Source organism: Pinus tabuliformis, chromosome 4_2 (genome assembly GCF_031772625.1).
Source record: "Pinus tabuliformis cultivar Carrire ecotype Pingquan chromosome 4_2, CPIR1, whole genome shotgun sequence".
Lineage (NCBI taxonomy): Eukaryota > Viridiplantae > Streptophyta > Pinopsida > Pinales > Pinaceae > Pinus > Pinus tabuliformis.
This window is the reverse complement of record NC_142304.1, coordinates 125,137,832-125,714,547: the sequence shown is the minus strand read 5'-3', so window position 1 is coordinate 125,714,547 and position 576,716 is coordinate 125,137,832. Positions and strand designations below refer to the sequence as shown.

The window sequence follows — 576,716 nt, the reverse complement described above, 5'->3', positions numbered from 1 at the left end:
CAAATCAACATGTTTCACCGGTTTCCAACTCCAAAGAAGTAGATCTAATTCCTTTGACTGAGTAGCTCTTCTTATCTCCAAGTTCAATTAAATGAGAAGAGATCCCTTTCGATAAAATTTGGAGTTGTACACATTCCCCAGTCACATGTCTTGAGGCTCCACGGTCAATTACCCATATACTATCATCTTTAAAAGTACCTGTGAGAGCAGAAAAGAGACTTCCATCCATGATTTCTTTATATAGCTTGGAGATGAAATTTTTGATACAACCTTTGATAGTTTCAAAGAGACTCCTAAGAGTCTTGAGACCTTTCTTCATATAGATTGCCATTGAAGAGGGAGAGAGAGAATAGATAATTGCTTCAAGATTGCCTTTCAACAAGAGCGCCAACAAAGATGTGATCTTCAAACTTCCTTCCTTCACCTTAGCTCTGATACCATGTTGAGAAATCAATGTAGATGTAGATTAGGATTGATTCATCTTACTTGATAATTACTTGTGAGAGTTTGTTGGCCTTTTAGTACTTTATTGTATCTTCTTCATCAAGCAATTACCAAAACATAAAATGCATGAGGATCACAAGAACATAAGATATAGGCTCCAAGCCAAGGCAGATCCCATCCAAGGGGAAAGCCTAGTAAACTCTTCTCTTCTTATAGAATCAAATCAAAGTGAGACATCCAAGACCTAAAATCCAAGACCAAGACCTCCTCAAGTGTCATGTCCCTTCCCAAATGAATTTGTAACAGGTTTTGGTCTCTCCACAATTTTGTATAAATTGATAAGTAAAGGACCCAAGCAATTTTGACTTAGGGACTTGGGAGAAATGAAGGCTGGATTAAACTACTAGTGGAAGGTGGGGGCCACCCACGTGGGAAAACGCATTGGGCACTTGGGCAATTCAAATTGCCTTGGAGGGGAAATCGTATGGCTTGTGGAGGGTCCCACGTGGGGGGAAAAGGAGGCCCGCAAAGTTATAAGGAGGAAGAGTCCCTCAATTGAGCATTCATTCATACTTGCACATCGAACTCACTTGTATGTTTGCTCGAGCTGCTTAGCCAAGTCAACTGGCTGTTTAGCCACAAGTCTCTCAAGCGGGAGATTCAACCTTACCTTCGGGGGACTACGAGTGCCACCCTAGGAAGGCATTTTCAGATTACCTTGAGGAGCATCGAGAAGAATTGTGGCCATTACACTCAACCCACAGACCAGCAGAGCGTATTTCTGGGCCACGCAGAGAGGGGAACACGCAGTTGTGATCAGGAGTTCATCCGGGCAGCACTTGCCGGAGAAACTTGGAGAGTTGGAGTACATCAGGAGACCAGCCTTGGGGAGGATTTTTGGAGCAAGTGTGTGTTGCATTTGAGCAGTTCGAAAGTCATCCTTGGAGGACTGCGCAGAGGGCCAAACTGGGCTCACGTGGGTGTTGAGGGAGAGAGCTGCAACGCTGAGGTCAGATTGGAGAAGGGTGGAATTTCATAAGGGATAGCATCTCAATGATTTGGGGCAGATTTGGAGAGCTTCCCCGGCACATTTCAACCAAACCAAGTTTGTCAGCTTGAGGAGGAGGATGTGCTCCTTGGGGGTCGATTTTCAAGGGTCTGAACTAGGCCAAACCCTTCCTGGGTTTTGGTGGGTTTTGGTTGAGGATCCAGAAGCTGAAGCTTCATAATTTTCTAAGCAAGGGAAGCAAGGGTTTCAGCACATCCTTTGCAGCAGACAGCGCAGTTTCTGGCCAGAGTGGATCACTTCTGGAGCAGTAGTTGGGAAGCCCTTAGATCATCATTTGCTCACCTAGGTTTTGTCACACTTGTCCTTGGAGACAAGCCCAGATGCACCATTCCATTCACTGTTGTATTTTCCCCATGATGATTTAATAAAATGGCTCAGAAGTTCTCTATTTCCAGCATTTTCATGGGTGTTTAGTGATTGCATCTCATTTCTGAATGTTGGTTTGTCTGTTTGCTTTGTTTATCATTGAATTTCCTAGTTAGGAACATTACATCAAGCACCAAGTCAACCCTCCTTCAAAACCTTCTTAAAGCAAGTCAAAGTCCACAAATTCAACAATAGTCAAACTTCATCAAATCTGGTCCTAATCAGATTTTCGGCCCTGCAATTTTCGAACTTGGAGTTTGTACAATTACCCCAAAAATTCACACGTGTGGACAAAAACAATCAAAAATTTAGAATTTCCTTTTCTTCCTTGGCTTTATTCTTTCTTCCTTGGCCTTCGCACATCTTATTCTTCCTTCTATTTCAAAGATCGAACTTGTGTGTCAAGTTTGCATATGAGGACGAAGTCTCTTCCTTTATACAGCCATCCATGTGGTCAAATTAGGTCGACTTCTTCTTGGCAAGGCTGAGTTCGTCTTGGGGGTCAAAAAGACTTTTCTAGACTCAAAAATAATATTTTTCTTTTCTTACAAATTGTCCAAATGGGACCTTGACACATGACAAAATTTCTTCTTGACTCAAATAAACCCTAGAAGCATGAAGAACGTGCTTGACTAGAAAAATAACAATAATAATAATTTTCTTTTTCTTATTTTGCTTTTTACAAAAAATATATATATATCTTCATACAAGTGCAAAAACAATTATGAAAACTGAACCTAGTTACATTTTCCAACAAGGCTTGTAGATGGTTCTTTCCTCTGTGAGATCATAAGGATAATTGCTCATGTTCCCCCCTACAACGATGACATTCTAAGAAGAGTGTTGCAGCTGATTGTGGAGAGCTTCCAAGGATTGCATGATATCAAGGACCTTACCTTTGGTAAGAAACTCAAGATCTTGGATATGGTGGCCAAACTAGAATGTGTGCCATTATGCTCAATCTAGATTGTAGTGGTTTGATTTTTCAAATATACCAATGTTTCTCACCAACATCCAAGAATATCATTTGGGGCACTGTGAAGACCAGCATACAAAGTGTTATCTTTAAAGGTAATTATGATGCCATTTTCAAGCAGCTATAATCAAAGATGTTGGCTATTTGGAGGAAAGAGCAACCTGTTTCACCTACCGTTCAGGTATTCTCAGAAATATTGGTTCAGCTTAAACTTAAATGGTTCAAATAGCAGTGTTGGAAATATTGAGAGGGGGTAAATCAGTATTTCTTAGCAATTAGCACTTTATTAATCTTTTCAGAGCATTAGTTAATCTTCAGTTATTATTGTTATTCAGTAAAAGCAGTAAACAACAATGCAAAAGATAGAGACAATAGGCACAAGATTTTTAGGTGGAAAACCCCCTTCAGATCAAAACCCACTGAACGCTTTTCTAATAAATTCTTTAATCTTATGCCCCAACTGTAATGAAAGCTACAACTTCCTAGAATTCTAAAAAAACATTCTTATGCAGCTCCAACTGGAAGGATGCCCCAATGCCCTGGTTTTATCAACAGTCCACTGAAAGGATGCCCCAACACCCTAGCGAGCCACAACTCGCCCTAGCAACACCCTACCAGCTTGAAGTGTTTACATGCCCCAACCTGAAGGTCATTTAATTCACCAACCTAGCACCACCCTAACACCCTATAATGAAAAAATAAAATAGAAAATGTGGACTTCTGTATCAGGGACAATGATCCACGTTACAATAAGATTTTCCATGAATTTCTTGACTGACCAACAACATTAAGATATATACCCTTGTCCCGACAAAACAAGAACCCTTGTCCAATACACAAGCCCTTATCCCAAAACAACTTTTCTTTCTTCAACTCCACACGATGACACAAACTCCTTATAAATGTGGGCTCCCTTACAAGGAATAATAGCCCACTTACAATGATGTACAAATGACACTGACTCTTGGACAGACTCCTTACAAGACGAGATATGGATACTGCTGAAATGCTTATGTTATTTGTTATTTGTTTGCTTGTCCTTTCACTGCTTGTTGCTTGATTTCCTCTTCAATTTCACTATTTTGTTGCTTGTGCCTAGCTGCCTTACTGGATGCCACTGGTAGATCCAATCTTCATGTCACTGTTCCTTACAGCAGTTGAGAGAAACTATGTTGAATCTGCAAGAGAGACAAGCCCAAACGAAACCCAATACCCAAGGCAAATAAACACAACTAATCATTTAACAAAACTTACCTTTGCCTGTAACCAAGATTTAGTACAATAATAATAACATTTGACTGTAATGATGTACCTGAGATTTTTAACAAGAGATTTATAGTTATACTAAATTTAATGCACCAATGAAAGGAACACAACCATACTTAACTGGATCTTGATGTTTTGTCTGACCTTGCTTCCTTGTTAACCTGTGCAAATTTGTCCTAGTACAAACCCTAGACAGACCTAGCGAACCTAAACCCAACCCATCCTATATACAGTCCTAAAACTGACCAAGAGACCAGACTTAAAACAAGCCTAGAAACTAGCCCTAGACTAAGCTAAAAAACCAACCAAAACTAATCTTAACTACAAAACAATATTTACACTCAATACTCACCTTTTTATCACTGCAGATTTCGAGTAAATAGTCACCGTAGCTCTCAGATCACATGTTGTGCAAGATAATGAGATGAAAACTCAAGGCCGGCACCTTATCTTCTGTCCTCTTTTTCGCTGCCTAGGAGTGGACTACAATTCCTAACCAGCTCTCCTTACAGTCAATGCCAAGTATTTAAACAGTTTGCAATGTAGACTTCAGGTATGATTCTCAACTAGCAGCCAAGGAATCCAATGGTTTGTTGTGGCTATGTTCAGAAGTTACCAGTGGTAATTTGTGCCCTTAACAGACATGCAGGTATGTTTTATTAGATCTGCCTTAACAAACAGTCTTGTATTAAAATGAACCCCAAAAGACAACGAATGTATGACCTCCTTTGACAAGTAGTCTTGTGTATTTGTTTCAAAACTTGGCTTTTCTTCACACAGTTCCTGTAATGAGAATATCTGAAGTTTTCAAGTGGAACCTCGCTCTCCCTTGCAGTCAATAAGCACGAAATTTTTATGCGGACTTCCAAGCCTAGATTATAGGTGAGATTGATTGTAACTTCGCTCTTCCTTGACACAAGACCTGCAACTTGGATCAATTCACCATACCCAAAGGACCGAACCCTAACTTCTTATTATTCCTACATTCTCTCCTTCAGGTGGCTGAAAACAATTTCAGAGCAATGTTTTTTTTCAATAGTCTTTCATTTTTTAGCTCATTGTGTTGAAGGGATAATAAGTCTCCTTTTATAGATGATCATTTGATCAGAGAAGGATTTTAAAATCATGTCAGTTAGAGGTTATGAATGGACTCAAGGATTAGACGTTTGGAGATTTTAGGGGTTTAAATTATTTTGAAATATTTAATTTTTTTTTAACATGCATTGCCTTAAGCTCTGAGGAAGGAAGTCGTTGGTGTCCTAGAATTTTTTAATTAAATTTATGAAACCCTTAAGGATCCTATTTAATATTTATGCCAAGGATCTTACCTAGAAATATTTTCAATTCCACTTAGAAATGTGAAATCAATGATTGGCTTAGTGCATATGGTCCCACCTGGTTGTGAAGTCAATGATTGGTTTATTGTCTTTGGTTCTTGAAATTATTCAACTTATACACAATGAGATTGCGATGAGAATCGCTGTCATATATTGACAACCGTAGGTGAATAAGGTGTCATGTCACTAACCCTTGAGGTTTTAGCCCACAAAACTGGGTCTTCAACTTCAAACTTAATTTTCTCTCAAACCAAAAGAAACCACGAAGCGTACCATATATCAATAGAAACATCTCGTCGAGGAGAATCTATATAGAAGGATCCTGACACAAGATTCCATGAATTGCCATGTCCAATTTGCCATTGAAAAACGGGGTAGCTCCTGGTGCTGCTTGGGTTGACATCAATGACAACCACCTATCAACAATCTCCCCCTTTGGCATTGATGACAACACAAGTACTCCCCCTGCAATCATAACTCGCCCTGACATCATGCTACTTGTTGATTTGTGGTATCATCAGATGTGCTCTAAGCTTCAAATTTTGCAAGGAGGCTTAGGCACACGTATTCCAAAGAACCCAGAAAGCGTTTCGGGAAATTACACCCAAAAGTGATTTTATTAAAATAATTAATATTTTTAATGGGGTCCCTAAGTCTAAACTTAGGAAAATTAAAATATTAATGTGTATTAATCTAATTAGGGGTGAAACTTCTAGAAAAAGCCAAGGAACAAGCCAAAACGATCTAAGCCTTTGATTATGTTTTAATCTAGGCCTTTGGTTGTCCAACAGGAAGATATAAGAAGGCGCTTGAGCGTCATTTGGAAAAAACAGAGAGAGAGAGAGAGAGAAAATCGATTTTCTGAAGTGAGAAGTTTTCAGGAGGAAAAATCGATTGAGGAGATCTCTTGCAGTTGAGGGGTAGGGATAGCAGCTTCTGGAGAGAGAGATTCTCAGTCAGAGATACATCAGCAGAGAGAGGCAGTAAGTGATCCAGAAACCTTGACGCAGGGCCAGAAGGGCCACGCAAAAGGAGAGAGAGAAAGTCGAAAGTAGAGCAGAGGTTCAGTGTCAGAAGTCGAAAGTCGGGGTGTGAGATCAGGAGGCTGAGAGCAGTGACTCTGGGCTACTGATCGATTCCCCAGTTGGGTGACGCAGTGCCTGAAAGGGTTGATGCTGGGACAGCGTAGAGGCAGCACAGAGCTAGCGCAGTGCCTGCCAAGGGCATCTCATCCAGCAGCCAGAACAGTTGGGACTTTTCTCAGTGATTGTGTGAGGTAAACTCACAAAGCTTCTGCCAGTATTTCTCTCTGTAACTGAATCACCCTGTGAGGTATTCAGTGATTTATTCAGAATTTGCTACTACTTAATAATTAAAATAATTAAATAAAATTATTTATATTTTTAATGGAGTTCCTAAGTCTAAACTTATGAAAATTAAAATATTAATGGGTATTAATATAAAACGGGGTGAGAATGTTCTAAATGACATGGATCAAGCCAAATCTAATCTTAGTCGTTGATTAGGAACTTAATCTCGGTCATTGAAGACACAACAGGAAAAGTATAAGAGGAGGCTTGAGGGTCAGTTGGAGACACACCAAGATTGATCAGTCAATTTGATTTTCTGGAGCAGGGTTTGCTGAGAAAATTCGAACAAGTGATCTGTTGCAGCGAGGGGAAATGAGTACATAGCAGAGAGGCAGAGATAGTGCCTGAGGGTCAGCGCAGTGACCAGAGAGGCTGACGCAGAGGCAGCCAGAGCTACACAGAGGCAGCAGGAGCCACGTAGAGGCAGCTAGAGACTGCACAGAGGCTGAGGGGCCTGTGTGGGTGACGCAGAAGGCTAGAGAGCTGACGCAGAGAGGCAAAAGGCTAACGCAGAGGGTTCTAGAGCTACATTGAGGCTAGCAGCGCTGATGCAGAGCCTTAGAGAAGCGCCAAAAGGATTTTCGTGGGGCAGACTTGCTGAATATCTGTCTCCGAGAAGAGGTATTACAGTCATGTAAAAATCTCTGTTGGGTGAGCAAGTTTGGCACCCTAGTTGTACTCAAGAAATCTACATAATAATAAAGCCCTCAGAACTGTTGCAACGGTTTTCCCACATTGGGTTTTCCTGGGGACGATTGTCCAAAAATAACGGTGTCCCTTGTGTGGTTGTCTATTATTTCAGTTGTTGATCTGTATATGAGTTAAGGTTGCATTTGTGTTTATTTTCAGTATTTATATGTATAAACAAGTAGGTGAAATAAACCAGATAATGCAGTAGGAATTTCTGACGTGTCAGACTTAGAAATTTCAACAATATGGGCCTTGGATCAACTGCCAAGTGTGTGGTGCAAGTGTGTATTCGGCTAGGCAAGGTGGTCCAAGTGCATCATCATCATCAAATAAGTGGGACACGAATGAGTAATGAATGGTGCTGAAGGATCCCATGGCATGGCTATCTGCTCTTTGCTATAATGGAGGCCCATGGCTCTCAATGCACACCCTACAAATGCCAATATGACCCTTTGGAGGGCTTGGACCCCGTATAGGGAGACCAAACCCCAAGATGAAAACCCACCTGCAATCTTGTATAAGATCCAATGTGTCTCCTCACCTTCCAGTACAACAATTCATTAGTGTAATTGAGCAAATGAGCTTACAAATCATGGAACCAAGTGGGCACTTCATAGTGGCATGCCCTTCCATAATGGGCTTTAGAGTGTATAGGTGTCTCCAAGTTCAAGAAGGAGGTTAATCAAGGACCCTATTAAGTGGTTTCAACCTCTAAGGGAGTGACAGGTCCATGGTACATCTGTCATATGGCTGGTGTCATGTGATATAATGATGGAACAAAGTGGGGCATCGGGAAGGCTCCAAGCCACATGCCATGGTACAAGGGTAGCTATGATGAGGGAAGCCCACACTTGGGTGTATAGATGTAGGAGGGAGCAATTATGGTACATGAGTTACCCCGACCTTTGTTTTTCCACCCTTCTTCATATGCCTTTTGCCTTTTATTGATTTTTCTTTTATAATTGTTCAGGGCTCCAAGGGATGAGAGCATGATGTGAATGATATAACAGTGAATACCCCCTTAAGGTAGGGCAATTCATCGCCCACCAGGGGTTGGGACAATCATGGGTTCCTTAATGATGCAGGGGGCCAATATGAGGGACCCTAGGAACCAGGGTGATGGCCATAATGATAGGGGTAGAGCTCATGTTGGCTTTTGCCCATGTGCTAAATTTGTATGTCCCGACCATTTTTTACATTTTACGGTGCATTTCCTATTGGGAGTGACCAAATTATGCTTTTTACTTTCTTTTTAGCTGCATCAAACTCCAGGGCATCGTTCCAGGCCCGACCCATAGTGTGGAGTCTGGACAAGGGGAGGGGGAGGCCAACTCCTTGTGGACCTGTTACCCACCATTTTGTGGGTGATATCCCTAGGAGAATTTTTTTCTCCAAGATGGTCCTCAGTCGGCAGCCAACAACCCCTTGCAGCCACCAGCTAGCTCATTGTGCCATTTCTCTGCCACTTGAGCCAACCATGTGGTCCCTCGCCCATTTGCCATGATCGTATGTTTGAAGGTGGGCCTCCCGAACCTAAAGGTATGCCTTGTCATTTGATAATTGAGTATTGTAGTTTGCTTATCATGGACACTTCTGGGCATGGATTAATGGGGGGATTCGGCGGAAAGAATGGGTTAGGTCTATGCCCTTGTCTCTTAGGTCTATGTTTAGGTCTATGCCCCTTTTGGATATTAACCTTGAATTCTAGTCCCGTGGGACCTCTTTTACTGACCATTTGGCTTTAGGGATGGTATTTCATGGGAAACGTCGATTTTGGTTGCATGGTCCCGCTCCCTTATCCACTTATATTACCCCCTTTCCATGCATTATTACCCCATTCATCATTTCTTCCACTTGGGTCCAAATTCCTTCACTAGGTCCACATTGGATTAGCTCACCCGTTCCCCTTGCCCACGCCTTGGGTCAGCCCTGGAACGATGCCTGGAGGTTGATGCAGCTAAAAAGAAAGACAAAAGCATATTTGGCCACATTCAACAGGAAGATGTACCACAAAATGCAAAAGATGGTCGGGACAAACACATTTAGCACATGGGCAAAAGCCAATACATGAGCTCTACCCCATCATCATGGCCATCACCTTGGTTCCTATAGGTTCTATGAGCCTCCTTCATCATATAGGAACCCATGATTGTCCTAACCCCTGGTGGGCAATGAACCGCCCTACCTTAAAAGGGGGTATTCATTGCTATATCTTATGCATCATGCTCTTACCCCTTGAGCCCCGAGCAGTTAATCAAAAAAAATCATAAAAAGGCAAAAGGCATATAAAGAAGGGTGGAAAAATCAAGGTCGGGGCACCTCATGTACCACAATTGCTCCCTCCTATACATTATAAACCCCAAGTGTGGGCTTCCCTTTATTAGCTACCCTTGTACCCCAGCGTGTGACCCAGGGCTGCCCCTTCTCATCCCCTATTTCATTCACCTATCTATCACATGCCACCACCTTTTGAAGGATGTACCTTGAACATATTATCCCCTTTAGAAGTAGAAACCACCTAATAGGATACTTGGTTAACCCCATTTGGAGTTTAGGAGACATTGGCACATCCCAAAGCCCATTATGGAAGGGCAAGCCATTATGAAGTCCCCACCTGTGGTCCATGGTTGGTAAGCTCATTTACTCGATTTCCCTAATGACTTGTTGTACTGGAAGGTTAGGGGATGCATTGGATCTTACGCAGGATTGCAAATGGTTTCCATCTTGGGTTTGGTCTCCCTATACGAGGTCCTAATCCTCCAAAGGGCTACATTGGTACATGTAGGGTGTGTGTTGAGAGCCATGGGCCTCCACAGCAGTAGACAGCACTCCATGGATCCTCGAGGATGGTCAAAGATGCTCAAGATACTCCCCCTAGACGAGGAAGATGCACCTAGTTCACCTTTGCCCAGTCAACCCCACAGATGTACCATGCACTTGGCAGCTGACCTAGGACTTGTAGGATGATGTGGCATCCCCTACACCATCATCAGAGCCCTTGTGGACGATCTACAAGCATCTTCAGCTCATTTGGAGACCCATGAGATTATTATTGTGCCTCCACACCCATTGGGAGCACCACAGATTTATTGTTTAGAGAACAAGGGGCCAACCCCTTGTCCATCACTTTTGAGGGTCCTACTCTTCGTTATGGAACCCATGGACCTCATCAGGCCTCTTAGAGGGCCCTATGACATGCATAAATTATTATTTGACCTATTGAGAGGCTTATTCTTTCATTTGTGAGCTAGTTTGGTGGGCTTGTCACCAAAAGTTAGATTATTAGAACATTATTTTATTTTTGGGTCTTATGTAGGCCAAGGAGGCAAATTCGAACTCCTCATTAGTGTATAAATACAAGTGAAATGAATTCATTTGCTCATCGTTACTTTGGATTGGATCTCTTCTCTCTCTTGCGAATTTCGCACTTTTCCTTGGAGGATGAATTTTGATGTGTGGATTTGGTTTATATTGTCTTGGAGCTTCTCTATTGTCAAATTGTGGATGGCTGGATATACTCTATTACATGTATGTACATGCTTTTAATGTTATTCTTGTTTTAATTTCTCATATACATTGTACTGGGATTTTCGTTATTTTTAGGGCTAATTGCTGCATGCATTTACTGCTTAAATTGTGGAATTTTGTCTCTATATAGCATCTCTCAATGTATGGGCCATGTAATTTGAATGAAATCTCCTAGGGGTAATTCTATCAATGAATTCATCTTGATAAGCCATCACCTTTTGCACATCGAAGTATAAAAGCTGCGAGATTGCTTCTCTTTGACCTAGAAGGCTAGCGAAGTGGTCTTGAGGCCTCCTTGACCAAGAACCAAAGGTCCTCATTCATATTTATCATAGACTCCATTCTCCCAAGACTAAGGCACTGATCTACCAAGAGGTGGTCACCTAAAATCAACTATTTTTCACCTTTTCCTAGGTCTAGCCAAGTTGGGTCACCTAGGGCATCATTTTCCCGACAAGATAGCCCTCCAAAAAGTTCGATCTCCTAGCCCCTCTTGCGTCTCCTCAAGGCCTCCTCTAATTTTGAAGTCATTCTGACGCTGTTGTGAGAAAATCCAAGCCCTAGCTCCAAGATCAAACTTTGTCCTAGTATCCCCAAGGCTAGTACCTCATATGATCAATTCAACACGTTTGAGTGAATATTCTTTCTTTGATCCTTTCCCCCACTTTGTCTAGGTTAAGAACATCATTGGTTGCTAAACTCTTACCTGACTAACCTAGGCTAGGTCCACTTGGTCCCGTGTGGTCCCGTTCCTTTGAAAAGACAATTCTTCGAGAACAAATCGAGATACCAATATCAATAGGGATTTTAGGGATTGGGAAACTCTTTCACGAATCATATTCCCTAAACCTAACCCTCAAATCCTCTCATTCCTCTCTTTAAAGACATTGTACCTTGCTTAGAAAGCAAGCAAGCTCTATCCTTCAACTTCTTTTGGAGAGAGATCATTTGGGTCACTCTGCATCCACTCATTGATTTATCCTTCATTGGTGACTCCATAATATACCGAGTCTCCTCCCATCGGTGAAAGTCCGTAAATAGTAGGGAGCCTTAGTTGAGGTGACAGTGGGCTAAGTCTCCATTTGTTGCCCTTGGTCTAGCATTTGCCCTTTAGGTCCCCAATGGACAAATGTAGACCCCAATGGGAAATATGTGGACCCAATGGACAAATGTGGACCCCAATGGGAAATATGTGAAAAGGGGTTATAATGAGCTGAGGAGAGTGATGTATGTGATTTCAGGAAGCAGGAATATACAACCAAAATCAGGGTTTCCCATTTAGTTCCATTCCTAAAGCTAGTAGCCAATAGAGGAGATCCCACGGGACTAGGATACAAGGTTAACCACCAAGTTGGACAAAGGGACAAGAGTAAAAACCAAGCCCAGTCTTTCCGCTGAATCCCACCGCTAATCCATGCCCAAAAGCGTCCATGATAAGTATGCAAAAATACCCAACTACATAATGAAATACATACCTTTGAGGTTGGAAGGCCCACCTTCAAACATACAATCATACCAGATGGGCGAGGGTGCATAATGGATGGCTAAGGTGGTGGAGATGGTGGCACATCGAGCTAAGGGGCTGTTGGTTGCCTATTGAAGACAATCTAGGGGAAAAACCCACAGGTCGTGGGTAACATCTGGCTCCAACTGGACATGATCTCTCAATAGAGTGGATGAACGTACTTACACAGGAAGGTCATGAGAACACCAGCAATCTCTTGGGACCGTAGACCTGTTACCTGCACATCAAAGACTAAGCACACGGGGCAGGATGTTTTTGCGGCGTCTTATGATCGCCCATGCTTATGTTAGACCATTAAAAAATCAACAAGGAATAAAAATTTATTCAAATGCAATTCTAATCTAAATGCACCTACTCTAGCGTGATAAAAGAATTTGACGTTAGTTCTAATGCGAAAATCAACATGTAATGCATCCTACCCTAACATTCATGATTACACTGTGCAAATGCTAAGTGTAATCATAGATCCAATGCAACCAACATATCATCCAAACAATGCGAGAACAATCGCCCCTACAATCATCCATGTGATAATATAGATAAGACCAATCGTATATAGGGTGGGAGGTGGGCGAGTGAAATGGTCATGCATTAAGGATCATATATGGAGAGGGATGAGGGAAACGGAAAGTGCACCTCTCCTTTAACCAAAAGATGGATATATCAATAAGCAAGGTCATAAATCTTCAATGAATGGCAATCTCAAGCAATTCGTCTTCATCATGACCCCTCCTAATGGTCCCATGTCTCATGCTTCCCTGAAGCTTCTAGCATGAAGGGACATGATCTAAGAGGTACTTTTCAAAGTGATCGAGCTTAGAAGGATCACTAATGGTGGAGTGAAAAAGGGTGCGAGAAGGATCGGTTGACGACTTAGATAACCCCTCGGGATCCTAGGGAAAAATAGGGGCCTTAGTGGTGCCATCGGTATCATAGATAAGGTTCCCATTATAAGAATGATCCCTCATCTCCCCCATTTCGTCTTCAATAGAGGAGTGGGCAGAGACGTCCAAAGGGGAAAAGGGAGGATCCTCCTTAAGGGTTTTATCATATGTAAGGAGAGGAGGGCTATCCTCAAGAAGAAAAGGGACATTAGTAGCCTCACCTTTCAAGGTATATTCTTCATTGATATTGTCATCAAGGTCCCCTTGAAGATTACTTGTTTCATCACTTGATTCATGTTGATCATACAAAAAGGGTTCTTCTTGACTTTCTAGAAGGGGATTTTCCTTCTCTTGGTCATAAGGGCCACTTTCTTCACATGGGAATGTTTCTCCGCCTTCTTAAGAAAATATCAAGTATATCATAATTAGTGATACTTTCAAGGGGGAGACTATCATACCAATCCTTAGCTCGACCTTCAAGTGAAGAAGCAAATAACATCATAATTGTGTCATCATCCTCAACCCCTAATGGGGTAAGCACCCAAAATAAGTCATCTATGTGGACATTAGCATCTTGGTCGGGACTTCCTTTGAACTTGGGACACAAATTTTCAACCCATTGTTTTAGTCTTCGTGCCCTTTCTTTAGGATCAAGTCTATCACAGGAAAATGTAAGGAAAGTGTTATTTTTATTATAAGCCATCTTTCATGTTTTTGTAGACAAAACAAATGCAAAGTCACCAGGGTGAATTGAAATGCCTTGATGGATGTTGGCTTCACCCTACAAGCATTAACTTTGAAGTTCAATGAGGAACTAGGGCTTTGTTCCTACGGCGAAGTCACCAATAGATATGTCAATATTGTCGTAAGGGAACATGACACACGTCTCGCTTCCCCAGCAATGGCGCCAAAAATGTTATTGCTCAATTTAGCAAGGGTCCTAGGAGGGGTTCCAAAGGGACTATTACTAGATCAAGTGGCAACAATGGGACAAAGACCCACTGTAACCTCAGACGATGTCCCCTGCTCTTTACGGACTTTCACCGATGGGAGGAGTCCCAGTATAAGGAAATCACTAAGAATGATGAATCAATGATAGGATAGGTAGTGATTTCTAGGGCCCATTCACAAAAGAGACTCAAATGATGGGTTTTGCTTGCTTTAGAATCAAAGTGAAGGGATCTCTGAGAAAGGCTCAAGGGAGGCTTAGACCTGGAGATTAGAAGTATTCCTTAATGAGGGATGCCCTAGACCTAAGATTCCCTTTAGAAGTAAGCTTTCTAAGTGGCCTTGTGAGATAAGGATTGATCGAGATATGGGACCACAAAGAGGCCCAAGAGGACATAAGCAAAACCCAGGGTTTCGGGTGAATCTTCAAACAAAAGGTCTAGGCCAAGCAAGGGAGAAAAAGGGATCAACAATAAGTGAACTTCCTTTGAGTTTTCTAGCAAAATAGATCCCTTTGAAGGCTGCTAACCTAGAAGGACCAAGAACTAAATGGTTTTGGAGCTATGGCTTGGTGTATCTCACAAACCAACAGTGTGATTGACTTCAAATTTGGTGGGCATGTGGAGGATACACCAGTGCATTTCCTAGCCAACTCGCTAAGCAAGATGATGGATCTAATGGAATTCGTTGGATGCCCTAGCTTGCCCGTCTAAGGTTAGGGCAAAAAAATTGTGGAAAGGAGGAAAAATTAAGGTGATCATCAAGGACTTGAGACCAATGCCTAGCTAATTGTGGAGAATGGAGTCAAAGTGACTTTGATTTAGGATTTTCGTTCTTCCAAGGAGCCTTATTGCAACTTCGCATGCCCTAGAGAAGCAGCTACAAGGTCATAACAAGAATTTATACTTCGATATGCAAATTTAATGGAGTTTCAAGGTCATGGTTTCATAACCTACCTCTAGGAACATTCACTTCTTATTGCCAAGATGAGTAACATATGCAACAAGCCAAGATCATATGTGATTCATGAATTCGTATCAATAATAGGGCACAAGTAAAATCAAGACATAATGTTTCATACATTAGACATTAGGGATCAAAAATTTCACATGAAATATCACTTACATGACAAAAGAAGTATATCCATCCATTAGACTTGCAAAAATGAAGCTCCAAGGCAAGATAGCAATTATCCAAACATCAAAATGCATCAAATAATCTCCAATTCATCTAACAATAGCAAGTCTGAGTTCTTTTCTCCAAAGAGATAGAAATTCAAATGATGATGAGAGATCAAATGATCCTCTCTTATGTTTATATGATCCTCTAAGGGATTTGAATGGCCTAATTATGCCTAATAATGCCTTACAATAAAAATAATGTGCAAAATAATATCCTTCGGGTGACAAGCTCACCAAATAGCTCTATAATATGAAAAATAAGCCTCTCAAGAGGGCCAAAATGATAATACAATAGCTAGGAGGTCGTTGGAAGGCCAGATGAAGCCCAGCATGTGCCAAAATGAATAGAAGGGCACCAATAACAGTGATGAAGGGGGTGGCCCCTTGATCTCCAAGCAAATGACTTGTGGTGCTCCCAAGTGGCTATTGGGGGGGCACAAAAACATCCTCATGGGTCTCCAACTGAATCAAACAAGCATGTATCCCATCTACAAGGGCTGGAACAATGATGCAAGCCCTCCCTTTCTCTCCCATGGTGAGATACAACCCAATTTGAACCCTAAATCAACTGCCAAGTGTGTGGTGCAAGTGTGTTGCTGGTTGGGCAAGGTGGTCCAGGCGTATCATCATCAAATAAGTGGGACACAAACTAGTAGTGAATGGTGTTGAAGGATCCCATGGCATGGCTATTTGCTCTCTGCTATAGTGGAGATCCATGACTATCAACGCACACACTACAAATGCCAATATGACCCCCTAGAGGACTTGGATCCCATATTGGGAGACCAAACCCAAAGATGAAGACCCACCTGCAATTTTGTATAAGATCCAATGTGTCTCCTCACCTTCCAATACAACAATTCATTAGTGCAATTGAGCAAATGAGCTTCAAAATCATTGAACCAAGTAGGCACTTCATAGTGGCATGCCCTTCCATAATGGGCTTTAGAGTGTACAAGTGTCTCCAAGTTCAAGAAGGAGGTTAATCAAGGACCCTATCAAGTGGTTTCAACCTCTAGGGGAGTGACAGGTCCATGGTACATCCGTCATATGGCAGGTGTCATGTGATATAATGATGGAACGGAGTGGGGCATCGAGGAAGGCTCCAAGCCACATGCCATGGTACAAGGGTAGCTATGATGAGGGAAACCCACACTTGGGTGTATAGATGTAGGAGGGAGCAATAGTGGTACATGGGTTACCCCGTCCATTGTTTTTCCACCCTTCTTCATATGCCTTTTTCCTTTTATTGATTTTTCTTTTATAGTTGCTCGGGGCTCCAGGGGATGAGAGCATAATGTGAATGATATAGCAGTGAATACCCCCTTAAGGTAGGGCAATACATTGCACATTGGATTGGAACAATCATGGGTTCCTTAATGATGCAAGGGGGCAATATGAGAGACCCTAGGAATCAGGGTCATGTCCACAATGATAGGGGTAGAGCTCATGTTAGCTTTCTCCCACATGCTAAATTTGTATGTCCTGACCATCTTTTGCAGTTTATGGTGCATTTCCTATTGAGAGTCACCAAATTATGCTTTTTACTTTCTTTTTAGCTGCAGCAATCTCTAGGGCATCGTTCCAGACCCGATCCAAATTGTGGACAAAGAGAGGGGGAAGCCAACTCCTTGTGGACTCGGATGGGAAATATGTGAAAAGGGGTTATAATGAGTGGAGGGGAGTGATGTATGTGATGTCGGGAAGTGGGACAACTCAATAAAAATCAGGGTTTCCCATGTAGTGTCATTCCTAAAGCTAGTAGCCAATAGAGGAGATCCCACGAAACTAGGATACAAGGTTAACCACCAAGTTGGACAAGGGGACTGTAATGTTCCAAACTTGGATAAACGGTTATATGTAAAGCGAAAACAAATACAACACCAGAAATTTTAAACATTCAACAAATACTCATAAAAACTCCAGAAGCAAGAACTAGCTGAGCCATTTTATTAATCCAATGGAGCAAGTACAATAGTATGAAGAAGTGCACCTCGGCTTGCCTCAATCACAAGCAGGACAGAACCCAGGTGATAAAACAATAATCTCAAACGCTGATAATAACTGCTCCAACGATGCTCTGTGCTACCCAGAAAACTGCATTGCTAGCTGGAAAGGAACTGCTAGAAACCCCACCTCCAGTGCTCAGAAAATGCTGCAAAATTAACCCCAATCTCCTTGACCAAAACCCACCAAAACCCATAAATGGTTTGGTCTGGTTCCAACCTCCCAAAATCGACCCCTAAGAGGCCCTACGCCCTCCAAGACTGTTGAAGCACACGGCCTGCAAATATACCAACAAAATCCTCCTCCAATGCTCCAAAAAAGCAGCAATCACCTCCACTAGTGTTTCCCTTGTCTCTCCTGACAAGGATCAACCTCAATAGCTGAGACTCCACCTCCCACGTGTGCACAATATTCTCCCTCTGCGCTGGCCCACGAAGTGTGAAAACCCCACTGAATAGAAGCTCTCTCTCTCAACTCAAAAATTCACCCAAAATGCAACAAAACACCCAAGCCTCCCTTCCAGAATTTCTCCCGACCAAAGCTCCTCTGAAAGATGTCAAAATCACAACTCAACCTCTCCTCACTGCATCCTCCAGGAATACACACCACCTGGAGACACTGGATACAACTATTGGAAATCACAATGAAAACCTCCTCCGAAAGAATGTAGATGAACCTCTCTAGGGTGGCACTCGAAGTCCCCCGAAGAAAGGGTGAGCTCTTCGCTTGAAGAACTCTTGCTAAACAACAAGTGACTCCGCTAAGCAACTCAAGCAACCAAAGAGAAATTCGATATGCCAAAGATGATCAAATGATGAGTGTTGTCTTCCTTTTATAGATTTCATGGAGCAATTTTCCCTCCATTTTCCCTCCATCATGGATCCCTCACTTAACCATCGACTTCCCCTCTCATGTAATTCGAACTAGGGAGTGTGTATTTCCTAGTGTGGGTGGCCCCCAAGTGTAACTTAACCAAACCAAAATAACTTGCTACTAAAGTCTAAGCCTCCTAATAAAATCGAATGGGCCCCATCTCCTCCAAAATTGGCCCCAAAATGTAGAGATTAATCCTGTTCCAAATTAATTTAGGAAGGGACATTATAGTCCTCCCCTCCCAAATGTTGCTTGTCCCCAAGCAACTTCAATGTTGGATGCTCAAGTATGTGCTCACCCTCCCAAGTAGCATCCTCATCCGGTAAGCTCTTCCAACGCACCAAGTATTCTCTAATTATCTTGCTTCTAAGCTTCCTTTCCTTGGTCTCCAAGATGGCCTCCGATTCTAAAACCCGGTGCCCCTCATCATCAAGTGGAGGCAACTCCACAACTGTTGTAACCTGTTGCCCCAACACCCTCTTGAGGCATGAAACATGGAAAATATCGTGGATTTTGCTCCCCAGTAATAGCTCCAACTCATAAGCTACCTCTCCAACCATCCTGATCACCCTATAGGGCCCAAAAAATCGTGGTTGCAACTTTTCGACCCCCTTCTGTTTCAGAGTGGATTGTCGGTATGGCTGCAATCGAAGGTACACCAAGTCCCCTTCCTCAAAATGCCTCTCCACCCGATGCCTGTCAACATACATCTTCTATTGATTATGAGCTAACTGCAAATTATCCTTAAGAGACTTGAGGATATCTTAGCTCTCTAGGATCCAATATTTGGCCTTTGGGGTCCGGTTGTCTCCAAAAACAATGTCAGCAAAAGATAAATCAACATAACCATATAGAACACGGAAAAGAGTCATACCAATGGACATATATGTGTCGTGTTGTAACAATACTCTCCCAAATGCAGCGATTGAATCCAAGCCTTCTGCTGCCCTGTCACATAGTTCCTAAGATAACCCTCTAGCCATATGTTCACCCTCTCTGTCTGGTCGTCGATCTGTGGATGGCAATTGGTGCTCGGGGTAAGCTCGGTGCTAACTAGCCTGAAAAGCTCTTGCCAAAATCCCCCCATGAATCGGTTGTCTTGGTCACAGAGTATAGTCTTAGGGAGTCCGTGCAAGCGAAAGACCTCCCTAAAGAACAAATTTGCTACCTATGAAGTTGAATACCGTGTCGAAATGGCAAAGGAATGTGCAAAATTAGTCAGTCGGTTGACCACCACAAAAATGCAATCCTTCCCTTGCACTAAGGGAAGCGCGATGATGAAGTCCATAGAGATACTCTCCCATTTCCCCTCAGGAATGGGAAGAGGCTGCAATCATCCTGCTAGATGGGTCAACTCCCCTTTGTTCCTCTGACAAACCTCATACTCCTGCACATATCTCAACACGTCCTCTTTGAGGCCCTTCCAAGTGAAGCACTCTCTCACCGCCATATAGGTCTTCCTAAACCCTTGGTATCCAAACAAAGGAGAATCATGAGCTGCACAAAGGATGCACTCCCTCAATTGGGACCCTGAAACCAAGAATATGTGCCCTTTGTAGTATATAACCTCATCCATCACCCTGTAGCGCTCATCTACATAGCTGCCCTCCAAGATCTCGCATGCCCGACGATCCTTGGAGTACTCTACTAATAGTTGTGCCTTCCAGTCATGGCAGATGCTCATGAGTGAAAGTCCTACGGGTCTCTTGGATAGTGCATCTGCCACCATAGTCTGTTTTCCCCGCACATACTCAATATCAAAATTGTAGGCCTACACCTTGCTGACCCATCTCTAATGCCTATCATTGAGGCCTTGTTGCCCCATGAAGTGGCAAAGACTGTTGTGATCCGTCTTCACCGGAAACCAGATGCCCACCAAGTACTGTCTAAACTTGGCCAATGCATGCATTATGGCCAACATCTCCTTGTCGTATATGAAATACGACCTCTCATGTGGTAGGAGCTTCCGGCTCTCAAAAGCAATGGGGTGCCCTCCTTGGGACAAGACTGCCCCAATCCCCTCACCCGATGCATCACACTCCAATGTGAAAGGTTGTGTGAAATCTAGGAGTGCTAATACCGGGCAACAACTCATCACCTCCTTGAGGCGATCAAATGTTGCCTAAGCTCCATCTATCCATGCAAAATCCCCCTTCTTAGTCAGATCAGTAAGGGGTGTTGCCAACTGTGAGAAGCCCTTAACGAACTTCCGATAATAAGTACAGATGCCCAAGAATCCTCTCAGCACTGTCACATCTCTAGGCTCTGGCCAATCCCGAATGGCCCTGATCTTCTCCTCGTGCACCTTGACCCCATCTGTGCCTATGATGTGCCCCAAGTAGAGCATCTTTGTCAGCCCAAACTCGCACTTGGACATCTTGGCGTAGAACTGTTGCTCCTCCAAGATACGCAACACTGTCTCTAGATGCTGCAGGTGCTCCTCCCACGTCCTGTTGTAGATCAAGATGTCATCAAAGAACACTAGTACAAATCTCCTCAGCTGGCCTCTGAACACATGGTTCATGCATGACTGAAAGGTAGCAGGTGCGTTGGTCAACCCAAAAGGCATGACCAAGAACTCAAAATGCCCATAATGACACCTGAAGGTTGTCTTCAGAATATCCTGCTCCCTCAACCGAATCTGATGATACCTAGACCGCAAATCTATACTAGAGAAGTATTTGGCTCCTCTAAGTTCATCCATCAACTCATCAATACGTGGAATGGGATACTGGTTCTTCAATGTCTTCTTGTTGAGGGCCCTGTAGTCAATGCACATGCGGAGAGTCCCATCATTCTTCTTCACCAGCAAGACTGAAGAAACGAATGGTCTAGAGCTTGGTTTGATGTGGCCCAATGCAAATAGCTCCCTCATGGCCCTCTCAATCTCATCCTTATAGGCTTTAGGATGCCTATAGGGTGTAGTAATGACTGCCTGCACACCAGGCTCCAGCTCTATAGTGTGCTCGAACCCCCTATCAGGTGGTTGTTCTGGTGGTATGTTTCCAAAAACTACCAGATATCTATCCAGTATCACCTGTATGTCTGGATGTGGTGGCTTAGCCTATCTCCTAGCCTCAAAAATCCTCAGCTCCATTGCCCACGCTATGTCTCCATGCCTCAAATCGATCTCCATCCTGTGGGCTGAAACTGTCTGTGGAGGATATGAATGCATGCCCTGAAGAACCACCTGCTTACCATCCAGCCCAGTAAACTCCATCACTAGCTGCCTCCAATCGGTGGTAACTCGGCCAAGGGAATACAACCATTGGACACCCATTGCCGCATTGGTGTCTGGTACATCCACCATGAAGAAGTGGTTTGTCATCGAATAGTTCCCAATGGTCACTGTCAGAGCGGGAACATATCGAGTGCACTGCATAGTTCTGTCTCCTGGCACTAGAACTGAAAACCCCTCAAACTCTAAAGTGGTGATGCCCCTGCTCTAGACCATCCGAGCATCAATAAAATTGTGGGTGGCCCCGCTATCTACTCAAACTGAGACATGTTGCCCCTGCATTGTGCCTCTAATCCTCATGGTCAAAAATTTGGGAACCCCGCACAAGGAAGCTAGGACTCCCCCAGATGGTGCAAAAGGTGCTTGCCCATGTGGTAGGGGTGGTGGTGGTCCCCTCTCTGTTGGATCCTCGTTGTCTCCACCACCAAGCTCCAACTTCACCTCATCCTCCTAGTCGTTGTCCAAGAATACCTCGATGTAATGGGCCTTGCCTGTTGTGCACTGATGGCCTAGTGCCCATGGCTCCCGACATGTAAAACACAACTTCCTCCTCCTGAGGTCTCTCCTGGTCTCATCGTCCAACTATCCTCGCCCTTGGGTTGCTCTCTGTGTTGGGGGTGCTCTAGTGTCACCTCCCTTCTGAGGGTAGGGAGTGCATGGTGGAAAGGGTGCCCGGGTCTTGGGGATGGCCCCCTCCAAGTCTCTCGTACAAGTCACGGCCTCTAGTAGAGTAAAGGGACTACATGACTTCACCAGTCCCCACAGTGACTCTGTCAACCCCTCCACAAATGTGTATACTCTCCTAGCATCTGACAAATCTGGCACCATGACTGAGACCCTCAAGAACTCTGAAATATAATGCTCGGGATCTACCTGAGTTGAGTCAGCTCCCTGAAGTGAGCCTCTGGATCCCTCCGATCCCTCATAGGAGGTCACGTTGGCATGCCCCAGAGTGGACAAGCCATGAAAACACCAGTCGTGTGCCTCCCCCTCCAAATGCAATGTGGTCATTTTAATGGATTCTATCTCTGTCATCCTATTAAGCTGGAAGTATGTGTCCAGCTTCTCCACCCAAGCATGTGTCGTGCACTTGGTAATGCCATTGTAGGTGGGAAAGTGCATCTTCCCAATGGTGCGTTGTAGCTCATAGTTTTGCATACCATGGCCTCCATAGCCCTTCCCCTTCTCATTATGTTTGAGATGGAAAAAGTCTCTAAAAGATAGAGCTTCTCTAAAGTCTGCTCCCATGAACTGCCACTCCCTGAAATGCTCTCCCATAAGTGATTGATCCTCAACTGCGCCCGTTTCACCTTGTGCCAAAGGTAAGAAAGAAGGTAGAGTGGCTCGAGTTGGCCCACTCGAGGATGGGTGTTGCGCAATAGGTGAAAGATGATCAAATTGTTGAGAGGCCCCCGAAGTCTCTCCAAATAGAAACTCCTGGTGAGTGCTCCGCTCTTGGTTCTGCATTTTGATCTCGTCCAACATCTTCTTCTGCCCCTTCGCCAAATCGCTCAAGGTCTTCAAGAGACTGTCAAAGGAAACTTCTTCCCTAATCTTGGGTGCCCCATGTCTTATGTTACCACTGCCTTCCCACGGTCCTCTGTGTCTGGAGTGATCTCCAACTCCCTCTCCCTGCTTCGGTACCTTTGCCTCCTGTAAGTAATATTTTGTCGGTTCTCCACACTCATAAGAAAATTCCCCACGGCTGAGCTAAGATCTGAGCTCTAATACCACTATAATGTTCCAAACTTGGATAAACAGTGATATGTAAAGCAAAAACAAATACAACACCAGAAATTTTAAACATTCAGCAAATACTCATAAAAACTTCAGAAACAAGAACCAACTGAGCCATTTTATTAATCCAATAGAGCAAGTACAATAGCGTGAAGAAGTGCACCTAGGCTTGCCTCAATGGCAAGCGTGATAGAACCCAGGTGATAAAACAATAATCTCAAATGTTGATAATAATTGCTCCAACGATGCTCTGTGCTGCCTAGAAAACTACACTGCTGGCTGGAAAGGAACTGCTAGAAACCCCACCTCTGGTGCTTAGAAAATGCTACAAAATTAACCCCAAGCTCCTTGACCAAAACCCACAAAAACCCAGAAATGGTTTGGTTTGGTTCCGACCTCCCAAAATCAACCCCCAAGAGGCCCTACGCCCTCCAAGACTGTTGAAGCACACAGCCTGCAAATATACCAACAAAATCCTCCTCCAATGCTCCGGAAAAGCAACAATCACCTCCACTAGTGTTTCCCTTGTCTCTCCCGACAAGGATCAGCCTCAATAGCTGAGACTCCACCTCCCACATGTGCACAATATTCTCCCTCTACGCTGGCCCAAGAAGTGCGAAAACCCCCATTGAATAGAAGCTCTCTCTCTCAACTCAAAAACTCACCCAAAAGGCAGCAAAACACCCAAGCCTCCCTTCTGGAATTTCTCCCGGCCAAAGCTCCTCTAAAAGATGTCAAAATCACAACTCGGCCTCTCCTCATTGTGTCCTCCAAGAATACGCACCACCTGGAGACACTAGATACAACTGCTGGAAATCACAATGAAAACCTCCTCCGAAAGAATGTAGATGAACCTCTCTAGGGTGGCACTCGAAGTCCCCTGGAAAAAGGGTGAGCTCTCCGCTTGAAGAACTCTTGCTAAACAGCAAGTGACTCGGCTAAGCAACTCGAGCAACCAAAGAGAAACTCAATACGCCAAAGATGATCAAATGAGGAGTGTTGCCTTCCTTTTATAGATTTCGTGGAGCACTTTTCCCTCCATCGTGGGTCCCTCACTTAACCATCGACTTCCACTCTTATGCAATTCGAACTAGGGAGTGCGTATTTTCCTAGTGTGGGTGGCCCCCACGTGTAACTTAACCAAACCAAAATAGCTTGCTACTAAATTTTAAGCCTCCTAATAAAATTGAATGGGCCCCATCTCCTCCAAAATTGGCCCCAAAATGTAGAGATTAATCTTGTTCCAAATTAATTTAGGAAGGGACATTACAAGGATAAGAGTACAAATGAAGCCCATTCTTTTCATTGAATCCCCCCACTAATTGTAATGTTCCTAAACAGGAATATAAGTGATATACAAAGCATGCAAACAATCCAACAATCAGAAAAACGAAATATACATTAAGCACCCATGGAAACACTGGAAATAGAGAATTGTTGAGTTATTTTATTGCTTCTTCAAGAGCAAATACAATAGTAAAATAGTATGGTGCACTTGGGCTTGTCTCATTGGACAAGTATGACAAAACCGAGGTGAGAAAATGTTGAATTGAAGGCTGCTACAACTGTTGCACCAAACTGAACTGTGCTGCCCCCAAAAAACTATTATGTCTGCTGACTTCGAAGGGCTGGAATCACTGCTTCCCGTGCTCTTAAAATTATGAGATTTTACCTCCTTGCTCCTTGGCCTAAACCCAAAAAAACCCACAAAGGAATTGGCCAAATGTTGACCTCAGAATTCTAGCCCAAATTCCCCTTAGCTCCTCTAGTTGTTGGCTCAGTTGGGAGCCTTGTTTGGCCCCTTAGATCTGCTTAGAAAATTCTATAATATTAGGAGTGTGATCCTTGCCCAAAACCCAGAAAAACCCAGAAAGGAATTTGGTTGGTTTAGACATCTGAAATTCGACCCCCTTGGAGCCCAGCGCCAACGGCAACTGCAAAACTCGACTTGCGGGAATCTGCCTGTAAATCCTCCCGGAAATGGACCCAAGGTGTTGGGCTGACCTCTGCTATCAATCCCCCGACTTCCCAGATGAGCTTCCGGCCTATGGCACCTGCTCCTTAGCTCCACGAAAATGTTGGGCTGGCCCTCTGCGCTCTCCCCAAGCCCAGTAATTCGAACTGCTGGCTCCGAAACTCACAAGAAATGTTGGCCCTTTGCTTCTCTCCCAACCCTCTAACTCTCCATCAAATGCTTGATCACTAATAGCAACAAACTCCCCCTGTGTATTCTCTAGCTAGCCAAAAATACGCACTCCCTGTTGTCGCTGAATGGTAGTGTTGTAACACACTTCTGGAACTCCTGAAATACTTATGGAATTGCCTCTCTAGGGCGGGCACGGATGGTCCCCCGAAGTAGAGGTTGAATCTCCTACTTGAGAGATTCGTGGCTAAACAGCCGGTTGACTCAGCTAAACAGCAGAGCGAATAGTCAAGTAATTTTGATTGCAAGGTGTAAGAATGAATCCAAAATGAGAGTTGCTCCCTCCTTATAACTCGTTGGGCCTCCCTAGCCTCATGTGGGCCCCTCCATCCACCTATTTGACTTTCCCTCCAAGCTATTCGAATGGGCCAATTCGAACTCCCATGTGAGTGGCCACCACATTCCACTAGGAACCAAATAAAGTCAAATTGCCTCCTAAGTCCCTAAGTCCCTATTACAAATGTATTTGAGAAGGAACATGACACTAATCTATGCCCAAAAGCATCCATGATAAATAAGCAAAAATACCCAACTACATAATGAAAACCATAGCTTCGGGATTGGAAGGCCCACCATCAAACATACGATCATAAGAGATGGGCAAGGGTGCATAATGACTAGCTTAGGTTGCAGAGATGGTGGCACATCGAGTTATCTAGTGGTTGCAAGGGGTTGTTGGTTGCCGGCTAAAGGCAATCTAGGAGAAAATTTTCTCCTATGGGTGTCACCCACAGGTCATGGGTAACAGGTACTCTATCAAATGGGAAATTTATGGGAGAATACTTTTAGCCAACGGTACAACAAAGTTGGAGTGTTCAAATGTTGGGGATGATAGATTCCCTATTTGGCAATAGAATCCAGGTGGATTATCTCTTCAATGGCAAGGTTTGACCAAGTAGGGGAGCACAACTAAAAGGCAGGAGGTACTAGGATCGATCGTACTCTAATGATACAGCAGGAGTTTAGTGGAGCCTTCTTCAAGTTCATTTGGGATCCATGAATTGGTCCTAGCATATAATTGTGGATTCCATCTCATTGATGCAACAAGGATTCTTCAGACTTATTTGGGATCCTAGTATTGAGGTTAGAATTGTTTGGGGTCAAGCAATTTCAGGAAGGGAGGACCGTAATTCCTCTTTTCCAGCCATTGGGAACTGAAAGCATTTCAGTAGCCTAGGTTACAAATTAAAAATTTTACTGCAGGCTATGAGAGAATTAATTAATTAAAAGTAACTAAGAAAAGAGAATGTTAAAAAAAGTCACTTTATTTAAGGAAACGTGACCCATAGTATTCGGACAACCCATGGTATTATTCATGGTATTCCGATAAGCCATCATAATAAAAAGAGAAGCATGAGCTCATGGAGGGCAGGTATGTGTAGATGATTTGGTGAATTGTTTTTGTGGCTCTTGAGCATTTGTATGAGGGTTTGTAACCCTGAGTGTGGATCATATTCGGGGGTGAGACTATCCTCCCTATGGATCTAACTGTTCTCTAGTTTTGGTGGTGAAACATCCACCCTAGCTAATCTGGCGGGGAAATCATTTCAAGTTCGCCATTGGCACTTAACAGAGTAGGAAGATCCAATTTGCAGCAGTCTTCGGGAGTCCAAGATTTTGCAACAGCTTGCATCACCATCAGCCAGGTTTCCAGTAAACCGAGTTAGCACATAGATCAGTTGTCAACATGTGCTTTCTTATTACAGTAAATATAATAATTGGCTGAGTTTACTGCTGCGTATCTTTGCATTTGGTTGATCTATTTTTCTGTGGCATTTTTATGTTGAATTTATCTGTGGAAAAATGTCTGAAGTAATACAAGAGAAAATTTATCAAAATTCCTAAAATATTTGAAAATGAATATTACAGACCTCCCCAATGGAGATCACAGACGTATATAAGCGTGGAGCTCAAAATAGAACATATTTGTTTGTTTGTTTACCACTTTGAATTTCAGTACAAATTCATAGATTGACTTAAATTTTGTGTCATGTAAAAAATTGATAGGAAGGACTTAAATTGGGTGGCGTGTGAAAAACCGTCAACTTACAGTAGTCTGAGAAGTATACTGAAAGACCTTGTCTTCGTAAAGCAAGTCCTCCTCCATTTTATCAGGATTATCAAAGAGCCTGAAGAGTATTTCCTTGTCGTTCAAATACATGCCCCTTTCAGGCATTGAAGTTTTATCCCTGGGAGTGCCTTCCTTGTCCCAATCGTTGAAGCCCTCTTCATCGTCCTCATGAGAGGATTTATCCGGCCGCCTCCAGCTCTCGTCGAGCCAATCCTCCCAATCTTTATCTTCCATTTTCCCATTCTGTTGGAACTCCCGAAGCTCCGAAAGCGCATCTACACGCCATTTCCAGGCAGCATCATCATCCCCTTCCTCCTCCATTGAACCTTCAGTTGGAAGTTCGTCTCCTGAGTGCAAGTCTTCGTCAATGCCGAACCAGCTGCTCGTATTAATTTCCTGGAGCAGGAAATTTTCCCACCATCTTTTCTTGTTGGGGTCCTTAGCTTCCGCTCTGACGATAAAACTCTGTAACCTCCTCCTACTGCTTTTATTACAGTTATTATGCCAGAAGGGCATGTGAAATGTGGGAAGTGGGCGGCGAAAGGACAGTGCCAATGGTGCTTCTGCGCATAGGAAATGAGAAGTGCTTACCGCACAGGAATTGGTCATTAATAACATAAACATAACATGACCCGATTGATCATTTTCCACTAGTTAAAATGGAGAGCGAGGGCGCGAATTTGTTTATGAAGGGTACGAACACTGCAATTTGTGATCAGCCATTGAAGAGTCAGAGATGTCTCTGTTTGCGTGTTTTTATCCGGCTTACATTTTGCTTGGCATTTGTGGTCGAGACTTGGATATGTTGCGGCTCCAGCGACTGACACGAGTTTTGCCACGTAATCTACTGTGGCACATCAATCGCTCGTGGCCTTAAGCTTATATGCTGACGTGTTTTAATTTGCCAAATAAAGTTGGTGAACAAGATTCTGTGCCGCGTCAACAGCCATCCAAAATTATTAACTTTTCGGAAAATTCAGATCTCTGTATCTCTGTCGCCTGCAAGCACTTGTATGTTTGTACAAAGCCATGAATGCAACCTATTTAATACTGATTTCAAAATGCCGTAAAGCTATGATCTTTAATGACTATGGGTTCATTGCACTATGTAACTTGGTTTATAATTACTACGGGTTCATTGCACTATGGAAGTTGGTTTATAAGATCATTTTTGAAGTTCTTTCCAACATGATCAAATATATTTTTGTAGATAAGATGTCCCAAGAACAATTTAGCTTCCTAAGGAATTTCACTCCATTGAAATAAAATAAAAATCTTTAAGTCATGCTCTACCACATGGATTTTATTAAGGCTTATGACAAAGTGAATTAGACATTTTTAAGATTGATTTTACTTTAATAAGTTAGGAGCTAAAAGTCATGAATTGGATAATGGATTATGTAACTTTAACAAATTTTCTGATTTTGATCAATGGGTACCCTTCTAATACTTTTACCCGCACAAGAGGTCTTAGATAGGGGCGCCTATTATCCCCTCTCTTTTTCCTTCTAGGTGTGGAAGGATTGAATCTTTTATTACTAAGGAAACATAAAAGGGATAAAAGTCTTGTTCTCACAATACATTATTGATTTGCTTTTTGTGGACGATGTATTATTGATGGGAGCTGGAACAGTATTTGAATGGCAGTGTTCTCCAGAGCGATAAAATTATTCCATCAAGCCTCTAGTGTGGAGGTAGGTGGGAAAAAAATCTTATTTTTCTATAGAATGGGGTTAATACAAATACCCTATCCCACATAAAGTCTTTCCTACCATTTCAAGTGGAAGAACTGGACAAAGGCTTCAAATACTTGGGTTTTTATCTCAAACCCAACTACTATCAAAAGGAGGATTGGATGTGGCTTCTTAGGAAGTTGAGAAACATATTGGCCTCGGGTGTTATAAGTGCCTCTCTCTAGGAGGAATAATGGTTCTAGTGAAATCTGTACTGGAAAATATTCCAATCTTTTGGTTGTCTTTGTCGAAGATTCCCAAATCTATTATGAGCAAAATAAGACAAAAAATGTTTAGTTTTTTGTGGACAAACAATAAAAGTAGGGAAGGGGTTCATCTTGTTAAGTGGGAAAATATGTCCAGGCCAAATAGCTAGGAGGTTGGGGTTTAGGAATATAGTTTGGTTTGGCAAGGCACTAGCAATGAAAAAACTATGGCGACAAATTTTTTGAAGAGGATTATGGAGTCAAGTTATTTAGGATAAGTATCTTAGAACATTAGTAGTGGTCAATTGGATTAGAAAGCAGCTATTCAGTCAATGCTCAGGGGTCCAATTATTTGGACGACTTTAATGGACTCCTTTCCATTTTTCTTTAGATGGTTGGCTTGGAATATTGGGGATGGAAAACAAGTGATACTTGGAAAATACCATTTTATAGGAGAAGCAACCTACTATAAATTGTCACAAGAGCTGGTAAGTATCTTAAACTCTAAGGGTTACTACTTTTTGAACAATGTCAAGAAGGTTGAGTCCAATCACTTTTCTAGTGGTTATTAGTTGGGTTCTGTAGACATTGGGTTGGTAGGTGATCTAGCTGAAGAATGGAATACATTTGTAAAGGGATTGTATAATAATGGCATATTCCTAAATGACTCAAATGATTCCCTAGTCTGGAGTTGGGATAGTACTTCTGGAAAGGTGAAAGTGAGGCTTACTTATGAAGCCATCTCACACTCAGTTATAGACCATAATGTCCATTGGTGGACCAATTTAATTTGGAAATGGAGTATTCCAAACAAGTTAAGATGTTTCATATGGTTGGTTCTACAAAATAAAATCTTAACCTGGGAAATTCTCCATAAAAGAGGCTTCTCTAGACCAAACCTTTGTAGTCTTTGTAAGGTTGAAGAAGAAACCCTGGATCATTTATTTGTCTTCTGTAAAATTGAATGGGAATCATGGAAATCAATACTACAAGTTTTAGGCATAAAAGAAAATATAGGGCAAATCCCTTTTGTGAATTGTTTGCAATATTGGAGTATTAAGATTCGGAACCATTGCACACTTCCAATCTTTGTGGCCAGGGAATATGGAATTTAAGGAATGGGGTCATATTCAAGAAATCTTCTATTAATACAGATATATAAACTCCCAGGATTATGGGTTTTTATACAAAATACAATCCTAAACAAAAAGAAAAAAGTCAAAGAAGGATTAGAAACCTAGTATGTTGTGGTGCTTCCCAGTGGGATTCTTTGATGGTGCAACCCAAGGGGAAAGATGTAGGGGTGGAGGTCTTATCATATTATCAAGAAACAAGTCCTATCAATTTAGAATTGGTATGGAACAAGGATCAAATACAAAGTGGAAATTATTACATGTTGGGCACTTATGTTTTGAAGAGGTCAACACTAGTGAGGGACCAATGAAGAAAAGGGACAAAAAAGTCGAAAGGAGTAGGAACAATAGGTTAAGGATGATGAAGTTGAATTGCAAAAGAAGTTGAAGAGGCAGGACCACCATATTCCAGATAAATTATCATGCCTTGAAATCTTTTGATGTTTTGTAGATATAAATTGTTATTAGGAGTTTTCAGTAAAGAATATGGCAGGCATCTGGTTAGGATAGTAGGTAAAAAATGCCATAAGCATAGACTATCAATATTTTGGACTACTTGATGTAGTATAATACTCGAACATGAAGAACTATGTATTGGGTTCTGGCCTAAAAACCATATTTTGTTTTAATATCAAATTCCTATCCGTCCCTTTGAAAAAAAACCTAGGATGCTACCCAAGGAAAATGAAGTACAACAAAAAAGAGAAAAAGTAATTGTCATCTATAATAAAATAGATAGAACATCATGAAGCAATTTAATTAGCATACCATTCATGCTCCATGCTAATTTTGTATTTGGTTTACTAGTGGAAGAGCCATTATACGACACCCCCAAATTTGTGACAGATGCCATTCTTGTGGACATTCTAAAAAAATTACCATAGCAAAATAGACAATAGCCCAAGAAAGAAATGTCATGTCATAGCCATTGCAACATCAGAATAATGCCCCAAAATAAATGGATTTGTAGATCCAAAACTTACATATAAATAACATGGAAAGGAGAACTATAACTTGCTTACACCTAATAAACATGTAGTCATGGCATAAACAAACTAGACAAGTGCACAAGAAAAGAGAAAACACACACACTTAACACATATAGAAGAATGCAAATGGATGCAAGCATGGAATCTCATCTAAGGATGTGGCAAATCCACATCACGAAAGAAAGTACAAAACATTTGCATGTGTGGTTTTAGTAATAATATATTATAGAATATAAAACATGGAGAATAAACTACAATAAAAATTATGCAAAATGGAGATAAAAAAGCATACATATCTATCTATGAGTTTAAGACATAAATTCAAACAGTGAATTTAAATCAACTAGATACGAGCACCCCAAAATTTTATAACGAAGTTCCATAAGGTTTGCATGCCCAAATGTAAAATCAAAGTATGGTCCTTTTGTATGCATCCATTCAATATTGATGTAAGGTTAGGAAATTTTATATTCGATAATTATATGGTCTATCTATATATATATATATATATATATATATATATATATATATATATATTATAACGGACTTTCTAAAATAAGTCATATTTGAATGCAAAATATAAAGATGTAAAAACAAGCACAATAAATTCTACTTAAATTTTGATGAGACCTACAAAATTACTTGAAATATTTAGGTATGCATATCATTTCTAAAACTGTGGAAGAAAATGTTTAATTTGAAGTCCCAAGGAATCCTAATAAGGCTACAACTGAAAAGAGATTATATTTTCACCTTGGTTACTTTTTTATCCCTATCAATGGTTAATAAAACCTAGGTTAAGACGAGCTTGTGCAAGCCTACTAAATGGTTGTTCCTACTAACAACTACTAATAATCAAAATAACTTTCTAATTGCATTTGATTTTTATATAGGAAAGAATATGGACTTTTAGTGACAGTGATTCGTGATTTACCTAACTTATGCAAGATCACCAAGGGAAATGACAAATCCAAAATCACAAGTAACATAAACCAAAGGGACTTATCAATTTTGTTGCACCATCACAACTTGTTTTGAATTTAATGGGGCTTAGTTTTCTTTCCCCCATGTGAGATCTATTACCATGTTCTATACCAACAAGTTGTAGATATTTATGGATTGAAATTGGTTCCAAACATAAACAATGCTTTAACTGATTCCATGTTATTTGAATTGTCATTTTGTGCCATACAGACGACATAATGAGTGCTTAATTGATCAAATCAAGCCTTTCAATCAATGACAAAATAAATAATAATAATAATTTATTTGGTTTCATGATTTTTTCAAACCTTATGGATCATCAATGGGACATGACGGAAAATATGTTGGATATTTGGACCTTCAGGTGACCAACTATATCTTAATTAGAATAAGGGAAGTTTTAAAACTAAGAAATAAAGATAGGTAATGCAAATATTCAACTCCTCATGCTAACTTGTAAAGAGGGTTTCTACTAAATTTTCATATTGGACAATTTGTAAAACACTCCCTTCCTTTTCCTTTCATCAAAAATGTCACATGCCTTAACATATTAGCCCTATGTGGATTCTATAATTCTCATAAATTCTAAGCAACCTTTGATGCCTCCCTTACAAATGAGAAAAATTATACAAAAACTCTTCCGAAGAAATCACAAAGTAGTTTTTTGGGCTGACGCATTTCAAACTACTTACTGTGGTTCATCATCAAGACAGAGATGTTAAAAAGTGAGATGATTGGACACTCAATTAGTAAATTTTTTAGGAATCACAATTATTCTAGTTGTATTAATCACCACAAACTCTAAGGAGAAAGTAAGAATAGTGTCACACATCAAAAAGTTGTCTTCGTTCTACTTAGGTACCCCTTAATTCTCTAACATGTCCTACCCATACATATTAAAAATTTTATCAATGGTTTACAGATAACATGTACACTTTATTCTTTGTCCCCATAGTTTCTTCTTCTCATAAGAATGAAAATTATTCTATAACAACCAAGAATATGATCTAGGAAAAACTAACATATCAACTTTCAATAATAAAGAATCTCTACACACCATCATCAGAGTCCCACGCACCATCTTAAGAGAGAAACAAACATTGCAACTTCCGAAAACCTTTAGGATAGTTAAAAGTGCAAGCCACTCAATTGTTGATCTCAAAGGAGATAAAGAAGACATAACTTGAATCTCTTATGCAATTCATATTAAGTATTAGTAGTTAGAATTGTATTCAAATGAAGAATATAAGTGACAAAAAAAGGAAGCATTCTCTAGCTTTCAATGAAACCGAAAATTTCAAAACAATCATAATCTATCAAAAAAACTTTGATATGAAGCATACAAAGTGTAAGAGGGAATAAATAGTACAATAATATTTCAAATTTATAAACAAATACAACCATTGCACTAGTGTATATACCAAAATCCATCGCTCATAAGTAATATGGCAAAAAGAGTGATTTTTACACAATGTCGACAATGGCGCTCCTAGCAAGAATTACAACATGATGCATTTATTTTACATGTGAAATGATAGTTACCATATAGGAACACTTCATACACTTTAAATTCAAAACTTTTATGTAATGCCCACTCCGTGACCCTTTAATATTATGATTAGTTATTAGCCTACCTATTGAAAGATTGATTGTTGGGTGATTTCTTGCTAGTATTATTAGTATACGTACAAGATATGGGTATGTTAGCTACTTACCCACACCTCACATGAATATGCTAGTGTTCTATGGTCTATTATGCTAGATGATCTATTAATGGTTAAGCTTATGATTAGCCTTAAGCTTGATTAATATTTATGTTTATGATTAACCTTAAGCTTGATTAATGATTAAGCTTATAATTAGCCTTAAACTTGATAAATGATTCAACTTGATTAGATTTTTAAGTATAACCTTCTGATTAATTTAATATTGAATTAATTTGGGCCCCCTCATGACTCTTTAACCTTGAGTATATCACTAATTGTTTGATTGTTTTATTTGAATTAATTATATTTAAGGGGGAGGGTGGGGGGCGGTGGTGGGTTATTGTCTTGTCTTATCCAAAGAGAAAAGGATTTTTGGGGAAAGAGTGGGATAAGTCTTGGGGAGAAAGGATGGAAAAAGGAATTGTTGTCAGTTTGTCACATTGGGTTTGGTTGTAGTCACTGTGTAGAGAGGAGAGGACAAAACTTTAAGGAGTTGGGTTACTGAGGTTTTTTATTCTCAACAAAGATTGAGAGAGATGTTGGGGCCCTAGTGAATTAAGCACACGATTTGGACACACTACAGATAGTGCTTCTAGGCTTGGGCACGAAGGGCCATGGAACCTATGGAGGCTCCTTATGGCTAGGAAGCCTGGGAATAAGGACAGGTTGGTCCTAGTTGGATGGGTGGAAAATTCAACCAGGTAGGCTTCAAAGATCATTGGAAGGAAAATGGCTTCAAAGACATCACAAACCCCTAGGTACTCTTTTTGTGGTTGTTGTTATCTAAGTTAATTTATGAATATTGTGTATGCCAAAAACAAAATAGATATATATCCTTGCAAAATATACTACTGAATGACAAATAATTTTTTTCTTTGTATTTATAAAACGTAACATAGGTATAGAGTAGTTCAAAATTTTGATTCCTTGGCGTAAGCCTCACATTTTATATTTGCAAAAACTTATCCAATGATGGATAAAATAGATAAGAGTAACAAGGATAACCTAAACATCCATATTTTTTTTTTTTTTGTATGTTACAATGATAAGGAAAAAAACCATTATTTTGAAACACTAACATAAAAGACATGGCTAATCTTAAGCAATAATTCACACCATTGACTTCACACATGTAAATTGCCAGTAAGTGACAATGTTTTTGACTTGGAAACCTAACACTATAATGAAACACACTTTAGGTGGCCATCATACACAAATACATCCTATGCAAATCATGGGTAGATATTTAATAGTATAGAAGAAGAAAAATTAGTGGGTACTATTAATAAAGGGAGCTATATTTGTCTCTTCACACTAAACAACAATGTTTTTGCATGCTTTATAATAAATCTCTCATTCGAATAATTGACTCATTTTCCTTTGAATGGATCTTTTTCTTGAGTTCCTTCCATATAACATTATTTATTGTTTCTCGTGTTTCAATATCGTTACCTCCTCCATGACAATTTTCTTGATACATTAAATTTCACTTCCCTTTTACTTCATGGCAACTTATATTCTCCATTCAATGTTTTGTATCATAAAAATAATGCATCATTGAAATCAACTATTGATTAAGAAACCCTAATTTTTAGAGACATCATCCAAATGTAATTAAGTTGCAACAAAGCTAAGGTTTCCAAGAGCTACAATTTACCAAGCAAACAATTTAGGTAAGAATCCAAAAAATCTATTATTTCTACCCAATAATCATTTTTTTGGAGAATCTAACAAATCTTTGGTTTTAAAAATAAAAATAAAAATAAAAGATATAGTTAAGTTTGCTTCCAATTTGTTATATATATATATCTATATATATATATATATATATATATATATATATATATATATATATATATATATATATATATATATATATATATATATATATATATATCACCTTGCCTTGATTTGAATTATCCTTGCTTAAAGCTTATAATTGAATATTGTTCCCCAATGATATGCATAGTTTCTTCATATACCTTTCAAGTGCATAAAATACATGTTAATTGTCTCAACAGGGTAATTATTTACCCACAAACTATCACTTGCAAAGTTTTTCTCCAACCAATATTTTCAATTAACCACCTACAAACTCCAAAATGATGAAGTGGATTAATATGTGATTATAATTGATAAATATGCAGATATGGGGAAAAACATACAAGGTTCAACCTCCATTACCTCCTTCATTGGTCATTCATGAGAATTTTCTCAATTTGACCTCCTTCACGATTTATCATTTATTCTCATACCAAGTGTTGACTTTGCTACCAAGATTCAACTCTTCTAACAAGAACTAGATTGACACATACACACACACACTCTTTATGTGTGTGTGTGTGTAGAGAGAGAGAGAGAGAGAGAGAGAGAGAGAGAGTGTATGTAATGTACGTGTGAAATTCACCTTATTCACTATTGTGCAACCAAAATTTTTAAAATAATACTTAAATTAAAATCAATATAACATAATCTAATATAAATTAAATTACAATAACATAACATATATCCATTATACGTAATTGAACATAACATAATTTTTTGAGAGTATTTCAATAGCAGGAAATAATATTAAATTAATTCTAATGGTTAGGTGTCCTATTAGCAATTAGACCATAAGAAGTCAATAAAAACTATACCACCTGTTCCAAATTTTAGTCCTTTGGTAATATGTGTTAAATGGGTGCTCTTAAGAGCACTAAACTTGAGTGAGTTCATAAAAAAAAATTGTAAATTGAACTCTATTAATTCCAAAAAACCATATTACATCGGGAAAACATATAATCCAAAGTACATCTTTTACATGCATGGATCTAAAAACCAAGGTGATTCATGGATTTTTCTTTTTAACCATTTCTCCTACTAACATCAATCCACCCACCCAAGCCATCCGACACAATGGAGTATAATGTTGCTTCCTCAATTTTTTAAGAAAGAACCAAAGCAACCAAATAAGCTAAATTTGGTAGATATTTCTTGCTATCAGAGTGATCAGACTCATGGTTGTGCTTCTTCCCAAAAATTACTTGTGCAATTATGGCTAAATATTTCATGTTGTCCTTTGCCAAAATATTTTCCCCTACTAGAGGTTGCGTCGATGTAGTTTGTGGATGCCTAAAATCCTAAGAGACTGAGGTGTTGGAAGATAAATTTTGATTCTGAGAGTTATTATTCCTTTGACCAACAAGATTCTTGGACTTTGCTGCTACCTTCAGATCACCCCATCCATAGTAGCGTCTCTTCGGTTCCTAATTGCAGAAAGCTCCTTTTGAAGAGAGACACACATTCTAGAGGTGCCCATGCTTTTGGAAAATTCTACACCTAAAGGCAATATTTTCATAGTCCAATGGTTGGATATACTCCTTTCCCTCCCGCAAAATGACGATTTTGTCTGGCAAGCCTTCACTAAGGTCCACTTCCATCCATATGTGAAGGTAACTTACGAAACCTTTTGACAATCGTTCACTATCTACTCTGATAAAGTTTCCTATAGAGTCACTAATATCCTCTATGATTTATGTCATGATTCGATGAAGAGGAAAGTTTCGGAGCCTAACCCAAACTGGAACAGGTAGGGACTTGTTGGTTAGAGGATTAAAATTTGGGAACCATGGCTTAATCTAAAGGCTAGCCCAGCCCCAAAACTAGGGCCCCTGATAAAAAAAACTTCTTCTGATCTTCCAAATCTTTAAAGAAAACCATGAAATATCCCTTCAAGCAAAAGAGTAGATCTAGGTTCTAAAACCAATTATGGTGGACCCATTCCCAAAGGGTAGATGTTGAAGGCCAGAAGCCACGGAAACAACATATAATCGTTCGACTTTCAAAATCTATTGTTCTTCTCTTATTAATGTTCTCATTCACCTCTAATGTTGGGATATCCAACAAATGCTCCACCACAAAAGCCTAACTTGAGAGCTCCTTTGGAGTCTGAGGACCAGGACCTGGCTTAAGGGCTCATTTGAAAGAAATGGGCCTTGAGGAAGAAGAAGCCTCAATGCCCCTGGAACCTCCTCACAAACATACAACAAGGGATATAGAATCGTCCTTTCAAATACCTAAAGTTTTGAGATCACTTTCCATCTTCAGTAGCCTCCCTTCGAAGAGGAACTTAAACTCTCCCACAAGAATACCTGTAATTTGATGGATGTGGGTGACTACTAAAACTACTATACTCTCTTCTTTTACCTTAAAAAATAAAGAATCTTTGGACAAGGACCTAACTAAAATGGAAAACTTTTGAAGATCCTCGACCATAACACCCTTGGCCAAGCTCGCTAGTTGGAGGCTTTCGTCAAACAATTTGCATACATGACCAAACCTTAGATTGGGTCCTCCTTTTGAATTTTTTGCTAGTCCATTGTCAACATCCTTCCCACGATCAAAAGGTTGACAACATGATACAACCATGACTGGCCTAAGAGACTTTCCTAGTGGGATAAATGTGTCGAAAACTCTGCAGGTTATCTTAAGCCCGCATTTAGAATCCCATTCATAATTTTTGACAAATATTTTGTAGGAAATCATCTTGCACACGAGTTTCTCTTGCCCAAGTGTGCTCCCATGCTCATAAGCCCCATTATAAATTGGACCTGGTGGGATGAAAAAGCTTGAGTCAAAAGCTTCCACAATCATAAGGCTCCCACTAAGACTAGTCGAGGGCAGCCTAATGAAATATGAAATAAAAACTCTTGTGTCACCTCTAAGTAAGCTCCTCCGCCTAGACCTCTTATTGCCGCACAGTTCGCCTTTCCCATTCCATAGAAAAAATCCAGAGTAGGGGTGAGAGCTATCCCCCTCACCAGGAACAATATCTCTAGGATCGAAGTGACAGAACTGAAAAATATTGTAAAAAAAGCCCCTTCCATCGCTCGGGAGCTCTCCACCACTTCCATATTGAATGAATTCATAATTAATCCAAGGGTTTTACACACTTTTTTCAGGTAATGTTAGCTACTCATTTATTTATATTTGTAGAAAAAATACATGTTGGTTAAGTTTTATATTGTCCAAAAGAAAGTTTATCTCTTAATATAAAATCCGAAAACCCAATTATTTGTCATGTGTTATCCAATCTAGAAGTAAACTAGTTGTTTAAACTAAGAACTTATGATGTTATGTAACATGAAATATAAACACTTTAAAACTAACATAAGAAAAAACCCATAATGGCTACTAATAAGACATCTAGTAAAAAATAGAAGATGACCAATGAACCATTATAGACAGTGCCATGAGATCATTCTTAAGATATTGTAACCACGTCAATTGGAGTGCCTTTGATGCTTGTTTTCTTCTTAGCATGGGTTGCCTTTTCTATTTCATCTATTACAACTTCCTCTGCCACCTTCTCATTTACAATTTTCAAGATGCAAATAGTTGTGATGAGAGCACTATAATTATTCTCCATTTGATCTATTTTTTGCAAAACTATATTATCATTCATTTCGCTTCCTTAAACTCTATACGTGATTATATCCTTGACATGCCGATAAAGATCCAAGATTTTAGTATATTTAAAGTCCCTTCCCTTAAAGTGACAAGGATCTACAATGATTTTCTAATTTTCTCATTCACTTTAGGATCTGAAGTGTTTCTTCTTTCCACTGTCATCTTATTTTCCAATGTATCTATATCCTGACCACTTCCAAGCATTAGATCTAATGAGTTGCAACTATGGCTTCTACCTTAGGTAATTTCAATGTTCACATTTACTTTTTAGAGGTCTTCCCCTTCATTTAATCCTTTCTCTATTCTTCCCATTATATAAAACCTCGTAAAGCAATTGGGGTATATATGCCATATTCTACCACAATTTGTTATTGCAAATAGTGTGAGATACTTACAATGATTATAAATTATGTTTTCAACCACATAAGCTCCTAGTCCCACTACCATTCTCCACGAATTTATCACATGAGAATGTTTGTTATGTTCTCTCAAAAGCATCATCAAGGTGATAATTAGAGTCATTTGTAGGGTGCCTCCCTTATGAGCATGTGTCACTATGAAGCTAGTATTATCTTGTTCTATCATTAGTAGAGAATTAATATGCCATTAATTCCATAGCTCCCATGTTCATCACCACCCCACCTTTCATTCCCATGATGCACATGTGTCCTATCCTCATACCTCCCTATATCCTCTTTTTAAGAAGTTGTCACGACCATTCATGTTCTGGATGATATCCTCATACCTCCCTATATCCTCTTTTCAAGAAGTTGTCACAACCATTCATTTTCTGGATGCCTCATATGGGTGAAAATTTTATACTTATTTAGATGTACATTCTTGAAATATATTTATAACACCATATACATATACTAGCATATCCTAAGAATCCTTTGACACAATTGTGTCCAAGCTACTAAAATTAGATAACAACTTGTAAATTAAATCCTCAAGCCATACCCAACCTCCAACCTCCCATTTAATTGAAATCATGAAACCTCCACAATGATTTTTCAAAAATAACTACATAAAAGTATAATATAGTTCCAAAAATATTACGTGGAGGAAGAGACGAGAGATACCATGCAAAATATTAATATTTTCAAGACATTCCATATTCATTTTCTCCCAATTGTGAAAGGGGTTATGGTAAGGATATGAGATCTAAAAGAATTAAATTTCATTTTATATAACATAGAATTTCCAGTTTTTGTTCAAATTTGACAAAATAATATTTATAAATTTTTATGAAACTAAATTTTTTGGCATTAATTATAAATATAAATATAAAAATATATGATATCCTCCACTAAGTTATATATATTTCATTTTTAATATGTAATAAATTACGTTTTAATCATAAATTAATATATTATAATAATATTTTTTACTGTGCGATCGGGAGCTGCGCGTTGACCAGGTCCTGCGCCGTCCTGGTGCTCTCCTCGGCCTCCCTGCGCTGCATGCAGTGGCTGGCCCTCGCCTTCGGATCGCCTCAGTCGGTTTGGGCATGCCTGATAGAATCTGCAGAGCGATCGTGTGTTACCTGCGCCATCCTGGTTCTCCTCGGCCTCCCTGCGCTGCATGCAGTGACTGGCCCTCGCCTCAGGATCGGATTGGAGTTAGCCTGCGTATCTGTTCTTCTGCTGCATGCTGAGGATCGTCCAGCATCAGATCAGACTCGCATTCCAGAGCCTCTGCATGCTGCAAATGGAAGCTGTTAGGCTCTGACCTCCTAGCTTTCTCAATGGAGGGGTTGGGCTCCCCTCAGTCCCCGCCTCCCCCGCCGAGATCGTCAGCTGAGGCCTTCTCTCAGCTCCTGGCTGGCCTCCCGCAGAAGAAGACCTCAGAGGCAGCGAAGTTTGTCAAAAGATTAGATGAAATCCCGGTGATCTCCCTTCCCCCTGAAACCCCAATTCAAGTCGCATTGTCGTTAGCAGATCGGGCTCTCATCGGTCAGTTTACGGGTTTATGGCCATCTCCAAAGTCCACCGAGAACTGGGTTAACAGAAATTGGGCGCCGCTTATTAAAGAAAACGTCACCTCATATTTTTTGGGAAGGGGGTTCTTCCTGTTTGAATTCACAGCTAAAGAAGACAAGGAGTTGATCTTCCAAAATGGCCCCTATTTCATGGGTCCTCAGGGACTGTACCTAAACAACTGGACCCCGGACTTTGATCCGACAGTCGACGTACCCAAAGCAGTACCGGTTTGGGTCAGACTCCCAAACCTCCCGGTTCACTGCTGGAACTGGGATTCATTGAGGCATATTGGCAACGCCCTAGGAAAATTCATAGACCGAGCCAACAACAAAGATCAATATGACTGCGCCAGGATTTGCGTAGAGGTGGATCTGGAGGAAGGGTTACCGGAGGCCATTACCCTAAAGGTAGGAAGCTGGTCGCATCTTCAGAAATTGGATTATGAACAGTTGCCTTTCAAATGTCGGAAATGCCATGTCTATGGGCATTTCGCCAGAGATTGCCCTTCCAGCAGCGAGACAGCGCAAGGGAAGGAGGACGGATGGAATCAAGTCAAGAGATCCAAAGCTCATCCAAAAGCTCAGAAACAGGGAGGCCCTTCTGGCAAAGCGAACCAGCAGAATTCTTCTCATCAGAACCCAACAAAGACTGCGTCAGAAAACAAGTTCGATCCTCTGAGTTCGCAAACAGAGGGCGCCAAGGAGATCGAGATCCAAAAAGAATCAGAATTGGTCCAGGAGACTGAAGGTCAAATCACAGCTCCTCCAGAAAAAGGTAACCCCACTCCCTCCTCCAAAGATCTCAATGGAAAGAATCTAGTAGGGGAGGAAGAAGAACCTGAAACAGAAGAGTCAGAAGAGGAAGGGGAAATAGGTGAGTCTCAAACCTCAGTAAGAAGATCCACCAGAGGACGGAAAACGGATAAAGAAAAAAGGGAACAGGAAACCTATAGAGAAAAACTTCAGGGCAGTCAACCAACATTGGAAAAACTGCTGGCACCAAAGGCGAAGATGTTAAAAAGTCAGATCCAAGGCTCCAAGGGAGCCCATCAGAAACACAAATAATGAAGATTATCTCCTGGAACTGCAGAGGTATGGGGAGAAAAACTAAGGAAGAAGCAATCGGAAATTTAATCAGAACAAAAACCCCAGACATCCTTCTGGTCCAGGAGACAAAGCTGGAAGACACCGTCTTCATCCAAGCAAGTAAGAAAATTTGGTATAAAAGTGAAGCAAGAGCAATCTCTGCTCGAGGTGCCTCGGGAGGAATTGCCACTATATGGAATATGAGTAAATTTGCAGCCATATTCGAGGTCAGAAATACCCACTGGTTACTGCTGAAAATGCAGAACCTAGTCACTAAGGAAACTTTTTGTCTTTTTAACGTTTACTCTCCAACAATTGCTGGGGACAAAAAAACGCTTTGGGACTCCATAAGACATCAAGCCGATTTGGTAAACATGGAGAACATCATAATAGCTGGAGATCTAAACCTCACTCTTCATTCTTCTGAAAAAAGGGGAGGCAGCATAGTGCGTGACCCAGCAAGGGAATGGGCGGAGGACATCTTGCAGGAGTGGGACATGCTGGATATCAAACCGTCTTCCGGTAAGTACTCTTGGTCTAATAAAAGATTAGGCCCGGGCCATATAGCCGCCAGGCTAGATAGATTCTTTATTCAAAGTTCTTTTTTGCTGTTAGGACTAGAACCTCGAATGCTCATTCTTCCTAATAGCATTTCGGACCACAAGCCCATTAAACTGGAGCTTCTAGCCCATTTGGATCTGGGGCCTATCCCTTTCCGCTTCAGCCCGCTTTGGATCAAGGAGCCAGATTTTATGCAAATAGTCAAGGACAGTTGGAACCAGGCGGTCAGAGGCTCGCCTTTCTATATATGGGAAGAAAAGCTCAGAAGATTAAAAGGGGATCTCAAGAGATGGGCAAAAACACTGTCTAATCTGACCACAGAAAGAAAATCCTTGAAAATCTTGCTGGATTCCCATCAAAAGAGCATGGAGAAGGACATTATTACTGAGGAGGTGATTGAACAGGAATCTCATTTGCAGCAATGCTACCACAGGGCCTGCCTAGCTGAAGAAGAATTCTGGAGGTTGAAATCCCGCAATCTCTGGCTCAAAGCTGGGGATAGGAATACCGCCTTTTTCCATAAACAAACACTGGTAAGAAAATGCCATAACTCCATTTCTGAGATCAAAGTTGACAATGTCACTCATAAAGATTTTGATTATATAAAGAAAACAACGTTCTTACACTTCCAAAGCTTGTATACCGAGGACAAGGACCTGAACCAAAACTCAGACCTTCTAGATGTTGTTCCCTCTTTAATAAATCAGCAAACAAAGGAATCTCTTGAGGCCAAAATCACCAAAGAAGAAGTGGAAAAAGCCCTATTTGATATGGATCCGGACAAGGCCCCGGGGCCGGATGGATTCACAGCTAGATTTCTTCAAGCTTGCTGGCTGATTATAGAAAAGGACTTGCTCAGAATGGTGCAAAAATCTCAGAACACTCAGAAGATAGGAGGCAGCACCAACTCTGCGTTCTTAGCCCTTATCCCCAAGGAAAAAGGCGCCAACACCTTCAGCAGATTCCGCCCGATCTCTCTTTGCAACATTGGGTATAAAATAATTACCAGAATCATAGCAAATCGATTGAAGCCCATTCTCCCTGAATTAATTCCTGAGAATCAAGGAGGCTTCATCCAAGGAAGGCAGATCGTGGACAACTACCTGCTCGTCCAAGAGGCAATCCACTCAAGTCTTCGGCGAAAAGAGAAAGGTATGGCTATCAAACTCGACTTAGCCAATGCATTTGATAGAGTAAATCATAGTTTTCTGTTTAATGTTATGAATAAATTCGGGTTTGGAGAAAAGTTCATCAAATGGATCCGGGCATGCATCTCGGAACCATGGATCGCCCCTCTTGTGAACGGAAGAGCCACGGAGTTCTTTAAAGCTTCGAGAGGATTAAGGCAGGGGTGCCCCCTATCCCCGCTGCTATTTGTCATCCAGGCTTCCGTCCTCAGTTTCCTGCTAAACAAAAGCATGCAAGATCATGAAATCAACGGACTGTGCATCGCAAGAGGGGCTAAAAATATAAACCATGCACTGTTCGCGGACGACACTCTCCTCCTGGGGCCTGCCACGCTCCCCTCCGCATCAAAATTCAAAGGGGTTTTAGATGAACTCAGCAAAGCTACAGGCTGCACTGTAAATAAGAGCAAATGTCATATTTACAGCTGGAACATTACTCCAAGGGCGCTGTCTGATATCTCTAGATGCTTGGGCTTTGCAGCTTCTTCTTCCTGGACATCGTTCAATTACTTGGGTCTTCCTGTGCACCTCAAAAATCTTTCCTGTAAGGACTGGCTTCCCCAATTGGAAAAACTCAAATCAAAAATCCAAGCTTGGGGCTACACTTGGTTAAACATCGCTGGGAAAACAACATTAATCAAATCAGTGCTTCACAGTCTCCCTCTTTTCCAGTTCACTGCCCTCCTCGCTCCTGTAACCATCATCAAAAAAATGGAAGAATACATCAGGAGATTCTTCTGGCAGGGAGGAAAAAACAATGCGAAAAAAATTCCTTTAATCAGCTGGGAGATCATCACTAGGCCGCTATGTGAAGGGGGCTTAAATTTCAAAAAGCTCAGCCAACAGAACGTGGCACTGGCAGCTAAGATCCTCTGGAAAATTACTGCTCCAAATCCGGGATGGGCACAAACAACAATTTGGAAGAAATATTACAGGGGACCGCGCACCAGGTGTCTAGAAAACGTCAGACAAATGCCAAATTCGTCCTTTATGAAGCTCCACGCTAAAGCCGCTCATCTGATTACAGATCACGCGTTCTGGATACCTGGCAGTGGCAAAAAAATCAAGATCTGGAGTGATCGTATAATGAACCAGCAACCGATCGAAACCAGAGTCAACTTGAATGAGCTGCGTCGCTGGATGGACAACAACTCTCTGCGCACGCTCTGGGATATTTCCAAATGGCACGATGGCTCCTGGGCAGGCTGGATCCACTTCAACGGTCCGGCGCAGCTGGGGAAGGAATGGGACTCTCTTCTTAACTGTCTCCATGGAATCGCGCCCATCAGCAGAAGATCTAGAGACCGGAAGGGATGGGGCACGAGCCTTAAAGGCTACACAGTCGATCAAGGATATATCAAGCTCAGTGAGATCCCCTACGCACCTCCGGACCCTGCTCCATGGCGCGGCGTTTGGAGTTCTCCATCTCTGCCGAAGATTGACATCTTTGCTTGGCAGTTATGTCATACCAAAATACTTACATTTGACATTCTGCAGAAAAAAGGAATGAATGGACCCTCCATCTGCCAGCTATGCAGAGAAAGCGAGGAGACAGCGGCCCATCTGTTCCTCGAGTGTCCATTCTCTAAGCATCTATGGTCCGCCCTCAGCCCTCAGCCAAATCTTAAGCTCCCCAGCACCACGACAGACCTCTTCGCTACTTGGGCTCATAATTATCCAGGTCCTGCCCCTAAAAACCAGGTCATCAGAAATGCGTGGGCAATTCTACCCAAGATCACAAGCTGGCAGATATGGCTTGAGCGTAACAGAAGGATTTTCAGGGACACAAAGCACAACCACAGGATTCTGGAAAATAAAATCAAAAGTCAAATCAAGGAATGCCTGGGGGATACTAGAGATGATACTAATTTGAGTCAGCAAGACATGGCTTGGGCACTGTCTCTCGGCCTTCAAATCAGGACAGTAGAAAAAAAGATTCCTATTATTAAATACTGGAAACTTAGGAAATCTGAAAGTGATATGCAAAGCTGGATCAAAATGCAAGAGAATCACTCCCTCTTTTTTGATGGGGCAGCAAAGAGTAACTCGGGCAAAGCAGGAGCAGGAGGAATCGTGCTATCTCCAACAGGAGAAAAAGTTCAGTCCTTTGCCTGGGGCCTTGGCTATGCCTCCAGCATTCAAGCGGAGGCTTTAGCCCTCTTCCAAGGTCTCCAATGTCTAAAAGATTTAAACATAAAAGAAGCCAATATTATTGGAGATTCCCAGATCATCATCAACTCCATGATTTCCAACTCCCCAGTCAAGGATCTCAAGTTAGCAAGAATGATAATCCGAATTAAAGGATTGGAAAGGCACTTTCAGAAACTAAGATATTATCATGTGCTGTGAATGCATAACAAAGCGGCGGACAGCGAAGCTAATAAAGCAGTCCTCCTCCCTGTCGGAACTAAGTTGAAGGACGGAAAAGAAACTTGGGAACCAATCCCATAATCTGATCTTCGCCATGTTTTATTGCTGGTTATTAAACCAATTTGTCTGCACCTTCAAGTGGGGGAAAATTTCAGATTTGGAATTCTTGGTCTCCTTAACAATTAGGAAATCGGCAAGCTTTAATTGTACTCTCTATCTCTGCAGAAAGCAGCAACAAAGCATGGAGCTTTCAATTGTAACAGCTATTTCGGCATTCACGCCAAGAGGAATATAATCAACCCATAACCGTTTTTGTTAAAAAATATATATATATTATAATAATATGTTAATAGTTATGTATAGTAATATAATATTAAAATGTAATGTATTTTAGATTAGTTTAGTTGGTTTACAATTATCTTATTAAATAAAAGGTTTTAAATTCAAGTTTTTATTTAAGTGATGTGACATCCTCCTTCCACATCTACCCAAGTAACCGGCCAACCGGGGTAAACATGCGACGATAGGCCACTATGATATGATTCAACCTCCTAAGTCACGTTAAGGAAGTGGCACTGATAGAAGCACACCATACAAACCTTCAAAATCAACATTAGGACCCTTAGGAACCATCCCAACCTTTCTGCCAACCAGCCCCTGAGTCCTACTGAGTTTTTAAACTATTAAACCTCTGGACGCTCCCATGCTATGGGCATGCCAGCATCCAGAGAGCTCTAGACGCTCCCACAAGCCTACATGCCTGCGTTGAGGGACTATTTCCAGTAGACCTGTGCCAGGTCGGGGAATTTAAGGCACTTTTAGAGCCTAGAATTCCAGCCACTGCCATAACTTGTTGTAACTTCCAAAATCCATTAAACACATGACGACAAGACTAATAAACCAAAAACTAACTCCAGTCCTAGGCCTAACCATCCCCAATTAGTACTGATATTCTGTCAAACACTTGGCATGAATGAAATCTACGGGTTTAAATAACATATCTAAGCATAGGGGTCTCATACTTATCTAAGATTCTCTATGAGGCATTATTTCCTTATCACTTTAGTTGCAGTTTCATCCATTAGGCCATAGATACATTGTTCATTCATATACAAGTAAAAACATGATGGGAGCCATACATAGCCACTGTCATAATACATATTCATAACCAGCATAATAAAAACAGAAATACCAAGGATACAATAGCCATAGAATCCACATATAAACCAGTATAATACTCATGAGATAACAAGGAGAAATAACCTCATATTAATGATGCAAAAGCCAACCCGGTATGGGACTACCACGTTCCACCCGACCGTAGAATGGTTGAGCCAAATCTCTCTTCATCCATTCACCCTCGTGCCATATTCCAAGAATGAATGTGGGATCTCATAAAACACATCAATCAAAACCATCTAGGGCTTCCAGAGGCCATCCACTTCAACCCATCATACAGTGATTCCACCTCACGGTCGGACATCACAAAACCATCACCAAATTGGTCTCTACCCAAGCCTTCCAGGGCTCTAGATTGTTTGTTCCAATCCAGCTTCCAGGACTAGTAACTCAACCCACAACTGTTGTCGGGCTCCAGAGTGTTTCTCCAACCAAGGCTCCAGGACTAGTAACTCAACCCATAGCTTATACAACGTTCCCGAGTGTTTGTCCAACCAAGGCTCTAGGACTAGTAACTCAACCCACCAAGGGCTCCAGAGAGTTTGTCCAACCAAGGCTCCAGGACTAGTAACTCAACCCAAGTTGTTATAGGGCTCCAAAGCATTTTTCCAACCAAGGCTTCAGGACTAATAACTCAACCCAATCCGTTAAGGGCTTCCAGAGCGTTTGTCCAACCAAGACTCTAAGAACTAATAACTCAACCCAAGCTAAAGGAAACATGAGAACCAACCAGAAAAAATAAAGAAATGAACCAACAACACCATGGTTATCCATGAAATGGCAAGGCTAGGAAAATCCACTATCAATCCAATCAATCCTCCATGCCCATGACAAATCATAACCAAGAAACCACATGCATATGCCATGCATGCTGAATCTAGTGAGGAAAACATACATGCAAAAGCAAAACCTTTTGTAGTTGTTGATTCCGAAGTCCTCTTGCGCTTGCATGCTCTTCCTTTACCTTCTTACTTCAAAACTCCAAGTATGCCACACTCTCCAAGAGTGCTCCAAGAAAACTCTAAATGTCCAAAAGTATGAGAGAGAGAGAATAGAAGAGGGCTCTACCAAAACTGAACTAACAAAACTTACACTAACCAAGCGCCCCAATTGATCCTCGGGATTATTTTTATCAATGGGGCCTCTATTTTCTTCATTTTCCACTATTTTCCTTCATTTCCCTCCTCACATGCAACCTATGACCTTTCAACTCCCTTTTCTCCTAATTTCCATTATTTTCATAAATAAATGTGCCAAAAATGCCTTTTGCCTTTCCAAAGCCTTTGTCATTTCCTTTTCCCATTTCCTTAGCCATAATAAACCAAATGAACACCCACTAGGATGTTTTTCCCAACATTCAACTTGGAATACATGTCCCATAACCATGGTATTATATATTTTTACATGGATTTTTTACCAGGGTTGTTACAGAACCCTCCTCGGTGTTCAATGACAACTATAACCAGTAAGACCATTGAAAACAAAACATATTGCCCATGGAGATTTATAACATAACTCGTTGCAGTATCTACATGGACCACTGCTAAAACATGACAAAAATACCGTTTATTAGAGCTTTATAACATACTCATTATGGTATTTACAATAATGACCACATACACATTTGCTTCAACTATCAAATAATCATACTGCCTTTCGAGCTTTATAAATCTAGCATGGTACAATATTTACAATAATACACACATATACACATATGCACATTTTCTCAACCAGCAAATAAAAGGATACGATGTCTGCATCTGCAACAAGGGAATCCAGAGGCTCACACCTCCACCCTCAAGGTAATATCGAGATTCACCTCCTTCCTAGGAAGTCTATAATCCACTGCAACGTCAAATTTGCATCCAATGTCTAGCGATAAAACCTTGCGCCAGTTATCCTCTAAGTGAACATTTACCAACTGATTGTTCTAGGGCACACTCCCTTGTGCATCTGATTCCATCTTGTAATGCTAATGACCAAAAAAAATCCATCCCCAACCGTCCCTTCTCAGTTACACAGTCCCTCGGGCAATCTGATCACCCCCTTTTGTGCAGTCACACACCTTCCAAGTTCTGCTGGCACCCCCATCCCGAGTAGTCCATCCCTTGGCAAGGCTTCCTCGCATCTAAAGATACAAAAACCAAGGCATATCCCAACCTTAAAACGATAATACTAGTCATTACATGTTCATGGAAATCAATGGGAACTATTGAGTACTAGTGTCCCACAATGGCCCTTCTCCTGAAGTGCTTTACCAACATATTGTTGCCTGTTCTAATTCTTTCAGTGTCGCTACTAATTCTTGGAGTTAGTTTCAACCACCATATTGAGCATTTCATACTTTCCTGTACCAAGCACGTAATTTCCATTCGATTCAAAATAAATTGAAATAACTTCACATCATACCTCATTGGTATCCCATCAACAAGGTACACTTGCAATTCTGTTCGCTTCCTGTCAAACTAGCATCTTTGACAAAATCATCGTGTATAAACATATCAAACCATTTCAGCTCAAAACACAACCATCATAGATCAAAATCATAAATCACATGTAACCATCATGAACGAGAATCATAGATCACATGTAATTAGCATAGACCAAAATCATAAATCACATGCATAATAAAATTGAAATCAAATGTTGAACCTTATCCTGTAATCAATCCTTAGCTTCTACCTTTGTCCTTATTCCGTACGCACACCGGATCGGTTGCCACACCCAACAAACACCCATTTCCTTCTTCTCAGCCATGTGCACATACACATAGTGTGCATCCCACACATACAACCACGCGTAGCATACCACACCATGCAATACATGCACCTAGACCTGACATACAACACATACACCTACAACGAGTGTACGACACAACACAATACATATGCCTACATCTGGTTTATGAAAAAACACAATACATACATGCACCTACATCATGTGTACAACACAACACATACACACACCTACACCCAAGGTACAACACAACACATACGTACACCTACACTTGATGCACAACACAATACATCCATCTATACTCGATGTACAATGCCACACAATACATGTACCTATACATGGCATACGACAAAACATAATACATCTATACCCAATGTACAACACCACACAATACATGTACGTACGCAGAGTACAACATAACAAATCCACATGTCACTATACCATGACTACACAATGCACATACATAGTACCGCACGCCCACAACATAGCATGTACGACACACACATAATACCACATGTACACTAGTACCATATGTACAACATGTACACGGTACCACATGCACAATGTGTGCACAACATCACATGTACACGATACCACCTGCACAACATGTACACAATGCCACATGTACACCACACAACCTATACAACATGTACACAATATCACATGTACACAGTACCACATGCACGACGTGTACACGACACCACATTACACATCATCATATGCACGACATGTACACAACACCACATGCACACAACATCACATGTACAACTTGTACACAGTACCACATGCTCACAACACCACTTGTATAATCATGTACACATCACCATATGTACATAACACCATATGTACAACATGCACACAACACCATATGTACATAGCACTACATATACAACATGTACATATCACCCTATGTACTCAACATTGCATATACAACATGCACAAAGACCATATGCACACAACACTGCATATCCATCATTTGCACAGTAGCATATGTACACAACACCACATATCCAACATGTACATAGCACCATCTATACCCAAAATTGCATATGAAACATTCGCACAACACTATCTGTACCATCTTGTACATAATCGTTGCATAAACAACATGTACACACACTATATATACACAACATCACAAATGCAACATGTACAACATATGCACAACAACAGTACCACACATCCAAAACCACATTGTATTTACCAAGCAACCTTACTTCTAGTGTTTCTCTGCCATCCATGCTTATCCTAACATCCCATAGACCACACTGCTTTCATTTTGCTGATGTATCCCTCGGTATAGCTTGTCCATAACATAATCACATAATATCAACTCATAACCACATGATACTAACCTCATATATTTTTCATGACTGCTCTTCCCACTTAATTCCTCATAAACTAGGAACCTCTTCATGTCATTCACCTGTGTAAGAAATCATTCCTCCTGTTTCTGGGAAAACTAGTGTCTTTTCGAACGACTAGCCCTCTAGGTTTGGCGGCTACCCTAGAAACAACAGTTTAAAGCAATTCACGATTTCTTCTATGTATAACAGATAAGAGAAAGACAAAGGGACCAACTTGGAACTTCCACTTATTCCCTTGCTTGATCTCTCTCCCCCTTGACAGAACTTGCAACTCCTCCCCGTACTTATCCCGCTTGGAGAGTACCTATAGAAACACAGTAACAAAGAACCATCAAAGCATCTTGATCTATTATATCATAATCATTAAATCAAATGTATAATGAACATATATTAGCATTCACAAATAAGAACATTCACGACTGCACAATCATATGGAAGAAAACATGAAGAACTTTATTAAATAGAAGGGAGAATTACAACCCAGTTGTCTGATCCAGCATCATCCTCCCAGCATCAATCCCTCTTTACCTCATGAAATAGCAAGATCACACCAAAAATACATTGCTCTTTTCTCAAATACAAACTATCAGCACTTCCTTGCAATTCACAATATTCCAGCCTCCAGATCTCTTAGATGAGGGATCCATTTATAGATGTGTGCAAGGGTGTGAGTCATCTCTGGGGTTTTGATTAGTGTCATTCCACTTGTTACATTTGGTTCCACTTGGAGATTTCTTGGATCTCTTACTCATCCCTGGGCGAATTCAGAGAGGCAAGTGTCATAGGAGAAGTTTCTAGAAGATCCCATGAGCATCCACTTAGCAAATTGTCTCGGACATTTGTCCATCCTTGCCCATCGCACCCTATAGAAGGCCTAATCAGTATGCATCGCACCTGAGCAGTGTACCACTCAGTATGCATCGCACCTGGTCAGTGTAGCAGTCAGTATGGTTCAGTTTAGGCCATTTCTGGATGGTTTTTCAGGTGGAACTTTTGGGGAATGATGTAATCAGATGACCATGTTCTTTTAGGGTATGAAACAACTATTTTAGGGGTTGATGAGCCCTAGTTTATCGACATATAAGTTTGGGGTTGAAGTGCCCAAATATGTCTATAACAATTTCTCCCTAAAGCATGAAGTCGTAAATCTTGATGTCGAGTGAAATGCTTTATCATGAGGATTCGAGGTTTCGAACTGGAAGGTGACCTGTATAAGATACAACACAATACATCATTATAATATAATTTTCATGATCTAGCTGAGGCGGGCATTCCCATGCTCAGCTTTATAAATTCATTTCATGTACATAGATCAGATAGTCATCTGCAGATGTAGATTGGTGATTCTTCAGATGTAGAGTCATCATCCTTGGCCCTGATGACCATCTGTGCAACGTCTTTGTACATTTGATGTCTTTATATCCTGAATATATTGCAGCTCGGATGGATGAAACTAGATCCATGGTCTTCAAAGTCGTTCAATATTCGTCCGATGTACAAGTCAATCCATGTGAAGAGATGTTCTGAAGTCGAACATGGAAAGACATCGCCTGATTACCAGCCAATAATGTGAGTTGTTAACAGACGCGAGAGGAATCACTGATAATGATAATGACCCTCAAGGTACTACAGTACAATTCACGTGGTGTGAATATATGATCCGATGTCGAACACCATGCAAAATCTTTCGGTCGAAGGCCATTGATGTCAACCTATTACCAGAAGTGAGAAACTTGCCATTGAGGCATGCAAGCTTCAAAGTACTGAAAGGGGTGTTTCTAAGTCAACTTCTTGGATAATGAGTTGATGTCGACAAGAAGTGACTCGTCGTAGGAGGGCCTTAATGTATCCCACATCTACGACATGAAACGAAGCAAATGATTTTCTGGAGGTGAAAACGATCTGACGACACAAGGTTCAGGAATGGCGGTCATGAAAAATGAAGGTTGAAGGTATTGCAGTGGATGAGGCATTAACTGGATTGTGGTTTCTCAACTGAATGACTTCTCTTGAACATGTCGGCGACACTGAGATGGATTGGTAGCGTTAACCCCAAAAGATGGATGGTGTGGAAGACCAATGGTGAGATGACCGGTGAACGGAATAACCCAACCCGACTCAATAATGGTGATGGAGTGAAAGTGTCATGTTCAAGAGCGACCTGCTACCATAAATTTCTTCAAGTTTTTTCCCTTTTTCCCCAGTCATTGCTGACCAGTACCTCTTTATTTTTGTCAAGCTTGAGGAGGATAACATATGCTTGTTCTATAATTTGCCCTTCGGGCAAACCTGTCGCTATGTTTTAATGAGTCTAGCGATAGTGAAACTCGGTCTTGTCTAGAATGGACAAGTTTGTCGCTATTGTTTTAACGAGTTTAACGACAAGGATAACTCGGTCATTTTCATGTTTAGAGAGTTTGAAAAGGGACGAAAAGGAAACTCCAGGAGTTCTTTTTCGTAGCATAATCCTTGCGCCAGCAAAAAGGATAAAATAATACAAAAGGGATGACTTTTCCGATCACTTTAACAAGCCGAAAAAGACAAGCGCTCGAACTTTTTCATGAGATAATCCCTCAGGTCAAATTTGATCCAATGTCTAGCGAGTCAACCTTGCGCACCTTCCAAGTGAACATTTACCAACGAGCTAGAAAGTCCAATTGCTCTGATTCAATCTTGTAATCTAATGATCTAAAAAAATCAAAAACCGTCCCTTATCCCACACTCTTTTGGGAACGATCACCCCTAGTCATAGTCAACACCTTCCGGGTAAGCTGGAGTACTTCTCAAAACATGGTCGTTTTGGGAAGAGGTTCCTACCAAGACCACTCGTCGCAGATCCCAACCTCAAAATGGTAAACTACTAACATGTTCATGGAAGAGTATTGAGTCTAGTGTCCAACAATGGCCCTTCTCCTGAAGTGCTTTACCAACCAAGGCTCAAAAGGCTGATAATTCTTGGAAGTTTCAACCAAATTGAGCATTATTTATTGAAGGTGGGTTCATTTTTTAATGAGCTTGAACCGTGGGGAATTCTGTTCGGTTTTTAGTTTGCATTCTTTACGCAAGCTAGTCAAACGACAAAACATGACAAAAGCTCGAAAACACAAACCATTTCAGCTCAAAATCACAAAACTAATCAAAATCATAGAAACATGAACCATCATGAAAAAATCATGGTTCACATGCCCTAGCATAGACCAAAATCATAAATCACATGCATAATAAATTGAAATCAAATGTTGAACCTTATCCTGTAATCAATCCTTAGCTTCTACCTTTGTCCTTATTCCGTACGCACACGGATCGGTTTGCCACACCCAACAAACACCCATTTCCTTCTTCTCAGCCATGTGCACATACACATAGTGTGCATCCCACACATACAACCACGCGTAGCATACCACACCATGCAATACATGCACCTAGACCTGACATACAACACATACACCTACAACGAGTGTACGACACAACACAATACATATGCCTAATCTGGTTTATGAAAAAAACACAATATACATGCACCTACATCATGTGTACAAACAAACATACACACACCTACACCCAAGGTACAACACAACACATACGTACACCTACACTTGATGCAAACACAATACATCCATCTATACTCGATGTACAATGCCACACAATACATGTACCTATACATGGCATACGACAAAACATAATACATCTATACCCAATGTACAACACCACACAATACATGTACGTACGCAGAGTACAACATAACAAATCCACAGTCACTAACCATGACTACACAATGCACATACATAGTACCGCACGCCCACAACATAGCATGTACGACACACACATAATACCACATGTACACTAGTACCATATGTAAACATGTACACGGTACCACATGCACAATGTGTGCACAACATCACATGTACACGCGATACACCTGCAAACATGTACACAATGCCACATGTACACCACAAACCTATACAACATGTACACAATATCACATGTACACAGTACCACATGCACGACGTGTACACGACACCACATTACACATCATATATGCACGACATGTACACAACACCACATCACACAACATCACATGTACAACTTGTAACAGTACCACATGCTCACAACACCATTGTATAATCAGTACACATCACCATATTGTACATAACACCATATGTACACATGAACAACACCATATGTACATAGCACTACATATACAACATGTACATATCACCCTATGTACTCAACATTGCATATACAAACATGCACACAAGACCATATGCAACAACACTGCATATCCATCATTTGCACGTAGCATATTGTACACAACACCACATATCCAAAATGTACATAGCACCATTATACCCAACTTGCATATGAAACTTTCGCACACACTATCTGTACCATCTTGTTCATAAGGTTGCATAAAACAACATGTACACACACTATTTATACACAACATCACAAATGCAACATGTACAATATGCACAACAACAGTACCACACATCCAAACCACATTTGTATTTACCAAGCAACCTTACTTCTAGTGTTTCTTTGCCATCATGCTTATCTAACATTCCCTAGACCACACTGCTTTCATTTTGCTGATGTATCCTCGGTATAGCTTGTCCATAACATAATCACATAATATCAACTCATAACCACATGATACTAACCTCATATATTTTTCATGACTGCTCTTCCCACTTAATTCCTCATAAACTAGGAAACCTCTTCATGTCATTCACCTGTGTAAGAAATCATTCCTCTGTTTTCTGGGAAAATAGTGTCTTTTCGAACGACTAGCCCTCTAGGTTTGGCGGCTACCCTAGAAACAACAGTTTAAAGCAATTCACGATTTCTTCTATGTATAACAGATAAGAGAAAGACAAAGGGACCAACTTGGAACTTCCACTTATTCCTTGCTTGATCTCTCTCCCCCTTGACAGAACTTGCAACTCCTCCCCGTACTTATCCCACTTGGAGAGTACCTATAGAAACACAGTAACAAAGAACCATCAAAGCATCTTGATCTATTATATCATAATCATTAAATCAAATGTATAATGAACATATATTAGCATTCACAAATAAGAACATTCACGACTGCACAATCATATGGAAGAAAACATGAAGAACTTTATTAAATAGAAGGGAGAATTACAACCCAGTTGTCTGATCCAGCATCATCCTCCCAGCATCAATCCTCTTCACCTCATGAAATAGCAAGATCACACCAAAAATACAATGCTCTTTTCTCAAATACAAACTATCAGCACTTCCTTGCAATTCACAATATTCCAGCCTCCAGATCTCTTAGATGAGGGATCCATTTATAGATGTGTGCAAGGGTGTGAGTCATCTCTGGGGTTTTGATTAGTGTCATTCCACTTGTTACAATTGGTTCCACTTGGAGATTTCTTGGATCTCTTACTCATCCCTGGGCGAATTCAGAGAGGCAAGTGTCATAGGAGAAGTTTCTAGAAGATCCCATGAGCATCCACTTAGCAAATTGTCTCGGACATTTGTCCATCCTCGCCCATCGCACCCTATAGAAGGCCTAATCAGTATGCATCGCACCTTAGCAGTGTACACTCAGTATGCATCGCACCTGGCCAGTGTAGCAGTCAGTATGGTTCAGTTTAGGCCATTTCTGGATGGTTTTTCAGGTGGAACTTTTGGGGAATGATGTAATCAGATGACCATGTTCTTTTAGGGTATGAAACAACTATTTTAGGGGTTGATGAGCCCTAGTTTATCGACATATAAGTTTGGGGTTGAAGTGCCCAAATATGTCTATAACAATTTCTCCCTAAAGCATGAAGTCGTAAATCTTGATGTCGAGTGAAATGCTTTATCATGAGGATTCGAGGTTTCGAACTGGAAGGTGACCTGTATAAGATACAACACAATACATCATTATAATATAATTTTCATGATCTAGCTGAGGCGGGCATTCCCATGATCAGCTTTATAAATTCATTTCATGTACATAGATCAGATAGTCATCTGCAGATGTAGATTGGTGATTCTTCAGATGTAGAGTCATCATCCTTGGCCCTGATGACCATCTGTGCAACGTCTTTGTACATTTGATGTCTTTATATCCTTGAATATATTGCAGCTCGGATGGATGAAACTAGATCCATGGTCTTCAAAGTCGTTCAATATTCGTCCGATGTACAAGTCAATCCACGTGAAGAGAGGTTCTGAATTCGAACATGGAAAGACATCGCCTGATTACCAGCCAATAATGTGTGTTGTTAACAGACGCGAGAGGAATCACTGATAATGATAATGACCCTCAAGGTACTACAGTACAATTCACGTGGTGTGAATATATGATCCGATGTCGAACACCATGCAAAATCTTTCGGTCGAAGGCCATTGATGTCAACCTATTACCAGAAGTGAGAAACTTGCCATTGAGGCATGCAAGCTTCAAAGTACTGAAAGGGGTGTTTCCAAGTCAACTTCTTGGATAATGAGTTGACGTCGACAATAAGTGACTCGTCGTAGGAGGTCCTTAATGTATCCCACATCTACGACATGAAACGAAGCAAATGATTTTCTGGAGATGAAAACGATCTGACGACACAAGGTTCAGGAATGGCGGTCATGAAAAATGAAGGTTGCAGGTATTGCAGTGGATGAGGCATTAACTCGATTGTGGTTTCTCAACTGAATGACTTCTCTTGAACATGTCGACGACACTGAGATGGATTGGTAGCGTTAACCCCAAAAGATGGATGGTGTGGAAGACCAATGGTGAGATGACCGGTGAACGGAATAACCCAACCCGACTCAATAATGGTGATGGAGTGAAAGTGTCATGTTCAAGAGCGACCTGCTACCATAAATTTCTTCAAGTTTTTTTTTCCCTTTTTCCTCAGTCATTGCTTACCAGTACCTCTTTATTTTTGTCAAGCTTGAGGAGGATAACATATGCTTGTTTTATAATTTGCCCTTCGGGCAAACCTGTCGCTATGTCTTGATGAGTCTAGCGATAGTGAAACTCGGTCTTGTCTAGAATGGACAAGTTTGTCGCTATTGTTTTAACGAGTTTAACGACAAGGATAACTCCGTCATTTTCATGTTTAGAGAGTTATAAAAGGGACGAAAAGGAAACTCCAGGAGTTCTTTTTCGTAGCATAATCCCTTGTCCGAAAAAGGATAAAATAATACAAAAGGGATGACTTTTCCGATCACTTTAACAAGCCGAAAAAGACAAGCGCTCGAACTTTTTCATGAGATAATCCCTCAGGTCCAAAAAAGATTAAAATATATAGGAGGGATGGCACTTCCAATCATTTTAACGAGCTAGAAAGGCCAATTGCTCGACAATCTTTTCATATTTAACGAGTCTGAAAAGAGTTTAAAGGAGACTCTTTTGGGAACGAGTGGTGTCTAGGGTAGCAACTGGTTCCGGGTAAGCTTGGAACTTCTCAAAACATGGTCGTTTTGGGAAGAGGTTGGCTAACAAGACCACTCGTCGCAGATGTTCCTCAAAATGGTAAACAACCAAGTAGAAGCGTATTGATCGGCCAAAAGAATGGAGGTGATGGGAGGTACACAACCAAGGCTCAAAAGGCTGATAGCATGGCAATCACAAAGGTTATTTATTGAAGGTGGGTTCATTTTTTAATGAGCTTGAACCGTGGGGGAACTATGCTCGGTTTTTAGTTTCATTTTTACGCAAGCTAGAAACGACAAAACTAAAAAGCTCGAAAAGACAAGACTAAAAAAGCTAGAATGACAAAACTAAAATGCTAGAAAATGAAATTGAAAAAAATGGTTTGCATGCCCCTAGCATGATGAAAAGGAGAGTCTACTATAACCATATGGAAACTACTGAGGTTAGGTAGGATGGTTTCGTCCAGAAGACAAAACAATTCCTTGGCTTCGTCTGCAGAATAGACAAAGGTGAATGGTGTGTCAGACCAATCACATAACCTACAGGGAAACTTATGTTTTCAGTTAGGTTCGACCGCATAATAGACAAGGGTGCATGCCCCCTGAGCTTCGTTACATTCACCAGACTACTCATGGCAATTAGGTGGAGGGAATGAAGGTTCTTTTACGAGATCAAGTGAAAGACTCGACTGGAATTTTATGAGATCTAATCAGAGACTTGACTTGGAACTGTGCTCCAGGGGTCCTTGTTTCATGTTTTAACGATCTTGACACAAGACAAGGAACTCTGCTCAGATCCTTGGTTTCATTTTTTAACGAGGTTGACACAAGATAACGAACTCTCCTCGTCCTCCTTCGATCACAACTCATAAGTGGTCATGAAGGAAAGATCTGGTTCCAATGCCCCAGTACATAATGTACAACATCACTAAATTGATCGTCAGTCGATGTAGGTATGGAACAGGTTTCCACATAATTAACCCATGGCGGGGATGATACCATTGGTATAAATGGACCATTTAGGGATGATGGTTGACTAGGAGCTATATTTGGACCAGGAAATGAAAGCTGGTCAACGGTGACAATCCTGCCTTCATGCGGGAAACAAATCACTCGAAAGAGTGTTGAAACAATAGCTCCCATGTGATAAACATAGTCACACCCAAGAAGTAAATTGTAATCTAAAGGTCCTCGGACTACCATCACATTCAGATAAACAGTTTTTTCTCCCAAAGTGATAGGTAACTAAGGAAGGATCCCTAACGGTCGACTGGTTCCTTTGTTAAAGCCCAAAAGATTATGTGTAACAGGCACAAGCGGTGGCGAATTGAGTGCTTGCCAAGCAGTTGAGGAAAGGATACTCAGTGATGCACCTTCGTCTATAATAATGGCAGATACAATCATATTACAAACTTGTACTATGATCTGGAAAGGCACATAAGAAGGAAGGTAGGATCCTGCCAGTCGATTCCAATCAAAGGAAGTGACTAGACTACATGGAGGGGGTACCGTAGAAACGGAGAATTAACCCCTTGAGTTAGAAGAACTGAAGGATTTTCCTCCTGTCTTGATGGAACAGGTGGACTACCCCCAAGCTCGTTAGAATCTGAGGTAACAAAAAGAACTTGAGTGGTATCATTTTCACTCTCTTCGGAAAAGGTACAATTAGCTGAAGGTGAAATTGGGTCAACTGTTGCCTCGACCTGTTGACTTTGGTTGGGTATACACTCATAAGATTCACTTTCAGAGAGAGTGGTTTCGACCGACGGTTGATTTAAGTTAGTCAGTTTTTCAACTAGTGAAGGACTTAGGGAGAGTTTCTTGTAACCAGATGGGAGTTGCTGTAGTGAAGCAGGACAGTTATCCAACACTCTTTTGGCTTCATCCAAAAAGGGACCAAGGTGAAGGGAATGGTTACCTTCGCATAACCTACATGGAAACTTAACCTTTCTCCTGTGTCCATGAACTTTACTATCACTAGTCGAAGGTGTGTTACAAACATGATCTCGAGAAGTTGATGACACGGGATGGTGTGAATGGGGAGACCATTCTTTCAAGATCCGAGGAAGGCAAGGACAATCTCGATGAAAATGGTCTCTCGTATAAATTATACATGGAAATTTGGGTTTGGGAAGTTTAATGGACGAATTTTCATTAGATGATGCATTCAAAGCAATGGTTGCTTGGTTTCCCCCTTACTGAATTACCTTCTTCTTCTTCTTCTTCCCTTCCTTCTTCTTCTTAGCCACCTGGTTACTAGTACCAAAACTTTCACCAAGTGAATAGGAAGAAGGGGAGGAAGAAACAAACAAGGAATAAGGCAAAGGGTCAAATTTAGAATCAACTAGAGGCTGATTTTGTCCAGTTGGAGGTGTACTCGATTTCAGAGAAGTTTTGACATTTTGAACCAAGGAGGTTGAAAACAGCCATACTGGCAGGCCAATGGTAAATCCCGGAAGGGATAATGTAGCCATATAAGGAGCACCAATATTTCCGAAAGAAGGAAAAGGACTAGGATTCCCATCAAAAGGGATTCCTTGATCAGTGGACTCTGAATTTGTCTCCATATGTCTCAACCTAAGATCAACTAAGGAAAAAGGGATGTTATTTCGAATTCAATTAATTTTAATGACACTTGGACACAACTTTGCTTTTTCGGTTTTTAAGAGTCAAGAAAAAGCTAAAGATGACTCTAGTCTCCTTTGATTTTTAATGAGCCTGAAGTGGCAAGTGCTCAGATGGACCTTTTCTTTTAAAGAGTCGAAAAGGAACGAAAGTGACTACTCTGGAAAATCTAGAAAGAGGGATTACCAAACTAATCGCAAAACTGCAATATACACCTTGGTGATAAATTAAAGAGAAATTACCAAGGACTTATGTACGACAGTCAATCTTCCCGAATGCTGTGTTCAGTGCATTGCGATCAATAGGGTGGCAGACTCGACTTCTTATGAATAAAGGATATAAGCCTATTGTGGTCTCCCAATATATACGCGACGGTACGGGGAGCACAAGTCCGTGCTAGCACTTATCGTATCAAGGAGGAGGAATCACCCAACCTTCGATGAAAACGATAGTTACTAGTTTTTACGACGCCAGAACACGTCTCTAGCCTAGACCTCTAGATATGTTGCGTTAAGTTCCAAAGCGTTGTTAGGTTCATTGAGATTTATTTTAGAGTTGATCTTGTTTAAAGTTTGCCTTTCGATGGTTCACCGCGTGATGTTGATTTGAAATTCCTAAAATGCAATCTAAAATGATAAACAATCGTTGTTTATTTTGAGCAATGAAAATCCTAGCTACTAGGGAAAGAAGATTACAATTCTTTCAAACAAAGAGCAAAGATCACACACTAGTGCATTTTCCTAAATCATATTTCGCACACAAACTAAATGCAAGTGAAAATGCATGTATTTTTTTCGTTCTCTTTAATGTGAAAAATGCCAAAAAGGAAAACCAAATGTAGCAAAGATCTGAAATATTTCTTTCAAAATGACATTTCGACAATTTCTTCTTCAAAAGAGAAAGGAAGACTAAACGACACTTTTCAATTTTGAACGAAAAAATTCTTTCGACACTTCGAATATCAACAAATCAAACCAAATACAAGACCAAAAGTTCAATCGACTATTCAGGGAAGGAAGAATCAATGAAACTTCTCTTTTTGACACAAAACGACAGTTACGACACTTTTTGTACCAAAGCGACAGATCTATTTAAGCAACTTTTCGACAAAAGATTGTAAATGATGAACAAATACATAAAAACATTTACTAATCCATGGAGGTTGATCTATGTGATGCAAGAAGGCTTCAGTAAGGAGGCACTGTTCATAAGCAACAAAACAACTAAATGAAACTGAAAACAATGACAAAAACTCTCAATTTCTAAAATGGAAATAGGTTCAGTTAGTCATCGCACCTGGGCTTCACAAAACCAAGGATGCATCGCACTTTACACACTCGGGAGGTGCGATGCATATTGGTTTATAGTGACAGACAGTGCGATGGGCCAGGGAGCGCAACTGAAGAAGGTTTTGGCTCAAATGAGCAGCTGTTTTCAGTGAGTTAAGCTGAGCTATGATGGACAGTAAAGAGCAAAGTACAGAGGAATGTCTTGAGAGGTTACTGAGCTACCAAAAGGGCATATAGAATGCTTCTAAGTCAAATGTTTAATTCATAAACTAAACCAGAGATTAACTGAAGCAGCATTCATCTACTATGCAATTGCAGAGCGAGAGCAGTTCGAAGGCTACCTGGCTAACCTCAGGCTCTGTCTATAGTTTATAAAACAAACAATAACAACAAACACACATCTATTCTTCCCCAGCAGAGTCGCCATTTTGTTTATGGGAAAACTAGTGTCTTTTCGAACGAGTAACCCTCTAGGTTTGGCAGCGACCCTAGAAACAACAGTTTAAAGCAATTCACGATTTCTTCTATGTATAATAGATAAGAGAAAGACAAAGGGACCAACCTGGAACTTCCGCTTATTCCCTTGCTTGATCTATCTTCCTCTTGACAGAGCTTGCAACTCCTCCCTGTAATTATCCCGCTTGGAGAGTACCTGTAGAAACACAGTAACAAAGAACCATCAAAGCATCTTGATCTATTATATCATAAGCATTACAAAATCAGATGTATAATGAACATATAATAGCATTCACAAATAAGAACATTCACGATTGCACAATCATATGGAAGAAAACATGAAGAACTTTATTAATAGAAGGGAGAATTACAACCTAGTTGTCTAATCCAGCATCATCCTCCCAGCATCAATCCCTCTTCACCTCATGAAATAGCAAGATCACACCAACAATACAATGCTCTTTTCTCAAATACAAACTATCAGCACTTCCTTGCAATTCACAATATTCCAGCCTCCAGATCTCTTAGATGAGGGATTCATTTATAGATGTGTGCAAGGGTGTGAGTCATCTCTGGGGTTTTGATTAGTGTCATTCCACTTGTTACATTTGGTTCCACTTGGAGATTTCCTGGATCTCTTACTCATCCCTGGGCGAATTCAGAGAGGCAAGTGTCATAGGAGAGGTTTCTAGAAGATCCCATGAGCATCCACTTAGCAAATTGTCTCGGAAATTTGTCCATCCTCGCCCATCGCACCATATAGAAGGCCTAATCAGTATGCATCGCACCTTAGCAGTGTACCACTCAGTATGCATCGCACCTGGTCAGTGTAGCAGTCAGTATGGTTCAGTTTAGGCCATTTTTGGATGGTTTTTCAAGTGGAACTTTTGGGGAATAATGTAATCAGGTGACCATGTTCTTTTAGGGTATGAAACAACTCTTTTAGGGGTTGATGAGCCCTAGTTTATCGACATATAAGTTTGGGGTTGAAGTGCCCAAATATGTCTATAAGACCTCCACAAGAATGATTCTTAACAACCCTGTCAGACAACAATATACATACATACATATATATACATATAAATACTAGCATTGAACAATTTGTTAGACAATGACATACATACATATATACATATAAACATCAACATAAAATAATAAGTACCTAGTGAGTGAACAACATACATACATACATACATACATGTATACACAAATAAACATCAGTGTAATCATGATCACATTATAATGACTAGATATCATAAGGTCAAGGTTAAGAGAACTCCCTTTATGCGTGCAACACATGCACACATCGAGAACAATAGTTCCTAACATAGCCAAGGCATATGAAGCCTCAAATCCATTCACCTTACCTTTCTTTATTACCTTTCCCATGATTGTCTCGCTATCGTCCATTTACACTAATGGACCCAACCAGTCCAACTGGTTGTCATACTCTTTACTTCAATTGCCCTTATGCATGCACAGAGCTTCATCCATGTCTTACCTTACCTATCGAGTACCACAGAACTCTCCCCGAACTCCATTAACTTTCCTCTTTTCCCAACCAATTCCCATGACTCAAAACATAAAAGGCAAGACAAGAGACAAAAAAGAGTAAAACCATAAAAATCAATAACAATACGACACCAAAAACAAAGTGGCAAGGCCTTGCACCAACATAGCAAAGATGCAATCAAGCGCACCCAAATCACAAAAGACCAAAAGCACAAGACTGACGACAAACGCCATGACTCAATCCCATGGTTCCCAATGCTTCCCAGGGAAACCTCAACCTAGGCCTTCTCCAAAATGTCATGGAAGTCTCTTTTCCATGCAATCCTCTACATCATATTTCCATAAACACATAAATGCTAGTGCATAAATAAACATAACAACGTACTAGTTACCTTACCTTGTTGTGCCAAGCACGTTGCTTGAAACTGGACACATCCACACCATTTCTCAAGGGACTCCAATTCCCTTGACAGGTCCACCTGTAACTAGAGAATAGCTAATATACCTGTCAGATGCAAGTTCATCAATCTAGCACATATCCACATAATATTAGACGAGATTAATGTTAACAAGACTTCCTGTATGCAAAGCACTTATTTGTTTGGAGTTAGGATTTCCAAACATTGTGTTAGGGTCTTAGGTTTTTGATGTCAAATGTATTTTCCTTGTCCATTAATTTTAAGCTTTTGAAGCAGTTGAGCCTATGACTACTGTTGTTTTCATAGTCTCTAGATCATTGTCTGACATCCTTGAAATTATTCCATAGAGAGTTCATCCAAAGCACGAAAGAGTGTCAATTCGGTGGGATTCATGAAGTCACACATGTTTATACAATCAAGTCAAAAGGGGTTATGTGTCATTCCTTCATCGATCAAAACCATCCGAAATGAAGTTGTGTCAGTCTATTGTTCTGATGGTCATGAGGTCTAGTCATTAAATATGTTTTAAGTTCTTATCCCCTATTCCTATCTACCCTATGTTTCCCTTTTTCATATCCTATTTCCCCATGACACCACTACCACCTCCCTATATTCATCACATGTAATCCTCATGTATAACATGCAACACCCCGCCATTACCTAAGAGACATTATACTCCCAACATTTTAATGATTTCCTATGCTTTATCCTCATGCTAAATCAAGTGGAGCGCTCTAACTCATCAATTCAAATCTTCATTGCATTACAAGACAAAAGACAGGGGGTGATTCAATTTTTTATGCCGCCTTATTCTCATGCAAACTCTGCCTAATATGAGCACATATAATCCCTACAAGATACCAAATATCGATTCCCAGCTGGCAGTTGATGCAAAATTGAGGTCACACTCACTGTGGGAATCTTTTGCGCAAGCTCTGTTTTAGCCACCATTTTGTAGAACGGTTTTCGACTAAATGGAGCTGAATTTAGAGAAACTGAAAGAGGATTTTGTCAAGAACGGGTTAAAAGAAAACCTCTTCTAGTTTATACATAGTTGTAATGGATAGGGATATTTAATTTCATCTTCAAAGCCCATTTTCCGGACTACACAAATACTCTGTTTTAAGTCATTGTTTTGCAGAGTAATTTTTGGGAACATGCGAAAGAATTTAGAGAAAGAGGTTTATCTTCACATAACTATTATCTATGATAACCTCCTTCAATTTTTACTCAGGTATTATTGTTTGTGAGACATGGCCCATTGAAAATTCGCTACGCAAGCACACAATTGTTGCGCAAGCCATGCCCACGCTATTACATGCATGCTGGAGGGAAGCCACATGTCAGGTTCTCAAGGGGTTGACATGGAGAACAAGTGGAATCCAGATCACCTCCTCAGTAGTTCGCCATGTGCTCGTTTCGAAATCACCAAGTATGGGTCGATGCGCAGCTGCTGTGTAAGCTTTGCACAGTCAACAATCAACGTTTGTGCTTTTTTCCATTTTCATTCCAGGAAGATATGCTTTAAAGGTAAGAGTGATTTTACCGTGATTTAGTGTTTTTCTTAAGATAAGAATGCTTTATGTTTTTTTTTTAGAAGAAAAATATTTAAAACACCAAAAAGGTTTCCTATTTTTACTTTGATTGATCCTCTATATGACCAAAGATGTGATGCATCTAGACATTATGGATTGGCTATTGTATTGCTATTTAAACTTATTAATGCATATTGAGAGGGTTGTTTTCGGTTCAACATTATTGTGGACTAGTATTCGAGTTTATGTGATTGTGATCAATTTCATGTATGGAATGCTTATGACTTGAGGGTTATCAATTAATTGTCTACAAGGATACTTATGGTATGATACTTTGGAGTTCTTTTTATGTATTTCTCAGTTATTCAATCAGTTTCTTCTTTACAGTTTCTTGTGCATAGGTATAGTGATCTCAATTGTGTTGGAATTCAGTTTATATTGCTCTAAACAGTTGTTGTCCATATTTCAGTTGCAAATGAAATATTACATACCTGTGCATGTTGTTACTTCTTCTCAATTTCTTTCTGATGTATAAGCAACATTGTTGTGTACAAGGAAAGGATTTGTGTTTTTGTTCTCTCCTCTATACTACAACTTATCTTTCTCCAAAGTTTATGCTTGACAAGCCTTTGTGGGTGATATTGATTTTACTTGCATAAGTAAAATGGGTAGAAAGTTGAATTGATCACATATTTCCATTCTCTTCAGCCATTCACACTTGACCAAACTTTTCAAATTCATTTTCAGATCCGGTCTCTGTATGCCATATAATCGAAACCTTTACTTTCATAAGTTGAGGGATCCCCCTCCGGTTGGAGAAGACCAGTCTCTCAACCCAAAGAGGTTTGCAGTTACCTCCGAGATTTGTCCTTTGAGCCTAGAGTAAACTACGGAGTGCTAACATATTGGTGTTGTTGGCGGGGAGCGAACGGTCACATTTCTCCCGGGTGTGAACGAAAAGGATCACATCTAATTGTTTATGGTCAACAACAGTTAGATATAAGAAGGCTGACCCTTTCACATGACGACTCCACTTGAAGTTTCAACATGATCTGAAGACTCCACTGGCAACGGGATCCAAGAATCAATATGGGTTCAATTGCAAGAACAAATGTCAGATATGCTCCTATGGATAGATCTCATATTCTTGGATTTCCAAATCTGATGCCTCATGTCAATTGGTAAAGTTATCTCTCAATATTCAAAGATGAGGACGAAGAGGATGTTGCTCTACATCTCATTAAATTTCACATGCATGCGCACAAGTTGAAGTTTCAATTTCATGAAGATTGTCTCATGAAAATATTCATGGCAACTTTAGAAGGAAAAGCTAGATCCTGGTATGAAGGTTTGCCACTTGCTATTTTATGTTCTCTTGTAGATTTTCACACAATTTTTTATGAGCATTTTAAAGAACTTTATCCTTCCCTACTATTGGTTAAAAGATGTTGTGCATATTTTGAAGATTTCATTCAATATCTAGAAAATATTTATGGTGATGAGGAGTGTATGGATGATGAAATTAAGGAAGCCCTTTATGAATTTTTATCTCAATATCAAGAACATAAAATAGAAGTTAGTTGCCATGAAATTCAAGATAAATTCCAGCAGGTACTAATTCCCTTGGCCGAAGATGAAAAGGAAACTAAGCAGGATTTAATTGATGACAACCAAGTTCTATTTTTTGAAATTGATGAAAGTTTGCAGCAGGCTTATAAGTCTTTATATGATCATGATAAGGATGAAGATAGTCAGGATGTTGATGTGGAAACTCATGTTTTGTCCCTTGGGTCTAATGAAAATGTTCATATTTTAAGAAACCAACATATGGATGAGGATTGTCATTCAAGTTTTTCTTCAGACTTTTCATTTTCTGAATTTTCATTTCAAAAAGAAGCTTGTCAAGTTCAGATTTCTGAAGTTGTATGTATGGAAAATTTAGATAGTGACTTGCACATGACAGTCTTCAAATAAAGTCACATGAGGATAAGCATAATAGCCAACAAATTATGCTAATCAACTCTTCAGTACAAGAGAATTTTATCATTGAGTTCCAAGAAGATGTTGAGTTTGTCCCTGAATTGCATGATAAGGGAGATGAACAATTTGCTTCTTTCTCATTCAAGGATGGTCTAAAGACTATTGAATCAGAAGCAAAGGAGCTAGTAGCAAATCATGAAAAACAATCCTTACTCGATGATCAACAAACAGATAAGAAATTCCTTCATGATTTCTATGACCCTTTTGGCAAGTTGTTGTAGTCATTAGAATAGGAGAACATTGTTGTTTTTATGGATTATGAAGAGGTGTTCAGTGGAAATTTTGAGTTGCCATTCTCTTATTTGTTATGCCTGCTCAAGGAAAGTGTGAGCAAAATTTCAGTAAATGATCATCTCCTTGCTTGGCTTCATTGGAAATTATGTATTGCTTGAGTGAGCAGGTTATTCAACAGTTAGTGTAGATAGCAGTATGAATAAGCTCAATGGTTTGAGTATCTTTTTCAGTAGTGTGCCAACTTCCAGTAGTTTCTTTTGGTAGTTTGGTGTTACTGTTTAGTTTTGCAAGTGTGGGTGGCCACCATTGGAATTTGAAACCCGAGGAGAAGGCCCTGAGATTCCAGTGATTTGCTTCCATATGTAAGTTCATTCATTCAGTTGATTTTTCAGTTTTTATGTTTGACTCCATTGCCCAATGGTCTTAAATGGCTACTAGTCAGCAATTTTTTTCTTGGCACCTCACTAGGAGATTGCCATCCCCATTGGAGCCAATGTTAGGGTCTTATGTTCTTAACGTCAAATGTATTTTCCTTGTCCATTGACTTTAAGTTTTTGAAGCAGTTGAGCCTATGAATAATGTTGTTGTCATAGTCTCTAGATCATTGTCCGGCATCCGTGAAATTATTCCATAGAGAGTTCATCCAAAGCACGAAAGAGTGTCAAGTTGGTGGGATTCATGAAGTCAGACATGTTTATACAGTCAAGCCAAAAGGGGTTATGTGTCAGTCGTTCATCAAGAAAAACCATCTGAAATGAAGTTGTATCAGTCTAAAGTTTTGATGGTCATGAGGCCTGGTCATTAGATATGTTTAAAATTCTTATCCCCTATTCCTATCTACCCCATGTTTCCTGATTTCCTAACCTATTTCCCCATGACACCACTACCACTTCCCTATATTCATCACATGTACAATCCTCGTGTATAACATGCAACCCCTCGCCATTACCTAATAAACATTATACTCCCAACATTTTAATGATTTTCCATGCTTTATGCTCATGCCAAATCAAGTGGAGCACTCTAACTCATGAGTTCAAATCTTCATTGCACTACAAGACAAAAGATAGGGGCAATTCAAATTTTTATGTCGCCTTATTCTCATGCCACTATACAATCATGCAAACTATGCCTAATACGTGCACATAGAATCCCTACAAGATACCATAGATTGATTCCAAGCTAGCAGTTGATGAGAAATTGAGGTCACACTCAATGTGGGAATCTTCTACGCAAGCTCTGTTTTAGCCACCATTTTGCAGAATGGTTTCCGACCAAATGGAACTGAATTTAGAGAAAGTGAAAGAGGTTTTTCTCAAGCATGGGTCAAAGAAAAATAATTTCTTCCAGTTTATACACACGTGTCATGGATCTAGAGATTTGATTGCATCTTCAAAGCCTATTTTTCGGATTGCACAAAAATTTTATTTTAAGTCATTTTTTTTCATAGTAATTTATGGGAAGATGGGAAAGAATTTATTGAAATTGAAAGAGGTTTATCTTCACATAACTATCATCTACAATATCCTCCTTCGGTTTTTACTCAGGTATTATTTTTTGGTATATATTAACTTTTCAAAATTTGTTACGCAAGCGTTGCACAACTACTGCACAGCGCCATGCCCACGCTATTACATGCATGCTAGAGGGAAGCCACCTATTAGGTTTTCAAGGGGTTGACATGGCATCCATCTCACCTCCTCAGTAGTTCGCCACGTACCATTTTTTAAAGCACCAAGTACCGGTCGTTGCGCAGCTACTACGCAACCTTTGCACAATTAGTAGTCAACATTTTTGCCGTTTTCCATTTTCATTCCACGAAGATATGCTTTGAAGACAAGAGTGATTTTACAATTATTTAGTGTTTTTATTAAGATAAGAATGCTTTATGTTTTTTTGTTAGAAGAAAAATATTTAAAACAACAAAAAGGTTTCCTATTTTTACTTTGATTTGATCCTCTGTTGGACCAAATATCCGATGCATCTAGACATTATGGATTGGCTATCGTATTTCTAATTAAACTAATTAATGCATATGGAGAGGGTTTTTGTCGATTCAACATTATTGTGGACTAGTATTTGAGCTTATATGATTGTGATCAATTTCATGTATGGAATGTTTATGACTTGAGGGTTATAAATTAAATGTCTACAAGGATACTTATGGTATGATACTTTGGAGTTATTTTTATGTATTTCTCATCTATTCAATCAGTTTCTTCTTTACAGTTTCTTGTGCATATGTATAGTGATCTCAGTTGTGTTGGAATTCAGTTTATACTACTCTAAACAGTTGTTGTCCACAATTCAGTTGCAAATGAAATATTACATACCTGTGCATGTTGTTACTTCTTCTCAAATTCTTTCTGATGTATAAGCAACATTGTTGTGTACAAGGAAAGGATTTGTATTTTTGTTCTCTCTTCTATACTACAACTTATCTTTCTCCAAAGTTTATGCCTGACAAGCCTTTTTGGGTGATCTTGATTTTAATTGCATAAGTAAAATGGGTAGCAAGTTGAATTGATCACATATTTCCATTCTCTTCGACTATTCACACTTCAACCAAACTTTTCAAATTCCTTTTCAGATCTCGTCTCTGTATACCATATAGTCAAAACCATTAGTTTCATAAGTTGAGGGAGCCCCCTTCGGCTGGAGAAGGCCAGTCTCTCAACCCAAAGAGGTTTGTGGTTACCTTTGAGATTTCTTCTTTCAACTTGGAGAAAACTACAGAGTGCTAACAGATAGCCAAAAGAATTCTTGCCTGATTCCTTTCTTTAACCTTTTCCTTGTTGCAATTGAGTGTTACTATGCACTGTCACATCACCCAATTGTTATTTATATAAACACATCAATTATTACCTTGTCATGCTAATACCAGGCATGTTTCCTTGCAACGGCTCACACATGTCAACCACATGTTCCAAATATCATGACAATTATATCTATCAATTTGAAATCAACCTTTACCAAAACTAACAAACATGTCATAATCCATAGTAAACTCATAGTCATTAGACATAATGCTACAATTGTCACCTACTACACTCAAGTACATATCAACTGTCTCAACACATATGTGTTAGTACAATCATCTTAAAACAAGATCATTTGAACACATACTCATATTATGCAATTCATCAAACATTAAACCAACTTGCAAACATACCATGTTAAATAAATCAACTAGATGACATAATAGACACCAAACACTCAAACACCAAATAGACGACATAATCAAACAATGAAGCACCAAGTATACTAACTAAGAAAACTCATACCTTAATGTATCTCAGGAGGGGCTATCTTGTCTACACAATCAATCTATTTAGCACGATATAACTTCACAACATATCAACTCAAATGTATATAAGGTCATGATATCCATAACAATAACTAGCTAACATGTTCACATCATAAGCTCATAAACAATTTTCATTCATACATAATAATCACCTCTACAGTCTAGATTAGTATGACACAATATAACAACATATTAACTCATATCGAAATGTCATAACCCTAACCATTTGCATAGACCAATCCAAATTAGTATGATACATATAACATCAAGATCTTAATGTAATAACCCTAATCATCAAGTTATTAGCATATAACAACAAGAAGTTAACCTATAACATACTCATCAATAACACATAACATAATCATCAAGTTATTTAACATAAAACAACAATAACAAAGCATACAACCACGTGTTACTATCATTCATGACTATCTGACACATGTGCATATGACTACACTAATCAACTAGCATCGATCATGTATGTAACCATAATAATAATAGAATGAAATGCATAAACATATCCATAATGCATATAACAAACCTTAACCTACATACCTGCATGCCCAACATACAAATTTGTACGATGACATGCTCTTGCCTTGAGGTCCAATGCTGCAACTTCACTTTAATAATCTGCATCTCTTGCTCTATCTCGACCAACATATCAGCATCATAACAAACCAATATCATCATGATGACCTAATTGTATATAATGACCTCGCAATGCATGTCTAATCTACCACACACGCATAACCATAACCATGACAATGCATGCATATAGACACCGACATGCATAACAATGCATATACACCCATGCACTCATGAAGACACATCCGACAACAACACCATCAACCTTCGCATAGCGACATCACTACAACCATGATTAACACCATTCAAATGCAACAAGCACATGGACTACAAGCATAAGGAACACACATGCAACCAACATGAATGCATGACCAAGACACTGCCCATCCAGTCCGAGGGGTGAACCATGCTCTGATACCACTTTGTAACACCATTCTCCCACATCCAGCCAAGTACACGGCTAAGTAGGGTAAATATGCGACGCTAGGCACTATGATATGATTCGAACTCCTAATTCACGTTAAGGAAGTCGAACCGACAGAAACACACTATACAGACCTTCAACATCATCATTAGGACCCTCAGGAACCATCCCAACCTTTCTACCAACCAGCCCCTGAGTCCTACTTAGTTTTTAAACTATTAAACCTATAGACACTCTCATGTTATGGGCGTGCCAGCGTCTAGAGATCTCTGGACGCTCCCACAAGGCTACATGCCTGTGTCTAGGGACTATTTCCAGCAAACCTGGGCTAGAGTCCGAGGAATTTAAGGAACTTTTCAAGCCTAGAATTTTGGCCACTACCTAGAACTTGTTGTAACTTCAAGAATCCACTAAACACATGATGACAAGACTAATAAACCAAAAAATAATTCCAGGACTATGTTTGACCATCCCTAACCGGGACTGACATTCTGTCAAACACTTAGCATGAATGAAATCTACAGGTTTAAATAATAGATCTAAGCACAGGGGTCTCATACTTATCTGATATTCACTATGAGACATTGTTTCCTTATCACTTCAGTTGTAGTTTCATTCATTAGGCCATAGATAGATTGTTCATTCATCAACAAGTAAAAACATGATGGGAGCCATACATAGCCACTATCATAATACATATTCATAACCAACATAATAACAACATAAATATCAAGGATAAAATAGCCATAGAATCTACATATAAATCAGTATAATACTCATGAGATAACAAGGAGAAATAACCTCATATTAATGATGCAAAAGTCAACCCGGTATGGGACTACCACGTTCCACCCAACCGTAGAATGGTTGAGCCAAATCTCTCTTCAGCCATTCACCCTGTGCAATATTCCAAACATGAATGTGGGGTCTCATAAAACACATCAATCAAAACCATCTAGGGCTTCCACATGCCATCCACCTCAACCCATCAAACATTGTTTCCACCTCACGGTAGGAAATCACAAAACCATCACTAGATTGGTCGCTACCCAAGCCTTCCAGGGCTACAAAGCATTTGTTCCAACACAACTTCCAAGACTAGTAACTCAACCCACGACTGGTGTCAGGCTCCAGAGCGTTTGTCCAACCAAGGCTCTAGGACTAGTAACTCAACCCACAACTTATACAGGGCTCTAAAGCATTTGTCCAACCAAGGCTCCAGGACTAGTAACTCAACCCACAACTTATACAGGGCTCTAAAGCATTTGTCCAACCAAGGCTCCAGGACTAGTAACTCAAACCACCAAGGGCTCCATAGCATTTGTCCAACTAAGGCTCTAGGACTAGTAACTCAACCCAAGAAGTTATAGGGCTTGAGAGCGTTTTTCCAACCAAGGCTCTAGGACTAATAAATCAACCCAAGTCCTTATAGGGCTTCCAAAGCATTTGTCCAACCAGGGCTTGAGGAACTAATAACTCAACCCAAGACAAAGGAAACATGAGAACCAACCAGAAAAAACAAAGAAATGAACCCACAACACCATGGATATCCAGGAAATGAAAAGGCTAGGAAAATCCATTGTCAATCCAGGCAATCCTCCATTCCCATGACAAATCATAACCAAGAAACCACATGCATGTGCCATGCATGCTGAAACTAGTGAGGAAAACATACATGCAACTCGGTACCTGCAAGAAAAACCCATTGTAGTTGTTGATCCTGATGTCCTCTTGCGCTTTCCTACTCTTCCTTTGCCTTCTTGCTTCAAAATTATGCCACACTCTCCAAGGGTGCTCGAAGAAAATGCTAAGTGTTGATGAGTATGAGAGAGAGAGAATAGAAGAGAGCTCCACCAAAACTGAAATGACTAATCCCCCCAACTAATCCTAAAAGGCCTTTTTATCAATGAGGCCTCTATTTTCTTCATTTTCCTCCTCACACGCAACTTGTGACTTTTCAGCTCTCTTTTCTCCTAATTTACATTATTTTCATAAATAAATGTGCCAAAAATGCCTTTTTCCTTTCCAAATCCTTTTTCATTTCCTTTGTCCATTTCCTTAGCCATAATAAACCAAATGAACACCCACTAGGATGTTTTGCCCAACATTCAGCTTAGAATATGTGTCCTATAACCATGGTCTTATATATTTTTACATGGATTTTTAACCAGGGTTGTTACAAGTGAGGTGTAGTAAGGCCATCGAGATGTATCTTATGCAAAACTTCATTTGAAATATAGAGGCCTAATTTTTTATTGTCCATTCTTATTACAAGTTTGTAGTTTTTCCCTCGAAGAAATTGTCCACAAGCTAATCTTGCTTTAATCCTAGAAAGATATGTTCACATAAGGACATAGAAAATATTCTGAAACATTCTTGAATAAGCTAGTTCTAAAAGGATTGTACCTTGGGTGCAAAAATTTATAGGCTAAGAGACTTGGCTTGCAAGAAATGACACTATCTTCCAATAAATAAATATAACTCCCCATTATGATGCTAACAAGGCTAGATGTTTACTAGCTAAAGTAATTCAAATCAGAGGGATTAAAGCTCACGATATAGGGATGTTGGAATAAGAAGAGAGGGATTGGATTGGAGGTTTGATGGAAAGATGGAAAGATTTATTCCACAAGAAAATAATTCCATTCCCATCCCCATTATCAAACTGCATTGGAAAATTCAATTGGGAGAAGAGGATTTTTGGAGATGGAAACACTGTTAAGAAAAACATATACTACTACTTGGTGGTTCTTCAAAAGGTAATATAAGGGTGGCATGTGTCAGGAAGATCGTTCTTTATCCAAAAGGAAATAAATAAATCAAATTTGAATGGGGCCTTGGTAGAGCATCAAATAACCAAACAAAGTAATTAGCTCTTTTCCAGGGGTTGAGGCTCCTCAATGCAAGTTATATCACAATTCTAATTATGTAACACCCTCCTCCCACATCTACCCAAGCAACCAACCAGTTGGGGTAAATATGCGACGAGAGACTACTATGATATGATTCAACCTCCTAGGTAATCTTAAGGTAATGGAATCTATGGAAACACAACACACATACCTCCCTTAGGTGCTTCAAAACCCCAGGAGCTAATCCACCACTCGAGGTGCCAAACCCATGAGTTAACCTAGAATTTAGATGAATTAAACCCAAAATCACTCCCATGATAAGGCATGCATGCAACTGTAACCATATAGTCACTCTCACAAGCTTCCCTGCCTATGAACAGAGACCCAATTTGTCTATGCTATGCTAATGACTCCAGGACTTGAGCCACTTTTTTCAGGCCCAGAGCCCAAGTCACTGCCCAGAATTGAACCATCTCTTCAAATCAGTAAAATACCATGGAAATGACAGTACTAAAGAAAATACTTGTTCAAGACCTTGAATGGACCCCTGCTAGCCATGACAGGCATTTCATCAAACATATTGCAAATGTGTAATCTACAGGTGTAAATAACATATTTGAGCATAGGGGTCTCATACTTATTTGAGATTCGCCATGAAGCATTGTTTCCTTATCACTTTAACAATCATTTCATCCATTAGGTAATAGATACATTGATCACTCTATTACAAGTAAAAACATGATGAAATCCATACATAGTTGTTGTCATAAAACATATACATAACCAACATAATAAGGACATAAATATAAATGAAATCACAGCCATATACACCACATATAATCCATTATAATACTCATAAGGGTACAAGGAGAAATAACGTCTTATTGATGATGTAAAAACCAATCCCAAAATGGGACTTCCACATTCCACCCAACCGTAGAATGACTAAGCCAAATCTCTCTTTATCCATTCACCCTCGTGCCATATTACAAGCATGAATGTGGGTTCTCATAGAACACATCAATAAAAAACCATACATGGATTTCAGAGGCCATTTGCCTCAACCCATCAAATAGTGATTCCACCTCACGGTCGGACATCACCAAAACCATCATCTGATCGGTCTCTATCCCAGCCTTCCAGGGCTCTTGAGCGTTTGTTCCAACCCAGCTCCTAGGACCAATAACTCAACCCACGACTGTTGTTGGGCTCCAAAGTGTTTGTCCAACCAAGGATCCAAGAATACTAACTCAACCCACAACTGCTGCCAGGCTTCCAGAGCATTTTTACAACCAAGGTTTCCAGGACTAGTAACTCAACCCACTAAGGGCTTCTAGAGCGTTTGTCCAACCAAGGATTCCAGGACTAGTAACTCAACCTACCAAGGGCTTCCATAGAGTTTGTCCAACCAAGGCTTCTAGGACTAATAACTCAACCTAAGTTGTTACAGGTCTTCCAGAGCATTTGTCCAACCAAGGTTACGGGACTAGTAACTCAACCCAAGTCATTACAGGGCTTCCAGAGCGTTTGTCCATCCAAGGTTTCAAGGAAATAATAACTCAACCCAAGCTAAGGAAACATGAGAAGCAACCAAAAATAAAACAATGAAACTTAACCCACAATCAACATGGTTATCCAGGAAATGGCAAGGCTAGGAAAATCCATTGTCAATCTAGGGAATCCTCCATGCCAGTGATAGATCACAACCAAGAAACCACATGCATGTGCCACACATGCCAAAACTAGTGAGGAAGACATACATGCGACTCGGTACTTGCAAGAAAAACCTATTGTAGTCGTTGATCTTGATGCCTCTTGTGCTTTGCTACTCTTCCTTTGCCTTGTTTCTCCAAAAATCCAAGTATGCCACACCCTCCAAGAGTGCTCCAAGAAGACTCTAAGTATCCAAAAGTATGAGAGAGAGAGAGAGAGAATAATGAGAGAGCTCTAAAACTGAACTAGTCAAGTCTTGCCCACTGATTCTCAAAAGCCTTTTTATTAATGAGGTGTCCATTTTCTTCATTTTCCACTATTTTCTTTTAATTTCCTCCTCACATGTAACCTGTGACCTTTCACCTTCCTTTTCTCCTAATTTCCATTAATTTCATAAATAAAATGCCAATTAATGCCTCTTTGCCTTTCCAATGCCTTTGCCACTGCCTTTACCAATTTCCTTAGCCATAATAAACAAAATCAACACACTTTAGGATGTTTCCCCCACCATTCAACTTGGAATATGTGTCCCATCACCGTGGTCTTATATATATTTTTACAAGGAATTTTCACTAGGGTTGTTACAAAACCTTTCCCTTGGGGGAACACTATCCTCGATGTTCATTGACACCTATAACCAAGAAGACTGTTGAAAACAAAACATACTGCCCATGGAGCTTTATAACATAGCTCGTTGCAGTATTTACAATGACCACTGTTTTTTTCTTTTTACAAGAATGGTTATGGGATTTTATTAACTGGTTGGCTAACAGCCTCAAATTCGGTTGCAAGAGGGAGAACAAAAATTTGCATGACTGTCCAACAGAAGGAAAAATTCTCCTACTCTTTTCAGCTTCCTTTTTTTGCAATTGAAATAATGAGCTTTGGCTGCTAATTTCCCGAGCTGAAAGATACAAACAAACTGCTGTAATAAAAGGCAATAAAACATGGCTTTTTAAGGGATTGGGTCCCAACAGGTGTCCTTGTCTCTGAGAATTGTGCTGGCATCTAAGAGAATAGCCTTGTTTGCCTCAATATCCGCTTCTTTGTTGTTGATTCTTAGGACATGAAAGTAATTCAATTTTAGGGACTTGGTCATGCTTTTGATCCTTGCAATAATCCTTGCGAGTTGCAGTTCAGCTGGCTTGGAATTGTTCACCACTGTACTTATGATAACCTGGGAAACTCCAAAGATGTTTGCCTCCTCAAATTATAGCTCTTTGAGGATTTTGACACCTTGAAAGAGGGCCATCGCCTCAGCTTGTATACTTGAGGAATGGCTTAATCCCCAAGCAAATCTGTGTGGAGTAGAACCTTCTGAATTTATGATAATCCCTCCTGCGCCAGCAATTCCTAGATTCCTTTTTGCTGCCCCATCGAAGAAGAGGGAGGGAAGAGGTTGATTGGACAGCCAGTGCTGGAAGTCTTCTTCGTTTTTCCTAATTTTACATTTTTTTATGGATGACGGGGAGCTGCTCAATTTTTGGAATTTGAGGTTGAGGGCAGATCCTAAATCTTTGTCCTGCTGATTTAGATCTAGATCATCCCCTTTGTCTGCCAGCCACTCAGCTAGTTGGCTTTTCACTAGGTTGACAACAAATTTGTAGTCTTGTTCCTTGCTCTGGAAAATTCTTCTGTTTCTTTCCAACCAAACTTGCCAGCTGATAAATCTAGGTAGGGCACTCCACGCTGTTCTGATTGTTTTGTTTTTTGGGTGAACCTAGATATCTGGTCATCCAACCTGCAAACAGATCCAAAATCGAGGTGGGAAAATCGAACTTGTAGTTCCAGGCCTCAAGAAGATCCTGCGAAATGGAGGTTGCATACTTGCACTTGATAATGAGATGAAGGGCGGTTTCTGAGTTTTCTTTACACATCATGCATCTAGAGGGGCCATGAATGCCTCTTTTCTGGAGCCTGTCTTCTGTGAGGATTTTTTGATGGCAGAGGAGCCAACAGAAGTGATCAATTTTTGGAATTGAAGGGATTTTCCAAATACCAACCCAGGGGGCAAGATTGGGGGGCACATGGGGATGTTCCAGACACTTGACATACCCCTGAGCTACTGTGTAGCCTGCACGCGTTGAACCCCATCCTCTCACGTCCTGCCTGCGCGCGTAGGTGGGAGCCAACAGATGCAAGTTCGAGTAGAGCGTCCCCAACTCATAAATCAGCGCGGGAGGAATAGGAAGTTGCTTCCAACCCGCCCAGGCATCGTCTTTCCAGGTTGAAACATCCCACAGAGTGTTAATATTATGCTCAGATGTCCAATGCATCAGTTCTGACATGCCTCTCAACTCAGCCAGCGGAGGTCTGCCTAGGATGTTGTCCGTCCACAATTGGATTCGTTTGCCATTGCCTGGGATCCAATATGCATAGTTGCTTATTAGTGGGCCTATTCTGTTAATGAATAAACTGAGAGGAGTTCTGAGTTCATTTTTTGGTTGTTCCAGGTGTTAGACTCCGTCTCATGTCAGAGATTGATTCTTCTTCAAAACAGGGTTTTGAAGAAGAAATCATTTAATATGTTGCTTTTTTTTTAGATTATGTAATTTGTTCTTCAGCTCTTCAACTGGCAGCGACTTCCAGCTCCTACCTCTGTAAAAGCACAAAGAAAACAAAGCATACATCAGATACTTGTGGTTGGTATAGTTCTGGATCCTTCAGTACAGAAGGCAATGAATGAGATCAATGAAGCTCAACGACTTCAACTTGCAAGTGTGTTGAATGAAGTTAGAGAGGGGTCGCGTGGGAAAGAGAATTCTTCTGGAAAATTGATGCTGGAAAATTGATGTTGCAGGTCCAGATCTTGATCAAATATTCATAGCCTCATATACCCTTGATTCTTATATGCACATCAGACAGTGCAGCAAGAGACATCTTATCATATTCTGAAAGCATTGCAAGGTTATTGCTCTTAGTAGCACCTCTTCAAACTCAGTTCTATGACATTCTATTGGAGAAGCTGCCTGAACACTTTGATGAAGATTCTGTCTCCTGGAAACAGGACATTCCGAGATTACTATTAAATCAATTCCGATGGCTTGATTTTCTAGTTGATGGTGAAGCATCAACAAGAAAGCTGTTAGATGTGTTGTCCATCTGTCCATTATCATTAAAGAAGGAAATTATTGGCTTTCTTCCAGATATAATTGGTAACCAAAGTAATGGAATGGTTGTCTCTTCACTTGAACAAATGCTGCAGGAGGATTTGGATCTTATCGTTCCAATTCTTGATGCTTTCTCTAACCTCAGCTTGGAGGATGAACTGTCTGAACAGGCGGTCACTATTGCTCTTTCAAGTCTCAGAAGTGTAGCTGCAGAATATTTGCCACTTGTTTTGAAATTTTTGATCCAATCAGCAACCTTAGCAAATTCAAGGAGGATAGTTGAACAAATTCGTGAGAACTTGCATTTTTTTGCACTTTCTGACACTCAAGCTTCCAGAGACAAGAAGCTGAAAGGTAAATTGAATGCTGACAATGCTGAGGCTCTTATTCTGGAGGCGATGAGATCTGGCCTTCGTTTTCAAAATCTTCTCTGTGAAACTATATTGAAGGAGATTAAAGCTCTTGATAGGGAGTGTGATCACAAAGTAATTGATATTTTGCTGCTTCTGATTCTCTGTGCCAATGGTGGTCCACTACGTAAAAGTGCAGAGAAAGTAATACATAAGAAAGCTCGTGATGGTTACTTCGGTGAAAATTTACTTCGCCAGTGCATTGAAGGCCGGAGAGAGTCACTTCAGGTATATTTCCAAGATCTGCTTTCAATTGGGGCATCGCTTTTGACATGTAAGGAACTGGCCATTCGAAAATTTGGCATTCATACATATGTTCTGGTCTTTGAGGAGTTTATTGGTAATTATCACCGACAAGAAGTACTAGGATTTCTGGTTACACATACTGGGTCTGGTGTTTCACATGAAGTGGATTCCGCTCTAGACACGCTGGTTTTGCTGGCAACAAAACATTCTCGAGAGCTTGTTCCTGTTTTATCTTATATAACTGGTATTTTGGATTATCTGGAAGGATTTCAAGATGAACAACTACATAAGGTATATAGGATTTTCAGCCAACTTGCTATAACAGTTTGGTCTACAACCAATTCTTGTAGCTCATCCATTGCAAATGAGTTGCTGATGGTTGTTCGTAAGCAGATTTCAAACCCAGATCCAAGGTACAGGCGTATGGGCATCATTGGAGCTGTTAAATTAGTTGCTTCTTTAGGAGAAGCAAAGGTAGCCTCTACTTTGTCATCATCTAGTGGCAGTGTTGAGAAAGCAAGTTCTGAGGAGGCATTATCATTGTTGCAAATGGTTGTGGAGTCTTGCAAGTCATTGCCACTAGCTCGTGGTTTCTTTTATGATGAATTAGCGGGACTAATAGGCTGTACAGAACTGCATCCGTCTGTTATAGAATGGATATCCAAACACACAGGAGAGTTTGAGAGCCTTTTCCTTTTAGATCTTGAGTCTGGCCATCTTCAGGTTGATCCTGGTCCCTGTGGTGGCTTACAAGGTGAAATATGGATGAATTTGGATGGTGAGGTGTCACCAATTTGCCTTAATATCCTGCCTCTAGTGACATCTTACCTGCAAAGGTCTCTCTCAAAAGGCTATTATGAAGAAGCAACCACAGACAATTCAGGGAAATATCGACTTAGGGGCCTTCTACCCAACACAAGCTATTCTATAAAAGTTGTAGTGAAGGAAGACTCTGTAAACCGATCAAGAATTGAACGGGCATCTCCAAGTTTGGTTGACATACAGGTTTGCTTTACAGATATCAACGATTTGGATTTTGTTGTCTTTGACCAACCAGAAACAACCATTATAACCTGTCATGTTGAAGGAATCGGCCTTGACAAACTTCATCCTCATTTGGAAGTTCAAATCAAATTAATGAGTGAACCTTTTAAAATAGAGTCCATCATTCCATTGCCAATGACATATTTTTTCGAAATTCAAAATTTGCCAAAGGGAAGATGAACCGTTTGCATATGAATTAAAGATATTAGTAACGTGGCAGTTGTTGCAACATTTAAGGCGTTCGTTTCATCTAAGGAAAATATGCGGCATAAAATATGGACAGGGACCATTTATGGCATTGCAGTGACATCGTAAAAGCTATGGTTTTGCTCACCATCCCGATTTTCTTGAGGAAGACGAAGACGCTGAAAAGGCATTCAACATCGTGACTTGGCATTCAAAACAGAAAGAGCAGTTTTTTCCCATTTATTTTAGATCGTATTTTTAATACATGAATTGTTTTTGCCCCCGAGCTCAACTGTATCATAGAGTTTTAAAGACATCTGTCACAGCAGAAGACGGGGTCAATTCGCCTACTTTTATCTTCAGTCCCGATTCAAAAGGATCAGCTCTCCATATGTCAAGCCATCAGCATAATGTTAGTTTAAAGGTTGTTTTTATGGCCAACGCATTTCCAGATTTGGGGCGCAGTTATGAAACCCAGAATGTGCAAAGTGGCATACAGATTCGACTGCTTATGTTTATTTTCAGTAATTGGGAGTGACACCTGTAATGCCACCGCTTCATCAGTTTTCAACAGTTCGAGTAGAAGAAGGAGCGCATTTTTATTTTCAGAAGAGCTGATTGTTTTCTGTTAGTTTATTTATTAATAATGATAAAATCAATTCCTGGTCTTGGGGTCGATTTGTTTTCCCCCAGCTGTGTTTATTTCATATATTTAAAAGAAAAAATTCATTTGGTAGGGAGTGAATAAAAAAAAGTGAGAGGGGAGATTTTCAGAGTGCTGGAGAAAAGAGCTTTCAATGTACAGTTTTTGGCAGGGATTTTTAATGAAAATTTCACAGCTCTGATTTCTGAGATCCCTGTGGCATGATGATTTAGCATTAGTTTTTCTCTTGTTTCATATGTAATCTGTTATGTTTCTTTTCACTTCATGATCATTTCTGAGAGAACAAATGAAGTGTTTAGGTAGAATTCATAGTATTATATGCTCTGCCTATAAGTTTGTTCATGTTCAATGTTTTCTTCTGTTTGACAAGGATTCAAAGTTATTGTTTGCCCTTGTCAGCTCCTCACCAGTCTCGCCATCCCATTTAGTCTCAATTTGATGTTAAATTTCTTGCCTACCTTGCCTCAGTCATCAACCTGTGTTGTTCATTATATTTCTCTGTTTCAAGCTGTGATTTTGCCCATGCAGCCTAGAAAAACCCCGTTATTTAATTAAAAACCCCAAATCAATCTTTCAAATCAGTTTACTAGCCTAATATCAGTGTTACCCGTTTGGTCATCTCTTTAATTGAAGATCTACCGAGATTGACCGGAGAGAGCCTTCTCCTGCCCCGTAGGGCTAGCTACGGGGCTGAATGGTTTGATGTAGCTTTTGAGATTTGCCTTTTCAGCCTGAGGTGAAATTTCAAACGCTAACATACTGGCGACCATACTGGGGAGAACAAACTTGTTTGTGGGTTGATGTGTTTGTTTCATAAGTCTTAGACGGAGCCTGAAGTTACGCCAGGTAGCCTTCGAAAACGCTCTTGTTTTACATCAGCGTTAGTAGATAAACGCTGCTTCAGTCAATCTCCGTGAGCTTGTGGATATAAAACTTCATTCGCATTTTACCCCAGTACATGTAATCAAGGTGCAGATCTGATGCTGATGGTGGACAGCAGTCACACACTTATGCAGGCTGAACCATTCACCTGGCGACTCCAACTCGATCCAGACATTCCAACGCATGCTGATCTGTTCATGCAATGGTAGGGTATGTGGCAGACCCTGCACTTTGTGAAGCTCTAAACGGAGTTAGAGAGTGGTTAGTAGATATTGAAATTAATGAAGAATTTTTCAGTATTTTCCTTCAATGTTTGAAATCTCCGAAGCTTTATCTTGAAAGCAAAACTAGATTTTGTGAGTTAGTTGTTGAAAGAGTTGAAAATGAGATTCAGTATCTCGATGAGCAGATTCAGTCATATGATTTCCAAGACCCTAAAAAGTTTTTGGAAATCCTTCCTCCTTCGCAACAAGACATCGTAGACTTGCCTATAGATGTTTACATTGACAATGTGCAGCTGGAAGTATGCATTGCAGAGTTGGGGCAGCCAACAGAGTCCGGTTTCCGTGATCCTATTGTGGCATACATGGACACATTTTTCAGTTTGACTGACAGATCAGGCTGCCTTTTCCGTGACCAGGGTCAGTACGTGCATGAAGGGCTGCCAGCAACTGCATCTGTGACTTCGTGGCAGCATTCTCAAGCGGCTTCATTGTCAGGTTTACTTGAATGGTTAATATGGCATTTCAGCATTACCTGATCTATTGTTTGTACAGCAGATTAGAGTAGGTTGTGTAAATAAATAAGCAGCCATAAGGGCAGCATCTGGTTTTAGTTTGCTTGAAGATTGTTTCAGTTCAGTTTCAGTGTGAAAATTAAGTCAAGAGTTGTGTTGATGATGACTCCATTGCCCAATGGGTGGAGGCACTGTCTGCTCTCCCAAAGTTCTGCGGTTCTTGGCACCTCCACGGAGCGGCAGCTGCCATCCCAAGTGGAGCCGATGTTAGACTCCGTCTCATGTCAGAGATTGATTCTTCTTCAAAACAGGGTTTTGAAGAAGAAATCATTTAATATGTTGCTTTTTTTTTAGATTATGTAATTTGTTCTTCAGCTCTTCAACTGGCAGCGACTTCCAGCTCCTACCTCTGTAAAAGCACAAAGAAAACAAAGCATACGTCAGATACTTGTGGTTGGTATAGTTCCGGATCCTTCAGTACAGAAGGCAATGAATGAGATCAATGAAGCTCAACGACTTCAACTTGCAAGTGTGTTGAATGAAGTTAGAGAGGGGTCGCGTGGGAAAGAGAATTCTTCTGGAAAATTGATGCTGGAAAATTGATGTTGCAGGTCCAGATCTTGATCAAATATTCATAGCCTCATATACCCTTGATTCTTATATGCACATCAGACAGTGCAGCAAGAGACATCTTATCATATTCTGAAAGCATTGCAAGGTTATTGCTCTTAGTAGCACCTCTTCAAACTCAGTTCTATGACATTCTATTGGAGAAGCTGCCTGAAGACTTTGATGAAGATTCTGTCTCCTGGAAACAGGACATTCCGAGATTACTATTAAATCAATTCCGATGGCTTGATTTTCTAGTTGATGGTGAAGCATCAACAAGAAAGCTGTTAGATGTGTTGTCCATCTGTCCATTATCATTAAAGAAGGAAATTATTGGCTTTCTTCCAGATATAATTGGTAACCAAAGTAATGGAATGGTTGTCTCTTCACTTGAACAAATGCTGCAGGAGGATTTGGATCTTATCGTTCCAATTCTTGATGCTTTCTCTAACCTCAGCTTGGAGGATGAACTGTCTGAACAGGCGGTCACTATTGCTCTTTCAAGTCTCAGAAGTGTAGCTGCAGAATATTTGCCACTTGTTTTGAAATTTTTGATCCAATCAGCAACCTTAGCAAATTCAAGGAGGATAGTTGAACAAATTCGTGAGAACTTGCATTTTTTTATTTTTATTTTTTGCACTTTCTGACACTCAAGCTTCCAGAGACAAGAAGCAGAAAGGTAAATTGAATGCTGACAATGCTGAGGCTCTTATTCTGGAGGCGATGAGATCTGGCCTTCGTTTTCAAAATCTTCTCTGTGAAACTATATTGAAGGAGATTAAAGCTCTTGATAGGGAGTGTGATCACAAAGTAATTGATATTTTGTTGCTTCTGATTCTCTGTGCCAATGGTGGTCCACTACGTAAAAGTGCAGAGAAAGTAATACATAAGAAAGCTCGTGATGGTTACTTCGGTGAAAATTTACTTCGCCAGTGCATTGAAGGCCGGAGAGAGTCACTTCAGGTATATTTCCAAGATCTGCTTTCAATTGGGGCATCGCTTTTCACATGTAAGGAACTGGCCATTCGAAAATTTGGCATTCATACATATGTTCTGGTCTTTGAGGAGTTTATTGGTAATTATCACCGACAAGAAGTACTAGGATTTCTGGTTACACATACTGGGTCTGGTGTTTCACATGAAGTGGATTCCGCTCTAGACACGCTGGTTTTGCTGGCAACAAAACATTCTCGAGAGCTTGTTCCTGTTTTATCTTATATAACTGGTATTTTGGATTATCTGGAAGGATTTCAAGATGAACAACTACATAAGGTATATAGGATTTTCAGCCAACTTGCTATAACAGTTTGGTCTACAACCAATTCTTGTAGCTCATCCATTGCAAATGAGTTGCTGATGGTTGTTCGTAAGCAGATTTCAAACCCAGATCCAAGGTACAGGCGTATGGGCATCATTGGAGCTGTTAAATTAGTTGCTTCTTTAGGAGAAGCAAAGGTAGCCTCTACTTTGTCATCATCTAGTGGCAGTGTTGAGAAAGCAAGTTCTGAGGAGGCATTATCATTGTTGCAAATGGTTGTGGAGTCTTGCAAGTCATTGCCACTAGCTCGTGGTTTCTTTTATGATGAATTAGCGGGACTAATAGGCTGTACAGAACTGCATCCGTCTGTTATAGAATGGATATCCAAACACACAGGAGAGTTTGAGAGCCTTTTCCTTTTAGATCTTGAGTCTGGCCATCTTCAGGTTGATCCTGGTCCCTGTGGTGGCTTACAAGGTGAAATATGGATGAATTTGGATGGTGAGGTGTCACCAATTTGCCTTAATATCCTGCCTCTAGTGACATCTTACCTGCAAAGGTCTCTCTCAAAAGGCTATTATGAAGAAGCAACCACAGACAATTCAGGGAAATATCGACTTAGGGGCCTTCTACCCAACACAAGCTATTCTATAAAAGTTGTAGTGAAGGAAGACTCTGTAAACCGATCAAGAATTGAACGGGCATCTCCAAGTTTGGTTGACATACAGGTTTGCTTTACAGATATCAACGATTTGGATTTTGTTGTCTTTGACCAACCAGAAACAACCATTATAACCTGTCATGTTGAAGGAATCGGCCTTGACAAACTTCATCCTCATTTGGAAGTTCAAATCAAATTAATGAGTGAACCTTTTAAAATAGAGTCCATCATTCCATTGCCAATGACATATTTTTTCGAAATTCAAAATTTGCCAAAGGGAAGATGAACCGTTTGCATATGAATTAAAGATATTAGTAACGTGGCAGTTGTTGCAACATTTAAGGCGTTCGTTTCATCTAAGGAAAATATGCGGCATAAAATATGGACAGGGACCATTTATGGCATTGCAGTGACATCGTAAAAGCTATGGTTTTGCTCACCATCCCGATTTTCTTGAGGAAGACGAAGACGCTGAAAAGGCATTCAACATCGTGACTTGGCATTCAAAACAGAAAGAGCAGTTTTTTTCCCATTTATTTTAGATCGTATTTTTAATACATGAATTGTTTTTGCCCCCGAGCTCAACTGTATCATAGAGTTTTAAAGACATCTGTCACAGCAGAAGACGGGGTCAATTCGCCTACTTTTATCTTCAGTCCCGATTCAAAAGGATCAGCTCTCCATATGTCAAGCCATCAGCATAATGTTAGTTTAAAGGTTGTTTTTATGGCCAACGCATTTCCAGATTTGGGGCGCAGTTATGAAACCCAGAATGTGCAAAGTGGCATACAGATTCGACTGCTTATGTTTATTTTCAGTAATTGGGAGTGACACCTGTAATGCCACCGCTTCATCAGTTTTCAACAGTTCGAGTAGAAGAAGGAGCGCATTTTTATTTTCAGAAGAGCTGATTGTTTTCTGTTAGTTTATTTATTAATAATGATAAAATCAATTCCTGGTCTTGGGGTCGATTTGTTTTCCCCCAGCTGTGTTTATTTCATATATTTAAAAGAAAAAATTCATTTGGTAGGGAGTGAATAAAAAAAATTGAGAGGGGAGATTTTCAGAGTGCTGGAGAAAAGAGCTTTCAATGTACAGTTTTTGGCAGGGATTTTTAATGAAAATTTCACAGCTCTGATTTCTGAGATCCCTGTGGCATGATGATTTAGCATTAGTTTTTCTCTTGTTTCATATGTAATCTGTTATGTTTCTTTTCACTTCATGATCATTTCTGAGAGAACAAATGAAGTGTTTAGGTAGAATTCATAGTATTATATGCTCTGCCTATAAGTTTGTTCATGTTCAATGTTTTCTTCTGTTTGACAAGGATTCAAAGTTATTGTTTGCCCTTGTCAGCTCCTCACCAGTCTCGCCATCCCATTTAGTCTCAATTTGATGTTAAATTTCTTGCCTACCTTGCCTCAGTCATCAACCTGTGTTGTTCATTATATTTCTCTGTTTCAAGCTGTGATTTTGCCCATGCAGCCTAGAAAAACCCCGTTATTTAATTAAAAACCCCAAATCAATCTTTCAAATCAGTTTACTAGCCTAATATCAGTGTTACCCGTTTGGTCATCTCTTTAATTGAAGATCTACCGAGATTGACCGGAGAGAGCCTTCTCCTGCCCCGTAGGGCTAGCTACGGGGCTGAATGGTTTGATGTAGCTTTTGAGATTTGCCTTTTCAGCCTGAGGTGAAATTTCAAACGCTAACATACTGGCGACCATACTGGGGAGAACAAACTTGTTTGTGGGTTGATGTGTTTGTTTCATAAGTCTTAGACGGAGCCTGAAGTTACGCCAGGTAGCCTTCGAAAACGCTCTTGTTTTACATCAGCGTTAGTAGATAAACGCTGCTTCAGTCAATCTCCGTGAGCTTGTGGATATAAAACTTCATTCGCATTTTACCCCAGTACATGTAATCAAGGTGCAGATCTGATGCTGATGGTGGACAGCAGTCACACACTTATGCAGGCTGAACCATTCACCTGGCGACTCCAACTCGATCCAGACATTCCAACGCATGCTGATCTGTTCATGCAATGGTAGGGTATGTGGCAGACCCTGCACTTTGTGAAGCTCTAAACGGAGTTAGAGAGTGGTTAGTAGATATTGAAATTAATGAAGAATTTTTCAGTATTTTCCTTCAATGTTTGAAATCTCCGAAGCTTTATCTTGAAAGCAAAACTAGATTTTGTGAGTTAGTTGTTGAAAGAGTTGAAAATGAGATTCAGTATCTCGATGAGCAGATTCAGTCATATGATTTCCAAGACCCTAAAAAGTTTTTGGAAATCCTTCCTCCTTCGCAACAAGACATCGTAGACTTGCCTATAGATGTTTACATTGACAATGTGCAGCTGGAAGTATGCATTGCAGAGTTGGGGCAGCCAACAGAGTCCGGTTGCCGTGATCCTATTGTGGCATACATGGACACATTTTTCAGTTTGACTGACAGATCAGGCTGCCTTTTCCGTGACCAGGGTCAGTACGTGCATGAAGGGCTGCCAGCAACTGCATCTGTGACTTCGTGGCAGCATTCTCAAGCGGCTTCATTGTCAGGTTTACTTGAATGGTTAATATGGCATTTCAGCATTACCTGATCTATTGTTTGTACAGCAGATTAGAGTAGGTTGTGTAAATAAATAAGCAGCCATAAGGGCAGCATCTGGTTTTAGTTTGCTTGAAGATTGTTTCAGTTCAGTTTCAGTGTGAAAATTAAGTCAAGAGTTGTGTTGATGATGACTCCATTGCCCAATGGGTGGAGGCACTGTCTGCTCTCCCAAAGTTCTGCGGTTCTTGGCACCTCCACGGAGCGGCAGCTGCCATCCCAAGTGGAGCCGATGTTAGACTCCGTCTCATGTCAGAGATTGATTCTTCTTCAAAACAGGGTTTTGAAGAAGAAATCATTTAATATGTTGCTTTTTTTTTAGATTATGTAATTTGTTCTTCAGCTCTTCAACTGGCAGCGACTTCCAGCTCCTACCTCTGTAAAAGCACAAAGAAAACAAAGCATACGTCAGATACTTGTGGTTGGTATAGTTCCGGATCCTTCAGTACAGAAGGCAATGAATGAGATCAATGAAGCTCAACGACTTCAACTTGCAAGTGTGTTGAATGAAGTTAGAGAGGGGTCGCGTGGGAAAGAGAATTCTTCTGGAAAATTGATGCTGGAAAATTGATGTTGCAGGTCCAGATCTTGATCAAATATTCATAGCCTCATATACCCTTGATTCTTATATGCACATCAGACAGTGCAGCAAGAGACATCTTATCATATTCTGAAAGCATTGCAAGGTTATTGCTCTTAGTAGCACCTCTTCAAACTCAGTTCTATGACATTCTATTGGAGAAGCTGCCTGAAGACTTTGATGAAGATTCTGTCTCCTGGAAACAGGACATTCCGAGATTACTATTAAATCAATTCCGATGGCTTGATTTTCTAGTTGATGGTGAAGCATCAACAAGAAAGCTGTTAGATGTGTTGTCCATCTGTCCATTATCATTAAAGAAGGAAATTATTGGCTTTCTTCCAGATATAATTGGTAACCAAAGTAATGGAATGGTTGTCTCTTCACTTGAACAAATGCTGCAGGAGGATTTGGATCTTATCGTTCCAATTCTTGATGCTTTCTCTAACCTCAGCTTGGAGGATGAACTGTCTGAACAGGCGGTCACTATTGCTCTTTCAAGTCTCAGAAGTGTAGCTGCAGAATATTTGCCACTTGTTTTGAAATTTTTGATCCAATCAGCAACCTTAGCAAATTCAAGGAGGATAGTTGAACAAATTCGTGAGAACTTGCATTTTTTTATTTTTATTTTTTGCACTTTCTGACACTCAAGCTTCCAGAGACAAGAAGCAGAAAGGTAAATTGAATGCTGACAATGCTGAGGCTCTTATTCTGGAGGCGATGAGATCTGGCCTTCGTTTTCAAAATCTTCTCTGTGAAACTATATTGAAGGAGATTAAAGCTCTTGATAGGGAGTGTGATCACAAAGTAATTGATATTTTGTTGCTTCTGATTCTCTGTGCCAATGGTGGTCCACTACGTAAAAGTGCAGAGAAAGTAATACATAAGAAAGCTCGTGATGGTTACTTCGGTGAAAATTTACTTCGCCAGTGCATTGAAGGCCGGAGAGAGTCACTTCAGGTATATTTCCAAGATCTGCTTTCAATTGGGGCATCGCTTTTCACATGTAAGGAACTGGCCATTCGAAAATTTGGCATTCATACATATGTTCTGGTCTTTGAGGAGTTTATTGGTAATTATCACCGACAAGAAGTACTAGGATTTCTGGTTACACATACTGGGTCTGGTGTTTCACATGAAGTGGATTCCGCTCTAGACACGCTGGTTTTGCTGGCAACAAAACATTCTCGAGAGCTTGTTCCTGTTTTATCTTATATAACTGGTATTTTGGATTATCTGGAAGGATTTCAAGATGAACAACTACATAAGGTATATAGGATTTTCAGCCAACTTGCTATAACAGTTTGGTCTACAACCAATTCTTGTAGCTCATCCATTGCAAATGAGTTGCTGATGGTTGTTCGTAAGCAGATTTCAAACCCAGATCCAAGGTACAGGCGTATGGGCATCATTGGAGCTGTTAAATTAGTTGCTTCTTTAGGAGAAGCAAAGGTAGCCTCTACTTTGTCATCATCTAGTGGCAGTGTTGAGAAAGCAAGTTCTGAGGAGGCATTATCATTGTTGCAAATGGTTGTGGAGTCTTGCAAGTCATTGCCACTAGCTCGTGGTTTCTTTTATGATGAATTAGCGGGACTAATAGGCTGTACAGAACTGCATCCGTCTGTTATAGAATGGATATCCAAACACACAGGAGAGTTTGAGAGCCTTTTCCTTTTAGATCTTGAGTCTGGCCATCTTCAGGTTGATCCTGGTCCCTGTGGTGGCTTACAAGGTGAAATATGGATGAATTTGGATGGTGAGGTGTCACCAATTTGCCTTAATATCCTGCCTCTAGTGACATCTTACCTGCAAAGGTCTCTCTCAAAAGGCTATTATGAAGAAGCAACCACAGACAATTCAGGGAAATATCGACTTAGGGGCCTTCTACCCAACACAAGCTATTCTATAAAAGTTGTAGTGAAGGAAGACTCTGTAAACCGATCAAGAATTGAACGGGCATCTCCAAGTTTGGTTGACATACAGGTTTGCTTTACAGATATCAACGATTTGGATTTTGTTGTCTTTGACCAACCAGAAACAACCATTATAACCTGTCATGTTGAAGGAATCGGCCTTGACAAACTTCATCCTCATTTGGAAGTTCAAATCAAATTAATGAGTGAACCTTTTAAAATAGAGTCCATCATTCCATTGCCAATGACATATTTTTTCGAAATTCAAAATTTGCCAAAGGGAAGATGAACCGTTTGCATATGAATTAAAGATATTAGTAACGTGGCAGTTGTTGCAACATTTAAGGCGTTCGTTTCATCTAAGGAAAATATGCGGCATAAAATATGGACAGGGACCATTTATGGCATTGCAGTGACATCGTAAAAGCTATGGTTTTGCTCACCATCCCGATTTTCTTGAGGAAGACGAAGACGCTGAAAAGGCATTCAACATCGTGACTTGGCATTCAAAACAGAAAGAGCAGTTTTTTTCCCATTTATTTTAGATCGTATTTTTAATACATGAATTGTTTTTGCCCCCGAGCTCAACTGTATCATAGAGTTTTAAAGACATCTGTCACAGCAGAAGACGGGGTCAATTCGCCTACTTTTATCTTCAGTCCCGATTCAAAAGGATCAGCTCTCCATATGTCAAGCCATCAGCATAATGTTAGTTTAAAGGTTGTTTTTATGGCCAACGCATTTCCAGATTTGGGGCGCAGTTATGAAACCCAGAATGTGCAAAGTGGCATACAGATTCGACTGCTTATGTTTATTTTCAGTAATTGGGAGTGACACCTGTAATGCCACCGCTTCATCAGTTTTCAACAGTTCGAGTAGAAGAAGGAGCGCATTTTTATTTTCAGAAGAGCTGATTGTTTTCTGTTAGTTTATTTATTAATAATGATAAAATCAATTCCTGGTCTTGGGGTCGATTTGTTTTCCCCCAGCTGTGTTTATTTCATATATTTAAAAGAAAAAATTCATTTGGTAGGGAGTGAATAAAAAAAATTGAGAGGGGAGATTTTCAGAGTGCTGGAGAAAAGAGCTTTCAATGTACAGTTTTTGGCAGGGATTTTTAATGAAAATTTCACAGCTCTGATTTCTGAGATCCCTGTGGCATGATGATTTAGCATTAGTTTTTCTCTTGTTTCATATGTAATCTGTTATGTTTCTTTTCACTTCATGATCATTTCTGAGAGAACAAATGAAGTGTTTAGGTAGAATTCATAGTATTATATGCTCTGCCTATAAGTTTGTTCATGTTCAATGTTTTCTTCTGTTTGACAAGGATTCAAAGTTATTGTTTGCCCTTGTCAGCTCCTCACCAGTCTCGCCATCCCATTTAGTCTCAATTTGATGTTAAATTTCTTGCCTACCTTGCCTCAGTCATCAACCTGTGTTGTTCATTATATTTCTCTGTTTCAAGCTGTGATTTTGCCCATGCAGCCTAGAAAAACCCCGTTATTTAATTAAAAACCCCAAATCAATCTTTCAAATCAGTTTACTAGCCTAATATCAGTGTTACCCGTTTGGTCATCTCTTTAATTGAAGATCTACCGAGATTGACCGGAGAGAGCCTTCTCCTGCCCCGTAGGGCTAGCTACGGGGCTGAATGGTTTGATGTAGCTTTTGAGATTTGCCTTTTCAGCCTGAGGTGAAATTTCAAACGCTAACATACTGGCGACCATACTGGGGAGAACAAACTTGTTTGTGGGTTGATGTGTTTGTTTCATAAGTCTTAGACGGAGCCTGAAGTTACGCCAGGTAGCCTTCGAAAACGCTCTTGTTTTACATCAGCGTTAGTAGATAAACGCTGCTTCAGTCAATCTCCGTGAGCTTGTGGATATAAAACTTCATTCGCATTTTACCCCAGTACATGTAATCAAGGTGCAGATCTGATGCTGATGGTGGACAGCAGTCACACACTTATGCAGGCTGAACCATTCACCTGGCGACTCCAACTCGATCCAGACATTCCAACGCATGCTGATCTGTTCATGCAATGGTAGGGTATGTGGCAGACCCTGCACTTTGTGAAGCTCTAAACGGAGTTAGAGAGTGGTTAGTAGATATTGAAATTAATGAAGAATTTTTCAGTATTTTCCTTCAATGTTTGAAATCTCCGAAGCTTTATCTTGAAAGCAAAACTAGATTTTGTGAGTTAGTTGTTGAAAGAGTTGAAAATGAGATTCAGTATCTCGATGAGCAGATTCAGTCATATGATTTCCAAGACCCTAAAAAGTTTTTGGAAATCCTTCCTCCTTCGCAACAAGACATCGTAGACTTGCCTATAGATGTTTACATTGACAATGTGCAGCTGGAAGTATGCATTGCAGAGTTGGGGCAGCCAACAGAGTCCGGTTGCCGTGATCCTATTGTGGCATACATGGACACATTTTTCAGTTTGACTGACAGATCAGGCTGCCTTTTCCGTGACCAGGGTCAGTACGTGCATGAAGGGCTGCCAGCAACTGCATCTGTGACTTCGTGGCAGCATTCTCAAGCGGCTTCATTGTCAGGTTTACTTGAATGGTTAATATGGCATTTCAGCATTACCTGATCTATTGTTTGTACAGCAGATTAGAGTAGGTTGTGTAAATAAATAAGCAGCCATAAGGGCAGCATCTGGTTTTAGTTTGCTTGAAGATTGTTTCAGTTCAGTTTCAGTGTGAAAATTAAGTCAAGAGTTGTGTTGATGATGACTCCATTGCCCAATGGGTGGAGGCACTGTCTGCTCTCCCAAAGTTCTGCGGTTCTTGGCACCTCCACGGAGCGGCAGCTGCCATCCCAAGTGGAGCCGATGTTAGACTCCGTCTCATGTCAGAGATTGATTCTTCTTCAAAACAGGGTTTTGAAGAAGAAATCATTTAATATGTTGCTTTTTTTTTAGATTATGTAATTTGTTCTTCAGCTCTTCAACTGGCAGCGACTTCCAGCTCCTACCTCTGTAAAAGCACAAAGAAAACAAAGCATACGTCAGATACTTGTGGTTGGTATAGTTCCGGATCCTTCAGTACAGAAGGCAATGAATGAGATCAATGAAGCTCAACGACTTCAACTTGCAAGTGTGTTGAATGAAGTTAGAGAGGGGTCGCGTGGGAAAGAGAATTCTTCTGGAAAATTGATGCTGGAAAATTGATGTTGCAGGTCCAGATCTTGATCAAATATTCATAGCCTCATATACCCTTGATTCTTATATGCACATCAGACAGTGCAGCAAGAGACATCTTATCATATTCTGAAAGCATTGCAAGGTTATTGCTCTTAGTAGCACCTCTTCAAACTCAGTTCTATGACATTCTATTGGAGAAGCTGCCTGAAGACTTTGATGAAGATTCTGTCTCCTGGAAACAGGACATTCCGAGATTACTATTAAATCAATTCCGATGGCTTGATTTTCTAGTTGATGGTGAAGCATCAACAAGAAAGCTGTTAGATGTGTTGTCCATCTGTCCATTATCATTAAAGAAGGAAATTATTGGCTTTCTTCCAGATATAATTGGTAACCAAAGTAATGGAATGGTTGTCTCTTCACTTGAACAAATGCTGCAGGAGGATTTGGATCTTATCGTTCCAATTCTTGATGCTTTCTCTAACCTCAGCTTGGAGGATGAACTGTCTGAACAGGCGGTCACTATTGCTCTTTCAAGTCTCAGAAGTGTAGCTGCAGAATATTTGCCACTTGTTTTGAAATTTTTGATCCAATCAGCAACCTTAGCAAATTCAAGGAGGATAGTTGAACAAATTCGTGAGAACTTGCATTTTTTTATTTTTATTTTTTGCACTTTCTGACACTCAAGCTTCCAGAGACAAGAAGCAGAAAGGTAAATTGAATGCTGACAATGCTGAGGCTCTTATTCTGGAGGCGATGAGATCTGGCCTTCGTTTTCAAAATCTTCTCTGTGAAACTATATTGAAGGAGATTAAAGCTCTTGATAGGGAGTGTGATCACAAAGTAATTGATATTTTGTTGCTTCTGATTCTCTGTGCCAATGGTGGTCCACTACGTAAAAGTGCAGAGAAAGTAATACATAAGAAAGCTCGTGATGGTTACTTCGGTGAAAATTTACTTCGCCAGTGCATTGAAGGCCGGAGAGAGTCACTTCAGGTATATTTCCAAGATCTGCTTTCAATTGGGGCATCGCTTTTCACATGTAAGGAACTGGCCATTCGAAAATTTGGCATTCATACATATGTTCTGGTCTTTGAGGAGTTTATTGGTAATTATCACCGACAAGAAGTACTAGGATTTCTGGTTACACATACTGGGTCTGGTGTTTCACATGAAGTGGATTCCGCTCTAGACACGCTGGTTTTGCTGGCAACAAAACATTCTCGAGAGCTTGTTCCTGTTTTATCTTATATAACTGGTATTTTGGATTATCTGGAAGGATTTCAAGATGAACAACTACATAAGGTATATAGGATTTTCAGCCAACTTGCTATAACAGTTTGGTCTACAACCAATTCTTGTAGCTCATCCATTGCAAATGAGTTGCTGATGGTTGTTCGTAAGCAGATTTCAAACCCAGATCCAAGGTACAGGCGTATGGGCATCATTGGAGCTGTTAAATTAGTTGCTTCTTTAGGAGAAGCAAAGGTAGCCTCTACTTTGTCATCATCTAGTGGCAGTGTTGAGAAAGCAAGTTCTGAGGAGGCATTATCATTGTTGCAAATGGTTGTGGAGTCTTGCAAGTCATTGCCACTAGCTCGTGGTTTCTTTTATGATGAATTAGCGGGACTAATAGGCTGTACAGAACTGCATCCGTCTGTTATAGAATGGATATCCAAACACACAGGAGAGTTTGAGAGCCTTTTCCTTTTAGATCTTGAGTCTGGCCATCTTCAGGTTGATCCTGGTCCCTGTGGTGGCTTACAAGGTGAAATATGGATGAATTTGGATGGTGAGGTGTCACCAATTTGCCTTAATATCCTGCCTCTAGTGACATCTTACCTGCAAAGGTCTCTCTCAAAAGGCTATTATGAAGAAGCAACCACAGACAATTCAGGGAAATATCGACTTAGGGGCCTTCTACCCAACACAAGCTATTCTATAAAAGTTGTAGTGAAGGAAGACTCTGTAAACCGATCAAGAATTGAACGGGCATCTCCAAGTTTGGTTGACATACAGGTTTGCTTTACAGATATCAACGATTTGGATTTTGTTGTCTTTGACCAACCAGAAACAACCATTATAACCTGTCATGTTGAAGGAATCGGCCTTGACAAACTTCATCCTCATTTGGAAGTTCAAATCAAATTAATGAGTGAACCTTTTAAAATAGAGTCCATCATTCCATTGCCAATGACATATTTTTTCGAAATTCAAAATTTGCCAAAGGGAAGATGAACCGTTTGCATATGAATTAAAGATATTAGTAACGTGGCAGTTGTTGCAACATTTAAGGCGTTCGTTTCATCTAAGGAAAATATGCGGCATAAAATATGGACAGGGACCATTTATGGCATTGCAGTGACATCGTAAAAGCTATGGTTTTGCTCACCATCCCGATTTTCTTGAGGAAGACGAAGACGCTGAAAAGGCATTCAACATCGTGACTTGGCATTCAAAACAGAAAGAGCAGTTTTTTTCCCATTTATTTTAGATCGTATTTTTAATACATGAATTGTTTTTGCCCCCGAGCTCAACTGTATCATAGAGTTTTAAAGACATCTGTCACAGCAGAAGACGGGGTCAATTCGCCTACTTTTATCTTCAGTCCCGATTCAAAAGGATCAGCTCTCCATATGTCAAGCCATCAGCATAATGTTAGTTTAAAGGTTGTTTTTATGGCCAACGCATTTCCAGATTTGGGGCGCAGTTATGAAACCCAGAATGTGCAAAGTGGCATACAGATTCGACTGCTTATGTTTATTTTCAGTAATTGGGAGTGACACCTGTAATGCCACCGCTTCATCAGTTTTCAACAGTTCGAGTAGAAGAAGGAGCGCATTTTTATTTTCAGAAGAGCTGATTGTTTTCTGTTAGTTTATTTATTAATAATGATAAAATCAATTCCTGGTCTTGGGGTCGATTTGTTTTCCCCCAGCTGTGTTTATTTCATATATTTAAAAGAAAAAATTCATTTGGTAGGGAGTGAATAAAAAAAATTGAGAGGGGAGATTTTCAGAGTGCTGGAGAAAAGAGCTTTCAATGTACAGTTTTTGGCAGGGATTTTTAATGAAAATTTCACAGCTCTGATTTCTGAGATCCCTGTGGCATGATGATTTAGCATTAGTTTTTCTCTTGTTTCATATGTAATCTGTTATGTTTCTTTTCACTTCATGATCATTTCTGAGAGAACAAATGAAGTGTTTAGGTAGAATTCATAGTATTATATGCTCTGCCTATAAGTTTGTTCATGTTCAATGTTTTCTTCTGTTTGACAAGGATTCAAAGTTATTGTTTGCCCTTGTCAGCTCCTCACCAGTCTCGCCATCCCATTTAGTCTCAATTTGATGTTAAATTTCTTGCCTACCTTGCCTCAGTCATCAACCTGTGTTGTTCATTATATTTCTCTGTTTCAAGCTGTGATTTTGCCCATGCAGCCTAGAAAAACCCCGTTATTTAATTAAAAACCCCAAATCAATCTTTCAAATCAGTTTACTAGCCTAATATCAGTGTTACCCGTTTGGTCATCTCTTTAATTGAAGATCTACCGAGATTGACCGGAGAGAGCCTTCTCCTGCCCCGTAGGGCTAGCTACGGGGCTGAATGGTTTGATGTAGCTTTTGAGATTTGCCTTTTCAGCCTGAGGTGAAATTTCAAACGCTAACATACTGGCGACCATACTGGGGAGAACAAACTTGTTTGTGGGTTGATGTGTTTGTTTCATAAGTCTTAGACGGAGCCTGAAGTTACGCCAGGTAGCCTTCGAAAACGCTCTTGTTTTACATCAGCGTTAGTAGATAAACGCTGCTTCAGTCAATCTCCGTGAGCTTGTGGATATAAAACTTCATTCGCATTTTACCCCAGTACATGTAATCAAGGTGCAGATCTGATGCTGATGGTGGACAGCAGTCACACACTTATGCAGGCTGAACCATTCACCTGGCGACTCCAACTCGATCCAGACATTCCAACGCATGCTGATCTGTTCATGCAATGGTAGGGTATGTGGCAGACCCTGCACTTTGTGAAGCTCTAAACGGAGTTAGAGAGTGGTTAGTAGATATTGAAATTAATGAAGAATTTTTCAGTATTTTCCTTCAATGTTTGAAATCTCCGAAGCTTTATCTTGAAAGCAAAACTAGATTTTGTGAGTTAGTTGTTGAAAGAGTTGAAAATGAGATTCAGTATCTCGATGAGCAGATTCAGTCATATGATTTCCAAGACCCTAAAAAGTTTTTGGAAATCCTTCCTCCTTCGCAACAAGACATCGTAGACTTGCCTATAGATGTTTACATTGACAATGTGCAGCTGGAAGTATGCATTGCAGAGTTGGGGCAGCCAACAGAGTCCGGTTGCCGTGATCCTATTGTGGCATACATGGACACATTTTTCAGTTTGACTGACAGATCAGGCTGCCTTTTCCGTGACCAGGGTCAGTACGTGCATGAAGGGCTGCCAGCAACTGCATCTGTGACTTCGTGGCAGCATTCTCAAGCGGCTTCATTGTCAGGTTTACTTGAATGGTTAATATGGCATTTCAGCATTACCTGATCTATTGTTTGTACAGCAGATTAGAGTAGGTTGTGTAAATAAATAAGCAGCCATAAGGGCAGCATCTGGTTTTAGTTTGCTTGAAGATTGTTTCAGTTCAGTTTCAGTGTGAAAATTAAGTCAAGAGTTGTGTTGATGATGACTCCATTGCCCAATGGGTGGAGGCACTGTCTGCTCTCCCAAAGTTCTGCGGTTCTTGGCACCTCCACGGAGCGGCAGCTGCCATCCCAAGTGGAGCCGATGTTAGACTCCGTCTCATGTCAGAGATTGATTCTTCTTCAAAACAGGGTTTTGAAGAAGAAATCATTTAATATGTTGCTTTTTTTTTAGATTATGTAATTTGTTCTTCAGCTCTTCAACTGGCAGCGACTTCCAGCTCCTACCTCTGTAAAAGCACAAAGAAAACAAAGCATACGTCAGATACTTGTGGTTGGTATAGTTCCGGATCCTTCAGTACAGAAGGCAATGAATGAGATCAATGAAGCTCAACGACTTCAACTTGCAAGTGTGTTGAATGAAGTTAGAGAGGGGTCGCGTGGGAAAGAGAATTCTTCTGGAAAATTGATGCTGGAAAATTGATGTTGCAGGTCCAGATCTTGATCAAATATTCATAGCCTCATATACCCTTGATTCTTATATGCACATCAGACAGTGCAGCAAGAGACATCTTATCATATTCTGAAAGCATTGCAAGGTTATTGCTCTTAGTAGCACCTCTTCAAACTCAGTTCTATGACATTCTATTGGAGAAGCTGCCTGAAGACTTTGATGAAGATTCTGTCTCCTGGAAACAGGACATTCCGAGATTACTATTAAATCAATTCCGATGGCTTGATTTTCTAGTTGATGGTGAAGCATCAACAAGAAAGCTGTTAGATGTGTTGTCCATCTGTCCATTATCATTAAAGAAGGAAATTATTGGCTTTCTTCCAGATATAATTGGTAACCAAAGTAATGGAATGGTTGTCTCTTCACTTGAACAAATGCTGCAGGAGGATTTGGATCTTATCGTTCCAATTCTTGATGCTTTCTCTAACCTCAGCTTGGAGGATGAACTGTCTGAACAGGCGGTCACTATTGCTCTTTCAAGTCTCAGAAGTGTAGCTGCAGAATATTTGCCACTTGTTTTGAAATTTTTGATCCAATCAGCAACCTTAGCAAATTCAAGGAGGATAGTTGAACAAATTCGTGAGAACTTGCATTTTTTTATTTTTATTTTTTGCACTTTCTGACACTCAAGCTTCCAGAGACAAGAAGCAGAAAGGTAAATTGAATGCTGACAATGCTGAGGCTCTTATTCTGGAGGCGATGAGATCTGGCCTTCGTTTTCAAAATCTTCTCTGTGAAACTATATTGAAGGAGATTAAAGCTCTTGATAGGGAGTGTGATCACAAAGTAATTGATATTTTGTTGCTTCTGATTCTCTGTGCCAATGGTGGTCCACTACGTAAAAGTGCAGAGAAAGTAATACATAAGAAAGCTCGTGATGGTTACTTCGGTGAAAATTTACTTCGCCAGTGCATTGAAGGCCGGAGAGAGTCACTTCAGGTATATTTCCAAGATCTGCTTTCAATTGGGGCATCGCTTTTCACATGTAAGGAACTGGCCATTCGAAAATTTGGCATTCATACATATGTTCTGGTCTTTGAGGAGTTTATTGGTAATTATCACCGACAAGAAGTACTAGGATTTCTGGTTACACATACTGGGTCTGGTGTTTCACATGAAGTGGATTCCGCTCTAGACACGCTGGTTTTGCTGGCAACAAAACATTCTCGAGAGCTTGTTCCTGTTTTATCTTATATAACTGGTATTTTGGATTATCTGGAAGGATTTCAAGATGAACAACTACATAAGGTATATAGGATTTTCAGCCAACTTGCTATAACAGTTTGGTCTACAACCAATTCTTGTAGCTCATCCATTGCAAATGAGTTGCTGATGGTTGTTCGTAAGCAGATTTCAAACCCAGATCCAAGGTACAGGCGTATGGGCATCATTGGAGCTGTTAAATTAGTTGCTTCTTTAGGAGAAGCAAAGGTAGCCTCTACTTTGTCATCATCTAGTGGCAGTGTTGAGAAAGCAAGTTCTGAGGAGGCATTATCATTGTTGCAAATGGTTGTGGAGTCTTGCAAGTCATTGCCACTAGCTCGTGGTTTCTTTTATGATGAATTAGCGGGACTAATAGGCTGTACAGAACTGCATCCGTCTGTTATAGAATGGATATCCAAACACACAGGAGAGTTTGAGAGCCTTTTCCTTTTAGATCTTGAGTCTGGCCATCTTCAGGTTGATCCTGGTCCCTGTGGTGGCTTACAAGGTGAAATATGGATGAATTTGGATGGTGAGGTGTCACCAATTTGCCTTAATATCCTGCCTCTAGTGACATCTTACCTGCAAAGGTCTCTCTCAAAAGGCTATTATGAAGAAGCAACCACAGACAATTCAGGGAAATATCGACTTAGGGGCCTTCTACCCAACACAAGCTATTCTATAAAAGTTGTAGTGAAGGAAGACTCTGTAAACCGATCAAGAATTGAACGGGCATCTCCAAGTTTGGTTGACATACAGGTTTGCTTTACAGATATCAACGATTTGGATTTTGTTGTCTTTGACCAACCAGAAACAACCATTATAACCTGTCATGTTGAAGGAATCGGCCTTGACAAACTTCATCCTCATTTGGAAGTTCAAATCAAATTAATGAGTGAACCTTTTAAAATAGAGTCCATCATTCCATTGCCAATGACATATTTTTTCGAAATTCAAAATTTGCCAAAGGGAAGATGAACCGTTTGCATATGAATTAAAGATATTAGTAACGTGGCAGTTGTTGCAACATTTAAGGCGTTCGTTTCATCTAAGGAAAATATGCGGCATAAAATATGGACAGGGACCATTTATGGCATTGCAGTGACATCGTAAAAGCTATGGTTTTGCTCACCATCCCGATTTTCTTGAGGAAGACGAAGACGCTGAAAAGGCATTCAACATCGTGACTTGGCATTCAAAACAGAAAGAGCAGTTTTTTTCCCATTTATTTTAGATCGTATTTTTAATACATGAATTGTTTTTGCCCCCGAGCTCAACTGTATCATAGAGTTTTAAAGACATCTGTCACAGCAGAAGACGGGGTCAATTCGCCTACTTTTATCTTCAGTCCCGATTCAAAAGGATCAGCTCTCCATATGTCAAGCCATCAGCATAATGTTAGTTTAAAGGTTGTTTTTATGGCCAACGCATTTCCAGATTTGGGGCGCAGTTATGAAACCCAGAATGTGCAAAGTGGCATACAGATTCGACTGCTTATGTTTATTTTCAGTAATTGGGAGTGACACCTGTAATGCCACCGCTTCATCAGTTTTCAACAGTTCGAGTAGAAGAAGGAGCGCATTTTTATTTTCAGAAGAGCTGATTGTTTTCTGTTAGTTTATTTATTAATAATGATAAAATCAATTCCTGGTCTTGGGGTCGATTTGTTTTCCCCCAGCTGTGTTTATTTCATATATTTAAAAGAAAAAATTCATTTGGTAGGGAGTGAATAAAAAAAATTGAGAGGGGAGATTTTCAGAGTGCTGGAGAAAAGAGCTTTCAATGTACAGTTTTTGGCAGGGATTTTTAATGAAAATTTCACAGCTCTGATTTCTGAGATCCCTGTGGCATGATGATTTAGCATTAGTTTTTCTCTTGTTTCATATGTAATCTGTTATGTTTCTTTTCACTTCATGATCATTTCTGAGAGAACAAATGAAGTGTTTAGGTAGAATTCATAGTATTATATGCTCTGCCTATAAGTTTGTTCATGTTCAATGTTTTCTTCTGTTTGACAAGGATTCAAAGTTATTGTTTGCCCTTGTCAGCTCCTCACCAGTCTCGCCATCCCATTTAGTCTCAATTTGATGTTAAATTTCTTGCCTACCTTGCCTCAGTCATCAACCTGTGTTGTTCATTATATTTCTCTGTTTCAAGCTGTGATTTTGCCCATGCAGCCTAGAAAAACCCCGTTATTTAATTAAAAACCCCAAATCAATCTTTCAAATCAGTTTACTAGCCTAATATCAGTGTTACCCGTTTGGTCATCTCTTTAATTGAAGATCTACCGAGATTGACCGGAGAGAGCCTTCTCCTGCCCCGTAGGGCTAGCTACGGGGCTGAATGGTTTGATGTAGCTTTTGAGATTTGCCTTTTCAGCCTGAGGTGAAATTTCAAACGCTAACATACTGGCGACCATACTGGGGAGAACAAACTTGTTTGTGGGTTGATGTGTTTGTTTCATAAGTCTTAGACGGAGCCTGAAGTTACGCCAGGTAGCCTTCGAAAACGCTCTTGTTTTACATCAGCGTTAGTAGATAAACGCTGCTTCAGTCAATCTCCGTGAGCTTGTGGATATAAAACTTCATTCGCATTTTACCCCAGTACATGTAATCAAGGTGCAGATCTGATGCTGATGGTGGACAGCAGTCACACACTTATGCAGGCTGAACCATTCACCTGGCGACTCCAACTCGATCCAGACATTCCAACGCATGCTGATCTGTTCATGCAATGGTAGGGTATGTGGCAGACCCTGCACTTTGTGAAGCTCTAAACGGAGTTAGAGAGTGGTTAGTAGATATTGAAATTAATGAAGAATTTTTCAGTATTTTCCTTCAATGTTTGAAATCTCCGAAGCTTTATCTTGAAAGCAAAACTAGATTTTGTGAGTTAGTTGTTGAAAGAGTTGAAAATGAGATTCAGTATCTCGATGAGCAGATTCAGTCATATGATTTCCAAGACCCTAAAAAGTTTTTGGAAATCCTTCCTCCTTCGCAACAAGACATCGTAGACTTGCCTATAGATGTTTACATTGACAATGTGCAGCTGGAAGTATGCATTGCAGAGTTGGGGCAGCCAACAGAGTCCGGTTGCCGTGATCCTATTGTGGCATACATGGACACATTTTTCAGTTTGACTGACAGATCAGGCTGCCTTTTCCGTGACCAGGGTCAGTACGTGCATGAAGGGCTGCCAGCAACTGCATCTGTGACTTCGTGGCAGCATTCTCAAGCGGCTTCATTGTCAGGTTTACTTGAATGGTTAATATGGCATTTCAGCATTACCTGATCTATTGTTTGTACAGCAGATTAGAGTAGGTTGTGTAAATAAATAAGCAGCCATAAGGGCAGCATCTGGTTTTAGTTTGCTTGAAGATTGTTTCAGTTCAGTTTCAGTGTGAAAATTAAGTCAAGAGTTGTGTTGATGATGACTCCATTGCCCAATGGGTGGAGGCACTGTCTGCTCTCCCAAAGTTCTGCGGTTCTTGGCACCTCCACGGAGCGGCAGCTGCCATCCCAAGTGGAGCCGATGTTAGACTCCGTCTCATGTCAGAGATTGATTCTTCTTCAAAACAGGGTTTTGAAGAAGAAATCATTTAATATGTTGCTTTTTTTTTAGATTATGTAATTTGTTCTTCAGCTCTTCAACTGGCAGCGACTTCCAGCTCCTACCTCTGTAAAAGCACAAAGAAAACAAAGCATACGTCAGATACTTGTGGTTGGTATAGTTCCGGATCCTTCAGTACAGAAGGCAATGAATGAGATCAATGAAGCTCAACGACTTCAACTTGCAAGTGTGTTGAATGAAGTTAGAGAGGGGTCGCGTGGGAAAGAGAATTCTTCTGGAAAATTGATGCTGGAAAATTGATGTTGCAGGTCCAGATCTTGATCAAATATTCATAGCCTCATATACCCTTGATTCTTATATGCACATCAGACAGTGCAGCAAGAGACATCTTATCATATTCTGAAAGCATTGCAAGGTTATTGCTCTTAGTAGCACCTCTTCAAACTCAGTTCTATGACATTCTATTGGAGAAGCTGCCTGAAGACTTTGATGAAGATTCTGTCTCCTGGAAACAGGACATTCCGAGATTACTATTAAATCAATTCCGATGGCTTGATTTTCTAGTTGATGGTGAAGCATCAACAAGAAAGCTGTTAGATGTGTTGTCCATCTGTCCATTATCATTAAAGAAGGAAATTATTGGCTTTCTTCCAGATATAATTGGTAACCAAAGTAATGGAATGGTTGTCTCTTCACTTGAACAAATGCTGCAGGAGGATTTGGATCTTATCGTTCCAATTCTTGATGCTTTCTCTAACCTCAGCTTGGAGGATGAACTGTCTGAACAGGCGGTCACTATTGCTCTTTCAAGTCTCAGAAGTGTAGCTGCAGAATATTTGCCACTTGTTTTGAAATTTTTGATCCAATCAGCAACCTTAGCAAATTCAAGGAGGATAGTTGAACAAATTCGTGAGAACTTGCATTTTTTTATTTTTATTTTTTGCACTTTCTGACACTCAAGCTTCCAGAGACAAGAAGCAGAAAGGTAAATTGAATGCTGACAATGCTGAGGCTCTTATTCTGGAGGCGATGAGATCTGGCCTTCGTTTTCAAAATCTTCTCTGTGAAACTATATTGAAGGAGATTAAAGCTCTTGATAGGGAGTGTGATCACAAAGTAATTGATATTTTGTTGCTTCTGATTCTCTGTGCCAATGGTGGTCCACTACGTAAAAGTGCAGAGAAAGTAATACATAAGAAAGCTCGTGATGGTTACTTCGGTGAAAATTTACTTCGCCAGTGCATTGAAGGCCGGAGAGAGTCACTTCAGGTATATTTCCAAGATCTGCTTTCAATTGGGGCATCGCTTTTCACATGTAAGGAACTGGCCATTCGAAAATTTGGCATTCATACATATGTTCTGGTCTTTGAGGAGTTTATTGGTAATTATCACCGACAAGAAGTACTAGGATTTCTGGTTACACATACTGGGTCTGGTGTTTCACATGAAGTGGATTCCGCTCTAGACACGCTGGTTTTGCTGGCAACAAAACATTCTCGAGAGCTTGTTCCTGTTTTATCTTATATAACTGGTATTTTGGATTATCTGGAAGGATTTCAAGATGAACAACTACATAAGGTATATAGGATTTTCAGCCAACTTGCTATAACAGTTTGGTCTACAACCAATTCTTGTAGCTCATCCATTGCAAATGAGTTGCTGATGGTTGTTCGTAAGCAGATTTCAAACCCAGATCCAAGGTACAGGCGTATGGGCATCATTGGAGCTGTTAAATTAGTTGCTTCTTTAGGAGAAGCAAAGGTAGCCTCTACTTTGTCATCATCTAGTGGCAGTGTTGAGAAAGCAAGTTCTGAGGAGGCATTATCATTGTTGCAAATGGTTGTGGAGTCTTGCAAGTCATTGCCACTAGCTCGTGGTTTCTTTTATGATGAATTAGCGGGACTAATAGGCTGTACAGAACTGCATCCGTCTGTTATAGAATGGATATCCAAACACACAGGAGAGTTTGAGAGCCTTTTCCTTTTAGATCTTGAGTCTGGCCATCTTCAGGTTGATCCTGGTCCCTGTGGTGGCTTACAAGGTGAAATATGGATGAATTTGGATGGTGAGGTGTCACCAATTTGCCTTAATATCCTGCCTCTAGTGACATCTTACCTGCAAAGGTCTCTCTCAAAAGGCTATTATGAAGAAGCAACCACAGACAATTCAGGGAAATATCGACTTAGGGGCCTTCTACCCAACACAAGCTATTCTATAAAAGTTGTAGTGAAGGAAGACTCTGTAAACCGATCAAGAATTGAACGGGCATCTCCAAGTTTGGTTGACATACAGGTTTGCTTTACAGATATCAACGATTTGGATTTTGTTGTCTTTGACCAACCAGAAACAACCATTATAACCTGTCATGTTGAAGGAATCGGCCTTGACAAACTTCATCCTCATTTGGAAGTTCAAATCAAATTAATGAGTGAACCTTTTAAAATAGAGTCCATCATTCCATTGCCAATGACATATTTTTTCGAAATTCAAAATTTGCCAAAGGGAAGATGAACCGTTTGCATATGAATTAAAGATATTAGTAACGTGGCAGTTGTTGCAACATTTAAGGCGTTCGTTTCATCTAAGGAAAATATGCGGCATAAAATATGGACAGGGACCATTTATGGCATTGCAGTGACATCGTAAAAGCTATGGTTTTGCTCACCATCCCGATTTTCTTGAGGAAGACGAAGACGCTGAAAAGGCATTCAACATCGTGACTTGGCATTCAAAACAGAAAGAGCAGTTTTTTCCCATTTATTTTAGATCGTATTTTTAATACATGAATTGTTTTTGCCCCCGAGCTCAACTGTATCATAGAGTTTTAAAGACATCTGTCACAGCAGAAGACGGGGTCAATTCGCCTACTTTTATCTTCAGTCCCGATTCAAAAGGATCAGCTCTCCATATGTCAAGCCATCAGCATAATGTTAGTTTAAAGGTTGTTTTTATGGCCAACGCATTTCCAGATTTGGGGCGCAGTTATGAAACCCAGAATGTGCAAAGTGGCATACAGATTCGACTGCTTATGTTTATTTTCAGTAATTGGGAGTGACACCTGTAATGCCACCGCTTCATCAGTTTTCAACAGTTCGAGTAGAAGAAGGAGCGCATTTTTATTTTCAGAAGAGCTGATTGTTTTCTGTTAGTTTATTTATTAATAATGATAAAATCAATTCCTGGTCTTGGGGTCGATTTGTTTTCCCCCAGCTGTGTTTATTTCATATATTTAAAAGAAAAAATTCATTTGGTAGGGAGTGAATAAAAAAAATTGAGAGGGGAGATTTTCAGAGTGCTGGAGAAAAGAGCTTTCAATGTACAGTTTTTGGCAGGGATTTTTAATGAAAATTTCACAGCTCTGATTTCTGAGATCCCTGTGGCATGATGATTTAGCATTAGTTTTTCTCTTGTTTCATATGTAATCTGTTATGTTTCTTTTCACTTCATGATCATTTCTGAGAGAACAAATGAAGTGTTTAGGTAGAATTCATAGTATTATATGCTCTGCCTATAAGTTTGTTCATGTTCAATGTTTTCTTCTGTTTGACAAGGATTCAAAGTTATTGTTTGCCCTTGTCAGCTCCTCACCAGTCTCGCCATCCCATTTAGTCTCAATTTGATGTTAAATTTCTTGCCTACCTTGCCTCAGTCATCAACCTGTGTTGTTCATTATATTTCTCTGTTTCAAGCTGTGATTTTGCCCATGCAGCCTAGAAAAACCCCGTTATTTAATTAAAAACCCCAAATCAATCTTTCAAATCAGTTTACTAGCCTAATATCAGTGTTACCCGTTTGGTCATCTCTTTAATTGAAGATCTACCGAGATTGACCGGAGAGAGCCTTCTCCTGCCCCGTAGGGCTAGCTACGGGGCTGAATGGTTTGATGTAGCTTTTGAGATTTGCCTTTTCAGCCTGAGGTGAAATTTCAAACGCTAACATACTGGCGACCATACTGGGGAGAACAAACTTGTTTGTGGGTTGATGTGTTTGTTTCATAAGTCTTAGACGGAGCCTGAAGTTACGCCAGGTAGCCTTCGAAAACGCTCTTGTTTTACATCAGCGTTAGTAGATAAACGCTGCTTCAGTCAATCTCCGTGAGCTTGTGGATATAAAACTTCATTCGCATTTTACCCCAGTACATGTAATCAAGGTGCAGATCTGATGCTGATGGTGGACAGCAGTCACACACTTATGCAGGCTGAACCATTCACCTGGCGACTCCAACTCGATCCAGACATTCCAACGCATGCTGATCTGTTCATGCAATGGTAGGGTATGTGGCAGACCCTGCACTTTGTGAAGCTCTAAACGGAGTTAGAGAGTGGTTAGTAGATATTGAAATTAATGAAGAATTTTTCAGTATTTTCCTTCAATGTTTGAAATCTCCGAAGCTTTATCTTGAAAGCAAAACTAGATTTTGTGAGTTAGTTGTTGAAAGAGTTGAAAATGAGATTCAGTATCTCGATGAGCAGATTCAGTCATATGATTTCCAAGACCCTAAAAAGTTTTTGGAAATCCTTCCTCCTTCGCAACAAGACATCGTAGACTTGCCTATAGATGTTTACATTGACAATGTGCAGCTGGAAGTATGCATTGCAGAGTTGGGGCAGCCAACAGAGTCCGGTTGCCGTGATCCTATTGTGGCATACATGGACACATTTTTCAGTTTGACTGACAGATCAGGCTGCCTTTTCCGTGACCAGGGTCAGTACGTGCATGAAGGGCTGCCAGCAACTGCATCTGTGACTTCGTGGCAGCATTCTCAAGCGGCTTCATTGTCAGGTTTACTTGAATGGTTAATATGGCATTTCAGCATTACCTGATCTATTGTTTGTACAGCAGATTAGAGTAGGTTGTGTAAATAAATAAGCAGCCATAAGGGCAGCATCTGGTTTTAGTTTGCTTGAAGATTGTTTCAGTTCAGTTTCAGTGTGAAAATTAAGTCAAGAGTTGTGTTGATGATGACTCCATTGCCCAATGGGTGGAGGCACTGTCTGCTCTCCCAAAGTTCTGCGGTTCTTGGCACCTCCACGGAGCGGCAGCTGCCATCCCAAGTGGAGCCGATGTTAGACTCCGTCTCATGTCAGAGATTGATTCTTCTTCAAAACAGGGTTTTGAAGAAGAAATCATTTAATATGTTGCTTTTTTTTTAGATTATGTAATTTGTTCTTCAGCTCTTCAACTGGCAGCGACTTCCAGCTCCTACCTCTGTAAAAGCACAAAGAAAACAAAGCATACGTCAGATACTTGTGGTTGGTATAGTTCCGGATCCTTCAGTACAGAAGGCAATGAATGAGATCAATGAAGCTCAACGACTTCAACTTGCAAGTGTGTTGAATGAAGTTAGAGAGGGGTCGCGTGGGAAAGAGAATTCTTCTGGAAAATTGATGCTGGAAAATTGATGTTGCAGGTCCAGATCTTGATCAAATATTCATAGCCTCATATACCCTTGATTCTTATATGCACATCAGACAGTGCAGCAAGAGACATCTTATCATATTCTGAAAGCATTGCAAGGTTATTGCTCTTAGTAGCACCTCTTCAAACTCAGTTCTATGACATTCTATTGGAGAAGCTGCCTGAAGACTTTGATGAAGATTCTGTCTCCTGGAAACAGGACATTCCGAGATTACTATTAAATCAATTCCGATGGCTTGATTTTCTAGTTGATGGTGAAGCATCAACAAGAAAGCTGTTAGATGTGTTGTCCATCTGTCCATTATCATTAAAGAAGGAAATTATTGGCTTTCTTCCAGATATAATTGGTAACCAAAGTAATGGAATGGTTGTCTCTTCACTTGAACAAATGCTGCAGGAGGATTTGGATCTTATCGTTCCAATTCTTGATGCTTTCTCTAACCTCAGCTTGGAGGATGAACTGTCTGAACAGGCGGTCACTATTGCTCTTTCAAGTCTCAGAAGTGTAGCTGCAGAATATTTGCCACTTGTTTTGAAATTTTTGATCCAATCAGCAACCTTAGCAAATTCAAGGAGGATAGTTGAACAAATTCGTGAGAACTTGCATTTTTTTATTTTTATTTTTTGCACTTTCTGACACTCAAGCTTCCAGAGACAAGAAGCAGAAAGGTAAATTGAATGCTGACAATGCTGAGGCTCTTATTCTGGAGGCGATGAGATCTGGCCTTCGTTTTCAAAATCTTCTCTGTGAAACTATATTGAAGGAGATTAAAGCTCTTGATAGGGAGTGTGATCACAAAGTAATTGATATTTTGTTGCTTCTGATTCTCTGTGCCAATGGTGGTCCACTACGTAAAAGTGCAGAGAAAGTAATACATAAGAAAGCTCGTGATGGTTACTTCGGTGAAAATTTACTTCGCCAGTGCATTGAAGGCCGGAGAGAGTCACTTCAGGTATATTTCCAAGATCTGCTTTCAATTGGGGCATCGCTTTTCACATGTAAGGAACTGGCCATTCGAAAATTTGGCATTCATACATATGTTCTGGTCTTTGAGGAGTTTATTGGTAATTATCACCGACAAGAAGTACTAGGATTTCTGGTTACACATACTGGGTCTGGTGTTTCACATGAAGTGGATTCCGCTCTAGACACGCTGGTTTTGCTGGCAACAAAACATTCTCGAGAGCTTGTTCCTGTTTTATCTTATATAACTGGTATTTTGGATTATCTGGAAGGATTTCAAGATGAACAACTACATAAGGTATATAGGATTTTCAGCCAACTTGCTATAACAGTTTGGTCTACAACCAATTCTTGTAGCTCATCCATTGCAAATGAGTTGCTGATGGTTGTTCGTAAGCAGATTTCAAACCCAGATCCAAGGTACAGGCGTATGGGCATCATTGGAGCTGTTAAATTAGTTGCTTCTTTAGGAGAAGCAAAGGTAGCCTCTACTTTGTCATCATCTAGTGGCAGTGTTGAGAAAGCAAGTTCTGAGGAGGCATTATCATTGTTGCAAATGGTTGTGGAGTCTTGCAAGTCATTGCCACTAGCTCGTGGTTTCTTTTATGATGAATTAGCGGGACTAATAGGCTGTACAGAACTGCATCCGTCTGTTATAGAATGGATATCCAAACACACAGGAGAGTTTGAGAGCCTTTTCCTTTTAGATCTTGAGTCTGGCCATCTTCAGGTTGATCCTGGTCCCTGTGGTGGCTTACAAGGTGAAATATGGATGAATTTGGATGGTGAGGTGTCACCAATTTGCCTTAATATCCTGCCTCTAGTGACATCTTACCTGCAAAGGTCTCTCTCAAAAGGCTATTATGAAGAAGCAACCACAGACAATTCAGGGAAATATCGACTTAGGGGCCTTCTACCCAACACAAGCTATTCTATAAAAGTTGTAGTGAAGGAAGACTCTGTAAACCGATCAAGAATTGAACGGGCATCTCCAAGTTTGGTTGACATACAGGTTTGCTTTACAGATATCAACGATTTGGATTTTGTTGTCTTTGACCAACCAGAAACAACCATTATAACCTGTCATGTTGAAGGAATCGGCCTTGACAAACTTCATCCTCATTTGGAAGTTCAAATCAAATTAATGAGTGAACCTTTTAAAATAGAGTCCATCATTCCATTGCCAATGACATATTTTTTCGAAATTCAAAATTTGCCAAAGGGAAGATGAACCGTTTGCATATGAATTAAAGATATTAGTAACGTGGCAGTTGTTGCAACATTTAAGGCGTTCGTTTCATCTAAGGAAAATATGCGGCATAAAATATGGACAGGGACCATTTATGGCATTGCAGTGACATCGTAAAAGCTATGGTTTTGCTCACCATCCCGATTTTCTTGAGGAAGACGAAGACGCTGAAAAGGCATTCAACATCGTGACTTGGCATTCAAAACAGAAAGAGCAGTTTTTTCCCATTTATTTTAGATCGTATTTTTAATACATGAATTGTTTTTGCCCCCGAGCTCAACTGTATCATAGAGTTTTAAAGACATCTGTCACAGCAGAAGACGGGGTCAATTCGCCTACTTTTATCTTCAGTCCCGATTCAAAAGGATCAGCTCTCCATATGTCAAGCCATCAGCATAATGTTAGTTTAAAGGTTGTTTTTATGGCCAACGCATTTCCAGATTTGGGGCGCAGTTATGAAACCCAGAATGTGCAAAGTGGCATACAGATTCGACTGCTTATGTTTATTTTCAGTAATTGGGAGTGACACCTGTAATGCCACCGCTTCATCAGTTTTCAACAGTTCGAGTAGAAGAAGGAGCGCATTTTTATTTTCAGAAGAGCTGATTGTTTTCTGTTAGTTTATTTATTAATAATGATAAAATCAATTCCTGGTCTTGGGGTCGATTTGTTTTCCCCCAGCTGTGTTTATTTCATATATTTAAAAGAAAAAATTCATTTGGTAGGGAGTGAATAAAAAAAATTGAGAGGGGAGATTTTCAGAGTGCTGGAGAAAAGAGCTTTCAATGTACAGTTTTTGGCAGGGATTTTTAATGAAAATTTCACAGCTCTGATTTCTGAGATCCCTGTGGCATGATGATTTAGCATTAGTTTTTCTCTTGTTTCATATGTAATCTGTTATGTTTCTTTTCACTTCATGATCATTTCTGAGAGAACAAATGAAGTGTTTAGGTAGAATTCATAGTATTATATGCTCTGCCTATAAGTTTGTTCATGTTCAATGTTTTCTTCTGTTTGACAAGGATTCAAAGTTATTGTTTGCCCTTGTCAGCTCCTCACCAGTCTCGCCATCCCATTTAGTCTCAATTTGATGTTAAATTTCTTGCCTACCTTGCCTCAGTCATCAACCTGTGTTGTTCATTATATTTCTCTGTTTCAAGCTGTGATTTTGCCCATGCAGCCTAGAAAAACCCCGTTATTTAATTAAAAACCCCAAATCAATCTTTCAAATCAGTTTACTAGCCTAATATCAGTGTTACCCGTTTGGTCATCTCTTTAATTGAAGATCTACCGAGATTGACCGGAGAGAGCCTTCTCCTGCCCCGTAGGGCTAGCTACGGGGCTGAATGGTTTGATGTAGCTTTTGAGATTTGCCTTTTCAGCCTGAGGTGAAATTTCAAACGCTAACATACTGGCGACCATACTGGGGAGAACAAACTTGTTTGTGGGTTGATGTGTTTGTTTCATAAGTCTTAGACGGAGCCTGAAGTTACGCCAGGTAGCCTTCGAAAACGCTCTTGTTTTACATCAGCGTTAGTAGATAAACGCTGCTTCAGTCAATCTCCGTGAGCTTGTGGATATAAAACTTCATTCGCATTTTACCCCAGTACATGTAATCAAGGTGCAGATCTGATGCTGATGGTGGACAGCAGTCACACACTTATGCAGGCTGAACCATTCACCTGGCGACTCCAACTCGATCCAGACATTCCAACGCATGCTGATCTGTTCATGCAATGGTAGGGTATGTGGCAGACCCTGCACTTTGTGAAGCTCTAAACGGAGTTAGAGAGTGGTTAGTAGATATTGAAATTAATGAAGAATTTTTCAGTATTTTCCTTCAATGTTTGAAATCTCCGAAGCTTTATCTTGAAAGCAAAACTAGATTTTGTGAGTTAGTTGTTGAAAGAGTTGAAAATGAGATTCAGTATCTCGATGAGCAGATTCAGTCATATGATTTCCAAGACCCTAAAAAGTTTTTGGAAATCCTTCCTCCTTCGCAACAAGACATCGTAGACTTGCCTATAGATGTTTACATTGACAATGTGCAGCTGGAAGTATGCATTGCAGAGTTGGGGCAGCCAACAGAGTCCGGTTGCCGTGATCCTATTGTGGCATACATGGACACATTTTTCAGTTTGACTGACAGATCAGGCTGCCTTTTCCGTGACCAGGGTCAGTACGTGCATGAAGGGCTGCCAGCAACTGCATCTGTGACTTCGTGGCAGCATTCTCAAGCGGCTTCATTGTCAGGTTTACTTGAATGGTTAATATGGCATTTCAGCATTACCTGATCTATTGTTTGTACAGCAGATTAGAGTAGGTTGTGTAAATAAATAAGCAGCCATAAGGGCAGCATCTGGTTTTAGTTTGCTTGAAGATTGTTTCAGTTCAGTTTCAGTGTGAAAATTAAGTCAAGAGTTGTGTTGATGATGACTCCATTGCCCAATGGGTGGAGGCACTGTCTGCTCTCCCAAAGTTCTGCGGTTCTTGGCACCTCCACGGAGCGGCAGCTGCCATCCCAAGTGGAGCCGATGTTAGACTCCGTCTCATGTCAGAGATTGATTCTTCTTCAAAACAGGGTTTTGAAGAAGAAATCATTTAATATGTTGCTTTTTTTTTAGATTATGTAATTTGTTCTTCAGCTCTTCAACTGGCAGCGACTTCCAGCTCCTACCTCTGTAAAAGCACAAAGAAAACAAAGCATACGTCAGATACTTGTGGTTGGTATAGTTCCGGATCCTTCAGTACAGAAGGCAATGAATGAGATCAATGAAGCTCAACGACTTCAACTTGCAAGTGTGTTGAATGAAGTTAGAGAGGGGTCGCGTGGGAAAGAGAATTCTTCTGGAAAATTGATGCTGGAAAATTGATGTTGCAGGTCCAGATCTTGATCAAATATTCATAGCCTCATATACCCTTGATTCTTATATGCACATCAGACAGTGCAGCAAGAGACATCTTATCATATTCTGAAAGCATTGCAAGGTTATTGCTCTTAGTAGCACCTCTTCAAACTCAGTTCTATGACATTCTATTGGAGAAGCTGCCTGAAGACTTTGATGAAGATTCTGTCTCCTGGAAACAGGACATTCCGAGATTACTATTAAATCAATTCCGATGGCTTGATTTTCTAGTTGATGGTGAAGCATCAACAAGAAAGCTGTTAGATGTGTTGTCCATCTGTCCATTATCATTAAAGAAGGAAATTATTGGCTTTCTTCCAGATATAATTGGTAACCAAAGTAATGGAATGGTTGTCTCTTCACTTGAACAAATGCTGCAGGAGGATTTGGATCTTATCGTTCCAATTCTTGATGCTTTCTCTAACCTCAGCTTGGAGGATGAACTGTCTGAACAGGCGGTCACTATTGCTCTTTCAAGTCTCAGAAGTGTAGCTGCAGAATATTTGCCACTTGTTTTGAAATTTTTGATCCAATCAGCAACCTTAGCAAATTCAAGGAGGATAGTTGAACAAATTCGTGAGAACTTGCATTTTTTTATTTTTATTTTTTGCACTTTCTGACACTCAAGCTTCCAGAGACAAGAAGCAGAAAGGTAAATTGAATGCTGACAATGCTGAGGCTCTTATTCTGGAGGCGATGAGATCTGGCCTTCGTTTTCAAAATCTTCTCTGTGAAACTATATTGAAGGAGATTAAAGCTCTTGATAGGGAGTGTGATCACAAAGTAATTGATATTTTGTTGCTTCTGATTCTCTGTGCCAATGGTGGTCCACTACGTAAAAGTGCAGAGAAAGTAATACATAAGAAAGCTCGTGATGGTTACTTCGGTGAAAATTTACTTCGCCAGTGCATTGAAGGCCGGAGAGAGTCACTTCAGGTATATTTCCAAGATCTGCTTTCAATTGGGGCATCGCTTTTCACATGTAAGGAACTGGCCATTCGAAAATTTGGCATTCATACATATGTTCTGGTCTTTGAGGAGTTTATTGGTAATTATCACCGACAAGAAGTACTAGGATTTCTGGTTACACATACTGGGTCTGGTGTTTCACATGAAGTGGATTCCGCTCTAGACACGCTGGTTTTGCTGGCAACAAAACATTCTCGAGAGCTTGTTCCTGTTTTATCTTATATAACTGGTATTTTGGATTATCTGGAAGGATTTCAAGATGAACAACTACATAAGGTATATAGGATTTTCAGCCAACTTGCTATAACAGTTTGGTCTACAACCAATTCTTGTAGCTCATCCATTGCAAATGAGTTGCTGATGGTTGTTCGTAAGCAGATTTCAAACCCAGATCCAAGGTACAGGCGTATGGGCATCATTGGAGCTGTTAAATTAGTTGCTTCTTTAGGAGAAGCAAAGGTAGCCTCTACTTTGTCATCATCTAGTGGCAGTGTTGAGAAAGCAAGTTCTGAGGAGGCATTATCATTGTTGCAAATGGTTGTGGAGTCTTGCAAGTCATTGCCACTAGCTCGTGGTTTCTTTTATGATGAATTAGCGGGACTAATAGGCTGTACAGAACTGCATCCGTCTGTTATAGAATGGATATCCAAACACACAGGAGAGTTTGAGAGCCTTTTCCTTTTAGATCTTGAGTCTGGCCATCTTCAGGTTGATCCTGGTCCCTGTGGTGGCTTACAAGGTGAAATATGGATGAATTTGGATGGTGAGGTGTCACCAATTTGCCTTAATATCCTGCCTCTAGTGACATCTTACCTGCAAAGGTCTCTCTCAAAAGGCTATTATGAAGAAGCAACCACAGACAATTCAGGGAAATATCGACTTAGGGGCCTTCTACCCAACACAAGCTATTCTATAAAAGTTGTAGTGAAGGAAGACTCTGTAAACCGATCAAGAATTGAACGGGCATCTCCAAGTTTGGTTGACATACAGGTTTGCTTTACAGATATCAACGATTTGGATTTTGTTGTCTTTGACCAACCAGAAACAACCATTATAACCTGTCATGTTGAAGGAATCGGCCTTGACAAACTTCATCCTCATTTGGAAGTTCAAATCAAATTAATGAGTGAACCTTTTAAAATAGAGTCCATCATTCCATTGCCAATGACATATTTTTTCGAAATTCAAAATTTGCCAAAGGGAAGATGAACCGTTTGCATATGAATTAAAGATATTAGTAACGTGGCAGTTGTTGCAACATTTAAGGCGTTCGTTTCATCTAAGGAAAATATGCGGCATAAAATATGGACAGGGACCATTTATGGCATTGCAGTGACATCGTAAAAGCTATGGTTTTGCTCACCATCCCGATTTTCTTGAGGAAGACGAAGACGCTGAAAAGGCATTCAACATCGTGACTTGGCATTCAAAACAGAAAGAGCAGTTTTTTCCCATTTATTTTAGATCGTATTTTTAATACATGAATTGTTTTTGCCCCCGAGCTCAACTGTATCATAGAGTTTTAAAGACATCTGTCACAGCAGAAGACGGGGTCAATTCGCCTACTTTTATCTTCAGTCCCGATTCAAAAGGATCAGCTCTCCATATGTCAAGCCATCAGCATAATGTTAGTTTAAAGGTTGTTTTTATGGCCAACGCATTTCCAGATTTGGGGCGCAGTTATGAAACCCAGAATGTGCAAAGTGGCATACAGATTCGACTGCTTATGTTTATTTTCAGTAATTGGGAGTGACACCTGTAATGCCACCGCTTCATCAGTTTTCAACAGTTCGAGTAGAAGAAGGAGCGCATTTTTATTTTCAGAAGAGCTGATTGTTTTCTGTTAGTTTATTTATTAATAATGATAAAATCAATTCCTGGTCTTGGGGTCGATTTGTTTTCCCCCAGCTGTGTTTATTTCATATATTTAAAAGAAAAAATTCATTTGGTAGGGAGTGAATAAAAAAAAGTGAGAGGGGAGATTTTCAGAGTGCTGGAGAAAAGAGCTTTCAATGTACAGTTTTTGGCAGGGATTTTTAATGAAAATTTCACAGCTCTGATTTCTGAGATCCCTGTGGCATGATGATTTAGCATTAGTTTTTCTCTTGTTTCATATGTAATCTGTTATGTTTCTTTTCACTTCATGATCATTTCTGAGTGAACAAATGAAGTGTTTAGGTAGAATTCATAGTATTATATGCTCTGCCTATAAGTTTGTTCATGTTCAATGTTTTCTTCTGTTTGACAAGGATTCAAAGTTATTGTTTGCCCTTGTCAGCTCCTCACCAGTCTTGCCATCCCATTTAGTCTCAATTTGATGTTAAATTTCTTGCCTACCTTGCCTCAGTCATCAACCTGTGTTGTTCATTATATTTCTCTGTTTCAAGCTGTGATTTTGCCCATGCAGCCTAGAAAAACCCCGTTATTTAATTAAAAACCCCAAATCAATCTTTCAAATCAGTTTACTAGCCTAATATCAGTGTTACCCGTTTGGTCATCTCTTTAATTGAAGATCTACCGAGATTGACCGGAGAGAGCCTTCTCCTGCCCCGTAGGGCTAGCTACGGGGCTGAATGGTTTGATGTAGCTTTTGAGATTTGCCTTTTCAGCCTGAGGTGAAATTTCAAACGCTAACATACTGGGGAGAACAAACTTGTTTGTGGGTTGATGTGTTTGTTTCATAAGTCTTAGACGGAGCCTGAAGTTACGCCAGGTAGCCTTCGAAAACGCTCTTGTTTTACATCAGCGTTAGTAGATAAACGCTGCTTCAGTCAATCTCCGTGAGCTTGTGGATATAAAACTTCATTCGCATTTTACCCCAGTACATGTAATCAAGGTGCAGATCTGATGCTGATGGTGGACAGCAGTCAGACACTTATGCAGGCTGAACCATTCACCTGGCGACTCCAACTCGATCCAGACATTCCAACGCATGCTGATCTGTTCATGCAATGGTAGGGTATGTGGCAGACCCTGCACTTTGTGAAGCTCTAAACGGAGTTAGAGAGTGGTTAGTAGATATTGAAATTAATGAAGAATTTTTCAGTATTTTCCTTCAATGTTTGAAATCTCCGAAGCTTTATCTTGAAAGCAAAACTAGATTTTGTGAGTTAGTTGTTGAAAGAGTTGAAAATGAGATTCAGTATCTCGATGAGCAGATTCAGTCATATGATTTCCAAGACCCTAAAAAGTTTTTGGAAATCCTTCCTCCTTCGCAACAAGACATCGTAGACTTGCCTATAGATGTTTACATTGACAATGTGCAGCTGGAAGTATGCATTGCAGAGTTGGGGCAGCCAACAGAGTCCGGTTTCCGTGATCCTATTGTGGCATACATGGACACATTTTTCAGTTTGACTGACAGATCAGGCTGCCTTTTCCGTGACCAGGGTCAGTACGTGCATGAAGGGCTGCCAGCAACTGCATCTGTGACTTCGTGGCAGCATTCTCAAGCGGCTTCATTGTCAGGTTTACTTGAATGGTTAATATGGCATTTCAGCATTACCTGATCTATTGTTTGTACAGCAGATTAGAGTAGGTTGTGTAAATAAATAAGCAGCCATAAGGGCAGCATCTGGTTTTAGTTTGCTTGAAGATTGTTTCAGTTCAGTTTCAGTGTGAAAATTAAGTCAAGAGTTGTGTTGATGATGACTCCATTGCCCAATGGGTGGAGGCACTGTCTGCTCTCCCAAAGTTCTGCGGTTCTTGGCACCTCCACGGAGCGGCAGCTGCCATCCCAAGTGGAGCCGATGTTAGACTCCGTCTCATGTCAGAGATTGATTCTTCTTCAAAACAGGGTTTTGAAGAAGAAATCATTTAATATGTTGCTTTTTTTTTAGATTATGTAATTTGTTCTTCAGCTCTTCAACTGGCAGCGACTTCCAGCTCCTACCTCTGTAAAAGCACAAAGAAAACAAAGCATACGTCAGATACTTGTGGTTGGTATAGTTCCGGATCCTTCAGTACAGAAGGCAATGAATGAGATCAATGAAGCTCAACGACTTCAACTTGCAAGTGTGTTGAATGAAGTTAGAGAGGGGTCGCGTGGGAAAGAGAATTCTTCTGGAAAATTGATGCTGGAAAATTGATGTTGCAGGTCCAGATCTTGATCAAATATTCATAGCCTCATATACCCTTGATTCTTATATGCACATCAGACAGTGCAGCAACAGACATCTTATCATATTCTGAAAGCATTGCAAGGTTATTGCTCTTAGTAGCACCTCTTCAAACTCAGTTCTATGACATTCTATTGGAGAAGCTGCCTGAACACTTTGATGAAGATTCTGTCTCCTGGAAACAGGACATTCCGAGATTACTATTAAATCAATTCCGATGGCTTGATTTTCTAGTTGATGGTGAAGCATCAACAAGAAAGCTGTTAGATGTGTTGTCCATCTGTCCATTATCATTAAAGAAGGAAATTATTGGCTTTCTTCCAGATATAATTGGTAACCAAAGTAATGGAATGGTTGTCTCTTCACTTGAACAAATGCTGCAGGAGGATTTGGATCTTATCGTTCCAATTCTTGATGCTTTCTCTAACCTCAGCTTGGAGGATGAACTGTCTGAACAGGCGGTCACTATTGCTCTTTCAAGTCTCAGAAGTGTAGCTGCAGAATATTTGCCACTTGTTTTGAAATTTTTGATCCAATCAGCAACCTTAGCAAATTCAAGGAGGATAGTTGAACAAATTCGTGAGAACTTGCATTTTTTTATTTTATTTTTTGCACTTTCTGACACTCAAGCTTCCAGAGACAAGAAGCAGAAAGGTAAATTGAATGCTGACAATGCTGAGGCTCTTATTCTGGAGGCGATGAGATCTGGCCTTCGTTTTCAAAATCTTCTCTGTGAAACTATATTGAAGGAGATTAAAGCTCTTGATAGGGAGTGTGATCACAAAGTAATTGATATTTTGTTGCTTCTGATTCTCTGTGCCAATGGTGGTCCACTACGTAAAAGTGCAGAGAAAGTAATACATAAGAAAGCTCGTGATGGTTACTTCGGTGAAAATTTACTTCGCCAGTGCATTGAAGGCCGGAGAGAGTCACTTCAGGTATATTTCCAAGATCTGCTTTCAATTGGGGCATCGCTTTTGACATGTAAGGAACTGGCCATTCGAAAATTTGGCATTCATACATATGTTCTGGTCTTTGAGGAGTTTATTGGTAATTATCACCGACAAGAAGTACTAGGATTTCTGGTTACACATACTGGGTCTGGTGTTTCACATGAAGTGGATTCCGCTCTAGACACGCTGGTTTTGCTGGCAACAAAACATTCTCGAGAGCTTGTTCCTGTTTTATCTTATATAACTGGTATTTTGGATTATCTGGAAGGATTTCAAGATGAACAACTACATAAGGTATATAGGATTTTCAGCCAACTTGCTATAACAGTTTGGTCTACAACCAATTCTTGTAGCTCATCCATTGCAAATGAGTTGCTGATGGTTGTTCGTAAGCAGATTTCAAACCCAGATCCAAGGTACAGGCGTATGGGCATCATTGGAGCTGTTAAATTAGTTGCTTCTTTAGGAGAAGCAAAGGTAGCCTCTACTTTGTCATCATCTAGTGGCAGTGTTGAGAAAGCAAGTTCTGAGGAGGCATTATCATTGTTGCAAATGGTTGTGGAGTCTTGCAAGTCATTGCCACTAGCTCGTGGTTTCTTTTATGATGAATTAGCGGGACTAATAGGCTGTACATAACTGCATCCGTCTGTTATAGAATGGATATCCAAACACACAGGAGAGTTTGAGAGCCTTTTCCTTTTAGATCTTGAGTCTGGCCATCTTCAGGTTGATCCTGGTCCCTGTGGTGGCTTACAAGGTGAAATATGGATGAATTTGGATGGTGAGGTGTCACCAATTTGCCTTAATATCCTGCCTCTAGTGACATCTTACCTGCAAAGGTCTCTCTCAAAAGGCTATTATGAAGAAGCAACCACAGACAATTCAGGGAAATATCGACTTAGGGGCCTTCTACCCAACACAAGCTATTCTATAAAAGTTGTAGTGAAGGAAGACTCTGTAAACCGATCAAGAATTGAACGGGCATCTCCAAGTTTGGTTGACATACAGGTTTGCTTTACAGATATCAACGATTTGGATTTTGTTGTCTTTGACCAACCAGAAACAACCATTATAACCTGTCATGTTGAAGGAATCGGCCTTGACAAACTTCATCCTCATTTGGAAGTTCAAATCAAATTAATGAGTGAACCTTTTAAAATAGAGTCCATCATTCCATTGCCAATGACATATTTTTTCGAAATTCAAAATTTGCCAAAGGGAAGATGAACCGTTTGCATATGAATTAAAGATATTAGTAACGTGGCAGTTGTTGCAACATTTAAGGCGTTCGTTTCATCTAACGAAAATATGCGGCATAAAATCTGGACAGGGACCATTTATGGCATTGCAGTGACATCGTAAAAGCTATGGTTTTGCTCACCATCCCGATTTTCTTGAGGAAGACGAAGACGCTGAAAAGGCATTCAACATCGTGACTTGGCATTCAAAACAGAAAGAGCAGTTTTTTCCCATTTATTTTAGATAGTATTTTTAATACATGAATTGTTTTTGCCCCCGAGCTCAATTGTATCATAGAGTTTTAAAGACATCTGTCACAGCAGAAGACGGGGTCAATTCGCCTACTTTTATCTTCAGTCCCGATTCAAAAGGATCAGCTCTCCATATGTCAAGCCATCAGCAGAATGTTAGTTTAAAGGTTGTTTTTATGGCCAACGCATTTCCAGATTTGGGGCGCAGTTATGAAACCCAGAATGTGCAAAGTGGCATACAGATTCGACTGCTTATGTTTATTTTCAGTAATTGGGAGTGACACCTCTAATGCCACCGCTTCATCAGTTTTCAACAGTTCGAGTAGAAGAAGGAGCGCATTTTTATTTTCAGAAGAGCTGATTGTTTTCTGTTAGTTTATTTATTAATAATGATAAAATCAATTCCTGGTCTTGGGGTCGATTTGTTTTCCCCCAGCTGTGTTTATTTCATATATTTAAAAGAAAAAATTCATTTGGTAGGGAGTGAATAAAAAAAAGTGAGAGGGGAGATTTTCAGAGTGCTGGAGAAAAGAGCTTTCAATGTACAGTTTTTCGCAGGGATTTTTAATGAAAATTTCACAGCTCTGATTTCTGAGATCCCTGTGGCATGATGATTTAGCATTAGTTTTTCTCTTGTTTCATATGTAATCTGTTATGTTTCTTTTCACTTCATGATCATTTCTGAGTGAACAAATGAAGTGTTTAGGTAGAATTCATAGTATTATATGCTCTGCCTATAAGTTTGTTCATGTTCAATGTTTTCTTCTGTTTGACAAGGATTCAAAGTTATTGTTTGCCCTTGTCAGCTCCTCACCAGTCTTGCCATCCCATTTAGTCTCAATTTGATGTTAAATTTCTTGCCTACCTTGCCTCAGTCATCAACCTGTGTTGTTCATTATATTTCTCTGTTTCAAGCTGTGATTTTGCCCATGCAGCCTAGAAAAACCCCGTTATTTAATTAAAAACCCCAAATCAATCTTTCAAATCAGTTTACTAGCCTAATATCAGTGTTACCCGTTTGGTCATCTCTTTAATTGAAGATCTACCGAGATTGACCGGAGAGAGCCTTCTCCTGCCCCGTAGGGCTAGCTACGGGGCTGAATGGTTTGATGTAGCTTTTGAGATTTGCCTTTTCAGCCTGAGGTGAAATTTCAAACGCTAACATACTGGGGAGAACAAACTTGTTTGTGGGTTGATGTGTTTGTTTCATAAGTCTTAGACGGAGCCTGAAGTTACGCCAGGTAGCCTTCGAAAACGCTCTTGTTTTACATCAGCGTTAGTAGATAAACGCTGCTTCAGTCAATCTCCGTGAGCTTGTGGGTATAAAACTTCATTCGAATTTTACCCCAGTACATGTAATCAAGGTGCAGATCTGATGCTGATGGTGGACAGCAGTCAGACACTTATGCAGGCTGGATTTGGCCGTGAATCCATCGGGTCCCGGGGCTCTGTCGGGATCCATTGCGAAAAGGACCTCCTTGACTTCCTTGTGAGTGATTTTTCTCTCCAGAATCTGGTTCATTTTTTTGGTGATGAGGTTAGGAACAACGTTTAATAGACTGTCATTATACTCAGCTAGTGGTTCCTCCTTGTATAGCTTCCCAAATTGCTCGGAGGCAGCCTTTTTTGTGCATGTAAAGTCCTTCAAGATGTTGTTTTCTTCTTTAATTTCTGTGATGGAGTTTCTCCCTTTCCTGGCTTGGGCTTGTTTATGGAAAAAGGAGGAGTTTCTATCGCCTGATTTAAGCCAGAGACTTCTGGACTTGAGCCTCCAATATTCCTCTTCTGCCAGGCAGGCCTTGTGGAAGCTTTGTTGGAGCTTGGCCTCCTTTCCAACTCTTCTTTTGTGATTTCAGCTGCTTCAAGATGGAGGTGTTGGGTTTCGAGCTCGATTTGGATTTTTTTCCTTTGCGCAGCTGGGTTGGGTAGGGTCTTGGCCCAATTTTTTAACATGGTTTTGACTCTTCTAAGTTTTCCCTCCCACTTGAAGAAGGCGGATCCCTTGACTGGGTCTTTCCAACAATCTCTGACCCTATCCATAAAATCTGACTCTTTAATCCATAGAGAACTAAACCTGAATGGAATAGGCCCCAGGTCTTTGGGGGTCAGCAGTTCCAAGCTAATAGGCTTGTGGTCTAAAATGCTGTTGTGAAGGATGTGCAATCTAGCCTCTAATCCAAGAAGCAGGAAGGAACTTTGGACCAGAAATATGTCCAGTCTTGGGCTATGTGACTCGGACCAACCCTCTTGTTTGACCACGTGTACTTGCCAATAGTTGGCTTGATGTCTATCAGGTCCCAATCTTGCATGAGATCTTCCACTGCTTCCCTTGCCGGATCTCTGAAAATACTGCCTCCTCTTTTTTCTGATGAGAGAAGAGTGAGGTTGAGGTCTCCGACTATGATTATGTTCTCCAAATTTTCTAGATTTGCCAAATTTTTTATGGCATCCCAACATAATTTTTTTTCACCTGCATTGTTAGGGGCATATACATTGACCAGACTAATAACTTCTTTAGAATCTAAATGTTGTAATTTCAACAAAATCCAATGAGTGTTTAAGGACTCAGAGATTAGAGAGAACTTATTTGGATTCCAGAGCAACCCAAGCCCTCCCGATGCTCCACAGGCAGAGGTTGCATGCGTTCCATTATACTTCCAGAATTTTCTGCTTGCTTGGAGGAAGGCTGAGTCCTCCAGTTTAGTCTCCTGGATGAGGAGGATATCCGGGGCTTCCAGTCTTATTAGAATATTCATTGCTTCTTCCTTAGATTTGGAGCCCATTACCCTACAGTTCGAGGAGACTATCTTCATCATTTATTCTTGCTATGGAGAGCTCCTTTGGAGCTCTGGGTTTGGATCCTCTTCGTCTTCGGGGTTTTTGCTAGGAGTTTCTCTAGCGTTGGTTGGCTGCCCTGCAGCTTGTCTTTGTAAGTTTCTTGGTCCCTTTTTTCCTTAGTTGACATTCATCCTCTTGTAGATCTTCTAGGGGTAGACTGTGAATCCCCTATTTCCCCTTCTTCCTCCGATTCCTCGGACTCTTGGGTTTCCTCCTCTTCTTCTGACATCTTCCCTTTGGATCCCTCTAGTATGCTTATGGAATTAGGCGGTGAGACTTCTTTCGGAATTTTTGTCTCTTGTGTGTTCATGGCTTCAGATCCCAGAATCTCAAATTTATTCCCTTGGCTTTCCGTGAGTGGGTGCAGTGCAGGGCCCGTTTGGGGGGCTCTGGCATTAACATTTGCATTCTTTCTGAATGAAGGTTTGGATCTTTTGGCTTGGTTCCACCCTTCTTCCTTCCCTTTTTCCTCTACCCCTTTGGATGGGCAATCCTTGGCGAAGTGTCCGTAGACTTGACACTTCCGACATTTGAATGGCAGTTGTTCATAGTCCAACTTCTGAACATGCGTCCAAGGACCTACCCTTATTTTGATGGCTTCTGGTAATCCAACCTCCAGATCTACCTCCACACAAATTCTGGCGCAGTCGTACTGATCTTTGTTGTTAGCCTTGTCTATGAATTTCCCAAGAGTGTTTCCGATATGCTTCAGGGATTCCCACTTCCAACAGTGAACCGGTAAATTGGGGAGCCTTACCCACACCGGGACCGCAGAAGGCACGTCCATCGCCGGATCGAAATATGGTGTCCATTTGTTTAAATACAGCCCTTGAGGACCCATGAAATAGGGGTCGTTTCTAAAAATCAGATCCTTGTCTTCTTTTTCTGAGAATTCAAATAAGAAATATCCCCTTCCGAGGAAGTAAGATGTAACCTTGTTTTTTATCAGCGGAGCCCAATTTCTAGCAACCCAGTTCTTTGTTGATTTCGGGGAGGGCCAGAGACCTATAAACTGACCAACCAGAGCGTGATCCGTCAGAGATAGAGCTACTTGAATCTGACCTTTAGGAGGGAGAGCGATCTCGGGGATGTCTTCTAGCCTTTTCACGAACTTGGCGGCTTCCACAACTTTCTTCTTGGGCAGAGAGGCCAACAAGGATCTGAAGGCCTCTGCAGTGGAGGACAGAGAAGGCGAGGAAGGCCCCTGGTGGGGATCTGGTTCCTCCATGGAGAGCAGCAGGACAAACCCTAGCCAACCGCAGCCAGAAGCTAGAGCCTTCGGCCAAACCCTAGTCGACCGCAGTCTGAGGCAACAGCCCTCGGCGGACCCGCCCGCAGGGATCGGAGAAGTGCAGGAACCGGCACACGCGCAGGCTTCTAGATCCGCCGGGTGAGGATCTCGCAGGAGGCAGGGCCGAGTGAGCGCGCGCAGAGCTCAGTAAATCTATCCCAATAGATTCTAGAATTATTTACAATGACCACTGGTGAAACATGACAAACATACAATTTACTGGAGCTTTATAACACAACTCATTACAATATTTCCAATAACCACATATACACATACACCTTTGCTTCGACCAACAAATAACCATATTGTCTATGGAGCTTTATAAATCTAGCTCGATACAATATTTAGAATGATATACACATATACGCATATGCACATTTGCTCGACCAGCAAATAAAATGATACGATGCCTGCATCCGCAATAAGGCAATCTAGAGGCTCACACCTCCACCCTCAAAGTAATACCAGGATTCACCTCTTTCGTAGGAAGTCTAGAATCCATTGCAAAGTCAAATCTACATCCAATGTCCAGCGCTACAATCCTACGCCACTTGTACTCTCAGTGAATAGTTGTTAGCTCATTGTTCCAGGGCGCACTCTCAATGTGCATCTGATTCCATCTGGCAATGTTAATGACTAAAACAAATCCATCGCGGCCTTCCCTTATATTCTACATAGTCGCTCAGGAAATCCGGTCACCCCTTTTGTGCAGTCACTCACCTTCCAAGTTCCGCTGGCACCCCCATCTCGCGCAATCCATCCCTTGGCAAGGCTTCCTCGCATCGGAAGATAAAAAAACCAAGGCATTTTCCTGCCTCAAAACCATCGTACAGGTCATAACGTGCTCATGGAAATCAATGGACACTATTGGGTACCAATGTCCCACAATGGCCCTGTTCATGAATGATTTACTAGCATACTGCTTCATTTTCCAATTCCTTTTGTTGTTGCAAACTCCTGTAGTCGATTTCAATCACCCAATCGGGCATTTCATGTATTCCTGTACCAAGCACATAAATTACATTAGATTTAAAATAAATTGACATCATACCTCATTGGTAGCTCGTCAATAAGGTACATTTGAAATCTTGTTCGCTTCCACTCACAACAAGTAAAACTAACATATTTGACCAAAGAAACATATATAAAAATATCTCATCAGGTTAGCTCAAAACATAACCATCATAGATCAAATCATAAATCACATGTAACCATCATAAACCATAATCATAATTCACATGTAATCATCATATACCAGAATCATAAATCACATGCATAATAAAACTGAAATAATATACTGATACTTATCATTTCACTGATCCTTACTTCTACCTTTGTTCTTATTTCGTACGCACACCAGATCGGTTGCCACACCCAAAAAACACTCAGTGCCTTCTCTTCAACCAGGTGCACATATACATAGTGTGCATCACACACATACGACCACACATGACATATAACTCCATGCAATACATGCACCTACACCTGACATACAACACATAGACCTACACCCAATGTATACAATACAATACATACGCCTACATCCAATGCATAACATAATACATGCACCTACACAATGCACATACCTAGTACCACATGCCCTCAACACAACATGTATGACATGCATACAATATAGCATGTGCACTATTACCATATGTAAAACATATACACAATATCACCTGTACATTGCACCACCTGCACAATGTGTGCACAACATCACATGTACACGGCACCACCTGCACAACATGTACACAACACCACATGTACACTACACCACTTGTACAATGTGTACACAACACCACATGTACATAGAACCACATGCACGACATGTACGCGAAACCAATGTACACAATGCCATATGCATGACATGTGCACAACACCACCTGCACACAACTCCACTTGTACAACATGTACATGGCACCACATGCACACAACAACACTTGTACAATCATGCACACTACACCATATGTACATACCACCACGTGTACAACATGCACACAACACCACATGTACATAGCACTCCATATCCAACATGTACATAGCACTCCATATCCAACATGTACATAGCATCATCTGTATAGAGCAACGCATATCCAACACACGCAGAGCACCATTTTCATACAACACTGCATATCCATCATGCACACAGTACAATATGTACAGACACTACATATGCACAATATTGCATGTGCACAATCATCATATATGCAACTTGTATAACATATACAACATATGCACAATAGTAATACCACACACCTGAAACCACACTATCCTTACTAAGAAACCTTGCTTCTAGTGTCTTATTCATGCTTATCCTAGCATGTTGCATACCATACTACTTTCTTTTCGCTGATGTATCCCTTCGTATAACCTGTCCATAACATAGACATAATATAATCACATAATATCAACTCATAACCACATGATACTAACCTCATATATTTGTCATGACAACTCTTCCCAATTGATTCCTCGTAAGACGAGGAGCCTCTTCATGTCATTTGCCTACGTAAGCAATCATTCCTCCATCAGAACGATTCCTGATGACCCTGTCAGATAGTGACATAGATACATAGACACATACATACATATACATAATCATTAGCATAAAACAATCATGATCCATAATGACCCTGTCAGATAACAACGTACATACATACATATACGGATATAATCATTACCACAAAGCAATCATGATCACAACATAAATATACTAAATATCAAGGTCAAGGTTAAGAGAAATTCCTTTATTCATGCACAACGTTGAGAACCACCATTCCCAACTTATTCAAGCCATCTGATATATGAGGTCCATTTAATTTACCTTTTCTAGTTACCTTTCTCATGACTATCCTGCCATCATCCATTTACACCAATGGACCCAATCAATCCAACTAGTTGTCATAGTCTTACCCTCCGCTGTGCCTACTCATGCACAAAGCTTCATCTGAATCTTACATTACCTTTCGGTGTAATATCCCTAAAGGGAAAATTAATAGTACTTCTTAAAGCAAAATAGACAACACATCACAAAAATCAAACAAAGAATCAAACCACGAAAAATGCTCCACAACAGCGTTGTCTACTCATTTTATTAAATGGGAAAGGAGTACAATCAAGGTGTTGGAATGTGTGCATCTGGTCCTACTTTAAGCAAGCTAGAAAATCCCACAATGATCCCTAAATCACCCTCCTCCTAGCCCTGTCAATTCGGACCAACTGCTGCGTTGTAAAACCCAGAAAATGGTGCTACTACCTGAAATGAAGAGCTGCTAGAGCCCAGTCTACTACTCAGAAAATTCTGATAATTTAATCCTGGCCTCTACTCATAAAACCTAGAATAACCCACAGAGGGTTTGGCCAACGCTTGACCGCAGAATTTCAACCCCCTTGAGCTTGACTAGCTCTCAAGCTAGGAAATTCGACCCTCTAAATGATCTGTTGTTGAAGTTACTCCAAAATACCTGCAGTCCCTATTAGAAGGCTTCCCAAGCCTTCCCACCAATTATCCACCTCAAACTCCCTTATCTCCCCTTACTCCCGGAGTGCCTCTATCAATGACTGCGCAATCCTTGTGTTGTTGTGGCTCCCTTTATTGTTGCAATTCGAACTCTTGTTCTTGGTGTGGATTATGCTAAAGAGAACACCCTCCTTAGGCTGGCACTCAAAGTCCACCAAAGCAAGGGCTAGGATTTCCACTCAGAAACACCCGGTGTGCTAAACAACACATGCAGACTTGGTTCACTGCTCAAGCATGCTCTTTGTCAAAGACAAATTCGTAAATGATGAATGAATGAATGATCCAAAATGAGAGCTCCACCTTCTTTTATCAAATTGCCTCCAAGGTTGCCTATGTGGGCCCACATCGACTTCCACCTACCATCCTCGAGCCAATGAAGCTTATTCCCTTTGTGGGCCAAAAATGCCTTCGTGGTGGCCCCCACATTCCAACAAAGCCATAATTTTTCATTGAGCCTATAGTTGAAGTACCTACTTCCTCTTTAGAACTGAGACAAATGGAGATAATCAAACTAGAAGAACGCCAAGAACAAGCTAAGAAAACCCATGCTCATCACCAAGCGCTAATAAAATCCTCTTTTGACTCAAGCATCATAACCAGAAAGAACTTTCAGATGGGAGATTTAGTTTTGAAATGGGATAAGGCTCATGAAGAAAAGGGCAAACATACGAAATTTCAGAAACTGTGGCTTGGTCCTTTTCAGATTGTAGAAGTCATAGGCCCATCGACGTTTGTGTCGCAGCCCTCCCAGCCAAAATGTTGCATGTCCTCAAGCAAGTGCAAAGAAGGATGTTGTAGTATTTGTCCCACCTCCCAGGTGGAATCCTCTTCTTCTAGATTCCTCCATTGAATCAAAAATCCCCTGATGACCCTGTTACATTGGTGCCTCTCTATGGAATCCAAAATGGCTATTGGTTCCAGCACCAAATGGCCTTCATCGTCCATAGGGGGTAACTCAGTAATAGTTGTGACTTGTTGAACTAGTGCCTTCTTGAGGTATGACACATGAAAAACGTTGTGCACTCGAGTCCCTAGTGGTAGCTCCAACTCATATGCTACCTCCCCCACCTTTTGAGCAACATGATAAGGCCCATATAAACGGGGTTTGAGTTTTTCATCCCCCTTCTGCTTGAGTGTAGACTATCGGTACGGCTGGAGCCTCAAAAAGACCAAGTCCCCAACTTCGAACTACCTCTCAACTCCACCCCTATCTACATAAATCTTTTGTTGATTCTGGGCCATTTGCAGATTGTCTTTTAGAGCACTCAAGATGTCTTGGCTCTCTTGTATCGATTCCCTGGCCCTTGGGGCCCTGTTGTCTCCAAAGATAACGTCAGCAAAAGACAATGCATCATAACCATATAGGGCTTGAAATTGCAACATACCTATAGAAATGTGATGGATAGTGTTGTAGCAATATTCCCCCAAATGCAGCCATTGTATCCATGCCTTCTGCTACCCTGTCACGTAGTTACGCAAGTAGCCCTCTAGCCACTTGTTAACAATTTCCATTTTGCCATTCGTCTGTGGCTCATAACTAGTGTTCGAGGTGAGTTCTATACCCACCAATCAGAGTAACTCCTGCAAGACAGTGCTGGTCAAAGCTGTCTTGAACAGCCTTCCCATATACCAATCTGCAGTGATGATGACCCCTGTTGGTATCATGAGAAAAATGGAGGATTACATCAGGAATTTCTTCTGGAAAGGCGGCAAAGCTAATGAGAAAAAAATTCCCCTTTTAAACTGGGACACAATTTCCTTGCCTAGAATGGAAGGAGGCCTCAATTTCAAGAACTTCAGTAAGCAAAACATTGCTTTGGGCGTGTTGGTATCATCCTAAGACCCTTTTTCCTTCCCAAAAACATATCATTTCTCCATACATTTTCATCATATATTCCTCAAAATCCTTGAATATTGATTATTAATTGTTCTATAGTTATTAAATTGCATAGAAATTAATTTAGGGGTTTTATGTTCCAGAATTAGAGGTTTTTGATGACATGATTACAGGAAGTACCCACATCCTGTAATGAGCTTACCGTTTGACATGTGGCGCAGCAGATGAGCCAGAACGAAAGGCATGGGCGAAAAGCAGAATGTCCAAGTATGGACAAACACCTCTCACCCAGCCAAATCGAGCCTCCTATGCATGCGGTCAACTTAAGTCAAAGCAGGGCACTCTGACAGGCAAAAGCAGAAACAGCATCGTTCCATTTTTCATTTTAGTCTTTTTGATTTTCGAAACACTTGGTATGGAAACATTTTGAAAAGGCTATGTAATAAACGCGGCAACAGCACTATGTACATTCATTGTATCGATGACATGGCTGTGCATACGCATGTGTAAATACAGTCAGGGTTATGTTTAGAGTTTTAGTTTTTGGAATTGTTGAATCGTATTCTCTCAGAACAGAGTTTTACTTTTAATATAAGGACATATTTACAGTCACGAAGTGTGTATACCCTTTGCATTGGTTTTGATTGCTGAACGGTGATAACCAGTATACCCTTAGGCGCGGACGGGCCCTGCGTTCTTCGATTGGTATACTGTCCATTTGTTTTGGTACATTTCAGTTCTTATATGCTGCACAGTGTTTACATTCAATTCGATTTCTATATCGCATATGGTTTGCATCACAGTATTCACATAGCTTTCGATTTATATCACATGGTTTGCATCACAGTTTCGATTTACACAGCTGTTGATTCGCATAGCATACGGGTTGCATAATATTTATATAAGCTTTCGATTCCTACAGCCTTTGAATTTCATTACATAGACATGGTGTGCGCTTATGAACGGGTTATGATTATGTTGAATGGTCAGCACTAGGATCTGGAAGGGAGTCTTGTAAGGGATTCGATCCCTGTGTGACTCATAGAGACATTATCTCATAAACTCTGTTTTGCTTTACAGTTCATTTATGCTTTCTTTATATAGTTTGATAGTGTAAATATCTTGCATGCTGTGTGTGGGTACCAAGCAAGGGTTTTCTGAGTGATACCTCTGTAAGGAGGTTAGAATCATTGCCACAGTCATATACAGTACTTAGATTCATGATTTGATTTGATAGTTACAACTCATGACCAGCATTGTAATTAAGCATATCAGTAGGGTAATCTAGGTGTGTGAATGATAGGTTGCAAATTTCGGTCTTCCGTAAAGAAGCATTGTATCCTACATCCTACTCACTTGGCCAGAGATTCTTTATGTCTATATATTTTAGACCACGCCTCTAAGCTTACGCACCTCGGTCGATATTAAATATAGAGTCCAGTCTAGTACCCTAGCTGGAACCACTACATTTTGGTGCCGTTGCCGGGGAGGCGTACGTAAAGGATTCAAACAAAAAGAAAAAAAATTCAATACACAAAAACAACCAAAAACACAGTTAGAAATCATATTTATTTATGCCTAGACTTAGAGACACTCAAGGGAGATTTGTGAGAACCCCCCACCATCTCAACACTAACCCATCATCATCAGGAGCAGACTCTCCGGGGAATACAACTGAGGAGGATATTCAAACAATAGCTGAGAAATTTTATTCAGGACAGCACATTACTCTTGCTGAGAGGGAAACTCTGTTTGCACATAAATCACAGCAGCCACCCTTTCCTAAATCTTCTACACAAGGGAAAAGTAGCACCATTACCAAACAATTTTCCTTTCTCTCTTTTCCACCAAAAGACACTAAGAAACCAAATAGAATGGCTGAGGAGGGATCTGGATCAGTTCCCCATCAAGAGGAGGAGGAATCAACTTTTAAATTCCCTATACAAGAACCACAGGAGGATGAGGAGATCAAAATGAAAAATATACCCCCATCCGTGCTACCCAATTTCTATGGTATGGCTTCAGAGGATCCGGACTCATTCTTATTCGAGTTCGATATTGTGTGTCGAACTTATGGCTATACTGATGATGCTCACAGACTGAGATTGTTTCCAGCCACATTAAAGGCAGCAACCTTGAAATGGTTTATGGGGCTAGGTGAGCATGCCATAGTGGATTGGGATGGCATGAGGAGAATATTTCTGAGGAAATATCAGCCTTATTGCAGATCCAAAGACTCTAAAGATGACATCTTTAGAATGAGTCAGCAGGAGGATGAAACCTTAGAAGAATATCTAGAACGGTTTGTCTATAACTTGCAAAAATCTAAACACCGAACAATGCCTCCTGATCTAGTCCGCACAATCTTTTTGAAAGGTATCAGGGAAGAATACATGGATGATCTCAACTTAATGGGCAAAGGTGATATCTCTGCCTTACCCTTTGAAGAAATAGCTGAACTGTGTGAAAAATATTCAAGAAGTAAAGCCAAAATGGGAAAGAGAACCTTGTCATCTAGGGTCATAAAAACTGCCTCTGCTAGTGTCACCCGGGTTGAAATTGGTAATCTTTTAGAAGAGTTCAAAACAGATTTGTTGAGTACTCTAGGAAACCAAATTGATACCTTAAAAGCCAAAAAGAAACAGGAGGAAGAAGACAATATCATGGCTATTTTCTGCCCCAAGTGTCGCAAGAAGCATGCATTAAAAGACTGTCCTTTAGACAATATCCAAGTATGTGCTTTCTGTACTGAGCATCATGATATGTTTAACTGTCCTAAAGTTAAAATTGTGCAGAACTGTAACATGGCAGCCAGCACAGAGATGGAGAACGTGTACTACATGGGTGCAAAGCGACCATGGCAACCAAGGCAAGCACCCCAAGGTATGTTTCCTAATCAAAATATGCAATTTCCTATGAATGATCAGATGTATGCAAAAAACTCATGGAATATACCTATGCCATGGCAGCATGGAAACCAATCACAAAATCAATGGAGACCGTCTCAACAGTATTCCCAATCCTACCATCAGTATCCTCAATCATACCCACCTTACTCACAGCCATATCAGCAGTACCAACAGCCATATCCATCACAATCACAGTCATATCAGCAGCACCCTCAGCCAGTTGTTTATCAACCCCAACCTTCTCAACAGACCTTACCTACTCCTCCACAAATAAATGTACCACAACTTCAATTTCCAACTAACCCACAACCTCCCAGACCCACACAAATACCTGCTCAAACTGTCCCAAATCCGAACAATAGAGCAGAGAGGCCAGTTTATAATGTAGAGGAAGGAACCTCCTACTCCACACTGCCTTTGCAAAACATTAATCTGAGGTCTGGTAGGGTGCTCCAGACGGATTCTCTAATAACAGATCAGCAAGAAGAAAATTTAGAAAAAGAAAATGAAATGACCACTCAAACAAAACCAAGCAGTGAAACCAAGGACAAACAGATGCAATCACTGCAACCACCTTTTCCGGACCGTTTGGTTCAAGTAAGACCACCATTGCCTCCACCACAATTTGATGTCTTGGATGAACTTAAAAATGTCTACATAAAAATCCCTTTGCTGCAAGCTATAAAGGACATTCCTATTTACACCAAAGCCATCAAAGACATGTGTCTCAAGAAACCTGCTAGAAAGAGGATTGATCCTCAGACCATTCATGTTTTAGGAAATTTAGCAGGCCTTATGACCAATACCATCTCCATGGAGAAGTATGTTGATCCAGGCATTCCAAAAGTGACCACCATCATTAACAACATACGGATCCCAAATACTTTGATAGATCTTGGAGCTGCAATCAATGTCATGACCCTTGAAACTATGAGAACACTCCAACTCATGAATTTGCAACATACCACAATTGTTCTTGAACTAGCTGATAGGTCCAAAGTCATTCCTGAGGGGATTTTGGAAGATATCATCGTCTCACTGGACTCCTGGGAGTATCCGGTGGATTTCCTAGTCCTTCAACCCAAATCCAATCTCGGAGGACATCCTATCATTCTAGGTAGGCCATGGTTAGCGACTGCTGATGCATTTATTGGATGCCGATCAGGTAACATGATTATTTCTAGAGGGACCGAAAGGAAACAACTCACCCTCTATCCATCGGCACAATCACCTGCAGTGACACATAACTTGTGGCTTGATGACAAATTTAATGACAAAGAGGAGGTACAATCTGTTTTTAGCATTGACCAGATCTATGATTTCCATGAAGACAATACTGATTTGGTAGAATTATTTCTCTCACAGCCTGATATATCTGAAAATGTGAGGAATGAACAATATAATGCTGCAGATGTACTTCTAGCTCAAAACTTTCAAGAAACATGCACTATCCATTCCTTACAATCTACATTTCATGACATCTTTCCAGTTCAATCCATTACCAATGCACAGAGTCAAGTCATAGAGATCAGTCCAGGCAAAACTTTGAACATAGGCAACCACCTTGACTCATCTCAACAAGAAAAATTGATTAAACTCTTGACGAAGTACCAAAAAGCCTTTGCATGGGATTACACTGACATGCATGGGATTCACCCCGACACATGCACTCACCACATTTACACTGACAGCACCATTAAACCGGTGAGGCAACCACAAAGAAGAATGAACCCCATGCTCCAAGACATTGTCAGAGAGGAGTTGCAAAAACTTTTGAGAGTCAACTTTATATATCCTATTTCTGACAGTCAGTGGGTATCCCCATTGGTTATTGTGCCTAAGAAGAATGGCAAGTGGCGTATCTGTGTGGACTACAGACAGCTAAACAAAGCCACGCTCAAAGACTACTTCCCACTGCCATTCATCGACCAAGTGTTAGACACCCTAGCCGACAAATCATCATTTTCCTTTCTTGACGGTTTCAGTGGCTACAACCAGATCCGGATTGCCTCTGAAGACTAGGACAAAACCACCTTCACCTGTCCTTGGGGCACCTATGCCTACAATGTTTTGCCATTTGGACTTTGTAACGCTCCAGCTACATTTCAGCGAGCTGTGTTAGCTATCTTTGCTGATTTGATTCATGATTGTGTTGAAGTGTATATGGATGATTTTTCAGTATATGGCAATTCTTTTGAACATGCATTAGAAAATCTAGAGAGAGTTTTGAAAAGGTGTATTGAAGCTAACCTGTCCCTCAGCAACGAAAAGTGTTTCATGATGCTAAATGAAGGGATAGTGTTGGGCCATTATATCTCTTTTCAAGGCATCCAGGTTGACCCAGCCAAGATACAGATTATTGCCGATTTGCCTATTCCACAGAACCAGAGAGAGGTAAGAAGTTTTCTCGGGTATGCTAGCTATTACCGCAGATTCATTGAACATTTTAGCAAGATAGCCTTACCTTTGTTTAAACTTCTAGCCAAAGATGTATTTTTCAATTGGACTGAGAACTGCCAACATGCATTTGAACAACTCAAGAAGAAACTATCTACTGCACCAGTCCTGAGAGGGCCTAATTGGAGCTTACCATTTCATATTTTTACCGATGCATCTGACACTGCCATAGGTGCATGCTTAGGCCAAAAAGAAGAATTGTGTACATATGCAATTTATTTCATTAGTAAAAATCTCACACCTGCCAAGCTAAACTATGCAGTTACAGAGAAGGAAACACTTGCCATCATTTATGCTGTGAATAAATTTCGCCATTACATAACTGGTTATGAAGTCTTTGTACATACTGATCACTCTGCCATTCGACATCTCATGAATAAACCAATAACTAGTGGCAGAGTTACCAGATGGTTACTATTGTTACAGGAATTTAACATCACAGTGTTAGATAGACCAGGCAAAGAAAACCAGGTGGCAGATTTCCTGTCTAGACTGCAAAATCCAGGTGAGATTGTTCCTGTTGAGGATTCTTTTCCGGATGAGCACTTATTTGCAATTTCCATAGTAACTCCTTGGTTTGCTGATTTAGCTAATTACTTGTCTACAGGTAGGACACCTCCACATTTCACTGCAAAGGAGAGGAAAAGACTAATCAAACAAAGTGCCAGATATTCATGGCTCAATGGCGATCTCTTTTACACTGGTTTTGATATGATCATTAGGAGATGTGTACGAAATGATGAGGTAATTGACATTTTAAAATCTTGCCATGATGAACCGTGTGGTGGGCATTTTGCAGCGAAGCGCACAGCCTTCAAAGTTCTAACTCTTGGATACTATTGGCCATCCATTTTCAAGGATGCCAAGAAGTATGTAAAGAGTTGTGACAGCTGCCAAAGGATGGGCAGACCCACAGCTACCGATCAGATGCCCCTTCAGCCCCAAGTTCACTTGGAACCATTTGATAAGTGGGCTCTGGACTTCATAGGACCTATCAACCCAGCCTCTAATGGTAAGAAGTACATCTTAGTATGTACTGATTATGTCACAAAGTGGGCAGAAGCAAAAGCACTGGTAAGAGCAACCGAACACACAGTAGTCAATTTCCTTTTTGAGGAGATCTTTGTGAGGTATGGGGTGCCAAGAGAAATTGTCACTGATCAAGGTACCCAATTCACCTCAAAGCTCATGAAGGACATCACAGACAAGTACCAAATAAAGCATAGGAAAAGTACCCCCTACCATCCACAGGCCAATGGGCAGGTGGAATCCACCAACAAGACTTTGGAGGGGATCATTACCAAAACTGTTGCAATGAACCGCAAAAACTGGGAAGAAAAGCTCAAGGAGGCACTCTGGGCTTACCGGATTACTTGGAAAGATACCACCGGATTTACACCATACCAATTGGTGTACGGTAAGGATGTCATGCTTCCTATTGAATTCCAAATTCACACTTTTAAATTAGCTGCAGATTTACTAATTGATTTGGATCAAGCACAAAAAGAGAGAATCCAGCAGTTGAACCAGCTGGATGAGATGAGGCAGCAAGCAGAACAAACCACCATCCTCATGCACAAGCACAGGAAGCAATGGCATGATTCACACATTAAAAAGAAGCATTTCAAGGAAGGTGACTGGGCTCTGCTTTTTGATTCAAAATTCAAGGATCATAAAGCTAAGTTCACCACCCATTGGATGGGCCCTTATGAAATTGTTCAGGCTTATGACAATGGTTCAGTAAAACTCCAAACTATTGATGGCAAAGGTCATTCTTTCACAGTCAATGGTCATCGCCTGAAGCTGTACAACAAGCCCATCAGCAAGCAAGATTTTATGCATACACTATCTCAGCAAGAAGAGGTTGAGGTACTGCAGCCCTCAGCTGCAGTATCACTGCCTTAGTTTTATTCCCTTTCAATTTCAAAATCAAGAAAAAATGACAAAAAAAAAATAATAATAATAATAAAAAAAAAAAAACAACACACACAAAACTAAAAAAAAAAAATAATAACGATGGGTTAGATGTGAAAACCAGTATCTGGCACACTCTAACCCCGAATTCCTACCTGAAAACCAATTTATTGGCGGGTATGAATTCTCTTTCTGTTGTTCCTTGTTTCATTTTTTTTTTTTTTTTAGTTGCATCATGACTTGAGGACAAGTCAAACTTTCAGTCGGGGAGAGGGAGACATCTGTTCTGTTACTTTTATCTCTCCCTTGTAAATTCTTCAGATTTCTTATTCTATATTTCACTGTAACTTTCCAACAGCAGCTTGTTACCAGCATTCCAGACTTTAATAAATAAGTTGTTCTGTCATGATTTTCAGAGGGACCTGGTTATAAATATTTTGCAGGGGGACCTGTTCTGTTCAAGACATCTATGCTATTAAAACTAGCAGCAATGGGACCTGTTTAAGATATTCAGTTGGGACTTGTTAAAGCAATTGACACTTGTTTGAGACATTCCAACCAGCAGTAAAAGGGACCTGTTTAAAACATTCAGTTGGGACCTATAAAAAAAAAAAATTCTTGACATCAAAGGTTACTTCAACAGACTTCCACCAAGACTTCCAGCAAATTGCAAGCTCAGTGAACCTGTAACAATACAAAGAGCTGCATGAACATCTTCAGTTTTTCCAAGGGACCTGTATCTTCAAATTTTCTTAAGGGACCTATTGCATCTTCAGTCTTCAAAAAGGGACCTGTACATTCCAATTTTTCAGAGGGACCTGTTACATCTTCAAAACCTTTCTCAAAGGACCTGTGTATTCAACCTCCCTCAGAGGACCTGTCAAAAAGAACAGTCAAAAGGATTAGCAACTCAGCATGTCAAATGATCAACAAAAGAGTAATGTATTTCTGTTCTTGGGCATTTAATTTCCTAGATTAGTTTTTAATGTAATTTTGGTGACTATAAGCTGTTTTAATTGATTTCAAGGACATCTTCATACATCCACTTATCCCCCTTATCCCACCAAGCTTCATCATTTCCCTACATCAACCTATCCCTAAAGCCCATCACCAACACATTCACCATGTCATATACCCTACAGGCATACCAACATTCTCTACATGACCGAGTATAATTGAAAAGGGCACGTGGTGAGCTGTGTGTTTGTTTTTAAAAATACAAAGGGTGAGATAGAAGCGGCCTATATATATATTCTTCACCCCATACAGTCAAATCATAACAAGTGGCCTATATGTTTTACATCACACACACCCGAATCATAACCTCGCCACCCAGCATTATAGCTCAGCACTATGGGTACGCTCTCAGCGTCCTTATGCTAACATGCATACAAGCGTACAACACTCTGTTTTTAAACGAATGATTATATTGTAAGGCGAGTACAGGTTATTTCACATCCTTTCCACCCTCGGTTCCCTTAACTTACAAAGTGAAAGAATGAAGCAAGGAGCGCGAGGGGATTGTTATTATTCAAGTAGAGTTACAAAGTGAAAGAGTGAAGCAAGGAACGCCGAGAAGATTGTTATCATTTGAGTGGGGTTACAGAGTGAAAATCTGAACAAGGAGCGCCGAGGATAGTATCATTGTTCGGGGTCGGTTTACACAGTGAAACCGGTGAGCGCCGAAAAGGGAAGCATCACAATTCTGTCTCTAACTCCCGCCACAGTCACATCGACCAGCCAAGCACCATAATTGAAGACTGAAGGAAGCGATATATGCCAGGTAACCAACTTGACACTTCTGTGTTTAAATTTTAAAGAGCATAGACAGAGAAGGGTTCGAGGCACAACCCTCTGCCATCACCATGACTAATAGGGTCGAACCCAGTACATTTGATAGCTCACAATACCATAACGATTGCATTGAGATTCTTAGAGAAGCACAGTGGTTACCTTTCCTGGAAAAATTCTATGGGAGTAATGAAGAAGTCACAAAACAATTTGCCTTTACCTTCAATGGAGAAAAGGCCCTAATAGGCACCTTCTCCTTCAGAATCTCAGAGGATACCATAGCTCAGGCAATTGGACTCAGCCCTGAGGGAGAAAAGTACTTTAAAACTAAACAATTCAAGGAGAAATCATGGACACAGTTCATGTCCAGGTCTAGAGTTTCCTCAGTAAACTGGAAGAAGGGAGTTACAAGAAGCTGGTTAGTTCATCCTTGGGATGAAATGGTTTACATTATCCAAAAGTTTATAACCTGTGAAGGTAGATACAACATTGTTTATCTATATCACATCAAGCTACTCCTCCATTTAAAGAAACAATGTGTAATCAGTGTGCCATATTTTCTGCTGCAAAGTTTAACAAAGATGGCCAAAACTATCCAGAAACAAAAGGGGAATGAGGATAAAAGCCTGTACCATTTTGGCCTGATTAAAATCCTCATTGAACATGAGTTGCAGAAGCGAGGGAAGCCATGGAAAGAATTCTTAACTGTCAACCAAATCAGAGATGAGGAGGAAAAAGAAGAAGTGCAAGAAGATTCTGGGTTTATGAAGGACATAGATGAGGAAATTCCAGTGTCCAAGGCCAGCAGAGCACCTCAACCTGTGGGCAGCATAAGGACCAGGAACATGCAAAAAGAGGATGCCAAGAGGGCTGAGAAAGACAAAAATTTTACCACCTACTCCCGAAGAACAAGGAGGACACCAAAAACTCAGCTGCAAGAAGACCAATTCGAATCTCATGCCCCTGCACAAATTGATGTTGAAAGTGGTGATCATTCACCACCAGAACCAGAAGTTGACATAGAGGTGGAAAGCCATAACAAACAAGAAAAATGTTCACCACCTCCCACCAAAAGACAGAAGAAGTTAGAAAAACAAATTGAAGAATTGAAAGAAGAGCTCATGGAAGCTAACATGTTGGAAAAGGTTATTAAAAGAGAAAATGAAATGCTCAGGGCACAAAGCAAAGAAACACAGAAGACAAATGAAAAGCTCAAAGAAAGAATCAGTGAGTTGGAGACTGAGCAATCTGAGATTTCCAACTGGGCCACTAAGTGGTACAATCAGAAGAAGGCTCTTAAAGAGAAATATAAAAAGTTAAAGCAGGAACTCAAGGGACAGAAGGATCACCAGGTGAAGAAGAATGTAGATACCTTGCTCAAGGCAGCAGAGATCCATGCAGGCACAGAGTTCAAGGGGAGTACTTCTGGGGTAGCATGAGGACATGCTAAGTCCTTAAGTCGGGGAGAGATGTTGGTATCATCCTAAGACCCTTTTTCCTTCCCAAAAACATATCATTTCTCCATACATTTTCATCATATATCCCTCAAAATCCTTGAATATTGATTATTAATTGTTCTATAGTTATTAAATTGCATAGAAATTAATTTAGGGGTTTTATGTTCCAGAATTAGAGGTTTTTGATGACATGATTACAGGAAGTACCCACATCCTGTAATGAGCTTACCGTTTGACATGTGGCGCAGCAGATGAGCCAGAACGAAAGGCATGGGCGAAAAGCAGAATGTCCAAGTATGGACAAACACCTCTCACCCAGCCAAATCGAGCCTCCTATGCATGCGGTCAACTTAAGTCAAAGCAGGGCACTCTGACAGGCAAAAGCAGAAACAGCATCGTTCCATTTTTCATTTTAGTCTTTTTGATTTTTGAAACACTTGGTATGGAAACATTTTGAAAAGGCTATGTAATAAACGCGGCAACAGCACTATGTACATTCATTGTATCGATGACATGGCTGTGCGTACGCATGTGTAAATACAGTCAGGGTTATGTTTAGAGTTTTAGTTTTTGGAATTGTTGAATCGTATTTTCTCAGAACAGAGTTTTACTTTTAATACAAGGACATATTTACAGTCACGAAGTGTGCATACCCTTTGCATTGGTTTTGATTGCTGAACGGTGATAACCAGTATACCCTTAGGCGCGGACGGGCCCTGCGTTCTTCGATTGGTATACTGTCCATTCGTTTTGGTACATTTCAGTTCTTATATGCTGCACAGTGTTTACATTCAATTCGATTTCTATATCGCATATGGTTTGCATCACAGTATTCACATAGATTTCGATTTATATCACATGGTTTGCATCACAGTTTCGATTTACACAGCTGTTGATTCGCATAGCATACGGGTTGCATAATATTTATATAAGCTTTCGATTCCTACAGCCTTTGAATTTCATTACATAGACATGGTGTGCGCTTATGAACGGGTTATGATTATGTTGAATGGTCAGCACTAGGATCTGGAAGGGAGTCTTGTAAGGGATTCGATCCCTGTGTGACTCATAGAGACATTATCTCATAAACTCTATTTTGCTTTACAGTTCATTTATGCTTTCTTTATATAGTTTGATAGTGTAAATATCTTGCATGCTGTGTGTGGGTACCAAGCAAGGGTTTTCTGAGTGATACCTCTGTAAGGAGGTTAGAATCATTGCCACAGTCATATACAGTACTTAGATTCATGATTTGATTTGATAGTTACAACTCATGACCAGCATTGTAATTAAGCATATCAGTAGGGTAATCTAGGTGTGTGAATGATAGGTTGCAAATTCCGGTCTTCCGTAAAGAAGCATTGTATCCTACATCCTACTCACTTGGCCAGAGATTCTTTATGTCTATATATTTTAGACCACGCCTCTAAGCTTACGCACCTCGGTCGATATTAAATATAGAGTCCTGTCTAGTACCCTAGCTGGAACCACTACAGGGCGCAAAGCTACTGTGGAGGATAATCGCCCCAAATCTGGGTTGCGCTCAGGTTGCGATGTGGAGAAAATACTTCGGTGGGCAGAGAATCCACTGCCTAGACAAACCCAAACCAAAAATCAGAACGATGGTTCACAAATTGTGCATCAAAGCTGCCCCCTTGATCAACCTTCACGCGCACTTGACTCCTGGAAATGGTAAGCACATCAACATCTGGGATGACCGCATCATGGGTAGTGATCCCCTCTCTGAAGATCGCTCACTTGTTATGTTGAGAGATTGGATGGGCAGAGTAGGTCTTAAAACACTGTGGGATATTTCTCACTGGGAGAATGGCAAATGGCAGAACTGGATCAATCTGGAGGTTCCCCACAATCTTTCCAGCGAACTCGTCTCCTTCCATTCTCTCTTAGCAGGCAAAGCTCCATTGAACACCAAGAAGCCCGACATCCGGGGGTGGGGTCCGACCCCTAGATGCTACACAATTGCGCAAGGTTACAATCAGCTCTCCCTTCAAACTCATGTCCCCCCCGATCCGAAGCCTTGGAAAGGTATATGGTCTCGGACTTCGATTCCAAAAATAGACGTTTTCTGTTGGTTTTTATGCCACCAAAGAATATTAACAGATGACAGTCTTCGAAGAAGAGGATACATAGGGCCATCCCGCTGCTCGTTATGTGGGGTCGATGAGGAAAATGCCCCCCATCTAATGCTCCGCTGTAAGTTTTCTTCTGAACTTTGGACTGAAGCCTTAAGACCGTGGAACGTAGACTTCACCTTGCCAAACTGCTACGCATATTTGTTTGCAAATTGGAAGTTAAGGTACCCAGGTGGCTCCCCTCAGAACGTCCACATCAAAGAAGCCTGGCTCATCCTCCCTAAACTAATTTGCTGGCATATATGGCTGGAAAGAAATCAGAGAATTTTCAGAGACAAAAAGAGTGATCTCAAGATCATATGGGAAAAAATCAAAAGTCATCTAAGAGACTGTTTGGGTGATCAGCTTGACAGGGCAGATCTAAGTGGCCAAGAAGCTGTATGGGGCGCTTACCTTAATCTCCAATTCACTGATATTGCCAGACTTCGTCCTCCTCTAAAAAAATGGCAAATCCTTCTTGAGGCTATAGAATTCTTTGAGTTTTGCAACAAGAAGGAAAGAAACACTCTCTTTTTTGACGGGGTAGCAAAAGGTAATCCTGGTATATCCGGTGCAGTTGGAGTAATCAAAAGTGCAGAGAGCAGAACTGAACTAAGATTTGCCTAGGGAGTGGGCTTCAATACAAGCATCCAAGCCGAAGCTCTAGCTCTCTTTCAGGGTCTCAAACAACTCACTTCTCTGGGTATCAAAGAGGCAACTGTTTTTGGGGACTCCCAATCCATCATAAAGATCATTGTGGACAACTCTCTTCCTACTGATCTAAGGCTATCAAGATTGATGAGCAGAATTAGAACCCTGATAAACTCCTTTCAGAACTTGGAATTCCTTCATGTAAAGAGAGACAACAATAAAGAAGCCAATGTTGAAGCCAACAAAGCGGCTCTCCTCCCACACGGAGTCCTGCTAAGAAACGAAGACGAAGGCTGGGATCCTATCCCTTGACTATTAGCTTAAAATGTTTTACTGTCTTTTATTGGAGCAGTTTGTTTGCATATGTAAATCAGGAAAGATAGAGAAGATCAATCGAATGATAGTCTACAGAATTCGCAGGCTCACTAGGGGGGAAACCATCTGGTTCCTATCCGAGGAGAAAACCGAGTTCTGCCTATTTTATTGTAACCTGAAATGAGGCATTTCTGCCGAGAATTAATACATCAAACTAACCGTTTCTGTAAAAAAAAAAAAAAAATACTTTGTTTCTAACCTCCAGTGCTGCCAATCTTCTCCCTTTTGTACAGCTCGCTGATGACACCAAGGTCTATTTGTTCGTAATTTCTTAATTTCCTATCCATAGTGGTTGCATTATACATCTCCACATTGTTGGTAAGCGCAGTGCTTCCTCATTTCGAACTAGTTCCTGTTCCTTCTTAAATTCTACAAAATGATTCTTATCTAAGAATTTTTCCCATGTCTCTCCTCTGTTTTTCAACTAATATTCAATAAGGATTTTTATTAATCCTTGAAGGAAGTAGCTAGTTTCCTTGCTTCCAGTTTTTCTTTTCACTCCTTCAACCATTTTCACTAAACTTTTAGAAAATAAATAAGGGAGGTTTAATTTACAACCACCTTTTATATGCTAGAGGAATTTGACATGATATAGATGTACTATGTTATACCTCCCATCACAAGTATAATATTTTTTAATAATAAGAACCAGTTCTGTCCATGGTTCTCTCAACCATTCCCTTGGAATACCTTTGGTTTTGGCAAATGTTCCTTTCCTTTTCTTTTCTAAAAAGTAGTTCCATCTCTTCTCTTTAAAATTCTGCCCTTCATAATATTTATCCCCTGCCATTGATAGATTTGTGGCTTGAGAAAGGTACTCTGGTGTGATTAGAACAAGAATGCCTCCTACCATGGTTTTCTCATTATCATAGTTAGATACAAACATCTTTTTCACTTTTGCATTATACCCATTAAATCTCCTAAGAAACTCTAATAAGCCTACTTGATAGAGTTTCTCTACGGTCTCCTTATTCCAATTTTCGATATGAAATTCTATGGGCTCAATTTTGCTTCTCATACTGAAATCTGAATGGCTTTGTTCTTTCTTGTTTTGGTCTCTATAACAATTTAAATAACCTTCAACTGTAAATAATCTCATGGGAGAGAAATAATGACTCTATTTTTGAAAAGGAGAATTTCATTCGCAGTCTTATATAACAGAGAAACTGCATTCATGATATGAATATCGAAGAAGAAGAATGTTTCCTACTAGATGTATTTGAAGAACAAAAAAAATAAATCAATAACACTGAAGTGTTACTTACCAGGACTCTGAATTGGATGTTGTTATTAGAATCAAGAAGAAATATGGCTGTTGAATACCCACGATGATGATGAAAAACTTGAGCTGGAGTATCGAATTTTTAGGGCTAAGATATTACCTTTGTTTCTGCTAATTAAGACAAGGAGAAGGTTCTGTTTTTACACCTCAAAAATGATATTCTGGAAAATAACCTCCTCAGAAATCAATTTTCTGGAAAATAACCTCCTTAAAAATCAATTTTTTGGAAAATGAGAGATAACCTACAATCTTCAAATTCTTCTTATGTAATCACAACTTTGTTTTCGAAAATTTATGTTGTAAATAGCGCAACTAGGGTCTTGGACTTGGAGTTTATGCTACCAACTATACACTTGGAGCTTCAAACTTTCCTATGCTACCAACTATACATCTGGATCTTCAGACTTGCCTATGCTGCCAACTATATGACTGTAACTGGGCTTGGGCCTACGCTGTCAAGTAGATAATTGGAGTCTTCAGATTTGCAAACCATGTAACTATAACTCGGACTTGGAATATATACTGACAGCCAATTTAAAACAAACTCTCTGACTTTGACTCCTAGCTGAACTCAAACACTCCACGCAATTCACGAGATTTGATTTGAAGGCTTCAACATTTGGTTGCAGAGTTTTGTTTAATGAGAACTCTACTTTTTCACGGCTTTTCCCACATTTCTTCAACACTAGAATCCTCGTTTATCCTAGAATTTTAACAACTCATTCTTTAATTGATTTCATCGAATCAATTTCATTCTTAACTTTGCTATAAATTTGATTTCGATTTTGGGTTTTACGCTTCCTACTTGAGTCTTTAGCCGTAGCATCGTGCTTTCTTAGTTTTCATTATCCTTTCTGCTTCCTGCGTGAAGGCACCAACATTGGGTTTTCTTTTGTTAGAATATTCCGACACATAGGAAATAGTTAAGTACAACTTGGTCTAGTATACAGTTAGGTAAAGTGTGTTTCTTTACCGTTGTACATTTTGTAACTTACAATCCGACGGTCACGATATGTAGTGATCCGACGGTTCATTCTTTCCTCGGCATTACCGACACTTGATCCGTGGCTTGACACCCGATTGGTCCATGATTTCTATTTAAAGCGCATGGAGGGTCATTTGTAGGGTAATCCATGCATGAGAGAAGCATATGTAAATTTTCATTCTTTTATTAATAAATTGCCTGAAGTGGCCGCGTTGGCTCAGGCCGTGGACTGTTTCCCTCTTTGAGGGTTTTAACCACGTCAAAAATACTGGTGTATTGATCTGCAATCTGGTTGTGAGTGGTGTCCTTTGGTGTTCTGTCTGAGGAACTTACCCTGCAAATTCCTACATGGTATCAGAGCTATTTGAGGGCTGCGTCCGTTGGTGATCCAAATCTGAAGCCGATAGAACTGCATCTGACTGCTGTTTCCAAGATCTGCTGTTTCTGACTGCTTTCGGGCCGAGAGGACTGCTCTGTTGTGTTGGGAGCATCTGTTCCAATGAGGAACCCCTTTCGTTTCACGCGAAAAGGTTTCCGGTAGCCCTAGCTGCGTCATTTTTAAGATCTGGAGGTATACAGTGTTTATTTGCAGTTTACTGTTATTTTCTCTCTGTTTATTTCGGTTTCGGTTTATTTAGCTTTTTTTATTACCGGATCTATACCTTTCATTTCTGCGTATGCTCTTTGCCCTGCGACTCTGTGCGATCTGGGCAAATCAGAAACAGAAAGGAAGGATTTTTCTCATGCGTATGCTCTTTTCCCTGCGCCTTAGGGTGATCTCGAAAAATCAGAAACATTGAGGAAAATATTTAGTTTCCGGCCAAAGCTAACTTTGAGCCGCAAGGTTCATTTTTGAAAATATTTAGTTTTTCGGCTAAAGCTAACTTCGAGCCGTAAGGTTCGTTTTCTTTGCATGTCCGTGTTGGGTTTTATGCTTTTTGTTTTGTAGGAAAAAAGAGCCTTCTCAAAGCAAGCACGCAACCCAAAGCATCAACTCCCCTCTCTCTCTCTCTCTCTCAAATTTTTTGTATAGCTCAATTGGTTCAAAGCTATTCTAAGAGAGTAGAGGTCTTGGGTTCAAGTCTCCATTTTTTGGGGGTGGATTTTTTTCATTTCCGCACATTCCCGCACTTCGTCGGCGACTTCATCAACTTTTTTCAAAAAGCCATAACTTCTTCATCCGGAAGCCGTTTTCAGAGCCGTTTTTTTTAAACCAGCCTAATTTTTTGAGATCTATCCATTGGAACACTTATTTTCAGCATCTTTAGCTTCAGTTTCCATTGAAATGGAAAGTCAATACCAAGTTACCCTTGATAGCACCAACTACTTCCAATGGTTGTCCTACATTGAGGATTTACTTAGAAGTAAAGGTCTCTACCGAATAGCCTCAGGCCAAGAAAAGAAACCAAAGGATGAAGATAAGGCTGCTAAATGGGAAAATAGGCAAGATCAAGCACGTGGATTGATAGGGATGTCTATTTCTCGAGATCTTAGATTCCATATTGCAGAACTTGATACTCCTGATGAAGCAATGAAACAAATCAATAAAGTTTTTGGGATTAAAAATGAACTTAGAGCCCATCAACTTGAAAATGAGTTGCTTACATTGGACCCTAATAATTTTTCTTGCATTGAAGATTTCTTGTCCAAATTCAAGACCCTTAGATATCTCTTGGAAGGTGTTAAAGTTAAGAAAGAAGATAGTAACCTTATCTATTCCATTCTTACTAAGTTGGGACCAGCCTACTCTGTGTTTGTTTCCACCTTCCATTCTACAAGAGAAGCCTTCATTTCTCAAGGAACAGACTACAAGCCCCCTTCCTTTGACTCTTTTTGTGATTCTTTAATAAGAGAACAAGAAAAACTCTTACACCTTGGTCTTCTTAATCTTGGAAACTCTTCCAAGAAAGCGTTAGCCGCCCAGCAGCAACCAAATTCAAAGAATCCTAAGAAGTCATATCCTAAAAAGAATGGTCCTAAACCAAACAAGGGTACTAAGCAATTTCAGCCCCAAAATGTAAAATCATTTCAACAAAATGATAAGACAAATAAAAACAAAGGGAAGAAGACTTATAGACATTGCAATTTTTGTAATCGAGATGGCCACTTAGAATCAAAATGCTTTAAGAAGATGGAAGCCTTGGAAGCAGCAATGAAGAAGCATAACATCCATTTGGGGCAATCTTCAACTTCAACTTCATCTTCAGGAATGGCACTTTCTGCATGTGGTTGTCAAGCATCTCGATCTGGCTATGCATTAAATGTATCTTCTTCTTCTCATTCTCATGAGTGGCTTATTGATTCTGGAGCTTCTTATCACATGGCCAAAAACAAAGCCATGTTTTCTTCTTTAAATGATTGTAACACCAAAAATATATATGTTGGTGATGATAGATCTCTTAGTGTTGTAGGGACTGGAACTGTTCATCTAGACAATGGTCAGTTTAATGATGTATTATGTGTTCCAACCTTATCCTGCAACCTTCTATCTGTATATCAGATAACTCATTCAGGTGAAGGTAAAACCGTTGAATTTTCACCTCATGATGTTGTAATCAAGGACCTAAGAGATCCTAAAAAGATTTTAGCTACTGGCATTGCTGATGATTCTACAAGGTTGTATAAGTTTCACAACTTTGGGTCATCAAATCTTCCCTCAGTATTTGTTGCTCATAACGATGAAGTGAGCCAACTTTGGCATGAGCGATTTGGTCACTTAAACTATCGCTCCCTTCAGCATCTATGTAAAGAAAATATGGTGACAGGTCTTCCTATGGTATCTTGTAGAGATGGTGTTTGTTCCGGATGTGTACTCAGAAAACATCATCGGGACAGTTTTGAAAAACGTGCCTCTTGGCACGCCTCAGCCCCTTTACAGCTTGTGCATAGTGATTTATGTGGTCCACTTCCTGTTGTTTCATTCTCTGGCTGCAAGTATTTCTTAACTTTCATTGATGATTTCTCCAGACGCACTTGGGTATACTTCTTAAAACTCAAGAGTGAAGTATTTAACACATTCTTGGCCTTCAAAGCCTTTGTTGAAAAACAATCTGGACATCAAATTCTTAAGCTAAGATCTGATAATGGCGGAGAATATGTTAAAAACACATTCATCAACTTTTGCACTGAGAATGGAATACAAATGCAACATATTGTTCCATATACTCCACAACAAAATGGTGTGGCTGAAAGGAAGAATCGCACCTTAAAGGAAATGGCTAATTGTATGCTACAATCTAAAGGATTTGGTCTTAGTTTTTGGGCAGAAGCAATTAACTGTGCAAATTACATAATAAATCGCACTCCTACTAAGGCTTTAAAGAATATCACTCCAGAAGAAGCATGGAGCTCAATCAAACCAGATGTAAGTCACTTTCGTGTTTTTTGAAGTGAAGTGTGGGCCCATATTCCAGATGAAAAGCATAAAGCTTTAGAACCTAAGAGTGAAAAATGTACTTTTGTTGGATATTCTGAAGATGTCAAAGGCTATAGACTTATTCCATTTAAGTCAAAAAATGTTATCATTAGAAGAGATGTAAAATTTGATGAAAATATATCGGCCTGCGAGCCTAGTCCGGTGGTTGTGCCACCTCTCCCTATCTCTTCTACTTTTGAAAACATTTCTTCTTTAGATGATGAAAGTGAGGATGACAATCCTCCCCCACCATCTCAGGATCCTCCTTCAGCTCCTGAGCTTCCAAAATGGGTTCGTGCTACTCGAGATGCAGCAGGTGATCTTGCCGGTGATCCTACAGATCAGCGACGTACACGTTCTCAGTTCGAGAGAGCCTCTTCTTTACTGGCTCAAGCTCCAGTAAATTATGATCCTGACACCTTTGCAGAAGCTTCAGGTCATCCAGTTTGGGAAGCAGCTATGAATGAAGAATATCATTCATTGTTGGCAAATGATACATGGGATCTTGTTCCTTTAGGAAAGGGCCGAAAACTTGTTAGATGCAAATGGGTTTACAGAACCAAGTATGGACCAGATGGGAAAGTTGATAAACATAAAGCTCGTCTTGTTGCTAAGGGTTTTTCACAGGTTGAAGGCATTGACTACACTGAAACCTTCTCCCCTGTTGCCAAAATGAACTCTATCCGCCTTGTTCTTTCCCTTGTTGCCTCTTTCAAATGGGAAGTCCATCAGATGGATGTTAAATCTGCCTTCTTGCATGGGGACTTGCATGAAGAAATCTATATGGAACAACCCATTGGCTTCATACAAACAGACTCCAGCCTTGTATGTCGACCTAAGAAATCCCTTTATGGTCTCAAGCAAGCTCCTCGGGCTTGGTATGCCAAAATGGATAGCTTTGTTTTAGAATCTGGCTTTTCTAGGTGTCATTCTGACAATACTGTATACACCAAGAAAGTGGGCAACTCTCTTATCATCCTTGTTCTTTATGTTGATGATCTTATCCTTACTGGTAGTAATCCCAACCTTATAAACCATGTGAAGTCTAGCCTTAAAAGGAAATTTGAAATGACAGACTTAGGACACTTACACTATTTTCTCGGTCTTCAAGTCTTGCAATCCAAGGAGGGTATTTCCCTTTCCCAGTCCAAGTATGCTTGTGATATTCTACGTCATTTTCACATGGAAGACTGTAAGCCAGCCCCTTCTCCCTTTCAGTCTGGAGTCAAACTTTCAGTCACTTGTACTTCTCCTGAAGTTGATGCTACCTTATACCGTCAACTTGTAGGAAAACTCTTGTATCTAACTCATACTCGTCCTGACCTTTCCTTTGTTGTTGGTCTTGTTGCTCGGTTTATGCAAAACCCACGTGAAAGTCATTGGAAAGCAGCTAAAAGAATACTTCGTTATGTTCGAGGTACAATTCAGTTTGGGATTCATTACAGTGCCGAAGCAGCTCCTCTATTGGTTGGTTTCACTGATTCTGATTGGGCTGGTGACCCTGATGATCGGATGTCTACTGCCGGTTATGTGTTCACTCTTGGTTCAGGACCTATTACATGGGCTTGTAAGAAACAAGCTGCCATTTCTCTTTCATCAGCAGAAGTAGAGTATCGTGGTGCCGTAGAAGCTAGTAAGGAAGCCTTGTGGCTTCGTCAGATCCTATCAGAGTTTGGCTTTCAACAGCAGCATCCGACTACACTTTGGTGTGATAATCAAAGTGCCATTCAGCTATGCAAAGATCCAGTCCAACATCAGCGCAGCAAACACATTGAACTGCACATGCACTTCATCAGAAAGCTCATCCATGACCATGTTCTTGAAGTGCAATATTGTTCTACAGATGATCAAGTTGCAGACATCTTTACAAAGGCTCTCACAGAGGCGAAGTTCACTAAACTTCGATTTATGGTTGGAGTTCAGGAAGTTGTCACTAAGGGGGGATAGGCTCTAGTGCCTCCTTCCTTCTCCTATTGTGTCATATTTGTAAATCCTTCAATCCTATCCCAAGTTGTTCTTAAGGGGGGATGTTAGGATATTCCGACACATAGGAAATAGTTAAGTACAACTTGGTCTAGTATAGAGTTAGGTAAAGTGTGTTTCTTTACCGTTGTACATTTTGTAACTTACAATCCGACGGTCACGATATGTAGTGATCCGACGGTTCATTCTCTCCTCGGTATTACCGACACTTGATCCGTGGCTTGACACCCGATTGGTCCATGATTTCTATTTAAAGCGCATGGAGGGTCATTTGTAGGGTAATCCATGCATGAGAGAAGCATATGTAAATTTTCATTCTTTTATTAATAAATTGTCTGAAGTGGCCGCGTTGGCTCAGGCCGTGGACTGTTTCCCTCTTTGAGGATTTTAACCACGTCAAAAATACTGGTGTATTGATCTGCGATCTGGTTGTGAGCGGTGTCCTTTGGTGTTCTGTCTGAGGAACTTACCCTGCAAATTCCTACATCTTTTGTGTGAGCCTTCATTGCCTTTCTGCATAGGTGAATGACGCTCTTGAACCTTCATTGTCTCTTTGCTTATGCAACATTTGAATTTTTGACCGTGTTTTTTTGGACTTCTGCATTTTTGAATTCTTCACTGACAACTTTAAACACATGTCCTATTCTCTTTTTGTCATTTTCAATAACTGCCTCTTACATCCTCATCGATTTTCCAAAATTGATGTCCCTTATGATTTTCTTTGGTGCATACCCTTGCTATGATTGCATGCAATTTATGTGCCCATTTCATGCATATGCCTTTGCAAAGGTTTTTTATTAGGACATAGGATTTTGATTCATTGCATACATATGTTTTTGTAAAGGATTCAATTTCATATATATATACACTTTTTAATGTATCATCAAGACTACATTCCATTATTTTCTTTGGTGATTACAATGATCTTTTCAAGGTCCTTTTTGTAATTATATCCTTGTCCTTCAAAGTCTAATGTCTTATTTCTCATGATGCATCCATATTTTCATTATAATAATTACTCTTTATAAATAGGTTTTTGAAATGATCATTTCATGACCCATAATAGAGTAATTTTTTTTAGCTTATAGATCATGTATAAATGCATATTTTATACCATAATTCTTCATAGCATTATCACTCCTTATATTAAATACATTTTTGTTCTCATTCTTGTGACACTAACCATGCTTGCTATGACTTGTTTTTGCAGAAAAGAATTTGTTTTGTAGGCAAAGGGACATGATTTGAATATATAGTAGGGTAGAAAGTTTTATGAAAAGAGAGATAGAGTAAGGGTTTTATGAACAGAGAGAGATTTTAGTATGTACACGGGATGAAGGGCTAACATTCTTTATGCACCAAGGTTAAATTAGCCTCCCAATTCCATAATTTCTTTCAAAATCAAAAGGCATTAAAAATAAATTTGTAACTTACAATATTTCCACTACTTTCCTTGATGCTTGAACTGAAGTGTCTTTCCAATAGCTCCCCTAGTTGTTTTGAGATGAACTGATCTTTTCTCTTTGTATACAGGTCCCTTCTGATAGATTTTTGATGTTGAGTTTCATGTCCCTTCTGACAGATTGAGTTTCAGGTCCCTTCTGACAGATTTTTGATGTTGAGATGCAGGTCCCTTTGTGAAGTAAAATTTCCTTATGTTCAGGTCCCTTTTGAATTTGTTGATTGAAATGAAAGTATCGAGTCCCTTCTGAGTTGATTTGAACAATATGTTGGGTTGCTAAGCTTTAAAGCAAAAACAAATGCACTTATTTTCTTTTGTCTTCCCCCTTGCTTATTCTGAGACTTGTCCTCAAGACTTGAAATTGGAGGAATTTTTTTTCAACTTGAAACATAAAATGAATTTATAACACACACACACATATTTTTTTTAAGAAAAAGAATTCGTGTTAGCTAAGTGACTTGGTTTTCCAATATGAATTCAGGTTTGTATTGAGCCAAAAATCCGAATTTTCTTAGCCAAACCTTTTTATTGAATTGTTTTTTTATAAGTAAGTAAGGCACATTGTTGTGCTTTTCCAAAACTCCCTTGTCTTCTTATGTTGATATTTTCTTGAGGAAATATTCTTTATTAACATGCTTGTTGTTGATTTTCAATCTGTGTCCGTTGATGATAAATGATGTTGTTGCTTCATCTGTTGTCTTGATTTTCACTGATCCATTATCATAGACTTCTTTAATCTCATAATGTCCGAACTAGTGTGTGGTGAATTTTGCTTCGAAGTCCTTGTACTTTGAATCAAATAGAAGTTCCCATTATCCTATCTGAAATATTTTCTTCTTAATGAATTTTTCATGCCATTTTGTTCTTTGTTGTTGTACAAATGATGTATGTTCTACTGCTTCTTTTTTGATTTCATCCAATTGATTTAGCTGCATGATCCTTTGTTGTTGTGCTGCTAATAGGTCCATTCCAAGTTCAGTTGCAAGTCTATATGTGTGGATTTGAAATTCAATTGGTAAAATAACTTATTTTCCATAGACCAGGTGATCTGTATTTGTATGATTAGTTTTGCTACGCTAATAACAATTACAGATTTACAAACATGTGCTTGCTTCTTGCTTTTTGTGCAGAAGTTTTCTTAGTTGTTGGTGCTTACAATCAGGTAAATTTCCTTAAGTTAAACAAGACACTGATGAGAAAAATAGCTTCAAATTGAATAATGAACAACAAACATCTACAGTACAACAAACCACCAAAGAGACACATTAACGCAGTGTTTTGATGAAGGAGTTCACCCCTCCTTGGCTGCATCTCCTTGGTCCAACTTCCATGGTTTGGGCCTCTATATTAGCTCAATGTGGAAAAAAATGTTTTTTAACAAGTTCTATGGCTCTTGATACCTACACCAATGAGTTCAGAAGGTCCAAATTAGCTAAGAACACTTCTTTATTATCTCAATTTGGTCGAAAATTGAGTAAGTTATTCCTCTTTCAATTTTTCCTAGAAAACCTCCGCTAAATCTGGAGAGACTCTAGTTAAGTCCGCCAAGTTTGGTGGTAGTTTCGGATTTGGTGGCTCCGCCATAAATTCCGCCAACTTAGTCGCGAATTAATTAAATGTTAATCAAGATTAATTAACTATTTAAGCGGGATTAACGGTTCCTTAGCGCTGGCTCTAACTGTCGGTTTTGGCACGTGGTCACATGGGGTGGGGGCTAGCCCATAGGGCTAGCTCCCACCACCCTGCCATCGACATCAAGTTTGAATTTAACTATGGTGCACGCGCCCTCGTTTCAACTCTGTTCTGTGGCTCATTGGTAAGTTATAAGGAATAGGAGGGGGAGGTCCTGGTTCAAACCTTCCCTCCCCCATTTCATGTTTTAAATACATATTATATGCAAACGAAACTTTAAATACGCCATTTGAAATATATCATATGCCATTCGAATATAACATGTGCCATGCAGATTTTAGGTTAATTAATATTTAAAATATTTAATTAAATAAAAAAAATCAAATTCCACCTTAGAGGCCAATTAGGCAATTTCCCTTGCACATAATCACACTGGCGAATCTGGAGGCAACACTTGTCATAACCCCATTGGGTGAAAACTGAAGAAGATTCCCCTTGCTGACTAGACTGCCATGTCATCATTTTGTCCCATCCTACACTTTTTTTAGCTGTTTAGGAAAACAAAAAGCAGGCCTTTCCTCCTTCATCCAGACTTCGTTTTTGACAAAATGAATTGCGTTGCGATCGCCTTGACGAGACGGACGCATTCATACTATTTTCGAACCAATCTGAGAACTTTGATTTTTGAGCTAAATATTGAGCACCTGATCATTCCTCCCCACTAGAAGCCTTTTGGAACCCAAAAGATACTATTATCTGACAAGTAGATGAGGGTACAACCCCTTCACCTTTCCAAGCTCGATCCAGTTGGATTTTGACGAATTTGTTTCTTTGATCTCCTTTCTAAGGAAATAAACATTCACTTGCCTTGAGGACCCCGTGCTACACCTGTACTTGTCTTTTCCCTTTTCAAGTTGATCTTGCATTGTTTGTTGCACCATTTTTAGTCGTTCATAGAAAATAATGGTTTTGTCCATGTCGCCATCAAAAGCAACATCCTTCTTACCAAGATGACATAACAAAATGTGATGCAAATGGATGAAAAATTTCACTACTTGGTTTTCTTGATTCAAGCTTGATTGTACATCTTGAAAGTATGAAATTTTCTGAACATAACTTTCATGTAAAACATAATGATGCTTGAATACAACAGTTACATAACCAATAGGCGTAAAAGGTATAACAATGAACTTGTTGCTTATACCTCTTTTGTACCTTTGAACCAAGTGAAATTTTTGACAAGTATCGATCCAATGAAAGTGCATGGATCGCTACAACTTAATCTTTACACCATGAAAATCTTCTAAACGAAATAATATGGTGAAGTTGCTTGCATAAACCTAAAACTCAAATAAACCTTTCAAGTTTGAAAGAGCATAAAAAATAATTGAACTAATCTTTTGGTTTGAAGCAACACATGCCCCTTGATGTTTGCCTCCCCACTGGAAGACTTTGCACACACATGACAATGCATGCTAAGGAGCTTCGAAAGAAGAAATATCAACAACAGCTCTCTTCCAACATTGGGTTGCTCCCAATAAACCTCTTATCAAAATGATTATTTTGGGCGTTGACTAATCAACAATGGCATCCAACTTTGAGAGGTTTGCCTTCAACTTACCTCCTCCAATATCATGGCCCAAATACATCAAAAAAGTGAAACCCAACTTGTACTTTGATATCTTCAAAACATCAAACAATTTCCCTTCATAGATGACATGTGCATAAGAAAACTTTCTAAACATGTGTATGTCACTCAAGTAGACAATATCTTCAAGAAATGACTATTTTTTGCCATAATTCAAATACATGTATGTAGTAGAAGTGCTACAAAGAACATACAACATTAAAATCCATACCAACCATTCTTGTTTGGGGTTATGTATATTCTTACACTGACCTCTTTTTACAACTTTGCTTTGGTGAAAACTACTCCTTTTGTCCTCTTTCTTTAAATACTTACCATTCCTCTTTGGCACCATAACCATCGGTGCACAACATGGCATAAGGGATGATTGAATGAACCCATTGTTCAACAAACTTTTGCATTGCATTGGTGTCTCTACACTTTTCAATTTTGTCAACCCTTGCATGCTAACATCACAAAGAGAAACCTCTTGGTGCAAAGATATTTCATGTGAAGTTTCTTTCTCCTTGAAGGACAATTCTTTCACAACCTGAAATACTTCATCACTCTGATGAACTGAACCATCCAAATCATAATTGAAATTTTCATTGCATGCAACAACATTTTTGTAAACAATATCATCATTTGGCTTGAACATGAGAAGTACTAAATTTTTACTTGAATTCACTAGTCTTTTTGCCTCCCCTGCATTAACCAAAGAAATGTTCAACATTTTGCGATGGCCTCTCACTATGTACTCCACACGATCCTTGAACAAGTGATAATTGTTTTCATGGTGTTAAAAGACTGCTTTCTGGACATACAAATATGGACTACCCAACACCACACCTGAGATATCAAGTGGTACCACGTCTAACTCTACTTCGTCAACAAAATTTGTAGTGATTGCAAACTTAAACAAACTTTTTCTTGTAACCTGTAAATTTGTGTCTCTTGTTATCCATCCCAATGGATATGGCTTACGATGAGGTATAGTTTCAAGATTCAATATGTTGACTAAGTCTTCAAATATTAGATTTTCTTGTGACCCACTATCGAAGAGTGTGTAAATCTTGGTGTGTTTAGAGATGACCCTAACATGAAATAACTCAATTTGTCTCTTGTTGGCATTATGATACAAGTGTTGTCCTTCATGGTAACTTACTCACAAGTCAATTCAGTTTTGAGGAAAGGAAACCCACAATGTAACAAGTCCATTCAGATATAATAGGGCATTGGTACAGAAGGACATGAAAATGGAACTAAAGTCTACTAATCAGAATGAAGAAGTTGAAGGTAAAGGATGGTGAAAAGCAGTTTAAGATGTATACGCAAGTCCACTTAGTCAAAACAGCGTATACACGTTGGTTCACAAAACAAAAAGAGTGTATACGTATACACACATTTTCACAAGAAGAAAAGCGCATATACATTGGAAAATCAAGAAGAGATAATACCAGGGGACAATACCATGGTATTAGCCCATAATGTTGAGCGGAGTAACGACTATTTGATCCCGTCCAAGAATACCACGGGTCCTAAGTGGTTTTGGTCCAAGGTATTGAGAAAGGCCTAAAACTATATAAGGAGGAGAAGATCATAAGGCCAAGGTGTGTAAGTGAAAAAGGTTTCTAAGGAATACTTCTATCTGAAGTATATTTTATGTTGCAAGGGTTATGTTTGTGATTTGATGTGAAATATTTTTTGCACCTTGAATTCAATGTTGGGTCAAGATCATGAGACCTGAAATGACTTATCATTGAATGATATGATATTGGTTGGGCCAGATCTGATTGTGTACACCTGTTTTATTCTTTAAATGTCATGATCTGAGTTTGTCTGAAGTTCAGAATGGCAACGAAGATATGAGTTAATATTTGCAGATCTATATCTTAGTTTGTCTCGGCAAAAGCGCGTGTATACGCAGGTTCTACTATTTTAAGTAGCGTATACAAAATAAAAGCCTATTCTTCAAGATTTGACTGATCTATCTGATCAGTTCTGTTGTTTTACTACTGTCTGTCAATGAAGTATTCTTAGATCTGAATGTAAAACTGAATGCATAAGGAGTTTGATATCTGATTGATTGATTGTATAAGTGAGAAGGGTGATCTCTACTACTGCATGTGTAAAGCTTTGTAAATTGACAGTATATGTTCAATATATTGCTGGTTAGTACAAACTTGATTCAAAAGTTTTATGTTTTAGTAGTTTTGAAGGTATACGCAGGTTTAATTAAAGGAAGTAGCGTATACATGCAGGTTGGGTTCAGTAAAGTAGAATATACATTCTAATGTATGTTTTTTGAGGTTGCAGCTGGTTTTGAATGATAATGCAGGTTTCTGGGTTCAACACAGTGTTCTGGTGACAATGGTTTGACTCTTCAGATTAATTGTTTATTGGTTGAAGCAGTTTTAAAGTTTTGATGGGTCTAGTATGAAAATTTGATGAAACGAGGCCTTCATGTGTATTGTTGTGTACCATGAGCATCTAGTCTAAAAATTTATGAAACGTGGTCCCTGGAGGAAGAGAGAAGGTCATAGCCTTCTGTAGGTCGGTGCCTACGTACTGGTAAACACATTGGCTAGTACGAGAGCTAAGGGGTTGTAGCTCTCTTCCAGTAGAAGTTGGAAAACGAGAGAAGGTTGTAGCCTTCTGCAAGTGGGTGCCTGCGTATTGGTATGAGTCTGCACTAGTACAAGATTGTAAACATTTTTTCTTATTACTAAAAGGAAGATAGAGACGACAACAATAGGTGGTTTTCACCCACATTAGGTTTCCACCTTAAATCTTGGTGTTCATGTGTGTTGCTTATGTGTGATGGTTTATTCTATTTTTACTGCACTGTTTAATAAGTTACTGATGCACTGGTTATAGATCAACACATGATAAATTAACTAAATCACAAGTTCTCTGGGTATACACTGGTTTCACTAATCACAGTAGTGTGTACACGCTATTTCACTTCACAGAAGTAGCGTATATAAATCTGTTTGGGAAATAAAAAATTATTGATCTGATAATACTGATTCACCCCCCTCTCAGTATTATTTCCAACAATTGGTATCAAAGCAGGTCCTTCATAAGAAGCTTGATCACTTGAAGGAAGATCTTTCAAGATGAATAATCACGAAGGCATGGGATCCATCAGACCACCATTCTTCAATGGGAGCAACTTAGTATATTGGAAAATAAGAACCAAAGACTATCTACAATCGCTTGGAGATGATGTTTGGGAAATTTTTGAAGGAGGATATCAATTTCCAGCAACAATTCCTACAAACTTTGTAGGTAAGAAGTTATACGAAACCAATGCCAAAGCTATCAACACGTTATTGGGAAGTCTGTCAGAATCATAATTTTTCAAAGTCATGCAGCTCAAGACAGCCAAAGAGATATGGGACAAAATCATTCAGAGCTATGAAGGAGACTCTTAGGTAAAACGTGCTAAGCTTTAAACTCTCAGATTTTAGTATGAAACTCTTAAGATGCATAGGGATGAGAGTGTTGCTAACTACTTTTTACGTATAGATGAGATTGTTAACTATATGAAGAATCTGGGTGAAGAGATAAAGGAAGCTACTTTAGTTGAGAAAATTTTGAGATCTTTGTCTTCTAAATTTGAGTCAAAAGTGTCTGCCATAGAAGAAAAACAGGATCTTCAAACTATTACTATGACTCAACTCCATGGAATCCTAACTGCCTTTGAAATGAGAAAAGGAGGTCCATCAAATATGAGAGAAGCTGCTTTTAAAGCATCAACAAAGGGAAAATAAAAGGAAGAGCACAATGAATCATAACACATTTCAGAAGAAGAAGATGAGGTAAATTTTGTCAAGAAGCTTCAACGGGGTTTCGAAAGATTCAGAGGTAAGCTACCTTTCAAATGCTTTGCTTGTGGTAGAGTCAGCCATTATGCTGCCAAATGTCCTCATAAAGATAAATATGAAAAAGGAAAGGAATATGCAAAAGGAAATAGAAAACAGGTTATGAATAAAAGGAGTTACTATACGCATGAAGATAGTGATGGCTATTCCAATAGCGATGAAGATGAAACTGACCAAGATTATAGACTACTCAAGGGTTATGACAATGATTATTTTTTGGATGCCTTAGAAGAGGAAGACTTTCTTGAAAAAATCACTAAACTCAAGATCTGTTTAGAAGAAAAAAAATATGATCATCGATACATTGACACACGAACTCACTGAAAGAGAAAAACAAATGAAAATTTAGAATGTGAAATTGTGTGTCTAAGAAAAGAACTTGAGAATACAAAATCTCTTAATCTTATATTTGCTAAAGGATCTGAAACTTTAAATGAAATCATCAAAGTTCAGCATTCTCCTCTTATAAAGACAGGTCTTGGATATACTGAAGAATCATCTCAATCATAGAAGCCGTCAGCCTCCACCAGAAGCTATCTTGATGTAGCAAAGACAAGTGAACAATATGTCAATCGTTAGCAAAGGCCTAAAATTACTCATCAGGTAAATCATACCAAATTTAGTCCAAGGATGAATATCAGTAGAAGCTTCAACCAACAGGTAAACAATGCCAAAAGATTCTATGATCACATAAACTTCTTTAATGGGCAATGTTTTTCATGTCATAACTTTGGGCATAAGGTTGCCTAATGTGTTGCTTATAAAACCATCATGATTAGAGAAGCACGAAATCAAAGGAGTGTAACAGGATTGAAGAAAAGTTCCTATAATAACTTTTCTCCTATAATAACTTAAGAATCTAAATGCAGGAGAAAATTTTTACCATCACTTCAAAAGGAGCAAACATCATTAAATCCCAAGATATGGAGAAAGAAGGAATCTCAATCATAAATATGTGGCATGGCTATGTATGCAGAAGGACAAGAAAATCAGTGGTACATCAGCAGTTGATGCTCCAAACATATGACAGGTGATAAAGAGAAACTTCATTCATAAAATGCTTTAGAAAAGGAAAAGAATGTCTCATTTGGAAATGACACTCCAGTTGTCATTAAAGGTAAAGGTTTCATCTTCTTAAAAGAAAAGGTTAAAGTTGGAAATGTCATGTATGTAGATGGTTTAAAGCCTAACCTGTTGAGTGTCAGTCAAATGTGTGACCAAGGAAATGAAGTTGTGTTTCGATCAAACAGATGTGTGGTTCGTGAGCTTGATACAGGAAAGACCGTGATCAAAGGAACAAGAACTCCAAACAACTTATACATACTCAAAGGAGGACAACAACAATGATATCTAAGCAAAGCAGATGAAACTAGCTATGGCATAGAAGATTAGGACATCTAAGCTTTTCTCAAATAAGAAAAGCATGCAGGCTCAAGGTAGTTCGTGATCTTCCAGATATCAGCATCCCAGAAAATACCATATGAAAACCATGTCAAGTTGGTAAGAAAACTAGAGTTCACTTAAAGGAAAAAGAAGGATCAACAAGTAAGCCTCTTGAACTCATCCATACTGATTTATGTGGACCAACAAGGAAAAAGTCACCTCGTGGAGAATAATAACTTATTTTATTTATTGATGATTTTTCCAGGATGTGTTGGATAGGTCTACTAAAGCATAAAGATGAAGCATTTGAAAAGTTTAATGCCTTCAAATCTTTAGTTGAAAATGAATCAGATCGAAAAATCAAATGTCTCAGATCTGATCAAGGGGGAGAATTCATATCAAATGAATTCTTTGACTTTTGTGAACAACATGGAATAAAGAGGCAATTCTCCGTCGCATGAACTCCTTAGCAAAATGGCATGGTGGAAAGAATGAACATAATAGTTCAAGAAATGGCTTGAGCAATGCTTGAAGCATCTAGAACTCCTGCAACCTTCTGGGGAGAAGCTGCATTTGTTGTCGTGACTAGTCTCAACAAAGCAAATATTCGGGTAAATAGCAATCAAACTCCATATGAACTTTGGTATGGTAAGCCTCCTACTGTAAAACACTTTAAATTGTTTGGAAGCGAATATCTATATGCTTGGATCGATCATGAAAAACATGATTTTCAAAGAGCTTGATGCAACTATGATTATCACAATAGTTCACAGTTGGATCCATCATTTGATGAAACAATCCAACAAGTATCTTTCTCATCCAAATCGCCTCACATGTTGCTTGAATGGAAACCATGTATTCTTCTTCTGTCGAGTTGAGTGCCATAGATCTTTCCTTCCTGATGTACTAGGAAATAGTTGTAGACCCAACACTGAAAATTCCACCTCATGTACTCTTTCGGTCTGATGGACTCCCCGCCCAATCTGCATTTGTGAAGCTACATAGATTCACTCCCTCTATCCGTCGTTACCATAGTCCAAACTGGGTAGTGTCTCTGAGGTACCACAGAACATACTTATCTACCCTCCAAAATAATTTGGTGTGCCTAACCATAGCTTGGCTCAGCTGGTTGACTACATAGCACATATCTGGTCGTGTATTCACAAGATACATCAGTGAACCCACCAATTTTTGGTAAACATTAGCATCCACTTCCTCACCTAAAGTGGAATCCTCTTTCCTCTAGTTGGTCATTAGAGTTGTCTCCATGGGTTTGCAACTGTCCATGCAAAACCTCTGAAGTATCTTTTTAGCATACTTTCCCTAAGAGACAAACAATTCCCCATCACCTTGCCATACTTCCAATATGAGGAAGTAGTGCATGAGACCCATGTCCTTCATTTCAAACTCTCTTGCAAGGTCCTCCTTGCAAGGTCTGATCAACTACTCATCACCAATTTAAATCAAGTCATCAACATATAAGACAATAATCAACAATTTACCTTCTACCAAGATGTGATAGAGGTTTACATTTTCTCATTATCAAAAGTCTCGAAGACTTCTGGTTGCTCAAGATACACATCCTCCTCAATAAATCCATTGAGGAATGTTGCTTTCACATCCGTCTTGTGGATCTTCCACCCCATCCGTGCAACAAAGCAAGAATTGATCTAATGGATTAGTACCTTGCTATGGGAGCAAAAGTCTCCTCATAGTCAATCCCCTCAACTTGACAGTACCCCTTGGCCACAAATATGGCCTTATACTTTTCTATGCTTATGTCTGCTACATGCTTTACCTTGAAGATCCATCTCGAACCCACAATTGATTTATCTGTTGGTCTTGGGACCACTTCCCAAAAAATGTTATTTACAATGGATTTGTATTCCTCCACCATTGCATCAATCCATACAGGTTTCTCTACTACATCCTTAAAATAGTATGGATTAGTTTCTACAAGCTCAGTCATTAGAACCATGTATCCAATGTACCAATCTAGTGACCTTCTCTGCCTGCATTGATTTGAAGGAGCACCCACATTCTCCCTCGCATCTTGCACAAGTCTCTTAGCTTCCTTAGTCCTTTTCCTGCCTTCTCTTGATGGTTCTACTTGAGTGGTTGTCTCCATGCTCTACTCCTCAATTTGTGGTTGCTCCACAACTTCTTGAGGTTCCTTGTTTGGAGCTAAATGCTCCTCTTTAGGTGGGATCTAAAGCTCCCTCTCAAGAGAGAACCGCATGGATTTATCTTCATCCAATTTTGCACCCCTTGCACAACTATCATTCTGAGGGATGTCAAGTACACACAATAGGTGTGGGGAGTTCCTGTGTAACCCACAAATACCCCTAATTCTGTTGTCAGCTCTAGCTTCTTCCTTGACTCTTTGAAGACATGGCAGTAAATAAAGGCTCCAAAAATTCTAAAGTGTGACACATCTAACTTTCTCTTCGAGTAATACTCCTCTAGTGTAATCATGCCAAGAATCGATAAGTACTCCAGCCATGCAAAGAGACTATTGTGTTGCATGCCTCGGCCCACAAATTAAGAGGTAGGCCTTGATCATTCAACATCATCGTGGCTTTTCCCACAATGCTACGATTCTTCCTCTCAACCACCCCATTTTGTTGTGGGTTGTGGGGTTCTTTCAAATCTCATCAAATGCCTTCTTTTTCACATAAATTTTTAAATTCATTCGACACGTACTCACCTCCATTATCACTCCTAAGAGCCTTCACCTTATTGCATATTTCTTTATCAACCAATGCCCTGAATTATACGAACTTGGAGAATGTCTCATTCTTCTTCCACATGAAGAAGATACAGCACTTCCCTAAGAAGTCATCAATAAAAATTGCAAAATATTTGTGCATGGAAGTGGACACTATTAAGAAAGGTCCATAGACATCAGAGTGGATCCTTTTAAGGATTTCATGTGCTTTGTTGTTTCGATCATGGGATGACGTACATCCTTTGCATACATCCAGCTGCTCAAGTGCTCCTTTGGGGAGGCCTGTGGTTATCTGCTACATGATCTTCATAGCGCCATGATGCAAATGGAAAAATATTCTATGCCAAAGTTCGCTGACATCGTGGCTTTGCACCTTCTCCGCCTTTGTGATAAATGCAACACAATACTCCACATCTAGCTTGTATAGGTTCTTCACACGAACCCCGATATGCTTCACTTGTCCCATGGCTATGTGTCTCAGGAATGCCTTTCCTTTGTTGAAGATCACAATGACAATGACAATGCTGATGCTATATAGATGGATTGCTAATCCGATTTCTCTTATGTGAATTATTAAGGATTGATAATAACCAAAGACCTTGTATTATTGTATGAATACCTCCCTAGTTAAGAGGGAGTGTTGAAGGAAATGTAACTAGGATTGGTCTTCATAAATGTACTTTTGATATTTGTATTTATTCAATAAAATATATTATTTTATAATATATGTCAATGAGTTTTTTGCTCATTGAAATAGGTCTAGCACTAGTTTAAGTGCTATAGGCGAGCCAAATAGTCAAAAGGAAATGTTGAAGGCATGTTACACCATGTATAAATATATAGGGAAAACCTCCAAGCAAAGTCAAGTCTCCTCCTATGCAAAGGCACCATCAAGAAGCCCCTTCAAGCATGCTACACCACCATAGAAACCATCTGAAGTCTACTCTTCAAGTCGGCATACAAGCAGTCAATCAAGTCGGCCTAAAGGGTGGGACAATCCTCTATTTATAGAGGTTGTCCACTGCAATAAAATGCAATCAATTTAGATGTGAAATCCGAAAAGGAAAGAAGGAGAAGAGGAATGAAGGAAGTCGAAGAAAAAGGGTCTACAAGAGCAGCGAAGTAAGAAGGAAGAACAACGAAGGTAGGGGACTATTTCTAGCGGGACTATTTCTAGGGCTAGAAATAGTCACACGTGCGAGGAGAAGAAGGAGAAATCTGCATATATGACAATAAGGACAAGTAGTCAATATTCTTGTGTTCTTTGGGTTTGAAATTAAGGTCTATAAGGCCTCTGTTTAAGAGCGAAGAAGAGACCCTCACAAACGAAGGAAGAAGGAATAAGGACGAGGAAGAAGAGGACTATTTCTAGGGCTAGAAACAGTCATACACGCGGAAAAAGAAGAGGAAAAGTTTGCAGCTAGTGAACAGTGCATGTCACATCATTGTTTGGGTGAGAAATCAAGCCTATAAGGACTCCCAACTCTAGTGAAGGAGCCTATCTCTCTAGCGCAGGTGGAAAGGAGGTGGGAGGATCCTAGGACGAAGTGTTGAAAGGAGGAAGCCTATGTGTCGGGGAACAAAGTGTAGAAAGGAGGAGAGGACTTGACTTGTGCTTAGAGGATATTATAAGTCAAGGTTCTAGGGTTTGGCATTGATCAATAGAAGCTTCAATAAGAGAAATTCACTAAAGGGTTTTCCTCTCAAGAGAATAGAGGTTTTGGCCCTCATAGAGAGCCAATATCTTGTGTTCTTGTTCTTATGTTTTGGTAGCAGTTTGTTAAAATTGGCAACTAGGGCCAAACTCCACATGGGTCATCTTGTTTATGACAACTGATATTTTTCTTGGATTCCTCTCTCCGAGAGGTGTAGGATTGATCTATATATCATCTGATTCCGACATGTACAAATGAAGATATGAATTTATTTATACTATGGGCAAATTATCAAGGTCAGCCAGCGAGCAAAACAGGCATTCAAACCCCCAACTCATCCTCAACGTTGCATATAAAAGAAGGAGACCTCAAGTCATTTTCACCATCATCTCATCTCACATCTCTCTCTCCCCTCTTGTGATTGGGTATGCATTTTTGGGCATTCTTCTCTCTCATACATGCGAAAGAAAGGAGGACAGGTTTCTGTTGACTGCGTTGACCAGCATTGACCGAGTTGCAGGGAGGATGTTTGACTGCGTTGACTTGAAGCGTTGCCCTGTTTTGACTTCGGTTTGGTTGAGGTATCTCTGTCCTAACAGGACGCATATATGGGCACTAAAATCGAGGCAATCTGACCTCTCCTTCTACCAACGTTGACTGTACTAGGGCTGGCCGCAGAGTTGACTTTCATTGACCAATTTTTACTAGACTTTTTCAAACTGTTTTGGGCTAATTAGACTCGTTGTTGGAGGCCGAAGTTGACTGGGTTTGACTGAGCTGAATTGACGAAGGAATTTTCCCTGTTGACTATTCTAGTTAGGGCTTTTTGATGCTGTCATGATCCAGATTTAAACAGGAACGCAACAAATTACCGAGATAACCAAATACACAAAGATGCAGCGGAAATAATACTTCATTTCATTAATGGAAAATACTGAAATATGCTTACAACCAGAAATGGAAATAAACCAGCTAGGGCGATGGTAGCTTATCTCTGAGAAGAGATGTGTGGCTACATGCCTCAGAACTGTTCTCCAAAAACTGTGTTACAATGAGGCTCGAGGGCCTATTTATTGTTGAGAAACAATGGAAAACCCTTCACATTCCAAAACCTAACCCTAGAAGATGAAACGCCAAATTGTGGGCCTCGTTTTTGGGTAAGTTGGTACATCAACTTCCCGGGGTCGCGAATTGGTCGTACTATCTCCGTTTGACGCGCATGATAGCCCGTTGGAAAGATCTCTCCGAGGACTACGACGAAAGAGACAATTTTTAGGTAGAAAAATCGTTGGCGGTGGATTTCCCAAAAAACATCGTTTAGGGCCTCAAAACGGCTCCGGAAGTTTAGGACCCGAAAAACTGCTAAAAATAGTAAACTGTGCTATAATTAAGGAAACATAAAAACTGAAAGAGGCAGTTGTGGGGGTGCAAATGGGATAGGTGGGTGGCCACCAACATCCACCTGGATCATGTCATAAATTATCAGATTTGTAAATTGTACTATCTCTCTCTACTGAACTATTGAAGAATATAAGAAGAATTGATCAAGGGTTTCCCCACATTGGGGTTTGTCCCTGGCTGGTGCCACATCTTGTGTCCTCTTGTCTTGGCTTGTCTTCTACTGTTTATCTTTATGTTCCATCTTCATTTTACTATCATGTTGATGTGATTGCTAAACTGGATATTGATATTGGGCTAATAAAGAAATTGAAGTAAAAATGCTCTAAAGCATAGAACATACCATTGTTACCTAAATTTAACATGGTATCATAGCTGAGGTGAAGACAAAGCCCAAGCAAGAGTGAAAGAGCAATCACCAAAGACAGTTGGACAAGGAGAAAAGGCTTAATGGATTCCTCATTCCACTTCCTGGCTGAAGACAAGCTCCGTGAAAAATCTGACTATCATGGATGGAAGATGTCTCCTGATTTGACCTTGGAAGAACAAGAAGTGTTGGATTATGTGAAGGGTAAAATCCCTTAGCCTCCTTCAAATTCACCGGCTACTGCGAAGACCAAGTACAATAGGGCTGAAGTCAAAGTAAAGAAGATTATCAAAGATTCCATTGACAAGCGTTTGGTGGCCTACATCTCCGAATTGAAGACCTCCAAGGAGATCTACAACAAGTTGATCAACATGTTCAAGGTTGGTGATGCCAATCAAAATTTATTTCTCAAATATAAGTTGAAGGATATTAAGAAGGGGAAGGACAAGGATATTCAATCCTACTTCTTAAGGATCACTGAGATTAAGAATGATCTACTTTCGATTGGAGAGGTCATTCTTGACAGGGAACTTACTATCACTACTCTTGGAGGACTCCCACCCAAGTGGTATATATTTAGAACCACTATTCTCAATAATGATTGAATTCCAGGGTTTGAAGAATTGATGTTGATATGCATTCAAGAAGAAACAAGAATGGTGGAACAAGAAATGCCTTCCAATAGAAGCAACCCCACTGCATTCTTTGCTCATGCCAAAAGGAGAAATAATGCAGGGTCTAAAGGTCATTTCAATGGAAAGCCTAGATCTAAGGGAGGAAGGAAGAGCATGTGCTTTGCTTGCAATAAGTTTGGCCATTATGCAAGGGAGTGTCCAAATAGAAGAGACACATCAAATGATGATGATCACAATCATTCTAGGGGTAACTTCAACAACAACGATCAAAGGAATGGCAAGTCCAATGGTAAGGGAAAAAGGAATGCGGAACATCAAGGAAATGGTCGACCCTCCAAGAAAGCAAGGAACTCCAAGTATGAAGAATCAAATGTTGTTAACAATAAGAAAAAGGAATACTATCTTATATCGACCCTCTCCACTACCTCTCCACCAGACACTTTGGAGAATTGACTAATTGATAGTGGTGCCTCAAGGCACTTCACTGGATACAAGGAAGTTCTCTCTAATCTGATAGACAAGGAGACAAACTTGGAGATCATCCTTGGAGACGATGGCACCTATCCCGTAAAGGGAGTAGGGAATGTTACCCTCAATTGAATCAAGGTAACACTATTCACTCACAAGAAGTACTATATGTACCTGATCTCAAGAAGAACTTGGTGTCCATTTCAGCAATGGAAGACAAAGGATACAAGGTGGCATTCATTGATAAAAAGGTATGTGTTTGGAAAAGAAATTTTAAAGATGATTTTACTCTTGGGTTCAGGGTTGACACTTTGTATCAAGTTGGAGGAAGTCCATTTGGAGCCATGTCTTGCGATACATCTCTACAATCTGAACTATGGCATCGGAGGTTTGCCCATCTTCACTATAAGGCCCTACCCGATGTGAGACAGATGGTGACAGGTATGCTCGAGTTCAAAGTAGAGCATGAAGGTGTATGTCCAGATGTGCCAAAGGAAAACTTACAAGGGGACCATTTCCCTCAAGTAATAGCAAGTCTACAAATATATTGCAATTGATTCACTCCGACATATCTGGTACGACACCCGTAAACTCTTTGGGCAGATACTTATATTATCTCACCTTTTACGGATGATTAGCCTCTCAAAACCTGGATCTACTTCTTGAAAAAGAAGGATGAAGTGTTCACCTGGTTTCGTCACTTCAAAGCCTTGATTGAAAACCGATCCGAGTTTTTTTTTTTTTTTTTTTTTTTTTTTTTTTTTTTCACTGAAACAGTTGTGCTTTATTGAGAATTCCAGGTTGGGCAAAGCCTAATCAACCAAATTACAATTCATGGGTTTACATGGGCACCTTTCCCAGTTAAGGGATGATTGCCATTTTCAAAGCGCCTGCGTTTATGCTGATCATTCCACTTTGCTGAGTGCAGCCTGTATTTGCCAATCTGTCCGCCTCCTTGTTTAAATCTCTGAGGATATGAAATGTTTGCACCGAGGAGAAGTCCTTCAAAATTCTGTTCACTCTTGAGAGCTGTTTATTTAATAGGGGATCCTTCAACCCTTCCTTACTTATTAATGCCTTTATCAGCAGTTCTGAGTCCCCAAAAATGATGATTTCTCTTTGGCTTTCTTTTCTGGCTAATTGACAAGCTTTTAAGAGACCAAGAGCTTCTGCCTGGTTATTGGTTTTCGTTCCTAGGCCCCAACTGAAATCTTCTTTTTCTCCATTCGGATAGTAAATTACCCCTCCTGCTCCTGATTTGCCTGGATTGCCTTTTGAAGTGCCGTCAAAGAAGATAGTGCACTCGCCCTGGGATTTCCACCACTACTGAAATTTATCCTCGGGTTCGCGGATCTGCCATCTTTCCTTGCGGGTTGGCCGAGTGATTACTGAAGGTCTGGTGATGAATGAGAAACCGTCCAGCCAGGCCTTTTCCTCTGTTCGGAGGGAATTGTCATCTTTGACTGAAGCATGATTCAGGGTTTCAAGAAGGAGTTTCTTTGCCTGTTCTGCCACTTTTTCTGTTGATATTTCATTTTGGTTAAAGATATTTTCGTTCCGAGCAAGCCAGAGCTTCCAGCATACATATTTTGGAGCAGCAATCCATATCTTGTACCATAGAGATTTGCCAGCAATGCTATGAGGGTAACTGGCTTTCCAAGTGGTGAACATTTTTGCAATCGTGCAGTAAGCTGGGGGTCTCACATTTAGTCCAGTCAGAAAATTAATCCAGACCTTCTTGGCATACTCACAATTAATAAACAAATGGTCTGTGGTTTCCAGAGCATTTTTGCACAGAACACATCGATGGGGGCCTACTATGTTTCTCTTGCTCAGGTTTTCTCCAGTCAAGATTTTGTTATGGAACAGAGTCCAAAAGAAAAAATTGATCTTAGGAATGCTAAAACTGTCCCATACCTGCTTCCATACTTCTTTCGGATGAGGCGAGTTCTTTATACTTTGCATTTGTAGATATCCTTGCCTTGCTGTGTACACACCTGTCTTCCCCCATCCCCAGGTGTCTTCTTCGTCTCTATGGACTGGAGCGAAGTCTGTAATCGCCTTTTTAAGAACGTGAAGCTGAGTGGTGAGATGCGCTGGATCCTTGGGGAAATTCCAGCGTTGCCACTCTCCTCTGTTATCCCAGCCAGCTATGTCTTCGATCTTACGGATTCCTTTTGACTGTAGCCATAATCTTAACGCTGCGATTTCACTGTTTTCTTTGAGGGGGGGTGTCCCATGACTCTGTCTTTCCATAACATAGTGTTTTTGCCGTTCCCAGGAATTTTGTACAGGTGAGCTTTGAAGAATTCGATACCTTTGCTGCATAAATTCCAGGCTTGCGTTCCTTTAGGGGCTTTCTTCGGAATGAAGGTTCTGATTGGCTGTTGTTTGAAATATTTGTGTTTTAATATCAGACTGACAGGGTGACTAGGCTCTTCAAGCATTTGCCACAGTAATTTGCATCCCAGAACTATGTTTGCAAAGGGAGGGTCTCGTATTTGGAGGCCTCCTTCCTCCATAGGTCTTTTCACTATTTCCCAATTTATTAAATGAAATCTATTGTCATTTCCTCGCCCTCCATTCCATAGGAAATTTCGCATAAGACTGGAGATCTGGTATGAGATTTTCTTTGGAGCTAACATTAAGGAGGCCTGAAACGTTGGTAGTGCCGAGAGTACAGCTCTAATGAGCGTGAGTTTGCCTCCTGTGGTGAGCCAATAACCCCCCCAACTTGCAATCTTTTTCTTAAATTTGGAAATCACCTCCTCCCATAGTTGATTCCTGTTGGATCCCATTGTTATTGGGAAACCCAGATATTTAAATTTGTCCCAATCTGCGTATCCATTGAAGCCCAGGTCGCTGGCAATTCTGTTGATAGTCTGCTGATCCGTGTTCCACCCATAGACAACACTTTTCCTTTCGCTGATTAACGCTCTAGAGATGCTGCAGAACTTTTTAAGAATGTTTTTGAAGGAGTTCGCAATTCGTGGTGATGCGCCCCCCAGCAACAGTGAGTCATCAGCAAACAGCGCATGGTTCATTGGATCGATTTCCTTCACAATCCTGATTCCGGGGAGGTTACCATTTTGTTTTTCCAAAGTTAATTTTCTGCTCAGAGAGTCTGCCATCAGTATGTAAAGAAATGGTGACAGAGGGCAGCCCTGCCTCAGTCCCCTGGTGGCTAAGAAGAAATCTGCTGGTCTACCGTTTATCATTGGGGCTATCCAGATCTTTTCTAGACATGCTTTGATTAGATTTATAAACTCTTGATTGAAACCAAAGGTTGTAAGGACCCTGTACAAAAAAGAGCGGTTAACTCTATCAAAAGCATTACACATGTCGAGTTTTATAAGCATACCTTGTTCTTTGCGTGAGTGGCTCGAGTGCAAAGCTTCTTGGACTTGAATAACATTATCCAGAATGTGTCTTCCTTTCACAAATCCCCCCTGAGTTGGAGAAATGAGCTTTTGCAAGAAAGGCTTGATTCTGTTCGCCAGAAGTTTGGACACTATCTTGTAGGACGCATTGCATAGAGATATCGGCCTGTACCTGTCAAAAGATCTTGGATTTGTCTCCTTAGGAATTAAGGCAAGAAAGGTTGAGTTAATTCCGCCCCCGATCCTTGCCTTTCTCATGAATCCACGTATCATTGTGAGGAGGTCTGGTTTGATTAATGCCCAACAGATTCTATAGAAATGTATTGTAAAACCATCGGGTCATGGCTCTTTGTCAGGCTCCATAGACCACACAATGTTGGATACTTCTTCTTCCGTTACCGAGCTCATGAGGTTTTCCTTGTCCTCCGTACTAATTAGCTTTGGAATGTTAGCAAGGAACTCTTGTGTATCTTCCTCACTCCCCTCTTTTTCTGCTGTAAGTAGAGTTTGGAAATGGTTTACAGCAGCTTCCTTAATTTGGGCGAATCCTTTGCAAACCTGTCCGTTAGATAAGGTGATTTATGCTATGTGGTTTCGGCTGAGTCTAGCCCTGAACTGTTTATGGAAATATGTGGTATTTTTGTCCCCAGCTTTAAGCCACAGACTACGAGACTTTAGGCACCAGTACTCTTCCTCATTTCTAAAAGAACAAAATGTTTTCCTTTGTGCAATTTTTTCTTGATCTAAGTCCGTGGAATGGATGTCTTTCTCTTCCATATCAAATTGAATTTCTTCCAGCTGTGTGACAACCTCTTTCCTCTGACTGATGGGAGTTTTCAAAGGTTTCTTTATCCACTCTTTAAGAGCCTTTTTTGTATTTTTTATTTTTTGCTCCCAGACATAGCTTGGGGAACCTGAGACTTCTGTACTCCATGCTGCTTGGACTGTTTCCATGAATCCTTCTCTTTCCGCCCAGAGAGGACTGAAGCGAAAGGGGAGGGGTCCTAAATCCTCTTCATCTTTCAGGCAGAGGAGGACAGGTTTGTGATCCGAGCTGAGCTTTGGAAGGATCTTATTAATGACTATTCTTTTTCCCATCATTATAGAGCTGCTGACAAGGAATCTATCCAACCTTGCTGCAATATGATTTTCTCCTGTTCTATTATTGGTCCATGTGTATTTTCCTTTAACCGGCTTGAAATCTACTAAATCCCTCTGTAATATTATGTTCTCCACTGTGGTAAGAAAAGGGTCTCTTGAGTAAGTCCCTCCTCTCTTCTCTTTGGGGTCAAGAATTATATTCAGGTCACCTCCTATTATTATGTTCCTGGGATTGTTGTGGTCTAGAAACTCTGATAGTGTCTTCCAGCACTCTCTCTTTTCTTCGTAATGCACAGGAACATACATATTAACCAAGGCTATGCTGAGATTGCTTGCTATGTGCTGTAGTTCTGTAAATATCCAATGCTGGGTCTCGAACGATCTTTCTAGAGAGAAGGAGTTTTTTGCCCAGAATGTTCCTATTCCTCCTGCCGTGCCTCTTGCACTCACAACCTTTCCAGAGTCAAATTTCCATTTGGTGTTACTGGTGCTTAGAAGGATCTCCCCTTCTACTTTTGTTTCTTGGAGCATGAGGATGTTTGTGGGTTCCATTTTCAAAAGATCTTTTATAACTTCTGCTTTTGTGGGATTCCCCAAACCCCTGCAGTTCCAAGAGATCAGCTGCATCATTTACCACTTATAGGGGTAGGCCCTCCTCCTTTGGAGGCCCTAGGTTTGGTGTTTCTCCCAAATGTCATTTCTATGGTGGCTTGGCTGCGAGGGTTTTTTGTCTTTCTGACTCCTCTTCTCTAGATTCCCTATTTGTTCTTCGTCAAGCCTTTTTTGCTGGCCTTTCAAATGTTTCATCATCTGATGAGCCCATGTTCTCTGGGGTTTTCTTCTTTTGTTTGATAATATCTGCGTAGGAAGGGGAAGAAATATTGCTTGGGGTAGGGATTGAGTTATTACCTGGTTCTATGGTGTCGTTATTCTCCAGCTGAGGTGGATCTTCTTTTTCTGCCTCTGGAGGATCTGAAGGCGGCGTGAGAATTTCAAAGGGGTTTTTGTCCCCCTCATTGTTGTTTGTGTCTCTACTTCCGATGTTTTGATTGCTTGTACTTCCATTACCTGCTTTATTCTCTGTCTCTTTGGCCTTATTTTTGTTGCTCTGCCTGCTGTTTGTAGGTTTCTTTGCCTGCTTCCATTGCTCTCCCTTTTCCTTCTCTGTTGTTTCCTCGTTTCTCTTTTTGCAGTATCTTGCGAAGTGCCCGTACTCATGATAGTGTCGGCACTTGAAAGGCAGCTGCTCGTAGTCGAGCTCTTGGATATGTGTCTAGTCTGCCACCGATAGCTGTATTGCTTTCGGTAATCCTATTTCCAGGTCAACCTCCACGCAGATCGGAGCGTAGGAGAATTGATCCTTCCTTGGGGCCTGATCTATGTATCTCCCTAGTGCATTGCCGATGGATTGAAGTGAGTTTTGGCTCCAGCAATGAAGGGGAAGATGCGGGAGGCGCACCCAGACAGGAACAGCCTTGGGCACATCTTGTGCTGGGTCGAAATCTGGAGACCATTTGTTCAGGTAGAGGCCTTGAGGGCCCATGAAGTATGGCCCGTTTCTGAAGATCAGGCTTCTGTCCTCTGTATTTTCAAACAAGAAGACGAAGAACCCTTTGCCTACGAAGTGACTCTTTATTCCTTCGTTAACCAGTGGTAGCCAATTTCTTTTGACCCATTCTTCGACTGCTCTCGGGGATGGCCACAATCCAGTAAACTGTCCAATGAGGCCTCTTTCTGCGAGATTCAGCGCTGATCTACAGGTTTCCTCCACTGGCAAGGTCACCGTGGGGATACTGTCCAGTTTTTTTACAAACTTTTGCTGCGGGCCTGAGGGATGGCGTTTCCCTGCAACAGCTACTAGAGCTTTGAAAGCTTCGAGCTCCGGAGGTAAGGGAGGAGGGGCCGCAGGGCCACCTCCAGGCTCCATGGGGGAGATCGCGTGAGGGGGAGTCGCTTCAGACGGCGCGGCTAGGGTTCAGCGCAACGCTCCACAGCTCAACCAGATGAATAAAACCGATCTAAGTTTAAACTTCAAAGCCTTGATCAAAAACCAAATCGAGTTTAAATCAATAAGAGAAATTCAGTAAAGGGTTTTCCTCTCAAGAGAAGAGAGGTTTTGGCCCTAGTAGAGAACCAATATCTTGTGTTCTTGTTCTTATGTTTTGGTAGCAGTTTGATGAAATACACACACATGCATTAATAATAATAAGAAGAAGATTAAGCTAACAAGAAAAGTAAAAAGACTCCACAAATTGTTATCAAGTAACGAAGAATCACACTACACCACTTTGCCATAAATTCTTCAACATCCCCTACCTGTCCCGCCTGCCGATTATGCTTCCCCGCATCATCCCTCTGTCAGCAACATCATTGTAGATATTTATTGCTTCCTCAACCAACATTCTGTTATGGTATGGGAAGATGGCCCATATCTCTCCCGTCAACCTCATATTTACCCGCACCCAAAAACACTCCATGATTCACCATCTCATTGAAGGCCTGTTTAGGTTGTGAAGAACATGGAAGAACGAGTGTTGTATAAATTTTTCCAAATGATAAGCTATTCTTTTAACAATAGAGGGCATGTTAACATCATATTGAAAGTTTGATGATGTAAACATTCTTATAGCCATGAAGGAGTCCCCCACAATATTTATTTTCTTTCTTCCAAGAGTTATAGCAAAGTCCAATCATTTTCACAAGGCAAATAACTCTACCTTGTTATTGGTGGCTACTCCTAATCCCCACACATATTTTATCTTGGCTTGTTTGTCCGGGCAACATAGTGCCCCTCCCACTCCTACCGCCCTAAATTTATATTAATTTATATAAACACTTGTATATATATAATTTGAAAATATCAGTCTCATGGTTACCATTACAAATATAGGTTTTCTCACTAATTAAATAAAAAGTTACCATTACCAATGTATTAATCTCTCATCCGTGTGAAACCCTATCAACCCGCTGGCTGAATTTGTGTTGGCTCTCCGAGCAATTTACTCGTCGGCTCTTTTGACCATCCACCGTCGACCTTACGCTGATTGTTGTCGGCTTCGTCGCGACTCAGGCTCGATTTGAACAGTTTTAACTCGCAGGTCCTCGCAAATACTTCACGAATCCACTTTTTACTCTTTGGAAACGCTGAGCACAGTATCCACCCTCTACTCTTTGAAAACACCGAAGACAGTATCCGTTTTCTACTCTTTGAAAAGGCTGAAGACAGTGCCGAACTGGTATAAATATTGGGCGATATTTTAGACGGCTTTCAAATTCACCATAATTCGAACTTCAAGCTTCGACTCTGTTGAACCCAGTGACTTAGATTAAGACTTTAAAAATTCATTTAACCGCACAAAGAATTGAGGTACATGAGAAGGGCGTGGACAGATAAAAACTGGTATTACATTTTCCAGCCATTTTTGTCAATTTTTTATTATTATTGCTATCTTCAAATAGTCAGATAACGGGTACAATATTTTTATGCTGTATTACTGACATATACTTGTTCGATGCCAGTGACAGGCGAAAAATGCTTTGTTTTAAAGAAGCATCTCCAGTAGTCTGCATGGTAAATGTTTGTTACACCTAATGAAACTCTAAATTGCAAGATTTTGCTGGAGACGAGAATACATTTTGGCTGTCAAAAATGCCTTCCATGCACGATTCGGGGGGAGCTTTAAATGAGAGATCTCTTGTTGCTAGAAAGTTGAAACGGAAGCTTGCTACAGCAAAAGGTGAAGATGAATCTCTTAGAAGGTAATGTTTTTTGAAAAAGAAAAGTTTGTTTGTTTGTTTGTTTTTGTTTTATTAATTACTACTCAATTATACCAGAACATACACATGATACAACAAATTAGCTGTCAGCTACCAAACTGCCAACAAAGTAACTAATGCCAATAGAGATTTCCTACAAGCAAATAATTTAATAATTTTTAAGATGCTGAACCTAGAAAATTTCAAGTTTTTTTAGGCAGTTTCCAAGTTTTTAGTCAGACATCATTTCGGCTCAGATGAGATATGATTAGGATGTAGACAAGTCTGAAGAATTCATACAATACCTTCCTTATTATTCAGTCCAGATTTGTCACAGATCGAGCTATAAGACATATTTCAAAGCTTAGGTTGACTTCTCATTCGGTTCCTAAACCCTCGGTTTTTGCTCCTATAACTATTTTCAGATCTTTACATGGCTTTCATTTACTCCCTAGAGCAGTAAACTGCAAGGCTTTATGGTTGAAATAAAATTAATAGAATCTTTAACTTTTTCCCCAACCTTGGAATTGGACCTTATCAAGCAGCTCTTTCCCTGTAGTGCATCTGTTTCTAGTTAGCATCATTAGCCACAAGCCAACCTTTATAGTGATTCCTCTTAAATACCTTGAGATGAGGTTTTTTGCCTCTCCTCACTATTATGTCTAATTTTTTTCCATAGTCTGTTGTACCATGAGATGTTCCCTCTGGAGGAAAGGGCGTGAGGGCATCCACTGGAGGTTGGAAACATTTCCACTGTAGGCCTGGAAGAAGAGTCCTCTGGTCAGAGGGGCAACCTTTAAATTTCTTAAGATATTGCTGTTAAAGCACAATCACTGTAGGTTTGACATATAAGTTTTAAAGAGAAAGAGAAGATGCCAGATAAATCAAGAGCATAACCACATAGAGTCCTTTCCCATTGGGTGTCTTTCTCCCTGACCATAAGACATATCATGATATGGAAGATGCAGAAGTTTGCTGAAGGACAGCAGAAATCTATAAATTCATGAGAGTGGAAGTCTCTTTCTTCTAGAAATGAGAACAAATATCTGTAGACTTCCTAGAGGGTAGAAGTCTTATTCATCCACAGATAAGAACAAATACCTATAAACTTTTAAGAGTGTGGAAGTTTCATTCATCCATATAATTTATAATGAAAAAATGTACCTGGACTTATAAAGAATGAATCTAGTAGTTTAAAACAAATCATCGAAAGAAAGCGACCATGAGAAAGCTCAATATGACAAAATACTTCCATTTTATACAATCAGGACAATAGACTTGATCCCGAGAGTTACAAACTTCAATCCTGTGCATTATATCTAAGAGATAAAATACAAAGCCACAAATTGTCTTCAATGCACCTATCCAGTGATTCAAAAATACAATAGTAAGCAGGAAGAGACACAAATTACTACCAGTATGTGTGAGGCATTACAAAATGTATGGTTCTAGACTCCATAGATTTGAGAAGAATAAAATGTGAAATACAAAAGAATTTAAAAGTTTAACATAAAATAAGAAAGATTCATAGCCAAGATGGTGAATCCTCAGTTACAACTCTCTGTGGTCAAAATGCTGTATGCTCAAGGGTCTCTTCTCTTGCTATTTGATCTGCAAAAGATGAAAAATTGTTTCCAAATGTTACCATTGTCTTTCTCCTGCAATTTCTCTCCCTTTAGCTTGGACTCTCCTGCATATATGCGTCGGAGCAGCTGCCCCTTAACGACATTCGTACTCATAGTCTTTTGACTTTCTCTGGCTCCTTTGATTGAATTGGCTTCTCATCAGACGGTGGGGGATCACCTTTAAAACCAACGATAATGCAACCAATTAGGGATTTTCTTGCAAGTATTCCATGATATCTTTATCAAGTTCTTCCTTGGGATTGCCAACTTGTAGCATGCTCAGAGGTGCGTTTGACAAAATGGTCCCATACATTATCTGCATGTATCCTGGATCAATTCATGCTTCCTTGGGTTGCCTCCATCTCCATAAGGGAGTTGTACAAGGTAGGAGGGCTGAAATACACTAGACTTTGATTTATCAATTTCCACACTCTGGGGGCCCCAACTATGGTACTACCCTTAAGGCTTAAGGTATTTTCTGGCGTAGGGCCTCTTCTCTAGAGAGTCTAGACCTTCATGGTATCAATTTTCTGCTTTATTTTATCAATTTCTTTGAGAACCCTTTTCTTAGATTTGACTTTGTCATGTTGTCTAAGGGTTCTAGCAAGCCCAATGGTATAGATTTTCATACATTGGCATTCATCAGGCTTACCTCTCTCAAGTAGCTAGCCCTCTTGATGCCATCATATTTAATCGTCTGCTCTTTGCAACAGTCTTTTGAGCCTCCATTATTTTATCTGTTCCATCATTGATGCCAAAGGTTTTGAGTTCTACTTTAGGTAACCTTAAGCACAACTCTTATGTCAAATTGGATGTTCAAAACTTTTCCCGTACCTTAGTGCTTCTTCTCAAGGTCCTGCTCAACCTGAGATATATTTGTGGCTACTTCCTCGATATTGTTGAGATTCACAAGTGAAGGCAAGAGAATTGAATGGAACCAAAGACAAACCCAAATTTTGTAATAATGCTATCACAAGCAATGCTATCATAGTTTGCCCTAAACTAGCTGAGCAGGCTGGTCATACGACTTTCAGAGGGTTTTTTGGCAGAATTGGTGGGTCCAACCTTTATGGAGCCAACCAGCTCCATGGAGTGGTATGGATGCACTTGGGCCCTATTACTCACCCCCTGTGGGTGACACCTATAGGAGAAAGTTTTCTCCTAGATGGTCTTTAGCCGGTGACCAACAAGTTACAACCCTTTTTAGCCACCAGATATTTTAATGTGCCACCATCTCCACTACTTGAGCCAGCCATTATTTGCCCTCGCTCATCTGTTATAATTTTATGTTTGAAGGTGGGCCTTCCAACTTCGAAAGTATGTCTTTTATTATGTAGTTGAGTATTTTTTCCTACTTATCATGGACACTTTCGGGCATGGATTAGTGGGGGGATTCGACAAAGAGAATGGGCTTGGTTTGTACTCTTGTCCCCTTGGTCCAATTTGGTGGTTAACCGTGTACCCTAGTCTCGTGGGATCTCCTTTATTGGCTACTAGCTTTAGGAGTGCCACTACATGGGAAATCCTGATTTTGGTTGCGCGGCTCTGCTTGTCGACACCACATACATCACTCTCCTCTGGTCATTATGACTCTCTTTCACATATATCCCATCCGGGTCCAAATTTGTCCATTGAGTCCACAAGGAGTTAGCCTCCCCCTCCCCTTGTCCACACTTTGGGTCGGGCCTGGAATGATGCCCTAAAGGTTGATGCAGCTAAAAAGAAAGTAAAAAGCATAATTTGGCCACTCTCAATAGGAAATGTACCATAAAATGCAAAAGATGGTCGAGACATACAAATTTAGCACGTGGGCAAAAGCCAACATGAGCTCTACGCCCTATAATTATGGCCATCACTTGGTTCCTAGGGCCCTTATATTGGCCCCCCTGCATCATTAAGGAACCCGTGATTGTCCCAAAACCCTTGGTGGGCGATGAACTGCCAAACCTCAAGGGGGTATTCACTACTATATCATTCACATCATGCTCTCATCCCCTGGAGCCCTGAGCCATTATAAAAAAAAAATCAATAATAGGCAAAAGGCATACGAGGAAGGGTGGAAAAATAAAGGCCGCGATAACCCATGTAGCACGATTTCTCCCTCCTACATCTATACACCCAAGTGTGGGCTTCCCTCATCATAGCTACCCTTGTACCATGGCATGTGGTGTGGAGCCTTCCCCTGATGCCCCACTCCATTCCATCATTATATCACATGACACCTGCCACTTAATGGATGTACCATGGACCTGTCACTCCCTTAGAGGTTGAAACCACCTATTAAGGTCATTGATTAACTTCTTTCTTGAACTTGGAAACACTTGTACACTCTAAAGCCCATTATGGAAGGGCATGCCACTATGAAGTGTCCACTTGGTTCCATGGTTTGTAAGCTCATTTACTCAATTACACTAATGATTTTTTGTACTGGAAGGTGAGGAGACACATTGGATCTTATACAGGATTGCAGGTGGGTCTTCATCTTAGGGTTTGGTCTCCCTATACGGGGTCCAAGCCCTCTAGAGGGTCATATTGGCATTTATAGGGTGTGTGTTGAGAGCCATGGGCCTCCACTATAGCAGAGAGCAGATAGCCATGCCATGGGATCCTTTAGTACCACTCATTGCTCATTCATGTTCCATTTGTTTGATGATGATGATGCACCTGGACCACCTTGCCTAGCCGGCTACACACTTGCACCACACACTTGGTAGTTGATCCAAGGCCTAGATGAGGTTGTGTCTCACCATGGGAGACAAAGGGAGGGCTTGCATCATTGTTCCAACCCTTGTAGATAGGATACAAGCTTGCTCGATCCACCTGGAGACTATGAGGATGATTTTGTGCTCCCAGAGCCACTTGGGAGCACCACAAGTCATTTGCTTGGAGATCAAGGGGCCATCCCTTTCATCACTATTTTTGGAGCCCTTCCACTCATTTCGGCAAATGAAGGACTGCACTACGCCTTTCAATGGCCCTCCTAGCTATTGGATCACTATTTCGGCCCTCTGGAGAGGCTTATTTTTCATGTTATGGAGCTATCTTGGCGGGCTTGTCACCAAGGGATGTTATTTTGCACATTATTTTATTATTAGGGGTATCATTAGACTTAATTAGGTAAATCGAACTCTTAGAGGATCATATATATTGATGAGAGGATCATTTCATTCCTCATCATCCCTTGGATTTCTATCTTTCTTGAAATTTTCTCACTACCTTTTGATGGACGAATTGGAGCTCAATTGATGCATTTTGATGTTTGGATATCTGTTATTTGTCTTGGAGCATCATTCTTGCAAGTATAATGGATGGATATAATCTTCATGTCATGTAAGTGCTTTCTTTTATGCGGAATTTTACATGCTGTCAGGACTGGCTTGACATTCGAGGGTTTGAGCCCAATTTATTGCAGTTTGACAGACACAAAATTTGAGGGATAGTGCTGCACAAATTTTGAGACAACCAACATTATTTTTTGTCCGAGCTAGGTGTGATTTTTGAGGCTGCTGAGTGAGATTTCAAAGGGAGATGTGCTCAAATTTTGAGGGAGTGACATAGAGTTAATGGCACGAATTTCTGAGTGGGAAGAGCACAAAAATTGAGGCAGTTAGTCAGGAGTTTAAAAGAGCAACTACAACACATTCTCCAAGAAAATTCAGTGCATGAATATCATGGGAGATATGTAGAAATTATTACTGCCATTTAATGCTGTAAATTTCTCTGATAAGAAATAAAAATATTCCTCTCTCTTACTGGTTTTCCCTTTAGGGTTTTTCCAGGGTATTTGGACCAAAAGTCATTGTGTTAAATTTATGTGGCTATTGCATTTATTCTTAGTGAAAGTGAAAGTGAAAGTGTATAGTAGGCTTATGCCTTTCATGTTTTAGAAAATATTCATGTTTAAAAATAACAACATAAATCTATGTTGGGTTGGGCATTAAACTAATGTGATTTCTAAAACTGAAACCGGGTTGGTCCTACCAATTTTCTACATGGTATCAGAGAAACAATGAACCTATTAATTGAGAAGTGTTGAACAGCGAGCACAACCAACCTACATACCCAGAGATTTGGTGGTTGAGAGGGACATTGTTTACCCATTTTCAGTGTTGGATAGTTGTGTTGGTTGAGAGGGTCAAATGACTTCTAGTTTGAGGTGGAGGATAGGTTGAGTAGGGCTGAAAATTTTGGCCCATGGAAGTAGAGGATAGTTTTGATGCTTGAGAAGTTTTAGTTGTGGGATATTGTCGAGAAGGCAGTACATGTTGAAGAAAGTGTAAATAGGTTCGCTCTTCATAATGATTTGATCTTTGTAAATGATGTAATAAATTTATTTTTGTATGCCTTGCTGCATGGTTTTCATTAGCAAGAAGTGTCATTAGGTTAAAGAATTCTTCTTGATGTCTTTAGGATTTATTAATAAAGTCAATGAGTCAAGTCATGTATGAAGGAGCTCTTTATGAGCATATGTAAAATATATTCTAGCCTAGAGCAGCCCTCCAAGACCAAGATCAATCCATCCAAAAGCAAGCACAAGAAGTCTGCAAGCAAAATGATAAGGAGATCATCATGCGGCCTCAAAATTGTATTAATTAGCTAAATGGCAGTCACGTCGGCTCAATAAATAGACGTGTCATTTCACACCTTCAAGTCAGCTTGCATATATGGATGTAACCATTATCAATACCCAGTCAGGGTCAGCGCAAAAAGGAAGTAGAGCATTCACATTTTTCTTTGAATTTTCGGATGGGTATTAGGTTCTGGAAGGAGAAATGTCAGACAAGTCTGCAGCTCCGGATGAGGACAGAATCTCGGCATATCTATGAGATCCTTCGCATGACCTTAAGGTTCAGATTTCGGATGAACAAGATCACTGTAATCTCGGATGGTACAGCAAGGACTTCGGATGACACAGTGAGCTGTGATAATAACAGTGAAGCCCTCGTATATATATCTCTGTAGTCTCGGCATAATGAGGAGCTGTAATGACTGTGACTATCACTGCCTCGGCATTCATTCCATTCGCAGTCTCATACTTGATGGCCACTACCTCAAACACAATCACAGTTTAGGCATCGTTGTGAGAAGAAGAGTCATAGTGATACAATCTCGGCATAGCTACAACAGACCTCGGTGCAAGGAGAACCTAGTCTCGGTGAAAGTGCAGACACAGTCCTAGTCTCAAGTAAGAAGAAGGATCTCAATGATACTTTGTTTCACAGTCTTGATGAAGAGGATCCCTGTGATCAATCTGTCTCGGCATACACTCTAGGACAGTCATGATCTCAATTGTAATCATGATCTTGATGGTGGTTTAAAGAGGATCTCGGTGCAATACACATCCTAGAAATAATCATGTCCTCAACATAATTGCATACATATCAGTCATGATCATATTAAAGATAAGGTCAAGATCTTGTTGAAGGTTGCTGCAGTGATGGTGTTAAAATTGGCAACTAGGGCAAACTCCATGTGGGTCATCTTAGTTATGGCCGCTGATATTTTTCTTGGATCCCTCTCATCGAGAGGTGTAGGATTGATCTAAAGATCATCTAATTCCGATGAGTATTCATGGAGTTATGAATTTATTTGCATTATAAGACAATTCGTCAAGGTCGGCCAGCAACCAAATAAACCCCACATGTGCTCAATGTTTTAGTATAAATAGAGGTGGCCTTCAAGTCATTTCAACACACTTGGGATCTCTTCCTCTCTCTACTTGTCTTGGGGTTTTAGTAGGAGGAGAGATCCTAAGGAATAATGTTGCTCTGATCCCGAGGGTAGAAAGCCGGAATTGCTGGAAAAGCCGGAAAAGCCGCAAAAGCCGAAAAACTGAAACTGCCGAAAAGCCGGAACTGTCGGAAAAGCCGAAAAATCCAGAACTGCCGGAAAAGCCAGAAAATCCGAAACTGCCGGAAAAGCCAGAAAATCCGGAACTGTCGGAATTGCTGGAAAAGCCGAAAATGCCGGAAAAGTCGGAATTGCCGGAAAAGCCGGGATTGCCGGCAATATCGAAAAAGCCAGAACTGCCATGAACTGCTGAAACCGCCGGAGCATCTGTCTCCGAAGGAGAGCAGCATGCAAGGGACAACTAACTAATATTGGGACAGTTGTATGGTACTTAGCAGCAAATACACAGAGCATGCAATGTTACTGCTACCATGCAAGGGACAACTAACATGCAACAAGTAGCATGCTAAGGACAACAAGCATGCTAGGGACAACAAGCAAGCAAAGTGCAGCCAACACATAGGTCAGGATGGCAACATGGTGCAGCAATGGCACATAATGCAGTGCAGTGATGGGTACAGTCATGATTAATGAAGTGTGATGAGATGCAGCATAATGATGATGAGTGCAACATGGTGCAGCGCGGTGAGGTGCAACATGATGACGAAATACAACATAACAATAGGTGAAGGAGTCACCTTGGAGAATTAGTTGAAGCAGCATGTCTTCAACTGATCTCATGTATCATCTTCTTAGAGATGATCTATGCTTTTATCTAGATAAGTCAAAGTGTTGACTTCTGTTGTAAACGTACTATCTCTCTCTCTCTCTCTCTCTCTCTGCTGAACTATTGAAGAACATATAAGAAGAATTGATCAAGGGTTCCCCACATTGGGGTTTGTCCCTGGCTAGCGCCACATCTTGTGTCCTCTTGTCTTGGCTTGTCTTTTGCGATTTATGTTTATGTTCTATCTGCAGTTTACTTTAATGCTGATGTGACTGCTAATCTAGAAAAGATATGGAGCTAATTGTGAAAATTGAAATAAATTGCTCTAAGCATAGAACATACCTAAAATTAACATGGTATCAGAGCTGAGGTGAAGACAATGCCCAAGAAAGAGTGAAAGAGCAATCACTGAAGACAGTTGGGAAAGGACAAAAGGATCAGTGGATTCCTCATCCCTCTTCAAATTCACCAAGGGTGAAGTCGAAGCAGAGAATATTATCAGAATGGCGCAACGGAATATGGCCTACCTAAAGATCACTTCATTGGAAGACCGGATCTTAGGGTGGAAGGAAAGGTAGATAACTAGTTCGGCCATTATGTGAAGGAGTGTCCAAATGGCAGGGACACATCACTTGATGATGATAACAATCATTCCAGGGACATCTTCAATGATCAAAGGGATGACAGGTAATGCAGGTCATCAAGGAAATGGCTAACACTTCATAGAAAGCAAGGAACCCCAGGTATGAAGAATCAAATGTTGTTTCTGATAAGATAAAGAAGCGTTATCTTGTATTGGCCCTCTCCTTCAGATTCTTTGGGAATCTGGTTTATAGATTGTAGTGCTTTGAGGCTCTTCATCGGATAGATGGGTGCACTCTCTAATTTGGTAGCGATGGAAACAATCATGGGATTATACTTGGGAGCCGATGCCACCTATCCCGGAAAGGGTGTATGGAATGTTAACTCTCAATTGAATAAGGGTAACTTGATTCATTTGTAGAATCTCTTTTATGTACTTGATTGCAAGAAGAACCTAGTGTCCATCTCGGAAATGGAAGTGAAAGGTTTCAAGGTGGCATTCATCGATGGAAAGTTATGTGTTAAAAATTATAATTTTCAAAGATGCTTTTTCTCATGGGTTCAGGGTTTAGCAATTTGTATCAAGTTGCAGGATGGTCCATTGGGGATCATGTCAATTGACATATCGCATCTATAACACCAGAGGTTTACCTATGGGGCCCTACCTGATGTGAGTCAAATGGTGATAGGGATGTCTGAATTCAAGTAGAGCATGAAGGTACATGTCTGAGATGTACCGAAGGAAAATCTTATAAGGGGATCATTCCCCTCATGCAACAGGTCCACAGGTTTGGAACAACCCGAAGAGTTTGAGATTCATGATCAGGAATCTCATGTATACAGGTGGAAGAAAGCCCTCTATGGCTTGAAGCAAAACACCCCGGGCGTAGTATGAGAGGATTGATAGCTGCCTGATGAAGCTGAGATTCACTAGGAGTGAAACCGATCCAAACCATTACCCGAAGGTTGTGGATGATAGACCTCTCATACTGACACCTTATGAGGACGACCTATTTCTGACAGGTGCATACCCTCTCATTTGCAGAAGCAAGAGGGAGTTGGATTCCGGATGTGGAATGATAAACTGCAAGCTTGTGACTACCTCGAGGATCTTAACTTTCAGAAGTTATATGGTAGTGATGTCGGACCAGATTTGGGAAATGCCTCTGAGTTTCATAAACTCATTCGCGTTGATGTTCTTGGTGAAATTCCGCCTGGACATATGTTTTGCAGTTAGCATGGTGAGCTCATATTTGGTTGAGCCTTACTGGATTGGTGCCAAGAATCTTCTGAGATATCTTCGGGGCACAATCTCTCATGGATTGAGATACATTGCCGGAAATATGAATCTGCATGATTATTCGAATGTTGACTGGACAGGCAGTGTGGAGGATCACTAGAGCAATTCTCAGTGTTGGTTCTCTTTGGATTCTGCTTCGATATCATGGATGAGCAGGAAGCAAAAGTCGGTTGCTATAAGCATCGCCGAGACCGAATACATAGCTACGAGTATGATCTCGTGTGAAGCTGCATGGTTGCAGAAGCTCTTAAGTGAGCTGTTTGTACACATGATGAATACCACTGTGATTCTCTGTGACAACCAGAGGGGGGATTCGATTATTGAGGAATCTCGTATTTGATGATTGCTCCAGCAGATAAACATCAGATACTGCCTTATCTGCGATATGGTAAGTCGATGAGCGAGGAGGCTCCATCGCATTGAGACTAATGTATAAGTTGCAGACATTTTGTCAAAGCCCGGGGAAAGGTCAAATCTGTGACTTTCCCGAACGACTTGGAGTCGTTGAGAGACCTTCTTATAAGGGTCATGCATGTTGCATGCATTGAGCTCTGGGAGCTCTGGGGGGCTTGGGGTACTTACTGGAGCAATATACGACCATAGGGCGACTCACCCTCCCCTAGTGGTGTGTTATGAACATGATGATTCTTTCTTCTGTGGGCCGGGATGATTAGTTCTCCCGTGGCAACTGTGGAACAGGATGATTAGTTCTCCTGTGGGCCGGGATGATTAGTTCTCCTGTGGCAACTGTGGAACAGGATGATTAGTTCTCCTGTGGGCCAGGATGATTTGTTCTCCGTGGCGACTATGGAACAGGATGATTAGTTCTCCTATGGGCCAGGATGATTTGTTTTCCGTGGCGGCTGTGGAACAGGATGCTTAGTTCTCCTGTGGGCCAAGTCGATGAGCGAGGAGGCTCCATCGCATTGAGACTGATGTACAGGTCGCAGACATTTTGTCAAAGCCTCGGGGAAAGGTCAAATCTGTGACTTTCCCGAACGACTTGGAGTCGTTGAGAGACCTTCTTATAAGGGTCGTGCATGTTGCAAGCATTGAGCTCTGGGAGCTTTGGGGGGCTTGGGGTACTTACTGGAGCAATATACGACCATAGGGCGACTCACCCTCCCCTGGTGGTGCGTTATGAACATGATGATTAGTTCTTCTGTGGGCCGGGATGATTAGTTATCCTGTGGCAACTATGGAACAGGATGATTAGTTCTCCTATGGGCTGGGATGATTAGTTCTCCCGTGGCAACTGTGGAACAGGATGATTAGTTCTCCTGTGGGCCAGGATGATTTGTTCTCCGTGGCGACTATGGAACAGGATGATTAGTTCTCCTATGGGCCAGGATGATTTGCTTTTCATGGCGGCTGTGGAACAGGATGATTAGTTCTCCTGTGGGCCAGGATGATTAGTTCTCCGTGGCATCCACTGACAGAATGATTTGTTCTCCTGTGGATAAGATGATTAGTTCTCTTGTCAAGGCATCCTACCCATGCAGTTTGGGACTCATGGGAAGTACCTCTCATCTGATCAATGAGCAGGGAAATGAGGATAGGGACCATAGTAGTACTATTGATGGACGCATCGCTGTATCTACCGTACTCCCTATGCTAGGATGACCTCCATTGATCTGGGATCAATGAGACTGATCTGGGATCAGTATGAGTGGTTTGAGACACTCTCTTGTGACATTGATTTGGGATCAATGAAACTGATCTGGGATCAATGAAACTGATCTGGGATCAGTATGAGTGGTTTGAGACACTCTCTTGTGACGTTGATCTGGGATCAATGAAACTGATCTTGGATCAGTATGAGTGGTTTGAGACACTCTCATGTGACATTGATCTGGGATTAGTATGAGTGGTTTGAGACACTCTCTTGTGATATTGATTTGGGATCAATAAAACTGACTTCGGGTCAGTAAGAGTGATGTGACACACTCTCTTCAGATGAAACTGACTTCGGGTCAGTAGAGAATGGTATGAGACATTCTCGATCAATTCTTCTTCTTCATGGTTCAGCAGAGCATAGCAAAGCAGAGCAGAGCAGAGCTCAGCAGATCAAAGTAGAGCAAAGCATAACAGAGCTCAACAGATCAGAGCAGTGCAGGGAACTGATGGCAGAGATAGTACAGTTGGACATATGGATCAACGAATGGAGTTCTCCCTAGTTGAGAGGGAGTGTTAAAATTGGCAACTAGGGCCAAACTCCATGTGGGTCATCTTATTTATGGCAGCTGATATTTTTCTTGGATCCCTCTCATCGAGAGGTGTAGGATTGATCTAAAGATCATCTGATTCCGATAAGTATTCGTGGAGTTATGAATTTATTTGCGTTATAAGACAATTCGTCAAGGTCGGCCAGCAACCAAATAAACCCCACATGTGCTCAACGTTTTAGTATAAATAGAGGTGGCATTCAAGTCATTTCAACATACTTGGGATCTCTTCCTCTCTCTACTTGTCTTTGGATTTTAGTAGGAGGAGAGATCCTAAGGAATAACATTGCCCTGATCCCGAGGGCAGAAAGCCAGAACTGCCGGAAACGCCGGAACTGCCGTAAACGTCGGAATTGCCGGAAAACCGGAAAAGTCGGAACTACCAGAAAAGTCGGAAATGTCGGAAAAGACGGAACTGTCGGAAAATTCGGAAATGAAGGAAAAGCCGGAAATGCTGGAACTGTCGGAAAAGCTGGAAAAGCCGGAATTCCGGAATTGCCAGAAAAGCCGGAACTGCCGGAACTACCGGGAACAACCGGAACTGCGGAATTGCCAGAACTGCCGAAATAGCCGGAGCATCTATCTCCGAAGGAGAGCATCATGCAAGGGACAACTAACTAACATTGGGACAGTTGTATGGTACTTAGCAGCAAATACACCAAGCATGCAATGTTATTGCTAGCATGCAAGGGACAATTATCATGCTAAGGACAACAGGCATGTTAGGGACAAGAAGCGAGCAAGGGACAACAAGCAAGCAAGGTGTAGCCAACACATAGGTCAGGATGGCAACATGGTGCAGCAATGGCACATAATGCAGTACAGTGATGGGTACAGTCATGATTAATGAAGCGTGATGAGGTGCAGCATAGTGATGATGGGTGCAGCATGGTGCAGCGCGGTGAGGTGCAGCATGATGACGAAATGTAGCACAACGATAAAGTGAAGGAGTCACCTTGGAGAATTAGTTGAAGCAGCATGTCTTCAACTGATCTCATGTATCATCTTCTTAGACATGATCTATGCTCTTTTCTAGATAAGTCAAAGTGTTGACTTCTGTTGTAAACGTACTATCTCTCTCTCTCTCTGCTGAACTATTGAAGAACATATAAGAAGAATTGATCAAGGGTTTCCCCACATTGGGGTTTGTCCTTGGCTAGCGCCACATCTTGTGTCCTCTTGTCTTAGCTTGTCTTCTGCGATTTATGTTTATGTTCTATCTGCAGTTTACTTTAATGCTGATGTGATTGCTAATCATATGGAGCTAACTGTGAAAAATGAAATAAATTGCTCTAAGCATAGAACATACCTAAAATTAACAAATGGAGATCTCGATGAAGCAGTCATGGTGCAACAGTGATCCAGCTGAAGGAGTAGTCATGACATAACAATGACGATGATGATCTCAGCAGTGACGAAGAAGATGATTGGTGTCTTGGTCTTGGAGTGGTAGAATAGGTCAAGGGTCATGGTCTTGGTCTTCATCAATTGGAATCTCTATAAGAAGAATTTTTTGCGGGTTTTCCTCTCCAAGAGGGAGAGGTTTTGGCCTTGACAGAAAGCCAAATATCTTGTGTTCATGTCTCTTTGTTTTTGGTAGCAATTTGATGAAGTAATCACACACACTAATGATGAAAAGAATATCAAGCTAAGATAAATTGTAAAAACACTTCACAAATTGTTATCATGAGAAGAAGAATCTCTTTAATTACGTTTGCCCTAGGTTCTTCAACATGGTATCAGAGGGAAGGTTCAAAAGTCAAAGGAAGGGCAGAAAAAGAGACATGCAAGGATCAAGTTTCAGGCAAAGCATCAAAGCAAGCTCAAGGATGTCAAGATCTACATTAAAGAATCATCTTGATCAAACCCTAGATCAAGGAAGCAGTTTACAACAACAGTCTACAACAGCAAGGGTTTTGGATGACAATAGTCAAAAGATAAAGCATTCAGATCTTAGGTTACATGACAACGGTTTTGGTGTCTCCCACAGTTTTGTCTACAACATCCCAGTGATAGTCACTATCTCAGATTGAATCCTTCTCTATAAAGAACACAGTCTTAAAAATCTCGGATTCTCAAAACTTGATTCGAGGGCATATATAGGAGTTTATATGGACAATACTCAAAATAGAAGCTATATTAACTGATGAATCTCCATACATCATGGCAAGCAACTTCAATTCGATGCTGCATACTTCAAGGCTCCTTATGTAGCCCAATTATATCAGCAGTTTGTTGAATATATAAATCACGATAGCTAGAAGGCAATCCTCCTATCAAGTATCTCAGTCGAAGGAAGCATCAATACATCTGCTCCAACTACTGCCAACATGATCAAGGTGAAGATTTCATCTTACATCTCAAGTAAGTATTTTCATTAATCATTTTTGGTGAAATGACTTCATGATTGCAAGAAGATCTATAGGTTAGATAGGTCATCAAAGGTTCTTGCATGAAACAAGAAGGATTGTCATGATCCTTTTGAAGAAGAGAAGTTAGTGAACATATTAGAGATCTCCTTTGAATTCATAAGAGGAACTCTTAAGGTCCTCTCTTTCCTACATAGCAAGAAAGGAGACATAGAAGAGATATATGAAATACTAGAAGATACACTCTCTGAAATGTAGTATCACTTAGACTGGATTGAAGGTACCAAAGAGTGAAGGAATATCTTCATGAGATCTCAATTGGGAGATCTGGGAAAAATGATGAGAAGATAATCATCATTGATATTGATATTGATAAGCAAGGTAACAAATGTCCATGAACAAGAAGGTTACCTCAATCAACAATTTGTGGTCTCTATGCCAAATATAGAAAGACAAGTTGATGGCAAAAGTGTTGAAAGGTTGTAGGACTTTAATATGTGCAGAAAGGAAAGGGAAGGTTGACAAGACATAATAGTACTATGGAAAGATTATGGAGAGGAGCTCATATCGCTGGAAGGATGGAGGAAGCTGAAGAAAAGGGCCAAGGAAAGAGGGAGTAACAAACCTCTACTATGAGTGAGATGGCGTCCCTCACAAAAGGGTCCTATCATAAGTCCTTGCAGATATGACCATGATAATAAGATGCATCGTGACATCATGGATGCATTAAAACAAGAGTTCATGATATCACCATGGGAATCATGAAGGGCATAATTTGTTGCAGTCTAACATGAAGGATGTAGCTCGTGGGAACCTCATTGGACATTAAAGGAAAGGAAGAAGTCATCCAGGACAAAGGAAACATTTGCCAGATAGGGATATGCAAGATCCTGAAGATTCTCTGATGGAAACCTGTTAAAATTGGCAACTAGGGCCAAACTCCATGTGGGTCATATTATTTATGGCAGTTGATATTTTTATTGGATCCCTCTCATTGAGAGGTGTAGGATTGATCTAAAGATCATTCGATTCCGATAAGTATTTATGAAGTGATGAATTTATTTATGTTATGGACAAATTGTTAAGTCAGCCAGCAACTTATGTAGGCTCAGAAGCCCAACAGTCATGTCTATTCAACCTCTACGTTTTAGTATAAATAGAAGAGGACTTCAAGTCATTTCTACACACACTTGGATCTCTTCCTCTCTCTACTTGTCTTTGGGTTTTAGTAGGAGGAGAGATCCTAAGGAAAAGCCGGAAAAGCCGGAAAAGCCGGAAAAGCTGGAAAAGCTAGAATTGTTGGAAAAGCTGGAAAAACCAGAAAAGCCGGAACTGCCAAAAAAGCCGAAAAAGCCAGAACTGCCGAAAAAGCTAGAAAAGCTGGAATTGTCGGCAACGCTGGAAAAGCCGGCACTGTTGGAAAAGCCGGAACTGCCGGAATTGCCAGAAAAGCCGAAATTACCAGAAAAGTCTGAAACACCGGAAAAGCTGGAAATACCGGAAAAGCCAGAAAAGCCGGAAAAGCCGGAAATGCCGGAATCGGAACTGCCGGAAAAGCCGGAACTGCCAAAATAACCGGAGCATCTGTCTCCCAAGGAAGGCAGTATGATGTATGAGATCATGGGCAGCATAATAAGCAGCATGATGATATGAGCATGGGCAACATAATGATGCATGATGATATGAGTATGGGCAGCATGATGTTGAGATCATGGGCAGCATAATAAGCAGCATGATGATATGAGCATGGGCAGCATAATGATGCATGATGATATGAGCATGGGCAGCATAATGATGAACGAGATCATGAGCATGGGCAACTTGATGATGAATAAGACCATGGAAGATGCAGCATGGTGAGCAGCGTGAAGATGAGAGCAGCTCAGTCATCAAGGTTCAACCCATGTGATAGTACAGCAAGGTGTCACACGGTAATGTGCAGCGAATAGACGAGATGCAGCACTATGATAGGTGAACGAGTCACCTTAGAGTATCAGTTGAAGCAATATGTTTTCAATTGATCTAATGCTGATATCAAAAGTCAAAGTGATTGACTTCTATTGTAAATGTATTCTCTCTCACTTTCTCTGCTGAACTTTGAAGAACATAAAAGAAGAATTGATCAAGGGTTTCCCCACATTGTGGGGTTTGTCCTTGGCTAGCGCCACATCTTGTGTCCTCTTGTCTTGGCTTGTCTTCTGCGATTTATATTTATGTTCTACCTGCAATTTACTCTATGCTGATGTGATTGCTAATGTGGAAAATAAATTGCTCTAGCATAGAACATTCCTAAAATTAACATGGTATCAGAGCAGAGGTGAAGACAATGCCCAAGCAAGAGTGAGAGCAATCACCAAAGACAATAGGGACAAGACAAAAGGATCAATGAGTTCCACATCTCTCTTCTTAGTTCGCTAAGGGTGAAGTGGAAGCAGAGAATATTATCAGAATGGCACAACGGAAGATCACTTCATTGGGAAGTTCAGATCTAAGGGTGGAAGGAGAGGCAGATGCCTTGGTTGCAATAAGTTCAGCCATCATGCAAAGGAGTGTCTGAATAGCAGAGACACATCTCTTGATGAAGATAACAATCATTCTAGGGACATTTTCAATGATTAGAGGAATGATAAGTAATGCAGGTCATCAAGGAAATGGTCGACTCTTCAAGGAAAGCAAGGAACCCCAGAATCTCATTTATGTACCTGATCGCAAGAAGAACTTGGTGTCCATCTCGCAAATGGAAGTTTAAGGTTTCAGGGTGGCACTCATCGATGGAAAGGTACGTGTTTGAAAATAGTTTTTTCAAAGATGTTTTAGAGTTCAAGGTTGTATCAAGTCCACTGGGGACCATGTCCATTGACTCAGCACCGGAGGTCTGTGAGTCAGATGGTGACCGGGATGCCTGAATTCAAAAAGAGCATGAAGGTACATGTTTGAGATGTACCGAAGGAAAATCTTACAAGGGGACCATTCCCCTCATGTAGCAGGTCCACAGGTTTGGAACAACCCGTGGAGTTTGAGATTCATGAACGGGAATCTCATGTATACAGGTGGAAGAAAGCCCTCTATGGCTTGAAGCAAAACACCCCGAGCGTAGTATGAGAGGATTGATAACTGTTTGATGAAGCTGAGATTCACTAGGAGTGAAACCGATCCAAACCATTACCCAAAGGTTGTGGATGATAAACCTCTCATATTGGCACCTCATAAGGATGACCTATTTCTGATAGGTGCAGACCCTCTCATTTGCAGAAGTAAGAGGGAGTTGGATTCCGAATGTGGAATGATAAATTGCAACCCTGTGACTACTTCGAGGATATTAACTTTTAGAAGTTATATGGTAGTGATGTCGGACCAGATTTGGGAAATGCCTCTGAGTTTCATAAACTCAATCACGTTGATGTTCTTGGTGAACTCTGGAAATATGTTTTGCAGTTAGCATGGTGAGCTCATATTTGGTTGAGCCTCACTGGATTGGTGCCAAGAATCCTATGAGATATCTTCGGGGCACAATCTCTCATGGATTGAGATACATTGCCGGAAATATGAAAACTGCATGATTATTCGAATGCTGACTTGGCAGGCAGTGTGGAGGATCGCAACAGCACTTCTCAGTGCTGGTTCTCTTTGGATTCTGCTTCGATATCATGGATGACCAGGAAGCAGAAATCGGTTGTTATAAGTATCGCCGAGACCAGATACATAACTATGAGTATGACCTCGTATGAAGTTGCCTGGTTGTGGAAACTCTTCAGTGAGTACACATGATGAATACCACTGTGATTCTCTGTGACAACCAGAGGTGGGATTGGATTACTAAGGAATCTCGTATTCAATGATTGCTCCAGCAGATAGACATCAGATACTGCCTTATCTGGGATATGGTAAGTCGATGAGCAAGGAGGCTCCATCGCACTGAGATGATGTACAGGTCGCTACACTTTGTCAGAGCCCCGGGGAAAGATCAAATTTGTGGTTTTCCCAAACGACTTGGAGTCATCAAGAGACCCTTGTAAAAGGGTACTGCATGTTGCATACATTGAGCTCCGGGAGCTCTGGGGGCTTGCGGTTCTTACTGGAGCAACATACGACCACAAGGTGACTCACCCTCCCCTGGCGGTGTGCATTGGGACAGGTTGATTCGCTCTCCTGTGGACAGGATGATTTGCTCTCTTGTGGGATAGGATGATTCGCTCTCCTGTGGACAGGATGATTCGCTCTCCTGTGAACAAGATGATTCGCTCTCTTGTGGGACAAGATGATTCGCTCTCTTGGGGGACAGGGTGATTCGCTCTCCTGTGTAGCAGGATGATTAATTCTCCTGTGAGATCTGGATGATGTGTTCTCCATGATGATTGTGTAGCAGGATGATTAATTCTCCTGTAAGGTCTGGATGATGTGTTCTCCATGACGATTGTGTAGCAGGATGATTAATTCTCCTCTGAGGTCTGGATGATGTGTTCTCCATGACGATTGTGTAGCAGGATGATTAATTCTCCTGTGAGGTCTGGATGATGTGTTCCCCATGACGATTGTGTAGCAGGATGATTAGTTCTCCCGTGAGGTCTAGATGATGTATTCTCCATGACAATTGTGTAACAGGATGATTAGTTCTCTTATGAGGCCTGGATGATGTGTTCTCCATGGCGATTGTGTAGCAGGATGATTAGTTCTCCTGTGAGGACAAAATTGATTAAGTTCTCCTGTCAAGGCATCCTACCCATGCAGTCTGGGACTTATGGGAAGTACCTCTCATTTGATCAATGAGCAGAGAAATGAGGGTAGGGACCATAGTAGTACCGATGGACGCATCGCTGTATCTACCGTACTCCCTATGCTAGGATGACCTTCATTGATCTGGGATCAATGATATTGGTCTGGGACTTGTGGTAGGAGTTGTACCCACTATGACACTGACTTTGGGTCGGTTGAGGACTGGTTTGGGACCAGTGGTACATACTCTGAGACTGACTTCGAGTCAGTAGAGTACTAGTCTGGGACCAATGGTAGGAGTTGTACCTACTATGACATTGACTTCGGGTCGGTTGAGGACTAGTTTGGGACCAGTGGTACACACTTTGAGATTGACTTCGGGTCAGTGGAGAATGGTATGACACATTCTCGATCAATTCTTCTTCTTCATGGTTCAACAGAGCTAAGTTGAGCAAAGCAGAGCCAGCAGAGCAGAGCCAACAGAGCTGAGCATAGCAGAGCAGAGCCAACAGAGCTGAGCAGAGCAGAGCCGAGCCAGCAGAGCTGAGCAGAGCCAGCAGAGCTGAGCAGAGCAGAGCCAAGCAGAGTAGCGCAGGGCACTGATGGCAGAGATAGTATAGTTGGACATATGGATCGGCAGATGGAGTTCTCCCTAGTTGAGAGGGAGTGTTAAAATTGGCAACTAGGGCCAAACTCCATGTGGGTCATATTATTTATGGCAGCTGATATTTTTATTGGATCCCTCTCACTGAGAGGTGTAGGATTGATCTAAAGATCATCCGATTCCGATAAGTATTTATGAAGTTATGAATTTATTTATGTTATGGACAAATTGTTAAGTCGGCCAGCAACTTATGTAGGCTCAGAAGCCCAACAATCATGTCTATTCAACCTCTATGTTTTAGTATAAATAGAAGAGGATTTCAAGTCATTTCTACACACACTTGGATCTCTTCCTCTCTCTACTTGTCTTTGGGTTTTAGTAGGATGAGAGGTCCTAAGGAAAAGCCGGAACTGCCGGAAAAGCCGGAATAGCCTTCCAGAAAAGCTGGAAAAGTTGGAATTCCCGGAAAAGCTAGAAAAGCCGGAAAAGCCGGAACTGCCAGAAAAGCCGGAAAAGCCAGAATTGCCGAAAAAGTCGGAAACGCTGGAAAAGCTGGAAATACCGGAAAAGACAGAAAAGCCGGAAAATCCTAAAATGCCGGAAATGCTAGAACTGTCGGAAAAGGTGGAACTGTTGGAAAAGTCGGAACTACCGGGAACTGCCGAAACAGCCGGAGCATCTGTCTCCGAAGGAAGGCAGCATGATGTATGAGATCATGGGTAGCATAATAAGCAGCATGATGATATGAGCACGAGCAACATAATTATGCACGATGATATGAGTATGGGCAGCATGATGTATGAGAGCATGGGCAGTATAATAAGCAGCATGATGATATGAGCATGGGCAGCATAATGATGCATGATGATATGAGCATGGGCAGCTTAATGATGAATGAGATCATGAGCATGGGCAGCTTGATGATGAATAAGGCCATGGAAGATGCAGCATGATGAGCAACATGAAGATGAGAGCAGCTTAGTCATCAAGGTTCAACACATGTGACAGTACAGCAAGGTGTCACACGGTAATGTGCAGCAAATAGACGAGATGTAGCACAATGATAGGTGAACGAGTCACCTTAGAGAATCAGTTGAAGCAATATGTCTTCAACTGATCTCATGCCGATATCAAAAGTCAAAGTGATTGACTTCTATTGTAAATGTACTATCTCTCTCACTTTCCCTGCTGAACTTTGAAGAACATAAAAGAAGAATTGATCAAGGGTTTCCCCACATTGTGGGGTTTGTCCCTGGCTAGCACCACATCTTGTGTCCTCTTGTCTTGGCTTGTCTTCTGTAATTTATATTTATGTTCTATCTGCAATTTACTTTATGCTGATGTGATTGCTAATGTGGAAAAGAAATTGAAATAAATTGCTCTAGCATAGAACATTCCTAAAATTAACAAAACCTCAACGGAGGATTCACTGATCTAGAGAGGTAGCAAGTGTTTCATTAGGAAATCTAACTTATGGAATTCATGAGATGATGACATGAGAAATCAAGCAGTTCAAGGGATTGAAGATATTTTCAATCAAGAAAGTTGCTGGAAGAAGCCTAGATGACGTAAAGATAAAATGAGGTATGTATGCTTGTGTTTAATATTGTAATATCATGTCATATGGTTGTAGGTAACATGGATCAAGCATGATCAAGAGAAAAAGGATCTCCTCCTCTGAAAGGATACAGGAAGGCTTAAGTCACACTAGATGAAATCAACATAATATGTCCTCATACGAAGTTTGAGATGGCTGACTAAAATTAAGAAACTGTGATTGAAAGGTCCTGGGAATGGAAGGTGTGAGGATGGAAGAGATCGTGAAATATGCAACCATGATAAAGGCAATCAACATCCAAAGGATCAGGAAGATTTGACCAGGAAATCTCCCGGAAGACTGATGGAAGTCTGAAAAGATGAAGACCCTTGACAATAGATATCTTTGGGAGATGTGTCAATATGTATGCATGGTATTGATACCTACAAGAAGATGTCACTGGAAAAGGCCATCACCAAAAAGGTAATATGTGATTTGTTTTTGGTTTTTGACCTCTTGGAGAAAGTCTGGGTATGTGTGCAGGGCCAAGGTAAGGAGAGTTGTGAAGGATGTCACAACTATGTACCTTGTGGTCTAGAGCAATCATTGTTGAAGAAAAGGTGGAGATAGATGGCCCTATGAAGGAAGCCCTAGATGTAAAGCCAAGGTGGATACTTTCCGGGAAAGAAGGAATGACATGATGGATGGCTGAACCCTACATATGAAGAAATTGATGACATCGAGGTCTTGGATCATCAGTCAACTAGAAGACCCTATAAAGTACTGATGATAGAGTCCCTGTTTAAGAGGGAGTAAAGAGAAACTTGGAACTCATCCCTGGTTAAGAGGGAGAGTTAGACACGACATTCTTGTCTTCAATTTGGAAGAAAGAATGGAGGATTGTGTAATCATTTGGCATCCGACACTCTTTGAGGATGTGGTAGGGCATCCAAGACAAGAGTGGGCAAGAGGACCGATATTCTTGAGGGCTGGGAACCCAAGATGAGAATAGTCCTAGTAGGGCATACTCGGAGAACACCCGGGTGGGTATGACCCTAAGAGAGACAATGATGATGCGTGTCTATCAGTCATTGGTCTCGCCAACATTGTGTGCTCTGATCTAAGAGCTGTTAGTCAAGGCCTTGCTAAATGAAAACAATGTTGGTTGAAATGATGCTATAACAGATGGATTGCAAATCCGATTCTTCTTATGAGAAATTATTTAGATTGAGAATGACCAAGTACCATTATGAATACCTCCCTAGTTAAGAGGGAGTGTTGAAGAAAGTGTAACTAGGTTCGGTCTTCATAATAATTTGATCTTTGTAAATGATGTAGTAAATTTGTTTTTGTATGCCTTGCTGCATGGGTTTCATGAGCAAGAAGTGTCATTAGGTCAAAGACTTCTTCTTGATGTCTTTAGGATTTATTAATAAAGTCAAAGAGTCAAGTCATGTATGAAGGAGCTCTTTATGAGCCTATGTAAAATATATTCTGGCCTAGAGCAACCCTCCAAGACCAAGATCAATCCTCCAAAAGCAAGCACAAGAAGTCTGCAAGCAAAACGATAAAGAGATCATCATGTCGGCCTCAAAATTGAATTAATTAGCTAAATGGTAGTCACGTCGGCTCAATAAATAGACGTGTTGTTTCACACCTTCAAGTCGGCTTGCATATATGGATGTAACCACTATAAATACCCAATTAGGGTTAGCGCAAAAGGAAGTAGAGCATTCACATTTTTCTTTGAATTTTCGGATAGGTATTAGGTGCAGGAAGGAGAAATCTCGGACAAGTTTGCAGCTTCGGATGAGGACAAAATCTCGACATATCTCTGAGATCCTTCGCATGACCTTAAGGTTTAGATTTTGGATAAACAAGATCACTGTAATCTCAGATGGTACAACAAGGACTTCGGGTGACACAGTGCGCTGTGATACTAATAGTGAAGCCCTCATATATATATCTCTGTAGTATTGGCATAATGAGAAGGAGCTGTAATGACTGTGACTATCACAGTCTTGAGATTCATTCCATTCGCAGTCTCATACTTGATGGCCACTACCTCAAACACAGTCACATTTTAGGCATCGTTGTGAGAAGAAGAGTCATAGTGATACAGTCTCGGCATAGCTACATCAGACCTCGGTGCAATGAGAACCTAGTCTTGGTGAAAGTGCAGACACAGTCCTAGTCTCAAGTAAGAAGAAGGATCTCAATGATACTTTGTTTCGACAAAAACATCAATGTCTCACTGTCTTGATGAAGAGGATCCTTGTGATCAATCTGTCTCTGCATACACTCTAGGACAATCATGATCTCAATTGTAATCATGATCTTGATTGTGGTTTAAAGATTATCTCGGTGCAGTACACATCTTAGAAATAATGATGTCCTGAACATAATTGCATACATATTAGTCATGATCATATTAAAGATAAAGTCAAGATCTTACTGAAGGGTTCTACAATGATGGAGATCTCAATGAAGCAGTTATGGTGCAACAGTGATCCAACTGAAGGAGCAATCATGACATAACAATGATGATGATGATCTCAACAGTGACGAAGAAGAGAATTGATGTCTTGGTCTTGGAGTGGCATAATAGGTCAAGGGTCATGGTTTTCGTTAATTGGAATCTCTATAAGAAGAATTTTGTGCGGGTTTTCCTCTCCAAGAGGGAGAGGTTTTGGCCTTGGTAGAAAGCCAAATATCTTGTGTTCTTGTCTCTTTGTTTTTGGTAGCAATTTGATGAAGTAATCACACACACTAATGATGAAAAGAAGATCAAGCTAAGATAAATTGTAAAAACACTACACAAATTGTTATCATGAGAAGAAGAATCTCTTTAATTATGTTTGCCCTAGATTCTTCAACAGTACAACCACCTAAGATTCTATTCAGTTGTCAAACTTCAACATGCACAATGTGAAGGTGTTAATTTTAGTTAACAATGGTATGTTCTATGCTTAGCACAATTACTTCAAAGTACTTTAGCAACCCAATGACAATTTCCAATTTAGTTTTCAATAGCAATCACATTAACCATAAATCACATTGACAGTAACTGTAGATAGAACATGAATAACAAAATGCATAAGACAACCAAAAACAAGAGAACACTAGATTTGACAGATGCCAAGGAAAAACCCCAAGATGGGGAAAACGCTTTGATCAATTCTTCTTATTATTATATCAAATGTTTAGCAGAGAGAGAGTACAGAAAGTCAAAATTGGCTTGCCAAATCAAAGTTAAAACAACCCTGTCAAATTTGCAGTCAAATTCAGCCCTAACTAGAAAGTCATAGATGGTCAATTCAGTAGCAAAACATCCCTTTGAAGCTCGGTCAAAGGAAGTCAAACTCGGCCTCCTTAACTAGTCAAAGTCAGACCAAAATAGTCATCCAAACAACAGTCAAACTCGGTCAATCTGAAGTCAACTCTGCGGTCAAATAGGCATGTGGTCAACGCAGGTCAAAGTGCCCAGAAATTCTCGGTTTCTGTCATGTCCCTTCTCAAACACATTTGTAATAGGGTGTTGCTACACAATTTTGCACAATTTTGGCCAAGGAAGAGAACCCATCATTTTCGACTTAGGGACTTAGGAGGCAATTGGACTTAATTTGGTTGCTAGTGGAATGTGGGGGCCACCCATATAGGAATCTGAATTGGCCCATTCAAATAGCTTGGAGGGAAAGTCGAATAGGTGGATGGAAGAGCCCACATGAGGCAAGGGAGGCCCAAGGAGTTATAAAGAGGGAGCAACTCTCATTTTGGGATTCATTCATACATATTGCAAACAAAATCACTTCACTGTTCACTCTGCTGTTTAGCTGAGTTAACCGACTGTTTAGCCACGAATCTCTCAAGTGGGAGATTCAACCTCTACTTCGGGGGATCATCCGTGCCCGCCTTAGAAAGGCAGTTCTACAAGGATTTTAGGAGTTTCGGGTTAGTGACATAGCACCACCAACCAGCACAGAGCAGGGAGTGCGTATTTCTGGGCGGCCAGAGAATACGTAGAGTGAGATAGAGGCCAACAGAGATCAAATTGTTTGCCAGGGAGTTAGAGAGCTGAGATAGCAGCAATAGACCAACATTCTTACTGAGTTTTATAGCCAATAGAGCCAACATTCCAGCAGTTCGATTTGCTGGGCTAGGAGACAGCGCAGAGGCCACTCAACATTTTTTCGTGGAGCTTAGGAGCAAGTGTCTTAGGCCAAGAGATCACTCGGGAAATTAGGGATTGGATAGTAAGGGTCGGCCCAACACTTTGGGGGCATTTATGGGAGGATTTACAGGCTGTTTCCAGCAGGCCGAGTTTTGTAGTTGTAGTTGAGGTTGGGCTCCAAGGGTGTCGAATTTCAGAAGTCTAAACTAAAAAAAATCATTTCTGGGTTTTTGACAAGGATCCGAAACATAAAGTTTCATAATTTTCTGAGCACCGGAGGTGGAGTTTTAAGCCATATCTTTGCAGCAGATAATGTAGAATTTCTAGGGATTGAATAGTGCCTTTGGGGGGGTCGATTTTGGGAAGTCCAAATCAGGCCAAATCATTTTTGGGTTTTTGTGGGTTTTGGCCAAGGAGTTTGTGGCTAAAGTTTCATAATTTTCTGAGTACCGAAGGAGGAGTTTCTTGGAACCCCTTTCCAGGCAGCAGTGAAGTTTTCTAGGGAATGCATAGCATTAGAGGAGCAGTCATTTCCAACATTTGAGATCATTGTATTATCACCTGGGTTCTGTCATGCTTGTCATTGAGGCAAGCCCAGGTGCATTCCTCCATACTTTTGTACTCGCTCCATTGATTAATAAAATGGCTCAGCTGGGTCTTAATTCTAGAGTTCTTATGAGCATTTACTGATTCTTTAAAATTTTTGGGCTGTAAATCGTTTTTGCTTCGCATACCACTATTTATTTAAGTTTGGAACATTACAGTGGTATCAGAGCATGATCTTGGCCCAGCGATGGGAAATGAGCCAGAAGATCATGGAAGCTTTGGGTATGAGTGCACAGTGATAGGTGAAACTAGAGACAAACCCATGGCTCAAGGGAAATCGAGTATGTAGAAATTCTGGGGTAGAATTCATTGGGACGATGAGAGGTTGGCCCAGTTGAGGAGGGTGATAGACCAAACCCATCCTCACCCTTACAACAAAGACGTTAGAGGTGAGCAGGCTGTGGGGGTGCAACCATCTACATCGTGTGGGGAAAGTCAACCAGATCAGGGCACCAGATCTCCTGAAAAGGAGCAGACAAGACAAAGACGGTTAGAGGGTGAGACCAGGGGGCGCTTTTGCTGGTGGAGACCTGGATTTAGATATCAGGAACCTGAGGAGGAGGTTGAGCATGATGCTGAGAGCCCACAGGATGGTGAGGAGCACATCGATATACCCGGTGTGGCGCAGGAGTCACCTTTATTAGAGACCTCTTTTATAGCCCCAATTGACACCCTGGTGGAGTGGATAGAGCCTACTCGCATAGAGCCATTTGTTGAAGGGGTGCCATCCCTGGATAAGATGCCAACAGTTGTTCAGGTATTTGGAGCCGTGACCAAGTTTACAGGTGATAGATGCCAACGACAGTTCCATTAGTTTTAGGCCGACCTTCTAGCATTAAAAAGGAAGGCCGCATTAGAGCGAGAGGCGATTCTGCACTAGAACGAGGAGTTGGAGGGCATGAGAGCGGTTTCTGCCGAGTCCATGACCAAATTGACTCACGTTGGGGAGCAGTTGGATTCCCTACTTGTGCAGCTAGAGTGCACGTTGGAGCGTGAGAGCAACCCTCTTCGGACATACATAGACGGGGCTGGCAACACTGTTAGGTTACCTTGGCCCATTGGACAGAGGGAGACAGAGCTACCTAGTCAGATTGTATGTATTGACCAGGATAGCGAGATGAGACGACTTGAGTTGCACAGGGTGCAACACCCACATGCTGGGGTTGTTCTATGTGTGGGAGTTCGTGCATTCGATCCCTCTCTTGGGGTTGGGTGGCGAGAGATTCTAAGTTGGTACCCAGTGGAGTGGACTATGGAGATGGTAGTGGACCCAAGTGGAGCTCAGCAGGAGTTTCCAGGCACTGGGGATGCTGGAAGCCCTGACTGGCATTATGATCCGGGAGGGAATACCTATCATTTCCCATGTATGCTGGTTGACTACAACCGGGATGGTGCAGTTGACCTAGCAGTTGAGCATGCACATTCGCTAGGGGAGTCTTGGTCAACAACAATGGTCGACTAGTTTATGGAAGACCTCCAAGAGCAATAAGCGAGACCTTTGCCAGAAATAACTTCTCCAATAGATAGGAAGTCATTTTTGATTTGCATTATTCTCATGAAGTAGGATTGAATAGACTCTCGTTTATCCATCTTGATATCCTTCAACTTATTTTTGAGAAAGATGATTTGATTTGCATTTTTCACTTTGAAAATCCCAACCAACTTGTCATACATCTCCTTAGATGTTCCTAAATCAGAAATATAGGCAACCAAATGCTTTTGAATGGAGTCGATGATAATTTTCTTAGCTTTGACCTCTCCTTTCTTATACGTCGTCTTAGCAGCAGCCGATGCATTTGAAGGAGGCTCCACCACTTTTCCGTACACATAGTCCAGTACATCATGCTCTTCCAAATTTAAGTCCAAAGTCATTTTCCATGCATGATATTCAGATTTGTCATTGAGCTTGTCCTCAGTCTTGAAGTAGGATGTAGAAGGCATGGAGACTTGTCCAATAGTCTTTCCCAACAGATCTCTCTTAGTGATTGCTTTTCTCTTTCTTGCTTGGGCTTTGTCTTCACCTGGGCTCTGATAGCATGTTAATTTTAGTTAACAATGGTATGTTCTATGCTTAGCACAATTACTTCATTGTCCTTTAGCAGCCCAATGACAATTCCCAATTAGTTTTCCAATAACAATCACATTAACCATAAATCACATTGACAGTGACTATAGATAGAACATGAATAACAAAATGCAAAAGACAAGACAAGACAAGAGAACACTAGATTTGGCGGATGCCAGGGAAAAACCCCAAGATGGGGAAAACCCTTTGATCAATTCTTATTATTATTATATCAAATGTTCAACAAAGAGAGTACAAAAAGTCAAAATTGACTTGCCAAATCAAAGTTAAAACAACCCCGTCAAATCTGTAGTCAATTGCATTCAAATTCAGCCCTAACCAGAAAGTCAAAGATGGGCAATGCAGTAGCAAAACATCCCCTTTGAAGCTCGGTCAAATGTAGTCAAACTCAGCCTCCTTAGCTGGTCAAAGTTAGCCCAAAATAGTCAGCCAAACCACAGTGAAACTCAGTGAACCTGAACTCAACTTTGCAGTCAGACAGGGTTGTGGTCAACGTAGGTCAAAGTACCCAAAAATTCTCGGGTTATGTGCCAAGCAATACGACTTACCAAAAACGAAAGTTGCCCACAAAATTTGCAGTGAAAGGATGAGTCAAAGTGCCTGGTCAAACCCTGCAACAACTCTAAAATTTTGGCTCTATAATGTGCCCATAAATTTGTCCTCCTTGCGACACATGTGAGAGAAAGATATGTCCAATAGCGGTACGAACCAATGAGAGAAGGAGAGTGAAGAATGTGTGAGTGAGTGAAGTGCCAAATGAGGTTGGAGGTCACTTATATTTATACAAGTCGTTGAGGGTGAAGTGACATGTCTCTTGGAAGTTGGGCCTCATGAGCTTACATGATGATGTGGTTGACCTTGACAATTTGCACATGTATGGGCATAAATTCAAAAACGCATTTCTACTTGTCCAAATTTGATGATCTTTAGGTCAATTTTGCTCCTCTCAAAAAAAGGAATTCAATGCAATCATCATCTCCATCAAATGAGCTGTCCAAAGTGGAACTTTGCCCTAGTTGCCAATTTTAACAGAAGGCTAAGAGAATCTTTCTTGATGTGATTAAAGACTACCTTATACCTCATGTGTCAGGGAAGAAATTTGTGTATGAGATGTGGGGTTCCTTGATAAAACTTTACAAGAGTACTAATGAAAACAAGAAGATGGCGTTACATGAGAAACTGAGAAATGCCAAGACGACCAAAAGTAACACCATGACCTTATACCTTACTAATATCACATAGGTGAAATGAGTTAGTTGTAGTGGGAGAGATTTTTCCTGATGACCAGTTGGTCAGGACGACATTGAGTGGCTTCCCTAAGAAGTGGGATGGATTCATGGTTGGTATTGTGTCCAGAGAGCATCTTCCAGATTGGGGGAGGATGCGGGATGATTTCATTTAGGAGGAGATCAAGAGGAATGCCAAGAGTAGCGGCTAGCATGGCCGGGTGGATGAGGAGGAGAATGTTTCTCTTGCAACTAAGGGCAAGAAGAAGTCCAAGAAGGGGTCCACGAGTGGGACCAAGAAGAAAGGGAAACAAAAGACATAAGAGAAGGACATGAGCAAAGTGAGATGCTTTGCTTACCAGAAAGAGGGCACTATGCTTTTCAGTGTCCCAGGTTCCAACAAGAAGGGAGAGAAGAAAAAGGGTGTTGCAGTAGTAGCTGAAGTGGATGAGTTTTCCGCCAGATTTGATAGGGAGTTTTCCTTGGTTGTGAGTCTTGTCATGAGTGTCACATCCTCTAATGTCTGGTACATTGACAATGGAGCTTCATGTCGCATGACAGTGGTTAGGGAGCATTTTATAAGTCTTACAAAGTAGGATGTAAATTTGGAGGTGGTGATAGGTCCACGACTTACAGGGATAGGGCATAGGATCCCCAAGTACAGGTGCGTCGCAGACCGCATGGGCATAATCATCAGGGGTACTGATTATGGAGGAGGACATACCCATCTCGATACAAGAGGCTACTTTAGGGAAGAGGAAGCCTAAATGGCTTCGTGATACCTTGTAAGAAGCTCAGGAGATAATGGGAAAGCCCAAGTGGTCAATTAGGGAGAGTAGACCACCAGAGTGATTTGATGGCTATTTGGCTATGGTGAGTAGCATTGTGGAGACTGAGCCATCTAGCTATGAGGAGGCTACAGGCCAGTAAGTTTGGAGGGATGCCATGGTGGAAGAGTATGCTTCCATCATGAAGAATGATGTATGGGAGATAGTGCCGAGACTTGAGGGGGAAGTTAATGGTGACTTCTAGGTGGCTCTACAAGATGAAGCATGGTGTGGGTGGCAACATCGAAAAGTTCAAAGCTCGATTTGTGGCATGGGGGTTCTCATAGGTAGAGGGAGTTGACTATGATGAGACCTCACACCAGTGGCTCGATACACTTCAATTAAAGCAGTGATCTCCATTGCAACAAAGATGGGTTGGAAGATCCACCAGGTGGATGTGAATACCTCTTTTCTCAATGGGATCATACAAGAGGAGATACATATTAAGTAGCCACATGGCTTCGAGTTGCATGGGAGAGACTCTCATGTGTGTAGGTTGAAGATGACCTTGTATGGGTTGAAGCAGACACTAACACCAGAGGAAATTTCAGCCTAATAGTGGCCTCCTAAGGAAAAATAATAGTTAAAATAATAAAATAAGAGTTATGAATTTTGGAGGGAAAAGAAGGAAACTACTTTCTTTTTTTAATTGTATTTTTGGCTTATCTCCTTACAGGTTTACTCAAATATTAAGTGTAGACTCTCGTTGGATGCGAAATTATATTTCGCATCCAACTAGTACCCATCATGCATACTTTTGAGAAGACCCACATTGATAAAAATTGAAGATACATTAAAAAAACGTGTTTCGAGGAGAGTGATGAAGATCCAAACCTATATTACATTTTGGTTGGCAAGGATTCGCTCATTCTTGTACTGTATGTAGACGATTTGTTTATTATAGGAGAGGAGAGACTCATTGAGCATTGCAAGAGAGACTTTGCTTCAGAGTTCGAGATGACTGATATTCGATTGATGCACTATTTTTTGTTGTTGAAGGTTTGGCGGGAGGATGGGCATATCTTCCTGGGACAGGGCAAGTATGCGGGGGACATACTGAGGAGATTTCATATGGAGGACTGCAGGCCCATGGCCATGGCTATGATTACCAACTGGAAAAAGCTGCAAGCTTTTGATTCCGAGTTGGTAGATCCCACTTTATATTGTCAGTTGCTCGGTTCGTTGATGTACTTGGTCAATACAGAACCAAATATTTGTTTCACAGTCAATACATTGAGTCAGTTCATGGTGGAGACTAGGAGGGTGCATTGGGTGGCTACGAAACATGTGTTGCGATCAAGTTGCAGGAAACGTGGGTCTAGGGTCCGTTTCCATACGGAAACAAAACACAAACGGGGAAACGCGTATGGTACGGCCCGAAAACTTGTTTCCGGCCGTACTGGCACGTTTCTCGAGGAGGAAACGTGGCTAGTACGCGTATGTCGGAGTTTCCTCTTGTGACTTGACTTTTTCTTGTTTTTTTTTTAATTTTTTCGTTGCTAATTTTTTATTGGGCGACTCAAATATCCTCTAGATGCTTCTAGATGTCTCTGAAGTTATAAAAAAAGGATTTTTTTGAGTGGGGCAGCCGAATGTTCAAGCCTATGGCCCTAGTGTTGATATGCAGTTCATGGTAATGTTAAATTCTTAAAGTAAAAGTGATATTCTCCTTTATTTTTCATTTTCATCCTTTTACTTAAATTTTTAACATTACCATGAAATGACTTATGATGTTTGAGAGTGGTTTCACCCTCATTGGATTTCATATGGAGAAAGTAGAATTTTAGATCTCACTTAAAATCTAGCAGACTTATTTGTTTTTTAGGATTTCAGGATTGGGGGGATTGTAATGTTTCCATTGGATTTTGTCATGTACTGGGGTATGGAACTTGTATTTAATCAAGAGAACCAAGCCCTCTATGCATGGGAGACTCCCAATAATCAAGAGCACGTAGGGTACTAGGGTATGAAACTTCTATTTAATCAAGAGCACTAAGGTCGTTCGACTATGTAGGAGGAGACTCCCAATCAAGCACAAGACAAGAAATTAGAAATTTCTCATGGTTGATTTTGGATATTTCTATTTTCATTATGTGATCATTCATGAGTAAATGTGATGTAAATTTAGAGACTTATAGTTTATGCATTGACAATTGACAATTTAATCATAATGTAATAAATTAGAATGTATCATATATGCGTTATGATTGCACATATTTCCTAAATGTTCTAATATATATATATATATCGCGTTTCCCCGTTTCCAAATTTTGGGGGGGTCACGTTTTGTACCCGTGCCCGTTTCGGAAACTCGTGTTTCCTTGTTTTGTGCAACTTAGGTTGCGGTACTTGCATGATACAGGTTATTATGGATTGGACTATATGTAGGGGGATGGAGTTAGGTTGATTGGCTACATAGACTCGTATTGGGCAGGCCGTGATAATAACAGGAAGAGTAAATCAGGATGTTGTTTCTTGTTGGGTTTGGCCGTACTGTCATGGTTCAGTACGAAACAAAGATCAGTGGCACTGAGTTCTGCAGAGGCGGAGTATATGGCAGCTAGTCAGGCCATTTGTGAGGCCCTTTGGCTTCGCAAGATGATGTATGGCTTATTTGGTCAACAACTGAGACTAACAATGATCTACTGTGATAATCAGAGTTGTATGAAACTCACAGAGAATCCAATATTTCATGAAAAGTCAAAGCATTTCGAGATCAAATAGCACTTCATATAGGATTATATTCAGAGAGGAGCAATGAAGCTAGAGTATATATCTAATGATGAGCAAGTGGCCGACATTCTCACCAAGTCCTTGCCAAGGGGTAAGCATGTTTACTTCAGAGACAAGATGGGAGTGGTGAGAAACACTTTCCCTGGTAAGAGAGAGTGTTAGAAAAAGGAGTACCAAGGTCCTTGTTCTTAATGCTTGCTGTATAGCCTAGGAAAGAGTGTCCTAATGTGACCCCCTTTACTTAACTTTATGGGAAATAAAGCTAAAGTGAGTTTATAAGTCATAAAGTGACTTTATAAACATAAATTCATAAACTACCTTATCAGTAATTAATGAAAAGGGGACTAAGGGGAGAAGGTGTCTCATGGGTCAATGAGAGATTAGATCTCCGCCTTGATCTAATTGGCTAAGATCTTATGTCAACCATTAGATCTTAGGGTTAGGTCTCTCTTCTTAATGAGAGAACAAAAGGGAAAAAGGAAAGGGGAGCAGACATCATTTGCACATTTCTTCATGAGAGTTGGAGAAAAGAAGCAAAAGGACGCTGAGAGAGCAAAGTTAGAGGAGAAAGGACTGTATAGTGGAGAAAAGATAGAGTACACAGTACATCCACAAGGAAATCAACACACAGTCTAAGGACAGAAGAAGGCTCGAATCCCAAGAGGTTTTCTTGGTTATTTGCTTGAATACTAGTGCAATTTTCAAGGTAGCGTGGGTTGCATTTATTCTAGAGAATAGACACAAAGATCTATGGACTAATAAACATTTATTGTTGTCAGGATTGGCTCGAAATTTGAGGGTCTAGGCCACAATTATTGCAGTTTGATAAGCACAAAATATGAGGGACATTGTTGCACGAATTTCGAGACAACCAACATGAATTTTTGTGTGAGTTGGGAGTGAGTTTTGAGGCTGTTGAGTGAGATTTCAGAGGGAGTTGTGCATAGATTTTGAGGAATTGATAGAGAGTTAATTGGCATGAATTTTTGAGCGGGAAGAGTACAAAAGTTGCGGTAGTCAGTCAGGAAATTAAAAGAGTAGCGACAACACATTCTCCAAGGAAATTAAATGCACAAATTTTGAGGGAGACAAGTAGAAATTATTGTTGTCATTTAATGTTGTAAATTTCTCTGATAAGAAATAAAATATTCTTCTCTCGCTGGTTTTCCCTTTGGGGTTTTTCCAGGGTCTTTGGACTAAAAATCTTTATTCTTAGTGAAAGTGAGAGTGTAGAGTAGGCTTATGTGTTTCATGCTTTAACAAATATTCTTGTTTAAAAACAACATAAATCTAAGTTGGGTTGGGCATTAAACTAATGCGATTTCTAAAACTGAAATCAGGTTGGGACTACAAATTTTCTACACTTAGCAACATTTATCACTGTGAGGTATGATGCCACTATGTCTTGTTAGAATTCCATGCACCCTAGTTCTGGTCTATTTTTTAGCTAGAAAAGATAAACACATTGAAATTCCCAACTTTAAAACAACTTGGATAGCCAAAACACACCAAAAATTAGATCAAACACATAATGCTAAATTTTAATCGCCAAAATTAGTTTCTTATAAGTCCTTTAACAAGAAATCCAAGGGCTCTCGTACCAGAGATAGTGGCCCTTGAAAATCCCTGAAAGTGCCCAAAAACATAAGTACAAAATCCTTGGGCTAAGGGTAAATCCTTCAATCCCTCATTGCGCAACTTCTCTTTTAATGGATTGTCCACACAACCACCTTGATGTAGCACCTTAGGGCTTCCCAACCCTCAAACACTTGGCCCACCTACAATCTTTCCTCTTTATAGGTTTGTCTCATTGTGACTTCCTCTCGTATTCCTCGCCCCTCACACAAGTTACTCAGCCTACACTTATTACCTTCTTGTGGGCCGTTGTAACCCTTAACAACTCATGACACACCAATATCTTCCCTTCAGCTAGGACTCGTAGACCTTTCACACTGTCGACCCACTTCCTTGTACTGCGACTTAACCAAAATAGGCCTTCTCTATCCTTGCACAGGCTTCGACCTGCTACTCCTTGTTGTAGCCTATCCACAACCACAGGTCCGGACCTTCCACAATGTCCCACCCTCCTTTTCCCTACCTATGGAGGATTGGATAGGCCCTAACTAGACCTCGACCCTTACCTTTTAGATGTGGTTTGCTTCCTCTAAGCTGTTGACCTCCTACCAGCTACCAAAAAGACACAACCAACCCTCTTTCTAGGTCTCAGTCCCTACACCACTACCTTATCAGTCAATTGACCCTCCTTAGGGCGCAGTTCCTTCTTCCCTTGACTGTGATTTTATTCCTCAAATCAACGATTAGCTTCCTTTACCTTCAATGGCTTGTCCTTCAGCCTTTGCACTAACAGATTTTCCCCATGAACCAATTTACTCACATCGTTTCGAGAGTATCATGATGCTCCTTTGTAGGTCTATGGTTTCCTTAGCAAATCAGAACCCTAATCAAGAAGAAACGTCTGTTATTCTCCTCTCCATGGTTGATCTCAAGCCTCTCCAATTACCTTGGACTTGATAAAACCGCAACAATCTAATGTGTAGTGTTAGTCTTGCTATCAATAGGCGAAGGCACAAATGAACTACTGAAAAATAATTTTAGAATCTATACCCACTTAAATGTCACTTATAGCCATCATGTAAATAGTTTTTGATACCATGCACGCCTTTTATCAATAACACAACTTAGACCTGATGACTTTATTATACTATAATATCAACGTGTGTATCAAATTAGGGTATGATTCTATTTTGAGATTTTAATCTATAAACTAAAATTGATGTGAATGCTGTTATATGGGCCTTTGGTACCACTATTAGAAGCCTAATTGGAAGTCTAATTTGAGGACTTACTGAAACTCATAGTAGCAATCTTAAAGCCTTAATACAAACATGTAACAAGAAACAAGAAACAAGTAGGACTTTTAGTACTCACAACAATAAGCAATAGAACAAAAACAATAAAAAATACTAGTAATAACCATCGATATACTAGAATTGTGACAGTAACTTCATCAATGCTGGAGAGAACTCTTGCGACAATGGTCAAAATCCCAAAAACCTTATTCCAATAACAACTTATCTAATTTTGAAGTTCGAATCTAGTTGACCTCGCCTCTTATAAAACGACCACATTTGATTGGAATCATCGTCACATAACTCTGAAAAACTGCTTGTCACATGGAATTGTCATCCCTTGTACATTTGAAGATAGTAGGGAGAGCTTCATTCCCATAAATGATGAATTCCTAAACTATTGTGTTGGTTTTCCATCTCAAAACCCTAGGCAATCGATGATCTAGTGAATGAACCATTGTATCATTATAGGATTTCATTCACTGTTATGGACTTGAAGCACTGGTTGGCTTTATTCGTATGAGTAGGAGAGAAAATCCATTTCTTCTTGTGAGACTTAACTTGCCAACCTCACTCAATATCCATACTATTGGAACCTTGATGTACAACAATGCCCACACATTAGGAACATAAGCCTGAGGCACACTAGGTTGACCTTATCATTGAGGAAGTACTAGGAATCAACTATTGAGCTGCCGAACTAGAAAGTTGTGTAACTCCATTGCTGGCAATAGATGAACCACTTGCACCTGCACTTGAACCACCAGAGCCTTGACCACTAAATCCTTTGTTGGGACCACTTGCCACAACACCCCCTACTCCTAAACTTGTATTACTACTTGAGGAACGACCTCCTCTAGCACCTGAAACATCGAGCTTTGATGCCACAAAAGACCTCTAACCACTAAGTTTTGTGAAGTGGCCGTTAGACCTGCACCAATACTTGTAGATTCCTTGAGCAAGGGTTTGCAAAGGGGAATATTGAACCAAATGATCCTAATCTTTGGCAAGCAAAGTAGACATTCAACAAACTGAGATATTGAACTTTCCACTATTTGATTGCATCAATAGTGCATATTGAAATATATCGTGGAAACTATTGCCTCAAGTGTACCTCTATGCACAATTGTGGCTTAGGTTCAAATGAGTTACGTTGCCCACTAGGGATAATAACTTTACCAAACCTTTATACAAACAAATCAACATAAGGGTGCATATCAATAAGAAAGCCAACAAATTCTAACCAAAACAAATAATTAGCCTGACTATGGTCCTCTATTAAAATCCGTCAAGGGACTTGTCGTCACTAAAACTAGCAGGGGTCCTATAGAGCAACCACTGGATCAAGTGGCAATAATGGAGCGATAACCCATTGTCATGTTAGCTAAAGATCCATGCTCTTTACGGACTTTCACTGATGGGAGCAGTGCCAGTATGAGAGGAACCACTAGGATAGATGGATCAATGATAGGATGAAGAGTGATTCCTAAAGCCTATTCACAAGAGAGACTCAGACAATAGGCTTACTTGCTTTGGAAGTAAGGTGGATGGCTCTCTTAGAAGGGCTTGTGAGGATACCTAAACCTAGGTATGAGGACTATCCCTTGATATGAGGCACCTTAGACCTAAGAAGCCTAAAGGAGAAAGGGTTTCTATGAAATCCTTGTGAAATTGGAGTTTCAAGTTTGCGGGACTGCAAATAAGCCACGTGGACCCAAACAAGGTCAAGGGTTTGGATTGGAGGAGAATAGGATCAAAGAATAGGATCTTGGCCAAGTTAGGGAGGAGAATAGGATCAAAGAATTGAGTATCTCTTGAAATTTGAGTACTATGATCTTAATGAAGCCACCAACCAAAAAGGAACCATGGGAGGAGAATGGTCTTCAAGCTAGGGCTTGAACTATCTTGAGATTCCACTATGGGATCGACCTCAAATTTGGAGGATCTCTCAAGAAAACCCCAGTGCAGTAGTTGATCAGTTTTCAAGGATTTTCAATGGCTAGAAATGATTTTAAGTGATGCCCTAGGAGGCCTACTAGGTTAGGGCTTAGACATCTTGATACAACTTTGATTATCACAATTAATCACAGTAGGATCCAGGGGCTTCTCGAACAAATAAGTCATAAGCTTCCTCAACCATACAACCTCCTTTCCTACTTGACATGCAACCATGTACTCTGCGTCAGCACTACTCAAAGCAACAAGATCTTGCTTTTTACTTATCTGTGATATTCCCACTTAGCAACTTTGCTAAGGGAAATATCAATTATTTGCCAATTTTGAATTAATTCGCATTAGCACTTAGGAAGTGTGGGTTTAGAGGCCCCACATGTATTTTTGATCAAATGTGACCCCAAACATTAGATAGTAAGATAAGATAATTTTATTAATGTCCAACAAATGACCATAATAGGTCAACGGGATAGTCAGTTACAAATGATTACATCATGCAAGTCGGTGGACCAAACGGTCCCCTTTAACATTTCTTTTTAAAAGCAACAAATACATCTAAAAGTAAATGAAGAGTCAAGAAGCTCACGACTTCGGAACAAAGCGCTACGATGAAGCAGCAAAGGAGAAGAGGAAGAAGAAAAGGGGGGGGCCCCTGCCTAACTCCTACTCCTAACATCCAAGGTTGAGAGAAGAAAACTGAGAGAAGCTCATCAAAGTCTGCTGTCTTGTGGGCATACTGGGCTGTGGTTGATGTCTCTTGGAAGTTCTGAAATGCCTCACAGGGGTGGAACTGATCGTGGAGCGCTGGTGCAGTCTGGTGGGTCGGCCCCCCCAGGACCGCACTGATCTGGTTTCAGTGTCTGTGGGTTGGTGTATGATTCTTTTGGTGCCTCGCGCTGAGGGTATTGCTCTAAAGAAGTCCGTGATCTTTTATGTGGTGTCTGGTCTGGCTGGTGGCTGAGGAAAGCGGGCCCGGAATCTGAAGGTCGCCTGGAGATAAAGTGCTAGGCATCTCTGGTCAACATATCTGAGGAAGCTGGACAGGGTCTGAGAAGACCTGAAGAGACAATGGAAACGGCCCCGGATCTTGTAGTACGCAGGGCATTCGAAGATGAAATGTGTCTCTGTCTCTATCTCTTGTAAGTGACAAAGCTGGCAGATCCTATCTGCTCTATCAGTGTGGTGGTCTGTTTCCACCCGGAGTCTGTGAGATCCGACTCTGAGCTGCTCGAGGGGGATTCTAAGGGCATGCATCCAATGCTGGAACTTGTATTGGGGTCTGATGATGAGCCCATCCTTGATCTCCAAGCAATGTTCCGCGTAAAAGGCCATTTTAGGGCGCAACCCATTGGGAGGGTTGGTCCATGTAATCTGAATGTAACGTTTGTAAATATCTTCCTTAATGATTTTATTCAGCTCTTGTTGATTGGGAAGGAGGTGGCCTGGAGCATTCAAAGAGTATTGAAAAGAAGGGAGATGCTCAATCTGGATTCCTGAAGCCTCCAGAATCTCTGTCACATGGTGTACCAACATTTGGATCGGCCTGTCTGTATACGGGCGATGTTCTCCGAGGAGCAATATGCTAAATATGGGTATCTGTCACGACCCTCCCTCACTTCTGCCAGGCCACGGAGTCTGTGCAGGAGTGACACTAGCCTGAATATCAGCTCTAGGCGGAAAGGTTGAGCCCTGAACTCGGTTAGAAGGATGTGCTGGGGAACTGTCTGCTTGCACCTAATAAAACGGTGTAGAAGGAGAGTCTGGACACGTTCCACTGAAGCCCAATCTGATTCTAGGAGAGAGGGACCCAAAATCTCTAAGCCATAAAGCACTGTGGGCCGAATCAAAGTATCCATGATGCACATTTTGGAGGAGATGTCCTGGAAATGGTGCTGGAAACACTGTCTCTCCAAAAGGGCTAGGGAGCCATACCCTTTGTTGATCCGAGGCTGAAGGGTTGGCCGTAGGCTAAATCGAGGTCCTGAAAACTGAACTCCCAAATATGTATAGGCGCTGACAATCTCGATCTCGTCTCCTTTAAATAGGAAATGGAAATCAGAGGTTTTCTTGACTCCATTGAAGACAATCACTTTGGTTTTGCCCAAGTTTCAAGTGAGATGCCTCCGGTCACACAAGGCTGCGAGCGCATCCAGCTGTCTCTAAAGGCCTTCATGGGAGGAGGCAATGAGGACAATATTGTCTGCGACGAGAAGGATGGAAATTAGGACTTGGTTAAGAAGACATCGATCCGTATCCTGAGTATGCTCCCGGAGAAAGGACTCAAGTTCATCGATATAAATCTCGAACAGAGTAGGAGAAAGGGGGCATCCTTGCTTGACTCCAATGGTGCTTCAGATAAAATCCGACATTCCTCTGACTGTGCGGAGACGAACAAGGACGGCCTCATATGGGTGCATGATAGCATTTAGGAGAGTAGAGGAAATGCCAATCTCGCTTAGCCTTTGAAAAAGATCTTCCCTCGAGACTGACTCAAAAGCTTTCCGGAAGTCTACAAAACAACAGTACACTTTAGAAGATCGATGCCTGGCCTCCTCAATTACTGCATGGAGAGTAAGGATGTGGTCGATCGTCTGGTGGCCTGGGCCGAATCCTACTTGGCCCTTGGCCCTGAGTTGTCTCTGCTCAAGGAAGTGGGAGAGTTTCTTGTGGAGTGCTGTGGCATATAACTTGGAGAATGTGTGCCCAACCATGATTGTCCTGTAGTTGTTGGGGTCGGAAGTGGGCCCTGACTTGTGGATTGGGTAGATAATGTGGTGTGACCAACTGTCCGAAAATCCATCTCGAACCACCTGGTTGAAAAGGTCCACCAGATATCCTACTAGGGGGCGAAGTCCATGCTTGAAGAACTCTGCCTGGAAACCTTCTTCTTCTGCTGCCCTGCTGCTATTCATTGTCCATATTGCTTCTCTGATATCTTTGTCGGAGAAAAGATGGCAGGAGGTAGGGGGGGAAGTGACCTGAATCAGAGGCTGCCCAGGGATGTCATACAGCTGGGAGGTGTGAGAGAACATTGAGGCAGGATCAAGGTTGATAGGGGTAGGTGAGCGGCAGGAAAGGATGGTTCCCCAGAAATCTTTAGGTGAGCGAAGGAGGAGAGTAGAAAGAACTTGTTTCCTATGGGCAATGAAAAGGCGCTTCTTGCGGCGAAGGAGGCGATGATAAGCAGAACAAAGGTCTGGGTATGTTGGCAAAGAGTTCCGGAAGGCGTGTCGGAGGTCTTGATGCAGAGACTTGCAATCTTGGTCATACCAGTTGTTCATAGGGCATTTTCCCGGTTTGCGGGAGGTGGTGGCTGAGCGAGTGGAGAAGGGGAAGGATTGGGGCGTAGCTTTCCAGATAGCATAAGAGAGACACTGATATTTGTCCTTGGTGGAGTTGAGAGAGGCGAATTGGGACATCGATGGGAGTATCTGTCTAAGGATAGAGGAGAAGAGATCAGGGTCACCCTCTTCAAATCGGAAGGTGGTTCTGGGGGGGCTTCGGGGAAGAGTAGGGGGTGGATTCGGGAAATCAAACTGCAGTGAGAGTGAGAGGAGTGCGTGGTCTGCGAGAGGGATGGGGGTGACTGAGAAATTTTTGATGTAAGGGAGGAGATTTGGGTTTGCAATAGCATAGTCAACCACACTTGCCCCGCCTCCAAAAAGTCTGCAGGTAAAGAAGTGCGAGGATGGGAAACAAGGTAGGCCATTCAAAATTATCAGCGCATGAGATTCTCCCAACTGTAACAGATATCTCCCGTAGGTTGTGGTGGGTACCAAGTGATCCTCAGAGGTACGGTGCATGCCGATCGTGGTCGGGTCAATCCCCCGAGTGCAAAATATATCTTCTGTCTTGTCGTGTATAGGGGTTTGGAGATCTTTGGTCCAGGCGTTGAAGTCCCCCATGAGAATGACGTCCCCTACTGTTGAAAACCTGGTGATGTCAGAGTACAGGTCTGTAAAAGGGTCTCCATCTGAGCTATTGTGAATAGCGTAGGAGGATGAGATAGGTGGGAAGTAACAGACTGCAACATAAATGTCTCTCGGTGGTGATGTTCTGGCTCTGATCTGGATCCACAGGAATCTGGCATGCTCATCTGTCGCAGCTATTGAAACTCTGCTCCTGAGGCTATCACGGACAAGGCAAGCAACACCCCCTGATCCTCTGGCACCTCCTGAACTCCGTGTCTCCTGTCTGCTAACAGCGGTCCAATGGTATCTTGTAATGTCAGGGAGAGGACGGACTGGGCTCGCATGAGTCTCGGTAACTAGGAGGATGTTTGCTGAGCTAAGGGCTTCATAAAGTAGGCCTGGTGAGGACCAGAAGGAGCCATTGCCATTCTAGCAGTTAACCGAGAGATCCGTGCCCCGTCTCCTCTCTGCTCGGGCCCGTCATTTGGAGTTACCTGAGCGGGATACCCACCATGGGGGGAAGGTGTCCCGAATAACTGCTCGAAGATTTCTAATCATTGCCCATTTCCCTGCCTGTCTTGCCGTTGCAACCTGCACCCTAGCTTGTTTCAGTTCAACTACTTGAGTTCTTGTGAGGTCTTCATCCAAGAACACTTTATTCAGAAGAGAAAATAGCTTTCGCTTGGCACGGAGTACCCGAAGTCTATCCGAGGAGTCACAGAATCTGAGGAAGAGGGTAGTCCTGCCCGATCCAGGTTTTGTCCAAATTTATGTCTGGTATGTCAAGAGTGTCGCATAGAAATCTATTCCCCAGTTCCATGGGGTCTGCAGAGGGGGGAGGTGTAGGGAGTCCTCTTACTTTAAGATTTAATTCTTTTGCTCTTCGAGTTCTTTCCTCCACTAGTTTTGCCTCTACTACTTCCTCCACTGCTATGAGCGGAGGGGCCTTATCCTTTCCTTTGACCACCTGTGCCCATGTGCTGATATGCGAATCCGTTTCCCTTTTAAGGGACATTTGTTGGGACCTGATTTCCTCCTGTTTACTTTTAAGATCTCTGATCTCTGCCTGTAAGGCCTCGTCGGAGTTCTTTCCTGCACATTGTTCTCGGTATTCCTGCAGTGTTTTTTTGATGAATGCATTGTCTTCTTCTACCGACAGAACTCTGTTTGATAAGGTGTCGATTTTAGCGCGCAGTTCGCGATTTTCTGTCTCTAGGTGTTCCATTTTCCTCATTAGGAGTTTAATTTGGGATGTCCAGAAAGTAAAATCTGTTTCTAATGCAATATCGGTGGGGCTGTATACGTTCTCATCTTTATTGTGGCACTGCTGTAAATACTTCAGCGGATCTCTGTTGTTGAAATTTGGCGTTTCAACTTCCCTGGGGTCCTTTTTGTGTTGCTGCTCTGTCATGGTGGCAGCCTGCACTTTACAATGGTACCCCGCGGAAAGAAACGGGTTGCGGGAGCCAGCAAACGGGGAGCAGGGAGGGTTACGGGAGACGGGTTGTGGATGGGACGAGACGGAAGAGGCAGACAGCTGCGGGTAGAGCAGAGGCGGCTGCGTGGAGAAGAAAATCGAGCCACTAGTGGTACATGGGGGCTACTCATAGAGAATTGCGGCCCATGTGGGAAACATGCTCTCATTGGAATGAAGTTGGTGGGGGGAAAGTTGTTAAAATTGGCAACTAGGGCCAAACTCCATGTGGGTCATCTTATTAATGGAAGCTGATATTTTTCTTGGATCCCTCTCATCGAGAGGGGTAGGATTGATCTAAAGATCATCCAATTCTGATAAGTATTCATGGAGATATGAATTTATTTGTGTTACAGGACAATTCGTCAAGGTTGGCCAACAACCAAATAAACCCCACTTGTGCTCAACGTTTTAGTATAAATTGAGGTGGCCTTCAAGTCATTTCAACACACTTGGGATCTCTTCCTCTCTACTTGTCTTTGGGTTTTAGTAGGAGGAGAGATCCTAAGGGATAATGTTGCCCTAATCCAGAGGGCAGAAGCTGGAATTGCTGGAACTGTCGGGAGTAGCCAGAATTGCCAGAACTGTCGGGAATAGCTAGAATTGCCGGAACTGCTAGGAAAAGCTAAAACTGTCGGGAAAAGCCGAAATTGCCGGAACTACCGGGAAAAGTCTGAAAATCCGGAACTGCAGAGAACGCTGGAACAGCCGGGAAAGCTGACGCAGAGGGCAAAAGCCGGAACTGCCAGGAATTGCTAGAATAAGTTGGAAAGTTGACGCAGAGGGCAGAAGCCGAAACTGCAAGGAACAACCGGAATTGCCGGGAACAACTGGAACTCTCGGAACTGCGTGAACTGCCGGAATAGCTGGGAATAGCCAGAATTGCCGGAACTGCCGGGAACAACCGAAATTGCCGGAACTGCGGAAACTGCTGGAACAGGCGGGAAAGTTGACGCAGAGGGCAAAAGCCGAAACTACTGGGAACTGCTGGAATTGCCAGAACTGCTGGAACTGCCGGGAACTGTCGGGAACTGCTGGAACTACCGGGAACAGCCAGAACTGCCGGAACAGCCGGAACAACCAGAGCATCTGTCTTTGAAGGAGAGCAACATGCAAGGGACAACTAACTAACATTGGGACAGTTGTATGGTACTTAGCAACAAATACACCAAGCATGCAATGCTACAACTAACATGCAAGGGACAACTAGCATGCAACAACAAGCATGCTAAGGACAACAAGCATGCTAGGGACAACAAGCAAGCAAGCAAGGGACAACAAGCAAGCAAGATCCAGCCAACACATATGTCAGTATGGCAACATGGTGCAACAATGGCACATAATGCAATACAATGATGGGTATAGTCATGATTAATGAAGCGTGATGAGATGCAACATAGTGATGATGGGTGCAGCATGGTGCAGCGCGGTGAGGTGCAGCATGATGACAAAATGCAGCACAACGATAGGTGAAGGAGTCACCTTGGAGAATCAGTTGAAGCAGCATGTCTTCAACTAATCTCATGTATCATCTTCTTAGAGATGATCTATGCTCCTATCTAGATAAGTCAAAGTGTTGACTTTTGTTGTAAACGTACTATCTCTCTCTCTCTACTGAACTATTGAAGAACATATAAGAAAAATTGGTCAAGGGTTTCCCCACATTGGGGTTTGTCCCTGGCTAGTGCCACATCTTGTGTCCTCTCGTCTTGGCTTGTCTTCTGCGATTTATGTTTATGTTATATCTGCAGTTTACTTTAATGTTGATGTGATTGCTAATCTGGAAAAGTTATTGAGCTAACTGTGAAAATTGAAATAAATTGCTTTAAGCATAGAACATACCTAAAATTAACAAAAGTCAAGCTGGGCCCACATGGGCATCTTGGAGGCTCTCTGATAAAAAGAGCAAGAGGCACTCATTTTGGTCATTCATTCATCTTTGAGAAAATTGTCTTTGCCATAACACGCTTGAGTAGAAGCCAAGTCTGCAAGTGCTGTTTAGCACACGAGTCTTTCGAGCGGAAATCTTAACCCTTGTTTCGGTGGACTTCGAGTGCCAGCCCAAAGAGGGAGTTCTTTCTATTCCGGTTCGTACCAGCAATAGGGAGTGCGAGCTTGTGGAGAGGCTCAACAACAGTAGCGTAGGGATTGCACAGTTCTTGGAGGAGGCACGCTGGGAGGTTGAGGAGTGAAGTGATTTTGGGGTTGAGACTTGAGGTGGAGTTTGGGGAGGTACTTTGTTGGAGATTGCAACTATTTTGGGGAATTTTCCAACACTTTGGAGGAGCAACAAACACAAAATCTGTTGCAGGTTACATCTTTTGCTTGTGGAGGAGGGCCAAGCATTTGGAGTCAATTTTGGAGCATCAAAACTAGGACAAACTCTTTCTGGGTTTATTGAGGAGAGGCCAAGATTAATTTGGCAGAATCTTCTGGGCAGATTTGAGGGGTCAAACAGGGGTTCCAACTTAGCCAGCAGCTAGACGAGCTAGGGGAATTTGGCCGAAATCTTGAGGTCAACATTTGGCCAATTCCTTCGTGGGTTATTCTGGGTATTTGGTGGAGAGCCCGGGGTTAATTTCCCGGAATTTTCTGAGCACCGTAGGAGGCCCTAGCAACCATTCTACACAACCAACAACACACTTTCTAGGCATTTCAGTGCAGAGCCAAGGAGAACCAACTAGCACTCTTGGAGGAGATCTCATATTCATCACTTGGGCTTAGCTAGCTTGCCTAGGGAAAGCCCATGTGCATACTTTCCAGGCACCTATTGTACTTCATGATTTATCAATAAAATGGCTCAGCAACGCAGTTTTTGGCTTTAAAATGGTGTTCTGATGTTTGAGTAATTTTCTGTGTGTTTTTGCTATGTTTGCTTTGTTTATCATTGTAAATTTCCATTAGGAATATTACATTATCCACGAGATCATGGTAGGTCCCAAACTAAAGCATCCTCCGGTAGTGCTTCTTCCATCGGTCTCATTGGCACCCCAATCAGAATCTGTGAAGCCAATCAACTTGACTTCCTTGCTATTGTACTTTAGGCAATGATGTATCGTACCACGAAGATATCTCAATATAGTCTTGGCAACTATTTAGTGATCATGACTAGGCTCCAAATGAAACTGATTGAGAATGTTCATAACAAAGCATATATCTAGCCTAGTATTTACCAGATACATAAGAGAACCTATCAACTGATGATAGGAGGTAGGATCCACGAGACTTGAGTTGGAGCTCCTCAACTTATAGTAGTCATGGGCTTGGAATCCATCATCCCAAGTTTCTGCAACAACTTGATGATGTACTTTCCTTACCCCAAAAGTATCTCCCCAGGATTTTGCCATACTTCTAGATCTAGGTAATAGTGCATCAGTCCTAGATCCTTCATCTCAAATTCGGCTGCCAACATCTTCTTACATTCTTGTATTCTTCTCTCCACACCTGTGATGAATATATCATTCACATACAATGTTAAACTCTCTTAGGGCGACATTGTTCTTTGCTTTGATAATTGCATTTCAATGTTCATCATTAATACATTAAGTTCACCCCATATCATCATTACATTATTTAGATCTACACCATTATACATCAGCATATGCAATTACATAGAAAGAAACAACATCACCATCATCATCAATGCAGCGGAATATAAAAGGAACAGTAGAAGAAAGCATGCACACACAGAGACACCAAGATTGGTCCGAGACCAGGGCAAAACCCACTATGGGGAAAACCCTTGCAAATCTTCTTCTTCTTAGATTGTCATCAAAATGATGCAACAAAAGAGAATACAATGATCCATAACTTAATCTATGCAGCAAAACAATAATGATATCGATGAAACAGATCTAATCATGCTAGGAATCAGAACCCTCATACTAATGGCTGTAGTGTGCTGCCACAAACTGATGTCAACTGTTGTATACTGCTGTCACTCTGTCGAACACTGCTGAGCACTACTGTCACTGTCAATGAGCCCAATACATATGTTTGCAGCAGATACTAACAAATCAGATCTACAGAGCTGTATAACAACATAGAGAAACCCAAATCTACTGAAGTCAACTAAAGCCAAGATGTCAAACCCTATATCTGAACTCTGGTCGCTTTCATCAGAACTGTCTGTGTGCGACCAAAACTACTTGGTCGCTCTCTCGGATACTGTGAGAGGGCGACTGTGATTGCTTGATCGCTCTCCGGAAGACTATGTGCGTACGAACGGGGTGCAACACACCTAAAACCTTGGTTGCTCCCTTGAAGTTACTGTGCATGCGTCCGGGACAACTTGGTCGCTCTCAGGACCACTCTGTGCAAGCGACCGGGGATTGATATCTCCAGATCTGCTTGTGAGGCCCAAGTTGCTTCCATAAGCCTCTGTGCCAGCGTCTATGGGTATCTGGTCGCTCTCATAGGCTTGTGTGCTAGTGTCTAGGGACTAAAATGCCTAGTTCTGTGCCAACGTTCGAGATCCAGAAAACCCTAACCCAAAGCGAACCATTCGCCTGTGATTTTAGACCCTTGTGTGAACTCCTTCCGTCGAACCTGTGTGAACCAAGACAAAAGAGAAGAGAAGATGTGTCCAAATGATCTCGAGGTCTCTTCTATTTATATGCTTTCCTGAGGGTTCACTTGGGGTTAACACTGACCCAAGCAGTTACTCATGTGGTTAGGGCTGACCCATTCCATAATACATGTATGAATAAAATAATTCATAACTCAACTTTTGCTTGACCAAATTGGGTGATCTTTAGATCGATTTTGGTCCTCTCAAAAAGATGATTCTAATGCAATCATTATCTCGGTCATTTGAGCTGTCAAAGGTGGAATTTTATCGCAGTTGCAAAAATTAACACTCCCTCTCAACTAGGGAGAATTCCACCTGCCAATATCTGTCCATTGAACAATATGCCATTCTAGAATCTTCGAGTGTCATCACGTATCATCACGGATCATCTTTGTCATGTAGTCGTCGTGCCATGTCCATCTCAAGTGTCTCATCATCACAAATCATCATTGTACATCTCGATCTATCCTTTGCTTATTCCTGCTTATCTCTTGGTTGTTCCTGCTCATATTCTGAATATTTTCGGATCCAGAAGAAGAAGAATTTTTTACTGGAGGGAAGATCAAGCTACCACCCTCTATCCATCAAGTTGCTATCTGGAATCTCTGTCAACGGGTTACTACCCGGAGTATCATCATCAATCGTCATCGAAGAGCATATCATCAAGGAACACATCTCAACTTGGAACCACATCGGGGACCAATAAATTCCACCCATATTGAGCAATAGGATAACTCATCACACAGGGGAATACACCCTCAACCTTGGATCGCACAGGGGAGTACACCCTCGACTCTGGAATTTCATCGGGGAGCTTACCCTCAACTCGAAATCATATCGGGTTATCTCAACCCATCCTATTGCGTACTGATCTTCCCATTGATGACCCTGAATAGTCATGTGGTAGAACACCTGCATCATAATCGACTTGGGTTGTACACCCCAAGTACACTCTCAACTCGTTGGCCAAACGAGGAGTGGTATTCTCGACAAGTTGGCCTGCTTGTGGGTATGATGCCAACTGGGGTATACTCTGCAAAGACCAAACAGGGGAGCAACATTCTCCAACCCTATGAAGATAGGGGAGCAACATTCTCCAACCCTATGGGTAACATATAGGGGTAACACCCTATTGTCCAGAGTTCCCTCAACCCCAGGAGCCCTTCTCCCTCAATTCCTCACCTTGGGAGCTCAAACAGGGGGGAAGAGTTGGCTCAGTTTCCTCGATCAACGCTGCTCTCATCATACTCGAATCTGGTATTTGCTTGTCTTAATAGCAGCTGTTTCCTGTTGATATAGAACATCAAATCAAATATCATGTCAGATCATATATAATCATATAAATCACAAAATGATACCATAATCATCCTCCCTCTCAAGGAGGTGCCAACCACAAGCCTAAGCTTGTTTCGAACAATTGCACTGTCTCAATTGTATGAGAGTATCTCGGTCCTAACTATAAATATGGGACTTACTGCCAATCGGATCATCACAATATATCCATGTCATATCCAGATCATGCTCAAACAACTCTCTAAGGAGCTTCTGTATCCTGCCTCACAACTAGCAACATCATGATCAACCTCGGTCATGGTATGGACCTCTCATCCAAGATATCATGGCAGATTGCATACTAAAGCAACATCCAAATGTGCTTATCAACAATAATCTCAAATATCAACAATACATCTATGCAGACACATATCATAGGAGAAATATCTCATTCTCAAAACTAGAACACCTCATGCAGATATTTCAAAGCATGCTCGATGGTAACTCTACGTGAATGAAGCAACTCACTCATAAATTCATTAAGGTTCTATGCACATCATACATATACAGATGAATGTTCAAAACTGAACATCAATGCTTAAAACAATTTTCAGATGCCATGTCAAGTTCAACAACATCCTGAACTGCAAATCGGAGTATCCAAGGATTTGTATTTTCATTATTCAAAAACATTTTCCAATAGCTTTGAAATATAGAATTTCTTTCCCAAATTCCATAAATCGATTCATCATGCCATGATACATCATTTTGGGCTTCAAAAGCCATCTCCCTTTGATGTGGATCACTAGAGGCTCATCACCTGTCATGAGTAGATCATCAGGATATAAAACCAAAACCTTAATCAATATCAAATCCATACCTTGGAACTCATCATCCTAACTTCATTAGATAACTATAAAATATAGACATATCTGGATCGCAATGCTCTAAGCATAATGCCTTGCTAAGCCATTATAATTAGCCATACATATCTCAATGGTGTACCATCAACAACAAGGTCAAATCATCAGAGTTTAGAAGCCAAATCATGACCATTATCAAAGTCATCATTATCATAGTATTAATGCTTTCAACCAGAAGACAGGTGGAGCTCATATCAATTCATGACTTCATCATGCCACACGTCATGCATTATCAATCCGAACTTGATTAAGTCATTCTCAGAATCATAATACAAGTCATCCTGTCACTAGGTGCAAATGCATACATCAAGGATGAGTCATGCAGGTTCCATTTTTCATGCTAAATCACAACTATCATTACTTCAACCATTGTGCTAAGAACAAGGAGGCCAATTTCCACATAAGTCATCATGCCCACATAGTATCGATATCAGGGCAAATAAAAAATCATCAAATCAGATCACTAGACATCAGGTCAAGTCCAAATTGCTATTGTAGAGAGATCTATAGTCAAAGCACATCTCAATCATCAATTCAAAGTTATTTTCAAGCATCATGATAAAACACTTTTCATATATACCAGTAATGCCAAATCATGCCAACCTCTTGTAGCACAAACATAGTGACATATCTATATGTATGTCCCAGTCACCTACAAACACAAGTTCAGTCTGCATGTTCATGTTATGGCAAACATTCAAGCTTTTCCTGCTAGTAGATCTTGTTGTTATCTGCAATACATCTGTGGTACTGACATCTTCCAGGTGACCATCTGATTTCATGCACAATACTTCATTATATGATCAACAATTTAACTCAATAACTTCAGAAATCAGTTAACAATGGCAGAATATGTCAGGGACTTTACAATTCAGAGTTCAGGCAACTTTAGAATGCTTCAGATGATGGTCAAAAATAGTCAAACCTATGGTCGCTCCCTTCAGGTTAGCATGAGAGCAACTTTAGCTACCTGGACGATGTCTAGGCGTTAGCATGCGTGCATCTAGGGATGAGATCTCCTAGATCTGTGACTGCGTTTGGAGCAAAAACCCTCATTTCCGTACGGGCTTCAGATCTTAGACTCCGCTGCAGATCAACACTGTTAGATGCACATAAATGATATTTTAGCAGCATAGAATACAAATGGTAATAAGAGTAAAAATCTTGAGAAGAGATTCTCCCTCTGACTAGGGATCTGCATCATTCATCTTCATTCATGTAAGCAACCTGTCTCTACTAGAGTCATGCAATAGCAGATTTGTTAGATCACAAACATATGGCTATCAACATCATGACATCAATCTTTCATCAAAGGTTAGACTCAAAGCAACAGATAGATAAAACATCATATCTCAAAGATTATGAACACAATAGCATTTTCTGTCAAGTCACTCCATCAAGTTATTGTATCCTGTTTAACCATATGCCATCAAGACAAGACGACATGCAGTAAGAGATCTAGAATATCAATCTTACACTTATACTGCTCACATCAAGGTTATCATGCTCTTCATGACGAATGAGATCAAATTAGGTCATTTAGTAAAGCTTTATCAAAAGAACAAGAGTGTCAATCACTCTTTCCATATGCTTTCATCATGCTTATCGCAAGCATTACCAACAGACTCATGTATAGGAGTCAATGAACTATCCTTTTATATGAAATCCCTCATGACAAGTATCAAGAATATCATTTACTAGATTCAAGGTGCTAATCTTCTTTATAGGATCAAGATATCCAACAGATAGATCTTAAATGTTACCCAAACATCAAGTGTATCAATGCATCAACATTAAATAGCCTCATAGAATTCAAGAAGGTTAAAATGTTCAACACCAAGTGCATAATTTCATCATAGGAGACATATATCCAAGTCACTTTCATATGCATGTATGAGCCATTAAAGAAAGAGGCATTCTCATCATACCTTAGGGCTTACTGAGCCAATAGCTGAAACACAACATACCATGCATATCTTGTGGTATTCAAATACTTGAGCACCTACTCATTAGTCATAGGCCGCTTGAAGCACTTTGTCATCTTTTCATCAAGTACCTCTTTATCTCTTTCCAGATCTGCATCTCAAAATGATCCTCAAGAAGGATCTACACATCTCATCTCATCAAGGAGGTTAGAAACATCCATATACTCAAATACATATGTAGGAAGTACAAGCAATAAACATAATCATCAAATCTATAAGTCTAACAAGTAAGAAGCATCATAAGTCAATAAATACTTATCTTCAATGAGAGGTGATCCTCTCCCTCTTGAACCAATCTTCAAGAGCCATCAATGTCCATGGTCCATATACCCATGTTGCCTTAGGGCTTCATCAAATCTCCCACAAGTGCTTGAGCATCTTCACATAAACCATCAAATTTCAAGTCTTTGCCATAAACTAGGGTTTTCTCTCCAACTCTAACGTCATATAATCCATCAAACCCTAATCATCAAGATGCCTAGGATTTTCTTCAAACCCTAGAATTCTTTTAGGTCTCCACCATCCTCTTCATGCTTCCATAAAAGGTGTCATCATCGGGGTGATCTCCATGACTTTTCTTCAGCCCAGCTCTGATACCATGTTAAATTTTCTTAGGGCGACATTGTTCTTTGCTTTGATAATTGCATTTCATCATTAATACATTAAGTTCACCCCATATCATCATTACATTATTCAGATCTACACCATTATACATCAACATATGCAATTACATAGAAAGAAACAACATCACCATCATCATCAATGCAACGGAATATAAAAGGAACAGTAGAAGAAAGCATGCACACACATAGAGACACCAGGATTGGTCCGAGACCAGGGCAAAACCCACTATGGGGAAAACCCTTGCAAATCTTCTTCTTCTTAGATCGTCATCAAATGATGCAGCAAAAGAGAGTACAATGATCCATAAGTCAATCTATGCAACAAAACAATAATGATATCCATGAAACAAATCTAATCATGCTAGAAATCAGAACCCTCATACTGATGGCTGTAATGTGCCGTCACAAACTGATGTCGACTGTTGTATGCTATTGTCACTGTGCCGAACACTGCTGTCACTGTTAATGAGCCCAATACATATGTTTGCAATGGATACTAACAAATCAGATCTACAGATTTGTATAACAACATAGAGAAACCCAAATCTACTGAAGTCAACTAAAGCCAAGATGTCAAACCCTAGATTTGAACTCTGGTCGCTTTCATCAAAACTGTCTATGTGCGACTGAAACTCCCTGGTCGCTCTCTCGGATACTGTGAGAGGGTGATTGTGACTGCGCAGTCGCTCTTAAGAAGACTCTGTGCGTATGACCGGGGTGAAACACACCTAAAACCCTTGGTCGCTCCCTTGAAGTTACTGTGCATATGTCTGGGACAACCTGGTCGCTCTCAGGACCACTCTGTGCGAGCGACTGGGGACCGATACCTCCAGATCTGTGCCCAAGTCGCTCCCATAGGCCTCTGTGCCAACGTCTATGGGTCTCTGATCGCTGTCATAGGCTTGTGCGCCAGCGTCTAGTGACTAAAATGCCCAGTTCTGTGCCAACGTTCGAGATCTAGAAAACCCTAACCCAGAGTGAACCTTTCGCCTGTGATTTCAGACCCTTTGTGCGAACTCCTTACGTCGAACCTGTACAAACCAAGACAAAGAGGAGAAGATGTGTCCATGCCCTTCAACATCTTCAAGAGTGGCTTTTAACCAATTTGGCTTCTTTCCTTGTGCTTGGTATGACCACGACTTGAATAGGCTCACTTGGTCCTTCTTCTTCCTCTTGATTTTTAGAAGGGTTGTCGGGTTGTACTACTAGTTCTTCAAATATGGGTAGATCTTCGTCATCAGAATCAATAGGAATATTCTTCGATATTTTGTAGGCTTGATTCTCATCAAATATAACGTCCTTGCTTACTTCAATGTGTCTCTTTTCTTTGAAGTAGATTCTATAAGCCTTTGAGGAGAGAATGTAGCCAATGAAGATCCCTTTGATTCTTGTAGAATCCAACTTCTTTCGTTTGTTGTTTGGAACATGGATATATGCAGGACTCCCAAAGGTTCGAACTTGGCTTCTTTCCTATGAATGCTTCCTCTTGTGTCATATTATTGAGAATTCTACGAAGACTTCTATTTTGAATATATATGACTGTCATTGCTTCTTCTCCCCATAGAAAGTTTGGCAAATCTTGATCAAGTAGCATTGTTCGTACATCTTCTTCAATTGTCCTATTCTTTCTTTCAGCCACTCCATTTTGTTCGGGATAGTAAAGAACAATAAGCTCCCTCTTAATTATTGCTTCTTTACAATGTGCAATTAATTATTTAGAAGTGTATTCCCCACCATTGTCAGATCTCAAGGTTTTTATCTTTCTTTCGGTTAGGGTTTCCACTTCACATCTAAACTCCTTGAATTTCTAGAGTGATCATCAATAAATGTTACATAGTAAAGATGACCTTCAAATGATTTGTCAGACATGGGCCCGCACACATCTGAATGTATGAGGTCTAATATTTCTTTAGACCTTGTTTCACTATTTGAAAATGATTTTCTTGTATGTTTTCCCAAAGAGCATCCCTTGCAAGCTCCTTCATGATCTTCTTTGATATCGGGGATGCCATGAACTAGATTTTTAAGAGTAGGAATGACTTTGTAGTGAAGATGACCATATCTTCTATGCCATAGCTCAATAGGGGAATTTTCATATGAACTAGGGCTTGCGGAGGTGGTGTAATAACTCTATACAAATTTCCTTCACGAACTCTAATGACCCTAGCTTTATCAATACTAGAATCTTTTCCCCAGACCAAGACCTTTCCATCAACAAAAGCAACTCTATCCCCTTTATCTTCTAAGCAAGAAATTGAAAGCAAATTCTTTTTCAAACCTGAAACATATAGTATGTTGTTGAGATGTAGTTTTACTCCATTCTCCAACTTTAAGGATCTAGATCCCATGCCTCTAACCACATAGCTTTTGTTGTCTCCCAATTCCACAACATGAGAGGATGGTTCTTTTGATAGAGTTTGTAGTTGCTTACTTTCCCCTGTCATATGCCTGGATCCTCCACTGTCAATGATCCATGCATTATCATCATTGAGAGATCCTTTAAGTGGAGGTAAGAACCCTTGACTTATGATTTTGTTGAATAAGTAGTAGACAATCTTCTTGATCCATCTTCCTATAGAAGTGAATCTCACTCTTATCATAGAGGGAGAAATCAGTTCCTTCAGTCAACGAGGTGATCTTCAACCTTCTTCGACATTAGCTCTGATACCATGTCAAGAAATCAATGCTAGTAGGATTAGGGTTAGATTTTTCTTTCTTGATAATTACTTGTGAATTATGTTGGATTCTTTTACTTATTTGTTATTTATCTTTCATCAAGCAATTACCAAATTATGTGTGCATGAAGATCACAAAAACACAAGACTCAAGATGTAGGCACTCTGCCAGGGAAAAACCCCTATCTAGGGGAAAACCCAAGGTCCCAGTTAAAATCAAAATCTCTTCCTTCAATAGTTTTTCTTGAGACTCTTCTACCTACACAAAAGACCTCCTCCACACGATACCAACCTCTCCTTCTACGATCCAACCTTCGACCTAACAACAACAACACTTTGACCCTAACAATTTCGACTTGGCAGCATCCGGCATCAGCAGCAACTTCAACCTAGACTAGGAGTCTTCGTTCTCCTAAACCAGCCCACATGAGATAGAGAGAGAGAGAGGCACCAAAATTTCGATTTTCTTCTTCTCTTTCACCTTGACCAAACTCACACTCCTTTTGGATCCCTCCTTCAACTTCGCACTTTTTCCCAGCTTCCAGCTTCCAAAGATCAAACTATACTTGAGAGAGTGAGATGCTTAAATGAAGTCAAACTGCCTTGTATATATAGCCTTCCAATGAGGTCGAACTGCCTTCCTTGAGGCCGACTTGATCTACTTGAGGCCAACTTGGTGCGGAGGTTACATAATCTATTTTTGACTAAAAAATAATTCTTTTTACATAAAATATGCAATGACTCTATTGACTCTTTATTAATCCTAGGAGTCCTCAATGGGGACTTTGACTAATAAAATGATGACCCAAGCATGAAAAGTCAATTGTCAACACCTGCAATCAAGCTCAGTCAAAGGTCATCAAACTTGGCTTCTTTTGCTGGTCAAACAGAGGTCAAAACAATCCCAATCAAAGCAGTAAAATCTGGTCAACAGAGAGAGTCCCTGCGGTCAAAGTCCACAGTCAAGCCTGCGGTCAATGCAGGTCAAAGTGCCCAGAATGCCTCGGTTCATGTGCCAAACAATGCAGCCTAGAAAAATGGAATTTCTCCCAAAATATCAATGTCAAAACATGCCCAAAACATCAAGGTCAAAGCTGGTCAAAGTCTCCCAAACAAAGCAAACGCAGAAATTTCAGAGCTGCCTCAAAGACCATCGCACATGTGAAGTCAATCTGCAATCTTCAGTGCTTCACGAACCAATGAGAAGAGGAGAGAGAAGAATGATGTGTTGATGATGATGCCAAATGAGGTGTGCGTTAACCTGTATTTATGTGTTGGAGGGGTGCCAATTTTCTTCTAGGCCGACTTGGACAATTGTGCTGTTGTGGATTTTTAGTATTTACATCAAAAATACATTTTTCCTAAGCAAATTAAGTGCTTCCAAGAGAAATTTTGGGTCTCTATGAATGAGAAATTTTGTCCAATGAACGGAATTTATCCTGGAGCTGCCAAATTAACAATTTGTTGACGTTAATATAGTTATCTTATCTTATTCCTTATGAGATATTGTTTACACCGCCTAGATATGACACATTTTCTCCATAAGATGCAACAATGTGACTATACTATTGTTCTCCCACAAATTGGTGCACATATTCTTTTATGATCAGATATGACACAAGTGTTGCCAACAATTTAAGGTGGCACTCACCCAGATGTCCTAATGTGCTAGGGCTTGAACATAAAATTATTGACTAGGACAAATAATCAAGAACACTTTTATGTCTCTATTTCTTTTCTAAGGGTGTGGCTTGGGCTTTAATATCTTAATCTTTCTTCTCCTGGTAAAATCCTTCTCAACTTATTAAGTTATGCATAAAGAAGTATGCATTGCACCTTCTGAGATCCAATAAAATTAGGCTTTATGAGGCTGAGCTCTTTTTGTAGGTCTATGATAATTTCTTGTTCAACAGGCATAGTGGGATGAACTTCGGCTTTATGAGATGATTTTCTTCCTGATTTCCATGGTTGAGCGAATTTCAACATACATGGGCATGAGCCCACACTTGATGGTGTTGATCTTTTCCTAGATATTCTTGTTTTATTTCATTTGATATTTCTATTTTACCATTATTATTTCTCACATATGGAGCTTCATCCTCAATTTTTCGAGATACACTTGTTTGCTACTTAGCTCAAGTTATACTTATTCGTTGTTTGGGCTCAAATTCCTAAGAACATCATAATGTCGAATGAATTACTTAGGTTAGGGAAGCGTATGTCCTATTCTCTTTCATTGTTTGAATGTTAATGTTATAAGTGGTTGTACATGTGGTACATCAGCCTTAGCAAGTACACTATACATCATTGATGAATTGAAAACATTTATCTTTCTTGTAGTCCTTAATCGGAAAATGATGTTAATGATTTATTTATTAGTTTTTTCTATTTTCTAGTATCATATACCTGCACTTTCATTCTCAAGGATGGTTCATAAAGTAGATGGCTGCATGCTATCTTTGATCGCACTCATTGTATGAACTTAAGCTTATATCAATTGCATCAGTTGTAATATTTGAAGTTTTGATGTATGCACAGGAAGCAAAAGATCCTGGAACAAAGGCACTCTTTACCCATTGCTTCTGGTTAGTTGCTCTTCCTAACAAAATATATGCCAAAAATAATTATAGCTGTTGTTATTTAGGTGTTTGGATTCAGGAAGTAAGATTGTGGAAGGTCATTTTTATTAATTTAATTTGAGATTGTAATTGTATGTCATACTCATAATTCTGTTTAAAGGGCTTGGATTGATGTTTTAACGGGGAATGTGTTAGACCAAACACTTTGTTAGGCATCTTTTATTATAGGCACTAGACATGCTTTTATGGAGGTAAATTTATTTGCACAGTGAATGTAAATCTATTACAATGTGATTATGTTCATAACAAATGCCCTCTCAGCCTTGGCCACTCCCTGGACGCTATCATATGCCAGTGCTTTGCCCTCTTCACAGCTGTCAACTGTGATGAGTGCGCTGTATCAGAGTTCCCTCAGTCGTCGTCAGTAGTCGTCTTAAGCAGACCTTGATATCCTCTCTGGTTTGCATGAAGGCTTTATTGTACTTGCACCTTCTTTTATATCTTATTTTTTAGCTAGACACATAATTCTTTAAATTTTCTGCTTTCAATATTGATCTTGGAGTTGCTTTTGCACTCCCACATTGTATTCACATTGGATGTACCCTTTTTAGTTCCACTGACTTACTTTTGTGGTCATTTCTTGGAGATTAATAAAGTTATTTTATCTTGCTTGTCCTTTTTACTCTTTGATATTTTGTCATGGGCCAAAGATGATTATTTTTTTTAATGCGATGTGTATATTATTGACTGAGAATTTCCGCTGTTCGTTGAGTTTAGAGTTCAGAGTACTGACAATGAAGCAAAGTAAATGAAAAGTCTGTGTGCAGATCACTTAAATGAATAGAAGAGTAGAAATATCAATATTCATAGAAACACAGATAATTCATTATATTTGTTCAACACAGCAGTCCATATTACATATGTACAGGTGATCAATAGAATAGCGTTATGACGAACAGCACACAAAGATGTCACTGTCACCTTGTATTAATAAATATAGTTGCTTTCTTTTGCTTAATTTATGTTTCTATTTTTCCTTACGCTTTCGCTTTTAGCTTATAGCAATAGGAGTTGTTTTTGCACTCCCACTGCTTATCACGATTCACTACTGATGTACTTTTTTTGCACTTATTATAATGCCAAAGTTATAACATGACAATATAGACTAAAAGACAAATACAACTTAGTGACAACTTAAGCTAATGATGTTTATATATATATTTTTGCAATGGAATATCGAATGTCATCTAAATCTTCTTTTCTTTAAACGATGCCCCTTTGAATTGTATATTTGTCCTTTCTTATCAGTTATGGATTAGGTTAGCTTGTTAATTTTTATCCCTTAAGATTTGAAAGAAGACTTTAGTTGCATTGAAGGGGACCTTTTAGTTGTAAACTTTATTACCTCAGTAGTTGCATTAAAAAGAAGCTAGTGATAATCTCGGATTAAGTATATATTGTGGTTGGTAGTAACTATTGCTGGTGAGTGCCTCATGTCAATGGCCCTAACCTTCAGTTGTAAAAATTGACTTTCTCAAGAATCACTTTTTTGTAGTCCTATTCTTCTAGGCTTTTGTGTTGGTGTTCTTTGTAAGGCATTGCAGTTTGTACCCCACCATAAAAATGTTTTGCTGGTACGTTCTCCTTGAGTCAAAATCATGCTATCTTAGGCTGTTTTAAGTTTTCCTCCCAATTGGCCACACAACCGAAAACTAATTCTGTCTTTTGATAGTAGGTAAGACATTCAATTGTCTACCAGGATTAGTTAAGAAATCAATGGTCAGTAGCTTAATTGTGTAAGACACAGAAAATCAATGTTTATAGAGTCTTTTACTTGCATTACTAATCTAATATTTTAAAGAAATATTAGGAAATATCTGAAGGATCTTATGGTGGATTTTAGAGATTATAGATTAATTGCTCTCTGTAGAACTTTTCATTAGGCTTCAATGGTAACCATTGAATGGTTTCATATCGGTTGATAATGATGTTTTTTTCTTTCAGCTGAGAAAAGACTGGTGGAAGAATTAAGGAAGCATGACACACTTGTAGTGGTTGGTGAGACAGGAAGTGGAAAAACAACCCGTAAGTATTCTCTCTTTGTGACCTTTTACTTTGTACTTTGCTATCAATATTTAGTTGAGGCAATGGTTATTTAAACTTACTTTGAAGTTGCTTGTTAAAATGTGTTACCTATATCAGTGTAACGAATAAAATATATATAAATAATGTAAAATAATGTAAATGACTAAGTCACATGACACGAGGACACGAGACACAGAGGACACGTAAATACGAGTATTCAATACGAAATGCAGCGACCTGGAAATAGGACACAAGGGACATGTTTTATATATATTTAATAAATAAAAATATATATATACCGAAATATAGTTTTTTATCCATATTAGAAATATGATAGAAAGTTGTGTGATAAAACATAAAACCAATTAGAAAATCGGAAGACCGAGAAATAGGAGATAAGCCATAAGCTAAATACAAAATCTATAGTATCAGTATGACGAAATATATTTAGATTAAAAATGAAAAGTCAATAACATCAAGTAAAAAGTAAATAAGATTGAGTCTCGTCTAATTTTGGTTTTTTGGCGATAATAGTTTGATAGTGTAGTTTTATGAAATTAAAAATAATGCTAAGCTAAATCATTTTCCATCCAACATTAAGATTAACGCCGAATTAAGATTAACACCGAAAAAACCAATGCGAAGAGCCACAACGTGAGTGATTTAGGGCATAATTAATAGCAACTAAAACATAAAACAGAAGTTGCATTGAAAACTATAACGCGTAAGCTGCAAACACATCTTCCAACGTTGAAAACCATAAAAGAGTATTTAGATATTTTTAATTTTAAATCATTTGAATAAAATATATGTCATGAACTGCAAATGAAACGTTAAAAGAGGTCAAAACATTTGAATAAAATATATGTCATGAACTGCAAATGAAACGTGAAAAAGCTGCGGAAAGTGCCAAGTTTCCAAACGTCACATGCTGCAGCCTGCCAAGTGCCAAGTTTCCAAACGTCACACGCTGCGAGCCTGCGACCAAACTCCACAGTCCACATGATGAATATACACAGACAATGGTTTGCTTGAACGTTGCCAAACCTCACACACGCTGCGACCAATCCACGAGTCCACGGAGATGACTCAATGCACACTCGGCTCCACACTCGGCTCCACACAACAGCTCCACAGGATGAATATACAGTGACGGAGAGCGACGACGGAGGAAAATAGGAAAAGAACCCCAAAAAAATAATTGCGTGGGCTTTAAACTAGTGATTTCATGGGTTACGTATTCAACTAGAGGAAAAAACGTTAGGACAACGTTTTCTATAAACCGAATACTCGTTTTCCTGGAGCAGGACACGACTAAAACGCCCAAATACGTTTTACATTTTAGAGGACACGACAAAAAATGTTTTCGACACGTTTTAGGGCCGTTTTCGTGTCCGACACGTTAAATATGGGACACGGGACCTTGGAGGACGTGTTCTGTGACTTAGGTAAATGATAATAAGCATAAATAATTATTAGTTAATTAGTAATTAGGTTGAAGAGGCATGTCTAAATGAGACATGACTCTTCATGAAGAGACACTTGCTTGGTATATAAGCAAGCCTCTCGTTCTCATTCATATTATGATTATCATTCTTATTCATATATTTAATATATAATATTTGTATCCTCATGGATATCTTTATATTCCAAGTCTTCTGGAGTAATTAATTTATAGAAGGAACTTTGTTCGCTTCATTTGGTATCAGAGCAGTTTGGTCCTCTAGGTTGTTTAACCGGTGCACAAAGCTCGTTCTCCAATCCTTTGTCAAATTTATTGTTGTTGCAGTTCAAGCGTTTCGCTAAATATTTGGGGAGTCTCCATCTCGCTACCAGGCCTTTGGCTATATATATCTATATATATATATATATATATATAACAAAAATAATAATAAAGATTATTAATTTAAAAAAAGAGTCATATAAAAAAAAAGAGATTAAAAAAATATAGAAAAAAAATCAAATTCAAAAAAAGAAAGTAAAAAAATAAAATAAAATAAGTGCATAATAAAGATAAGAGGGAATTTTTCCAAGTATATTTAAAACTTTTACGTGGAGAAGCCTGTGGTTTTAAAAACAACCCATGGTAATTGCCCATGGTATTTTAAAAAGTAAAAAAAACAAAAAACAAAAGGAATACGTTTTACTTCTTACATGGAGAACATTTTAACGGAGGTTTTAAAAACAACCCATGGTAATAGCCCATGGTATTTTAACATCGTGACCGTGTCATATGAAAAGATGTGACCTTTATATTTATTAAGTGGGGTGACATTAAAAATTTATCAAGGGAGTAATTAAGTATATAAAAAAGGGAACCAATTTATTATTAAAAAAGAAGAATTGAAACTATTATTATTATAAGATAATAAAGTTATTTTGAAAAGGGGTCTTAATATAAAGAAATACATACATAAAAAGAGGGCAACAATATAAGGAGTATTTTTTTAATAAAAGGGTATTCAAGTTTTTAACAATCCACATTAAAGGAGAATATTTGAAAAAGATATATAAAAAATAAAAGAATTACTTGAAAAAAAAAATCCCAAGTTCATCTTAACAAAGTAAAAATGGAGTCAACCGTTGACGATAAAGAAATTGAGTGTAGTCCAAAAATGAGAGATGAAAGGTTTCCTGAAACCTTTGGTAAATATGTTGATACATTATTTAAAATCAAAGGATCGCTCGCATGAAGAGATATCATAATCACTATTAGTCCTGCTGAAAAAAATAATTATGTTAATCCTAAATGTGCTAACCAATTGGTGATTCCTGAATCAAATATAGTTGAAAAGAATATTCTTGGCGATTATGACAAACAATATGACATAAGCAATCTACACCTAAGTATTGGAGATTACACTTTTACTTCACAATTCACCGTGAAAACCTTATGTATTAACGATAGTGACATTGTTTTGGGATCACCATGGATGGAAACTCTAGGTTCCTTTATTCTAAATACAAAAAAAAGGTTTTTGACATTTTCTCACAAAAAGAAGAAAATAACGCTCCAAGATTTTACGCTGAAACCAAATTCAATAACGCCAGAAGATGTCTCAGATATTTCAAAAGTAATTTCTCAAGAAGGTAAAAAAGTATTACAAAATATGTAAAAAGAAATTGAAAAAATCACTGTTGACAAAAATGAAGAAGTTTCTCGACTTGAAAACCATAGTGAAAAATTGCTGACGCAAATTAAGAAACTTAAGAAGGATAAGAAGTCATTAGAAAACCAGGTACAACAACTTATCGAGAAGGAAACATCAAATGTAGGAATTCAAGTTGATGACAAAATAATAAATACCGATCCAGTGAATGTCACAATTCAGCAAGAAGACAAGCAAGTTGAAGAAAAGACACGCTTGGATGTTGCGATTCAGATGATAAACACCCCAAGTGAAGGTGTGGTAACGAACTCAACAACATCATCCCCTGAAGTAAATCAAAAAATTTCCACACACCTAATAAGGGAAAGTAAAGTCCCATATCGGCATCCGAATCATGAGAATAGACGAATCAACCATGCTACATATCTGAACCATTCAGACCAGAAACAACAAACTGATGTTCCAGAGAAGAGTAATGTAACCTCAATCCATTCCTATGATGACAAGTCGTTACAAAATTCCAGTGATCAGAATGCTATACAGAAGATTAATTTCGGATGGTCTGATCCCTTCTCAGTGCGACAATTTTGTTTGTCACTTAGAAGATCATATCAGCTTGTATCAACGAAGATGATTGTTCCAAGAAAGGAAGTTGTTCGAAAACGAAAAAAGAGATCAAGCCTTTTTCATCGATAAGCTTTGAGGACATAGCTTTTTGAAGAAGAAGGCAATGTAACGAATAAAATATATATAAATAATGTAAAATAATGTAAATGATAATAAGCATAAATAATTATTAGTTAATTAGTAATTAGGTTGAAGAGGCATGTCTAAATGAGACATGACTCTTCATGAAGAGACACTTGCTTGGTATATAAGCAAGCCTCTCGTTCTCATTCATATTATGATTATCATTCTTATTCATATATTTAATATATAATATTTGTATCCTCATGGATATCTTTATATTCCAAGTTTTCTGGAGTAATTAATTTATAGAAGGTTTTTATTCGCTTCAATCAGTTTGGTTGGGTTTTGACTTTAAGTTGTATTAATGTATGGATGTTTCTCTCAATTGAAGAAGTTCACTGTTGAGTGCGTCCTATTTCTTTTATGAGCAATCCACAAATACAGATGTTTGGCTTTCTTGACAATTCAAAAGTTACTCCGCTATAGCAAGTGGATTCTTGAACCTTTAGAGTTGTGGTAAATCATGTTCACTACGAGTCACATGCCATAGATATCAGGGAGGAAAAGAGGGAAATTGGCCTCATGGAAAATTATGTCGACATTTGAGGTACAGTAAGTATAGAAAATCTTCACCATTAAGCACAATAAAAATGGAGAAAATCATAAACGTTTTCACATAAAATCCCATGGACTTTCCCCCAATATTGAATATCTATTTGAGAACTTAGAAGATAATTTTTCTTGGAGAAGTAGAAGGAAATAAGAAATTAAATTCATGTCCCCAAGTGACCAAAATAAGTCAATGGACTAGAAAGAAAAACCCGCCATATTAGCAATGTGGATGTTCCAAAGGCAATTTCTAGACATAAAAACTTAAAAGTAAGAAAACATAAGACGTGCAAAGGGTAAACCCATAGATAAGGAAGTAGAGTTTGATCCTGCATAAGGAGAGAAACATTATTCTGCACCTGAGTTAGAAGAGGAGCTAGCATCTTTGTCAGCTATAGTGAAGTTACTAATGCAAAACATGAAAATGTCTTCTTGGTATTGACCTTAGGCTGAGGGCTACACTGGATTGTCCTAGGAGGAAGCTGGTTGCTTCTTGTTGAAGCTTTAGAATTGAAGGCTGATGAGTCTTGTTATCCACGAAAGTAGGTAACCCCATAGGAGAATTTTTTTTGCAATGATCCTAAAGAAGAATGTAAGTGATATAAAAAGCATGCAAACAATCCAACAATCAGAAAAACGAAATATACATTAAGCACCCATGGAAACACTGGAAATAGAGAATTGCTGAGCCATTTTATTACTTCTTCAGGAGCAAAATACAATAGTAAAATAGAATGGTGCACCTGGGCTTGTCTCAATGAACAAGCTTGACAAAACCCAGGTGAGAAAATGCTGAACTGAAGGCTGCTACAACTATTGCACCAAACTGAACTGCGCTGCCCCAGGAAACTGCTCTGTCTGCTGACTTTGAAGGGCTGGAATCACTGCTTCCCGTGCTCAGAAAATTATGAGATTTCAGCTCCTTTCTCCTTGGCCTAAACCTAGAAAAACCCACGAAGGAATTGGCCAAATGTTGACCTCAGAATTTTGGCCCAAATTCCCCTTAGCTCCTCTAGCTGCTGGCTGAGTTGGGACCCCTGTTTGACCCCTTAGATTTGCCTAGAAAATTCTATAAAATCAAGAGTGTGATCCTTGCCCAAAACCCAGAAAAACTTAGAAAGGGTTTCCCTTGGTTCCAACCTTCAAAAGTTGACCTTTCACAGCTTGGCCCTCCAATTTCGAATTCTGTTGCTGTGACTGTTCCTGTCAATCTCTGCTCTCTCAACTCCAACAATCCTCCTCAACTGGCCTTTCAAGTGATCTCCTACTTCTCTCGGCCAACTCCAACTCTACAATTCCTTCCTCCAACTCCCACGTGAGCCTAGTGGTGGCTCTTTGCACAGGCGTCGGGTAACTGTAAATCGAACTGTTGGGATGCTGGCTCTGTTGGCTCCAGAACTCACAAGAAAGGCTGGCCCCTTGTTGCTCTCCCAATCCTCTAACTCTCCCGACAAATGCTTGATCACTGATAGCTCCAAACTCCCCCTGCGTATTCTCCAACTAGCCAGAAATACGTACTCCTTGTTGTGGTTGAATGGTAGTGCTGTACACACTCTCGGAACTCCTAAAATACTTATGGAACTGCCTCTCTAGGGCGGGCACAGATGGTCCCTCGAAGTAGAGGTTGAATCTCCCGCTTGAGAGATTCATGGCTAAACAATAGAGCAAACCATCAAGTAATTTTGATTGCAAGGTGTAAGAATGCCTCCAAATGAGAGCTCTCTCCTTTGATCTTGTGGGCATTCCTTGCCTCATGTGGGCTCCTCCATCCAACACTTCGAATTCCCTCCAAACCTTTTAAATGTCTTAGTTCGAATTCCCTCGTGGGTGGCCCCCACCTTCCACTAGCAACCAAATTAAGTCGATTTTCCTTCTAAGTCCCTAAGTCGAAAATGCTGTGTTCTTTCCCTTAGCCAAAATTGTGCAAAAATGTGTGGAAACACCCTGTTACAAATGTGTTTGATAAGCGGCATGACAAAATTCTTGTATGTTTGACAGCCATCCCGACAGCTAGCCGACAGCGTCTGATAGCTACTATTTGATGATGCTATGCCATGTGCCTCCACCATTTGCATTAGCCATATGCCTCTCCCCATTCGGCATTACCACTTGGATGAAGGTGGGCTACTATTCCAAAGGTACTTTAATCATTTTCTAATCTGGTGCTTATACTTGTTTGTTTTGGGTATTGAGTATGGATAAAGGGGTGATCTGGAATATTCACTGATCTTGACTATAAATCTGTTCTCTCACCTTACTGGGGGGAGTTAACCTTTAGCCCTAGTCTAGTGAGACCTCCTTTGAGACCTTAGGGTTATAGGAGGAGAACTATTTGGGAAAACCCGAATTGAGACAACGTGTTCATTATCCCCTATACCATACTTGACACTTTCCATCACACATTACAAGCACATATACCACCTACATTTTTCGGGTTTAACTTGTCATTGGTTCTTTATATTGGAAAGTGTAGCGAGAGGTCTTCTATGGTGCGTGCCTTAGCCAGAAAGACCAATATTTGTCTTCCTCTGACCATGGACGAGTTCATGGAGATCGTGAAATCATACGTTGTAATATTCCTACTTAGGAAATACAGTGATAAACAAGAAAATAACATGCACACACATAATTCAGGCACATAAGTAAATATCTGGAACTCCCATATAAGCCCCCAGTTGAGCCATTTTATTAATTAAAACTACAATACAATGGGGATTTGGTTTGAGTGCACTTGAGCTTGCCAAAAAGGCAAGCTAGACAAGCCTCAGGTGGAAAAGTGCAATGCCCAGATGCTGGAAAGTGTATCCTCTGTTATGCCCTGCATTGCCCCTGGAGAAACTACACTATCTGCTGCAAAGGTTCTGCTGTTTGGCCCCCTTTTGGTGCTCAGAAAATTCTGGGAATTTAACCTCGGGCTCCCTTCAAATAACCCACCAAAATCCAGAAAGGGTTTGGTCTAGTTCCGACCCTCGAAATTGACCCCCAATTACCATGGCCTCCAAACTGGCTGGAAATTACGGCCCTCCTGGAAAATCTACGCTACAAACCTCCAAAATGATGTCAAAAGGCTAGGCTTCACTCCTTCAGATGACTCCCTAAATTCCCCAGCTCAAATTTGCTCCCCAAGCTAGCTCCCTATTTTAATAACTCTTCATCCGGAAGGAATTTTCCAAAACGATTTCTGGGTCTTGGAGATCTCATGTGCTTTAGCCTCTCCACCAATTTTCATGGCTAGAGCACATCTGATACTACCCCAAATCAACACTCCTTCTTAGCGAGGAATGTGCTCTAGTAATGCTCCACAATTGAACATTAATCTGATCATTCGACACTGGTACCTTTGCTGATGCTTGGCCTGCTGCCTAACATCTTCTACATTGCTGCCTCCTATACTGCTCCCCATGACTTCCACCATTGCCACTACTACATCTGTACTGCAACTCCTTTTGCATTCGTGCTACTGTTGGTCCTTCCTCCCAACACTACATTTGCACTGCAACTCTCTCTCAAACACTGCATCATGCTACCCATAGCACTGCTAACTGCTGTACTGCAACACCTGACACATACCCATTTATGCTACTGAAACAAATTCTTTATCATCCCCATCTTCTCCCCGAAATAAGCAAACTTCGTTCTTCCAAAGGCCTTGGTAAGGATGTCTACCACCTGTTCTCCTGTAGGAGTGTAACTCAACTGTACAACTCCTTGTTGGACACAGTCTCTAAGAAAGTGACACCGAATATCAATGTGCTTTGACCGCTCATGAAATACTGGATTCTCAGAGAGCTTGATGCAACTCTGATTATCGCATATGATCCTGGTGGCTTCCATCCTTCTTCTGAATAGGTTCACTAGTAATTTTCTAAGCCATATGGCTTCGCATGAAGCTGTGCTAGCGCCCATATATTCTGCTTTAGCTGAGCTCAGAGCTACGAATTTCTGTTTCCTACTGCACCAGGAGGTCATCCTCGATCCAATGTTGAAATTGTACCCAGAGGTACTTTTCCGATCCACTGAACTTCCAGCCCAATCTGCATCATTGAACCCACTCAATCTGATATCATTATTTTTGGTGTACAAGAGTCCATAATTGACTGTTCCCTGTATATATTTGAGAACATGTTTGGCTGCTGCCCAATGATCCCTCTTTGGTTCCACCATGAACTGACTGAGGGTGTTGACAGCGTAACAAATGTCTGGTCTGGTATTGACCAGATACATTAGGGACCCTATGAGCTGCCGGCATAAGGTGGGATCAACATCTTTGTCTTCTGATGCATCAGTTTTCTTCCAGTTGGTGATCATTGGAGTAGCCATTGGCCTACAGTCCTGTATCCTGAATCTCTTCAGGATCGCTGTAGCATATCTCCCTTGTCCAAGGAAGATTTTACCCTTCTGCTGCCAAACTTCCAACCCCAAGAAATAATGCATCTGTCCCAAATCCTTCATGTCAAATTTTGTGGCTAGATTCTTCTTGCAGTTCTCGATGAGCCTGGATGATCCTGTCAGGAAGAGATCATCCACATATAATACTAGGACTAGAGGCTCATTCTCTACAACCAGATAGTAGAGATTGGGATCTGCATCACTCTTGATGAACCCCATCTTCTGCAAGTAGCCATCAATTCGACCATACCATGCTCTAGGTGCCTGTTTGAGCCCATACAAGGCTTTCTTCAATCTGCATACATGAGACTTCTTCTCATGTGTCTCAAAGCCTTCTGGTTGTTCAATGTATACTTCCTCTTCTATCACCTCGTTCAAGCATGCCGTTTTGACATTCATCTGATGAATCTTCCATCCCATCTGTGCTGCAGCCTGCAATAGATATCACGGTTCTAATAGATGTATACCTGGCTACAGGGGCAAAGGTCTCTTCATAGTCTATTCCTTCCTTCTGAGCATACCCTTTAGTCGCAAAGCTGGCTTTGTATTTTTCCACACTGTTGTTTGCAGCGTATTTAATCTTGTAGATCCATCTCGAACCTACCACTGATCCTTCTGAGGCCTAGGCACTACTTCCCAGACATCGTTCACCATTATAGAGCTGTACTCCTCTACCATCGTATCCAGCCACACTTATGTTGAGCGGCCTCCTGAAAACTGGAAGGTTGCCCATCCTGAGCTTCTAAGCCCTGATATCTATTTGTCTGTGTTCGCTCCCTTTTTTGTTTCTTGGTGCACAGATGAAATCTTCAGAGTTCCTGGCTCGTTCTTCCTCTGGTAGCAGGTACATCTGTAAGCTCCTCCTCTTCCTGTGATTCTTCCTGTTCTGAAGGAGAATTCTTGGCTTCCGCTGATTGAAGTGGTTTGACCAACGACTCATCTTTTGACTGCTCCTTGGAAGGCATTTCTCGAGATTTTTTGAAGGCCCTATCTTCCATGAACTTCACATCTCGTTGAACTACTACCTTCCTACTCCCTAGAAGATATATTCTATTGCTTTGTCTCTGATTCTTTGCTCTGATACCATGTGAAAATTCTGTTACTGCAACAACTAATTCATTTTACCAACTTATATTCCAATAAGTTATTTACGAAATCCCTTCAGTAAATATTAAAATAAATTCTACTGCAGTTATCACGATTCACACCATTATACATAAACAAATACATGCACAAGAATCAAACACATAAACACAGTTATTTTTGGACAATTGTCCCCGGAAAAACCCAATGCGGGAAAACTGGTGCAACAGAGGAGGATTTTATTAATCAACTTTTCTTGAGTACAACTAGGGTGCCAAACTGGCTCGCCCAACAGAGATAACCACATGACAGTAATATCATAAAATCCTTCGACGCTTCCCCTAAGCTCAGCGTCAGTCCAACTGGCCTCTGCGCAGCTCACAAACCCTCTGCGTCAGCACTTTGTCTGACGCACTTGGCCTCTCTGCATCACTCATGTAGGCCCTCTAGTCACTGCGCAATCCAGTTGGCGCTGTGTCTTTTTGATTGGCTCTGCGTCTGCCACTTTGATCTCTGCGCTGGTCCTCCAGTACTATCCCTGTCTCTCTGTTATGTACTTGCCGCCTCTCACTGCAATCCAAACCTCTAGTTCGAATTTCTCAGCAAACCCCGCTCCAGAAATCGAACTGACTGGTTTACCTCTGGTGTATCTCCAACTAATCCTCAAGCCTCCTCTTATACTTTTCCTGATGATGAATCAACGGCCGAGATTAAGTCCCTAATTAATGGCTAAGATTAAAATAGACTTGATTTTCATCTCTAAGAAGCTTCTCATCCTTATCTTTATTAATACCCATTAATATTTTTATTTTCCTAAGTTTAGACTTAGGTACTCATTAAAAATATTAATTATTTTAATAACTCTTCATTCAAATGGAATTTTCCAAAACGATTTCTGGGTCTTGGAGATCTCATGTGCTTTAGCCTCTCCACCAATTTTCATGGCTAGAGCACATCCGATGCTACCCCAAATCAACACTGAAGAATGGCATAGGCCTCTCTTGAGAAAGGTCTACTGTTCAATTTTGTTTTCTGGTCTGTATTGTGGTTTGCTAGAGTACTATTGTGTTGATTCATGAGGTGCTTTAAATACTTCATCATTCAATAGTTTTGCTGATGCCCCAACAACAATATATACAAGGCTAAGGGGATAATATAATAGCAACCTTATGCATTGCAGCTATGGACTCTCTTATATCCAACAATGATTTTGTTCACTTCCTTCCCTTCAGCTCTCAAATTTCAACAAATTTTTTGGGTTTATATTGAAATTTTTCACCTGTACTTTTGTCAAACGGATGGTAGGAACACTGCTATTGGTGAAGTTTATCGTATTTCTTTTAGAGGAGTAGTAAATATAACAAGAAATCACACAGAAAATGCTTCCATCCAACAATATTTCATTCACACAATATACAGAGACCAATCCAAGAAAATATGAGATAAAATAGTGGGACTTCATATTGAAATAATAGTCACAGTGCAGATATATGAATAACCTAGTAAGGAGGTGCCTTTCTCAGCAAATCGGTCACAAGGAATGGTCGCTCTATGCTGCTACATCGATTTGACTTATGTTCCAATACCTATGTAGTCTGAAACATACAACTGGATGCTGATCTCCTCGGACAATTAGTCGCAGGGAACACACTGGAGATGATTCGGTCGTACCACAATTCTGTCGACTTGCCTTTTAATTAATTTGGTCCTTTGATATCGCAACGCTCTATTTGGGCAATGTACAACTTGGTCCCAATGAGAAGAACGACGAATGCAGATAGGGACGCGGTTTTCTTTAAGTTGACGTCGACTCTAATACTGAACTCTCGGTAATTGTTGACGTGTGAATCTGAAGCGTCCTTCACGAGCTCGACCTCCATGATCCATGCAAAAGTGTCATTTGGTGCCCACAGCCACCAATTCTCGACCACAACCCTTGACTATTGAAAATGGCAGCTGCTTCAGAAATGTCGGTCCGAGAATTTACGTGGAAAACTCAGCCGCAAATATAATCCTAGCTCTTAAAAAGAACTTTTGATCCTGCTCATGAAGGCACAAATAATTAGAAATACGCCTTGGAATTTCGCCAGATGCTACAACATACTTCTACCCCCACCGACCTGGCTGTCACGCATAGGTACTAAACACACAGCAACACTGGTATCTCTGTCTTGACGCCTAATACAACAACCTCCTCACATGACCAGAAATCTCTATTTCGTGTGCTGGAAGATCACATCATTGTCCAACGTACATAATATAAACTCCACGCAGATCAGCATTCCCGGATGGCACGTAATAAATAGCGGGATTAATATTGTGACCATAACAACGACCGGCTCATGCCTCGGTCTTTGCTAAAATTATGAATGACCTGCCACGCACAGGGAAACAAATGCGGCCCTTCAACTCGCTCAAGATAATTTGGGATCTTCGTCACTAGCCGTTACGGACATGGATGCGATGAGTCGGGTCTTAGATTCTCTTCCGCGTGCCATGAGGTTTGACTTGTGCATTGGGCGACAATATGGCCATGTTTTCGGCTCTGGTTCTGGTATAGCTTGAATCGTATACTTGGCCTTAATGGAGTTTGGCCAAAAAAAATCTATTTAATGGCATTCAAAGCCTGTAATGGAACCCCCTTAAAATAATCGAAATGCCTTTTTTAGAAAAATTCAGTCCTTAATGCCTGTGATGAAGGAATTTGACATGGCCCTTTACTATTTTTTTTTTCCAATTCTCCTCATACGAAGTAAATTGGTTGACATTCGACCAAATGGAATTTCGTCGTCAATTTTAACTTAGCTTCCAATAAAAGTGTCGGCCAATATATCTTTGGAATAAAATTTTGGATCCTGTTTAAAATTAAATAGTGTGCCACGACTCTTTGAACATAAAAACTGGGACTTTCGACACCTCAGGAAATTGTACAAAATAAACTCGACATCAACAATTGCAATAAAGCTATGCCTCCAGCGTATAGACAAAATAACCCTCGAATAATAATAGTTGCAACTGAAGATTGAAAACCCGCAGGTTGAGCCAAGATTAAGGCTCTGATACCATTGTAGTGTCCCAAATGGAACAATTTGGGGTTTTCTCAAAATTTTAACTCATAAATACTTCAGATAAATTTTCCATTAATAAACAAAAGATTTCCATGTAAAATAGAACAAGAGAATTCATGCAAATCAATCATATAATGAACAAAAATAGTCTCAACTTTTATTATAATGTATAAACTGGGGTTTTTCATGCTGGAATAACAAAAATAGTCGAGATAACTGAGATAGAACCGGCCTCAAGGATCTGCTCCAATGCTGCACGGTCCCTCCATCGAAACTGAACCACATTGCCGTTGCTAAGCTCTCCTGTGAATTTTGGATGAACTCACCAAGGGGAGATGGGTACTCACCCAATCTCATTAAATCACCAGAGGTTTCCGTCCTGGGGCTACCAATGGAGTAGAGAACCGGGTTCTTAACCTGTCATACAAGAAACAATATCGAAATCCAAGATGCTCTCCAATGGCCTCCTCCTACTCTTTTATAGATTTGATGGACCCCTCTAGAATCTTCTATTTTATTATTATCTTAATCATTGAGCACATTTCCCTCTTTTATTTTAATTAAAATATTCTTTTTAATGCGGGAAAAAGGTAAATTGGCCACCATGTCTCCTCAGGTCATTGAAACTCCCATCCAAAAGTCCCATCATGTAGATCTTCTCGTTCCGGTTCCAACAACCTATTACACTGAGGTGTGTCATTAATTAATCTCCCTGGAGTGCCACGTCGAGCATAATTAATTAAGTTATGCCCAATAAAAATGTTGATTTTTGAAAATTGTCGAAATGCAACAGAACGAAAGGGAAATTGTGCTAATGATGGAATATGCCAAGTGAATGCCATCAAATCCCATAAAAACTCCATCGAGACCCCTGATGACATAAACCTGCTCCACTGACTTGGCCATCTCCTGTCCTGGAAATCCACCTTGGCTGTACTATGAATAAGAATAAAAATGGGGACATGACACCCACAAATTACATGTCAAAACACTTTCAATTTTCCAAACCCTAAAATTTGCAGTGTTATCCTAATTTGTCAACAGTGAAGGAACCTTGGCATCCTTTCATTTATTTTCCAATTTCATTATCTTCGATATCAACAGCCCTAGGGTTTTACAAACCCAAAAACATTCAAAACTTTAGACTTCCAAACCCTTGTTGTTGTAAGCTCATCAAGTCTCAACCTTTCAGGATAGAAAATGTATTTTGCTCTTGATATGACTCAATATCTTTATAAATATACTTTGCTATGATCAAGATAATTTTTCTACCACTGTAACAACAATATCATGTAAGAACCTTCCAGATCTTATTTAACACTTGCATCTTGACATTCATCACTGTGATTGCTCTAATGGATAGAACAAATCATAAAGGAAAAAAATAGACGAAAGTCTTAGCCTTTAATCATTTTAACATACTTCAGATTCTAATCTCCTCATAAAGGTAATAACTTATATAGATCAGAGAAGTTAGTTTCCTTACAGAGGTCTAGGTCAGATAGGTTAGTTTCCTTACAGAGGTCGGACTACTTTCAAAGGATTTCATCCTTCCTTTATATATTAAAGATCATCAGACTAAGCAGTATTCTTCAAATTCGGTGGATGTTATTAATTATCAGGTTAGAGGGCTTAGATTAATACCCTTCTAGGGTCTTTGCCTTCTTCATGGCATTTCAAAGATTACACATGATTCTTCAAAACTCGAGAACCTCAGAGAGTTTGTATGTAAGAACTTGAAGCTTCAGAAATTACCTTCATTTCATGAGGGATCTTGAACTTGATTGAGCCTTAGACCTACGGTCATACCTGAGAATAATATTCTCATTGCTATTTGTTAAAATTGGCAACTAGGGCCAAATTCCATGTGGGTCATCTTATTTATGGCAACTGATATCTTTCTTGGATTCCTCTCGTCGAGAGGTGTAGGATTGATCCTCAAGGTCGGCCAAAAAGATAAAGTGTGTGGCACAACCCCAACTTAACCTCAATGATTCATATAAAAGGAAGATACCTTGTGGCATTATTTCACATCATCTCAACACTCATCTTCTCTCTCCTAATCTCATTGGGTCAGCGTAGGAGCAGTTTCTCTCACACGTGCAAGAGGAAGGACAAATTTTCTGTTTAGGGTAGTGTTGACTTTTTGGGCAGCGTTGACTTTTCTGGGATGCGTTGACCAAGGTGCAGGGCTGTTAAATGATGCGTTGACTAAGCGTTGATATGTGCATGCTGTTTTGGGCTGCCGAAGTTTGCTGTTGAAGACCGAGTTTGTCAAGGTTGACTAGAGGTCAATCCGGGGCTGTTTGACTAGCTTTGACTTTGCTGGTTGCTGATTTGTTATTGCTGATATAAAATATCAGACTTGTGATATTGTACTATCTCTCTCTCTCTGCTGAATTATTGAAGATTATAGAAAAATTGATCAAAGGGTTTCCCCACATTGGGGTTTGTCCCTGGCTAGCTGCCACATCTGGTGTCTCTTGTCTTGGTTTGTCTTCTGTCAATTTATTTATGTTCTATTAGCATTTTACTTTTACATTAATGTGATTGCTAAACAGTGAAATTGACATTGGGCTAATAAGAAGAAGTTGAAGTAAATTGCTCTAAGCATAGAACATACCATAACTTAACATGGTATCAGAGCTGAGGTGAAGACAAAGCCCACGCAAGAGCAAGAGCAAGAGCAATCACCGAAGACTATTGGAAAAAGTCTTAAAACTTTATGGGTTCCTCATCACACTTCCCCGCCGAAGACAAGCTCCGTGAGAAGTCTGACTATCACGGATGAAATATGTCTCTCGATCTAACATTAAAAGAGCAAGAAGTGTGGGACTATGTGAGAGGCAGAATTACAAAGCCTCCATCAAATGCACCGGCTGCTACAAGGAACAAGTGGACTAAGGGTGATGTCAAAGCAAGGAAGATCATTCGGGACTCTATTGACAAGCGCCTGGTGGCCTACGTTTCCGAGCTGAACACCTCTAAGGAGATCTACGATAGACTGGTAAGCTTGTTTAAAGTTAGTGATGCAAATCAAGTTTTGTTCCTCAAAAATAAGCTGAAGGAAATTAAGAAGGGCAAAGATGAGGATATGCAATCCTACTTCTTAAGGATCACCGAGATCAAGAATGATCAACTGTCGATTGGGGAAGTCATTCCTGACAGGGAACTGACTATCAAAACTCTTGGAGGGCTCCCATCCGAATGGTATGTATTTAGAACCACTCTTCTCAACAATAATGTAATTCCGGGATTTGAGGAATTGATGGCGAGATGCATTCAAGAAGAGACTAGGATGGAAGAGTAGGAAATGCCTTCATCTAAAGGCAACCCCATTGCTTTCTCCTCTCATGCTAAAAGGAGAAATACTTCCGGGTCTAAATCCAAAGGAAAGGCTAGATCGAAAGGTGGAAGGAAGGGAAGATGTTTCGTTTGCGATAAATTCGGCCACTATGAGAGGGAGTGTCCAAATAGAAAAGACACATCTCATGACGATGATCAAAATCACTCCCGAGGCAATTCCAACCACAATCAAAAGAATGGTAGGTTCAATGGCAAAGGAAAGAGGAATGCTGAAATCAAGGAAGTGGTCAACCCTCCAAGAAGGCAAGGAACTCCAGGTATGAATCTAATGTTGTTAACAATAAGCAAGATGAATATTATCTGATATCGACCCTCTCTACTACTTCTCCTCCGGACTCGTTGGGCAATTGGCTTATTGATAGTGGTGCCTCAAGGCACTTCACTGGTTACAAGGAAGCTCTCTCTAATCTGATAGAGAAGGAGACCAACTTGGAGATTATTCTTGGAGATAACTCCACCTATCCCGTAAAGGGTGTAGGGAATGTTACTCTTCAATTAAATCAGGGTAACACAATTCATTTGCAAGAAGTCCTATATGTACCTGATCTCAAGAAGAACCTGGTGTCCATTTCGGTAATGGAAGACAAAGGCTACAAGGTGGCCTTCATTGATGGCAAGGTACATGTATGGAAAAAGAATTTTAAAGATGCTTTCACTCTTAGGTTTCGAGTTGACTCTCTATATCAAGTTGGAGGAAGTTCGTTGGGAGTCATGTCTTGCGACACATCTCTTCAGTCTGAACTATGGCACCAGAGTTTTGCCCACCTTCATTATAAGGCTCTACACGATGTGAGATAAATGGTGACAGGGATGCCCGAGTTCAAAATAGAGCATGAAGGTGCATGGCTGGGATGTGCCGAAGGAAAGCTCAAAAGGGGATCATTCCCCTCAAGCCATAGCAAGACCTCTGATATTTTGCATTTGGTTCACTCCGACATATCTGGTATGATGCCAGTGAACTCTTTAGGAGGTTATTTATATTATCTCACTTTTACAGATGACTCTTCTTGCAAGACATGGATATACTTCTTGAAAAAGAAGGATGAAGTGTTCTCTTGGTTCCGTCACTTCAAAGCCTTGATCGAGAATCAAACCGAGAAAAAGATCAAGATCTTAAGGACTAATAATGGGGCGGAGTATGAATCCAATGAGTTCCATGAAATTTGCAAAGAGGCTGGCATTAAGAGGGAGACCACAACACCATCCACTGCTGAGCAGAATGGCGTGGCAGAAAGGAAGAATTGTACGATTGTGGAAGCTGTTCGTGCTATGGCTCCATGATCAAAGGCTTCCAAAGTTTCTATGGGCCGAAGCTGCGAATACCACCATATATGTTCAAAACCGATGCCCTCATCAAGCATTGGGTTCCAAGACTCCTGAAGAGATGTTCACTGGTAAGAAACCTGATGTCTCTCATTTTAGAATTTTTGGAAGTCCCGTATATTTTCATGTGTCGAAAGAGAAAAGGAATAAATTGGGTGCATATGGAAAGAAGGGAATCTTCGTGGGCTATAACGAAAATTCCAAGGGCTATAGAATCTATGTGGCTGGTCAAAGGGAAGTCGAGATTAGTCATGATGTCACCTTTGACGAAGATATGGCTCTTAGCAAAGTTGACAATCTTCCTATACTAAGGAAAACTAAAGAAGCTGACACCAGGAAATCGGATGAAAAGGAAGATGAGACGATGCCCGAAGTGGAAGAACCTATGGATCCTATTGATCCCCCTCCGCAAGAGCCTTCCTCTTCTAGGAAGAGGCCCTCATGGCTTAGGGGGACACTTGATGATGCCGAAGGACACATTGCACCCAGAGGGACTTTCTGCGAAAGTAAGAAGTCGACCAGGTATCAGGGATACTTGACCATTATGAGCACCATTATTCAAAATGAGCCTTCACCATTCGAAGAAGCTGTGAAGCATCAAGTGTGGAAGGATGCTATGAATGAGGAATATGAGTCCATCATGAAGAACGATGTCTGGGATGTGGTCCCTAGACCTCAGGGCAAAATAGTTGTCACCTCGAAGTGGCTTTACAAAATAAAGCATGGAGCTGATGGAAGTGTTGAAAAGTATAAGGCTCGTCTTGTCGCTTGTGGCTTCTCTCAAAAGGAAGGTATAGATTATGACAAGATATTTGCACCTGTTGCCCGATACACCACCATCTACTTGATCATAGCCCTCGCTGCTTCGCAAGGATGGAACCTACACCAGATGGATGTCAAGACTCTGTTCTTGCATGGTTCGATTAAAGAGGAAGTCTGTGTGGAACAACAGGAGCGGTTTGAGATTCATAATCGGGAATCTCACGTATGCAGGTTGAAGAAATCCCTCTATGGGCTGAAGCAAGCACCCAGAACTTGGAATGAGAGGATCGATAACTAATTGATGAAGCTAGGATTCACTAGGAGTGAAGCCGATCCAAACCTTTACTTTAAGGTTGAGGATGATAAGCCTCTCATACTGGTGCTGTATGTTGACGACCTCTTTTTGACAGGTGCAGACCCTCTCATTCACAAATGTAAGAGGGAGTCGACTTCCGAATTTGAGATGAAGGACCTAGGACTGATGCACTATTTCCTAGGATTGGAAGTCTGGCAAAAGCCAGGGGAGATTTTCCTATCTCAAGGAAAATATGTAGTGAAGATATTGGAGAGATTCGGTATGGTGGACTGCAAGCCCGCGACTACCCGATGGAGCTTGACTTCAAGAAGTTATGCGGTAGTGCTGTCGGACCTGCTTCGGGAAATGCTACCGAGTATCGTCAACTCATAGGAGCATTGATGTTCTTGGTGAACTCTCGTCCAGATATATGTTTTGTAGTCAACACGTTGAGCCAACATATGGTTGAGCCTCACCACTCACATTGGATTGGTGCCCAAAATCTTTTGAGATATCTTTGGGGCACAATCACTCATGGGTTGAGATACACTGCCGGAGATGTGAGGCTACATGGATATATTGATGCTGATTGGGCAGGCAATGTGGTAGACTGAAAGAGCACCTCCGGGTGTTGTTTCTCTTTGGGTTCTTCCTTGATATCGTGGATGAGCAGGAAGCAGAAGTCGGTGGCTTTGAGCACCGCTGAGGCAGAGTACATTGCTGCGAGTATGGCCTCTTGTGAGGCTGTCTGGTTGCAGAAGCTCTTCAGTGAGCTGTTTGGATATACATTGGATACTATCGTGATCCTTTGTGACAACCAGAGTGGGATTCGATTATTCGAGAATCCCGTATTTCATGATCGCTCCAAGCATATTGATATCAGGTACCACTTTATCCGGAATATGGTACAACGAGGAGCAATAAGGCTCCATCATATCGGTACATATGAGTAGGTCACCGACATTCCGACGAAGCCCTTGGGAAAGGTCAAATTCTTGACTTTTTGAGAACGACTTGGAGTCGTTGAGAGACCCTTGTATGATGGTCTTATATGATGCATGCATTGAGCTCTGGGAGCTCCGGGGGGCTTAGGGTACTTCTTGGAGCGACAAGCGACCATAGGGCGACTCACCCTCCCCTAGTGGTGCGCTGTTTACAGGGTGAATGGTTCAGCCTTCCCTTGTGATACCTCGTGGCGACTTATGGGCAGGATGAGTGGTTCTCCTGCTGAGGCATCCTACCCATGCAGTCTGGGACTCATGGGAAGTACCTCTCATTTGGCCAATGAGTAGGAAAATGAGGATAGGGACCATAGTAGTACCGATGAACGCATCGTGTATCCACCGTACTCCCTATGCTAGGATGACTGACATTGATCTGGGATCAATTGGAATTGACTTTGGGTCAGTAAGAGTGATATAGCTCACTCGCTCTTGGAACTGATCTGGGATCAGTAAGAGTGGTATGACACATTCTCTGGGATTGACTTCGGGTCAGTAAGAGCGCTATTGAGCACTCTCTTTATCTGTGACTGACTTCGGGTCATTAGAGGATGGTATGATACATCCTCGATCATTTCTTCTTCTTCATAGTTCAATAGAGCAGAGCTGAGCAGTGCATTTGATGGCAGAGATAGTACTGACGAACAGATGGATTAGCAGATGGAGTTCTCCCTAGTTGAGAGGGAGTGTTAAAATTGGCAACTAGGGCCAAACTCCATGTGGGTCATCTTATTTATGGCAACTGATATTTTTCTTGGATTCCTCTTGTCGAGAGGTGTAGGATTGATCTAACAATCATCCGATTCCAACATGTATTTAGAGAGATATGAATTTATTTGTATATACTTGACAATTTGTCAAGGTCGGCCAACAAGATAAAGTGTGTGGCACACCCCCAGCTTAACCTCAACGATTCATATAAAAGGAAGATACTTGTGGCATTATTTCACATCATCTCAACACTCATCTTCTCTCTCCTAATTTCATTGGGCCAGTGTAGGAGCAGTTTCTCTCACATGTGCAAGAGGAAGGACAAATTTTCTGTTTAGGGCAACATTGACTATTTCTAGGGAAGCATTGACTCTCTGGGCAGCGTTGACTTTTCTGGGCTGCGTTGACCAAGGTGTAGAGCTGTTAAATGATATGTTGACCAAGTGTTGACCTGCACATGCTATTTTGGGCTGCCAAAGTTTGCTGTTGAAGACCAAGTTCTTCAAGGTTGACTAGAGGTCAATCCGAGGCTGTTTGACTAGCTTTGACTTTGTTGGTCGCTGATTTATTATCGCTGATATAAATTATCAGACTTGTGATATTGTACTATCTCTCTCTGCTGAATTATTGAAGATTATAGAAGAATTGATCAAAGGGTTTCCCCACATTAGGGTTTGTCCCTGGCTAGCCGCCACATCTGGTGTCTCTTGTCTTGGCTTGTCTTCTGTCGATTTATTTATGTTCTATCAGAATTTTACTTTTATGTTAATGTGATTGCTAAACAGTGAAATTGACATTGGGCTAATAAGAAGAAATTGAAGTAAATTGCTCTAAGCATAGAACATACCATAACTTAACACTATTGAAGCCTCAGAATGAAACATATTTGAACCTGAGATCTGCAGAGCTACAGGTGCCTTAGTTCCGCAAATTTCCTCCTTAATCATAACTCAATGAATGCCACAAAGATGCTCGTATATGGAAGATTCTTGCATACCACAGGAGCTTGCATACCATAGAATTAATGCCTCGAGAAGATCGTAACCTTAGATGCTTGAATCAATTGCACAAAGGGTAATCTACAACTCAGGATAGAATACAAAGGTAGGCACAACCTTATCCTTATAATTGTTGTTGTCTTGTAGTTGTATCCACCAAACTTCTAGATTCAGACTTGCTTCCTTGAGACAACCTCTCCTTGTAGACCTTCATATGAGAGAGCAGATATGTTTATTTAAAAAAAAGAATACCACAGACTTTGGCCTCTGGATAGAAGGATCAAACTCAAAACCTAAGCCTTTCTTCACAGCCTTTCGATGAGAAATCATATTTGAATCAGTTCATAGTGCAAGGAATAATCTTCAAAGAAGCTCATACAAGTGACAGGAAGAGAGGTTTGCTTGCATAATTGAGTATGGAGGCTCGCTTAACATCACAAAGATGGACTTGACTGCCACAAAACTCACACACTTTCATATAAGTGCTATTACAATCTTAGGTCTTAGTCACTTCTTGAAGATTATAGAGGTTTCGATCATCTTACTGAGATCAATAAGCTTCAAATAATGCTTAGAAATGGAGGCTTCAATTTTCGGGAGTTCGGTCCATCACCTTTCAACAATATTAAGCCTTCCACCACATAGACATGTGAGCTCCTTACACAGTTAATAAATACCAATTTAGATCTCCTTGGATCAAAGACATAATGTTCACAGAACCTCAGACAAGATTGAGCAGACTTCAAATTCTTTTTATACACCTCATAGATCCTGTTCACCATCTGCAGAACCATAGCAATTTGATCTGAGGTAATTCATACCTCTTTTTTTCTTTTGGATGCCATGTCACAATTTTTTCCATGCCTTAGGAACTTCGCATATCATGTCGCAACTTCAGAATGTTGGACCATATCTCAACTACTCGTTGAACTACTCATAGAACCGTGGCTTTGATACCATGTTGATTTCTAGGATACTTGCTATAATTAAGTTTTTATTCACCTAGTAAGTACTTTAATGATCTATTAAACATTAGTTTTCACATAGCATTAAATTCTAATCAGTTAGGCAATTATACAGAAGAAAAACATCAACTAATAAACATGAAAGAGCAGTAAAGTAACCATGAAACAATAAGACAAGAGACATATAAATTAGGCACACATCCCGGGCAAAACCCACAAGGGGAAAACCCAGAAAATGTTCTTCCTTATGAGAGATAGAGTTTCCACATTCATCTATACATCATAAATAACAATAGCAGAATGATAATCAAACCAATAACCAAAATCATGATGAAGTGCCATGTCAAAATTCAAGTCGCTGAAATTTCGGACGACTCATAAAATTTTGGCTCTCTTGTAATTTCGGTTAATCAGAGATGCATGAGACGAAATTGATGTGTCCAAATGAGGAGAAATGATTCCTTTTTATATGGCCTTCAAGTGGGGGTCGAATGGGTTTAGGGGTCCAACCAACCTAGTAAATTTGGAGGCAAATTTAAAAAAATGAAATTTCCATTTATTTTTCAAGCCTTCAAGGTGAAAATACCGACCATGGCTACCATATTTTTTTGCAAAAATCCAACACTTCCTCTTAGCTAGGGAGGTATTCATAATGACTTCATCATATGTTTTTGTTGAAAAATTTCTCTAAGAAAAGGTTGAATGAGCTAGTTATGTAGATGTGTTAATCTACTGCATGTGGAAAGCATCCGACATCAGTGTCATGCTCAACAAGTCGTCACTTGGAGCAATCCACCAATTGTCCAAGTCGTCACTTGGAACCTAGTCAACAACTGTGACTTGTGGTGAAAACTTGGGTTATTACCATTCCTGCATGCTGATTGAATGGTAATTCTCTTCCTTGATGCTAGAGGCACTCACCCGCCCTTCTGGGTAACACTCCAGGCCTTGATGCTACCTAGGCCATTCTCGCTAGCCACATTTTTGTGACCCCTGGTCAATACTTTGACCTCTCTATATCCCGACCCAGGGAGAATGTCTGCCCCTTGATGCGACTACATCAACACTCCCTCTCAACGAGGGAGGCATTCTGAACTACTCCAATCATGTACCGGAAGTATATAAACTTTGCCCTTGGAAGAGGCTTGGTGAGAATGTTAGCAACTTGCTCATCAGTAGAGATGTATTGGAGCTTCACTGCTCCCTTCTGTACCATGTCCTAGATGTGATGATACTTGATCTCGATGTGCTTTGACTAGTCATGAAAAAATAGATTTTTTGAAAGCTTGACACAACTTTGATTATCGCAACATATCATGATCAAATCCTTCACTTGATCAAGCAATCCTAAGGTAATTTTCAAAGCTGTATTGCTACACAACTTTGCCAAACTCGCTGCAATGTATTCTACCTCTACAGTGCTGAATGCCATGGATGTCTTTTTTCTGCTAATCCAAGATATCATAGTAGATCCCAAGTTGAAACAACATCTTGATGTGCTCTTTGCGTCTTTCACACTCCCTGCCCAATCAAAATCTATGAATCCCTGCAACAGAACTCCACCGCTTGAGACATATCTCAAACCATAACTGATTGCTATATGCTTTGTTGCATTCGAATGTGCATGCCTCGGCTCCGCTTGGAACTTACTCAAAGTGTTTATTGCATAGAGGGATCCACTATATCTGACTCAGAGTCTCTCAGCTTCTTTAGGTTTGTCACCATGGGAGTAGGCATGGACTTACATTCAATTTTTCCAAATCTTTAAAGGAACGTAATAATATATTTTCCTTGACTAAGAAATATCTCTCCTAGCTTCTGCCATATTTCCAATCCCAAGTAGTAATATCTCTCTGGCAGGAGCTGGTCGGAGGAGGTGGCATGGGTAGGCCACCAGACAAGGCCATGGATGGAGACGATGCTCTCATATTGATGTATTGGGCATTGGAGCCACCAAGGATTGGCACAACAACAATATCTTTTCTAGTAGGTGTGGAGTTAGGCCGCTCAGGTCTACCAAGACGAATGAGGAGATATGACGTGTTTCATGGTGGGTTCGCTAGTAGAGTGGCAGATACTTTGGCACATGCATACCATATGTTACAAGGTGGTAGACTAGTAGGTAGTGGTAGCCAAGATTGCAAAGAGTTATGTCGCAGAGTCCAGTGTTATGCAAAGGGATGTAGCTTGATGCATACAAACCCAATTTTAGACCATAGCATCTAGTGGTGTGTAGGGCTATATAGCGAGGAACAATGGCCTGCAGAGGAGCATGGAAATGCATAGTGGTGCGCTGTAGCATGTCGATTTGCGCTGTGAGGTAGGAGTGACTCACATCACATCTACACACTGGGAGTGTCAGGTATAATGACACAGGCAGGATACAAGACGGTACAAGATGGTCCAACAGTAGCAGGGGGTATCTAGTGCCGTACAAGGATATGCCACAATGTACAGTGGCATGCTGAGGAGTACAAGGATACTCGGTGGTATGCAGGGGTGTATGGTGCTGCATAGCAGGTTCTTGGGGTGGTTCCTCCAATGAGACTTATGGATGGGCACCAGGCACACTTTTGGGTGTAGTTCACCTAGGATTGACGAGGATGCAGATTAGCGACATTTGTTGATATTCGTGGGGAGTCACACACCTGTCCCTCTTGTACATCACATACAGGCACAAATGGTTTGGTTGTTGTCCTTTGACACTTTAGGCACGAGCAACAAGGTTCGGGGAGCTCACCTGAGATATTTTTGTTGAAATTTCTAAGTCTGACACGTCAGAAATCCCTATTGCATTATTTGATTTATTTTCTCTTATTTGTTCTTTTCATTAACAAGTTATTTATAAATATAAATACTGAAAATAAACACAAATGTAGTCTTAACACATATACAGATCAACAACTGAAATAACGGAGACAAACACACAAGGGACACTGTTATTTTTGGATAATCGTCCCCGGAAAAACCCAATGTGGGAAAACTGATGCAACAAATATGAGGGTTTTATTATTATGCAGTTTCTGAATACCACTAGGGTGCCAGAAATGGCTCACCCAACAGAGAATGCCCTCGGCAGAAGTACCTCTCCTCAGAGACAGATATTCCGGCTGATCAGTCACCGGATGATCGATCCCATAACAACTACAACACCTCCTTAGCTGGACAGCAAAAGCTGCTCCAAGCTTCTCCATTGCTATGCGTCACTTTGATAGGCAATGCGTCACCCTCTCAACTCACCAACACTCAGTTTGCCCCACGAAAATCACCCAGCGCTACCTCTTGGCCCTGCGTCAGCTGTGCTAGCCTCTGCGCAACTACTGATGCCTCTACGTCAGTCACTTGGCTTTCTGTGTCAGCCCTCTGGCCCTCTGCGTCACTCACGTTGGCCTCCTCAGCCTCTGCGTCAGTCCCAGCTGCCTTCGCGTCAACCTGCCCAGGCTCTGCGCTGTATCTCTGGCACTATCTCTGCTATCTATTCTCGGCCTCATGCCGAACTGCCCCTCGCTGCAACAGATCACTAGCTTGATTCTCTCAGCAAAACCACACTCCAGTGAATCGAACTAACTAATCAATTTGGTGTGTCTCCAACCGACTCTCAAACCTCTCATACTTTTCTTGTTGAGTCTTCAAAGGTTGAGATTAAGTCCCTAATCAACGGCTAAGATTATCTTTGGCTTGATCCATGTCATTTAGAACATTCTCACCAAGTTTTATGTTAATACCCATTAATATTTTAATTTTCCTAAGTTTAGACTTAGGAACCTAAGTAAAAATATTAATTATTTTAATATCTCTCCAACTGGGTGGAATTTCCCCAAACTATTTTTGAGTCTTGGAGATCTTATGTGCCTTAGCCTCTCCACCAATTTTCATGGCTAGAGCACATACGATGCTACCAGAAATCAACACTCCCTCTTAGTGAGAAATGTGCTCTAGTAATGTTTCACACATCACACTGATCCTCCGCACTGGTACCTGTGCTGATGCTTGGCCTGTTACCTCACATCATCTGCACTGTTGCTTCTTGTACTGCTGCCCATGACACTACCACTGCCACTGCTACATCTACATTGCAGCTCCCTCTCAATATGCTGCCCATGCTGCCCCTAGCACTGCCACTGCTAACTGCTGCACTGCAACTCCGTTACCGAGAAGTAGTTAATTGACTTCTCCCAAATGTTGACATTCTAGTCAGTCTAGAAGCCTCGTGAAACTGAAGTTGCCTCTGTTGCTATACTATCCTCCCTCTGCTGCCACTGCATTGCTGCATACAACTCTGTGCCTCTCGCACTGCTGCAACCTCCACTATGCTGCCTTAGATTTATGCACCCAAGAACTGCCTTGCTACTCCACTACACTTTGCTCCACTCGACATCTGTCATTCTGCCACTGTCGTTAAGGGCTCTTGTAGCCGGATATGATCCAAGAGTTTGGGCACCTCAAGGATCTTGCCTCTAGTTTTTAGTCTTCCTGACTGTAACTCGATGCCTCCCCACCTCTTCTGTAGAGGTGCATGAACACTCATGGCACAGTCATCATTAGTCTCAACCTCTTTCTTCGCCTTAGTTGGAGCTGCCTTGGAGTCGGAAGCCTCTCCCTTGTTTTTCTTCCTGGGACATGTTGACCCTGCCGCCTACACCTACCTACAAGCTAGTGGGAAAAGACTTCAACCCCACAAGGTGTGGTTGGTGGCAGGGAACTCAGAGAAGGGGCTGTCACACTAATCCCAACTCTCTCTGTCTAAGCTATCTCCTAGGTTAGCTAAGAGGGGGTGGTCCCTAATGAAAAGTTAAATTAAAAAGATGTGAGTTTTTAAGAGAATTGTTAGAGTTAAATAGATTATTTCTTTAAGATTTATAAGGAAAATTGATATGAGCAATAACCATAAATACATAAGATAAGCATGAAGTACATAAACAACCAGTGCCTTCAAAGTATTGCTCTTTAAGAAATGAAATTGTATTTGCTTAGAATGAAGTGAAATGCTTTCAAATGGAAAACCAAAATAATCCTGAAAAGTGAAACAATAAATTGTTAGCACAAGATATAATAAATGCTTTCAAGATGAATAAGTCTACAAATCAAAGCATGGAAACTACCTTGTTCAAAAGGATAAAAAAATAACTCAAATGTTAGACCAAGATGACAACATGCAATTAAGTTTGCAACCCAAAATAATAGTACTTGAAAGTGAAATCAACCATTTATGACAATAATTAAACCACAAGATGAGTCAATTTCCAAGTACAAGAAACATTAAACTTGTTGCAAAATTAAAAGGAATTACAATGCTTGCATCCAAAGTACCTCTTGAAATAAGATTTGCATGTGAGACTTTAAACCATCAAGATAGTAAGAAATTTAAAAACTTTGCAAATAAAGCAAATATGATGGAATGAGTTCTTGGTTTATTTTATTAATTAGCGCTAAGACAAAGTTACAATTGAATTCTAGTCCTCAGATCTAATCCTTGCCGAAATGTTTGGATTTCACAATGAGGAATCAATACAGGTAGAGGTTCCCTAAAATTCTATTCAACCAACTTAAGTTGGAGGTAAGTTTTAATAAGGCTTGGGGCCTTCCTATACTAAAATGCCTAGATGAAGTGCAAATTGTGTTAATTCCCCAAATTAAACTAATGCTTTATGCAAATGCTTCAAAGAGAAATAGTTTGCAAAACTTGAGAGTGTATGCATGTGGGAATTTAAATACAAGATTAGTAAAAATTTGCATGTGGAGTGAAATGTATTGATTTTAAGCATGCACAATATGAAATTTAAAAGCTAGAAAGCTAAGAAAAAACTAAAAGCAAGATTAGGCCACCCACAAGAATCCCTCCTCTAAATGAGGAAGGGGGATGCCATGGGAAAAATCCCAAGCTCCCTCCAACATTTTTTTTATTATATATTTTATTAGCGCTTAAACTGGGTAAAAATGCCTCTAAGAGGGCAACCCACAATACGAGAGAGATCTTTACAAAGATGAGACTCTAACAAAGCTAGACTCTTTCCCCAAAAAATATAACAACAACAAACTTGAAGATGAAAAAAACTCTCCAAAAGAGATTCACAAGGCTCAAAAGGCCCACGGCCTCGATGAGTTTGCAACTCTCTCCAAGTGCTTATGGCCTCCCTAGAAATCTATCTTTGGATAACGTGAGGGGGTCCTGCATATACACGAGTGAGTAATTTTCCAAAGCTTCTCTTTAAGCTCCTTGTTGTCCAATGCTCAAGCCTATGGGCTACAAAACACAAAAAAAATACCAATTGTCAGTGTAAAATTAGGAAAAAGAAACCAAAACTAAACTTAGAATTTAATTTACCAAGTACTAGCTCAAGTAATGGGAGCGAACCCCATACTTGCCTAGCTTTAGAAATGACTCTTGAATAGGAGATATAACTTTGAAAGAAATAGAATCAAAGAAGTATTTTGAATTTTAAATGGATGATCAAGTAGCTATAGATTAAGAAAACTCCCTTTTGCTCTTCGTTGGATTGAAAACTTGAAGCGAAAAAATGGCTGAGTCTTGGATCGCTGTGATTCTAGGAGTGAGTTGATCTAATTGAGATTTCTCCCACTTCCAGATGGATTCCTGCACACAATACAAAAGATCTTTCCTACACACTTGAACACGTATTAGTTTGCACAAGATTAGAGCAATATAATGAATAAGATAAACCAAACATTCCTCCTAAAATGAATTGGCAAGCTTATCCCTAGTAAACCAATGATATGTGCAAGATAGTTTGCACATATCAATCTAAGCAAGATGGCAAGCATAAAATAATATTAATTTAATATTCAAAAGAAATTAAACACAATAGCAGTAGTATGAAAGGACATCACCTCATAACGCCAAGAGAACACCAGCCAGATATCCCCAAAGTCTTGATTGTATTAAGAAAGTATGCAAGTACAAAATGACAGAGTTTCCTCAAGCCCAATAGCTTATTACATGATACAATATGAGAGCCCATGGCTTTATTATATAGAGAGTTGGGAGCAAATCTCAATGAAAAATGATAATAACAAATGGCATTGGAGCCAATTCCAATGTAGAAGTGATTAAACAAGTGGCATGAGGTGACAATCCCAAAGAGAAATTCGAATTTGTTGAATGGAGCTCCAATGCCAAGTGTAAAAATCGAATTTTGGCAAGTGAACATCATTTTCTTCTTCCCTTGTGTGCCAAATTCGAATTTTATGATGGAATGACAAGTGTATATGGGTGGTAAGCCATGTGGGGCCAATTTCCCACAAAAATTTCCACCAAATATTCTCCCAAATTCTCCTAGATGTGCATTAATTTCACAAATTCGAATTTCCAAGTAAGCAACTTTCTCATTTATACTAAAAAGTCTATTTTATTTGAGCACATGTCCATTCCTTGATTTAGGAGTCCACATCACCTTGAGACTTCACTTTAACTCCTCCATAATTTTCTACCTCATTTCCACAACATTTAGCATGTGTGGATATTTTTTTTTCTTCATTTATTTAATTTCTGGTTTAATTAATTGCTAGATTTCCCACTAAACTTAGGAAAAGTGGGGTTTGAGGGTTAAAAACACATTTTTAACACCTCAAAGTGTGTCATAGTAAAAAGTTGAGGGTGAGAGATGTAAATTTCCTTACTCATACCCCATACAACTTCTCTAGAAATCACTTATTACATGACAAGTACACTTTTTATTGCAATTTCCTAGTGCGGAAAATCTAAAAAATTAAAAAATGACTACCTAGACCTTACCAAATTCCACGAAATTTTTTGTGTGATCTAGTATGGTAGTATACATCTACTCTAGACAATAAGAGATGTCAGGGGCTCAACCTTCAAACGTCATCCCGACTTTGGGGTAAAAAGTGAGTGAAGAAACCCAAAAATTATCCACCTTTGAAAAAGAATGGATAATTGACTAGATAAAAAAACACTTCAAGGTGTACTCGTTTTCTTATCGAATCCCAACATCCTAGGCCTATTACATAGTCAAAAATCATCATTACTAGTATCACTTATTACAATTCCCTGTAGGGCATGGAATCTGGGTACAAGAAAGATGATGAGAAAATAGAAGCAGAGTTTAAAAACTTTGTTGACTGATCATTTCTGATGGTACAAGTGTCCATTGGTACATCCTTGGGCATGGAGTCTTCATATAATCATCAGGTGCCACTCTAGTGGTCAACAGGACACTAGGATGCATAATGTCCCAGCTCCCCACAATGGAAGCACTTCCCCTTGGAGATGTCCTTCTTCTTACTCTTCCTTTGTTGTCCTGTAGATGCTAGAGCCGCATCCTCCTCCTCCTCTTTCTTGATTCGACTTCCCTTGCCACTACTCTCCGCCTTGGTCAACCTCCTGATCTCTTCTTGGCGAAGAGCTGCTCACATCTCCTCCCAACCTGGAAGAGTAGCCCTGCCCAAAATACTTTGGACAAATGTCTCCCACTCCTCGGAGACTGCATTCAGGGCAGTCCTCACCATGAACTCTAGATTCGGTGTAGACCCCACAAAAGTAAGTTGGTCACGAATCTCCTGCAATCTGAGGAAGAACAAATCTATGTGCTCTCCCTTTTGCATCTGATACGACCGCAACTGATTCTCTAATAGCATCTTCCGCTGCACGGAAGTGCCCTGATACAAGGTCGTCAAAGTATCTCATATCTCCTTTGTTGTGTTCTTTTTAGCAATATGTGGTATGCCATGATCTTTACCCCTGTCTAGGATCATGCACTTTGCCCTCGCCATTGCATCCTCATACTTCTCATTCTCAGCTGGGTCGATTGGGATAGCCACGACAAGGCAAAGTCCTTGATGCGATGTCGATTCAAGACTGCCAGGATCCTGGACTTCCAGATGATAAAGTTGGAAGTCCGTCCAACCTGTCCTGATCCCTCAGTCCGTTCACTGCCATTTCAGCTCCTATCCTGGACTCCCTCTGAGTTTCGACTTCACTCATGGAAATCTCCCTCTAAGTCCTGATTTTCTTGCTAGAAATCCTCCTGCCAAATGTTGAACCGCTCCTCTCCAATCCTCCTTGCAACTGCAACTCGGATCTGGATTCTTTGGCTAGAAATCTGTCAAGGTAGCAACTCCCTCTACCTTGGTTCCATCCCCTTAGGTACTGTTCTGCTCTGACATAATCAACACCCCACCGACTTCTCAATCACAATCTACCCACAGCTCCCCAAGTCCCGACAATTGAAGAAACTGAGCCTTTCAGGGTCTGCGCAACCGTGGTAATGGCAGAATTTACACCTTCTGGCCACAACATCAATCCTTCCTGGCTGAGAAAGATGACCGGGCACTGCATAGGTCTGATCTGCCCCTCTCTGCCTCTGTGCTGACCCTCCTCTTGGCTCGAAATGATGACGCAGGCCCTCTGCGTCACTTCTTCTCTGTTGCTTCTGCTTTGGAACAACGCTGTCTCTCGGGATAGCCTGTGTCACTTCTTCTTTGCTGCTTCTGCTTTGGAACAACGCTGTCTCTTGGGATAGCTGCTATTGCTACAAATTCTTCAGATTACTGCTGGTGCCTTCAGTTTTCCTGTGATCTGCAATGCTCTAATACCATGTTGAAATTTCTAAGTCTGACACGTCAGAAATCCCTATTGCATTATCTGGTTTATTTTCTCTTACTTGTTCTTTTCATTAACAAGTTATTTATAAATATAAATACCGAAAATAAACACAAATGCAGCCTTAACACATATACAGATCAACAACTGAAATAACTGAGACAAACACACAAGGGACATTGTTATTTTTGGACAATCGTCCCCGGAAAAACCCAATGCGGGAAAACCGGTGCAACAGATATGAGGGTTTTATTATTATGCAGTTTCTGAATACAACTAGGGTGCCAGAAATGGCTCACCCAACAGAGAATGCCCTCAGCAGAAGTACCTCTCCTCAGAGACAGATATTCCGGCTGATCAGTCACCGGATGATTGATCCCACAACAACTACGACAACTCCATAGCTGGACAGCGAAAGCTGTTCGAAGCTTCTCCACTGCTTTGTGTCACTCTGATAGGGACTGCGTAACCCTATCAACTCACCAACACTCAGTTTTCCCTAGAAAAATCACTCAGCGCTGTCTCTTGGCCCTGTGTCAACCCTGCTATCCTCTGCGCAACTACTGATGCCTCTGTGTCAACCACTTGGTTCTCTGCTTTAGCCCTCTAGCCGTTTGCGTCACTCACGCTGGCCTCCTCAGCGTCTGCGTTAGTCCCAGCCGCCTCTGCGCTAGCCTTCCCAGGCTCTGCGCTGTTTCTCGAGCACTATCTTTGCCTCTCTGCTATGTATTCTCGGCCTCGTGCCGAACTGCCCCTCGCTGCAACAGATCACTAGCTCGATTCTCTCAGCAAAACCCCGCTCCAGAAAATCGAACTGACTGATCAATTTGGTGTGTCTCTAACTGACCCTCAAGCCTCCTCTTATACTTTTCCTGTTGAATCTTCAACGACCGAAATCAAGTCCCTAATCAATGACTAAGATTAGATTTGGCGTGATCCATGTCATTTAGAACATTCTCACCCAGTTTTATATTAATACCAATTAATATTTTAATTTTCTTAAGTTTAGACTTAGGAACCTAATTAAAAATATTAATTATTTTAATATCTCTCCAATTGGGTGGAATTTCCCCAAACCATTTTTGGGTCTTGGAGATCTTATGTGCCTTAGCCTCTCCACCAATTTTCATGGCTAGAGCACATCCGATGCTACCACAAATCAACAATTTGGATGGGACATAGCGCAACAAGGGAGAGACTTCTCATCGGTGGCATTGGGTAAGAGCATGAGTTGAGAGGTATTGTTTTGTGGAGTGCGTGGTTCGCTGTGAAGGTAGTGTATGTTCCACCCTTGAGTTCACACTTAAGGAGATGCATGACACATTTTGTGTGAGGCACTCTGAGGTGTCATAGGAGCATATATAGTTGGTGGATGACCTTTCTTATGAGCGGATGTTTAGTCTCTGAGCAGTATCGGGGTGCGCTTCCAGGAGGCAGGATAACAGATCCCATGGTGTGGTATGGCAGGCGCAGGGCAACTTTGCATGCACTAGATTGATTCATGACTCAGTCTATATATCAATTGCATGTAGGGAGCAAAGTTGTGGAGCAAGTGGATTCCAATAGTCATCAGGACTACGTCACAACAAATTTGGTTATGGGATCTAGGGATTCAGTTGGCTGACAAGCCACTACATTTTGTGAGGTGCAGGTCCATAGCAGAGGGTGATCTAGCTCACTTTGAGGTTGACACATGGGGGATCGTTGAGGCCTCCATTGTATGGCGAGGCAGGTTTTTCCAGTTGTAGTCCAAGATCAGGATTAACAATGGATCGGTAGTTATTGACATCATAAAGATATCTGGGCAGGATGAGCTTGGCCTTCATCGATATTTCTTCATCAAGTTTTAGGGGAGGACACAATGTGTGCACGATGGGTAGTTTGTTAGAGTCAGAGTGGCATAGCGACGACATGGCATGGGACCCGAGGATCATAGTACTTGACAGCTCAACAATCTTTAGGGATGAGTTGGCTACTACAGCGGGAGATCTCTCAGATCTTTTGTTGGGCTTTAGTGACTCGCTAAAGGGATGGGCGACTTCATCAACCACTGTTTTAAGAAACGGCCGTTTCGAAACCGAAACGACCGGGTTGATCCGAGCCGTTGCCTCCACCCATGACCCGGCCTTTGGAACGGTTCGCCTGGCCGAGTCAGCCATGACTCAATGACTCGGCCGAGTCATGGCTGACTCGGCCAACTCGGCCGTTTCTGTTATGACTCGGCCGAGTCACAAAAAACCGCCCAGCAACACGTATTACAACGATTTTATAAAATTTTAATGGATTTTTAAATGGTTTTTTGGTTGGTTTGGACTCCAAATAGTTATATGAATTTGCTAAATGATTTTTGGGGTCCATTTCCCCCCCCCCCCAAACCCTATTTAACACACCCAAGTGCTCTCATTCACTCACAGCAATCTTATGCATTTGAGTGAGAGTCTTCTTTGAGAGTTAGTGAGCAGTTCTTGAGCTTGTTTTGGAGCAGCAGTGAGGAGTCTTGGAGGAGCATTGTAGTTGGAGTGAGGAGCTTCTTGGGCAGCCATTTGGAGCAGCATTGAGGAGCTGATTCTTGGAGCAAGCTTGAGGAGGCAGTTTGTGCCTGGAGGTATTTTTTTTCACCTCTATAAATCTGTTTTTGCTTAGTAAATTTTAGGTGCATATCTAGAAATCTTAGAGAGTGTTTTTTGTCAATTAAATGAACATTGAATCAAGGTTTTATTTTTCTTTCATTTCCTAGTCAAAAAATGGCACCTAGAGCAAGAGATCCTACTTGGGCATATGTTGAAATGGTTGATAGTCAAATGCAATGCAAATTTTGCCATAGGAAAATTAAGGAAGGTCCTGGGGGCATTAATAGAATGAAACAACACTTGGTAGGGATTAGAGGCCAAATTACCCCATGTACCTCACCAGAAATTGGGGAGATTAGGAAGAATTTGTTGGCCAGCTTTGAGAAATTTAAAGAAGATAAGGCTAGACAAAGAGACATACAGGCTGAAATTGGGAGGAAGAGGGAGATACAAAAAATGATGGCTGCCAGTGCCAACCCCCATTATGATTTTGAGGGTTCTTCCTCTATCCCTCAAACTGATACATCCAACCCTTTCCGATATGTTTCTCCCTCTTTTGGTTCTGTTTCAGATGCACATGGTCCTGAAGTTAGTAAAACTCAAATGCATCCCACTTTAGATGACCATTGGAAGAAAGAATTGAGGGAGACTGCTTGTGAGTACATAGCTAGATGGTGGTATGATGCTGATATCCCCTTTAATGCTGCTTGTTCACCATATTATGAGCCTATGTTTGATGCCATACATGCTGTTGGAAAAGGCTTCAAAGGCCCTACTATGCATGAGCTAAGGGGGTTTCGTTTGCAGAAAGAAATTCAATCCATTAATGAGTATTTGCAAGAGTTCAGGGACTCATGGGCAAGAACAGGGTGTACCATCATGTCAGGTGGATGGACTGATCAAAGAAACCGTACCATCATAACTTTCTTGTCTTCTGCCCACAGGGAACCATGTTTTTAAAATCAGTTGATGCATCTGATAAGGTAAAAGATGGCCACTTGTTGTTTCAGCTATTGGATCAGGTTGTTGAGGAGGTGGGGGTGGCTAATGTTGTTCAAATCATCACAGATAATGCCTCTAACTATGTTCTTGCTGGTAAACTGTTAGAGGAAAAACACAAGACCATCTTTTGGACCCCATGCGCTGCACATTGCATAGACCTCATGCTTGAGGATATTGGAAAATTAGATTGGGTCAAAAACACTATAGATCATGCCAAAAGCATAACAAAATTTATCTACAATCATACATTGGTTTTGAGCCTCATGAGGAAACACACTGGGGGCAAGGATATTATTAGGCCTGCCATCACTAGATTTGCTACACATTTTTTGACATTGCAATCTATGCTTTCCCAACATAGAAACTTGCAAAAGATGTTTTCCAGTGATGAATGGAATCAAAGCAATTGGTCTAACAAACCAGAAGGCAAAGAATTGAAAAGGAAAGTCCATGAAGAAACTTTTTGGAGAAAGGCAGCAGAGATTGTGAAGCTTGCTGAGCCACTAGTTAAGGTGTTGCGGTTGGTGGATGGGGAAAGGTTGGCTATGGGCTTCATTTATGAGGCTATGGATCAAGCAAAGGAGCAAATAAAGACGGTATAGAAGGATAGAGTGGCAAAGTATGGGCCCATTTGGGCAATCATTGATGAAAGATGGAACAATCAACTCCATCGCCCTATACATGCAACTAGGTATTTTTTGAACCCACGGTATCATTATAAAGCTAAGGAGTCAAGAGCTTTGAGGGGGGAGGTCAGAGATGGATTGGTTGATTGCATTGAACGCATGATCCCATTGGAGTCTGATCAGCTGGAGATACACCGACAGGCCAATATCTTCAGCAATGCAGCAGGTACCTTTGGGAAGAACCTAACAAAGATTGCAAGAGAAGCAGATGAGCCAGGTAAACAAAAATTTCAATTTTCAAATTCTTAATAGTTTTACTTTTTTTTTTAAAGTTTGTTAAATCGTTTGTAATTTGAAATTTTGAAAGTTAGATATAATTTGTAATTTTGTTGAGCTAACTCATTACACTCCTATGTTTTTTGCAGCACAATGGTGGGAGGCCTTTGGTGGCCATTGTCCTGAATTGCAAAGGTTTGCAATTCGTATTTTGAGTCTAACTTGCAGTGCATCTGGGTGTGAGCGCAATTGGTCTGTCTTTGAGAGGATTCACACAAAGAAGAGAAACCGTTTGGATCAAAAATGGTTAAATGATCTAGTTTATGTCCAATACAACCTTCGGCTCAGACGAAACCATTTGCTGAACAAAAGACCTGATTCAGATCCCATTGTGTTGGAAGACATTGATCCAACATCAGATTGGGTAGTGGAGAGTCGTCCAGCAGAGTTTGATCCTGATGAGGATCTTGATGTAGATTTAGATATGGAGACGTCAGTTGAACTTGAACATGTTGTTCAACTTCGCCCTGTTCAGTTGAATGCAGATCCCAATCCACCAGCCTCAGTCTCACAGCCAGTAAGGACTCCAGTTGTAGGTGCTTCCTCAGATTAGCCACGACAGAAGCGCAGCCGCATATCTACTCTATCTCAGCTTGCATCTGCTGCAGTTGCACAGCCTGCTAGTGGTACCACTTCTATAGTTGCAGTTGGAGATGATGATGATGAGGAGCCATGGGGCCCCCTGTCTGACTCTGATGATGATGATCCAGAGATTGATCGACATGATCTTGGCTCCTCTGACAGTAGCTATTAGCCAGTAGTACTGTAGTACTAGTACTGGTCCCTGGAGTCTGGTCACCGTCACAGTTTACTTTTGTTGTAGAGGCCATTTCTAAATTCTAGCCTCCTTGGTTATGTGTTTTTTGTTTTGAGTCTTTGATCATGTATGACAGTTGACTATGTATTGCCATTGGGTACCATTTTGATATAATGGATTGGTTCATGAGCCTACTTTGATCATGTATTGCCATTGGGTACCATTTTGATATAATGGATTGGTTCATGAGCCTACTTTGATCATATGTTGTCTTCCATCTATATTATAATGCTGTGTGTTTGGAAACATGAATGAAAATCTTTAAAATTATGTTTAAAATCTTTAAAATTATGTTTTTTTATAAAAAAAATAAATATTTAATGTATTTTTTACAACGACCGAGTCATTAAAATCGAGCCGGTCGAGTCATTACAGTTTCGGAGTCGGAGTCGGAGTCAATCCTCGGCCGAGTCGGAGTCGGAGTCGGAGTCTTAAAACTATGTCATCAACATGGTAGGTTGATCAACAGGAGGATATCAGGATGAGCTCATGCGGAAGAGACTTCATCACCACAAGAGTTGGGTTGTATCTTCAAGAGTTTACTTTCGATGTGCATGAGGTGGAGTACTTGGTAGGGCAACTTCATGGGGAGTAGGACAAAGTCCTACATTACCATGATGCCGTACTTATCGATAGTATGCAAAGGGCTTATGGTACCTATACTTGACAGGATAGTGCAAAGATAGGGGATGACTTAGTGGTACATTTGGGATCCTGGTAATATTGGCAGTGATGGTGGTGATCAACAATCAGAGAGGGCTCTTGTTTAGGCATTGCTTGAGGACAAACAATTTTTTGGCGGGGAGGACTGACATGTCCCCAATTTTGATTTTTCACATTAGAGACAATTTTGGAAAGAGGCGACATTTCCGACTTTGAAATTTAGGAGAACAAGGGAAAATTGCAGCTCTAGTGGAATGTGGGGGCCACAAGAAAGAGAAATTCGACCCAAGGAGGGAACTCACATTCTTGGAGGAGAGAGAAAGAGAAGAAAGCGCAAATTAGGAGAGAGAAAGGGTGGGGCCACAAGGGGAGAAGAGGCTAGCAAATTGTAAATAGAGCTTGAGGGCCTCACTTTTGGCATCTTTTTGTCGTTTTACAATTCAACTCTAGTTCTCTTGAGCTACTTAGCCAAGACAACCCGTGTTGTTCAACACAAGGAATTTCCAAGCAGGAATTCCACCCTCATTTCAGAGAACTTCGAGTGTCTCCCTACTGAGGCAATTTGGGGGGCTCAATTCAGAGATTTCATTGGAGATCATTACAGAAGTTTACTTAGCAGTGCACATTTCTTAGGTGCCAAGGCAATTTCATGGAGCACATTGTGGGAGCAAGCATGGGTTAGAGGCTCTAGGTTTTTGCAGGGAATTCTCTTATTGTTCGATTGGAGTTTGGACAGTGGTTTGTTGGGATGGATTGGAGGCTATTACCTGGGTCGACTTTTCTATCTTTTGACAGGGGTGCAGATGTTATTGACCAAGTGCTGCATAGAGGTTTTGGGAAGTGGAGCTGGGAGAGATAAGGGCTGGAAATAGAAGGTATTTCTTAGTGGAGAATTGAGCTAGTGTTGGGAGAAATTTTCGGTGGTGGATTTGGGCATAATTCAGTATTATCAATACTGTGGGGTGTTTTCTGGCCAAATTGGGCAATTTGCACTTGTTGGGCGTCACCAGGGGTTAGTGTATTCAACCCAAACGCTTTATGGGTTTTTGTGGGTTTATTGAGTGGAGTCTCCAACTAATTTTACAAAATTTTTTCGGGCAATATTTGAGCCTGGAATCCTCATTCTTACAATAGGGCATATTGTTGGTTAGCTAGTAAATTTGCATCACTTTGTTGGTTCAGTTTTGGCTTGGAGTTGGGCGAAACCCTTTCTAGGTATTTCTAGGGGTTTCGAGGGGAGTCTGTGGTTGTAATTTCAGGATGATCCAGGCATTCTTCATAGTAGAATCTTCAGTCCCATTCTAGTAACAACAACAATAATTTTCTGGGTAGTGCGCAGTACCAGTTTGGGCCAGTATTTTCTCCGTATCAGAGTTGTATCACCTGGGGTTTGCATAGCTTGCAGAGCAAGTCCAGGTTCCATTGTTCTCACACTTGTACTCAAATTTTCCTCATATTAATAAAATGGTTTAAATTTTATGCTTCTATTCACTGGTGTTCTAGATTGGGTGCTTTGATTTCGTATTTTGCCTGCTATTTTGAGTACATGTTTGGATATTATTGTTAATTTATCCATTAGGAATATTACAGAAATATAGGGAGCTCTAAACTATTCATGAAGGAGAAAGGGATCATTTCATTCACAAGATGAGACTCAGATTATGTCCAGGTCTTAAGATTTCATCATAGAGAGTTGATCAGATCACAAACTTAGGGTAGTTTTCATTTTCTACCTGGGTACCACAAACCTAGGATCCTTTGAAAACCTCAGAGATGAGGGTCATCATAGGATGTAGCAAGGGTAGAGGGCCACAAAATTTTTGTAGAAGCCATAGAGGAATAGAAATTATCGCATGAACAAAGGCCCAGGAAATACGCAGATCAAGAGGCATAGGAATTCGACGTACCAACCCATAGCTAATTTCATCCTTTACAAAGGAACTGCTCTTTGATTGGCTCTAATACCATGTTGTTTTTCTAGAATGGGAGACTAGAATCAATTTTTCTAGCATATAACTACTTCAAATGATAATATTAGCATAATTTCCACATAGTATCATCAAGCAGTTACAAAAGAAAAACTACAACTATTAAACATTGAAAGAGCAACAAAATTGCATAGTGAGACAATGAACAAGAGACATAAAGAATTAGGTTTGAGGCCAGGGCAAAACCCACAAGGGGAAAACCCAAAACTGCTTTCCTTATGAGAGAGAATTCAATGTCCATCAAAATATAAAAAAGCATAATGATAATCATGATAACTGACCATAACAATATTAAGAAACAAGCCTCCACACTTGCTACAATTTTTGATCTCCATTTTCCTCTTCTAGCTCACGGAAAAACAAAGATGATCCAAAATCAAATTGCTCAAATGAGGAGCAATTGTGACATATATATAGTCGTCATAGGGGGTCAAATGGGTGCCTCTAAGGGGCCCTGCCGACCTGACATTTAGTGGAGCCGACTTATCATCTTTTTGGAGGCATAAATATATTTTAAATTTCCAATTTTGTCACAATGAAAATACCAACCATGGCTACCATATTTTTCAACAATATGTTTTGCAGTTAACACTTTGAGTCAATTCATGACTAAGCCAGTTATGTAGAATACTTGTATGTAAATATTGTATATAAATAATTTTTATTGTTGAGAAAACGAATGATTGATGTGTACATTGCCTTCATGATGGTTTCCGATATAGGCATTCACTGGCCACGTAGGTGAATGATCATGTCATTTGACCTTTTAACCCTTCATAACTAATAATTTTTGTTAAATAATTAATGAATTATTTTATTAATATTATTTTAATACTTTTTATTATTTATTTAATTGATATTTTATGGATTATTTTATTCATAATATTGCCGTTCTCTGAGAGATGCTTTGTCCTTAAAGCATAATGAAAACAATTCTCTTGTTGTGTACGACACTTAGACGTGTGTAATTCGTCGATAGTACTATCTTGGAATTGGGGTTTATCCATTCTCCTTTTGATTTTTTTTAATATTTTATTTATTTAATAAGAAGTAACTTTATAAAAATTTATTAGAAGACAAATTTACAATTTAATAAAGTCACCTTAACAATTTTCATAAAGCAACTTATATTTATTAAGATTCTTTTATTTATTTTTTATAGCAAAAGATTCATTCATACGGTCATGTCCCTATTGATGCAGTGTCTTAGTAATGGAAGAATGTAATGGGGAAGTGACGTGCAATGACTCAACCATTCCAATTTCTAAATTGAGGTAGGCACTCTTTACAAGTGCCACACTCATTGAAATTCTCTGCTTCTTAGCCTCTTCTGATGCTACATGCATACGAGACAATGATTCTTTCAGATAAGCTTGCATAGTCCCATTCACGGCAAGATTTCCAAGTGCTCGATTGAATTGAGAAAAAGCTCTGTAAACCCAATAATCAATGGCGGATTGGACAAATGTGTCTTCTGCTTCTACAAAATTCTTTACAAGAAGCTCCTTATTGGAATGGGACGAAGAGAGCCCATTCCCTATAATAAGCCAGCCTGGTTGAATATTATTTTCTTTACTGAAAATTTCAATTCGTCTTCGAACTTGAACCATATGTTCAATTATGCGATAAAGATACTCGGGCTTCTGAGTTAATGTATATGGAGGTTCTCGAGTAACATCTATTTTTACATCAATGTTTGGATGCATAAGATGTGGTGGGATAACGTTTTTGATACTCGTCAAACAATGCTTTTTAGTGTGCTTGATAAAGCTCCTCCACCATTTATAACAACCTTTGATGCATCGCTATTTTCATGGTTTGTTTTTAACCAACAAATATCTTCAACTCTTGGAAATCCCCACTTTTTGAAACGACGACCCTCTTCAATGCCTTCGAGAGAGCCAACCTAAATAAAAATAAAGGAATGAGTATCTGCAATATGCTCGATTCAGAGGTTCTTGATTTCTTCCCAAGTTTAGTAGTCCTCGAGATTCAGATTACTTGGAGCTTTGCGAACATACTTTTCCATGGGCGGTGTTGACCTCTTCTGGTCAACTACCCATGCAGTGCACCCCGTTTTTTTTGACAGAAAGAAGCAGCACCTGATCAACATGTCCGTGCCATCCTGCCATCATCAGCAGCTTGATCTTTTTGATTGTAAACCCAGTCTGCATGTATTAATTGTAAATAATCTTAGCAGACATGAGTCATGTATGTAATTTGCCTAGGTGGACCTAACTTTCTGATGATAATCTACGTCCCGGAAGGTTTTTTGTCTCACCGATCCACGGATCGGCAGAGTTTTCCTTCAAACCTGACCCCAAAGCCGGGATTGATTTTGTCATTAGAACTTTAGGAGAATCCTAGTGTGTTGATCTGCTAGATTATCATTGTGTCGCAGGGCTGGGTGATTTATGAGCGTCTGTATTAAATGGGTTTGTCCCTTAAGATGTAATTTTGTAAAAGTCATGATGTAATGTGTCCTGAGGGTCGAGAAATGTTTTAAATCCCCTCATGAGTCCTAAGTCCTAGGTCCTAGGTGATGTTTCCGAAAGGCTTAGTTCAGTGATCCATTTTAAAATGATTTAAAAAATTAAAAAATGAATAAAAATATTAAAATAATAAAAAATAATAAAAAATTAAAAATGAAGCAAAAACCCTAACTAATAAAATAATAATATTTTAAGTTAATAAATCGACGGATGAGATCAAGAGATGTCTTGATCCTCATCAACGGTCGAGATCATTTCTACATGGATCACTCGAACTAGCCGTTAGGATCATTTCCTTTATATAGGGTCTTAGGGAGTCATTTGAGATCATCTGATCTGTGAGTCTGTACTGAAAAAGCTCTCTTGTAATCTGATTTTCTGGTTAATAAAAAGACTTTGGGGTTCAAAACTGGCTGGTGTTACTCTCCGGAATTGCTGTGAGATGATTGTTTTTTCTGCATATTTCAGTTTTCAGCAGTTAAATATAGCTGGTTTTCAGAGTATTGTGAGTACAGGTATCTTGCTCACGTGCTAGGGTTTGAATGTTGTAGGGTTTCTGGAATAATGGCAGGTATCTCCATTATTCCTGAAATCTAGCAGCATTTCTTGCCCTCTTTACTGATGTTTGCTTGAGGTGTGCAGGAACTCTTTAAGTGAAGGGTATTTGTGGGCGTTTGGGGAAGTTCTGGGCTGAACCAGCCGACTCCCACAGGCTTTTCTGTGCAGAGCCCAGCCGAATACGCCCTGGGTTAATCTTTTAAGTTTTATTTCGTGTTTTACATTGAGAGATTTTTTTTTTTCTGTTCACAGTGAAGTTCAAAATTTCTGATATTCTGAAAGTATTCCTGCTCTTATTTGCTGAATCTGGCTGTTAAGGGGCCACAATTTGTACATTAATCAGCTAATCTAGGGTTTCGAAAATTTTGCTTAGGGTTACAAATTTTTCATTAGGGTTTTTCAGTTTTGTTTTCATGTACATATTTTTCTTGTATCGATTTTCTATTTTGATTTGCAGGGTTTCTGAGAAATCTCAAGGGTTCATCAAAGCTGTTTTTACTGTTCAAATTTTTTTCTCTTTTGCAGAAAGAGACTCTTGAAATCGCTTTCGAAATACGCCTGGGCTTTCATTGGGAAATAAAATCTTGAATTTGCATCTGCGTAAGAAATCACGCCATCCTGCCGTCTGCCGCCATCAATTTGGTTGTTATGCGAGCCAGTCAATCTCATTATACAGGCAGATTCGATTTGGATAGCAAGTGACTGTTTCAAAACTGAAAAATTTCCCAAGCATCACGCAGTCGCTGAAAGCTGCACGCCTCAATCAATAGCGTAAGGTAAACTTGAATGAGCACGCAGACATATGGCTTGAAGGCGTCAGAGGGCAGACGATTTGGATGAAACACGTTTTTTTAAAACACGCTGGCCATCAAACTGAAGACACCCATGCAAATTTTCTGAAATCTCTGCTCCCTGATTTGCTGGAAGACGTCGACTCCTCTGCTGACCCGCAAATACACTTGCAAAACGCGCAAATACACCTGCAAAACGGCGAGAGAAAGGAGATTTTCTTCCTGCCCATACGTGCTCCAATCGACTGCTAGCAAATCGTTTCCAAATCCGCTGGATATCCACAGTTTTTCTGAGGCTGGGTCACGTTTCATGCTTCTCTGCGGCTGAGGTAATATCTTGTCACGCCATTTCATTCGTTTGCAGACTCCGCCATCGCCACAGGTATCATTTCGATCTGCAGGTATCCCGTTTGAATAGTTACGTGTTGTCTCGCCTTAACATAGGGTTTATTTCGTAGTTACGATTTATTTTTTTGATTTCGATCTTTCCTTTTGGATATAAACTCAATAAAAACATTAAAAAGTTAAGCGTAGCTTTTTTTTTAGATTTTGATTTCATTTTAATAAAGTTTTATAAATATTAGATTTGTAGATTTTCATTTTAGGGCTTAGTTAGAGTTCAATTTCGTTTTGTTTAGATTTAGATTTTGTTTTGATTAGATTTAGTTTTAAAATTAGATTTTTTTTTAAAATTTAAATTTTTGTTTTAGTGTAGATTTTCTTTTAGGTTTTTTCTTTTAAAAAAAAAAAGAAAAGAAGAAGAGGGATTTATTTAATTTAACTTTGGTTTAGTTTAATTTTTATGAATAGTTAATGTTTTTAGATTTTAAATTTTATTTTAGATTTTTTTTAAATTTTCATAATATAAAAAAAATAAAAAAAAAAAATATTTTCAAAGGGATTTTTAGGGTTATAGTTCAGTTTTAGATTAATTTTTTTTTCAGATTTTATAAAAAAAAAAAAAAAAAAAATTGAAAAAATATAAAAAATTTCGTGGAAAATTTATTTTTGCCAGATTCAGTTGTTTTCATGTTATATCTTTCATGCTGGGATCTAAGTTTTTCAAGCCGAGTTGCGAAATTGATATCTGGTTAATGGTTTATAATTCTCGTGGTATTTTAAGGCATTTATCTTTTAAAGCTTTCAGTTGCCGGATATCGTTTTGATCACGTGATTTAGCTGATGATAGATGGTTGCTGTTCATGGTCCATGTTTCTATATCATTTAAAAAGTAATCATTTAAACATTAACTCCACAAGGCACTGGTCTGCTAAATTAACCAAATCCATCGAGCCATTTTATCATCGTATCTCGTGTCTCCCAACCAACTGGTCGACAGTTGGTCTCATCACCTCACAGGGTCTACCCCCCTTAGCCGCGGGAGACAGGCTTAAACGGAGGGATCGGGGATCAGAGTGACAGCCCCCGGTCTGAGCGTTGTCGTGTCAATCCGCGCGACAACATTTTTGGCGCCGTTGCCGGGGACAGAGTTTTCCTGTTCCTGGAGTTTTATCGACATTAATCTTCTCATCTCTCATCTCTCAGTTGCGCTGGCAGATTCAAATATTCTGGCATCTTTTCATCACATATCAGCAGATTCTCTTCGGTTTTGTTTCTTGTTTGGGTGGCGACTCCACTTTCTCATTTTTTCCCAGACGAGAAGCCCTCCCGCATATCTGTTTGTTGATTACTTTTTGGATCTTAGAATCAGTTTTATTGTTCAAGTGGCGACTCCACTTCTTGCATCCTTTGATTTTCTTGAGCAGAGCTAGTTCTATCATCCATCTGATCCCTTATTGTTCATAATGGATTATTCATTTAAACCATGTCGTTTTACTCACCGTCTCCATGATCTTCCGGAGGAGGCCATTCCTGAATTACCTATTTTTTCAGATGGTGATCCAATCGCTGCTAAAAGGCATCTAGACTTGTTTATTCGCTTCATGATCATATATTGCAGACCCCCTCAGTTTAGTCATGGTGATATCAAAATGCGTCTATTTGTCCTTTCTTTAGAAGATGATGCTTTGAATTGGTTTAACAGTTTTCCTAACGATTCTTTTACTTCTTTAAAAGACATTATAAATGCTTTTGAAGATAGATATGGTTATCCAAGCAGCTTGCCTTCTGCCTCTAAAATTGTGCAACAGAATAAAAGTAATCATAGTAAAGGTTCAGCTGTTGAAGACGATTCTTCATGTCAGAATGTGTCATCCACCGAAAATATTGCAGATCAAGTTCATAACAATGAAAAGGAGGAGCAAAAGCAAATAATACAAGATTTAATGATGCTGGTGAGAAATATGGAAATCAATCAAACTAATTATGTCAATGATGTGAAAACTTTATACACCCACCTGGAAAAACGTAATAGGGAGATTGAAGTCACGCAAAATCAGCATGCTAAGGAAATTGAGGCCATGAAAACTAAATATGAAACAGAAATTAGAATCATGCAAAGCAAGATGTCAGTCTTAGAGGAAAATATGGTGACCATTAAAACTGATCATGATAGGGAAATTGACTCTATGCAAAACAAGTTATTCACTATGGATGAGGAAATGACTATCATGACATTCAATCATAATAATCAGTTGGCTGACATGCAAGCGAATCACAGAGAAGAAATAAATTTTATGCAGCATTGCTTGATGGACATAAAGGAAGAAAATGTTAAAGTAATAAAAGATATGCAAGAACACCATGCCAGACAAATCAGTGCTATAAAGGTTGAACACTCTAGACAGATGGACGCCATTAGAATACAGATTCAAAGGTTTCAGCAATTGGAAGATGAAAGAAATCAGGTGACATCAATAGATCAGGATCCTTCTCATGTGTTGCAACAAGCTCCATCTTATTATGAGGAGGTTATTGATTCGATTGAAAGATGGTTAATTGAAGGTGATCCGGACAGACTTAAGAATGATAAAGATCAGATGCGGGCTAAAGAAAGACATATCATGCACACTTCATCTGATAGTTTTGAAACAGAGAGTTCCTGGTCATCAGTAATTAAACCAGCCAGAAAGAAAAAGCGCAAGAGAAAGAAAATGAGAAGAAGATTTGACGCATCAGACGGCCGCGAGCAGCTTGATTTTCGGATAGGAAAGAGTCCTACCATATGCAAAATTGGACATGGCACATCCGACAAGCAGCCGACAGATTTGCCTGAAAGCAGGCAAATGCTCAGTATGCACTATATTGAACACATCTGATGCCGTGAGGCATTTTTTGTATTGTATTTCTAACTCTACTCCTTGTCTTTCAGCATTTCATTTCTGTTTTAGGATTAGATTTACTTTTCATGTTATTAGATAGTTAATAAATGAAGAGCTTTTATCTTTCCTGTGCTTAATGTATACGCTGATTTTTGGGATGGACGCTACTTATTTTTGTGTTGTATGGATGCAGATTCTGGATTCTCACATTCCTGCAAGCAGCAACGTGTCCCCAAGTGGAGCCAGATGTTGACCTCTTCTGGTCAACTACCCATGCAGTGCACCCCGTTTTTCTTGACAGAAAGAAGCAGCACCTGATCAGCATGTCCGTGCCATCCTGCCATCATCAGCAGCTTGATCTTTTTGATTGTAAACCCAGTCTGCATGTATTAATTGTAAATAATCTTAGCAGACATGAGTCATGTATGTAATTTGCCTAGGTGGACCTAACTTTCTGATGATAATCTACGTCCCGGAAGGTTTTTTGTCTCACCGATCCACGGATCGGCAGAGTTTTCCTTCAAACCTGACCCCAAAGCCGGGATTGATTTTGTCATTAGAACTTTAGGAGAATCCTAGTGTGTTGATCTGCTAGATTATCATTGTGTCGCAGGGCTGGGTGATTTATGAGCGTCTGTATTAAATGGGTTTGTCCCTTAAGATGTAATTTTGTAAAAGTCATGATGTAATGTGTCCTGAGGGTCGAGAAATGTTTTAAATCCCCTCATGAGTCCTAAGTCCTAGGTCCTAGGTGATGTTTCCGAAAGGCTTAGTTCAGTGATCCATTTTAAAATGATTTAAAAAATTAAAAAATGAATAAAAATATTAAAATAATAAAAAATAATAAAAAATTAAAAATGAAGCAAAAACCCTAACTAATAAAATAATAATATTTTAAGTTAATAAATCGACGGATGAGATCAAGAGATGTCTTGATCCTCATCAACGGTCGAGATCATTTCTACATGGATCACTCGAACTAGCCGTTAGGATCATTTCCTTTATATAGGGTCTTAGGGAGTCATTTGAGATCATCTGATCTGTGAGTCTGGACTGAAAAAGCTCTCTTGTAATCTGATTTTCTGGTTAATAAAAAGACTTTGGGGTTCAAAACTGGCTGGTGTTACTCTTCGGAATTGCTGTGAGATGACTGTTTTTTCTGCATATTTCAGTTTTCAGCAGTTAAATATAGCTGGTTTTCAGAGTATTGTGAGTACAGGTATCTTGCTCACGTGCTAGGGTTTGAATGTTGTAGGGTTTCTGGAATAATGGCAGGTATCTCCATTATTCCTGAAATCTAGCAGCATTTCTTGCCCTCTTTACTGATGTTTGCTTGAGGTGTGCAGGAACTCTTTAAGTGAAGGGTATTTGTGGGCGTTTGGGGAAGTTCTGGGCTGAACCAGCCGACTCCCACAGGCTTTTCTGTGCAGAGCCCAGCCGATTATGCCCTGGGTTAATCTTTTAAGTTTTATTTCGTGTTTTACATTGAGAGATTTTTTTTTTCTGTTCACAGTGAAGTTCAAAATTTCTGATATTCTGAAAGTATTCCTGCTCTTATTTGCTGAATCTGGCTGTTAAGAGGCCACAATTTGTACATTAATCAGCTAATCTAGGGTTTCGAAAATTTTGCTTAGGGTTACAAATTTTTCATTAGGGTTTTTCAGTTTTGTTTTCATGTACATATTTTTCTTGTATCGATTTTCTATTTCGATTTGCAGGGTTTCTGAGAAATTTCAAGGGTTCATCAAAGCTGTTTTTACTGTTCAAATTTTTTTCTCTTTTGCAGAAAGAGACTCTTGAAATCGCTTTCGAAATACGCCTGGGCTTTCATTGGGAAATAAAATCTTGAATTTGCATCTGCGTAAGAAATCACGCCATCCTGCCGTCTGCCGCCATCAATTTGGTTGTTATGCGAGCCAGTCAATCTCATTATACAGGCAAATTCAATTTGGATAGCAAGTGACTGTTTCAAAACTGAAAAATTTCCCAAGCATCACGCGGTCGCTGAAAGCTGCACGCCTCAATCAATAACGTAAGGTAAATTTGAATGAGCACGCAGACATATGGCTTGAAGGCGTCAGAGGGCAGACGATTTGGATGAAACACGTTTTTTTTAAACACGCTGGCCATCAACCTGAAGACACCCACGCAAATTTTCTGAAATCTCTGCTGCCTGATTTGCTGGAAGACGTCGACTCCTCTGCTGACCCGCAAATACACCTGCAAAACTCGCAAATACACCTGCAAAACGGCGAGAGAAAGGAGATTTTCTTCCTGCCCATACGTGCTCCAACCGACTGCTAGCAAATCGTTTCCAAATCCGCTGGATATCCACAGTTTTTCTGAGGCTGGGTCACGTTTCATGCTTCTCTGCGGCTGAGGTAATATCTTGTCACGCCATTTCATTCGTTTGCAGACTCCGCCATCGCCACAGGTATCATTTCGATCTGCAGGTATCCCGTTTGAATAGTTACGTGTTGTCTCGCCTTAACATAGGGTTTATTTCGTAGTTACGATTTATTTTTTTGATTTCGATCTTTCCTTTTGGATATAAACTCAATAAAAACATTAAAAAGTTAAGCGTAGCTTTTTTTTTAGATTTTGATTTCATTTTAATAAAGTTTTATAAATATTAGATTTGTAGATTTTCATTTTAGGGCTTAGTTAGAGTTCAATTTCGTTTTGTTTAGATTTAGATTTTGTTTTGATTAGATTTAGTTTTAAAATTAGATTTTTTTTTTAAATTTAAATTTTTGTTTTAGTTTAGATTTTCTTTTAGGTTTTTTCTTTTAAAAAAAAAAAGAAAAGAAGAAGAGGGATTTATTTAATTTAACTTTGGTTTAGTTTAATTTTTATGAATAGTTAATGTTTTTAGATTTTAAATTTTATTTTAGATTTTTTTTAAATTTTCATAATATAAAAAAAATAAAAAAAATATATATTTTCAAAGGGATTTTTAGGGTTATAGTTCAGTTTTAGATTAATTTTTTTTTTAGATTTTATTAAAAAAAAAAAAAAAAAAAAAAATAAAATTGAAAAAATATAAAAAATTTCGTGGAAAATTTATTTTTGCCAGATTCAGTTGTTTTCATGTTATATCTTTCATGCTGGGATCTAAGTTTTTCAAGCCGAGTTGCGAAATTGATATCTGGTTAATGGTTTATAATTCTCGTGGTATTTTAAGGCATTTATCTTTTAAAGCTTTCAGTTGCCGGATATCGTTTTGATCACGTGATTTAGCTGATGATAGATGGTTGCTGTTCATGGTCCATGTTTCTATATCATTTAAAAAGTAATCATTTAAACATTAACTCCACAAGGCACTGGTCTGCTAAATTAACCAAATCCATCGAGCCATTTTATCATCGTATCTCGTGTCTCCCAACCAACTGGTCGACAGTTGGTCTCATCACCTCACAGGGTCTACCCCCCTTAGCCGCGGGAGACAGGCTTAAACGGAGGGATCGGGGATCAGAGTGACAGCCCCCGTCTGAGCGTTGTCGTGTCAATCCGCGCGACAACAGGCGGATTGTGAAACATGTCAAATTTGGTCCCGAACAACTCTGGAGAAAGCACCGCCTGACGTAAATCACATTTCAAGCACATAGTGTTGAACGAGCGTTGCACATTGAGCTCATCTTTAATGTTCATGAGCTCCTTCAGCTGAGGGTACTCTTATGCCCCCATCAACATATCTGTGTTTCTAACAATGTTGTGTGGCCGGGTGCCCATGTTAACAAAATGTTGCGTGTAGTCATTGTTGGGGTGCCAGGGAAACCCTAATGGTCTGTTAGAATTCATTGGCGGTCCATTCACTAGAAGGGGTCCCAAAGCATTATATTCTAGACAAATTGGAACTACTGGTGCCCCTGCAGGTGCCTCAAATTACCATGGACCATAAGACTTATTGTTATAAAAAGGATAAGAATTGCCTACAGGAATAGGTATATTATGGGATTCGATCTCTCTACCACGACCTTGTGCAAACCTATTGCCCTTAATCTTCATTCTTCTGTCTTGCATCTCGGGCCAGGATTCTCTTTCTGCGGGCACATCAGTATTCTCTGCTACAGGTTTCACTAGAATAGATCTACAGTTCGTTTGTGCTAAGAGGGGATGAGGATGCAGCAGGGGAATTCGTTGGCGCTTGAACTATGGACTGCGAAGAGTGGCAGATATTCAATTGCACGTATGCATGCAAAATTTTTCAATTCTCAAAAGTTTTTTTGGAATTTTTTGTTGGTGCGGTTCTTTGAGTTGAAAATCAATGGGTTTTTTTGAAGTTTCATTAGAATATGATCATCATTTAATGCTGACCAGTCATCTGACCGCTTCAATGTTGACACATTATTTTTTGTTGGGAGGATCCCGACAATCTCTATTGAATTATACTTGTGTGTGACTCTTTGTGTTCTGTTCCCAAAGATGAAGACAAGAATGACTTTTGGTGGTCAAATCTGCTTTTTGGTTTTTTTTATGATTTCATCACTATTCCCATACTCATCCTCCTTGGAATTTGTATTTTCATTTAATCTTCTTGATTTTGCTGCATTTCTTGAGTGGTTGTTACTGTCAGCACCATTGTTGTGCAGTAAGGAGGAGGAATTTCTATCATGCTCATGCTCATTCTGACTCTGACTCCTACTGTTGAAATTTCTAAGTCTAACCCGTTAGAAATTTTCCTGCACTATCTGATTTATTTCACCTACTTTTTTAATTACTGAACAAGTTATTTAACCATATAAATAATGAAATAAACACAATGCAGTGTCAACCATCTACAGATAATCCATTGAAAGAAATAGACAAACACACAAGGGACACCCTTATTTTTGGACAATCGTTCCCGGAAAAACCCAACTTGGGAAAACCGGTGCAGCAGTTCTGAGGGTTTTATTATTAAGCAACTTTTCTGAGTACAACTAGGTGCTAAACTGGCTCACCCTACAGAGAAATCAATCTGGCAGTGATACCTCTCTTCAGAAGCAGATATTCGAAAAGTCTGCTCCACGAAAACTCTCCAACGCCTCTCTGAGGCACCGCGTCAACTCTCTTGGCCTTTGCGTCAGCCTGAAACCCTCTGCGTCAGCCCTCTGATGCTCTGCGCAAGCTCTCTGGCCCTCTCCGTCACTTCTGCAGCCTCTGCATCACTCACGCAGGCCCTTTGGCCCTCTGCGCAGTTGTCGGCTTATAGGGGCCTGACCCAGGTTCAGAGGTGATTTAGCTAAACAAATCCTGGTACTACTGGCCCTTTCGGCAACAATCTGCGGAATGCGGACTAAGGTCTCACCTGAAGTAGTATGGGAGGGTGCTAGAACCAGGGTTCCGCACCCTAGAGATGTTTGATGATTTTCAGTGGTCCGCAGATCTGCCCTGCGCGCACGTCGCTACGTGTATCTATCAGTACCTCGCAGCCTGCGATGCTGCCTTCGTGCAACCCTGCTCGAGGCGCGATTCGTGTTATTACCCAATTCCTTACTATTAACCTGATAACTGTCGATCACTTAGCTTATCAATATGTGTCTAGTTATATTTAACAGTGTTAAGTATTCATATAAGTGCGCGATAAATGGAGGTGAAGATGGTGAGATGGGTGGCGGTGTAGGTGGAGGTGGTAAGCGCGGAATTCGCTGCCTTATCAGATTGACCGCGCTTCTCGGAGAAATTTTCGCGAGCTCTTCCTCGTTTTGCCGTGAGGGTGAAATTAAGGGGCTAGTTTCTAATTCTTCACTACCTCCGTTTCTGTAGATCTTCCCACTTCCCATAGTCCCAAACATTAATTTATTCGCCTAACCCGCTTTTCACACAATAGCATCTTAATCCAAGTGTTCAAAGATTTAATATACTTACCACGCGGTCCTTTGAGGAAGCGTCGTTCCGCCTCACTGTAGCTAACGGTCGTATCTACTGCGAACTTAGTGATAAATCCTCCTATAATTCGATCGAGCCAATGGTCCACAGCTCTTGCAATCTTGTCTTCTGTCGCTTCTAGTTTGCGCACTAATTCCGGAGTCCACACGATGGGTTTGTCGAGCCTACACCTTCCCTGACTGTCTGCTAGCTTCGCAATCCACTCATATAAATCAGAAGGAAAAGATGCAAAGAAAATTTCGTGGATTTCCGTATATAAGTAGCGCTCCAACCACTGTTCCTTAGATACTCGCAGATTCCTGTTTTCCTGTGCCGCGAACTCGTGAATCTTCTTGTCCAACCACCCTTTAATTTCTTTCTTGGTTTGATTCCAGTGACACGACATCAGACATCCCTTATGCAGATCCCGGTCCCGGCAACGGAACCATTTGTTGGCTTATAGGGGCCTGACCCAGGTTCAGAGGTGATTTAGCCAAACAAATCCCGGTACTACTGGCCCTTTCGGCAACAGTTCGTGGAGCGTGGATTGAGGTCTCACCCAAAGTAGTATGGGAGGGTGCTAGAACCAGGTTTCTGCACCCTAGAGATGTCTGATGATTTTCAGTGGTCTGCAGATCTGCCCTTCGCGCACGTTGCTACGCGCATCTATCAGTACCTCGCAGCCTGCGATGCTGCTTTTGCGCAACCGTGCTCGAGGCGCGATCCATGTTATTACCCAATTCCTTACTATTAACCCGATAACTGTCGATCACTTAGCTTATCAGTATGTGTCTAGTTATATTTAACAGTGTTCAATATTCATATAAGTGCATGCGATAAAAAAAACAATATACTTAAACAGGAAATAGCATAAGAACAGATACACAAGATTTGGAATCAAACTTCTCTTTATTATTCTTCTTCCTTGGTTATAGACTCGACTTTGCCCTGCGCACTCAGCTGCAGGGGGTCTGCGCACTCCCCTGCGGACTCTACTAGGCCTCTACGCACTCCGCTGCGGACTCTACTAGGCCTTTGTGCACTCAGCTGCAGAGCCTCTTCCTACTACTATGACTCAAGACACTTAGACCTTTACTCTATGTTCGCTATCTTCTAGACTCCATTCGATTTCATCTATCTCTCCTTCTCTTTACAACTTAGAGCTTCGCTCTATTTATACATTCCCATGGTTCGCGGACCGTGGGTAGGCCAACAGTACATTACAAAACATAGGGCGAACGACCCTATGACTCAACATACATTTCGCGCTCCGCGCCAGCAATTCGCGAAGTCTTACAACATTATTTGACCAAAACTTGGGCTTTGTGCCCCAAAACATACTGCGGAGGGATTCCATGCCCAACAACAGTCACTCTGGCCCTCTGCGTAGCTTCTGTTGGCTCTGTGTCTGTCTCTCTGCCTCTATGCTGGTCTTTCGACACTATCTCTGCCTCTCGTTGCAACTCTGATCACTGATTCGATTTCTCTTAGCAAACCCCGCTTTAGAAAATCGAATTGACTGATCAACTTGGTGTATCTCCAACAGACACTCAAGCCTCCTCTTATACTTTCCATGTTGAGTCTTCAACGACTGAGATTACATCTCTAATCAACGGCTAAGATTAGATTTAGCTTGATCCATGTCATTTAGAACCTTCTAACCAGTTTTATATTAATACCCATTAATATTTTTATTTTCCTAAGTTTAGACTTAGGAACTCGTTAAAAATATTAATTATTTTAATATCTCTCTCACTGGGTAGAATTTCCCCAAACTATTTCTGGGTCTTGGAGATCTCATGTGCTTTAGCCTCTCCACCAATTTTTATGGCTAGAGCACATCCGATGCTACCCCAAATCAACACCTACTCCTATTCTATTCTCGTCCTAATTCAACATGTTCAACATCTTTTTCCATGTTAGAACATTCTTCATTGTTAGTTTCTTTCATGTCAATGCCCTTCTCCATTATAGGTGCATAATCCAATGTTTCAAAAAGCTTTATTGATTTTGCAAGTATTTCTCTCATTTCTAGTAATAATTCCCGATTAGTTTTATGGTCATATGATACTGCTTGGGAATATGTTCCCATGACTTTAGGATCTAAAGCTTAGTGGACAGACTGTGCAACGGTTAATGTCCAGAGGGTCGAATAGCTTTGATACCACTGTTAGAGAAAAATTGTAGTTATGTAAAATACTCGTATGTAAATTTTGTATATAAATAACTTTTATTATTGAACAAATGAATGATTGATGTGTACATCGCCTTTGTGATGGTTGCCTATAACGGCATTCACTGGCCACGATGGTGAATGGTCATGTCATTTAACCCTTTAGCCCTTCATAACTAATAATTTTTAAATAATTAATTAATTAATTTAGTATTATTATTATTATTTTATTTATTTAATTTATATTTTATTGATTATTTTATTCATAACATTCTTGTTAGAAAATCATAAAGGCAAAAGATTCTCTTATATTGATAATTACTTGTGATATTTTTGTATTCTTATTATCTTCTCTTTATGTTCTTCTTTTGTCTTTGTTTTAATCAAGCAATCATCAAGCCAAAACATGAAGATCAATGACACCAGATGTAGGCACTGAACCATAGATAAAACCCCTCTCTAGGGGAAAACCCAGTCAAACTCTTCCACTAATCAAATTGAGATAGACCAAGACCCTAGACCTGACCAAAAGACCTTTATCCTCCACCAAGTCAACTTTCCAATATGATTAAGAAAACGTCAATAGTCTTTTCTAGTCCAGCATCTACAACCCAACAACAATCCAAAATTTCAACCCAGCTACTCCAGAATTTCGGGCCATCTACTCCAGAACTACGGCCCAACTACATTACTGCAATTTCAGCCCTTCCAACAACCCAACAACTTCGCACGTGTGAGACAAGTAGAGAAAATTCGACTCCTTTTGCTTGACAAAGACTTTCTTCTCCTTCGCTAGGGTTTCCTTTCTCTTCCTTGAATTTCACACCCTTTTTCTGCCCCCAACAACTGCAGATCGAACCTGTTGTGGATGTACTCCAAATGAGGTCAAGTTGTTGCCTTTATATAGTGAATCTGTGAGGTTGAATTCCCTTGATGAGGCCGACTTGGTGGAGGAGGCCTAAAAGAGTTATTTTACATAAAAATAAATTTCTTTCTTGATTGACAAAGCCCAAGAAGGGTCTTTTACATTATGACATGGACAAGGACACTTGACATAAACCCTAGAAGCCTACAATAGAGGCTTTGACCTAAGAACCATTGACCCAATCATGAAACCCAGGGTTTAAAAAGTCAATTTCCTTTATAATAAAATTTCTTTTTCTTTCTTTTGATAAATACATTACATCATGACTCAAATACAATAATGAAGACCGACACTAGTTAACATTTTTCAACAATTCTAGCTCGCAGAAAAACAAAGATAATTATCCAAAACTGAATTTCTCGAATGAGGAGCAGTTGTCACATATATATAGTCATCATAAGGGGTTGAATGGGTGCCTCTAATGGGCCCAACTGACCTGACATTTAGTGGAGCCGACTTATCATCTTTTAGGAGGCATAAATATATTTTAAATTTCCAATTTCGTCATAATGAAAATACCAACAATGGCTACCATATTTTTCAATAATATGCTTTGCAGTTAACCCTTTGAGTCAATTCATGATCGAGCCTCTACATGCACACTGGGTCACTGCTAAGCATGTGCTGAGATATTTACATAGGACGATTAATCTTGGTCTGAGATATACTGCTGGAGATGTGAGACTTATGGTTACACCTAGTTATCAGCAGTTCACATTGTAGCTTTAATTTGTAATTTTCTGCCAGTGTTACCATACCCATAGGGTTTGACATGGATTTGCAGGTCAAAGTCAGCTCACCTGCTCAAACAGGTCAAGTCAATGTCTTTCTGAGTCAAGCTTGCAGCTTATGAATTTGACTTGTTGTCTTTGCAAGTACTTGCGTGTTAAACTCTGATCTGCAAGTACTGAGTTTTTCTGACAGGTCGATGATATCACAGGTCTGTCCAATCTCACTGGCCCTCATTATATATCACAGAACTGAGGCTTTGTATTAGTTGAGTTTTGCGTGAGCCTTGGTCAAAGTCTTACCTTTTCTCTCCTTGCCGGGTTTCAATGAGGCAATTTTTGTAACAGTGTTTCGTCTCTCATGTTAGTACTGCGCTTTAGATGGATATTAAATTTCTAATTTCATTGAATTTTTCATTTGGGTTCATAGAATGAAAAATATCATACTGAATTACACTTGATAATAGATGTTATAGAATAATTTCAGATGGCTTGATGTAATTTATTTTGGCTCAAAATCCAATATTTTGATAACTTAAATGCCTGGGTTCTGCATATAGAATAGATTTCACACATGCTGAGTCCACATGGTGTCTCACTTATTTTGTCAATTATGATTGTAGAGTTGCCACAGTTCTTGTTCAGTGCTGGCTTCTGTCATTCTGAAAAGATTATTGGAATCACTCAGCCTCGGCGAGTTGCAGCAGTTACGGTTGCTACACGGGTTGCTGAGGAAGCTTCTGTCCAGTTGGGTCAGGAAGTTGGGTATACAATCAGGTTTGAGGATGCAACATCTAGAGCCACCCGGATCAAATACATGACTGATGGCATGTTATTGAGGTGGTGTTCTGCCATGAATGGTCAAGATATTCTTGTTTGTTTTCATTTTTTATGAATTACTTTTGTTGCAGCCTCAGTAAAAAAAATTGGTTTTTAATTTGATTAGTATGACATATTTCTAGGCTTTTTTTATTGCTTGGACACAAGGCTAAAGAAATCGAATCCCCGTGGCTTCAAAGTTCAGACAATTAACAAACTAGATATCGAGTGTTTAGCAGCTGAAATCTAGTAAATAAGGATAGATGCATTGTAAAGTTTTGTAGATGTTCTATGCTAAGAGCAATTTCACTTTTCTCACAGCAATCATACAAGTAGATAAGCAAAATGCAGATAGAACATATAAGCAGATCTTACAGAAGACAAATCAGAAACAAGAAAAATGTATGTGTTTGTTTCGGCGGTCAACAGGATGCTTCAACCAGCAAAGTCTCCTTTGGTCAGCCAGCCCAGCATGTGTCACAACAACCCTCCAACCAGTAGATGAGTCAACCCAAGTCAGTTCTACAAAAGTCAACGCTGTCCTGAAAAGTCAACGCAGGGGCAGCAAGCTAAAAGTCAACGCAGCAGCAAAACGGTCAACCCTTTGACCTCGATTTTTGTGCCAGGTAGTATGGCCTTCAAAAATCGAACCTCCCACAAGTTTTCAGCTTGTTTGGACCAAGCGTTGACCAAAGTCAACGCTGGTCAAACTTCTGCGAAACCCTAGCAGCAGAAACATCCTCTTCGTCCTTCCCACGTGTGGCTGAAATTCGTCCTCCAGGTAGCTCGTACTTTTTAGGATGAGAGAGGAAGATGTGAGATGGTTTTGTGATCTAATTCTCTCCAACTTTTCCTGTATATATATATCCATCAATGAGGGTGTGTGACACATCTGTTGGGCATGTGAGCCTACATTACAAAACTGGCTGACCTTTGCACATATAATTTATTAAGAATAATAAATTCAAAATATAAGTTCTGCTCATCGGATTAAGACTATTTTTATATGGATTTTACACCTCTCAGAAAGAGGAATCCAACAAAAATATTAGCCTCTTAATCTGAGCATCAGAACATGGAGTTTGGACCTAGTTGTCCAAATTTAACACTCCCTCTCAACTAGGGAGAACTCCATCTATTAGTGCAATTTACATCGTGAGTCATCCCGCCGAAACTTGCTTTGCTGGCTTCTTTATTTCAGAACAGAAGTGGGTCAGTCACAAAGACATCATTCCCCGACTGACATAATCAGTCCAGAGGTCCCAGACCTCACAAATCTTGATCCCAGATCAAGTGGTTGGACCATGCCATCCTAGATAGAGAGTACGGCAATCTCTGATGCGTCCATCAGTCTTTGCTAATAGTCTCTAGCTTTTCCACACCTCATTGGCCAAATGAGAGGTACTTCCCATGAGCCCTGAACTCAATGGGTAGGATGCATACGGGGCACAAATTAAATGAGTGGCGAACCAGCTCAATAATCACAAGGGTGGGGCAGAAGCATTATGAGTGCTTATAGCTCCGAGAAGCTATCCCCAAAGCCCCCCAGAGCTCCCAGAGCTCATCGTCCAACAGGACCCACATCATAGGGTCTTTCCACGACACCAAGACTCTCACGGAAGGTTAGGAACTTGACCTTCCCCAGGGGCTTAGTGAGAATATCCGCGACCTGCTCATCAGTTCCTATATGATCGAGCCTTACGGCGCCTTGCTGTACCATATCCCGGATAAAGTGGTACCTGATATCAATATGCTTGGATCGGTCGTGGAACACAGGATTCTCAGTCATACGAATCCCACTCTGATTATCACAGAGTATTACAGTGGTATCTAGCACATGTTGGAACAGCTCACTAAAGAGCTTCCTCAACCAAACTGCTTCACAACAGGCCATACTAGCAGCAATGTATTCGGCCTCCGTGGTGCTCAAAGCCACCGACTTCTGCTTCCTGCTCATCCATGAGATCGAAGCAGAACCAAGATTGAAACAGCATCCAGATGTGCTCTTACGATCCACCACACTGCCAGCCCAATCGGCATCAGTATATCCCCGGAGTATCACACTCCTGGCAGTGTATCTCAGCCCATGGTTTATCGTGCCCCGAAGATATCTCAAAAGATTCTTGGCACCAACCCAGTGAAAATGATGAGGCTCAACCATCTGTTGACTCAAAGTATTCACTGCAAAACATATGTCCGGACGGGTGTTCACTAAGAACATCAAAGCTCCTATGAGTTGACGATACTCAGTAGGATTGGTCAAGATAGGCCCTGCAGCGCTGCCACTCAACTTCTTAAAGTTGAGTTCCATTGGTGTCGACACGGACTTACAGTCCACCATCCCAAATCTTTCTAGAAGCTTCACAATATACTTTCCTTGAGAAAGGAAAATCTCTCCAGGTCTCTGCCAGACCTCCAGGCCTAGGAAATAGTGCATCAGTCCTAGGTCTTTCATCTCGAACTCAGCAGCAAGCTCCCTCTTACATTGATGAATGAGAGGGTCATCACCTGTCAGGAAGAGGTCGTCCACATACAGCACTAGAATGAGAGGCTTTCCTTCCTCAACCTTAAAGTAAAGGTTTGGATCAACATTGCTTCGAGTGAAGCCCAGCTTCATCAAGTAACTATCCATCCTCTCATACCAAGCTCTGGGTGCTTGCTTTAACCCATAGAGGGCTTTCTTCAACCTGCAGACATAAGTGTCTCGATCTTGAACTTCAAATCCCAGAGGTTGTTCTACATACACCTCTTCCTTTATTGCACCATGCAGAAAAGCAGTCTTGACATCCATCTGATGAAGACTCCATCCTTGCGTAGCAGCAAGGGCTATGATGGATCGGATGGTGGTATATCGAGCCACAGGTGCAAATATATCGTCATAGTCAATTCCTTCCTTTTGAGAGAAGCCACGGGCAACAAATCTTGCCTTAAACTTTTCAGCACTCCCATCAGATCCATGTTTAATCTTGTAGAGCCATTTAGCGGTGACAACAGATTTGTCCTTCGGTCTCGGGACCACATCCCAGACATCATTCTTCATAATAGCCTCATATTCTTCATGCATAGCATCCTTCCAGACTTGATGCTTGATGGCTTCTTCAAAAGATCCAGGTTCAGATTGTATAATAGTACTCATGGCAGCTAGATACCCTTGGTATCTACACGGCTTCTTGCTTTCATTATCAAATTCCTTCATCCTTGTTTCTTCTTGCATACATCTAGACAGAAGCTCATCAAAGTTAGGGATGGTATTATTGTTGAGAATGGTAGTTGTGAATACTTGCCATTCATATGGAAGTCCTCCAAGTGCGGTGAGAACCATCTCACGATCAGCTATTGTTTCCCCAATAGCTAGCAGATTGTTCCTGGTTTCGGTCAACTTCATAAAGAAAGTTTGAATAGACTCGTCTCGGCCCTTCTTCATATTCTTCAACTTGTTCTTGAGGAATAGCACTTGGTTCACATTGTTTACTCGGAACATAAGTATCAGTTTGTCATACATCTCCTTGGATGTGCCTAGTTCAGATATGTAGGCAACCAGACTCTTATTTATGGATTCCCTGATCAGCAGTTTTGCTCTGATTTCTCCCTTCTTATACTTGTGTTTAACAGCAGCAGAGGCATTTGATGGAGGTTCTTGAATCTTCCCTGTCACATGATCTAGGAGATCATGATCTTCTAATTTGAGATCTAATAACATCTTCCAGGCATGGAAGTCATCACTTCCAGTCAGCTTGTCATTCTCCCTGAATTCAAGCTTAGAGGAATCCATTTCCTTCGATGATGATTGCTATAGATAGAGTTTGTCTTCACCTCAGCTCTGATACCATGTAAAGTTTTGTAGATGTTCTATGCTAAGAGCAATTTCACTTTTCTCACAGCAATCATACAAGTAGATAAGCAAAATGCAGATAGAACATATAAGCAGATCTTACAGAAGACAAATCAGAAACAAGAAAAGTGTATGTGTTTGTTTCGGCGGTCAACAGGATGCTTCAACCAGCAAAGTCTCCTTTGGTCAGCCAGCCCAGCATGTGTCACAACAACCCTCCAACCAGTAGATGAGTCAACCCAAGTCAGTTCTACAAAAGTCAACGCTGTCCTGAAAAGTCAACGCAGGGGCAGCAAGCTAAAAGTCAACGCAGCAGCAAAACGGTCAACCCTTTGACCTCGATTTTTGTGCCAGGTAGTATGGCCTTCAAAAATCGAACCTCCCACAAGTTTTCAGCTTGTTTGGACCAAGCGTTGACCAAAGTCAACGCTGGTCAACTTCTGCGAAACCCTAGCAGCAGAAACATCCTCTTCGTCCTTCCCACGTGTGGCTGAAATTCGTCCTCCAGGTAGCTCGTACTTTTTAGGATGAGAGAGGAAGATGTGAGATGGTTTTGTGATCTAATTCTCTCCAACTTTTCCTGTATATATATATCCATCAATGAGGGTGTGTGACACATCTGTTGGGCATGTGAGCCTACATTACAAAACTGGCTGACCTTTGCACATATAATTTATTAAGAATAATAAATTCAAAATATAAGTTCTGCTCATCGGATTAAGACTATTTTTATATGGATTTTACACCTCTCAGAAAGAGGAATCCAACAAAAATATTAGCCTCTTAATCTGAGCATCAGAACATGGAGTTTGGACCTAGTTGTCCAAATTTAACATGCATTCTAACTTAACAGTATGCTTTTCATTCATTCTTCTAATTGTCTGCAGGGAAGCATTACTGGACCCACTTCTTCATAAATATTGTGTCATTATTGTAGATGAGGCACATGAGAGAACAGTACACACAGATGTGCTATTAGGTCTATTGAAAGATGTACAAAAGAGGAGATCTCTTTCAGTTGCTAGGCAGGACAAGGACATTGCAACGGAGAATGAAAAATCCAGACAATCAGTGCGAGAAAATGAAGAGAATATGGATGAACATAGTTACTCACTTTCTAAGAATTCCAAGGCATCTCTGGATACAAAAGTGGATCCCTTGAAGCTGGTAATTATGTCTGCTACTTTGGACGCCAGAGGATTTTCTGAATATTTTGGTGGGGCGAAAGCTGTTTACATTCAAGGACGACAATACCCTGTAGAAATCATGTATACCTACACAGCAGAGCCAGACTATCTTGATGCAGCATTGGTAACTGTGTTTCAGGTAGCTATTGAGTTTCTCATATTCTCAAGTTGACAGTGAATTTCAAGTTACATATTAGTCCTTTATGATTCCCACCACATTCTGAATTGCCATTTTAATTTTTGGCATAATTCTGGTTGTATGACAGTCCTTGTTAATAATTTCTTTAACATGTAAAGTACATTTCCTAAACTTGCATTTCTGGGTTAAAATAGCTTCCTTTAGGCTTTTATCAATGGTTGTCATTTAGAACTAGATAAGTATTTGGTTTGGCTGCAGAAGTTAACTTTGGGTTTTGTTTTATAGATTCATATGGAGGAGTCTTCTGGTGACATTCTTGTCTTCTTAACTGGGCAAGAGGAAATTGAATCCATGGAGAGACTTCTGCAAGAGCGTGCTGCACATTTGCCTGAACGCATGCAAAAATTATCTATTGTATCTATATACGCAGCCCTTCCTTCTGAGCAGCAAATGCAAGTTTTCAAACCAGCCTCTGTTGGTTATCGTAAGGTGGGTAATGTGTCCTTTGGATGCTTCTGCTCATGGGAAATATATGCTATGTAGGATTGAGTTTTGTGAATGATTCACCATCTTAATTTATTAACACATTTGATTCAAATTTGATGTGAAACACAATTGTCTCAGTCTTAAGGTGTGGAAAACCAATTTCCAGAGTATAGAGTCTCAATCCTGATCTATACATTAAATACTGTTGAAAATGCAACTAGTATCGGTCTTCATAATGCAATTCAAATGTATTATTGATGTATTTTATGCATGTTCTTCATGCTTATAGGGCGAATTGAGTCAAAAATAAAATTTATTATGAGTCAAAGAAATTTAATTGAGTTAAAGTCCCATTTGGACTTCTTGTAAGAAAAATAACTATTTTATCTTGAGTCAAAAGAGTCAAAATGTCATCCACAGGCCAAGGCACCCCTCTCCGGACAAGTTGGCCTAAAGAGGCAGCTATTTGACCTCCTGTGTAACAAACTCCTATCATCATTATTGTTGAAGTCTAAACACACCATGTGCCCATACCTAAGTTCAATCCACAGGTTCCAATTTACATATTTATTTAGGAGATTTATATATCTAATTTAGCATAGTAAACGACCCACCCAAATTGTCATATATTTAAAACCTTGACATAATCCCTATACCATTTGTAATATAACCCTTAGGACAGATTTAACACATGCATTACAGTTGGAGAATCAGTCATGGAAATTCGAGGAAAAATTTCAACATGAAGTATAGATTCAAGATGTAACAATTTGATCCTACAAGATGCTGGGATGCAGCTTTATTTAGGATATTTACTTTCTGATATAGAACAAGCTTTATATCAAATATTAGTGTGACTGTAAGGAGGCATTGGTGCCTTGTGCTTAGTGGACAAGGTTGCAAATTTCAAGTTTAGTCAATCTTCCCTTTGCTGTCCCAAATGTCCAAACAATGATACATACAAACAGTAAGGAATGTTACCAGCATCATAATATAAATAGCAGCGCATCCTCCGTACAGCAGTGTGATATTTCCAATGTTTTAAATCTCTCCTCAGTCTCCAAGTGTGTTCTTTTGGTAGTTATATCAGTGTGAGGGTCCCTCTTTCCATGAAACATGGCTCACTGTAGCAGTCCAAGAAATGTTTATTCTCCAGCTCAAATGACTTCTGTTTGCATATGGCAGAGCCTTGTAGAATTATGGCAGTGATAAGGTTGCTTATTGGCAGTAATTGCTTTTGTAGGTAATTTTAGTTCTACTTCCCTGGAGGAAAGAGAACATACCCACAGAAATTTTTACAATTGAGTCCCAACTTCAGATGGAAATATTAAGTATGAACAATGTAACTTAAGTAAGGTGTAATAATTCTTATCAGCAGTATGCATGAGATAATAAAACCAGGAGAACCACCATTTGCTACACAGATTGGCAAAACTGTACATAGACCAGAATTGGACATTTACATGGAATATTGCTTACAACTATACTTAGTGACCTTTTAAAGTCATATGGAAAATCCCTTCACACCCTTTTGAACAACAATCATGCAAGTTATTGAGATGAATACTAGAGGCATAACATATAGCCAAGATTGTATTGTTCGAGACAGTATCTCTACTCCAAATACAAGCAGATTCCAGTATCTACTCCAGAGTCCAAATACAAGATTGTATTGTTTAGTTTTTAATGAATTTCCAGATTAAGCTAGAATATTTGTATCTGAATGGTCAGAGTTTTATCTTTGTGCACATATTTGGATGCCATACAGAGTTTGCTTTCCTGTTTCTTATCTTTTTTTGGTACAGGTTATATTGGCAACAAATATTGCTGAAACCTCTGTCACAATTCCTGGAATTCGTTATGTAATAGATCCAGGATTGGTAAAAGCCCGTTCATACAATCCTCGCATAGGAGTGGAATCGTTGATTGTGATGCCAATTTCAAAAGCACAAGCTCTACAAAGAAGGTAAGAACATCGGGTATCACTAAATTTAAAGTATGGCAGACATTTACTAATTCTTGGTTCCTCAGGATGTTCAAATGAGCAGAGTTTAAATTTGAGAATTTTCCTTTGCTATCATAAGCATACAAGGCATTTGTACCATGACCAACCAATGATGAATTGTCCTAGATTTTCTCATCCCGTTGGCTAGAGGATTGGGCATAGATCATGTACTCAACCAGGAGGTTAATATCAGCAAGGTCTTTTTTTTTCCTCGGAGAAAGGTCATAAACTTTTTTTGGATATAAAAGTGTAGATTCCACAGATGCATTTTCCAGCATTTTCACAAACATAAACTTGCAGTCCCCTGGGGATGTCATGCATCCCTTGACCTTTCCTATCTATGTTTGTAGTATTTTTCTGAAAAGCATTTCTTTCGTTCTTACAGAAAAAATAAGGCCTTTAGCAACTATCTAGTCTATAATGGCTTAGTGAGCAGAATAAAAATTATTCCATACTTCAGCCATAGGAATGCCAGTGAAATGACAAAAAGGCAGACAGCCAATAGCATAAACTGTGTATCGATATTAATTCATCCTACAATGATAGCGATCCCAGTGTCATTGGATAGATAGGAAGAGCACCGCCATTTTTGAAGTCCTGAATCCAACCTTCAGTATAGTTCAACAGTAAACCTTCTTTGGACAAGGGGCAGGCCTGTACAATAAGTTCTTTGAACATGTGGTTGAATGATATACTTTGGAGAAGGCTGTCTCCAAATGCTTCAGCACCTAAGATTGGGATGAGAATCAGATTTCTCATCTTAAACTTGCTTAACTTCAGTTTATTACCGCAGCTGAATCACTGAAGACGTGAAGATATTGGATTCATTAGTCCAGACTCGAAATCAAATTCATCAACAGTTTTATTGCTAACAACTCAGCATAATTGTTGGAACCATTCCCCAAGCTTGCTTTGAACTGCCAGAAGTGTGACGTAGACAGGAATAAGATACCACCTCCTTCACTTACCTCAGGATGAGCTTGGCATGCACCACCAAAATAGTGCCAGGATCACCTCTGATCAATTAGTGGATGATTCAGGCATCTTTGCGTTGCTCTTGGTATAATTTATTTAGCGAGGTGTTTGTTGAGAAGCTGGGAGCGTTTATTGTGAGGTTTCACAGGAAAATGGCCGAATACTGACAGTCAGATGAAGAAGCAATCTGTCGCATAGGCTATCTTTAGCCTCGTGGATGTTAAAAGGGATCAGATCGGATAAGCATTTTGAAAAGCTGGAACTCTTTTTCTCTGAAATATGGCTGAATTGCATACTAAGCAAATGCCCCATGAGGCCACTGATGGAAGAGCTCAAGAACCTTTTACTTGTTCTGCATTTAATGTTTCAAACATTCTCCAACTGATTGCGCATTCCGACCACTCTCACATCCAGTCCGCAGTTCCTATTCTGCCCAAGCAATCTTTCGATTTACAGAGCTATTCAGCTGGTGGTCTATAGTTTCTACAGCTTTTTTACACTGTACATCTTCCATGGCCTTGGCAATTTCCCCTTTTCTGTGCCTCCCAGGGCAATGCGTTATTCCTTAAGGAAATCCACATATATACTTTTGATTTCTGTAGAGTTTTTAACCTCCATAATGTCTTCCACCACCACAGGGTGTTGAGTTTTCAATAGTCGTTTAAACTTTAAACTGATAATTGTTTCTTATGATTTCCCTTAGATCGATCTTTTCTTACATTTATTATTCATTATAAAACAATTACACAGAGAACTTCAACAGTAAAAACAAAAATGCTAGAGGATCATAAAGAGACAGCCACACAAGAACACAAGAATTTACACTGGGAAAACTCACATGGGGAAAAACCCAGCAACCTTTTCTTTAGAGAAATCCTTCAATTCAACAGAGATACATCTTAGACAAATACTAGGTCAAACCTGGTCCATCCTCCATCCTAGTCAAGTCATCTGCCCATAGAATTTGGTCTGATTAGGTCTGCTTAGAATTAAGTCTTCTGCCTTACTCAGAATTCGGTCCTCTTACAGAAAATTTGTTCTCTTTACAGAGGTTCGGTCCAGCACAGTGATCAGGCCTTTATCACAGAAATCGGTTCAACCTTCAACAGAGATTCATAGATTTGTCCTTCAACAGAGATCTTCCACAGAGATTCAGTCTTGCACTTGAGAGAGACATTCATCCTTCACCAAGCCTTGAATTCGTCCTTCCTTCTTGAGCTCAGATAGGCTTATTCACTGCCTCAGATAGGCTTAGTCACTACCTCAGATAACCTTCTTTCCAGCCTCAGATTAGGCTCTTTGTTTTTCCTCAGACTAGGCTTTTCGCTTGCTTCAGACAGATCTGAATTGCTTGCTTGGAGGGAGGACAAATGATATATTTGTAGTCTTTTGTGGGGTCGAATGGGTGCCTCTTAGATTGGGGATGACTTGAACACTTGAAGGGGCTGACTTGGCTAGGAGGAGGCTGACTTGGCTTCCTTTGGAGTCAAAAATTCTAATTTAAAAAATTTCAAATTTTCTTCTTTTGAAAACAGCATGAAGAACATGCTTTATAATATTTTTCTTTTGACCCAAGCATGAAGAACATGCTTTTCAAATACATTAAGGACAAAAATAAAAATTATAAAGACCGACCATGGTTACAAAAATTCAACACGGGACCCCCTCATTGTAATATCATCATTAATATGCATTTTTATCATTCAATATATTTATATATCTACAAAATAATTCTATGTTTGAAATACAAACAGGGTTTGTTTGTTATAGTAACCAAGCAATTTTGAAGTTTGAACAGTTCTGATGTATCCACTGTACAAGATTATTCTCTGTTGAAACGCTTCCATAGAAATGACCTGTTAACATCATGCTTGCAATTCCTACAACTTGCTCCATACTTATGCCCTCACCCTGTGGGCCTGTACTAGCTTATCCTTCATCTTCAATAGCTTTATGCATTATCTGCCCTTTCTTCTAGAGGTTACTTGCATTTCATCACCTTCTCTCCTAGCACAGTCTTTCCTTCCTTTATTTGGGTTTAAACCTTCAATGAAATTCAGAGGCTTCACTAGTCTCTCCTTCATCAAAGCTTTGAAAACTCTACACCTCTTGCTTCTTCTGTAGAACAATCTACACCTCTGCTCTATGAACAAATACAGTGTAGCAACTTTGGATGACTTCAACCCCATTAACTTCTGAAAAGTTGGACCATTGCTGGGTTGACAGATTAAAGAATCGCCTAGTTTCTTCTGACCTCTAGTCCTGTCATTGCCACATACAAAAGTTTCCTTGAAGGCCAGGCCTGTCATTGTGTTAGTGCATTGCTCCACACCTCCCTTGTTTTCAAAGTTGAAACCAAGCTACCCAATGGAGTCCCTCTACCAACCCTAGAAGACTTATATTCATATACTCTTCAATGTCCTTAAAAGAATGTTCAATGAATTAATTCACATGGAGCAAACAGCTCAATGATAATACAAAGATATTTACAAGAATAGAAACATCAGGTTTCTATGTAGAATATCGAACAAACAGTTTCATCTAAGAAACTGCTAAAAGAATAAGAATAGAAACATCTAAAAGACTGAGCATTACTAAATAGAGATATAGAGATATATTCTAATACCCTCCCTTAATGCTCAATCTATTTACAACACCAATAGACCCGCGAAATTTTACAAATTTATCAGGACCAAGAGGCTTGGTAAAAATATCGGCGGGCTGCTCTGTGGTGGGAACATAGTGCAACTGAACTGAGCCGTCTTCAACCAGCTGTCGAATGTAGTGGCAGTGAGTTTCCACATGCTTTGTTCGTTCATGAAAGACAGGATTCTTGGCAAGTTTGAGCACTCCCTGATTATCACAAAACAAAGAAGTAGGCCCTGTCTGAAAAACATGCATATCTGCAAGCATACGATGAAGCCAAACTGCCTCACAGGCGGCCTTAACTGCTCCCCGATACTCTGCTTCTGTTGAGGAGAGAGCCACAACCTGTTGCTTCTTACTAGTCCAAGTAACAGCTCCAGATCCTAGACTAAACACATACCCAGCTGTAGATTTACGGTCATCAACCGAACCGGCCCAGTCAGAGTCAGTGTAGCCACTGAGAATAGAAGTGGAGCTGTGAGTATATAAGAGGCCATAATCAGAAGTACCACGCACATATCGTAGCACCCGCTTTGCTGCTATCCAATGATCAGCTTTAGGAGCTGACATAAAGCGAGAAATGTAGCTTACTGCAAAACTGATGTCAGGTCTGGTAGCAGTAAGATAGATGAGACTGCCCACTAATTGCCTGAATAGAGTTTCATCCACAAGAGGAGAGGATGACTGTGCTGAAAGTTTGAGTCCTGGTTCCATAGGAGTCGTGGCCGGTTTGCAATCCTGCATTCTGAACCTTTCCACAAGATTTTTGGCATACTTGGACTGAGAAAGAAAGATCTGATTTTCAGTCTGCCACACTTCAACCCCCAGACATTAATGAAGAAGTCCCAAGTCTGTCATCTCAAAAGTTCTGCATAGATCTTGTTTGATCCCATGGATCAAATGTGCAGAGCTGCCAGTAATGATAAGATCATCCACATAGACAACTACAAACAAGATATCATCATCAGTATGCTTGATATACAAGTTTGCATCAGATGGACTCCTCTGAAAACCTTGATTTGTCAGATACTGATCAATTTTTATGTACCAAGCCCGAGGAGCTTGTTTCAATCCATAGATTGCTTTAACTAATCGACACACTTTCTGTTCTTGACCAGCAACCTTGAATCCTGGAGGCTGCGTCATGTAGACTTCTTCTTGGAGATCACCATTTAGGAAAGCACTTTTTACATCCATCTGATGAACTTTCCAATTGAACTGAGCTGCTAGGGCAAGCACAAGCCTGATAGTACTCATCTTGGCTGTAGGAGCAAAAGTCTCCTCATAGTCGATGCCTTCCTGCTGTGAAAATCCTCGAGCCACAAGCCGAGCTTTATACTTGTCTAAGGTTCCATCAGCTTTGTATTTGACTTTATACACCCATTTGCAGCCTATGGGTTTTTTGTCTGCGGGAAGATCAGAAAGAGCCCATGTGTGATTCTTCTGAAGACTCTGAAATTCTGCTTCCATAGCCTGTTCCCACTCAGATATACCCTTAGCTTCTGAATATGTTTGAGGCTCAAAAGTACTGTGAAGGTTAGCCATAAGAGCAAAATTGACTGTAGACTGTTGTCTGTTCTTATGCCTAGAAGTTCTACCTTCAAGGAGCTCATCATCCCAGAGATCACCTATGGTTTTAGCCCACCATTTTGGCCGAAGAGAAGAAGAACCAATATCAGGATTAGAGGGACCAATATCAGGAGGAAGAGAAGCAGGCTCAAGAGCAATAGGGACAGCAGGAGGGGGATTAGCTTCTGGGGGAAGCTCAGATAGAGTAGTATCAAATCTTGATGCTACATCATCCCTCCCATCAGATGGACTGACTGGAAGAAGAACACTGTGAGGCGGATCCTCAGAACGCTGCTCAGAAGAAGAAGACTGAAAGAATCCTCTGTCTTCATCGAATACTACATCTCGACTGAAGCTAAGTCGACCAGTGGCTATATCTATCAGCCTATAAGCCTTGTGATGATCACTGTATCCTGTCATCATGAGTTTCTGACTTTTGGAATCCAACTTAGATCGCTTAGCAGATGGAATCCAAACATATGCAACTGAGCCAAAAACTTTGAGATGACTGATCTTAGGCTTACGACCAGACCACACTTCTTCAGGAGTCTTCCCTTTAACAGCCTGAGTAGGGGATCGGTTAAGAAGGTAAACAACAGTAAATACTGCTTCAGCCCAGAATTTGTTTGGAACACTCCGGTGTTGTAACATGGAACGAGCCATTTCAACAACCGTGCGATTGCGACGCTCGACAACACTGTTCTGCTGGGGAGTGTAAGGTGTGGTGAATTGATGTTTGATGCCATGAATATCACAGAAGTTGGCAAAAGCTGAGGAACAAAATTCCCCCCCATTGTCGGTCCTAAGGGTCATGATATTACAACCAGATTCGTTTTCAACTAAAGTTTTAAACTTCTGAAAGGTACTAAGAGCATCAGATTTATTTTTTAAAAAATACACCCACATCTTTCGACTGAAGTCATCTACAATAAGTAAAAAGTATTTGCAAGCAGTTATAGAAGCTGTATTCATAGGACCACAAATATCAGCATGAAGTAACTGAAGTACTTGGGATGCGCGCCACGATTCTCCATTTTTGAATGACGACCGATGTTGCTTTCCCGCTTGACAGGCGCTGCATACCCCCAACTGCTGAGTCTGAATATCAGGTAATCCTGACACAAGTCCCTCCCGAGAGAGCTGAGAGAGATACTGCATATTGAGATGCCCATATCGCTGATGCCATAGAGTACTGATGGGAGAGACACGAGCTGCTAGTGCCACTTCTGGAAAGTCACCGGTGTCAAGTAGCCTGTATAGACCATGGTCCTCGAGGCCAGTAGCAACTGTCAGACTGGTCTCCCTGTCAATGATGGAGCACTTGTGTGCACTGAACATAACATCAAGCTGAGGAGAATTCCTCATAATCTGACTGACAGAGAGCAGATTAATCTCCATACCAGGAACATAGTATACATTTAGAAATATGAGCGTGCGTCCACCAGACTGAATTTGAACTGTACCCCTGCCAGCAACAGTGTACTTTTCACCTCCACCAAATACAACTGAATCACTGAAAGGTGAAAAGTCAATAAACCAGTCACGCCTGTGAGAGAAGTGGCGTGATGCACCAGAATCAATGTACCATGCAGAGGAAGGAACATGTTCTGAAGACCTTTTAGCCATAAAGGCGTAAAAGGCAGAATCTGTCTGCTCGGAATGTTCTGCAACATTCGCTGTCTGATGTGACCCTCCCTGTTTCTTTTGTTCAGCAGCAATCCTCTGCCTGCAGTCTTTCTTCATGTGACCGAACTTGTGACAGTAATTACACTGTACACTTTTCTTCCTGTTAGGATCAAAAGACTGAGATGATCCTCTCTGCTGAAAAGACTGAGAGGACTGATATTTTGCAGCAAATGCATTTTCCAAGGGCACTGATGAAGTACCACTACCAAACTGCTGTTTCCACCTATCTTGCTGCAGAAGTTTGGTACATAAATCTGAAAACTTCAGATCAACATTTGTGGTTGTAATATTGAGTGTTTCAATGAAGTGTTCATAAGATTTTGGTAGACTCTTCAGGGTAATGACTACCATATCTTCTTCCTCCATGGTCCGACCAATGGCGTCGAGCTGATCTCGAATGTCTTTAATTTTGTTGAGATGTTCCTGTAAAGACATATGTTCATCCATCATGATGGAGAACAACTGATTTTTGAGAAAAAAAGCTCTGCTTTTATCAGATGTCTCATGCAATTCTTTCAACTGTTGCCAGATTTCAGCAGCTGTCTTGCCAGAAGGGATCTGTGGTAACTGATCATCAGCTACAGAGAGCTTGAGAAGCATAACAGCCTCTCGATTTCGATTATCAAATTTATCTTGATCGGTCCCGGCTGTACCTGGACGAAGCTCTTTGCCCAAAATGAGTTGATCAAGACGCCTGTACTCAAAAATGGTCAGCAGTCTTTGTTTCCAAATGTTATAGTTGCTGCCATTAAACCGTTGATTTCCTTCTAACATCAGATTGGTAAGTGTGGCCATTTTCACAAAGAGAATACAAAAGTATGACACACAAGAACAATGTAGCTGACTGCTTATGCTGGTGAAAATTTAAAGAACGGACTTTCAGCTGTCTAAAACAATAGTAATACTGCTAATACAGTTCTGATAATATAGTTTGCCACAAGAAAATGCCGGTCTACCATAAGAGTATACTGATGCAATAAACAGATGTCACAGGTCTGAGTTTGTAATGAAGACTGTCAGGATCACAAGAGAAAAAAAATTCCGCTGATTGGTAACCCACTGCCGGCAACCAGAACCATACATACAGCAAATACAAAATTTGAAATACGGACCCACATATGCTGTCTCAGTTTCACGTTTACACTGCTGGCAAATACCACGGATACATTGGCCCACAAAACAAATACGCAGATCTGAAACAAATACGATCTATGCTTCCGGCAAACACCACGGATGTATTGGCCCACGTGAGCTTCACGTCACGTCTCAGGTATATACGTGTTTGAAAGATACACAGGTGCTGATAACGCGAAAGGTCGCAGGTTCGAGTTTTGTATCCACAGATTTGGAAATATATATAACGGGTTTCAAATGTATCCACGGAATGAACCACGGTTTTCAAGTATCCACGGGTCTGGATCACGATTGTTGAGGAATTCCACGTTGTGGTCGAGTAGCCGCCAGGCGAAGACGAAGATAGCCAGATTCACAATTCCAAGCAAAACTGGTCAGCCAAAAAAAATTCCGCTCCCATGAAAACAGTCACCGCCCCAAAGTTATTTTCTTAATAAAAAGATCATGCAAGGGAAGAATCCATTTCTGTATCGAGATGGACGACTGTAAGCTTTTATCACAGCGAGCAAAGCCGAGGCTAAGACTCAGTGAAGGCTGCCTGGCTTACAGAGGGCTCGACCTTAGAAAGGACTCAAGAGATTACGATGCAGATAGAATTACTGTTTCAAGAAGAATCTCTTAACCTTGCTCTGATACCAAAAAAGAATGTTCAATGAATTAATTCACATCGAGCAAACAGCTCAATGATAATACAAAGATATTTACAAGAATAGAAACATCAGGTTTCTATGTAGAATATCGAACAAACAGTTTCATCTAAGAAACTGCTAAAAGAATAAGAATAGAAACATCTAAAAGACTGAGCATTACTAAATAGAGATATAGAGATATATTCTAATAGTCCTTATCCTCTCTCTGGCTTCCATTTGCAAAGAGAGGAATCCCTTCATACAGGTCTAGGGAATAGTCTACCTGTTCTTCTACGGTCCTTAGATTATGCAAAACACTAAATCTCCAATGTTTGTCCGTGTCTGTAAAATCCCAACTAAGGGAACCTCCCAAATGTTCACTAAATTTCTGTGTTCTTCAGTGATATTTATGGTGAGACATTTGTCAAACATTTCAAATACACATTGCTGTAGGTGAGTTTCACAAATTTTGTTTCCAGAGTAGTTTATACTCTGTTTGATATGTGCTGCACAGACTTCGAAATGAACTTGTGATGCTTATATCAAACCCAGAAATGACTACACAGTTGTTATAGAACAATATATGAATAGCACTAATACATACAGCCTTTCTTTTTCTTGAAATATAAATGTTTTAATGTACAGAGAATAAATGAGAGCAATATAACTTCATATTTATTCCAGCTAATAGTTCTGAGCACAGCACATTATTCCATGGGGGATTTTGGCTTCCAGCTGCCAATAATAAACCCAGGAATTATTTCTTGAGACTCCCAATGAGCATGATACGCTACAGAATCCTCGTCTGAAAGCTTCAGCGTCTATCCCTCTTTACCTGCGGCCATACCAGCTATCATTACACTTCAATGCAGCTCAGAAAGTGGGTATTGGGGACTGTTACACACACAGCAAAGGTAATACTTGGTTCTGGTCTGAACCTGTCCGGCAAACTCGTCCTTTGATGAAATACGCTGCCCAACTCTGAGTATAAAACACAGTCCTCTTTAAGTCCAGAAATCATGGCCTCTGTGGGTGTGGGTTTGACCAGAATTTAAGCTGGAACTTGGCCGTTAGTTATGCTCCCTTTCAGTGTTTATACCAGCATTTATATCACAATTTGCCGTCCTTACTTCGCTGAGAACGTGTCCAGTATCACCAAGGAACTCGACCCAAGAGATTCCAGCGAGCAATGGCACTTTGACTCCTCAAATAGCACTCAGAAATTCATACTCTTCAGCAATTGGGAGTCTGGACACTAAATCGACCTCCTACGATGAGCTTGAAATTGTGATTCTTCATGGGTTCCTCCAGCCTGTTAAGACAAAATAGAAATTATCCACTAAGAACATAAAATCAACTGATAACCCCTGAATATTTCAATATTTCTTGGTAATTTTGTTTCCCATTGAAGCTCAGCTGTGAAATTTGAGTGATTTCACTGTCAAATCCAAAATAGGGTGTCTAGTTTCAACACCGAATTCTGCTGTGGCAGCTAGGGTTCCAAACCCCAAGCTTTTTTTTCAAACTCTCTCCAAGAGCTGTTAAATTATGGTATGTTCTATGCTTAGAGCAATTTACTTATTTTTCTTCTTATTAGCCACAGATTAGCAATCACATATACATTAAGTAAAGTGCAGATAGAACATTAAATGATCAACAAAAAACAAGCCAAGACAAGAGACACAAGATGTGGTGGCTAGCCAGGGACAAACCCCAATGCGGGGAAACCCTTTGATCAAATCTTCTTTTATTTTCAATAGTTGAGCAGAGAGAAATAGTACAAAATCTGAATTCTGTAATTTTGTATCAGCAGCAGAAAACCCTAGATCAGCAAAGTCAAACTTGGTCAAACTAGCTGAAATGGACCTCTAAAATACTTGGCCAATTTTTGGTCAACTTGTCCTCGAACAGCCAGAAGAAACAGCTCTTGAACAGCCCCAAAAGTTCAGTCAATTTGCAGATTTTTGAAGTCAACTTGCAGCCTTAAACTAGCGCAATCAACACCGGTCAAACCAGAGGTCAGATCACCTTGATTTTCATGCCAAAAATTGCGGCCTGCCTAGGAGAGGCAACCACACCCAATTTGCACTTCTAGAAGGTCAACGCTTGGTCAATGCTGGTCAAAGAGATGACTTGCTGCCCTAGCGTACTTCTTTCTGTGTCTTCCTTGCCCTAGGAAGTCTTCCTTTCAGCCACACGTGAGAGAGAGAGAGAGGCTCCTTTTATGCGTAGGAGAGAGAGAGAGAAAAGATGAGTGAATTGGATTGTCCAAATGAGGAGAATGCTCCTTGTATTTATATGAAAACGTTGAGGTTGAATAGACATGACTGTTGGGCTTCTGAGCCTACATAAGTTTGCTGGCCGACCTTGACAATTTGTCCATAATCAAAATAAATTCATATCTCCATAAATACTTATCGGAATCGGATGATCTTTAGATCAATCCTACACCTCTCGATGAGAGGAATCTAGGAAAAATATCAGAAGCCATAAATAAGGTGATCCACATGGAGTTTGGCCCTAGTTGCCAATTTTAACACTCCCTCTCAACTAGGGAGAACTTCATCTGCAATCCGTCAGACCGTCGCTGCTATCCATCCATCAAATGCACTGTCCTGTACAACTTGACCCCACTTTGCTTTGCTCTGCTCGAACTATGAAGAAGAGGAAATGATCAAGGATGTATCATACCATCCTCCACTGACCCGAAGTCAGTCTTAGAGTGTGAACCACTCTCACTGATCCCAGATCAATGGAGGTCATCCTAGCATAGGGAGTACGGTAGATACAACGATGCGTCCATCGATAGTACTACTATGGTCCCTATCCTCATTTCCCTGCTCATTGATCAGATAAGAGGTACTTCCCATGAGTCCTAGACTGCATGGGTAGGATGCCTCGACAGGAGAACTAATCATCCTGTCCACAGGAGAACGAATCATCCTGTCCAGTGGATGCCATGGAGAACTAATCATCCTGGCCTACAGGAGAACTAATCATCCTGCTCCACAGTCGCCATGGAGAATGAATCATCCTGGCCCACAGGAGAACTAATCATCCTGTTCCACAGTCGCCACGGGGTGTCACAGGGGAAGGTTGAACCTTTACCCTGTACATAGTGCACCACCAGGGGATGGTGAGTCGCCCTGTGGTCACATGTCGCTCCAAGAAGTACCCCGCACCCCCCTGGAGCTCCTAGAGCTCAATACATCATACTCGACCCTCATAAGAGGGTCTTTGAACGACACCAAGTCGTTCTCGGAAAGTCAGGAATTTGACCTTTCCTAGGGGCTTTGTCAAAATGTCGGCGACCTATTCATCTGTACCGATATGTTGGAGCCTTATTGCTCCTCGCTGCACCATATCTCGAATATAGTGGTACTTGATATCAATATGCTTGGAGCGATCATGAAATACAGGATTCTCTGATAAACGGATCTCGCTCTGGTTGTCACACAGAATCACGGTGGTATCCGATGTAAATCCAAACAGCTCACTGAAGAGCTTTCGCAACTAGACTGCCTCACAGGAGGCCATTCTAGCAGCAATGTACTCTGCCTCAGCGGTGCTCAAAGCCACCGACTTCTGCTTCTTGCTCATCTAAGATATCTAGGTAGATCCCAAAGAGAAACAGCATCCGGAAGTGCTCTTTCGGTCCACCACACTGCCTGCCCAATCAACATCAGTATACCCAAGTAGTCTCACATCTCCGGCAGTGTATCTCAACCCATGAGTGATTGTGCCATGAAGATATCTCAACAGATTCTTGGCAGCAATCCAATGTGAGTGGTGAGGCTCAACCATATGTTGACTCAATTTGTTCACTGCAAAGCATGTATCCGAACGGGAGTTCATGAAGAACATTAATGCTCCGACGAGTTGACGATACTTGGTAACATTTCGTAAAACAGGTTCGGTAGCACTACCGCTTAACTTCTTGAAGTCAAGCTCCATCGGGGTAGTTACGAGCTTGCAGTCCATGCTGTCGAATCTCTCTAATATCTTCACCACATATTTTACTTGAGATAGGAAAATCTCCCCTGGTTTCTGCCAGACTTCCAGTCCTAGGAAATAGTGCATAAGTCCTAGGTCTTTCATCTCCAACTCAGAAGCCAGCTCCCTTTTACATTCGTGAATGAGAGGGTCAACACCTGTTAGAAAGATGTCGTCAACATATAGCACCAGTATGAGAGGCTTGTCATCTATAACCTTAAAGTAAAGTTTAGGGTCGGCTTCACTCCTAGTGAATCCCAACTTCATCAAGTAGCTATCGATCCTCTCATACCATGCTCGGGGTGCTTACTTTAGCCCATAGAGGGCCTTGTTCAACCTGCACACATGAGATTCTCGATCATAAATCTCAAATCCTTCAGGTTGCTCCACATAGACCTCCTCTTTGATCGAACCATGTAAGAACGCAGTCTTGACATCCATCTGATGTAGGTTCTATAATTGCGAAGCAACAAGGGCTATGATCGAGTGGATGGTGGTATATCAGGCAAAAGGTGCAAATATCTCGTCATAGTCTATACCTTCCTTTTGGGAGAAGCCTCGAGCGACAAAATGAGCCTTTTACTTTTCCGCACATCCATCAACTGCATGCTTTATCTTGTAAAGCCATTTTGAAGTGACAACTGCTTTGTCCTGGGTCTGGGGACCACATCCCAAACATCATTTTTCATAATGGACTCATATTCCTCGGTCATAGCATCCTTCCATACTTGATGCTTGACGACATCTGTGAATGACGAAGGCTCATTTTGGATGATCGTGCTCATGATGGTCAGGTATCCCTGATACCCGTTTGACTTCTTACTTTCACGGAAGGTTCCTCGAGGTGCAATGTGTCCTTCAACATCATCAAGTGTCCCCCTAAGCCATGAAGGCCTCTTCCTAGAAGAGGAAGGCTCTTGCGAAGGAGGATCAATATGATCCATAGGTTCTTCTGCATCGGGCATCGTCTCATCTTCTTTTTCCTTCAGTTCTCCAATGTTAGCGTCTTTAGATCCCCTTAAAGTAGGAAGATTGTCTACCTTGCTAAGAGCCATATCTTCGTCAAAGGTGACATCATGACTAATCTCGACTTCCCTTTGACCAGCTACATAGATTCTATAGCTCTTACTATTTTCGTTATAGCCCACGAAGATTCCTTTCTTTCCAGATGCACCCAATTTATTCCTTTTTTCTTTAGGCACATGAAAATATACAGGGCTTCCAAAAGTTCTAAAATGAGATACGTCAGGTTTCTTATTGGTGAACATTTCTTCGGGAGTTTTGGAACCCAATGCTTGATGAGGGCATCGGTTTTGTACATATATGGCGGTATTTGCAGCTTCGGCCCATAGAACCTTCGGAAGTCTTTGATCATGGAGCATAGCATGGACAACTTCCACAATTGTACGATTCTTCCTTTCTGCCACACCATTGTGTTCAGGAGTGTATGGTGTGGTAGTCTCCCTCTTAATGCCAGCCTCTTTGCAAAAGTCATGAAACTCATTGGATTCATATTCAATCCCATTATCAGTCCTTAAGATCTTGATCTTCTTTTCGGTTTGATTCTCGATCAAGGCTTTGAAGTGTCGAAACCAGGAGAACACTTCATCCTTCTTTTTCAAGAAGTATATCCAAGTCTTGCGAGAATAATCATCTGTAAAAGTGAGGTAATATAAATATCCTCCCAATGAGTTCACAGGCATCATACCGAATATGTCTGAGTGAACCAACTGCAATATATCGGAGGTCTTGCTTTGGCTTGAGGGGAATGGTCCCCTTTTGAACTTCCCTTCGGCACATCCTGGGCATACACCTTCTTGCTCTAATCTGAACTCGGGCATCCCGGTCACCATTTTTCTTACATCGGGTAGAGCTTTATAATGAAGGTGAGCAAACCTCCGATGCCATAGTTCAGACTGACTTGATGTGTCACAAGACATGACACCCAACAAACTTCCACCGACCTGATATAATGAATCAACTCGAAACCCAAGAATAAAAGCATCTTTAAAGTTCTTTTTCCATACACGTTCCTTGCCATCGTTGAAGGCCACCTTGTAGCCTTTGTCTTCCATTGCTGAAATGGACACCAGGTTCTTTTTGAGATCAGGTACATATAATACATTTTGTAAGTGGATGGTATTACCCCGATTCAATTGAAGAGTGACATTTCCTACGCCTTTCACGGGATATTTTGAATTATCTCCAAGAACAATTTCCAGGTTGGTTTCCTTCTCTATCAGATTATAGAGAGCTTCTTTGTAACAGTGAAGTGCCTTGAGGCACCACTATCAATAAGCCAATTGCCCAGGAATTCTGGGGGAGTAGTAGTAGATAGAGCTGTTGGTAGATAATATTCATCTTGCTTATTGTTAACAATGTTAGATTCATACCTGGAATTTCTTGCCTTCTTGAATGGTTGTCCTCTTCCTTATTTTTTGACACTTCTTTTACCTCTGCCATTTGACCTGGCATTCCTTTGATTGCCTTGAGAAAGATTTTGATCATCGTCCCGGTGTGAGTCCCTTTTATCAGGGCACTCCCTTGCATAGTGACCCGTTTTATTGCAATTGTAACATCGTCCTTTTCTTCCACCCTTTGGTCCAACCTTTCCTTTGAATTTAGCCCCAAAATTGTTTCTTCTTTTAGTATGAGAAGAAAAGGCAAAGGGATGACCTTTAAGTATGGGCATTTCTTGCTCTTCCATCCTCGTTTCTTCTTGAATGCATCTAGCCATTAATTCCTCAAATCCAGTATTTACGTTATTGTTGAGAAGAGTAGTCTTGAATATATACCATTCAGATGGCAGTCCTCCAAGAGTTGTGAGTGTCATTTCCCTGTCAGGAATTACTTCCCCAATAGATAGGAGATCGTTCTTGATCTCGGTGATCCTTAAGAAATATGTTTGCATACTCTCATCTTTGCCCTTCTTAATTTCCTTCTGTTTATTTCTAAGAAACAAGACTTGATTTGCATCATTAAATTTAAATAAACTCACCAGTCTATCGTAGATTTCCTTGGAGGTGTTCAGCTTGAAAACATAGGCCACCAAGCGCTTGTCAATAGAGTCCCGGATGATCTTCCTTGCTTTGACTTCTCCCTAGGTCCATTTGTTCCTAGCAACAGCGGATACATTTGATGGAGGCTCAACAATCCCGCCTTTCACATGGTCCAACACTTCTTGCTCTTCTAATGTTAGATCGAGAGACATCTTCCATCCGTGATAGTCAGACTTCTCACGGAGTTTATCTTCTGCAAGGAAGTGTGTTGAGGACCCCATGATTTCTTTTTAAGATAGCCTTGCCAACCTTCTCTTCGGTGATTGCTCTTGCTCTTGCTCTTGCTTGGGCTTTGTCTTCACCTCAGCTCTGATACCATGTTAAATTATGGTATGTTTTATGCTTAGAGAAATTTACTTATTTTTCTTCTTATTAGCCATAGATTAGCAATCACATATACATTAAGTAAAGTGCAGATAGAACATTAAATGATCAACATAAAACAAGCCAAGACAAGAGACACAAGATGTGGCGGTTAGCCAGGGACAAACCCCAATGCAGGAAAAACCCTTTGATCAAATCTTCTTTTATCTTCAATAGTTCAGCAGAGAGAAATAGTACAAAATGTGAATTCTGTAATTTTATATCAGCAGCAGCAAACCCTAGATCAGCAAAGTCAAACTTGGTCAAACTAGCTGAAATTGACCTCTAAAATACTTGGTTAATTTCCAGTCAACTTGTCGTCGAACAGCCTGAAGAAACAACCCTTGAACAGCCCCAAAAGTTCAGTCAATTTGCAGATTTCTGAAGTCAACTTGCAGCCCTAAACTAGGGCAGTCAACACCGGTCAAACTAGAGGTCAGGTCACCTCGATTTTCGTGCCAAAAATTGCGCCTTGCCTAGGAGAGGCAATCACACCCAATCCACACTTCTGGAAGGTCAACGCTAGTCAAAGAGATGACCTGCTGCCCTAGCGTCCTTCTTTCTGCGTCTTCCTTGCCCTAAGACGTCTTCCTTTCAGCCACACGTGTGAGAGAGAGAGAGGCTCCTTTTATGCGTAGGAGAGAGAGAGAGAAGATGAGTGAATTGAATTGTCCAAATGAGGAGTTGTATTTATATGCAAACATTGAGGTTGAATAGACATGACTGTTGGGCTTCTGACCCTACATAAGTTTGCTGGCCGACCTTGACAATTTGTCCATAATCAAAATAAATTCATATCTCCATAAATACTTATCGGAATCGGATGATCTTTAGATCAATCCTACACCTCTCGATGAGAGGAATCTAGGAAAAATATCAGAAGCCATAAATAAGGTGATCCATATGGAGTTTGGCCCTAGTTGCCAATTTTAACCAGAGCTCTTTCTTCAGACTCACAAAATGCATGAATGAGGAGAGTCTCCCCATTTTTATTTTTTTATGAATTTAGGGTAGCCTTTCCACCTTCCCTTTTTATTAAATTCACTTTTATTAAGTCACTTTATGATATTTCACTTTATAAAGTTAAAGTGAGACTTCTCACTTGCCTAGGAAATATCACCCTTTCTCATTTTTGAACTTTATAAAGTTTCTCTGGGCATTTTATCTTTTAAGTCCCCTTATGAAATATTTCCCCGCCTTAGCCTACGGGAACCCCTTTAGGCTAGCGGACTTTGTCATAAGCTTCGTAAGTGGGTGGGGACATTACATTGTCCATTCCCCTTATCTACTATTCAGCCAGATTCTAGAGTCTCGACAACATGTTTTTGAGGAGTAGAAACTTGGAAAGCAGGGTTGTGATATTGGTGCTCTTACTATTGTTTGAAGTCTCACTTATTTTATAGAACATTGAACGGCAGCATCTGGTTTCATTCAATGACAGAACAAAGCTATAGAGAACCACGCACAGATCAGTTACTCTGGTTTCAATGGTTGGGGTTCGAGCTTGCCTGTTCGCAATTCTAGGGTTTCAGACTCAAAACTAAGTTCCAAAACATTTCTTTTATAATTGTGGTCCATGTCTTCAATCTGTCAAGCTGGATCTGTTCGTGTACCATTTTTCTCCTCTGCATTTTTGTCTACCCTGAACTTGTAAATTCAATTAACTGCTGATGACATACCAAAAGTCTGAACCCAAGTTCACAAACATGTCTACATGTAAGACATTGAAGCAAGTTAATATGCATTGAATCATTAAGCATTCTTTATGAGCACCATGAAGTGGATTTTCTTTTTTAGAGTAGCTTTACTCTTAGAATGGTAGCAGGTGTAACAGTGAGATGGTGAAGCAAACTATGGGTGATACAATTTATAAATGTATAATGCAGTTCCAAAACAAAAAGAAGAAGAAGATGTAGCACCCTACTAAGTATAAACCATTAGACTTTCTTGGAAAGTGACATGTTCATGGATTTTCATTTTGAGGTATCTTGCCCCAAATTTCAAGTGAAACATTTTATTATGGATTTTTATAGACAGTCAAGGAAAGCATGGTCATTATTTCAAAGTACCAAACTATCAACATCATTCGGGAATGTTTTTGGAATATAGTAATGATTTGGCATTAGTTGTTTTGTCATCTGTTAAAATTTTTCCAGTGCAGTCTTTTCCTTTTGGCTGCTATTTAGCACAGCCTTAAGATGAGTGAAAACATTTGAAACCTTTTTTGTTTCTGCTCTACTTTAATTATCAATCATGTCCTTGTTTTTTTGTTGTCCTTTGCTCTTACATATGTTTTCTTCTGTTTTTCAGTGGGCGTGCAGGGCGAGAAGGATCAGGAAAATGTTTTCGCCTTTATACTGAAGAAGAGTTTGGAAAACTCACAGAGTCAACTGTCCCTGAAATTAAGCGTTGCAATCTTTCCAGTGTTGTACTCCAGCTTAAGGCCTTGGGGATTGATGATGTGATTGGATTTGACTTTATGGATAAACCTTCAAAGTGAGATTCAAATTGAACACTTTCTAAATAATTTATTCTTCAAGAAACTTATTGTTTATTCTTACATTTCTTCTTATTTTTTTCCATGGAAAAAATCATACTTTCTATTTCATTTAAAATTGAAAGTACATACTGTAGGCAGTGTGACCACATCAAAATTTCAAAATTCTTCTCTTCCCTTTCCAACATTTCTACCGCATATATTTCTGGTTGGTGCTTTCCAAGTTGTATAAGATACAATTTCTTTTTTTTTATTAACAAGACCATTATTAAACCCTCTCAAGAGTCAATTAGTCCAGAAAACTAAATGAAATAACTGATCTGACTAGCAGCAAGGAAATCTTCCAACATGAGAAAATTTAAAGGAAGATTGGGTGCCACTGTAATGTCCCAAATGGTACAATTGGGCTTTTCTTGAAATTCCAACTCAGAAATACTTCAGAAATTTAACCCGTCAATACCATAAACAATTTGCACAAATTAAACCACAAAATTTACGGCAAAAACGGGAAATAGAATCTGCAACTGAATAATAGACAATATAAACATGCAAAAGATCTCAGCCTTATTTTATTAATATGTAAATAAGCTAGTACAAGAGCAGGAATATGGCTGAGATGATGGCCCCAAATAGGTCTACAATAATGCCGCAATTGGCCTCCAAAACAAACTGAAAATCAATAAACTGCGACATGTGAACCCTGAATAGATCTACCAAGGAAAGAGATGGGTGCTCGCCCATTCTCACTGAATCACCCAAGGGTTTCTGTCCTGGGGTTACTGCGGAAGTAGAGAACCGGGTTCTCAAAACCTCATCACAAAGACAGTCACTTTTGGTCGATTTTCTCCAATTAATTATTTTTCCTTAATTAAATGACTAATTAAAATAATTTTAATCAAGGAAAATGGTAAATCGCCCACCATACTCTCTCTAGCCACCATAAATCACTTCTAGCATCCCATCTTGTAGATCTTCTCATTCTGGTTCCAATGAGCTATTACAATAAGGTGTTCTGTCAAATATTCCTCTCGGAATGCCACCTTGAGTGTAATTAATTAAGTTATGCCCAATAATAACCCTGTTTTACGAGAATTATTAGAAAGTCACGAAACCAAAAACAAGATGTGCGGAACTACTCATGATGATGAATATGCCAAGCGAGTGCCATCAGACCCCATAAAAACTCCTCAAAACTCCATTGGGGCCCTTGATGACATAAACCTGCTCCACTAACCTGGCTTCCCCCTGCCTTGGAAATCCACCCTGGCTGTACTATGGAGAAAAATAAAAATGCGGACATTACAAATCGTCCCGCCCCAAGATTGCTTGCCCTCAAGCAATCCGCACCTGTCCACTGTAGAGGCATTTGCCAACTGATACCAGGATCCCATATGAACCACTGGTCCACATCATGCCTCCTAGCAATCTAAACATGACTAGATCCCCCAATACGTGGATTCCATGCCCATCTCTGACTCAACCTGCTACTAGTAGATCCACCTGGATCCTAATGCCACCATGGCCAATCATCGTCCAAGTCTCTTGGCTCAGACTGTGCTTTGTCTCTAGCTATCGCTGCTGCTCCATCAAGCGAATACCAACTCACCACCTCTCTTGTAATGTGCCTTCCTAAATTAATTTGGAAGAGAATTAATCACTACATTTTTGGGTCAATTTTGGAGGTGATGGGGCCCATTCAATTTTATTATGAGCCTTAGACTTTAGTAGAAGCTATTTTGGTGTGGTTAAGTTACATGTGGAGGCCACCCACACTAGGAGAATACGCACTCCCTAGTTCGAATTGCATGAGAGGGGTAGTCGATGGTTAAGTGAGGGGCCCACGATGGAGGGAAAATGGAGGGAAAAGTGCTCCACGAAATCTATAAAAGGAACACAACTCTCCTCATTTCATCATCTTTGGCATATCGAATTTCTCTTTAGTTTCTCAAGTTGCCTAGTCGAGTCACTTGCTATTTAGCAAGAGTTATTCAAGCGAAGCTCTCCCTTTCTTCGGGGGACTTTGATAAAACAATGCGAAACACGCATGTAAAAGAATATCGAATGAATTCATTAGGAATGAGCAAACAACTCAATGATAATACAGAGATATTTACAATAATAGAAACATCAGGTTTCTATGTAGAATATGGAAACAATCAGTTTCATCTTAAGAAACTGCTAAAAGAATAAAAATAGCAACAACTAAAAGAATGAGCATTAAATACTAAATAGAAATATTCTAATACCCTCCCTTAATGCTCAATCTATTTACAACACCAATAGACCCTCGGAATTTTACAAATTTATCAGGACCAAGGGGCTTGGTGAAAATGTCGGCGGGCTGCTCTGTTGTGGGAACATATTGCAACTGAACTGAGCCGTCTTCAACCAGCTGGCGAATGTAGTGGCAATGAGTTTCCACATGCTTTGTTCGTTCATGAAAGACTGGATTCTTGGCAAGTTTGAGCACTCCCTGATTATCACAGAACAAAGGAGTAGGCCCTGTCTGGAAAACATGCATATCTGCAAGCATACGTCGAAGCCAAACTGCCTCACAGGATGCCTTAACTGCTCCCCGATACTCAGCTTCTGTTGAGGAGAGAGCCACTGCCTGTTGCTTCTTACTAGTCCAAGTAACAGCACCAGATCCTAGACTAAACACATACCCAGCTGTAGATTTACGGTCATCAACCGAACCGGCCCAGTCAGAGTCAGTGTAGCCACTGAGAATAGGATTTGAACTGCGAGTATATAAGAGGCCATAATCAGAAGTACCACGCACATATCGTAGCACCCGCTTTGCTGCTATCCAATGATCAGCTTTAGGAGCTGACATGAAGCGGGAAATGTAGCTTACTGCAAAACTGATGTCAGGTCTGGTAGCAGTAAGATAGATGAGACTGCCCACTAATTGCCTGAATAAAGTTTCATCCACAAGGGGAGAGGGTGACTGTGTTGAAAGTTTGAGCCCTGGTTCCATAGGAGTCGTGGCCGGTTTGCAATCCTGCATTCTGAACCTTTCCACAGGATTTTTGGCATACTTGGACTGAGAGAGAAAGATCTGATTTTCAGTCTGCCAAACTTCAACCCCCAGGCAATAATGAAGAAGTCCCAAGTCTGTCATCTCAAAAGTTCTGCATAGATCTTGTTTGATCCCATGAATCAAATGTGCAGAGCTGCCAGTAATGATAAGGTCATCCACATAGACAACCACAAACAAGATATCACCACCAGTATGCTTGATATACAGGTTTGCATCAGATGGACTCCGCTGAAAACCCTGATCTGTCAGGTACTAATCAATTTTCATGTACCAAACCCGAGGAGCTTGTTTCAATCCATAGATTGCTTTAGCTAACCGACACACTTTCTGTTCTTGACCAGCAACCTTGAATCCTGGAGGCTGCGTCATGTAGACTTCTTCTTGGAGATCACCATTTAGGAAAGCACTCTTTACATCCATCTGATGAACTTTCCAATTGAACTGAGCTGCTAGAGCAAGGACAAGCCTTATAGTACTCATCTTGGCTGTAGGAGCAAAAGTCTCCTCATAGTCGATGCCTTCCTTCTGTGAGAACCCTCAAGCCACAAGACGAGCTTTATACTTGTCTATGGTTCCATCAGCTTTGTATTTCACTTTATACACCCATTTGCAGCCTATGGGCTTTTTTTCGGCAGGAAGATCAGAAAGCGTCCAGGTGTGATTCTTCTGAAGACTCTGGAATTCGGATTCCATAGCCTGTTCCCACTCAGATGTACCCTTAGCCTCTGAATAGGTTTGAGGCTCAAAAATACTGTGTAAGTTAGCCATAAGAGCGAAATTGACTGTAGACTGTTGTCTGTTCTTATGTCTAGAAGTTCTACCTTCAAGGAGCTCATCATCCCGGAGATCACCAATGGTTTTAGCCCACCATTTAGGCCGAAGAGTAGAAGAACCAATATCAGGAGTAGAGGAACCAATATCAGGAGGAGGTGGAGTAGACTCAAGAGCAATAGGGGCAGCAAGGGGAGGGTTATTTTCTGGAGGAAGCTCAGATAGAGTATTATCAAATACTGATGCTACATCATCCCTCCCATCAGGTGGACCGACCGGAAGAAGAACACTGTGAGGCTGATCCTCAGAACGCTGCTCAGAAGAAGAAGACTGAAAGAATCCTCTGTCTTCATCAAATACTACATCTCGACTGAAGCTAAGACGACCAGTGGCTATATCTATCAGCCTATAGGCCTTGTGATGATCACTGTAACCTGTCATCATGAGTTTCTGGCTTTTGGAATCCAACTTAGAGCGCTTAGCAGGTGGAATCCAAACATATGCAACTGAGCCAAATACTTTGAGGTGACTGATCTTAGGCTTACGACCAGACCAAACTTCTTCAGGAGTCTTCCCTTTAACAGCCTGAGTAGGTGATCGGTTAAGAAGGTAAACAGCAGTAAATACTGCTTCAGCCCAGAATTTGTTTGGAACACTCCTGTGTTGTAACATGGAACGAGCCATTTCAACAACCGTGCGGTTGCGACGCTCGACAACACTGTTGTGCTGGGGAGTGTAAGGTGTGGTTAATTGTCGTTTGATGCCATGAATATCACAGAAGTTGGTAAAAGCTGAGGAACAAAATTCCCCCCATTGTCGGTTCTAAGGGTCATGATATTACACCCAGATTCTTTTTCAACTAAGGTTTTAAACTTCTGAAAGGTACTAAGAGTATCAGATTTATTTTTTAAAAAATACACCCACATCTTTCTACTGAAGTCATCTACAATAAGTAAAAAATATTTGCAAGCAGTGATAGAAGCTGTATTCATAGGACCACAAATGTCAGCATGAAGTAACTGAAGTACCTTAGATGCGCGCCAAGATTCTCCACTTTTGAATGAAGACCGATGTTGCTTTCCTGCTTGACAGGCGCTGCATACCTCCAACTGCTAAGTCTGAATATCAGGTAATCCTGACACAAGTCCCTCCCGAGAGAGCTGAGAGAGATACTGCATATTTAGATGCCCATATCGCTGATGCCATAGAGTGCTGATGGGAGAGACACGTGCTGCTAGAGCTACTTCTGGAGAGTCACCGGTGTCAAGTAGCCTGTATAGACCATGGTCCTCTAGGCCAACATCAACTGTTAGACTGGTCTCCCTGTCAATGATGGAGCACTTGTGTGCACTGAACACAACATCGAGCTGAGGAGAATTCCTCATAATCTGGCTGACAGATAGCAGATTAATCTCCATACCAGGAACATAGTATACATTCAGAAATATGAGCGTGCGTCCACCAGACTGAATTTGAACTGTACCCCTGCCAGCTACAGTGTACTTTTCACCTCCACCAAATACCACGGAATCACTGAAAGGTGAGAAGTCAATAAACCAGTCACGCCTGTGAGAGAAGTGGCGTGATGCACCAGAATCAATGTACCATGCAGAGGAAGGAACATGTTATGAAGACCTTTTAGCCATAAAGGCGTAAAAGGCAGAATCTGTCTGCTCGGAATGTTCTGCAACATTTGCTGTCTGATGTGGCCCTCCCTGTTTCTTCTGTTCAGAAGCAATACTCTGTCGGCAATCTTTCTTCATGTGACCGAACCTGTGACAGTAATTACACTGCACACTTTTCTTCCTAGCAGGATCAAACGGCTGAGAAGAGCCTTTCTGCTGAAAGAACTGAGAGGACTGGTATTTTGCAGCAAATGCATTTTCCGAGGGCACTGATGACGCACCACTACCAAACTGCTGTTTCCACCGATCCTGCTGCAGAAGTTTGGTACATAAATCTGGAAACTTCAGATCAACATTTGTGGTTGTAATGTTGAGTGTTTCTATGAAGTGTTCATAAGATTTCGGTAGACTTTTCAGAGTAATGACTACCATATCTTCTTCCTCCATGGTCCGACCAATGGCTTCGAGCTGATCTCGAATGTCTTTAATTTTGTTGAGATGTTCCTGTAAAGACATATGTTCATCCATCATGATGGAGAACAACTGATTTTTGAGAAAAAATGCTCTGCTTTTGTCAGATGTCTCGTGCAGTTCTTTCAACTGTTGCCAGATTTCGGCAGCGGTCTTGCCAGAAGGAATCTGTGGTAACTGATCATCAGCGACAGAGAGCTTGAGAAGCATAACAGCCTCTCGATTTCGATCATCAAATTTATCTTGATCGGTACCAGCTGTACCGGGACGAGGCTCTTTGCCCAAAATGAGCTGATCAAGACGCCTGTATTAAAAAATGGTCAGCATTCTTTGTTTCCAAATGTTATAGTTGCTGCCATTAAAGCGTTGATTTCCTTCTAACATCAGATTGGTGAGCGTGGCCATTTTCCCAAAGACAATACAGAAGTCTGACACACAAAAAAATGTAGCTGCCTGCTTAAAAATCCTCTTTCAAGATGACTGTACCAAACCTTAACAAATTTTGCTTTCAAAGGAATAGTCTTGCACAAAAATAACTCAGATCTGTATCAGTGCACCAGATCAAAAACACCAGACCAAAAAAAAACTCAGATCTGTATCTTCATAAAATTAAAGCTGATTTGAAGAGAGAGAAAAAGAATACGTAGACTGAAGCTGTCCACGATTATGTATACGTTGTTCTGGTCCCACCGCTTCAAAGGAAAATCACAATAAACTTTAATCAAATCGTTAATCAAACACGTGAATCTGGAAAATGCCGTTACTTGAAAATACCGTCACTGGAAAATGCCGTCACTGGAAAATGTGTGATATTTTTAATGCCGTCACTATAATCTGAAAAATGCCGTCACGTGATGCAAGCGGGGCTTAAATCTCTGGAGGATCTCGATCTGTTGAATACGTGAGCCAAAATACTTGAGCCAAAATACGTGAGGGAAAAAAAACTGTTTAACTGTAGCTTCGACTTTGGACGCAAACGCTTCGGCTTTGGACGCAAACGCTTCAGCTTTGGACGCAAACGCTTCAACTTCGGTTTCCGCTACCGCTTTCGGTTAGGCCCTCGATCTGGTGGAGGAGACAGTCAATAGATTGATACCACTGGGGGCAGCCAATGGAATGATATTACTGTAACTTGGTATGATTCGGGCGTGCGATTCCCGTGTAGCGAAGACTGTGTGGGCGTCGGGCGTGTAGACTGTGTTGCCACGTTCCCGTGTGGCAAAGCAAATCCTCAGCTGAGCAGCGAACACTTATATTCTCAGTGGCTAGGCTTCAAGTGCCACGATGAGACAACAAAGCTTCAAACAAATAAACTGTTCAACCGACAAATAGACTGCTGCCCCTGGATTCGAAATGCCGGATTTTAATTTCAAGGCAATTTCACGATTCCGCCACAAAGTTAATTCCTCATAAAATGACAATGCAGGAGAAGAATCCCTTTTTGTATCGAGATTGACGACTGTAAGCTTTTATCACAGTGAGCAAAGCCGAGGCTAAGACTTAGTGAAGGCTACCTGGCTTACAGAGGGCTCGACCTTAGAAAGGAATGAAGGAACTCAAGAGATTTAGAATACGAAGAGGATAGCTGATCAAGAAATCTACAGACCCTGAGAGCAGTTTCGAAATGAACTACTGAATTTTTCAAACTATGAAAAATTATTTCGAAAAAAAAAATCCCTGTGCTCTGATACCATAAAACAGTGCGAAACACGCATGTAAAAGAATATCGAATGAATTCATTAGGAATGAGCAAACAGCTCAATGATAATACAGAGATATTTACAATAATAGAAACATCAGGTTTCTATGTAGAATATGGAAACAATCAGTTTCATCTTAAGAAACTGCTAAAAGAATAAAAATAGCAACAGCTAAAAGAATGAGCATTAAATACTAAATAGAAATATTCTAATATTTGAGTGCCACCCTAGAGAGGATCACCTACATTCTTTCGGAGGAGGTTTTCATTGTGATTTCCAGTAGTTGCATCCATCATCTCCAGGTGGTGCGTATTTCTGGAGGACGCAGTGAAGGGAGGCTGAGTTGTGATTGTGACATCTTCTAGAGGAGCTTTGGCTGGGAGAAATTACGGAAAGGAGGCATAGGTGTTTGGCTGCCATTTTGGTGAGTTTTGGAGCTGGAGGAGAGAGCTCCTATTCAGTGTGACTTTCGTACTTCCTGGGCCAGCGCAAAGGAAGAATATTGTGCAGACGTGGGAGGTGGAGTCTCAGCTATTGAGGCTGGTACTTGTCGGGAGAGTCAAGGGAAATACTTGTGGAGGAGATTGCTACTTTCCCGGAGCCTTGAAGGAAGATTTTACTGGTATCATTGTAGGTCGTGTGCTTCAACAATATTGGAGGGCGTAGGGCCTCTTGGAGGTCGATTTTGGGAGGTCATAACTAGACCAAACCATTTCGGGGTTTTGTTGGGTTTTGGTCAAGGAGCTTGGGGTTAATTTTGTAGCATTTTCTGAGCACCAGAGGTGAGGGTTTCTAGCAGTTCCTTTCCAGCTAGCAGTGTAGTTTTCGGGGTAGCGCATAGCATTAGAGGAGCAGTCATTATCAACATTTGAGATCATTGTCTTATCACCTGGGTTCTGTCACGCTTGCCATTGAGGCAAGCCCAGGTGCATTTCTCCATACTATTGTACTTGCTCCATTGGATTAATAAAATGGCTCAACTGGTTCTTACTTTTGGAGTTTTTATGAGTATTTGCTGAATGTTTAAAATTTCTGTGTTGTAAATCGATTTTGCTTAATATATCACTGTTTATCCAAGTTTGGAACATTACAGTGGCATCAGAGCTCAGATCTTGGCTCAGCTGTGGAGGATTTTCCTATGAGGGAGGAGTTGAGGATCAATCACCTGTGGGAGAACTTTTCAGGGAGTGGCAGTCCACGGGAGCAAACTTCAGAGAGGCACTATCTTTCAGAGACTTTTGCTAGCTCAAACAGAATGAGAAGGGGAAGGGCTATGGAGCCCATGATACACAAAATTATGAGCCGCAACGCACCATTGGGAAGATGTACTTTCCCACCTTCGATGGCACTACCAAGTGCACAACATGTGCTTGGGTGGAGAAGCTGGACACATATTTCTAGCTCAACAGGATGACGGAGGTAGAGGCCATTAAAATGGCCACATTGCATTTGGAGGGGGTGGCACACGACTGGTGTTTTCATGGCTTGTCCACTCTGGGGCATGCCAATGTGACCTCTTATGAGGACTTCACACAGAGAGTAGTCGAGCATTTTGATTGGAAGGATCCGGAGGCTCACTTCAGGGAACTGACCCAGCTCAGGCAAACATGACATCCCGAGCATTATATTTCAAAGTTCCTGAGGGTCTCAATCATGGTGCGAGATTTGTCAAATGCTAGGAGAGTATACACATTTGTGGAGGGGTTGACAGAGCCATTGCGGGGACTGGTGAAATCACGCAGACCGTCTACTCTACTAGAGGTAGCGACTTGTATGAGAGATTTGCTGGGGGCCATCCCCAAGACCTGGGCACCCTTTCGTTCATGCACTCCCTACTCTCAGAAGGGAAGTGACACTAGAGCGCCCACAACGCAGAGAGTAGCCCAAGGGCAGGGAGAATTGGACGATGAGACTAGGAGAGACCTCAAGAGGAGGAAGTTGTGTTTTACATGTCGAGAGCCATGGGCACCAGGACATCGATGCACAGTAGGCAAGGCTCATTATGTCGAGGTCTTCTCGGACAATGATAAGGAGGATGAGGTGGAGTTGGAGGTTGGTGGGGGAGACAACGAGGATCCAACAGAGATGTAATGTTCCTAAGTAGGGATGTAAGTGATATTAAGCAAATAAACTGTGCAACAACATATAAAAATAAAACACACCTCAAGCATCCATGAAAACGCTACCAATAAGGAACTGCTGAGCCATATTATTAAAAATCTGCAGGCTAGATGCAATATGAAATGGAATGGTGCACCTTGCTTGTCCTAATGAACAAGCAAGACCAACCCCAGGTGGGAAAATAGCTGAGCTGAAGGCTGCCCAGCTGCTGCACCACTGTGCATTGCGTTGCCCTAGTAAACTGTTGCCCTGCTGAACTTTGACTAGCTGGAAGGTGCTCAAAAACTGCCCAGAAAATTGTGAGCTTTTAACCCCAGACTCCTTGGACAAAACCCAGAAAAACTCAGAAGGGAATTTAGCTGGTTTTGACTTTGGATTTTCGACCCCCTTGGAGCCTCACCCCAACTTCAATTGCCAATTTCGACTTGCAGGATTCAGTCTGCAAATCCCTCTGCAAACTCCTCCAAAATGCTAGTTTTTACGTGTGCTATTTAACTTCTAGCTCCCCGTATGGCTCTTGGCCAAGATCAACTGCTCCCCAAGTCCCCACGAATTGCTGCTGGATGGCCTCTGCGCAGTCCCTCTGTCCTGTAATTCGACTGGCTGATGCACTGGTCTAGCTTGCTACAAATCTAGTGAAAATGCCTTCACTATGCTGCCTCCTCAGTTCCCGGATCTTCCAGCAAGCGATGAATCCCCTTGCTGGCCTCCAACTCCTCCTGCGTGTTTTCTGGCTGCCCAGGAATACACAATTCCCTCTCTACGCTGCTAGCTGAAGTGTGTTGCTGTCCTGTCCCTGATTCCCCAAAACTCCTGTAGAACAACCTCCCTAGGGTGGGCATAGATGGTCCCTCGAAGTAGAGATTGAATCTCCGGCGTGAGAGATTTGTGGCTAAACAACTAGTAGACTTGCTAAGCAACAAAGTGTACAAGTGAGTGTTTGTTTGCAAATGTAGAAGATGGTCGAAAATGAGAGCTGATGCTCCTTTTATTACCTTGGGCCTCCTTGGCCCCATGTGGGCCCCTCCATCCACCCATTCGATTTCCTTCCAAGGACATTGAATGACCAAGTTCGAATTCCCCATGTGGGTGGCCCCCACATTCCACTAACTGCTAAATAAAGTCGAAATTGCCCCATAGTTCCTAAGTCTAACTGTGGGGTCCTCCTCCTAAGTCAAAATTGTGCCAAAAATGTTTAGTTGCACCCTGTGACTAATGTTTTTGAGAAGGGACATGACAAGAGAGGGAACCACCACCAGCACCATCACATGGGGGAGCATCTTTTGCACTCGCTGGGGGAGTCCTAGCTTCTTTGTGCAGGGTTCCCAAATTTTTGACCATGACGATCAGAGGTATAGTGCAGGGCATTGTGTCTCAGTTTTAGTAGATAGTGGTGCCACCCACAATTTTATTGATGCTCGGATGGTCCAAAGGAGGGGCATCACCACTGCAAAGATTGGTTTTCAGTTCTAGTGCCTTGAGACAGGATTATGTAGTGCACTTGATATGTTCCCGCTATGACAGTGACCATGGGGAACTATTCGTTGACAGACCACTTATTCGTGGTGGATGTACTAGACACCAATGTGGTGATGGGTGTCCAATGGTTGTATTCCCTTGGTCGAGTTACCACCAATTGGAGGCAACTAGTGATGGAGTTTACTGGGCCGGATGGTAAGCAAGTGGTTCTTCGAGGCATGCATTCATATCCTCCACAAACAGTTTCGGCCCACAGGATGGAGGCCGATTTGAGGCATGGAGACATAGCGTGGGCAGTAGAGCTGAGGATTTTAGAGGCTGGGGGAAAGGCCAAGCCACCAAATCCAAACATACAGGCAATATTGGATAGATATCCTGTAGGTTTTGGAGACATACCACTAGGACAACCCCCTAACAAGGGGTTCGAGCACACTATAGAGCTGGAGCCTGGTGTGCAGGCAGCCATTACCATGCCCTATAGGCATCTCAACGCCTATAAGGATGAGATTGAGAGGGCCATCAGGGAGCTATTGCCATTGGGCCACATCAAACCGAGTTCTCGTCCATTCGGTTCTTCAGTCATGCTGGTGAAGAAGAAGGATGGGACTCTCGGCATGTGCATTGACTACAAGGCCCTCAACAAGAAGACATTGAAGACTTGGTATCCCATTCTGCGTATTGATGGGTTGATGGACGAACTTAGAGGAGCCACGTACTTCTCTAAGATAGATTTTCAGTCTGGGTATCATCAGAAGGGGGCTGAAAAATTGCAAGCAAGATTTTTTGGGCCTTACAGGGTGATCAGGAGGGTTGGAGATGTGGCTTATGAGTTGGAGCTACCACCAGGAAGCAGGTTCCACAATATTTTCCAAGTTTCATGCCTCAAGAGGGTGTTAGGGAAACATGTTACAACAACTGTGGAGTTTCCTCCACTTGATGATGAGGGGCACCTAGTTTTAGAATCAGAGACCATCGTGGAGACCAGGGAAAGGAAGCTCAGAAGTAGGATAATTAGAGAATACTTCATGTGTTGGAAGAGCTTACTGGATGAAGATGCTACTTGGGAGGGTAAGCACATACTTGATCATCCAACATTGAAGTTGCTTGGGGACAAACAACATTTGGGAGGGGAGGATTGTAATGTCCCTTCCTAAATTAATTTGGAACAAAATTAATCACTACATTTTGGGGCCAATTTTGGAGGTGATGGGGCGCATTCGATTTTATTAGGAGGCTTAAACTTTAATAGTTTTTTTGGTGTGGTTAAGTTACATGTGGGTGCCACCCACACTACGAGAATACACACTCCCTAGTTCGAATCACATGAGAGGGGAAGTCGATGGTTAAGTGAGGGGCCCATGATTAGGGAAAATGGAGGGAAAAGTGCTCCACGAAATCTTTAAAAAGAAGGCAACTCTCCTCATTTCATCATCTTTGGCATATTGAATTTCTCTTTGGTTGCTCGAGCTACTTAGCCGAGTCACTTGCTGTTTAGCAAGAGTTCTTCAAGCGGAGAGCTCACCCTTTCTTCGGGAGACATCGAGTGCCACCCTAGAGAGGATCACCTACATTCTTTCGGAGGAGGCTTTCATTGTGATTTCCCGCAGTTGCATCCATCATCTACAGGTGGTGCATATTTCTGGAGGACGCAATGAAGGGAGTTCGAGTTGTGATTGTGACATCTTCTAGAGGAGCTTTGGCCGGGAGAAATTTCGAAAAGGAGGCATAGGTTTTTGGCTGCCATTTTGGTGAGTTTTGGCGCTGGAGGAGAGAGCTCCTATTTAGTGTGACTTTCGTACTTCTTGGGCCAGCACAGAGGAAGAATATTGTGAACACGTGGGAGGTGGAGTCTCAACTATTGAGGCTGGTCTTTGTCGAGAGAGTTAAGGGAAATACTTGTGGAGGAGATTGCTACTTTCCTGGAGCCTTGGAGGAGGATTTTCTTGGTATCATTGCAGGCCATGTGCTTCAGCAGTATTGGAGGGCGTAGGGCCTCTTGGAGGTCGATTTTTGGAGGTCGGAACCAGACCAAACCATTTCTGGGTTTTGGTCAAGGAGCTTGGGGTTAATTTTGCAACTTTTTTTGAGCACTGGAGGTGAGGGTTTCTAGCAGTGCCTTTCCAGCTAGCAGTGTAGTTTTCTGGGCAGCGCAGAGCATTAGAGGAGCAATTATTATCAACATTTGAGATCATTGTCTTATCAATTGGGTTTTGTCACGCTTGCCATTGAGGTAAGCCTAGGTGCATTTCTGCATACTATTGTACTTGCTCCATTGGAATAATAAAATGGCTCAATTGGTTCTTCCTTCTGGAGTTTTTATGAGTATTTGCTGAATGTTTAAAATTTCTGTGTTGTAAATTGATTTTGCTTAATATATCATTGTTTATCCAAGTTTGGAACACCATATCTCTCTAATCCAACCTTGGGCATAGGCCCGAGCAATGTTGCACGAAGCGGGGACGTTTGTTGGAAGCGGGGACGCAAAAGCGTCACTTTCCAAAAATCTAGGAAGCGAAGCGTCTTCTATATATATATATATATTTATATTTTTTTGCATTTATACTCAAAACAAACATCCCAAATACCAAATTAGTTGTAGAAGACATGAAAACATGCATATTTTTGCATAAATCAAGATAGATATAACATCCATTGTACATTAATGATTAATTATTCGACCATCAACCGTTTAGATGCATCAACCATTTAGAATCTAGATTCTTCTCCTCTTGTCTAGCCTTTGCCTCTACCTCGATTGTCTAGGGATATTAGTCAACATTGCCCAATTTTGATCAAACTATCTAATTCAAGACTTAAAATATGGTAGAAAAAGCTTAACATGCTTGATCGATGATTTTGACTTGATTGAAAGGTAATTTTTTGCTAAGGGTGTGCCGTGTGACAAAGGAGTTCAACAATTAACACCACCAACACTAGGGTACATATAGGGCTTGGTGCTCTTGATTAAATGCTAATCGCTACCTTCATACTTGATATAATCTAAGGAAATGCCACAATCCCATTGATCTTGAATTCCCGAAAACTGTTAAGTCTGCTAAATTTTGAATAGGATATGAAATTATATTTTCTCCATATGAAGTCCAATGAGGCTGGAAGCTTGGAACCACTCTCAAACATCCTGAGTCATTTCATGGTAATGTTAAAAATTTAAGTAAAAGGATGAAAATGAAAAATAAAGGAGAATGTCACGTTTACTTTAAGAATTTAACATTACCATGAGGGAGCATCTGCTATATTTATATTTTTTTTGCCTTCATTCCTCACCCTAACCCAAGGTGGACCCACCCCCAACAAGCAAACTCACCTAAAATTAAAAAAAAAAAAAATTGAAAAAAAAAAATTTTCTAAATAGCGCGACGCTTTTTCAAAAGCGTACGCTTCGCCCTCCGAAGCGCCACGCTTCATACTGCCGAAGTGCCGTACGAGGCGCGCTTCAGAGGAAAGCTTCCAAAATTTCCAAGGAGCGTCCAAAACAGGCGGAAGCGCGCTTCCGAATTTTGGAAGCACACTTCCGGGGACGCTTCCTGGACGCATTCACACGGGACGCGCTTTGGGCCTTGGAACTGGGGGGGCGGATGCGTCCTGCAACATTGGGCCCGAGGTCAACCCCACTCTACTGATGCTGGGCTAGTGCTATTGAAATACTGATGAATTGTCGGTCCACATCCCACCGCCCACTGAAACATATGGTACCCCCTCATCTAAGTTCCCCCGGTGTACTGTGCTCCGAACTAGGGTTGATACTCCATCAAAAGGATAGAAACTCATGATCTCCCGCCAATCTAAGGCATGAACTCTGGTGTAAGGAACAAGTCTACGACACTGATGCTGGTCCACGCTCAACTTGTGCTGCTCTACTTGGTCAATTGACAACATCCGCTGAGAGGACCCTACCTATCTCCCTACAATGGGTATGGGTCGCCAAACTGTGCTGCATGCCTTGTCTATGTACTCCTAGAGAGGGCTGCTGCCTGAAAATGCTGCAACTTTGCTGACTGCCACTACATCTTTTTGCACCTCATCAATGGGTAGACCCAAAGATGGATGCATTGCCACCTCCCTCGTCTGATAGGAAACTCTACGCTCCTCTAGTCCACCATGTTGAAGGAAATGTAACTAGGTTCGGTCTTCATAAATGTACTTTTGATATTTGTACTTATTCAAGAAAAAGAAATATTATTTTTATAATATATGTCAATGAGTTTCTTGCTCATTGAAATAGGTCTAGCACATTTCAAGACCTTAAGGGCATGTTACTCCATGTATATGTTTGTATAAGAGTCAAAGAATAACCCTCCAAGCAAAGTAAAGCCTCCTCCAAAGTAAAGACACCTCCAAAGAAGCAATCGGAGCTATATATGTCAAGTCAGCCAACAGTCTTCTAGTCGGCCTAAAAGGAGGGACAATCCTCTATATATAGAGGTTGTCCACTCCACTATAACGTCAAGCCATCTCCTCTGAAATCAACGAAGGTAGGAAGCCGAGTAAAGGGTAATAAGAAGACAAGAAAAGGGTCTCCAAGGCAGCGAAGAAAGGAGGAAGCAAACCGAAGTGTTAAAGGGCCAGTTACAGCCACATGTGCAAGGAAAGGAGAGTTGTCTCTGCGGTTATGACAACAATAACCTACAGTCAACCATATCTCATTGTTTAGGGTTGAAACTAGGCCTACAAGGCCTCTGAACCAAATGTGGAAGAAGGCTATACAAGCGAAGGGAGAAGGAGAAGTTTAACATAGTTCTTGTGAGGAGATTCCCTCACATGTGCGAAGAACTAGGGTTGCATTACTGCTGCTCTAAGTCTACAATATTTGTGAAAGAGAAGAAGGTTCGGTTGGGAGGCAACAAGGTCATCGCCTTAAGTTAGAAAGGCTCCATCACAAGCGGAGGAAGAAAAGGTCAAGGAACATTCTTTAGTGTACAATAGAAGGTCTCTACAGTTGCCAGAAGAAACGCTGTAGGAAGAAGGACAAAGTGTTGGAAGGAGGAGGACGAAGTGCTGCAAGAAGTAATCTTGAAAGGGCTTGACTTGTGCTTGGAGGATATTCTTGTCAAGGGTCTAGGGTTTGGCATTTATCAAGAAAGAAGCTTCAATAAGAGAAAACTTACCGAAGGGTTTTCGTCTCAAGAGAAGAGAGGTTTTGGCCCTGGCAAAGAGCCAACATCTCGTGTTCTTGTTTTATGTTTTGATAGCAGTTTGATGAAGCGCACACACATGCATTAATAAGAGAAGAAGAAGATTAAGCTAACAAAGACAAATTGTAAAAATACTTCACAAATTGTTATCTAGTCTTGAAGAATCATTCTACACCTAATTGCCCTAGATTCTTCAACATGTTATCAGAGCTAAGGTGACACATCAAGGAAAGAGCATCTCAAGAACACTCATCAAGGAAGGACATCTACAAGGTTGAAGCATCAAACCAAGAAGTCTCAATCACTTTAAGGACAAGAAGGTCTACAATCCATCATTCATCAAGGAAGTCTAGAAAGCTAGAAGAAGAACCTTACATAAAGGCACCTACAAGAAGAGTAAATCAAAGAGGGACTTGCATCAAGCTACAAATCATCAAGCAAGTCATCATCAATTAACCTCACTTGGAGAAAGCAACTTGAAAAACATCAAGATCTAAGGAAGGCATGCCATCAAGGCTTCAAGGAGAAAATAAATCAACTACATCTCAAAATCTATCAAGTAACTATATGTCCCGTTCTAAATATACATCAATGTCTTTTTGCAAGGAAAGCAACAAATTGGTAGGTACCAATAACTTTCTTGTATGGAAGAAGAGGACTGATATACTTCTCAAGGAGAATGAACTTCTAGAACATATCAAAGGGAATATTAATATCCCTGTTAAGGAGCAAACTCAAGCTTTAGCCAAGTACAATAAGGATGAGACAAGAGCTCAAAGGATTCTAATAGAATCTATCAAGGACTCTCTCATTCCTTATGTCTCCAAATTTGAAACATCAAAAAGAAATTTATGATAAGCTAGTAGAGCTATTCTCGGTAACCACAACTGGAAAAGTGATATCTCTAAGAAATGAATTGTACAAAATGAAGATATCAAAGAAAGGAATAGCTCCTTACTTCATGAAGATCTCTGAGATGAGGGATCAACTTCAAGAGCTTGGGGAAGTCATGTCTGACAGAGAAATGAAAACCGTAGTACTCAGTGCTCTACCTGAGGACTGGGGTAACTTCACATCAAGCATATATACCAAGAAGGAAGCTACCACACTAAGTGAAATGTGGTCTCTATGCAAGATAGAGGAAACAAGACTTAAAGCAAAGGAAGATGTGGGATCAAAGGAGCAAGCATTTGCTTTGATGGCCGAGAGAAAGGGAAAATTTGGCAAATTTGGTCCACGAAGAACAAATAACAAAGATATGTCCAAAATCCAATGCTATGGATGCCAAGAATATGGACACTACAAGAGGAATTGTTGTAAACCGAAGAAGGACAACAACAACAAAAGAAGAGGGAAGAAGCTCATGTGACTTAAGAAATGAAAGAAGAAGACAAGAAGCAAAAGAAAGAAGATCCTCCGGATCTCTACTATGACTAAGTGTACTTCTTTACTTAAGGTCTTCTTTCAAGGTTTTGAGTAGGATAGAAGCATGTAGGAATAGAATAAAATTGAATGGCTAGAAACATCTTCCAGAATCTAGAAGCATGAAGTACATAGAGTTCTAGATACTCATGTAGAAAGAGAATTTATAAATGAGAACAAAAATGCATGGTTAGAAATATCTTCTAAGAATATAGGAGCATGGTAGATATAGCTCAAGATATTCGTGTAGAAGAAGCATACCTAGAATAATACCTCATCCACAATGAAAGAAAATTGATCATGATTAAGAATATTAGTAGACCTCCATCATCAAACGAAAGAAACATTTGCAGGGTAAGGGTCTTCAAGATCCTATGATGGAATCTTCAAAAGAAGATTCATAAACAAAAACAAATGTCTCATTGGGAGTCCCTTTCATGGGATTCAAGAAAAGGATGATATGCAGGGAAGCTAAGATGAAGCAAGAAGGGCCACACCAAGGACAACCAAATGAAGCTAAGATGATCAAAGGAGAATCAAGATGAGGTAGGTATGCATAAAAGTTTAGTCATGTTATCATATGTAAATCATAACATATCGCGTCCGAAATCTGGATTAAACTCCGTGCATTTTTTGATGCAATTACCGTCAGATCTGACTCCTTCAAGCGGACGGTCATAATTAACTGAGGTATTAACTTAGTTTTATAATTTATCGCGTCTGTTTTTGTAACTAAGGTCTACGCTTGTTAGCACGCGATCACCATTAGATCTGTTTCCTGTCGATTGGATAGTTCAAATCTTCTCCTGGGGTTCTCACAAATTTTGTCGGGGTTTTCTTCATTCCACCAAGGTTTTAGCACTTCGGCCAAGTTTAATCTATCTCTAAGTTATATTCAGGATATCGCTAACTAAACCTTGTGGTTTTGAAATACATTCAAATTATTTAAATGCGCAGTGCATGAAGATTTAAATGCGATAATACAAGATTATACAAAACCCCAATTCTAAAGGCCAAACTGGAAATCAACTACACTCAGAGATATTTCGAAAGAACTTCAAACCTTCGGGATTGACCATTCATGCACAGAATACACAGAGACACAAAGAGATTCCAATTTCTGCAATACAATCCTCCACAACAAAAATCCCATTACCCTAATTCAAAACTTACATAAATACCATTAGATACAACAACCTGATCCTAAATCAATGGATCGAAACTCCCTAATCCTATCTAATATGCATGATATTCTCCTTGAGAATCTCAACTAAGCCTAACTACTTGAATTAATTACAAGATAATCCAAATTCATGAATTCTAGCTCAAATCCTATCTAGAAAGCTTTGTAAAGTGACAACTAAAGGATCCCACTCCTTTGCTTGTAATTTTTTTTTGTATTTTTGGAATAAAATTCGAAACCTTTTGTCTTCAAGCCTCATGCTCCTGCATTAGACTCCTGAGGACAAAATTCTTCATGGGCTCCTGTTCATGAGCTCTTCTACAGAACTGCCCAACTTTTGTAGCATGGTATTTGTCATCCAGGTAGCATTAGCAATTGGTTGATCCTTCCATTTGACCAAATACTGAAAATACTCCTGTCCCCTTGTCTTCTTAAACAATCTCGTCTAAAATCCTTTCTGGCTGCGATGCCTTTGCTGTAGGTAATTGTTTTACTCAATCAACCTCTTGTTGTTCCTTGTCTTCTACTGTATCCTCTGCATTTCCACTTTCATACCTGTACAAATCAATAACATTGAAAATTGGAGATATTCCAATATCAGGGGGTAATTCAATTTCATATGCATTTGCAGAAAATTTCCTCAAGACTCTCCATGGTCCAATTTTCTTAAATTTTAACTTGTTATACTCCCTTTCTGGAAATCTTTCCTTCCTCAGGTGTGCCAAAACCAAATATCCAACCTCGAAATTAACTTCTCTCTTCTTCAATTCTGCTTTGCTCTTGTACTTTATGTTGCTATCCTGTAACTGCTGTTTTACCCGTTCATGTATTCCTTGAATCTCTGAAGCAAAATCTTCTCCTTTAGCACTTCTCATTTTAGCTTTGCCCAAGTCTCTTAATTCAGACACTCCTCTTAGGTGCATTCCATAAACTATATGGAATGGACTCTGCCCTGTACTCCTATTAGGAGAATCATTATAAGCATATTCAGCCTGTGCCAAAATTTGATCCCATTGTTTTGGATGTTCACCTGCAAGACTTCTCAGAAGATTACCCAAACTTTTATTTACAACTTCAGTCTGTCCATCAGTCTGAGGATGATAAGTTGAACTGAAACTCAGTTTAGTACCAAGTTTCTTCCACAATGCCCTCCAGAAATGACCAACAAATTTGGTATTTCTGTCTGAAACAATGCTCTTAGGTAACCCATGCAACCTTACAATGTAAAAAAAAAACAGATTAGCAATGTGAGTAGCATCACTGGTTTTATAACATGGAATAAAATGTGCTATTTTAGAAAATCTGTCAACCACAACATAAATTGAATCATTTCCTCTTTGAGTTTTTGGTAAACCCAAAACTAAATCCATACTTACCATATCCCAATGTCTATTTGGAATAGGTAATGGAACATACAAATCTGTGTTTTGGCTCCTCCCCTTTGCATACTGACAGACTTTACAGTTTTTCGCATACTTCTCCACTTCAGATCTCATCTTCGGCTAGAAATAAAACCGATTCAACTGCTCATAAGTCTTCTCTGCACCAAAATGTCCTCCAAGTCGACCACTATGTTTCTCCTTGATTAAATTTTCTCTCATAGAACAATTTGGTATGCACAGCTGATTTCTTTTAAACAACAACCCTTCTTGCAAGAAAAAAGCCAACCTCTTATTTCTGTCTAACAAAACAAGATTTTTACAAGCTTCAAATGCCTCTTTAAAATCTAAATCTTTCTCATATAATTCCTTAAGAAAATCAAAACCCAACATTTGAATTTGACTTTCCTGAACTAGGATACTTTTTCTGCTTAAGGCATTTGCTACTTTGTTTGATTGGCCATTTATATGTTTCAATACAAAATTAAAACCTTGAAGATATTCTACCCATTTTACATGTTTCTGACTAAGCTTTGGCTGTTGCATATTGTACTGCAATGCATGATTGTCTGAATAAAGTATAAACTCCTTAGACATCAAGTAGTGTCTCCACTTTTTCAATGAATCTATAACTGCATAAAATTCCTTATCATAAGAAGAATATTTCTTCTTTGATTCATTTAGTTTTTCACTGAAATAAGCTACAGGTCTGTCCTCCTGACTTAAAACACCGCCAATAGCTTCTCCACTAGCATCACATTTCACTTGAAAAGATTTATTAAAATAAGGCAAAATTAAAATAGGTTTCTCAGTGATCTTTCTTTTCAACAGTGGAAAGTTATTTTCTGCTTCAACAGTCCATTTAAATGGCTATTTATCCTTCTTGATAATATCAATAATAGAAGCATTGATCTTACTAAAATTGCTTATAATTTTTTTATAAAAACTAGCAAGACCATGAAAACTTCTTAAGTTCTTACCTCAAAAACACTTTTCGGTGAAGGCCACTCTATGATTGCCTTTATCTTCTCTGGATCCATCTTTAATCCATCAACAGAAACAACAAAGCCCAAATATACCAACTCTTTCCTCATGAATGAACATTTCTTTAAATTTAGTTGTAACTTTTCTTGTTGCAGCGTCTGTAAGACATAACTCAGATGTCTCATATGTTCCTCTTTAGATCTGCTGTAAACTAATATATCATCCAGACATACTATTACAAATTTACCAATAAATTCTTTCAACACTTCATTCATAAGCCTCATAAATTTACTAGGAGCATTTGATAACCCAAAAGGCATTACCATCCATTCATATAGTCCTTCATTTGTTTTAAAAGCAATTTTCCATTCATCACTTCTCTAATCCTTATTTGATGATAACCACTTTTTAAATCCAGCGTTGTAAAATATCTTGCTCCACTTAAACAATCCATCAAACCTTCAATTCTAGGTAAAGGAAATCTGTCCCTGATTGTTATTTTGTTGATTGCTCTTGAATCAGTGCACATTCTCCAACCTCCATCTTTCTTTGGACTCAACATTGTTGGCACTACACAAGGACTCAAGCTTTCTCTTATCAATCCTTTATCTAACAATTCCTGAACTTGTTTTCTGATTTCTTCATTTTCTGTAGGAGTCATCTTGTAAGCTGCTTTATTTGGTAGATTTGCCCCTGGAATCAAATTTATATGATGACTGATTTTTCTAATGGGTGGTAACTCATTAGGCAAATCATTACAATGATATCACAATAGTTTTCCAGCATCTCTTGAATTTCAAGTGGCAAATCAGAAATTTTAGTGGAAGTAATTATTACCTTGGGTTTGCAAATTAATGAAAAATTTACTCATCCTCTTCAATCTGCTGCAAGTATTCTTTTCCACTCAGCAATAAAGTCTTTGGATTAGATTTCCTTGATGCATCCTCTTCTTCCATAGGTAGCAATGTATAATTAATACCATCTTTTCCAAATTTGTATGTATTCTTTTTCCCATCATGCATAGCTCCTCTGTCATACTGCCAAGGTCTTCCAACAATATGTGACACACATCCATAGGCATCACATCACACAAAATTTTGTCTTTGTACTTGCCCAACTACAACTCCACTTCACACTGTTCATTCACTAACAACTGATGTCCTTTTGAAGCCATGACACTTTGTAAGGTGTTGAATGCTTCTTTGTGTTTAATTTCAACTTCTCCACCACTTCTGTAGAGACCAAATTATCAGTATTGTGACTATCAATTATCATTTGACAACATTTTCCTTGAACCTTGCACACAGTTTTGAACAAAGTCTTTCTCTGTGCTGGCTCAACAACCTCCTTTGTTGGCTTTAACAAAGCTTTGTTAACTACCAAAGATTCCCCTTTCTCTGGTACCTTTTCTTCTTCTGACACCTTTGTTGCGTCCTCTTCAGTCTTAGTAACAATTACATTTCTCTGATTTGTTCCTGTGTTTTCTGGGCACTCATAGGCTCTGTAGCCTAGCTTGTTACATATGTAACATCTGATTTCTCTTCCTCTGCCTCTGCCTCCTCTTCCTCTGAAAAAACTCCTTCTGCCACTTGCATCACCTTCTGTGGGTGTATGCTGACTCGAGTTGCTGCTAGCTCCATCTCTAGGTGCTGTAGGTCTTCCTCTACCACCTTGACTTCCTCTTCTTGAGAAAGTACCTCTACTTCTGGTAGATTGCTTCCTTGTGAGGTTTTCTTCAGCCTTCAATACCATCTGTTAAGCCTCTTCCACTATTTTAGGAGACAACAAACTTATCTCATCTTGGTTCTCCATTCTAAGACCATTTATATATCTTGCAACCTTCTCATCTGTATCTTGAATTTGTCCAACTCTTATGCTCACTTTGTAAAATTCCTATGTGTATTCTTTCACTGTCAAAGACCTCTGTCTAAGGTTCTGCATTTGTCTATATAAGGAAAGTTGATAATTACTTGGCAAAAACTTACCTCTCAACTTTGCCACCATCCTATTCCAATTTTATTTGGCTTCTTACCAAGTCTTTTTCTTTCTTCCTGCACTCCATCCCACCAAAATGCTGCATGTCCTTTCAATTTTTTGACAACAAATTTCACTCTCTTTCCTTCTTCCCTTTCTTCATAATCAAAGAATTTATCCATGTCATTAATCTAGTCTATCAACTCCTCAGGGTTTAAACCTCTTGTATAAACTGAACCCTCAAGTCTGGGTTTAGATGTGGATCCAACACTGATTTAAAGAATCTCATTTCAGGAGTAACTTCTGCAGGTTCCTCTTCCTCTGCAGCTTCAACTTCAGGCTCACTGACATCTCCATCTCTTTGATTTCCCATTTCCATTGCTTCTTGTCTAGCTTGCATTTGTTCCATAGCTTCCAACACTTCAGCATTTGCAACTGGTCTTCCTCTTCTTCGACCACCAGCACGTCTTCCTCTAACTCTGAAATTCGTGTTGGATTTCTTTTTCTGATCTTTGAGATCCTGTTCAGTGTCAATAAGCTGCTCTGATACCACTAATGGTGGGCTGGTTGCAGGTGTTAAGGATAATCATTCAAAACCAAAAAGGATCTCTTCTAGTTCAGGCGGGACTTCTTCTTGGGTTTCCTTTGGAGTATCAGTGATCAACCTCTAATTTTAGATATTTTGCTAAAACAACAAAACTGTTAAATTTACCCAAAATATGGTAAACCTTCACTTTTTCTACGAAATCGAAAAGAATTACAACTGCAGTTCATAGCCTTCTCGGGTTCGAAATTTAAGTTAATCCGCGTGCATATTCAGGAGCGATATCCTTCGGATCTCGTCCCTTCTCAATGAACAGTTACGATTGATCTGGAACTCAATGGATTAAACCACAGTTCATAACATATCGTGTCCGAAATCTGGATTAAACTCTATGCATTTTTCGACGCGATTACCGTCGGATCTGACTCCTTCAAGCGGATGGTCACGATTAACTGAGGTATTAACTCAGTTTTATAATTTATCGCGTCCATTTTTGTAACTAAGGTCCGCGCTTGTTAGCACGCGATCACCATTAGATTTGTTGCCTATCGATCAAATGGTTCAGATCTTCTCCTGGTTTCTCACGAATTTTGTCGGGGTTTTCTTCGTTCCGCTAAGGTTTTAGTGCTTCCGCCAAGTTTAATCTGTCTCTAAGTTATATTTAGGATATCGCTAACTAAACCCTGTGGTTTTGAAATACATTCAAATTATTTAAATGCGCAGTGTATGAAGATTTAAACGCGATAATACAAGATTATATAAAACCCCAATTCTAAAGGTCACACTGGAAATCAACAACACTCAGGGATATTTCAAAGGAACTTCAAACCTCCGGGATTGACCATTCATGCACAGAATACATAGAGACACAGAGAGATTCCAATTTCTGCAATACAATCCTCCACAACAAAAATCCCATTACCCTAATTCAAAACTTACATAAATACCATTATATACAACAACCAGATCCTAAATCAATGGATCGAAACTGCCTAATCCTATCTAATCTGCATGATATTCTCCTCGAGAATCTCAACTAAGCCTAACTACTTAATTAATTACAAGATAATCCAAATTCCTGAATTCTAGCTCAAATCCTATCTAGAAAGCTTCGTAAAGTGACAGCTAAAGGATCCCACTCCTTTGCTTGTAAACTTTTTTTTTGTATTTTTAGAATAAAATTCGAAGCTTTTTGTCTTCAAGCCTCATGTTCCTGCATCATTTTGCAAGGAGAGTAACAAGTTGGTTGTAGAAAATAAATGATCAACACCTTTAACCCAGTTTACAAGTTTGCATGTGTTTCTTTAGGCTCAACCCACATGTTTTGTCATGCTGATATAAATTTCAGAATGCATTTATTGTAAACATAAAGAGTACTTCAACTAATTTTTCACTTTCCTATTTTCAGATAATCAATGCAAGCATTCAACAAATTTGAGACACTAGTTTTTGGTCAATCTGACCCTGGAAAAATCCCACAGCCACTTGGGGAAAACCGGTCCTCAAAGGAGGATTTTATTGCCTGAGAAAATTATAAAATAAGTACATAAAAATTCACTGTACTTATCTCCCTTCTTGTTGTAGCGTTAAATGCTCATTTCTGGAAATTTGTGCCCACTATCAAATTAGATTTCACAAATTTTAAGCTCATAATTTCTGCATTTTTTTATTGCGAAACTTCTCATTTTTTGTGCCCAAATCCTGCCTCGAAATTTGTGCAAATCATGCCTCGATTTCTATGTAAATAGGTGACTATTTTGCCTCGATTTTTGTCCATGATAGTAGCATAACTATGCCTCGATTTTCGTAGTACTTGTAGTAGCTGTCCCAAAATTTGTGTCTTGAATTTCGGGCTTGATAGTTGCTGTTTTCTCCTCGAAAACCATTCCCAAAACCTCCTCGAAAATTGTGCTATTATCCCTCGAAAACTCTACCTCAACTCCTTGAAAATTGTGTTGCTCACTCCTCGATTTTTGTGCTTGTTGTACGTCCTCCTTTGGGATTCGAGCTCCTTTTCTCTAGCTGCAATTTCTCTCCTCCATGAAGTTTCTCTTCTCCTCTCTTCTCTTCATGCTCTCTCTCAAGTGTGAAGTGAAGAATGAGCCTCCCTTTTCCTCTTTTGTCTCCTTGGAAGAAATTGAATCTCTAAACCTAAGATCCAATGGCTGAAATTTAATCCTCAAATCTCAAGATGTGTGGTTGAGATCAATTCTCTCAAATGAGCCCTCTCATACATTGGCCTCATCACTTAAAAGTCTCTTAATATCTTTTTCAAGTTGTGTACCTTTTCTAATTTTTCTTATAAAGTGATTTTTTCCCTCACTTTAATATTAGAAAAGTACATTTAGTACTTTTCACATAAAGTCACTTTATGAAGTACAAGTGACTTTAATATTAGAAAACATACATGGTACAACACTTCTAAGTACCTTTTCCACCCATGACATTAATATAACTCATAAATGTCATTGAGACAAAGTCATTAATGTGCTCACTAGGCTAAAAGAGATAAAAGCCTAGTAACACCTCTCCTAGGTACTATTTTCAACATTGGTTGGGGCATCAAACTTTCTTGCATGGAAGAAGAGGACAAATTTGATTCTCATAGAAAATGAAGTCATGAATTGTGTTAAGAGCTCAATCACCAAACCTCTAGAAGACGAAGCTCAAGCTCTTTCAAAGTACATGAAAGGGGAAGTAAGGGCTCAAAGGCTTCTCATAGAATCCATTAAAGATCCCCTCATACCTTATGTATCAAAATTAGAAACATCAAAAAGAAATGAATACCACCTTGGATGGGATTCATTATTTGGAAGAATGATGGTATGATGACAAAGGAATGCAGCATGTCAAGATGGTTGAAATACTCTTTATCAATGAAAGGAAGCTGTTGAAGGAAGTCTAGATGACCAAAAGAAGAAAAGAGGTATGTATTTCTATATTTGATAAGTTAGGTCATGTCATCATATAGTTTCTGATAACTGGGATCGATACTCTACCTCATGAGTATGATCAAAAGAAAGGGTTCTCTTTTGTTGGAAAGATGCATTGAAGGCATGGTTCACATATTGACTAGATAAAATCAACATAATGTGTCATGATATGAAATATGAGGTGGTTGACAAAGATGAAGGAACTATGATTGGAAGTTCCTGAAAAACAATATGTGAAAGCAAAGAAGAGATCGTGAAAAATGCAACTATGCTCACCTAGAAAAAGGCAATCAAAATCCGATGGTTAGAAGAATTGGCCATGATATCTCCATGGGAAAGTTACGAAGACATTGGAAAAGTTTGGAAAGAAAAAGGACCGTTGACAATTGAATATCGTGGAAATGTGTCAATACATATGCAGGATGTTGATGTTGCAACAAGCAAATGTCACGATGAAGGGCCATCACAAAAGGTAATTTCTGATGTGATGTTTCATTTTGATTTTTGAACAATATCTGGATGGGCTAATATAGGTCTATCGAAAGGGAATTGTGGATGTCATCTACAAATAAGTACTCATGTGGAAGAATGGAAGATCCTGAAGGATACATGATGTGGAAAAGGTAGTTGTATGAAGGGAAGCCAAATATGGACTAGCAGATCACTTTCTGATGAAAGGAAGGATGACATGACTAACATGAAGGAAAGTGATGGATGGTCGATGCCCTACAAGACGAAGAAGATGAAATTCATGACATTGAATGAAGGAGCTCTACAAGCAGCTAGAGGTCCCATGATCTCCACCAGAGAAGAGATAGGTGCTGTTGTAAATTGGTCCCTAATAAAGAGGGAGCTTGGAAGTAAGTTTCCGGTAAAGAAGAAACTTGGAAAGCAAGTCCTTAGCTAAGTGGGAGCTTGAACAAGTCCCAGGCAATGTTTTAAAACTCCGACTTCGACTCTGACTTGGCCGAGGGTCGACTCCGACTCCGACTCGGTATCGACTTGGCCGGCTTGATTTCAATGACTCGGTCATTGTAAAAAATACATTAAATATTTATTTTTTTATAAAAAAATATAATTTTGAAGATTTTCGTTCATGTTTCCAAACACATAGCATTAGAATATAGATGGAAGACAACATATGATCGAAGTAGGCTCATGAATATATCCATTATATCAAAATGGCACCCAGTGCACTGTCCAGTACATACATGATCAAAACAAAAACACATAACCAAGGAGGCTAGAAATGGCCTCTACAACAAAAGTAAACTGTGACCAGTACTACTGGCTAGTAGCTACTGCTAGAGGAGCCAAGATCGTGTGGATCAATCTTTGGATCATCATCAGAGTCAGACATGGGGCCCCATGGCTCCTCCTCCTCATCATCTCCAACTACAATTGTAGAAGTGGTAGCACTAGTAGGCTGTGCAACAGATGCAATCTGAGATAGACGAGATATGCGGTTGTGCTTCTGTCGTGGCTGAGCAGAGGAAGCGCTTGCAACTGGAGGACTTACTCGCTGTGAGGCTGAGGCTGGTACAAGTGGATCAGGATTTGCATTCAACTGAACATCATGTTCGAGTGATGCCTCCCTATGTAAATCCAAATCAAGATCCTCATCAGAATCAAACTCTGCTGGATGACTCTCCATTACCCAATTTGATGTTGGATCAATGTCTTCCAACACAATGGGATTTGAATCAGGTCTTTTGTTCAACAATTGGTTGCGTCTGAGTTGGAGGTTGTATTGGACATAGACTAGATCATTTAACCGTTTTTGATCCAAACGGTTTCTCTTCTTTGTGTGAATCCTCTCAAAGACAAACCAATTGCACTCACACCCAGTAGCACTGTAAGTTTGACTCAAAATACGAATTGCAAACTTCTGCAATTCAGGACAATGGCCACCAAAAGCCTCCCACCATTGCGCTGCAAAAAAGATAGGAGTGTAATGAGTTAGCTTAACAAAAATACAAATTATATCCAACTTTCAAATTATAAACGATTTAACAAAATTTAAAAAAACTATTAAGAATTTGAAAATTGAAATTTTTGTTTACCTGGCTCATCTACTTCTCTTGCAATCTTTTCTAGGTTCTTCCCAAAGGTACCCGAGGCATTGGTGAAGGTCGTGACCTGTCGGTGTATCTCCAACTGATCAAACTCCGATGGGATCATGCGATCAATGCAGTCAATCAGTCCATCTCTAACCTCCCCCCTCAAAGCTCCTGTCTCCTTAGCTTTATAATGATACCGTGGGTTCAAAAAATACCCAGTTGCATGTATAGGGCGATGGAGTTGATTGTTCCATCTTTCATCAATGATTGCCCAAATGGGCCCATACTTGGCCACTTTATCCTTGTATGCCCTCTTTATTTGCTCCTTTGCTTGATCCATATCCTCATAAATGAATCCCATAGCCAATCTTTCCCCATCCACCAATCGCAACACCTTAACCAGTGGCTCAGCACGCTTCACAATCTCTGCTGCCTTTCTCCAAAATATTTCTTCATTAACTTTCTTTTTCAATTCTTTGCCTTCCAGTTTGTGAGACCCCTTCCAGTTTGTGAGACCACTGGATTTGACTCCATTCTTCACTGGAAAAAATCTTTTTCAAGTTTCTATGTTGTGAAAGCATAGATTGCAATGTCAAAAAATGAGTAGCAAATCTAGTGATGGTAGGCCTAATAATATCCCTGCCCCCAGTGTGTTTCCTCATGAGGCTCAAAATCCATGAATGATTGTAGATAAATTTTGTTATGCTTTTGGCGTGATCTACAATGTTTTTGACCCAATTTAATTTTCCAATAAGCATGAGGTCTATGCAATGTGCAGCACATGGGGTCCAAAAGATGGTCTTGTGTTTTTCCTCTAACAGTTTATTAGCAAGAACATAGAGGCATTATTTGTGATGACTTGAACAACGTTAGCCACCCCCACCTCCTCAACAACCTCATCCAATAGCTGAAACAACAATTGCCCATCTTTTACCTTATCAGATGCATCAACTGATTTTAAAAACATGGTTCCCCGTGGGTAGAAGATAAGAAAGTTTATGATGGTACGGTTTCTTTGATCAGTCCATCCATTTGACATGATGATACATCCTGTTCTTGCTCATGAGTCCTTGAAATCTTTCAAATACTCATTAATGGATGAAATTTCTTTTTGCGAATGATACCCCCTTAGCTCATGCATAGTAGGGCCTTTGAAGCCTTTTCCAGTAGCTTGATGGCGTCAAACATAGGCTCATAATATGGTGAATGAGAAGCATTGAAGGGATATCAACATCATACCACCATCTAGCTATGTAATCACAAGCAGTGTCCCTCAATTATTTCTTCCAATGGTCATCTAAAGTGGGCTGCATTTGAATTCTACTAGCTTGAGGACCATGTGCATCTGATGGAGAGGAGGGAGTGAAATAACTTTTGATATTCATATCACCCTTTTTCAAATTCATTCTACCCTTCCCTTTTCTTGAATAGACTCAAAAGAGGGAGGAACATATCGGAAGGGGTTGGATGCATCAGTACAAGGGATAGAGGAAGAACCCTCAAAATCAAAATGGGGGTTGGTAGCCATCATTTTTTGTATATTCCTCTTCCTCCCAATTTCAGCCTCTAACTCTTTTTGCCTAGCCTTATCTTCTTTAAACTTATCAAAGCTGGCTAACAATTCCTTCCTAATCTCCCTAATTTCTGGTGAGGTACATGGAGTGATTTGGCCTCTAATCCCCGCCAAGTGTTGTTTCAGCCTATTAATGCCCCCAGGACCTTCCATAATTTTCCTATGGCAAAATTTGCAATGCGTTTGACTTTCAACCATTTCAACATATGCCCAAGCAACATCTTTCACTCTAGGTGCCATTTTTTGACTTGGAAATGAAAGCACACAATCTAAAAATGAAAAAAAAACATTGATTCAATGTTCATTTCTTTCCCAAAAAACACTCTTTAGGATTTCTAGATATGCACCTAAAATTTAATAAGCAAAAACAGATTTGTACTAGTGAAAAAAATACCTCTAGGCACAAACTGCCTCCTCAAGCTTGCTCCAAGAAACCAACTCCTCAATGCTGCTCCAAATGGCTGCCCAAGAAGCTCCTCACTCCAGCTATAATGCTTGCCCAAGACTCCTCACTGTTGCTCCAAAAACAAACTCAACAACTCCTCACAAACTTTCACTGAAATTCTCACTCAAATGCATGAGATGGCTGTGAGAGAATGAGAGGGGTTGAGTGGGTTAAATAGGGTTTGGGAGGGGGGAATGGACCCCAAAGACCAAAAATCCAATTAATAAACCCCTTTGTAGTCCCCCACACTCAACAAAAATAAAAAAAATTAAGAAAAAGCCGTTTTTTTGGGTTCACTTGGCGTTGTACGTAACTCGGCCCGGTTGATACGGACTCGGTCGAGCCGACCGAGTTAATACCGAGCCGGCCGAGTTGTGTAACAACTTGGCCGGCTCTATATTAACCTGGCCGGCCGAACTGGTTCAATGGCCGGGTCACAAATTTCAAGGCTGGCTCGGACCAACTCGACCGAGTCGGTTCCGAGCCAACCGTTTTTTAAAACACTGGTCCCAGGTTAAGAGGGAGCTTGGCTACATTACTTTTATAGGAATGGGTATGTATTATTCCTAATGGAAAATTTGTAGTGATAACAAAGACATATAATGACGTTCAAAGAAAAATGTATTAAACAATTTACACATAAATAGGAATTTCTTCTCAAACACCAAACTGGCCAATTTACATTAATAAAATAGTTGGAGTACAATATGAGATGGATGAGGTGCACCTGGGCTTGCACAAGGCAAGCTACAAGCCTCAGGTGATCACTAGAAAAATGCCCAACTACTACAGAAGTGCCGCTCTCCAGAAAATTGCGTTGGCCCTTTAATTCTACACTACTGGTTGACTTCGAGCTCTGATTTCCCCTCAAAATAGCCCAAAAATTTCTATAAGATTAGGGGTGTACTCTTTGCCAAAAATCCATAAAGGGTTTTCCCTAGTTTTGAACCTCCAAATTCGGCCTCCTAAAGCTTGACCCTACTCAAAACTGGAAATCTGCACCTGTAACTAAAACTGTTGTTTTCTTGCTCCCAAAATACCAAGAAACCTCTCCAAATCAGCCTCCCAGCAATATCCCAACACCCCAACTCCTCTATTCAGTGGGCAAGGCTCCCTCCTAACAACCCACATTAGTGACTGCGCAGTCTTGGGTGAAGATGAAACAGTGCCTTGAACCAGAAATTCAACCTGGGTGCTAGGCTCCTGCTGCTGAAATTGCACTCCACTAAGCTAGAAACTAGACAAGAATCAATCCAACAACACTTCTCACCCAATTCCCTACACCACTGATACACCAAAACAATGCAGCCTCTCCCACTACACCCCTGCTGAGCCAAGATAGGGTAAATCTCTGAAGGGAAGTCACTATCTCTGTCTCCAAATGAAAGGGAAGACCTTCCTAGGGTGGCATTGGATGTCCACCGAAGAAAGGGTGAGCTTCACACCTTGGGGAGCTCTTGTGCTAAACAACACGTTGTAGCTTAGCTGAACAACCGAAGCAACAATGAATTCTCAAATCAACAAAAGGCCCCAAATGCTGCTCCTCTTCTCCTATTTATGCTTTCTCCCTTGAGTCTCACATGGGTCCCAACAATAATTTCGACCCCCACTTATGAAAATCGAGCTGCCTTCAAGGGGCGCGTATTACTAAAATGCACATCGACCCCCTTTCTCCTAAGTTTTTTTACCAAAATTGCATTAAGCCAAAAATAACAAAATTGACAAAATTGTTTTTCTCTCCTTAGGGAGGATAATTAGGAAGGGACATTACCGTCCTCCGCTCCTGGATGTTGCTTATCCCCAATCAACTGCAAAACTAGATGTTGTAAAATTTGTTCACTCTCCCATGTCTCATCTTCTTCTGGCAAATCCTTCCATTTGACCAGGTGCTCCTTGATCACCCTGTTTCTCAACCTCCTCTCCCGGGTCTCCAATATGAACTCAGGTGTCAAAACTAAGTGCCCCTCATCATCCAAGGGAGGCAACTCAGTTGCTGCTGTAACGTGCTGTCCCAACGCCTTTTTTAGGCATGAGACGTGGATCACGTTGTGAATACAACTCTCCCAAGGTAGCTCCAGCTCATAGGCCACCTCTCCAACCAACCTGACCACCTTATATGACCCATAAAACCGAGGTCGAAGCTTTTTTGCCCCCTTATGCTTGAGTGAACACTGAAGACTGGCTATATGGCTGCAAGAATAGGTACACCATGTCCCCTACCTCAAAATGTCTGTCCACCTTGTGCTTATCAACATACATCTTTTGTTGATTTAGGGCCACCTGTAAGTTGTTCTTGAGAGTTTGGAGAATCTCTTGGCTTTCTCGAACCCAATCTTTTGCCCCTAGGGCCCTGCTATCTCCAAACCAGTGTTGCACTAATCGCAATTATATCGTAAAATCGCGAGTTTTTGAAATCGTTGATATTATTGGCCGATAAATACATGTTTTTTTTTTTTCGGTGATTTTTATGAAAAAATCACGTGAAATTAAAAAAAAAAATATGAGGAGGAGGTGACACAACCTACCCAAGCTACCCCTGTCAGTAGTAGAGGACGTGGTCTACCTCATGTAGCTCCTAGTTCTTCAGCTTTTAGAGCACAACAGAGTCCACTGCCAACTCCACCGACATCTACATCTAGAGGGGCAAAGGAAATCAATAGTATTAGACTTTAGTTATTTGGTTCATTTCATTGTATATGACATTATGACTCATGATATGAGATATATTATTATATTTTTTGTTGATATTTTGAGGCTGAGTTGGGACTCATGAGTCAGGACTTACTATTCAGGATATGATTCACTATTATGTGTGATGTGGCACTAGAAATGATATTAAACATCTTATATATTAGTTCTTTTATCATATTTATGTGTCAATGTATTTATTTTATGTGTGATGTGGCACTAGAAATGATATTAAAAAAATTGAAAAAAAAGAATATTTTTGTATGTTAAGATTTTTTCCCGATTTTTAAGATTTTTTTCGATTTTTTCCCTGCACCGATTTAATCCCAATAACGGTTAATGCAACATTGCTCCAAACGTCATGTTAGAAAAAGAAAGTGCATCATACCCATAGAGTGCTAAGAAAGGAGACATACCGATCGACATATGAGAAGTGGTGTTGTCGCAGAACTCTCATAGATGAAGCCACTTGACCCACGCCCTCTGCTTGCCGGTCGCATAATTGTGCAGGTACCCCTCTAGCCACTTGTTCATGGTCTCAGTTTGTCCATCCGTCTGGGGGTGATAGCTAGTACTAGGTGTAAGCTCTGTCTCCACCAGCCAAAACAACTCCTGCCAAAAGCCCCCCATAAACTTGCTGCCCCTGTCACTAATGATGGTTTTGGGGAGACCATGCAATTGGAAGACCTCATGAAAGAATAACTCAGCCACTTGGGAGGTTGAAGATCTCTAAGGGATGGCTTAGAAATGGGCGAATTTGGTCAACCTATCGACCACCACATAAATGTAGTCTCGCTCCTACGCAGTTGGGAGCCCCGTGATAAAATCCATGGACACACTCTCCCACTTCCTCTGTGAAATAGGAAGTGGCTGCACCAAGGTAAGGAGAGTTGTGAAGGATGTCACAACTATGTACCTTGTGAATCACCATTAAAGAAAAGGTGAAGATGGATGACCTTATCTCCCTTGAACCCCTGCCATGAAAATCTCTCCTTGATGGCATGATATGTCTTGAGGAAGCCTGGGTGTCCCGCTAGAGGGGAATTGTGAGAGGCATGCAAAATCCTCTCCTTAAGTTGAGATCCTGGTACCAAATATATCTTGTCTTTGTAGTAGATCACATCATCCATCATCTAGAACCTGTCATCCTTGTGGGTACCATCCAAAATCTCACAAGCCTGTTTGTCCTTGGAGTACTCAACCAAGAGTTGAGCCTTCCAGTCATCCGTAAGATCCATCAGAGATAGTGCTGCGGGCCTCCTAGAGAGGGCATCTACCACAACGTTGTGCTTGCCCTTCACATACTCGATCTCAAAATCGTAAGCCTGGAGCTTACTCACCCATCTCTGTTGTCTCTCCTCTAATGACTGCTGCTCCAAGAAAAAACGAAAAATGTTTTGAGCAGTCTTCACTTTGAATCGGTTGCCCACCAAGTACTACCTGAATTTGGCCAGGGCATGCCTTACGACCAACATCTCCTTGTCGTAGACTGAGCATGACCACTCATGTGGTAGAAACTTCCTACTCTCGAATGCAATAGGATGGCTTCCCTGTGTCAAAATGGCCCCAACTCCCTCGCCAGAGGCATCACACTCTAGCACAAATGACCTTGTGAAATTCGGCAAAGCCAACATGACAACAGCTCATGGCCCTCTTGAGGCGCTCAAAGGCCTCCTCCGACACTTGCGTCCAATCAAAATCTCCCCTTTTTGTCAAATCGGTGAGGGGTGCTACCATTTGTGAGAATCCCCTGACGAATCGCCTATAATATGTGCAAATGCCCAGGAACCCCCTCAACTCTGTCACGTTCTTGGGTGTTGGCCAATCCAGTATGGCCCTGATCTTCTCCTAGTGTACCTTTACTCCGTCCTCCCCAATCACGTGCCCCAGGTACAACATCTCTGTTAGCCCAAATTCACATTTGGACATCTTCGCATACAACTGCTGCTCCTCTAGTATGCGAAGTACTACCTCCAAGTGCTGAAGGTGCTCCTCCCAAGTCCAACTGTAAATGAGTATGTCGTCAAAGAATACAAGGACAAAACGCCTCAACTACCCACGAAACACGTGGTTCATACAGGACTGGAATGTAGCCGAAGCGTTGGTTAGCCCAAAGGGCATCACCAAGAACTCGAAATGTCCATAGTGGCAACGGAAGGCAGTCTTTGGGATATCCTGTTCCCTCACCTGGATCTGATGATATCCTGAACGCAAATCTATCTTAGAGAAGTATTTCGCCCCTCTAAGCTCATCCATCAGCTCGTCAATGCACAGAATGGGATATCTATTCTTCAATGTTTTCTTGTTGAGGGCCTTGTAGTCAATACACATGCGTAGTGTCCCATCCTTCTTCTTCACTAGTACCATGGAAGAAGCGAAGGGACTCGAACTCGGCCTGATGTGACCCAACCTCAGCAACTCCTGGATGGCCCTCTCTATCTCGTCCTTATAGGCCTTTGGGTGCCTATACAGGGTGGTGATGACTGCGTTCACTCCATCCTCCAACTCAATAGTGTGCTCAAACCCACGATCTGGTGGTCTGCCTGGTGGGATCTCCCCAAAAACCCCTGGTGCCTCTGTAGCAAGGCCAATATGTCTGGATGCATGGGCTGTTTCGGAGCTCCTATCTCCGAAATACTCAACTCAACTACCAACTCTATGTCCCCATGTCGTAGATCAGCCTCCATTCAGTGTGTTGAAACTGCCCGTGGAGGGTAAGAGTGCATACCCCTCAATAACACCATCTTCCCATCTGGCCCCACAAACTCCATCTCTAGCTTTTGCCAATCAGTGGTGACCCTCCCCAATGAGTACAACCATTGGACACCTAACGCCACATTGATGTCTAAGACATCAACTACAAAGAATTGATCAGTGAGCGAGTAGTTCCCCATCCTCATAGTCAGCCCGGGAACATACTTCGTGCATTGCATGGTACGATCTCTTGGCACCAGCGCGGAGAACCCCTTAAATGTCTCTGACTGAATGCCCCTACGGTCCACCATCTGAGCATCAATAAAGTTGTGGGTAGCCCCACTATCTACTAGGACCAACACTCGTTGCCCTTGTACTGTTCCCCTAATCTTGAGTGTTAAGTACTTTGACACTCCCCGAAGTGAAGCGAGAACTCCCCCAGCTAGGGCAAACAATCCTCCTGTCGGTGGTGGTGGTGGTGGTGGCCCTCCTGATGTCTGTCCTTCGTCCTCTCCCTGCTCGGCTCCCATCTCAGCCTTCTCATTGGACTCACTGTCTGAATATACCTCAATAAAATGGGCCTTGCCCTTGGTGCACTTGTGCCTTGGTGCCCAAGGCTCCTGGCATTCCGGGTCTCGTCATCCAGCTGGCCACGTCCTCCATCCCTCTGTGTTGGCCTGGTGTCTCGGTTCCCTTGTGGTGTCGTGGGTCTAGAGGGAACAAAAGCCCGAGTCTTGGGCACTGCATCAATCATATCCCGGGTCCTGGAGATAGCATCCGAAAGTCATATGGGTTTGTAAGACCTCACCCAACCACGCAAAGGCTCGACAAGTCCCTCCACAAATAGCATAATCAGCTGGGCCTCTGAAATGTCCTTTTACCATCACTGCCAATCTCTGAAACTCCGTAATGTAAGCCTTTGCGCTGCTAGTCTGCTTAAGATGGGTTAACTCCCTGAAATGCAACTCTGGGTCTTTCCTATTAAACCTCTCCAGCAGCCTTCCGGTGAACTCTGTGTAGGTCCTGATATGGATGTGTCCTAACGTGATCAACCCATGATACCACCACTCCTGGGCATCCCCCTCTAAGTGAAGAGTAGCAAATCATATGGCATCAACTTCCCGCATGCGATTCAAGTGGAAATATGTGTCTAGCTTCTGGATCCATGCCCTGGTTGAACTCTTCGCTGACCCATCAAAGTTCGGAAGTGTAACCTTCCTTGCTAAATTCTGTACATCCCGGTTGGATGTTCCCCCTCTGTAGTGGGCTCTAGTCCTTGTAGTGCGCCTCTACTTGAGGTGGATGTACTCCCCAAAAGACATCACCCGCTTAATCCAAGCATCCAATCCCTCATACTCATCAATGCCCAATGCAACCAGGTGGACCAAATCTGCAACCGGGTTTGGCTCCCTCTCCGGCTCGGCCTCCTAGACAAAGTGAGCCAAAGTAGGACGACCTGCCTGCCCACACTAGGGAGTATGTGGGAGCTGATAAGTACGGCTACCTCTTCCTACTCTGGAGCCCCCATCACCTTGAGGCTCTCCCACGGGCCTTCCACCCAACTGCAGCCCCATACCGTGCTGCATCATGTCCATCATGAGTTGCCCTTGCCTCATCATCTGCGGATTAGTCCTCAGCAGCTCCTCCAAAACTTGGTTCTGACCCATTGGCCTGGGCTGCTCGTTGTCCTACTGATTGTCCATCCCTTTGCTATGTTTCTCCACCTCGGTGTCTGAAAATGGGTCTGGGCCTTCGTGTCTACCTCGACCCCTGCCTCTGCCTCTACCACGGCCTCTCTGGAAGACTACTCCTTAGTGTCATGGTGGCATCCCCTGTTGCTGTTCCCCTCCTTGGCCAAGAACATGCTTCGATACCACTGTATTATTCCTAATGGAAAATTTGCAGTGATAACAAAGACATGTAATAAATTTCAAAGCAAAATGTATTCAACAAATTACACATAAACAGGAATTTCTTCTCAAACACCAAACTAGCCAATTTTCATTAATAAAATAGTTGGAGTACCATATGAGATGGATGAGGTGCACCTAGGCTTGCACAAGGGAAGCTACAAGCCTTAGGTGATCGCTACAAAAATGCCCAACTGCTACAGAAGTGCTGCTCTCCAGAAAAATGCGTTGGCCCTCCAGTTTTGCAGTGATGGTTAACTTTGAGCTTTGATTTGGCCCCTCAAAACAACCAAAAAATTCTATAAACTTAGGAGTGTCCTACTTGCCATAAACCTAGAAAAACCCAGAAAGGGTTTTCCCTAGTTTTGACCCTCCAAATTCGACCTCCTAGAGCTTGGCCCTTCTCCAAACTGGAAATCTGCACCTATAATTGGAATTGTTGTTTCTTGCACCCAAAATGCCAAGAAACCTTTCCAAATCAACGTCCCAACAAAATCCCAACACCCCAACTCCTCTGTCCACTAGGCAAGGCTCCCTCCTAACAAGCCACACCACTGACTATGTAGTCCTGGGTGAAGATGATGCAGTCCCTTGAACCAGAAATTCGACCTGGGTGCTAGGCTCCTCTTCCCGCTGAAATCGCGCTCCACTAAGCTGGAAACTAGACAAGAATCACTCCAGCAACACTTTTCACCCAATTCCCTACACCACTGCTCCACCAAAACAATGCGGCCTCCCCCATTGTGCCCCTACTGAGCCAACACAAGGTAAATCTCTGAAGGGAAGTCACTGTCTCTGTCTCCAAATGAAAGGAAAGACCTTCCTAAGGTGGCACTCGAGGTCCACCGAAGAAAGGGTAAGCTTCAAACCTTGGGAAGCTCTTGTGTTAAACAATACGTTGTAGCTTAGCTAAACAACCAAAGCAATAATGAATTCTCAAATCAACAAAAGGCCCCAAATGCTGCTCCTCTTCTCTTATTTATGCTTGCTCCCTTGAGTCTCATGTGGGTCCCAACAATAATATCGACCCCCACTTAGGAAAATCGAGTTGCCTTCAAGGGGTGTGTATTATTTGTGGGTGAGTTGCCCCCACATTTCACTAAAATGCACATCAACCCCCTTTCTCCTAAGTTTTTCCACCAAAATTGCATTAAGTAAAAAATAACAAAATTGTTTTTCTCTCCTTTGGAAGAATAATTAGGAAGGGGCATTACAGGGTACATTCCTTCATAGGAATGGGTATATCCTCCCTAGTTGAGAGGGAGCGATAGGCACATCATTCTTGTCTTCACTTAGGAAAAAAGAATGGAGGGTTGGGTAAGCATCTGGCATCCGATACTCTTTGAGGATGTGGTAGGGAATCTAAGATAAGAGTAGTCGTAAATGAACAATATTCTTTAAGGACTGGTAATCCAAGATAAGAATAGTCTTGGAAGGACATACCTTGTGAACACCCGGGTGGGGTTTGCTCCTTGAGAGACAATGATGATGGTGTCTATAGATTGTTGGTCTCACCAACATTGTGCTTTGATCTTGTGGAGAGGTAGAGCTGTTAATCAAGGCCTTGCTATGTGACAATGCTGGATGATATGATGCTATACAGATGGGTTACCAATCTGACTCTTCTTATGAGAATTCTTCAGATTGAGAATGTCCAAGTACCTTGTATAGATTATGAATACCTCCCTAGTTAAGAGGGAGTGTTGAAATATGTAACTAGGTTCGGTCTTCATAATGATATATGTAATCATGATTTTATGTATTTGATGTAATGAGAAAAAATAAATTTATTATTATTGTTCTTGAAGCATGGGTTTCATTGTCATGGAAATTTATTTTGTAGGTCAAGCTCCCATTAAGGGCTTCTAGGGCTTATGAGTCATTGTCATGTATGAAAGACCAATTTGGGCATGTTACATATTGTAAAAAGAATTTATTTAAGTCAAAGTCAAGTCAAAGAACTCTCCAAGACCAAGTCATAATGCAAAGATCAAGTCGGCCTACACAAATGGACAAGTCGGCCTAAAGGAGAAATTCGACCCACTGAGAAGCCTATATAAAGGAGACATCGACTTCACTTGATGGACACACACTCACACACTCAAGTTTGATTACAAGAAAGAAAAAGGAGTGCGAAGAAGAAGAGGATGAAGGAGGAAGAGAAAGTCGAGTTTTTGGGATTGTTTCTTGGCTAATTCTCTCCACACGTGCGAAGGAATTAGGGTTCTTGCTGCTGCAGAAAAGCCAAGTTGTAGAAGTGAAGTTAGGTCATCAAAAGGAGCTATTTTGGAAGTTGAATTCTCTAGGAGAGAGAATCTACCCAACCGAAGGAGAAAAGATCAAGATCTAGGGTTTTTGCAGAAGATTTTTCTGGGCTGATCAAAATTGCAGAAGAATTTGCTGCGCAAGTCGAAGTTGCAGAAGAATCTACTTGGGAGGTCGAAGTTGCAGAAGAAGCTACTGGAAGTTAGAATTTGCAGAAGTTGCTAGAAGCAAGGTTTGACTTGTTCTTGGAGGGTCTTGGTCAAGGGTCTAGGTCTTAGAATTGGTCAATTGAAGATTCTATAAGAAGAAAAATTATTGTGGGTTTTCCTCTTAGTTGGAGAGGTTTTGGCCCTGACTGATAGGCTACATACTGTGCCTTATTGCTCTTTATGCTTTGGTAGCTGTTTGATGATAGAGAACACTAATAATAACTAATAAGGGAAAAACAAGCTAACTAAGTGAAGTAAAATGAAGCGAACAAAGTTCCTTCTACAAATTAATTACTCCAGAAGACTTGGAATATAAAGATATCCATGATGATACAAATATTATATGTTAAATGTGTGAATAAGAATGATGATACAATGAGAGAGAGAGGCTTGCTTATATACCAAGCAGGTGTCTCTTCATGGAGAGTCATGTTTCATTTAGACATGACTCTTCAACCTAATTACCAATTAACTAATAATTATTTATGGTTATTATCATTTAATTTATTTTACATTATTTCCTATATATTTATTCATAACATTGCCTTCCTCCTCAAAAAGCTTTGTCCTCAAAGATTATTGATGAAAAAGGCTTGATCTCTTTTTCGGGTTCGAATGTCTTCTCATCTTGTAATAGTCATCTTCGTTGATACAAGTTGATATGATCTTCTTAGTGATAAACAAAATTGTCGCACTGAGAAGGGATCAGACCATCCTAGATTAATCTTCTGTGAAATATTCTGATCACTAGAATTTTGTAATGAATTGTCATCGTAGGACTGGATTGAGGTTACATTACTCTTCTCTGGAACATCAGTTTGTTGTTTCTGTTCTGAATGGTCCCGATACATAGCATGGTTGAGTTGTTTACTCCCATGATTCGGATGTCGATAGGGAATTTTTTTGGTTTGATTTTCCCTTATTAAGTGTGAGAATTTTTTTTTATTTACTTTAGGTGACGATGTTGTTGAGTTGGTTACAAAATCTTCACTTGGGGTGTTTATCATCTGAACTGCAACATCTAGTGCGTCTTTTCTTCAACTAGTTTGCATTCTTCTTGAGTTATGATATTAATGTTGGAATTATGAGACAAGTGTTATCCTTGATGGCAAATCACACAGATGATAAATTATAGTGCAGCAAAGTTATTTTCAAATTCACGCACTTTCATGCACAGAAAAGTTTCTTTCATGTAGAGAAAAGTTCACGCACTTTCATGCAGAGAAGAGTTTCTTTCATGTAGAGAAAAGTTCATGCACTTTCATGCAGAGAAGAGTTACTTTCATGAAGAGAAAAGTTCACGCACTTTCATGTAGAGAAAAGTTCTCTTCATGCAGAGAAAAGTTCACGCACTTTCATGGTTGGTTCATGGTATTAGTCCGACAATTTTTGATCCTATGGTTTTGGTCCGTGGTATTGCATCCAAAAGTGTTGATTCCGAGTATTGGGTCCATGGTATTGTTTTGTTATGGTTTTGGACCATGGTATTGAGTAAGGCCTAAGACTATAAAAGGAGAGGAAGATCATTGGCAAAGGTATTCAGAAAGTCTTGAATATCTGATGAAGTATGAGATCCAGTATGCAGGTTATGGGTTGATGATGCATTGCTTGATCTGAGCTAAGGAGGGATCTCAACGGTGGATGGAGAAGAAGATCTAAGGATAGATCGGGATCAAATGGTTTGAAATGAACTATCTCTATATGATTGATTATGTTTATTCTAGATCTGTATACTGACGCATGTAATGATCAGAACTGGGTTTGACATCGTTGCAAGTCATGATTGAATATTTATAGATCTGTACGCGGGGTGGCTTTGGTATAAGCGCGTATGTACGTAGGTTTGATTCATTGTAGTAGATACCATTTGAGCTATGATGTTTGAAGTTACAGGTGGTTCTGGTTGTTGATGATAGTTTAAAGGTGTCAGTATTCTGCATATCCTGTTTGGTTGATTGTGTTTAGCTTCAGTATTGATGGATGAGAACTAATATTGGATCAGGATCATAATGACTCATATTTATGTGATCTGATGGACTAGATCTAGGTGCTAACACATATATTATCCTTGTATATGTAATGATCTGGGTATGTCTGAAGTCAGGAAGAGCAGCAAAGTTATGAATAAGTAATTAATGACATATACGCTGGTTCACCTTGGTTAAGTTGCGTATACACGCTGGTTCAACACTTCCAAGTAGCCTATGCACTCTGATGCATGATTTTGATGATACAGTTGGTTCTAAATGTTGTTGCAGAGTTCAGTGTTCTGCTCTGTGTTCTGGTGACTGTGTTGTTGACAGGGTTTCAGTGTTTAAGTGTTTCAGTAATTGATGATGCTAGTATTGTTGTTTTGTGCTTCAATGATATTTATGGGTCCAGTATGAAAATTGGATGAAACATGGCCTTCAGATTATAGTGTTGTGCTTCAGGAGTATCCAGTCTGAAAATTCATGAAATGTGGTCGCTGGAGGATGAAAGGAGATTGTAGGCCAGCGCCTACTTACTAGTACATCAGCTAGTACAAGGGCAAAGGGGGTAGTAGCTCCCTTCCAGTAGCAGCTAAAGAATAAGTAAATATTGGAGCATTCAGTAGGCAGGCACCTACGTACTAGTAAATGGATCAGCTAGTACAAGAGCTAAGGGGGTTGTAGCTCCCATCCAGGAGAGTCTGGAAAAGAGAGAGAGGGTTGTAGCCCTCTGCAGGTTGAAGCCTGCGTACTGGTAAAGGACTGCACCAGTATAAAATATTGTAAAATGAAGTATCTTATTGAAAGAAGATAGAGACGACTTGCAGCAGGTGGTTTTCACCCACATTGGGTTTCCACCTTATATCATGGTGTTCATGTGTGCTTCTTGTGTGTGATGATCTGTTCTGTTTTACTGCACCTGCTTACTATACATATGATTAATGAAGTTCTGATGCACTAACTAAAGATCAACATTTAATGGATTAACTGAATCATAAGTATTCTGGATATACGCTAATTGCATTAGACACAGTTGCGTATACACGCGGGTTCCATTAACTGAAATAGTGTATATGTATCTAAGTATGGAAATGAAAAAGTTTTATTGATTTGATAATACTGATTCACCCCCCCTTGAGTATTATTTCCAACAATTGGTATCAGAGCAGGTCCTTCGGTAGAAGCTTGATCGCTTGAAGGAGATCCGTGGAACTATGGGAAAGAAGCTTAAGAAGAAAACACCTAAGAAAAAGAAGGCATCTCAGAAGAACTATGATAGTGGGTGTATTGATTGGGGAATATGTGGAAGGAGCACATCAGATTCAGAATCACATTAGAATGAAGATGAACAGGATCTATCAGGTATGAATTTGTTATCCTCTGGTGATACATCTATTTATCCTCTTAAAGATGATGAATGTGATAGCGAAGCAACTGAATTTGCACTTATGGGTGAGCAAGGAAGATATCAAATAGAGGCAGAATTTAAAAGGCTGACAGACAAAATTAGAGATCAACAAGATCTATTGAACAAAAGGGAATGTGCTTTCAAAGAAGAAGCTACCAAACTAAAAGCTCAACTAGAGGAAGGAAACAAGGTAAGGAAGTTATTCAAGAACAAGGAAGACCAATGTCAAAAGTTGCAGGATGAAGTGACATCATTAAGAAATGAAGTCAATGAAAGGAGCTCAATCATCAAGAAACTCAGAGATAGATCCAGTTATTATGAAAGGCTTGAAGCTATGATTCACTCACTAAAGGAAGATCTTGAAGAATCAAAGAAGCATAATAAAGATCTACTCCAAAAACAAGAAAACGAAGTTCTTGAATTGAGGCATCAGTTGGAAGAAGGAAGAAAAGCTGAAGAAGACATGAAGAAGCACTATCGTGAAAAGGAAGAGCATCTTTAGGTTGAGGTAAATATTCTAAATGATAAATTAGAAGAAAAGGATAAGCTCTTACGATTTCAAGATAGTACTAAGATCTTGAATGATATTCTTAGTAGTCAAAGGTCTCCTGCGATCAAAACTGGTCTTGGTTTTTATGAATCCACTGAAAGTGAATCTAGCTCACAAGGAGAGGCAAGAAACTCTAATGAGAAATCTGAAATTCACAACGAAGAGATGAGAAGAAAACCCCATCAACAGCCAAGGAAAGAAATTCTTCAAAGGAAATCTTTTACTCCTCCAATGCATAATGTTGAATGTTATGTATGTCATAATCTTGGACATGTTGCAGCTAGATGTAGAAGAAGAATGGTTCAAGATCATCACATTCCAGGTACTTTCAGGGATATTGTTTTTCTTGCAATATGTTTGGTCACAAAGCTGTTGATTGCTATAGAAGGAATATGAAACATGTAAGATGCTATGCATGTAACAAGCTTGGACATAGAGCAAAGGAATGCAGGAACAAAGTACAGGGACCATACCAAAAGAAGAAATCATCATCACGCTTGAAGATATGGAAGAAGAAGGAAGTATAGTCAGAAAGATGTGGCACAACACAATATACTCAGACACAGCACAACACAGACATAACAGACTCAGGGGGAGCTGAAAGTGTAAAACTTCAGTGTCCTAAATCTCATACGCAAGTTTCATAAAGGGAAGTCGCGTATATACGCAAGTTAGACACTGCAGAGTCGCGTATATGTCATTCTGAGGAAAAACGGTGGGGACAGGCTCAGAAAAGGGGTCTGATATGATTCAGTCCATTATTTGCTCTATTGGTTAATAGTTACAGTCTGCTGAGGATTTGTGGAAATGTCTTAATACTTGTAAGATTTTTAGAATTGTTTTGATCCTAACTTGATGATGATGATGTCTTGATAATCAGATCTAACAGTGAATAGATGGCACAGGTTGAGGGGGAGCATTTGCCTTTAATAATGCATTGTTGGCATTATGGTTAATAGTCCTTGGTGATGATGATTATATGGCTAAATAATACATCCTGCTATTATATGGTTAAAAATTGTCCATGATAAAATCCCATATGATTCTTGGGGTTACATAGTTGATGTTCAGATCATATTTGTGGTGCATATATGATGCTTACATGGTGATCTTCATAAGGCTAAGGAGAAGTACAAAGCTTGAATACACACTTCATTACTTGATGATGAGTCTCTCATATGCTGCTGTCGTCATATGCATAAAGATCATATAATACAGTTATGATGTAGGATTCCTATAGTTCTTGGTGCTCATATAAAGCCTTGACAAAAGATCTTGAGCTCAAGATACATAGTGCTGGATACATGAATGATTACTCAAAGTTGCATTGTTGGAGACATGATGATGATGAGTTCTTACCTACATGTTGATAGGTTGATACTTACATATGTTGATTGATGCAGATATTCCCAAGTGATGATACATGGATGATCTTGTTGATAAGATGACTATGGTGTTTTACACATAATGATTTCTTGATGATGTTTAAAATGATGAGTTGATATCTATATGCAGACATACCTTGTCATAGGACATTTACAGGTTGCTGATCTGGAAATGGTTGTACGCGAGTTTCATAAGGAGTATCCACGTATATACGCTTGTTTCTGTGGATACAGTAGCGTATATGTTAATTTGAAGGAAATTAGTGGGCCAAACTCAGAATGAGAAGAGTCTGATATGGGCCTGACAGAAACCATCTGGCACAGATGGAACAGGTATAGAGGGAGAACATGATTGATGGTCTAGATGTTGTTGACAGATGCTTATAGAGCAGATCAGACATTGTGTATGGTGTCTATCATGGTCTTATCTAGATGTTTGGTCTCATGTAAAGGTCATATCAAGGCTCATGATGTAATAGTGTGTCTCTATCTATTGTAGTCATTTGATGAAATCTCGTCTCGTCACATGATGTAATTTGTAACTCCTCTATGCATAAGAAGGATGATGAAATATTTCAATCATATCAAGGTCATGTAACGGCCTATGTTGGTTTCCCCACTATGCCTGGGATGAATGATGTTATACTCTTGTATCCCCACTTGGTTGAGTGGATGAGTCAATATTGATATATCCCCACTAGGTTGGGAGATGGATGTATGTATGAGTTTTTGGTGCTAGGAAGGTCACTTATGATGTATAGAGTCATGTTCTTGTATAACATCTTTTTGCAGACCATGCTTACAGACAGGGGAAGCATGAACAGCACAACAGGGCAGAGACTTCAGCATGTACTCAGAAGGAGCGTGGACAGATTAGTACACCTTGGCATATACAAAGGGGGAGCTCATTCAGAGATTTCAGCAGGTACTCAGGGGGAGTATGGTCAGCGGAATGTTTATCAAGGAAAGAGAATATCTCGGTCTACCCTTTGCCCTTGATGCCAAAGGGGGAGAGTGATTTGGTGTTGTTGCCATCAAGTCCAAAGGGGGAGATTGTTGGCATTATGATGCATGTGTTGTACTTGATGGCAACCCACTTCGTAGAAGATCAACTCAGTTATATATATCTAGATGAATCTACGAAAGAGATATCAGATGTGACAGAATACATAGGATGTAGGACAACTCAAAGGAATCAGATGACAATTCTCAATATGACAAGTTAGCTTTGCCATCAAGTCCAAAGGGGTAGATTGTTAGCATTATGAGACAAGTGTTGTCCTTGATGGCAAATCACACAGATGATAAACTATAGTGCAGCAAAGTTATTTTCAAGTTGACGCACTTTCATGTAGAGAAAAGTTTTTTTCATGTAGAGAAAAGTTCATGCACTTTCATGCAGAGAAAAGTTTCTTTCATGTAGAGAAAAGTTCACGCACTTTCATGCAGAGAAGAGTTTCTTTCATGTAGAGAAAAGTTCACGCACTTTCATGCAGAGAAGGAGTTTCTTTCATGTAGAGAAAAGTTCACGCACTTTTCATGCAGAGAAAAGTTCCTTTCATGAAGAGAAAAGTTCACGCACTTTCATGCAGAGAAAAGTTCTCTTCATGCAGAGAAAAGTTCACGCACTTTCATGGTTGGTTCATGGTATTAGTCCGACAGTTTTTGATCCGATGGTTTTGGTCCGTGGTATTGCATCCAAAAGTGTTGATCCCAAGTATTGAGTCCATGGTATTGTTTTGTTATGGTTTTGGACCATGGTATTGAGTAAGGCCTAAGACTATAAAAGGAGAGGAAGATCATTAGGCAAAGGTATTCAGAAAGTCTTGAATATCTGATGAAGTATGAGATCCAGTATGCAGGTTATGGGTTGATGATGCATTGCTTGATTTGAGCTAAGGAGGGATCTCACCAGTGGATGGAGAACAAGATCTAAGGATAGATCGGGATCAAATGGTTTGAAATGAACTATCTCTATATGATTGATTATGTTTATTCTAGATCTGTATACTGACGCATGTAATGACCAGAATTGGGTTTGACATCGCTGCAAGTCATGATTGAATATTTATAGATCTGTACGCGGGTTGGCTTTGGTATAAGCACGTATGTACGAGGGTTTGATTCATTGTAGTAGATACCATTTGAGCTATGATGTTTGAAGTTACAGGTGGTTTTGGTTGTTGATGACAGTTTAAAGGTGTCAGTATTCTGCATATCCTGTTTGGTTGATTGTGTTTAGCTTCAGTATTGATGGATGAGAACTAATATTGGATCAGGATCATAATGACTCATATTTATGTGATCTGATGGACTAGATCTAGGTGCTAACACATATATTATCCTTGTATATGTAATGATCTGGGTATGTCTGAAGTCAGGAAGAGCAGCAAAGTTATGAATAAGTAATTAATGACATATACGCTGGTTCACCTTGGTTAAGTTGCGTATACACGCTGGTTCAACACTTCCAAGTAGCGTATGCACTCTGATGCATGATTTTGATGATACAGTTTGTTCTAAATATTGTTGCAGAGTTCAGTGTTCTGCTCTGTGTTCTGGTGACTGTGTTGTTGACAGGGTTTCAGTGTTTAAGTGTTTCAGTAATTGATGATGCTAGTATTGATTGTTTTGTGCTTCAATGATATTTATGGGTCCAGTATGAAAATTGGATGAAACGTGGCCTTCAGATTATGGTGTTGTGATTCAGGAGTATCCAGTTTGAAAATTCATGAAATGTGGTCCCTGGAGGATGAAAGGAGATTGTAGGCCGACGCCTACTTACTAGTACATCAGCTAGTACAAGAGCAAAGGGGGTAGTAGCTCCCTTCCAGTAGCAGCTAGAGAACAAGTAAAGATTGGAGCATTCAGTAGGCAGGCACCTACGTACTAGTAAATGGATCAGCTAGTATAAGAGCTAAGGGGGTTGTAGCTCCCATCCAGGAGAGTCTGGAAAAGAGAGAGAGGGTTGTAGCCCTCTGCAGGTTGAAGCCTGCGTACTGGTAAAGGACTGCACCAGTATAAAATATTGTAAAATGAAGTATCTTATTGAAAGAAGATAGAGACGACTTGCAGCAGGTGGTTTTCACCCACATTGGGTTTCCACCTTATATTATGGTGTCCATGTGTGCTTCTTGTGTGTGATGATCTGTTCTGTTTTACTGCACCTGCTTACTATACATATGGTTAATGAAGTTCTGATGCACTAGCTAAAGATCAACATTTAATGGATTAACTGAATCATAAGTATTCTGGATATACCCTAGTTGCATTAGACATAGTTGCGTATACACGCGGGTTCCATTAACTGAAGTAGCGTATATGTATCTAAGTATGGAAATGAAAAAGTTTTATTGATTTGATAATACTGATTCACCCCCCCCCCCCTCTCAGTATTATTTCCAACAATTAACTGGATCAGTATTTGTTCCTTTACCTCCGACTTGGATTGACGACTTAGACATTTCTTTCATGATAAGTTCTTCTAACTTATTTTCCAATGATTCCTATCATCCTAGTTTTTTAATTTGAGCGAGTAGATTTCGATTATGGTTTCTGAGACGTAAAAGTTCCTCATTTTCTGAGTCAATTTTATTTTGGTATTCAAGCTTCTTAGCTTTTAAACACTTGATTTGTTCTAATAACCTTTGGTTAATGTTCTTTAGGCATAAACTTTCCTCTTCTTTTCCTAATAGATTTTCGTTGAGTTTCTTTTTAGAAATTTCATTTTCTTGTTCTATCTGGTGTTTCTTAACTTTACATTTTCTTACTTGTGTAAATAGCTTTTGATTATGCTCTTTCAAACATGAATTTTCCTTATTTTTGTTGGATATGACTTCTTCATACTCTTTCTGCTTCTTTGATACTGTTTCTGGATTCTCTGGAAACATTAGTTTCGAAATATCCTTAAGATCTTTTGCTGAAGGCATTATCAGTTTTGATTTTGTTGTCATGTCTTGGAACGTGATCATCTTCTTTTTGTAAGGGAATATCAAGAATTTGTTCTCTATGTTTAGAATGAACGTACCTAATTCCTTGAACCAAGGTCGACTGAGAATTATGTCAACCTCTTTTTCAAGCATAGTTACGACACAGAATTGAGATATGTACTCATAATGATCAATTGTCACTTGTAAATCATTAATTTCATATTCTTTTTCGCCAAAAAAACCTTCTTGTTCGCCTATATTTGGCTCTAGAATTAATAGTTGATTTGCCAAATTAATATTAATGTAATTATCTTCAATGTTTGGATTAATGGCAATGTTAATCTCTTTCCTTTGGATACACCCTTTCAATGTAAATAATTTATAATTTACAATTGGAATACCTTTATAGGAGAATCTTCCTTCTTTTATTTTCGAATTAGACTCCTTATTTTTTTTAATTTTTTTTTAAGGAAATGAACTACTTTTGTATTCGTTGATGAGATTAACCCCTTATTATTTATAATTACAACAAATGGAACCTTATTATTTCTAGTTACCTCAAATGGAACCTTAGGGTGCGTTGTCGCACAGATTGTCACGACAACTCTCAGACCAGGGGTTGTCACTCTGATCCCCGATCTCTTCGTTTAAGCCTGTCTCCCGCGGCTAAGGGGGGTAGACCCTGTAGGAGAATGGACGACCAACGGTGAACCAGTTGGATTGGGAGACACGATGGAACAAGCACTAAATTGGTTTTATTAATTTAATGGATCAGTGCCTTACGGACTTGATGTTTAAATGATTACTTACTAGATGTTGTAAACATATAAACCATGTACAACAATCATTTATCATAAGATATCCAGTAAATTCACGATGATGATCTAGCAATTTTAAAACTTTGAAAGATAAAGCTTGATACACAACCACGTAATTATGAACATTAACCAGATATCATATTCATGTAGCTAATCTTCAAAATGATCATTCATGCATGCCAACTCACATTCATTCCACATCAAAAATTTTAGCCTTAGCAAAGATAATAAAGCGTGATAGACCCCTGAGCCAAGACCGAAAAAATATTTCCAAATTTTTTTTGTGTTTTTTCAAATACAACAAAAAGTTAAAGCTAAATGAAACTTTTGAACAAAAAATCTAAATGATGTTAAAATCTAAGAAAATGATTTTTTTTTTAAACAAAAAAAAACTTAAAATATAATCTAAAACTAAAACTAAAACAAAAGCCGAAATTAAAATCTAATCTAAGACTAAATAAAAATTAAAGATTGAAACCTTTTATTATTATTTTTTTATATTTTTGTTTATTCCCTTTTTTTTAAAGTTTTTGGTTTGATTTAAAATAATACAAAATGAAACCTAATTCTAAATCTAGAACTACACCCTAATTTAAATTCATGAACTAAACAAAAATAAAAATATATACATATTTTTTATTTTTTATTTATTTTTTAAATCAAACAAGACTAAAATTTAAATCTAAACTAAAACTAAACCCTAAGTTTAAAAAAAGGTAATCTAATCGAATTTAAATGAAACGGATCCTTCAACAAAACTTATAAAGTTCTAAACTATAAAAATAAAATCAACGTTAAATCTAACTCAAAAGAAAATGGAATCCTCTTTTTTTTTTATATATATTTTTTAATTTAAAAGAAATCTAAACCTAAACTAAACTTAAACAAGATTCTAAATCTAATTTAAATGAAATCTAAAAAAAAAAAAAAAGAAATCTGCCCACGACTTACCATACGCCTAATAAAATACCTACGCTCAATCGAATGTGCAGCTACAGGTTTGACGGCCGGAAAGAGAACGCAAAATCTGGGACGCAGCACACTGGTGGCCGTAGTTTGCAGATACGCTTGTAGTTTGGATAGGTGAGCACGCAGCGTAACACCATAGAAAATGTCACGTGGCCCGTGAAAAGTGTGAACTCTTCAGTGCGTTTTGCATATTTGTTTGATGGCGGACAGAGAACGCTTGCAGGTTGGAGTTTTCAGGTGAATGAAGCTGTTTGCGGGTTGGATGTGTGCGGGTTGGATGTTTGCGGGTTGGAGAGAAAAAAAGGAAGGCAATTCGTTTTCAGACCCAAGAGAAAATCGATTTGGTTTATGTGGCTGCAGATTAGCGTGAGGAAGCTTGAGGAGATACGTAGATAATCAATGGAGCTGAGGAGCATATGGTAATGTCGAATATAAACTGCTGCTGTTTGATAATGAGAAAGTTGGTCTGAAACAGCAGGCAAGATGGCAACAGGATGTTTTCCCACAGCTCTGACAAAAGATTGATGGCAAGGAAATGATGACGAAGAGGGAACAACCCTTGAAATTGCTTCTCAAAACCCTGTACCTGCAATCTGCAAAAGAAAGGACAACCTAAAATAATATATGCATAAAACAAGAATAAAAACCCTAGATCAGCTAAACAATTTACAGCTTTTGACTCTTAAACAGCCAGATTAATCAATAATCCGCAGTAATATTATCAAAAATTCCAGATTTACTATGAAAAACTTCAGAAAATCTCTCATGCAATTCAGAAAAATAAACCAAATGATAAACCCAGGGTCAAAACTAGCTGGGCTCTGCAAGAAAATGCTTGCGGGAGTTGGCTGGTTCAGCCGAGAACTTCCCCAAACGCCCGCTGGTTTTCTCTGATAAGGGTTTCCTGCACAGCTCACTTCAACCATCAATAAAGAGAGAAAAAAGCAGTACTAGATCTCAAAAGCAAATGGAGATACCTGCCATTACTTCAGAAAATCTAATACCATTCAAACCCTAGCAAGTGAACAAGATACCTATGCTCAACAAGACTCTTAAAAAAAAAGCTGTTACTAATGGCTGAAAATTTAAATATGCAGAAAATAAAATAGCTCACAGCACTTCCAGAGAGTAACACCAGCAAGATTTTAACCCCAAAGTCTTTCTTTATTAGCACTAGAAACAGATTACAAGAGAGCTTCTTCAGCACAAGATTCACAGATCTCATGATCTTGAATGACCCCTAACACCCTATTTAAAGGAAAAGTTCCCAACAGCTAGTTCAAGTGATCCACGTCAAAATGATCTCGACCGTCGATGAGGATCAAGAGATCTGTCGAATTTTTAATGTATTAAAAAATTGAAATTCTGCATTTATTTACTCAAAATATTATTATTTTATTATTTTTAGGTATTTTTACTTTATTTATATATATATATATATATATTTTTTTATTTTTTATTTTTTTTTTTTTTATTATTTTTATTTTTTTAAATGGATCCTTGAACTTAGCTTTTGGGAAAATCACCTAGGACCTAGGATTTAGGACTTATGAGGGGATTAAAACGTTTCTTAACCCTCAAGACACTTTACATCATGACTTTTACAACTTTACATCCCAAGGGGGTAAAACCCATTTGACATAGACCCTCATAAACCACCCAGTTCTGCGACACAACTATAATCTAGCAGATTAACACACTAGGATTCTCCTAAGATTCTAATGACAAAATCCATCCCGGCTTTAGGGTTAGGCTAAAGGAAAACTTTGCCGATCATGGATCGGTGAGACAAAAAGCCTTCTGGAACGTAGATTATCATTTAGAAAATTAGGTCCACCTAGGCAATTTACAAACATGACTCATATCTGCTAAGATTATTTACAATTTATACATGCAGACTGGGTTTACAACATAAATTGATCAAGCTGTCGATGGCTGTAGAATGGCACGGACATGTCGATCAAGCGCTACCCTTTTTGCAAAAAAAAGGGGGTGTACTGCTATGGGCAGTTGACCGGTAGTGGTCAACAGGGTGTATTATCTTTATTAAATTTCACTTACTATTATTTTATTTTATTTTACTTCACTTTAACGTAAATTCTTAACTGATATTTTCTCCTTATGTAACCTTTTATAATAATACACACTTTGTACTTGTAAATATTTTCAATAATTTTATGACTTGAACTTTTTTTTAAATACCCCTTTATAATATAATACTTCTCTTTATATATCTTTTATTTATAATATTTCTTTTTCTTTTTCTTTTTGAAAAGCTACAACCCTAGTGAAACGTCGCTATTCACCTCTTTGGGGTATAATATAAAATATATGTCCACTTATGTACTTTTGACTCAGTTAATGTTCTCCAAGTAAAAAGTAAAACTTACCTTTCACGTAAAGAGATTTTGTATCCCTTTTGTTTTTTCTTTTACTTTTAAAATACCATGGGCAATTACCATGGGTTGTTTCTAAAACCTCCGGTTAATGTTCTCCACGTAAAAAGTAAAACTTACCATTCACATAAAGGGATTTTGTATTCCTTTTGTTTTTCTACTTTTAAAATACCATGGGCAATTACCATGGGTTTCTAAAACCACGGGCTTGTAAACCACTTAATGAAGAATCAAAATAATATTATCTATTCTTCACCACTTAATGAAGAATCAAAATAATATTATCTATTCTTCACGTAAAGAGTTTTAAATATACTTGGAAAGATTCCCTCTTATCTTTGTTATGCACTTTTTATCAATAATGTAGAACCTTTTTTATATATATGAATGTTCTCCTTCAAATTTTAAATTTTTTATTTTATTATTATTATTATTATTATTTTTTATTTTTATTTTTTTATGTACTTATTTTATTTTCTTTATTTTTTTTTTTGGAATTTGATTTTTTTTCTATATTTTTTTTTGAATGGCCAAATGGTTGATAGTGAAATGGAGAAACTCCAAATTCTTGTAGTGAAACGCTTCAACGACAACAATGTTGATGAATTTGACGGTCAAAGACCTAGATCGAAGAACATGACTTTGTGCAGCTGTGGAGTGACCAGAGGATCGACTGCTTTGATACCAAATGAAGCGAACAAAGTTCCTTCTACAAATTAATTACTCCAGAAGACTTGGAATATAAAGATATCCATGAGGATACAAATATTATATATTAAATGTGTGAATAAGAATGATGATACAATGAGAGAGAGAGGCTTGCTTATATACCAAGCAGGTGTCTCTTCATGGAGAGTCGTGTCTCATTTAGACATGACTCTTCAACCTAATTACCAATTAACTAATAATTATTTATGGTTATTATCATTTACTTTATTTTACATTATTTCCTATATATTTATTCATAACATAAAAACACATCACAAATAGTGATCAAAAAGTGAAATCACCTATCTTGCTACCCCTAGATTTCTCAACATCCAAGTGATGTCAAGTAGCTTGTATTTATATGTGGATTTGGTGGACGAATTTCCTCTTCTAGGCTGACTTGTACTTTTGAGGGTGGCTTCGACCAATATTAAAAATAAAAATTATACCACATGAAAATTTAATTTTTCCAAGGGCCAGTGTTGTCTACTTAGGGTTCAAAGAGCTTCTCCAAGGAGGGAATTTCTCCTTCAACTAGCAAATTTCAACAATACCTTATGAACAACATTACGAGAACATCATGATGAACCACATCAATTTGGAGGTATATGTAGCAAATCTTGCCACATAAAGATTTAAAGCTTTCTATGGATAAGTATGTGTTGCATTGTGATTTTTATATTTCAGATATGGATAACATGGATGTTGTTTTAGGATATCCTTGGATGGAATCTGTGGGTACTATCAATATTAATGTGCAGAAGAAATTTATGAAACTTTGGTATAAAAAGAAGAAAATTACATTGCAGGATATTTCTATTAAGACCCAAGCAGAGACTATGGAGGCAGAAGCACAAAGCTCTAATGACACTGACACGTCAGATGATGAGCCTTTAATGGTCGACAACCAAACACAAACATCAAACTAGGTACTAGAAAAATAGGTAGACTCCAAGGAGGCTGAAGCAGAAAATGTTACAAGTACTGATACATCAGATGAGGAATCCGCGATTGAAGTAATATTGGAAGATAAGCAACAACAGTAAGCACCACAACATGTACCAGATACCAATCAGGCTCCATTAGGTGGTGAATTAAAAAAATATACACCGTTGGTTAAAACATCAGCATATCACCACCCACATCACCCCGCAAGAAAACAACCAACAAGATGGCAACGAATTAGCAACGAGGACAACATCCCCCGCAGGACAGATAGAGAGGGGCGACGATCCACCCACAACACAACAACACAGAAGAGCGGCCAAGGTCAACTTACATCTCAAGTGAGCGAGGCACCAGCTAGATCGAGGGTTCACCTTTCTCTTGGATGGCTAGATGCACGTGCATGGTACTAGTGGACTACTCTTTTGAGTAGATCTTATTATTTGTGTTCTTCTTATGTTTCAGGGACGAAACATGTTTAAGGGGGTTGGAATGTAGGGGGGATAGTATGGGGTATACAGGGAGGTACCCAAGGGAATAATGTAATAATGGGATGGGCCATAGTAATAAATAAAGTGGTTAACTCGTATCATGTAAGGGACCACAAGTAGTTAGCAATAATGTAATAATCCCATTGTATTAGATAGATGGTATTGAGGGAACCATACTAATGACCCATGGTATTGTATGTATGAGGCCTAGATAGAGGCTAGAGACTCCCCATTGAGAGAGGTGAAGAAATATTGTATGAACAGGCATATGGCTTGTGGAGTGTTCTCCTTCCTTAAGGAGTGATTGTACGGTGTTGCCCTACCTTAAGGGTTTGATCAATAAAGAAGCATTTCTATCTATTTCTATATTATTATTTTCGGGTATATTTATTCTCTGTAATATTTTTGGGTCAGATCTATTATAGAAGTTCTCTGAAGAGCCTATGCAAATGTATTGATGTTAAAGCAACTCTCCAAGACCAAGAACAATCCGCTGAAAGCAAGCACAAGAAGTCTGCAAGTAAAACAATAAGTATATCTTCACGTCGGCTCCAAAATAAATTAAATACATAATTAAAAAGGGCATTTCGGCTTGGGCAATAGACATGTCGGTTCACAAGTTTATGTTGGCTCAACATAGAGGCACAAACCACTATAAATAGGTGGCTAAGGTATGCGCAAAGGACACGGACAAAACTCACATTTTTCTCTCTCTGAAATCTCGCATGGAGAAGCAGGTACGCCTTAGGGTCTGACTGCACCTTGGCTAGGGTATTAGGTGCAGTCATGACCAGATCTCGGAGGATGCAACATAGATCTATGTTTTGGTCTAAATACTTTCTCGGCATACCTGTGGAGTCAAGTTAGACTTCAGATGCATGAAGTAGAAAGGACTTCACACTGACTTAAGTTTTGGGCTATATCTCATTCTCGACATACCTGTAGGTGCAATCGAGATGAATCTCGGATAGATGGAGTAGAGATCAACCTTGGCATACCTGTAAAGTTGAAGGAGTGGTCAAGACTAGATATTGGATGAAGGAGAGGACTGCGGATGATATGGTATCACTGTAATCTTTGCATGCGTAATCAAGAGGCAAAGTTTCGGCACTACAGTGATGAGTACTTAGTCCCCTAGTAGCCTTAAGATATATATTAATACTCTCTCCACAACATACTATCTTGACACTAATTCATACACAGTCACCTATGAATGGATCAGTCTCAAAATATATATGAGTCATGAATATAGTCTCAGCAAAATCATGATCGGTAATGACTGTGATCTTGATCAATCTATGCATATCAAGGAATAGTGATGAAGATGTAGCCTTGGTAATAGTAATAATTATGATAGTCAAGTCTCGGTACAATAATGATGTCAAAGATCATGATCTCAGGATGCTACACATCATCTCAATCTATAGTAAGGTACAACTCATCTTGTTCTTAAAGATCATGATCTCAAATGTGTAGAGATCACCTCGGTAGCAATCTCAAGGAGCAGTCATGGTGCAGATGTTAAATAGAAGCAATAATGAAGATCTCAGTGATGCAGTGGTGCAGCGAAGATGATGATCTCAACAGTGGCAGAGTAAGGGATTGATGTCTTGGTCTTGGAGAGGCAGAATGTGTCAAGGGTCATGGTCTTGGTATTCGTCAATGGAATCTCTATAAGAAGAATTTTGCGTGGGTTTTCCTCTCCAAGAGGGAGAGGTTTTGGCCTTGGCAGAAAGCCAAATATCTGTGTTCTTGTCTCTTTTGTTTTGATAGCAGTTTGATAAAGATAACATACACACACTAATAATGACAAGAAGATCAAGCTAAGAAAAAATGTAAAAACACTTCACAAATTGTTATCATGTAACAAAGAATCATCTTAATTATGTGTGCCCTAGATTTTCAGAGGGATAGGTTTAGCAGTCAAAGAAAGGGCAGAAAAGAGACATACAATAATCAATATTCTAGCAAGCTCAAGGATACATTGCAACATCAAACCCTAGTCATGATCAAACCCTAGATCAGTGGATCAGTCTACAACAACAAGGGTTTCAGATGTCAACAGTGTTCAGATCTCAAGTTCTCAAAACATGATTCAAAGGCATATATAGGAGTGTATATGGACAGTACTCAAATTAGAAGCTGTACTATCTAATGGATCGCTATGCATCATGGCAAACAACTTCAATTCGATATGCATCAGCAGTTTGTTGGAAGGCAATCTTCCTATCAAGGATCTTAGTCAATGGAAGCATCAAAACATCTACTGCCAAAATGATCAAGGTGAAGACTTCATCTTCACAATCAAGTAAGTACCTTTTCATTTTATAATCAAATTTGGTTTTATGACTTCATGATTGCAAGAAGACTTATATATTGGATGGGTAATCAAGGGTCTTGCATGGAATGAGAAGGATTGTCATTATCCTTAGAGAAGTCAGTACATCAAGGTCTCCTTTGAAGTCATGAGAACTCTTAAGGTTCTATAAAGTAAGAAAGGAGACATAAGAAGGATACATGAAATGCTAGAGGATATACTCTCTGAAATGCAGTGCAGAAGGTGCCAAAGAATGAAGAAATATCTTCATGAGATCTCAATTGGGAGATTTGGGAAAATGATGAATAGATAATCATCATTGATAAGCAAGGTGACAAATGTTTATGAACAAGAAGGTCACCTCAATCAACAGTTTGTGGTCTCTATGCCAGATAGAGAAAGGTAAGTTGAAAGGACTCAACTATGTGCAAAGGAAAGGTTAACAAGACAGAATAACACTATGAAAAGATTATGAAAAAGGGTTCATATCATCTGAAGGAAAGAGGGAGTAATAGATCTCCAGTATATGTGAGATGGAATCGCTCTCAAAAGGATCCTATCAGAAGTCCTTATAGAGATGATCATAGTAAGAGGATGCATTATGGCATCATGAAAACAAGACCTCGTATGAATCATGAAGGGTATAACTCTTGGGAATCTCATTGTACATTGAAGGGAAGGAAGAAGTCATCCAGGACAAAGGAAACATTTGCCAGAAGGGGATATACTAGATCCCGAAGGATCTTCGATAGAAATCCCAATGGAGGATCTCCTATAGAAATCCCAACGGAGGATCTCCTAGTCCAGGAAGGCAACAAATATTTCATCAAGATTTCCAACTTATGGAAATCATGAGATGAAGGACTGATGACATGATGAAGCAGATCAAGGGATTGAAGATCCTTTCAATCAAGAACGTTGCTGAAAGTAGCTTGAAGGGAAAATGAGGTATGTATGCTTGTATTTGTATTTGATATTGTGATGTCATGATATATGGTTGCAGGTAAAATGGATCGAGCATGATCAAAAGGATTAGGATCTCCTTCTCTGAAAGGATGCAAAAAGGCATAAGTCAAACTAGATGAAATCAACGTAATATGTCCTCATATGAAGTATGAGGTAGTTGACTACAGTTGAAGAACTCTGTGAGCTCCTGGGAATGAAAGATGTGAGGATGGAAGAGATCGTGAAACATGCAACCATGATGAAGGCAATCAACATCCGAGGATCAGGAAGACTTGACCAGGAAATCTCTCGGAAAAATGTGAAGACTCTGATGGAAGTCTGAAAAGATGAAGACCCTTGACAACAGATATTGTTGGGAGATGTGTCAACATGCATGCAGGATGTTGATACCTACAAGAAGTTGTCACTAGTAATAGGCCATCTCCAAAAAGGTAATATGTGATTTGTTTTTGGTGTCTAACCTCTTGAAAAAAAAACTGGGTATGTGTGCAGGACCAAGGTAAGGAGAGTTGTGAAGGATGTCACAACTATGTACCTTGTGAATCACTGTTAAAGAAAAGGTGAAGATAGATGACCTTATGAAGGAAGCCCGAGATGTAAAGACAAGGAGGATACTTTCTGGAAAAGAAGGAATGACATGACGGAGGAAAGTGATGGATGGCTGAACCCTACATGTGAAGAAATTGATGACGTCAAAGTCTTGGATCATTAGTCAACTAGAAGGCCCTATAAAGCATTGATGATAGAGTCCCTGAGTAAGAGGGAGCTCTGGGAGGTTCCTATGAGGAAAGGAACTTGAGCAAGTTTTTGAGTGAGGAGAAACTTGGAACTCGTCCCTGGATAAGAGGGAGAGTTAGACACGACATTCTTGTCTTTAGTTTGGAAGAAAGAATGGAGGATTGTGTAATCATCTGGCTTCCGAAACTCGTTAAGGATGCGGTAGGGAATCCTAAAGAAGAGTGGGCAAGAGGACCGATATTCTTTAGGGCTGGGAACCCAAGATGAGAAAAGTCCTAGTAGGGCATACTCGGAGAACACCCGTGTGGGTATGACCCTAAGAGAGACAATGATGATGTGTGTTTATTAGTCATTGGTCTCGCCAACATTGTGCTCTGATCTAAGTGAGAGATGGAGTTGTTAGTCAAGGCCTTGCTATATAGAAACAATGTTGGTTGAAATTCAAACTCGATTCTTCTTATGAGAAATTCTTTAGATTGAGAATGACCAAGTACCATTATGAATACCTCCCTAGATAAAAGGGAGTGTTGAAGAAAATGTAACTAGGTTTGGTCTTCATGATGACATGATCTTTGTAAATGATGTAAATTATATTTGTATACCTTGCTACATGGGTTTCATGAGCAAGAAGTGTCATTAGGTAAAATACTTCTTCTTGATGTGTTTAGTATTCTATTACTATGTCAAAGAGTCATGTCATGTGTAGAGAAGCTCTCTCAAGAGCCTATGTAAATGTATTGATGTTAAAGCAGCCCTCCAAGACAAAGAACAATCCGCCGAAAGAAAGCACAAGAAGTCTACAAGTAAAACAATAAGGAGATCTTCATGTCGGCTCAAAATAAATTAAATATGTAATTAAAAGGGTCATGTTGGCTTGGGCAATAGACATGTCGGTTCACAAGTTTATGTCGGCTCAACATAGAGGCACAAACCACTATAAATAGGTGGCTAAGGTCTGGGCAAAAGACATGGACAAAACTCACATTTTTCTCTCTGAGATCTCGCATGGAGAAGCAAGTCAGCATTAGGGTCTGATTGCACCTCTGCTAGGGTGTTAGGTGCAGTCATGACCAGATCTCAAAGGACACAACATAGATCTATGTTCTGGGCTAAATGCTTTCTCGGCATACCTGTGGAGTCAAGACAGACTTCGGATGCACGAAGCAGAAAACTTAAGTTCTGGGCTATATCTCATTCTCGGCATACCTGTAGGTTCAATCGAGATGAATCTCGGATGGATGGAGAAAAGATCTCCCTCGACATACCTATAAAGTTGAAGGAGCAGTCAAGACTAGATCTCAGATGAAGGAGAGGACTGCAGATGATATGGTATCATCGTAATCTTCGCATGAGTAATCAAGAAGCAAAGTCTCAGCACTATAGTGATGAGTACTCACTCCCCTAGCAGCCTTAAGATATATATTAATACTCTCTCTACAACGTACTATCTTGACACTAATTCATACGCGACCTATGAATGGATCAACGTCAAGATATATATATGAGTCATGAATATAGTCTCAGCAAAATCATGTTCCGGTAATGGCTGTGATCTTGATCAATCTATGCATATCAAGGAATAGTGACGAAGATGGTTGTAGTCTTGGTAACAGTGATAATTATGATAGGCAAGTCTCGGTACAATAATGATGTCAATGATCATGATCTCAGGATGCTAATCTACAGTAAGGTACAACTATCTTGTTCTTAAAGATCATGATCTCAAAAGTGTAGAGATCAGCTTGGTAGTAATCTCAAGGAGCAGCCATGGTGCAAATGTTAAATAGAAGCAATGATGAAGATCTCAGTGATGCAATGGTGCAACGAAGATTATGATCTCAACAGTGGCAAGGGTAAGGGATTGATGTCTTGGTCTTGGAGAGGCAGAATGTGTCAAGGGTCATGGTCTTGGTATTTGTCAAGGGAATCTCTATAAGAAGAAATTTGTGTGGGTTTTCCTCTCTAAGAGGGAGAGGTTTTAGCCCTGGCAGAAAGCCAAATATCTATGTTCTTGTCTCTTTTGTTTTGATAGCAGTTTGATGAAGCTAACATACACACACTAATAATGACAAGATCAAGCTAAGAAAAAATGTAAAAACACTTCACAAATTGTTATCATGTAATGAAGAATCATCTTAATTATGTGTGCCATAGATTTTTCAATATGCTTCACCCTACAAGCATTGACTTTGAGGTTCAATGAAGAACAAGGGCTTCGTTCTTCCAATGGAGTAGCCAACGGAGGATCTATATTGTCATTAAGAGAATAACCTCTTCAAAGATTTGACCAAGGCTACAAAATTGCTTCTTCCCCGACAACGACGCCAAAAATGTTACCACAAAATCTAGCAGGGGCCTAAAGGGGAAAAACCTATGGGACAACTACTAGAGTAAGTGATTGTGATCATCTATTATAGATATTCTAGGTTTGGAGGTTGAAGGCGATGGAGATAGAGCTCATTCAAAGAGAGGCTCAATAAAGATATGAGGCTTCAAAGAAGCAAACCACTCTCGATTAAAAACCCTAAAAAAAAGAGCATAAGACCTAGGGTTTTGAGGTTTCTCGATGGTAATAGGTATTCACAAGGTCAAGGCCCAAGAGAAGAAATTGTTTCTTATGATTTATTCCAATGAATACTAAGCTCATACAATACTCAAAGAAGTCCCCAAGGTGAGAGAGGAAGACCTAGGTTTTCCCTCTTGGAGTAGCACCTAGGGCAAGAGATTTTATGGATGAAACTCGGACGGATGCGCACCAACCTTGGAGCATAAGTAGCCTAGACCCTGAGCTTGATGTTTAGACCTTCGAATTCTTGAAAAATCACCTCCCTAAAATTTTGATGCAAGCCTTAGATTTCCGCTGTATATTTAGGGGACCAAAATTTAGGAGGAGAAAATATGGAGAAAGAGGAGTTTGATCACCAAAATCCTTAGACTAGTGCCTAGTCCTTTGGGCAGTGGAGTTTTGAGATGCTTAAGATAAGATAAAATGTCTTCGAAGGAGGCTCAAAATCGATGCCATAGGTACCAATTTCAAACATTTATCCTCTTGAAGATATAATGGAGTTTCATGAAGAATTCTAAGACATTCATTCACTAGGAACATTAATTACATGCATTGCATTGGAAATACTCTACTAGAAGAGTTTTCCAAAATTAATCTTCAACAATTAGGGCACAAATTTGCATATTCTAGAGCAACAACTCCATACATTAAACAATTTTCAAAGAGCATTTCATCAACAACAAGCACTTACAAAGAGACATGCAATATATCCAACCATCATTCAAGAAGAAACTCGAAAGAAGAAAAGCGAATCATCTTCTACACATCAAAATTCATCAAAAGAGTCTCCAATAGCTCCAAAGAAAAAATGCCTGTTCTTTACAAGAGAACTAATCCAAGTGTGATGATAATCTCTCACAAATGAACATAAGCTCTATTTATATGAGTCTCACTAAGTCGAATTAGCCTAATTAGCCCCCAAAACATTAAAATAATGGGCAAGAAACAATCCTTGGTCACAAGCTGACCGAGTAGCTTTTATAAATTATGAATTAGCCATCCATATGCTAGCCAAATTGATGACATCATGTTGATGTAGGGTCGTTGGAGGGTTGCATTGAGTCCTCTAGGTGCCGAGATGAGAGGGATCCATAAATCACCAATTAGGTGATGGCCCTTAATTCTCCATGCGAGTCATCATGTGGGGCCCCAAAGTGGGTTTGGGGCACAAATGCTGCTCTCATGGGTCTCCTAATGATAGAATAGCGTTTATAATGCTCCAACTGAGGGCTCTAATGATTGTTCTTGTCCTCCGATGTGTCAAGGGTGTAGAAATTTCTCATTTCCCACCCCGGTTTTCAGTTTCACCTTATTTCTCCAAAATAGTTAAATGCCCTTTCCCATATCCATACGTTCAACAACTGGAAAATAAATTTTGCTGAAAACACAAATTCTGGAAATATTACAGAATGCTGAAAATGTAGAAATAAATATTAGCACATACAAACAGCCATTCAACACATTTAAACACGGTGATTTTTGGTCAAGGTGACCATAGAAAAACCCCCTACAACTCTTGGGGAAACTAGTTCGAAAGCTCCTTCTTATTTTTGGAAAATGCTTTTTACAGTGAGAGAAATATTCAGCAAAAAATCAGCAAGCAAACTTTTACAACTTATCTCGTATTCCATGCCTCATAGCCAACTAGAAAAAACTTGCAAACAACAAAACAAAACAATAATAAATGCTGTACGACCTCCTCGATTTTGTGCCCAAATTTCAGCCTTAAATGCTGCTGTACGGTTTTCCTCTATTTCTGTGCAGAAAAACAGTAGTACAGCTGTATGGATTTCTACCTAGAAAAGCGTGCCAAGGTACAGCCACTTGTTGTACGACCTCCCTTGAAAAACGTGCCAGCAAACTTTAGATTTATGCTCCTCGATTTCTGTGCTAACTTGCTGTACGACCTCCTTGGAATCTGAACCAAAACTACTGTACGACCTTTCTAGAAAATCGTGCCCAAAATCTGCCTTTTACTCTGTGCTAACTCGGCTGTACGGACTTGCTGAAACGCTGCCTTGGAATGTGTGCCAAGCTGCTGCCTCCTTCTCCTCACTGTCCAGAAATCTCCCTTGCTCTCTCGCTCTCCTTCTCTCAATCTGCTCATGAAAGAATTAATGACCTTTTCCTCCTTTCCCTGCCTTAATCTAACCCTAAGTGACTTTTGGGGAATCCCTAAATCCAATGGCTGAAATAGATTGAGATCTAGGGCTGAGATTAAATGCTCATTTAAATCTCACTTTTTATTTTTTAATTCACCCCACTTTAATAAAGACCCACTTAGTCATTTATGTCCAAAGTCACTTTTCCTTTCTAATTTTACATTGACTTTACTAAAGTCACTTTAAAATTAGACTTTAGTAACTTTATCACTTAAAGTCACTTTTAAATTAGATTTGACTTTATAAAAATTATAAAGTCACTTTAGGAGAAAAATTAAATTCTTTTGGACACTTTTCCCTAGGCCAAAGATCAAAGCCTTAGGGAACCACCTGTCCTCCGGTACCAAATTTCAACAAAGGGTGAGACAAACCTCCTCTGGGCCTCAGATCAACTGGCACTCCATAATGGTACGTCGGTTGGGCACACTGGTCCAAGTGCATCTTCTCACAAATAATGGGGGGTAATAAACAAACTGCTGAAGGTGCCTGGGGTGCCCATGGTGTGAAATGTTTCTCTGCACATGATGGGAGTCCCGTGGCTCTTAAGCATTCCCTATGGTGTCAATATGATCCTCTAGTGGACATGGGCCCCAATTAAGTTGCCCAACCCATGATGAAACCACCTGCTAATTACATATAATGTCCAATTTGCCTCCTCACCTTCAGGTACAATATTTCATTAATGCATCTAAGTGAAACAAGCTTGTTCATTAAGGGCACAATGAGAATTCATATGGGGTTTCCCTTCCAAATCTGGGACTTTGAGCTTGAAGTAGTGTTACCTCCCTAGGTAGGAGTAGTTAATAAAAGACCCTATTAAGTGTTCCCATCCCCTAAGGGGAAGGACAGGTCCAAGGTACATCGTTCAATGGGGGTCATGTGAATAATGATGAGATAGATGGGGACAAAAGGGTCTCAAGGCCAAATGCCTTGGGTACAAGGGTGACAATGATGAGGAATGTCCACATATTGGGTATACAGATATAGGAGTGAGCAATCATGGATACATGAGTTACCCCGACCTTTGCTTTTCCATCCTTCTTCATTTTCCTTTTTCCTTTTCTTGTTTTTTCTTTGTATTACTGCTCAAGGCTCCAAGAAATGAGAGCATGTTGTGTATGATGTAAGCAGTTATTACCCCCTTAAGGTAGGGCAGTTCATCGCCCACCAGGGGTTGGGATGTGCAGTGGTTCCTTAATGATGTAGGGGCACTAATAGGCCCTAGGAACTAGGGTGATGGCCATAATGATAAGGGGTAGAGCTCATGTTTGGCTTTTCCCACATGCTATTTTAATGCCCCGACCATATTTTGCATTTTATAATTTTTTTTTTTTTTGTTTCTTGCTTGTGGCCATGATATGCTTTTAACTTTCTTTTTTCTATATCAAATCTTGGGGCAATATTTCCGGGCTCAACCTAGGTATGTGGACAAAGGAAGGGGGTGTGCTAATGTCTTATGGACCCAGTGGTCATGTGGACCCAAAGATAGAAGATGATGAAATAGGGCTTGTAATGTGTGGAAGGGAGTGAAATATGTAAAATAGGAAAACTAGACCGCGCTACCAAAATCGAGATTTCCCAAGTAGTGCCCTTCTTGAGCCATAGGCCAATAGGGGATCTCCCACGGGGCTACAATTGAGGATTAACCCCCCATTTAAGGTGAGGGAATAAAACCCGGGTCAAATCCCTTCCTTCTTCGAAGTCACCCAATAATCCATGCCCAAATGCCCAATGAAAAACAAGAACAAGTACCCGATTGCACAATGAAAAACATACCTTCCAGTTTGGATTGTGTTGAAATGTGTAACTAGGCTTGGTCTTCATAATGTCTATTGTAATCATGATTTTATGTATTTGATGAAAAGAGAAAAATAAATTTATTATTTTCATTCTTGATGCATGGGTTTCATGGTCAAAGTAAACTTATTTGTAGGTTAAGCACCCATTGAGTGCTTCTAGGTTTGTCATAGAATTATGAAGTCAAAAGAGTCATTGTCATACATGTAAGACCCCTTTGGGCATATTGTAATATGTAAAAGAAATTTATTTGAGTAAAAAAAGACCCTCTAAGACCTTGTCAACGAGTTGCAACAAGTTAGCTTACATGAAAGATCAAGTTGACCTCATGGAGGCAATTCATACCCCTGGAAAGCCTATGTATAAGAGGCATTCGACCTCATTTGAAGTACATATCCAAGACATGAAGAAGCAAGAAAAAGAGTTCGATCTTAAAAGGAAGAAGTCCTAAGGCAAGCAGAATTTAAGAAGGACACTAGAGTCAAAGTTGTTGAAGAATGTAACTAGTGTCGGTCTTCATAATTGAATTTGAGTCATGTTTCTATGAAAAGAAAGAAAAGAAAAATTATTTATAAAAGGAAATTTTTATTGGCTTAATAAAGCACGGGTTTCATGCTTGGGTCAATGGTCAATAGGTCAAAGCACCCATTGAGTGCTCTAGGATTCTTTTATTGAGTCAAAGTGAAAGTTTTATAAAAGACCCTCTTTTAGGGCTCATTATGTCAAAGAAGGAAATTTATTTTATCAAGTCAAACCCTCCATGCATCATGTTGGCCTCGAATTGGTTCCAACATAAGTGGGCCTCTACAATTATTCATGTCGGCTCAATATGTAGGCAAAATCAACTATAAATACCCAAGTGAACTAGTCTTAATTGCAGAGTAGTCAAGAAGTTCTGATGGATTACAGAGCATTGAAATTACAGGACCGCAGTTACCTTTTGTTGTAGGTTGAGGTTGAGGTATGCTACAGGACCGAAGTTACGTTCTGTTGCAGGTCGAGGTATGCTACAGTGCCGAAGTTACCTTCTGTTGCAGGTCAAGGTATGCTACAGGACCGAAGTTACCTATTGTTGCAAGTCAAGGATGAAGGCTACCGTTTCAGGGCAAAGGTTGAAATGCAGAAGGACTATAACCCTATTTGGTTAGTTTGATGGATGGAGGGGTAAAGTCAATGGTATTGGTTGTCTCACTTTGATATGAGTCTACCAAGGAAGACTTTGACTGGGTTTCCCCTCCTTAGGGGTTTTGCCCTGGCTGAGTGCCTACATCTTATGTTCTTTCGCTGTTTGACATTTATCTTGATGATGAAGAAAACATGATAATAACAAAAGGAAATAATATAACATCACAAGAACTTGTCAATATAAGAGAAATCAATCTAAAAGAAAACCTAATCTCATTGCCCTAGATTTCTCAACATGGTATCAAAGCTTGGTTCATTTGAAATAAGGGCAAGAAGAACTAAAATTTGGGCGCATATACTAGCTCTCTCCACAGTGACTATACCGTAGACCTGAGCATAAGTAGCAGAGGCAAAATGTCTTGGTAAAGAAGAGCGAGGGTCTAAGTCTAATCAAGGTCCGAAATCTGCATTAAAAAATCCGAATTTGTGGTGTTATCTCAGAGCTTTAAAATTCTAGAAGTATATGCACTTGTGGAGGAACCAAATTTATGTTTTGAATATCACATAAAGGACCAACTTCAGTGCGAATTTGTTTAGAGACATTATAAGCTTATCTTACAACCTCAGTCACCCTGGAAAGGAGTCGAGCCTCCCTCAAAGTTCTGAAGTATAAGTATACATTGGTAAGGCTAAATATTAGTCAACGTCACCTTCAAGAAGAGCCGAAGATTTGAGCACATAATGAACTCAAGGCCAAACAAAATTGAGGCAGTCTTAAGAACATTTGAAAAGGTTGCAATTTACAGTTCTATGACAAATAATCTAAAGTCAAAAACTGCAGTCCAGTCATCAATCAAATTGAAAGTTGTATAAAAGGTATTGCAAGAGACTGAACCAAATTATTTAAAAGGCATTGGAAGCCTGTTACAAAGTTACAATCACCACGGATGTCAAGGAATAGAAAAAGGACCAAATCACTAAGGATCTGTTACCTATCTATAGTCAGTATATTTGAAGAAATCACAATCCCTGACATACATGTACATGTTGGAAAGGGCAAGTTACATCAAAGAAAGCCAACCATTAAAGTAAGGATCACAAGACCTATTTCTGTAAGAAGGACAATCCATCACTCTTGGCAAAACATATATCCATCCCCTTGAAAGACAGTAAGATCTAATTTGTAAATCCTAGACTACAATAGTGATGAAGAAATTGATGTCTTGCTCCAGCATGTGAGAAAAGGTCATGAAGATTTCACCAACGGTTAAGTAAGTATTATCTTGTTCTTTATGCCTCTAATCTCTAACAATATGTCTTCAGTTAAGCAAGGAGAACAATAAATTCAATAGAGAACAAAGGTATGTAATTCTTGAGATTAAAGTATCATTTGTTAAAAGGGGTTTAGCATAAAATGCTTTAGGTTTTGATTACTTTTATGTTCTTAGGATTGGCTTGAAGACTGTTAATATTTAGGAGTATAAACCCTAGATAGAACATATATACTTTTGTTTCTAACTCATGATATCTAGGGCCTGTAAGTAGTGTCCTTAGAGCAAATAAAAGTTTGTACTCAAAACCCCTAGGAATCCATTCAAGGCAATCAAAACTCTAGTTAGACATATGTTATTGTACATGTATATTTTGTTTGTGCTTGTCAATAAATATTGCAGGGATATATTGAAGAAAGAAAAGTTGGTACAAATTGACTCATATAGATCATGATGATGCTAAGAGGGAGTCCTTCAATAAGGAAACCCTACAAGGTTTGTAAAAGGAGCAACTCCAGGTATGACTAAAACCATAAGAACTTCATTAAAATACATGATCATCTTGAAATCTATTTGCTAACTTTCTTATGTTTAGTTTTTTGAATCATAGAGATTCTTGTTAGGGTGATTAATCATAGATTGAATCTACCCTTGTTATACTATCATTTTTGTGAAAACCTAACCTTTAGAGTTCACTGTAAAACACTAGCCTCTTGATGCTAAGGGTATGTCAATAATGTTGAAACCCTAGTCCTCTTAGGGTTAGTGATAAAGTCTAGAACATCTGATTCTTTTGAAGTTTAGGGTTCTGATAATGTCTTGATAAAAACTCTAGTCCTTTAGGGTTTGCTATTAATGTCTAGGTTATATAATGAAACCCTAGATTTTTACGGTTTGGTAAATTAGAGTTTATAAGCAAAACCCTTGTAAATAACTATAGTAAGATCCTAGGAATGAAACCCTAGGTGTATATTTGTTTGTACGATTGAAACCCTAGCCTGGACAAAATTATTGCATATTTAACTTTGATATATTGATGTTTGTATCTAGGGTTCACCTAATAAATATTAATATGAGATGCTAATGCATAATGAAACCCTAGATATGTATATGCAAGTATGCTATTTGATATTCTAGAACATGTTTTCGATCATTGATATGATTTACTTCTATGATAAAATCTAGGGTTTGCAACAAACCGTAGTAGAGTTTGTCATGGAATTCTGAAAGCATATTCTTGAAACCTTAAATGTATAGTACTATGATTGGATCTAAGGCTTTGTGTCTCGAAGATGGAGTCTAGGGTTTATGACAAATCCCTATCAAGAAGTTGAAGTCTAGTATATAAAAAGATGTAACCTTTGCTTATTATAAATGTAACTAGGTTTAATGCTTCCATTGTAATGGCATGATTATGATTGATTACATGCTTTCGTATATTTGTATTTGGTTATAATTGCTATTAAGGTTTTACAGGGACATGATCTTCAAATGAAGATGTTCATGATGAAGGAAGCTATAAGAATGATGATGATCAAGATGACCTCGATGCCATGAAAAAGAATGAAGTATTGAAAGGTTGAAGTTTCTTTGATGTTATAAAAGAAGGAAGTTGTTGATGTCCCTAAGTTGAGAGGGAGGCTGGATAGAAAAAAGGTATATCTCCCTAGTTGAGAGGGAGGGCATATTATGACAGTCATAATGAATACCTTGAAAAAAAATGAATAAAAGAACTACAGATGGATGTTCGTGGAAACGGCTTGAGAAATATTGAAGTTGTACTTGGTGCCACTGAAGAAGTGAAAGAAGAAAGCTTTCGACAAGATGTATTTGAATAACTTGATGATATAAGTAGCATCCGAATGATTGAGGACCCCGAAGATTTGTGTTTACTTAAATATGTCGTTAAAGGTTTATTGCTGATTGGGGTTGTGATTGTGTAGGATCTCTCCATAAAAAGACTGAATGCTTGAAGCATGCTTGGAGTGGTGGATATATATATATATAGATATATAGATATATATATATATATATATATGATTTAGTTGATAAGGAGAGATGAAGAATCTTATGCCAATATGCTTGGGAGGACATCTGGTTGGCCTATGTGGCGTTGGTCATGGAGCTTCGACCTTGGATACACACCTAGATCCTTGGGTTAGTGGTAGAGCTTAAAACGCTGATGGTACCTATAGTGGCTAAAGCTTGAGTCCACCTTAGTCCCACCTGATTAGAGCACCCTGGTCAAGTATCTAGTCTGTAGCACTACGTGTGCTAGAACTCTTCATAGTTCATATCATTTTGAGATCTTCCATGTACCTATATGTGTATGTAATTATGAATACCTCCATAGTTAAGAGGGAGTGTTGAAGAATGTAGCTAGTGTCGGTCTTCATAATTGAATTTGAGTCATGTATTTATCAAAAGAAAGAAAAGAAAAAATATTTATAAAAGGAAATTTTTATTGAATTATTAAAGCATGGGTTTCATGCTTGGGTTAATGGTCAATAGGTCAAAGCACCCATTGAGTGCTCTAGGATTATTTTATTGAGTCAAAATGAAAATTTTATAAGAGACCCTTTTCTAGGCCTCATTACGTCAAAAAGAAATTTATTTTATCAAGTCAAACCCTCCATCCATCATGTCGGCCTCAAATTGGTTCCAACATAAGTCAGCGTCTACTATTATTCATGTCAGCTCAATATACAGGCATAAACAACTATAAATACCCAAGTGAACTCGTCCCAGTTGTAGAGTAGTCAAGAACTTCGGATGGATTACAGAGCAACAAAATTACAGGACCACAGTTACCTTTTGTTGGAGGTCGAGGTATGCTACAGGACCGATGTTACCTTCTGTTGCAGGTCGAGGTATGCTATAGGACCGAAGTTACCTTCTATTGCAGGTCAAGGTATGCTACAGGACCGAAGTTAACTACTGTTGCAAGTCGAGGACGAAGGCTACTATTACAGGACAAAGGTTGAAATGCAGAGGGACTATAACCCTATTTGGTTAGTTTGATGAATGGAGGGATAAAGTCAATGGTCTTAGTTGTTTCACTTTGAAATGAATCTGCTAAGGAAGAGTTTGACTGGTTTTTGCCCTCCTTAGGGGTTTTTCCCTGGCTAAGTGCCTACATCTTGTGTTCTTTTGTTGTTTGACATTTATCTTGATGATGAAGAAAACATGATAATAACAAAAGGAAATAATATAACATCACAAGAACTTGTCAATATAAGAGAAATCAATCTAAAAGAAAACCTAATCTCATTGCTCTAGATTTCTCAACAGATGTTTTTTAGTCTCTCTCTTTCTCTCTCTCTCTCTCTCTCTCTCTCTCTCTCTCTAAGTACAATGAAATTTTGAAGTTGCTGGGGTTCGAAGTGTTGAGAAATCTAGGGCATCGAGATTAAGTGATTTCTTTTATATTGATAACTGCTTGTGAATGCTTTTTACTTCTTAGATTAGGATCTTTTTTTACTTATGTTATTATAGTGTTGTTGTTTATCAAACAACTACCAATGCATAAACAATAAAGAGACAAGAGACAAAAAATATAGGCTATCAGCTAGGGCCAAAACCTCTCCCACTTGAGAGGAAAACCCGAACAAATCCTTCTTCTTATAGAGACTTCAATTGACGAATACCAAGACCAAGACCCTTGACTCTACAACCTCTCCAAGACCAAGTCAACTTTCTTCAAGCCAAAGCTAACTCTTTGATTCAGCTGCAAATTCTTCTTCAATGCTTAGCCTTCACTTCTCCAACTCGGATTTGAACTTTTCGGCCTTCTTGACTGTAGTCTTCAACCTACTGTAGTAGACTCTTCTTTCTCGCACGTGTGACAGATTAAGGATAAATTTTGCCCTTTACTTCTTCACTTAAGTAGAGAGGATCTCTACGTTAACTCGACATGAAACATAGATAGCTTTCTTGCCTTAACTTGGATTCTCAAAGTTCTGCAATTTTGGCATTTCTTCAATATGTGTATGCCCTAACCTTTCCTCGCACGTGTGATAGACTTTGCCCAAAACAGACCTATAATCTCTTCTATCTTCCCTTCGAACTTGATCTCTTTCCTTCACTTAGATGTAGGGTTGCTATTGACCCTTAGATTGAACTTCTTCGCACCTTTCTCACTCAGATTGCCTTGACCAAAAATCTTGTCTTCAAATGAGAGTCGAGTTGCCTATTTATAGTGATATGTTCATGGATATAAGCCGACTTGACCTGGAGACTAGTCTAACATGCCCTTTGGAGATCATCTTGAGGCCGATTTCTTGGAGGAGCTTGAGCTTGGTCTTGGAGGGTCTCTTCGACTCTTTCAATGACTTACATATATTGTAACATGCCCAAGAAGGGTCCTTCATACATGACATTGACTCAAATTGACTTTTATGACTAGATGACAAAAACCTTTGACTTTTGTCACTTTTCTTTTTCCGAGAACTAGACTTTCCAAATTTTCCCTTTCTTCTTGTCATTGTAGCATAAGCTTGATTTTGGTCACTTGCTCCCACATCAGATTTGGCCTTTAGTCTAGATTCTTCAATCTTGCACAGTGAGCTTAGATCCTAGAATGGAGTAGCTTCTTTCTTCCCTTAAATACTTGAAGTAAAATTACCCCACTCCTTCGGCAGTGCATTTAGTACAACTGTAGTCATTTCTCTATCAGACCTGACTTCGCCCAGTTCTTGAAGTTGATCCCTAATTTCAGATATCCTCGTAAAGTATGAGGCTATTCCATCTTCCCTTGACATCTTTAGCTTGTAGAGTTCTTGCCTTAATGAGATGACTTCTCTAGCAATGCTTACGGAATACAATTCTATCAATTTGTCTTAAACTTCTTTTGAAGTTTCGAGTTTTGATACATATGGGATGAGGAATCCTTGATGGATTCTATGAGAATCCTTTGAGCCCTAACCTCTCCTTTCATATATTTTGCAAGTGCTTGAGCATCTCCCTTTGCTGGTTTGGTGATATATCCTTTGATATGTTCCATAACCTCATTTTCAAGCTGATGCAGATCTGTCATTTTCTTCCATGCAAGATAATTTGAAGCCCCAACCAATTTGTTGCTTTCCTTGCAAAAAGACATTTCGACAGATTCAGATGTGGACATAAATATACTTACTTGATATGATGCTCCTTCTCCTTGCTTCTTTCTTGATGTTGATGATGATATAGAGAATAGAAAACTTCTCTTTGATGAAGATAGTTTTCTTCAATAATGATCCTTGATCCCACAGAGAGGGAGATCCCTTTGGATCCTTTGATGGTGGAGTCTTTGTTGATGAAGATCAATGATGACTTCTTGATGATGTCTTCAATGGTAGGGATCTTGTTTCAACGAGAGAGAGATCACCTTAGAATCTTGATGACAACGTTCTTGGTCTTGCTTGATGTATAAGACTTTTGACTTGAGTAGGGTCTTTGAGGTCTCTTGAGATGACTTGAGGATTCCAAGACTTCTTGTTGGTGTAGACTTTCATTGATCTAGGGTTTTTATACTTTCTTTGTAGATCTTGACTTCAAGATGATCTCCTAGATTCACTTTGATGCCTTCCTCGAGTTTTTATTCCTTGAGTGTCTCTTGATAAGATGCCCTTCCTTGACTTTGTCACCTTAGCTCTCATACCATGTTGAGAAATCTAGGGCATCGAGTTTAAGTGATTTCTCTTCTATTGATAATTGCATGTGAATGCTTTTTACTTCTTAGATTAAGATCTTCTTTTACTTGTGTTATTGTAGTGTTATTTTTCATCAAACAGCTACCAATGCATAAACCATAAAGAGACAAGAGACAGAAAATATAGGCTATCTAACATACCCAGGTTCCTCATCTCACGATACCTGATAGAAAGAGTTCACCCATACCCCGAGACGAATGACACTACGCCTATGGAACATTTGAGTTTTCCTACATGAACAACGCATAGAGCACCTCACATAACACCATACCCATAGACACACATGCTGGTCAAAACCTCTGCCACTTGAGAGGAAACCCGAACAAATTCTTCTTCTTATAGAGACTTCAATTGACGAATACCAAGACCAAGACCCTTGACTCTACAACCTCTCCAAGACCAAGTCAACTTTCTTCAAGTTAATGTTAACTCTTTGATTCAGCTGCAAATTCTTCTTCAATGCTTAGCCTTCACATCTGCAACTCAGATCTGAACTTTTCGGCCTCCTTGATTGTAGTCTTCGACCTACTGCAGTAGACTCTTCTTTCTCTCACGTGTGACAGATTAAGGATAAATTTTGTCCTTTACTTCTTCGCTTAACTAGAGAGGATCTCTATGTTAACTCGGCATGAAACATAGATAGTTTTCTTGCCTTAACTCAGATTCTCAAAGTTTTGCAATTTTGGCTGGAAGTCGAAGTTGCTGGGATTCGAATTTGCTTAAAAAGTTTTTGGGTTGAAGTTGCTGGGAAAGTTGTTGGGGTCGAAGTTGTTGCTGGAAGGTCAAAGTTTGTTGTTGTACATTGCGCAAGGGAAGCTCATTGAGAAGGAAGGTTGACTTGGTCTTGGAGGGGTCTTAGGTCTTAGAATTTGTCATTTGAAGATTCTATAAGAAGAGAAGAATTCTTGTGGATTTTCCTCTCAAGAGGAGAGGTTTTGGATTTGGATGACAACCTACATTTTGTGTCCCCTTGTCTCATTGATCTTCATTGTTTGGTAGCTGTTTGATGATAAAGAACACTAATAATAATCAAGTGAAAGAAGAAGCTAATCAAGTTAAGTAAAATTACATGACAAGCAGTTATCAAAGTAAGAGAAATCATCTATTTAGCTGCCCCTATATTTCTTAACATGGTAACAGAGCTAAGGTGACAAGACAAGAAGAGGTAGCTTGAAGATCATCCATTTGAAAGAATGATGCATAAGGGCCGAGTAGACTAAGAAGCACTAAGGAGGAGTACTCATTTCAAGGATCACATCAGCACTAGGTGAAGGAGACCTCAAGGACCCTACCTCCACTCAAGGAAAGGAGGACTACATATTTGAAGCATCTTGAAGTCTTCATATTCAAAATTTCTACATCCAAAAGCATTGCCATCATCTTCCAAAAAATCAAGGTGATCTCCCTCTCATTGAAGCAAAGATCACATCTCAAACATCCTGGAAGAAGATCATCAAGGAAGCAACATCATCAAGAAAGCATCAAGTTGAAGATATCATCATCTAGGATCACCTTCACTTGACAAGTATCTTTATATCTATGTTTGAATCTACTATCAAAATGACTTCATTATGCAAGGAAAGCAATAAACTGGTTGGGTCATCAAATTTCCTTACATGGAAGAAGAGGATAGTTTTGAGCCTCATAGAGAATGAAGTTATCGAATATGTAAAGCGCTCCATCACCAAGCCATCTCAAGAGCAAGCTGAAGCATTATTGAAGTATATGAAAAGGGAAATAAGGGCTCAAAGAATCCTCATCGAATCAATCAAGGATTCCCTCATCCCTTATGTAGCAAAGTTGGAAAAATCAAGGATATCTATGAGAAGTTGGTAGAATTGTTTTCTGTAAGCACTACAAGAGAAGTCATATCATTGAGAACCGAATTATACAAAATGAAGGTATCAAAGGAAGAAGGGATAGCCTCATACCTTATGAGGGTGTCACAAATAAGAGATTAACTACAAGAATTAGGAGAAATAATGTTCGATAAAGAAATGACCACTGTTGTGCTCAATGCACTACCTGATGAATGGGGCAACTTTGTATCAAGTATCTATGGAAAGAAGAAAACCACTCCATTAAGTAAACTTTGGTCATTATGTAAGATTGAAGAAACTAGGTTGAAGGCAAAAAGCGATGTTGAATCAAATGAACAAGGTCAAGCATATGTTGCCATGACTAGGAGAAAATGGAAGTTTGGAAAGTTTGATCCTTCGAAAAAGAAGAAGATCGATATGTCAAAGATATAATGTTATGAGTGTAATGAATATGGGCACTTTAAAAGGAATTGTCCTAAACTCAAGAAGGACAACAAGAAGAGAAAGGAAAGAAATGAAGCCCATGTTACCAAAGAAGTGGAAGAATAGGAAAAGAAGAAATCAAAGGAGGAGGAAGTGAAAGATCTCTACTATGACTGAGATAATCTCCTTCATTTAGTTCTTTTCAGTTATAAAAAGTATCACAAGTATGCTAGGATGCATGATAGCAAGATAGAGATGACATCATCATAGAAGCATGGAAGGATAGCTGAAGTATAAAGTCTACATGGTTGTAGCAGTCATCATGATAGAAATAACATCTCCATTGGAAGCATTTAAGGACAACCGAAGTAGAAGTATATATGGTTGGAAGAAAGTCATCTAGCAGGATAGAAGATAAAGAAATCATCATACATCATCATCATTAGGAAGGAGCATTTGTAGAATAAGGATCATTAAGATCTTCCGTTGGAATCTTTGTTAGAAGATTCACCTCTACTTAATAAGAAGCGTCTCACAAATGGTTTACATTCCACCTTGTGTGGGATCCATTGTTTAAGAAGGAGGATGGTATGGTGACAAAGGAGTGCAACATGTCAAGTTGGTTGAAGTACTTTCATCTTCAAGAAAGGAAAGGATGCTGTCGAAGGAAGTCTAGATGACTACATGAAGGAATAGGTATGTGTGTGTGTATATATATATATATATATTTGGTAATAGATAAATAAAGTCATGTCATCATATAGTTGTAGATAGAATGGTTGAATGCTCTATCTCATGAGCATGATCGCAAAAGAAGGATATCTTCCATTAGAATGATGGATGAAGGCATGTAGACTATGTGCCTTGAACTCTTCTACATATTGATAAGACGAAATCAACATAATATGACCACATATGGAATATGAGGTGGTCGACAATCATGGTTCCTATGTTGAAAGAACCATGTAAAGAAGATCCCGAGGAAAGTAATATGTGAAGAAAAGGAAGAAGAGTTTGTGAAAGATGCAACTACAGTGACCTAAGATAAAATAAGTGATCAACGTCCGATAACTAGAAGAATTAACTATGACATCTCCATGGAAGAAGGTATGAAGACGTTGATATGTATACTGCAAAATAATAATCTTGGTAATGAATGTCTTGGAGATGGATTGATACATGTGCAGGATGTTGATGTTGCAAGAAGCTAATGTCATGATGAAAGGCCATCATAAAAAGGTAACGTTGATTTTTAATTTTGAGAAATCATCTGGTTGGGTTGTAACAGGGCTACCGAAAGAGAGTTGTAGAAGGCACCTACAACTAGTACTCATGAGATTGGATGAAGATTCTAAAAGGAACATGACTTGGAAGAGGTAGGTGTATGAAAAAAAGCCAGATGTGGACTAGAAGATCACTTTCCAATGAAGAGAAGGGTGACATGACTATTGGTTCAACACTATGGCTTGTTGAAGGAAAAGTGATGGAGAAGATGGCCAAATGCCCTACGAGAAAGTGATGATGAAGAAGGCTCCATGATGAAGAAGATGAAGTTCATGACATGATGCTGAAAGAGCACCAAAGAGCTGATAACTACTATTAGAAACAAGTCCCTAGTTGAGAGGGAGCTTGGGAAAGTCCCTTGTTAAAGAGGGCGCTTGGGAATATTCCTTTTATAGGAATGTATAGATCATCCATAGTTGAGAGGGAGAGATAGACACATCATTCTTGTCTTCATGTTATGAAGAAATAATGGAGGATTGGATAAGCATCTGAGATTGATTACGATACTCTTTGAGGATGTGGTAGGACATCCAATAGGCAAGAGTAGTCGAAGAGGAAATTCCTTGAGGATGTGTTATTCCAAGGCAGGAATGGTCCTACAAGGACATACCTTGTGAAAATTTGGATGGGGTATGTGCCTTAAGAGACAATGATGATGATGTTTATCAGTCATTATCTCGCCAACATTGTGCTTTGATCTTGTGGAGAGATAGAGTTGTTAGTCAAGGCCTTGCTATGTGACAACGCTGGTTGGTATGATGAGATGCACTAATATAAGTTGAGAAAATAACTTATAAGATGGCTTACCATTCCGATTCTTCTTGTCATAATTCTCCAGTATGAGAATGTCCAAGTACCATGTATGGATTATGAATACCTCCCTAGTTAAGAGGGAGTTGTCATGTCCCTTCTCAAATGTATTAGTCACGTGGTGCAACTACACATTTTTGGCTTAGGAGGAGGACTCCACACGCAGACTTAGGAACTATAGGGGAATTCATGACTTTATTTCTGCAGCTAGTGAAATGTCAGGGCCACCCACATGAGAAATTTGAACTTGGCCATTGCATGAGTTTGGAGGGAATCGAATTAGTGGAAGGAGGGTCCCGCATGAGAATAAGGGGGCCCAATGTGATAAAAGGAGAAGGAGTTCTCATTTTGCAGGATCTTGATCATTTTACAAACAAACTTACCTTTGTATGCTCCGCTGCTTAGCGACTCTACCGACTGTTTAGCCACGGATCTTCCGGAGGGGAGATTCAACCTCTACTAAGGGGGACTATCCGTGCCCGCCCTAGGGTGGCTGTTCCATAGAGATTTCAGGTGTTTCAGCATTAACACACACTTCATCTAGCCACGCAGAGGAGGAGACTGCGTATTTTCTAAGCGCTGGAAAGGCTATTGGTTGAGGACAATTTTGTTGAGTTTTGCAGCCAGTGAATCAAGGGTTATCACAGTACGAATTTCTGGGTAGAGGAATTGCATAGAGGCCTCTGGTAGCAAACTCATGGTGCTTGGGAGAGCAGTCATTTGGGCGAAGGATCATCCAGGGAGCAAGGAGTCAGTCATCATAGGTGAACCCAGCATTTTAGGGGTGTTTTCAGAGGGATTTGCAGGCTCTTTCTTGGAAGTCGAATTTGACAGCAGCAGTTGGGGAGAGGCTCCAAAGAGGACGAAAATCCAAAGTCAAAACCAGAGAAATTCCCTTCTGGGTTTTTCTGGGTTTCATTTAAGGAGTCTAAGGCTGAAAGGATATAATTTTCTGGACGGTTTTTGGGCACATTCCAGTAGGTCAAAGTTCAGTAGGATAGTAGTTTCACTAGGACAAGCAGTGCAGAGTGGTGCAACAACTGGGTAGCCTTTAGCTCAGTTATTCCATCACCTGGGTTTGGTCTAGCTTGTCCTTGAGACAAGGCCAGGTGCACCATCTCATTTACATTATACCTATGCTCTCAGATTTTATAATATATGGCTCAACAGTTCCAGATTTACAGCGTTTTAGGGATGTATAATGCATGTTTTCAATTTTATGTTGCTGCACTGTTTATTTGTTTAAAATATCATTCATATTCCTACTTAGGAACATTACAGGAGTGTTGAAATGTGTGACTAGGTTCGGTCTTCATAATGTCTCTTGTAATCATGATTTTATATATTTGACGAAAATATGAATTTATTATTTTCATTCTTGATGCATGGGTTTCATGCTGAAAGTAAATTTATTTGTAGGTCAAGCACCTATTGAGTGCTTCTAGGTTTATCATAGAATTATGAAGTCAAAAGAGCCATTGTCATACGTGTAAGACCCCTTTGGGCATCTTGTATTATGTAAAATAAATTTATTTGTGTTATAAAAGACCCTCCAAGACCTTGTCAACAAGCTGCAACAAGTCGGCCTACATGAAAGATCAAGTCGGCCTCATGGAGGAAATTCATACCCTGGAAATCCTATATATAAGAGGCATTCAACCTCATTTGAAGCACATATCTAAGACATACGAAGAAGCAAGAAAAAGAGTTCGATCTTAAAAGGAAAAAGTCCTAAGGCAAGTGAAATTCAAGAAGGAAGCTAGAGTCGAGTTTTTGAGTCTCACTCTCTCTCTTAAGTACAATGAAATTTTGAAGTTGCTGGAAAGTTGTTGGGGTTCGAAGTCACTGGAAGTCGAAGTTACTGGGGTTGAAGTCGCTGGGGTCGAAGTTGTTGTTGGAAGGTCAAAGTTGTTGCTATAAGCTGTGCAAGGAAAGCTCATTAAGAAGAAATGTTGACTTGGTCTTGGAGGGGTCTTTGTCAAGGGTCTTAGGTCTTGGAATTTATCATTTGGAGATTTTATAAGAAGAGAAGAATTCTTGTGTGTTTTCCTCTCAAGAGGAGACGTTTTGGCTCTTGCTGACAACCTACATTTTGTGTCTCCTTGTCTCGTTGTCTCATTGATCTTCATCGTTTGGTAGTTTTTTGATGATAAAGAACACTAATAATAATCAAGTGAAAGGAGAAGCTAATCAAGCTAAGTAAAATACACATTAGAGGAAATTTGATCCTAAAAATGGCCTCCTAAGGAAAAATAATAAAACAATAGTTAAAATAATAAAATAAGAGTTATGAATTTTGGAGGGAAAAAAAGAAAACTACTTTTTTTAATTGTATTTTTGGCTTATTTCCTTTTAGGTTTATTCAAATTTCAAGTGTAGACACTTGTTGGATGTAGAATTAAATTCCACATCCAACGAGTACCCATTATACATACTTTTGAGAAGACCCACATTGATAAAAAATGAAGATACATTAAGAAAATGTGTTATCTTCAATTTTAATCAATGTGGGTTTTCTCAAAAGTATGCATAATGGGTATTTGTTGGATGTGGAGTTTAATTCCGCATCCAACTATTGTCTACACTTGAAATTTGAGTAAACTTATAAGGAGATAAGCCAAAAATACAATTAAAAAAATAGTTTTTCTTATTTTCCCTTCAAAATATTTACATCTACCTCTTTTTAAATTTAAAGGATTTTGATTGGTTTACACCTTATGACATGGAAATTAGATGAAAATTTCATGGGTACTTTTAAGCCAAAATTTCCTCTAATGTCACAAGCAGTTATCAAAGTAAGAGAAATCATCTATTTAGCTACCTGTAGATTTCTCAACAGATTGTCCACCTTCAAACATATGCTGCCAACAAACAAGTGATGGGACATATGTTTGATTCAGGGAAGAGATCAAATGACACAATACATAAGCGACATCGGTGGCTGTTAGGGGCTGCTGGATGCTGTCTGAACCAATGTTTTAAAAAACAACTGAGCCGGCTCAGCCAGACCCTTGGCCGGTCCGGCTCGGCAGAAAAAACGACCCAGTGGCTGGTTTGTCACCAAAAGCCGGTCGCCGACTCGTCCGGTTCGGTAGCAAACTAGCTGGCTCGGCCGAGCCCGAGTTAAACCGGCTGGTTCGGCCAACCACGCCCAAACACGCCCAACCAACCGTTTTAGGGGGAAAACCGGACCCCTAGGTTCTAATTGGGTTTAAGCCTATAAAAGCTACCCAACCCCCTCACATTTCCTCACAGCGATCTCATTGCATTTGTGTAAGAATTTGTGAGGACTTAGTGAAGAGTTGTGGAGTTTGTTTTCGGAGTAGAAGTGAGGAGTCTTGGGCAATTATTGGAGCAATATTGAGGAGGCTGTTTGTGCCTAGAGGTATTTTTTTTTTCACTTCTAAAATCTGTTTTTGCTTTTTTTTTTTTTTTTGTGCAAATCTGGAAATTGAAAAGAGTTTTTTTTGTAAAAGAAATGAACATTGAAGCAATGTTTTTTGTTTTGTTTTCATTTTCATATTTTTTCCTTTCATTTCCAAGTCCAAATATCAGAAAATGGCTCCTAGAGTGAAAGATGTTGCTTGGGCATATGCTGAAATGATTGATAATCAAATGCATTGCAAATTTTGTCATAGAAAAATTAAGGAGGGTGGAGGGGGCATTCATAGGCTGAAACAACACTTGGCTGGTATTAGAGGCCAAATTACTCCATGTGAAGCACCATCAGCACAAATTGGGGAGATTAGGAAGGAGTTGCTAGATAACTTTGAGAAGTTTGAGCAAGAAAAAGCTAGGCAAAAAGAAATAGAGGCTGAAATTGGGAGGAAGAGGAGTATACAACAAATGATCGCTGCCAACCCCAATTTTCATTATGAGGGCTCTTCATCTATCCCTTGCATTGATGCATCCAACACCTTTCGCTATGTTCCTCCTTCGTTGTAGTCTATTCAAGAAAAGGGTAAGGGTAAAATGAAAAAGAGGTGTGATATCAAAGGTTATTTCACACCCTCCTCTCCATCAGATGCACATGGTCCTCAAGCTAGTAGAAGTCATATGTAGCCCACTTTAGATGACCATTGGAAGAAAGAATTGAGAGAGACTGCCTGTGATTACATAGCTAGATGGTGGTATGATTCTGATATCCCCTTCAATGCTTCTCGTTCACCATATTATGAACCTATGTTTGATGCCATATTTGCTATTGGAAAGGGCTTCAAAGGCCCTACTATGCATGAGTTAAGGGGATCTCTTTTGCGAAAAGAAGTTTCCTCCATTGATGAATATATGAAAGATTTCAAAAGCTCATGGGAAAAAACAGGATGTACCATCCGGTTAAATGGATGGACTGATTAAAGGAACTGTACCATCATAAATTTTCTTATCTTTTGCCCACAAGGAACCATGTTTCTAAATTCAGTTGATGCATCTGATAGGCTGAAAGATGCACACTTGTTGTTTCAACTTTTGAATGAGGTTGTTGAAGACGTGGGGTTGGCTAATGTTGTTCAAATCATCATAGATAATGCCTCTAACTATGTTCTTGCTTCTAAAATGTTAGAGGAAAAACATAAAACCATCTTTTGGACCCCATGCGTTGCACATTGCATAGACCTCATGCTTGAGGATATTGGCAAAATAGATTGGGTCAAGAACACTATAGAGCATGCCAAAAGCATAACAAAATATATCTACAATCACTCATGGATTTTGAGCCTGATGAGGAATCACACAAGGGGCAGGGATATTATTAGGTTTGCCATCATTAGATTTGCAACTCATTTTTTGACATTGCAATCTATGCCAACATAGAAACTTGCAAAGGGTGTTTTCCAGTGATGAATGGAATGAATGCCAATGGTCTTGCAAATAGGATGGCAAAGATGTGAAAAAGAAAGTTAATGACGAAATATTTTGGAAAAAGGCATCAGAGATTGTGAAGGTTGCTGAGCCACTAGTTAAGGTGTTGCGGTTGGTGGATGGCGAAAGATTGGCTATGGGCTTCATTTATGAGGCTATGAATCAAGCAAAGGAGCAAATCAAGGTAGTATACAAGGATAGAGTGGCTAAGTATGGGCCCAATTGGGCAATCATTGATGAAAAATGGAACAATCAACTCCATTGCCCTATGCATGCAACTGGGTTTTTTCTGAACCCAAGGTATCATTATAAAGCTCTGGAGGTAGAAGCTTTGACTGGGGAGGTAGATATGGATTGATTGACTGCAATGACTGCATGATCCCTAAGGAGAGTGATCAGCTGGAGATACACCGACAAATCACTTGTTTCAGCAGAGCCACAGGTACCTTTGGCAATAACCTAGCAAGGATTGCAAGGGGATGAGCGAGGTAAACAAACAATTTTCAATTTTCAAATTCTTATTTTGTTAAATTGTTTATAATTTGAAAGTTGGATATAATTTGTTGAGCTAACTCATTACACAACTATGTTTTTTGCAGCGCAATGGTGGGAGGCATTTGGTAGTCATTATGCTCAATTGCAGAAGTTTGCAATCCGTATTTTGAATCAAATTTGCAGTGCTACTGGGTGTGGGCGTAATTGGTCTGCCTTTTAGAGGATTCACACGAAGAAGAGAAACCGTTTGAAACAAAAAAGGTTAAATGATCTAGTCTATGTCCAATACAACCTTCGACTAAGACACAACCAATTGCTAAACAAAAGAACTGATACAGATCCCATTGTGTTGGAAGATATTGATCCAGCATCACATTGGGTAGTGGAGAGTCATGCAACAGAGTTTGTTTCTGTCGAAGATTTTGGTATTGATTTGGATTTATAAATAGAGGCATTAGTTGAAGTTGCTACAAAACATAATGTTCAGCTGAATGCAGATCCACTTGTACTAGGGTGAACCCCAAGTCCTCCGTTGCAGGCACTTCCTCTACTCAGCCATGACGAAAGCGCATATCTCGTCTATCTCAGCATGTAGTTGCTGCGCCTGCTAGTGCTACTACTTCTACAGTTGCAGTTGGAGATGGTGATGAGGAGGAGCCATGGGTTTCCCTGTCTGACTCTGATTTAGAGTCTGAGCCAGATGATGTTGGCTTCTCTAGCAGTAGCCAGTAGCACTGGTGACTAGTGATGTTTTACAGTTTACTTTTGTTGTAGAGGCCATTTAGAGCCTCCTTGGTTTTGTGTTTTTGTTTTGATCTCTATATCATATATGTATTGGACAATGCACTGGGTGCCATTTTGATATAATGGATATATTCATGAGCCTACTTTGATCATATGTTGTCTTCTCTCAATATTCTAATGCTTTGTGTTTGGAAACATGAATGGAAATCTTTAAAATTATGTTTTTTTATAAAAAATAAATATTTAATGTATTTTTACAACCACTGAGTCATTGAAATCAAACCCGCTGAGTCGATACCAAGTCGGAGTCGCAGTCGGAGCCGACCCTTGACCGGTTTTGTATTAGAATATTCCTATTTAGTATTTAATGCTCATTCTTTTAGCTGTTGCTATTTTTATTCTTTTAGCAGTTTCTTAGATGAAACTGATTGTTTCCATATTCTACATAGAAACTTGATGTTTCTATTATTGTAAATATCTCTGTATTATTATTGAGCTTCAGCTTGCTCATGATTTATCAATTCATTTGAAATCCATATGCGTTGTTCGCACTGTTTTATGGTATCAGAGCACAGGGATTTTTTTTTCGAAATAATTTTTCATAGTTTGAAAAATTCAGTAGTTCATTTCGAAACTGCTCTCAGGGTCTGTTTTTTTTTGTTTTCAAGCTGATTGCTCACGAGCGTCAGAAGCTGAGTGTTATTTGACATTTCCGTTCCTCCCTTTATATTAAAATCTCGTGCAGAAGGTCTGTCTCCGATATGCGCGTCGAATTCCGACAGCCATTCTCTAAATTCTCGTCGATAGCGCAGCACACCTATAAAACGGACAGGGCCTCTCTTTCTGCCTTCAGATTGACGACGCAGGCAATGTGAAACCGTTAATTGCTGTCTAAATTCTTGTTTACCGTCGTCTGGGGTTAACGCTTCTTTGATTTTCGGAATTTGGTCCGAAAATTTTAAAAGGCGCGGAGATTCGAAGCGTGGGCAAAATCTGCGCATTGTGAGCACGCACCTTGCTGTTCTGTTCTGGAGGCCATTTCGGGATTGCTCGAGACGATCTATATTGACCTGCAGAAAGCGACATTGCGTTGCAGGATCGTTTTGCTTTTCTTTTAAAGACTTCAAAAAGGCTACCAGTCTGTCTCATTCTGTACACCTGATATTCAGTTGCAGCGGCCGCATCTGCAGTGTTCACTGCTTTCAGCGACAACGAGATCCGAGTCACGACATCCTCTCCTGTGGCCAAGTCGACAAATGATGACATCTTGGCCATGTTCTGAGATTTAAGCACCTTCGCTGATTGACGGCTTCCTTGGCAAACTATTCCGATTCTGTTTGGATAATCGCTACAACACTTTGGATAATCGCTACATTTCCAACGCAACATCACCAGTTTGCATCACAACCCGGAACCCCAGGAGCTGGATCGTGGTGTTATGAGCAGCAGTCTATTTGTCGTTCGAAGCCCTGTGTCGCTGGACGTGAAAATTTGAGACGACGGCATTCTCCGACAGTGGAACCACAAAACGACGGCAGCGTGGGTTTATCAAAATGACAGCTCACGTGACGACATTCTCCGACCGAAAGACTCGAACATCCACCGACGAGCTGGAATTTAATCGTCGCTTCAAGGTTTCGGGACCCTATGCTCTCTCATTTGCGTCAGAAATGACCGTTTTTAGTTCAATTTTGGACGAGATCCAAGATCGCGTCGAAGCTTCAGCTGGAGGGGCGTGAACAGCCGTTCGGAAGAACGGATTTGAGAGGTTTCGAAACCTGGATCTTGCTGGAGTCGAAATCTCCTTCTTAGATTCGGAGTCACTGGTGCGTAATTATCAGGGGGCAGCTGCCACGTGAGCTGAGCGCGGTCTGACATTTGCACATATTCTTTACTAGAACAGAGTGTGGAGAATTCGAGTCCTGAGTTAATTTTTGTGCATTGTTCAAGGCAGAATTTGTTAAGGTTCTGTGTCAGTCTCATACAGTCATCTTGATATTTTCTTGGAATTTATTTGTGGTTCCTTCATTTGAAAAGGCATCACACCTGAAAGAGGAATTTTAAAACGTATCTTGTAGCCCTAGCCATGCAAGAGTCTCGGCCCTTATTTCCTGTTACTTGATCTCTGAAGTTTGGCATTTGTTTGCTCAAGGCTGCCTGTGGAGAATTTGTTCTGCAGCCTGTGTTAAACTGGCAGCTGTATAGTCAATAAAATCACTTCAAGCAACAGTGTAAGACTTGTGAAAGAAGGGTACAGCTACAGTAGTGGAATCTGCTCTATTGCTATTTTTTTTAGACTGTGGAGATATATTTTTTTGCTGGACTTCTGTATTGTCTTTGGGAAAATGGCCACGCTCACCAATCTGATGTTAGAAGGAAATCAAGCCTTTTACTCCTTTATGGCTAAAAGGTCTTCAGATCATGTTCCTTCTTCTGCATGGTACATTGATTCTGGTGCATCACGCCATTTATCTCACAGGCGTGACTGGTTTATTGACTTCTCACCTTTCAGTGATTCCGTGGTATTTGGCGGAGGTGAAAAGTACACAGTAGCTGGCAGAGGTACAATTCAAATTCAGTCTGGTGGGCGCACACTCATATTTCTGAATGTATACTATGTTCCTGGTATGGAAATTAATCTGCTGTCTGTCAGCCAGATTATGAGGAATTCTCCTCAGCTTGATGTTGTGTTCAGTGCACACAAGTGCTCCATTATTGACAGGGAGACTAGTCTAACAGTTGCTGTTGGCCTAGAGGACCATGGTCTATATAGGCTACTTGACACCGGTGACTCTCCAGAAGTGGCTCTAGCAGCACGTGTCTCTCCCATCAATACTCTTTGGCATCAACGATATGGGCATCTAAATATGCAGTATCTCTCTCAGCTCTCCCGGGAGGGACTTGTGTCAGGATTACCTGATATTCAGACTCAGCAGTTGGGGGTATGCGGTGCCTGTCAAGCGGGAAAGCAACATCGGTCTTCATTCAAGAATGGAGAATCTTGGCGCGCATCTAAGGTACTCCAGTTACTTCATGCTGATATTTGTGGTCCTATGAATACAGCTTCTATCACTGCTTGCAAATATTTTTTACTTATTGTAGATGATTTCAGTAGAAAGATGTGGGTGTATTTTCTAAAAAATAAATCTGATGCACTTAGTACCTTTCAGAAGTTTAAAACCTTAGTTGAAAAAGAGTTTGGCTGTAACATCATGACTCTTAGGACCGACAATGGGGGGGAATTTTGTTCTTCAGCTTTTGCCAATTTCTGTGATATTCATGGCATCAAACGTCAGTTAACCGCACCCTACACTCCTCAGCAGAACAGTGTTGTCGAGCGCCGCAACCGCACAGTTGTTGAAATGGCTCGTTCCATGTTACAGCACAGGAGTGTTCCAAACAGATTCTGGGCTGAAGCAATATTTACTGCTGTTTACCTTCTTAACCGATCACCCACTCAGGCTGTTACAGGGAAGACTCCTGAAGAGGTTTGGTCTGGCCGTAAGCCTAAGATCAGTCATCTCAAAGTATTTGGCTCAGTTGCATATGTTTGGATTCCAGCTGCTAAGCGCTCTAAGTTGGATTCCAAAAGCCAGAAACTCATGATGACAGGGTACAGTGATCATCACAAGGCCTATAGGCTGATAGGTATAGCCACTGGTCGTCTTAGCTTCAGTCGGGATGTAGTCTTTGATGAGGACAGAGGATTCTTTCAGCAGTGTTCTGAGGATCAGCCTCACAGTGTTCTTCTTCCGGTCGGTCCACCTGATGGGAGGGATGATGTAGCATCAGTATTTGATAATACTCTATCTGAGCTTCCTCCAGAAAATAACCCTCCTCTTGCGGCCCCTATTGCTCTTGAGTCTTCTCCACCTCCTCCTGATATTGGTTCCTCTACTCCTGATATTGGTTCTTCTACTCTTCGGCCTAAATGGTGGGCTAAAACCATTGGTGATCTCCGGGATGATGAGCTCCTTGAAGGTAGAACTTCTAGACATAAGAACAGACAACAGTCTACAGTCAATTTTGCTCTTATGGCTAACCTACACAGTATTTTTGAGCCTCAAACCTATTCAGAGGCTAAGGGTACATCTGAGTGGGAACAGGCTATGGAAGCCGAATTCCAAAGTCTTCAGAAGAATCATACATGGACACTTTCTGATCTTCTTGCAGAGAAAAAACCCATAGGCTGCAAATGGGTGTATAAAGTGAAATACAAAGCTGATGGAACCATAGACAAGTATAAAGCTCGTCTTGTGGCTCGAGGGTTCTCACAGAAGGAAGGCATCGACTATGAGGAGACTTTTGCTCCTACAGCCAAGATGAGTACCATAAGGCTTGTGCTTGCCCTAGCAGCTCAGTTCAATTGGAAAGTTCATCAGATGGATGTAAAGAGTGCTTTCCTAAATGGTGATCTCCAAGAAGAAGTCTACATGATGCAGCCTCCAGGATTCAAGGTTGCTGGCCAAGAACAGAAAGTGTGTCGGTTAGCTAAAGCAATCTATGGATTGAAACAAGCTCCTCGGGCTTGGTACATGGAAATTGATCAGTACCTGACAGATCAGGGTTTTCAGCGGAGCCCATCTGATGCAAACCTGTATATCAAGCACACTGGTGATGATATCTTGTTTGTGGTTGTCTATGTGGATGACCTTATCATTACTGGCAACTCTGCACATTTGATCCATGGGATCAAACAAGATTTATGCAGAACTTTTGAGATGACAGACTTGGGACTTCTTCATTACTGTCTGGGGGTTGAAGTTTGGCAGACTGAAAATCAGATCTTTCTCTCTCAGTCTAAGTATGCCAAAAATCTTGTGGACAGGTTTAGAATGAAGGATTGCAAACCGGCCACGACTCCTATGGAACCAGGGCTCAAACTTTCAGCACAGTCCTCCTCTCCCCTTGCGGATGAAACTTTATTCAGGCAATTAGTGGGCAGTCTCATCTATCTTACTGATACCAGACCTGACATCAGCTTTGCAGTAAGCTACATTTCCCGCTTCATGTCAGCTCCTAAAGCTGATCATTGGCAAGCAGCAAAGCGTGTGCTACGATATGTGCGTGGCACTTCTGATTATGGTCTCCTATACACTCGAAGTTCCAAACCTATACTCCGTGGTTACACTGATTCTGACTGGGCCGGTTCGGTTGATGACCGTAAATCTACAGCTGGGTATGTGTTTAGTCTAGGATCTGGTGCTGTTACTTGGACTAGTAAGAAGCAATAGGCAGTGGCTCTCTCCTCAACAGAAGCAGAGTATCGGGGAGCAGTTAAGGCATCCTGTGAGGCAGTTTGGCTTCGACATATGCTTGCAGATATGTATGTTTCCCAGACAGGGCCTACTTCTTTGTTTTGTGATAATCAGGGAGTGCTCAAACTTGCCAAGAATCCAGGCTTTCATGAACGAACGAAGCATGTGGAAACTCATTGCCACTACATTCGCCAGCTTGTTGAAGACGGCTCAATTCAGTTGCAATATGTTCCCACAACAAAGCAGCCCGCCGACATTTTCACCAAGCCTCTTGGTCCTGATAAATTTGTAAAATTCAGAGGGTCTATTGGTGTTGCAAATAGATTGAGCATTAAGGGAGGGTATTAGAATATTCCTATTTAGTATTTAATGCTCATTCTTTAGCTGTTGCTATTTTTATTCTTTTAGCAGTTTCTTAGATGAAACTGATTGTTTCCATATTCTACATAGAAACTTGATGTTTCTATTATTGTAAATATCTCTGTATTATTATTGAGCTTCAGCTTGCTCATGATTTATCAATTCATTTGAAATCCATATGCGTTGTTCGCACTGTTTTATTTTGAACCTAAGTCGGAGTTTTAAAACATTGGTCTGAACAGATGTCTAGGAGAAAAATTCTCCTATGGGGTCACCCACTTTTGGTGGGTAACATGTCCCAAACATCAAGTGGTTCAACATGTCACAGCATGCCTAGGACAATTCTGTGTGTTCACAGAGTGATTTGACAAACATAAAGAAGCTAAGTGGGCAGATTTACAGCTGTAATAAATAGGTTTCAGATCTGATTTTTGTTGGGAAGTGTGCCCTAAGGGATGGAAACATTTATTTTCCTTGAAGTACAGTTGTTCAGTATTTATTTTATTTGGCTGCTTAGTCTATTTGGTTGGACAGAAGTGAAATTTATTGCTGTTGAAATTTGACAGGAAATAGATCTGGGGAATCTCAAGGTTGACGTGAAATTTCTGAATTTGCATTAAAAGTGACGCCAGGAAATTTCAACACACTTCATATTCTCCTGTCCTATTTATTGTGAGACCAGAGGGTGTTTCTACTATCTTTTCAGGGTTTCATAGAACTCTCTTTCCACCTTTTGGTTTTTGAACCAGAGATCCTGACCTTGTTTGTGATGTAGGCCTGCTAACTCAGATCTTCGGTTCTAGAAGCAACACACCACCCCCCCCCAACACACACACAAAAAAAAGAAAAAAAGAAGAAAAGAAGAAGACCCTGCTGGATATCCTCCAAATCAGTGTTACTTGGGAGCGGGAGCGAAAGTGGGGAGTGGGAGCGAAAACGGGAGCGGAAGCGACATTTTCATAAGCTCCCGGTTTGGGAATGAATCCCGGAGCGTTTTTTATATAATATATATAGATATATTTTTTATATTTTGATACATATATGTCAACAAAAACATGTAGAATAATGAATTAGATATAAAAAACATAAAAAAACATAGATTGAACCATATAACAACAATCATCTAGAAGTTATAATCTTCATCAACCACGTCCACAAGTTAGTAACATAGTAACATACAACATATTGAGTCTCATGATTCATCAATCTTAAAGTTTCAAGCTTTCAAAATTCAATATATAACATTTATCATCATTGATTACCAAAGTTGTACTTGTAAGCTAAGTGTAACCATTACAACAAATAATATCTAACATGAAATGAAATGTTATAAAATGAAATGAAATGAAACAGCTTTCAACTTTCATGAAGCATCATATTCATAATTCATTACTAATGAGTTATAATTGCCAACTTCAAACTTAAATTGTCATATATTGTTTAAAATAATATCATAATAAATATGAAAGAGTCAATAGGTATAAAAGCTACTAGAAACTAGAAAAGAGAAGTAAATCTATTATCTATTTCTTATGCTTGGGCCTCTTGCCACTACGAGAAATGTCTAATTTTTTAGTCTTGTTGGAAAATCAGGATCTTTTTCATTAATATCACCCTCTAAGCATTAATATCCAGAGGTATCTTTGTCATTACCTCTGTATCTGTATAGGGTTCTTTGTCATTAATATCACCCTCTAAGCGTTAACATAAGATAGAAAAAGCATAGCATGTCAAGTCAAGATTTTGTTTGAGTGATGCGTACATTTTTAGGAGGGTCATGATAGAGGAGTTCGACAACCAATGTCACTAACATCAAGGTACATAGAGGGATTGGTGCTCTTGATTAAATACGAGTTCCATATCCTAATACATGACAAAATTCAATGGAAACATTGCAATCCCCCAATCCCGAAATCCTGAAAAACTGATAAGTCTGTTGGATTTTGAATGAAATCTAAAATTCTACTTTCTCCATATGAAATCCAATGAGGCGGGAACCACTCTCAAACATCCTGAGTCATTTCATGGTAATGTTAAAAATTTAAGTAAAAGGATGAAAATGAAGATTAAGGAGAATGTCACTTTTACTTTAAGAATTTAAGAATTTAACATTAGCATGAATAGCATATCATTGCTAGGGCCTAGACTTGATCATTAAGCTACCTCACTCAAAAATTATTTGTTTCTTTCAAAAAAAATTGCAAAAAAGGCAAAACGCTCCCGAAAAGGCAGGGAGCGAAATTTTTTGTAGGGAGCGCGCGCGCTCCCGATCCGCTCCTGAGTCACTCCCACCTGGAACGCGGATTTGGAGCCGGATCGAGGAGGGGGGGGGGGCACTCCCCCGCAACACTGCTCTAGATGATAACAACTTTCTTCTCGGTGCTCCCATCTGAAAGGAAGATTAGCTGTAGATTGAGAGAAGCACCAGTTTTCCTTGCAGACCCATTAGACATCAAGAGGGCATATGCGCTCCACCAGTGAGTGGTTGTTTCTCCTGGAGATCCTTGTGGATATGTTGTTTTAGAGCTGGCGTTAGTTCACATCACACTAGCAGACAGTGGAGTTCCTCCAGACCTCAATTGTGGGTTGCCTCTTCCAGGCACTGACACATTTCAGTCTTCCAGTTCATCTAGTAAGTCATCTATTTGGAGTTTCTTCTCCAAGGCCTTGAATGTTAGGATAGATGCTCATACTGAGATTGTTGACTCAAGGGAGGGACATACCACTTGGCCTCCCTCCTTGATCCTCCCTCCTTGGTTGCGGGTACCAGCTCCAGTAGTGCATGCTCTTCTCTTCCTTGTACCCTTGTTCATAACCTTTCCCCTAGAGGTTTGGATTCCAGCATTATGCACACAGTTGTATCTGTATTTGGCACTCCCTTTTTGCCTGTTTCTTTTTCATCTTTGTTCTTAGAGCTTAGAACTTAGTGATTAAATCTGCTTTTCTCTTGCTTCCATAAGAGTGGCTTCTGCATTCCCACTTTGTATCAACACTGTTGTACTTGGGTTTCCCATTGACCTACTTTTGTGGTCATTGGTTGGACAATAATAAAATATTTTGTGACTGTCAATTTTCAAATTGCTCATTAATGATGAAATTAACTATAAAGTTTAAACTAATTTCTTGTTAGAACTGTAAAAGCAGAGTTAACCTCAAAGTGCTGAGATCAACCATCTCTTATTCACACCAAATTTTTTTATGTTGATCTTTGATATTTTATGGATCCCATTTGCAAAATCATGAGAGCTTAATTTTTTCTCAAGTGTTTTGAAAACTGTGTAACACAATTTAAGAATTATGGCTAAAAGCTTACGATTATGTCTTAATTTTGAGTTCAGATAGTGGAAATAGTGGGATGTTATATACATCGTAGGTAGTCAGAAGTCCGTGAAATAACTCTTTTGGAGTGTGAGCATTCTGGTATTTTGGTTGGATTGATTGTAGGATATGGGTGGATTCTGAGAAGTTATGGGTAGATTTTGAGAAGTTTGGTCTTGGATCATTGATGTTCCTGGCATAAATATATTTTAGGGTTTACTCATTGGCATTATGAGCAAGGTAGTGTATGTATGGCACGGTGAGATGTTTGCTCAGTTGTTTTCTGGGTTGAAAGCAAAGTCACGAGGTCATGGCAGTTGTCCAAAATTCAGCGTGAAGGATGAAATAAATACAGACAGGTCTTGTTAGATGATTACTAACTAATACAGACTCTGGTTGATATTTGAAGTCTGGTCAATTTCGCATTTTGATTAAAATTCTGTCCCATTGCAAATTTTACTCCTTTGTGCAATGTTGATTATATCAACTTATCAAGTTGTTCTCTTGCTTTTGGAGGAAAGCAATTGCATGATAATAAAATAAAATGAGAATACTATTTATTCCACCTGTACATGTTATAACTCATTCATTGACTGCAGTTATTGCTGCAGTTTTGTTTTGTAGTATAGCATCTAGAACAATTTCTATCTCATGCCTGATGCTAGTGTTTTCCCATTAATAAACTTTAATGTGGTTATTTTGTGTTCTTTCACATATTGGGGTAGTCTATTTTAAAGAAGCTTTTAAAATGCATGGGTGGGGCAGTCTCTTTTAAGAAAGCTTTTAAAACGCATGGGTATATTCACTCTTTTATGATAACAGGGCTGCAATCGTAAAGTCATTGGAGCAGTTGTATGCTCTTGGAGCTTTGACAGATGAAGGCAAACTATCAGACCCTGTTGGTTTGCAAATGGCTCGATTGCCTTTAGAGCCTTTTTATGCAAAAGCTATCCTTGTGTCTTGTTCATTCAACTGTTCAGAAGAAATGCTAATAGCAGTTGCTATGCTTTCGGTTGAGTCTATATTTTATACTCCTCGTGAAAAGATGAAAGAGGTAAAAGTTATAAGTGAATGTTCTACCCAGTTATTTTTCCGATCTGATGAGAATTGAAAGTATGTTAGGTACAACTAGAATTAGAAGTACATGAATATATTACAATGGAATAACCTAATTTTATCTAAAGGCAAGAGCAGCTAGGCAACGCTTTTGCAGTCCAGATGGAGATCATATCACCATGGTGAATGCATATAAAGCTTGTTTAGAGGAATTGCAGAAAAACAAGTCTACAATTGTGAGCAATTTCAAAATCAGTACACTGGACAAAAGCATCCAAAAATGGTGCAAGTCGAATTTTGTTAATAGCCGTTCATTCAGGCATGCTGTAAATATTCACAGGTAATGTTAATGTATTTTATGTATTGATTTAGATTTTTTTTACATCTAACATGATAAGTATTGCAGTTATAGATATAATGATAGTTTCTTCTCCATGTTTCAATTTTATCTTTAATATTTATCCTTTTTAGGCAAATACATGGATATGTGCAAACAATGGGGTTGCCCATAGTCTCATGTGGAGAAGATTGGATTCAATTTCGTAGATGCCTTGCTGCTTCCTTTTTCCTTAATGCAGCTTGTAAGCAACCTGATGGAACATATCGGTACATCTCTAAACTGAGAATTATATCTCTGTTTTAGTGTTCATTGAAAATTTTCCTTTTTATTTAATATATTTTTGTTTTCTTGCAGAGCTATGGCAAATGGCCAGCTAGTTTCAATTCATCCCTCATCTGTCTTGTTTGGCACAAAGCCAGACTGTGTCATTTTTAACGAATTAATTTGTACTAATCAGAATTATGTTCGCAATATTACACGAATAGATGCATTTTGGTTGGCGGAACTTGCTCCTCAGTTCTATGTAGCCAGAGATGCAATGCTGACTTCTGCACCCATTTGAAGCAGTGGAGTGCAGGATCTCAGATGTTGATTTTTGTTTTGTTATGCTCTTCTAAATATGGTATGAGTTCTCCCATCCCTTATGGACTTACACTGTACTATTTAAAAGTGGGGATGTATCAATTTATGCAATATTGGCGTTCTTTCATTTAATTTGATGAGCTAGACCTTGCCAAAGATCTTACTAGACATTGGGTAAAGTATTAGCCTTTGCTAAAAATCTTAACCTCCTTTTCTTATATATAGTTGAAATTGTTTCCTTCAAACTCAGTGGATGCATTACAACTGGCCTGAAGTGGTTGTGCCTTACAGTCTGCTTATGTGGGAGAAATGGCTTGAAGAGGGACAAACCACTATCACAAGCAATTCTATTCAGCTAAGCTGCTGTGATGAGTGCTATTCCATCAGAGTTACTTTGGACTTGCATCTGGCACCAGCTGTTTGTTTGCTTCTCCAGTGAATTGAGCCTTGGTGGGTGCCATGACATGCAACCATCTTCATTGGTGAATCATGATCTCATTTCCCACCAGATATATTTTGTATCATCGTTTTGCACAACGAGGCCAAGAAAGGAAAGTCATATCGTGTTGCAGCTTTTATTTCTTGTCTTTTAATCCTGAAAAGAAGTGAAAGCCCAAGGACGTGACTCCTGGAACAACATGTCAATGTTGATTATGTTATTGCAATGCTGTAGTTTTTGGCATGTTTGGAACATTTATAATTTCCTATATTAACACACTTATAATTTCAGAAATGGAAATCATCTGTTCCCCAAGGGGCGCATTTTGTGAGAGTCCCAGAGACAACTCGAGAACCTTTTGATGTTGGATGCCACTTTTATATGTTAAATAAGATACATATTTTTTGTATGTAACCCTCATTTGACTATTAATATAACAAAGTATACATCGTTATAATACAAAAATTCACGTTGCTTATGTATCTGCCATATTGACTAGCAAAACTGTCAAAAGCTCAAAATAGTGAGTTGGCTTAAGCCAAACGTTAAAACATCAAGCAACAAAACTGAAATGACATGTTCCAAAGTCAATAGTGTCATAATGTTATCAGTTTTTTAAAAACCGGCAGGTCTGAACCGGTAACCGGTCAAACTGGCCGGTTAGCAAGCCTACCGGGTCTAACTGGCTTAAAAACCCGGTTTACCTCCTCATGTCGCCTTTTTTTTGCCGAACCAGTCCTAACCGTCCGGTTTAGGACAGAACCGGCCGGTTTATTGCCAGGGCAGCTATAACCCCTACAAAATGCATTTTTGTGAGTTTTGAAGCTAGTTTGAGGGAAATTGGAGGTTGTTTTCCTCCAAAAATAGTCCGTCCAAGAAAAACATGGCTACCCTCTCATTTTCCTGACACATCTCAACCCTAACAATGTTAGCAATTAATGGTAATGTTAAATTCTTAAAGTAAAAGTGGCATTTCCTTTAATTTTCATTTTCATTTCCTTTAATCTTCATTTTCATCCTTCCTTTAATCTTCATTTTCATCCTTTTACTTAATGAAAATGAAGATTAAAGGAAATGAAAATGAAAATTAAAGGAAATGCCACTTCTACTTAAATTTTTAACATTACCATGAAATGACTCAGGATGTTTGAGAGTGGTTTCGACCTCATTGGATTTCATATGTAGAAACTAGAATTTTAGATTTCACTCAAAATTCAACAGACTTAATGGTTTTCAGGATTTCATGGTTTAGGGGTTTGCAATGTTTCCATTTGATTCTATCATGTGTGAGGGTATGAGATTGGCATTTGATCAAGAGCATGAAGCCCTTTAAGAACCTTGATCGTTGTGGCATTGATTGTTGAACTTTGTTCATGTTGGTGGTACTGATTGTTGAACTCCTCTACCATGGCCTTAACAAGAATGCACCCTTCACCGAAAGGAAAACAACTGGTTAGGCATGCTAATTTTTTTCTACCACATTATAAGGTTGAGGAGATGAACCCTTCACTCAAACCAAAATCACTGGTTAGGCATGTTAAACCTTTTCAATTTCTATCATGTTATAAGGTTGAGCAATCCAAGTTTGAAGACTTTGAGCTAGATGATGTTCATGTATCTCTTGTTGATGATGTTTATGTATTTCTAGTAGCATTGAATCAATGATGAGTTTCATGAGTGACCATGTTGATCAGTGATTTGTAGTTTTGATGTCTATTTTTGCTACTGCTAAAGTTGTAGAGGAGTTTTAGGAGTCCTCAAACTCGGAGGCATATTATTTATGTAGCTCATGTTGATGATCTCTTGTCTAGTAGTGGTGATGAGTTTGATCATGATGATGAGTGATCATGTTGTTGATCACTGATATGTAGACTTGTAGTAGTTCAGTGACCCCATAGCTTAGAGCATTGTTTTCGAACTCTAGAGGCCATTTAGAGCCTCATTGATTATGTATTTTGTTGCGGATATGTATTGCACTCGATGCCATTTTGATATATTCACCTTTACATGGTATATAGATGAGCAAATCTTGCATATTTTGTTTCTATTGGCTTGGAATCATGGTTTTAAATCTTAAAAATAGTTTTTTCATTAAAAATTAATTATTTAATGTAGTTTTTTTAAACCGGTTCGTTTAGACCTGACCAGTCCTGGTTCGACCGGTTCTGGTTTGAAACCGGTTCATTAGGTGGACTGATCCGGTCACCGGTTCTGGTTTTTAAAACATTGAATGTTATAGGCTGAAACAGAAGCTAAACAACATTCCCTGCAATAGAGGGGGCTCATCATAATCATTTAGGTCCACACACCAACTTATGATAACATGGGGCTCCTTCAAAGGTGGATCCCTTCCATTGCCAAACCTCAAGGGGGCGGGGGTTTTCAGAGATAGCTAACGCTAGAGTTGGAAATTCCTTGACATGTGCACCAAGTGCCTGTAAATTGCATGCTTTCTCTCACAACTCTCAAACAAATTGATTGGCTTTGTACCAACAACTGGGATTGTGTGGAAGTGGGTTGAGAAGGTCGAAAGGGCTGTTGACTCATCATACATGGGGAACCCTCACAAATCTCCAGTAGCTATTGTAAACGTTTAATATCCATTCAAACTTTCAGATATTGCAAAGTAATCTACAAAGATAGACTTGCACAATCAACATGTTGTCATAACATGAGAGAGTATGGGAAGGCTCACTCACTGTTATTAAATAAAACACCATTTTACCTTTTACAGAGAAAATAGAGAACTCTAGTATGCAAAAATAGCCAAGCTGAGTTAAACTCAATAGCCCAAGGTAACCTATCCCCCATGAGAGCAACTTTCCAAGAGATGGAAGTTGGGAAGTATCACTAATAGAGAACCGTCACCCAATCCCACATAGATTTAGCTAGATTATTGAACCATAATATTTGTGTTTAGGGTGCCAGGGTTGTGACACTGTGGGCATTGTAGGTTTGAGAATCCTAGTGATGATAATGTTTCTCCAATTGAAAACCCTCCCATTATCAGAACTAGGTGAACATTGCTTTCTTTGGTTCTAATGTTGATTTCCATAGGGTTTATAGCCAAAAAAGATAGGTCTTTTTCATTGATTTAATTCACCAGATGTTCAATCTATCCTCAAGTAGTGGCCTTGCACAACCATCTATAGTCCAACACAAGCTTCTCTTTGATGAAGGGTGTTGCTTTTCCCTATTTCTAGTACCTCCACCAAACCCTTAGTCCTTGCAAGAACAGCTTAAGAATAAGATGATCAGGGACTAGGCCTTGAATCATTTACTCCACAAATTCATCTGTGTGGTCCAACTTAAACATTTGCTTGATCTTTGGCAAGATTAGTGATGTTCAAGTTTGAGCATTAAAAATGATGTTCACTAACTCCAGGTGTTTTGGAATGATATTTGAGTAGAGAACTAGGTTGTCTAAACCAATAGTTTCCCTCATGCAGGAGGAGAACAGACCACTAGAGACTTTGAAGGAAATCCCGGATCTAAGTGAGGGCTCCTTTCCTAAGAGGAAGGGATTGATGGCTTCCCAATTCCAAATACTCTTGTTGACACAAGTCCCAACAAACTGGACTTTGGTAGGGGGTGTGGGAAGTGGTCTATAAGGGATAACTATTGCTAACACCATTTTCCCAATGGGAGCCCTTGACTTACATAATGTCTCAGAAGGACCTTCTAGGTTTCATTCCCTTTAATGGCTTGGAGCACCCATTTTGCACACAAACTCCAAGCTTCAATCCTTGTCTTGATTATGCCCCAGCTCCCCACACCACTTGGTGTTGAAAAATGTAACTAGGTTCGGTCTTCATAATTATCATTGTACTTGTATCAATATGTATTTCATGTAGAAGCAAAAGGAAGAAAAATAAAATTATTATTATTATTCTAGTCAAAGCATGTTCTTATGCTTCTAGGGTATATTGAGTCAAGAAGAAAATTTGTCATTTGTTAGTCCCTTTTAGACAATTTGTAACAAAAAGAGAATTTATATTTTGAGTAAAAAAGAGTCATTTTTTCCCACAAGATCAAGTTGGCCATGCCTTGTCAAGTTGGCCTTGAAGAGGCCCTATTTGACCTCCTAGATGGCTATAATAGGAAGAGACTTCGACCTCATTGATCACTCACACACACTTCAATTTCTGTGCAAGAAAGGGAAAGGAGAAGAGCAAAGGCCAATAAGAGAGAGAAGAATCTAAGGAAGGAAGAAAAAAATTGATTTTTTGCTTGTCTTTGATCACATGTCGGAAGTTGTTGGGGTTAATATGCAAATTACAGAGCTAAAATTTTGTTTCTGCAAAGGTGCTGGGGCAACTTTGCGAAGGTGCTAGAGCAACTTTGCGAAGTTGCAGGTCAGAAATTTTGACTTGAAGAGGTTTGACTAGCGTTGATTCTTGTTGACTTGGTTTGGTTGGAGATCTGCAGGAGGGTTGACTTGGTTTCTTGTGGAGGTCTTGGTCTTGGGTCTTGGATGTTTCACTTTTATCTAATTCTATAAGAGAAGTTTTTTGGGTTTTCCCCCTTGTGGAGTTTTGCCCTAACTTGGAGCCTGCATCTTGCGTTCTTTGACTCTTGTGATCGTCATGTACTTTATGTTTTTGATAATTGCTTGATGAGGAAGATGTAATGAAGTAATAAAAGTCAACAAATAGTAACAAGTAATTATCAAGTAAGAGGAATCAACTCTAACTTACAAACATTGATTTCTCAACATGGTTTCAGAACTAAGGTGAAGGAAGGATAGTTTGAAGATCAGTTTTGTTGGCACTCTTATTGGATGAAATTCTTAAAGCATTTATCTATTTTCAGACATTCTTAAAGCAATTATCTATCTTCTCTCTCCAATGGCAAGTTATATGAAGAAAGGCCTCAAGACTCTTAGGAGTCTCCTTGAATCTCTCAAAGATTGCCTCATCAAGTTCATCTCCAAGCAATCTAAAGTAGTCATGGATAGAAGTTTTTATTCTGCTCTTACCGCTTCATTTGTAGACAATAGTACATGGGTAATCAACATTGGAGCTATAAGGCACATGACCGGGGAATGTGACCAACTCAAGACTATCAAAAGGGAACTCTTCTCACTTGGTGGAACTTGGAGACAAGAATAACTACTTGGTCAAAGGGATTGGATCTACATCTTTGGAATTGGAATTCGGTGGAAATATTCATTTCAACAATATACTCTATGTCCTAGGTTTGAAAAAGAACTTGCTTTTTGTTTCTTGCTTAGAAGATAAAGGTGATAGGGTGGCATTTGTTGATGTCAAAATTATTGTATGGGCTAAGGGATCTAGTATTGAAAATGCTAAGACTATTGGGATTTGTGAGGGGAGGCTGTATAGATTTCTGACACCTCCTTCTCAAGCTATAATGTACTTAAATATCAACCCTTGAGAATTATGGTATAGAAGGTATGGTCACCTTCATTACAAGATATTGCTATCATTGAATCATATGGTTATTGATATCCCTGAACTGAAAGAAGAGCATGAAGGAGTCTATAAGGGATGTGCTCTTGGCAAGAATGTGAAGAAAAGTTTTGCGAGCATTGACACAAGATCCAAGGAAATTTTGGATCTCATTCCGATGTTTGTGGACATATGACAGAGAATTCACTTGGAGGTCATCAATACTATGTAACGTTCACTGATGATCACTCTAGAAATACTTGGATATACCTTCTAAAGTCTAAAGATGAAGTGTTTGAGAAATTTCAAGAGTTCAAAGCAGAAGTAGAAAATTTGACAGAAAGGAAGATCAAAACCCTAAGATCAGATAATGGTAGAGAATATTCCTCAAGAGAACTTGTGGCTTTTCGCAAAGAAGCAATAATTAAGAGGGAGTTGTTACTTCCCTACAATCCTCAACAGAATGGTGTGGCTGAAAGGATGAACCAATCCATTGAAGAATGTATTAGAGCCATGTTACATGACCAAGGCCTTCCCAAGTTCTTATGGGGAGAAGCTTCTATAACAACAACATATATACAATAATCGAAATCCTCATAGAATTTTTAATAACATTACATCGGAAGAAGCATTCACAGGAAATAAACCAAGTGCCGATCATCTCCGAATAAACCAAGTGCTGATGCACGCACAATAACTTCAAGGGAGCGACCAAGGGTTTTTGAGAGAGTTGGTCCCCAGACGCATGCACAAAATGGTATGGGAGCATCCAGGCTGCCTCAGTCGCTGGCACACAGTTCATAGAGAGCGTCCAGGTCAGCTATAGTCGATCGCACAAATTATCCTCCTCGCGTCCGAGACTCAAAAGATGAGATTTCAATATTCTGAAGTTTCCGCTCAGTGACAACAGTGTTTAGCAGTGTTCGGCACAATGACAACAATATACAACAATTGACTGTAGTTTGTGATAGAAAATTACAACCATGAGCATGAAGGTTTGATTTATAGCATGATTATATCTATTTCATGGATATCATTATTGTTTTGTTGCATAGATAAAGTTATGGATCATTGTACTCTCTTTTGCTGCATCATTTGATGAAGATATAAGAAGAAGAAGATTTGCAAGTGTTTTCCCCATAGTGGGTTTTGCCCCGTCTTGGACAAATCCTGGTGTCTCTATGTGTGTGCATGCTTTTCTTCTACTATTACTTTTATGTTCCGCTGCATTGATGATGATGGTGTTGTTATTTATATATAATTGCATATGTTGATGAATAATGGTGTAGATCTGAATAATGTAATGATGATATGGGGTGAACTTAATGTATTGATGATGAAATGCAATTATCAAAGCAAAGAACAATGTAGCCCTATGAAAAATTAACATGGTATCAAAGCTGGGTTGAAGAAAAGTCATGGAGATCACCTCGATGATGACACTTTTGATGGAAGCAATTGATGGAAGCATGAAGAGGATGGTGGAGACCTAAAAGAATTCTTGGCTTTGAAGAAAACCATGGGTAACTTGGTTATTAGGATTTGATGGATTCTATGAGGTTAGGGAAAACCTTGGTTTATGGAATCTACATGAGATATGTAACCTAGTATGGTCAATGTGAAGATGCTAAAGCACTTGACAAAAATTTGATGAAGCCCTAGATGGGATAATCCCTAGTAGACCTGGTTGGATACTTGAAGGCAACATTGGTATATGGACCATGGACATTGATGGCTCTTGAATATTGGTTAAAAAGGGATAGAATCACCTCTCATTGAAGATAAGTATTTCTTATGATGTTTCTTACTTGTTAGACTGATAGATCTAATGATTATGTTAATTGCTTGTACTTCCTCCATATGTATTTGAGTATATGGATGTTTCTAACCTCCTTGATCAGTTGTGATGAGTAGTTGCTTCTTGAGGATCATTGTGAGGAGCAAATCTGGAAAGAGATAAAAAGGTACTTATACGACAAAGTGCTTCAAGCCACTGCACAGGTATTTGAATACCACTAGGTATGCATGGTATGTTGTGTTTCAACGATTGGCTTGGTAAGCCCTAAGGTATGATGAGAATGTCTCTTTCTTTAATGGCTCAAACATGCACAAGAAAGTGACTTGGATCTATGTTTCCTTTGATGAAAAGATGCATCTAGTATTAGACATTTTTGATCTTCTTGAATTATATGATGTTGGTATATACCCTTGATGTTTGGCTAACATCTATGATTTATCTGTTGGATATCTTGATCCTATAAAGAAGGCTAGTACCTTGACTCTTGCAAATGATACTCTTGATACTTGTCATGATAGATTTCATATAGAAGGATAGCTCATTGACTCTTATACATGTTGAAGTTTCTAAGTCTACTAGTTAGAAACCCTCCATGCACTTTACTGATTTATTCCTACCTACTTGTTCCATTACTTAACAAGTGATTTACAATGTAAATACTGAAAATAAACACTAGTGCATGCTCAACATATTACAGAGCATCAACTGAAGGAAATGGAAACAAGCACACAAAATGACACCGTTATTTTTGGACCAATGTCCCTGGAAAAACCCAATGCGGGAAAACCGATGCAACTATCTGAGGGTTTTCTTATTAAGCAATTTCAGAGTACAATCTGGGTGCCAAATCCGACTTACCCAACAGAGAATTCCCTTGGCAGTAGTACCTCTCAGTCTAAGACAAATGTCTCTGTTGAGATCCCGGATAAACCGTCAGGCAGCTCAGCTTCAATCTGCCCCAAAAATCCCAACGTCTGCCTCTCTAGACTGCGTCAGCGTCTCTCTGCCCAGCGCTGGCCCTGTGTCACCCTGAATAGGCTTGTGTCAGCGTGAGAAGGCCCTGCGTCAACCTACTGCGCAACCCCTGGCTGCCTTTGCGTGGCCTTGCATGAGCCCTAGCTGGTACCGCGTCACTCTCTCTGGCTCCTGCGCTGATCTCCCGACACTATCTCTACCTCTCTGTTTCTTTGTACTCACTCCCCCTCAGCCGCAACCCTTATCACTGATTCTATCTCTCTTAACAAACCCCGCTCTAAAGAATAGAATGACTGATCATCTGGTGTTGTCTCCAAGTGACCCTCAAGCCTCCTCTTTACTTTTCTCGTTGACATATCAACGACCGAGATTAAGTCCCTAATCGATGGCTGAGATTAGATTTGGCTTGATCCATGTCTTTTGGACCATTCTAACACAGTTTTATATTAATCCACATTAATATTTTAATTTCACTAAGTTTAGACTTAGGGATTCCATTAAAAATATTAATTATTTTAATATCTCCTAAACTGTTTAGAATCTGCGCAAACCCTATCTGTATATTGGAGCTCTCATGTGACCCAACCTCTCCACCAAATTTCGTGGCTAGAGCACATTCGATGCTACCACAAATCAACAATGCATGAGTCTGCTGGTAATGCTTGCGATAAGCATGATGAAAGCATATGGAAAGAATGGTTGACACTCTTGTTGTTTCGATAAAGCTTTATTGAATGATCTAATCTGATCTCATTGGTCATGAAGAGCATGGTAACCTTGATGTGAGAAGTATAAGTGTAAGATTGATAAGTAGATCTCTTACTAACTATGGTCATGTCTTGACGACATATGGTTAAACTGAATGCACTAACTTGGTGGAGTAACCTGATAGAAAGTATTATTGTGCTTATAATATCTAAGATATGATGTGGCATCTATCTGCTGCTTTGAGTCTAACTTTTGATGAAATACTGATGTCATGATGTTTATTGCCATGATAGATATATGTTTATGATCTAACAAATCTACTATTGATTGACTCTAGTAGAGATAGGCTGATAACATGAATGAAGATGAATGATGCAAATCCCTAGCTAGAGGGAGAATCTCTTCTCAATGCTTATATTCATATTACTATTTGGACTCTGTATGATTTATGTGCATCTCACAGTATTGATCTACAATAGAGTCTCATATTTGAAGCCCATATAGAGATTAGGGTTTCTTCTCCGGACACAGTCACAGATATGGGAGATCTCGTCCCTGGACGCACACATGCTAAGGCCCAGAGAGTGTCCAAGCAGTGAAAGATGCTCCCATGCTAACCTGAAGGGAGCGTCCAGAGGTTTGTCTACAATTAACCATCCTCTGAATCTTTCTGAAGTTGTTTGAATTCTGAATCAAGATATTTTTGACATATACTGTCTCTGTAATCTAATTCCTGAAGTTGTTGGGTTAAATTGTTGATCACATAATGAAGTATTGTGCATGAAACTAGATGGTCACCTAGAAGATGTAAGCTCCATAGATGTGTTGCAGATGGCTAGATCTTCAAGTGGGAAAAGCTTGAATGTTTGCCATAACATGAACAGGCAGATTGAACTTGTGTTTGCAGGTGATTGGGACATACATATATGTCGCTATGTTTGTGCTATAAGAGGTTGGCATGATTTGGATTACTGGTATATATGATCAATGTTTCATCATGATGCTTGACAATAACTTTGAATTGATGACTGAGATATGCTTTGACTATAGATCTCTTTACGATAGCTAATTTGGACTTGACCTGATGTCTAATGATTTGATTTGATGATTGTTGATTTGCCTTGATATCTATGCTATGTGGACATAATGACTTATGTGGGTATTCGGAAAAATGATTTTGTATTGGCCTCCTCATTCCTAGCACAATGTTTGAGGTACTGATAGTTGTGATTCAACATGAAAATGAAACCTGCATGACTCATCCTTGGTGTATGCATTTGCACCTAGTGACATAAATGACTTGCATTATGATTATGAGAATGACTTGATAAAGTTCGAATTGATAATGCATGGTTGATGACAACTTGTTGGCATGATAATAAATTAAATCAAGATTTGATATGAGCACCACCTGTCTCCATGTTGAAAGAATTGATATTGTAATAATGATGACTTTGATATTGGTCGTAATCTGGCTTCTAAACTCTGATGAGTTGACTTTGTTGATGTGATTTATGTAAGGCTGATTATGTTGACTTAGCAAGACATTATGCTTAGAGCATTGCATGAAGCAAGCTCCCCGATCCAATATGTCTATATTTGACAGTTATCTTATGAAGTCAGGATGATGAGTTTTAAGGTATGGCCTTGATATTGATTATGGTTTTGATTTTATAACCTGATGGTCTACTCTTGACAGGTGATGAGGCTCTGATGACCTAAATAAGAGGGAGATAGCTTATGAAGCTTGAAATGATGTACCATGGCATCATGAATCAATTTTTGGAATTTGGGAAAGAAATTCCATATTGCAAAACTATTGGAAAATGTTTTTGAATAATGAAAATGCAAATCCTTGGATACTCTAATTTGAAGTTCGAAGATGTTGTTGAACTTGACATGGCATTTGACAGTTGATTGAAGCTTTGATATTCCGTTTTGAGCATCCATCTGTATATGTATGATGTGCATAGAACTTGGATAAATTCATGATTGAGTTGCTTCACTCACATAGACTTGCCACCAAGCATCCTTTGAAATATCTACATGAGATATTCTATTTTTGAGGTTGAGGTTTTTCTCCTATGATATGTGATTGCATGGATGTATTGTTGATATTTGAGATCACTGTTGATAAGCACATTTGGATGCTGCTTTAGTATGAAATCTGCCATGATATCTTGGTCGAAAGGTTCATAGTACGATTGAGAATGAGTACGGTGTTGCTAGAATGGCTACCTGTGAGGCAGGATGAAGAAGCTCCTTAGAGAGCTGTCTGAGCATGATCTGGATATGACATGGATACATTGTGAGTCGATTAGCTGAAAGTCCCATATTTATAATTGGGACCAATATACTCATAAATTGAGACAGTGTAGTTGTTCAAAACAAGCTCAAGCTTGTGGTTGGCACCTCCTTGAGAGGGAGGATGATTATGGTATCCTTGTGATTTATATGATTATATATGATCTGACATGATATTTGATTTGATATTATATATGAACATGAAACAACTGGTATTAAGACACGCTGATGATGAGAGAAACGCTAATTGAGAACACTGAGCCAAACTCTTCCTCCTTATTTGAGCTCCCAGGGTGAGGAATTGAGATCGAGGGCTCCTGGAGTTGAGTGAACTCTGGACAATAGGGTGTTACCCCTATCTATTACCCATAGGGTTGGAGAATGCTGCTCCCCTATCTTCATAAGGTCAGAGAACGCTGCTCTCTTGTTTGGTCTTTGCAGAGTATACCCCAGTTGGCATGATACCCACAAGCAAGCTAGCTTGTCAGGAATACTGCTCCTCGCTTGGCCAATGAGTTGAGAGTGTACTTGGGGTGTACAACCCAAGTCGATTATGATGCAGGTGTTCTGCCACATGAATATTCAGGGCCATCGATGGGAAGATCATTAGGCAATATGATGGGTTGAGATAACTGTTAATTTTAGGTATGTTCTATGCTGAGAGCAAGTTTACTTCAATTTTCCATATTAGCTCAATATCAATTCCAGATTAGCAATCACATTTAGCATGATAGTAGAATGCAGATAGAAAATAAGCATAAATCATAGAAGATAAGCCAAGACAAGAGGACACAAGATGTGACGCCAGCCAGGGACAAACCCCAATGTGGGGAAACTCTTTATCAATTCTTCTTATGTTCTTCAATAGATTAGCAGAGAGAGAGAGAGAAAGATGGTATATATACATTAGAAGTCAACATTTTGACTTGACAAACTAAGAGCAAAGATCTTCTTTAAGAAGATGACACATGAGGTGGCAGATCTGAACTCACGTGATTCCATCACCACGCTGCACCCATCATTGTGCTGCATCCATGCTGCATCCATCACTGAGCTGCACCTCATCATCATGCTGCACCCATTATATTATGCTGCACTTCATTATATTATGCTGCACCCATCACTGTGCTGCATCCAATATGTTGCAACCATTTACACTCAACGCATACCAGCCTTCGCTGCTTGCTCTAGCTTACATCCTAGCAGAGCAGCTAGGCTATAGTTGTAGACTCCTTGAACAAGTCCAAACAAACAACTTTTCCCTCAGTCCTCTAATATAGATACAACTGCTCCAAATGTACCTAACCCATGCTTTAGAACAACAGTCTTTAACACTTGCTGCTACTAGGCTTCCTTTGCATTGATAACAATATTCAAGACAACGAATTAGGGCTTCTTCAAGCTTGAGATTAGGGCCTCTTCTAGGCCTCCTTACTACTGCGTATAGGGCTACTAAACTGAGTCGAAAACTCCCTTTTAGACCTACGGCTAGTCTTCTTAGGACAACGGATTAGTGTCATTACTGGACCTGTGATAAGGGCTTTAGAATAGCAGCATAAAACACTTGTTTGCACTACGGTTAGGGCTTGTTAATGGCCTCCCCTTGCTGCATCGAAACCCTTAATGAATGTCGCCTCAGACAACATATTAGGGGTAAGGTTTAGCTGTAGTTAGATCTCCTTTAGGGCTGGGATAAGGGTACCTCCTTGCCTGTGCTAAAGTAGATTCCTTCGCTGTGTATAAGTGTCCCTTCTTGCTGCGTATATACCCTCATGGATTGCAGCCGAAGGCAACCTTAAGTGTTGCAGCTAGGAGACTGCGTTTAGGGTTAGGGCAACAACCAAATCTCTGTGTTTAGGACTCTTGCTTACTGCAGCTAGGGTAAGGATGGATCCCTTCCTTTAGGATTGCAGATGGGATCCTTTTAGGACAACGACGTTACGGCTTCTTCCATGGCTGCGTTAGGCTTCTCCATTACAACGTGATTTGATCTTCATTAGGTCAGCGTAGAGCCTTCTCTCCCATGACTGCATTTGGGTTCCTTCCATGACTGTGTTAGAGTCTAGGGCATCATTAGGGCAACATAGAGCCTAGAGAACTCCCTCTAGATCTCTCCTTCATCGAACTGAAAACAAAATGAAGAGAGAGATCACAAGAATGAGTGTGTCCAAATGAATTGATGACTTCTTCTATTTATTCTAAAACGTGGAGGACAAGAGGGGGTAATTTGGTTGCTGACCGACCTTGACGAATTGTCACATAACACAAATAAATTCGTATCTCCATGAATACATATAAGAATCGGATGATATTTAGATCAATTCTACACCTCTCGACGAGAGGAATCCATGAAAAATATCAGCTGCCATAAATAAGTAGACCCACATGGAGTTTGGCCCTAGTTTCCAATTTTAATACTCCCTCTGAACTAGGGAGAATTGCATCTTCTAATCCATCTGCCAGTCCATAATATCTCAGCTATCAGTGCCATGCACTGCTCTGCTCTGCTCTGTTGAACTATGAAGAAGAAGAAGTGATCGAGAATGTGTCATACCATCCTCTACTGACCCGAAGTTAGTCCCATATAAAAGAGAGTGTCTCGTACCACTCTTATCTGAAATCAATTCCAAATAAAGAGAGTGTATCATACCACTCTTACTGATCTGAAATCAATTCCAAATAAAGAGATTGTATCATACCACTCTTACTAATTTGAAATCAGTTCCAAAAGAGAGTGAGCTATATCACCCTTACTGACCCGAAGTCAGTTCCAATTGATCCCAGATCAATATCATCCTAGCACAGGGAGTACGGTAGTAACACGATGCTTCCATAGATAATACTATGGTCCCTATCCTCATTTCCCTACTCATTGGCCAGATGAGAGGTACTTCCCATGAGTCCCAGACTGCATGGGTAGGATGTCTCAGTAGGAGAAGGATGAACCACTCATCCTACCTACATTCGCGAGGGGTATCCCAGGGGAAGGCTGAACCACTCACCATGTACACAAAAAATCACTAGGGGAAGGCAGAACCACTCACCTTATGATTGTATCTTGGTAGGAGAAGGATGAACCACTCATCCTGCCTACATGGCAGACCACTAGGGGAAGGATGAACCACTCACCCTATGGTTGCTCATCGCTCCAAAAAGTTCCCCCAAGCCTCCCAGAGCTCCCAGAGCTCAATGTCCATATTATATTGGACCTTCAAGAGAGAATCTCTCCACTACTTCTAGTCGTTCTCAGAAAGTCAAGAATTTGACCTTTCCTAGGGGGTTCATTTGAAGATCGACAACTTGCACATCAGTCCCAGAGTGATGGAGCCTTCTTGCTCCTCGTTGTACCACATCTAATATAAAGTAGTACCTGATATCTATATGCTTGGAGCGATCATAGAACACGAGATTCCTCATTAATCGAATCCCCCTCTGGTTGTCACAGAAGATCACGATGGCATCCAACACGTGTCCAAACAACTCACAAAAGAGATTCCACAACCAGGTAACTTCACATGAGATCACACTCGTAGCTATGTATATAGCCTCGGTGGTTCTTAAAGAAACCGACTTCTGCTTCCTTCTCATCCAAGATATCGAAGCAACACCCAAAGAGAACCAACACCCAAAAGTGCTCTTGCGATCCTCCACACTGCCTGCCTAAGAATAATCATGAAGCTTCATATTTCTGGCAGCGTATCTTAATCCATGAGAGAATGTGCCCCAAAGATATCTCAAATGATTCTTGGCATCAAGCCAGTGAGGCTCAACCATATGTGAGCTCAACATGCTAATTGAAAAACATATATCCGAATGGGAGTTCACCAAGAACATCAATGCTAGTATGAGTTTATGAAACTCGTAGGCATTTCCAAAATCAGGTCCGACATCACTACCACATAACTTCTTAAACTTAGGCTTCATTGAGGTAGTCACAGGCTTGCAGTTCACCATTCCAATTCTAGAATCCAACTCCCTCTTACTTTTGCAAATGAGAGGGTCTGCACTTGTCAGAAAGAGGTCGTCCTCATAAGGTGCCAGTATGAGAGGTCTATCATCCACAACCTTCAAGCACTGGTTTGGATCGACTTCACTCCTAGTGAATCTCAACTTCATCAACTAGCTATCAATCCTCTCATATCAAGCCCAAGGTGTTTGCTCTAAATCACAGAGAGCTTTCTTCAACCTACATGCATGAGATTCCTGATCATGAATCTCAAACCCCTCGGGTTGTTCCAAATCTGTGGACTTGCTACATGAGGGGAATGGTCCCCTTGTAAGTTTTCCTTCGGTACGTCTCAGACATGTACCTCCATGCTCTTCTTGAGTTCAAGCATTCTTGTCATCATCTGACTCACTTCGGGTAGGGCCCCATAATGAGCAGGCCTCTGGTGCTATAGAAGAGATGTGTCAACTGACATGGTCCCCATTGGACTTCCTACAACTTAATACAAATTGCCAACCTTGAACTTCAAGAGTAAATTTTTTTTTTTCAAATTTGTACCTTTCCATTGATGAATGCCACCTTAAAACCTTCGACTTCCATTGGTGAAATGTACACTAGGTTCTTCTTGAGATCAGGTACATAAAGAAATTCTTGTAAATGAATCGTGTTACCTTCATTCAATTGAGGGGTAACATTCCCTACACATTTTTTCGGAATAGGTGGCATTGACTTCAAGAATAATCTCCATGATTGTTTCCTTCTCTATCAGATTAGAGAGCGCTTCCTTGTGTCTGCTGAAGTGCCTTGAAGCACCACTACCAATATACCACTTTTCCAAAGTGTCCGGAGGAGAGGTAGTGAAGAGGGCTGATGTAAGGTGATACTAATCTTGCTTATCTGAAACAACATTTGATTCTTCATACTTAGAGATCCTTGCTTCTTGAAGAGTCAATCATTTCCCTGATGGCTTGCATTCCTTTTTCCTTTTCCATTGTACCTGTCATTCCTTCAATCATTGAAGATGTCCCTGGAATGATTGTTATCATCATCAAGTGATGTGTCCCTTCTATTCGGACACTCCTTCGCATAATGGCCAAATTCATTGCACGCAAGGTATCTGCCTTTCCTTCCACCCTTGGTGTACTTGTTTTTTGTAGTTGGTGCATTTTATGGAGGCTCAGGGATTTTATCCATCACTGAGGAACCCATTGAGCATTTTTGTCCTTTTTAACTGCCTTCGATGATTGCTCTTTCACTCTTGCTTGGGCTTTGTCTTCGCCTCACCTCTGATACCATGTTAATTTTAGGTATGATCTATGCTTAGAGCAAATTTACTTCAATTTTCCATATTAGCTCAATATCAATTCCAGATTAGCAATCACATTTAGGATGATAGTAAAATGTAGATAGAACATAAGCATAAATCGCAGAAGACAAGCCAAGACAAGAGGACACAAGATGTGGCGCTAGCCCGGGACAAATCCCAATGTGGGGAACCCTTGATCAATTCTTCTTATGTTCTTCAATAGATCAGTAGAGAGAGATAGAGAGATAGTACATATACATCAAAAGTCAACATTTTGACTTGACAAAATAAAAGCAAAGATCTTCTTTAAGAAGATGACACATGAGGTAGCAGATCTGAATTCATGTGATTCCATCACCATGCTGTACCCATCACTGTGCTGCACCCATCACTGTGTTGCACCTATGCTGCATCCATCACTGAGCTGCACCTCGTCATCATGCTGCACCCATTGTATTATGATGCACTTCATTATATTACGCTGCATCCATCACTGTGCTGCGTCCAATATGCTGGAACCATTTACACTCAATGCATACCAGCCTTAGCTGCTTGCTATGGCTTACATCCTAGTAGAGCAGCTAGGCTGTAGTTGCAGACTCCTTCAACAAGTCCAAACCAACAACGTTTCCCTCAGTCCTCTAATATAGAGACAACTACTCCAAATGTACCTCACCCATGCTTTGCAACAACGGTCTTTAACACTTGCTGCTACTAGGCTTCCTTTGCAATGATAGCAATATTTGAGACAACAAACTAGAGCTTCTTCAAGCCTGAGATTAGGGCCTCTTCTAGGCCTCCTTACTGTTGTGGATAGGGCTACTAAGCCTGAGATTAGGGCCTCTTCTAGGCCTCCTTACTGTTGTGTATAGGGCTACTAAACTAAGTCTAAAACTCGCTTTTAGACCTGCGGCTAGTCTTCTTAGGACAACGAATTAGTGTCATTACTGGACCTGTGATAAGGGCTTTAGAACAACAGCATAAAACACTTGTTTTCATTGCGGTTAGGGCTTGTTAAGGGTCTCCCATTACTGCATCCAAACCCTTAATAATGCGGCATCCATCACTGTGCTGCGTCCAATATGCTGGAACCATTTACACTCAATGCATACCAGCCTTAGCTGCTTGCTATGGCTTACATCCTAGTAGAGCAGCTAGGCTGTAGTTGCAGACTCCTTCAACAAGTCCAAACCAACAACGTTTCCCTCAGTCCTCTAATATAGAGACAACTACTCCAAATGTACCTCACCCATGCTTTGCAACAACGGTCTTTAACACTTGCTGCGACTAGGCTTCCTTTGCAATGATAGCAATATTTGAGACAACAAACTAGAGCTTCTTCAAGCCTGAGATTAGGGCCTCTTCTAGGCCTCCTTACTGTTGTGGATAGGGCTACTAAGCCTGAGATTAGGGCCTCTTCTAGGCCTCCTTACCGTTGTGTATAGGGCTACTAAACTAAGTCTAAAACTCGCTTTTAGACCTGCGGCTAGTCTTCTTAGGACAACGAATTAGTGTCATTACTGGACCTGTGATAAGGGCTTTAGAACAACAGCATAAAACACTTGTTTTCATTGCGGTTAGGGCTTGTTAAGGGTCTCCCATTACTGCATCCAAACCCTTAATAATGCGGCCTAGGAAAACATATTAGGGATAAGGTTTAGCTTTAGTTATATATCCTTTAGGGCTCGGATAAGGGTGCCTCCTTGCCTGCATTAAAGCATCTTCCTTTGCTGTGTATAAGTGTCCCTTCTTGTTGCATATATACCCTCATGGATTGCGGCCTAAGGAAACCTTAAGTGCTGCGGCTAGGATACTGCATTTAGGGTTAGGGCAACAACCAAATCTCTGTGTTTAGGACTCTTCCTTACTGCGGCTAGGGTAAGGATGGATCCCTTCCTTTATGATTTCAGATGGTAGCCTTTTAGGATAGCGACGTTAAGGCTTCTTCCATGGTTGGGTTAGGCTTCTCCATGACAGTGTGATTTGATCTTCATTAGGGCAGCGTAGAGCCTTCTTTCCCATGACTGCGTTAGGGCAACACAGAGCCTAAAGCACTCCCTCTAGATCTCTCCTTCATCAAACCCAAAACAGAATGAAGAGATAGATCACAAGAATGAGTGTGTACAAATGACTTGAGGACTTCTTCTATTTATACTAAAACGTGGAGGACAAGAGGGGGTAATTTGGTTGCTGGCTGACCTTGACGAATTGTCACATAACACAAATAAATTCATATCTCCATGAATACTTATCAGAATTAGATGATCTTTAGATCAATCCTACACCTCTCTACGAGAGGAATCCAAGAAAAATATCAGCTTCCATAAATAAGTAGACCCAAATGGATTTTGGCCCTAGTTTCCAATTTTAACAATAACCATATGTGATTCCAAGTTGAGATTGAGCTCCTCGATGAGATCCTCAGGTTAAGGTGTGCCCCAATGTGTGTTTGGATATCCTATTGCTAGATATGGGGTTGTAGATATATAACTCCCCCTTGAGATTTCGGGTCGAGATGTGCTCCTCGAAGTGGTTCCAGGTTGAGATGTGCTCCTTGATGATATGCTCTCCGATGACGATTGATGATGATATTCCGGGTAGTAGCCCGCTGACAGAGATTCTAGGTAGCACCATGATGGATATGTTAGTGTCGGTCTTGAGCCCTCCATCAATGATCAATAACTCTTTGCATATGCATTTATAGGTGTCTCATCAGTGTCAATTTTGCATCCCACTAGGCATGCCATAACACTGAATGGAGGAGCTGGTCTTTGTTCCCTTCTTGGCTTTGCTGGATCAGGTCATACAACAATGTAATTTAGTCATGCTTGTTCTTATTTTTTTGTCTTGAGATCCCATGGTCTTAGGTCTAGGGTTTTGAGTCAAAATCATTTCAAGGTAATGAGTCATGGTCAGTAAGTGCCCAGCAAGCCGGAAGGAATTTTGTACATATGTTTCATTATCATTTTCTTCAGCTATAGCTCACTTTATGCCTTGGATTTAAAAAACCCTGTTTTTAAGTCCAAGGCCATGAGGAATTTGTAAAAATAAAGAAATTTCCAAAAATTTGTAAAAGTGCCGGCAACAACCCTGGTTCCTTCACTACAGTCCATCAGGCGGTCAAACTGCAAAAAGAACGGAGTCAAAAGCATCAAAAGGTTAATTTCAGGACAAAAGACTCCAAAACAGTGTTAAAGGAGAATGCAAAATGAGAACATTATAAAGTGGGTTTCTAAAGTCAATTTTTTTTTAAAATGACCCTATAAAGGTAAATTCCCTCCTTGCAAAGTTTCATTGTGCATTTGAGAGCGAAAAATTACAAGCAAGAGGCAAAGAGGGCGAATTTGGGCGATTTCCAGCAAATTCCAGGCTTTGGAGGGTGCGCGACCACTCCACAGGGGTGCGCGACCACCTGGGTGGTGCGCGACCACTCCATCCAATTTTCGCAGTGTATTTTTGGTCGCGCGCGACCACTCCAAGGGTGCGCGACCACTCCAAGGAGGGGCGCGACCACTCGTTCCGCCTTCACAAAAACTCACCCAAACTTCAATTTTCTCTCAAATTCGCTCGTGGATTCTACAAGGTATGCCTCCTTATCAAGTTTTGAATTGTGTCATGGATCCAAAGGAGGGTTATGGTCATAAATATCATGCAAGAAATTAATGAAAAATAGGTTAAGTGACTTGATGTCTTTGCAAGCTTATGTTAGGTTGTATTGTTTGTTTTTCAAGGTAATTTTTCCTTTATTCCCTTCCATTATTTTCCCATTATAAATTCACATGTGTTAGAGTGTCATTTTCATTAATCTCATTTGCAAAGAAGCGCTAAAACCCTACCCCAAATTCCATGAAACCCTAACCCCTCCTAAACCCTATTTCAAACCCTAGTTTTCTACCATGCATCATGCTCAAACCCTACACTATTACACACAGCAAATTATATATGTAAATTGCACAGCAAAAGAATGAAAACAAATATAGTAAAAAGGAAAGAAAATGATGACAAGGCATGCTTATAATCACACAAAAACAGAGTAAAAAAAAATATAACTTGCATAGCCTTATAAAAAACAAAAGAAAAATGTCATCTTGCTGTAAATATCAAAGGTTAGAAGCTGTGTGAAAATCATGACAAAGTTTATCAAATGTACCAGCTGCTAGCTATAAAAAAGGAGCAGTTTTGCTGTGCTAGGGTTTGTGCATTAACATGGTATCATCTCCCTTTCCCTAGACTCTGTTGTCCTACCTATTCCCCTCATGAAAAACCTAATTCAATTGCCTATCCCTTCTTCAAACTCCCTATGCAATTGAATCTCCTTCCCTATTGTCAAAACATGCAATGAAACCCTAATTCACTCATGACAAATGCAATTATGAAGCTGCCAGCACTATTGAAAGACTGCTGTTGTGAAAATTGGTTGGCAGACTTTGTTAATAGGTTTCATTACTCCCTAACCCTAATTCCCTATATCCCCTCATTCCCCTAATTCCCTTGATACAATCCCTCTCCCTTCCATTGCAAAATAATCACAGCAACCCTTCTCTTCCCCTTGTAATCAAATACCTAAAAATCCCTGTTTCCCATTAGCATCGAATGTTGAAAAACAGAGTATGCTCATGAAAGACATTCAAATACAAAATAAAAAGGAGCAGCCTGTTAATTGTTCATAATTGATGCTACCCTATTCCCCTATGCTCATGCCCTCATTCCCTCCATGATGAAAATTTATATTGTCCTTTCCCTTGGTGATCATAACACCTATTTTCCCTAATAAAGTATTTATTTGCAAATGATGAGAGATGGAATGACATGTTTGACATTGTGTGATTATTTCCTTCAAAATTCCCTGTTGATTATATATATTTTCCCTTTCCTTATGTAAATTCCCTCCCCTAACATTTCCCTCATGATTTTTCCCCTTGAAAACAGCATACTTCTCAGCATTTTTGCAGGCAGGGCAGCAGTCATCTTTGCCTATTTGTTCCACCTTGCTCAATAACATCATGTCAAACACTGAGACTAATGAGCAGGGTGATGACCGATCTTCATCCACGGAGGTTGAGACACAGCAGAGGCCTCGTAAGGGAGGCAAAGGTGGTCATCATAAAAGAGAGGAAGGATTGCATGTTTGCAAGGCTAAAATGAAAATTCTCCGAAGGAAGCTATCAGAGGCCCAGAAGAAGAAGAAAAGGACAAACCCACTCCGTATCTTGGCTGAGGCATCCCTCACTCACCATGATACTCATTAGCCTTCATCCAGCAGCAAAATCAAAAAATTTTGAGAGTTTTGGAGCATTTTGGAAATTTTTTGGAAATTTACAGGTTTTTGCCTGTGGAGTGGTCTCACCCCCCGCGCGACCACTCGGGAGGACTGCTCAGAATCACAAAAAGTTGACATTTTTGGAAAGGGCATGCAAAAAATAGAATTACCTATACTTGGGGTCAACTTGATTTTGAGATTTGGGCCTCCAAAAGCTCAAAATACATCAAAATTTTGACTTTCTGCCCACTTTTTGAGTTGCAGAAAGTGACCTTGGGAGAATTGACTTTTGAGGGGTCAGATCAACTCCAAATCCAGAAATTCCACTTGGGATGGAAAGTAGACACACAGAGCTTTCCAATGAGCCATCTTGCACTTGATTTGGACAACTGGAACCCACTCAAAAGTTGCTGCAAAGGGGCGCGACCACTCGAGCAGGGGGCGCGACCACTCGAGCTGAATTTGGCAGTTTTGACTTTTCAGGCCAGAAAACACTGTTTTCACCTTGGTTGATGATTTTTACTTGTAGATGATGGATGTATGGATAATTTTTATGGCACATTGATAGATTTTATCTCTCTTTACCCTTCTAGAAGCTTCCTTGATGTAAATAGTGAATATTTAATGCATGGATGAGTTAGCTAAGTAATAGAGGCAAGTTGTTGGACTGCCTATTATCTAGTGCTTAGTTTAGAATTAGTTCAAACTGCTCCTAGGAAGCTGAGCTCGACCCCTAGAGGTTGGGAAAGGAGTTAGATGGTCTATATTATGCCTTCTCTTGCTCATTTTCATGGTTGGACTCTTGAGGGAGAAGCTCTATTGTATATTTTACTTGTATCTCTGCAATTTGAGGAAAAGGAAGGCCAGGGTTTTGCAGACATCATTGTGGATTCTTGTGGATTGTTGTGTTGATGGTGTGTTCTCTACATGTTATTGTAAGTGTGTTTATGTGTTCCATCTCTTTCTTTGCTGCTAATTGAACAGATGAAGTGATAAAGTTTGAATTCATGCATGCCATGCTCAGCTTTTAATTTTGTTCAATATCTATGTTTTCCACTGTCTAAAGAGGATTCAAAGTTGTTGTTTGCCCTCTTTAGCTCCTCTTCTATCATTCCTGATCATCCATCTCAGATTAAGGCATCAGCACTCACTCCTACCTTGCCCCAAAGATCCCCCTGCAAAAACTGAGCCCAATCCCCGCACCCTGAATTGCACTCCCTCCAATTGCCACCAAAAACCCCAAAAATCTTTAAATCAACCTCCCTTATCAATTTACTAGCCTAAAATCTTTATTCCTAATTGGTCAGCTTATCCTATTGAAAGATCTACCGAATCTGACCCGAGAGAGCCTTCTCATACCTCGTAGGGCTAGCTACGAGGTGAAATGGTTTGATGTAGCCTTGAGAGTTTGTCTATCTCAGCCTAGGTGAATTCCAAGCGCTAACAGGATAGAGGGTGGTAGCTTGAGTTCCCCTCTGGTAACAAATTTTTCTTCTTCTAGATCCCAGAATGTTCAGCATACAAGCAGGAACAATCAAGAGATAAGCAGGAATAAGTAGAGTATAGATCGAGATGTACAATGATGATTTTGCGAAAATTCCTACACTGAAGAAATCACTACTACAACAACTCTGAATCTACTTAACCTACTTGATTTTAAATTACATTCATGAAGTTATTCTTTTGAATATTGAAGCAAATTATTTCTACAGCCTACACTAATTTAATATTTGATCTCATGAAAACATAAAATAGAGCAAAGAACAAGATACATAAGACACTTATTTTTGGATACAATAGTCCCTCGAAAAACCTAATGTGGGAAAACTGGTGCAAGAGTTTTGACAATTTATTACTATGCAGGAGAAATATTTGAATACAAATCTAGGATGCTCATCTAGCAATCCTTTACAGAGAAAATACTGGCGGAAAATCTGAGTGAGTTTTACCTCACTTCACCCGGCAGAATTCCGGTTGATTCGGCACAAGACTGGCTAATCCTGGCTACTTCTGCGCTGGCCCTGCGTCAACCTTTCATTCTCTACGTCAGCCCTGCGTCATCTCTACTGCCCTCTGCGTCAGCTATCCTGACTGTTCCGACAGTTCCGGCTTCTGCGTAACAGGCAACTTTCCCTTTTATGTAGGCCTTTCTGGCTTTGCGTCAAAGCTATGTGGGCCCAGACTGGCCCAACGTTAGCTGTCCTGGCTACTACGCTGCATCTCTACAAGCTCTCTTCACCTTTCTGTGATTATTCTCTAGAAATTCCTTCTCCCAGATTCTCACGGCCCCTCTGTTGCTGAATGATCAGTCAGTTCGAATTTCTTAGCTTCCTTGCCCCATAAATCAAACTATAGATCAATTCGTTCTCTCCATGTGTTTTTCCAAATGAACCCCAAGCCTCCATCTTATCCTTTTCTCGTTGAGTCTTCAATGACCAAGATTAAGTCTCTAATCAACGACTAAGATTAAAACATGACATGATCCACCTTCTAGATCATTCTCACCCATATTTTGATTAATACCCTAAATTTTCCTAAGTTTAGACTTAGGAACCCGATTGAAAATATTAATTATTTTAATAAAATATATATGGCTAGAATTTCACCAAACGGTTTCTGGGTTCTTTAGAACTCATATTCCATAGCCTGTCCACCGATTCAAGGCAGAGCACTTGATGGTACCAAAAACTAACACTCCCTTTTAGCGAGGAAAGTGCTCTAGCAACAATGTCCACTTGCATGCATCTCTGATTCTAAAGCACCTTCTTTCTAGACTATTGCTGCCACCAACACTGTGTTTCTGCTTCTACTATACTGCTGCCCATGACACTGCCACTGCCACTGTTGCATCTATACTACAACTCCCTCTCAGACGCTGCATCTATACTACAACTCCCTCTCAGACGCTGCTTCTGCTATGCTGCTAGCACTACCACTGCTAACACTGCATCCGTACTGCAACTTAGTTGCTGAGAGAAGCAACTGAAGAACATCCAAAATTAACTGAACTTAATTGTGTTCAACATAATACCATGGATGTTGGAATCTGATTGCTTTAGTCTCTGACCCTTTGAATCTTCTGCGCTACTACTAACTTCTGCATTGTGCTATGGCAACTGCACTGCTGCCAACCTTGCTCTGCGCTGATAAGCTCCTGGTCTCGGGTTACTGCATCTATCCTCCAAATACACCACTGCATCATCTGACACTAAGTCCATCTCACTACTGCTGAATCTTGGGCTCTCGTAGCAAGGAATTGATCCAAGAGGTGGATTCCTCAAGGATCTTGCCCACATGTAGTCATACCGACTACAACTCAATATCGCCCATCTCCTTCCTGGAGATGCGTAGGCACTCATGGCATAATCTTCCTTGTCTATCTTCGCAACTGCAACCTTTGGATCATGCTTCTCATCCTTATCCTTTTGCTTCAAAGGACACTAAGATGCAAAGTGACCCATATCGCCACATCTGAAACATTTCACCTTCGAAATGTCTTTCTTCAGCTTCAGATTTTGCTGTCCCTTCAATGCTAGAGTTGCGTTTTCCTCCTCCTCCTCCTTTGTCTTTGTGCAACTCCCACTGTTGCCATTGAGGTTGACCTTCACTAGGTCCCTCCTTAACTCCTCCTTTTGAAGGGCCGCCCACATCTACTCCCATGAAGGTAGTGTTTCCCTGCGTAATATGCTTTGGACAAAGACTTTCCATTCATCCGAGACTCCATTAAGGGCTATCCTCACCATCACAGTTGACTGAGGAGTGGACCCCACTGCAGCAAGTTGGTCTCTAGTGTCCTGAAGACGTTGAAGATAGAGGTTCACCCCTTCTCCTTTCTGCATCAAGGTCCGCTACAACTTCTGCTCTAAGTACATCTTCTGCTGTTTAGAAGAGCGTTCATACAGAGATGACAAGGCTTCCCACATCTCTCGGGCTGTATCCTTGCCTTGCAAGTGTGAGACCACATGATCTCGAACTCCATCGAGAATGAGCCTCTTTGCCTTCCCCTGCTCAACCTTGTACTTCTTCTTTTGATCGTTGTTAGTAGGAAAAACTACAACACTTTTGACGCAGGCATCGAGATCATACACCTCTTAAACAACTAAGATTCTAGTCTTCCATATAACATAGTTTAAAGCACCTTCCAACCTGTCCTGTTCTTTGAGCCTATGCAATTCCATCTCACCCAAACTATCGAACTGACTCCTCTTCTATGTGTCTTCACTCTTTTGCAACGAATTTTTGTCCCGACAGAAACTACGTCCTTCAAGCACCGCGCTGAGGCTCTATGTCACTCCCTCTTCCACAACAAGCTCACGATTCAGAAATCGTACCTCTTTGTCGACTCTCTCAGAGAGAGATTTCTTCAGAATCTCTGCTTCCTTGCAAGAACTACGCGATCCCTTCAAGGCGATTCGAATTGCTGCCAAGTGCAGCTTTTGGCCTCTCTACTCAGTGCTGGATTTGCTCTTCCTGTTTCAAAATCAATGCTCTGATACCATGTGAAAATTCCTACACTGAAGGAACCGCTACTACAACAAATCTAAATCTACTTAACCTACTTGATTTTGAATTACATTCATGAAGTTATTCTTCTGAATACTAAAGTAAATTACTTTTGCAGCCTACACTAATTTAATATTTGATCTCATGAAAACATAAAATAGAGCAAAGAACAAGATACATAGGACACACTTATTTTTGGATACAATAGTCCTCGGAAAAACCCAATGCGGAAAAACCGGTGCAACAGTTTTGACAATTTATTATTATGCAGGAGAAATATCTGAATACATATCTAGGATGCTCATCTAGCAATCCTTTACAGAGAAAATACTGGTAGAAAATATGAGTGAGTTTTACCTCACTTCACTCGGCTGATCCAACACAAGTTTGGCTAATCCTGGGTACTTCTGCGCTAGCCCTACGTCAACCTTTCAGGGTCTACGTCAGCTCTACTGCACTCTACGTCAGCTATCCCAGCTGTTTCGACAGTTCCTGACTGTTCCGACCTCTCCGTGACAAGCAACTTTCCCTTTTGTGCAGGGTTTTTTGGCTCTGTGTCAAGGCTGCATGGGCCCATACTGGCCCAACATTAGCTCTCTCGGCTACTGCGCTGCCTCTCTACAAGATCTCTTTGCCTCTCTGTCAATATTCTCCATAAATTCCTTCTTTCGGATTCTCATTGCCCCTCTATTGCTGAATGATCACTTATGTCGAATTTCTCAGTGTCCCAGCCCCAGAAATCAAACTCTAGATCAATTCGTTCTCTTCGTGTGTTTTTCCAAATGAACACCAAGCCTCCGTCTTATACTTTCTTGTTGAGTCTTCAACGACCGAGATTAAGTCTCTAATCAACAACTAATATTAAAAAATGTCTTGTTCTGCCTTCTAGATCATTCTCACCCATATTTTGATTAGTACCCATTAATATTGTAATTTTCCCTAAGTTTAGACTTAGGAACCTCATGAAAAATATTAACTATTTTAATAAAATACAATCCGGGTGGAATTTCACCAAACGGTTTCTGGGTTCTTTAAAATCATGTGCCTTAGCCTCTCCACCAATTTTCAAGGCTAGAGCACTTCCGATGCTACAAAAAATTAATAGATTTGTGATGATAAGACACTGTTGATGGGCATGTCACAGTGACTACATGACCAAGATGGTTCGTGATGATACGTGATGACACTTGAAGATTCCAGAATGACATATTTATCGATGGACAAATATTGGCAGGTGGAATTCTCCCTAGTTGAGAGGGAGTTTTAATTTTTACAACTGTGGTCAAATTCCACCATAGACAACTCAAATGACCAATATAATGATGGCATTAGATTCCTCTTTTCAAGAGGACCAAAATCGATCTAAAGGTCACCCAATTTGGTCAAGCGGAAGTTGAGTTATGAATTATTTTATTCATACATGTATTACGGAATGGGTTGGCCCTAACCACATGAGTAACTGCTTGGGTCAGCCTTAACCCCAAGTGAACATTCAGGGAAGCCTATAAATATAAGAAATCTCAAGCTCATTTGGCCACATTCGATCAAGCTATCTTCTCTTCTCTTTTGTCTTGGTTGGCACGGGTTCGTTGGAAGAAGTTCATGCAAGGGTCGAAAATTAGAGGCTTGAGGTTTGCTCTGAGTTAGGGTTTTCTGGTTTTTGGACGTTGGCACAAAACAGGGCATTTTAGTCCCTGGACATTGACACACAGTGGTTATGAGAGCGTCCAAAGATCCTTGGACACTGACACAAAGGTTTATGGGAGTTTCAAGGGCTTCAAAGGCAAATTTGGAGGTGTTGGTCCCCGGACGCTCGCACAGAGTGGTCCTGAGAGCGTCCTGGTTGTTCCGGACACACACATAGTAACTTGAAGGGAGCGACCAAGGGTTTTTGAGAGTTGGTCCTCGGACACATGCATAGAATGGTATGGGAGCGTCCGAGTTGCCTCAGTCGCTGGCGCACAGTTCACAGAGAGCATCTAGGTTTGCTATAGTTGCTTGCAGAACTTCTCCTCCCTGCGTCTGAGACTCAAGAGATGAGATTTCAGTATTTAGAAGTTTCTGCTCAGTGACAGTAGTGTTCAACAATGTTCGACACAATGAAAAAATTATACAACAATTGACTTCAGTTTGTGACAACACATTACAACCATCAGTATGAGGGTTTTGATTTCTAGCATGATTAGATCTGTTTCATGGATATCATTATTGTTTCACTGCATAGATAAAGTTATGGATTGTTGTACTCTATTTTGCTGCATCATTTGATGACGATCTAAGAAGAAGATTTTCAAGGGTTTTCCCTATAGTTGTTTTTGCCCTGGACTTGGACCAATCTTTGTGTCTCTATGTATGTGTATGCTTTTCTTCTACTGTTCCATTTATGTTCCGCTGCATTGATGATGATAACGTTGTTCTTTATATATAATTGCATATGTTGATGAATAATGGTGTGGATCTGAATAATGTAATGATGATATGGGGTGAACTTAATGTATTGATGAGGAAATGCAGTTAATAAAGCAAAGAATAATGTAGCCCTATGAAAAATTAACAATTCCCAAGGACAAAAGGAATAAGTTGGACCCTACATGTATAAGAGTTATCTTTGTTGGTTATATCACTTTATCAAAAGCTTATAGAGTCTACATCAAAAAAGATTGTCGTATTGAAATAGCAGAGATTTTATATTTGACGAAAGCATTGCATAGAAGAAATCCAAAGATATTCCCATGGGTTTTGATGAGGATGAAGAACCTATCTTTGCAAATGAAGAAGTTCCAAGGCATGCCAACACTATGGAACCTACAACTAATCATGAACAAATTGAACGACCAAGTGAACCTATACAACAAGTCATGATTCTAGAAACTCGAAAGAGGCTAACTTGGTTAATGACAACTCTACAAGAAGTTGAAGGACATGCAACAACAAAAGGAACATTCAGAGTGTTGATTTTTGGTAGCATTAGATGTGCTATAGCCATGAAAATTGGTGGAGAGGCTAAGGCACATTCCAAAACCTAAATATTGTTTGGAGAAATTCCACCCTGATGAAGAGATATTAAAATAATTAATATTTTTAATGAGACCCTAAGTCTAAACTTAGGAAAATTAAAATATTAATGTGTATTAATATTATATGGGTGAGAAAGTTCTAAATAAAGAGGATCAAGCTAGATCTAATCTTATCCGTTGGTTAGGGACTTAGTCTCGACCATTGAATCGTCAATAGGAAAAGTATAAGAAGAGGCTTGAGGGTCAGTTGGAGACACACCAAGTTGATAAAAAATTCGATTTTCTGGGGCAGGGTTTTATGAGAAATCGAGTTAGTGATCTGTTGTAGTGAGGGACAGTTCGACAGAACGCTGAGAATACATATCAGAGAGACAGAGAAAGTCTCAAGAGAGACAATGCAGAGCCTTGGAAGGCTGACGCAGACGCAGGCAGGACTGACACAGAGGTTGAGGAGGCTAGCGCAGGTGACGTAGAGGGCCAAGAGGCTGACACAGAGGCAACAGAGGCTGATGCAGACAACACAAAGAGTTGCAGAGCTGATGCTGGGTTGAAGAGGCAGTGCTGAGGAATTTTCGTGGGGCAGACTGGGAGCTGAGAGGCAGACCCAGAGTCGTAGAGAGTGACGCAGTTCCAGAAGGAAGCTTGGAGCAGCTTTCCCTATCCAACTAAGGAACTGTCTAAGTTGTTGTGGGATCAATCATCCGGTCGCTGATCAGCCGGAATATTTGTCTCTAAGGAGAGGTACTTTTGCTAAGGAAAATCTCTGAAGGGTGAGCCATTTCTGGCACCCTAGTTGTATTCAGAAACTGCATAATAATAAAACCCTCATATCTGCTAAACTGATTTTCCCACATTGGGTTTTTCCGGGGACGATTGTCCAAAAATAATGGTGTCCCTTGTGTGACTGTCTCAGTTATTTCAGTTGCTGATCTGTATATGTGTAAAAGATGCATTTGTGTTTATTTCGGTATTTATATTAATAAATAACTTGTTAATGGAATGAAAAAGTAGGAGATAATAAACCAGATAATGTAGTAGGGATTTCTAATGTGTTAGAAATTTCCACACAGAGAGAGTAAGAATCCTAAGAGATATTCAGGGTATGCAACTCATATGATTAAACTTATTGAAGCAGGACTTACCACTTATGAGAAAGAAACTAAACATCAAGAATGGAAGAAAGCAATGCAAGAAGAATACAAGTCTATAATGAAGAATGATGTTTGGGAAATTATTCCTGGGTCCAAGGGCAAATTTGTTGTGACTTCCAAATGGGTGTACAAGATTAAGTATGCAGTTGATGGAAGCATTAACAAGTATAAGGCAAGGTTTGTGGCAAGAGGATTCTCTCAATAAGAAGGAATCAATTATGAAATTAATTTTCCTAACAACAAGATACACAACCATTAGACCACTTATTTCTATTACTGCTACTATCAGATGGAATATCCATCAAATGGACATGAAAATAGCCTTTCTGAATGGGACAATTGATGAAGAAGTTTATTTTGAGAAACCCTTGGGATTCGAAGTTCATGATAATGAAACAAACATCTGCAGGTCGAAGAAGGCTTAATATGGATTGCAGCAAGCACCTAGAGCATGGTATGCCAGGATGGATGCATATCTACCTAGACTTGGTTTTGCAGATCCTAATCTCTACATCAAGGTGGTTAAGAATGAACCTTTGATCATAATACTATATGTGGATGACCTACTAATAACATGCGTGGAGCATTGTATTCAAGAATGCAAGAAGCAACTTGCGACAATGTTTGATATGAAGGACCTTAGACTAATGCATTACTACTTGGGATAAGAAGTATGGTAGAAACCTGGTGAGATCTATCTTGGTCAAGGGAAATATGTTATAAAGATCTTGTGGAAGTTTGGCATGATGGACATTAAACCAATGACAACTCCAATGACCACTAATTTGAAGAAGTTAACAAGTTCAGATTCAAGCCTTGTTGATTCCACATCCTACCGACAATTGATTGTCTCCTTGATGTACCTTATGAACCCCTGATTAGACATGTTTTGCAGTAAACATTCTTAGTCAATTCCAGATAGAGCTAAGGCATGATCATTGGATATCAGCTAAGCATATCTTGAGATATCTTCGTGGGAATATACATCATTGTCTGAAATATGTTGGTAATGAGATGCGGTTATTGGGCTATACAAATTTAGATTGGGGAGGCAGTGATGGAGATGGAAAGAGCGCTACTGATGGATGTTTTAGCCCGGGATCTTCAATCATCTCATCAAGAAACAAGATTCAATTGCATTAAGTAGTGCTGAAGCCAAATATATAGAAGCAAATGAAGTTGGTAGAGAAGTTGTTTGGCTCAGAAAATTGCTTTTATATTTGTTTGAAGGACCTTTGGACCCTACCATTATGTGACAACCAGAGTTGCATAAGGTTGAAAAAGGGCCCAATTTTTCATGCTAGGACAAAGCATATCAATAATAAGTACCAATATATTAGAATCTTGGTACAAGATAGGGTTGTGAAGTTAGAGTACGTCTCCATAGACAAACATGTAATTGACATATTAACGAAGTCTCTTCCAAATATGAAGCTTGATTATTTGAGAGATAAGCTCGGACTCGTGAATATCTCCTACCTGATTGAGAGGTAGTTGTGAGGGACACTGTATTCCCCATGTGTCATGCACTAGGCCAAGACTAAAAACCTTAAGTCTAGTGAAGGAATTGGTAGGTATAATGGAGGATTGGATAAGCATCTAGGACCGATACTTCTTGAGGATTGAGAATCTAAGATAGGAGTAGTCCTGAGGATGGATACTCTTTGAGGATGAGGTAGGGCATCCAAGATAAGAGTAGTCGAAGAGGACCGATATTCTTTGAGGACTGGGAATCCAAGATAAGAATAGTCTTGGAAAGGCATACTTGGTGAACATGCAGATGGGGTATGTGCCTTGAGAGGCGGTGGTGTTTTTGCCCAAATGTAAGCCTCCTAACATTGTGCTCTAATCTAGTGGAGAGTTAGAGCTTGTTAGTCAAGGCCTTGCTATATTGCAAATTGACAATGCTGGTTATGGTGATGATGCTTGAAGATGCTTATCAATCCAAACTCTTCTTATAAGAATACTTCAATTTGAGTATCCTTGTATCTCGTTGTGTAATTATGAATACTTCCCAAGTTAAAAGAGAGCATTAAAAACTGTAATTAGGTTCGGTCTTCATAATTATCATTGTACTTGTATCAATATGTATTTCATGTAAAATAAAAAAAAAAAAAGAAAAAAAAATATTATTATGATTATTTGTCTATTCAAAGCATGTTCTTTATGCTTCTAGGGTTTATTGAGTCAAGAAGAAAATTTTTCATGTTTCAAAGTCCCACTTGGACAATTTCTAACAAAAAGAAAAACTTATTTTGAGTAAAAAGAGTCGGTTTTCCCCACAAAACCAAGTTTGCCTTGCCTTTCCAAGTCAGCCTTGAAGAGGACCTATTGGCCTCTAGGATGGCTATAAAAGGAAGAGACTTTGACCTCATTTTAATCACTTACACACACTTTGATTTCTGTGCAATAAAGGAGAAGAAGAAGAGCGAAGGCCAAGGAGAGAGAGATGAATCTAAGGAAGGGAGAAAAAAATCGAGTTTTTGCTTGTCTTTGATAACATGTGCCAAGTTGTTGGGGTTACTCTGCAAATTACATGGCCAAAATTTTGTTTTTGCAAAGGTGTTGGGGAAACTCTGTTTCTGTGAAGGTTTTAGGGCAACTCTGTGAAGATGTAGGTCCAAAATTTTGACTTGAAGAGGTTTTACCAACTTTGATTCTTGTTGACTTGGTTTGGTTGGAGGAGATCTAAAGGAGGGTTAACTTGGTTTCTTATGGAGGTCTTGGTCTTGGGTCTTGGATGTCTCACTTTGATATGATTTTATAAGAAGAGAAGTTGTTTGGCTTTTCCCCCTTCTGGTGTTTTTCCTTGGCTCAGAGTCTACATCTTGTGTTTTTTGTCTCTTGTGATATTCATGCACTTTATGTTTTTTCTAATTCCTTGATGAGGAAGAAATAATAAAGTAATAAAATCCAACAAACAATCATAAGTAACTACCAACTAATAGTAATCAACCCTAACTTACAAACATATTGATTTCTCAACACTTGGCATGTGGCAAAATTTTTCATTGATTTTATGGAAGCCTTCCCCTATTCCTAAGGGCCTTTTTATTGTGTCTGTAGGCCACTTCTAATGTGACCCAACAAGAAGAGTACTAAACATGGGTGGTGGCTAGAGCATTAGTGCAAATTTCAAATTTGGCAACCAAAGCCAAGGGTTTCATTATCCATTCTCTACACAACAACTTCCCATAAGTCCTCGTGTGAGCCCTAGAAGGAAAAGGGTATTCCAAGAAATTTGAACAATTGGGTTGGTTAAATCTAGGGCCAAAATTGATTGGCTAATGGTCATGTGCTAGCTTAGAGGTTACTTTGATAAGAAGAAGTTTTATACCATTGCATGCTTCGAACCACAAGTAAGGCATACAATATCTAAACAATTCTTGAAATTATCTCAACATTGCCATTCTTCTAAAGTATTAAGAAAAGAGCCATCTACAAAGTGGCTATTGACTCATTGACTTCTTGTTGGCTCAGTGAGGGTGCTAGCCTAGGGCTTTGTTGATAACAATAAGTTTTATGCCATTGCATGTTGGAACCATAGGGAAGGAAAACAATATCCAAACAATTTTTGAAGTTATCTTAACAATTCCATTCTTGTAAAATATTAAGAAAATAACCATCTACAAAGTAGTTATCGACTCACCCTTTATTAGGCTGAGGTCCACTTTGCTGAAATAAGATTTATAACGAGGTGAAACATGTCCTTTGAATAGATTTTGAAGTGATTGCAGAACACATCTATTGTTATTGTAAATGACTCCAATCAAACATAGTTTGTATAAAAGAACACTTTTTTCTTCTTTCTAGCATTCTTGAATAAATTAGACATTGACAAACATAAACAATCAACAATTCAAAATTACATGATAGAATAAGTGTTAATCGTAGACCCCATCTGAAAGAGAAAAGTAGCTTCACAAATGAAAGGTGGTAACATACAACTTAGAATATGATGGGATATTGCACTGTCAATGATTATTTGATTGGTAGAAGGAATTGAGAATGAAAGCAAGCCCTATCAATTATGTACTTGCTAATGTTATAATATTATATATGTAAATTGATTCCCACCTACATATGTTTCTTAGAACTTATCTATTTTGTGGTCATTTTGATAGCCTCATTATGTTAATGGATGTTAAGAACAATATGCACGCTCGTGCAACACAATCCTTTTTCTTGTGTTATTTGAAATATTTGGTAACTTAAATGTTATGAACATAAATTATATAAAAATAAATAAAAATAAATAATAAATAATAATCATAATAATATAAATATAATAATAAATAATAAGTAAATTAACTAATGGTTAGTTAGTTAATAATGAAAAGGCCTGTCTTAGATACATGTTTGTTTGTGAAAGGGTACTTACTTGGCTATATATACAGGACCCTCATTCTCATTTGTACTCACCCTACATCAATTTTTTTATATAATATATAATTTACATTTACTGTCCTACAATGGATGTATTTGTCTACGAAGTATTTTAAATATTTCCGCTATGTATATGACTTTTGGTCGTTACATTGGTATCGGAGCTGTTCGATCCTCTAGTCGCTCAACCACTGCACAGATTCGTGTTCTCTGATCCAGGTCTTTGACCATCAAATTCATCAACATTGTTTTCGTTGAAGCATTTCGCTACAAGAATTTGGAGTTTCTCCATTTCGCTATCAAGCATTTGGCCATTCAATATATATATATATATATATATATATATATATATATAGAAATAAAGAAAAAAATCAAATTCAAAAAAGAAAAGAAAAGGAAAACAATAAAATAAAATAAGTACATATAAAGATTACAAAAAAAAGATTTAAAAAAATAAATAAATAAAAAAGGTTATACATTATTGATAAAAAGTACATGATAAAGTTAAGAGAGAATATTTCCAAATATATTTAAAACTTATGTAAGAGAAGGAATAATATTATCTTGATTCTTCATTAAGTGGTTTACAAGCCCGTGGTTTTAGAAACCCATGGTATGCTAAAATTAAAAGAAAAACAAAATCTCTTTATGTGAATGGTATGTTTTGCTTTTTACGTGAAAAACATTAATAGAGGTTTTAGAAACCAACCCATGGTATTTTAAAAGTAAAAGAAAAACAAAAAAAATACAAAATTTCTTTATGTGAATGGTAAGTTTTACTTTTTATGTGGAGAATATTAGCCGAGCCAAAATTACATAAGTGAACATATATTTTATAATAGACACCAAAGGTGCATAGCCACGTTTCACTAGGGTTGTAACTTTTCAAAAAGAAAAAAAATATTATAAATAAAAGATATATAAATAGAAGTATTATATTATAAAAGGGGTATTTAAAAAATTCAAGTCATTTATCAAAGGTTATGTAAGGAGAAAATATTAGTTAAGAGTTTACGTTAAAGTGAAATTGAATTAAAGTTTAAAGAGTTATACGAAATTTAAAAGACAATAAGATATTTAAAAGAAACCAATTGAAACAATATTTAAATATTCTTTTTAAAGTACAAAAGGAAAAAAAAACAGAAGTAGAATTATATAAAAAGAATACTAAAGTGAGCTCAATTCAATCTATTGATAACAATTTGTTACAAAATTCCAGTAATCAGAAGATTCCATAGAAGGTTAATCTAGGATCGTCTAATCCATTCTGAGTAAGACAATTTTATATATCACTCCAAAGGCTCATATCAACTTGTATCGACAAAGATGATTGTTCCGAGACAAGAAGGCATTCGTAGCCGAAAACGATATCAAGCAGAAGATATTCGTAGCAGAAAAGAGATCAAGCCTTTCTTCAACAAGCTTTGAGGACAAAGCTTTTTGAAGGAGAAGGCAATGTTATGAACATAAATTATGTAAAAATAAATAAAAATAGATAATAAATAATAATCATAATAATATAAATATAATAATAAATAATAAGTAAATTAACTAATGGTTAGTTAGTTAATAATGAAAATGCATGTCCTATAGACATGCTTGTTCGTGAAAGGGTACTTACTTGGCTATATATACAGGACCCTCATTCTCATTTGTACTCATCTTACATCAATGTTTTATATAATATACAATTTACATTTACTGTCCTACAATGGATGTATTTGTCTATGAAGTATTTTAAATATTTCCGCTGTGTATACGACTTTTGATCGTTACATTAACTCTTACCAACTTGTTTAGTATTAGTGTATAATCTTACCGATTACAATATTTCTATCTATTGTAACCACCTAATTGGTTCATGGTTCTTGAAATTCCACCTAGAAGTGTCTCAATTAGATTATTAACCTATTTTTAAATATTTCCTAACTCTAAACTTAGGAAAAGTAGCTAATTAATCAATATTAATTGAGATAAGGTGTGAATCATCTAGAAACTCACAGATTGATAGGGAATCAATCTAGGTCCTTGATTAAATTTTAATCTTGGTGTTGGAGGTCCAACAGAGGATTATAAGAAGTCGATGGGCAGATGGAGAACACACTTGAGATCAATTTCTTTGGAAATTTGATTTGTAGAGAGAAACAATAGTTGTCGAAAAGATAGAGAAGGAAATAGAAATAGTGAGGGGCAAAGACAGTGAGGTCGGAGGAAGATTTCCAGATTCAATGAGTGCATTTGCAGAGAGGCTGAAATTTCTCCAGGAAGCTGCGTAGAGGCTTCATTGTACAATTCGATTTGCTGAGGAAGGGATACATTTTTAGTTCTAGAGGCTAGGCAGAGGTTCCAGAGTGGAAGAGAAACATTTCCCCAGCCAACAACAGTCAGGATGACTTGATGAGAGGTCAATTAAGGCAACACGTGTGGTAGGCAACTTCAAGTTGATGCAGAGCCTGTGCAGACCTAGTTGGACGACTTGCTTTCCAGTGGTGGTCAAATGCTGAGATTGCTCAGAGTCGGGGTAAATTCACTCTAGATATTTTTACCATTATTTTCTCTACATGATTTCCAATTTGCGGCATCCAGAATGTACTCAGAATTTCTCACCGCTGCATAATAATAAAAACCCTAAGTTGTTGCACCGATTTTGCCAAGTTGAGCTTTTTCGGGGACATTTGGCCAAAAATAACTGTGTAAATTTTTATGTGTGTGTGTTAGCATATTTCTCAGTTTCCAGTTCTCTTCCATAGAATTTAATTTGGTGAAAATTGCAGTAGAGAATTATTCGTTATTTGTGTGGGAAAATAAGCTCTTAATTAGTTTACAGTTAGAAGAACAATTTCTAGTTTCTGTAATAGAAGTTAAAAATTTCACATGGGATTAGAGCAAGGATCGGATCAATAGCTTAGAGACGAAGAGGGAGAAATTCCTTGTTCAGAGGGAGAAGCAACACAATTTTTCCAAGGACTGTGAAGACCCTAGCTAGACAATGTGAGTGGCAGAGCATAAATTCGACTTCTAGTTGCAATAGGCAGGAAGAGTTCAATTTGCTCAGAGCAGGACTCCAACAGGCAAAGGTAGAGCCGGGAAGTATTTCAGGAAAGCAACACATCATAATCATTGAGGAAATTCGAGCAGAAGAGGAAGAGAAATTGCACACATAGAGGAAGATTTCTCTTATAGGGTTTCTAGCCAAGAAATATGATTTTCCCAGTTGTAGGAGGTAATAGTAGCTAGCATAACTTTGCATTTCAGGAGGGAGTGAAAACATCAAAAAAAAACTGAGCAGAGGAAGATGGAGTTTCCAAGTCATATTTGAGATGGCCATTGTAGGGCTTAAAGATTAGTATAGGTTGGAGGGAGCCTCCAACTATGTCATCTGGAAGGCTAGGGTGTCCTTCCTTCTAGATGAACATGGCTTGAAACCCTACATGGAGAATGTGGTAACAACACCTCAGGATGCCGCTCAACTCAAGGAGTATAGGAGGGAAATGGAGAAGACAAAGAGAATGATTTTGGATGGAATCTGAGATCATCTAGTCTCACATGTCGCAGAGAAAGGTACAACCAAGGAGATGTCAGATGCTCTAGCCGAGCCATTTTAGAGTTGTTTGGAGAAGCAGAGGATGTTTCTCGAGGAGAAGCCGAGGAGCATAAGGATGTAGAATGGAGAGAGCATAGATGACTTCCTCACTAGGATTCAAGATGTTTGAGATCATCTAGTAGCTGTTGGGGAGGCAACACAACCCATAAAGGTTGTACAATTGGCACTGAATAATGTCTCAGATGATTGGTAGTATTTGTCCAAAGTATCTTGGTTAGAGACAAATTGCCAAAGTGGGATAAGATGTGGGCCAATATGCAACAAGAGGAGTTGAGGTGGGCTCTAGCACAAAGTACCATCAACGACAACAACAATACGGGCGTGAAGGGTGAGAAGGAAGAGGAAAATGTGGCCCTAACATCCAAGGGTACTAGTCAGGGGTGGGGGGAAATAAGAAGAAGGACCTATCTAAGGTTAAGTGCTTCAGGTGTGGCGAGTTTGGCCACTACAGTACCTAGTGTCCTCTCAGGAAGAAGGACAAGTGGGAGAGGAAAAACCAAGCGACAACACATGCTGAGATATATAGGTTTTCCTCTAGATTGGAGGAAGATTTCACGATGTTTGCAGCTATACCTCCAGGAGTGAGGTGGGGCGATATGGTGTTGTAGTCCTAGAGCAACGCAGACATGGACATGGTCGATTGAGGTGTCCTCCTTATGGATCATTACCTTGCTACGGGGGCCCACAATATTCAGTAGCAGGATGGATCAGTATCAGTAATGCGGTTAGATCCAAAGTGATAGTTGAAGGCTAGTAACTGTTAGGTGCTGAGGAGCGCAGTGCAGTGTTGACATCAAAGCAGGTAACTCAGTCAGAGTTGGCAACAATGCAAATTCTTCAGTAGACAGTGCAAATTCTAGTAGCAGTGAGAGACCTGGGAGACAAATGTATCATACTGAACATATTTGATTCAATATTTCAGATGCTTCTAAGTTGCGGTAGTTGCAGTTGCAACATCAAAAAATGAGAGAGAGTTGCAGTGCAGATGTAGTGTTGGCAACAATACAACAATGTCAACAACAACACAAATGAAGCATCAAAGTTGCGCAGTGGTTGGTGGGCAGTAGCCAGGCAACAACAATGTGACAGAGGGTGGTACAGAGACAGGGTGTTGTGCCGGAGTGTGCAGCTCTAGACATAACACCTTCCTTGCTAAGAGCGAGCCCTAGCTTCTGTAGCATCAGAAGTATTCTAGTCTCAAAACTTTGTGGAGAGGCTAAAACACAACAATTCTCCATAACCCAAAAATCGTTTTTGGAAATTCCACTCAGACGTGTATCAATTAGATTATTAGCCTATTTTTAAATATCTCATAAATCTAAACTTAGGAAAAGTGGCTAATTAATCAATATTAATTGAGATAAGGTGTGAATAATCTAGAAACTCATATTGACAGGGAATTAATCTAGGCCCTTAATTAAGTTTTAATCTTGGTTGTTGGACGTCCAACATAGGATTATAAGAAGATGTCGATGGGTAGGTGTATAAAACACTTGAGATCGATTTCCTTTGCAATTCAATTTCTAGAGAGAAACAACAGTTGCCGGAAAGCCAAAGAAGTAAGAAAAAACAGTAAGGGGAAGAGACAGTGAGGCCGGAGGAAGATTTTCAGATTCAGTGAGTACATTTGCAAAGAGGCCAAAATTTCTCCAAGACGCTACATAGAGACAACATAGACTATGAAAGAACAAAAAGAAAAAAGAAATGCTATGAAAGAAAAAAAGCAAAGTGCATATAAAAAATAATAATGATTAGTAATCAAAGAAAGGAGAAGTGGAATACTTATCTCTTTAAGGAGAGTCAACTCCCTCTTAATCTTAGACCTGTTCATGAAACTTGTTCTCACATTAGCATGATGTCATTTTTGTCATCTTCAAGAGCTGGATCTTCTTCTTACACGAAAAGGATTAGTTAGGGTTTGTTCCTAGGGTTTTCTAATTCAAACCTTTTTTAGGGTTTACAAACCCTAGATTCTCTAAAGTCTTCAAGATCTTCCATTTAAGAATTGCAAATTCTACAGGCATACGAAGTTGCAAAACCCCTAGAGATGCTATTGACAAACCTTCTATATGAAGTTCATTTCATTCATTGATCACAAAAACCTAATCTTCATATGCAAAGAAAGGATTCAAATGCTAACATATCAATCGTCTTTAATATCTCTAAAAAAACTCTTTTATAATACGGCACATACTATTAAGAGAGCATAAGATTGTTTCATGTGATTTAACCATGACCTAGAAAACTTAAAGCAGTTTATTGATTGCGAATAAACAAATATTATATGTACCTTCTTCAACCCTACCTTATCCATGTAGAGATTAGTTGTTTGACATTTCTTCAGTTGACATGTATTATATTTCTTCAACAGAGGTACTTCGAACCTTCAACCATCGAACTAGGATGTAGACCATAAATGTTTCTTTGGATTGCTCAAAATTTTCTTTGTCTAGGTTTACATACATCATTTGTAGAGGAGGCTTAGTTTCTCCATAATCTCTCATCTCTCTTGATCATATCTATCAGAGTTCATTATGTTAGAGAAGTCAACTTTATTGATGTAATTAGTCCTTATGTATAGGAGGGAAGTCTTGGTAACATGGCTTCTTCTCATATTACAGAGATGGGATTCATATATCTTCGGAATACATTAGGGAAAATTTTAGGGGCGAAATTAGACAAATGGGCTAATTTTTGGACATTTTCTAAAAAAAATTCACCAATTTGGTTAAAAATTCACTTATTTTTTACATATATATATAAGTAAATGGATGGTATTCACCAAAAATTTACTAATTTTAATAGTAAATTACATGTTTTTATTGAATATTCACCTACATTCTATACACATGATTTTTCAAATCAAAATAGTCGCCTACAATACTATATATAGGAAATTATTTAAATCCTTAAAAAATACCTTGGACTACATTCATCCTTAGTAGTTTGGTCCTTTTCCATAGAGTACATAAAATCTTGGTATTTTAGATAAATTTGGTTTCTTATTGCACAAAGGTATGAATGAACATTGACCTTTCCAAAAGATATGTCATAGACAACTTGTTCCTCAGATTTTGATGTAGAATACTTTGCACTTTACTCTTGACTTATACTTCTGATTAGCCTCCCAAGTTCCTTGAGTGAATAACCTTTGTCAAGAAGTTGTGGATCTTTGCCTTAGATCTGTCACATAGATTATGAGCCTTAGATTTTTCATAATTTTGACCTTTGCATATAAGTTATGTCTTTCGTATGTAACACAAAGTTAACACCCCTCATGTGCTCCAAACAATGTGTCTCAGAGTTCACATAAAGTCACATAAGACATTGCCTCAAAAACACATATATATTGCCACAAAATTTGCACAATACTCTGCATAGGTTGCCACATAATTCAGATTCTTCTATGGAGAAATTCATCATTTGTATTACTATTAAAAAAATATTGGATGTTTTTATATAGTTTGGATCTTGGTGTCATCATGAATGCTTTGGATTTTAGAGATATGATGCTACAATAAGCTTGGATGTCATAGAGAAATGTTTCCATAGAACCTTCGCATTGAGCACATGAACAATGCCTCAGATTTGAGATGATGGTCTTTCGTATAACTAGCATAGTCCCTCTGTAGCTTGCATTTCTAGAAGTATAGTGACTCGAAGAAATTCAAATTTCCACAAGAAGGTGCTACAAAAACTCGAGTTATTCGTTTCTTCGTTAGAGCGAGGTCATATGAATCTTTCTTTGACTTTCTGAACTTCATAAAAAAAATCTTTTCTAAACTTCAACCTTCTTTTCTTGTATACTTCAAAGAGATAAATGAGATGACACGTGTACTCCATATAAGGGATGGAAATAGGATTTGATCACAATACTTTGATGTCACAAAAAGAAATAAATTTCTTACAAAGGTGCCATTGCAATTCGGATCTGAACTTTAATTTGATTTGGATCTAATATAACACAAATATTGCTTACTTCCTTCGGATTCCATCCATAGATCAATGCAACATATTTTCATCATAGAACTTGGATAAGTACCTCCGAATTCAGTCAAGTCACCACAGATTTCAGATACGAGTTACAAGCCACCATAGATATTCAAATATGTGCTACAGACTCTCTTGTTTCTTCAATCTTCCTTAGCTCTGATACCATGTTGAGAAACAAAGTGAAATAGGATTAAGCTTGATTTCTTTGTCTTCATAATTACTTGTGAATGTTAAATCTTTGTTGTTACTTCTTATGTGTTCTTCATCAAGCAATTATACAAATTTTTAGTCTTTCAAGAAAAGAAAAGAGACAAGAGACAATGTAATGTTCCAAACTAGGAAAAATAGTGCTATGCAAAGCAAACACTAAAAACAACACCATAAAATTGAAACATTCAACGCACACCTATAAAAAGTCTAGGAATAACCAACAGTTGAGCCATTTTATTATAATCTAGGAGAAAAGTACAATAATGTGGAAGTGGTGCACTTGGGCTTGTCTCAATGGCAAGCTTGATCAAGCCTAGGTGGTAATATGTCAATCCCATATGGTGCAAATAATTGCTGCAATGATGCCTTGCGCTGCCCTTGTGAAACTGTGTTGTCTGCTGCAAAGATGTTGCTGGAAACACCACCTCCAGTGCTCAGAGAATTACGTGAAATTAACCCTGACCTCTCCACCAAATACACAGAATAACCCACGAAGGAATTGGCCAAATGTTGACCTCAAAATTTTGGCCCAAATTCCCCTTAGCTCTTCTAGGTGTTAGTTGTGTTGGGACCCTTGTTTTACCCCTATGCCTATAAAATTCTATAAAATTAGGAGTGTGATCCTTTCCCAAAACCCAGAAAAACCCAGAAAGGGTTTCTCTTGGTTCCAAACTTCAAAAATTGACCCTTCACAGCTTGGCCCTCCTCCAATTTCGAATTCTGTTGCTGTGACTGTTCCTATCAATCTATGCTCTCCTAACTCCAGCAACCCTCCTCAAATGGCTCTCCAAATGATCTCCCAACCTCCTAGCTCCAAACTCCCCTAGATGGTGTTACCCCAAAGAGTTCCACTCCAATGATTGCATCGCCATGGAGGAGATGACATAGTGCTACGTGTGTTGAAATGAGAGTTGCATGTAGGATGTCCCTCTTGTCTATAGATACCCTCTATACTCCTGAAAAAGATGAAGGATGATCCTGTCTCCCAAACTTCCTGGAGTGCGTCACGCTGGGACTGCGTAAACCCTATGTTGTTGTTACTCCCCCTGCTGTTGATACTCGACTTACAGCTGTTGTAACTCGTCTCCCTACTGCTGCTACAAACTGAGATGAAGAAGATCCCCTTTCTAGGGTTGGCACTCGAAGTCCACTGAAGCAAAGGTTGAGATCTCCACTCATTGACACTCGTGTGCTAAACAACATAGTAACCCGTCTAAGAAACTTGAGCAACTAAGATTGAGTTCAATATGTCAAAAGATACCAAATGAGGCTGGGCCTCCTCTATTTATAATTTGTGGGCCTATTTTCCCATGTGGGCCCCCTCAAACTAGCAATTCGACTTTCCCTCCTTAGTCATTCGAATTTCCCTCTAAGGTGGTGCGTATTTCCTCATGTGGGTGGCCCTCACGCTATGCCAACAAAATATTTCGGCCCCTTTTTCCTTCCTAAATCTTTTTGAAAAATCCCATGGCCTCCAAAATTGTCAAAATTGTAGAATAAATAAACTTGTAACAATTTAATTTCGGAAGGGACATTACAGTCCTCCCCTCCCAAATGTTGTTTGTCCCCAAGCAACTTCAGGATCGTATGCTCACGTGTGTGTTCACCCTCCCACGTGGCATTGATGCAGGAGCATCGGAACTTAGCCAGCAATGTGAAAACTTGTTTACATGTTGTGGCTAAATAGTTTGAAATTCATTGACTGAGGGGTCAAAACCAGTTTTTACTGAGAGGGTTGGATCTCTCAAACAATTTGTTATAATTCATTATTGTAATAAGTTAGAGACTATCTTATTTTAGATTCAGAGATAGAGTTGTTTGCATAGGTGTGAGGGAGAGCTAAGAAATAGAGGATTTGCTGTTAGATCTATTAAGAATAGAAGATTGCTGTTAGATATTGTTAGAGAAATATTTGAGTGATAAAAGGGAGAAAAATGTAATGAGCAAGGGTTGGAGGATTGGAGAGGCTTGGAGTGGAGCGAGAGCTCAGAGAGTGTGTGTGGATTGTATTTTGTGTAAACAGAGGTCCTTTTCCTGTGTAATCTGGCCAAGGCCGAGACCCTATGTTATTATTATAAATAAAATCAGTATTTCGTGTAGCATTCTTTAATCGGCCCATGGAGGCCTCAAATGTTTGTTTTCCTTTTTAAAATCCATATAGTATTGATCTGGTCTGTATTTTCCATGATTGTTAATGAATTGTTGTGCTAAAGGGACAATCGGCGGGCGCATTGTTTCATTCTGGTTCCGCAGGCAGAAAACACCCAAAATACACTAAGTATCGGGCCCAAACACGTTTAAATGGAGAATCCGGAGCTCAAGCGATTATAGAGTGGAGTTTTATTGCTATTGGGTCCGTAAAACCCAATCGCATCGGCATATTAGGGCGGAGTTATATATATATTAAAGCGGCCATTGTAAATTGTCGATAGCGATAGCGATATCACATCAGACTGAAGGAAAAGCGCTGATATAAGAAGCCTTGTGTTGACCGATCGTCGATACTGCGATCGGATCATAACCGTCCGACCGGTCAGATTTGGATCTACAGAAATACACATATAATTGTTGGAAAAGGCGTTCAAGCACAATTTTAATGTTTTGAAGGGTTTTTTGGATCCGAAAAGGGAAAGCCATTGTTTTACAAGGATTTGGGTTCCAATAGAGAGGGGAGATTGTGGGTTTAAAGATCAATTGTGGGTTTTATTAAACAATTTTTTTCGTTGCACCATTTTTGGTATTAGAGCAGAAGCAAGTGCTGTTTGCAGCTAAGATGCCACCAAGGAGAGGAATTGGTCGAGGAAGGCCAAAACCAAATGCAATTCTATTGGAAGAGGTGCAGAGTTTGCGTGCACGAATGGAGATAATGGAGAGAGCCCAAAGAAGAGCGCCTGATAATGGAGTTGAGAGCTCTTCAGAAGAATTTGCTGCAGATGTGGGAGAAATAGAGGAAGACAATGAAACTGCCAAAGTTCTCAAGATGCTGGCAAAAGTAGGAAGCAAACCCAAGATGGATATCCCTATGTATGAAGGGAGTTTGAACGTAGAGGAACTTATGGATTGGATCAGATCCATAGACCAGTACTTTGACTATGAAGAGGTTGAGGGGAATAATATGGTGAAGTTTGCAGTCACCAGATTGAAGGGTCATGCAGCCATCTGGTGGGACAAGGTACAAACATCAAGAATGAGGAAAGGAAAATCTAAGATCAAGCAGTGGGACAAAATGGTAAGTAAACTGAAAGCCAAGTTTTTGCCTAAATACTATCATTTGAATCTTTTTAATCAATTGCAAAATTTAAAACAGAAAGGAATGTCCGTTAAGGAGTATACAAAAGAATTCTATAGATTACGTATTAGAGCATGGCATGTAGAAGATGATGTGGAAAAGATAGCTAGATATATCAATGGGTTAAGGTATGAGATACAAGATGAGATTAGCTTGTTAAGTCTGAAAACTATTGAGGATGCCTATCAAGCAAATCTAAAGGCAGAGGAGAAAATATTGAGGAAACAGAGTCAGAGAAACAAAGGAAAGAGCTCAGTGAGAGGAAGAGGAGCTGCCAGATCTAGAGGAACACAACATCAACATGAAGCAGGAAGCTCAAGTGGCAGACCACCACAGAGGGGTGAATCTAGTAGAGGAAGATTCGTGCCCAAAGGAAGAGGGCAAGGACGAGATGTTAGGTGTTATACCTATGGGGAGTGGGGACACATGTCGTGGGACTGTCCTCATAACAAATCAGCAAGCCAGAGGGGTGCAAATGTGGCTAAGGCAAATCAAGAACCACCTCGACTTGTGGAGAAAGAAGAACCCCCTGAAGAAGGTGAATCACTGCTATTTAGAAGAACTTTGTTTAGAGAAGAAAAGGAGGCTGGAGAACTTGCGCAAAGAAAGAATTTGTTCAAAACCACATGTAAATCAAAGGGTAAGTGCTGTAAGGTCATAATTGACTGTGGGAGTACTGACAATCTTGTGTCCACAGAGATGGTGGATAATATTGGGTTAGAAAGGATGGCACATCTTGCACCCTACAAGTGTCTTGGTTATAGAAGGGCCATCAAGTCATTGTGACAGAGCAATGTAATGTGGAAATGCAGATCGGTACATACAAGGAAGTAATCCTATGTGACATAATGCCTATGGATGTATGTCATATACCATTGGGGAGACCATAGCAATTTTACTGGAAGGCGATTCATGGCGGGAGAAGGAATACCTATACCATAGAGAAGGATGGAAACAAGCACACATTATTGCCATTAAAGAATGATGTTGATAAAGGATTGCCTGAAAACAATATCATGTTGATAAGCGGTAAAGAATTGCTACATGAGGTCGACAAAAGCAAGGAGTTGCACTTCGCTATCATAGGAAGGACCAAGGTAATATTAAATTCTACGAATTTAAATGATTTGCCTGAAGAAATTAAAGCTGTGTTAGATAATTTTATGGATATCATTGTGGATGAATAATCGAATGTATTACCACCAGTTAGAAGTGTTAGCCACCATATCGACTTAATACCAGGGGAAAGTGTACCCAATAAAGCTGCATATAGACTAAATCCTCAGGAAAATGCTGAAGTGGGAAGGCAAGTACAGGAACTGATGGAAAAGGGGCTAATCAGAGAGAGTCTGAGCCCCTGTGCTGTGCCAACAGTACTTAGTCCGAAGAAGGGAGGAGAATGGCGCATGTGCACAGAGTCCAGAGCTATCAATAAGATAAAAATCAGGTACAAATTTCCTTTGCCTAGAATGGATGATTTAATGGAATGTTTGAGTGGATCCAGATACTTCACTACGATAGATTTGAAAAGCGGGTATCATCAGATAAGGATTCAAGAAGGCGATGAATGGAAAACTGCCTTTAAAATAAATAGTGGACTGTATGAGTGGTTAGTGATCCCTTTTGGGCTCACTAATGCACCCAGCACGTTCATGAGACTAATGAACGAAGTCTTCAAGGAGTATGTAGGTAAATTTGTCATTTTTTACCTTGTTGATATTATGGTTTTTAGCAAAAGTAAAGAGGAGCATTTAGAAGTTACATCTTAATCTGGTCCTGAGAACACTACAGAAGGAGAAACTACTAATCAATTTGAAGAAGTGTAGTTTCATGAAGGAGGAGCTGGTGTATTTGGGATTTGTGGTTTCCAAAGAGGGCTTGAAGATGGATCCAGAGAAGGTACAAGTAATCCGGAACTGGCCTACTCCCAGAAGCATATTTGAGGTAACAAGCTTCCATGGAATTGCTAGTTTTTACAGAAAGTTTATAAGAAGGTTTAGTCAAGTTTGTGCACCAATCCTTGAGACAATCAAGGAGGTCAATCAACCATTTCGATGGACAGAAGCCGCGGACAAAAACTTTAATTTGTTGAAGAAGAAGATAACAAAAGAGCTAATTCTAGCATTACCTAATTTTGAGAAAGTCTTTCAAGTAGAAACAGATGCAAGTGGGGTAGCAATTGGTGCAGTTCTAAGCCAGGAGCAAAGGCCAATAGCATATTTCAACGAGAAACTGAATGATGCGAAGAAGCAATATTCTTATTATGACAAGGAGTTTTATGCTATTGTGCAGGCATTGAAAAAGTAGAGGCATTACTTACTGCCTATAGAATTCATCTTATATTCAGACAATCACACTTTACAGTTTATTAATAACCAGCCAAAGCTAAATCAGAAGCATGTCAAGTGGGTAGAATTTTTGCAAAGTTTTACTTTTGTAATAAAGCATAAGAGTGGTTAGTCTAATAAAGTAGAAGATGCATTGAGTAGGGTAAGTTTTCTTTTGCAAGAATTTAAAGTGGGTGTTGTAGGATTTGAGGAAATGATAGAAATGTACAAGGATGATGAAGATTTTAGAGATATCTACACAACAGTTCAGAATCCAATCAGCCATAATAAAGGTCAGTGAATGGACTACCTCATTCAAGGAGGCGTATTATTTAAAAGCAACAAGTTATGTATTCCCAAATGTTCCATGAGGGAGAACATAATCAAGGAGGAACATAGTGGAGGGTTATCTGGTCATTTTGGACAAGATAAAACCTTTGCCCATGTGAATGCTTTTTATTATTGGTCGAAAATGCAAACGGATGTTAAAAAGTTTGTTGAGAAATGCATGATATGTCAGCATGCCAAAGGAAGGAGTCAGAATATAAGACTGTATCAGCCATTGCCCATCCAGATCTACCGTGGGATGCAGTTAGCATGGAATTTGTTCTAGGATTGCCAAAAACTCAGAGAGGAAATGATTCTTTTATGTTGTAGTAGATAGGTTTTCTAAAATGGTGCATTTTATTGCTTGTAGAAAAACTAGTGATGAAACACACATAGCTAATTTATTCTTTTCAGAGTTTGTAAGATTGCATGGTTTACCTGTAAGTATTGTATCAGATCGAGATACCAAGTTTATAGGGAATTTCTGGAGGACACTTTGGAAGAAACTGGGAACTAACCTCAGTTTTAGTTCAACATAACATCCTCAGACAGATGGACAAACTAAAGTAGTGAACAAAAGCTTGGGGAATATATTAAGGAGTATAGTATATCAGAATCCCAAATAGTGGGATTTGGCATTAGCTCAAGCTGAGTTCACTTACAATGACACACCAAACCTAAGCACTAGAATGAGTCCATTTCAGATTGTCTTTGGAATGCATCCGAGAGGAGTGTATGAGCTTAGAGATTTGGGAAAACAAGAATCCTGGAGTGCAAGTGCTGAAGATTTTGCTAAACAGATGCAGAGATTACAGGAAGAAGTCAAAGATAAATTGCAAGAGAACAACAACAAATACAAGTAGAGAGAAGACCTGAAAAGAAGAGAGAAAGAGTTCCATGTGGGAGACTTAGTGATGGTGCATTTGAGGAAAGAGAGATTTCCTACAAAAACTTACAACAAACTGAAAATGAAAAATATAGGTCCTTGTAAAATGATAAGGAAATTCTTAGACAATGCATATGAGATTGAGTTACCAGAAGGGATTGGAATATCCCCCATTTTTAATGTTGCAGACTTATATCCATTCAGAAAGGCAGAGACAGAGTTGCAGAAAGAAGATACAGGTGATGAAGTTCAAACCGTGAACTGGGAGGAATAGGTACCAAAAGCAGTTAAGAAAGAAGTTGAAGCTATCTTGGATCAAAGAATATCCAAGAAAACTAGAGGGCAGACATATTTCCAGTTTCTAGTCAAGTGGAAGGAGTAGCCAGTGGAAGATTCTAGTTGGTTGACATCGACATAACTACAGAAGTATGGAGTAAGTCCTGAAAGTTTGAAGGACGAGTATTTTCTTCCCCGGGAGTCTAATGCAGGAGCATCGGAACTTAGCCAGCAATGTGAAAACTTGTTCACATGTTGTGGCTAAACAGTTTGAAATTCATTGACTGAGGGGTCAAAACCAGTTTTTACTGAGAGGGTTGGATCTCTCAAACAATTTGTTATAATTCATTATTGTAATAAGTTAGAGACTGTCTTATTTTAGATTCAGAGATAGAGTTTTTTGCATAGGTGTGAGGGAGAGCTAAGAAAGAGAGGATTTGCTGTTAGATCTATTAAGAATATAAGATTGTTTTTAGATATTGTTAGAGAAATATTTGAGTGATAAAAGGGAGAAAAATGTAATGAGCGAGGATTGGAGGATTGGAGAGTCTTGGAGTGGAGCGAGAGCTAAGAGAGTGTGTGTGGATTTTATTTTGTGTAAACTTTGGACCTTTTCCTGTGTAATCTGGGCAAGGCCGATACCCTATGTTATTATTAGAAATAAAATCAGTATTTCGTCTAGCGTTCTTTAATTGGCCCATGGAGGCCTCAAATGTTGGTTTTCCTTTTTAAAATCCATAGAATATTGATCTGGTCTGTGTTTTCCATGATTGTTAATGAATTGTTGTGCTAAAGGGACAATCGGCGGGCACATTGCTTCATTCTGGTTCCATAGGCAGAAAACACCCAAATTACACTAAGTATCGGGCCCAAACACGTTTAAACGGAGAATCTGGACCTCAAGCGGTTATAGAGTGGAGTTTTATTGCTATCGGGTCCGTAGAACCCAATCACATTGGCATATCAGAGTGGGGTTATGTATATATTAAAGCGGCCATTGTAAATCGCCGATAGCGATAGCGATATCGTATCGGACCAAAGGAAAAGCGTTGATATAAGAAGCCTTATGTTGACCGATCGCCGATACTGCGATTGGATCATGACCGTCCGCTCGGTCAGATCTGGATCTGCGGCAATACACATATAATTGTTGGAAAAGGCGTTCAAGCGCAGTTTTAATGTTTTGAAGGGTCTTTTGGATCCCGAAAAGGGAAAGCCATTGTTTTAAAAGGATTTGGGTTCTGATAGAGAGAGGGGTGATTGTGGGTTTAAAGATCAATTGTGGGTTTTATTAAACCATTGTTTCCGCTGCACCAGGCATCCTCATCCGGGAAGTTCCTCAAATGCACCAAAAATTGCTTGTCCTATAGCAATGCCTGAACAGGTGCCTCCTTTTTCTGCTGATCACCCTTATAACCATTAGTAATACCAGGTTCCCAAATGTGCCACTGAGTCATCCTAGGTCCCCACACTGTCCTGACATGAAAGAATCCCTCAATACTAGGATCCTAATCCATCCTATCCCACCTGAAGCTCCCCTCGCTCCACTCACTATCCTGTCCTGTATAAATACCAAAAGTCCCCTACTCCATCAGTGAATCACTAAAGCCCAATGGAATATTTGTATGATATGCCCCCTGTAGTAGCCGACACATCCCTAAAGGTTATTGAGCTGTGAATAGTTGTGATGCTCCGGTTCCCTGCTAGTCCCAGAGTGGTGCCACCATGCTAATGCTACACTACTATGACTATGTCATACTCCTCATCGTGCACAAATAGTATCCTCCTCTCCTGGAACTCAATGGTGGAATAATGAAAGAGGCAAGACACATCCTGCCTAGTCATCTCCATGGCGCCAAGGCATACCCATCCAAATCTAACTCTGAACCAGTGCAACAATAGAGAATGTTTGCCTCCCCATATGATGAAACCCTCTGTGAACTCCCATGTGTCATCCCTAGAGCGAACTATATCACTCTCTTCCACGACTCCGCTCACCATGAGTGATCTAACAATCAATTGAATCCCTTCATCCCATAGCCAGACCTACTGCGGCATAGCCCTGACAACTGATGGAATCCCCTTGGCCCTCATCTCTAGTCCCTGTATGCCACCCATATATAGGCCCCATACATCATGAACTAATCTGAGGCATGCTAAAGTGTCCTGTACCTGCCACTGTGTAGTACTGATGACCACTGGAAACCACGTGTGCCAAGTAGCCACCCCTTGAATGCTACCAATAGATGGGTATCTGATACGTGCAATCGACTCAGTGTATGCGGATCCATCCTACTCCTGTCGACCATCACCACTAGTTTGGCTACCTGTCCTCTGTAGAATGTGCCGATACAATGTCCGAAATCCGGATACATGCTGGACAACTATATTAGTCGTACACAGTATCCTCTGCTCATGCATGGTCCAAACATTCCATGTGGAAAGAGTGACACATGTCCCCCCTGTGACCAACTCCCCAAACATAGGATCAATGATGAACGATATGCCATCCCTGTCGGTGATCACCTCATCCCTCGACCTATGGCTGTCAACTTGCGCATGGGCCCGATGCCCCCGCTGAAAAGCCTCTCCTCTATCGCACCAAGTGTCATCCAAGTATTTTAGGTGAGCTCCTTGTCCCATGTTGCTCATGCCTAGAGTGTGAAAGGACAACAGCTAGATCACCTGTTCTTGTACGTGATGTAGAAGAGGGTCAGGCGTGTGAGTCCCCATGGATACCATCAAGTATTGCTCATCTGTGTCCCCATCGATGCTGGGTGAGATACACTTAAAGGTATGATGGTGTCTCTGTACATGGGTGTCCCTGGAGGCAACACTCTAAGACCTCTCTGTGCAGCACCACGTGCCCCTACATACCACCGATCATCCCAGTACTCCTGGACATGCCACTGTACACCGCGGCCTACCCCTGTACACTATTAGATATCCTCAACTACAGCTATGCCATCCTATACCGTTCTTCTTCCCACCTATGTAGCTGCACCTGTCACTCCCCACATGTACTCAATGCGATGTGAGGCACTCCCACTCCACAATGCAGTCCAACACACTACAACACACCACCATGAATCTCCATGCCCACATGTAAACCATTGTTCCACGCTAGATGCTCCCACACATCCTTGGATGTGATGGCCTAGAGCTATGTCTCTATGTGTCAGGCCATACCTAATTAATATCATCACCTCCACCATCACATAACTATATCCACCAATGAGTGGATCTCCTCTTCGAATCCCCCCTGAGGGATCTGAGAAGTGACTCTCCCTATGTGTTAGCAGTGATTTCACCACTGCTCTGCTCCTCTGCGTCCTCTGTGCCCCACTCAAAATTAAATAGTCCCTAGCTCCATACAAGGCACTGTCTGGTGGCCTACCAATTCCACCTCCTCTTGCAAACTCCTGCAAGAGTATGCTGATCACCCAGTGATCCTGTGTACAAATTCCATACCAAGAAAACCAAAAGAGCCTGATCATAAGCTGGTTGGCCACTGATGCTGACTGAGACTCCCCTAACGAATGCACACGCTCAACTGCTAGGTCAATTGTACCATCCCGGTTGTAGTCAACTGACATACCTAGGAAATGATAGGTAGTCCCACCTGGAACCCAATGCTAGTATGCACTACTAGTATCCCCAGTGCCTGGAAGCTCTTGCTGAGCTACACCCAGGTCCACTATTATCTCCATAGCCCACTCCACAAGGTACCAACTCAGTGTCTCTCGCCATCCAACCCCAAGAGAGGGATCGAATGCACGAACTCTCGCATATAGAACAAACCCCACATGCAGGTGCTGCACCCTGTGCAACTCAGGTCATCTCACCTCACTATCCTTGTCAACACATGAAATATGACTAGGTTTCTCTGTCTTTCTTTGTCCAATGGGAAAAGGTAACCTAACAATGTTGTCATCCCCATCTATGTATGCCCGCAAAGGGCTGCTTTCACGCCCCAACGTGCACTCTAGCTGCACCAGTAGAGAGTCCAACCGCTCCCCAACGTGAGTCAATTTGGCCGTGGATGCGGCACAAACTTCTCTCATGCCCTCTAGCTCCTCATTATGTTGCAGAATAGCCTCTTGCACTAATATGAACTTCCTTTTTAATGCTAGAAGGTCGGCCTCAAACTGATTGAACGGCTGTAGGCATCTATCACCTGTAAACTCGGTCACAACTCCAAATACCTTAACAACTTTCGACATCTCGTCCATGGGTGGAACTCCCTCAACAGATGGCTCTATGTGTGTAGTCTCTATCCTCTCCACCAAGGTGTCATTTGGGCCTATTAAAGAGGTCTCTAATAAAGGTGACCCCTGCGCCACACCAGGTATATTGATGTGATCCTCACCATCCCATGGGCTCTCAGCATCATGCTCAATCTCCTCCTCATGATCCTGATATTTAAAGCCAGGTCTCAACTAGTAAAAGTGCCCCCTGGTCTCACCCTCTAACCGTCTCTGCCCTGCCTGCTCCTTTTTAGGAGATTTGGTGCCCTGATTTGATCGACTTTCCCCACATGATGTAGATGGGTGCACCCCCACAACCTGCTCACCTCTAACGTCTCTGTCGTAAGGGTGAGGATGGGTTTGGTCTATCACCCTCCTCAACTGGGCCAACCTCTCATCGTCCCAATGAATTCTACCCCAGAATTTCTTCATACTGGATTTCTCTTGAGCCATGGGTTTGTCTCCAGTTTCACTCGTCACTGCCCTCATACCCAAAGCTTCCATGATCTTCTGACTAATTTCCCACAACTAGGCCAAGATCATACCTTGATACCACTGTAATGTTGCAAACTATGAAAAATAGTGCTATGCAAAGCAAGCAATAAAAACAACACCATAAAATTGAAACATTCAGTGCACATGCATAAAATGTCCAGGAATAACCAACAACTGAGCCATTTATTATAATCTAGGAGAAAAGTACAATAATGTGGAAGTGGTGCACTTGGGATTGCCTCAATGGAAAGCGTGATCAAACCCAGGTGGTAATATGTCAAGCCCAGATGGTGCAAATAACTACTGCAATGATGCCCTGCGCCGCCCTTGTGAAACTGTGTTGTCTACTGCAAAGATGTTGCTGGTAACCCCACCTTCGGTGCTCAGAAAATTACGGGAAATTAACCCTGACCTCTCCACCAAATACCCAAATAAACCACGAAGAAATTGGCCAAATGTTGACCTCAAAAATTTGGCCCAAATTCCCCTTAGCTCCTCTACTTCGTCCCCTTAGATCTGCCCAGAAAATTATATAAAATTAGGAGTGTGATTGTTGCTCAAAACCTAGAAAAACCCAGAAGGGTTTCCCTTGGTTCCAACCTTCAAAAATTGACCCTTCGCAGCTTGACCCACCTCCAATTTCGAATTCTATTGCTGTGACTGTTCCTTTCAATCTATGCTCTCCCAGCTCCAACAATCCTCCTCAAATGGCCCTCCAAATGGTCTCCCAGCTCCAAATTCCCCCAGATGGCGCTGACCCAAATAGTCTCACTCCAATGACTGTGTAGTCACGGAGGAGATGACACAGTCTTGCGTGTGATGAAATGAGAGTTGCGTGTAGGATGGACCTCTTGTCTGTAGCTTCCCTCTATACTCCTGAAAATGATGAAGGATGCTCCTATCTCCCCAACTTCTCAGAGTGCCTCATGCTATGACTGCGCAATACCTGCGTTGTTGTTACTCCCCCTGTTGCTGGTACTCGACTTATAACTGTTGTAACTCGTCTAGGAGGGTCAAATAGGTGGCTCTTTGAGGATTTGGGTTGACTTGTTCCAAGGATGACTGAGTTACTTATTTGTTGGACTTTTGACTTAAACACAAATTCAAATTCCTTTACTATCAAATGTCCAAATGGGACACAACTCAAGTACAATTTCATAATAAATTCTTTTGACTCTTTGAGCATGAAGAACATGCTTTGACCAAAATAAAATAATAATAATAATGAATATGATAAATGTATAAATTATATTACATTATGAAGACCGACACTAGTTACAATTGCGACAAATTTGAACCATGACATTGCCTTATGTTGACCAACAAAACCCCAGGCTTTCTTGCATGCCTCTAAATTACAATCTTTTGTGTAAGTTCTTCTAGGAGTGGTGTTCTTAGAAGCCTTTTGTGTAGGGGTTTATCCCTACGTCTATGCTTGTTTTGTTAAGGTTTTATCCTTCCCCCTTTTCCTCCTTTTGGTTGCCACTCCCCACCTCTCAATCATCTTTATCTTTCTTGAGGCATTTTCTTCATAGACCAACTTTAGTGTCTTGTCTTATTTGTTTTGCACAATGCATCTTTCTTTAGGAATTTTCTTCATAGACCAACTTTGGTGTCTTGTCTTATATGTTTTTCAAAATGCATTATGTTGTTTCTTTCGTAGAACTCCACCAATTCACCTTGCTCATTTAGTGCCTATTGCATAAATAGAGTGCGATAGAGAGGTCTATCTTATGTTGTGTGGGTTTGATCATGAGAATGATATTGGTTTGGTGTTGGAGATCCATAACTCCTGACCATTTTGTTTGCTATATCATGCCTTGGCAATCCATTGTTGTGATTCATACCCCTTACATTATCCTTTGTTGAACTCTCATTTGGATGTAAAGCTAGGTTGATGCAGTGGGCTTCCATTTCCCATCTTGATTCTCCCTCATTGAGGGATTTTCCATATCTAGAGCCAAGCTTATGAGTGCCATACATGATGCCATCTAGCAAGGGCATATGGATGTTAATGGTTCCATTATTGGGATGATGGGTGTGACGTCTTCCCTACTAGAACAAGTTGTTGGTTGTTTGTTGTAAAATCAAGTTTAATAAGTGTTTTTTTAATTTATTTTTAATTTTTTTCTTGAATATATACAACACTTATTGAGTTTAACTTATAAGATTGGGCAATTATAATCATCAGGTCATTTTTATTTGTCGTTGAATTGTGTTTGTGTCATATGTGTGAGGAAAAAATGCAAGTATGACTTGAATATGAGTCAGACTAGGAGGGGCTAAATTGACTTAGTGTGAAATAGTGTGAAATAGGAAGACAACTAATTCCACGCCTTGAGAATTAGATAGAAAAATGATTGATAAGCCTCTTCGAGGGGGTAACCTCCTTTTACAATATAACGAATGTACAAGAGATGTTTTCTAAAACTAGGTCTATTTGGTATGTATAAGAGACAATGGGTAGAATTACAATTAAAGGATCTGGCAAGCCAATAAGGAAAACATTAATATAATGATAAAAAAATTAATATTCCAATATCTAGGGCTTACTAGAGTATCCCCTTTCGAATAGCAATTGCAAAGGGGATGACCTAGTTACCTATCTTGATTCCTATATCATATGGTCGGAAGAAAAAGAGAATCAATCAATTATTTAATGTTTCCAAGGGGAAAAAACAACATTTCTAAAGTGATATTAGATAATGAATTAAAAAGGGTGGTAAATTCAAGTGACCCATGGTATTTAGGTGAGGAAAAAATTATAAAAGGAAGATAGAAACACGTTTTGGGACATTATTGAAATATTTGTGAATTTCATTTAAAAATCTCTTGTGGCTTGTTGTGTAAGAGGAAACCCTAGTGAGAAACTAGTTTTGGTGGACAATATCCACCCTAGCTAGTTAAGATTGGTTTTGAATGATGAGACTTATCCACCCTAGCTAATCTAGGGGGAGGATCACTTAGGTTCTCCATAAGGGTTTAACAAGGAGGATAATTTTTTTTCGAAGAATGTGGAACAAGAGGGTGACATTAGATTATCCATTACAGTAGTTCCAAGTTTATTTCAGTGCAAGTCGAATTTGATTGGACAAGGCGGAATTCTTGCTGGGAAAGCGAAATAATTTTGGAGGGCTAAGGTCTTGGTGGGAGACCAATTTATTTTCTAGGTCAAATTAATATTCATACAAGTTCTCCCTTTTTGCAGAGGCCAATTTAGTTGTTTGAAGGTCAAATTTTCCTTGTGTTAGTTGAGTTCTCTTCTATCTGCATAATTAACTATGTAGATCGAATTATCTTTTATGTGGTAGATTTATTTGTGGAAGCCAAATATTTTCTGGGGCTGAATCATTTTATAAGAAGAGGCCGAATTATTTTGAAGCAACAAAATTTCTCTAGGATGGATAAATTGCATTTGGGAGGCAAAGATAATTGAGGAAAATCCAAATTATTCCTTGCAGATATTCTTCCTTAGAAGGTCACATTATTGGGATATCAAGCTAATTCTTTGAAGAGGCAACATTATTCATTGAAGGCCGAATTAATTTTCAAGTGGAGTCAGACCTTGTTATTTCGAGAGAAAATTCCAAGTTTTCATAGTCTATTTTGCATGTGATTTCCATGATATAATTTAATAAAAGTTTACTAGATTTTTTGGTGTTTTACATGTGTAGAATTTTTGGGTAGAAATTTATTTGTGGTGGCTCCTTAATTATGTTATATGATACTTGCATGCAAAATATTTGAATAAATATATGTTGTTAAAGTGTTTGATTAAATACATGAAATCAAATTTGGGATTTTTTTTTGCAAATTAGATAAGTAAGATTATTAAGGGGATGTTTTACTTAACATGCCCCTCCCCTTCAAATAAGTGTTTCCCTCAACACTCGATTGCTTGTAGATGTTTTTGCATGAGTAAATCTTCCCATGCCACCTCTTCCACTCCATCGATGAGGTACTAAATAATTGATTGATTTTGCAATTTCTTGATCCTCCTTTTTTCAATGATTGTTTTTGGTTATAGTGTGATTTTTCTTTCTTTGATCTCTGGTAAAATATCCCGAATTGATATTTTGTCATTGATTACATTCCTTAATCAAGAAACATGTAAGACTAGATGTACACATGACGATGGATGGGACTCCATTTTGTAATCCATACTTACTATTCTCTACAACACCTTATAGGGACCATAGTGCTTGGGTGCTATTTTATTATCCTTCCCTTCTTGCTTGAGGGACACTTTTTAATATTGTTGTAGCCTTAGAATACCCAATCCCCCACTTCAAATTCCCTTTAATTGCGATTTTGTTCTGTTGCTTGTTTCATCATATTTTTTGTGATAGCCAAGTCATCCTTCCAATAGTTGGAGAACCTCTTGTTGTTGATTTATTTGGTTCTCCACTCCTTGAACCTTCACTTCCCCTCTCAAGGGTGATGTGATGGGAGGATGATAGCTGCAAAGTGCCATAAATGGGGATAATTTTTATGAAGTATGTAGGTATGTGTTGTACCACCATTCTGCCAAGGGTAATCACTTATTCCATGTTAGTTTATGTAGCATCAGATGTGATCTAGCCACGAAATTTGGTGGAGAAGCTAGAGTACATGATATCTCCAAAGCCCAAAAATTGTTTATGGAATTTCCACCTAGAAATGACTTAATTAGATTATTAACCAGTTTTTAAATATTTCCTAAGTCTAAACTTAGGGAATATGGTTAATTAATCAGAATTAATTAAGTCAAGGTGAAAATAGTATAGAAAATCACACAGATCGACTTCAAGATGATCCTAGCCCTTGATTAAGATTTAATATTCACTGTTGGAGACACAACAGAGGATTATAAGAAGAATTTGATGGGCACTTGGAGAAGATACAACAACAGTTCGATTTCCTTGGCAGATCAATTTCCAGAGAGAAACAAGAGTTACCAGAGAGCCAAAAATCAAAACAGAGATAGTGATATGGAGGAATATTTCCAGATCTAGAGAGGCAATAGCAAGTGACATGAGTGATCCACGTAGAAGCAGTGCAAGGACTACGTAGGAGTTGAAGTAGAGAAATTTGATTTAGCTGAGAAGGAGGTTGCTTCAGTTTTCAAAGGGCCTAAGAGTCACTTCCAGTAGCAGAGGCAGGCTAGACAGCTTGCTCAAAGGCATATTTGAGCCACACATGTGATAGGCAGTGCAAGGATTGCGCAGAGAGCCTACGTTGGGGTTTGGACGACCAATTTTTCTGTAGAAGCCAGTGTCGAGATTTCTTGTGGGGTGAGAGAATTTTCTCTCTAATTATTTCTATCATATACTTTTTGATTGGATTGCAAGTTGGGAATCCATAGATTGCACTAAAAAGTTCACTGCTACATAATAATAAAAACCCTCAGCCGCTACATCGGTTTTCCCACATTGGGTTTCTTCGAGGACAATTGTAAAAAAATAATGATGTCATTTTTATTGTGTACGCTAGTATTTTCTCAGTTTCCAATGTTATTATTTCCACAATTTTTTTATTTGTGAAGGTTGCAATGTGATTTATTTGATATTTATCGTAGTAGATAAATTGTTAAATAATTAAAAATTAGAAAAATAAATTCCAGTTGCTACAATAGGATTTCATTTTTGGAATTTCACATGGTGTTAGAGCATGAGTGATCAACTGGGAAGCTTGGAAGTGGAAGAAATAATTTCACTGTTCAAAGGGACCAACAGGGCAAAATTCTTAGAGGCAAGGAAACGTTCAGAAAGACAAGCCGAATTGCTGGGGCAGGAATCTGATTTTTAGTTGCAGGGTTGGAGAAAAGTCGAAGTTCCTGGGATTGTGATTCCAACAATTAGAGGGAGTAGTTTGTAGTTGCAAAATCAACGTCGGGTGGAAGAGAAAAGCACACACAACAAAGGGAAAATTTCTCCTAGGGAACTTCAAGTCTCAAAATTTTGATTTTCCAATTGCAGATTGGCAGTAGCAGCTAGCTTATCTGCGCATTCCAGGAGGGAGTACAAGTAGCAGACAAGCAACCGAGCTGAAGGAAAGAGGGAGTTTTCAACAAATCAAAGATGACCACAACTGAACTTAGAGATCAAGATAGGTTGGAGGGTTCCTCCAACTATGTCATCTGGAAGGCTAGGACATCCTTCCTGATGGATGAATATGGCTTCAAGCTCTATATAGGCAGCGTTGTGGTAGTTCCCCAGGATGTGGATCAGCTAAAGAATACAGGAAGGAAATGGCGAGGACGAAGCAGTTGATCCTGGATGGAGTCTGAGACCATATAGTCTCACACATAAATGGCAAGGATACTGCCAAAGAAATGCAGGATGCTCTCTCCACGCTATATCAAGGCACTTCCGAGTAGTGGAAGTTGTTCTTGGAAGAAAATATGAGATGCATTAGGATGTAGAAGGGAGAAGGCATATATCCCTTCCTCACTAGGATTCAGGAGGTTCGAGACTAGCTTGCAGCTCTTGGGGCAGTGCCTCAACCAACAAGTTAGTGAGATTGACATTGATAAGTGCTCTGAGGAGTGACGAGTTTTTGTCCAAAGTATATTTGGTAGAGACAAGATACGAAAATGGGATAGGATGTGTTCATACTTGCAACATGAGGAGTTGATATGAGCTTTGTTAAAGAGATCCATCAATGGAAGCAATAACAACAGATCGAAGGCGGTGAAGGAGGAGGAGAATGTGTTACTCACATAAAAGGATCCCAGCCAGGGGAAGGGGAACTGAGAAGGAAGAAGAAAGACCTATCTAAGGTCAAGTGATTTAGGTGTGGTGAGTTTGGCCACTATAGTACCCAGTCTCCTCTCAGGAAGAAGGACAAGCATGCGAAGCAAGACCAAGCAACGACACATGCTGAGATAGATAGGTTGTCCTCTAGGTTGGAGGAAGAGTTCGCGATGATGGAAACCATACCTCCAAGAGTGAGGTGGGGTGACATGGATTTGTAACCCCAAAAAGCTACAAAGTTTGGGTAGGGTCCTTGAGGAGTCCACCTCATGGATCATTACCTTGCTATGGGGGCCCACAATATTCAGTAGTAGGATGGATCAGTGGAAATTGATGCAGTCAGTACTAGAGCGATAGTTGCATACTAGTGGCAGTCAGATGTTGAGGAGAAAAATGCAGTGTTGGCAGCAGATCAGATGGCTCAGTAGCAGAGTCAACAACAACACATATTCTTCAGTGAGAGTGAAGATGCTAGTAGCAGTCAGAGACTCGGGATACAAATGCATCATACTGAACGTAGATGATTCCATATTTTGGATGCTTCTCAGTTGTAGTAGTTGTAGTTGCAACAACACCATATGAGAGGGAGTTGCAATGTTGGCAACAATATGGTAGTGTCAGCAGCAACACAGATGCAACAACAAAGTTGTGTAGTAGTTGGTGGGAAGTGGTAGCGAGACATAAACAATGTGACATGAGGTGATACAGAGACAAGGTATTGTCGCAAGATGTGCAACACTAGAGAGAACACAATCTTCGCTAATAGGGAGTGTTAGTTTTTGTAGCATCGTATGTGTTCTAGTCACGAACTTTGGTGGAGAGGCTATAATGTATAAGATCTCCAAAACCCAGAAATAATTTCTGGAAATTCCACCTAGAAATGACCTAATTAGATTATTAACCAGTTTTTAAATGTTTCCCAAGTCTAAACTTAGGAAATATGGTTAATTAATCAGAATTAATTAAGCCAATGTGAGAATAGTCTAGAAACTCACACGGATCGACTTCAAGATGATCCTAGACCTTGATTAAGATTTAATCTTTGTCGTTGGAGACCCAACAAAGGATTATAAGAAGAAGTTGATGGGCAGTTGGAGAAGACACACAAGCAATTTGATTTCCTTGGTAGATCGATTTCCAGAGAGCAGCAATAGTTGTTGGAGAGCCATAAATCAAAGTAGAGATAGTGAGGGGTAGAGACAATAATCCAGAGGAAGTTTCCCAGATCCAGAGAGGTAACAACAAGTGACATAAGTGATCTGTGCAGAAGTAGTGCAAGGAATGTGCAATAACTGAAGCATAACAGTTTGATTTAGCGAAGGAGGAGGTCAATTCAATTTCCAGAGGCCGAGAAAGTCTTCCAGAGGGATGGAGAGTCACCTCCAGTAGCAGAGGCAGGCTAGATGACTTTCTCAGAGGGAGATTCGAGCCACACATGTGAGAGGAAGCATAGGGATTGTACAAAGATCTTACGTCGAGGTTTGGACGACCAATTTTTCTGTAGAAGCCAATGTCGGGATTTCTTGTAGGGTGAGAGAATTTTCTCTGTAATTATTTCTGTCAGATACTTGCTGATTGGATTGCTAGTTGGGCATCCATAGTTTTTACTTAGAAATTCACTGTTGCATAATAATAAAACCCTCAACTGCTGTAATTTTGGACTCATCATTGGCATCCTGGAATTTTTGATATGCCCAATTGTGAAGTTCACTGAGGTCAAATTCACATTGGTTTTTAGTGATTTTATATTGCGTATCAACTAATGGAATTTCGTCAAGGTTAATTACAGGGGGAAGGGTTGGAATCTCTACAATCATTTTGGACTTTCCCTCCACCAAGTGAGGTCCCTTTTGCAATGGATTGAAGAAGATACCCATAAAATTGTTTCAAACCTTCGAAGCCTATGCCATTTGAATGGTTATACACCCTCTCCAAGCAGAATTCTGGACCCCACACTTGTAAATACACTTGACTCTTCCATTTTACCTAATCATTTTGCAACTAGAAATTACGGCTTGCTCTCAAATGAATTTGATCAAACCATTGAGTCCATAAAGGAATCCTTAGTTAAATTTTCCAAGGAAATAACTCCTCCCCTAGAGGTAAGTATACTTTTTAATGTTGGTGACATCTGTGATTTTCTATGAAATTTGATTTGTTACCATATCTTGGAAAATAGTACTTGCATCATACCTTTTCCAAAAAAATCCATTTTGTTTGATGTATTTGTAGGTAATTGATGTAGTGGGGTTGAATGCTACATTGCATGAAAAAACCATTCCTCATACATTAACGTTTTATTCCACAAATGAGATTGATGTTGAAGCATCAAGTGCATCACCAAGCTCGGCTATCACATCTGAAGATGGCAAAAAAATTGAGAAATTTGGAAGATGATGATGTTTTAGAGTGGTCCATGCAGGTGAATATAAGCTCACCTTGTCCAGAGCAAGTTGATGACTATGGCCCAAGATAGAATGATGGGTACACCCAAGATGATGAATTTTCTGAAAAAGAGGTTAATGCAGATGATGAAGGAAACAATCTTATTGAAAATCAAGAATGTGTAGAGCTTTGTGAAGAATTAAGTTGGGTTTCAGTGCATGATGATGGTGTCAGATAAATCCACAACAAATACATTTTCTTTCCCTCCCCCTAATGATCATTTGGAACAAGAACCCTCACTTATTTTCGTTTAACCCCCCCAGATTTTTTTAATACACTCATCCCAATATTTCCACAACAAAGTCTCATTGTCATTTTTCTCAAGACCAGAAAACAATTTAGTCTCTTCATCCTTAAATGTAAGTAGATCTCAAGAAAATGCCACAACATTATTATGCAGCATTTGATAGTTTGTGTCACTTGATGCCTCTGAATAATCAGAACCAACAAACTAATTTATGATAGGAACATGATGAAACATTCCCATACTCTTTTAAACCAATGACGTTTGTGCCACTGTGAATATCCAAAGGACTCATGACAATCTCGCATATATTTTGCCAATTTTCCATTTGTTTTGAGATTATAATTGTCTTGTTCTTTCATACATGATTTTTCCATAGAATTTCAATCACACATTTCAACGAAAACCCTCTCGGTGCTATAAATGTAAATGGGTCTCTTATCAGTAAATAAGCTACTTATGACATGAGATTTATCATTTGGGTTTCTCCCACAATATTCACTTTCCTTGTCAAAACTTTAGCACCATGGGCTCTTAATTCTTTATCTTGTTGATGGCGATCATGCAAATGATAAGAGTTTTCTTTTTGTGTAAATGTATCCATATCATCAATTTGATTAACTCCATAGTCCAATGAATGGGTGCAATGATTTGCTCATTGGTCTGCAAAACATAAACATCGCTCCCTTTTGCAAAGGTGGCAGACGACAATGTGAAGAAGGAAATATATATCCAAGGAGGGAAAACCTTGTATTTCATGAAGTATCTCTATCCCATGAGTGGCCCCACACTTTTCGTTATCATGATGAGCATCAATGTCATAAATGGGAGGATGATAAAAAATAAGTGCAACTTTTGCTATTAATTTTCCCAAATTCAATGGAGCATTTCGGTCAGCGTATTGCCATGTATCTATCATAATAATTTTCCACTTCTTCATCAATAGGTGAAATATACAAGTGCTAATTCTTAGAATCTGAATTCTCCCCTATTTTCCCCAGTTGTGAATCCCTGTCAAACAATGCATTTGTGACTTATTCCAAATTCTGGACAAAAAGCCAGGCCTGAAAATGTATTAGCAGTTTGCAAGGGATCATGGACATCAAAATTAGAAGCTTGTGGTATACCCATTCCTGGGTATGATGCATCATCTGAGGCATACTTATGTTCAGATTGGTCCTTGGAAACATTTAAACTATAGTTTGTAACCTTGGACTAATCTAAAATTGAAATTGGGATATTCCTGTCAGTGTCGGCTTTACCCTTTTCAAGATGATCAAGAGAGTCCTTTTCTTGCCTTTCCTTGGACATATTCTCTTCATGTTCTGGGTCATTTTCATAGATTTCCCAAGTTGGACTATGGTATTTCAGCAGAGATCCCATCATAAAAGCCTTGATCATCCTCAAGAAGAGTGTAGGGTTGTCCTAGTGGTATTCTCTTGAACAATACCCCTGTTATCTTACAAAAGGTGAGGAAAGTCTTCTTCTAATAGGATTTCTAATAAAGATTACATAAAATGGCTAAATAAAGTTAGAATAGTTATTTTTTATTATGTTACAACATTAATGCTATGAAATAGCCAGAGTATCAGTAAAACGAGCAGAGCCTGACAATGTAGGAAGGAACCTTGATGAGAATACAAGTAGGACTTTTTGTCCTTTGTATCTTCTCTTTTCTCTTTCGATCCAAGGTGGAATCAAGATGTTTCTAGAAATTAGAGAAAAATGTTTACTATGGGACCTATTTAAGGGCTTCCTCTATTCTTGTTGTTGAAGAACTGAAGACAGGAATGAAGGGCACTTGAACTCAATATGAATTGGTACATGACTGTAATAAGTAGACTCAAATAGGATCAAGACTACTTATGAACCTTTCCCATGAGGCATATGACTTTGATTATATAAATTGGGACTTTCTCTCAAATAAATCTAATCAAACCATTGAGTCCCAAAAGGAATCCTTTGTTAACTCTTCCAAGGAAATTACTCCTCCCCCAGAGTTAAGTATAATTTTTAATGTTGGTGACATGTGTTATTTTATATGACATTTTATTTATTACCATATCTTGGAAAATAGTACTTGCGTCATACATTTTCCACTAAAATCCATTTTGTTTGATGTCTTTGCAGGTAATTGATGTACTGGGGTTGAATGTTACGTCGCCTGAAAATCCCCTTCCTCATACATTAATATTTGATTCCATGAAGGAGACTGATGTTGAAGCATCAATTGCATCACCCAGCTCAGTTATCTCATCTGAATATGGCTAGAAATTGAGAACTTTGGAAGATAATGATGTTTCAGAGTGATCCATGCAGGTGAATATAAACTCACCTTGTCCAGATCAAGCTGATGACTATGTTCCAGGAGAGAACGATGGGTACAACCAAGCTGATGAATTTTTTGAAAAGAGATTAATGAAGATGATGAAGGAAACGATCTTATTGAAAATCAAGAATGTGTAGAGCTTTTTGAAGAATTAAGCAGGGTTTTAGTGCACGATGATGGTGTTAGATAAATCCACAACAAATACATTTTCTTTCCCTCCCCCTAATGATCATTTGGAACAAGAACCCTAACTTATTTTCCTTTAATCCCCCTCCTATATTATTTTAATAGATTCATCCTAATATTGCCACAATAAATTTGCATTTCCATTTCTCTCAAGACCAGAAAAAAATTTATTCTCTTCATCTCTACCTCCAAATATCATATACACCTTTGTTACCATCCTTAAATGTAAGCAACTCTCCATAAAATGCCACAACATTCCTATGTAGCATTTGATAGTTTATGTCCCTTGATGCCTCTGAATACTCAGAACTAGCAAGATACTTAATGAGAGGACCAAGAAGAAACATTTCCATACTCGTAAAAAAAAATGATGGTTGTGCCACTGTGAAGATTCAAAGGCCTCATGACAATCTCGCATATAATTTGTGTAGGAATTTACAGGGTAAGTTTCTCAGATAGAACACCAAAGGACACCACTCACAAACAAATCACAGATCAATACACTAGTATTCTTGACGTGGTTAAAACCCTCAAAGAGGGAAACAATCCACGGCCTGAGCCAACGCGACCACTTCAGATAATTTATTAATAAAAGAAAAAAAATTAACATAAGCTTCTCTCATGAATGGTCACCGTACAAATGACCCTCCATGGTCTTTAAATAGAGATCATGGACCAATCAGGTGTTAAGCCACGGATCAAGCATTGGTAATACCGAGGAGAGAATGAATCGTCAGATCACTTCATGTATAGAACATATTGTGATCGTCAGATTGTAAGTTACAAATGTACAAAGTAAAGAAACGCACTTTACCTAACTCTACACTAGACCAAGTTATACTTAACTATTTCCTATGTGTCGAAATATCCTAACACCCCCCCTTAATAACAACTTGGGATAGGATTGAAGGATGTACAAATATGACACAATAGGAGAAGGAAGGAGGCATTAGAGCCTAACCCCCTTTAGTGACAACTTCTTGAACTCCAACCATAAATCAAAGTTTAGTAAACTTCGTCTCTATGAGAGCCTTTGTAAAGATATCTGCAACTTGATCATTAGTTGAACAATATTTCACTTCAAGAACATGGTCATGAATGAGCTTTCCGATGAAGTGCATGTGTAGTTCAATGTGTTTAATGTGCTGATGTTGGACTGGATCTTTGCATAGTTGAATGGAACTTTGATTATCACACCAAAGTGTAGTCGGATATTGTTGTTGAAAGCCAAACTCTGACAGGATTTGATGAAGCCACATGGCTTACTTACTAGCTTCTACGGTGCCACGATGCTCTGCTTCTGTTGAAGAAAGAGAAATGGCACTTTGTTTCTTGCAAGCCCATGCAATAGGTCCAGAACCAAGAGTGAAGACATAACCTGCAGTAAACTTCCGATCATCAGGGTCACCAGCCCAATCGGAATTAGTGAAACCAACCAATAGAGGAGAAGAATCCCAAATTGAACTATAACTCGAACATAACGAAGTATTCTTGTAGCTTCTTTCTAATGAATTTCATGTGGGTTTTGCATAAACCGAGCAATAAGGCCAACAACAAAGGAAAGGTCAGGACGAGTATGGGTTAGATACAAAAGTTTTCCTACAAGCTGACGGTATAAGGTAGCATCAAATTCAGGGAAATTACAAGTGACTGAAAGTTTGGCTCCAGACTGAAAGGGAGAAGGGTTGGCTTATAGTATTCCATGGGAAAATGGCGTAGAAGATCATAGGCATACTTGGACTGGGAAAGGAAAATACCTTCCTTGGTTTACAAGACTTGAAGACCAAGAAAATAATGCAAGTGTCCTAAGTTTGTCATTTCAAACTTCTTTTGAAGGCTAGGCTTCACATGGTTTATAAGATTGGGATCACTACCAGTAAGGATAATATCATCAACATAAAGAACAAGAATGATAAGAGACTTACCCACTTTCTTGGTGTAGATAGTATTGTCAGAATGACACCTAGAAAATCCAGTATCTAAAAGAAAGCTATCCATTTTGGCATACCAAGCTTGAGGGTCTTGCTTGAGACCATAAAGGGATTTCTTAAGCCATTATACAAGGCTAGAGTCTGTTTGTATAAAGCCGAGAGGTTGTTCCGTATAGATTTCTTCATGCAATTCCCCATGCAAGAAGGCAGATTTAACATCCATCTGATGGAATTCCCATTTGAAAGAGGCAACAAGGGAAAGAAAAAGGCAGATAGAGTTCATTTTAGCAATAGGGTAGAAGGTTTCAGTATAGTCAATCCCTTCAACTTGTGAAAAGCCCTTAGAAACAAGAATAGCTTTATGTTTATCAACTTTTCCATCTGGTCCAAAATTGGTTATGTAAACCCATTTACATATAACAAGTTTTATTTTCTTTGGAAGAGGAACAAGATCCCATGTATCATTTGCTAATAATGAACGATATTCGTCATTCATAGTTGCGTCCCAATTTGGATGGCCTGAAGCTTCTGCAAAGGTGTTAGGATCATGATTCACTGAAGCTTGAGCTAATAAAGAAAAGGATCTATCGAACTGAGAATGTGTACGTCGTTGATCTGTAGGATCACCTGTATGAGCACCTACTGCATCCCGAGTAGCATGGACCCATTTTGGAAGCTGAGGAGTTGAAGGAGGATCCTGAGAAGGTGGGGGAGGATTGTCATCCTCGTTGTCATCATCTGAAGCAAAAATATTTTTAGAAGTAGAAGGGATAGAGAGAGGTGGCACATCCGCCGAACTAGGCTTGTAGGCTGATATATTTTCAGCAAACTTTACATCTCTTCTAAAGATAACATTTTTGGACTTAAGTGGAATAAGTCTATATCCTTTGACATCTTCAGAATATCCAACAAAAATACATTTTTCACTCTTAGGTTCTAACGCTTTATGTTTCTCATCGGGAACATGGGCCCATGCTTCACTTCCAAAAACACGAATGTGACTTACAACTGGTTTAATTGAGCTCCATGCTTCTTCTGGAGTGATATTCTTTAAAACCTTAGTAGGATTGCGATTTACTATGTAATTTTCACAGTTTAGTTGCTTCTGCCCAAAATTAAGACCAGGTCCTTTAGATTGAAGCATACAATTAACCATTTCCTTTAAGGTGCGATTCTTCCTTTCAACTACACCATTTTGTTGTGGAGTATATGGAACGGTATGTTGCATTTGAATTCCATGCTCAGTGCAAAGGTTGATGAATTTGTTATTAACATATTCTCCGCCATTATCAGATATTAGCTTAAGAATTTGATGTCCAAATTGTTTCTCAACAAAGGCCTTAAAGGCCAAGAACATGTTAAATACTTCACGCTTGAGTTTTAAGAAGTATACCCAAGTGCGTTTGGAGAAATCATCAATGAAAGTTAAGAAATACTTGTAACCAGAGAATGAAACAACTCGAAGTGGACCACATAAATCACTATGCACAAGCTATAGAGGGGCTGAGGCGTGCCAAGAGGAACATTTTTCAAAACTATCACGATGATGTTTTCCGAGTACACATCCGGAACAAACACCATCTCTGCAAGATACCATTGGAAGACCTGTCACCATATTTTCTTTACATAGATTTTGAAGGGAGCGATAGTTTAAGTGATCAAATCACTCATGCCAAAGTTTGCTCACTTCATCATTATGAGCAACAAATACTGAGGGAAGAGTTGATGACCAAAAGTTGTTAAACTTATACAACCTTGTAGAATCACCAGCAATGGCAGTAGCTAAAATCTATCTAGGATCTCTTAGGTCCTTAATTACAACATCATGAGGTGAAAATTCAACGATTTTACCTTCACCTGAATGAGTTATCTGATATACAGATAGAAGATTGTAGAATAAGTTTGGAACAAATAATACATCATTAAATTGACCAGTGTTTAGATGAATAGTTCCAGTCCCTACAACACTAAGAGATCTATCATCACCAACATATATATTTTTGGTGTTACAATCATTTAAAGAAGAAAACATGGCTTTGTTTTTGGCCATGTGATAAGAAGCTCCAGAATTAATGAGCCACTTATGAGAATGAGAAGAAGAAGATACATTTAGTGCATAACCAGACTGAGATGCTTGACAACCACATGCAGAAAGTGCTATTCCTGAAGATGAAGTTGAAGAGTGCTCCAAATGGATGTTATGCTTCTTCATTGCTGCTTCCAAGGCTTCCATCTTCTTAAAGCATTTGGATTCGAAGTGGCCATCTCGATTACAAAAATTGCAATGCCTATCAGTCTTCTTCCCTTTGCTTTTATTTGCCTTATCATTCTGTTGAATTGATTTTTCATTTTGAGAATGAAATTGCTTAGGACCCTTGTTTGGTTTAGGACCATTCTTTTTAGGATACTGCTTCTTAGGATTCTTTGAATTTGGTTGTTGCTGGGCAGTTAAGGCTTTCTTAGAAGAGTTTCCAAGATTAAGAAGATCAAGATGTATGAATTTTTCTTGTTCTCTTATTAAATAATCACAAAAGGAATCAAAAGAGGAGGACTTGTAGTCTTGTCCTTGAGAAATAAAGGCTTCTCTAGTAGAATGGAAGGTGGAAACAAGCATAGAGTAGGCTGGTCCCAACTTAGTAAGAATGGAATAGGTAAGGCTACCATCTTCTTTCTTAACCTTAACACCTTCCAAGAGAAGTCTAAGGGTCTTGAAGTTTGAAAAAAAATCTTCAATGGAAGAAAAAATTACTGGGGTCCAACGTAAGCAACTCTTTTTTGAGTTGATGGGCCCTAATTTCATTTTTAATTCCAAAAACTTTAGTGAGTTGTTTCATTGATTCATTAGGGGTATCAAGTTCTGCGATATGGAATCTAAGGTCTGGAGAAATAGACATCCCTATCAACTCATGTGCTTGATCGTAACTATTTTCCCATTTGGCTGCCTTATCTCCATCTTTAGGTTTAGTTTCTTGGCTTGAGGTTATTCTGTAAAGACCTTTACTTCTAAGTAAATCCACAATGTAAGACCACCATTGGAATTAGTTGGTGCTGTCAAGAGTAACTTGCTATGGAATTTCCATTTTAACAGAACTAAAGATGTAGATGTTGAAACTAAGTGTTCCAATGAAAAGATCTCAAAAAATTAGGCAGATTAAAAAAAACGGCTTTGAAAACGGCTTTCGAATGAAGAAGTTATGGCCTTTTGAAGAAAAGTTGTTGAAGATGTCGACAAAGTGCGTGAATGTGTGGAAGTGCATGATAATGTTATATTTAAACACCCCCGCACCCACCCTTTCCAAACTTAATCTAATTATCTCACTTTAAAAAAAGATTTTATGTGACCCACTTTTATAAATAAGTGAAAGTCACTTTTACAATGGTACTTTATGAGCTACTCACTAAATTGTAACTTAAATAAAAGATAAAGAGACTTTATAATTATAAGTGACTCACTTTTTATAATGGGTGAGAACACTTTTACATAAAGTAACTTTAAAACATAAGTTACATGTGCTTTTGACAAAATAACTCGACAAAAAGAAAGACTTGAACCCAAGACTTCTATTCTCGTAAAGCAACTTTGGACCAAGTGAGCTAGTTTAAAAGGTTAGTAATTTTTGGAAAAGAGGAAGGTTTTTTTTTTTTTTTGGTCACTGAAGCTTTGGGTTGCCTGCTTACTTGAAAAAGATCTTTTTGTCTACATAACAAAAAATCACACAACCTAATACGGACATGCAAAAAAAACCAAACCTTATGGCTTGAAGTTAGCTTTCACCGGAAACTAAATATTTTCCTCAATGTTTCTGATTTTCCGAGATCACACTAGGGCACGACGGAAAAGAGCATACACATGAGAAAAATCCTTTCTTTATGTTTTGATTTTCCTAGATCGCACAGAGTCACAGGACAAAGAACATACACAAAAATGAAAGGTATAGATCCGGCAATAAAAAAGAGAGAGCTAAATAAATCGAAATAAATAGAGAGATGAATAACTAGAACTGCAAAAAAAATTGTATACCTCCAGATCTTAAAATTGACGTAGCTAGGGCTATCAGAAACCTTTTCATGTGAAACGAAATAGGTTACTCACTGGAACAGATGCTCCTAACACAATAGAGCAGTCCTCTTGGTCTGAAACCAGTCAGAAACAATATATCTAGGAAACAACAATCGAATGCAGTTGTATTGGCTTCGGATTTGGATCACCAACGGATGCGGCCCTCAAATAACTCTGATACCATGTAGGAATTTACAGGGTAAGTTACTTAGATAGAACACCAAAGGACACCGCTCAAAAATAGATCATAGATCAATACACCAGTATTCTTGAGAGTCCACGGCCTGAGCCAACACGACCACTTCAGGCAATTTATTAATAAAAGAAAGAAAATTTACATAAGCTTCTCTCATGAATGGTCACCCTACAAATGACCCTCCATGCTCTTTAAATAGAGATCATGGACCAATCGGGTGTTAAGCCACATATCAAGTGTCGTTAATACCGCGGAGAGAATGAACCATTGGATCACTTCATGTCTAGAACATATCGTGACTATTAGATTGTAAGTTACAAATGTACTTAGTAAAGAAACACACATGACCTAACTCTACACTAGACCAAGTTATATTTAACTATTTCCTATGTGTCGGAATATCCTAACACTCTGACAATTTTCCATCTATTTTGATATTGTAATTTTGTCTTGTTCTTTGATACATGATTTTTCCATAGAATTTGAATCATATGCTTCAATGGAAACCCTCTTTGTTCTAGAAATTTAAATGAGTTTCTTATCAGCAAATAAGCTATTTATGACATGATATCTATCATCTGGGTTTCTCCCAAGGCATTCATTTTCCTTGTCAAAACTCAGGTCACTTATTTTAGCACAACATTCTCCTAATTATTTATCTTGTTGATGGCACTCATACATACGATAGGAGTTTTATTTCTATGTAAATGTGACCATATCATCAATTTGATTAGCTCTAGAGTCCAATGAGAGGGTGAAATGATCTGTTCATTGGTTTGCAAAACATAAAATTCGGTCCCTTTTGCAAATGTGGCAAACAACACTGTCAAGAAGAAAATATATATGCAAGGAGGGAAAACCTTGTATTTCATGAAGTAGCTCTGTGCCATGACTTGCCCCACACTTTTCGTTATCATGCTGAGCTTTAGTGTCATAAATGGGAGGATGATAAAAAATAAGTGCATCTTTTGCTATTAATTTTCCCAAATTCACTGGAGCATTTTGGCCTGCGTATTGCCATGTATCTATCATAATAATTTTCCACTTCTTCATTAATAGGTGAAATATACAAGTTGTTAGTGCCTAAATCTACCTCAGGCTGAGAAAGGTAGGATATAGGGTAACATAAAACCACGCTTAACCTGGTAGCTAGCCCTACCAGGTCGGGAGAGGGCTCTCTCCTTGTCAATCTCATAAAAGATGGCCAATGAAAGCTTGAGATGACTGATGTAATGACTGATTTTAGGCTAGGTATGTGCACAAAGGTGTTTGATTGAATTTGATGATGTTTTATTGGCTCAAACGGAAAGACAGATTTGGGTCTGGGGAATGAGGTTCAATTTTGCAGAGATCTCTATGGGGCAAGGTAGGCAACTGATTTGGAACTTCAAATTGAATGAAATGGAGAGATTTAGACAGGTGAGGAGTTGAAGAGGGCATGAAAAATTCAAGGATCCTCTTCAAACAGCTGAAAACATAGATAACTAAACAAACCCTAGGTAGAGCACTGCACTTTCAATGTATTCTACCTTTATCCTTGTTTGATTTAGTTAAGATGAAGCAAAGAGATATGATGACATACATAAAACACATGTAGACTTACAATTACAGAAGAAAACACAATACCAAAGCAAGATGCCACATGAATCCCATAAAGTGCTGCAAAACACTGGTCTATTCCTTAGCCAAACTGCTGAAATGAATATACAATAAGCTCCAAGCTTTCCCAAAAGTCCAACCATGCTAATGACTGAAAAATCACAAGATATAGGCAAACAATAACTCATCCTAGCCTCTAGGGGTCGAGCTCATAAGTTTAGGAGCTGTTCCAACTAATTCTAAATTGAGAACTAAAAATTAGGCAGTGGAACAACTTGCCTCTAGAAACTAGGGAACTGATTCATTCAGTTGCAAGCTACTTTTTGATAGATGAATCTACCTCCATGAGTGAAAATTTGACATAACTAAATCAAGATCCATCAATTTACACTAAATTACATCATAAGTTTGACATTAAGAAGGAGTAAAGTCAAACTGTTTAAAAATTAGGCGAAAAACAGAGTATTCTTGGTCAAACTGAGCAAAATTTCCCCAATGCGATGCGCTGATTTCTGTATGCGTAGTGCCTGTTTGAAGCCACTTTTGGAGGCCTTCCCGTGTCCAAATATGATCCAAGTGTGCTTGTTGGAAAGGTCTGTCTGTTTACTTTCCAGAAAAAGTGGAATTTTTGAGTTTGGCCTCTATTTTCCCCTCCAAAACTGAGTTTTCCCAACACTGCTTCCTGTGTGTCCAAATAGGGGTAGAAAGGTAATTTTTGGGGTGTTTTTGACCCTTTTGGGGGTTCAAAACTTGTCAAAATTTCTTGGCCATTAGTGAGCATGCATATTTATTCATGAAAAATCCAAAAATGCTGAGTTTTCCTCATTTGGAGGCCTCCATCAAAAGCGAGTGCCAGGTGGCGCAGCGCATTGGGCAGAAAAACTTGTGTTTTGGCCCAAAAATTTCAAAAATGCAAAAAGTGTCCCAAATTTTTTGAAATTTGGGCTGAGTGTTCTCCATCAAGTGTTGTGTTGGGCCAAGGAAGCCTCAGCCAATATCTGAAGTCTATATTGCTCCTTTCGCCTCCTCGATGCCCTCTTCAACTTTGCTTTCAAGCTTCTGATTCTTGCCTTGTAACTTTTATTTCTCGCCATGTAATGATAGGCCATATGCCTCAACATTGTTTTCTCCCTGTTGGCCTTCTCTAACAAATTTTCCAAGTGGATATTAGCTCTCTCAAGCCAAGACTCATGATTAGCATTGATTTCTTGTTCAAGTGATGTGAGCTTCACCTTCCTCCTTTTCGCAGCTTGGCGGTTTTCTCGTATGTTTTGCAACTCCATAATGGTTTGCTGATCCTCTAGCTGCTTGTTTCTTTGCTCTAGGTACTTTATTATCCACTTAGCTATTTCTAAGTTGAGGGACAAAGCATTGATGTTTGCCTGTTTCTCTTGGATGACCTCCTTGAGCTTTGAGCTTTGTGGGCCCAAATCAGTGTCATCATCCTGAATGAGAATGAAATCAGTCTCCTGCTCACCTGAAGGCCCCTCATCATGTAATGGCCTCTTGCCCTTGTCCTGAACTTGTTGTGTTGATGAAGGAAGTGAGACCCCTTCCACCCCGGTGGAGATAATACTCGATTTGTTGCTGTAAACAACCCTCTAGTGCCCTTTTAATAGTTGATAAACACCGACACACTAGTGGTTTGTGTCTCATGACCCTCTTGCTGATGTGAAGGTCCACTTGTCTCATGAAAAGTTTCTGGAGGTACCTGAGGAACCGTGAAGAACTCATGAGAAATGAAATCTTCGCATGAAATGTCCTGCAAACCAAGCTGATGCATGACCACAATTTTGATGAGTGCAAAATGATATATACTGTTATACTACTGCTGAGGAGTTTTCTTTTGCACCAGGGTGGTCATCTTCTCAATATTTCGGCACATGAAGTAGGGGATATTCATAATTATCACCTTGGTAAAGTGCATCAACAATCTGATATGATAGGCATATAAGCAAGAAAACCGGCCCTCACAACTGAAATACTTAATTATGAGTTTCCTCAAGGGAGCATATGAGTCTTTCAGGTACCGAAAGGGAAAAAATATGCTGAGTTGTCTCAAATAATCGGGCTTGATGTATGGTTCATAATGTTCCCTGTCAATTTGCTGCCTTTTATTCCACTGCTCTCCAACATTAGGAATGCCGGTTGCTAGAGAAATAGACTCCGATGTCAAGGTGAATGTCACACTAGCTAGAGTGGCTTGGCCATTATGTAGATGAAGCACAAACAACCTGGACAACTCATGATGTTACTGGACTCTAGCAACCATCTCACAGAACTGATAACAGGATTGGTGTTGGAAGCATGTGATAGCAAGAGGGCTGGCCTGCAGCTCAGCAAGTGAAGTAGGCTCCTCCCGTATATGTTTGCCACCCTTGTGAGGTCTCCTTGGTGCATGCATTTCTGTAGGAGAGTCACTGTGTGTGTCTTCATCTTGGTCATATGAAGGATCAGATTCCATGTTTGCTAATGTGTGAGTTTTCTTGATGAGTATGAAGAGATTTATGGTGTTTTTAGTTTTCTGCCACCAAGGGTAAGAATGTATGAGGGACTGTGGAGGGAGAGGGTATGAGGGGTTTGGGAATATTATGAAAAGTTTTTTGGGAAATAGGGGGTTTAGGGAATAGTATGTAAGCTTAGGGACAACAATTAGGGTTTGGGGATTTTGTAGTTAGGATTTGGGAAAATGGAAATTGGGGATAGGGGTGAATGATTTTAGGAATATAGGAATTAGGGAATGAGTGGATGAAATTGAAAAATAAATGGAGGAGTCAAAGAGTAAGGGAGTGATGAAATATACTTGGTAGCAAAAACATAAATAAAAACCCTAGTCAATTGTTTTTGAGAAAAATTGCAAAGAGGTAGGGTTTGAGATTTTACACACTAAACCACCATAATTTCTAAGAAAAACTCTTTTACTAGCAAGGGAAGAACTCTAGACTTACTTGCACACCATAGGATTGAGCAATTTTGGAAATTTGAGGGAGTTTATGGTGAAATCGGGCTTGCAGCTCTATGCGCCATGCCACAAACCCAATGCATAACGCCCTTTATATGCGCTGCACCAGTGTATTTTTTACATTGTGGAGGGCAGCCCAATGCGCCGCGCCTCTCACCCAATGCGCCGCGCCCACGAACTTGCACAATTTTGCTCCCTTTGTTCAACAAGGCCTTCTCTTGCTCAATCTTTCTTATTTGAATGCAAATGAGCTATTTGAATCATGAAAAATGATTTATATACAAGAGCTTTTGATTTTTCATTCATAAAACCCACTTGTGTAATATTTGCATTGTGACTTACTTTTGCAACTCTGTTTTTTGGGCAATTTACTTTATTTGTGCCTTTGATGAACTGAATGACTTGATTTTTTGTTTGCCTTGTAGGGGATGGAGCAGTTGAAGCTTGGCAAGGTGACCAGGGTTTCCACTGAATTTTTTTACATATGAGAGAACTGAAATTACACCAATTTATACAATAAAAACCTAAAATACTCTGTTTTTACTCAAAACAGGGTTTTGAGGAAAAAATACATTTCTGAGCAAGTGATTATAAAATTGGTACTGAAACTTTATTCAACCTCCTCATGTGCCTGCTGATCGTTATTGGACATTTTGAAGAGCTTTCTGATGAAACCCTAGACCTAATGAAACTGAAACCCTAGAAATGACTCTTTCAAATTTAAAGACAAAAACTGACTGTAGATGATGGGCCAATAGGTAAAGGACATGAGGGAAAATGTACAACAATCCACTACCGTTAGATGATCCATGCTCCTAATGGAATGCAACTGATTGAGCGAGACCCCTAATATGCAACGCAACAAGAGAATTTGATCTTTGATGGAGGGATGAAGATACCGACACTAACACAAGTCATAATTCGTAGAATATGAATTCATCCATGTTTTCCCCAATTATGAATCCTTGTCAGACAATGCTTCTCTGTGACTTATTCCAAATTCTAGACAAAAATCTAGGCACGAAAATGTACCAGCCGTTTACAAGGGATCATGGTCATTGTTGTATCTTTGTAGATAGTTCTAGGCTGGGGAACTGTGCCAAAGAATCTAAGTAAGGGTTTTAATTGAGTTGGATGACCAATGCATTAAACTTTTAACACTTGTATAATCCAAATATTTCTGAGAAGTTCAAAGGGTTGATTTTCAATCATAACAACATAAAATCTTTGAATCCATTTTGAAATTAGAAAGGGAGAAGATATGTGATAATCAAACATTCATACTGAATACTTAACTAATCAAATACAGTTGATGCTTGCAGAATAATTCTACAACGAAACAATATGTATTCAAGAAATGACAAAAGGCAACAATTTAAATATGTAGAGGAACTAATTTAAATAGACTGTTCAATTAGTTAATATCCATAAAGATGATAACTTTGCAGTGGGATATCAGGGAAGTTGATACTTAAGTTAGCCTTACCCTAAATCCTATGTTACCTTTAATATATGATGAAAAACAGAGATGAATAAACCAGAAAAACTCACATTAACATAGATGTTATTAAGAGGGAAGTCATAATCCTTTGATTATCTTCAAAAACTTCCAGAAGAGTACAATAATGTCACTGGATCATCACAAGGTTTTAACTCTTCTTACTTTGAATTACAAAATATTTATAGAGTGTAATTCAAAAAATATCTAAATCTAATACAGTTCTTTTACAAAATACAACCTTTATCCAAAATGATTTGATATATCAAACAAATAAAATATACAAATAAACTTTTTTGAAATTGATTGCATATTCAACAGTCTATTCAAGGGTGTTGTTAGTAACTGCTGCCTGAAAATCTATTTAAGCTCTTTATGCTCCTCCTTTCACTGTGATGGCCCTAAAAATGTGCTCTTTATGCTCCTCCTTTAGGTGCCGAACTTGTAGGTGACACACTTTCTCTTGGTTGTTTAAGCTCTTTTTCTTTCGGTCTTGGAGTCTCCAATGTTGTCAGACTGGAGGTATGCTCTTCATTTTCTTGCAGAGTGTTTTCTTCCCATTCTTCTCTTTTTTCAAGTTGTTAAATCTCTGTCCTTGACGTGTGTACATAAGGTGCTGACTTTTTCTCAATCCTTATCTTTGAAATCACTCCCAAGGAGTCATAAGGCCAACTAAAACCGAGTCTGAATTTCATCTATTTAAGTAGAATGTCAACTTCCTTTTCTGCTACTTTGGTGTTAACAATAAATGGACCAATCCATGCCTTTAATTTACACCGATCTTTATATTTTATTGACACAAAATATATATCATCCATATTCATTCTTTGCCTAATAAATTATAAGGAAAAAATCCTCATATGTAGAAAAATTGGTACTCTATAAGGAGGAAGTTCACATCCATAAACTCTTATTTTTGTGAATTTTTGATAAAGATACCAATCTAAGGTGTAAAAATCTTTTAATTTCTGTGTAGATTCTAGGGACTGCATCACTTCTCAAAAGACATAGCGCCATATGCAAAAACTAATCAACATAATCACTGAAAGAATACTCTTTTGTATTTCTCATAACCAAATAGGTCCACTGAATGATTTTTTGGGGTCTAGCTTGTGAATCAAGCTTCCGTAATGGGAATTTAAATCTCTCTCTCTGATGATATCAAAATATGTGAACTAGAACAATTTGATGTTTGAAAGATCCTTCAACGTTGAATTTCAGGAATTGATCATTTATGACATCTGATAAAAATTGACTAAAGTTAAACAAAACTGAGGGCTTACTTCCAGATGAAAACACTGATAGGAATCCTAAGATAACTTCATATAACCAATGGTCATTTTGATACCCTAATAGACAAGAAACCATAGAAATTAATTACCGAGACATCTCTGGGAAATTTTCAGAAGATTATTGTTGGAGAGGTAAATCCCCTCTGCGGATAGAGGCGATCCCACTAGCCCAAAATGGGACTAGCAACAATCAAATCATGCTACTACGCAAGTTCCTAGTTGCATATTAAAAGTGGATTACGAGAACCAACCTGGAGTCCAACGCTAATGTCGAAAGAAGAGTTGACACTCCCGTTCCCTTGCTCCGGTAGGTCACAATCCTTGCGATCCCCGCGTATGGATACCTGCACATGCAAAGAACGAAACGAGAACAAGCATAAAATCCACTAACATACAACTATATTTCAGTCAGAAAGGAAATAAACCAAACATTATCATGATGAACAATGAGATTGGAACCATAACAGTAGTCGTTTATTAATGAATAATAAGCAGAGAAAGATACAACCAAGGTTCTGACGTTGAACCTATCCTCTGGCTGGGCGAGCAGCTATGTATGTCTTGCAATAGACCTTCTCTCTCTCAGGATTCCGGCAGCATAACCTCCCTATGCTTCAAGACTCTTACTATCACTCAGGACAAGCATAATCACAACTAGTATTACTCAAAAACTAGCTTGTCTAATGCATGAGGACAAACTTTTATAGATGGAGAAGGGAGGAAGATATAATGCACCAGGACACCCATTGTGGATTGACATTACCTCTGAAAAGCCATTGTGGATAGATGTCAAGGATAGATGATGACTCTCGACCTCTATCAGATGGATTTTATCCTCAAAAGACTTCGTGATCTGAAGGGAAAAAACATATGGGTGCGCGTTTGTCAAAAATCATTACCAAACTTGGTTGGCGCGAGTGTTGTTCTAAGACAGAGCGCCAATGGTCGCACCCCCTTTTGAGGATCTCAGTGATTGGCGCGGATAAGACACTGTGGACCCGTGCCAATGGAAAAAGGGCACTTTTCAGGGATAATTTGCAGAAGGTGTCTTCAGGGAACATGAAGTACATACTCAGGGGAACATAATGCAAGTGTTTTTAGACTATGTCACTGCTCACAGGTCCCGGAATGCGTCCTCCAATGTATGGAAACAGGGGTAACAGGGACGGTGACCAATGGTGACAAATTACTGTGTAACAGATGCCCCCTAAAGCATGAGGCCCGAGAGAGAGAGAGGGGTGAAATGCTTTACAAGAACACATGTAGCTGCCACCGAGAATCTGCATTGAGAGATACAATTGATAGCTCAAACACATGATGTACGTGGTATGGTCGCAGCCATCCATAAGAGAGTACATGATAATCTAGATCCATAGTATGGGCACAGCCATCTGGTTAGGATCAATGAATTGACTCAGGTATGGTCGCATCCATCCAGTGAATGAGTCATGTATCAAGAATCATGCCTAGATTACAACAGACACAATCCAGGGTCTTGCGCTCCATCTCGACCCGAACAGAAGTACAAGTTCAAGCATGTGAATATGTGAGCTGAAGTCGAACATGCATGAACGTCGTCTGATTACCAGTCAATATTGGAAACTGTTAACAGACGCGAGAGGTACCACCAATAATGACAATGGCCCTCAAGGTACTATAGGTACAATCTACGGCGTGTGAATTAGTGATCTGAAGTCGAACACTGGTAGAATCATTCGATCGGAGGCCAATGATGAAAACCTCACGTCGAACACGAAGAACCTGCCATTGAGGTATGCAGGCTCCAAGGCACCGGTAGGGAGTCTCTAGATTAGCTTCCTGGATAATGAGCTGAAGTCGACAGGAAGTGACCTTGATCGAAGGTGGGCCATAATGTTTCCCACATCATCGACACGAGACAGAGAGATAATGTTGTGAATCAAGATTGTACGAGCCATCAGAGGGAGGTTGTTGCTTTGCAGAGGTCAACTTCTCTTGAACATATCGGCGGCACGTCAATGGAATTGGCAGTATTTGACATCAATGTATCAAAGGTCATGATGACGAGGCAATGAACAGATGAGAGGTCAAATAGGGGTACCCAAGTCCACGGAGGCAAGTGAAAAATATGAGATGAGATATCCCCACCCAGACACGAAAGCAGAAAAGTGCCATGTTCAAGAGCGACATACTGTCGACACGACGATAATTATGGTTCCTTTTTCCCCCGCCATTTCTGGCGAGTACCCCAATTATTTTTAACAAGCTTGATGGGGATAGCATATGCTTGTGGTGTGTCTTTTTGACAAAATCCGATGTCATCAGGTTTTAACGAGTCTGACAAAGGAAGAACTCGGTGTCTTTTCATGTTTAGAGAGTTTGAAAAAACAACAGAAAAGGAAACTCCAGGGGTGTCCTTTTTTGTAAAGTTGTGTCTCTCGGGCCCGAAAAAGTATAAAATAATGCCCGAAAGAACCGCCCGACCATTACGATCGAGGAGTACTTTTCATAAATAGTGATTTCGACCTGAAAAAGTAAAAAAGCGATCAAAATCACGTCGTTTCGTAACCATTAACGAGTTTGAAACGACAAAAACTCGGTAATCTTTTTATGTTTTAACGATCGACAAAAAAGAACTTAAAACGACCGCCCCTTATTAACGTTTAACGAGTCAAGAGGAGTGACTCGGCAATCTTTTCCTCTTTAAATGGTCAGAAAAGAGCTGAAAGTAGACCTTAAAGCAACCTTTTCTCATGTTTTACCGAGCTTGAAAAAGTCGAAAAAGAGCTCGTGTCATTGCTTTGAGTTGCACCAACCCCTGTCATCATACAAAAAACAGCGTAAAACCCACTTTGACATAAAAATATCCCAAAAATACTTACAAAACATCATTTCTAATGTATTTTTAGGGAAAAAAATGCTATAAATAGTGAAATGGTAAAAAATAAAATTACTTTTCACTTTTTACCTTGTGAGTTTACCATTGGAGGGTTTTGGGTGCAAATTTCAACTGCTGATTGCGATCAATCCAGGAGATCATTCGAGCCGCCGTCTGCAACAGGTAAGAGGCCTCATCCTTAGCTTTGTTTTCATTCCATTTTTTTAGATTTTCATCCATAATTTAGTCCCCTGCAAGAGGATTTGCAATTTCATAGGGTTGCGCCATTGGCGCGAGTTTCCCGCTCGGGATCGCGCCAATGGGATTTTTTACCCAAAGGGGTCGCGACCTTGGCGCGACTGTTTTAGAAACAGTCGCGCCAACCGCGCGATCTCAATTTGCCACAAATTTGACCGTTGTAATTGCAAATTTTCTTCAATTTTGGTTTCACCAATGATCTAATGATGAAAATTTCAACTTTGTGGTTGCAGGGATTCGTCAGAATGGCTATAGAATGGAGAGAAAGAGATCATGATGCCGTGGATGCCATGGAAATGGAGGATGATGCATGCATGGATGCTCTGAGAGACTATGGCTTGAAAAAGTTCTTCCTCACCTCATACTTACGTGCACAACCTGAGTTGCTGCGATTCATCGTGGATGCTTGGGATACAGAGGATCAGGTATTTCGCCTGAAAGACCAGACATTGGAGTTAGATGTTTCTGATGTCTATTTTATTACTGGTCTATCGCGGCGAGGTGCACGACCCATCTTGACTGGTAGCAGGCCTTCCGGTGAGAAGATGGGAGAGGTGATGGAAAGAGTTTGTCCTGGGGCACATTTTGGATCAAACAGTGCCAAAGTAGACATTATCACGGTTCCCGACCTGGTACTACGAGTGATTTTATTCACTATTACCCGGACAGCTGGGGTACAGGCGCCCCACGAGGCCAGCAAAAATCATTTGCTGCTGGCAACTGAGTGTCTCTAGCCTACACTGTTTGATTGGGCCACGGCAGTGACAACAAACATCAAAAGGCAGCTTACCAAGTGTAAGAGTGATGGGAACAAACAGTTCGACTACGGATCTATCGTAGTAACTTTCTTCCTGGAGCGTCTGCCGATATTCCGGGTACAGGGAGGTATAGTGGCAGATCCAGTGCCACGGGAGCCGAGGTTGAATCGATGGGCAGAACTCATGCCCAGAGGAGGAGGGGGCCAACAGATGGCCTGGAGGCCCGAGTTCTTTATCTGGATTCGTCACCAGATGATTGTCATCGAGGACTGGCCCTATGCGGGCACGGATTTTACTGGAGATCCAGATCTCCCATTGCCTGCAGGAGAGGACTGGGACGAGGAGCTAGGTAAGAACTCTTTTTGTTTTTGACGTTTTTATGTATTTAAGTTTTTTTTTTTTTTTTTTTGTGTAATACATGTCTGACAACCTCTATATATATGTATGCAGATGTTGGTGCAGAGCGACCAGCTGACTTGCCTCATAACGCACGGAGAGCACAACCTGCAGCCGACCCTCAGGCAGAGGGTGATGCGGGTGACGATCTAGTACAGAACCTTGAGGCACTTACTCGAGGGATTCCAGATTATGCCAGATTGGCAGACGTGCCTAGAGTGTACCAGAGGCACACGGTGGGAGTATCTACTCGCGTCGATCGTCTGTTGAGACGTTTGGTGTGAGCGGTGACATGCTATCATGAGCATCACCGTGATTAGACGCCTAGGTTTCATTTTTCCACGCTTTTGAGAGACATGTTGTCAGCGGCTGTATAAGTTTTGGACATGTATTATATTTTTTTTTTTGGATTATGTAATGCGCGGGGCGCAAACATTATGACACACACGTATATATATACATATGCCTATGGTTTATTATTGTGTTTTTCATGTGCTTGCTTGTATAATGTTTTAGTTACAAATTACGCAAATGTCTATCTAATACATGATTAGCCAATGCATCAGATAATGTGTTTAATTGTCGTGGAATACATTGATATGTAATAAAATCAAAGTTCCTTTCTAACAATATCACACGTAAATACAACCTTAAAATACGATGGTCTCTGACGGAATATTGCCCGTTGAGCTGGTGGACGACAAGTTGAGAGTCCAGGTTCACTACCAATGCACGAATGCCACGATTAATTGCTTCAGCAAGTAGCTCGATTACAGCACAGTATTCAGCGACATTGTTAGTAGTACGACCCAAACACACACCCTGACAATCTATCAACTCGCCATGAGGATCGTAGATCACCCACGCCGCAGAGGACAAGTTGCGAGTACTGCGGCAGGCACCATCAGCGAAACCAACATAAGGTGTATTTGACATCTGCACAAGAAGCGAGAAACACAATAAGTGGCAGTTACGCCTTTAAAATTGACACACACACACACAACACACTAGCTAGAGTACATGTATGTACAAAATAAAATGCACTAGCATCACGCATAGTACTTTTTCAAATAAAGCCCATTTCGGGGCTTCCCAAGAGGGTTCCCTTCATAATCGATCAGCTCGTAGGCCCCTTTCTGCAGAACTTTCTTGACAATGTAAGGGCCTAGCCACATAGACTCGAGCTTTCCGGCTCCTAGCTTATCTTTTGCCTGATCATAGAGCAGGACTAAGTCTCCCTCAACAAAAGAACGCGGACGTACGGTTTGATCGAAGTGAGTCTTGACTCGCTTCTTTTGCGTTTCGATGGCCAAGGAGGCCAGGCGACGAGTTTCATCCAGCCGTTCTAAGTAAAGAAGGCGTTCTTCTACCGGAGTGGTGTTAGGAAGTAGCTTGACAGCTAACTTTAATGAAGGGATTTCGCATTCAATCGGAAGGGTAGCCTCTAGTCCATAAACTAACTGGAATGGAGTGAAACCAGTGGCATCCTTCACAGAGGTTCAGTAGGCCCACAAGGCAGGGAACAACATCAAATGCCAGTTAGACTTATGCATGCCAACGGTACGTTGAAGCATTGTAACCAAAACCTTATTGATAGCTTCAACTTGGCCATTGGACTGAGGGTAGTACGGAGTTGAACTATCGTGTTGCAAGCCTAGCTGGGTTGTTAATTCCGACATCATATGATTACGGAAATGCTTCCCGTGATCAGTAACGATGGCTTGAGGGACACCGAATCGCGAAATAACATGATTAAATAAAAATTGCGCCGCTGTGTGACCGTCTTCAGTTAATGTAGGCATCGCCTCGGCCCATTTAGTAAAGTAATCGACGGCAACGATAATAAACCCATGCCCCCCGGCCGAGCGAGGGTTACAGGTCATATAATCAATGCCCCATTTGGCAAAAGGGCCGACGGCGACAACAGGGTGCAACGGAGCAGGAGGCGCTCGCATCTTCCGTTGGTATATCTGGCACTCATGACAAGAGCGGACGGCAAGGATGCAATCTTTAAAGATAGAGGGCCAAAAGTAACCAGCACGGAGGATTTTTTGGGCAGTAGCATATCCAGACATGTGACCGCCACAGGCACCGGAGTGGCAGTCATTCAAGACCCGCTCAGCCTCCTCGAGAGTAAGACAACGGCGGAGAACAGAGTCGGCGCCAAGACGATATAATGTATCGCCAATGATACGGTATGGTTGAGATTGATGACGAATCCTTCGCCGAGCGTCTTTGGACACGCCCGGGCGAAAGGAGGACGTTTGCAGATATACAATTATATCTCCATACCATGGATCGAGGGTGCTAATGAGGAATAAGGTCTCATCCGGAATTTGATCCTCGATGTGAGAGGTCGGGGAAGAAGATGGAAAAGAGCAAATTAACTCAGCAAATACAAGGGATTTCTTGGACTTGGCAGTGGTAAATTCCAAGTCAAACTCTTGGAGGATAACAATCCACTTTGAGTACTTGCCCCCCAGCAAATGGCGTGACAATATATACGTCATGGGGTTGCAGTTAGAAATCACAGTAGTGGTACGCAACAGAATATAATGACGGAAACGTTGGACGGCACAAACGACGGCCAAAGCCAATTTCTCAACATAGGCATATCGAGTTTCCGTGTCTAAAAGGTTGCGGCTGAGATAATAGATAACATGTTCAGTGCCATCATCGTCAGCTTGAACGAGAACCATGCCGATAGTGGTGTCGGCGGCGGCCAAATATAGAGTGTAGTCGCGATAATAATTCGGAGGACGGAGCAATGGGGCAGAAACAAGGAGGCCCTTGAGACACTCAAAAGATTCCTGAGCAGTGGTATCCCAATGAAAAGGGACATCGCGTTTTAATAATCGTGTAAAACCTTTCGCCACCTCGGCATAGTTTGGAACGAAACGACGTAAAAAATTTGCTTTACCCTGCAAGCTTTGCAATTGCTGTAAAGAAGCAGGGGGAGGAAGATTCACTATAGCCTCGACTTTAAGGGGATCCAAACGGATGCCCTCTCGGGAAACAACAAACCCGAGAAGTCGGCCAGATTCAACGCAGAAGACACATTTGTGAGGATTAAGCCTAATTCGGTAGTATCGACAGCGAAGAAAAATTTCGCGAAGGTGCTTAGGATGGTCCTGACGTTTGGCCGAATGAGCAGGGAGATCATCCAGGTAAGGCTGTACAGTGTGTCGAATGTCATGGAACGCATAGGACATTGCACACTGGAAGGTAGCACCGGCATTTTTAAGACCGAAAGGGAGCTTCTTATAGGCAAAAGTGCCCCATGGACAGATAAAGGCAGTTTTGTGTTGATCACTGGGAGCAATATTGATCTGGTTATAGCCAGAAAAACCGTCCATAAAAGAATACATTTCACTTCCAGCACACTCGTCAATAATCTGATCAATGAATGGTGTGGGAAAATTATCTTTAGGACATGCTCGATTTATATCCCTATAATCAACACAAACACGGATTGTACCCTGTTTTTTAGTCACAGGTACGATATTCGAAATCCAATCTGTGAGCGGAATAGGATAAATAAAACCGGCTTTTAGAAGCTTCTCTACCTCGGCCTTAATCGCTGCAGCCTTTCGGGGGTGTACAGGGCGTAAACGTTGACGAACAGGCTTAGCACCTGGGTACGTGATAATCTCATGCACCACTATGCTAGGATCAATGCCGGGCATTTCTTCGTAGGACCACGCAAAAACGTCACGAAATTCGCGAAAGAGGTTGGAATAAAGTTGAATCTCCTCGGGAGTACAAGTGACTCCAATATGAAGATGCTCGACAACCCCTGGTTTGACAGAGATGTCGATGGGCTGGGTTTGCGTAATATTTGCCATATTCCCTTCAGAAGACACCTGATAAATCTGAACAGGTGCTTGCAGTGGGAGACAAGGAGCAAACCGCTCAAGGCAAGTGAGAATATCCTGAGGTGCAGGGAGAAACGAGGAACGATGGTGAGAATCATGCCAAGGAAGTTCCTCGAGAGACATAGTCTCAATAATGGCTTCATCGGACGAGAATGTTTCTTGCAAAGGATCCGAAGAAGCCTCGTCTACAAGCCCTGAGGATGGATCAAATGAATGGAGAACCGTGCTCGAAAGAGCAGGTTCGGAAGAGGGAGCCGATGCAGCAATAATTTCAACGTAGTTGAGTTCGGCAGGACTCAACGGCATCTTGTCGCCCCAAGAATCTACTTGGTCGGTGGGAGGAATGATCCACAGATCAGAACAAGTAGTAATCATATTAACAGAGGCGACGTTAGGAGGTGGGAGCGGAAAAACACCCATAAGGGCGGGATCTTTGAAAAGTCCGGCTCCCAAACTCTCAGATAACTTTGAGGTATGCTCCACAAAAGGGATGTTACCTTCAGAAGAAGAAGCGAAGAAAGATAGTTGGTCTACGGTAACAATCTTCCCTTGATGAGGGAAACGGATGATACGAAACAAAGATGAAGCAACAGCTTTCATCGCGTAGATCCAGCTACGTCCGAGGAGGAGGTTGTAGGTAAGAGTAGCATCAACGACTTCAACTTCCATTTCGACCGTCTTCCCTTCTAAAGTGATGGGAAAACGTTGGAGTATACCATAAGGACGAGAGGCTCTTCCATCAAAGGCTTCCAAGGTTGTGGGAGACTGACTCAAGGTAGGAGATCCGATAGCTTTCCAACAGGCGACAGACATGATGCAAGTTGAAGCACCTTCATCGATGACTGTACGGTGAATCGTTTTGGAGTCAATAATAACCTGTATAAGGAATGCGATTTGAGGAGGCAGTCTCTGGGTATGGCGTTCTAAGTCAAAAGTAATTAAATCCGAATCTACTGGGTCTATGCCACCAATGCGGATAGCAAGGACTTCCTCTGAGAAGGGCAGCTCTGGAGAACTTCTAAAGCGGACATAGCCGACGGAGTCTGCGCTAAGTCCTCAACGATATTGTAGTGCTGTGCAGCACGAGCATTTGGGTTGTAAGAAGATTTCCGGAGTACTCCTTTTGGAGGGGGTCGAAGAGGCGTCTCAGTTGTAGGTCTCTCAATGTGGAGAGGACCCGAACTGAACGGAGGAGCACTAGAGGGTATCTCAGGCTCCTTCCCGGTAGATGGCGGATAATCTTTTGTTCGAGTATTGATATTGATAGGGATCGTTCCAGCCATAAACACTTGAGAACCGAAGGAAGAGGGAGGCTGAGATGGGTCAGCCACCATTTGAGTTTTTTGAGTTTGCTGTGAGGGAAAGGGTTCTTTAAGCACCGCAGGAGTCCCGGGAGCGCCTTTCAACAAACGACTAACTTCGGACCGCCTCGGGCAGTCTTTGGTATAGTGATCCTCATCACAGATAAGACAAGGATACTTGGGTTTGCGTTTGGCACCGTCCTCGGGCGGAGGTTTAGGGGCTTCCTGCTTGGGTTGATCTGGCTTATTCTTCGCTTTCCCTTTCTTCTTTGCTTTCGAGGCTTTGTCTGCCGTGGTGGATTGGACGGCATTGACCTCGGAAGTAACATTTGAAGTGGGTATTACCTGGGAGGTGGGTTCATTCGAAACAGATGGTTTTTGCTTCCCAGGGTTCGCGGAATTTTTCTTTGAGGATGAACTAACAGTTCCAATGATACCGTCAACAGTTGGTGTTGGCGGGGCTTTGGATGTTCCTGGTCTAGGGGCATCAGGCAGATAATCATACAATGTACCTGACTGAGAATAAACCAAGTCAAGGTACTGAGCTCGCGCGATAGCTTGCTCTTCAGTAACACACGCTCCCATAGCGATGTCCCGAGCTATTGGAGGAACGAACGAAGTCGTAAACCAATCAGTAAGAAGCTGGTCGGGAATCCAAAATTTGATCATACGTCTACGCCGTCTCCATTCATGGATATGATCAAATATATGCGTAGTCGTCATTTGTCTCAAGGATGTGAGGAGGTGTGTGCCCGTTTCATATCGAACGGGCAACTGAAAATGAGTGAGAAATGCCATAGCCAAGGAGTTAAAATCCTGAAAGGATCCGCGATTGAGCTCAATATACCACTTAGCGGCAGAGCCGGTGAGAGTCCTTTGAAAAAGGCGAAGCCGAATGGAATCATCAAGCCATGAATTGGATGAGCACCATAGGTGATAAGTCATGACATGAGCTTGTGGATCCTCATTAGGCTTACCATCGAATTTTGGACAGTCACCGAGAATTTTTGTTGGAACCGGAGGCCAATATGGATTATGCAGAATAGGATCATTAGTCAATTTAGACACATCCGGTAATTCTAAAGTCGCTAAGAAAGGTAATTGAGGATTAAAGGACATCTGGGGCTGCTGTTGGGTCGGAGCACCAGGGTTCCAACCAACTGGCGGTTGCCCCCAAGGGCTTGGTCCTGACAGATTTGGCCCCATAGGGTTTTGTCCGTAAGGATTTGGGTTTTGCCCCCCAGCACTCCATGGATTACCAAACGGTCCTGCAGAAGCACCATATGGTTGCGGATAATAAGGATTCGTCTGCGGTTGTTGGTAATTTTGGTACGGGGCAAACAAAGGTTGCCCTTGAGGTTGCTGGTAACCATAGGGTGGCTGGACTCCAAATTGATTTTGAGGAGTAGGCGGTTGGGATTGAACCCCAGCTTGCATTTGAAAACCAGACGGGGGTTGGGGTCCAGCCTGGGGCGAAAACCCAGGTTGAGCAGTACCAGAAAGATGTCCTGTAGGTTGGGCTATCTGGCCGGAAGGATAACCTTGTTGATATTGGGGTTGACCTCCCTGCCCAGAAGGTGGTACCTGCTGGGAATGGAGTTGTTGTTGTTGCACAATTGAAGGTTGTCCTAACGGACCAGATGGCTGAGTGGGCTGGGCAGTTGGTTGGCCTAATTGGATTTGAGGCTGACCGACTTGCCCAGAAGGTTGATTATACTGGACGGTAGGCTGACCATGCGGTTGAACAGCTGGTCCAGATATTGAAGCATACTGGACATTGGGTTGGTTTGGGTTAACAGTTGATTGACCAATTTGTCCAGTAGGATAACCTTGCTGGATACCAGGTTGGGCTTGTTGAACAGAAGACTGACCTGAGTTACCAGAAGGTTGAACATAAGAAGAGAAAAATGGACCACCAGAAGCGAAAGGGTTTCCATGGAAGGATTGCCCTTGTTGGTCTTGAGGAGGTTGTCTTGGAGACTGCGCAGATGAAACTTGACCACCATGAAAAGAGGTGGAGCCCCAATCAATTGACAATGGAACTGATACCTCAACAACCGGTTGAGACGACAAATACGGATCGTATGGCCCCTGTATTGGGACATTTGTCATGGGATCAAAGACTCCGAACAAGGAAGCCGAAGGACGACTAAAAATAGGAGTCGAAGAGGCTGCACAGACCGTTGGAGCGGTTGTGACTGAGGTAACAGATGGACTGCGACTTTGCGGAGTAAAAGGCTCCGTAGTAGGAAAAGTGAGTGGTGACCAAATAGAACCCGTGAAAGGAGTTCCAGAGGGCATAGTATCCCTTAAAGCTTTATAGCCTGGTGGTAGGTTTGTAGTAGTGGGAGTACTACTGACAAGTATAGGGTCCGTTGCGGTGGGAATTTCACCGCTCGTCGCAACGGACTCTTCAGTCGTTGTAGGGGACAAATCCTCCATGTCAGAGGAAGAAGGTGGGACTGACACACGAGGAGAAGTATAGTCCCAAAAATGGACACCGTCCTCAGAAGGTTCCCAAGTAGGGTTCCAATGAAACTGGTAAGTCTCGTCGCCTGGGGCACGAGAACTAAGTGGTTGTATACTTGGAACCACAAGAAGACTCACAACCGGTATCTCGGCAGAAGACGAAATTTGTAATTCTGCCAGGATGAAACTTCACAAAACCTAAGGAATCTACCGAGACAAATCCCCTACTCAAACTAACGCAAACAGAATCTAATCGGGTAAATGTTATCGTGGCCAAATAAATTTTAGGACGCAAAGACACAACTTGACCTTTTCATGTTTTAAGAGTCGAGAAAAGGACAAAAGATGACTCTAGTCTCCTTCGAATGTTTAATGAGCACGAAGTGACAAGACGCTCACAAGCACCTTTTCTTTTAAGGAGTCTGAAAAGGATCAAAAGTGACTACTTTGGAGACTCTAGGCAAAAGGTTTACCAAACAATCCGTAAAACTGCTTATACACCTTGGCAATCAGATGAAAACCAAGGACTTCCCGTACTGCAGTCAATCTTCCCGAATGCTGTGTTCAGTGCATTACGGATTGTAAGGCGGCAGACTCGGCTTCCTATGGATAAAGGATGATAGCCTAGTGGGGTCTCCCGTATATACGCGACGGTACGTGGGAGCTCAGTCCGTACTGGTACTCATTGTCTCTCAGGAGGAATCACCCAACCATCAGCGAGGCAATAGTTACCAGGTTTAACGACGCCGGAACACGTCTCTAGCCTAGACCTCTAGAATATGTGCGTTAGGTTCCAATGCGTTGTTAGGTTCATTCGGTTTATTTTACAGTTGATCTTCAATTAAGTTTCAGTTTTTTGGTCCTACCGTATGTGATATCTCAAGATTTCCTAAATGCACACTATATGCCAAAATTATATCATTTCGTTCAATGAATTCTAACTACAGGAGAGTTGAGATTTTCAAACAAACAAAATGAACAATAAACAAACAACAAAGATCCTAATGCAGCTAATAACAAGAAATGAAACTTTTCTTTTTCTTTTCTTTTTAAAAGCAACAAATAACAATAAATGCTAACTAACAGAATGCAAAAAGATCTTTTGTTTTTCCTCTTTTTAAAATGGCATAATGCATTTAAACAAATTTCATGAGATATTAACAAGCATAAACAAGAAAAATTCACTCAATGCAAGGAGAACCAAATCTGAAATACCAAAATGAACTGTCAAAACAACGAAAAGCGCACAGACCTTCAATGAACCATGTGATCTAAGTTCAAATGAAGTCAAGCAAAATACAAACAAGCTAGAAGTGAATTGCCCCGAAGCGCGGAATAACAAGCTTTAACAACTACTAGACCGGTGCGGAAAACAACCAAAAAGTTGACTGGGTAATCAAACCAAAACTTCCCATAGAAGGCTCGACATGCAAAGCCACTAGATGCTCTAGGGCTGGGATACAAAATCGATAGAAATAAGAAAAGAACTGAAGGATAAAGGTAACAACTAGTCACACAGAGGTCCAACACACTTCCAGAAGCTGCAAAAGATATACAAACACCAAAAATCTGAGTTTAGGGAGCTTTCAACTAACAAACTGGAAAAATTCACAGAGCTGGCGCGACTGTCAGCCTGCAACTTGCGCTATTCAGGAATTGGCGCGAGTTGCTGTTGTGCAACATGCGCCAACTGGCGCGACTGTCAGAGGAAAAAACGCGCCAACCGCGTTTGCTTACCCAAAAAATAAATACAACAGGCCAGGGTCTGGTCAACAATACTCAGACGGGTCTAAGAGCAGAAAACAACTTCAAAGTTGACCCAGAAAGCTCATTTATCCAAGCAGGCAAGAGAAAACTAACATGCAAGACAAAACTCCAAGCCGTTCGGTTCATAAACCAAACCGGAGATCGACTGAAGTGGCTTTGATCTACTCCACTAATGCAAAGCAATAGCGTTTCAAAGGCTGCCTGGCCGTGCTTCAGACTCCGTCCAAGGTTTATGAATCAAACAACAAATAGCTCTTCCCCAACGGAGTCGCCAAATTGTTGGAGAGGTAAATCCCCTCTGCGGACAGAGGCAATCCCACTAGCCCAAAATGGGACTAGCAACAATCAAATCACGCTACTACGCAAGTTCCTAGTTGCATATTAAAAGTGGATTACGAGAACCAACCTGGAGTCCAACGCTAATGTCGAAAGAAGAGTTGACACTCCCGTTCCCTTGCTCCGACAGGTCACAATCCTTGCGATCCCCGCATATGGATACCTGCACATGCAAAGAACGAAACGAGAACAAGCATAAAATCCACTAACATACAACTATATTTCAGTCAGAAAGGAAATAAACCAAACATTATCATGATGAACAATGAGATTGGAACCATAACAGTAGTCGTTTATTAATGAATAATAAGCAGAGAAAGATACAACCAAGGTTCTGACGTTGAACCTATCCTCTGGCTGGGCGAGCAGCTATGTATGTCTTGCAATAGACCTTCTCTCTCTCAGGATTCCGGCAGCATAACCTCCCTATGCTTCAAGACTCTTACTATCACTCATGACAAGCATAATCACAACTAGTATTACTCAAAAACTAGCTTGTCTAATGCATGAGGACAGACTTTTATAGATGGAGAAGGGAGGAAGATACAATGCACCAGGACACCCATTGTGGATTGACATTACCTCCGAAAAGACATTGTGGATAGATGTCAAGGATAGATGATGACTCTCGACCGCTATCAGATGGATTTTATCCTCAAAAGACTTCGTGATCTGAAGGGAAAAAACATATGGGTGCGCATTTGTCAAAAATCATTACCAAACTTGGTTGGCGCGAGTGTTGTTCTAAGACAAAGCGCCAATGGTCGCACCCCCTTTTGAGGATCTTAGTGATTGGCGTGGATAAGACACTGTGGACCCGCGCCAAATGAAAAAGGGCACATTTCAGGGATAATTTGTAGAAGGTGTCTTCAGGGAACATGAAGTACATACTCAGGGGAACATAATGCAAGTGTTTTTAGACTATGTCACTGCTCACAGGTCCCGGAATGCGTCCTCCAATGTATGGAAACAGGGGTAACAGGGACAGTGACCAATGGTGACAAATTACTGTGTAACAATTATGGCGGATTAGTTCTTTGTAATTTTGATTTTTCAGGGAGGAAGGACTGAAAAATGTGAGCTTGCTGCTGAAAAGTAAGCTTATGGTAAATCTCGATAAGAGAATCAATGGAAAAAGGATGAAGGGGGCCTTGTGGATTGATCTGCAATGCTTAACAAATGGACTCAGGGGTTATTGAGAACACAATTTCATTATTTCTGGCGACTATAACTCTCTGGCTAGGAAAATAGTGACTCTCACACCAGGTGATGAATTTAGGGAAATGGTGTGTTTGGGGAAAACAAAATTGGGGCAACATTGACTCCCAAAAGAAAAATTCATCACTGGCATCCTGGAATTTTTTATATGCTCAATTGTGAAGTTCATTGAGACCGAATTCACATTGGATTTTACTGATTTATTTTGCGTATCAACTAGCTCATCAAGATTAATTACAGGGGGAAGGGTTGGACTCTCTACAATCATTTTGGAATTTCCCTTATGACTAGTCATTTAAGAAAATGATAGAACAAAGGATATCTGAGTAAATTAACCAGTGAAATAATGGTTGTTGGCATAATGAATTTCTGCAAGTGATCACCTTTGGTATGTCAGAGGGCTTCGTGCATTAATGGTGAAAGGAATGGATAATGGAGTGGTAGCGAAGATTAAATTATAACGGTTTCAACAATTTATTTGAATTAATGTTACTGGCGCATAAATTTAATAACTTCGAATGTTGGTGGGTAATTGATAATATAATGAGTAATTGGATAAGTTTATTGGAGGATTAGGTGATAGTAATTTTGGCGAGGGTAGTAGTGGCATGTCAAAATAACAGGGAGGGTTGGCGGGAAATGCAGTTAGGCGGAAGAGGTTTGTGAGGGGGGAGGGGTAGGTGGTAGGTGGTATATGATGGGGGGGGGTCTCGCAATTGATGAGAGAGCACCACATATTAGATAGAGGGTAGTTGAAAACAAATTTTCAGACCCCCACCCTTCCATTATCTGTCAGGAGTGTGGGGGGTCTTGCAATTAAGCAATGGCCATTGATCCTAGTGGGTAAGATTTGCGTTGTTGAAAAGTGTTCACCACTTAAACTTGCTTTGGCGATAATTACATTTATTTACACAATCATAAAATAAAATAATTGAAAACCTATTTAAAGTCTAAGAGCGACATTTAAATTAGCTTGCTTTATTACATAGTGCAATAATCAAACTTAAATTAAAATGTATAGGTAAAATTAAGTTACAACATCAACTTAATTTGGGGATTGCTTCCCCTTACGGGATGCAAAGAACCTGCAGATCCATGTGCCTTCTCCTCAGGCTATGGAGTCTTTGCTCTGAAAAATCACACTTGCTTTCGAAATGTAAACACACTAGATATAAACAATTCTAATGATGGAACAAATCACTCATTATTGGATGTAATGTTTCAAATACTACCCATTGATTGGAAATGAGGATTAATCTCCTTCCAAATTCCAAAGAATGAATGCATTATTGCTTTTGACCTCTACAATGTTGAAAGGTCATAACCATATGTTATCAAACTTTCCATGTTTTCCTCTTTCTTTTCTTCTTGCATCTCATCTGAGAACTAAATATCCTTGTCTGAAATATCTTTCTCTAGACTTTCTATCAACAAATTCTTCATCTTGTCCTGATATTGTAGAAGTTTATGCTGAACTTCATCTTTGTCTTGATTCAGCTCAATAATTTGATTTATCCTTCTTGAAAAATCATCAGCCTCTTCATATGACTCCTGCAAAAACTTCATGACTAGAAATGCTAATTAAGTAGGGAAAATGGATTCTATTCCATAAACAAGTTGAAAAGGAGATTTACTAGTAGACCTTTTAGGGGAAACCCTATTTTCCCATACTGCATATTTTAGATGATTGTATCAGTTTCTTTTATGATTTGCTAACACCTTCTTGATGACTTTGATCAAGATTTTATTTGATGATTTTTCTAGTTCATTCCCTTGTGGATAATAAGGTGTAGAGTGATGTAAATAAATTTTATATTTTTGACAAAATTCATTTATCTTAATGATACTAAAACCTTGAGCATTATTTGTAACTATTTGTCTTGGAAAACCAAATATAGAATTTTTTTTTCTTCAATAAGTTTTATCACCACTATATCTATTGCATTCCTTACATGAAATGCTTCTACCCACTTTGTGAAGCAATCAATAGTTGTTAATATCCATCTCTATTGATTACTTGAAGAAGGAACTATTTCACTAATGAAATCTAATCCCCACAACAAGAAAGGAGCTTCCATTGAAACTGGAACAAGAGGAAGTGTTGCTAACCTCTATTTTTTTGCAAATATTTGACAAGGAATACAACTTCCCACCTTTGATCCAACCTATGCAACTAGTTTTGGCCAGTGAAATCCTGCTCTGAGTATTTTATGTGTTGTTGCTTTCCAAGCATAATGAACTCCACAAAGTCCTTCATGAAATTATTCGATCACCCCTTCCAGTACAGATTTGCATTGGCTATACAATATTTCATTTCTCTGAGTTTAAGAGATCTACATTGATTTCCAGTGAATTGAACGGGATATTCAAATTCACGTAGAAAATGTACAATATATTTGTACCATTCGGACAATAGAATTTTTTCATCAATATGCAGTGGAAGTGGTATTGATCTGGGAGAAGGTTTTTGTGGACTCTTCTCCTTTGAAATATGAGAAGGTTCTTGTGGATTCTTCTCTGAAACTTGCATTATTGTATTGATACCCATCATTTTGTATTTTGTTTCTTCCAACAACTTAGCTAGACCCTATCCTTTCACCAACTTTGTAGGCCTGATATCTAAATCAAACTCTAGTATCTTAGCAATCCATCTCCCCCTCTTTCCATTTGTATCAGGTTGAGTCAACATTGTCTTTACTACATTGTTAGGAACATAAGAAATTATAGGGGAATGTAAAACATAAATCCTAAATGCTTTCAAAGCTTGTACCAAAGCATAAGCTTGTTTTTCTATTATGTCATATTTTAGTTTTGAATCTATCATAACCTTGCTAAAGAAATAAATTGGCTGCTCATGTTTATCTTCATTTTTCTACAATAACACTATTGCTATTGTAGTATCTGAGGTGAAGGAGAAAATACTAAAAAGTTTTGAATAATCAGGACTGACAAACTCTAGAGCCTCAGAGATTGCTTTTTTGATTTGAAAAAAATAGAATCTAGTTTGGGTGGTCCATTTGAATTCATTATCTTTCTTGAGCATATCAGTAATATCTTTAACAATTTCAACATAATTAGATATGAACCTTCTTAAAAAAATTATCTTTCCTAGGAATGACTGGATTTCTTTCTTATTTATGGGAAAACTAATTACCTGAATTGCTGAAACTCTTTTAGGGTACTCCTTTTAAAATAACATGTCCCAACAATTTCCCTTCCCTCATTGCAAAGTGATTTTGTAGGATTACAGGAAATCCCAAATTTTCTACATTTTTGGATATGTTTAGCGTCAGACTCAGAAAATATTGTTAAATCATCAAGGTGAAGGACTATGAATTTATTTACCTTACCAACAAATGCCAAATCCATTTCCCTCTGAAATGTTGCACCAACGTTTATCTGACCAAATGGAATCTTGGCATACATGAAAGTACCCCATGGAGTTGTGAATGTTGTCTTTTATTTGTCTTCTTGATTGACCAAAATTTGATTGTATCTAGAAAAACCATCCAACATTGAAATCTTGTCAGAAATCGTTACTCTTTGAAGTAATTGATCCATTTTTGGTAATGGATAATTATCCTTCAATGACAATTTGTTCAGGTTTCTAAAATCAACACACGGTCATATTTCTCCATTCTTCTTCCTAACAGGTACCAGGTTAGCTATACATTTAGAATATCTTAAAGGAACAATTACTTTTTCATACGGCAATTTTCTTACTTATTTCTTAATAATAGGCAATAGGACTGGATTAATCCTTCTTATTTTTTGTTGAAATGGCTTCTCTCCTGGTTTCAAAGGAATTTTGTGCTCAATAATAGCCGTGGCAAAATTTTTCAATTCTTCGTATGACCATGAAAATACATCTTTGTATTCTTTAAAAAAATTGACTTGTTTTTCTCTTATGTCCTGTGGCACTGGCTGACATTTTAACATTTATTATTTCTTCTGTAGTACCAGTATTACAGTCTTGTATATCTTCCTGTTGTGAATTTAACAATGAAGATTTTGATACATCATTTTGATCAAACAATTTTTCAAGAGGAACTAATCCCTTTGGAATATGATTATTTGATAACTAAATGATATCATGATCAACAATTTACTATTTAATTTTTTGTTATTTCATCAGTATTTTCTTCTTCACAATGTAAACCAAAAAATTCATCAATGGCCTGTAAGAAATTCTTCAACTACTTGTCATCTTCAAAGATTCGCCAATGTCTTAAATTGTCTGGGATGGAAGTAAAGTACTTCACTTCAATTTGATACTATAATTGCAAAGGACCAAGTATTTTGAAAGAACTTGCAAAAACTTCCAAGGAATCTGCATGAATATTATCTTCTCTCAGAATTACTGAAATATTGAGAGCCTGAAAATAATTTTCCACACAGTCTCATGCTTCATTTCTATAAGCTCTTAGTCTAGGATGTTTTGTTTGATAGAGATTTCTGATCTGTTTTACAATCAATTCTGAATCACCAAATACTGCGAGATTTTGTACCTTCAAATTTTTAGCTAATTCTAATCCCATAATTAAAGCCTCATATTCTACCACATTATTAGTGACTTCAAAATATAACTTGAAGGATTGAGTAATGTTTTTATTTTCAGGTGAAATGAGTACAATTCCTGCTCCAGCTCCATCCTTAGAAAATGCTCCATCAAAATACATTTTCCAAACATCACTATCTAAAAACTGAGGAATATTTATAGTGTCTTCAATTCTGGTTTGTGGATTACACAAATCATTTGCAACCAAAGTAAAACACCCAAAATATTGATCAATAGCATATATAGGATGATTTATTACTTTAATAACTTGTAGACATTGTTTATGAATCTTAATTCTTTGTACAACCTTAAAAGTTCACCTCCATAAATAGGGATTGTAGCATAAGACATATCCATTTGTAAGCTTACTCAAAGCTTAGCACAACAAGATATTGTTAATAACATACCAAATTTAGAAGGAATGTTTATAACAACTATATCTAATACTATGCTCTTCATAGGGATTTGAGCAAGAGTAACAACTAAATCTTTGAGTAATCCCAAGAAAGTTACTTTCTTTGAATAAAATGTGTACAGATCATGATAGGGCTTAGTAATTTGCAACTGAAGTTGGCCCATGATAACTTCAAGCATCAGATTATGGGAAGAACCATAATCTAATATACAGTTGTACAAAAGAAAATCATGAACTTTTAATGTAACCTAGAAAGGTAGCACACTTTCGTCTACCATGTCTAAGCTATGCCTAAAAACTACTGAAGGCTTCTCATCATGTAGGCTAATCATGTCTCCTTCAACATCTACACTTGAAGATTGTATCCATTTGGAAACCTGTTGTTTATAACCTAGATTCCTTGAAAGTTCAGATAAGGGAATTGGAATTTTTACCCTTTCTAATTCTCTTTCAACATTAAAGACAGTTGGAACGGATAATTTTGTAGAAGATTGCTCTTGTAACTAATTTTGAGGTTGAACAAATGGATTTTCACGACTTTCTCTTGAGGCTCATCAAAGGTAACATTTTTACAGGCCTACCAGGACCTTGTTTGGGTCTTAGGTCATATATTCTATTCAGTTCAATAATGAGAAACTTAGAAAAAGCTTGGTATTTAGAAACTTGAGAGGATTCTTTATTTTGAGCAAGAGGCTAATTTTGACTGATAGGGACAATAAAATTTTGAGATGATTGATCATCAAAATAATTAATATCATTAGTGACAACCAGGACTGCTTCTTCAGGGTCTTGATCATCAATCATTAATGGAGGTTGAATTTTCTAGTCATTATTTGGTCTTTGCAAAATTTGTGGCTAGAAAGGTCTTCTATATTGTACTGGAGGTCTATTTGCAACCTGTTGGGCTACTCTGGGTTGAGTTTCCATTCTTGAAATTTGATTGAAAAAATTTCTTAATAATGAAGTTATTTCATCAATTTTGTGTTCCTCTTCTTTATTCTTTGATGATGAAGTACTTTCTTCTCTATCTTTCATTTTCCTTTCAGTTTTTTCTGCCTTTTCTTTCAATTTACTAGATGTCGACCTGTTAGCTTCTACCTCAATTTCATTTTTCTGCATATCTGCTAAGATTTCAGATTTTCTTGCTTTAATCATTACAAGAAAATCATCATCGAATGCTTTAGAAAATCTAAATTTCGCTGCAGTGACTGGGGGTTTACAATCTGGTCGCATCTTATTGTAAATCTTACTAAATATTTTGATAAACTCAGCAACAAGTTCACCAAGATTCCTTCTCAAATATTCAAATTCCATCAAATAATACATAGGTTATTTTTTAATTCCCAATTTATTTTTGAAGATGTTGGTTAATTCAGTCCATGTATTTATATAATTTGCTTGTAATTGCTTGAACCATATTCTGACATTTCCCTCTAATGATTGGAAAAATAGTCTTTTATAAACATTGATCCGAATAGAAATTGGCATCCACCCATGGTATTCATCGACCCATGGTATTTATCCACTCATGGAATATACCCATGGTATTGTAAGTGGCATCGACCCATGGTATTCATCCACCTAAGGTATTTATCCACCCATGAAATTTACCCATGGTGTTGTAAGTGGCATCCACCCATGGTATTGTAAGTGAAATCCACCCATGGTATTCATCACCCATGATATCTACCCACCCATGGTATTCAATCACCCATGATATCTACCCACCCATGGAATGTACATGTGGTATTATAACTAAAAAAAACTATAAGTAACAAGTCACATTTTGTAAAAGGACATATTGTCCACCACAATGTAGATTTTACAATTATTCTCTATTTTAATAAAAAAATTCTTGGTGGTTTTGTTTAATGTGTGTTCTTCTATTTTCTTTCGGCATTTCAAATTTTCAGATCTTGGGGTCCTCCCCACCCAAGATCCGTTTCAATTTTTTAAATCTTGGGGGTCTGCCCCTAAGGTCCGGATGAAACATCCTCGTGTTCAATGTTCATATTGTCTTCAAAAGAATCAAGAAATGTAGCCAAATGATCTTTTGTAGATGGCCCTGTTTCTCCATTAAATTTGGGAAAATGTTTCAAATTTCCTTAAAGAAAATAATGAAGTTGATTTGTTAGTGGAAGTACTAATGTTGCATACCAAGCTGTTACAATTGGCCTAAATCCAACCATCTGGTGTTGTAATAAAACTGTTTGTTTAGGAGAGACAACTTTGCTTGAAGATGACTGAGATGGAGGTTTAGGCTTCTTGAAAAACTAAGGATGAAAAACTAGTTTTTGGACTTCAGGTATGATTTTTTCTTGATATTCAAAGGCTAAAGGATTTGTATAAATGTTGAGTTACTCTTCAGGCTTGGCAGAAATAGAAGGATAAGTATGTATAACAGAGGAAATAAAATCAATTGGTTTCAATTCAGGTAATTTAAGTTCAGGATCTTCTTCTGTATTATATGCTTTTGAAAGGGAAGCAGGAAACTCAAAGGATTCAAGCTGATGGAATAATAATGCAGATTGAAGATTTACTCCTTTAGAGAGGAGTTCTAAAACTTTAGGTGGTAAATATGAAAATTTAGCAGGGATTGAGATTGATTGAAAAGGCTCAATTTGTGACACTGCTTCAGGTGGAAGAGAGGCAGAAGTAGAAGTGGAAGCTAATGATGCAATTCTCACAAGTCTCTCTGGATCTAATAATCTAGAGAAGATATGTGGATTTGAATGAGATCCAGTATGTTTGCATGAAGCGATATTTGATATGTAAAGTTTCCAGGTGAAATATTTTAGCTAACTAACCATTCACCATTAAGAGGTAAGTATAATCGTTGTCCTGGGGAAATAACTTCAAACTTCGTTCCTAGAAAATGACAACAATATGATGTTGTATCTTTGTAGACATTTCTAGGCTGGGGATCTGTTCCAAAGCATATAAGTAAGGGTTTTAATTGAGTTGGATGACCAATGCATTTAACCTTTAACACTTGTATAATCTAGATATTTCTGAGAAGTTCAAAGGGAAAATTTTCATTCATAACAACATAAAATATTTGAATATATTTTGAAAGTGGAAAGGGAGAAGATATGTGATAATCAAACATTGATATTGAATACTAAATCAATCAAATACAATTGGTGTGTGTAGAATAATTCTACAGCCAAACAATATATATTCAAGAGATGACAAAAGGAAACAATTTAAATATGCAGAGGAACTAATTTAAATAGACTATTCAATTAGTTAATCTCTATAAAGATGATAAATTTTCAACGGGCTATTAAGGAAGTTAATACTTAACTTATCCTTACCCTAAATCCTATATTACCTTGAATATATGATGAAAAATAGAGATGAATAAACCGGAAAAACTCACATAAACATAGATGTTATTAAGAGTGAAGTCAAAATGCTTTTAATATCTTCAAAAACTTTCAGATGAGTACAATAATGTCACTCCATCATCACAAGGGTTCAACCCTTCTTACTTCGAATTACAAAATATTTATAGAGTGTAATTCAAAAATATCTAAATATAATACAATTATTTTACAAAATATAATCTTTATCCAAAATGATTTGGATATATCAAACAAATACAATATAAAAATAAACTTTTTTGAAACTAATTGCATATTCAGCACTCTATTCAAGGGTGTTGTTGGTAACTGTTGCCTGAAAATTCTCTTTATGCTCCTTTCATTGTGCTGGCCTTGAAAATGTGCATTCAACTCCTGTTGTTCTGTGTTGGTACCCTGAAAAACTGCATTCAATTTTACTCGATGAGTTCGAGTAATTTGTCCCATCTTTTGTCATATGGAATGGAAAATTTAATTACTTTTCTATATGCTTCGTCCACCTTTGTGTATTTTTCAAAAGTTTTCCTAGTGATAAATAAATGTTGAATTTCATGCTAGATAAATAGATCATATTGTAGGCCATCAATGAATGCTTTACCACTTATGATTCCTTTCACTTTAGCAATTTTTGATGCATCTGCTGCTATTTCATGTAATCTATGCCGATAGTTTTCTAGTGGAGTCAATTGGCGACTAGAATCTCTTAGAGGTGGAAGTCCTTTCTAGTGTAAGATATATATTTTTTTTTTGTGGAATTTCTTTACCTGCGCTTCTAAGTTTTGACATTTATTTTCTAATTTCAACATTAATTTTCTTTTAGTCAAAACTCTTCTTACTTCTAGGACTGTATCAGTCCTATGTACAATTCCTGATTCCTCCAATTATTCTTTAGTATTGGGAATTCAACACTTTGATTATCCTGGGTGCTTCTCCTGGCTTGTGATCTAAGTCTTGTTTTATTTCTGTTATGGTTGAATTGATACAAACCCATATTGTTTTCCTTTGCTTCAGATAATGTCTACGATGTTAGTGATTCATCTTCATATTTTTCAAGTTGTTTGATTAGATTGAAGTTTTTCTATATTTTAGATATATATAAGTATTATCTGATTTGATCTTGTTTTTGTTGAGAAATCAATGCTAGTAGGATTAGGGTTAAATGTCTCTTTCTTGATAATTACTTGTGAATTATGTTGGCTTCTTTTACTTATTTTTTATATTATCTTTCATCAAGAAATTACCAAATTATGTGTGCATGAAGATCACAAAAACACAAGACACAATATGTAGGTGCTCTATTAGGGAAAAACCCTTATCTAGGGGAAAACCCATTCAAAAATCTCTTCCTTCAATAGTTTATCTTGAGACTCTTCAACCTAGACACAGACCTCCTCCACACCAAGCCAACCTCTACTTCTTTGATCCAACCTTTGACCTAGCAGCAACAACACTTCAGCCCTTGCAACTTTTACTTGGCAAGTTTTAGCATCAGCAGCAGCTTCGACCTTGAAAAGGAGACTTCGATCTCCTAAACTAGCCCACACGAGAGAGAGAGAGAGAGAGAGAGAGAGACCAAAACTTCGATTTTGTCCTTCTCTTCCTTCTTGGCCAAACTCACACTCCTTTTAGCCTCCTTCTTCACCTTCACACTTTTCCTAGCTTCCAGCTTCTAGCTTCAGATATCAAACTATGTGTGAGAGAGTGAGATGCTTCAAATGAAGTCGAATTGCCTTGTATATATAACCTTCCAATGAGGTTGAATTTCCTTCCTTGAGGATGACTTGGTGTGTTGGTTACATAATTCATTTGTTATTCAACAATAATTATTTTTAGACTGTTCGAAATCCCAAGAAGGGTCTCATAAAATATAAAATGACTCTAATGACTCTTTATTAATCCTATGAGTCCACGATGGGGAATTTGACTAATAAAATGATGACTCAAGCATGAAACCCATGCTTTAATAAGTTGTTGTAACAATTATAAAAATTATTTTGACAAATACATTTTATGAATACCGAACCTAGTTACGTTTTTCAACGATCCCTCTTAAATAGGGAGGTATTCATACAAAAGATCTCAAATGTTATGAACTATGAAGAGTTTAGGCACTGCAATACCATGGACTAGATTCCTAACCATGGAAATATTTTCAAGGTCTCTCAACAGTTTAGGCACCACAATGCCACGAACTAGATTCCTAACTAGGGAAATCTATCCAAGTTTGACTAAGATTGACTAAATCTTTCAACCTCTCTAGGTACCACCAGACTTACTTGCTAACCATCAACCTAAGGATATAGGTGTGTATCCAAGGTCAGAGCTCCATGACCATTGCAACCCTTCCTACTTTGGGAACTAGACATCAACATACAGTGTCAGATAGATGTACTCCCAAGGAATGTGTCTCACACACAAGGAATCAACAAATCTCTTCCAAACTTTTATCATCATCAACGAAATCAACAACATCAACTAAACCAAGCATGCTGCTAAGATATTCAAACTTCTTATTTCGAAGAAACTTTGTTAGTATATCAACTACCTAATTGTCTGTCAGGACATAATGTAGCTTCACGATCCAATCCTGCACCAGGTTCCTAATATAGTGGAAATTATTGTTGATATGCTTCATCTTAGCATGAAACATAAGATCTACAGACATCTTGATACAAATTTGATTATCACAATTAATCACAGTAGGATCTAGAGGCTTCTTAAACAAATATGTCATAAGCTTCCTCAACCTTACAACCTCCTTTTCTACTTAAGCTGCAACCATGTGCTTTGCTTAAACACTACTCAAAGCAATGGGATCTTGCTTTCTACTCATCTATGAGATCATGGAAACTCCCAAACTAAAGCATCCATTGGTAGTGATTCTTCCATTGGTCTCACTGCTACCTTAATCATAATATTTTAAGCCAATCAACTTGAATTCTTAGATATTGTAATTTAGGTAGTGATGTATCATGCCATGAAGATATCTCAATATATTCTTGGCAGCTATCTAGTGATCATGATGAGGCTCCAACTGAAACTGACTGAGGATGTTCACAACAAAGCATATATTTGGCATAGTATTTACCATATACATCAGAGAACCTACCAATTGACGATAGGAGATAGAATCCACGAGACTTGAGTTGGAGCTCCTCAACTTATTGAGATTGGTGATCATAGGAGCAGTCATGGGCTTGGAATCCATCATCCCAAATTTCTGCAACAACTAGATGATATACTTTCCTTGCCCAAATATATCTCCCAAAGATTTTTCCATACTTTCAGACCTAGGTAATAATGCATCAATCCTAGATCATTCATCTCAAATTCAGATGCCTGCATCTTCTCGGTTTCTTGTATTCTTCTTTCCACACTAGTAATGAATAGCACACCCACATACAATAGAATAATGACTAGCTTATTATTCACAACCTTGATGTAGAGATTTGGATCAACGAAACTCTTCATGAACCCAATTCTTAGAAGGTATGCATCCATTATTTCATACCATGCCCTAGGAGCTTGCTTCAAGCCATACAAGGCCTTCTTGAGTCTAAAAACACGAGTATCTCTTCCATTTAACTCAAAGCCTTCAGGTTTCTCAATGTATACTTCCTCATTGATGGTCCCATTTAGAAATGTTGTCTTCACATCCATTTGATGGATATTCCATCCCATTTTAGCATCCAATGAAACCCAATTTCTAATGGTAGTATACCTTGCAGTGGGTACAAAGGTTTATTGATAATATATGCCTTCCTTTTGAGAGAAACCCCTTGCAACAAATTTGGCCTTGTATTTATCTATGCTTCCATCAACAACGTGTTTGATCTTGTAGATCCATTTTGAGGTGGAAATAAATTTGTCACTAGGTCTAGGAAAGATTTCCCAAACCCCATTCTTCATGATGGATTGATATTATTCCTGCATAGAATTCTTGCATACTTCTTGATGAGCAACTTCTTCAAATGTAGATGGTTCTACTTCAATTTGTCTTGTCATATAAGTAACATATCCAGAATATTTCTACGGCCTTTTGCTTTCTCTAAAGGTTCCTTTCGCAAATCCATGCCCTTCATCATCTTCAAGAGTATATTTTAAGAAATTTGTCCTCTTCCTTGCGTTCGGTATGACCACAGGTTGAATAGGATTACTCTGTCCTTCTTCCTCTTCTTGAATTGTAGAAGGGTTGTCAGGTTGTACTACTTCTTCAAATATGGGTAGATCTTCGTCATGAGAATCAATAGGAATATCCTTCAATATTTTGTAGGCTCGATTCTCATCAAATATAATGTCCCTGATTACTTCAATGTGTCTCCATTCCTTGATGTAGATTCTACATGCCTTTGAGGAGAGACTATAGCTAACGAAGATCCATTTAATACTTTTACAATCTAGCTTCTTTCATTTTTCCTTTGGAACATGGATATAGGCAGGACTCCCAAAGATTCGAAGATGGTCCACACTTGGATTCTTCCCTGTGATTGCTTCCTTGGGTGTCATATTAGCAAGAATTCTTTGAGGAGTTCTATTTTGAATATATACGACTGTCGTTGCTGCTTCTCCCCATAGAAATTTTGGTAAGTCCTGATCAAGGAGCATTGTTCATACACCTTCTTCAATTGTTGTATTCTTTCTTTCAACCATCCATTTTGTTTGAGATAATAGGGAACAATAAGATCCCTCTTAATTCCTACTTCTTTACAATATGCAATCAATTCTTTAGAAGTGTATTCCCCACCATTTTTGGATCTCAAAGTATTTATCTTTATTTCGGTTAGGGTTTCCACTTCACATCTAAACTATTTAAATTTATCAAATACTTCATCCTTTTTCTTGAGAAGGTAGAGCCATGTCTTTCTAGAGCGATCATCAATAAATTTTACATAGTAAATATTACCTCCAAGTGATTTTTCAGACATGGGCCCACACACATCAGAATGTATGAGGTCTAATATTTCTTTAGACCTTGTTTCACTATTTGAAAATGGTTTTCTTGTATGTTTTCCCAAAGAGAATCCCTTGAAAACTCCTTCATGATCTTCTTTTATATTATGGATTCCATGAACTAGATGTTTAAGAGTGGGAATGAATTTGTAGCGAATATGACCATATCTTCTATGCCATAGCTCAATAGGAGAGGTTTCCATATGAGCTATGGCTTGAGGAGGTGGTGTAATGACTCTATACAAACTTCCTTTATGAACTCCAATAACCCTAGCTTTATCAACACTTGAATATTTTCCCCAAACTAAGACCTTTCCATCAACAAAAGAAACTCTATCCCCTTTATCTTATAAGAAATAAATTGAAAGAAAATTCTTTTTTCAAACTTGAAACATATAGTATGTTGTTGAGATGTATTTTTGCTCCATTCTACAGCTTCAAAGATGTTGATCGCAGGCCTCTAACAACATAGATTTTGTTGTCTCCCAATTCCACTGCATGGGAAGATGGTTCCTTTGATAGAGTTTGTAGTTGTTTACTTTCCCTTGTCATATGCCTTGATGCTCCATTATCAATGATCCATGCATTATCATCATTAAGTGATCCTATAAGTGCAGCTAAGAACCCTTGAATTTTGACCTTGTTGAATAAGTAGTAGACAATCTTCTTGATCCATCTTCCTGTAGAATTGAATCCCATTCTTATCATAGAGGGAGTAATCATTTCCTTCAATCCAATGAAGTGATCTTCAATCTTCTTCAACCTTAGCTTAGAAACCATGTTGAGAAATCAATGCTAGTAGGATTAGGGTTAGATTTCTATTTCTTCGTAATTACTTGTGAATTATGTTGGCTTATTTTACTTATTTGTTATATTATATTTCATCAAGAAATTACCAAATTATGTGTGCATCAATATCACAAAAACGCAAGACACAAGATGTAGGCAATCTGCTAGGGGAAAGCCCCTATCTAGGGGAAAACCCTGTCAAAAATATCTTCCTTCAATAGTTTTTATTGAGATTCTTCAACCTAGACACAAACCTTGATGCAGCCCAGGCCGCTCCTACCAGGATCCTTCCGAGTGTACACTTAACTTGCGGAAGATTGTTTCATGATATTGTAATCTCATGCTTTATAAACCATGCTTGTTCAACACGCAAGCTCTTCACACAATTCCTAAAAGAAACATATCAATAATGGGCATGCGTATTCAATATATTTATATGTATTTACCTACGCACATTCGTAGGATGTTTTCCCCTTGCTTTGATATCGCCGCTGGTTATAGTCTGGCCCTTACTCTAAACACAGGCTCGTATGGATATATGCACCGATTTACCACAGGCTCGCATATATATCTCTGTCCCTATGCTGCTTTCGGTCAATGGATATATATAATTGCAATTGTTCGACCAACCCACGGCTCTATACAATTCCACGTAACCTTCTAATGTGTCGCCAATCCCGCTGTTCGGCGATGCTCAAACCATGACTTCCGCTCCTCCAGAACTGATACTCCCATATACACTGGTTAATATTTCTGTGGTTCCGTTATTCGGCTAGCAAATTCGGAACTTTGTTACGCTGTGGCTCCAAGAGGCTTTGTAAGCCGAGCACACAGTTACTATTCCAAAAGGCTTCCCACGCTAATACAGTCTCGGACTGTCTGCTACAACCACTTAATGAGACTTGGTTAATGCTTCCACGATTCCACTATTCGGCGGTCCACCTCCGCATGACGGACTGGAGATCCATATATGTTACTGCAACTTATGTCGAATCGCTCCTTAATTTCTAGAAGTCTCCATAGTGATAATAACTTCCAGGTATAACAGAGATGGGGATTCAAGCAATCTGCGAAGACATCATTCAATTCAAGGCGGTATATTATCACACAGAATGCAAGCGGATTAATGATTAACACACATAGCAATGGCGCATTGGGAAAAATATATCACACCCGCACTTCATTCAATTTCAACATTATAAAACCTCAATTTCTGCAACCATGTGCAGATCCATATCTCAGAATTTAATAAATGCAAACATGATAATATCAATTGAAGTCAACATACTCATATTTACAGTAAAACAAAATTCACACAGAGTTTTCTATTCACGGCCAGATATGCAATTCTATGGCCTTTTTACAAACTGCCAAAGGCTCCCAAGGAGAATCCTTGCTCACTCCCCACACACCCTCTTATCCCAGCTCATTAATACAGGTTCGATGATTGACTGATATTCCGGTCCAACACAGCTATATTTGCCACAATCGGCGGTCAGAACAGCTATATAACACATATATATAACAATTTACCAGATTTCATGCGATCTGAATCAAGATTGCCCACGAGGAATTGGCGTTGATACGCTCCAAGGTATTAACTGTCAGAGATCTTCAGTTTACAAATAATTGCCACCAGAATCGCCCCTTCTTTAGCTTCTGTTATGATAATTACCGAATATGAGTGGCGGTAAGGATTTGTTCCGATGCTATTGTGGATTCCATGGCCAGCTCTTCTGCGCAGAATCCCCTCGCTGGTTACAATTTGTCTACATATTTTCCACTAATTACTCTAACAGATATATAAGCTAATCTTCCATAAATTTATTCCAACAGAAACATTTTGATGCGCCTAAAAATTCAAATACTAAATGGAGAGATTTTACTTATTACAATAACAAACTAATTATGAAATCGACTCTCATAGTAATACTAAAATCAACAGCAAATGAAATCCAATTTGTCAAGCCACAACATGTGGGCAATTTCCCACATTGCTGGCCAGTTCCGATGCTCCTGCATCAGACTCCCGGGGAAGAAAACTGATCTTGTAGTTGATCCCCATTCTCTGTAGCTCCGCTGACGTCCTCTACTGGTTCCTCTTTCCACTTGGTCAAATACTGATAATGAGTCTGACTCCTGGTTCGCTTTAGCGCTTTCTTTTTCCTTTTTCCTGCTTTGGGCTTTCGTCTGTTATGGCGTCTCTTTGTGGTTCTTCTTCTGGCTTTTAGTATAGGTACCATTCTGCAATACATGACTAAATCACCTGTTTGGAATTCCTTTTTCCGCCTCCTCATATCTGCTCGCTGCTTGTCTTTGCTACTGCATTCCTGCCATCTGCTTTTGACATCTCCCTCAAATATGCTTCTAGGAGTTAGCCAATTCACATCTACTTGGATTTTCTTCGGATCCAATTTCAGCTCTTCTTTAGAGACTGCATATTCCTTCAAATCTTCATTCTTCACCCTGATGGTGATTTTATATAAGGCTCGAGAATTTGAATTTATGCGCCATTCAACTTCTTTCTTCGGACTGAGTGCTATTGGCATAGCACATGGATTAAGGCTTTCACTGATTAGCCATTTATCCATCAACTCTTTCACTTGTGTTCCAGCTTCGACATTTTCCTGCATTACCCTGTAGGCTACTTTATTCGGCAAACTGACTCCAGGTATTAGATCATTATGGTGGCTAATACTCCTGATGGGTAACAACTCATCCACAACAATATCAGCAGAACCATTCAATAAATTCTGAATTTCTTCAGGTAAATCTTCTAAATTTGTAGAAGTTAAAATTACCTTGGGTTTTCCAACATTATCAAAATGCATCTCCTTACCCTTCTCATCTTCCTGCAACAGGATCTTCTCATTCATCAACGTGACACTATCTCCAAGTGCTTCTTTATCAACTTCAGCTTTCAATGGCAGTAGTGTATGCTTATGCCCATCTTTCTCCAAAGTATAAGTATTTCTTCTGCCATCATGTATGGCATTTCGATCAAACTTCCAGGGCCTCCCTAGCAATATGTGGCATACATCTATCGGCATTACATCACATAAAATGACATCCTTATAAGTACCAATCTGAAATTCAACTTGACATTGTTCAGTTACCAAAATTTGATGGCCTTTCTGAAGCCACGATACTTTATAAGGAGTGGGGTGTACTGTTCTCTCCAGCTTCAACTTGTCCACCATCTCTGTAGAAACAAGGTTGTCAGTACTACCGCTATCAATTATCAACTTGCAACACTTACCCTTGGACTTACATACAGTTCTGAATAAAGTCTTCCTTTGAACTGGTTCTTTGGCTTCCTTAGCTCCTTCCAGTAATACCCTCTTCAGTAATAGGGACTCTCCGTCTTCTGGTGGTTCCTCTTTAGCTTTAGGTTGAGGAATCTCTTCCTTGGCTTCTGCAACATTCACGTTGCGCTGGTTTGCTGATCTTTGATGAGGACAATCCCATTGTACATGTCCCCATTCACCACATGCAAAGCACCGGACATCTCTTCCTCGCCCTCTGCCTCTGGGCATGAACCTTCCACGCCCAAAATCTCCTCTTTGTGGTGCTCTATTGCTCGCACTCCCTGCCTCATTCTGAGAGTGTTGAACTTTGGATTCAAGTATCCTTCCTTCTTTTGCTGGATTCTTACCTCTGTTTCTCTGGTTTTGTTTGCGCAAGAGTTTTTCCTCTGCCTTCAAGGTTGCTTGATAGGCATCCTCAACAGTTTTCAAACTTTACAGGCTAATCTCATCTTGGATCTCATACCTTAGCCCATTAATATACCTGGCTACTTTCTCCAAATCATCTTCTACATGCCCTGTTCTGATATTTAACCTGTAAAATTCTTCAGTATATTCTTTAACAAACAGTCCTTTCTGCTTCAGATTTTGCATCTGCTTAAAAAGATTCAAATGATAGTCTTTAGGCAAAAACTTGGCTTTCAGTTTGCTTACCATTTTATCCCATTGCTTGATCTTAGATTTCCCCTTTCTCGTTCTTGATGTCTGTAACTCGTCCCACCAGATGGCTGCATGGCCCTTCAGTCTAGTGACTGCAAACTTCACCCTCTTATTCTCCTCAATCTCTTCATAATCGAAATACTGATCTATGGATCTGATCCAATCCATGAGCTCCTCGGCATTTAAACTTCCTTCATACATAGGAATTTCTATCTTGGGTTTGCTTCCAACTTTTGCCAGCATCTTGAGGACTTTGGCAGTTTCATTTTCTTCTCCTGCTTCCGCTTCTTCCTCAGATTCTTCTGAAGAACTTTCAGCTCCCTCATCAGGCGCTCTTCTCTGGGCTGTTTCCATTGTCTCCATTCGTTCACGCAGTCTTCGCACTTCTTCTATCAGGATTGCATTTGGTTCTGGTCTCCCTCGACCAATTCCTCTCCTTGGCGGCATCTTTTGCTGCAAACACCTGCTAGTTTGGCTCCGATACCACCTGATGCAGCCCAGGCCGCTCCTACCAGGATCCTTCCGAGTGTACACTTAACTTGCGGAAGATTGTTTCATGATATTGTAATCTCATGCTTTATAAACCATGCTTGTTCAACACGCAAGCTCTTCACACAATTCCTAAAAGAAACATATCAATAATGGGCATGCGTATTCAATATATTTATATGTATTTACCTACGCACATTCATAGGATGTTTTCCCCTTGCTTTGATATCGCCGCTGGTTATAGCCTGGCCCTTACTCTAAACACAGGCTCGTATGGATATATGCACCGATTTACCACAGGCTCGCATATATATCTCTGTCCCTATGCTGCTTTCGGTCAATGGATATATATAATTGCAATTGTTCGACCAACCCACGGCTCTATACAATTCTACGTAACCTTCTAATGTGTCGCCAGTCCCGCTGTTCGGCGATGCTCAAACCATGACTTCCGCTCCTCCATAACTGATACTCCCATATACACTGGTTAATATTTCTGTGGTTCCGTTATTCGGCTAGCAAATTCGGAACTTTGTTACGCTGTGGCTCCGAGAGGCTTTGTAAGCCGAGCACACAGTTACTATTCCAAAAGGCTTCCCACGCTAATATAGTCTCGGACTGTCTGCTACAGCCACTTAATGAGACTCGCAGTGGTTAATGCTTCCACGATTCCACTATTCGGCGGTCCACCTCCGCATGACGGACTGGCGATCCATATATGTTACTGCAACTTATGTCGAATCGCTCCTTAATTTCTAGAAGTCTCCATAGTGATAATAACTTCCAGGTATAATAGAGATGGGGATTCAAGCAATCTGCGAAGACATCATTCAATTCAAGGCGGTATATTATCACATAGAATGCAAGCGGATTAATGATTAACACACATAGCAATGGCGCATTGGGAAAAATATATCACACCCGCACTTCATTCAATTTCAGCATTATAAAACCTCAATTTCTGCAACCATGTGCAGATCCATATCTCAGAATTTAATAAATGCAAACATGATAATATCAATTGAAGTCAACATACTCATATTTACAATAAAGCAAAATTCACACAGAGTTTTCTATTCACGGCCAGATATGAAATTCTATGGCCTTTTTACAAACTGCCGAAGGCTCCCAAGGAGAATCCTTGCTCACTCCCCACACACCCTCTTCTCCCAGCTCATTAATACAGGTTCGATGATTGACTGATATTCCGGTCCAACACAGCTATATTTGCCACAATCGACGGTCAGAACAACTATATAACACATATATATATAACAATTTACCAGATTTCATGCGATTTGAATCAAGATTGCCCACGAGGAATTGGCGTTGATATGCTCCAAGGTATTAACTGTCAGAGATCTTCAGTTTACAAATAATTGCCACCAGAATCGCCCCTTCTTTAGCTCTTGTTATGATAATTACCGAATATGAGTGGCGGTAAGGATTTGTTCCGATGCTGTTGTGGATTCCATGGCCAGCTCTTCTGCGCAGAATCCCCTTGCTGGTTACAATTTGTCTACATATTTTCCACTAATTACTCTAACATATAGATAAGGTAATCTTCCATAAATTTATTCCAACAGAAACATTTTGATGCACCTAACAATTCAAATACTAAATGGAGAGATTTTACTTATTACAATAACAAACTAATTATGAAATCGACTCTCATAGTAATACTAAAATCAACAGCAAATGAAATCCAATTTGTCAAGCCACAACATGTGGGAAATTTCCCACATTTCTGGCCAGTTCCGATGCTCCTGCATCAAACCTCCTCCACACCAAGCCAACCTATCCTTATTCTATCCAACATTCGACCTAGTAGTAACAACACTTCGACCCTAGCAACTTCGGCTTGGCATCTTCCGACATCACCAACAACTTCGACCTTGACAAGGAGACTTCGATCTCCTCAACTAGCCCACAAGAGAGAGAGAGAGAGAGAGAGAGAGAGAGAGAGAGAGAGAGAGAGAGAGAGAGAGAGAGAGAGAGATACCAAAACTTTGATTTTGTCCTTCCCTTCCTTCATGACTAAACTTGCACTCCTTTTAGCCTCCTTCTTCACCTTAACAATTTTCCAAATTCCAGCTTTAGATATCGAACTATGTGTGAGAGAGTGAGATGCTCCAAATGAATTCGAACTGCCTTGTATATATATCCTTCCAATGAGGTTGAATTTCCTTCATTGAGGCTGACTTGATCTTCTTGAGGCCGATTTGGTGTGGAGGTTACATAATTCATTTTGGACTCAAAATTAATTCTTTTTACATTTTTTCTAAAGTCCAAAATGATCTCATATTATATAATGACTCTTTATTAATCCTAGAAGTCCACAATGGGGAATTTGACTAATAAAATGATGACCCAAGCATGAAACCCATGCTTTAATAAGTTATTTTAACAATAATAATAATTCTTTTGACAAATACATTTTATGAAGACCGAACCTAGTTACATTTTTCAATTGTTTTCCTCCATTCTATGCAATGCTTCTTTTAGCTTATCAATATCCATATTCCTTAAGGATAAATCTCCCATGGCCTTTGATAATTTTTCTGTTGTTTCCTCATTGACTACCTCTATCTGCACTGTAGATGTTCCTGCACTTGTTTGCTATTCTTTTTCCTTTAGCAGGCTTTCCATGTCGACCTCCATTTTCTGAATTTGGATGTTTTCTTCCACAATCATTTTCAACATGTTCTATTTGTCTTTTTCTAAATATCCTACTTATTTTTCCGATGGATGTTCTATTGTATGCAGTTTTAGCTTTCTAATTTCTTGAATATCTGCATTTCTTCTTTTGATTATTTCTTCAACAACATGGACATCACTAGGATCCACTCCTAGATTTATCACCAAATCTTCTAGCCCCTTTATTCTAGTATCCTTGGCTAGGGAAGACATTCTTTCCAATTTAAGTTGTGAATGAATATTATTTAAGGAGGCTTGTAGCTTAGAAGTTGTCATGGTTGAGCTTGTCAATGTAGAATAAATAATTTTTCCTACTTGTTTGTGGAGATCAATTTGATCTATAGGGTGTATCTGCTTAGTATCAAAAGAAAACACATAAGATTTATAATAATCTTCACTCTTATGAATTGGTACTTTTGGCTCAAGGAATGCCAACTGGAATTTCCCTTTATCAGGGTCTAGTGCAGATAAAAGTCTGTGTTGAGTAGTGGAATATTGTTTCCAAAACTCAACATAGGTGGAGGTTTTGAGTGCTTCATTCTTTCTCTTCATCTCCCTAAATCTTGCAAATATACTTTGTTGTCCTGAAGATGGAGAAACATGAGAAGTAGGATAATCAATAACTATTTATCTAGTTTGCTAGAATGAAAAAGAAGGCTCGCCTCATAACACTACTGTAGTTTTTTCTTCTGAATTTATTCTTTCTGATGACTTGTCTTCTATTATTGATTTTCTTATTTTGAAAACTTTGAAACGAGTTGATTTAAGTGTTGAACTTGTAGGTGACACACTTTCTCTTGGTTATTCATGCTGGAAATACTGAGAGCGGGGTGAATCAATATTTATTTTCAATTGTTATTATTACCAGTTTAGATTCTTTACAATTTTAATCAAAGAAATGATTTTATTAAATATAGAAAAATATTTAATACAATATCTGATGAGTTTTTCCAAGCACCAACTTGGACTTTGATGAGGCTCCAATATCTAGGGCTCCGACCCTATCTTACCAAGGCACCAACCTTGAATTTTGGAGCACCAACTCCAAAGACACCAATCCTTCCAATTCTAAGGCCCGAACCCCAAGGGCTATGACCCTATAGATTTACTCTGTCAAGAAATGTTTGATTGTATTATACTGCTTCCAAGGAATTATTTACAAAAACCTGTCCTTGTAGTATTTGCAACAAGTCGTTGTCTATGCTATGGCTTCACTTCGGGTCCGATCCTTCCAAGATGAATTAGGTCAAAATATTGACCTCTTGCTCTGTCTTCTGCTTCCTTCTGCACTCGGCCTTCAACTTCTAATGTACCTTCTGTGTCTTCTTGAAGTTCGACTTATTTTGTACCTTCTATGTCTTCTTGACCTTCAACTTCTGCTCTACCTTCTGTGTCTTCTTGACCTTCGGCTTCCTCTGTCTTTTCAAGTTCATGAGTTGTGAAGTTTTTAATTCTTCTTTGTGCCCCAATGCCTGATCGATTGCATTTAGTGAAACATTTTAACTTGTACTTATACAAGTTTCACCAATGACTTGAGAGACACGTTTATTGGAGGGAGGCCAACTTGTTTATTTACAGAGAGACCATAGAGGCTTATAACCATATTATAATAGAAGTCTGGCGGTCCCCACATGCCACGTCACCATTAATCGCAATCACAACTTTTGGAGGTCTCTTTCTACACAATATATCGTAGAGGCCCTTTTTAATATTCATCCAAGACCCACATGGAGGTCCCACATGCTATGTTATTAATAGCAATCGTAATCTTCCGAAATCCTGCAATGACAAATTTTGACGTTACCGATGTAACATAGCCGATACTCATGTTGCCGATGAGGCGGATGAGATATAACATTAAACAATTGTCAATAGATTTGTTGAATCCACAACTTCTATCACAATCAGAGGTTCAGGAGTTTATCACAATCGGCGGTCCAGGGTGAAAACCCTTTATGATTTGTGTAACTTACGATACCTGGACATGATACTACATAAAGGTGTATTTTAATGGAATTGTCGGGTCCGCATATTATATCGCAATCAACATTTTTATTGTGACATCCCTTTATGACTTATGATATGGTGGATGTGATATTTTATTATGGCGTATTGTAATGAAACCATCGGGTCCGCAGTACATATCACAATCGAGGGATTTTACATGGTGACAACTCTTTAAGACTTGCGATATGAAACTTCCGATGTGACAGATGCGATATTTCTTTGAGTTGTATTACAATTGTGCAGTGGGTCCACAATGGTATCACAATTGTAGGTTTTGGGCAGTGAAATTTATGACTATCGATACGTGACTTTTGATAGTGGCAGACGCGATATTACATTAGAGCTGTTCTATTGGAACAGTCGGGTCCGCAGCTCAAATCGCAATCATAAATTTTCAGTGTGACACATAATAAAGTGATAAATCTGTCGATAAACTATTGATATGTTAACTTCGATGTGTTGTGAACTTTTGTTAAGGGGTTTCCATGATTTTTTTCTTATATTGGGTTCTTAGCTCCTCTAATAGCATTGTTTATGCTCCAACGCCGATGTGTTCCTCTTTGCTTCTCGATGGCTTCTCCTCTTTGGCTTCTTGCTCCTATTGCTTCACGGATCTGCTCTACTTGGATTCACATCATTATTGATATCCAAAATATTGCCATATTGACATCAATGACAATCTAGATCAACAATCCCCCCCTTTGTCATTGGTGGCAATATTCTTCTTCTCTTCCCATTTGACATCAATGGCAAAGGAGTGCGCAAGGACTCCCCTCGTTGAGCTGTTCCTCCTGTCAAACTACTCCACCTGTCAAACTTCTCCCCCTATCAAACTGCATTTTAAGAATCGGTTTAGTGTGATGCTAGAGCAATAACCCCCATATTTTGATGAAGATGTTCAAATGCTTCTTGAGGAAGAGGTTTGGTGAAAATATCTGCAATATGTTCTTTGGTATTGATATATTCCAACTTGATGTTTTGTTCAACCACCTGTTCACGGAGAAAATGATACTTGATTGGTATATGTTTGGTTTTTGAGTTCATCAATGGATTTTTACCGAGACTGATAACACTTTTGTTACCACAATACATGGTGATTGGTTGTTTATTTTCCATGTTGACATCCTTCAAAGCTTCCTTCATGCATAGTATTTGTGTACAACAGTCAAATGCGGCTATATATTCGGCTTTAGTTGTAGAGAGAGATATAGATGATTGTTTTTTGCTGAGCCAAGATATTAGGAAATCTCCCATAAAAAATTCATTTCCATTGGTGCTTTTACGATCATCCATGCTTCCAACCCAATCAACATCAGTATAAGATGTCACTGTAGTATTTGTGCTTTTGGGATACCAAAGACCAAAGTCAGAAGTTCCTTTCAAGTATCTGAGAATTCTTTTCACAGCTAACATGTGGGATTCCTAAGGAGCTTATTGAAATCTTCCCACCATTCCCATTGCTTGCATAATGTTGGGCCTTGTAGCAGTTAAGTATAAGAGAGCTCCAATTATTGAGTTGTAAAGAGTTGCATCTATTGGGGGGATTCATCATCTTTTCTTAATTTGCAGTTTGTGGTCATCGGTGTGCTCATTGGTGCAAATTCTTCCATTCCATATCTTTTAAGAATGTCTTTAAGATATTTTGTTTGAGAGACAAACATACCTGTTATGATATGCGATATTATAGTCTAAGGAAGTAGGATAGCTTACCAATCATTAACATTTTGAATTCTTTTGACATATTTTGAGCAAACTCATGACTCATTTCATCATTATTGCTAGCAAAAATCAGATCATCAACATATACAAGGGTGATTAGTAACTTATCCTCATCCATATTCATGTAAATATTACTTCCTACTACCCCTTTTTGAAGCTTTGTTGTTGTAGATAGTGATCCAATCTTGTGTGCCATGCTCCAAGAGCCTGTTTCAAATCGTATAATGCCTTTTTCAACTTACATATAAAGTCTTTTCCTTCTGCCAGATAAAATCCTTTTGGTTGCTCCATGTAGACTTCTTCCTTGAGTTCCCCATCCAGAAATGTTGATTTTACGTCCATTTGATAGACTTTTAATCCTTTAGAGCATGCAAATGCCAAGAACATCCTTATAGCTTCCATATGAGCTACCGGTGCAAAGGTTTCTTCAAAATCGATTCCTTCAATTTGTGAATAACCTTTACAAACAAGTATTGCCTTATTTCTGATGTTTTGTCCATCTTCATTCATTTTTTTTGAACAACCACTTAGTTCCAATTGTATTTTTATCCTTTGGACGAGGTACCAGCTCCCATGTCTCATTTTTCTCAATTTGAGACATTTCTTCTTCCATGGCTTCCACCCAATGAGGATCCTTACTTGCTTGAGAAAAAGTTTCTGGTTCTATCATAGATAGGAGAGCAACATCATTTCTCTTTGGTGTACTTTTCATCCTTCTTCGGGTTTGTATTCCTTCATCTACATTGCCAATGATCTTCTCTTCCGAGTGATTCTTTTGGAGGAATTTCACTTTTAGAGTTTGAGATGATTCTTTTTCTTTTTGTTTTTCTTGATCTTTTTCTTCCTTTTTAGTTTCTTCTTCACTTTCTTCAATAAAGGGATCAATTTCATGATCTTCAATTTTATTTTCTGGAAGCCCTTCATCAATATTCACATCAATAATTTCCACTATTTTCCATAGTCGATTATTGTAGCACTTGTAAGCTTTGCTTCTAGTAGAATACCCAAGAAATATTCATTCGTCAACTCGAGAATCAAATTTTCCTAGTGAGTCGTCATTGATCTTTATGAAGCATTTGCTTCCAAAAATCTTGAAGTATTTTATTCAAGCAGGTATTCCTTTCCATAATTCATAAGGAGTCTTCTCATTATTTGGTCTTAGTTGAGTTTGATTCATGGTATAAACTGCTGTCCCGACTGCTTCCTTCCAAAATTTTGGCTGCAAGTCAGCTGCTAGTAACATAGTTCTGGCCATTTCTTGAACAATTTGGTTTCTCCTTTCAACTACCCCATTTTGTTTAGGTGTTCTAGCAGCAGAGAGCTCTCTTTCGATTCCATGTTCTTTACAAAATTCATCAAATTATTTTGATGTGAATTCTCCTCCTCTATCCATTCTAAGACATTTAATTTTGGAATCCTTTTCATTTTCTACAAGAGCTTTAAGATTCTTAAAACATTCAAATTATTTAGATTTATATTTTATGAAATATACCCACATCAGTCTAGTATATTCATCAACAAATAATGCAAAATACCTTTCTCCTTGGAGTGATGGAGTTTTGGTTGGTCCACATAAATCTGCATGAATGATCTCTAGAGGTTTTGATGTGGAGAACTCCTTAGTCTTTTGGCTGTTTCTAGTTTTCTTGCCTTGTTGACATGGGTCAGATACATCTTGATCTGGTTTTGACATCTTTGGAATGTCCCTTATTGCATTGATTTTGCTAATATTGATCAAGTTATCAAAACTTGTATGCCCCAGTCGTTTATTCCACAACCAACTCTTACTAGTTTGACTTAGATAACATTTATCTTCTTGAATTTTGTTTAGAATGTAGACATTATCTGATTTTCTCACTCCTTTCGCCACAAGTTCTCCTAAGGAAGAGTTCCTTATTTCACACTTTTTAGTGCTCAAGACAACATGATGTCATTGATCACAGATTTGGCTAACGCTCAAGAGATTGTGTTTGATCCCATCTAAAAACAAATCAGTTTGAGCCTTTCCTTTTCCATTAATAAGGGTAACGATTCCTTTTCCAACAATTTTGGCATACCCACCCCAAAAGGATACATTTCCTTCCTTTTTGTTGAATGAGACAAACTTCCTTTTGTCACCTGTCATATGTCTGGAGCACCCACTATCCACAAACCAAATATTTTCTTCACTGTGAGCACATAAAGTTAGATCACATTTATCCATATTGGGATTTTCATCTTTTTCTTCTCTACTTTTGAGGGGGCAATTTTGTTCGCTATGTCCATTATCATTACATAATGAGAAAATTGGATCAAATTTGGCCAAAGGATCAAATGAGTTGAAAGTCTTGATTTGTCCTTTCCCTTTGAGACTACATGGTTTGTTTGTCTGATTCTTCAATCTTGGTGCTTCATTCTTACGAGCCATGCAATGTTTAGCTTGATGACCAAATTTTTTACAATAATAACATTGTCCAAGAAAGATAGTTTGGTACCTGTTATAATAGCCATGATTTGAATAAACCTTCTTCCTTGGAGTTTCTCTTTCTGCATTCTTTGGATTTGAGTTGGGTCTTTGATGAGATGATTTCTCTTCTTTTGGATTTCTACAAAGCATGTTGCCATAACTTTTTGTATTATCCTTGGCACTTGATGAAAAACCGATCTTGGACTTGTGACTTTGAGATTTCTGAGCGTTGAGAATGTGATCAAGTGTTTGAGGACTTTTCCAAATTATTTTGATTTGTTCCACTTCCCTTTTGAGAGGTACTATTTCAACTTCATGTCTTTCACATATAATGTCCTCCCTTCTTTTAGCTTCCTCTTTGTCCATTTTAAGAGAGATAACCTTATTTTGTAACTCCTCATTTTCTTCAATGGTACTTATCAGTAATTCATTTGTATCTTCCTTGTTTTCCTGTCTCGTTTCATCATCTTCAGTGAATTCCATAAATAGTATTTCCTTGCTTCTAGCATAATCATTGTCTTCATATGGTTCATCATTACTTTCTTTGTGATGAAGGATATATTTGGATGATTTCTTCTTGATGACCACATATTCATCATCATCAGATTTACCTTGTTTAGAGAGGAAATTATTCTTAGTAAATCCTTTCCTTTTGTATATCCTTCCTTCCTCATTATCATCGTCATGCTTATGAGGACATTTTGTAGCGTAATGACCTATTATTCCACAATTGAAACAAATAAGAGGATGCTTACCTTTTAGCTTGGATCATTTATTTAGTCTTCGTACAAATTGTGCCAATTCAGATTCAACATCGGAGTCATCACTACTAGTATTCCATCCTTTTCCCTTTTTTGATTTTGAGGCCTTGAATGCTGCATCTTTGGAACTTAGGATTCCTTTTCTCATCTCATAGGCAGTGAGGATTCCATGAAGTTCATCCATTTTGAGAGTTTCTAGTTCCTTCATTTCTTCTATAACACTCATTTTAGAGTCAAATATGTTTGGGAGAGATCTTAAGACCTTTTGAACAACAATGCTTTCTTCAATATTTTCTCCCAATCCTTTAAGAGAGTTGACTACTTCAGCTACTCGAAGGAAGTATGATGCAATATCTTCTTCATCATCCATTTTTAGACTTTCGAAATGCCTCCTATGAGTTTGAATCTTTGCCTTCTTAACCTTGGAGTCCCCATCATATAAGCTAACCAGTTTATCCCATATTTATTTGGCCGAGTCACAATTCAAGACTTTCGTAAACTCAGCATCAATAATTCCACCGGTAATGGAATTTAGAGCTTTGGCATTGGAAATGTATGCTTTCCTTTCATCTTGATCAATAGGAAGAGTTGGAGGGGCATTATACCCAATCAAAAAAACGTTCCAAACTTCAAGTCCAAGGGCCATTAAGTAGTAAGACATTCTATTTTTCCAAAAACCAAAATTAGTACCTTCGAACAAGGGAAGCCCTCCTGTTGTCACTTCTTTATTCTTCATTGTAACTAAGAATCCTTCTTTGAGTTGTTAAGCCGATTCTGAAGAAGTCAACTTTGAAACCAATTGTTGGAAATACTGAGAGGGGGTGAATCAATATTTCTTTTCAATTTTTATTATTACAAGTTTAGATTCTTTACAATTTTAATCAAAGAAATGATTTTATTAAATATAGAAAAATATTGAATACAATATTTGATGAGTTTTTCCAAGCACCAACTTGAACTTTGATGATGCTCCAACCTCTAGGGCTCCAACCCTATCTTACCAAGGCACCAACCATGAATTTAGGAGCACCAACTCCAAGGATGCCAATCCTTCCAATTCTGAGGCACCAACCCCAAGGGCTCCAACCCTATAGATTTACTCTGTCAGGAAATGTTTTATTGTATTATACTACTTCCAAGGACTTCTTTACAAAAATCAGTCTTTGTAGTCTTTGCAACAGGTCCCTGTCTGCGCTATGGATTCACTTTGGGTCCGACCCTTCCAATATGAATCAGGTCAAAAGATTGACCTCCCTCTCTATCTTCTGCCTCCTTCTTCACTCGGCCTTCAGCTTCTGTTGTACCTTCTATGTCTACTTGACCTTCGTCTTCTGTTATACCTTCTATGTCTTCTCGAGCTTCGTCTTCTGCTGTACCTTCTGTGTCTTCTCGACCTTCAGCTTCCTCTTTCTTTTCAAGTTCACGAGTTGTGAACTTTTTAATTCTTCTTTGTGCTCTGATGCTTGATCGATTGCCTTTAGTGAAATGTTTTAACTTGTACTTATACAAGTTTCACCAATGACGTGAAAGACACGTTTAATGGAGGGAGACCGACTTGTTTATTTATGGAGAGACCAGAGAGGCTTATAAGCATATTATAATAGAAGTTTGGCAGTCCCCACATGTGACATCACCGCTAATCACAATCGCAACTTTCATAGGTTTCTTGCTACACAATGTATCAGAGAGGTCCTTTTTTATATTCATCCAAGACCCACATGGAGTTCCCACATGCTATGTTATTAATTGTAATCACAATCTTCCGAAATCCCACAATCACAAATTTTGACGTTACCAATGTAACATAGCCGATACTCATATTTCCGATGAGGCAAATGCCATATAACATTAAACAAATGTCAATAGATTCGTCAGATCCACAACTTCTATCGCAATCGGAGGTGCGGGGGTTAATCGCAATCATCGGTCTGAGGTGACAACCCTTTATGATTTGTGTAACTTCCGATACCCGGACACAATACTACATAAATGTGTATTTTAATGGAGCTATCGGGTCCGCATATTATATCGCAATCAACGTTTTTATTGTGACATCCCTTTATGACTTGCGATACGGTGGATGCGATACTGTATTATGGCGTATTTTAATGGAACCATCAGGTCCGCAGTGGATATCGCAATCGAGGGATTTTACGCGGTGACAACTCTTTAAGACTTGCGATATGAAAATTTTGATGTGACGGATGCAATATTTATTTGAGTTGTATTACAATGGTGCAGCGGGTCCACAATGGTATCGCAATCACAGGTTTTGGGCGGTGACATTTATGACTATCGATACGTGACTTCCGATAGTGACAGACATGGTATTACATTAGAGATGTTCTATTGGAACAGTCTGGTCCGGAGCTCAAATCGCAATCACAAATTTTCAATGTGACACATAATAAAGTGATAAAGCTACCGATAAACCGCCGATATGTTAACTCCGATGTGCTGTGAACTTTTGTTAAAGGGTTTCCACAATTTATTTCTTAGATTGGGTTCTTAGCTCCTTCGATAACACCGTTTATTCTCCACCACTGATGTTTTCCTCTTTACTTCTCGATGGCTTCTCCTCTTTGGCGTCTTGCTCTTGTTGCTTCACGGATCTACTCTGCTTGCCTTCACATCATTATTGATATCTAGAATATTTCCATATTGACATCAATGAAAATCTAGAACAACAGTTTAAGCTCTTTTTCTTTCGATCTTGGAGTCTCCAATGCTGTCTGACTAGAGGTATTCTCTTCAGTTTCTTATAGAGTGTTTTCTTCCCATTCTTCTTTGTTTGCAAATTATTCAATATATGGATTTGATGTGTGTACATAAGGTGCTGACTTTTGCTCAGTGATATTCTTTGAAATCACTCCTAGGGGGTCATAAGGCCAACTGAAATTGAGTCTGAATTTCATATGTTTAAGTGGAATGCCTACTTCATTTTCTGTTTCCCTGGTGTTAACAATAAATGGATCAATCAGTTCCTTTAATTTAAACTGAGGTTTCTGTTTTCTTGACACAAAATATATATCATCCATATTCATTCTTTGCCTAATAAATTGTAAGGAAAAAATACTCATTGGCAGAAAAATTGGTAATCTATAAGGAGGAAGTTCACATCCATAGACTCTTATTTCTATGAATTTTTTATAAAGAGACCAGTCTCCAAATTTAGACTTCTCACTTAGGCATAAAACTCTATTAATTTATGTGGAGATTCTAGGTACTACATCGCTACTCAAAATACATGGTGCCATATCCAAAAATTGATCAACATAATCGCTGAAAGAATACTCTTCTGTATTTCACCTAACCAAAGAGGTCTAGTGAATGGCTAATTAAGCTATAGCTTGTGAATCAAGCTTATGCAATGGGAATTTAAATTTCTCTGAATGATGATATAAAAATTAGACTAGAACAAACTGATGTTCAAAATATCCTTCAACACTGAATTTCAAGAATTTTTCATTTATGACATTTGATAAAATTTGACTAAAGTTAAATAATACTGAGGGCTTATTTCCAGATGAAAACACTATCAGGAATCCCAAAATAAATTCATCTACCCACTGATCATTTTGATCCCCTATTATACAAGAAACCATAGAAATTACTTGCCTAGACATCTCTGGGAAAATTGCAGAAGTGTATGGTGGATTGGTTCTTGGTATTTCTGAATTTTCAGGGAGGAATGACTGAAAAATGTGAGCTCGTTGCTGAAAAGTAAGCTTATGGTAAATCTCCATAAGGGAATCAGTGGAAAAAGAATGAAAGGGGCCTTGTGGATTGATATGCATTGCTTGATAAATGGACTCAAGGGTTATTGACAACCAAATTTCATTATTTCTGGTGACTATAGCTCTCTGGATGGAAAAATAGCAACTCTCATACTAGGTGATGAATTCAGGGAAATGGTGTGTTTGGGGAAAACAAAATTGGGGCAACATTGACTCCCAAAAGAAAAAATCATCAATGGCATCTTGTAATTTTTGATATGCCCCATTGTGAAGTTTGTATAGATCAAATTCACATTTGGTTTCAACGATTTTATATTGCGTATCAACTAAGGTAAGCTCATCAAAATTAATTACAAGGGGAAGGGTTGGACTCTCTACAATCATTTTGGATTTTCCCTTATGACTAGCCATTTAAGAAAATGACTAGCCATTTGGATATCTAAGTGAATTACCCGGTGAAATAATGGTTGTTGGCACAGTGAATTGCTGCAAGTGATCGCCTTTGGTCTGTCAGAGGGTTTCATGCATAAATGGTGAAAGGAATGAATAATGGAGTGGTAGCAGAGATTAAATTTGGGCGGTTTCAACGGTCTATTCAAATTATTGTTACTGGCGCGTCAAATTTAATAAATTCGAATGTTGGCGGGTAATTATTAATACAATGGGTAGTTGGATAAGTTTATTGGACGATTAGGCGATAACTATTTTGGCGGGGGCAATAGCGGTGTGTCAAAATAGCGGGGAAGGTTGGCAGGAAAGATGACGGTAGGTGGAAGCGGTTTGCAGGGGGGTCCTGCAATTGATGAGAGTGTGCCACGTATTAGAGAGCAGGTTGTTGAAAATAACTTTTTGGACCCCCCACCCTTTCATTATCTGTCGGGAGTACGAGGGGTCCCACAATTAAGCATTGGTCGTTGATTCGGGCGGGTAAGATCCACGTCGTTGAAAAGTGCCCGACACTTTACATTGCTTTGGAAACAATTACATTTATTTACACAAAATAATAAAATAAAATAATTCGACACCTATTTAAATTCTCAGAGAGACATTTAAATTATCTTTCTTTATTACATAGTGCAATAATAAAAATGAAATATTTCTTTTTTAAAACTTATGCATTTTAAAGAAGTCAAATGCATAGGTAAAATTAAGTTACAACAACCATCAAAATCAAAGGCTTGTGGTATACCCATTCCTAGGTATGATGCATCATTTGAGGCATATTTATGTTCAATTTGGTCCTTGGCAGCATTTAAACTATAATTTGTAGCATTGGACTAATCTAAACTTGAAATTGGGATGTTCGTGTCAGTGTTGGCTTTACCCTTTCCAAGAGGATAAGGATAGTCCTTTTCTTTCCTTTCCCTGGACATCTGCTCTTCATGGGCTGGGTCATTTTCGCAGATTTCCCAAGATGGACTATGGCCTCTCAACAGATATCCCATCATAAAATGCTTGATCATCCTCAGGAAGAGTGTAGGGTTATCCTTGGGATATTCTCTTAAACAATACCCCTGTTATCTTATAAAAGGTGAAACAAATCTTCTTCTTATAGGACTACTATTAAGGACTACATAAAATGGCTAAATGAAGTTAGAATAGTTAATTTTTATTATATGACATTAGTAATGCCATGAAATATCCAGAGTATTAGTAAGATGAGAAAAGGAGCCTTACAATGTAGGAAGGAACCTTGATGAGAAAAATGTTTACTGTGGGACCTCTTTAAGGGCTTCCTCTTTTCTTGTTGTTGAATAAATGAAGACAAGAATGAAGGGCACTTGAAATTAATATGCATTGGTACATGACTAAAATAAGTAGACTAATATAGGATCAAGACTGCTTACGAACTAGCCCATGAGGCGTAAGGCTAAGCTAATATAAATTTTGATTTCAAGCGAGTAATTTTCTTCTTTTCATAGAAACAACTTATGGCCCTCAAACTATTACACAATTACATCATCAATGAGTTAATGTGTCCCCATCGGGACCTAAACCATTGTATCATTTGCTAAGGTTGCAAAGGAGGGATGTTAATTAACAGCTTGGTACAACCATTGGACAAATATAGGTGGAGTAATGGGTCTTCTTTGCCTCATCATTGTCCAACAAAGATTGTAAAGCTTCCTCAATATCTGTCCCCATTAAATGGCTAGATTCCAATGAAGAGAAGGAATAAATAGAATGTGACAATCTGCATAAATCTAGTTTCAGAAGGTCTTTACCTATCTTGAAATTCCACGAAGAATTCCTTTTTTGGACTATGAACTTGATGTAATTGATTTTATGATCTTTGAAGGAATTTTTTGTTACTCTGTTAATCTAGCAGACTTGCTGCTTTGTTCAACTAAAAATTGATTTATCATAATTCAATTTTATTATCACGTTCATTCCACAGATTCTTTACAGGAGATCATTTTCCCCTTGGTATCTACACTTTTTTTGAAAAAAATTTCATCAGAAACATTCTTACAGAGTTTCATAAAAGTTTCACTGTCTTTTGCATGGAGCCTTTGGGGATGCCCAAATGTTCTCTATAAGAAGCAATTGCTTGAACTTTTATTTTAAACCTCAATACTTGAGGCATCACCTATAATATCTATATCACTTCACATAGTCTCTGCAACACATCAAGTGGGCATGTTAAAGAATAGAGTTAGAACCCCATATCCAACTTGAAGGGATACTCCCATCTAGAAGGAATTTTTCAACTTGAAATGATTTGAAACAATTTGTTTATATCTTGTTCATTAATAGTGATGCAAAACTTGCACCAAGTTTCTCATTAACAATCATGGATTATGATTTTCATAAACATCATACTTAGCCAACAATATAGAGGCTCTACTAGATGGTCATATTTTTTATGTCTTCATACTATAAGAGTCATGAATAACTTAGTAGCTCTAGGCCCTACTATCTGGTCATATTTGTGGTGAGTACATCTTATAAGAGTCATGTTTTAATTATTCAATTTAGCTATTGCATCACATATCTATTAGACCAATCCTTAATTCCAATTACAAGAATTTTCTTGCTCTGGTGAATGCTCAATAAACAAAGGAGCCTCACAATGAATTGGCAAGAAGTGCTCAGTCTCTGCTTGCAATAAAATGAAGTCATGTTTAGTAATGAAATTTGTTAACTCCATTGTTTAAATTTGAATTATACTCACTAGTGTCTTGTCTGTGTGACCTTCCCCTTTCGAAATGTGCAAGCTTTCAGCTACAATATGGCATATTTGGCCCAATTTTGAAGTGATTTATGCTTGTTATGAAATATTTCTAATTTAACAATCCTATCAATGTACCTTTGCACCTTTTTGGGGAAATCCTAGTAAAATATAGTTAATCAACATAAGATGGAAAGTTATAAAAGTGGTGCAAGCGGGAAAAGTAATCAATGGCTTTGATTCCATGAAATATTGAAAGTGAAGAAAACAAACAAAAGGTTATTTCATTGTAGAAATTTTAGCAAGGAAAAAAATGATTTCACTATACTATCTTGAGTTGAGAATGAACTTATATTGATTGCTGGTGGATAGAAACTTAAGGTCCCTCCATGAAACTGCGCCCTTGTCTTTTTCCCCCAAGCATGTTGAATACTTATCTCGAGACCTCAGTATCCATATGAATACCAAGAGATAGAAACTTCTGGCCCCTACATGGGATGGTGGCCTTATCTTTCCTTTTTACTCAATGTAAGCTAAATACTTATTTCCATACCTAAGTAACCATATCTTGGTCTGAAACAATTATCTTTTTACTGAGAAAACTATCTTTATTTGTAATAGTCTAATTTGTTATTTAGAAAAAAAAAATCAAAAGTGCAAAATTTGCTGAAAAAATATATTAAAAGCTAATTGTTGTTCCACTATTAGTTTCATAATGTCATGCATTTTCTGAACTCATTATAAAGAAAACAACTAAACCATTTTACATCTTAATAATTCTACCAAAAATACACCAACATTGTTATCATCTTTGATGATGCAATGATTGTTTCTTTTGTCCATCTTACAAATATAATTGAGTCTCTATCTTAATTAAATAGGTGGAAAAACTAAACTATACATGTAGTAATAGTATATATTTAAAAATCTTATTGAAGAACTAAAGAATATATCTAAATTTAATCCTCCAATATATTTTCCATTAAGTGAGCATAACAATGCCCTTTATTAGAGGTCAATTATGTTAAACTAACCAGAAGAGACAAGAATGAAAACCAATTGAAAGTCCACGGGGCATAGCTCACCTTGAAGATATTATATTAAACAAATTTCTAGAAAAACATAGGGTTAACAAATTTCTAGATATATCTATACTAATAACTTTTGAGAAATATTTTGGACTAACCACCTAACAACTAACTACCATATTATCTCAGTGAATAGGAAATATTATTTTTTAACAGTTATGTTTAAAGGCAAATAAAAAATAGAAACATTAATCATGAACATAAATAGAAGCAGTCACACACATAAGAACACCAAGAATTACCTTGGGAAAACTCCCACTTTGGGGAAAAACCCAGCACAATAGAATTCCATTAGATTTAGCCAAACCCCTGACCAAGCCTACTGCGGAGCCTTGCTCAACTCTTGGTCCCGTACAATGACTGGGGAGACCCTCCTCAACCCTTGGCCCTTCACACTGGCTAGGGAGGCCCTGCTCAACCCTTGACACCTTGGTGCTTGGCATACTTACAATGGAGGCAAATAAGCTTATTTATAGGATTCATTCCAGCCAAATACAACTCGCATAAAACCATGGGTCACAAAACCATGTTCCCAAAACCATTAGTTATACATTTTCATTCCCGAGTCAAGGTTAATACTAACATTAATAATCATGAATGATCTCAAGTGTCACTCATCAAAACTGAAAATGCCTAAGTGTTGGCTTTGAAACCCAAAAATTATTCTTCCCAATGGTTTGGTGAATATATCTACTAGTTGATTCCTAGATCCACAAAATTTAAGAGATATGTTGCCATTGTTGACAATCTTGTGAATGAAGTGATAGTGAGTGCCAATGTGCTTGCATTTCTTATGAAACACATATTTTTGTTAGACCAAGAATAAACTGAGAGGCAAGGGAGTGAATCAATGTAATGACCAACTTATCATTTCAAAACTTTTCATCAATAAATAATTATGCAATAATGTACCATAACAATAAATGAAAACATGCATCAAAAAGTCTTCATCACATCAATACAAGAGGAGACAAGCTTTTATGTGGAAACCCTTGTGAGAGAAATCACAAATTATTTTTCCCCTTTACAGACATGACTTTGTCATTCCCATCCTTCCATTCATTGGTGACAACATATGCAACTATATTTTTCGTCATCTTTGCCCAAGCTAGTTTTATCTCAAGTGCCTTCTTACCTTCAATCAATTCATTCACTTTTCGCTGATTTTCACGCACAATATTGACAGCAACGTCGTTGAAAGTACAACCTCCTCTAGTTCACGAATTGTTCGACATAGATTCTCTCACCATCACAGGATCTCCTTTTCCTTCAAGTGGGGAAATGTTACACTTTCAAAATGAACTGCGTCGAATTGAATACCAAAGCTCTACAGTAGTTTCCAGGCCTACTACCAATCTAATTTCCCACGCTTGTACTACACATTGAACTCAGAACCTACCTTCGACCACATATTTTCAAGTGACACCGTTTCTTGTGGTCGTATAGACATTGTGGCCTAATTATCACAAATTGACCCTACACTCATTGATCGTGAACATATTAGATAAACGTTAATCTCTTCCTCAGAACTCGATGTTTTTCTGAAGAAAATTTAGAAATATGCATTCCTTTTTTAACAAGTACTTGGTTTCTCTATTATTATTCTTGCTCGATATTTTTCTTACACCACTGCAAACATCAATTTCTAACTGCATTTTTATATACCATATCTAACCAAATATTTGTTGATCCAACATTTTAACACGCACATCTAAACAGATCAATGTTGATCCAATATCTTCATACATAGATCTATCCTTATTTTATGTAGATTTGTCCAAAACTAAATTGTACATAATAGATCTGGCCAATATAAAGCTTTACATAGCAACGTCAAAACCATAGAAAACACAAATCATTACACCTTCTCTGATACCCCTATTATGTTTAAAGGCAAATAAAAAATAGAAACATTAATCATGAATAGAAACAAAAGCAATCACACACACAAGTACACTAAGAATTACCCTGGGAAAACCCCAAATTTGAGGAAAAACCCGGCTTAATAGAATTCTATTAGATTTATCCAAACCCCTGACCAAGCCTGTCCGAGAGCCTGCTCAACACTTGGTCCCATACACTGACCGGGGAGACCCTGCTCAACCCTTGGCCCCTCACACTAGATAGGGAGAGCCTGCTCAATCCTTGGAACCTTGGTGCTTGACACACTTACAATGGAGACAAATAAGCCTATTTATAGTCTTCATTCCAACCAAATACAACTTACATAAAACTACGACTTACAAAACCATATGCCCGAAACCATTAGCTATACATTGTCATTCCCGAGTCAAGGTTAATCCTAACATTAACAATCATGAATGATCTCAAGTGTCACTCATCAAAACTAAAAATGCCTAAGTGTTGTCTTTGAAATCCAAAAACGATTCTTCCCAATCGTTTGGTGAATATATCTACTAGCTGATTTCTAGATCCACAAAATTTAAGAGAATGTTGGCATTATGACACAGATTTCGCACTATGTCATACGTTTTGTCCTTGATGGCAACTCTCTCAGATGGCAGATCACTGTTTAGGCTCTCAGAATGAAAGAAAAATAGGTATACACAGGTTCCCTTTGACGAAGTCGCGTATACACGCGGACTTGCCGATCAAAAGTCGCGTATGCGTATGCACGCACTTTCATGGATGAAAAAGCGCGTACATATGGGAAAAATTATTTGTGGTCCATGGTATTTAGTCCTTGGTATTTGGACCTATGGTTTTGGACCATGGTATCTCGTCTGAAGTGTTGAACCCAGGTATTTGGTCCAAGGTATTGATTCTTTATGGTTTTGGACCATGGTATTGTGTAAGGCCTAAGAATATAAAAAGGGAAGGAGATCTTTAGGCAAAGGTATCGACTCAAGCATTGAATATCTTATGAAGAACTAGATCTAGAATACAGGTCATTGGGTTATGGTGCATAGCTGGATCTAAATCAAGGAGGAACCTAAGCGCAAGAAGAAGGATAAGTACTATTGATGAATCAAGATCTTAAGGCTTGAATAGTAGTATCTTTGAGTGATTTTGATCTGTTATTTTTGGCGCATGACTTGATCTATAAATCTGATAATCTGGGTATAACTGATGTCTGAATAAGTGAAAAGGATAAATTATCTTTTATAGATCTATACGCAGGTTCAGTGAAGCAAAGGCGCGTATACACACTGGTTCTGTAAATCAAAATAGCGTATACGCTGGTTGGCCTTAATTCATAAGCGTATGTACGCAAGTTGTACACATTGAAGTAGCGTACGTCTCTTGAAATATGTTTTAGCTACTTCTGTTTATTGCTGCAGTGTTCTGGGTTCAAAATTGGTGTCTGGTTACTGTTACTATTTTCTGGGTACAACATTCAGAGAAGTGACTATTTGATTCAGTTTTGTTTGGTGCAAAGGAGATTGGTTGATGCAGATATACTTGATGTTTGATTGATGGATCCAGTCTGAAAATTTATGAAACGTGGTCCCTAGAAGAAAAGAGAAGGTTGTAGCCTTCTGTAGGTCAGCACCTACATACTAGTACCTCAGCTAGTACAAGAGCTAAGGGGGTTGTATCTCCCTTCTAGAAGAAGTTGGAGAATGAGAGAAGGTTGTAGCCTTTTGCAGGTAGCAGCGTGCATACTGGTATAAGACTGCACCAGTATAGAATCATTGTAAAAAGAAGTTTCTAATTAAAAGAAGATAGAGACGAATTGCAATAGGTGGTTTTCACCCACATTGGGTTTCCACCTTATATCTTTGTGTCCATGTGTGTGATGATCTATTCTGTTTTACTGCTCCTGTTTACTGTTCTTATGATTAATGAAGTCCTGATGCACTGATTAAAGATCAACAGTTAATGAATCCTAAGCTTTCTGATATACACTGGTTTATTTAGACACAGTAGCGTATATACACAGTTTCTCATAGCTGAAGTAGCGTATACAAATTTGATTATGGAATGAAAAATAATTGATTTGATAATACTGATTCACCTCCCCCTCTCAGTGTTATTTCCAACAATTGGTATCAGAGCAGGTCCTTCAGAAGAAGCTTGATCACTTGAAGGAAGATCTATCATCATGAGCAACTACGAAAAGGAGGCATCTATCAGGCCACCAATCTTTGATGGAAGCAACTTCGTCTATTGGAAGGTAAGAATCACAGCCTATCTTCAATCTCTTGGTACAAAAGTTTGGGGTATCGTGGAAACAGGATACACATTTCCTTCAGCAACTCCTACAGATACGGCTGGTAAGAAGTAGTATGAAACAAATGCAAAGGTTGTCAATACTCTATTAGGGAGTTTATCTCAATCAAGTTTTTTCAAGGTTATGCAGCTCAAAACCGCAAAAGAAATATGGGACAAGATCATTCTGAGCTATGAAGGAGATGATAAGGTAAAACGTGCAAAACTACAAACTCTCAGAATTCAATATGCAAATCTCAGAATACACAATGATGAAAGTGTGGCTAATTTGTTTTACATATAGATGAGATTGTTAATTGTATGAAAAACTTGGGTGAAGAGATAAAATAAGTTACTTTGGTTGAAAAGGTTCTAAGATATTTGTCTTCTAAGTTTGAATCAAAAGTTTCGGCCATAAAATAAAAGCACAATCTTCAAAGCATTACCATGTCACAGCTGCACGAAATTCTAACTGCTTTCGAAATGAGAAAAGGGGGAACATCAGACATGAGAGATTCTGCATTCAAAGCCTCAGGAAAAGGAGAATACAATGAGTGAGGACATATGTCAGAAGGAGAGGAAGAATGAAACTTTTTCAAGAACCTTCAACGGGGTTCTGGAAGATTCATAGGTAAGCTACATTTTAAATGCTTTGCTTGTGGAAGAGTCGGTCACTATGTAGCCAAGTGTCCACATAAATATAAGCTTGACAAAGGTAAGGAACCAGTTAGATGGAACAGAAAACAGAATGTAAGTAAGAAGAGTTATTATACACATGAAGACAATGATGGATTTTCAAATAGTGATGAATATGAACAAGGTAATGATTATAGACTTTTGATGGCTTTTGAAGATGATGATTTCTTGGATGCTATAGATGAAGAAGGTCTTTATGAAGAAATTTCTAAACTTAAAATTTGTTTAGAAGAAAAGAATATGATTATAGATACTCTGACATTCCAACTTTCTAAAAGGGAAAAACACAATGAAAAGTTAGAATGTGAAATTGTGGGACTTAGAAAAGATATTGCGAAAACAAAAGCTCTTAATCTTAGATTTGCTAAAGGATCTGAAACTTTAGATGAGATTATCAAAGTGTAGTGTTCTCCTCTAATCAAGACAGGTCTTGGGTATACTGAAGAAGCATCTCAAGCACAGAAGCCATCTACCTCCAAAAGTTATCTTGAAGCAGCAAGGAGAAGTGAACAGGTTGACAATCGACAACAAAGGCACAATGTAGATCACCAGGTAAATCAGGGACAATTTACTTCAAGAATGAACAAAGATCACCAAGTAAATCAAGGGAAATCTACTTCAAGGATGAACAGAAGCTATAATCAACCGCAGGTAAATCACTCTCAATTTTCCTCAAGAACGAATGGCTATGGAAATTACAATCACCTGGACGGAAGGTTTGATAATTGCAAGAATTTCTTCAATGGCCAATGTTTCTCTTGTCATAACTTTGGACACAAAGCAGCTCAATGTGTTGCCTACAAGAACATCATGAACAGATAAGCATGAAATCAAAGGAGTGTGACTGGAATCATGAAAAGAACCTACAATAAATTTTCTGCTCTTGAAAAAGAAATAGAATGTTATATTTGTACAACTTCGGTCATGGAGATTCTAAAGGTAGGAGTAGTTTTCGGCAAATAAATCAGAAAGAACAAGCTTCATTGAGTCCCAAAACATGGAGGAAGAAAGAACCACAACCAGAAAGATGTGGTATAGCCTTATATGCGGAAGGACAGGAAAATCAGTGGTACATCGACAGTGGTTGCTCAAAACATATGACAGGTGATAAAGAAAAACTTCAGTCATATAGTGCCTTTGAAAAGGAAAGGAAGGTCTCATTTGGAAATGACACCCCTGCATTCATAAAAGGTAAAGGTTCTATTATTTTAAAAGAAAAAGTCAAAGCTGGAAATGTTATGTATGTTGATGGCTTAAAACATAATCTATTGAGAAATAGTCAAATGTGTGATCAAGGAAATGAGGTAATATTTCGATCAGATGGATGTATTGTTAGTGAGCTTGATACAGGAGAAATAGTGATCAAAGGAATAAGAACTCCAAATAATTTATACATACTCAAGGGAGGACAACAACAATGCTATCTAAGCAAGAATGATGAACACTGGCTATGGCACAGAAGATTGGGGCATCTAAGCTTCTCTCAGATAAGGAAAGCATGCAAATATCAGGCGGTTCGTGATCTCCCTGACATCAGAATTCCTAACAATACAATATTCAAATCATGTCAGTTTGGCAAACAAACCAGAACTAATTTCCCTGAGAAGGAAGGATCAGCTAGTAGGCCACTTGAACTTGTCCATACTAATGTATGTGGTCCAACTAGGAAGAGGTCACCTCGAGGAGAAGAATACTTCATATTGTTCATTGACAACTTTTCAAGGATGTGTTGGATAGGACTTCTGAAGCATAAAGATGAAGCTTTCGAAAAGTTCAAATCATTCAAAGCCTTGGTTGAAAACAAATCAGATTGCAGAATCAAATGCCTCAAGTCTGATAGAGGAAGGGAATTTACCTTGGATGAATTTTTCGATTTTTGTGAAGAACATGGAATGAGAAGGGAATTCTCTACTACAAGGACTCCTCAGCAAAATGGAGTAGTGGAAAGGATGAACAGAATGGTTCAACAAATGGCTTGTGCTATACTTGATGAGTTTGGAACTCCTGCAACCTTCTGGGTTGAAGCTGCATTTGTTGCGGTTACTATTCTCAACAAGACAAACGTCCGGGTGAACAACACTCAAACTCCTCATGAACTTTGGTATGGAAGACTCCCATGGTTAAATACTTCAAAATTTTTGGAAGAAAATGTTACATCAAAAGTACTGATGGAAACCTTGGCAAGTTTGAACCCAGAGAAGATGAAGGCATTCTCCTTGGTTACTCTCCCCACAGCAAAGGATATAAGTGTTACAATAAAATACTTGGAAAATTTATTAAAAGTATTGATGTAGTGATTGATGAAGAAGGAAACATTCCTAGGCAGGTAAAATCCGAAGATTTCAAAGATGGTGGGGACTATCCTTCAACATCAAATCGGACTTATGATGAAGAAGAAACCCATGAGGCACTAGAAGAACAGATAAGGATAGAAGAAAAGACTCCATCCAGGTATGTTCAGAAGAATCATCCAGAAACTCAAATTTAGGGGCAGAAAGAGGTGGGTGTACAAATAAGAAGAACTATTTCAGAAGCTTCAAGCTATCTAGCATTGCTCTCCTCCACTGAACCACAAAATGTAAGAGAAACATGCAAAGATGAATGCTGGGTCAAGGCCATGAATGAAGAACTTGAGCAGATTGAAAAGAATAACACTTGGGAGTTGGTTCCTAGACCAAACGATAAGAATGTCATAGGGACAAAATGGATATTTAAAAACAAGCTGAATGAAAATGGAGATGTTATTAGAAACAAGGCCATACTTGTTTGTAAAGGGTATGCTCAACAAGAAGGAATAGACTTTGAAGAAACTTTTGCACCGGTTGCTAGACTTGAAGCCATAAGAATGTTCCTTGCTCTTTCTAGCTTTGAGAAGTTCAAAGTTTTTCAAATGGATGTGAAATTTGCCTTTTTAAATGGAGACTTGGAAGAAGAAGTGTATATTGAGTAACTAGATGGATTCATCCTTGGAAATGATCCAAAACTTGTGTGCAGACTTAAGAAGGCACTCTATGGTCTTAAACAAGCTCCAAGGGCTTGGTATTATCGTCTGGACAAATACCTCCATCAACAAGGTTTTTCAAAAGGATCAGCAGATAGCAATCTATATGTAAAAATTGATAATGATAAATTGCTAATACTTGTCGTGTATGTTGATGATATCATCTTTGGTAGCAATGAAGAAGCCATGAGTCAAAACTTTGCTTTAGTGATGCAGAAAGAATTTGAAATGTCCTTGCTTGGTGAGCTAACATATTTTCTTGGTTTACAAGTCCAACAAAATAAATATGGTATCTTTTTATCACAAACCAAGTACCTCAAGGAGATCTTGAAGAAATATGGCATGGAAGATTCGAAACTAGTATGTACCCCTATGGTAACAGGATGCAGCCTCAGCGCAAATGATGATTCAGTAGTAGTTCATCAACCAACCTATAGATCCATGATTGGTAGTCTGCTCTATATGACTAGTACCTGACCAGACATCATGCATGTAGTGGGAATAGTTGGAAGATTCCAGGCAAATCCAAAAGAATCACACCTTCAGGCAGTTAAAAGAATTTTCAAATATCTTCAAGGGACACAAAGCTATGGCCTATGGTATCCTAGAGATACAGATCTCACACTTCATGCATATACGGATGCAGATTGGGCAGGAAGTGTGGATGACAGAAAAAGCACTAGTGGTGGTGCATTCTTTATGGGTTCCAGATTAGTATCTTGGTTCAGCAAGAAACAAAGCTCAATTTCTTTATCTACAACTAAAGCAGAATATGTGACTGGTGCATCTTGCTGCACACAACTCCTTTGGATGATGCAAATTTTGCAAGATTTTCAAATCACTTGTACTCCACCTATCTCCATTTTATGTGATAATACAAGTGCAATCAGTATTTCAAAAAATCCAGTCATGCATTCAAAGGCCAAGCACATACCTATCAAATATCATTTTCTCCAAGAACAAGTGCTTGAACAAAAGTTCAAATTGGAGTATGTTCCCTCCAAGGAACAGTTGCTGATATACTCACCAAACCACTGCCCAGGGAGACATTTGAATACCTCAGGCAGAAGCTGGGAGTAGTTGATGCATCATCTTGCTGTTGAAACTTGTCTGGTTCAGAGAAAAGTGTTTGTACACGAGTTTAATGAGGAGAATCCGCGTACATACACTGATTTATGTGGATACAATCACGTATATGTTGGTTTGAAGACAAATAGTGGGTGAGGCTCAGGATGAAAGGAGTCTGATATGGGTTTGACAGAGACCATCTGGCACAAGTTTAGGGGGAGCATATATATTCTTCTAATAATGCATTGTTGGCATTATCCTAGAAGATCTTGGTTCAAGTTCACAGTGTTTTGGTTTCAGGGGGAACAGGTGCAGAAGGAGATCATGGTTGCTAGTCTGAATGATGATTGACAGATGCTGCTGATGATAGTTGTTAATAATTGTCATAGTCTAGTTGTAAATATTTCATCTCTATGTCATGTATTTCTTTTCTTATCAAGGTCATGTAACGGCCTACTTTGGTTTCCCCACTATGCCTGGGATGGATAATGTAATGTTGTTTTATCTTGTGTAAACTTTTGGTGTATCCCCACTTGGTTGGGAGATGGATGTATGTATGAGTCTTTAGTGGTAGGAAGGTCATTTATGATGTATAAAGTTATGTATCTTCTTGTAGAACATCTTCTTGCGGACCTTGCTTATAGTCAGGGGGAGCATGGATAGCACAACAGAGCAGAGATTTCAGCATGAACTCAGGGGGAGCATAACCCTTTGCCCTTGATGTCAAAGGGGGAGAATGACTTTGAGTGACTTGGGGTTGCCATCAAGTCCAAACGGGGAGATTGTTGGCATTATGTCATTGGTGTTGTCCTTGATGGCAACTCACTCTGATGGCAGATCACTATTCAGGCTCTCAGAATGAAAGAAAAAGAGGTATACGTAGGTTCCCTTTGACGAAGTCGCGTATACACGCGGACTTGCCGATCAAAAGTCGCGTATGCGTATACACGCACTTTCATGGACGAAAAAGCGTGTACGTGTGGGAAAACTTATTTGTGGTCCATGGTATTTAGTCCTTGTTATTTTGACCTATGGTTTTGGACCATGGTATCTCGTCTGAAGTGTTGAACCCAAGTATTTGGTCCAAGGTATTGATTCTTTATGGTTTTGGACCATGGTATTGTGTAAGGACTAAGACTATAAAAAGGGAAGGAGATCTTTAGGCAAAGGTATCAACTCAAGCATTGAATATCTTATGAAGAACTAGATTTGGAATACAGGTCATTTGGTTATGGTGCATAGCTGGATCTAAATCAAGGAGGAACCTAAGCGCAAGAAGAAGGATAAGTACTATTGATGAATCAAGATCTTAAGGCTTGAATAGTAGTATCTTTGAGTGATTTTGATCTGTTATTTTTGGCGCATGACTTGATCTATAAATCGATAATCTGGGTATAACTGATGTCTGAATAAGTGAAAAGGATAAATTATCTTTTATAGATCTGTACGCAGGTTCAACGAAGCAAAGGTGCGTATACACGCTGGTTCTGTAAATCAAAATAGCGTATACGCTGGTTGGCCCTAATTCAGAAGCGTATGCATGCAGGTTGTACACATTGAAATAGCGTACGTCTCTTGAAATATGTTTTAGCTACTTCTGTTTATTGGTGCAGTGTTTTGGGTTCAAAATTGGTGTCTGGTTACTGTTACTATTTTTTGGGTATAACATTCAGAGAAGTGACTATTTGATTCAGTTTTTTTTGGTGCAAAGGAGATTGGTTGATGTAGATATACTTGATGTTTGATTGATGGATCCAGTCTGAAAATTTATGAAACGTGGTCCCTAGAAGAAAAGAGAAGGTTGTAGCCTTCTGTAGGTCAACACCTACGTACTAGTACCTCAGCTAGTACAAGAGCTAAGGGGGTTGTATCTCCCTTCTAGAAGAAGTTGGAGAATGAGAGAAGGTTGTAGCCTTTTGCAGGTAGCAGCGTGCATACTGGTATAAGACTGCACCAGTATAGAATCATTGTAAAAAGAAGTTTCTAATTAAAAGAAGATAGAGACGAATTGCAATAGGTGGTTTTCACCCACATTGGGTTTCCACCTTATATCTTTGTGTCCATGTGTGTGATGATCTGTTCTGTTTTACTGCTCCTGTTTACTGTTCTTATGATTAATGAAGTCCTGATGCACTGATTAAAGATCAACAATTAATGAATCCCAGGCTTTCTGATATATGTTGTTTTATTTAGACACAGTAGCGTATATACGTAGTTTCTCATAGTTGAAGTAGCATATACAAATCTGATTGTGAAATGAAAAATAATTGATTTGATAATACTGATTCACCCCCCCCCCTCTCAGTATTATTTCCAACAGAGAAATGTTGCCATTGTTGACAATCTTGTGAATGAAGTGATAGTGAGTGTTAATGTGCTTTCATTTCTTGTGAAACACATGGTTTTGTTAGACTAAAGATCAAACTGAGAGGCAAGGGAGTGAATCAATGTAACGACCAACTTATCATTTCAAAACATTTCATCAATAAATAATCATGTAATAGTGTACTATAACAATTTTGTATCATAACAATAAATGAAACCATGCATCAAGAAGCATTCATCACAACAACACAAGAGGAGACAAACTTTTATGTGGAAACCATTGTGGGAGAAAACCACAAATTCTTTTTCTTCTTCTTCTTGAATTCATTTACATAAATTTTCAAGAACTGACCTACTGGAGGCACCCACCCCTAACATGTGCAAGAAACTACTTGCAATAGGATACAACTTGATTGGGGCACTAACGTCAAAAAATGTGCAAGCACACATGAAATAAGCTATAACCTGATTGAGGCACCAACTTCGGTGGAGACACCCACCTCCTTCAACTAGTGTGGACCACTTTTCAAAATATTTCACACTGAATCCACAAGCTTAAATATCTACAAAATCAATTTCCCATCTCTTCATATGTCATATGACCTTCTAACATTCTTATATATCCAATAATCGTGACCTCCCTATGCTCAACAAATATTTGTGTCATATGACCTTTTAACATTCTTATATATCCAATAATCATGATCTCCCTATGCTCAACAAATATTTATGGCTTCCATTTATCAACTTGCAAAAGAATCCATCCGAAACCCAGTTATTAAAAATCAATTTGCACTAAATTTGACCCATAAAATATTAGAAAACTGAACTTTTTGATAGGATGCCTCCTTTTGGCACGTGTTCTATAGAATCGCAGAGTTTGGCAGTTGTGCTAGAAAATGGAAATCATCATTTGGTTAAATGTTCGACAATTTTTCATATTGTTGGAGTAAATAAAATAAAAAATAATCCTCCTTTTATCGAGTTTTGAACCCTCGACCTCATGTGGGATAAATTTTCATCCAACCAAATATGCTGCTGAGATCCTTGTTTTAGACTCTGAATACTATGGCTATTAAACATCACCACTAATGCCCTTGCTTCACGTTAGGGGTGCTTGACCAACAAGAGCACTTTAGGGCTTCCATGTTAGAGCCAAAACATTGCCACAATACAACCAATAAGAGAGCTTCAGAGCTTCCACATCATAGCCAAAACATTTCCATGACACAACCAATCAGAGAGATTCAGAGTTTCGACATTAGAGCCAAAACATTACCATAACAAAACTAATCAAAGAGCTTTACAGCTTCCACGTCAAAGCCAAAACGATGCTATGACACAACAAATCAGAGAGCTTCAAAGCTTCTACATTAGAGCCAAAATTATGCCACGACACAACCAATCAAAGATATTCATAGCTTCCATGTTAGAGCTAAAATGTTACCATGACTTAGCCAATCAAAGAGCTTAAGATATTCCATGTTAGAGCCAAACTGTTTCCATGACACAACCAATTAGAGAGCTTTAGAGCTTCGACGCCAGAGTACAAACCCAAACAATTGTTTGCCTATATAATAAGAGAGTTATGAAAGGGCCACACTCATACAATCGAACTAAATATAATATGAAGGGTTTTGACATTGTTACCTTCTGAAATACACTACCTTAGCCTCACCATGAAGGTCACACCCTCACTTATTCCTTGCAGTCTCACAAAATGCTTGAAGGTTTGATTTTGATTGTAGCTCTTGGTTGAATATATATATACATGTTAGATGTGGACTAGGACTATGGTGAGCTAGCCTATGGGACCGACATATGACCTTTGAAAAAACCAAAAACTAATAGATCTTATTCCTTCCTTTTTTTTGGCGATCCAACCATGCCATAAGACCCGGGGGCTAAGGGTCATTAGTAAACCATATGCTGACATCACTATGATGTCATGCTTGCCACATGGCTCATTTTAAGTGGGTGACGTTTCATCAAAATTCATGCCTATTGGCTAACGAAAAGATCCATATTGGATTGCCATGTGGCATCATGACATGATGCCACATCATGCACCATGCCATCCTCAACAACCATGTCAATAAGTATTTCCATGCCATACTAGAGGCCACATGTCACTACTACCATGTGTCCATATACGATTCATAATTGCCACATCATCAATGAGAGAGGGGTCCACATGGCACTTGACAAAGGGGTCAACCAAGTCCTTTCCACTTGTTGCAATGATACTAGGCCAACATAGATTGGCGGCCCCTTTATTAAATTGTGAACATGTTGACATGACATCCATCATATATTAGAATTTCAATGACCAGATTCTATAGAAAGTGCTTGAGCTTTAATTGGTTAAATAATGTGCATGTTTATGTGACATCCACTGTAGATTTCACCACATGATCGTAGATCTACCCAGAAGATGCTCTAGCTTTAATGGGTTAAACAATGTGCATGTTTATGCAACATCTACTGCAAGTTTCACTACAGGACCATAAATCCACATAGAATATACTCGTTGATGAATTATGCATTTTTCAACAAATTTGGTGTTTTTGGTCCTCTTACAACTGCTAACTTCAAATGATCATAAATTCTCATATGACAAGAGTTTTTCCAAGTATGATATAATGTTGGAAAGGCTTCAGAGAGGAATATTTGACCAAACCAATCATAGACTTATTAGGACATCATAACTTTAACAAAAAATCAATAAACTTCAAACCTTTTTTATTTCACTTGATGAGGGCATGTAAGAGATCTAATTATCATATGTTTCCTTTGAGACATTGTTTCTTCCTTAGGCATCCCCTTTTACATCAAAAAAACTTGTTGTCATCAATGAAAACATTATGTGCAATAATATACCCCTTTTCATTGATGGCAACACCACCAAACTTGATGGTCATTGATGGAAATGGACCAAAATCCCCTTGACATGATACTGGGGACTCCCCTTGACTAGCATCCTTCTTTCTCTCCTTCAATATGTGTTGTGTCCTTCTCTTGCTTCAATGTATTTAAAGACTATGTCTACATTCTCTCCCCCTTTAAACTCAATGTAAAAGGGACATGGTTTCATACCAATGCTTCCATGATTGCGTGTGGGCCTGATCCTATTGTAAATGGAGTCTTCCCTTGATACTATGCTTCCTTTCTGCATAAGCTCTTCATCTGTAAGTGCCTGCCAATGCTCACCCACTATTCCCGAATTTTCCTATTCACTTGACGAAGTCTCCCCTTGAGACCATGCTTCTGTTATTTATTTTTCACTAGAGAATTTTTGAGGTCTAAAATGTGCCTCCTAAGGAATATTATAAAATAATAAAATAAGATTAGGTTACATCATCAAATTTTAGAGGGAAAAAAAGAAAAAATACATATTCAATTTATCTCCCTACAGTTTTAATCAAATTTCAAGCGGGATCACTTGTTAGATGTGAAATTTAATTCCTCATCCAAGGAGTACCCGTGTTGCATACCTTCAATGGACCCTACTACGCGAAAAATAAGAAATACATGAAGAAATGTGATTGCAATAATATTTTTCATGTATTTCTCATTTTTTGTGTAGTAGGGTCCATATAAAGTATTGAACATGGGTACTCCTTGGATGAGGAATTAAATTTCACATCCAACGAGTGCTCCCGCTCAAAATTTGAGTAAAACCATAGGGATACAAGTTGAAAAGTAGGTTTTTTTTAATCTTTTTACTTTTTTACTCCAAAAATGGTGAATCATCCCCCATGCTTGACATCATAATATTGAATCCTATTGGTTCTTATAAAGTTGTATTTGGTTGTACAATTTTGTTTTGAGGCCCATTTTAGACCTCAAAATTTCTCTAATGAAGTTCCTACCAATATTCTCCAACTACTCCTAAACTTTTCTATGGACCCGATCAATGAAATCTCATACTTCCTATTGTAAGAATATCCCCCTGTCAATATGCTTCCATATTCGTGCAAAGACATCCTTATATACAACTTCCTCTTGTTATCATGTTGCTTCCCTCATTTTAATAACTTCTTTCTTGATCATTTTTCCTACATAATATTGCTTCTTCAAGGTTCAATTCAAACAATTATAATCTTGAAGAATCCTTCACCAAGGGATTAGATTTGAGGGGTCATATCTAACTTTAATTCTTGCTGTTTCATTCTTCATCCAACAATGTTTATTCTTGGGATAAAAGTGAGTCCCACTTTCTTGTGCCATCTCAAGTTGAGTCTGCAGTCACGTGTTGTGTGTCCTTCATTGTGACATATGTAACATTCAATATTGGGCTTCAACATTGGAGGAAATGACCCATATGATCTTCTAATTTGATCCATATGCCTCAACCTAGGAAATTGATCATATCATCTACATCTGATAACATCATGGGTTTTTCAATCTTATACTTTGTGTCCAAATTTTGTGTGACAATGACCAAAAAACTTATTTTGATACATGGTGGCATAGGGAGGTATTGAAGTGACATATCTTCTTAAGTTGTTCCTTGGAAGTGTTTCATCCCCTTCATGATTTTAGATTCTTTCTCCATTTCTTCTTGTGAATCCTTTGTGAATATTTTATACCATGGGAGGTTCCATACTTTCATTATGTTTCCTTTATTTTTGTGAACTATATGTACCTTGTTGATTCCTGGCACCATTCTAAGGATCTTAGAAATGTTGAGATGAACATGCTTGGGATGATTCATTACTTGCTTAGGATCTTCAAATGAGTTCTGGTTAGATGTTATGAATGTCTGATTGAACTTCTTGGGATGCTCTTCACTTCATGTTCTTGGAAGAGATTTATCTTTGGATGTCTCACAACCTTCTTGATAACCAATACCCATTTTGATGAGAGGACATTTTTGAATGTTGAGAATATGATCTAGAGACTCATCCCTTTTCAGAATCTTTAAGTTGTGATTGAGTTATTCTGGTTCTTCTTTCAAAAACATATTTTATTCTTCTAGTCTTCCACAAAGTTGTTCCTTCTTATTTGGTTGTTCTAAAAAAAACTCCTTTATCATTTTGTCTTCTTGTAGCTCAGTCTTAACAGCAAGAATGAACTCTTCATTTGTATCTTTTTCTTGGAGTTGGTGCTCTAGTTGACCTTCGTTCTAAGGGTTTTTATTTCTTTCAATGCACTTCTAAGTTCTCCTTCATAATCTATCTTTGCTTTAGTTTCTTTTGTTTTAGAAAATAAAAATATTTCACCTCTTTCATCATTAGTCACACTTTCATTGCTTTCACAATTGGTTTCTTCTTTTGAGAAAAATATCTTCTTTTTGGCCTTACATTTCTTCTTTTGATTATTTGGTTTGAATATTACTTCATCATCACTATCATTTATTTTTGGATAAGGACATTTAGAAACATAATGTCCTATTCTTCCACTTTCAAATAATTTAAAAGGAAGTTTACCATTTAACTTTCATGTTCCCCTCTTCAGCTTTCTGACGAACTTACCTTCTTCTTCATCAGATTCATGACTAGAGTTTGTTTGATTCTAATGATTTCTCCCTTCATTGGATACTTGGAATTTTCCTTCTCTGTCCTTAGCTCACATGTTGAGAGTTTTTTGATGAGTCTTGGTAATATAACAATGATGTTGAAACTCCCAAGTTACCAACTTTTATTTATCAATCCGAAGTTCATACAAATGTAAGAGGTGACAATGTTATATGCATAGTAAGCAATATTTCTACCTAGGTTGCTCTGAAGCAATGGATTAAATTGAAATGTGCAAATACCATTTTGCAACATTCCAAGGAAGGAAACCAATGAACTTAACTTTACAATAAATAAGCAATTGAAACTTTACTTTTCATACTGCATCGAGGAAACTCTAACTTGTTTGCAGGGAAAGAAATCATGGAAAAAAAAACCCCTAATCATGTTTTCCAGAAATTAAATGATAGAAATGTAAACCTAAACTAGTTGCATGGAAAAAAAATCAAGAAAGAAAATCTATACTATTGCATTCAAATTAAAATCAAATCTATTTGCATAAACCATTAAGTGATGAAAAGAAATCAATGAAAACTATTTAATTCATGATCAAAGAAATAAACCCTAATTTCATATTTAAAGTTACATTGGATGAAAATTTTATACACAAAAGGTCTTTGGTCTCTTCTAGTTGGATTCCAAGGCTTAGGGGATGTTTTTAAGTGATGAAAAGTGAAAAATAAGCTTAAGAGGAAATTATGGCCAGGTTCTAATCAATTCTATGAAGTGCTACAAGATGCCCTGTATTGCTACAAGATTGCATCCAAAAGCGATCTAAGGATTCTAGAAGTGATCTGAAGGTGGGATAAAGTGGTAGAAGGTTAGGAAAGAGTTTAAGGTTCCTTTCCAAGCTTATATATATTTAGTGTGCCATCTTTCACAAGGGGAAAAAGAAAAGTAATTATCTCTTGTAACACTGTAATGTAAATTTCTGTGCACAAACAGTTTGGAGTAATGAGTGGAAATAGGAAGAAGGGTGTTGAAAGAGATGGTGTTGGTGATGGAATATGATGATATTCTACCTTCTGAACCAATATATATTTTCTACACACAAAGTGATTATTCAACTAGTGAAGACATCATGATCAAATGACTGCTAAAAGACTAACTGTAGAGAACAAAAATGCATCAGAAAGGATGAGTTGAATTTAAACTAGAACCTAACTATTGCATAAAAGAAAAAGAAAATATGTTTGGTGTATGTTCACACAAATTTTATGACTAAGCCTCCCAAGGCAACTCAATCCCTAACTTGTAAAAGCAATACTCTTTCTTGTAAATAAAACTTGCAGAGAAAGAATACAACTTGATCAAATGCATTCAAAAGAACATATGAAAAAATGTATAATAGAGGAGCTTAAGTGCTTGGGATACACCATAATCAAATGAAACTTAGCTCCTTAAAACAAACTTAGGCTAGAATAAAAAATATGCTTCCCATTAAGGTCAAAATTTGTTTAAATACATAACATGGTAATGGAATAACAAGTAGAAAGATCTAGCTCTAGTAGTCACTATCTTTCTCCAAAACTTCAAATCCTATTGAGCTCCTTGGCCCCTTTATTTAGAAAGAAATGAGTGAGTGAAAACCACCTTGAAGTGAGGGTTTCTTCCCTCTAAAACACCTATAAAATTAGATATGGTTTCCTGATATTCTCTCAATCACTTAGGTGGAGTAATTTCCCATATGCCAGTCGAGTAGTTGATGAGCTAACTCAAGGAACATGCCTCCTAAACCTTCTTTTTCTAGTCTCCAACATGATCCTATACAATATATTCTCCTTTCCCTAGACATTCAATGCATTAAGCTACAAGATATGAAATATATTCCTTAACCTTCTTAGTGAACACATTATAGCTCAAAAAGATGTCATCAAATGCAAATAGAGATGTAAAAAGGTGTTCAAGGATGGTTAGATGGGCCTTGAATTTTACCTATTTGGGAGGCCCATCATAACCCCCTACTAAAAGTGTTGCTCACACTATGAGAAACTTAGTATATTATTTGAACCTCATTCATGGCCCTGGTGGCTTATCTGACATCCCAAGCCACCTCAAAAGGGGTGTCATTCTTTAGCATGGAAACCTGCATTTTTATCAATCTCTACTCGATCTATTTGTTCTTCTGCCTACTCCCTTCTTTATTATAAGCCCAATAGAAAAGGAGGACTAAAATAGAGCCCAATCCAATTGATTTTCAACATCTGAACTATTCTCTTGTACAAAGGTTTTGTGTCCAAGGCATTCTTTAGTCTTTGTAGAGAGTAGTATTCTTTCATTCTCAAGCTATGTGGTAAAGTGTGCCACCTCCTTTAACAAGATTGTAGGCTCTTAGTCCCTAGTAACTTGAAAGTATATTCAAAGTAATATTCCTTGCTATTCCTTCTTTATGTAGGATAGTGCTATATCGAGATCTCCCTCAATGAGCCTATGGTTGCTGGTTACAAGACGAGGGGCTATCAACTCTTCTTTGACCCATAGGGGTTCATTCACCTCCCTATCCATTATTATTTTGATTTCCTCAACCCTGACCTCTTCATGGGTAAGCCAAGAAGACAATGCCATTAACTGCACTTCCCCTATTCTTGAGTTGGTGTCCCACAAATTCATGTATGTCAGTATCAATTAAAGCATGTAAAATTTATATTTTAGCTTTATCTTCAATATTGGTTGGATGACAAAACTCAATAAACTTTCTATAATCCTAGAAGGGGAAGAGATCCAAGTTGTGCCAAGGTATTGATATAAAATTTGAGCCATTATTATTTTAGGAACATTGAATAGGTTTTTGATGGGTGCATGCATTGAATGTCTTCCATGGCCAAGATTGCATTGGTGGAAAGATGCTCCTCTTTCTCTTGCAGGTGGGCCTTTAGCCTACTATTATCTATTTACAACTATCCCTCATATTAGCTTCCTTGATTCTAAGATCAATCTTCTCCTCCCCCATATTTTTCATCTTTTTCTCCATTATCCCCACATCATCCACTCCCTTCGACCTTGCAATTTGCATCCACCTATGGGCCATATCCCTTTTATTTTCTATATCAAAGAGAAGTGGAATTGAAAATTGAGTAGGTATTATTTGGCTTGCTTTAAAAAATTTATAGTAGGAAACAAGTCTGGTTGGGGATCTAGCTCTAACAAGTTTAGATTTTTCTCTTGTGACCCCTTAACTCCTTTTCATAGCATTGCTATTTCTTCCTATAACACTATTGTTTCTTGATATAGCATAATTTTTCCTTCCTATAGAAATGAAAATTTCCCTTGTAGCTTGGTGGTCTAACTAGGAGTCTTGGTCCTCTTGGTGCTTGGTATCTTTTGTGAGGATGTGGTTGTTTTGTCTTAGTTTTGGTCCAGGTTATTTCCTCTATTTTCCTCTTTCCTTTTTCCAAATATCTCCATTACTGGCTGAATGACTCCTCAATGGTGATAGAGGTTTTAGAGGGTGGTTGAGGCTTCCCTTGCCGTATTCTATTGCTTTGAATTTTCTTGAAGTATATATGGGGTTTCCTTGGCTTCCTCATATTTATTTTAGTAGGGGTACTTAGGGCTGCCAAGGTGGAAACAACTTCTTCTTTTGTATTCCCCTATGAAGTACTCTCCTTTTTCTCCTTTATCCTTCTCTTTTGTGGCTTAGAATATGTCCTAATGGCCTTTGTAGTCGTTTGTTTTGCTATTGGTATCACAACAGGCTTGAATGGGTCCTTCCTAGGCATTTTTGCTTTGGGTTTTAGCACAGTTTGTGCCTCTGCTTCTCCTTCTTCCTCTTTTAACTCCTTTTCTGATTTGTTTTGGCTTATCTTCTTCTCCTCCAACCTCTTTTTCTTGTTCATTATCCTCTTCTTAAACTTATTCTTCCTCCTTAGCTCCTTGTTTTGCAAATCCCTTCTTCTTGCTACTTCTCCAAGTTCTAATTGGGCTTGAGATTGTGTTTCAAGGAAATCCTCCCTGTCCATGTCCAAAAAGTCAGTCCAAGCCATAGGGTTTTGAAGACCCTCTAGAGCATCAGTGAAAATTAATCTAATGAGCCCATGATGTGCCATGTATTTATGCTTCCTTCCTCTTACTCTTTGGATCATCTTTATGATGGACTGGAAAAATAAAGCGAGGAATGCTCCATCTATCTTGGATGGTAAATTTCCTTTGGAACCTTAACTGGTAGAGCATTCTAAATTTATAGGCATAGAAAATGCTAAGCCTCCCATCACAATTTATGTACTTCAAAACATGATATGATACCTCATCCGAGGGATAGGGAAGATTTTCTCTTCTAACCCCATTTTTGTCCTCAATGTGCTACTCTTCTAGGAGGAAAACATTCTTCTTGGTTGTGATAGCCTCTGTCCTCTCTTCCTTGCTTCATATTACTCCTCGGGGAAATGTGGTCACTCTTCTAATAAATTATTCATTCAAATGGATGATGAGTCCCCTTATAATGGTAATGCCATCATTGTCTCCCTGAGGTTGGATACCTACAACAAATTCTTGGGTAACCTCATCATTGAAACCCTTGAATTTCTCAAAGAACCCTAGCCATTAGTGATTGGAAAAGAGATAATTAATAACAGTATTTTGGTGAATTATTGATGATTCTGAGGGCTCTCTACTTTCAAATCCACCCCCCATGGTTTAAAATACAATTTTCCAAAATTGACAAGGAAAGTCTCACTCTCTGCTACAAGTTTTGGATATTTATATGCAATTAGGATTTTTAGGACAAAGGTAAAAGGGACAAATTTGTTTAAACTATTTGGAAGAGGGTGTATTTCATTCTCAACTCAAAACAATTGAATTTCCCCTTCTTATCATGCTCAAGTCAAAATAAACATCCATACTTCATCTTCTTTTCAATCCCAAACTTCTACCTAAAATTGCTATAAGATGTACTGTTGAAAAACTAAAAGTTTTTTTAGGATTTTTACTCAAAAATTAACAAGGAAAATATGTACTTACCATCCATTTTGATGCTCCTCCTTGAATTCTAGGGTTTGGGTGACAAAGTTTCTAAACATTGGGCTCTTTGTACCTCTCTAGACTTTCTTATAGCACTCAGAAGCAATCTTGTAGCACTTTGTGTCAATCTTTTAGTAGTTTGTGTCAATCCTATAGTAGTAGCCTATAGGTCTTGTAGTCTCCTCTGTATTAGTCTATGAAAATGATGGCATAGGTAGCTCGATTCTAAATGGTAGTGGCGGGGCTCCTTATCTTTTAAAATATTATTTTTATGCCAAATGAGACTCGAGCCCGAATTATGCTACTGGTGGTTGGGTGGTTGGCTCAGCACATTGTGTGAATTAGTTCCCACCTACCCCTTCGCAAACCAATCATAGGCATGCTGGCCCAATCTTCGTAGTTGTCACCCCTTTTTTTATTTTTTGTTGGGTGTGGAGCCTGATTATCTTCTTTATTTAGAGGTATCGCCACATTGGACCCTAGTTCGTAATGTGGCAGCAACGCCGCCCGTAAATTGTACACCGCCAGGGGGGTCAAGGGGGGGGGGGGGGGCGGCAACGATTCTTTGGACCCCCCCCTGGTGAGGGATTGGGGGCAGCACCCCTGAAGCTAAAAATAAATGTAAATTTTCCTTGTAAAATGTTGTAATTTCGTAGTCAATTTGGGTCGTTCATTAGGTGGAGATATGATGGTAGAAGTTATGTTTAATTTAGGGTTTTTTGCTCTATAAGGCAACACCTCACTATATATGAGGGAATTATATTGCGTCTATGTAGATCGGTATTTTGAGTGAGAAAGAGAGAGGATATTGTGTGAGAGTGAAGAGGGAATTATAACGGATATGTTGTAGGTTGTATCTCTTCAGTTTGCTGGATAATATAAAAGGAAGGACTGGCTGTTTCTCCATGGACGTAGCCCAAATTGGGTGAACCATGTATATCTGTGTCTCTCTTGTTTTATGTGTTTTCTGTGTTTGTATTTCTGCAATATATTTTATGTGTTCCATTGCTCTGTAATATATAATTTTATAACAACTGGTATCAGAGCCGAAGGTCTATTTGGCTGATAAACTCGCAGGAGAGAAGGGTTCCTGGTTCAAGTGGGAGCAATGGCAGAAGATGGTAGGTTTAGGGTTGAAAAATTTAACGGCCAAAACTACTAGCTGTGGAAGATGCAGATGGAAGATTATCTGTATCAAAAATATCTATACCTACCATTGAGCAGAAAGACAAAGAAAACGACGAGTATGAAAAACATAGAATGGGATATTCTCGATAGAAAGGCACTTGGAACAATACGGCTATGCCTACCAGTGTCGGTAGCATTTAATATTTCAAAGGAACTGACAACAAAGGGTTTAATTTCAGCATTGGCCAAATTACATGAAAAACCCTCAGCCTCAAATAAGGTATTTCTTATGAAGCATTTATTTAATATGAAGATGTCATAAGGTGGATCTGTTGCTGATCATTTAAATGAATTTAATACAATTACCAGCCAGTTAAGTTCTGTATGGGTAACTTTTGATGATGAAGTTAGGGCTCTATTATTTCTATGCTCATTGCTAGAAAGTTGGAATGGTTTAGTTATGGCCATTAGTAACTCTATCTCTGGATCTAGTACTTTAAAGTTTTATGATGTTGTCGGTGCAATCCTTAGCGAGGAAATGCGAGGAAAAAGCTCCAGTGAGACATCAGGTAATGATTTGACTACAAAGACTAGGGGAAGAAAAATGGAAAGAGGAAAGAGCCCAGGATATTGCAGTAAATCAAGGAAAGGTAGATTCAAGTCCAGATCGGGGATAGTGTGCTAGAAATGTGGGAAGAAAGGATACCTGAAGAAAGACTGCAAGTCTCAGAAGGCAAAAGAAGGAGACGTGAGGAAAGAAAACAATCATGAAGCGAATGTGACAGGTGATGTATTGCAAGATGCTTTGATTCTTTCATTAGATTATTGATGCATGGGTGGTAGATTCAGGGGCCTCATTCCATGCCACACATGATAGGAAACATTGTCATGATTATGTTTAAGGAGATTTTGGACACGTTCGATTAGGTGATGATAAACCCTGTAAAATCATTGGAATGGGTACAATTTTCATAAAACAACAGAATGGAAATCAATGGCTATTGAAGGAGGTAAGGAATGTTCCAGATCTGAAGAAAAATCTGATTTCAATAGGGTAGTTGGGAGGTGAAGGCTGTGTAACTACTTTTACAGATAAAACTTGGAAG

General features: G+C 39.7%; 9 protein-coding genes and 1 pseudogene across 12 annotated transcripts in view; 9 read left to right on the top strand and 1 right to left on the bottom strand.

The window, feature by feature from the left end:
• Positions 1 to 28,494, bottom strand: part of LOC149168568 (protein DAY-LENGTH-DEPENDENT DELAYED-GREENING 1, chloroplastic-like) — a 281,952-nt gene extending 253,458 nt beyond the window's left edge. Inside the window, exon 1 of the mRNA XM_089428314.1 lies at positions 27,693 to 28,494. Within this exon, the coding sequence (XP_089284440.1) occupies positions 27,693 to 28,337 (645 nt within the window). The 5' untranslated portion in view covers positions 28,338 to 28,494. The remainder of the gene's footprint in view (positions 1 to 27,692) is intronic.
• Positions 28,495 to 86,541: 58,047 nt separating this feature from the next.
• LOC149168567 (uncharacterized) lies at positions 86,542 to 88,866 on the top strand. Its single transcript, XM_089424923.1, is given in 3 exon segments — positions 86,542 to 86,595; positions 86,691 to 87,290; positions 87,292 to 88,866. Coding segments are annotated over 3 exon segments (2,229 nt in total).
• Positions 88,867 to 91,644: 2,778 nt separating this feature from the next.
• On the top strand, positions 91,645 to 93,969 carry LOC149168566 (uncharacterized). The gene is given in 3 exon segments (XM_089424922.1): positions 91,645 to 91,698; positions 91,794 to 92,393; positions 92,395 to 93,969. Coding segments are annotated over 3 exon segments (2,229 nt in total).
• A 2,778-nt stretch (positions 93,970 to 96,747) lies between these two features.
• LOC149168565 (uncharacterized) lies at positions 96,748 to 99,072 on the top strand. Its single transcript, XM_089424921.1, is given in 3 exon segments — positions 96,748 to 96,801; positions 96,897 to 97,496; positions 97,498 to 99,072. Coding segments are annotated over 3 exon segments (2,229 nt in total).
• A 2,778-nt stretch (positions 99,073 to 101,850) lies between these two features.
• LOC149168564 (uncharacterized) lies at positions 101,851 to 104,175 on the top strand. Its single transcript, XM_089424920.1, is given in 3 exon segments — positions 101,851 to 101,904; positions 102,000 to 102,599; positions 102,601 to 104,175. Coding segments are annotated over 3 exon segments (2,229 nt in total).
• Positions 104,176 to 106,953: 2,778 nt separating this feature from the next.
• LOC149168563 (uncharacterized) lies at positions 106,954 to 109,278 on the top strand. Its single transcript, XM_089424919.1, is given in 3 exon segments — positions 106,954 to 107,007; positions 107,103 to 107,702; positions 107,704 to 109,278. Coding segments are annotated over 3 exon segments (2,229 nt in total).
• Positions 109,279 to 112,055: 2,777 nt separating this feature from the next.
• Positions 112,056 to 114,380, top strand: LOC149168562 (uncharacterized). Its single transcript, XM_089424918.1, is given in 3 exon segments — positions 112,056 to 112,109; positions 112,205 to 112,804; positions 112,806 to 114,380. Coding segments are annotated over 3 exon segments (2,229 nt in total).
• A 2,777-nt stretch (positions 114,381 to 117,157) lies between these two features.
• Positions 117,158 to 119,482, top strand: LOC149168561 (uncharacterized). Its single transcript, XM_089424917.1, is given in 3 exon segments — positions 117,158 to 117,211; positions 117,307 to 117,906; positions 117,908 to 119,482. Coding segments are annotated over 3 exon segments (2,229 nt in total).
• A 2,765-nt stretch (positions 119,483 to 122,247) lies between these two features.
• On the top strand, positions 122,248 to 124,571 carry LOC149168560 (uncharacterized; annotated as a pseudogene).
• Positions 124,572 to 180,317: 55,746 nt separating this feature from the next.
• Positions 180,318 to 421,789, top strand: LOC149168559 (RNA helicase family protein). Of its 4 annotated transcripts, none has more exons than XR_016259754.1 (14): positions 180,318 to 180,794; positions 180,914 to 181,153; positions 239,006 to 239,052; positions 241,051 to 241,131; positions 298,445 to 298,661; positions 303,360 to 303,798; positions 304,084 to 304,287; positions 306,090 to 306,250; positions 324,654 to 324,839; positions 419,862 to 420,093; positions 420,224 to 420,435; positions 420,567 to 420,701; positions 420,790 to 421,057; positions 421,309 to 421,789. XR_016259754.1 is itself a non-coding variant. In XM_089428313.1 (13 exons), the coding sequence occupies exons 2-13, from the start codon at positions 181,044 to 181,046 to the stop codon at positions 420,995 to 420,997; spliced, it is 2,232 nt and encodes a 743-aa protein (XP_089284439.1). In that variant the 5' UTR covers positions 180,318 to 180,794; positions 180,914 to 181,043; the 3' UTR covers positions 420,998 to 421,789. The 4 variants fall into 4 exon arrangements, 1 of the variants encoding a protein (XP_089284439.1); XR_016259752.1 differs by having other exon boundaries at positions 421,268 to 421,789; XR_016259753.1 differs by having other exon boundaries at positions 421,243 to 421,789.
• The last annotated feature ends 154,927 nt before the right edge of the window (positions 421,790 to 576,716 follow it).

Bases quoted from the DNA above. Each gene is read 5' to 3' on its own strand.
- LOC149168559 (XM_089428313.1), top strand. From the start codon at position 181,044: ATGCCTTCCATGCACGATTCGGGGGGAGCTTTAAATGAGAGATCTCTT. The intron at 298,662-303,359 runs GTGGTGTTCTGC...AATTGTCTGCAG, and splicing joins ACTGATGGCATGTTATTGAG to GGAAGCATTACTGGACCCAC. The intron at 420,094-420,223 runs GTAAAAGTTATA...TTTTATCTAAAG, and splicing joins CTCGTGAAAAGATGAAAGAG to GCAAGAGCAGCTAGGCAACG.